We start from the raw sequence: 559,145 nt of genomic DNA on the forward strand, positions 1-559,145 counted from the left end.
CATTCTCAAGATCTGTACTTCAGGATCAAATGTCACTGAATCAAAAGACTTAGTGGACGCTAAATACGAGAAAGGAGGAATACCATTCATGGTGAAAATATTAGCATGAGTGGCAGAAGAGTGTTAGAGGGGACTAGAAAGGAGAAAACTAAACTGTTTAGGGATGTTAACAGAAAGAAATAGAGCACATCAGTTTTCCCTGTAATCATTAAGATATTTGAATTCAGTCTTACCATTATTGTGGTGCTGGTTCTGTCAGTAAACTCAACATTATCTCTATTCTGAAATAATCTTGTTTTTAGTTCATTGCAAGAGGGTAAAACGGGATTAGGTCATGCCCCTAAAGAGAGAGTAATTTAACAGTGTGGAAGCAATAGGAACTGATTTACATGGAAGCTGAATGCAGGGGTATAAGAGGTTGAACATATCTATATGCTAAAAGCGCTGGTGAGATAAGAGACCGTGTTCTTAATGAGACAGGATAACGGTCGACACTGTTTCAATTTACCCAAAAGACTCCAGATTAACACAAATCTCGGAGTGTCTTTATTACTGCCAAGAGTTTGAGGGACTTGCAACAGAGGGTGGAAATGCTAAGCAGGCTGGGACCATCTGTCACCCCATGGAGGTGAAAATGCGCATGATTGAGTGACACCTGCTTGTCAAGTGCGGCCTGCTGGGAAATTGATGTTCGGTTCACAGAGCCCTGAACTACATTACCTGCATGTGAATCAGATAGCCATAGTAAACCACTCTTAGCTCAAATATTCATGAAACATAAGGCTATTATTTGCTGCTGAAGTTACAACCGTAACAATATTTGATGACTGTTTTGGAAATTACTGCTTTTCATGTATAAACAATCCTGCAATAAAAGGGACAGAAATAATGACACACAGTACAGACAGCACAAACAGGCTGGTTCTATACATGTGGTTGCAGTTTGTTTACACTTTTACTTTGCTTCTGCCTTTTAAGTTAGTTAAGCACTGGGCATTTTGCCATGGCTTCAAGACAGCTGGATTTATATATTCATTCTATTGTAGCACAAACACGTTTTTTCTGTGTCATATTAGCACTTAAAAATTTGCAGCCTAACTTTAGCAGTATAACAATGTAATGTAATGTAATGGTTTAGTATGGAATTAAGTTACTGTTATAGTACTCATTGAGGCAAAGATTAACAAAGATTAAATTGAGCCCTATGAAATTTATAGTTTTCCACAATGTTGTTTTGCATTGAGTTTACATTATGCTATTAGTAGTCAATAAATGAAAGAAATCTATAGCTTGACATGCACATTAAAACATATTTATGAATTATTATCATCATCATTATGAATCATCTGTACTTTCTTGAGCAATCTGAATTGGTGATTGATGCGTAAAAATGATAAATTTAGAAACATTTACTTAAAATCTGTATCTGCAAGATTTAATTGTTCAAGACACGTACTGATATTTTCAGTCTCAGCAGCATTGTAGTCACAACTCATTAGAATGCAAATATCAAGCAAAAAGATCCCATGCATTTTTATTTTAACCTTTTCAGAAACAGATCAATAAATAATTAGCATTTTCTAATCAATATTTAATGTCATCATGTATGATGTACATCCTTGCCATGGCATTCTTTCGTCTGAAGCATGTGACAAATACTAACAAGCAATCAAGCAAGCACTCAAGTGCCAGGGGTTGTCCATGGTTAAGAACATTATGAAGGTTACAGAGTCCAGTCCAGTTAAATAACCTGCACCTGGCTATCTGTGGATGGGAGGTAAGCAAGGGAGCGTGGCTATGAATTTTAATGATCAGTTGAAACAAATGAGTCTGAGACACACACAATTAGTGGGTTGGTAGAATATGTGTCGTGTTTAAATGAGGGACATGATCGGCTCTTGACTCTCAGCATGGTGTGTGTCCACCCTCCAAAGGCCCTAACGAGGGAGGTACATTGTACTATTACAATATTCAGAACAGACTGACAGCACAATAGGGGAAAACGAATTGGATAAACATGCATTTGTGATCCAAATATCGACAAAGAATTTCAATTCTCCCAGGTGTACCTGTTTTAATTTCTTTACTTAATACAGAATTTAAATGTAATGTATCTGTCTGATTGTTACAATAAAGAAGAAATATCCCATAAGCTGCTTGTTTGCCATTTTGCTAAATTATTTTCAATGCATATATTGTAAACACAATTTATATTTTAGTGACAAAGGCAAAATTTCATCACCTTACTGAAAATAAAATTCTTCTATTAATAAATATATGGTACGTCAAATATATGTTAAATATCACATTTATATACAAAGATAATATCAAAAAGGCCACAACTGATTCTTTTATGATTAATAATATGTAGTATTAGCACCCAATCAGACAGAGAAGGAAATGTTAGGACAGTTTTGAGTTTTCTTTAGAGCAAGTAAATTAAATGTTGATATGAAAAATATCCTTATATATAATGTATAAGGTACCTTTGTAAGGTACTACATGTTGTTTGGTCTGTATATTGTGGGTTGGTAAGAAGGTAAACCAAGCTGTGATGCATTTCCAAGCAATGCTAACACATTTTATAAAACAGAATATTATTGAAAAGTTCATTATTTGCAGCTTTCTGCAAATAATATGATGACCAAAATGAAGCTTCAACAATTTGGGCTGTATTTGTACTCCCAGTAGGTTTTTGTGACCAGTAGCTGTTTTCATCATGCCCCTCCACTGTGGAGATTCCAGTTATGCTAGCAGGGGCGCCACAATGCAGGTCAAATGAAGGGCAATAACAAAGGAGCTCATGTATGCTTGGGAAGCATAGGCAGAACATTGTTTCTCAGACTACTAATTTTTTTAATGTCAGTAGAATGTGGTCAGAAATGTCAGCATATCCGAGCATTAAAAAGATTGAAACTAATCTTCAAACACACACAGCCGGAGTGATAGACTGAATGCTTTTAAAGTGTGATTTCTCAGTAGATCAGAGTTATGCTGTCGCTGTTATGAACTCAAAGCAGTTGTAGCTAACTCACATTGCTCACTTTAATGAGCTCTGGAGATTATTGGTCAACAAGGACTCCTCAGTTATGGTGCCACTTTTTAGCTTTGTTTACACATATTGGTAGAAGTTAGTTCCTAGAGTTCAGAGTGTCTGATTGCAGACTGAACATTTCCAAACACAGACTCAACACTAAAACAAAGTTGCTGGAAAAGCTCATCAGGTCCGGCAGCATCTGTGGAGGAGAAAACAGAATTAACATTTCGGGTCTGGTGGCCCTTCCTCAGATCCTTCCTTTGTTCCTGATTTACAGTATCCATAGTTCTTTTGGTTGTTATTCCAAACACAGACTATCTCATCCACATCAGACCACTTTACTGTCTTTGAGAAGTTTCTAGCAGCCACTTCGATTCGCTAATGCTGATATCATCTCAGAATGTTCCTGTACTCATTTTACATGTAGAAGAATCATTAATTTACAGTTATAATATGATTAGGAATTAGCTGGAGAGAAAAAAAGAAGCCTGAAAAATACTGATCAGAGATGCTGCTTGGCCTGCTGTGTTCATCCAGCTACACACTTTGTTATCCTGGAAAATACTTATTGTGCAGAAAAATAGCATGAGCTATATCGTAAACTGAGGTGACCAATTATTAACATATTTTTGCAACATAATTTACTTATTTCATCTTTAGTTTATTTCCTCTTCTCAAAGGCTTTAAGTACAATTTTTACCTGCAAATGGTGATATTTCGGCTCATGTTCTAGTTACAATTGTGCACATGATTTTCTGAAATGTCTCTTGCCACTATTAATGTTTGATGGGCATCACACTAACTGGAACTAGGTCAGTGAGCATTAAATGTATACTGGGTTTCTCAGAAATTATGAAGAAAACTATGCATACACTAACAATGTTGATAAATGGCCAGATCATTTTTGAATCGGCACTAATCTATTGACCAATTATGGCCCCAATTTTCTCACTGGTTCTATTGCATCCGCTTGAACAATAATCAGGACCTAATTGTTCCAGATGCCTATGACTTCAGGGCAGGCTTACAAGGGAGGGAAAAAATATAGAGATTGCTGGAAAAGCTAAGCAGGTCTGGCAGCATCTGTGAAGAGAAATCAGCGTTAAGTCCAGTCACCCTTCCTCAGAACTGACGGTTGCTAGGAAAATGTCTTTTATGCAGAAGATAGGTTTTGGGGTAGGGTTAAGGAGTAAATGACAGGTGGGAATAGTGCCATAAGAGAGAGAACAGTTCAATAGACAAAGGAGTGGATAACAACCTGGCTGGGAGGGTGAACAGCTGTTAATGGAGGCTGTTAACGGCTAACAATAGGTACTGGGTGATTGCTTTGCAAAACATTGACATTGTGCCTGCAAATAAAGCACCTTGAGCTTCCAGTTTCCTACCATTTTAACACATCACCCTGTTCCCTGGCTAACATCTCTGTCTCAGGCTTGCTGCAGTGTCCCAGCAAAGCTTAGCACGAGCTAGAAGAGCAACATCTCATTTTCCACTTGGGGACCTTGTAGCCGTCTGGACTCAATATCGAGTTCAATAATCTTAGGGCCTGAACTGTCTCATATCCCAGCCCCATATCCCACACTCCAGGCCTTGTTATCACATAGACTTCGAATTACACACTTCCTATTGTTAGCCACTAACAATCTCCATTAACAGCTATTCATCCTCCCAGCCAGATTGTATCCCACTCCTTTGTCTGTCCAACTGTTGTTCTCTCTCTTTGGGCTCCATCCCCACCTATCATTTACTTCTTATGTCTTCACCCACCCTATCTGCTGCATATAAAACAAAACTTTCCAAGCTGCCATCAGTTCTGAGGAAGCATCACCGGACCTGAAAGGTTAACTCTGATTTATGTTCATAGAGGTGCTGCCAGAACTGCTGAGATTTTCCATCAATCTCTATTTTAATTTCTGATTTACAGCATCCACAGTTCTTTTGGTTTTGTTAAGGCAGGGACATTCACGAGGGCCTGTCAGGGCAAATGAAATCAGGAATATCATTCAGGGCAGATGAGGGGCTGGGGTGCCCCTGCATTGGGCATTTCTGCTTCTCTAGGTAAATCAAGACCTGGGTTAATAATACTTCACCTTAATCAAAGAGCTGCAACATGATCTCAGATCAGTGCAAGTGCATTACTTAGACAATGGAATATCTTTGAAGATTATGATCCTGAGCCCATATTGGGCAGAAACTGAAGGGGAGAAAGGTCCTGAGGATTTGGCAATGTCTGAAACCAACACCCCCACCCTCAGTGCCTCTCCCTGTACCCAGACCACCAACAATTGCCAGACATCATATTTTCCATTTGTATGGCCCAAGTGGGTGCCAGCAATACATCTGTCATAGTGTGAGCTTTTACCACCTGCATACAAATTAGGTGGCCTCTTTATGAAGCTGCTAACATTGGAGTAGATGCCAGAATCAGAGCCCATGAATCTTTGAGATCTGAACATTTTAATATTTGTACACTCAGCTTTCTATTGTACGAAACAACATCCATCAGGGATTGCACAATCTTTTCCTGAATAAAATATTTTTCTAACAGACTAGCAGCTTTGGTTGGTTTGATGAATGATAGTACTCATGAGGACCGGCCTAAAATTGAAAAGAAATCTTATTTTATTATTAGAAACAAATCTAGCGAGCAGAAAGCATATGTTCTGCTTTGGACCCCATGCTGCTAGTCAGGGAGATCAGGTCTCACACCAATCAGTAACTTCAAACAATGCCAGCAATCACTCGGGACGAGACTTTACCATTAGTCTTGACTTAAAGCCTTCTGATGTCAGTGGACAGCCCAGAGCAGAAGAGGCACCAACCGGCAAATTGTCACAAAGGAGGAAGAGAACAGCAATGATCAATACCTCTCATTGATTTCCAAATATTTTTTCAAAACAACTGCAGAATGAGATTATCTTTTGGTTTCTAATTTGAATGTTTCAATCATCTTAAGATGTTAAAAAGTTTCATGCCTGACGTACTTGGGATATACGAATGCCATAAAGATTAAACATACGAGAGAGACAGAAGAGTTTAAATTGCTACAATTTAATACAGAAAAATTGCTTTCAGTTGTTGACAGGTGCTTGCACTGCTAATACATGATCTTTTCTGGGAAATTAAGCCTGACCAGTGGAAAAGTATTGCTTCTTAATGGTGAGCAAAACTAAATTTGCAATGCTTATTATTTTTATTGATGTGAGAAGGAAAGGGGATTTTGCAAGAAATGTACTTTGCTAATTGTGTAACTGGAATGGCTAAAGTTAATTGCTTAATTGGAATTATCACAAGGCTTAATCATTGATGGGTACATGCATATTAAATTCCTAGCAGTGGATGTGTGTAAATATTTTGCACAAATCACTGACCTTTGTATAAATTAATCCAATATTCTAAATATGTCAGGTTTCCACATTACTGTTTTTCTAGAGACAACATTATTCATATACCTAAAACTGTGAAATTTATGATTAATCTGCAAGTGTTCAATGTTCATTTTTTGGTTAACTGTTTGTGAAGATTTTGTTGTAGCTTAGAATTTAAAACTGTGATTTGTAAAGGTCAATTATTCTCTCTGGCTCATGCAATCAATTCTCTGTTGAACAAAGAAAATGCTTTTTAATATTGAGATTAATTATTGATCAAAATGCCCTGCTTCCAATTATTCCATCATATTTGTTGACACAAAGGCCTCAGAAAGATTCACATCTTTGATAACGCATATATCCAGGTTCCACGAGCATCTAATTTATCATTCTCCAGGTTTGTGTGATATTTTAGAACATATTTATTAGCTTTGGATCATCTGTACCAAGGCCTATTGCTACTTCTTGCAGTAAAATTGTACTGAAATAGTTGTATCACTGTTTTATAAGCAGTATTTAATGCATCTCTCTTAACTGGATGTACATAACATCATAATGTTATTCAGAGATACTCTATTTACCATTTGCTAAAATTTATATCAGAAATATATATTAGGTAATGAGTTAAATAGTCCTTTGGAATTAATTATATGGGATAATTCTACTCATACATAGATAAAAACTGGCTTGGTCACAGAAGACAGGGAGTAGTGGTGGAAGCGTGCTTTCGGAATGGAGGTTAGTAATGGTGCACCAAAGGGATCAGTGCTGGGCCCTTTGTTGTTTGTAATGCATACAAATGACATGTAGAAAAATGTGAGTGGCCTGATTAGTAAGTTTTTGGCTGACATCAAAATTGTCAGAGTTGCAGATGATGAGGAGGATTGTTAAAGCATCCAGTGAGATGCAGATCGCAGACTTGGGCAGAAAAAATGGCAGACGGAGTTTAATCCAGTCAAATGCAAGGTGATACATTTTGGAAGATCATATTCAGATGCAAATTATACAATAAATGGCAGAACACTTTGGAGCATTGACATATGGAGGGATCTGGGCATACAGGTCCACAGATCCCTGAAAGTGGCAACACAGGTGGATAATGTGGTCAAGAAGGCATAAAGCATGGTTGCCCTCATTGGCTGGCATTAAATATAAAAGTTAGCAAGTTACTTTACAGCTATACAAAACTCTAGTTAGACCACATTTGGAATATTGTTTGCAATTCTGGTTGCAACACTACCAGAAGGACATGCTTTCTTTGGAGAGAGTACAGAGGAGGTTTACCAGGATGTTGCCTGATCTGGAGAGTCTCAGATCTGAGGAGAGTTTGCATAAACTCTGCTGTGGAATGGCGCTGTGGCTCAGTGGCTAGCATGTTTCGGGTCTGGTGGCCCTTCCTCAGAATTGAAACACTAACTCTGATTTCTCTTCACAGATGCTGCCGGACCTGCTGAGCTTTTCCAGCAATCTTTATTTTTCTTTTAATTGTCTGGTTGGCTGGCCATTGATATTTTTTCTGGGCAGGCAGAAAGCTGTCTGTCCTCCATTACTTTCCACCTACTGTGTCAGAGTGGTGCAGTTGAAGATATTTGAATTTTTAGGGATGTAAAAGAGACAGCTCCTTAAAGGAATAGGCAAGAAGAAGTAAATTAGAAGAAGCCTGCAATTTTGAATTACTGAGTGAGACAGAATGACTGTGCGTTTTTTTTTACTCTCTGCTGCATTGGTAATGTTTGAAGTTATGAGACAGAATCAGATTTTTTTTCCAGTCTCAGTGGCTAACCTATGCAATAACAACAGAATTAATGAAAACACCTAAGCATATAACAATTTTGTGCTGCTATCAGTTTTGGAGAAAGACTTCATTATGGATTTTATGGCTTGCTAAGTGAGTTTTTTGCTAAGCAGCGGGTATAGCCAATTTAGATGGACTATAATTTACTAAATCTGTTAGTAGAAGCCCAACTCTACTCGCACTCCGCTTCCTGTCTTACTAAACACACCAAATATTGAGAAATGTCAGCATGAAAATCAGAGCAATTAGATGACGAGATACTCCCAATGTTGAGTTAGGTCTCATCAGATTTTTTGTACCATTCTGCCATTAATCTCACCCTAGCACACATCGCTCAGAGCCCTGTAAGCTTCCGCCCTGTGTATGTAATGCATATGTTGAGGCTCATAGAAATGGAACTGATTCAAATTAACACGTAGTTCTGTTAATGAATAATTGTTTTCTTTTTGACCATGAATATTGAGTATCTTTTACCGTTTTTACAATTGCAAATGACGGTGATTGGAATTTTTTCTTGTTAATGTCAACTTGGATATTTAGAGACATGCAATTGTACCCTTAGTGCACTAGCTGGCTTGGTGTTGTCACATGACTTCGACAAGTGCTGTAAGTGCCTTGTATACAGTCTTTGAAAGCAATTAAATGCATTACCTAAAACAGAACCAGCGTAAAAGGGGAATTTCAGTGTACAAGATTGTGAAGGGATATCACTATGGTGGAGAAGGACAACAGACATGCACTGGAAGAGAGGAAAGTGAAAGCTTGGGATGTGAGGGCTAAAGGGCTGGCAGAGAGATGGTGGCAATGGGCCAAGGGAGGATTTGAATTTCAACAATTTACTAAGGGAAGTTTAACTAGCTCAGTGTGAATAGGGTCCAGGAGATAGGATATTAGGACCGTTTGTGGGTTTGAAGATGTGGGATTTATGAAAACTAGTCTGTTCCTTGTGGCACTGTTGGTATTGCATAAGTGCCAGCCTCTGATTGGCCAGCAACTCTGAGATGGGATTTCCTGTTCTTGATGGGTGGAAGTCCTACCTCAAATTAATTAGTGGCCAGCTGACAGTTTAATTGATGTGGCAAAACCTTGCTGAGCATCAACAGGCTCCTCATCCCAGGGGAATGGGCAGGGAGTATCACACCCCACAAAATCCAGTGCATCAACCTCATTAGTCAGACAGTATGGGATCAGTTATGGAGTTGAAGATGGTGGGACTTGAAAAGTTGAGTGTCATTTGCAGAAATGTGGAAGTTGTCCACAGAAGAACAGTTATGTAACAGAAGGACAGTAAGAAGTTACAGAAAGGAAAGCTAAAACAATGTAGAAGGACATAAATAGGATGTTTTCAAATAATTATTTTTAAATTAATTGAATTTTAAGTTCTATAAAAGCCCTTTCTCTAAAAGAAGGTATTGTGTCCAAAAATATTTTCTCAGCAGATGTTTATAATGATGTGTGGTGCAGCTTGTGTAATGCTGGCTGTTCTTATTTGTAATGTTGTCTCATGCATTCAGGCTGATTGATTTGAAAGAAGCATCTCCTGTCTCTTTCAAAAGCTTCCAGTTTTGTTCAATCAAGGTCATGAAACATTTATAATATAAATAAAGTGATGGCCGAAACTATTATTTTGTACAGCAATTTCACTACTTAATTGAAGAATGGCAACACTCAGCAAAATCTAAAGTGCTGTTGTTGTGTGCAAGACAATAAAAATGCTGGCCTGTGAGTGTCATCACCGCATTTATACCAGCCATTGGGATTTGGAGTGGTTCCAAGTAAAATCATGTAAAATTTACTTTGCCATACCAAGCACTGGAATTTTCTGTGCCTCTTTTCAGAACCTTTCAATTTTTCCATTTTAAAAAAACCCTCCTTCAAGTTTCTAACAATTACTCCTTAAATATGAGAAACCTTTTCCTTTGTCTGTAAAGGAAAGAGACATGTTCATAAATTAGAACTAGGATGTTCAGGGATGATGCCAACAAGCATTTTTCCACACAAAGGGTGGTGAAAGTTTACCGTGTCTCTCAAGTGATTTGTGTATTTGACTAAAAAAATTCAGGTCATTTATCTTCTGCTCAGTGATATAGACAGTAGTCTGAGGATAGGGAGGGCAAGAAATAGAAAAGGTGCTTGGGGGTTGATGTTGGAGTATAAGTATGGGGCATCAATACATTCCAAGAAATATTGATACTTGCTGCAAAATGTGTAATTTTGGTGCTCACAGTCTTGCCCTGTTTGAAATGGTAGAAGTGATATAAACATAGTCTTGAGTTTGGAATCTATGTGATTTGCCACTCAGCATCTTCAGCTTTGACATTTTTGCTTCATGCCACATGGCACTTGGCTTAGATTTCCAGGGGACATATTTGTGAAAACTGAACCCTTTTGTATTTTAGCAAAGGTTATTAGCTTTGCTCAGTTTATACTTCAGTTGTGGTCGTGTAAGGTTCAACATTACTAATTCAGTTCTCAAGACAATATACTGGGCAAATCTTGTTGCATTTCATCAAACCAGGATTGTAATAAATATTAGATGAAGTAAAATTAACCCTTTGGTGGCCTTCAAGTCTTTTCACCCTGTTGCAGCGCTGTACTAAGAGTCCATGTTTTATTCTATTGAGGAGAATTCATGAAGGACACACAACAGGGATTGGTAGTTTATGAAAAATAAATAATTGAGTGGTGCCAGGACACATAACTCACAAGTGCCATTGGCAAAAGCAAGTTGAGTCCCTCGATGGTGCAAGTATTTCATATTTCATAAGACATTGATCGCAGTCATGTTCTTTGTTTGTTTGTTTTGCTTTTGGTCACAAGTATCATTAGCATTTAAAAAACAAAAAGAAGTTGTAATATTAACAATTACTGTCCCTCATAGGTATCTTTGCTATTATAGAACTGGTTGGCAGGGATTCTGATATTTGCTTTGCAAAAACTTGGTGATCAGACATATCCATTCATGCTAACAAGCATTTGAAACAGTTTTAGCAAGCACTTGTGAAATCTCCAGCACATACAGCAGATCTCTGTTTCACTTGCTGTTTACAGAAAAATAGGCTTCCACAAGTAAATTTAAGGATTGCTTTTTACAGGATTTGTCTTTAAGTGAATCAGAGATTGAATAATCAAAAAAGGTACTGGATTCACTATTGCAAAGGCAAAGTCAAGAATGATGAAATTTCATGGATTTGCATGTTAAGAATTCAACAATCAGTTGACTTTTGAACTTATGGGATATTGCATACAGAACACTTTATCCATTGTGGCATAAATCATTAGAGCAGGGAGGTCAAGGTACTTTTGTTATGTCACAGCTGGAGTATTGTGTACATTGCTGTTCACTACAATATCTAAAGGATGTGATTGCATTGGGTGGGAGCAAAAAAGATTCACCAGGATATTGTATCAGAGATAATGGGAACTGCAGATGCTGGAGAATCCGAGGTAACAAAGTGTGGAGCTGGATGAACACAGCAGGCCAAGTAGCATCTTAGGAACACAAAAACTGCTGTTTCGGGCCTAGACCCTTCATCAGAAAAGGGGGATGGGGAGTCAGTTCTGAAATAAATAGGGGGAGAGGGGGAGGCAGATCGAAGATGGATAGATGAGAAGATAGGTGGAGAGGAGGCAGACAAGTTAAAAGGGCGGGGATGGAGCCTGTAGAGGTGAGTGTAGGTGGGGAGGTAGGGAAGGGATAGGTCAGTCTGGGGAGGACGGACAGGTCAAGGGGGCAGGATGAGGTTAGTAGGTAGGAAATGGAGGTGCGGCTTGAGGTGGGAGGAGGGGGTACATGAGAAGAAGAACAGAACAGGTTAGGGAGGCGGGGACGAGCTGGGCGGGTTTTGGGATGCGGTCCGCGGAGGGGAGATTTTGAAGCTTGTGAAGTCCACATTGATACCATTGGGCTGCAAGGTTCCCAAGCGGAATATGAGTTGCTGTTACTGCAACCTTCGGGTGGCATCATTGTGGCACTGCAGGAAGCGCAGGATGGACATGTCGTCTGAGGAATGGGCAGGGGAGTTGAAATTGTTCGCAACTGGGATGTGCAGTTGTTTATTGCGAGCCGAGCATAGGTGTTCTGCAAAGTGGTCCCCAAGCCTCTGCTTGGTTTCCCCGATGTAGGGGAGGCCAAAACGGGTACAGCGGATGCAGTATAACACATTGGCAGATGTGTAGGTGAACATCTGCCTGATGTGGAAAGTCTCCAGAAACCAGCAGAGTTAAGCGAGTGACCTCACTAATATCTTTTCTTGAACCAACATAATAAACACACATTATCTGGTCCTTAACCCATTGCTTTTATAGGAGCATGCTACATGCAAATAGATTTTGCATTACAAATGGAGCCCAGCTCATCCCTGCCTCCCCAACCTGTTCTTCCTCTCACCTCTCCCCTCCACCCACCTCAAGGCGCACCTCCATTCCCTACCTACTACCCTCATCCCACCGTCTTGACCTGCCCATCCTCCCCAGACTGACCTATCCCCTCCCTACCTCCCCACCTATACTCACCTCCACTGGCTCCATCCCCGTCCCTTTAACTTGTATGTCTCCTCTCCACCAATCTTCTCCTCTATCTATCTTTGATCCGCCACCCCCTCTGTCCCATTTTATTTCAGAACCCTCTCCCCCTCCCCCTTTTCTGATGAAGGGTCTATGCCCAAAACGTCAGCTTTTATGCTCCTAAGATGCTGCTTGGCCTGCTGTGTTCATCCAGCTCCACACTTTACCAGGATATTGCCTGGGTTGGAGCGTTTCAGCTATGAAGGGAGACTGGATAAACTCGGGCTGTTTTTTTACAACAGATAAGATGAGGGAAACGTGATAGAGGTTTATATGATTATGGGGGGCATGGAAGGGTTGAATCAAAAGCAGCTGTTCACCATAATTGAAGGGTCAATAACAAGGGTGGCTTAATTTTAAAGTGAAAAAACAGGAAGTTTGGAGCAGATTTGAGGAAAACCTTTTTCACACAGAGTGATAGAGGTCTGGAATGTTCTGCCCAGGAGAATAGTTGAGGTGGGAAACCTCACAACTTTTAGAATAAAATGGTTGAGCACTTGAAATGTAAAGAGATTCCAAGTTATAGGCCTGTTGTAAGAAAATGGGACGGTTGTAGGTAGTAATGTATTTTTGGCAGTCTGGACTTGATGTGCCAAAGGGCCTCTTTCATGATTCCCACACTGTCTCAGAGGATGCATTCTGTTTATTATATAATTACTTCTACTCTACAAGACACTGCCATAACTTTTGAAAACCAAAAGAACTGTGGAAGCTGTAAATCAGGAACAAAAACAACGTTGCTGGAAAAGCTCAGCAGGTCTGGCAGCATCTGTGAAGGAGAAAACAGAGTTCCCATTTTGGGTCCCTTCCTCAGAACTGATGGTGGCTGGGAAAACATTAGTTTGCATGCAGAAAATAGGGAGGTGGGTGGGGTAGGGAGTAAACAATAGGATAGAGCCCAAAGAGAGAGAAAGACAAGGGGGTTGCTAACAGTCAGGCTGGGAGGGTGGGTACTTGTTAATGGGGGCTGTTAGTGACCAACAACAGTGGGTGTGTATTGGCAGGCTACGTGGTAACAAAGCCTGGTGTATGGTGTGGGGGGTGTGGGACATTGGAGAGTTTACACCCTAAAATTATTGAACTCAGCATTGAGTCTGGAGGGCTGTAGGGTCCCCAAGCAGAAAATGAGGTGTTTTTCCTCCAGTTTGCATTGGGCTTCACGTGAACACTGTAGCAAGCCAGAGACAGAGATGTTGGCCAGGGAACAGGGTGGTGCGTTGAAGTGGCAGGCAACCGGTAGTTCAGGGATAACAAGGTGTAGAGCTGAATGAACACAGCAGGCCAAGCAGCACCTTAGGAGCAGGAGAGCTGATGTTTGGGGCCAGACCCTTCATTAGAAATGGGGGAGGAGAAAGGGTTTCTAAAATAAATATGGAGAGAGGGGAAGGCGGATCGAAAATGGGTAGAGGAGAAGATAGGTGGAAAAGAGACAGACAAGTAAAAGTGATGTGGCTGTAGTACCGGGTTTGCTTCAGGACATGGTCGAGCAGTTTCAAGGCCAAAGAGATTATAAGAGGGCTGCAGTGGGAGAGAAATCCCCTGAGGTTTTTCTGGAGGGAAGAGTGTAACTTCTTCAAGGTAGGCATCCTTAGAAGGGGCTTCGCAGTGGGGTTAAAATTGTATCAGAGATAATAGGAACTGCAGATGCTGGAGAATCCGAGATAACAAGGCGTAGAGCTGGATGAACACAACAGGCCAAGCAGCATCTTAGGAGCAGGAAGGTTGATGTTATGAGCCTAGACCCTTCATCAGAAATGAGGGAGGGGAAGGGGGTTCTGAAATAAATAGGGAGAGAGGGGGATGCATGTGTCCGTGCAGAAGGGACGAGGGAGGGGAAGGGAATAAGTGGGGATAGACTGGACACTAATTTTCATTACAAATCCACTGAATCCCACAGCAACCTGGACTATACATCCTCATACTCCACTTCCTGTAAAGACCCCATCCCGTTCTCTCAGTATTGAGTTTAATAATTTTAGGGCCTAAACTGTCCCTTGTCCCAGGTCCCCCACCCCACATACCACTTGTTACCACATAGCCTGCCACTACGCATCCCCTGTTGTTTGTCACCAACAGTCCCCATTAACAACTACTCACACCCTGCCCAGCCTGATCATTAGCAACTCCTTTGTCTGTCCAACTGTCTTTCTCTCTCTCTTTGGGCTCCATCCTATTGTTTACTCCCTACCCCACCCACCTCCCTTTTTTCAGCATATAAACTCACGTTTTCCTAGCCACCATCAGTTCTGAGGAAGGGTCACCGGACCCGAAACGTTAACTCTGTTTCCTCCTTCACAGCTGCTGCCAGACCTGCTGAGCTTTTCCAGCAACATTGTTTTTGTTCTATAATTTTTGTCTTTTACTCTCATTTTTGAACGGCACAAATTAGTCCAAAATATCTCCTCAAGCTGAGAAGGGGTCACTACAGTTTATCTACGAGAAATAACAGCAGGCCAAATGAGCCAACAATGAAATCGGTTTCTTGTAGATTCCTCAATTTTGAATAATAATGAAATGAAATTTGTTTGATTATCAGTCCTTTCAACTTTGTCCAATGAGAATCCAATTCTAAACTCTGCAGACAATGAACCTATCCCTGGGCCTCTTCTGTCTCCACCTAATCACTCATTCACTGCTTTTCACGGGATCGCCCCGACAAAATAGTTATCTGAATCTCTTGATGTATGTGAACAGGATAGGGGGGGGGTGCGGAACAGTGATCCTGGGTGATGTGAGATACTGCCTTCATGCATGTCATTTGTAGCCATGTTCTGTTCTTTGCAGTTGCTTGTGGCACAAAAGAGAACATTGATTCTGGTTGAGAAACAGCATTATGTAGCTAATAGCATACGTAATCCATTGTGTTTAATGGTTGCTCACGAGGGAATGGGGCAAAATTTTTTTTACCTCTCTTGTTGTCAGGCATTACAATATCTACATGGCTTCATCATATTAGCTAATTTAAAATCAGGATGGAATTTTAAGCATAGAATAGTCTGTAATTTACATCTACAATGGACATTAACTGATAGAAATCAAACATCCCAATGCACGCATCAGCTTCCTCCTATATCAATATCGAGCACTTTTGGCTCAAAGCAATTTAAGGTGACGGACTGGCCAAGATTTTGCAGTGACAGGGTGGAGGATAGGGGATGGAACTGCAAGGCAGCAATGGTGTTGATAAATTTTGCATTTACGCTTCATAAAAGCCAATGGAAAAATCATTCCCACCATTCTCAGCTGGATCTTTTTAGGCTGTTGCCCATGGAACAGATTAGATTTTGCACTGCATGGTTTGATTGTGCTGTTTCAAATTTAAGTAGCAATCAGGGCCCTATTTATGCTGGAAGGCTCCAATTTGCATATCAAATTGATGTACTGCCTTGATGATCAAGGTTAAAGGGGCAGTAGGGCTCCTGGTCCCATTTAGAGATCATTGCAGTCTGTTTTCACTGGGAAAAAAACAAGTGAAAATCAATCCCATCATCTCAAAGTGCATGGTGTTAAAAAGGAATTGACAATATTGTAAATGTGAAATGTGCTATGTACAATCCACTAAAACAAGGAGAATGAAAAATTATTTTAAGGAATTGATTTGTTTAACAAAGAAGTCCAGCCATTTACAGGCTTTTAAGCCTTGTGGAGAAATTGGTTTCTCTTGAAGAGTGTTCTTTCCCAGTCATAAAGTTGCTGTTACACAGGAGGAGGATTTAGTGGAAGAAAAATGGGAGATGCAAGTCTGTAACAATTATCAGGAAATAACGTTAAACTTCAGGGAACTTAAGAGGCTGAAAAGCTGGGCAAGTTGAGCAATAATATCTATACAAATTATTATGACACAATCTATATCATAGTGTGAATTTGTTTTCCAAAATGGCTGAGTAAGTTACTGTGTTAAGTGGCCATGACAAATGGACCTGAATAACACAGATATTTCTTACGAGCATGCATCAGGACAATAAAAAAAATCACCTGACAGCAGAGAAGTCATTCTTTGTGAATCTATTGTCTTGATGTATTTATATAGCTTGGCCATCAAACAGCGGGCCAGCTGAAATTGTTACATATAAACATGTTGATGGAAGAAAGAAAATTCTAAGATTCTGCAATAATTCCACAGTGTGAGTGACTTCATTTGAACCCTGCCACCAGGCCTATTTTGGGGTAATCGAAAGGAAGGATGGGGTTGAATATCACTAAAGTGGATGAGACACAGGTTGATTAGAATGATTCTATGCATATACACCAATGTTAAACTATAGAATGCTAATAGGTTTAGTTGCTGCCTATATTCATGAAGCTGTTACTTGTTTGTCATAGAAATTAATCCTGAAGATTTATTATATGTTTTAGGTGATTCTAACAATTCAAGGCAAATACCCAAATGAAACTTATTTAGTTTCAAGAAACCAGCTTTTTTAGCTTCAGTATTTACTGTGGAGAAAGATATGGAAGCTAGGGAACACGGGGAATTAAATAGTGATGCCTTGAAAAGCGCCCACATTACAGAAGAGGAGCTGCTGGGGCTCTTAAGACACATAAAGATAGATAAATGCCAGGGACCTGATCAAGTGTATTCCAGGACTTTGTGGGAAGGAAAGGAAGAAATTACAGGCCCCCTAGCAGAAATATTTGTATTGCTGACAGCCACAGGTGGGGTGCAGGAAGTCAGGAGGTTGGCTAATGGTGTGCCCTTGCTTAAGAAAAGCTGCAAAAGTAAAGCCATGTAACCACAAACCAATGAGCCTGACGTCAGTGGTGGATAAATTGTTTGATAGGGTCTACATGCATTTGGAAAGGCAAAAACTAATCAGGGACAGTCAGCATAGCTTTGAACATGGGAAATTAAGTCTCACAAACTTAATTGAGTTTTTTCAAGAGGTGACCAGAAAGATAGATAAAGGCAGAGTGGTAGACATTGATCTCCATGGACTTTGGCAAAGCCTTAACAAGGTTCCTCATGGTATACTGGTTCGTAAGATTAGATCACATGGGATCCAGGGAAAGCTAGCCAATTAGATCCAAAATTAGCTTGTTGGTAGGAGGCAGGGGTGGTGATAGAGGGTTGTTATTCAGACTGGAGGCCTGTGGCCAGTGATGTGCTGCAAGGATTGGTGCTGAGTCAACTGAGTCATTTATACAAACGATTGGGAGAGAATATAGGAAGGCATTGTTAGTAAATTTGCAATGACACCAAAATTGGTGTTATAGTTGACTGTAAGAATTTAAGAGTATTTAAGACAGTATTTAAGAATGCAGTGGAATCTCGATCAACTGAACAATGGGCTGAGGAGTGGCAGATGGAGTTTAATTTAGATAAATGTGAGGTGTTGCATTTTGGTAAGACAAACCAGGACAGGACTTATACAGTTAATGTCAGGGTCTTGGGGAGTGTTGTCGAAAAAAGAGACCTAGAGGTGTAGGTACATAGTTCCTTGAAAGTGGCATCACAGGTTGACAGGGTGGTGAAGACCATAAGACCATAAGACATAGGAGTGGAAGTAAGGCCATTCGGCCCATCAAGTCCACTCTGCCATTTAAATCATGGCTGATGGGCATTTCAACACTATTTCCCTGCACTCTCCCCGTAGCCCTTGATTCCTTCTGAGATCGAGAATTTGTCGATCTCTGCCTTGAAGGCATCCGACGTCCCGGCCTCCACTGCACTCTGCAGCAATGAATTCCACAAGCCCACCACTCTCTGGCTGAAGAAATGTTGTCTCATTTCAGTTTTAAATTTACCCCCTCTAATTTTAAGGCTGTGCCCACGGGTCCTAGTCTCTCCCTCTAACGGAAGCAACTTCCTAGCGTCCACCCCTTCTAAACCATACACTATCTTGTAAGTTTCTATTAGATCTCCCCTCAACCTTCTAAACTGTAATGAATACAATCCCAGGATCCTTAGCCGTTCATCATGCGTTAAAGTTACCATTCCAGGGATCATCCGTGTGAATCTCCGTTGGACACGCTCCAGGGCTAGTATGTCCTTCCTGAGGTGTGGGGCCCAAAATTGGACACAGTATTCTAAATAGGGCTAACTAGAGCTTGATAAAGCCTCAGAAGCACATCGCTGCTTTTATATTCCAACCCTCTTGAGATAAACGACAAAGGCATTTGGCACACTTGCCTTCATCGGTCAGAGCAGTGAATACAGGAGTAGGATTGTCATGTTACGCTGCACTATTCATTAGGAAGGCCGTATTTTGGAGTACTGCATACAATTCTGGATACCCTGCTACAGAAAAGATGTGATTAAACTGGAAAAGGTGTAAAAATGATTTACAAGGATGTTACTGAGACTGGTGGGTTTGAGTTATAAGGAGAGGCTGGATAGACTGGGACTTCTTATTTTGGAGCATTGGAGGCTGAGGGGTTTATAAAGTCATGATGAGCACAAATACAGTGAATAACCAATGTCTTTTCTCTGAGGTAGGGGAACTAGAACTAGATACCATAGGTTTAAGGTGAGAGGGGAAAGATTTAAAATTAAGAGGGGCAACTTTTTCACACAGTGGATGGTGCATACATGGAATGATCTGCCAGACAAAGTGCTAGAGGTCAGTACACTTGAAAGGCATTTGGATAAGTGCATGCATAGGAAAGTCATTGAGGGGCATAGGCAAAATACAGGCAAATGGGACTAGTTCAGTTTATGAAACAGGGTCGACATGGATAAGTTGGGTTGAAGGGTCTGTACCCCTACCATCTGACCCTCTGACTCTAAACTACAGGCACACAAAGGTGGATAAGTCACCGGGACCAGACATACTACGCCCCAGACTTTTTAAGGAGTTAGCTGAAGAGATAGTGGAGGCATTAGAGGTGATCTTTCAGGAATTGCTAGAGTCAGGAAGGGTACCAAAGGACTGGAAAATCATTAACATGACAAAAGACAGAAAATTACAGGCCGATCAGCCTAACTTCATTTGTGGGTAAGATTTTAGAGTCCATTGTAAAGGAAGGAGATTCCTGAATTTGTGGAAGTGTGTGTTAAAACAGGACAAAGTCAGCATGGTTTCATCAAGGGGAGGTCATACCTGACAAATCTGTTAGAATTCTTTGAGGAAGTAATGAGCAGGTTAGACTAAGGAGAGCCAATAGATGTTACCTACCAGATGGCCTTTGACAAGGTGCTGCACAGGAGGTTGTTGAATAAGATAAGGGCCCATGGCGTTAGAGGCAAGGTGCTAGCATGGGTAGAAGATTGTCTGTCTGGCAGAAAGCAGAGTGTGGGGCTTTCTCAGGATGGCAGCTGGTGACAAGTGGTACTCCGGAAGGGTCAGTGTTGGGACCACAGCTTTTCACTTCATACATTAATGGCCTAGATGAAGAAACTGAGGGCATTTTGGCTAAGTTTGCAGATGATACAAAGATAGGTATAGGGATAGGTAGTATTGAGGAGGCAGGGAGGCTGTAGAAGGATTTGGACAGTTTAGGAGATTGGGCAAAATAATGGCAGATGGAATACAACATGGTTAAGTGTGAGGTCATGTACTTTGGTAAGAAGAATAGAAGCATGGATAGAAATTCGGAAGTCTGAAGTGCAAAGAGATTTGGAAGTCCTAGTCCAGGATTCTCTCAAGATAAACTTGCAGGTTGAGTCTGTAGTTAGGAAGGCAAATGCAACTTTGGCATTTATTTTGAGAGAACTTGAGGGATGTGCTTCAGAGACTCTATAAGGCTCTGGTCAGGCCACATTTGGAGTATTGTATACAGTTTTGGTCCCCACATCTCAGGAAAGATGTACTGGCCCTGAGAAGGTTCACAAGAATGGTCCGAGGATTTGAAACTTACAGATTACTGAATGGCTTAGACAGTGTGCATGTTGGGAAGGTGTTTCCATTGGTACAGAGACTAGGACCTGAGGGAAGACCTCTACAAATAGAGATGATGAGAACCTTTTTTAGCCAGAGAGTGGTGAATTTATGGAATTCAGTGCCACAGAAGGCTACGGAGGCCAGGTCATTGAGTATATTTGAGACAGAGATAGATAGGTTATTGATTTTCAAGGGGCTCAAGGGTTACATGGAGAAAGTGGGAGAATGGGTTTGAGAAATTTATCAGCCATGATTGAATTAAATTCTTGTAGGTTTTTGCTGCAATTCTCCACTAGAAAGTCAGAACATGCTTGACTTCTGACTTCATCCTAACTATTATCATTGGCTTTGAGAAGTCAAGCAGTATCAGGTGACTAGAAATGATCCTGCTGATATACATTGCTATACTTCAATAAAATGAAATGTGTTACCTCCCTCACTGATGAGACTCCCGAAGGTTGCGTGGTCAGAGAAGAAGGAGGCTCACCATTACCTTCTGTGCAGTAATTAGGGGCATGCTACAAACTTTGGCCGAGCCAATGATGCCTACTCTCAAAAAATGAAGAAAAAACGCAGTGATCTGGCCAATCTATCTGAGAAATAGGAAATGTCACTTTGTAAAAACAACTAATTTCAGAAAATATATCAGTGATAATGGGAACTGCAGATGATGGAGAATCCAAGATAACAAAGTATGGGGCTGGATGAACACAGCAGGCCAAGCAGCATCTCAGGAGCACAAAAGCTGACGTTTCGGGCCTAGACCCTTCATCAGACAGGGGGATGGGGAGACGGAACTGGAATAAATAGGGAGAGGGGGAGGCGAACCGAAGATGGAGAGAAAACAAGATAGGTGGAGAGGAGAGTATAGGTGGGGAGGTAGGGAGGGGATAGGTCAGTCCAGGGAAGATGGACAGGTCAAGGAGGCGGGATGAGGTGGGAGGTAGGAAATGAAGGTGCGGCTTGAGGTGGGAGGAAGGGATCGGTGAGAGGAAGAGCAGGTTAGGGAAGCAGAGACAGACTGGGCTGGTTTTGGGATGCAGTGGGGGGAGGGGACGAGCTGGGCTGGTTTTGGGATGCAGTGGGGGAAGGGGAGATTTTGAAGCTTGTGAAGTCCACATTGATACCATTGGGCTGCAGGGTTCCCAAGCGGAATATGCGTTGCTGTTCCTGTAACCTTCGGGTGGCATCATTGTGGCACTGCAGGAGGCCCATGATGGACATGTCATCTGAGGAATGAGAGGGGGAGTTGAAATGGTTCGCAACTGGGAGGTGCAGTTGTTTGTTGCGAACCAAGCGGAGGTGTTCTGCAAAGCGGTCCCCAAGCCTCCGCTTGGTTTCCCCAATGTAGAAGAAGCCACACCGGGTGCAATGGATACAATATACCACATTGGCAGATGTGCAGGTGAACATCTGTTTGATATGGAAGATCACTTTGGGGCCTGGGATGGGGGTGAGGGAGGAGGAGTGGGGGCAGACAAGGGTGGGGATGGAAAAATGTCTTGGGTGGTGGGGTCGGATTGTAGATGGTGGAAGTGTATCCGGAGGTTGGTGGGGTGGTATGTGAGAACAAGGGAGATCCTCTGGGGGCGGTTGTGGTGGGGGCGGGGTGTGAGGGATGTGTTGCGGGAAATGCAGGAGACATGGTCAAGGGAGTTCTTGACCACTGCGGGGGGAAAGTTGCGGTCCTGGAAGAACGCGGACATCTGGGATGTGCGGGAGTGGAATGCCTCATCCTGGGAGCAGATGCAGCGGAGGCGGAGGAATTGGGAATAGGGGATGGAATTTTTGCAGGAGGGTGGGTGGGAGGAGGTGTATTCTAGGTAGCTGTGGGAGTCAGTGGGCTTGAAATGGACATCAGTTTCTAGCTGGTTACCTGAGACGGAGACTGAGAGGTCCAGGAAGGTGAGGGATGTGTTGGAGATTGCCCAGGTGAACTTTAGGTTGGGGTGGAAGGTGTTGGTAAAGTGGATGAACTGTTTGAGCTCCTCTGGGGAGCAAGAGGCGGCGCCAATACAGTCATCAATGTAACGGAGGAAGAGTTGGGGTTTGGGGCCTGTGTAGGTGCGGAAGAGGGACTGTTCCACGTAACTACAAAGTGGCAGGCATAGCTGGGGCCCATGCGGGTACCCGTGGCCACCCCCTTTTGTCTGTAGGAAGTGGGAGGAATCGAAAGACAAGTTGTTGTGGGTGTGGACGAGTTTGGCTAGGCGGATGAGGGTGTCGGTGGAGGGGGATTGGCCGGGAATTGAAAGCCCTCCGCTTCTTCCTGTCCCACAAGCCCGACCAATCCCCTCAAGCGCCTAGCCAAACTCGTCCTCACCCTCAACAACTTCTCTTTCGATTCCTCCCACTTCCTACAGACAAAGGAGGTGACCAACACCTTCCACCCCAAACCTGAAGTTCAGCTGGGCCATGTCCAATACATCCCTCACCTTCTTGGACCGCTCAGTCTCCGTCTCAGGTAACCAGCTAGAAGCTGATGTCCATTTCAAGCCCAATGACTCCCACAGCTGCCTAGAATACACCTCCTCCCACCCACCCTCCTGCAAAAATTCCATCCCCTATTCCCAATTCCTCCGCCTCCGCCGCATCTGCTCCCAGGATGAGGCATTCCACTCCCGCACATCCCAGATGTCCACGCTCTTCAAGGACCGCAACATTCCCCCCGTAGTGGTCGAGAACACCCTTGACCGCGTCTCCCGCATTTCCCGCAACACATCCCTCACACCCCGCCCCCACCACAACCGCCCCCAGAGGATCTCCCTTGTTCTCACATACCACCGCACCAACCTCCGGATACACTTCCACCATCTACAATCATACCCCACCACCCAAGCCATTTTCCATCCCCACCCTTGTCTGCCTTCCAGAGAGACCACTCTCTCCGCTACTCCCTTGTCCGTTCCACACTCCCCTACAACCCCACCACAGCCAGCACCTTCCCCTGCAACCGCAGGAAGTGCTACACTTGCTCCCACACCTCCTCCCTCACCCCTATTCCAGGCCCCAAGATGACCTTCCATATCAAGCAGATGTTCACCTGCACATCTGCCAATGTGGTATATTGTATCCATTGCACCCGGTGTGGCTTCCTCTACATTGGGGAAACCAAGCGGAGGCTTGGGGACCGCTTTGCAGAACACCTCCGCTTGGTTCGCAACAAACAACTGCACCTCCCAGTTGCGAACCATTTCAACTCCCCCTCCCATTCCTCAAACGACATGTCCATCATGGGCCTCCTGCAGTGCCACAATGATGCCACCCAAAGGCTACAGGAACAGCAACGCATATTCCGCTTGGGAACCCTGCAGCCCAATGGTATCAATGTGCACTTCACAAGCTTCAAAATCTCCTCTTCCCCTACTGCATCCCAAAACCAGCCCAGTTCTTCCCCTCCCCCCACTGCATCCCAAAACCAGCCCAGTCTGTCTCTGCTTCCCTAATCTGTTCTCCCTCTCACCGATCCCTTCCTCCCACCTCAAGCCGCACCTTCATTTCCTACCTCCCACCTCATCCCGCCTCCTTGACCTGTCCATCTTCCCTGGACTGACCTATCCCCTCCCTACCTCCCCACCTATACTCTCCTCTCTATCTATTTTGTTTTCTCTCCATCTTCGGTTCGCCTCCCCCTCTCTCTATTTATTCCAGTTCCGTCTCCCCACCCCCCTCTCTGATGAAGGGTCTAGGCCCGAAACGTCAGCTTTTGTGCTCCTGAGATGCTGCTTTGCCTGTTGTGTTCATCCAGCTCTAACTTTGTTATCTTAATTTCAGAAAATCCTGGTCTTGCGTTCTGCCATTAATGTGGCAAGACAGTAACATTTAAGCAGCCAATCAAATGATGATAAAAGACAACACAACATTGTTCAAATGTTATGAACATTAATAAACACAGAAGTGAATGATATAAATGTTTCATTGATTTATGGTAGCTTCGTGATCATCTTAGATTTCATTTTAGTTTGGAGTTATATTAATTCAAATCATATTTTCCTTGCCTCACTCAGAAATACAAGCGAAATGTGAATGTGGATTGAATTGACCATATAATCAAAACAAATAACAGGGGTACAATGCCTCACATTTGCATGTAACAATTCAAACATTAAACTTTCTTTCCTAGAAAGTATAATTACTCTGGGGGCCTCTGTGAGGTGAAGCTAGCTGCCAAGACAGATAAGCGTGATGTTTAAATAAATGTTAGTGACCTCTCACTAATACCAAGGTCAGCCTCCATCCACACAAATGGAACATTCAAACTAAATGCTCTGCCAGTCAGAAAAAGACATGGTTGTTCTTCTTGCATTTAAAAGTATTAGGTTTCTTCAAAAGAACAAAAGTTTTACTTGAACGAAAAGGCATTGATTCGGTCAGTGAGGTTAGAAAAGCTGGGGCTGGGTGAAAGGTAATGATGATGGGGTGCTTTAATATGGAAGGGCATATAAATTTGTGTGTGAAAAGGGTGAAAGCAATAGAATTGACTGGGCCCTGGGAATCCTGGATTTCTTGCCAATGTGGTATGCTGTGTCTGATCAATCCTCCCGGTAAAGAGTTCACAATTAAGCACCTAATTGCACAATGAATAAGGAACAGGAATAGGGAATTCAGCTCCTCGAGCTCATTCTGCTATTTACTCTGTCCTGATTGTAACCTCAAATCCATATTCCTGCTTATCCTTGGTAACTTTTGATCCCTTTGCTTTCCAAGAATCACCTCATTTCTGCCTTAAAAATATTCCAGTACAATGGTTCTACTGCCTTTTCAAATAAAGAGTTTCAAAGCATTATAACCCTCTTAGCAAAAAAAATTAAACAGTGACTACTGTTCTAAATTCTCCCAGAAGAGGAAAAACTGTCTTTGCACTCAAACTGTCAAGATCCTTCAGGATCTTATAAGCTTCGATTAGAATGGTATTAACATTGATGCTTAAAGTTTAACAAGTTGGTCCCAGAATTTATGGACTTCCTAAGCTTACCAGTGAAAGAGAGGTGGCAATTAAGGAGGCCTCATAAAATGGAGTACTTTACACTCGGTGGCTGCATCCTTTCTTACCACCAGGTAATGATATTCTTTGTACTATTGTTGAGCAACGATGTTCCATCCTTTACAACTTTGTCCTACATTTTGGAAGTTTGATCTATCTAATCAGGATGGCTGTCACCTATTTTGCCTTATGTTGGACTTCTGATGAACACTGCCTTTAACTCTTGCTTGTAGGCCACAATAGTGGTGGCAGACATTCATGAGCTGCGAACGAAATCCATTGCTAATTATATCTGCTGTTCATGGTGTATCAGTAACTGTCTCAGTCACCGGCACCTTCCTCTTCTTTGCCTCTGGCTCATCCCAGGGTTCTGCCAGTGACATTTGCAGGATCTTCCTGTCAGATGCGCGCTAATAGGTAAGACTGTTGGTTTCTTGCAAGGGTCTACAATTATGCTTTGCTTTCTGGGAAGGCATCAATCAGAATGAGTGAGCTGTTTATTTTGTATGATAGGTGGATAAAACAGGCAGTAGTCTGTGCATCCTAGAAAATCCACAAATATGTGCCAAGCATATTTTTCCGTCTGACATTTCCTGGGTAACTACACTTTGCTGTGCTGGAGAAGATTTTGCTGTACATCTGTGGGATATTCGAATACAAAGGCTAGGATAGTTGTCATTCTATTTACTGTGGCAATGAGACTATGCCCTCACTCAAGGTCGGAATAGTCTTGTGTGATTCCTGTATTTGCAGGGAGACATCATTATTACTGCCAATGATATAATCCATTCACGCTTGAAAGGTCTCCGCCAATCTCTCTGTAATTATGAACAGTGTGCTCAAAAACCTCTCAGACTGTTGCCTATTCTCTGCTACTATTCTTAATGCTTATCCTCTTCAGTGATAGACCCTGGGATAGAGCATCTGTATCCAAATGAGCAGACAGTAGCCAGGGATGCATTCTTTGAGGTGAACTCTGCAACCTTTACCACCACCATATGCCCCTGGGTCTTGTGAAATCTAAGTCACCAGTTAAGTATTCACCTTTTCTCTGTTACCTAGCTGTACCACTGCAGAGTAAATATAACAGCATAGGTGTTCATATGTTTTGTGCAAATGCATCCTTTATCTAATTGAGTGCCTCTGAAGAATTATCATCTGCAACTTCCAATAATTCTTGATGTTCACAGAAAGGCTCAGTTGGCATATAGATGGTACCAAGGAGCAGTAACAAACCGGGAATGGATGGAGTGCATGTGGTGAAGCGGAACGCAATGCAGATGCCTGACATTGCATAGGAAGAAGGTGGATGGGAAGAGTGGACTGACAGATTGGGATGTGAGCAAGTGGATCGAGAGTGAAAGATGTCTGACTATGCAAGCACAAAAGTCACGGTCACAGTTCATTCCAAGAAGCACTGCACTGTTGGAGGTGTCATGCTTTGTGTACAAAATTAAACAAAATCCCCAGGAAATGTGCGGGGGGCTGAGATCCCACGGCATTATTGCAAAAGAGATTAGGGGAGTTACCTCTGATGTTTTGGCCAGTATTCATCCCTCAATCAAAACTAAAATAAAAATACAGATTTTTCTGGTCATTATCACATTACTGTCTTGCTGCTTGCACATTGGCCACTGTTTCCCACATTACAACAGTGACTATAATTCAAAAGGTACTTCATTGAACAAAGCAATTTGAGGTATCCGCTGGTAATGAACATGTGTTATGTCAATGCATGCTTTTTTTCTTTTCTAAGTGGGCGTGAGGGCACTGTACAATGTTGGAGTAAGCACAGTGTGTGGCTGGGTGAAGTGCACAACAAGGCAGGAATGGCTAGCACGAGGGGTCATAGTTTTAAGCTGGTTGGTGGAAAGTATAGAGGGGATGTCAGAGGCAGGTTCTTTACGCAGAGGGTTGTGAGAGCATGGAATGCGTTGCCAGCAGCCGTTGTGGAAGCAAGGTCATTGGGGTCATTTAAGAGACTGCTGGACATGCATATGGTCACAGAAATTTGAGGGTGCATACATGAGGATCAATGGTCGGCACAACATTGTGGGCTGAAGGGCCTGTTCTGTGCTGTACTGTTCTATGTTCTATGTTCTAAGGCGTTAGTGAATAAAAGCAAAATAAGAGGCCTCTGAAAACATTTGAACATAGTTGCACGTTCCCAGGTAATTTTCAAAGGACGCCACACATCTCTTCCCACAGTTTCCAGTCCATGTCTTGTTTAATATCAGAACCCAAGGCAATGACTGTGAGGCTACAGAAGTAAAATAGTGGGGATCCTGGAAATCCAAGCAAACATTATTAACTGAAGACTCATGCTATCAACTCAGTCCTATTTTATACATGTAAAAAGATCCCTGATTTAAAGAAGCCTTGAAGTTTATTCACTTTTCCTGGGATCAACTGAAAACATTTTGTAGCTCACCACTCACTAGAATTCGTTCTGATGTCCCTTCACAGTTCCAGTTTTTAACTAAAATACTTCCAACAGAGTCTTTCCATTAGGTTTTTTCTAGACAATTCTTCAACTTTTCTTTCAGCCTCACAACCCTGGGATTTCACAGCTCCTGTATGGACCTCACCGTGTTTCCTGTGCAGTGGTGGAAAACAACAAAAAACACCATTGCTTTCCAATAGCCCTTTGCTATCGTTTCAAACTGCAGCCAAGCTGATTGCTACCAGATCTCCAACTGCAAGTAAGGTTAATTACTTTGCACTGAGAATTACTCCAGGTTTTCCCCTTTACCAAATAAATTTTGCAATCAATATGTCTCTTTCTGACTTTGTCTTCTGCTAAATTTCCATTCCCACTCATAGATTGCTCTGTGGATGATATTTGCTGTACTTCAGTTGTAGATCTTTCTCCCAAGGGGCTACAAACTGCACAAGGCCCAAAGTTGACACAATCTGTTTAGTGCTTTTCAACTAACAAACAGTGGTACTGAATAAAAATAAACTAACTGAATTGACATAGCTGAACTTTGAAGAAAGAAACCATTCTCTGTGGCAAGGTGATACATGTGCCTTGTTGAAATACGTTGACTATCTTTCAATTAGAAAGCTTTCCTTAATTCAGGAAAACAAATGAATAAATTATGTGTTTAACTGAAATAATTGCACACATCATGTCTCTAGGATTTTAGCTGCGTTTGTTTACTTGAGATTTTATGACTCTCATCCCTTTACTCTGACTTTTCCCAGGCAACACAAGCTGTCTTGTGAATTGTAATTAAGTCTGCCTGTTTTAGTAGCCTCTGTATGTTTGCTAGAGTTTTCCCTGATTGAGTACATATTTAAACTTCAGATGCTAAAATTAAGAAGCTATACCTCTAAAATGTATACATAAGAACATCAGGTACAGGAGAAGGAATGGACCATTCAGCCCCTCAAACCTGCTGTGTCATTCTACAAAATCATGGCAGACCTGCTCAGGCCTCAACTCCTCTTTAGTGCCAGCTCAACTCCTCAATAATTCAAAAACCTATCTATTGCCTTTTTAAATTTTCAGGTGACAAATTTTCCACAAATCTCTTGTTAGAGAATTCCAGACATTCACTACCCCCATGGAGAAGAGATTCTTCTTGCATCTTAGTTTTAAACGAGCATCCACGTGTTCTGTAACCATGTTCCCTAGTTAGAGATTTCTTTATTAGCGGAAACATCTTCCCAACATCTGCTCTGTGAAGCCCTGTTAAAATTTTGTATGCTTCAATAAAGTCATTCCTCATTCTTCTAAACTCTCTTGAATGCAGGCCTAACTTGTTTAGCTGTTCTTGAGAAGTCAGTCTGTTCATCCCCGGTATCAGACTTGTGAATCTCTTTTGTGCTACTTCCAGTATACTCTTCTTTAAACACGGGAACAGAGGGAAGGGTCACTGGACCCGAAATGTAAACTCCAATTTCTTTTCACAGTTCCTGTCAGACCTGCTGAGCTTTTTCAGCAACTTCTGTTTTTGTGTACATAAAATGTTGGCCTCCATATAATGTTGTAACAAGAGTTGCCTGTTTTTAAGCTTCTGACCCTGAGCAATAAAGGCCAAAATTGCATTTGCTTTCCTACTTACTTACTACACCTTCATGTTAATATTTCACATTTCATGCACAAAAGCATCCAAATCCCTTTGTGCTGCACCTTTTTTTGGATTGTCTCTCTATTTAAATAATAGTTTACCTTTTGATTCTTGCTACCACAATGCATGATCTCACACTCCCCTACATTAAATCCATCTGACAAGTTATTTTGCCCACTTACTCAAGATATCCCTTGCATTTTCCTTTCGCAGAGTCCGTATGTCCTCATCACAATATGCCCTCTCACCTAGTTTTGTATCAGTTGCAGACTTGGAAGCATTAAACTATGCCCCATTTTGCAAGTCAATATGAGGATTGTAAATAATTGAGGGCTTAGTGCCACTCCACAAGTTACATTTTTCCAACCTAAAAAAAAACCCTTTAGTCTTGGCTGTTTATGCTCTGCGTGTTAACCAATCCTCAATTCATGGCAATAAACTACCCCTAATATTATAAGCTCTTATCTTATGCATTAACCTGTCATGTGGCACCTTATCGAAGCATCCCGCAAATTCAAATACATTACGTTAACCGGCAGTTTTTTATATTTCTTTCGATTTATTTTCATAATCAATTTTCTCCTTTTTTATTAGCTTTTCCGTCATCTGCTGCTTTTCCCTAAAAAAATCCCAATCCTCCAATAGCTTTTGCCACTTTTTTGAGTGGTGTGCCTATGACATTAGGTATCCATTACAAGAGTATTGCAACAACATCCTTGAGAAGCAACAATGAAATGCGTGTCAACCATGTGTCAAATTGACAAAATCTTTGACAAGCTGTACATCTGTGTAATATGGCTCCATTTAAGGCTACACTCTTTCCCTCGAGATCGACATGCTGTTAGTAACAAATGAGCACTGTAACAATGGGCACATTTTTGAGGATAGCTAATCACAATGGAGTCCTTGATATTCCTGGTGAATCCTATATAGTTCAATCGTTGCACTTTTCTTTGGCCCAAAGTATTTTTCAAGAGCACTTATACTGATGTATCAAGTGGGGACATGCCTTTGGTGAGTTGCTTGAATACTCACTGGCCTTTTGCTAAGAGACAACATATGATTATTGCTTTCCTGCAGGTTACTACTAAATGAGACAGTCCATCACCATAGTGAGTAAATAGGTCTTCTACCCTGAAATCCATTGATCCCATGTTAAGGGGTGAATCTCCTGATGAATAAAGGTCTTGGAGCACGCAAGTTTAACATTGTAACCAATTGTGCTTTATGCTCTGGGGGTACGTATGAAAGACACACTCACACCAATCTGTTCAAGTGTTTTATTTGTGATTCTAAAATGTCTAAAATTTCTGCACTTGTGCTTTTAGATTTCAGTTTAGTTTCAATTTCATATGTGCTACATGTTGGCTTGGCTAACAACACAGAAAGCAATCAACAGGCTATTCATAACGAACGACTGAACAATTAAATGTTTCACAAACAACTTTACATCTTGTAAAAAGTCACTCCCGAAGCATTGCCTATTTATTTCCAGACCCTGACTCACCTGCTGGTACTTTCCATTTTTGGTTTAGGAAAATGGCATTTGGAGTTTCATTTCCCCCTTCATTTATTGTGGTTGTTGCTGCTGACATGTGACACTTGTCTCCCATAGTTTGTGAGGTAAGTGCTAAAACAGAAAGCTGTAAGCAAGGAATTCACCTGCTTTCACTGGTGAGCGATGTACCATAAAATTAGGTAGTATCAAATGTATTTGCATTTTGAACCTGTTTCTAATTTTTGTGTCTGTATATCCATTTTATTATTCCAACTTATTTTAAGGCTTCATTAATCATCAGACGATAACAGAATACAGCATTACCTCTTATACTTTACATAGTTAAAATAGATGGATTGTGTGGCTATTTTATACCTAATTGAGGTTGCCCATGTGGCATGGTCTGGTAGCCAAATCAACAGCTATCCTTTGTGAGCTGAAATGTTGCTTTCCAGTTCTGCACCACGGCAAATGTGATAGTTTGGTGATTTCATTTACTGCTAATTTGAACTTCTGACTTGAATTTTAATGCTCCTGAGTTAATTATTTGTACTTTTTAAATGTTTGCCTTTGTAGTCAGATGAAAGGACTATCTTAATTATGCATGAATCTATTTTTTTTAAATATAGCATATGTTTGGTCAATCCTGAACTGCAGAATATTGTTCTTCAAGCAAAAATATGAAAATCCATTGAACTGCGGGTAATGAAGACAGAAAGAATTTAATTACTGTATTCTGGATGAACAATACAACACTAAATTGCAATAGAGCTTGTAAAGAGATAGACAGAATTATTAACCATAGCAATCAGCTGGGATTTTGTATTTGGAGCAAAGCAAGAGAAACCTCCAGCAAATAACAAAGAGCAAAAAGCTTTCCTTGTTCCGAGCAGACTAAAATAAACTGTGGAAAGTAGGCATTTTATGCATTCTGGCTAGATAATAGCTGTAAATTAAAAGGCAAATTTTTGACAAGGTCCCAGAGAGCCCAGAAGGAATGAGGCAACCACAGCTTTAAATGACAGTGCATTTTATTTATAATGTAAAGTTTCTTTTTTGAATTTATCTAATTTCCCATGAATATGAATTGCCTTCACACAAGGAAAATCAGATGGAGATTTTTTAAAAAAATACCCTAAGTTATATAAATACTGAACATAGACACATTTCTGATAAACGTTTAGCCTATGGTTATAGCTTGTTTAATGCATTTTACTTTATTGCTCTGCGCTGGTGTGAGCCTTGGGCTCAGCACTGAGCTATCAGTGAGTGAGGAACACTTATGGACTTTGACATGAAGAATCTCCATTAACAAATTATGTGACTATTTCATTTGAACCAAGGAATGAAGAATATTGCTGCAAGTAATCTGGAGAGATGCTACACTTCATTCAGATTATAATGAAAGATAGTGCCAACAAATTTATTTCCTTGGAATATTAAAAGCTGTATTAACCTATATTTTAATCATGCATGGATGGGGTTTGATTCTTGTTGAAATAGTCAGTGATAAACCTTGTATTCACATTGGCCCCAAAAATGCTAGGGCTACGAAATTGGCAGCTATGGTGTATAATGGTGAACGGATGAACTCAGGAAATCCTGGGATTCCATAAGTAAATTGTTCAAGCACTGGTTGCTTCAAAAGCATCTAAAACCAATTTTATTCAGCAGCCAGCTGTTTTGACTGATGATGGATAGTTGACAATGTTGATAGCCAGAGGCAGCTAGAGTCTTGCGGAGGAATTAAGGGCATCATTCAGAGCAGCGGCAGTCATTATATACCAACCTGCAGTGGCAGTTCCTGATAAAACATTGGGAGTCTTGACCAAAAGACTGCTGCTGTCAGGTTTGATGAATAGGGGGATATTCTCACCTCTGAATCAGAGATTGTGGATTCAAACCACAGCCTTGAGACTTGAGCATAGTGTTCTAGTATTTGCCAGGATACATCATTACCACTGCCAGTGGCATAACCCATTCATGCTTGAACCCATTCAGCAAGACAGGACCTGCTACTGGTCAGGGGATCCTGATACCATTAATAACAGACACAGGCTATACACACTCCAGGGGCTTGCTCAATGTCAGTTATCCACTCAGACCAGTCACATGTCCAATCATAGTCCAGAGAGTGGACAATGGACAATGATCATTTCTGTAGGACCATCACAAGCTGTCAGGGAACTGGACAGTCATGTTTAGGGACTATGTATTGAAGCCAGTCAGTGATTTGATGCAAATAGAGTCCTGAGGGTCTGGGTTCTGATTGTTAAGGAGGATGTAAGGGGTGACTGTAGGTTCAGTGGTGGGGGAATCTCTAGCAAAATGAGTAGAACAGTCGAGACTGGGAAGCAGAGCCAGGTGTTGAGCTGGAAACAGGGTCTGTGATGGGACAAAACTCAAGATATATTCGGGGTAAACAGAAAGTCATCTGTGGGCATTGTAGGCTGTGGGCCGGGGTTTATTGGTAGACATCACCACCACGGCCTCCACAGGGGGACTGTAGATGACCAAGGAGATCATTACCAAGGTGTAAAGCTAGGTGTCAGGTGACAGGGAGGACAGTTGAAGGTAAACCAAGCAGTCAATGTGAAAGTGCAGGATCCAAGTCTGCTACATGCTAAGATACTGAAGATTGAAGATATTGAAGTCACAGGTGATTTGCACCAAGCTGTTGGTGTTTGAAATCAAACAATGAAATCATAAAGATGCACAAGTTAGTGGCAATAACTTCAAAAGACGCAATTCCTAATGAAAAATGTTAAACCACTTGTGATCCACTTGCAAGAATTCTGGGTGAAGAGAGGAACACTGCTTCATCATTTGTCATGTAAACATGACTGAAATCAATGATTGAGTGGGTCTAAGATGGGAAGGGGGTTTAAGTGCAGCAACGAGCCCTTTTCTATTGTAATCCATTGGTCTCTCAGTTGGTACGGCCCCTTCACCAGGTGATATGCATGCTATGAGGAGGGCCACGGTAGAACAGATGATAAGCATCCTGAAGTTATGGTTCTGCAGTTTGGATCAGTCTGGGGATGCTTTCCAGTGTTGTCCAGCCAGAGAGTAGGGACTAGGCAATGAGGTGATGTTTAAGACGCTGAGGAACAGCATGTTTAGACCGGATGGAACTAAGAATAGATAAGCTGTGTAGCCTGGTGGGTGAACACTGACTGAGAGAGTGGGGTTGTATGTGTAAGGGACTGTCAACCATGCCAGCTGGGTGCAGTGAGTGATATGACTTTGTGTCAGCTGTGCCATTACATTGCCAAAGAAGTTTGAATTTGGTAAGATGCAGTGAGAAATCTTACTCCGCCTCAGGATGAAAAAGTTCCAAAAAAATTCAACTCAACCTGCAATTAGCAATACACTTACTGGCTATAAAGCACATTGGGTTGTCTGGATATAAATGTATTACATAAATGTAAGCTCTTCCTTCTTTTTTCAAAGCGTTTTATAAACTCGTGAGAATCTGCCTTAGTATTCAACCTGACATTGTTGCGATGGGGATCAATGTTGAATGTTTGCTTTTGTGGATATGAATATTCATAAAATTCAAAACTATGCTTTCTTCAGTGTTCCAGGCTAATGGCTAACATGGGTCTTTGTCAGCTGTAGGAAAACTCGAATGCTAAATCCATGGTGATCCCTTTTTATACTGATCTGCATGGGAATTGCATATAGGGCCACAACTGATGGAAGTTCAGGGTAGCAGCTGGAATATGCTGGTGCAATCATATTTAACAACATGAAATTCAAATAGAGCTTTGAAATCCCAGTGTGTCCTCTGTTAAAACAAGAAACTTCCATGTGTATCTCTAAGGCCCACAATTCCAAGTGTGTCATTGTGCCATCATAACTGTCGAAGAGCAGTATGACTGATCGCTGTCTGGACCATGACACTTTGCTGGTTTTGGAAGATGGTTGGCACATCATGATGGGAAATGGCTTCCAATAGCTTCAGTGCATCACGTTTTAAGAGCTGCAGGATGGAACTGATTCCTATCTGGTCCACCCTCACGTAAATCAGCTGGGGACGAAATCAGCCAAACTGATCTCAGGGGATGCAGGCAAACAATTTCGAATGTGGTATAGGGCAAGACCGTTCCCCCTGTATTGTCATGTAGGAAGGAAAACTTTCACCCAAGTTTGAGCCTCTTACAATGGCCCTAATTGTTCAACCTGTCTTGCCCCAAAAAAACCTCAATAGCCTAAAGATTTAAATGTTAAAACATAACTCTGGCACCTAACCTGGGCCTGATTGTAAATCATGCCAGCTGATCTGCAGGTAACTTTGGGGTTTGAAGATTGAGTAGAGAGGGAAAGCATTGATATTTAACTCTTAGGTTGTGAGGACATGGAGGCCAAGGGCTCAAATCAAAGTGTGAACATGGTGAAGTTTGTGGCCTGAGGCTGACGAAGGGAAGGGACTAATGTGGACCAATGGTTGACAACAAGTACAGTTATTCTTGCAGTAACCGCAGTTTAGTTAGAGATGAGGTTGCATTGATTAAAATATATCTAAATAAATGTTGACTATGCATACAGATATATGCAAAGAAGTTTGTTATTGAAGAAGATTTCTCAAGGATATCTTGTGTTATTCCTCCGATCATAACTAATTCTATCTTACTCCATAATCAATGGCAAATCTTTTCTCAGTTATTACTTGTCTGTAAAGTACACGTATATATGCACATGGGTATTACTAGGTGAATAAAGAACAAATATCACCTTGTTTGCTATCTCTCATCCTTGTCACTGAATGCCACAATGAATATGGAAATGTTTGACTAATCACAGAAACAACCTCTACCAATTAACTTACAACAGACACAAGATAACTTTGCAGAGTTTTTCAAACTATTGGTCCAGAATCACCTTCTTCCTTGGAAGTACAACACCGATGTGTAATTTACCATGTCATGTCTCAAGTTACTCATATACTGAAGCCTAAAATGTCATTTTGTGAAAGATAATTACTCAATTTCAATTTGAATGAATCAATACACATAGCTAAAGGTGCTATATAAATGCGTGTTGTTGCTTCCACTGTCTCCGCAGGGAACCTGTTCAGTAGATTGAATGCTCGCTCACAGTTTCAGCAGATTCATTTTCAATTTATCTCTTTGTTGAGCTGGGGTCTCTGGTTTTGTTGTTCTGGAAATGAGTAAAGTATCTTGTCAAGGTCTATATTACCTTGCCACTTACAATCCTAAAAATAGCAATCAGGTTACCTCTTAACTTTTTCATTACATATGAGAGCATGTGCAATTAGTTAATTATCCCTTGGGATGGGGGTGGGAGGAGCAGTGCAGAAGATTGGCACTAAGATGTAATGTTCATTTGGAGAGCCAGTGCAGAAATGATGGGCCAAATGGTCTCCATCTGCACGGTAATAATTCTGTAATTCTGTGCTTTCCAGTCAATCCATGCTCTCATATTGGTTGCTGTCTTCTCTATTCTTTTAATTCAATTGCAGGGAAATGTTTTGATAATCAGAATGGTACCTAAATGCAGTCACAATAATTATTTATAAAGTGACAGGACTAGTTCACTATTTCAAGTTAATATTGAACTTCTTGCAACATAAAATTTGAACAAACAAATAGCCCAAAGGTCATAAGGAATCTTAATTCCACTGGCATCAGACATGAAGGGAAATTAAGTTTAAACAAGGAAGACACAGTATCAATATGGAATTAAACCTGTGGTTTACTCTTGATTGAGGAAACCCTTTGTCTGTCTGTTTGTATTATAATAGCTAGAATATTCAGGTCCACATTAACGACAACCTCCTCTTCTGGGCAAATAGTAAAGGGTGGGGTGATATCCAGAATTTGCTCGAGGAGATTCTCTGCCTTTTAATTGTATTGATACCTTTCAAGCGATCCATGCTCTGTGGCATATCATCTGTTAGCATCTTGGTTTGTCAGATCTCCAGGAGGTAATTATTGGCAACACTTAGAATCATAGATTCCCTACAGTGTGGAAGCAGGCTATTCAGTCTATCGGATCCACTCTGACCCTCTAAACAGCATCCCACACAGACCCCACCCTCTGACCTTATACCTCTAACTCTGCACTTCCTGTGGCTACTCCACGTAGCCTGCACACCTTTGGACTTGTTATTTAAGCTTCTGTTTCCTGGCAGGACATCTTGATTTGCTTTCCAGGGCAATAGTAGGCAACCCTGCACTGAATGCACCCCCTGCTTTCATACCATCCAGGTTACTCCAGTATTTCTGATTGCTAGCTGAGTTCACTTCACTTCAGCCAATATGTACTGAAACTGAAGGTTCTGCAACACTCCTGAGTGAGCTAATTGTCACATCATCATCCACCAACTCTTGGTAAAAGGAGCCAGGGACTGGAAAATCCATTGCAAGAACCTTTAGAATTCTCTTTGTGACCTGGGATCCCTTGCTGGGCTGATGCCACTTCCCTGCTTTGCCTGAAGTATAGCTTTTCCTACTACAGAATCAGCAACTATCCAGGACAGTATCTCTATCTTCTGATCAAGACAGGCACCTTTTCCATTGTTTGGTATCCTGCTTGATCATGAACTGTTATCAACACTTGAGCTAGAGCATGCGATGACCCAGTGGTATGCTCACTAGAATATTAACCCAGAAACTTAGTTCAAATCGTGCCATGGTAGATGAATGAAATAAAAATCTGGAATTGAAAAGTTTACTGATGACCAAGGATTCATCGTCAATTGTCAGGGAAAATCCATCTGGTTTACTAATGCTACTTTAGGGAAGGAAACTGCCATCCTTACCTCGTCTGGCCTACACGTGACTGCAGACCCACAGCAATGTGGCCGTCTTTTAATTGCCCTCTGGGTAATTAGAGATGGGAAATAAATGCTGCCTAGCCAGTGAACCCATATCCTGTCAATGGGTAATAACAAAAACTTCACTTCTCCTTCATTATCATGAACTAGCCAACAGAAGAATCTAAACGCCTAATTAATTCTCTTGAGGCACCTCAAAAATGTCTATGCATGTTTGAACTGCCTCATCAGTGGGTTTGTGGTTGTCGGACTCGCACTGATAAGTATTCAATAGTTGAAGCTCTGTCTAATTGTCTTTTCAGATATATAGCGATGGGTGAAATCACGTCTGTGTCAGCTTGACTGGTTGTGGTTTGGAACTCACTCATAAATGCATTGGTGGCACAGCTCTGGATTTTAGTCAGGATGCCATAGGGGATTGGGGTTGGAGCATTGACTTGAGACATGGACATAGCAGCAGCCACAGCTCCCTCCAGTTGAGCAGGGGGCTGTTCCTTCCCATGACCAGGCTTCCAAAAATATACACCTTCTCTGCAACTTGAAGTGTTCTAGGATCTTGTATAGACAGATGCACCTTGAGTGCATGGAGCAAGGTCAAAACTCCCAGCCTAATCTGCAATTTTGTAATGTGCAGATTATAGGCATCACCATGTGTGCTTTCCAAAGATGCTTAGATATCTCCTAACAAATTTGACTCATTCGCCATGGGTACTGTCAACTGCACTACTTCCATTGGAGTGCTGATCGAGTTATCAACTACCAGAAACTCCAAGCTATTAAAAATATGATTGAGAACACATAGAGAGAGCTCAATGTAGTCATCAGAGAGATGTCCAATCCCTGTACATTTCAGACTCAGGCGAGGGAAGGAACTTCAATCAGCTCCCAACTCTCAATGAGATGCTCTCAGAAAAAACTGGTGATGAGTGTCTGACATCTCCACTTCTGTGTCAATTAGCCATGTCCCCTTTTATCTTTCCATAAATTTCACACTCAATGCAAGGTAGGTCCCTATCAATCTACATAAGACTGAAACTCTCCTGGAGGAACTGTACCTCCCAACTGACTCCCTGTGGGAGGATCAACTAGTTTACCATCATGAGAAAGAATGGGGTCTGGATGGGGTCTCTGTGCATGATGGCAAAGGTGGTCTTGGTCAGTGACAGCAATCTCATTTGAAGTGCCACTCCTGTTACAATTCCAGCAACTCTTTGGAACATCCCTTGGGTGGGCATGGCTTACCACGGAGGTAGGGCAACAAGGACTGGATTTATCCTTGCAGTTACCATGCACCTTCAGCCCGAGGTTTATGTCCCTGTCCACACTGATAGTCACATCCCTGTTGATAATCTTTTAAAAGGTCTAAGGAGACCAATCTTTCCCCATCGCCCGAATATTTTGATCCCATGTGTCATTGAGTTTTGTCACTGTAGAGTCTCCACAACTTATTTGGAAGTTTCCAACCCTCGCTAGTTCTACTATGTGCTCCTTCAGCTGCCTGTTCCTGGTTGATTTAAAGGAGGGATCCAGGAGAATGGTGTGATCAAATAACCTCACCAACTTCAGGGATACAAAGGCTTTCAGTTTGCTTGTCCTCATTAAACCTCTGCAATAGCTGTGTCAGGCTCCTGAAGGATCCACTATGGACTTCTTCGAACACCTGTAGGTCGTCACAACACTTCACAATCGGCTTTCCACACACAGATGTTCCATCATGAATGCTCAGTTGCATCAATGCCAAGGGATGTCCTACTGAGCTGTGTATTTACATCCAGTCTTCAATCACTAGATAATTAGGTACTTAAAATTAGAATTAGAGCTTTATTGTCACATGTACTCAAGTGCAGGGATACAGGAGTACATTGAAAAGTGTACAAAGTAACCATTCTCCAGAGCCACTTCAGGGTCAAAGGTACTTAGGTACAAAATCTTAGCTATAAAATATAAAATAAATAAAGTTAAATATGTAGCATTACAGTCCCTCTTAATTGCTTAGCCGCAGGCCTGGATCCACGCTCAGACCATCACCAGCTTGAGGCCCCTCATAAAATTTCAGGTGAATTTGTTCACCTTCCTACGCATCAACAAGTCAAATATCCAGACAGGAGTACTGCTTTCTTCCTCCGCAAGGAGATGAATGTGGGGAACCTCTCCCTGGGTGTGGCTATAGGTCTGATTTCCTCCATTTGGACGCGTGAGTCTTTAATGATACCAGAGCAGTTTTGGCCTCCCTTGTGGAGAATGCCTGATTCAACTCCTCCACCATCCACTCCATCTCAACCACAGGACTTTTGACCTCAATCGCCATGACTGTTACCTGTGCCTGTGCTATGGAATCCTGTTGGCTTTTCCAGAAAAGAAGCATGAGATTTGAATTCATGGATGCCCCAAAACTTATGAAGCAGGGTTTCTTTATTCCACAGCATCAGTTCATTAAAACATGAGGAGAACTTCAGGTTAACCAGGGAGGGTGTAGTGTTTACTTGGAATTAAGTCGATGGTTCTTTTGAGTGTAGAAATCCTTTGTCTGTCTGGCTGTACTTGCTACCAGACCTAATTCTCCAGGGAGTGTTCATTTGACTGGTCCAGCTGCCCTGCTCAATACCCCCCCTCACCATTGCTACCTGCTTACGGTGGTTCCGGTACACTGTGCTACAAATATACATTTTCTATTCATATAAACAAAAGAAAATTAAATTGCTCCATTTGATCATCTCAAGTAATTTGATAAAAGTTAATTGACTAGGTTTGATCTGGAATCACTTTGAATAGTTTCAAGGTAAAACAGCAAAACAGGCTGCTCTCTCTACAATACTACACTCCACGTTGCTTTGTGTTGCAATGTAAATATACACAACATTCACTTTTAAGAAGTTGGTACAACAAGAAGAGAATATAAAGTGGATGAAGGGGCTTACTCATTTAGCAACTGTAATCGTTCAGCCTTGCAGTACTGATTGATGCAAGATGAAATGAATAACGTTTAATGTATGGTAAAACATGTGGTTTGGTAATAGTACATTGGAATGACAGAAGGGATGTTTCAGAACCAGAAACAAATTTACATTCAATAGACTACTCAACAAATTGCAGGGTATAGTTTCAGTGTCTGCCAGCGATTAAAAGCTGAGGCATGGCATTTGGAGGAACACACCACAATTTGTGTGTTTATCATGTTCAGCAACAGTAAAGCACCACTAAAAAGGAGGTAAAAATTGTTATATCTTCTAACTTGGATCCTAAAAAATGTCACAAAGACCTGAAAAATAGATGGGGTATGTAATATTTAAAATAACAGAGAAAAAAATTACTTCTCTTAGGGTCTGTCTTATTGCATTGTTTCCTCATGGTTAATATGTAGCATTTAAAATGTGCCTTAAAGGACTGGTAAAGCAACCACCAAGATTAAACTTCCTGCACCCATAACCAATAGTATGCACTCCAAGCCTGCTTTCCACCATCAAGCAAAGAACATCTGTAAAGTTTAGCACAATGGTTGAGCCCTGATATTAGTTCAATAACACCTTGCCTTTATATAGCCTCTTTAATATCAAAAACATCCCTCAGCACTTGACTTAAGAAGATAGATTGAGGCCAGCTAGTTCTGAGTTCTGGGGAAGGGTCACTGAACCTGAAACGTTAACTCAGTTTTCTCCTCCACAGATGCTGCCAGACTTACTGAGCTTTTCCAGCAACTTTGCTTTTGAGGCCAGAGAGTGATGTGTTAGAGGCTGGGCCATAAAAAAATGGCTAGCCTCTCATTCCAGCCTTTGGAGGGGCTGATGGCTTCTGAATGAATCCTGGGGAGATGGTAAAACCCTCTACTTAGTCTAAAACTCCCCTACTGTTAGTCTGGGTAACAATTATACATAACAGCTTGGACATTGTTCCCACTATATATAAATATCTATATTATACATGTAGACTGTAATAGATAGTCACCTGTTTGCACTCAGATGTTCAGATGCCCAATATATTGGAAGTCATCTTGGGTAATCAGACTGCCAAGAGCTATCTATGCTTGACTAGGTTTGCCTACCCATTGCAGTGTTCAAATCATTGCATGCTGTTCCATTATGCTCTTTTTCATTAAGGTGCTGTGGTATATAAGGGAACTATTTTGATTGGTTGGAGATTACCACACTGTCCTCAGTTGACTTCTCCTTTTCTTCTCAATAAATAGCTGGAAAAGCTCAGTAGGTCTGGCAGCATCTGTGCAGAGAAATCAGAGTTAATGTTTTGGGTCAGGTGACTTTTCTTCAGCAGTGACAATGCAGCATGGGAAAAGGAAGCATTGCTGGAGAAGCATTGATGGTGTTTAAACAAACAGAATTCGAACAGTGTGATTGCAGACCCATGGTGTCGAATAACAGAGTAAAGACAATGAAGAAGAATTATGTGGCCAACTCTATTCATCACTGAACAGTGTTTAACTAGACAGAAAACAGAAGGTTGAATGTTTCACTTGTACAGCAAGATTACCACTTTTATCATAGTGACCACCTTCCTCAATATTTGTATGAATAATTTCTGCAAAGCAAGAAAAAACATCATGAAGAAGAATCCCAAAAGAAATGCACATTCTAAAAGATCATGCAATTATCAGTAAAACCTCCAAGGGTACAGCTAAACCATCACATGAAAGAAGTAACAGCTGTAATATCCTTCAAGATGAAAGTGAAATTCCTGGAGCAAGTTAATGATTTTCAAAGAAGGTGGGAGCCATAGTTACTCCAAAATTTGTAGGAAACATAAGCCAAGTAATAGATTTAAGGAGCCTTAAACTGGCAAAACGACCTAAAGGCTTAAATGAAATTTTATTCTCCATTAACGAGGGCTCATAACATACAAGATTAAAGTTGATTTTCTGGAATCTTTCAACAGCTGGACTTAGCCAAACGTTTCCACAACAGGAAGCCAAATGAATTTAATTTATAGAGGAAAGGAAAAGGCAATTGGCATTCCCCATGCAGAAAGGAGATACAGGCTAGGCTCCCGCAACAAATTAAATCCAGACTGGCCTTCCTGCCTCTTTTAATGAGACCTTGGAGGACAAATCTCACTCAGGCGGATTTGGAATGCTCCTCATTCCCACCACAGATCTTGAATTATGTAGAAGTTATTTTCAGTTTTCCTTATTAGTTATGCATTTATTTAGTAAAACCATATTATCTTAAGGATCTATTTATGACTCGGTTGTTGTCCTGAAATACTTGAAATTGCTGTATTCCACAACTATATTTCAAAATCCATTTTGCAATAAGTAATAATATGTGTCCTTTGAGCCCGGCCATCTGCAATAGGGTTAGGGTTAGGGTTAGGGTTCGAATCCTAGGTCAGCAGGCTTAGGAAAATGAAACCTGGCATTGACTCTAATTTACGTTGGTAAAATAGAAGAATGTCCATTTTAAATAGTTGTACCAGGTACGCCTGGAAAATGGCTCAACATAGTTCTGTGTTGCACATGGACATAGAAAGAATAGAGAAGGTTGGAAGAAAATCCTTAAATATTTGAGATTGAAAACATCCAGCTGTCGGGAATGAGAATAGTCTTTCAGTTTTTTTGAGGTCGTTGTTCAGCTACCCTAACCTTCATTATAGCAGCCAAAAATGTTTCTTCTAGGTTCAGTCTCAGCATGTGGGGGGCTTTGGCTTGGCGAGCATCCATCGTCCATTTCTGAATTCCATGCTGAACCACTGTAATTCCTTATCACAGAGTATTTGATAAAACCAAAATGTTTTCTGCTAAGCCATTTCAGAGAACAGTAAACGTCAATCACATTGTTGTGAGTCTGGGGTCGCATCTGGCCAGACTTGAAAATAAATGCAGAGATAATGGGAACTGCAGGTGCTGGAGGATCCGAGATAAAAAAATATGGAGCTGGATGAACACAGCAGGCCAAGCCGCATTTTAGGAGCACAAAAGCTGACGTTTCTGGCTGAGACCCTTCATCGGAAAAGGTGGATGGGGAGAGGATTCGGAAATAAATAAGGAGAGAGGGGGAGGCAGACCGAAGATGAATAGAGGAGAAGATAGGTGGAGAGGAGAATATAGGCGGGGAGGTCGGAACGGGATAGGTCAGTCCGGGGAGGACGGACAGGTCTAGGGGGCTGGATGAGGTTAGTAGGTAGGAAATGGAGGTGCGGCTTGAGGTGGGAGGAGGGGATAGGTGAGAGAAAGAATAGGTTAGGGAGGCGGGGACGAGTTGGGCTGGTTTTGGGATGCAGTGGGGGGAGGGGAGACTTTGAAGCTGGCGAGGTCCACATTGATACCATTGGGTTGCAGGGTTCCCAAGCGGAATATGAGTTGCTGTTCCTGCAACCTACGGGTGGCATCATTATGGCACTGCATGAGGGCCAGGATGGGCATGTCATCTAAGGAATGGGAGGGGGAGTTAAAATGGTTCGCGACTGAGAGGTGCAGTTGTTTATTGCGAGCCGAGTGTAGGTGTTCTGCAAAGCGGTCCCCAAGTCTCCACTTGGTTTCCCCAATGTAGAGGAAGCCACAACGGGTACAGCGGATGCAGTATAACACATTGGCAGATGTGCAGGTGAACATCTGCTTGATGTGGAAAGTCATCTTGGGGCCTGGAATAGGGATGAGGGAGGAGGTGTGGGGGCAAGTGTATCACTTCCTGCGGTTGCAGGGGAAAGTGCCAGGTGTGGTGGCTTTGGAGGGGAGTATGGAGCGGACAAAGGAGTCGCAGAGAGAGTGGTCTCTCCGGAAGGCAGACAAGTGTGGGGATGGAAAAATGTCTTGGGTGGTGGGGTCAGATTGTATATGGCGGAAGTGTTGGAGGATGATACGTTGTATCCGGAGGTTGGTGGGGTGGTATGTGAGGACTAGGGGGATTCTCTTTTGGCGGTTATTGCGGGGGCAGGGTGTGAAGGATGAGATGCGGGAAATGCGGGAGACACGGTCGACAGCGTTCTTGACCACCACAGGGGGAAATTGCGGCCCTTGAAGAACGAGGGCATCTGGGATGTACAGGAGTGGAATGCCTCATCCTGGGAGCAGATGCAGCAGAGGTGAAGGAATTGGGAATAGGGGATGGAATTTTTGCAGGAAGCTGAGTGGGAGGAGGTGTATTCTAGGTAGCTGTGGGAGTTGGTGGGCTTGAAATGGACATTGGTTTCTAGGTGGTTGCCTGAGATGGAGACAGAGAGGTCCAGGAAGGTGAGGGATGTGTTGGAGATGGTTCAGGTGGACTTAATATTGGGGTGGAAGGTGTTGGTGAAGTGGATGAACTATTCAAGCTCCTTGTGGAAGCATGAGGCGGCGCTGATACAGTCATCAATGTAACAGAGGAAGAGGTGGGCTTTGAGTCCAGTGTAGATGTGGAAGAGGGAGGATTCCATGTAGCCTACAAAGAGGCAGGCAAAGCTTGGGCCCATGCGGGTACCCATGGCCACCCCTTTGTCTGTAGGGAGTGGGAGGGATCGAAAGAGAAGTTGTTAAGGGTGAGGATGAGTTCGGCTAGGCGGATGAGGGTGTCAGTGGAGGAGGACTGGTCGGGCCTGCGGGACAGGAAGAAGTGGAGGGCCTTTACACCATCTGCATGGGGAATGCAGGTGTACAGGGACTGGATGTCCATGGTGAAAATGAGGTGTTGGGGACCGGCGAATTGGAAGTTCTGGAGGAGGTGGAGGGCGTGGGTGGTGTTGCGACGTAGATGAGGAGTTCCTGGACCAAGGGGAGAAAATGGAGTCCAGATGTGTAGAGATGCGTTCGGTGGGACAGGAGCAGGCGGAAACAATGGGTCGACCAGGGCAGGTGGGTTTGTGGATTTTGGGAAAGAAATAGAAACGGGTGGTGTGGTGTTCAGGAACAATGAGGTTGGAGGCTGTGAGTGGGAGGTCACCTGTGGTGATGAGATTGTGAATGGTTTGGGAGATAATGGTTTGGTGCTCGGGGGTGGGGTCATGATCCAGGGGGCAGTAGGAGGAGGCGTCGGAGAGTTGGCGTCTGGTCTCAGCAATGTAAAGTTCAGTGCGCCATACTATAACTGCGCCACCCTTGTCTGTGGGTTTGATGGTGAGTTTGGGATTGGAGCGGAGGCCATGCTCTAAAGGACCTTAGTGAACTGGTTGGGATTTTATGACAATCCAATAGTTTGATAGTCACAATTACCAAGGCAGACATTTTATTCCAGATTTATTTAATTGACTGAATTTAAAATTCCCAACTGTCCTTGTGCAATTTGAACTAGCTTGTCTGGATTACTGACAATGGGAACTGCAGATGCTGGAGAATCCAAGATAACAAAGTGTGGAGCTGGATGAACACAGCAGGCCAAGCAGCATCTCAGGAGCACAAAAGCTTTTTTTTAGATTTCCATGAGTTTTTATTTTATGCGTTATGATCCAAGCAATGGTTAAACAAAGCCAATTATTGGAGGACAAATTGGTACCACAGAGGCATATTGGGTCATAAGTAAATTCCTTGGGGTTTGGATAATCCAAAGGACATATTCAGCAAGTCTTCTGTGATCAAATCTCAGCTAATTAATCTAGATTTAAGTAAGTTAGCCCAATTGGTTTAAACAGAAGCGGAATGTTGGTGTTGAAAATGGAATGGTGATAAGAAGTAGAAAACTACTCACAGACCTTTGGATGAAATGTGCTCCTGAGATGCTGCTGGGCCTGCTGTGTTCATCCAGCTCCACACTTTGTTGTCTGGATTACTGGTTCAGATTTCTGAAATACTCTCCCAGTACATAACCGTTGTGTTACTATATATTGAAGAACGCAGCGGTTTTATCTCTACCATGCTCACATCTGTCAAAAATATAAACTAAAGCTCAAAGAACAGGGTATGTGAGATTTTATTACATAAATCACATAGGTAGTTACAGTGGAGAACATTCAACATAGTGGTGCTATCTGTAGCATTGCAAGATCGACAAGATTCTGTTTTTTTAATTCGACCAATCACAAATACAAAACATGAAGTTAAATCCAATCCTGAGTGATTTTAAATAATTTCATTAGAGTACATAGAGTCAACACTCCAATAAACAGATATCACAAATATCTGAAATTAGAACTGAAATGAGCTCTGCTTCATGCTAAATGGTAGTGGAGATTCGAGTTCACATGTGAACTGAAAGCACACAGAAGAGACACCGTTCTACCATTAAATCATGTGCAGAGAAACTAACTCATGATTGAATTGAATATTTGAATAATGATTGCACGTCCTCAGGAAATACAACGTCTGTCTCATTGCCTTAGATTCAAAATTCTATTTTGTGCCCAACAGAAATAACAGTGAATAATGGCTGACTAATATGTACTTTATTCACTAGATCCAATTGAATCAAGACTTAAACTTGCTGGAGATGTGCTTCGAAAGGCCAAATTATTTTGAGACAAACAAACTTTGTAATTTTATAAAAAGCGGCCTTGTTCTGGAAAAGTTACGCAGTAAAAATGAAGATACACCAATAATTTTGGTTTCTGAGCTTTGACTGAACTCAGTTTTTAACATGCTTCAGATCTTACGATTAAAGGCCATGCTTCGTAGGCAGGATTTCTCATTATGATTTATAACAATGATCCAAATATATTTAAAAGATGGTAATGCTTTAATGCTGTATAATCCAAAGTGTAGGATAATTGAAAAGTATGCTATTTTGACTCAGAATTAACTCTTCAGGGGAGAATTAAATGGTCTCCTTAAAAATAGGTAGGGAATGGGGCAGAGGGAGGAATGGTATGCATATTTGAATGGGGACCCTGCCACCTTCCAGACTTCCTCCATTAAGCCTGTGGCAGGAAGGGTTGAAGGTGGCTTCCAAGCCAAGAAGTCAATTACAGCTGTTTAGGGGTCACTTAGGCACCCAACAGTGGAGCCATTTTATGGGGCAACTGCAGACTGATGGTCAGTGGTATCCCTCCGATGTGATTGGGTCATGCTCAATGTAAACAGCTTCTGGCAGCAAGACCCCCACCTGACATAAAACTACCTGCCCTTACCAGGGCCTCCAGATATGGCTCCTGTGAGATCCCTTCACTGACCATCACTCCTGTCTCCAACAATGATCCTGCAGTCGAGGCTTACTGCGATATTAGCATTGCCCCCACTTCTGATGTCACTGCAGGTCTCAAAGGCAGGAAACTCCTCTTGACCTCAATAAGGAGCACAACACCAACTAGGTAAGTGGCTGTTTGGCAATGAATTGTGTCAGGTTGGTGGTGTGGCATTGGAGGTGGCATGAAATGACCATAGCTGAATTAATACTAACTCTTCAGCCACTGGGCAGACCCATTGCCACAAGCCCTTAAATTCTGCTCACAATCTGTAGTCATAAATAATACAGGCAAAAATATGCACAAAAGATGCAAGTATTTCTGATTTACCGTGTTCTGAAATAACATACTACATAAAAGATGCCTACAAAATTCCGGATAAAACAGTAACATTAGATGCAAAAAATGACACTTTCAAATCTAATTTTTTGGTTTCATGCTTCAATGTCTCTGGGATACATAAAGACCTAATATATTCAGCACATTGTGTGGATGAGAAGCAGTATAGAATTCTCTGCATTGGTAACAAGTATAGGTTTCCAGCTTGTCAAATGAAAGATGGTCCAAAAATCTATTTTCAACACATGATTTCACACAACACCATTCTGCTCCCCTTCTACATTGTCACAAATTTCATCTTGTGCAAATTCTGGTTCAGATCCCAGAAACTATCATCTTGTCCAGGATATCATCAATGGTGATAATATGTTGCAGTCGCTTCTGTTACAGTCAGCACCAGTATCAATCAACTGTAGAACAATCTCCAATCTTACAGTTCAGAGGCAAAATGCAATACTCTGATCAAAATGTACTAAAGCTGCTGAATCCAGTGAAGGCAGAAAATTATTGCCAGCAAAATAAGGTGAAGCAGAAAAAAAAAATCACATGTAGGCCATTTGACCCATTGAAACTGCTTTGCCATTCAAAATGAACGCGGCTGGTCTTCAATCTTAACATAATACTCCCACTCTTGCTCGTTAGCCCTTGGCATCATTAACCTCCAAAAATTTGTTTCTTTCTTAAAAATCTTCAGTGACTTGGCTTCCACAGCCTCCTGTTGTGGAGAATTCCACAAGTCTCACTGCTATTTGAGTGATTAAATTTCTTCTCATTTTGATCCTACTGCGTAACCTGAGGCCATGAGCCCTTGTTCTGGATCAGTCGAAACACTATCCGTGTATCCAGTCTGTCCAGCCCAATCAGAATTTTATGCATTTCAATAATATCCCTCCCATTCTTCTAAATTGCAGTGAATACAGTCCCAGGCAACTCAAAGAACAAAGCTTACCCACCCAGGAATCAGCAGGTGAATCTTCACTGCTCTCCTTCTATGGAACTTTATTTTTTCTTACATAAAGAGGACACGTCTGAATATAATACACCAGGTGTGGTCTCACCAAGGTCCTGCAGATCTGCACTTAGGCTACATTGCTAAATCACAAATCTTCTTGCAATGATAGCCAACATACCATTTGCCCTCCTTACTATTTGCAGCATCTGAAGCTTGATTTCAATGGTTGGTGTACAAAGAAATGCATGTTCTTTTATAAATCAACATTTACCAATCTATTATGAGTTTAGGAATTTAATTTACATAACATGGGCATTGTTGGCAAGGGCAGTATTTATCACTCATCCCTAATTGGTTATCAAAGATTTAGACCAGTTGGAAATTTAGCCAGAGAAATGGCAGATGAAGTTTAATTTTGATAGGTCAAACACAAGAGGAAAGTTCACAGGATCCTTGGAAGCATTGATGTACAGAAGGATTTTGGGGTTCTATCCATTGCTCCCTGAAAGTGAATAAGATTGGATTAGATTCCCTACAGTGTGGAAGCAGGCCCATTGGACCAACATATACACACTGCCCCTTGAAACATCCCACTCAGACCCATCCCCCTATAACCCACACACCCCTGAACACTACAGGCAATTTAGCATGGCCAATCCACCTAGCCTGCACATCTTTGGACTGTGGAGGAAATCCACGCAGACATGGGGAGAATGTGCAAACTCTGCACAGACAGTCGCCCGAGGCTAGAATTGAACCTGGGTCCCTGGTGCTGTGAGGGTGCAGTGCTAATCACTGAGCCACTGTGCTGCCCCCAATAAGGTGGTAAAGAAGGTGTAAACGCTTCATCAGTCGGGGCATACAATATTAAAAAAGGCAAGTTAGGTTGTGGCTCTATAAGACTTTAGTTAGGCCACGTTTGGAATAATGTGTGCAGTTCTGGTTGCCACATGATAGGAAGGCACTTTGGAGAGGCCGTAAAAGAAGTTTGCCAGAATGTTGCTTGGTTTGGAGTGTAGTAGCTATAAAGAGAGGTTGGGTAAACTTGGATTGTTTTCACAAAAACATCAAAAACAGAGGGGTGACCTGATAGAAATATGTAAAATTATGAGACACAAATAGGGTAGGTAGTCAGAATCTTTTTCCCAGGGTGCAAATATCAAATGCTAAGGCAGTGAGGTTTGGGCTGAAGGGAGAAAATTTCAAAGGAGATGCGTGGGGCACGTTTTTTTTTCCACAGAGGATGATAGGTTCCTCGAATGCGCCGTCAAGGGAGGTGGAGGTAGCAGATAGAAGTCAGGGAATAGAGTGATACAAACCATGTGCAGGCAGATGGGATTAGTTTAGAATGGCATAATGGTCTAGACATGGTGTGCTTCTGGGCCTGTTCCTGTACTGTACTGTACTGCTCTATGTTTATATGTTCTATGATGTCTTGTGAATGATTGTTGTCACAGAAATGAATTGCTGACATTCACTAAATGGATGACAGTCTGACCTTTAAGACCACAGTCATAATTTGATCTGTGAAACAAACGGCCACATCTTCCCAAGCCTCACCTCAAGCATTTAAGGGCTGTCCAGATGGACCATTGAAACTTGGGACTTCATCATTATGTCAGTTACCTCCTGCCTGATGTGGCCACCAGTGGGCAAAAATCATACCTCTGAGCTACTGGATGTTTAGTGGCCACCAGATCTCCAACACTGGAAGAGCGCCATTGGGTAGTAACAATTGATAGTATTGAGAGATCACCACTAGATCCCCAGATGAAGGCAGGTGTGGGTGGCCCAACAGGGAGCGTGTTCCCAGTGAGTTAGGTCAGCAGCAAAGGCAAGAGTTGACTTCCTACAGGAGATCCCTCATGGCTTTCAGGTTTTCCAATCAAGTACAAAGTGCCTGTGAATGAGAAAATCCCAAAGAAGGCTGCTGACAAATCTGACATGTCCCCCTGCTTGGTCTTCACAAATGGCGAACCCTTCACCATCCACTGGTTGCATACTGGTGGTAGTTGGCTGAGGCCCTTAGGGGGTCCTCAAATGTCTAACTAAGGGAGTCAATTGACATCTAAATAGGAAGGTCCTCTGTAAGCCCTCCCACTTCAGACTTTACATGAGAGATGTGAGAAAGCATCAGATCTCCAGCCCACACCTCCAAGGTCCCAAACCTCCACTTCTGTGGAGAGGGGCTATTCTGCTCAATGCCAATTGTGAAAATAGACTGAAGGAAAAGTTGCCTAGTCTCTCCTCGAGAACTGCTGATTGCTATGAAAAATACAGCTTTCACAGGAAGCTAATGACACTTAAAGCTCAGTGGTATTTGAAAGTCCGATGCAATCAAAGGAATATGTGGCGACATACGATTGTTCCTGCATGTCACAGGCAATCTCTGCGTCAATAGCACAATTATAAAACCTATGACAAATCAATTGTATAACATTACAAAATCCTTCAGCAGGTTTTAAATTACATGCTGAGATGACTGGTGAACTTAACAGCAGCTTGGAGAGATTCCATGTGGTGATGGTGTATTGTTGAACTCCATTGAAGACAGTGCATTCTGAGTCTCCTCGATTACAGCCAGTACTTAAGGTGGACATGTTCCTTACAAGAAACTGCAATATGGTCAATGATGACAAGGAAAGCTTCAGTTTCTGTACTGAAACTACTTCTTATCACCACACATTATTATTCCAGTAATGCTGTAGCTCAGAGAACATGTTTATAGTTTGATCATCCATCTGCTCAATCATCACAGGTTGCATCAGGAAAACACCTGAAGATAGATAGATACACAAATATATACATTCACATACAGAAAAAGTCACATCCAAATACAGTAGCTTACACTTTTTTGATCTCAGCAAAATATTTGCGAAATCACACACTGCTCCATGGTCTCCAGTCCCTGAAATGTTGAATTCAGATCTTTATTATAAGCTTTATCACGCATAGATTATTCAACCATCAGCACTGTTTGAGAGCAGAACTAACCATTTTATACATATTCATTCATTAAATTTAAGGAGGGTTAGTCAAAAGTTGTCTCCAACTAATGTGGAAGATAAAGTTGCTAGATCATAGGGTCGCTCTCTCATTAGATAGAGATGACTGGTGGTGGTTTAACATGAGAGTCACCATGCCTTAGGACATGGGAAAAACTGAGAAAGAGAGTCCTTTGTGGTAATCTCAGCCAGTGCAGGAATTGAACTCGGGTTATTGGTTTGACTTTGCTTTGCAAGTGAGCTGCCTAGTGAACTAATTTATGTTGAACTTTCATCTAAATTCAAAAGATGCATGAATGATGACAGGGTGTTAAGAGTTGTAGAGTCAATAAAATTTTACAGCACGGAAAGAGGCCTTTCAGCCAATCATATTTACATTGGTCATCAAATATCCATCTAATCTAGTTTGGTTTGAAAGGCCTAATAATGTTCATGAGGGGTTGGCAACTGTCAGGTGTTAATTTCCGCGAATGAATTGTGCACGGAGCTGGTGCCTGTCAATCATGCCCTGAAATACAAATTGTTTAGATGCAATATGGAAGTCCATCAGAATCAGTGATGAACTAAAACCACCAGATACCTGCATTGATTTCCATTTCAGTTTTTCACAATGGCTAGCTTGTTTGGCGTATTTCATGAGACATGAAGCTGTTATAAAGACAGTAGGGCCATCAACAAACAATAAATCCCCTTTAATTGGCAACTTATCACTGCCTAGCAAAAACTCACCTTGCTACTTGTCACTAGGATGGAGTGAGACTGATATAGAGATGAGTCTCATTTGTATGCTCATCTGGTTCTGCCACAAATCACACATAGCCTTTAGCACTTGGACCCCTATAAGTTTCTGCCCTTTCTGACAGTTTATTTTACTGAAGTGTAATGATCATGAACTCTTTAAATGGTATCAATAACAGTAGCATACCCTATTAGATATTAAGAAAATAGCTGTTTGGTTGTACAAAACTTTGCTGATTAAAGTCACAATTGGTCAAAGTCTTTTTTTTGTTGCGTTAATTGGATTATTTTCAAGATTAGCAGTAAACGTAAAAGAAACAGGTAAATGTATATTACATCTACATAATTTGATTATGTAGGGTCCTATTCTTTCCAGACAGAAAGAACATGTACACATATTGCACCAGTTTCAACTCCACAAAAAAGATGATCGCAATTCACTGATTCATTTCTCATGGCAGTGCCTTGAACAATGAGAGTCGACCTATCCAGTTGAAAACTGAACAAAGCCTGGCAGTTGACAGTCAATCATCATTCTCCGTTCTCCATGGCAAGATCTCTACCAAGCAGAGTCACCCAGCTGACAAACCAGGAGAGTATCAAATCAGCTCTAATAGGGGCGGTTTTCCTCTTTGTTGGTATTCTTGCAAAATGTTCTGATGAGTGCGAGGTGAAAACCTTCAAGAATATTTCCAAAAATTGTTCATCAGGTTTTAGTAAATTCTACAGGCAAAATTTTACTTATTTAGCAGAAGGCCCAACATTGGAAGGAAATGTCTGCCACTGCTCATATTGGCAACGAATGGGACTCACTCTGAATTCTTCGAGTGATAGCCATTTAAGTGGCTGTTGTCCCATTGAAAACAGCAGCCAGCTCCCTTAATCTGCTTCCCTTTAGGCGCTCAGCGATGTCCAGAAGGAGCAGGGGTCACTCTGAAGCCTGCTGCCTTTAGAGTGAAGGAAAATAAAATTAGAAAATTTGTAGGGCAAAGTGCTGAGTAGGGAACTCCCTCCAGGAAATTGCAGGAGGCATGGGAGCTACCTTCCCTGCTGCAGCTGTCTTTTTTCTTCATACATACAAGTTAGGGCTTCACTGTGAGACTATCTCCATTGATATTACAGTTTCCAAACATGCCAGTGGAGCTGTTTGATCCACTATCAACAAATGGCCAGATGCGCGGCAATGTGGCTCCTTACGGGGCCTTTAGTTCTGGAAATTTCCTGCCCATGATTCCAGTCACACCACCATCAAAATCCTCCAATGGTGGAATATTGTGGGAGAATTGATCCAAGGAGACCTGTGTGAAATATTTACTGAACCTGCAGTATTCCATCTCATTTGCCAGGGGCTGATAAAATTCAGACGTCAGTGAAGATTTATAGGGATGTTGCGCGGATTAATGGGTTTGTGATATAGGGAGGGGCTGAATAGGCTGGGACTATTTTCTTTGGAGCATTGGACGCTGAGCGGTAACCTTATAGAGGTTCATGAAGGGCAGGCAGGGTGAATAGCTGGGATGTTTTCCCTAGAGTAAGGGATTCCAAAATTAGAGGGCACAGGTTTAAGGTGAGAGGGGAATGATTTCACAGGGACCTAAAGGACAACATTTTCCTGCAGAGGGTGGTGTGTATATGGAATGAGTTGCCAGAGGGAGTGGTGGAGGCTGGTACACGCAACATCTAAAAGGCACCTGAATGGCGACATGAATAGGAAAGGTTTGGAGGGATACGGGCCAATTACTGGCAAATAGAACTAGATTAATTTAGGGTACCTGGTCGGCATGGATGAGTTGGACCGAAGGGCCTGTTTCCAAGCTGTACAAATTTTTGATTCTATGTGGTATTTATTTAAATGAAGAAACCGTGAGAGGATTTCAAACAGTGAAGTACAATTGCACTCTGTACGTCACATTCTGTAGGAGAAATGCAGAATTAATTGAATAATGTTCCAGTAGCCCCATGCGACCAATGATTCAGTCTAATCATTAAATTGATCATCAACAGTAGAAAGCTCCCACTGCAGCACAAATTGCTGCATTATGCCTTGTGGTGGGTGTGAGTCAGCTGTTTTTCATGGCAATATTGTGGTTTGGAAGAATGAAAGTGCAATTAGAGGCATATGTAAGACACTTAAGAACCTTTGATGTATATGCTCCTTTTTACTTTGAGAACCGTAGGCTTGGGCACTGAGAATACTATACTGTAAGACTGAAAATTCACAATATTATTACAGCATTGCAATTTTGTTCATATTGATTGCAGGTTCATGATTCAAATAATTTCAGTGCACATGGTAAGGTGCTTATTTCATCATTCTGTTGTGGATGTGTGTGAGAATCATCATTTGAATTGGATTTGTTCATTTCAAAGGTATACTTTGGCCTAGATTTTCACCCAATGCAGTGTATCTGCATGGCTACAGATATGTTAGGAATTCCAAGTCCTGCCCCAGCACTAAGCTGGTCCTATTTTCACAGTGGCAAGTCTGTAGTTCATGCATGCATGGCTTCCAGATGCAGTTGTCTCTTAAATGCCTCAACTGAAATCAGGCTTTGAAAATCGTGTTCTGAAACACAAACCATGGAGATTCAGTTGTGTAACAGCAGCTTTGTTCTCATTTTGTTTGGATAGCCTGGATTCTCCTTTGGAGACAAACAAAAACAGAAATTGATGGAGCAACTCAGCAGGGTTGACAGTATTTGTGGAGAGAGAAGTTGAGTTGTGTTTCGAGCCCGGTGACCTTTCTTCAAAACAGAACCCCTTAGGAAACCTGAGGAACTCCTGTGCATATTGCTACAGAACAATGTGAGGGTGGGGGCCAGGAATTCTTTGGGAGTGATGGCCGGAGATCTTTTGGGAGTGGTGATTATGGATCCTTGGTCAGTGGGGAGGCTTTTCAGGTGCCCTTTGTGACTCTTAACTGTAGATATGGTGATGCATAAAATATAAATGAATGTCTTGGAACAGTTCTACGTGTCAAAACCTGTCAAGATCTGATAAGAACTGTCAAGAATTATCTAGAAATGTCAACGTGTCAACCTGTCAGCAAGTGTTAGCCTGTCACAGATTGTGAAAAAGTGTCAAAATGTGTTCTTTCACTAATGAAAGTGCTTTTTTCAATAAAAGGTATTCCGCAGTATAGAATATTAAGTAATATAACTATTTTCCCCTATGTACATGGTATTGAAGGATAATCATAAACATGGCAGATGAAGTCAGAGACTGCTGTTGGTAGAAATAGGTTCTAAATTGGCATAGTGGTTAAAGAGCCATGGGAATGCATAGAGAGGAGTTGTAAGAGATGCTACAGGGCATTAGGTTGCATAGTTGACATGTAAATATAATATGAATTGTCTAGTAATAGGCGATTTGAGGAGTGAGGGGTATTGTAGCTTCCTCTGCTTTTTGAGAGATAAGGTGCCCATTCGGATCAGTTCCTAGGATACAATTGGTAAAGATAAGGAACACTTTAGTATTGTGAAAAGCCATACTTCTGGAGAAAAAGTGTATAAATTAATTGAGACTGTCAAATTTGTAAAGGAACTGTCCAGAAAGCTAAATGTGCGGACTTAAGAAAAATGTGCTAGGTATTTCTGACTGCCTGTTAACGTTAAGTCATTATAGAGTTCCTGCTTTCTGACTTATTTTTCAAACCATCATTACACAATGGGGTGCCTATAAAGTGGTTATTTTGCTGAACTGCTCCAACTGTATATGAAATAGAAATGTTTGTTTACATGTGGCATTGAGCAGTTAAGTGAAGTGTTTGTTTTCACAAGGGATTAGTTTAACGAATTTCAATCTACTGAATGTTTTTGCAACAGATTTTTTTCATGATCACTGTTAGTACTCCCCTGGCTGTGACAGGATGTTTACATCCTGGAGTGCTCTCGTGTACCCGTTGTTTTTGAGGGTCCACCTGCCTGGTTACTGGAGGATAAGTGCTACCCACCATGGCCACAGCTCATTACACCTTTGTGCAATCTCTTGGCTGAAGTGGAACATAGAATTGATACCACCCATGCCTTGATGTAGCAATGATGGAGGACAGAATAGGATTGCTGAAGATTCTGTTCCAATGCTGGGACTGGGCTGGGGAGCGCATGCCAGAAATGGTCTGGACAGAGATGGTCACCTCATTCTGCTGTGCTGTGCCCTGCATAATTGGAGCAGGCAATGAGTCAAGTTACTAGTTGCGAATCGAACTGGGGGAATAGGAACAGTTTTCCAAAGAATAACTGAAGAACTTTCAGCTTTGACCAGCTAAGTATGATTTTCTGTTCTGTTGATTTTTTTGTTTCCTTTGCAACTTATGAAAATGGATGTTATTGGCGCTGTGAGGAAGTTAGCTCAGTGGAGAATTTGAGTATTCTTTTTCTTATCTGCAACTATTGCAAATTGTCAACATTAGTGTAAAAGTGGGTTTATTTCACAGTCCATACACACGGCAATGCCCAATTATCAACTGGAGTGTCGTGTTGTTTTGAAGCTGACAGAAAAGAGAGGTCTAGTTACTTCCATTTTATTATTTTGCTTCATTATGGCTGCTAAACCAAAAGGACAAACACCAAGATAGATTGGCATTGCAGTATTAAGGTGTGAAAACCCATGTTTCATTTAAATCATACTCTTGGTGTCAACTTTGGAGGAAGTCCATGGGAACAGCTCATGGTAATAACTGGGCTCCAAACTGAATTTGTCGAGTTCCAACCATCTGCTGGAAAATCTACACTGGCCTTGCAGAAGCAAAGCTTCCAGCAGCGCCTCACAAAGCCATCTGTGATACAAGACAATTAGTACCTGAAAGGAATAACTGAGAAAAATAACCATCCAACAGGTTGTGAAGGACTGTTCCTTAGATGAGTTAACCAGTTCTGTTCTAATTGTAAGTGCAAAGATCAGTGTAGCTAACAGTGATGCATACTGGCTCATAAGTTGAGCCTGGTGTCTCACAAGAGAAATCATGTATCTCAGATATAAGTAAATCTATCAAATATCATGGAAGAAATCTTTTGCTATTTATCAAGATTGAGGCTTTCTTCTGTGAAGACCTGTTGTGGGCATCCTGCCCCACCTGGTGTCAGTAACTGAGTTTAATGTCAATAATGGGGAATATTGGCAGAGAATCAACCTAAGACATACCAAATGATTTAGCTGGTTATGGTCATATCATAAGATGCTAGCAATCCTAGCATTCAAGGACATAAAACTATCATTGTAGAGAACTGGTTAATGCAGGCCATAGGAACTGCTTACGTTGTTGATTCACAAGTCTTGATGCTTCAGAGTAATCTGGCATACGGTCGAGAGGGGTACATTGTTCAAAATGAATGGATACATTTATTTAATGAACACCAGAGGTCCCTAAAAGATTTACAGCCAATGAAATACTTTCAGAGGTGTAAATAATGCTGTGAGATATAGAAAACATGGCAGCCAAATTAAACACAACACACTGTCAAACAGCAGCAATATATAATGACTGGACAACTGACTTTAATTTACATTGGATTTGTGATGGATGACTCATTTCATATCCATGAGCCTACAAATAAGCTAATTCTGTGTAATGTAAAAACTTAATTGATCAGATGCAGATTTCATCAACTCTTTTCTCATTCAAATTAAATTGTATAAACTTCTGATTAATATTTTTTAATCATAGCTTCAGCAAAATGTTGGGTCAGATTTTGCTTCCAAAATAATGTTAAGGCTAAAGGAGCAGGTTGTTGCTTAATAATATATAAGGCAATTTCAATAACTTCAGATGAAGGTTAAATGCAAGTATTCAAAGGTTACTATCCGAGTTTCATGTCATGAGCTGGTGTATTGTATGATAGCTGTAAAGGATAAACACCAGCAATGGATGTTTGAGCTAAATGGTCTGTTTCCATATTGTACTTTGCATGTAGTTCAATGTAGTCCTTTGTACATCTGCACCATATAGGTTTCCCAACTTTGGCATCAACATCAACACAACTATCATGGTTCCATGTCTTTCACTAGCTAAAACCTTGTAAACTATCCCAAGGACATTTTTCTTATTGTTTTGCAAATGAATATGATGCTGCATGGTGAAGGACTGCTAATGTTATTAATTTCTAGAGAGCAGATTATGTGCTTTCACTTTTATCATAAATGCTATCATTTATTATTGGGGCAGCGTGGTGGCACAGTGGCAAGCACTGCCGCTTCAAAGCACCAGGGACCCAAGTTCAATGACAGCCTCAGGCAACTGTCTGTGTGGAGTTGCACATTCTCCCTGTGTCTGTGTGGGTCTCCTCTGGGTGCTCTGGCTTCCTCCCACAGTCCAAAGATGTGCAAGTTAGGTGGATTGGCCATGCTAAATTGCCTGTAGTCCTCAGGGAGGTATAGATTAGGTGGGTTGTAGGGAGATGGGTCTGGATGGGATGCTCCAAGGTTCAGTGTGTACTTGTTGGGCCAAAAGGCCTGTTTCCACACAGTAGGGTTTCTATCTATTATGCTATTCAATAAGAAACTGCAGCACATCATTTGCTCTATTACATGTAGCACCTTTAATGGAAGTAACATCTTGGTTACAAAAGCTATTCCTGCAGATACATATCTCTCGGAACAAACAGTGTAGCAAATATAGTTGCCACAAAAGGCCAATGTGGGAATTTTAACTTTCTAGTCAAGGAAAGAAGCTGTGTCTGTGCAGGTAACAAAAGAGAGCAGGGGTCAGCTATTGTTGCCTCATAGCTCAATGACCCCAATATGTGACCTCACTTAGGGACCCAATATCCCATTTTGGCAAGTCATGGCCTATGGCCTTCCACTTAAGTTCAGCTGACTGTGGTTAAGGACACCCAATCATAGTCGAAGTCAAACCCTCCTTTGATTATGCTGGCTAACGATCTTGATTGGTGTTTTATCCCTGAAACTCAGGATGGAAGTGGGCCTCTACTGTGAGGTTTTTGAACTTTACTAATGAGAAACCTTGACTTTCACACTTGTTCCCTCACTGCCAACGTCAATCCCTCCCTGAGTTATTTACGTTTGCATTGAGAACGGCATTTGCTGGTGTCAAATCTCTTGCTGTTTGATATTTCATGGTTGGTCAGGATATCCTGGCTGTTTTGCCCATGAAGTTGGCCACTAGCGTGTGAATGAGCCCGATTTGTTAACATAACCTGGACTATGCCATTACTGCTCCAAGGCAGGTTTTACACTTTGTAATTCTCCTCCTCCAGTAATCAAAACTGAGTTCATTATCCCAACATCCCTTTTGGCATAAGCCACTTTGCACCTGTTTAAAGAAAATTAAAGAAACAAGTTTCCAGCTTTGATGGATAATTTGATCAAAGCTAATACTCAAGAAGAAAATTATAAGGAATAAGTATTATTCAATTCAGCTTTGGAAATTATTTTCAATTATACATTTGTAAGGTATCGTTGCTTACAGAAGCAGGTTAATTAATGAAATGTAGAGATACAAAATTCTTCCACAAATTTAAGTGCAGCTGGCATGCTCCTTGAATACATTTTGTTTTCATTATTTTGTTGTGTGTTTGTTTTCTTGAAAGATTTTTTGAATTTAACAGAGCCACTTAGTTGTCTCCTGAAGAAAATAAATATAGGATGTTCAATTTGCTGAACATGATGGAGACAAAGTGCTTTTCTCAGTGATGTGTGACATTTATTATCATATTCATTGTTGGCAATAGAAACATAACAGAATCGGTGATGAATTTTAAGTATTTCAACCAGATAAAGTCATCAATAATACCCTTCAGTTTTGTTTCCCGAGCAGGATGCCACCATCCCCGACATCCTTATTGATAGGTGGTACAGGGGGCCGCTAGGCCCAAGATTTGAAAATGACTTGACTGCTTTCCCGACCTGATGCCATAATTCATCTGAAGAATCCCAACCTTTGCAGGGCTGAGATTTCAGCTGGAGTTGAATCACCATCAGAGGGCTGCAAAAATTACTGGTTTCAGCTGACATAAAACATTTACTGCCTTAGCAACTGAATTTAATTCATTTTCACGATGATTGAAGTGAAAAATGAAATGAAATGAACTTTTTTTTACTGCTTGATGTTGTGTCTATGAAGACGGGCCAGTTCGTGTCTCGCATGCAGGACTGTGCAAGTCACAGTCAGATGGGTTTTAGAAGGATTGAAGTTATAAAGTGTGGATTAGTTTTATATTTGCCAGGGTTACAACCTAACATTTCCTCTGGATGTGGTTAGATGTTGTGGGTAGGTAATAGTTCTTCATATATATTTGCAACTGTTTAAAAATACAATGTACAAAAAAGGTTAGTTGCCATTCCCAGTTCTTTGCTTTTGCACCTGAAAACATATGGAAGTTATTTTGAACAGAGAACAGTGAATCATTATTGTGAAATCTGCAATGACATATGTGCACCCTGCTGACTGCTGGGCAAATTAGTACTGTTCATTGCTTTGCACAGGACAAATAAGCAACCTGCAAGCACATTCCTGCTTAAATACCATTCAAGATGCCAAGAAAGAAGCATTCAGGAAAATGAAGAATGTAAACACAACATCTTATGCTTCTATAATCTTGGTGTATATAACTTCAAGCTTGATATCCTTTTTTCATATATTGAATCAACTTTCTGATTTTGTATGCTCAATCTACCTTTTGATTGCCAACTCCTTGAGGGGATTTAATTCAAACTGAGGCCTTAAATCACTCAATACTAAGCTGTCCCTGTCCGTCTGTCTGTGTAACACTTTCGTATTTAAGGGGCACTTGCATCTGGGCACTCGTTCTTCAAGCTGCTTAATAAAAAAGAGGAGAGGACAGTAATGTGAGTGCTGATTTAGAACATCAAATACAGAACATTGAACAGTACAACACAAGAACAGTTGCGTCAGCCCACCATGTCTGAGTTGACCAAAATGTCATTCTAAAGAAATTCCAATTTTCCTATATGGAATATGGTCCAAAATTCCAATTTTCCTATATGGTCTATATCCTTCTTTTCCCTGTCTGTTCATGTGTCTGTCTAAATGTCTCTGAAGCATTGCTATTGTATCCTCTTCTGTCATCTCCCAGACAACACAGTCTAGGCACCTAGTATTCTCTGCATAAAAGATTTGCCTTGCATATCTCCTTCACATTTTCCCCCTCTCATGTTAAACCTATGCCTCCTAGTATTTGATATATCCACCATGGGAAAAAGGTTCCCACTGTCCACCCCTATCCATGCCTCTTGCAATTTTATATACTTCTTTCACATCGGCCCCTCAGCCTCTGACACTCTCTTATGGCTAATATATTCCAATTCAGGCTGCATCCTGGTAAGCTTCTTTGTACCCTTTTTAAAGCCTCCACATCCTTCCCATAGTGTGGCAACCAGAACTGCACACAATGCTCCAAATGTGGCTGAACTAAAGTTTTACACAGCCCCAACATGACTTTGTCAACTTTTACACACAGTGCCCAGACCAATGAAGGTCAGATTGTCATGCACCTTCTTTATCACCTTATCCACTTGTGTTGCCACTTTCAGGAGATATGGATTTGCACCCCAATATCTCTCGTTATATCAATGCTCCTAAAGGTCCTATATAATTTCCTCTTGCATTTGACCTTCCAAAATGCATCACCTCATACTTTTCTGGATTAAACTGCATCTGCCCTTTCTCTGCCCAGCTTTCTAACTGACCTATATCCTCAGCACCCTTTGACATCCTCTTTCATACCCACAATTCGACTAATTTTTGAATCACTTGCAAACTTACTAATCAAACCATCTACATTATATTCCAAATTATTGAAATAAATTGCAAACTACAGAGGTCCCAACACTGATCCTGGCAGAATACCACTGGTCAAAGACCTCCAGTCAGAAAAAAAACCCCTCCACAACTACCTCTATCTTCGATGACCAAGCCAGTTTTATATCCAATTTACCAATTTATACCATGGTAGCCATGCAACTTAATCTTTTGGACCAGCCTGCCACAAAAGACCTAAAAGATGCAGTCAAATGCTTTAGTAAAGTTCAGCTAGACAACATCCACTGCTATACCCTTATCAATCATCTTCATCACTTCCTCAAAAAACTCATTCAACTTTGTGAGACAAGACTTCCCTCCACAAAGAAATGCTGATTATTCCTAATAAGTCCATTCTTTTCCAAATGGGAGTAAATCCTGGCCCTAAAAATTCTGTACAATAATTTCTCGACCACTGATGTAAACCTTACCATCCTATAATTTTATGGATTAACCCTGTTACGCTTCTTAAATCAAAGAGAAACATTGGCTCTTCTCCAGTCTTCTGGGGACCTAAAGAGGATACAAGGAAGATACAAAGAGGATACAAAGATCTTTTTGAAGACCCTAGAAATCTCCTCCCTTGCCTCTCTCAGTATCCTGGTATAGATACCATCTGGCTCTGGGGACTTAATGTTTTTCACAACACTCAACACCTCTTCCTTTCCAATATCGACATGACGGAGAAGATCAATGTTCCTCTCCCTAATCTTACCATCAACCTCGTCCATCTCCTTTGTGAATATGGATGTGAAGTACTCATTAAGGACCTCACCTATTTCCACTGGCTATGTGCATGAATACCCTCCTTTGTCCTTCAGTGAAGCTACCCTTTCCCTAGTTCCTAATATAAAATGCTTTAGCATTCTTGTTAATCCTGTTTGGCAAAGGCATTTCATTGCCCCCTTTAGCCCTCCTAATTCTTTGCTTAAGTTCTTTCCTGCTTCCTTTAATAACATATTATGATAATACTATGGAATTATCAGCATGTTTGATGCTTATAAGTTGTTTTTGATGCAAGCTTCAATGGAAACTAATGCCGTAAGATAAATAGGCATTGCGTTTCAGTATTGATTTTCTTCGGTATTTTCTTCATACTCCTCATGGATCACTTGGTGATCTTTTCACATCTCAGTTGGAATGCTATAGGTTCAAGCCCCCTTTCAGAGGTTTGAGTTTGTAATCGATGCTGACCATACACTGCGGTACTGGGGGAGGGTTGTACAGATGAAACATTAAACTAACATTCAAGTGGTGATGACTTGCAACTTGTTGCAAAGGAGGATGATGGGATAGAGATGATGAATTATTTTGAAAGAAAACTGGATGGACAAATAAATTTACAGGCCTTCAACAAGGTTATTGATTCTTGAGTATTAAATTGAGGGACACATTTGCTTTTTTAGCCATAGACACGTGAGTGCAGAGTCACTGCTGCTGATCTAATTATGCTGCCAGGATAATGAGGTGGCATTGTGACTCAGTGGTTAGCACTGGTGCCTTACAGTGCCAGGGACCTGGGTTCAATTCCACCTTTAGTTGACTGTGTGTGTGGAGTTTGCATGTTCTTCCTGAGTCTGTGTGGATTTCTTTTGGGTGCTCCAGTTTCCTCCCATAGTCCAAGGATGTGCAGGTTAGATGAACCGGCCATGCTAAATTGCCCATTGTGCCCAGGGATGTGTAGGTAAGGTGAGTTAGCCATGGGAAATACAAGGTTACAGGGATAATACCCTTCAAAGGGTTGTTGTGGACTCGATGGGCTGATTCTATTATCTCACGATTGTGCAATTGCAAAAATGTGTAGTGCTTGCACAGGAATCAGAGTTTGAAGTTACAAGTCCCGGGAAGTGGGACATGGAGCATAAGCATCAAATATGAGATGGTCCTTGAATATCTAGGACAGTTGGTCAACCCTGGACTACGTCTGAGGAAGAGGCTGATCGGATTGCTCTCCCGGCAGCCAACATGGTGTTAATGGGCTGATTGACCTCTTTCAGTGTTGTAATAATCCTGTAATCTCAATTACCATCTCAGGTAAATGTAAAATGGCCTGTGGGCTCATTATAAAGAAAAATATAGGAGTCCTTGCTACGTTTTATCTATCTACTAGCCCACCAAAAGGAAGATTAGCTAATATCTTATTACATTGTTCTTTATGAACCTTAGTTAGCTACATAATAGAATATTTCATTGGGACATCCTGGGATTGTGAGTGGTGCCACAGAAATGCAATTTCTTTGTTCTTTTTCCCTTTCAACATTTAGTCCGGTAACTCCGAGACCAACTGAAACAGAAGTTGCTGGAAAAGCTCAGCAGGTCTGGCAGCATCTATGAAGAGAAATCAGAGTTAATGTTTCTGGTGACTCAACTATGTCTCTTACCTTTCTTGGTAGAAAGCCTTTGCAAAAATACTTTCACTCATCCCTGTAAATAAAGTGTCAGTTTAAAAATCGGTTGTCTTTAATACAAGCTTTCCGTAAAGAGTAAAGTGTACAGTATTTGTAAAATTGCCCTACAAGAGGAGTGAAAGCAGCAACAACTGTTGGTGTGATGCCACAATAATGCACCTTTATTCGCAGGTCTGTGTGTAAACACTTCAGAGCAGCACCTGGCAATGCACAGAAGCAAGTGGGGAGAATATTAATTTTTTGCTAAATTATACTCAAAATCGGGGGGGGGGGTGGTTGCAGAATAAGACAAAAGGGATAAAAAACTCTGTGTTATTGTAAAGTTAAGTCTGAAGGTGCAATAAAATGACAGCACAATCCATGCAAGTCAATTGGGATAGATGCAAATCCTATGTACTGTTCCTGATCTGTGTGATATTTATCTCTTTCAGTATTTATTGTGGTAAGTAAATCCAATTTTAAAATGGAAATTATATACCTCACTAAAAAGATCATCTACATCAGCATTCCCACAGGCAGTTTGTGGTGCCTTAGAGCCAGATGTAGAACACGAAGGAGATGGAGAGCAAACTTGAAAAAGGGATACTTTATTGTTGGTCTCTCAGCTCCACAGACAGCTCCCACCTCTGGGTCACCTGACACACTCTTTTAAAGGGACAGCACACACTCAATATCATTCAGAACAGAAACATTTACTGTTTATGTGTGACATGTTATAATATTTCTTTTGTGGCATAAAGTATGGCTTTAGAAATATTCTTTACCTAAGAAATTTCTCATCTTCAAAGAAAACAAATCACATTTTTGGTAATCTTTCCTCAAGGTAATTTCATGTGGATAATTTAATTCTAAGAAAAATCAATTCAACTGTAAAGATACCCACATTATAATCTAGAAACATGAAATTTTTTAGAAGTCTTCAGCATCTGCTGAACCAACAACTTAAATATATAGATCTCCTTAAATACAGGAGCCAAGTGGTCTAATGAGAAACTGAATTGTGATTCTCTTGGCAAGACCACGCACAGCAGCATTGGGTCACCAGAGAAAATGGGAACACCCATTCTTCAGCAACAGCAAAGTACTTACAATACTAATTCTTAAAATGAGACCACTGAGCTCCTGAAGTGACTAGATCACTTTTTCCCCAGATAGTTGATTGTAAATTTCAGCTCTGAACGCATGTAGATGATGATGCTAAGGGAAACGTCTTCATTACTGCCTTTGTTGTTATTACCTTTTGGTATCAAATGGCTGCCAGCATGATGTGATTTCCTGGGTAAACTACAACTATGATGTGATCTGTGAGTTCCCTTTATGCTAATCCTTATAACATAAACCACAAAAGACTGTATTCTCATCAAGGTAGAATAAGAAGTATTTATATTACAGTAGGATCTCAGATTTACACATAGTCTGGATTCTGTGCTGACTAACTACGTAGGTACAGTAGATACAGTATACAGTAAAGATAGAGTAACTGCATGCCTTGTTACTGTGTGGCTTTAAGAGGTGTATTTTGTACTGGTTTATTTTGTAAAGAAAGTTGGAGACAGAGGTGCTGATCTGAGTGCTCAAAGCCAAGAGACTAAACAGCTCAAGAGGCCTTACAGGTATTTTTTTTAAGTTGGAACAATAGAAGTAGCCTGAATGGGTGGGGTCAAGCTCCCACAGAACCAGGATTTTTAGTTTTAACTTTCTGCATTTGCTAGCTTCTTGAAGCTGGATGTGAAAGCAGTTGTTCCTCTTTCTGTTACAGCTAAAAGCTGGGGTTTTCTTCCTGCTGCTAGACTTGCATGTGAGATAGTCTATTTTATTGAATTTGCCTTGGCCAAGCATGTACTTATGGGATGTTACCAAAGTGGAACCGTTAATTAGTAATAGTTAATATGTATTTTTTAAAGCATTTTTGATAGAATTAAAATAAGCCAATTTTTTTATTTTTATTTTGTCCGTATTTTAACTATAGTATAAAAAACGTGTTTTGCTTAAGCAGCTAAACCAATCAAAATGCACTAAAATGCACCTATCTTTAAAACAAGTAAAAGTTAAGGCTTAGACTGTCTTCTTAACATATTTTGAGGACATTTGGTCTAGTCCATAACATATTACTCTAAGTATGACTCGGACTGGCTATTGTTTGTGAAGCGAGTATTTTTGTATTGATGTGGTGCCATCGAAGTGTTTGAGTTTTGGGCAACCAGGAAGAGATTGAAGGAAGATGAGAGATGAGAAGTTAAAATGCATGTATGAGATGAGTTTCAGTCATAGGAGACATCAGTGATTATCAATGGTATGGGGATGATTGTTGATGGGACATAATGATGGAGTACTGGGAGAGATCTTGGAGCTGGAGAATTACTTAAGAGTTTTCCAACCATATATGAAGCAGCTGGCATGATAAAAATTAAATATATCCCAAAGTTGAACATTGGTGTAATTTTATAAACTCAACTTTACTGTTACCTACAAAGATTAGAAGCTTAAAGTAGAACAAAACAGTTGTTGAAAAGTGTGCATCAGATCCTGCTATTTTCACTGCCTTTTACCTTTCAAGCTTCCCAAGACCTAGAACATTTTGTCAATGTCAGTTAGTAACTGAAATTTTGTTGAACAGAAAGCCTGGGTGATGGTAGTAACTGCCGATGCTGGAATCCGAGATAACACTGTGTGGAGCTGGATGAACACAGCAGGACAGGCAGCATTTGAGGAGCAGGAAATCTCAATGCTTTGGGTCAGGACCCTCCTTTAGAAATGGGGAAGGGGAAGGGCACTCTGAAATAAATAGAGTGGCGTGGTGCGGTGTCGGTGAGAGCAGGTAGGTAGTGGTGGGGATTGGTCAGTGAGGTGGGAGGAGTGGATAGGTGAGAGAGAAGATGGACAGGTCAACGAGGCAGGGATGAAGCTCATAAAGGTGGGTGCAGATAGGGAGTAGTGGGGATGGGTCAGTGAGGTAGGAAGAGCAGATAGGTTGGAGACAAGATTGACAGGTCAGTGAGGCAGGAATGAGAGGGGAGTTGGTCTTGGGATGAGGTCAGGGGGTGGAGAGGTTTTGAAGCTAGTAAAGTCCACAATGAGACCAATGGGTTGGAGGCTCCCAAGGCAGAATATGAGGTGCTGTTCTTCCAGTTTCCAGATGGCATTGTTATGACACTGGAGGAGGCCCAGGATGGATATGTCATCCAAGGAGTGGGAGGGGGAGTTGAAGTGGTTTGAGACTGGGAGGTGTTGTCATTTGTTGTGAAGTGTAGGCACTTTACAAAATGGCCTTTGTGCCTCCATTTGGTCTCACTGGTGCAGAGGAGGCCACGCCGGGAACAACGGATACAATAGACCACATTAGCGGACATGCAGGTGAACATCTGTTTGTTGCGGATAGTTTATGTGGGTCCTGGGATGGAAGTGAAGGGGCAGGTGTAACTCTTCCTGCAGTTGCAGGGAAAGATGCTGGGGGTGGTGGGGCTAGTGGGGAGTGTGGAGCCGAAGAGGGAATTGCAGAGAGAGCGGCCCCTCCAGAAGGCAGATAAGGGTGGGGAGGGAAGTACATCCTTTGTAGTGGGGTCAGATTGCAGGTGGCAGACGTGACGAAGAATGATGCGTTGAATCCGGAGGTTAGTGGGGTGACAGGTAAGGACAAGGGGAATTCTGTCTTTGTTTTTATTGTGGGGAGGGGGTATGAGGGCTGAGGTGCAGAAAACACAAGAGAAGTGTCAAGGGTGTTTACGACCAATGGTGGGGGTGGAGTTGTGATCCTTGAAATATGAGAACATCTGGGATGTTTGGGAGTGGAACATGCCTCATCTTGGGAGCAGATGCAGCAGAGGCAGAGGAATTGGGTGCAGGGGATCACATTCTTGCAGGAGTGTGGCTGAGAGAAGGTGTAGCCTAGACCAGGAAGAAGGGTCCTGACCCAAGGGTGCAGGGGATCACATTCTTGCAGGAGGGTGACTGAGAGGAGCTGTAGCCTAGACCAGGAAGAAGGGTCCCGACCCATGGGTGTAGGGGATCGCATTCTTGCAGGAGGGTGACTGAGAGGAGGTGTAGCCTAGACCAGGAAGAAGGGTCCCGACCCGAAATGTCAGTTTTCTTGCTCCTCTGATGCTGCCTGGCCTGCTGTGTTCCTCCAGCTCTACACTGCGTTATCTTAAAGAAAAAGTGTCCTTAATAACCTGTAACATCTCGTAAAAACAGGTTACTCAACTCCCCATCATCTCACTTCTGTTAAAACTGGACGTAGGTCGGTTTGAGACAGACTACGTTAGTGTTTTAGATTTTTAACATTTTTATTTTCCACCTGAGGATAGCAAGGACAAAGAACATACTCCAAGCGGGAAGCCTCAATGTCCATCATCAAAGATGATTCAGCAGCACTTCTACTAACCAAACTGGCCAAGGCCTGAATGACACATCAGCAAGGTCAGGCCTGAGAAAACTAATAGGAGGGAAAAGTGAACTTAAACCTTATCTTTGCAACATATCTGTTGGATATGCATCTGCTTTTAACAGTGTTGGTAGGAGTAACTACTGCACAGATCTTGTGAAACTGAAGTCTTGATTTTATTGATGGCTCCCGCCATTATGTGATTGAATGTTACTAATATGCCAAATGCGACACTGAGCAAATCTAGCAGAATAAAACTGGGCAGCCATGAGGCAAAGTAGGCCACTAACAAGAGCAACTCTCCAACTGTGCCACAACTTGAAATCATAGAATCCCTACAGTGTGGAAGCAGACCAAAAGGTCCATCGAGTCCACACCGACACTCCAAAGAGCACCCCACCCATATCCACAACATTACCTTGTTCCCATAACTCTGCATTTCCCATGGTTAATCCACCTCACCTACATATCCATGGACATTATGGGCAATTTAACATGGCCAATCCATCTAATTTGCACAGCTTTGGACTGCGGGAGGAACTCAGATAGGGTCTGTGATGATGTGAGACAGCAATGCTATCCACTGAGCCTCTACGCCACCCTATGTAATATCACAGCCTTAATTCTACCAATGTCATCAAGGGAACTAGCACTATTTCAATGCAAAGCGCGAGAGAGCATGTCAGAAATTTTGGAAATTGACATCCCTTCAACCTGAATTTTCCCAGTATTTAAGGTGTAGCATGAGATTTCATTTAATTGTTGTTTCCAAATTTCCAGTTTCCAATGAGTAAGGAATCACTGAAACAACTCCATTGCAACATCAACAAGTTTCATCCCACCATCAGGCTTACATGGATTACTCTTTAGAATCAATCTCATTCTTGGACACATGCATTTCCATCAGAGATGGATATCTCAGTACCTCACTCTACTGCAAGCCTACACTTAACCTCATGATGCTGCACTTCTCTAGCTTCCACCCTAAACATATTAAAACAGCCACCCCCTATGGATAAGCGCTGTGCATACACAGGATCTATTTGGATGAGGAGGAATGAGACAGACACCTGAAGGTGCTGAAGGATGCCCTTATAGGAATTTTTGGTTTCCCCAATGTAGAGGAAGCCACAACGGGTACAGTGGATGCAGTACACCACATTAGTGGATGTGCAGGTGAACATCTGCTTGATGTGGAAAGTCATCTTGGGGCCTGGGATAGGGGTGAGGGAGGAAGTGTGGGGGCAAGTGTAGCACTTCCTGCGGTTGCAGGGGAAAGTGCCGGGTGTGGTGGGGTTGAAGGGGAATGTAGAGCGGACAACCAAGCAGAGGCTTGGGGACCGCTTTGTAGAACACCTACACTCAGTTCGCAATAAACAACTGCACCTCCCAGTCGTGAACCATTTCAACTCCCCCTCCCATTCCTTAGACGACATGTCCATCCTGGGCCTCCTGCAGTGCCATAATGATGCCACCTGTAGGTTGCAGGAACAGCAACTCATATTCCGCTTGGGAACCCTGCAGTCCAATGGTATCAATGTGGATTTCACAAGCTTCAAAATCTCCCCTCCCCCCACCGCATCCCAAAACCAGCCCAGCTCATCCCTATCTCCCTAACCTGTTTTTCCTCTCACCTATTCATTCCTCCCACCTCAAGCTGCACCTCCATTTCTGACCTACTAACCTCATCCTGCTCCCTTGACCTGTCTGTCCTCCCCGGACTAACCTTTCCCCTCCCTCCCTTCCCACCTATACTCTCCTCTCCACCTATCTTCTCCTCTATCCATCTTCGGTTCGCCTCCCCCTCTCGCCCTATTTATTTCAGAATCCTCTCCCATCCCCCTCTCTGATGAAGGGTCTAGGCCCGAAACATCAGCTTTTGTGCTCCTAAGATGCTGCTTGGCCTGCTGTGTTCATCCAGCTCCACACTTCGTTATCTTGGATTCTCCAGCATCTGCAGTTCCCATTATCTCTGCTCACACCTAACATGCATTTGTCTGACCTAAAATGTCACCTCGTCCTTACACTGATAAAATGGTTAGCTCTCTCAAAACAATGACTTCAAAGGAATTCAGGGAATTACATATACATAGTAATCAATTAAAACCTTTCAAATGATTGAAGATTTAACAGCATTTAGGTTTGTTGAGTACATCCTCATCAGTGGTGTGACTCTTTGATCTTGTAGTTATAAATTCTGTGTCTGATACTTCATCTCTCACTAACAATTGGAGAAGGAGTCAGACTCTGAAAGCTTTTCAAATAAACTTGTTGGACGATCATCTGGAGTCGTGTGATTTCTGACCTTGTGAACTCCAGTCCAACTCTGGCACCTCCACGTCATCCAAATTTCTAGCCTATGAAAACAAGAGGAAAAAAATCACAAGAATGGCAATGCTCCACTGAACTATCATCAATGGTACATCTAGCAACATGTGTAGCCTTGTTATCAGTGTATTGTTTGGGAAAATAAGAATTGTTTGATTTTGGAAACTAACCCTCAGATGAAAGCAGGCAAATTGACAAGTGTCACCCTTGCATCACGAGTAATTGCCCATGGTCATTGGCCGAGAGCTTCAGACAGGTGATTGGCACAGCATAGACTTCCAGCCCCAAAAGAAAAGAAACATGAACTGGGGTAGGTGGGGAAAGAGAGGAAGGTGGTGATCCAGGGGACTGAGCCATTCTCTTCATGGGAGATGTTCCAGAATCAGCCCAAGGGAAGAACAAGGACTATTGCAGACAGTCGCCGGGATGTGAATAAGTTCCGAATAAGTTCCTTACGGAGTCCGTTCACGAGTCGATTGTATGCAAGTTAGCATACAATGCAGGGCAATATCAAGCAACTATTCATAAGTACAGGAAATGTTTATGTATTGGGTCTTTAAAATTACACCCCTGCTTGGGATTGTGCTCATAAATATAAGCGTTTGTAAATTGGACATTGGTAAATTGAAATCTACCACCAAAGATTACAGGGTATCAAGGATGAAGACTCCATCATCCCAGATGTCAGAGTCCCCTGCTTTATGCTCCTCCATTCTAAGCCATGGTATCAGGATTGGTAAAGTATTCCCATCTGTGACAGTCATAATTTCCAGTTTTGTATCTAATCCAACAATGCATCTTAACCAAACCCTCTCCATGTGACTCCCTTGTCCGCTCTACACTCCCCATCAGTCCTACCACCCCCGGCACATTTCCTTGCAACCGTAGGAAGTGCTACTCTTGCCCCTACACCTCCCACCTTCCCCCATCCCAGGCCCCAAGAAGACATTCCCCATCAAACAGTTAAGACCATAAGACGATAAGACATAGGAGTGGAAGTAAGGCCATTCGGTCCATCGAGTCCACGCCACCATTTAAATCATGGCTGATGGGCATTTCAACTCCACTTCCCTGCACTCCCCCTGTAGCCCTTGATTCCTTGTGAGATCAAGAATTTATCAATCTCTGCCTTGAAGACATCCAACGTCCCGGCCTCCACTGCACTCCGTGGCAATGAATTCCACAAGCCCACCACTCTCTGGCTGAAGAAATGCCTCCTCATTTTCATTTTAAATTTACCCCCTCTAATTCTAAGGCTGTGCCCATGGGTCCTAGTCTCCCCACCTAACAGAAACAACTTCCCCGCATCCACCCTTTCTAAGCCATACATTATCTTGTAAGTTTCTATCAGATCTCCCCTCAACCTTCTGAACTCTAATGAATACAATCCCAGGATCCTTAGCCGTTCATCATACGTTAAACCTACCATTCCAGGGATCATCCGTGTGAATCTTTGTTGGACATGTTCCAGGACCAGTGTGTCCTTCCTGAGGTGTGGGGCCCAAAATTGGACACAGTATTCTAAATGGGGCCTAACTAGAGTTTTATAAAGTCTCAGAAGCACATCACTGCTTTTATATTCCAACCCTCTTGAGATAAACTACAACATTACATTTGCTTTCTTAATCACGGACTCTACTTGCAAGTTAACCTTTAGAGAATCCTGGACCAACACTCCTAGATCCTTTTGTACTTCTGCTTTATGAATTTTCTCACCGTTTAGAAAATAGTCCATGCCTGTGTTCTTTTTTCCAAAGTGCAAAACCTCGCATTTGCTCACGTTGAATTTCATCAGCCGTTTCCTGGACCACTCTCCTAAACTGTCTAAATCTTTCTGTAGCTTCCCCACCTCCTCAGTACTACCTGCATGTCCACCTATCTTCGTATCATCGGCAAACTTCGCCCGAATGCCCCCAGTCCCTTCATCCAGATCATTAATATATAAGGTGAACAGCTACGGCCCCAACACTGAACCCTGCGGGACATCACTCGTCACTGGTTGCCATTCCGAAAAAGAGCCTTTTATCCCAACTCTCTGCCTTCTGTCAGACAGCCAATCCTCAAACCAAGCCAGTAGCTCACCTCGAACACCATGGGCCCTCACCTTGCTCAGCAGCCTCCTGTGAGGCAGCGTATCAAAGGACTTTTGGAAGTCTAGATAGATAACATCCACTGGGTTTCCCTGGTCTAACATATTTGTTACCTCTTCAAAGAATTCTAACAGTTTTGTCAAGCATGACGTGCCCTTAGTAAATCCATGCTGACTTGTTCTAATCTTACCCTGCACTTCCAGGAATTTAGAAATCTCATCCTTAACAATGGATTCTAGAATTTTACCAACAACCAAGGTTAGGCTAATTGGCCTATTTTCCATCTTTTGCCTTGATCCTTTCTTAAACAAGGGGGTTACAACAGCAATTTTCCAATCATCTGGGACTTTCCCAGACTCCAGTGGCTTTTGAAAGAAATGTTCACCTGCACATCTGCTAATGTGGTATACTGTATCTGCTGTTCCTGATGTAGCCTCCTCTACATCGGGGAAACCAAGCAGAGGCTTGGTGACCACTTTGTGGAACACCTACGCTCGGTTCATGATAAATGAACCACTTCAACTCCCCATCCCACTCCTTGGACGACATGTCCATCCTGGGCCTCCTCCAGTGCCACAATGATTTCACCTGAAGGTTGCAGGAACAGCATCTCATATTCCGCTTGGGAACCCTGCAGCCCAATGGTATTCAATGTGGACTTCACAAGCTTCAAAATCTCCCCTCCCCTGACCGCATCCCAAAACTAGTCTAGCTTGTCCCCGCCTCTCTGGCCTGTCAATCATTTCTCCAACCTATCCACTCAGCCCACCACAACCCCCACTGCCACCCCCTACCCACCAGCTGCATCCCTGCCTCCTTAACCTGTCCATCTTCCCTTGACTGACCAACCCTCACCCTAACTGCCCACCTACACTCACCTCTACTGGCTCCATCCCCACCTCCTTGACCTGTCCACCTCCTCTCCACCTATCTGCTCCTTTATCCATCTTCCATCTGCCTCCCCCGCTGTCTTTATTTATTTCAAAATCCCTTTCCCCTCCCCCATTTCTGAAGAAAGGTCCAGACCCAAAACGTCATCTTTCCTGCTCCTCTGATGCTGCTTGGCCTGTTATGTTCATTCAGCTCTACACCTAGATAACCAAACTGCTGCTCCTTTACAAACACAATATATTATCTGAAAATCTCTTACAAATAGCCTACATTTGATCATATTGATCATGAACAGCCCCAAAATATGACAGAGGGAACATTAGGCCATACCTAAAGTTGTGGTTCCAATCTGGTGGAGTTACAACATAGATCTACAGGTAGGCTAAACAGCAGAGGCAGAGTGTTGTAGATGTAGTTAAATAAATGATCCCACAGCTAATGGATCAGATCAAAACTCTGCTGCACCAAGTTATAAATGACTTGAACAACTAATGGCGAAGGAGGATTTCTAAACGTCTCCATCCCTGTTGAATGCCAAACCTGGCAGATGAGTACCAAATATAAAGCAGTGATCATCATTCAGAAGTGCTGAGTGGATGATCCAGTTCAGCTTCCTTATGAAATCTCTGGCATCGCAGATGCTGGAATTTAGTTAATGCAATTTATTCCATGTATTATTAAGGAACAGCTGGCTGCTGTCATTCTGCAAAGGCCACCAGATTCCAAGAACATTCCAGCCATGAGGCTGAAAAATTGTGCTTCAGAACGAGCCACGCCTGTAGCCAGCCTGTTCCAGTGCAAATATAACACTGGCATCTACTTCATAAAGTGGAGAATTGCTTCACCCAATCCTATCCTCAAAAAAGCAGAATAAGGTGTTCAATTACCATCCAATCAGTCCACTTCAACGATGGAACATTTTGTAAATAGCCTGAACTTTAGTTAACTTACGTAAATTGAGACGTATCCCTTTCTCAACACCCTTGTGCTGATAGCAACAGTAAGACTTAATACTGTACTAGTATCAGATTTTTGCACTAGTTTTGGCAAAAAGTGTAGTTGTCTCACTTACTGTACACTGTAACTTATCTATTCATACACTTTAACATGACATATTCTACATATAAGACAACAATGCTCCCAATAGCCTGCTATTTAATTTATTGGAAAATATGTCAGGAGTTTATTATTAGGTTTCCACTTCACACAATGTTCTCATCAGATTTCCAAAGCTGCTTGTAGTGATACAGTTTAACACTGCTGCAACAACAGATAACAGTTTGAGTCAGCGCGGCAAAATTTAATAAACCTTTCAAGACTAAATCCTCTGAATCCAATAGTGTGTGATCGCTAAGGGAGCTAACATTTCATTCTGAAACACAGATAAAATGGTGATGTTAGATACATAATATAACATGATCACCTCTCAGTTAGCATAGATTACTGGTTGCAACCCTGTATCTGACTCTTAAATTGAGATTTAACCAGTTGGTGCAGTACAAAATCATTGATACTCAATATCATTTCCATCTAATCCCCGAAGTTAAGAAGTGTTAAGTGGGATAAAGATGAATTTTGCAATGAAACTGGAAAATGACAGTAACACAATCACATTGTGAAAACTTTTAACAGAAGCACTAACCTCATAGGATTACGTTGTACCTTTTAGTTCTCACACATAGTAAATTTCAGCTAAATTGTGGAGTTTAAGTGCTATTTAAAAGCAGCAGGATTAATACTTACCCATTCCTCAGTATTTTAACAGAACAGCTGTTTTCAAGTGATAGCTTGCCTTTGTAGACAGATCAAAGGTGCTTTCCTCTCACTTTTTCTTTGTTGCTCAATTATTGCTTATGTCACTTTTGGCTCATGGTTTCTGATAAATTTTATGGTAATTTTTGTTGCATTTTCTTATGCCACATGTTTGCACATTGTTAATGCAGACTTGAGCCTGAGTTTGAGACGATTTTCAGCAGGGTCCACCATGACTTGCTCAGTTTTTGCTCTTCTCATTTGGGCCCCTGCTGACATCATCAGCCAGCAGCCCAAGTGAAATCAGAAACTCCTCACTTACAGTGGAGTGACAGTGCAGTGAAAGATATCGTCACATTCTTGCAGATGTCAGATCTGAATCATCAAGCCCTACAGTGTGGAAGCAGGCCGTTTGGCTCCACTGAGTCCACCTCAACCCTCCAAAGAGCACCCCACCCAGACCCAACATTTCCCATGGCTAATACACCTAATTTATACACCTTTGGGCTGTTGGAGGAAACCAGAGCACCTGGAGGAAACCCAGGGAGAATATTCAAACTTCACATGGAGCCATCCAAGGCTGGAATGGAACCTGCATCCCTGAGGCACCAGTGCTAACCACTAAGTTGCTTTGTGCCCCAGAAATGTAACCTGAGATTTTACATAATGCATGCTTTACATTCAATGGAAAACATGCTTATTATTATTCTTGCTGATAATGCCAACATACTGAACAGAATTCATACCTATTTTATAAATCAAACTTGAACATAATATTAGTCGAGGAGTTATGTATAGAAACTAATAAATTAAAAATCATTGGTTGACAAACGGACAAGATCCCTTTAACTGTGTTTTATACAGTTTCAAAATGTAAAGCACTAACTCTAAATAAGACTCCAATAATATGAAAAGATTTATAATTCATCACATTTGTTGTAGAAACCAATAGCCTATATTAATCTTGACATTCTGTGACCTATAGCTGGGTTAGAATTTAATAACAACTGGCCTTGGGCATACTCTGGTAGGAAACAGGTCCCATTGCTGAAATCAGCTACAAGATTATCCAACAAATCAGACTGGAAATCTATGATTCCCACAGTCTGTGACTGTTGACCTACTCAGTATATGTGGGAGAATCCAGAAAACAAATAGCCTGTAGTTTTTTATTTTAAAAATGCATCAGTCACCAATAACCGAAGTACCAAGAGCACCAAGAGCACGAGATTAACACCCTTTTTTTGCTTGTTTGTTTTCAGGCTGTGAGTGTTGCTGGCTAGGTTAGCATCTATTGCTCATCTCTGACTGCCATTGAGAAACTGACTGTGAGTCATGATCATGAACTGCTTCAGTGCATATGGTTTAGATATATTCACAATGCTGTTAGGAAGCCAGTTCCAGTGTTTGACCCAGTGACAGTGAAAAAACGAAGATATAGTTTCAAATCAGGGTGACTTGTGACTTGGAGAGGAATTGTAAGTGGTGGTGTTTCCCTGCATTGACTAATCTTGTTACTCATAGTGGTAGAGGTCAGGGCTTGGAAGGTGTTATGCTAGGAAGTCTTGGTCAAGTGCTGTAACGCATTTTGTAGATGGCACTCACTGCTCCCACTGTGGAGGTAGGTATAGTATATCTCTTTCATTTTGCTATTTTAATACAAACAGAAGACATTATCACTTCATCCCTGCTCTATCAATCTTTCCTGTTATTTAAACGGAAACTAAAATTTTCTTTAACTCATGACGGCGTCTGCAGGAAGTAGATTGAGATTGTACTAAAATTGTTCACTGTTAGCTCTCAGCTCTTAAACATATCACTCTTATAGCTCAATTTTGACAGAGATAGTGGGCCTAGGAGGATAAGTGGAAAAATTAATGTTGTTTCACACTCTCTCCTTCCTTTTTCGAGATGACTGCTAGTTCTTTATTTCCTTCCTCCTGCAATTTTGGAATGGTCTGTTTTGTCACTCCCATCCTCCTCTAATTCCATAGTTTTATGTTTTCCCAACGTCTTCCTTATGCCAGTCACAGGGTGGTAGGTGTCAGATAAGCAAGAAAAGACTTCCATTGAAATCAGTAAAAAATATTGAATAGCTTCTATAATCGGCAGATGGTCTTACGAGATTCAGGCTTGGAAATTTAAAAATATACCTCCATGTCAGAAAGCCATTACAGCATGCAAAGAAAAATAATACGATGTCTGTCCCATCTGAAATCTCCACAATTATATTCAATATTCTAAACAGTTTTGAGTATTAAGTCAGCAAAATTCTCCAACTCTGGGAATTAACCTTTTTTGGTTCAACCTATTTGTTGATTTATACTAACGTAATATGCATTAAGAAAAAAGAAATCTCCAGGCTAAAGGTGGAAGTTCCACGTTACTAAAGCTAATGCTTTACTGAATAAAATATTAACTGTTTGACAGATCTGTCTCAATTTAAAACAAACTTAATTCTTCATGAATTTAGCTGGTACAAGTTTTGGTCACTTTCTAAGCCATGAGAACAGATACTGAAAAGGCTTCAATTGAATTTAAATGATGAAATGCCTCTAAAAATAATCACATAGTAAAATTTCTAAGACGTACTTTTACATGTCTATATGACAGACTTCAGCTGCTTTGCAGATATGATAATTCAGGTTTTGCTTCCAGCTGATGTTATCAATACACTTCAAAACCATGAAGTTTACTTCAGCTACCTCATATTTTTGTAGACAATTTAAAAAGTACAGTTTTTTGTCATTTCAACTTTCTGCACTGTAGTGACATTTTTATATTCAAACATAGAAAGCTGTGAAATTTGCAGCAGTAAACAATGCATTCACTGTTTTGCTGTGACAAAGTATGATTAGCTTGTCTCTGAGGGACATACTGGTTTCCTGTGGCTAAGTAGGGAATATTTATTCTGAAACTATTCTTTGCATAAAGGTGAAATACTAAAAATGAATTATTATTGAGGACTATTGATCTCTGTATATTAAACATGTTGTTTTGCGTCTGAGTCCTGTACTAAGCTCAATAATAATAACTGTACTAAATAATCTGGTGAAATAGCCAATTAGTGCATTGAATATGCAAAGATGTATTTTACAGTTACAATAAAATACTTTTGGAAATAATAATTTCGTGGAGTCAAGGGCATACATTCATTATTGTTTTGGAAAATTCAGTGTTATCTCTAAAATAACAACAGCCACACCAAACAACTTATATTTTCATAGCATTTTTAACATAATAGTTATCCAAGGCATATCACAGGTGTGTTATAAAAGAAAATATGACTGAGACAGATAAGATATTAGGTTAGATGCCTTAGAGGGAGCAAAGATGATTAGTGGTTTCAAAAGAAAATTGGATGGGCGCTTGAAGGAAAGAAATTTGCAGGGGTGGCACAAGGTGGTGGGATTGTCTGGATAGCTGCATTAATTTGATCAACCAAATGGCCTTTTTATGTATTCTTTCTATGGAATGTGAGTATAAGTCTGGCATTTGTTGTCCATACCTAATTGGCCTTGAACTATGGCATTGACAGTACCACCTCAGGAGGAAACCACATTGCTATGGATCTGGAATCACAAGTCGATCAGAATGAGTAAAAATCCTAAAATTCATCAGTGGACCAGATGGGTATTTTACAACAATCACTTTGTAATTCCCCATTACTAAATGTGTTTTTGATTCCAGGTTTAATGACTGAATGTAAATTCCTCAGCTGCCATGGTGGGATTTGAACCTAGGCTCCTAGAATATTAACCTGGGCCTCTATATTAGCAGCCCAGTTACCATATAGATAACACACCATTATTGCCCTGTTTCTCACTCTAAATGAACCCATGAATCAAAAGAGGCCAGAATTCGAGGAATGCAGATACCTCAGAGTTGTGGTGTTGGAGGACATTATGGAGATGAGACATGGGGGAGACTATGTTGGGACTTTAAGACAAAGATGAGAAGTGAAAATCAAGATATTGACTGGAATCCAGTGTGGGTTAGTGAGCATGGGGATTCGATGGGATTAAAACCTGTTATGAATTATGATGTGGGCTGCAGAGTTTTGGATGAACCTCATGTTGATGAAGGATTGAGAGTGGGATATCAGCCAAGAAACAATGTACAGCAAATATAATAAAGTCTAGACATAGCAGATGAACTGAGAATGAAGTTAGGTGATGTTACAAGATTAGAGGTACTGAATGCGTGAATTGGTGATAGGACACTCTGGGGACTGAATGTAACACCAAAACTGTGAATGGATAAGATAATAAATTTCCTACAAGCTTGGAGCAATCCCAGCTTCATTCATTGTCTGTCTGAGATGGTGTTTGTCATCAGTGGCTCCAAGCTCGCTTAGCTTTACATTCATGACAAACACTGAACTGGCAGGTGTGGTCATTGATTTTCATGTTTGACCATAGGGCACATTCCTTGCCTTCCTTAAACTTAATTCTTTTCCTGGGCCGTTGCGTGTGCTTTAACATCTCTCCTCCTTCTCTCCTTCAGATTAATGACTCAATTTGGTTTGCATAACATGCCATCCCAATATGCTGTTATATCAACAGAAATGTCCTTGATGTTCTTGAGCCTTTTTTTAATCACTGTTTCCTGTAACACTTGGAGATTTACATTTTTTAGGCTTTTTTTATATAGAATCCCTACAGTGTGGAAACAGGCCTTTCAGTCCAAGAAGCCTACACTGCCCCTCAGAACATCCCACCCACACCCATCCCTATAACCCATCTAAATCTACACATCCCTGAACACGATGGGCAATTTAATGTGGGAGGAAACCCACACAGACACATGGAGAATGTGAAAACTCTACACAGACAGTCACCCGAGTGTGGAATCGAACCCAGGTCCCTGGTGCTGTGAGGTGCAGTGCTAGCAACCGAGCCACTATGCTGCCTAACTATCTTGTTGGATAGTTTGCTTGATTTGAGCAAGGCACTTGTCTGTCGGACTCAGGCCTTTGATGTTTTAATGACTTCCAGAGTGTGGCAAGATTCTTCCATTGAATCTGGAAGATTTTATATTCTGTTTTTGCATTCTCCACTTTGTTTTCTTATGAGAGCTGCTCCTAACAGTGTGTCAGCAATATGCATCTGCTTCCCTTGCTTTAATGTAACATCCACGTAACGACCCTGTAACCAGAGTGAAATTCTTAGCAGAAGGTAAAGTGGCATAAGAAAAATACCTTGAGATGGCCTGTGGTTGGACTTAACTGTCACTTTGTCTCTTTCAAGAAAGCATTGATGAAAATGTTCACAAGCAAATGCAATTATTACAACAAATCATTGTGCTGCTTTTCCATCTGTTGGTCACTGCATCACTGCTGCACCCCTCACCTTTTTGGGTTCCATGCCAAGACATTTTTGCTGTCAGTAAACGATATGCTTTTGACTTCAGCATCTTTAATTGTTATTTTTTCTTGTTCAATCTGCAGATTTACCTAGTGAGCTTTCTCTAGCAGTTGTACTAGATGTTGATGTAGTCAGCAATGGCTTCCTTCATTGTGTCTCAGTGTGCACAATTATTTGTAGCTTTCAAAGGGCACCCAGGGTGTAATTGGAAAGCTGCTGCTTTCATTCAGATTCACTTGCCAATGAGCACCCTTTGCATCCAAGATTGTAAAGATTTTTGCCTTTGCAAGTTATAGCAAAACTCTTTCAATGTTTGGCACAGGGTAGTGAGATCTCTTCAGGGCTTTATTTGGGTTTCTATGGGTCAATGCATGCTCTAAGCTTTTCAAAGTGTTTCAGTTTTACCAGGTTGCTCATTCATTCTGTATGAATTATAATTTTCATGATTATTCCCTTATTTTCCAGCTCTCCAATCTCATCTTTCCGGTCGGCCTTGAGGGCAGCTGGAACTTTTCTTGGCAAATGCTGGAATGGTCTTATACTCCCACCTACTTTGAGATGATAGTCTCTTGAAAGACATCCTAACCCTGTGAACACACCTTTGCAATCATCTAGATGTGTTCCATAGTCAGTGTTTTAGTGTGCTGCTACATTTTGCAAAACTCTTTTGACACATTGAGGGTTACCATTCCAAGTTTTGAGATATGCTCCAGCTGAGATGAGTGACAATTGCTTGCCATGTAAAATATAGAAGTGCAGAACCTCATTCATGTTGTTACAATGCATATACATGCTGTCATCATATAGTCTCAGCCTTACTTTAAAGAGCTACAATTTTGAATTGCCTTGTTGACTCATTTCGCACAGATCTGTAAAAGTCAGGGTGTTGAATGTGCACCAGCATCTACCTGGCATTTTATATTGACCTAATGTTCTCCCTCTGCAATCCTCATTCCAACCATCACAAACATTGTCTCAGTAATCAACTTGAATCAAACTGTTGCGTGGTCCATAGTGTCCAGGGATCATCTGTGTCCACATCTTGTTCTTCATTTTTGTCATACATTTATGTGGAAAGTGGATTGACTATTTGCAGTAAGAATATTGCTATCAACATCAACAACAAAAAACTGAAAGAATTTCAGATACTGGAAATTTGAAAGACAAAAAGAAGTTGTTGGAAAAACTCAGCAGGACTGATAGCATCTGTGGAGAGAAATTACTTTAGGTCTAGTGACCCTTCTTCAGAACTGCTTTCAACATGCTGGACGTGCTTACGTGTCTTTTGCATGACATAAATGCAGGATATGGATCCTGCTCTTCATCTGTAATAGCTCTGCTCTGTGTACCTGGAAGACCTGGTCTATTCTACTATGAATATGCTCTAGTTGTTGATTCACAATATTGGCACTTCTACACAGATCAATTTCTCTCCTGAATGTAAGTTTGTATTCTTACAGTAAACATGCTTTCAGTTTTAGTTAACTTATTCCTAATACAAATGTGCCTCTGATTAGTTCATCCTTTAAGTGTGCAAATTCATAGGTTTCTACAAGCTGAGTTAGTGATGTTGTGTATTGATCAAAGCATCCTTTTTTACATTAGTCCCTCGTACTGCACATTATGTTTCTATGTAATGTTCATTTGGGGCACGGAACACTTTCTCATTGCAAGTGTTTCTCGGCTTATGAATGCACCCAGGTGACTGCAGTTCCTCCCAGCTGGATGGTAGCATCAAGTCATTGTAGAACCCAGTAGTCAACTGGATCAAATGTTAACATTATTCCAGAAGAAACAAAGTGCAGATTTATGGAGAAAAGGGCAGGAGGTTGGCACGAAGTCAAAATGCTCTGAGAGCTGGTGCAGCCATGATTGACTTATTGGCCTCCTTCTACACCATTACGGTTCTGAGGTTCTGTTGGATGGTGTGAAAGAAAACGGCAGAGATATTTCTTGCATGCCATGTGGGAAAAATACCAGCAGTGGTGCCACTTGTCACAAATCTAGAGTAAACATAAATGCCATATAAACCTAGTAGCCTGTGGTAATAGGCTGATCTGTGTGTGTGTGTGTGTGTGTGTGTGTGTGTGTGTGTGTGTGTGTGTGTGTGTGTGTGTGTGTGTGTGTGTGTGTATACACACACGCGTGTGTATGTATAATTCTGTGTTTAAAGAAAGTTCTAAAGGGGTTTAGAGTCTTAATGACTAGTGTTATATTCTGACAGTTCATAATGACCTGTGTCAGGAGTCTAGTCACAGTAATAAATAATATTCCTTGTTTCGTGCAGAAACTTGGTCCATGCTTTTTGTCACCCCGTGTCTCAAAGAGAGTTAGTTTGGGGAATGTTGCAAACTTTTAAAAAAGGGTTTTTAGCTTTTTTGACAGCTCCTGGAATGGTGGAGCTTGATTTCCAGGACTATCCCAGTGAGTATTCACAATAGTGCCAATTCATTTAACGAAACAGGATAGAGAATTAATTTGAGAGGTCCTTTCTGACACAATCACAACTGTTAAAATGAATACATCTGGTTACTGTACGCACAGCTCAGCAATAATAAATGGATACAATATTAATGTGGCACTTTGAACAAAAATTTACTATGTTTGGTTGTATCCTCTTCCCTAGTGTTTTGACATGGCTTTTGTTATATATGCACACTGAACATGAAATCAATGTGATCTTGTGATACTAAAAAGATCCAATGTTCTGTTGATGTGACAGCCTTCCATAACAACAGATTTAATGATACCTGGAGACTATGTGATCAACATTTCAGAAACACTAGATCAAAGCTGCTTAATAGTTGACCTGCAGATTCAACTTGTATGTTGCTCCATATTGTATATAGGGAACATCAATTGCCTGTGTTTTTAATGATCAATTTTATGTCTCGCTATTTCTGGAGTGAACAATAATTTCTAAAACAAAGGTTCAACCCTTTCTGTGTGACGCTAGCTGATTCTGCACAATGACATTGCATCACTGTGACAGCCTGCAACTCTGGGGAGGTGTTGCTTTAGTGGTATTATTGTTAGACTAATAATCCAGAGAACCTGATAATGTTTTGGGGGCATGGGTTTGAGCCCTGCCTTAGCAGATGGTGGAATTTGAAATCAATAAATGTCTGAAATTAGGAGCCAAATGATGAGCATGAAAGCATTGAGTAAAACGGATGAGTTTTTCCAATAATTGACAGAGATAGTAAGTGCTGCCGATGCTGCAGTCAGAGATAACTGACTGTGGAGCTGGAGGAACGCAACAGGCCAGGCAACATCAAGAGGAGCAGGAAAGTTGAAGTTTCGGGTCGGAACCCTTCTTCAGAAATGGAGTGGGGGAAGGGAGCTCTGAAATAAATAGAGAGAGGAGGGTTGGCGCTGGGGAATGTTGTTGGGATGGTGATAGGTGAGTGCATGTAGGCAATGATGGAGATCGGTCAGTGAGGTGGGTGGAGCAAATAGGTGGGAGATAAGATGGACAGGTTGTGTCAGGTCAAGGAGGCAGGAATGAGAGGGAGAGTTGGTCATGGAATAATGCCGGGGGTGGAGACATTTTGAAACTAATAAAGTTTACATTGAGACCATTGGGATGGAGGCTCCCAAGGCAGGTTACCATCTCATTTACTAACGTCCTTTAGGGAAGGCAACTTCCATCCTTATCTGCTTTCACCTACATATGACTCAAGATCCACAATTCCCCAGATCCTAGTTCCTGTATTTACTCAGCTTTATGCTCGAGGTTCTACATTCAATTTGAAGAAGTGAATTACTACAGTAGTTTCATGTTTTCTTGGCACTGAATTTATTGGGTATTCCATTGTTGACAGGTTTAAATTGCTCCTTCTCCTTCTAAATCCCTTCTTCTCCTGACTTGCATTGTCTTTATCTCCACCCTCCCACCTTATAGACTCAACCTTTTCCCATTTAATAGCCTCGTACTTCTCCTATCTTGCAGCTTCTTCCTTTGTTCCACATCATTTGATGACAACTCCCTTCACCCAACCCATAGCAATCTCTCTCTTTCCCCTAAACTTTGTGTCATCCCCTCCTTTCCCCATCAGCACCTTGCAATCTGCTCCCTTTTCCTCAACCTTCATGCTTCCTTCTGCACTTCCAACTCACCTATACCTTTACATTCTTACAGCTTTCTCCTTTCCTCCACCACCTATTGTTGCCTCCTTCATTCGTCCGCCCCTTGCTGCCTCCTGAAGACCCAGTCCCATCAGTGCCAGGCCTAATTGTTCGTAATCCCAACAATTCTAGATTAGATTCCCTACAGTGTGGAAACAGGCCCTTTGGCCCAATAAGTCCACACTGCCCCTTGGGGCATCCCACCCAGACCCATCCCCCATAACCCACACACCCCGAACACTATGGGTAATTTAGCATGGCCGATCCACCTTGCCTGCACATCTTTGGACTGTGGGAGGAAACCGGAGCACCCGGAGGAAACCCACGCAGACACGGGGGGAATGTGCAAACTCCACACAGATAGTCGCCTGAGGCTGGAACCACTCCCGCCACTTACCCACCTCCCCCTCCACCCCCCCCCCCCCCCCCCCCCCAACACCGTGGCATTGTTGATTAAACATCTCTGATTGTCTGACAGCTCTTGGGAGTAGTATTTCTGCCCTTGTGTTCCTCAGTCACATGATGTGGAGATGCTGGTGTTGGAATGTGGTGGACAAAGTCACAAGTCACACACCACCATGTTATAGTCCAACAGGTTTATTCAAAATCACAAGTTTTGAAGGGTCAATGCTCTGAAAGCTTTCAATTTCAAATAAACTTGTTGGACTATAGCCTGCTGTTGTTTGACTTCTGACCCTCTTCAATCATAGGGAGCGTCCACCATTAGCTGGTTAATGACTTACACTGCATGTGGTGAGCCTTCACGAGAGCAAGTTTCTGGCCAGTGTGTAAGACACATGTTGCTCACATTAAATTCTACCCAATGTAAGATAACCACCTGCTTGTTTTCTTGGGCATTTATAAAATAGAAGAAAAAAAGGTCTGCATTTATATGGCACCAGTTGATCTTACATCATGCCAAAGCGCTTTACCAGTTTTGAAGTGCTATGTGATGAGTCGCTAGTGCTGAAATGTAGAAAATATGCAGTTGTCAATGAGCATTCAGCAATCTCCCACAATCAGCAGCTCCATTGTGATCAGCTAGTCTGTTTTTGTGACATTGGCTGGGGTATAGATATTGGACTGAACGAGTTGAAACTTTCCTGTTCCTCTTCAAGGATATCATTTAAGCCCACCTGAGAAGGCAGGTGGGGCCTCAATTTATGGCTTCCATTGGTCGAGTCTTTTTTTAATAATGGCAGTGAATCTTTAGATTAAAGTATTATGGCAAACGTTTCAATTATAAAAACATCACTTTGAGTGTCTAATCTGGTCTACATCAGATCAGCTTGGGAACATGACAATTTAAGCTCTAATTACAATGCACTGATGATTGCATGCACATGAGTTATGAAGTCCTTGAGTATTTAACTAGTTGACATGATATTCCTCAAATAGTATCCCAGTAATCTGTGGTCCAACATGTTCTTTTCTTAATTAGAAATTTTCCCTATCAAACTGCTGAATAGGTTAAGTATATGCAGTGTCTCAAGTACATAGCAAGAATGACGATATCCCAAGCACCATTTCTCATGTGCACCTCTTGGCCGCAATTCCAGGCATGTCTTTGGGATCTGTGAACAGGACATGAAGGGTCAGCCTGAAGCTGTAGTGAAGACAAATCAAACTACATCTCTCACTGGGTATTGGCAGCTGAAAGTACTTATAATGATTGTGAATAATTTCATCAGTACTCAATTTGCTTTTATATTTTCTTCCTTTCTGTCTACATGGAGATAATTTTGTTCTCGCAGTGAATTCAGCATGACGGTTTAATTGGCTCAGACAAGCTTAAGTCTGAAATGAATCTGTAATATTAATATGTCATTGACCACAGCTATGGATTAAGCAAACTAAGCACAGGGCAAGTGAATGATTGAAGAGGATTTTTTTTGCAGTTAGCTTGAAGATTTATAAAGTCATGGTTGATAATCAAGTAAAATATTTTCTCAGTGGTATGGAGTATTTGCATGGGAATTCTCAGCAGAGCAGTTACCTTTCAAAGAGATTATTCTTAAAGACATTTGCATCTCTTTGTGTTGCTTTATTCCTCAGATGTTATTTTGATCTTTAGGTAATCTAAATCTAACAACTTTCAGGCAATGCACTTTTGCTTCAGTACAAGAGCTCTCAAATAACAATTGACAATATGGAGATATGAACACTTAAGTCCTAACCTAAAAAGAATCATTAGAATCTCCAAAACTCAATGTTTCTCTTCATATTGTGAAAGAACAATGCCTGTTGCCAAATTATTGCCCCTAGCAGAGAATAGTCAAGATTCAGCTATAGCATGAACCTCTTTAATATAGTTTTGCTTGACTGGCCAGTTGTGTTTATTTCAAAATTGTTACCATATTCTTCTGACATTATTTGAATGCTTCTTTTCATTCCTACTTTATGGTTGAACTTTTTTTTTGCAAAAATTGAGCTATATTTTGTTTCTACTTCTAGTTAGCTAATGCGGATGATGCATTTCAGTGATTGAGCAAAAAGAGGCCAGTTATGCATACCAATAAATGCTACACACTCATTAGGACAAGCTTATAAAGAGACATGTGCTCACTATTCTTTAATGAAGTACGTACTAGAGTAAGGATCTTTTAACACTGCATAGAACACAGCATGAACAAGTTGGTAGATAGGGCCTGGTAGGCTTATTAGAATTGGAACAATGCTGTGACTGGGAGTCTCATAGTGAGGGTGGCATGTAGGCGTTTATCCCATCCAGGAGGTGCTTATCAGAAAATTTCAGTTTTATTCCATGGGTTTGTGTGGCAAATTGTGTGTCATGCTCAGCATTTGCAGCTCCAACTGTACAACATGTGAATTGTCATTTAATGTGCTGATCCTGAATATACTCAGAATGAGGGCAGAGAATAGACGGCCAGTCAACAAAGTGTTAAAATATCTGCCTGTGAATGTGACAGAGATGGATTGGAAAGTGTTTTCAGTGGTAGGTGGGTGAAGGACGCGGCAGAGAATTATGACATTATGAAGGTAGGCAGTTTTTGTGATGGTCAAGATGTGAAGGGGAATCTTCCCCATCACCGAACCACATGGACATTGGTGAGAATGTTGGAAGTATCATGGGAGATTTGCAGTAAGAGATTCCCAACTTTGAGAGTAAGCCCAGTTTTCCAAACAAGTGCTGAATGACGAGATGGGATTCTGAGCAGGAACAGTAGGAGGCCTGTGTGCATGCAATCACACCCTCATTATTTCCCCATTCTTGCACCTATCAGATAGAAATTAGATGGAAAGTCAGTGTGGGTACCTGAGGACTCCAGCTCACCACTTGCTCCTCCAGTGCTGTATCCTGAACACCAAACACCAACATCTCTTGGCACTCTTCATTAACAATAGCTGCACACCACTCCAGTCCACCTGGATCTCCCTGTTTGATATGCCCAGGGCAATTTACAGGAATCACATCGGGGGCAGCAGACTGCCAGGGTTTGGCTGGATACACAACTTGCCTTTAAAGGTGGCACCAGCACCAGGAATCCCAGAAGTTCTGGCAGTGACCATTACTTCTGTCTGTTGCAAATGGGAGAATATGACACAGGGGGACCTATAGTGGTGCGGGAAGAATTTTGTGACGATAGTGTGAGAAAACTTAGTTGGATACATAGAGAGAAACTTTCCATGATATTTGCCAGAACTGACACATTGATTTCTGCTAAAACTCATTGCATGGAGTTGCACTTGTTGAAGAGGTGCCTATAAAAGAACGCACTAAGGAGAAAATCTGCTGAGGCTATTTTACTATTGTGTTGATCTCTGCCATTTTCAGAGCACAAATGCAATGTTCAATTGCATTGAAATTCACGAAGTAACTCTGAGACTGAGCTATCTTTGATTGGTTTGCAGTAAGACTTGTAAACTGTGTTTTAACTTCATCTATCACAATTGTCTGTAGAATAAAACTTAAAGGAAACATAATGGATAGAGATAGAGGAAGCTGATATGCTGAAAATTTTGTCAAACATTAAGATTGACAAGTCGCCAGGCCCAGACCAGATTTGTCCTCGGTTGCTTTGGGAAACGAGAAATGCAATTGCTTCGCCACTTGCGAATATCTTTGCATCCTCGCTCTTCACTGGAATCGTACCTGAGGACTGGAGAGAGGCAAATGTAATTCCTCTCTTCAAGAAAGGAAATAGGGAAATCCCTGGCAATTACAGACCAGTAAGTCTCACGTCTGTCATCTGCAAGGTGTTAGAAAGGATTCTGAGGGATAGGATTTATGACCATCTGGAAGAGCATGGCTTGATTAAATGCAGTCAACACGGCTTTGTGAGGGGCAGGTCATGCCTCACAAACCTTATCGAGTTCTTTGAGGATGTGACTAGAAAAGTTGATGAGGATCGAGCTGTGGGTGTGGTGTATATGGACTTCAGCAAGGCATTTGATAAGGTTCCCCATGGTAGGCTCATTGAGAAGGTCAGGAGGAATGGGATACAGGGGAACTTAGCTGTCTGGATACAGAATTGGCTGGCCAACAGAAGACAGCGAGTGGTAGTAGAAGGAAAATATTCTGCCTGGAAGTCAGTGGTGAGTGGTGTTCCACAGGACTCTGTCCTTGGGCCTCTAATGTTTGTAATTTTTATTAATGACTTGGATGGGGGGATTGAAGGATGGGTCAGCAAGTTTGTAGACGACACGAAGGTTGGAGGTGTCGTTGACAGTATAGAGGGCTGTTGTAGGCTGCAGTGGGACATTGACAGGATGCAGAGATGGGCTGAGAGGTGGCAGATGGAGTTCAACCTGGATAAATGCGAGGTGATGCATTTTGGAAGGTCGAATTTGAAAGCTGAGTACAGGATTAAAGATAGGATTCTTGGCAGTGTGGAGGAACAGAGGGATCTTGGTGTGCAGATACATAGATCCCTTAAAATGGCCACCCAAGTGGACAGGGTTGTTAAGAAAGCATATGGTGTTTTGGCTTTCATTAACAGGGGGATTGAGTTTAAGAGTCGTGAGATCTTGTTGCAGCTCTATAAAACTTTGGTTAGACCGCACTTGGAATACTGCGTCCAATTCTGGTCGCCCTATTATAGGAAAGATGTGGATGCTTTGGAGATGGTTCAGAGGAGGTTTACCAGGATGCTGCCTGGGCTGAAGGGCTTATCTTATGAAGAGAGGTTGACTGAGCTCGGACTCTTTTCATTGGAGAAAAGGAGGAGGAGAGGGAACCTAATTGAGGTAAACAAGATAATGAGAGGCATAGATAGAGTTGATAGCCAGAGACTATTTCCCAGGGCAGAAAAGGCTAACACGAGGGGTCATAGTTTTAAGCTGGTTGGAGGAAAGTATAGAGGGGATGTCAGAGGTGGGTTCTTTACACAGAGAGTCATGAGAGCATGGAATGCGTTGCCAGAAGCAGCTGTGGAAGCAAGGTCATTGGGCCATTTAAGAGACTGCTGGACATGCATATGGTCACAGAAATTTGAGGGTGCATACATGAAGATCAATGGTCGGCACAACATCATGGGCTGAAGGGTCTGTTCTGTGCTGTACTGATCTATGTTCTATGTTCTATAAAGGAAACATGAAGTGAGACCTGTTAAGCATCAGAAGTACCTTGTTCCTTTCATTGTTTCTAAACAATACTACCTATGCAGATGTATAGTCTGAGCTATATTTGTCATGTAAGTATGAACCAAACATGCCCATTGAGACCCTCTCGATCTGGAAACAAGCTACTAATACTAGATAACAAGGTGTAGAGCTGGATGAACACAGCAGGCCAACCAGCATCATAGGAGCAGCAAGGCTGATGTTTCGGGCCTCGACCCTTCATCAGATACTGTTAGGAAATGAATCTCAGTTCATTGAAGAGGTATTCCTCTTTTCCTTCTTTCAACCTTCAACTATCTCAGTTTGATACAGCAAACAAAATGACATCTCACTCGTGCTGTTGAATATCCAAAACTGCAAAGGATTATACACCCAGCTACCACAATTAAACTGTCATATTGTTTTACCAAGTGATTTTCAAAAAGCCTGGCAATGTGACAGAGCTGAGATAACAAATAAACATGTGATATTAAGATTTGAAAGCATGTACAAGCAAAACTGCTGAAACAGAACATGCAACAGAGTGGCTGAACAAAAAAAATCACCAAAGAAAATGCAGAGCTAAACATAACAGCAACTGAGGAAATTGGTAAAAATATGGCTCTCTTTTCCATAATTGTAATATTGGCTTTGCAAGGGGAAACAGAGAAACATTAGTATAATTTCAGTGGCAGCTTTTCTGAAGGCATTGTGCCTAATCCTATAAACTGACCTTCAAATTGAGGAAACGCCCGGCAGAAGATTCTATTAATAGTCCTGTTTTCTTGACTTCTAAGCAATAAATAGTGGGAATTTTGATTATCGGATACAGCCATCTTGTCTGCATAAAAGTAATGCATTCTAATAATACGGTGTATTGTTTAGGATTGGTAGAGGGGAGAAAGGTGTTGGGATTCACCAAGTGATTAAAATAAGCCCATAAGCAATGCTATAAAAGGATAATAAAATCTAAATCTCATTTGTTCCACTTCAGTTTCTTCATATGCATAAAACTCCATAAAAACAGCATCTGTGTTCAAATAATGAGCTGTAAAGACACTGCACAGTTGCTAATTCGATTTACATTCTTAAGCTCATTGTTCCATATACTTCTATTGACTAGGTATCTGGCCTAATATAATGCTTCAGAAGTAAATGGGAATTAAAAATGGAGCGATTTAGTTACTATAATGAGATTAGTAAACAGGCTGACAGTACAGTGAGCTGTCAAGTGTAGTCAGATATTGTCTGACCACATGAATTGTTACTGTCTTTCCAATTTATTAGAATTTTGTAGAACGACATTTTGTTTCGCTGTGTTGCCAATAAGGGTCTTTTCAGCTTTTCTGAGTGGACTTTGATCTCATTTATAATTTCTGACAAGGCAGATATAGAATATAGATAACTCCCACTGAATGAATGACTGCAAAAAGCACTTGTAGTGAAAAGAAAGGGAAGCTGCAGCAATGTGTTAGGGGTCATTAATTTTGGCATCATTTTCATAGGAGAGCAAAGAGTACACTGGGGCTGAAATGGTCAGTCCTTTTTTCACAAAGGGGATGCATATCAAGAAGCAGCTATTGAGAAGCAATCTTCTGTACATGCCTTAAACTCACCATTGTGCAGATCGGAGTGAACTATAGTCTATTTCCTGCCATCCTGCAACTATATCACTAGTTATATCAAATGTTGTGGGTTCTTAGCATTTTAAAAGATTCAAAAAAATTGAAATAATGCTTGGAGTGAGAAAGAGAAATGATACTATATGATCCATTTGACAGTATCATGGTGAATTGGATAACAGAACAGTGGAATGTATATCAGCATGAGCAATTAGATATTAGAGCACTTCAACAGCTAGCAGTATAAGTAATTTGAGATCACAGCAGTGGAATGGATATCCATAATAAAAAACAGGCTGAAAAATGCTGGAAACACTCAGTGGGTCATGTAGCATCAATTAAACGAAACAGACAGAAGGCATAAATGGGTCATTTTCTGGTTGACAAAGATGTAACGAGGGGTGCGCCACAGGGATCAATGCTAGAGCCTCAGCATTTTACCATTTTGCAATTTATATAAATGAGGTGGATGAAGTACCAAAGATATAGTTGCTCAATTTGTGAATGAGACAAAGATAGATAGGAAAGTATATTATGAAGACGACACAAGGAGATTACAAAGGGTTATAGGTAGCTTAACTGAGTGGGCAAATTTCTGATAAATGGAGCATAATTGGGAAAATTTGAAATGGTGCTTTCCAGCAAAACAAAAGAAAAAAGAGACTTATTATCTAAATGGTGAGAGGTGGCAGAGCTCTGTAATCAGAGAGATCTGGGTTGCCCGAGTGCATGAATCAAACAAGGTTAATATGTGGATACAGCAAATAGTTAGAAAAGCCAAATGAAATTTATCGTTTATTGGGTGGGAACTGAATTAAGAAGTGTAGAGATTATACTTCATTTATAGAGGGCATTGGTGAGACCACATCTGGAGTACTGTGTGCATTATTGGTTATTTCTTAAGAAAGGTTGTAAATGTCCTGGAAGCAGTTTTGAAAGTTTACCAAACTAAAACAAAATAGGCAGATTGTCTTATGAGGAAAGATTGGACAGGCTAACCTTGTATCCTCTGGGGTTTAGAAGACTAATCGGCATTTTGATTGAAACATGTAAGATCCTGAAGGGTTTTGACTTAGTGCACGTGGAAAGAATATTATCGCTTGTGGAAGAATCTAAAACTAATGTTTACATTTAGGAAAGAGATGAGAAAAAAAAATCTCACAAAGTATCATGAGTCTTTGGGAATTTCTTCCTTAAAATATGGTGGAAGCAGGTTTTAAATGCAGTGGTAGATAGATTCTTGATAAGCAACGATTATCAGGGGTAAGTGAGATTGTGAAGTAATAAGATCAACCATGACCTTATTGAATGGTGAAGGAGACTCATAAGACTGAGTGGCTTACTCTTGCTTTTAATGCAGACATCTATTTGTAAATGTTGCATTTAATGTATTGAATGTATATTTCCATACCCCAGCGCTCCCAGCTGGCAACTTTGAAAAAAAACAACAAAGCGAAGGCAGAGAAGGCAGGCGCTGGTAATACAGCAATACTGCCACTAACCTTTACTTACTGTGGAAAGGGACTTTGGTGCATGATCCCCAATTGATGAAAGGCATGCATCTTATAGGGGTGCATCTTGGATGCATGCATCTTAAAGCATGTGCTTGATCTGCTTGCTCCTTGCACCATACACTCTAACATTTGGAGGAACTATGACAGTAATTGGGATAGCCAAACTGAACAGAGAACAAGTAAGACAACACAGTGAGGAAGTGGATAGTAAATCATGAAGTACCGGTTAGCTGGTACACGTTAGTAAAAAAAAATGCAAAATGAGAGAAAATCAACTGTGTTTTTTTTACTTTCATGAGTGATAACTTTTAAATAATTTTCCTACGATTTAAATCCATTGGAAATTACTTGATGCAAAATTGGTGATACAAGATTGCTCTTGTAGGAGATCAAGCTGAGTGTGGAGTGGAGGGCCTGAGCCCATGGCTCCTCTACTCCTGTCAGCTTTCATCCTCTTTCTTTTCTTCTTTTACATTTCTCTTTTTTCTTCTTTCTCTTTTTTCCCCTTGTTTTCTTTTCTTCAAAACCTGGAGAGTGGCAGGTGAAGAAGGAGGAGTCTTCCAGCGGCAGTGGCAGCAACACCGGGACAAGCTCGCCCCCAGCCTGGGGTCTCCAAGTGAGTGACGAGCAAGTCCTGAGGAAACTCCCCGAGCTAAGGCTCCAGGTCCACAACTAGGCCTGGGCCCCTGAAGCAAGGGAGTATCCGTGAAAGCCATGGACAGCGGATCAGTGGCCACATCTCGAGGATTGCCAGATGGAGAACAGAAGATTTGGAATGTCCGTATCCCCAGCCCCATGGCTCAGCTCTGTCACAGCAGTTGCATGATTGAGGGTAGTCATGAGACTGGTGGTGGCGGAGACCTGTAACTGAGACCTCAGAGCCTGTTACAGAGATCCAGCAGCGACTGGAGGAGCAGTGCAGAAGGGACAGGAAGAAGAGAGAAAGACGAACTCCTGCTGCAGTAAAATTTTGCGTTACATTCTGTGTTTCTAGATGGCGCTGGAGCATGGTGCCAATTTGCATATAACAGACGAGCCAACACTTTTCACTGCATTTTTATGTAAATGTGTCAAATAAAACTAAAGCAAAATCTAGTCTGGTAAGTTTGTTGGAATTAACAACCCACCTTATAATTTTCTAGAAAGCAATAATTTTCTAATATTTTCCCAATTCTTATCAAAGCCATACAGTCCCAGACCTTATCACAGCTTTGGTGAAAACTTTAGTTGTCTTACTTGACACAGAATTACTGCTCTCATTCAAATGGTAGGCAATATGGGCTGAATCTACTTGAAAGTCACAAACAGGCTGACTTAGGAGACAAACTGATACCTTGCAGTTAGTTACAGGGCATTTTCTGTCCACGTCCATTATCCAGTATATTGCTGCCTGGCATTATCATGGCTGCTGGTGTTATCCTGGTGTCTTGTTCATTATCGTACTTAGCTTTTAAAGCAGGGACACACTACAAACATGGAGAAAAGAGCTGCGTTCCAAAGATGATGTGAGACTGACTGTACTTGACATCCAACCGGCATTTGACAAAATGTGTCATCAAGAATTTTAGACAATTAAAATCAATGGATTACAGGCAAAATGTTTTCCGCTGATGGATGTTGATACACTACAAAAGAAAGTGATCATGGTTTTTCAGCTCCAGGACATCTTTGCAGGATTTGCATCAGCATTTTCATGGGGTCCTGATGCGCATCTCACTGCTTACATTCAATCTCTGATAATATAGATTCAGGAAGGCTAAGACCAATGCATTCAATATGGTCTCAAATATCTCCCTCATACCCTAAGTGCGAATTTAATTGACAACAATTTCTGATATATAATGGCAAATAGTTGTTTAATAGCCCCAAGGATAGCTCAGTGGCTAGTATTGTTGGCTCACAGCACCATGGTTCAAATCCAGCCTTGGGTGACTGTGTATGGAGTTTGTATGTTCTCCCTGTGCCTGCATGGGTTTCCTGTGGATGCTCTAGTTTCCTCCCATAGTCCAAGGATGTGCAGGTTTGGTGCATTAAATGTGGAGTTACAGGGACAGTATGGAATGCCCTTCAAGTGTCAGTGCAGACTCAATGGACCAAATGGTCTCTCTCTGTGCTGTGGGGAATCTATGATTCTAAATATTCTAGTCACAATATTGAATAGATTTGGTAGTTCTCGGGATGTTGGATAACTAGACTTCTGATTGGCAAAACTAACTCCCCTGGGACCCGTCAGCAAATAAAATGTGGCGTTGTAGGAAGAATGTACAGATTTTTTTCCCCAATGTGTGGGTCACTGCAGCTCCCCCCACAAAAAAAACACATACAGCTAACATGAAATATATTTCTCAGATATCACCGTGTCCTGTGGAATAATACATGATGTTTTCAGTAATGTACTAAGTGATGTGATATTCTGCACATATGTGTACACCTGCACATAACCTTATAAGTTATAACTCTTTTCAAATTGTGTAGCAATTTAACACCACCTCTATCCTTTCACTATTTACTTGCCTGTAGAGGATTTTGGAGTCCCCTATGTGGGGCTGCTATGCCTCTTTTCAAACTGTTTCTGATTTATATTATTAAAGAAGTCCTGTTTTTATATGGAAGTTAAGTGTAATCATACTGTTCATGAAAATTCTCTGAATGACATCATTAATTTGAATAAAATAATTGATTTGCATGGGCAATAAGTAAAAGCTGAAATCAGAGAGCCTCAGTTGTGTCAAGACAAATCCCATGATAGTTATGCCTTTTGCAGATTGTGGAACATGTAAAGGAATTTGAACAAAGCCTGAAAGAGAATTAAAAATAAAACTAACTGAAAGTTATCTAAATGCAGAAATCTTGTCAGTAAACAATTGAGTTTCAATATGCAATGTAATGATCAACGCTGGATGTTTAATGACTTTGTTATAGTCAGGTTAGACACCACAAGCCCGTCAAACTGTGAACAAAAAAAGAAACATCCCATAGACATTGGAATTCTAAAATAAAAACAAAAGTACTGGCAGCATCCGTTAAGAAAATACGAAATGTTATTGCTTTTTGTAAATAAATAACAGAACATATTCTTAGCACGGCAAAGAATTAAAGATTAACTAAGTTTTTAAAAAAACAAACCTAAAGAGAAAGAAGAAAAATATTCAAACATAAGTGCAAAATGACCACATAGAAGACACAAACACACGAAGCAATGAACCAATGCCCTTAGGTGTTGAAGGAATGGAGTTGATAGTTTGGACCAAAAGGAGACTTGTGAAGGGAGAATTGATAACTTCTGAAGGCAAATTAAGTTAGTAAGTAAATGGACATGTCTTAGATAAGAAACAGATAAATGTGGGTGGTTGGGGGGTAGGGTGGGGGAAGCGGGAGAGAACATTAGAAAATAGAATTGCAATAGACAGAGCTCATGAGGAGACCAGCTGCATCTTAGTGCTAATGTCAGTAGTTTCTAAATAAATGTGAAATTGTATAGCGAACGTCTATTTAACACAATATTGTGTTTAAACAACATTATTCTATGATCTTTTGAAATTGTTCAAATGTTCATGATCTAGAAGTGTAATTTATACCAGAAAAAATGCATTGATATTTCACTTCGAAGGATTGTCTGAAACTTTAAAATAATTAGAAAAGTGGCTTGTTTAGCAGCTACATTCTATTCATTCTTAAAACAACCAGTGTAGGTACTTTATTTATGATAAAATATGTTCCATTACTCAAATCATTTATAGTATTGGAGTTCACTGTAACGTTAAGACACACATTAAGCTTCAAGTTGCCATGTATTAAAGGAGACTGAATTAGCAGGCTCTTTATTCGAATCACACCGATATGCAACAATAAAATGAAGACCTTCCGTTCTGATTGAATGATATAATTGTCATGGTAACATTATACAAGAGAAGACAATGTTATTATCACTCAACAGTTGCTATGAGAGCTCATAAGTAATTACATGAACAGGAAAACTGACCATAATGTAACAAAGTGTAAATATTTGTCTCTGTACATCAGCTTTTCTCTCACAATACTACATTAAGAAGAGGCATGCGGTGGCAATCCACAAGATGGGGTGTTGGCAATTTTCTGCGTTATTTCAGGGACTGAGGAGAATGTCTTTGTTCATGTAGGATTAGAACAGAGTTTGATGGAGAGAAATAATTACTCCCTTGAGAAAGCCTAAATGTTCAAGTAATCAATTGTAATAACAAGAAAACAAAATGGAATTTTTCAGATGTATTTGGAAAAATGACTATTTTAATAGGGATATTTAACCCCAAAGTTAGGACTGAGTTAGTTGTACATTGCAAAGTCTCCTTTCATTTTTAAGAGACCTTGTAGCACGTGCATGATGAAACCCAGTTCATGCTAATAAACATGAGAATTCCAGTATAGTGCAATTGTCATGAATGTGGAGTGGAAATATTTAAATGTAGTCTTAATTAGTCCAAAAAGTGCATCTTTCAAAGCCTACCTTGTCTTGTCACTTCTCCTTAATCTAATGCCCTGCTTACTTTGTAAGCTTAATCTAAACAATCATCTCATTATGAAGGGAGATCCCTATTGGAAATCTCAAATATAAAGGCAAAGCATCATTTTGTTTCTAGCAAAATAGAAGATTTAATGGGAGGTATATTGCCTAAGGCAATTCAAGTTTTGAAGACTGGATTATTTCTTATTTTTAACGGGAAACACAAATAAGAAGTAGTGAATAAATAAATCATAGTGAATAAAAAAAAGTGGAGAATAAATGAGTAGAAGTGAATAAATGAATAGTAGAGAATAAATTAATGCTATTGAATAAATTTACGATAGTGTGCTTCGAATAATGATATAATATTGAAAACAAATTATTAGTTTTTGATCTAGAAGGCATCAATTAATTAATCATCATCCCAATCTGTAGAATGTATCATGCTGAATGAAATCCCTACGTAGTCATTCGATCACAAGTCAATATTTTGCAATTTCTTTGATGCTGAGTACTGTACTGTAGATCGTATACTGAACAAACCATAGCATCAGTTGGTCTATTCAGTACATTGATTGTCTGCCATTTCTTGCTGGATGAACACTTTCTGCCATCAGAAACATGCCTCTCTGTGAGAAGCCACTCTCCATCTGTCAGGAGCAATTTGTCTCATTTATCACTCGTATCATATTAGGGTGTAGTAAATGTGCCAATTAATGCTGTAAACATTGATTTAGTTGGAAATTGATAAAAATGAAGCAGCTATATTCATATGTCACAAAAAATTTAAGTGTGTGGATACTGACTGATTTGCCTCATTGACTTCAATTATGAACACCCCTAGGTTGGTTAAAAAAGGGAGGCAAAATGCTTTGTATGAATCATGTGACATTTGTTAAATGGTTATACATTGAAAAATGAAATATTTTAATCTTTATAAATTCAGAGCAGGATTCAAATAAAGTAAACTACTATTATGATGTCAGAAGGTCAGAATATTCAAAATTTGAGGAGGAAAATGTATTGTCTTCTTTTTCAGCATCTCCAATTGATCTGAACTCAGGTTGAGAGGAGAGACAAATGACCATAATCATTTCCTTTGCTTCTTGAGAGTCCAGTTAGATAGGCACTTTGATTTTGGTTGATTCTACAGTTATTGACTCCACTGAAGCTGGTGTACTTTCTGCACAGTCCATGTTAAATAGCTGTGTGACTGGGGTCATTACTAAAAGCTAGAAAGAGCCATAGAGATTTACAGCACGGAAACAGACGCTTCGGTCCAACTCGTCTATGCTAACCAGGTATCCTAAATAAATCTAGCTCCATTTGCCAGCATTTTGCCCGGATCCCTCTAAACCATTGCTATTCAAATACCCATCCAGATGCCTTTTAAATGTTGTAATTGTACCAGCCTCCACCACTTCCTCTGGCAGCTCATTCCATACACACATCAGCCTCTTTATGAAAAAAATGCCCCTCAGGTTCTTTTAAATCTTTTCCCTCTCAAGTTAAACCTATGCCATCTAGTTTTAGACTCTCCCACCCTGGGGAAAAGACCTTGCCTAATTGGCCCATCCATGCCCATCATCATGATTTTATAAACTTCTATAAGCTCACCTCTCAGCCTCTGGCGCTCCAGAGAAAGATGCCCCAGCCCATTTAACCTTTCCCGAGAGTTCAACCCTCCAATCTTGGCAACGTTCTTTTAAATTTTCTCTGAACCCTTTCAAGTTTCACTTCAAATTCCTTCCGATTGCAAGGAGACCAGAATAGCACATCGGATAGCTAACAATGAGGTAACCAGTTAATAACATTAAAAACCTTACCAAAACCATTTTAATGAGTATATAATGGGGAGACAATGCCCTAGTGATATTACCACTGGACTGTTGATCCAGACACCCAGGTAATGTTCTGGGGACCTGGGTACAAATCCTGCCATGGCAGATAGTGGAACTTGAATTCAATATATGTCTGGAATTAAAGAGTCTAAGGAAGTCCATGAATCCATTGTTAATTGTCAGAAAAAACAAACATGTGGTTCACTCTTGTCCTTTAGGGAAAGAAACTGCCTTCCTTACCTGGCCTGGCCTACATATGATTCCAGACTCACAGCAAAATGGTTGATTCTTAACTGCCCACTGGGCAATTAGGGATGGGCAATAGATGCTGCCTAGCCAGCAATGCCCTCATCCCGTGAATGAATGAAAAAAAAAGTTACTTACATGCTAAGAGAGAACAAACCAGGCTATAGACAGACACACAAATGACACAGTAATATGCTGTAATAATGTAAATGCCAAAATGTATTGCTCATGCTATTTCTCTCAAGTAGTGTGAAAAACATGTAAAAAGAGATTGTCATGGTCCTGCACCTGTGGCTGTTGTATACCTGGTCAAAGTAATGTGGGTAAATCATGGCACGGCAGTCTCTCGGCAGCATGGTGTGGCATCAGTATGGACCTCTGGCCTCAAGGTGATTCCAGAGTGGTCTCCTGGCCTTGAGGACCTTGAGCAATGCCCAGTGTGGTCTGGAGTCAAGGCTGAGAAGGTGAGATCTTCATGGTGACCTCACCTGGTGCAAGAATTGAACCTACACTGGTAACATTACTCTGAATCGCAAACCAGCACCCCACCCACTGAGTTAACCTCCCGACCCCTCCAAAACCACACCCCACCCCCATCCTCATGACAGCTACATGGCCACCCTTTGACTGATCACTGCTCACAATAATGACAAGCTGCCTGGCTTTGTATCAGCATTAAAAGACAAGCTGGATAATCTTTAAGCTCTGGATGTGGGAGAAATGAATCCATAGAATAAAGAGAGCTGGAGGAACACAACAAGTCTGGCAACATCTGAACGGAGAAAATGTTTCCATTCCAGTGACCATTTGCCAGGGAGGGTTCTGAAGAAGGGTAGTGGCCGAAACGTTGACTTCTCCTTTCCTCTAGATACTGCCTGGCTTGCTGTGTTCTTCCAGCTTCCTATTTGTCTACACTCCATCAGGAGATGGGTACCAATCTCTGCTCAGTATTCTCATAGCATCATTACAACGAAAGGTGCCAATGCACTCCAAAGTGCCACATTAGAACGATGGAAAATTGGAGCAGGATTAAGATACTTGGTTCATCAAGCCTGCTTCACTGTTCATTATGATCAGCCAAATTTAGAAATGTTTTGCAAGTGGACTAGAGATACGCCATGTTAGTGCCAGAGGTGAGGCTGGCATGTGTCCAGTGGCAATCTCCATAGACCAAGGCTAATTGCACACGGAATGTGCCTTGAGATTGCTGTCCAAGATGGAGGCCAGCAGTGAGCTGTGGTTGCCAAGTTACCTGCTCTGACTTCCATGTTGGGAATAATCACTCTCTGGTTTCTCATGGTAGAACAGGAAATGCATATCAAACTGACCAACCACTGCTTACATTGCTCTGGGGTTAGGAAGATCTGCCCAAAGTTTTCAACTGCTTCCCAACATCATTAATTTATCAAGATCTTAGCCCAGAGAAATCACCTCTCTTTAACAAATCCTTATGTTTTAAATAACTGATTCACCCCAGTTTCTATCCTGTGAACTATGGAGTGTTACACTGTTTTAGTTTCTAATAACTTGAAGATCTCTAGCCAAATACTTATGGTTTAAAGCTGCACAAACTAAACTTTGACTGGGATAAATTAACTGCTGAACCCTGAACTGCTCTGAACAGTTCCTTTCCAGAGAAGAAACCACATTGGCTCTTGACTCTAGTCAGGCCTCTATTGATATAACTCTGCTAAAATTTACAAACACAGTCAATGACTGGGAGACCAGGGAAGGTTTGCATTTTGAGGGGATGAGGTGGATGAGAGAATTTGAGTGGATATGATGCACAAGTGTTATTGAGTCATGGTGAGAGGGGCATGCAGTGGCAGAATTCAAATGAGTGCTGGCTCTATGAATATAAAGTAGTGGAGAGAAATTGTGGTAATTACTTTTGCAGCATGCAAAATATCATTGACCTTTATCTACACAGCTACGGATCATGCTTCACTTGGAGCCCAGCACTAACCCATGCTGCACTGTCTGGCTTGGCCTAGTGCGGTGGCCACCTGTGGCTGTCAACTGGAAAAACTTTTCGCATGGATCCACCAACATCTGCAGGCCCCTGTCCAGGGCGTGAGCTGCAAACTTTCTATTCTGAGCCTGAACCATCTAGCACGACTATGTGAGGGGCAATTCCTGACTTGTAGCATCTGAAGTAGGGTGCAGCTTGGATTTAAATATGGCATTGGCACCAGGTGTTAATGCAGGAATGTCCTGGCAAAGCCAAACACTTCTGCCTCTCCTGCCACGCAATTGAGTGAGACGGGTGCCGAAAAGCCCAAGTGCACATATAATGATGTGGGTGTTGAAAGATTGTGTGACAAAAGTCAGTCTGAGCCACGCATTACGAACCTCATTTGACAGAACTCTTTAACTGCAAACAGGGAAAAAAAGACCTGCCCTTTGGAACAATTGTAGACTGAAAGAAAAATAATGCTTGCAAAGCTTGTAAGAAATATCATAAATAAATTCTGGTTTTCTGATATCATATTTGTTGTATGGGCCTTTTGTGTTGCTGGCTTTGCCTCACTTTAATAACTTTCCACTAAGTACTGAACATTTCACATTGCTATCAATTTTCTAACAAAGGAAATTTATGTGAAAAATGTATGATTGCAGAAGAGTGTATAAAGTTTTCTCCAGTGTGTTTGCATATATCACTTCATTTTGAAATAACCAGTGGTAGATTTATGAGGGATGCAGGGAATGTAACCTGACCACCTCATTAATTTTCTTCTTGTTTGACCAACGTCCAGTATGTGTCATCCATATATTTTGAGGCAGTGCCGACAAACTGTATTAACTCTGAAATGAAATGAAACTAAGGTTTCTGCCTCAACCCATCAACTATGATCTGCAAAATATGAGGTGGAAGCAAGCCTTCAACTTCAATACTTGGATCAAATGGCAGTATTGACTTTAGCAATTTGCTTTTCTAGACACAAGAAGATTTATTTTGAGTTGCTATCAGTACATTCATTTGTCTCTCTATAAACACATATGTGACAGCTCCTAAAAATACATCTGATCAGATTTTACAGGAGCTCATTTTTAAACTTCCTCTCATCACAGATTGCACAGTATTCCTTTTATAGCAAGTTATTTGAACTCGCTTTGAAATGTAGAAGCCTGAAATGACATCACTGAAATCTCTGTCAGAATTGATACTGATTGCATTCTGCATGAAAATTCTCAAGTAGTATTGCAACATAATTTTTATAATTAGGAACAAGCATACAACAATGGGGTTAGTTATGTGATCAAGGACAAAATTCATCATATTTTGGCCTGAATTAGACTTTGAATATCAACAATTTTAAAGAAAGAGACTGTGCCAATCCACGCTGAAAGGAAATTTTGTGCCTTTAATGCTCATGATTTCATTGAAAGATACGAGCTGCTTTTTTTGTAGAAGAATAGAACAAACATTAATTTGCTCACTAGCTTGACCAATACAACCAATAGTTCTAAGGAGAATGCACAAGCAAAATACCATAAGCTGTCATTTCACTGATACTGACTGGCCTGTACTGTCTTATTTCACAGTTGTTTTAATCATAGCTTGCCTTTATCAATATTTTTTAAATGGAATATGGACGTTGCTGGCTTGGCCAGCATTTATTGCTCAGTCCTAATTGCCCTTGAGAAGGTTGTGGTAATCCGCCTATTTGAACCGCTGCAGTCCATTGGAAATAGGCGCTTGACAATACTGTTAGGGAGGGATTCCAGGATTTTGACCCAGCAACACCGAAAGAATAGCAATGCATTTCCAAACAAGGATGATAAGTAGTTTGCAGGTGGTGGTGTTCCCATATATGTGCTTCCCTTGACTTTCTAGATGGTAATGGCAGTAGGGATTTTTTTCAGCATTTGAGAATACTTTGTGTGCCTGTATTTCAGGCCAAAAATGTAGATCGAATACCCCCTCCAAAAGGATCTGTCCTCCATCAGCATTCAAAAAACCAGGGAAAAATAAGTAGCATAACAGCATAATAAGGTACTGTGCAAAATGTCTGTCCGAAATGTTCCTTCACACTCTGACCTCAAGCATTTTCAATGAGCTTTAATGAGGCAGTTTTAGTGACTCATTCGTCTGTCTTCAAATAGACCTGGGAGACTTCATTCATCCTCTCAGAGACCTCTATTCAAACAGACTGAACTCTGCCGAAGCCAGGATGTTGCTTTTCCCTCCAAATCAAGCCACCACTATTAACTCCCTTGTCCTGCAGCAGGATCTCCTCATGGGAAGGTGAGTTTCTTCAAAATTTTTCCTGTTTTTCTTGGTCACCTAGTAACCTTTCTTCAACTACACAAAGTAACACTTCCCTTAATAGCAAGCTGCAGCCTTTTAAAGGTTGAAAGGTTGCTGGAATTCCTGTTCCACAGCTAATTGCTAAGTTCCTGAAGAAGGGTCCCGACCCGCAACATCAGCTTTCCTGCTCCCCTGATGCTGCCTGGCCTGCTGAGTTCCTCCAGCTCCACAATGTATTTTCTCAGACTCCAGCATCTGCAGTTCCTACTATCTCTAGTTGCTAGGTTTGTGGTACATGTTTTTCACAGACAGGGAACACATAAAAATAAAGAAGAGGAATTTTGTGAGTTTGTGGAATCTGTCCCTCTCCTCTGCTAATTCAGATGCACTATAGGAAATAATTTACTGGAGCCTATAAGAGTGAGAAACCTGGTGTGCAGGAGAGAATTAATTTCAAAGGAGCCAGAATCCTGGTTTCTCAACAATGGAATGCAACATAGACAGTACATCAGCAGTGAGTTGGACCTCATGCTGTTTATTGGTGGGTTTCTAGTTTCAATATATCTGCATCTCACTAATGCTGATTAGCCTGGATTTAATTGTACCATTGTGGCAGTTGTCAGCAGGCTGGGAACTTATTGTGATCTGGTGTCTGGCAGGTGGCTGAAGCTGAACACAGAGTAGAAAGTTCATGAATGTAGGTGATATGGGCTGGCCACATCATGAGGGGTTAATGTTACATTTGTTTTACCAATTGACTTGCTGGTTCACAAGGTAGAAGACAACTCTGATGTTCATGAAACATGCATCACCTGATGGATGTGCAGGAGCAGGCACCATATTTAAAGAGCAGACAGTATTGCAACAGAAGGCTTTTTAAGGAAGCTCGGTGCAGCATTTGCCCAAATGGTCATTCCTGGTACCTTGTTTTAATTCCTACCTTTACCAGTGTGAGTTACTGGATAAGGGTTATTTGAGGCAGTTCAATTGCACCAGTCTTCTTATGTCTTTGCTCTGTCTCAGCCTGTCTAATTACGAGTACTGGAAGATAGATCACCTAAAAGGATCTACAGAAGAGGTGCTGTTTTTAGAAAGCACAAATAGTTACTGTATTTTTATGATAAATACTGCTAAAACAATCATTATATGAATATTAAGAGCTCCAGCATCATGTTTTACAATGCTCAAGTTTAATCCTTGGTAATTAAATATCCATTGCTCCAGGGCAAAAGAGACGCTCCAAAGTCCGTGGAGAGGACTTCTCTTCTTCTTGTCATCTGGTGCCATCAGTGGGTTGAGCTCAGGTCTGAGATGCAGTTAGGTGAGGTATTACCTTCCATACTTAAGGATAAAGAAGAAAAGGCTGATGACTTCTAAAGTCACCACAATCTTAATGTCTGCTCTTTCATTAGGGAGAGAGAAGGAAAACTGCTGGAATTTTAACCTGAAGGTCACCACACCACAACTAAGGGAACACTTCAAAAAGCAGCATCCGTTAAGGTAACGTCAGCTAGTGTGGGAATTGAATCCATGCTGTTAGCATCACTCTGCTTCACAAACCAGCTGTGCAGCCAACTGTGCTAACCAACCACCATAGTAACACCTATGCTGTGACTGCCTCTCCCTTTGCTTGCTGGGAGCTGCATCAGTGCCCTCCCTTTATGGACTGAAACTTTCATTCCCTTCTGCCTTACCTTTTAATTTTCAAACTAGCACTCTAAGTTCTCAGTGTCCTGTTTGGGGCCCCAGGTCTTATGTGAGCTCAGCAGATTTTTGTACAGAAAAATATCCCTAAGACAAAACAGTGACTCAGTCTTCTGGAAGTCCAAATGTCTGTTGTTGTGTTATGTGTCAATATAAGTATATCATCACTGGATCATAGAATGTGACCCGAAGGAATAATGGTCTCATATCCTTTCTTACCTTGGGATCACTTGATGCATGCTGACCAATTGTACTCCAATATTTGTACCTAATAGCTGTAATAAACATCTGTTAGATTCTTCAATGCTACAATATCCATGCTTAGTTTCTTACCAATGGATAACACAAGCATTTACGATACAGGTAAAATATTTGCTGGGAACAGAATCACATCAACTCTGAGGCAAGGAAGCCTGGCTTCACTGTGTTGATTATTGTTACAGACCAGGAAAGTAAGAGTTTCACTGAATCAGGAAGGCAGGATTAAATTGCATCAAATTGCATTTAAATTATATGCAAGTAGCCAATTAAGGTTATCAATGAGCTTCCCTCACTGGATGAGTGTCCCTTTCTAGTAACTTTCTTCCACTGACTTGGCCACTTACAACTTTCCCATTTCCACACAATTGTCCATGCCCTTGCATTACCTTAACCACTCTGCTGAACTCCAGAAAAGCTAGCCCATAACATTACAGCTTTTTAAAAACTGAAGTCCCGCCTTCAAGATTAAGCCAGTGATGCATAAGTTTGACAAAGTGTACAGCAGTTAGGTTTTTCCATTTGGAGCTCAGGTGAGAGTTGTTTTTGTGGACATTCGCAGCATGGAGAGAAGAGAAAGAGATTGGCAGCTTAGATGGAGGATCAGAAACATCGGGGTGATTTTGGAGTGCAGGGATTGTATCAAGTGCACCAACAGAGACCGCAGGTTTTTCAGGAATGGGAACAAGTGGGGTCGAGCCAACTAAGTGCGCAACAGAAGAAACAGACATCTTGGTTGTGATGGTGGAAGTGGGGAAGGGGAGCAGTCAGGAAATGCAAAATGAAGGGCTTAAGGGTGGTTCTGTACTGCTGAATGTAAGGCCCCCAGCATCAAAGTGACGGAGTTGTTAGTCATGGCTAAGGTGCACAGTTACATGGGGGTGATCTGATCCAGGATAAGGAGAATGGAAGGTCTCAGAGGTCCAGTCAAAGGAGTACAAATGTCCTTATGATCTGGTTAGTGACAACTAAGATTTAAAAAGAATTCCAGATACTTTGTTCTAACAAATAAAACTATAGCGTCAAACAGCATGGAAATAGAACTTTTGGTCCAACTAGTCCATGCTGACCATATTCCCAAAGTACACTCATCCCACCTGTCTGCATTTGGCCTAAATACCTCTAAACCCTTTTTTATCCATATACTTATCCAAATGTCTTTTAAATGTTGTAACTGTACCTGCATCCATCACTTCCTTTGATAGTTCATTCCATAAATGAACCATTCTGTGTAAAGAAGCTGCACTCCCTACCCATGAACTTTTTAGAACATTCTCCTCTCACTTTAGAAATTTGCCTCTAGTTTTGGACTCCCCTGCCCTGGGGAAAAGACCTTTGCTATTCACCTTATCTATGCCCCTCATGATTTTATAAGCCTCAACATGGTAACTCCTCAACCTCCTATGCATCAGTGAAAAAAGCCCCCGCGTATCCAGGATAATAAAATGTGAGGCTGGATGAACACAGCAGGCCAAGCAGCATCTCAGGAGCACAAAAGCTGACGTTTCGGGCCTAGACCCTTCATCAGAGAGGGGGATGGGGAGAGGGAACTGGAATAAATAGGGAGAGAGGGGAAGGCGGACCGAAGATGGAGAGTAAAAAAGATAGGTGGAGAGAGTATAGGTGGGGAGGTAGGGAGGGGATAGGTCAGTCCAGGGAAGATGGACAGGTCAAGGAGGTGGGATGAGGTTAGTAGGTAGATGGGGGTGCGGCTTGGGGTGGGAGGAAGGGATGGGTGAGAGGAAGAACCGGTTAGGGAGGCAGAGACAGGTTGGACTGGTTTTGGGATGCAGTGGGTGGGGGGGAAGAGCTGGGCTGGTTGTGTGGTGCAGTGGGGGGAGGGGACGAACTGGGCTGGTTTAGGGATGCAGTAGGGGAAGGGGAGATTTTGAAACTGGTGAAGTCCACATTGATACCATTATGCTGCAGGGTTCCCAGGCGGAATATGAGTTGCCGTTCCTGCAACCTTCGGGTGGCATCATTGTGGCACTGCAGGAGGCCCATGATGGACATGTCGTCTGAGGAATGGGAGGGGGAGTTGAAATGGTTTTGTCTGCATGTTCAACAGCTTAACTATCACCATTTAGAGTAATTTTGGACAATCTCCTTGATAATGTTTATAAAGGAGGACCTGGTGAGCCTGCATGTTCAGCTGTATTTCACAGAGTAGCACATACAAACCTGGATGCTGACATGAATGCAATCATATATCATTGAGTGGAATCTTCAGTTGGCAATATTAATCATCCAGGATGAAGGTAAATGATGTTTGGTGGGTGGGAGCTTCGCAGAGTGGTGGTTGTAGAGTGGGTATGGATTTCTAAAGCAAGGATGGGTGTGGGTCTGAGCAGTTGACCCCTGCTCGACGACCATTCCTTCATTCAGTTTCAACCCATTTCCCAACCAGCCCAGGCAACAAGCCCATCACGCTCTCTTTGCTTCTGTGCTGGCAGATGTCTGAAGGTAACTGGGTTAATCTAGTAGTGGCAGGTAGGTCAACCATTGACCTTCATGTCCAGAGCGCAATTATTGCACAGATAAAAAGGCAATGTGGATTGATTACATTGCAACTCAGCTTATACAGGTATGCTTTGCAATTCTCATTTCACAAGCAGCTGGAGCAGAAGACCACTCAGTGCTTTATCTGTCAGGACAAGCATTTCTCTTAACAAAATTTAAACTGTGCTGCAGTTGGGTATAAAATTGCCTGTGCGAAACTGGTTCTGTGATCCACAATTGTCATAATTTGGCTCTGTTATTATGATTTGGATTTGTGTTACTCTCATGAACTCTTGACTGGGCGAACTGGCTGTGGACTAAAGGCTCCATCTTTCAGCTGCATCCTGCCCATAGAAAGTATTCACATCTTTTCTCAGCAACCTTTTGTGAAAAAGGTTCAATTAACTTGCAGATGGACACATACACGGTTAAACGTGAATACAGCTTCTGGTATGTATATACATTTGTGTCTACCCATAAGCTAAGTGGATCTTCCCACAGTACAATGGAGCAAATGAATTCAATCTGTCAGTGTGGATTTAAATGCAGATTACATTACAGGATCTGAGCATAAAGGAAATAAATGAGTCTGCACTGATTGCAGCTCAGCAAAAGTGAATACATTTCCAGGACAAATAATGGTCTAGGTGCCAATGAAGGAGTTCTGATATTCTCCAATCGTTTTCAACCCAGATGATTTATGGATTTGTAGTATCTTTAAGTTAAATTCACAATCACGTTTCATCAGCATTGGTTGAAAATTTCCAATGTACAATTATAATAACATTTTACACAGATTTTTTCCTAACCATATGAAAAAGGCTTGAATGAATTCTACCCAGGACTTAAAATAAGAGGAATCAAATGAATTTACCTACGGGAGGATTCCATCTCTACTCCCCCTCCTCCTCCCCCCCTCCCCCCCCCCCCACCCCCCCACTCCCAACTAGTACATTGGTAAATATAAATGCTAAATTGCTTCTTTAAACCTTGTGATATTTTAATAGCAGCCAACATGATTCCCTGTAGGAAGAGAGTTCAGCTCATGTCAAAGATAAGTTCAGAATGTTTTATTTCCATGCATCTTCTGCAGCACTGTGGGGATTCCAAGCTGAGGGTGTCCATTTGTTTTAACGTAACAGAAGTATTATAAGGCTTGAAGAAGGATTTACTCTACTTTTCTGCTGTCTGTTGCAGATTGATGATGCATGGACCACCTCCAGGATTGCCTCCCTACTGCTCATTTGTCATGGTAAAATGTAAATCTGCCTCTCTCTGGCTTGCAGAATTGGGCTACATTTTACTATATACACAATAAAAAATTCTTAAAGAAGCTTGACTGTAGCCTGATTATTTGTAGAACGTATGATAAATTATGTTGGAAAGGACAAGTATATTTTTGTTTAAGTCCATGGAGATCTAATCTGCAAACACCTTGAAGATTGGTTTTGGATGGTCTGCATGCCTGAATTGCTAAGATGCTCAAATAGCCTCAATGTTCCATGTTTTTCATTTTTAATCCCCAACTCATATAAATGTAAGAATTATCCAACCTTATTTAGGCCACACGGCACAGTTTTGGTCTTAATATTATCCAAAAAATACAGAGCCGCTTGAAGAAGGTGCAAAAGAGATTTTTTTATTTAATAGGTCTGGCAATTAGCTAAAGAAATGATAATAAAGTTCTGAGTCAAGATGACGTACGATTTGTAGGAAAACTGACAGGTTCGGATACATCTGCTATCTTTGTCCTTCGAGGCGTTAGAGATCAAGGGGTTGCAAAGCCCTATCAAATCACATTTTTCAAATTGTTGAGGTACATTTCATAGATGATGCACACTGCTGCCACTATCTGCTGGTGGTGGTTTCATGAATGTTTGAGGTTACAAATGGGATGCCAAGCAAACAGCCCTTGATAGTGTCAGAGAACTGCAGATACTGGAGAATCCAAGATAATAAAGTGTGAAGTTGGATGAACACAGCAGGTCAAGCAGCATCTCAGGAGCACAAAAGCTGATGTTTCGGGCCTAGACACTTCATCAGAGAGGGGCGCTTGAGCACTTGGAGTGTTGTTGGCACTGTGCTTACCAAGGTCAATGGAGAATGTTCTGTTACTCACCTGGCTTGTGCCTTGTAGATGGAGGACAGGCCATGGTACAACAACTCAGGCTATTGCTATCTTTGACAATCACGAAGCTAGGCAGTTTTGCCTTCACAGGAAAACAGCTGGCAGACTGATTTGCGTTGAGCAGGGGTAGTTAATATGCAGGGGTTTGGTGCTACAGCCTCCATTGTGCCATCTCACTCTTGAAATTGAATGGATTGAGAAATAGACTGAGAGAATGTGGGATGTGGTGATTAGAGAAAGCATGTGGGTGTCTGACCCTTCAGACAGACAAGTTCACCTGCTATGGGCATCATCCACTGACGAGGCAGAGTGCCCAGCTAGGAGGATGGGAATCCGAGAGGGAGTGAACTCCTGTCACAAAAAATTTCAATAGAAAAATTCTTCATGGCAACCAACAGGGACAGTGTTGGGGTAGAGGAAACAGGAGATGAGTACGAAGGAGACTTGTATAGGACTTTGGTGCAACCACATTTGGAACACTGCGTACAGTTCTGGTCACCACATTGCCAAAAGTGTGTGGATGCTTTGGAGACAGTGCAGAGGAGGTTCACTAGGATGTTGCCTGGTATGGAGGGCACTAGCTATGAAGAGAGGTTGAGTAGATTAGGATTATTTACACTAGAAAGATGGAGGTTGAAGGGGGGTACTTGACTGAGGTCTACAAAATCATGAGGGGTATTGACAGGGTGGAGAGCAAGAAGCTTTTTCCCAGAAAGCTGGGGGACTCAATTACTAGGGATCACGATTTCAGGGGGAGAGGGGAAAAGTTTAAGGGAGATATGCATGGAAGGTTCTTTACGCAGAGGGTGGTGGGTGCCTGGAATGCGTTGCCAGCGGAGGTGGTAGAGACGGGCATGATAGTGTCATTTAAGGTGTATCTAGACAGATACATGAATGGGCAGGGAGCAGAGGGATACAGATCCTTGGAAAATAGGTGACAGGTTAAGATAGAGGATCTGGATCGGCGCAGTCTTGGACAGCTGAAGGGCCTGACCCTATGCTGTAATTTTCTTTGTTCTTTGCTCTTTGTTGTTTGAGATGGTAAGTAAGCATTGTTGGGGGTGGTGCGGTGCAGAGCAGAGCTACCCACTTCTTGTCTTGCCTTCATTTTTACTCAGAACATGGAAAATTCCAAGGAATATTGGGTGAAAGTGGGAGTAACTCATGGAAGTGGAGGTTAGCCATGACCATGTTGAATAGTGGAGCAGGCTTAAAGTCCTGCTCCTGGCTTTGATGTTTCAATGTTCCTGCTGTAGGGGAACAAAAAATTAGGGAGACTTAGAAGTATTATAATCATTAATTCAATAAGGACTTCGAGAAAAGCATTTTTACCCAAACAGTAGTTAGAATATAAAATTTACTAGTGCTAAATTTGTTATTAATCTTACTAGTGCTCTACTCATAATCGGAAGGAATAAAATTGATACATTTAAAGGGAGGCTAGGAATATGAAAGGAATGGAAGGCTATGCTAATAAGGTTAAATAACGTCAGGTGGGAGGAGCCTGTTATGAAGTATAAGCAATAATATAATTAGCATAGACCACTTGGGCCAAATGGCCTGATTCTGTGCTGTCAATCTGAAGTAATCTTACGTACCTTAAAGTTATAGGAGTATTTTGGGTAACTACATAATACAAGTGCTAACATGTACCATCTTACACATGACTCACACAATAAATTTGGTTGCCCCTAACAGAAGTAAATACCAGCTACAAAATATGATAAATGCTCAATACCATTTTGTCCCATTTTGCCCAAAAACTCAAGGATATCTAGCCAATAATTTTCAGCTGAAAAAATGAGTGTAACATCAGAGAATACTGGATACTGTGGAGCTATTTTTTTTGTGAACTTGGTCAGGTTTTGATGGTTTGTAACTGGGTGGGAGGGAGAGAGAGTGTATGTAGAATGTTGATATTTACCAATGTCTTAACATTTAGGTTAACAAGCAAGATTATCCTCTGATAGATGCAACATTTGAAATCTATATTTTCTGTATTTTGTGCTATCAGTTCAGATTACTGGAATCACAGTGATGAAGATAAGATGCCGCTTGACTCCAGAACTTGTCATGAGTGGGCGCATTTCTTTTTCCCAATTTGTATTCTATTCCTTACCAACAGGGGAAATCAGAAGGTTTTGATTTACAGTCAGATTACGAATGCTTGTCTGGCTCCAGTATCACAAAACACTTTGTGATAAAAATCAGGACCTACAGTTAAGAGCAAAAGTAGTGGAGCACTACTTTCACTTCCCATATTATTCGTTCAGATATTGGTGGATACAGACCAGAAGCAGGTTGTGACAGAATAACTCTCACTGTAATTTCCAAGAAAGTGGGGATCATTGCTTTCAGAGATTACTGTGTTAACTGTGAAATATTCTAAAAAGAAAATTGGACCAAGTTATTATTCGTAAAACATGTTTACCCAGCTGTATCATACTGTATGAAACAAACAAAGGATTGTGGTTCAAACTTAGTTTTATTAAAATGCTCACAAGTTACAAAAAAGCTATTCTTATGCAACAAATTAAGTTAATGTTTCCCCAAACTAGGCTGACTGCCTGAAACATGCATTTACTATCTGCTCTGGTGAACTTGACAAGACTCCGGAATTCAATTCACTGAGTTCTGTTGATGGGTGCACACAGGGGTCTTCTTGGTACAAAGTTGGGTCTCACACAGAGTCTTCGCTGAAGGAACAGCTGCCAAGTGTCCCTTTATGTACCCACTTTTTGAGCCCTTCTGGAATGTTCTCTGGCTTCAGCCAATGAGGCCACATAGCAGAGTCACAGCAGCCAATGATGTTAGGCCATTCATCCCAGGTATACCCACCTGCTTTTCAAGATATGGTTACTCCATGGTACAAGGGAAGGCCTGGCTGAAACTGGGGAATACACAAACATAATGTCTCTCCCTATTGTTCTAGCTGAGTACCTCTTAATGAGTTTCGTGTCATAACAACTGCCCGATTGTTTATCCAATTTGAGGTTGGTCCTAGTTGCTTAGGCAACTGTAAATTATGTATAGTGTGAGGCTGGATGAACACAGCAGGCCAAGCAGCATCTCAGGAGCACAAAAGCTGACGTTTCGGGCCTAGACCCTTCATCAGAGAGGGGGATGGGGTGAGGGTTCTGGAATAAATAGGGAGAGAGGGGGAGGCGGACCGAAGTTGGAGAGAAAAGAAGATAGGTGGAGAGAGTATAGGTGGGGAGGTAGGGAGGGGATAGGTCAGTCCAGGGAAGACGGACAGGTCAAGGAGGTGGGATGAGGTTGGTAGGTTGGAGATGGAGGTGCGGCTTGGGGTGGGAGGAAGGGATGGGTGAGAGGAAGAACAGGTTAGGGAGGCAGAGACAGGTTGGACTGGTTTTGGGATGCAGTGGGTGGAGGGGAAGAGCTGGGCTGGTTGTGTGGTGCAGTGGAGGGAGGGGACGAACTGGGCTGGTTTAGGGATGCGGTGGGGGAAGGGGAGATTTTGAAGCTGGTGAAGTCCACATTGATACCATTGCGCTGCAGGGTTCCCAAGCGGAATATGAGTTGCTGTTCCTGCAACCCGAAGGTTGGCTAAACCAGCCCAGTTCGTCCCCTCCCTCCACTGCACCACACAACCAGCCCAGCTCTTCCCCTCCACCCACTGCATCCCAAAACCAGTCCAACCTGTCTCTGCCTCCCTAACCTGTTCTTCCTCTCACCCATCCCTTCCTCCCACCCCAAGCCGCACCTCCATCTCCAACCTACCAACCTCATCCCACCTCCTTGACCTGTCCGTCTTCCCTGGACTGACCTATCCCCTCCCTACCTCCCCACCTATACTCTCACCACCTATCTTCTTTTCTCTCCAACTTCGGTCCGCCTCCACCTCTCTCCCTATTTATTCCAGAACCCTCACCCCATCCCCCTCTCTGATGAAGGGTCTAGGCCCGAAACGTCAGCTTTTGTGCTCCTGAGATGCTGCTTGGCCTGCTGTGTTCATCCAGCCTCACACTTTATTATCTTGGATTCTCCAGCATCTGCAGTTCCCATTATCTCTGTAAATTATATATGTTCACCAGTCTACTTGTAACATTAAGGTTCTTCTACAAAGTAAAGATTTAAAAATGTTTCCAAGTCACCATGTAAATGTGAGTGGACCAGAATTCAATGTTCTGGAGTTACATTAGAGGCAGAGTTAAGATATAAATGAACAGGGTGCAGAGTGGATGAAGGGTCTAGGCCCGAAACGTCAGCTTTTGTCCTGAGATGCTGCTGGGCCTGCTGTGTTCATCCAGCCTCACATTTTATTGTCTTGGATTCTCCAGCATCTGCAGTTCCCATTATCACAGGGTGCAGAGTGGGTGTTGATGTGGCCATCCCTATCCCCCAGCCTTATTTTCCTGCACATTAATGCCAAATCACAGGCACTTCCAGAGACAAGGCAATGCAGCTAGAGCTCAGACCCCTGCAGATCAGAGCAGTCTTGGGTTTCAGGAGTCTTTGAACATTGGTGATACCCAAATTACATTACTTCCCTGCATAATCCTCAGATATTTTCTTATTCATTCATTAGCGGGACAAGGACATCACTGGTTAGGCAGCATTTATTGTCCATCCCTAATTGCCCAGAGGGCAGTTCATAGTCAACCACATTGCTGTGGGCCTGGAGTCACATATAGGCCAGACCAGGTATGAATGGCCGTTTCCTTTCCTAACAGGCATTAGTAAACCAGGTGGGTTTTCCCAACAATCAACAATGGGTTCATGGTCATCGTTACATTCTTAATTCCACATATTTTTATTTAATTCAAATTCCATCATCTGCCGTGGTGGGATTTGAACCTGGGTCCCTAGAATGTTACAGAGCTAGTAGGAACTGCCGATGCTAGAGAATCCGAAATAACACAGCGTGAAGCTGGATGAACACAGCAGGCCAAGCAGCATTCGAGGTGCAGGAAAGTTTGACGATTCGAAACGTCAAACTTTCCTGCTCCTCCGATGCTGCTTGGCCTGCTGTGTTCATCCCGTTTCCCCAGAATGTTATCTGGGTTTCTGGATTAACAGTCCAGCGATAATACCACTAGGCCATCGCCTCCCCCTTTCCGCCATTTGTGACAACTACTCTATAGCAGCAATTCCAAATCTTCAGCCAGCAATCGGGAGTCAGTGCAAAGAGTGTCCTCCTCGTTTTTGGCACTGGTATGGCTGCCACAGGGGGAGTCTGTTCTGAGTGTTTACCCAGGGTGCTGGCCTGCACCATGAATAATTTACTCCTGAACTCGGACGTTGTGGATCTGCTGCTCCTGCCCAGGCACTGGAACAGAGAAGGTTTCATCAGTCTGAATGCAACAGATTGAATGCACTGCAGTCATGTAGTAGGCTCACTCAGCTGCTTCCATTCTTTCCTTGAAGCATATCTTTTCATTTTGTCACGTATTTTGGTGCAGCAGTGGCATATATTCTTCTCTACTTAAGTTTCTTGTATGCACAGGTAACTGATGTTTCTGTATTACATACGCTCTTGTGATTGCTTATTGAGAGAAAATCACTTATTGTGTTATAGATTGTAGTTATATCTTTGATATTCCTGTTCGCCAGCATTGCCTGACAATTAGGCCTACAAGAAGATCCTCTGCAATTGCAAGTGATTGGCTCATTTTCAAACTAGATACGGATTCACATAACAATGGAGGCTAGGGCCTATAATAGATGTAATGATAGGCAGAATTGCATTATTTTAACAAAATTGCCAGAATTTAATATTAAATATGTATGAGAATATTTCTGATTGCTTATACAAAATTTTTATTGGATCTATATATTCATCACAGGAAATAAAAAGACTTGTTCTGATTTAACATTTTATAAAATGTGTGCTGGTCTTTGCCCGTAAGTCCGATTACTAGGAGAACAAATCGTGAAAAAAAGGATATCTGTTTCACCAGGCCACGGCCCATTTTATATTGACCAGGAATTTCTGGGATTTTGTTCGCAGCAGACTCAAGGCTTAATGGGTGAAGGAGGAGGTGTGTCACCCATTGGCCTTTCAGGCATCAAATCCCAGGGGTGTCTGGAGGCCAGGCATTGGGCTGAAACAGAGGCCCCTGTAGACTGTGGGATGTTCCAGGTGGTCACTTGAGATCATTGTGGCACACGGTAGATAAATGATTTTCTCTCCCCAGTGCAAGTTCAGCCCCTGGGTCTTTCTGGCAACTATAATGCGACAGCAAGCAAAATGCCTCAAGGGCAGAAGACAGGTCTTAAAGACCTGTAGATACGCATGAGGTGCTCTCCTTTTGTTTCGCCCTGGTTTGCATGCCAGAGGATGCACTTTTTCTGGTATGTTCATCCTGGCCATCTGCCTGTGAAGAAAACAGCTCTGTATCTGGCCCTGGACGTGTGTTCCTACTCTCTACCACTGGGACAGAGGGGAGACAGGAGAATCAGCCTCTTAAATGCTTTGAAATAAAGTGCTTGTTGTTAGATTAATTATGGGGATCTAGACAGTGAAAAAGATCCTTCAGCATTTATGGTTCACACATTCAAGTTGACCTAATCAGATATGTTGCGTTGCTTCCGTATTCCTTCATCCTACATTCCATTATGCTTCTTTTATTGAAATATCCTGTCAGCAAGTCACCCTTCATTTATACATGGAGAGTCCTTGACTTTAGCACTGCCTCACTCCAAGTCGACTATCAGAGTGACCTTATCTCTGACATTCCCTCTTTTCATCTATCAGCCGGGGCTCCCTGATTGGGCCAGATTAACCACCCCAATAAGGGAACTCATATTGTATGAGCTCCACCTGGCTGGCCTTGTTACAATCACCACGTCCCTCCCCCTTTGAGTCTGAGGACATTGGTCGGCCACTTTACTTAGAGAGCCTTCTGGGGAAATTTAGCACCAGGTCACATTCTTCTGATTCAGCTTCCAACCCAAGCAGCATGTAACACATGGGAGCTCATCTCTTGTGCCAGGAGTGCCTCAGTAGAATTCCACTCTTTTCTTCCTGTGGCAAAAGTGGCCACAGCTGTCATGTCCATCTCTGATTCTGAAAATTAATCCACACTTGATAGAGAGCCTGAACCCATGGGTTCTGGCTTCCTTTCTAACTGTTCTGAGAGGCAAAGCGTGTTGTGCTCCAGCACTGTTTGTGAATTTGCAATTTTCATATTGTCCATGTCCATGATCAGGACTATCACACCTACCCAAACTTTGTATGTTACTAGTTCTGACCTCATGTTGACTATGCATCTTAGCCATGTGGGGCCATTTTCATGATTCTTACACTAAACTTCATCCCCTGTATCAAACTCTCTCTCTCATTTGGCAAGTCTGGTGTCCAGCACTGGCCATTTCACCAATACCCCCAGATTGGGAAAGATCAGACTTAACTTGGAGCCGAGCCTTCTATCCATTAGCAACACTGCCAGTGTTATTCCCTGCAGTTGCATGCAAGGTAATCCTATACTCAAATAAGAACCATGACAGTTTGGTATCTAGTGAGGCTGCTGGCTGTTTCTTCAAGCTATCCTTCAAAGTTTGCACTGCTCTTTGTGCCAGGCCATTGAATGATGGCTGGTACAGAGGTGTTGAATGTGGAATCCCATTTGACTTTAGGAAATAGCTAAATTTCCTGCTGGTAACCCATGGCCTGATATCTGTGACTAACACTTCTGCGTATTAAAATAGATGAGCGCAGTTTTTCTATCATCACCCTGTGTTGACAAGTGGACCCTATGCACATCCAACCACTTTGAAAGACCTGCATAGTCAATGTGTAACTAAGTCCAGGGTTTACTCAGCCATTCAATGAGAAAGCCTTAAGAGTTAACAAAGCTGACCTGTGACTCCTTTGGTAGTACTTCTGCCTCTGGCTTTGAAGAGTGTACAAAAAACAATGAGGCAGGGCTGAAGTATACTGCCTATTAGAAGGTACGTTAAGCTGAATTCCTGCCTGCGCTCCAAGTTGGATGTCAAAGATTGCATGACACTATTCAGGGGAAAAGGTGAAAAGTAGATCCCATGAATACATATTATGAAATCAACAACACAAAAATAAACTATCTGATCTTCACAAAGCTGTCTGTGAGAGTTTGTTGTGCAGAAATTAACTGCTGTGTCTGCTACATTTCAAAGGTACATTTTGACTGTAAAATATTCCCAGAGATTCTATGGTTGTGAAAGGTATCATAAAAATGCACATCATCATCACCATAGAATCCCTACAGTATGGCAATAGGCTCTTCGCTCCAACAAGCCCACACCGACCCTCCGAAAAGCATCCAACCGGACCCATCCACCTACCCTTAACCTGTAACCTTGCATTTCCCATGGCTAACATACCTATTCTACACACCCCTGAACACAATGGCCAATCCACCCAATCTGCACATCTTTGGACTGTGGGAGGAAACTGGAGCACCTGATGGAAACCCATGCAGACACGGGGAGAATGTGCAAACTCTAGTCCTTCTGTCTTTTTTTCCACGGTATCTGAGTCTGTATTTTTCCCCCGTTGTCAGTGAAAGGTTTAACACTAGGAAAGGTTGAGAGGGATTATAGAAAGCCTGATAGGAACATTGAAAAGAGGAACATGTGTAGGCAAATTGGTCCTTTGAGCCTGCTCCACCATTCAACATGATCACTGCTGATCATCTAATTTTGTATCTTGTTGCCAATTTCTCCCCATACCTCACTTTAGCCCTAAGAGCTATACCTAACTCCACATTGAAAATATTCAATGTTTTGACCTCAAGCACTTGACCTCTGCAGCAGACAATTCCACAGGCTCGCTATTCTCTGGGTAAACAAATTCCTCCTTGTCTCAGTCATTAATGGCCTTCTTAAACTGTGACCCCTTGTTCTGGACTCCCTGTTCAACAGGAACATCCCTCCTGCAATTACCAAGTCCAATCTTGTTAGAATTTCAACGGTTTCTATGAAATCCCTTCCAGCTATCATTCTTCTAAATTCCAGTCATATAGTCTTAATCAGAGTCTCTTCATGCATCAGCCCTCTGACACTCCAGGGATCAGCTGATAAAACTTTGTTGCACTCCTCTATAGCTACAAATCCTTCCTCAGACAAGGAGACCAAATTGCGCACAATACCTCAGGTGTGGTCTTAACAAGGCCCTATACAATTGCAGCAAGGTATGACTGCCCTTGCACTCAAATCCTCTCTATATGAAGGCCAACATGCCTTCTTCACTGCTTGCTGCGGCTACATGCTTACTTTCAATGGTGACTGCACCTCCCCCATCACATTCTATCACCGTTCAGATAATACTCTGCCTTCTTGATTTTGCTACCTCTGTGAATAACCTCACATTTGTCTACATCATACTTTATCAGCTGTGCATTTGCTCATTCACTCAACCTGTTTAATGAGACTGAAACGTCACAGCGTCTTCCTCACAGCTCACCCTCCCCCTCAGCTTTGTGTCATCTGCAAACATAAAGATATTACACTTTGTTCTCTGTTGTTATATATTATAAGTACCACATTGTTGCAGTCCACCACTAGTCACTGACTGTCACTTGGAAAAAAAATCACATTTATTTGTCTTCTTTGTTTCCTCTCTATCAAACAGTTCTCTATCCATGTCAGTACACCACCCCAATCCCATGCACTTTAATTGTACGTACTAATCTCTTAACTGTATATGATAATCCCTTAATTGTACATGCTAATTTCTTACCTGGAATGGGAAGGTGAAAACCTTTGTGCTAAAAACAAAAAGTTGGTATTGTTTGACGAAAGCATTCTGAAAGTGCAAGTAAATGACATCCACTGGCTTCCTCTCATCAACTCCAGTAGTTAATGCGTTGAAAAATTCCAGTAGATTTTTCATGCATGATTTCCTTTTATAAATCCATCTCGATTCTGTCTGATCATGTCACTCTTTTGGAAATATTCTGCTTTTAATCTTTAGTATTTTCCCAGTACCAATGCCTATAATTGCCCATTTTCTCTCTCCTTCCTATCTTAAATAATGGGGTTACATTAACTACCCTCTAGTCCATAGGAATTGTTCCAAAGTCTAGATTCTTGAAAAATGGCTGCATCCACTATTTCTAGGGCCACTTCCTTAAGTACTTTGAGATGTACATAATTGGGCCCGGGTGATTTTTCAAACTTCAATTCCATCCATTCCCCCAACACCATTTCCCTATACACTGATTTCCTTCAGCTCCTCCCTCTCATGAGGCCCTGCATTCCTGACATTTCTGTAATGTTATTTGTGTCGTCTTTTGCAAAGACAGAACTCAAATATGTATTTAGTTGGTCTGCCACATCTTTGTTCCCTATTATAACTTGCTCTGTTTCTGAGTGTAAGACATTTATCCTAACTAATCTTAACAAACCTTTCTTTCTTCCCAATGATGATTTGCAGATATGTTTGACTAATACTTTTCAAGTAATGCAAAATAAAATTAAAAACTCTGTATTGTCTGGCAATCAACATCTGTGAAGTAAAGAGGCAGGTTCAACAGTTTCAGATGCGTAACTCTCCATTGGAGTGGAGGGAATGCAGGAAAACAAGTGTAATGATAGAGGTCAAAAGCACAGTATATTGTGGATATCTGTAACCAAATTTCTTACCTTCCCGATTTTTCACATTTCCCCTGGGTTCTCCCTGTGTAATTTGTATACTATTTGTCTGTTTACGAGATTAATTTCTTTCAAACAGTTAACTAAAATGATTTGCTAAATCATTATGTGTGCACTGCTGTCTTAGTTGTTTTATGTACAGTATTAAATGTTTATTTTTATGTCCTTGATTTTAATTACTACACCATTGGCAATTCTCAGCTGCTGAGACAGTAAGCTTTGGAACTTATCTCTACCCTCCTCACCTTTCTCTCCTCTAAAACATTCTTTTAAATATATCTCTGACTCAGTTATTGTCCATATGTACTAACATCGCCATAAGTGAGTTAGTGTCAGATTTGACTTGGAATTTCCATGAGGCAAATTGAGATGCTGTACTGAGTTAAAGGTGTAATTCAAATGGAAGTTGTTGTTGTGTGTCTGAGTGTCTCTCCACAAATGCAGCTGGACCTCTAGAATATTTCTAAAATTTGTTGCTATTGGCCCAGATTCTAGCTCCTGTGATTTTTAATATTGTTGTACCTGTTTTTTTAAATTTAACCGAAGCTAGTTCCTCAAACTACATCTGTTAATTCATATACATCTTCTCATCTCACTTCAGCTCTTTATGAAAACAGGTTATTGACACATTCACTGAGTGCAAATGATATGATTTGCCGCATACACCAGCAGACGTTAACCTGAGCTCTGTGCTTCACAGAGCTGTTCTTATACAATTACTGGAATGATACAAAATTAAGTGAAGAAGAGAAATAGTTATTCACAAATACATCTTGACCTTTATTATATTGAAAAAATCAGATTTTGTGCCGGAGCGTGGCCTGTTTTGTTGAGATACTGTACTTTACTCATCTTCATCATAGCAGTCTGAAATGCATTAGATCCACCACAATATCAAAAAATATTTGGTAGAATAAGTCACTGATCAGTGCAACGATTCAACATTTAAACACGCAATTTTGTTTGCAAGGTTATTTGGATGAGCGTGTTAGAATAGTTGAGTTGTCAATGTAGGAATATGTGTGAAAGAAGAAATAAAGTCAGTTGTGATAAAGAATTATTTAAACACATCTGTCATACCATTTCACAGTATTTAATAGATAACCATTCAATTTTCCAGCTTTCTCCCTACTCTTTCAAAGTCAGTGCTGGCTTATGTCTCTGTGTTAGCTCATGCATGTCACAGTTTTATATGAGTGAATTTGGAAAGTAAGTATGAGAGATTACTTGAACATCTAACTAAATCTCCAAGTCCAAGTTCTTCCAGTTCTATTCTTCGAGTTGCAGTGTGTTGCCTAACTCAGGATCCTCCTTCTAAATGTAGCACTCCTATTGTAAAGGAGCTAAAATTGTCAGAAGATCACTAACTAGACGTTCTTGATTAGTTATCAAGAAATGAGCCCTAATAATTAAGCTATTGAGGTCAAATCATGTCAGATCTGTCTTCTGGAAGCCTCCCTTACCAATATTGAGATGGTCCTGTGGAGATAGACTTCCCACTGACGCCTAGAGTGCCTAGATATTGGTGCGTACAGTTATTGTGAGCTTTTCAGAGATTGCTGGGTAAGAAAACTTCCACCATTATTTCACTAACTCACTCACGTTCTACTCAAGATTCATGATCTATTTGATTTTTTTTGTAGAAAGCTCTAACTACCTCAGGCATGGTAATCAATGTCGAGGATGGGGCAGTTTAGAGACTTCTTATGTTGGCTGCTCCTAAACCCTGGGTGTTTGATGATGCTCGCTATATAGTCAGCAGGAAGGCAGCTAATAGTTATGTGATCTCCAGTGTATGTTGTTTTTAGTTAAAACCTGGCAGTGTGGTGTCAGGAATCATGCCCATGGCTTCAGGGGGGAAAGGCTCAAACAATATTAATTTGACAAAGGGTACCCAGCTCCCACCCTATTTAAGCAATCTTCTCTCAAGATGAAGTCCAGATGTACATTTCATGGCACAGACCACACAACTTAGACTTTCAAAATTCTACTGAGGTCAGTATTAGAGGTTCCCAGTGCTACATCTCGGCAGTCCTGGATATATTGTTATTAAAATCAGGCATTCTGCAAATGTCATAATCCAATAATCAAGAAAGGTTACGGGACTGAAATTTCCCACGTTTTGACAAAGTATTGTCTTCAGGGAGATTCATGGTGAGCGGTTGACATTGTCATGTTTGACTTTTCCCACACAATCGCCTGCTCTTCAGATCATTAATAATGTGGCCAGCCTCTCCCACAGCTACCTTATGCAGTGATTCAGTAGGAGCAGTGAACGTGCTCGTCAGTGCTGGATCATGCTACTGGCACCATACTGAAACCCCATCTCCACAGCCCTTCAGGAACTGCACCTAAGAACTGACTGTCACACTGCCACCCAGCAACAGTGGAACTCAGAAACTATTCCAGAAAGGGAGGTTGGTACCCTGTTTCACTGAGAGAGATGTGGAGGAACCCATGGGTGCGTTGGTGCAAAGGAAGGCAGTGCATTTTTCTCTATATGGCCAAAGGAGGACATACTAGCCTGAACAGAAGTAGTGACCTGGGTCAGTGCAGTGTCTCTGTATTCCAACACCCGTTTCTGTATGGGATGAGGGCCTTGGAAGGACACAAGAACCTCTGAGTTCCCCAGTATGGAGATATCATGGCTGCTCATAGAGTATCTGGAGCACACCTTCAAAATCTGGCATTGACGGTCACAGAGGAGGTAGACATTCATAGAATGCAAGCCTCTTTAGTTGATGAACCTTGCTGGTTGGTTGTAGGATTCTCTCAGGCTATATTGCCCTGTATCTGAGCAAAACCAGTGATGTTGTAGAATTCCACTGCCTGGCCTGCTAATTCCCTTCATCTTGGAGGAAGGTTGTGAACTGGTGTAATCTAGAGAAATTAACATCTGTGATTCCTTGCATGCCTTTGCAGATTGAGCATTGGAGATGCTGCACAGATTTCCAGTTACTCCTTGCACAAACTGTTGGATAACGACTCTGCACTCGCAATGACTTTGATGAGTATCAGGATGGGACTGCCAGCCAATCCTTCTGAACACATGTCCTGGTCCAACAGAGGCTGTTTGGTGATAATGGCCAGGTTAATCCACTGTCTCCACCTACCCTTGCTCTCTGATAGTTGTAAGTAATGATTGAGACCAGTTTATTGGAGTCGGCCCATTCTCTTACACCTTGTTGCTGGATCTTCAGCTGTTGATTCACCCTCTAGAGGCTGTATGGCAGCTGCTGGAGGTTCCTACAGTTGCCAGGCTTGATGATGACATCTCTGTCGACGCCTTCTTTGCCAGTGTTGTCTGATTTGTAACGGTGCCACAAAGAATCCTCCAAGCACTGTTCCATTGCAGACGAGTGACCAGATAATCCGTGGGGAATGTCCAAAATAGAAAAAGTATTAGTAAAGGTGTTCCTGATCCCTCACATCAATAACAACATAGTTACAGGTTATGGCCTCACATAGTCAGGTATGGAGGCTTTGTCTTTGCAAGGAGGTCAATGTCATGACTAAAGAAGGAGATCTAAACAATGTTACCTCATGCACATGTATGCAGCAGAGTCAAATTGTATAACAAGTAAGTTAACTGTAGTCTCTCTCCATTTTGAAAGCACATGTTCTCAAAGAAAGCCATCCTTGAATCTCACAAATGCCCAATTATTGCCATTATAGTCCTGATCACCTTTCATCCAGCCTGTTTCTGCTCACCCTCTTTATATCGCTTTTACTGTTTTCCATTTAATGTCTAAGCTTGTGGCTTTGCGAATTGCCTTGTCTTTGTTGGCCATTCATTTTCCTCATATTGAATTTAGGGTATCTGTAAATTGTACATAACACCTCCTCCCTTGGCTTCCCATCCCCTCCTATGCTGTGATGAAATCCCACCTTCAATCTGGAAATGTCCCTTTATCCTATCATCATTGCCTCAGTGTCTGAGTCCAATGAACCCAGTCCTGGACTGAAGCTTCCCACTTTCTTCAGAACCTGATCTGCCTCTGACTGTTATACCCCAATCCACAAAACTAAGCATGGCTCAGGGCCCTGACTGATTTGGGAGGAGAGCTCTGACTGAGCAAAGCCCAGGACTCTGACTGGTGTCTCCACAGCACCTGTCTGAACATGGCCCAGGATCCTGTCCTGATGTCTCTATAGAACCCTGACTGAAGCACTTTCCATCTCACAGATCAGTTGCTCTTGATCTGTAGGTGACTGGCCTGACTGATAAGCACATGACTGAGTGAGGCAGCAACCCCTGACTGACCATAGTTTCCCATCACATCACAAAGGACTGATCCCCTTTAACACATAGACACAATCATTTGGGTGAAGCACATGCAGTCTGTTTGTTGTGTAAGCTGCTGGGGCATGTTGTAGATATGACATGGACATAGCCTGGTGTCATCCTCTTGGCTGCTTAGCGCTTTGCACAATGACAAGCTGCCCTGACTGCCCACCTCCAGTGAACAGTGCAAACCAGAGAAGGTGGCAATATGTAAGATATGGTTAATGACCCTATACTCTAAAAAACAATGGTGTGGTGATGTCAGTGTTGGACTAGGATGGACAAGGTCAGAAGAGAGTAGTCTCTCTTTACTTCATCTGTCGAAGAAGTGGTGCTCCGAAAACTTGTGATTTCATATAAACCTATTGGACTTCTGACTTTAAAAAGCAATGCAAGTGACACAGTATGGCTGACTCCCTCTATTCCAACCACGGATCCTGGGACTGCACCAAGACACAGTGGGAGACGAAGAAAGAAGAAGACCTTTGGAGGGAACATGAGTTCCATATGTTATTGTGTTTGTAAATACATCATGCTCTTTTCTCACATTCTTGTGTGTGTGTGTGTGTGTGTGTGTGTGTGTGTGTGTGTGTGTGTGTGTGTGTGTGTGTGTATGTGTGTGTGTGTGATTCTCTATCTGGCCATAACTGCAACAGTTTATGGTACAGAATCCACTCAGTCTTAGAGCTGTATAATGTTCCATGGCCCAAGGTGTGAAGTGGGCAGCTCCTGGGCAATGGGTGAATCGTAGTTTGCTGCTACTTTGGCCACTGGCCTCAATCTTTTCAGCATTAGTGGGATTCAGTTGTCATCCTACACTAAGGAGAGTTTGGGGTTTAGACTTCCCACTAGGCCCGAAACACCAGCCTTCCTGCTCCTATGATGCTGCTTGGCCTGCTGTGTTCATCCAGCTCTACACCTTGTTATTTATGGGTAAAGTTCACAAAGCATTCAATATTGATAGGTATGTTTCAGTTTCAGTGTGTGACTGGCTATGTTACGGTGTCCTTTGAAGAACTTCACATCATTTCTCTCACAGAACAGCACACATATCTTTTGCCCACTCCACATGTGGTCACCCTCACTTTCATCTCCATTGTGCATTTTTTTATTTATGGTATGATGGAACGTAACAGCAGTCTTTCCTCAAACAAGTGAGTCTCAGGCTTCATCTCCCCAACCCCCTGAATGTCCAGATGTAAATATCCCTTCTTGGTATTCCTCTCTGTCATCCCCACAGGTTTTGCTCTTCCCTAAGTTTGGGCTGAAGGCTGTAGACCTTGCTATAGGACTTTCCTTGCTATAGGTCTCTATGACTGTGACTCAAATTCTCTGTGCAACTGAGCCTTTATTTTCCGTTTTACCACTCCAGCTCCAGGCATGTCCTCAGGTAAACAGAACCGGTAATGTAGTATCCCTAATGGAAGCCAGGGTGTCACTTACTGTAAACAGTGATATTTTACCCATGGAACACCCTTCCCTCATGACCTCTACTCTTGCAATTCTTTATGATCTCACCCACTTATTTATTGAGTTGACCCATCACATCACATCATTGTCATCCCCTCTGAACCTAGCATTCTGACTCAAATCCTCAAATCCCCAAAAAATGTTCCCCAGTTTCCATTCTGTAGAATAGCCCATGATTGCCCCCTTGACTTTTAATGGATGGGCATCTAGGATTGTCTGAGGCCCATCTGCTTAAGGGGGCTTAGCAGGATTGCCCTGAAAGATGAATGGCCAGACCCCTGACTGATGTCTGACAAGTTCCTGGGCTGTTCCTGCAACTACCCAGTCTGGTAGCACTTGGACCCACAGGGCTGACTGCAGCCCACTCTCTAGGCATAAGAAGTACACACCTCCTGACCTGGACTGCCCTGACCAGCTGAACTATAAAGAGAGGCACAAACAATCTCAGGTTGTTGTCTCTGGAGCAGCGTAGGTTGAGGGGAGACTTGATGGAAGTCTAGAAAATTATGAAATGCATCAATAGGGTTGATGGCCAGAATTTTTTTTCCCAGAGTTGAAATGTCTAATACTAGGAGGCATACATTTAAAGTTATAGGGGGAAAGTTCAAAGGAGATGTGAGTGGCAAGTTTTTGACACAGAGAGTGGTCGGAGTCTGGAATGCACTGCCGGGGGTGGTAGTGGAGGTAAATACGGTTGGGACAATTAATGGACTTTTAGACAAGCATGTGAATATGCAATGAATGGAGGGATATGGATTAATGGTAAGCGGAAAATATTAGTTTAATTTGGCATCAAGTTCGGCACACCATCATGGGGTGAAGGGCCCATTCCTGTTCTGTGTTAAATTGGAAATGTGAAATGATGAGACAGAGGGGCTGACACACGTTGGATACCAACATCCATGGACATAGAGACTATATGACCGGGGAATGTCCATTTGAGTAAATGGCGAGTGACACTCACCAGGTAACTGCTCTGACTTTCATGTCAAGAATTCCTAATTTCTGGCTTCCATCCAGCAGGAGATAGAACAAGGAGTCCATATTAATTAGTTGAGATTAAGTAATAATGAGGGCGATAATAAGCTCAACATTTGCAACTTTAATATCTCAACATTCAGAACTTAGTTGGAATTTCTTATTTCTAAACACTGAGAAGGGCTCATTAAACTTGATTTTCCAAAATCTCTTACTAAAGTCTATGTCATGCAGGGCCTGTGAAAATTCTGCCCAATGTGTCTTCTGGGAGACTTATCTGGTTAAATAGAAATGTCTGGATAGCTGTGTTTTTATATTCATGCAATTTAAATAATATTCTTTACAAAAACATTTGGTCCCAAGTCAAATTTCAAGGAATCAAATTCAATATTTCAGAACAGTGAAAGACAGATCTTTCAGAAGTAAGCCCAATATAGTTCTACATCGAAGGCTTTTATCCTTGATTTTTTTTTCTTTTGCAACGTAGGGTCAGAACAACGGAAACAAGGGTTTAGCTGAACTTTAGTTGAAAATTAGATATGTCAAAGTGGGAAAACATTGCTGATACTCATGCTAAACCAAAATAATCTGCAGAAATATGTGTCTCTAAAAGTTCAAGGTTATTCACTCAGCCCCGGGCACGAGAAGCTCTATCCTTTGTCCACTTGAAAACCACTCATTGTTAAGTGCTTTGTGTTACATCTGAGTAGATTGTTGGCAGCATGCACTACACTCGGTTCTGTACATATCTAACAGATATGTGACAATTATAAACAGTTCTGTCATCCAGTGCTCTTTGCCTAGCACACCCAAGATATTAACTAGATATGTGCAACAAAGCTGTAATCACACCCTCCAGTGCAATCTTCCTTATTATAAATCACTTGAAATTGAAGTTTAAAAAATTAATGTAAATGGACTTGCTGAATTATTCATTACAATGACTGAATCTGAACGTAGACTTTTCAATCTCGGTTTTACCGCTTTTGGAAATTCCTTCCCTTTCTGTCTCTCACATTTTCTTCCATTAATCTCTTCCTCATAATAGGCATGAGCAGGCTTGCAGGCATCATCAATGTAACCATGCTGGCCTGATCACCAGCAGGATGACAAAGTGAGTTCAGCACCCATATAAGCAGCAGCTCCCACTAAGCCTTCCTGGGAGCATCCCAGTAAGAGGCTTACACTAACGATAGAAGGAAGAAGAAAGGAAAGGTGGCAAATTCATGAAGAAAGGTTGATCGTATAAATTTAAAGGTCTATTAAAATGATAAAGTAGGAAACGGTAAATAGTGTGACACACTATAGGTGCTGTAGTAAAATGTGAATGCATTTTACAGTCCATAATTATCCAGTTGGTTGAAGTGCGAGCTGGCTCCACAGTGATATTGCTGAATGGCCATTGACCATAATTTGAAGAATAGAATTCAACCAATAACAAAATAATGGATTTCAGATCCTTACATGTATACTTTTAATTGAAGTTTGGTAATTAATTCACATAGTGCATATATTTCATATAAGAAGACAGATTTGCAATAGAACAGGCTTCCGGATTGAGCAGCCTGTTATTCCATCATTTATAAAATGCAGCACAAGCTTCTGTGATACACTGAATAGCTTTCTGTCCATGGTATCAAATTAATGCAAATCATTTTGAATAGGTAATCTTCATGGGGGCAAAGATCATAGGTTATGAATGAGCTCTACCCCAGCATCACAGCATTTCTAAAAACAATTTTCTATATTATTTATCACAAAGTGCTCATCATTCCGCATAACATTAGCCCTTTGAGAACTGCTTGGCATAATCATTATTGCACTCCATCTTGGATCTATTTTCAAATGACATTGGTTTTCTTCACCCACACCATAAAAGGCAATCTCACATGTTAGACTTTTGTTATTATGAGTTCTCAATGGTGCAATAAATGTAATCAAAGTAAATATGCCTTCCGGCAGGGTTATCACTTAAGCAGCTTCCCATAATTCCTGGCAGGCCACTTTCCCTGGGAGTTAGCAAATTTCCCACCTTTCATTTTAATCATAGCATTCTGAAAAACTGTCACTATTGTCATTGTTTTAAGAAGTAGCTTCTTGATACCTGAGGTTACCTTCTGAACAGTAACTGTAGTGATTATTACTGCCTGTGCACTGGTGCTTTGCTGTTGACAAGGTAAATGATGTGTCGCTGCTTGCGAGCAGGGGCCACGTGTATCATTAAAAGGTGGCATTCCTCTGACAGGAATGCCATCTTCAACAGCAATGTAATCAGGATGTTGTCTTGCTGCCAGGGTCAGATATAGCCACACATCTGACCTCATGTGCTGTACCACTGTGCCGAGGCAGGCCACATGAGCACTTAAATCCTTTCCCTATCAGTTGCTGCCAACATTGTTGTAAATAATAAGTTTTTAAAAAAACTCCACATCTACCATCTTGTTACAGTCATATTAGCTGCTATAGTAACAACTCAGAAATATTGACAGGATGGTGCCTGACATACTGAGCACACCCAGCATTTTCTAGTTTTACTTCATACTTCCAGCATGCGTATTATTTCGATTTTGTATAACTAGGTGCACTCCTGAAATTATGAGCTCAAATTCAATCTGCTCCTAGAATATAAGTGTGCTTTGAATCCTTATGACCACTTTATGGTCACAGCTAGCCACGTGACTATCCTATATCAGTTGGCAGAGAATTTTAAGTGTGTGTCATAACGCCTGTTAACATTAAATTTCAGGTCTGGTCTGAGTACTGATGCAACCACAATGAATGCACTACTGATTGTATGCAAAGAAATCCATAAGTACTTGTTCAGATTGAATTGAATTTGATGATGGCACTAGAAAGGGCTCTGGATTTTTTGTGGGAGATTTTCAAGTTAACCTAAAACAGTCATGAACAGCCACCTGCCCATTCATTTGTGAGAGCCAAGACATCCTGAGCTCAGGGCCTCAGTCTCATACTGTGTCATAGCTGTCTTTTGGTTCCCAGAAATTGTATAATTGTGAAAGTGTATATTACATCTTAAGCTTGGAAAGATGAGAAGCTTTTTGTTCACATTTTGCCATACTCAAAACAATAGGTTTAGGTTAGTCCTAAGCACATCACATGACTCTCTGGTGTCTTCCTGTGTGTAAATAATTAGTTCTTACCTGCTCAGCTACAACCTCTTGTAAGTAATATAGCAATATATAACACATGCTGTGGATGAGCAGCAATCTTCTCACTGCTACTTGGTATTTCTGACATTACAGCAAACTAGAAAGTGTACAGAAAAGTTTACAAGGATGTTGCCAGGAATGGAGGGTTTGATTTATTAGGAGAGACTGGATAGGTTGGGACTTCTTCCCCTGCGGAATCGGAGGATGAAGGATGACGTTATGGAGGTCTATAAGATCATAAAGGGCACAAATAGGGTGAACAGTTCTTTTTCCAAGGGTAAGTGAGTCCAAATCTAGAGGGCATAGGTGTAAGGTAACAGGGGAAAGATTTAAAAGGGATCTGAGGGGTAAATTTTTCACATAGAGGGTGGTGTGGGTATGAATGAGCAGCCAGTGGAGATGGTAGAAGCAGGTACAATTCAAACATTTGAAAGACATTTGGACAGGTACATGAATAGGAAAGCTTTAGAGGGATATGGAGTAAATACAGTTTAGGATACCTGGACGAGTTGGACCAAAGGGTCGATTTCCATGCTGGATGACTCTGTGATTCTATGATTCTATCTAGGCCAAACCTGCTGGCAGATAGGTCATGTGAGGTAAGGAGAGAGGAGGGCAATGCTTCAGTGGGACTATCAAAAAAATACTAATTTCCCTAGATAAGGTTTATCAGTGGCTGGAGCTTCTGGCACATACAAAAGGGTGAAATAGGCAGTGTAAATTGTAAATTGTATCATTAATTATATCATATGCTTTAATGGAAGGACTAAGGATCACTGCTTCTTCTACATCCCCTCCCCAAAGTCACTACCCTCCAGGTACAATTGTCAACAGTCTGCCTTTCAGCCCCAAAAGAACTCTTCCCTATTCATAGAATCATCATAGAATCCCTACAGTGGGGAAACAGGCCTTTTGGCCTAACAAGTCCACACTGACCCTTAGAGCACCCCACCCAAACCCATCCCCTATAACCCACCTAATCTAAATAGAATCATATTGTCTATACCTTTAAAAACCTTTGATTTTGTGAGTTGGGTACCATCTTTGAGCTTTTCACCTTACATTTGATTTTTTGGAGATATGACTTCCTCACTATCTTAGCATTCATATCTCAATTCTGATTTAGAAACAACATGAAAACAGTTAAGAAAATGAAAAGAAGTTGAAAATCACATTTTATTTTGACACATTTTCAACGTGTCCCTCAGCCGAGCTTTGTATGAACCTTTCAATAATAAGAACAATCATGTGCATGGGAAGCTGCAAGTACTGGAGTTGTTTTGCAGTTTCTCTGGGGTATGATGGGAAATGTGAGAAAATCATATGATATTTCCAATGAGGACTTCTCAATGTCAAGGAGTTGCATTTGCCAATGGAGTTCTGAGGGTTAAGAAGTGATTCTCACTGGGAAGCAGTGAAGTGCCTATTAAAAGGATATCACGTGTTGTTATTAACTGCAAATATCATCTCACTAAATTGCAGTTTCTTATCCTACTAGACACTACAATGAAACTAGACACCAAAAATTCTTGATATGGAAGCCCAAGCATGTGCAAGTTAGGTGGACTTGCTATATGAAAATGCCCATAGTGTTCGGGGATGTGCAGGCTAGGTGGACTAGCCATGGAAGATGCAGTGTTACGGGGATAGGGTCAGGGGCTATCTCTGGGTAGAATGCTCTTCAAAGGATCAGTATAGACTCAATGGGCCATATGGTCTCTTTCCACTTTGTAGGGACGGTACTCCAGCTTGCCACTTGCTCTTTTGGACCTCTACCTTGGACATTTGGAACTGCTCTGCATCAGTATTGAACTCTCCTAATCCACTTAAACCATACTATGCACGGTCATGCTGTTCTTGACCAGTTTGCAACTCAAGGGTTGGTACTTGCCCTTTGCCCTATCAGCTGAAGCTACCAGGTTGACTGTACTTCTATCTTGCCTTGTTGTTTAGCACAGATACAAAGCCAGGAAGCCAGTCAAGATTGTCAGAGGCTCCAGTCAGATAAAAGGAGACCCCCTTCAGTCAGGGAATCTTGGCAGAGTAAGTCAAGGGCAACCTCCAATACCTGTCCAGGGGCTTGGGCATGATAGGGCATATGCTGAGAACAGTTAGGATCAGGGTCCTCTTTTTATAAAGGATGAGGCTCATTCTGCCTCATCCTGCACTGGGAGAAATGAAGGGGTTGAGGGAGATGAAAGTGGGTGGCACAGTTGTTAGTACTGGTGCACATTGGGGAACCGTGATGAGTTGCCCTGAGTGAGTGGGTAGACAGAACAGAGATAGCACAGGGTTAGGAGTTTTGGGTTGGTGGATGGTTTTGGTGGTAAGAGTAAATGAGGGAAGTGGCTACATGCAGCTTTGAGAGCGAAACAGCATGTGCAGTGATAGAAGATCAGTGTTGTAGCAGAGAGATGGTGGTGGCACTAACCCAGGAGAGTGGAGGAAGCCATTGACCTACTTCCTGTACTGCTGGCCATTCATCCAGATGGCTGACACTCCTCAGGCCTCAGGGTCAACCTTGGACAAGGCTGGCAGTATCTGGTGATCTGACCTCCTCTTCCTGTCCTGGGAGAAGAGGACAACCTCCTTCTGCCCCACTGCATCCACCAGGACCCCCATGTCACGGTCTCTGACTGCAAAATAAGCCACCATATTGCCCTTATCCACTATGTCTGGAGTGAATATCACATGCACAGGCTCTCTGGTCTGACTGTGTTTATCCAGGTTCACAACAGCCTTTTAAAGATAACACCAGCATCAGGGAGGATGGTCTGTTCTGGGACATCCAGGCAGTGATAGGTTCTTCCAATTACAGCCAGTAGGACAATTAGGCTGACAACCAACGTGAGAGGTGGCATGGAGTGGCATAGGTAGTTAACAAGGCCAGTTTGGGACAATAATGTGAGAAAACTTATCAGGCTTCACGGAGAAACACCGTATATGAAACTTGATGGCACTTAATCAAAAAAGAAACATAAATGTCATTTGGGCCAGACAAAGTCATACAGAAATTTTATTGAACCTTAACTGCTCTCTATCTTGAAACTAATCTCTTGGGATATTTTCCAAAATGCACAAATTGCAATAGTTTCTTAAAAGATAATGGATGCATACTTGAAGAGGAAAATAAATTTAAATTTTATGGTGTAGGACAGGGAAATGGGACAAGATGGATAACTATTTCAGAAAGTCTGCATTAATGACCAAATCGCCTCCTATGGTTATTATAGAATTCATTTTTGTATTTTACTTCATTTGCCAGTTTAAAATGGTAGGTGGAAAACAGTAAAATGCAAGTTAAAATATTCGATCTCTGTGACTTGTGTGACATGAAAGAATAAGCAGTTTCTAGAATCACCTTGGTAGGTTTCATGTATTCTAGGATTATACTGGTGTATCGTAACAACTAAAGCCCAATTGTACCTTATGTTTGAATGTGTGTCTTGAGTGATAACTAATTGCACTGTGGTTTTCTAGTAATGTCTGCTATGGTTTTGGAATAAATCCTTTGGCAACTGTAAAAGACTTACACACAGCAAAATTCCATTTGAAACAATGAACTGAATTTCTTTTTATTGGTGTTGGTTGAAGGAGGAATCTGACCAGGTCCTGGGGAGAGCTCCCTTGCCATTCCTTGACCTTCAAGCTGAACCACTGGAATAGGCAGGTGTGGTCTCGGTATCCCGTATTAAACAAAGCAGCTGCTTTGGAATGTCATCCTAGATTATATGATGAAGTCTATGTAATGTGGGAACACACAATTTCCTGACTCATTGGAAGGCTTATCTACTGAAGCAAGCCAAAACAAGCTGAGCCAAGTTAATGCTGGTGTTTGATACAAGTGGCAGATGACGGTAACACAGATAAAATTAGTTGATTTTCAGTATCGGCAGCTGACTCTCATAATAGCAAGAGTACACAAAAACATTGGCTATGCATCTTATAATAATACATTTTTATGGTGACATATTTGAGATAGTGACCACTTTATAAATGTCAAGCTGCACTGATTTACATACAAACAGGCAATTCACTGTCATAGTTTCTGTACAAGATGCACACAAACCTTTGCCCAGTGATTTGACTTCATGTAAGCATTGTGCCATGAAAATTAAAGTGTTCGTGTTGTTTACTTTGTCTTCCTGCATGAAAGAACTATCTTACTACTTATGTAACTCAATAACCGAAATGGAGAATGAGAGAATAGATAAACTTTTAAATTCTGGTCAGCCTATAATTACAGAAGAAAGTGAGACTGTGCTTTGAAATGTAAAAAAATAAACTGACTCACATTCTGCTTTTTTGTTGTCAATTCTGACTTTATGAATATACCTGAGAACTTATTTTACACAGTTTAATAATTAATACTGCCAGGTCTTTGAACCATTCAAAACAAATAAGAGAATTTTAATCCATCATGCTTTTTACTTTATCCCGAATGTGATGCCCAGTGGTTATAAAATATACATTTTATGTCTCATCTATTAACACACAGGTAATTTCTTCTGATGCCCTAACAATGATTTGCATATTCTTTTTATCTTACCACTACATAGTGAATACAGATTATTTAGGACATGTTTTGAAGGAATGCTAAACAGGAGGTGTATTAGCACCACAAGGGTCTCTCAAATATTCAAATGAGAACAATCTCCATGGTGATGATACTTGGTAACAATAATGGTCAGTCCATACAGCTGGGACACATCGTGACCTAATACTGAACAAATTCTGATGGGGGTTGTTGATGAAAGCTATTGATTTCAGTTTTATTTTCTGATTACTAGAATTAAAGCCTTGACATTTATTACAATAATATATAGAATTTTCTTAGATTCATTCTATGTAGCTTATATTTTATTGACAAAGAGAAATTTGGAAAATAACAAAATGATTGTGAAGTGGACAGGTCAGACTGGTCCTTCATAACTAAGGGGTAATTTGAGCATTTAATGACGGTGGGTTTAGGATGAGATCAGCTCAGTTGTCAGTTAGACACTGCACCCACTGTACATGAAAAATCGGAGGAAATAAAATCAGCTACGTTCTACAACAATAGGCTGATCTGATAGCAGCCATTCTGAATTACCATAGAAATTTTAAATGAACACTGTTACAAGCTAACAAGGGGCATAGCTGGATGAACACAGCAGCCAAGCAGCATCAGAGGACAGGAAAGCTGATGTTTCTGAAGAAGGGTCTAGGCCCGAAACATCAGCCTTCCTCCTCCTAAGATGCTGCTTGGCCTGCTGTGCTCATCCAGCTCTACACCTTGTTATCTCAGATTCTCCAGCATCTGCAGTTCTGACTATACCTGAAACATTGATACAGGATAACAGCCTATCTGTGTTAGGTCTTTTCTGAACGGGCTATAAAATGGATGCCTGTAGCGAGTGCATCAAAGTGGAGGTCACATGACCACAGAAAACCAGGAGGCACATTAGTACAGTACTTCAATCTATCCCAAACATCCCCTTTTCAAACAGGTAGAAAGTACTAAAAGAATTTGTGTTATCTTCAAAGTTGTGAGTCATCCGACTTACCCATCACGGACATGGCTGTTCTCAGTCACATTCACAGTTCGTTATTCTCATCTGTTTCTGCACCTGCACTGCGTACATTTAAATCATGGCAGTCTCTTAATGGTGCGTATATACATTCGTATTATCTCGGGACTGTTCTTTTTTCAGGGCATGTCAATTTCATGTCACTGATTGTTTACCACAGATAACTGCTGTTCCATTTCTATCGTTGGGGACTGATTGTTGATCTGTGGTCTGTGCAGGTCCTCAGTTCAAAACTTCCTAAATAGCTACGTGCTGTGAAGAAGCAACATTTCCAGTCCTGTGTATGTGCCTGTGGTTGGTATGGTATATCTGATTGTTCACTCCACCAGGTACAATAAATTCCAATGATGTGCAGGTAGGGTGGATTAGCTATGCCAAATTTCCCATAGTGTCAAGCATAGGAAATGCAGGGGTAGGGTAGGGGATATGCCTGGATTGGATGTTTTTTGGAGGGTCAGTGTGGACTTAATGGGCCAAATGGCCTGCTTCCACACTGTAGAGATTCTGTAGTGATACAATAAAACAACAGTTCTACACAGGTTCCAAGTTGTCACGGACTGTGTGTTGTTGAGAATGTTTAAAGTTGATTTCTTTCACTCGTGCCTCTTATTACCTTTAGCTTCCATAGCAGTATTGCTAAAGGAGAGAGTAGTTTGGGTTGAAATGTGGTATTTGTCTTTGTACTTGATGACTTTCCATTCCATTTGTAGGTGTATTTTTCCACTGGAAGATTGCCTTGAACATCCTTGTGCTGGAATAACAGAGAATCTCAGCAGGCCCAGCAGGATCTGTGGAAAGAGAATCAGAGGTAACATTTTGAGTCCAGTATAACCTTTCTCTGAGATAGGCTTACTTGATTTTTTTATGATTCTTTCAGTAGTTTTCATGATTGTCTTAGCTTTTCCATTTCAGTGGGGCTACTGTAAAAATTATATATGGCATTAAATTTCCCAATCTTTTATAAAATGATCAAATTCTTTGCTAATGAACTAAGGATCATTGTCACTCATCACAATTTCTAGAAAGTCATAATGACTGAATTGTGGTTTTGGGTGTTTTACAATCTGACTAATATCAATTGTGGTTCACCATCTCTATGGTCAGCATACCAGTTTACGGTGAGAGGATAATCTGTTCCTGCTGTCTGCCTGGTATGCCATGTGTCATCAGTGTCTGTCTAGCTTGCTTAACTTGCTACTCATTAACAATGCATTGGTTGAGGTGGTGCTTGATTTTATTGATTTCATTGCTTATGTTTGGTCAGTAAATACTTGTCTTACTTTTCTCAGGCTTGACTCAATTCCTTGGTGTCTTTCATGGGTGCACTTTAGAGCTCCCTTCTCAACTCTCTAGAGATAATGATTCAATTTCTTTTATGCCTTATGTCAGTTTTTGCTGTCACCTCATCTCTGTATGTCCAAAATGCTCTGTGAGCAAAGGAGACACTTTAATGCTTTCAGGCCATTTCTTCCTCACTAGGCCTTGCAAAACTTGGAGAATTGCATTTGTTGGGTAGTTCGCTTGATTTGAGCAAGACACATGTCAGCTGGATTTAATTTCTTTACTGGATTAATATCTTCAAAATCATGTAATTCTGCTGCTTCAGGTTCGATCCAGAAGATTTCACACTCTGTTGTAGCATCCTCTACTTTTTGAAATTTGCTCTCAGCATTCCAGGTTGTTTCACTGCTACCATGCTGCAAATCCACCCTGAAAGGAGCTGTCACTTCCTTGATAACTTTTGTTCAAGGTCTACAATTTTATTTGAGGGCAGTTGGATGCTGAATTGGTCTGTGCAGTGGGAGGATGCTGTATGTGGTTCCTCCTCCATTATCTGTCTACTGGTACCTCACTGTCCCTGTGAGGAAGGGGCACCTGGAAAAAAAATGGAAGCACTTGCCCTGGCAGAGTGGAGAAGATTGTGGAGGCAGCCAGAAGCTCACATCCCAGAGGTAGCAGGATCCTAACCATATTGCTACAGCCGTTGTGTCAGTTTCCTCAATGCCTGCCACAATAATGCTAACTGCTCTTGAATCTGTCTATGTGTTTGAATGAAATTGTTAGTTGCCATCACAATGAGATCCTCCCCTGTCTGGATTTGAGCAGGTGATTGGTCTCCTGCAGTCCTCTGAGTGCCAGGACACTGGGCATTTCAGCCTTATCCAGCCATGGAGACATTGCAGAGAAGTGCTCACCAGCAAATGCTCCTGGTCCTAATCACAGAAGGATCAGCGTCTGAAATGATGCAGGAGCCAGTTCTGCTATTGCATCCCCACAGAGATCTGTATCTTCTTGCTCAGAGGAGGAGGAAGGGACAAGATATGGGACTGGCCTCTTGGTGACAGAGACCATGTTGATTCCACTGGTACCTGCATGAGGCAAATGATAGAATGTTTTAAGAGCAAGGAGTAGAAGTTCAAGCACATTAACGATATCTTCACAATAATGGAAATGGTAGAACAGCACAGCAATGGACAACATAATCTTCCCATGATTTCCAGGAAAAGTAGACTTCGGCATTCACTACTGTGGTCCTAGATCTCAATGCCAAGAGATGGATAGAGCTCTTAAAGATAGTGGAATCAAGGGTTATGGGGATAAGGCAGGAACAGGGTACTGATTGTGGATGATCAGCCATGATCATAATGAATGGTGGTGCTGGCTCGAAGGGCCGAAGGGCCTACTCCAGAACCTATTGTCTATTGTCTATTGTCTCTCCTCTTACCAGGTGAGGAGACAAATGTTGGGCACTCTACCACCTGCCTTGAATCTCTCTGCCCCGTTGTGGGATGTTTTCTTCTGTGTTGAAAGAAAAATAAGGATGGAGCGACATGAAGTGGGTGATACAGGTGCTAGCATGGTGCAGATGGGGGAAAGATAATGAGGCATCTTGAGAAAGTGAGTAATCAGTGCAGACAGCATATCAGATTGGTGCTGTGGGCGTTTGAGGGAGTGAGCAAATCAGGGAAGATGATGCATGCAAGTGAGAGAGTGGTAAGTCGTAACATGTGGTAGGAGGTGAGTGCAGTTTAAATTGAGTGTAAGGTAACAGAGTAAAAGTTGGCACTTTCCTTGGCACAGTGGAGGCGGCCAGTGACCTTCCTCCTACATAGCGGGACATTGACCAGAGTAAAAAGTTTAAACCAGGCTAGCAGGGTTCGGTAGCATGACCTCCCCTGTCAATCTAGAACATGGCATGCTCTGCAACACCCCATCCACTAGGATCTGCATGTTGTTGTCTGAAAGGTAGGGTGAAAATTCCCCTTAGAGGATATATCTGGGGCAAATAAATCAAACTATGCAAGGAAGTTTCGGACTGCCAGTGCTTGGCTGGCTGTACATGGCATTTTAAATATGGCATCATTGCCACGGATCCTGTGGTGTTCCATAGGGGTGAGCCCTTCCACCAATGGTATGTAGGAGATGGGCATGATGCCATAAGGGTTTGGTGCTTGAGTAAATGAGGGGAGCTTGGAGCAGTAGTGTGGGAAAACGTGTGTAGCCTTAGGGTTTGGGTTAGACTGTCCCTTGAGTACTGAGTGTACTTTTGTTCTTCTTATTTCCAAAAAGATATCATTGCTATCTGAGAGTGCAACAAAGGTTCACTAGGCTTATGCATAAGATGGAGGTATGTTCTGCCAAGGGAGATTGGGCAAACTGAGACTGCCTTCTCTAGAGTTTGAAAGAATGAGAGGTGCCCTCGTTAAAACTTATAAACTATTGAAAGGGATAAACTGTGTGGACACAGGTAAAATGTTTCCCTCGTTTGGCAGCGGTAGAACCAGGGGTCACAATTTAAAAGTAAGGGCACTACCACTTAGATCTGAGATGACAAGAATTTTATTTTATTCGGAGGGTTGTGCATTCTTGAAATTCTCTCCCACAGGGGACAGTTGAAGCAAGAGTTTGAGCATGTTTAAAGTAGAGGTGAAGAGATTTCTGCTTACCAGTGCCTAACAGGTTTATGGGTTGCAGTACTTCGAAGGATTGAAGCCTTTTGATGGATTGATTGATTGTATTGAATGGTGGGGCAGGCTTGACATGTTGAATGGTCTACCTCTGTTTCAGTAATCCCATGAGTCTTGGACAGAATCCTCCATGGAGCTCACAAAAAAATGACAGCTGACTTCTGATAAGATTTTTTAAAAAATGAAACAGTTCATAATATTTTCCAACACTTATCTGCCACTATGTTGGAAACCAAATTCTAAAAATGAACAAATCATAAACTTTTCATCACAGTGGCCACTCAATCCTTGTAAAATTATGCTTTATTAATGCTGACGGTTTTAATTTTAGTTTTGATAAGAATTACAAATCAATTCCGAATGTTGTTTATCTTGTACAAGAACCATTCATCAGGATGATTGACAGTTTTGTGACTAAAATGTCACCTTGTAGCTTTCTGCAACTTTATTAAATCCAGATGGTGTAGCAGATAAAATTATCAAGGTTGTGCTGTTGGTGTAATCTTTCCTACCTTCATTTCATCAATATTTTGCAAATAGCCAAGGCTCCATGCTGGTAGCTAGAACTTTTGAAATTGCCTTTTTCAACTTATAAAATTGTCTTTTGCCATTTTCTTAGGTATTAATCCTATCTTTCCAGAGTTGAAACTGGAGAAATGCAGCATGTAGGCCTGTCTACCATTGTTGCATTCCCTGGGCTACGCTATTGAGTCAGTAGGTATTGGATAGCGTGAGTAAACTTTGATACGTAAGGGATGGAGGATCTCTGTACGAGAAAAGATAATGACATTGAGCTGAGAAGTATTCACTCCAGATCCCTAAGCATGTAATGTCTGCCTTTTGGATTGATTTTAATTTTCAATTTGATTTGGTGCTTGTCTCTACTATCACTGGAATCCAGAATTATTTCGATAAAGTGGGGCAATTGCTGACTGCAACTGAAAGGGCTGACACATTGTTGGAGTTAGCACTCCAACTTATGCGTGTCAATGATTTTATATTCCCAACTCTTCAGCTCAAGGCTGGGCAGCACAGCATGTGAACAAGTTAGAATTGACACTTCATTTGTCTTTTTCCAGAAAGGTCAATCTCCCATTGTTTGATCTCAAAGCACCATATGCATGAGGCAGTCTGAAGCGATCTGTATCTAAGTAAGAAATTAGAAAGAGAAGGCTGAATAAAAAAGAAAATTTTAATTGATCCTTGTTGTTAATCATTGTTACTATGTGATATGATAACGATACACTGATAATAATTTTATTTATGAACAAAACATTATTTGTTAAAATCACAATGCTTGATATATATAAAGAAACTTTAGTGCCACAATTATAGAATCAATACGTTTCAGCGCAAAAGGAGTCATGATCAAATATTGTTGAACCATCAACTGACTAGTAATAATTCACTTAATTTTTTTTTATCAGTATGAATCTACTTGGCCTGTGAGACTTTTCTTCTAATGTTCTATGATGTTTATGCCACGATTTTGACACAAGCAGGCTAAGATGTAAGTGAAACTGGAACTGGCTACACTAAGTCACTGAATATTCACAGATAGAGACCCTTGCCTTTATAATAAAAATGACAGTGATGCCAGAAATTTCCCATTTTTGCAGGTAAGCTAATGGGAAGGTGTTCTAATTTGCACATCCATGCTTCACAGAGGCAACTGCATATGTTAAAGTGCAACTAACTCAAGTTGATATGATTTTCATTAGTAGGAGTCCAAGGCACAACTTGTGCACTAAAAACCTGATAGGTAAAGGTCTAAAGCTGCCTGAGTGCTTTGGAGAGGTAGGGTGCCTTTTTGGAGATTTAATGCACTCTTTTTGGAATTCATCCTATTCCAACCTTTGAGAAGGTCAGGTGTAACCTTTTGGAGAGCATAGTTATCGTTTTGTGAAGATCAGGTGCCCTTTGTGAAAGGTCAATTGCCCTTTGAAAGATGAGACGATGAATTCTAATGCGAGTTTGTGTTAGAGATTAAAGGAAATTAAAGAAATAGAGTAGGAATTTTTTGTTAAGAGTGCTTTAAAACAGTAAATTGATCAATTCATACTTAAAAAGCTTATTTAATCTCAGAAAGGGTCCTGAGTTCTGCCCATTATATAAAGGCAAAGGTTCTGAGTGTGGTAGGCATGAGTTGGCAGGGGTTGGTAGTAAATTGGGATTGGGCTATATAAAAATGGGTATCAACAAAGGAGCTCAGGTTAGATTTGGAGGAGATTTGGGGCTGTAGTGTTTGGGCAGAGGGACATTGGCAGGCACAGAATTTTTTATGATCCATTAGTTTGGGCAGAGAGACATGGGTTGGCACCTAGAATATGGGAGCCACGGGGTGGATTGGCGCATGAGGTGATATGGGTTGTCATGAAAAAGATAGTAAGTACGTGGGGATGTTGGTAAGGGAATGTGATTGGCGAGGGCTGGGGGTTGTTTTTGTTCATTGCATTGACAAATTGCCAGTGCACCGAGGTCTGTCTTTCATCCAGCCTGTCTCTGCACCCACCAGCTTCTGTTTTTATTGAAACTTACCAAGCATTACGTCTATTCTCACCTGTCTCTGTCACTCATGACATAAAATCTGCCCTGGAAATGCACATTTTCATTCAAGCTCAGTTATCTACCCCGCTCTGATCCTGTCACACTTCTTTTCCCACAGATGGGGATAATATTTGGTGAAATGCAAGTGCAGGCATTCATCACATTAATGCAGAATATAAAGATTACCTGTAAGTTCTTGACACCGTTGCTGCTCAGGGCTGAGTTGGGAGACTTTTCAATTAGAAGGCAAAATATCAGGTGAATAAAAAGGTCAAAAATGTGAAGTAGTAATATCATAAGAGGCACAGACAGGCTGTTCTGTGGGCGCGAACGAGACAAATGGATGCTATGATGCCTCCTGGGTGCCAGGGTCCGTGGTGTCTCGGATCGTATCTTCAAGATCCTTAAGGGGGAGGGTGAGCAACCAGCAGTCATGGTATATATTGATACCAGTCACATAGGTAGAAAAAGGACTGAGAATGTGAAAAACGGGTACAGCGAGTTAGGTTGGAAGCTGAAGTCCAGGACAAACAGGGTAGTTATCTCTGGATTACTACCAGTGCCACTTGATAACAAGGTAAGAAATAGGGAGAGAGTGCAGCTAAACATGTGGCTACAGGGCTGGTGTAGGAGAGAGGGCTTCCAATAAGACCATAAGACCATAAGATGTAGGAGTGGAAGTAAGGCCATTCGGCCCATCAATTCCACTCCGCCATTTAAATCATGGCTGATGGGCATTTTAACACCACTTCCCTGCACTCTCCCCACAGGCCTTGATTCCTTTTGAGATCAAGAATTTGTCGATCTCTGCCTTGAAGGCATCCAACGTCCCAGCCCCCACTGCACTCTGCGGCAATGAATTCCACAAGCTCACCACTCTCTGGCTGAAGAAATGTCGTCACATTTCAATTTTAAATTTACCCCCTTTAATTTTAAGGCTGTGCCCACAGGTCCTAGTCACCCCACCTAACGGAAACAACTTCCTAGCGTCCACCCCTTCTAAACCATACATTAACTTGTAAGTTTCTATTAGATCTCCCCTCAACCTTCTAAACTCTAATGAGTACAATCCCAGGATACTTAGCCGTTCATCATACGTTAAACCTACCATTCCAGGGATCATCCGTGTGAATCTCCGCTTGACACGTTCGAGGGCTAGTATGTCCTTCCTGAGGTGTGGGGCCCAAAATTGGACACAGTATTCTAAATGGGGCCTAACTAGAGCCTTATAAAGCCTCAGAAGCACATCGCAGCTTTTATATTCCAGCCCTCTTGAGATAAACGAAAACATTACATTCGCTTTCTTAATTACGGACTCTACCTGCAAGTTAACCTTTAGAGAATCCTGGACCAACACTCCCAGATCCCTTTGCACTTCTGATTTGCGAATTTTCTCACCGTTTAGAAAATAGCCCATGCCTGTATTCTTTTTTCCAAAGTGCAAAACCTCACATTTACTCACATTGAATTTCATCAGCCATTTCCTGCACCACTGCCCTAAACTGTCCAAATCTTTCTGCAGCTTCCCCACCTCCTCAGTACTACCTGCCTGTCCACCTATCTTTGTATCATCAGCAAACTTCGCCAGAATGCCCCCAGTCCCTTCATCCAGATCATTAATATATAAGGTGAACAGCTGTGACCCCAACACTGAACCCTGCGGGACACCACTCGTCACCGGTTGCCATTCCAAAAAAGAGCCTTTTATCCCAACTCTCTGCCTTCTGTCAGACAGCCAATCCTCAATCCAAGCCAGTAGCTCACCTCGAACACCATGGGCCCTCACCTTGCTCAGCAGCCTCCCGTGAGGCACTGTATCAAAGGCCTTTTGGAAGTCTAGATAGGTAACATCCACTGGGTTTCCCTGGTCTAACATACTTGTTACCTCTTCAAAGAATTCTAACAGGTTTGTCAGGCACGACGTCCCCTTACTAAATCCATGCTGACTTGTTCTAATCTGACACTGCACTTCCAGGAATTTAGAAATCTCATCCTTGACAATGGATTCTAGAATTTTACCAACTACTGAGGTTAGGCTAATCAGTCTATAATTTTCCATCTTTTGCCTTGATCCTTTCTTAAACAAGAGAGTTACAACAGCAATTTTCAAATCATCTGGGACTTTCCCTGGCTCCAGTGACTTTTGAAAGATCACGACCAAAGCCTCCGTTATTTCCTCAGCCACCTCCTTCAAAACTCTAGGATGTAGCCCATCGGGGCTAAGAGATTTATCGATTTTTAGACCCTTTAGCTTTTCTAGCACTTTCTCTTTTGTAGTGCTTACCGTACTCAACTCTGCCCCCTGGCTCTCCCTAATTGTTGGCATACTACTCATGTCTTCCACTGTGAAGACTGACGCAAAGTACTTATTAAGTTCCTCAGCCACTTCCTTATCTCCCATCACTAGCCTTTCAGCATCAATTTGGAGCGGCCCAATATCTACTTTTGTGGATAATTGGAGCACATTCTGGGGAAGGAGGGACCTGTAGAGTAAGGACAGGCTTCCTGAACCGGAAGGACAAAAATATCCTGGGAGAAGAAAGTGAATTCATCTTCGGGGAATGACTCTTCATTTGCACATAATTTGCAAGTTTAATGCAGTTTTCAGACTGTCTTAATAAAAACTGAAAGAACTGCAGATGTTGTAAATCAGGAACAAAAACAAAGTTGCAAGAAAAGCTCAGCAGGTCTGGCAGCATCTGTGAAGGAAAAAACAGAGTTAATGTTTCGGGTCAAGGTGACCCTTCCTCAGACCGGAACTGATAATCCAGAAAAAAAAGTGAACCTGCCCATTTCCTTTATCTGTACGGACACTCAACACTGTGATAGCAGTTAAAAAATGTGGCCTTCTATGTTCTTGACCGTTTCTCATTTAATTCAACAAAACAACAGGGAGTCCTGGGAGGGAGGTTTGCATGATCTATCTTGGATGGTTTAAAGTAGATTGGCAGGGGTTGAGGAGCTGCATTTGTAATTCAGAGGATGAGGTATTCAGCTTTCCAACAGACACAACAGGGAGTGGGGTTGTTAATAAAGAAATGTGGTTGGACATTGCAGACATTGGGATGGTTTGAAGTGTGTATACTTCAATGCTAGAAGTTATAAGAAATAAGATGGATGAACTTGGCGCATGGGTCGGTACTTGGAACTACGATGTCGTCACCATTACAGAAACTTGGGTAACTCAGGGACAGGAATGGTTGTTGGAAGTTCCAGGATTTAGATGCTTTAAAAGAAATAGGTAGGGGTGGAAAAAGAGGAAGCAGAGTGGCATTGCTAACCAGGGCTAATATAACAGTTGCTGAAAAGCAGATCGAGAATGGTCTGTTTCCAGAGTCAGTTTGGGTTGAGTTCCGGAACAAGAAAGGAGCCGTCACTTTGTTAGTTTTGTTTTACAGACCCTCTAATGCTTGCAGAGAAGTGGAGGAGTGGATTGGGAGGCAGATACTGGAAAGGTGCAGAAGTCACAGGGTTGTAGTCATGGGTGACTTTAAATTTGCAAACATTGATTGGAAACTTTTTAGTTGTAACAGTTCAGATGGAACGGATTTTGTCCAGTGAGTTCAGGAGGGATTCCTGACACAATATGTAGATAGGCCAACACGAGGAGAGGCCACTTTGGATTTGGTGCTTGGCAATGAACTAGGCCAAGTGTCAGACCTGTTGGTAGGAGAGCATTTTGGCGGTAGCGATCATAACTCTGTTACTTTTACAATAGTCATGGAAAAGGAGAGGTACATACAGCAAGGTAAGGTTTATAATTGGGGGAAGGGTAATTATAATTCTGTTAGGCTAGAACTGGGGAACAGAAAATGGGAACAGATGCTCTCAGGGAAGAGCACTATAGAAATGTGGAGTTTGTTTAAGGAATGCATACTGCGTGTGCTCGATATGTTAGTCCCTAGCAGGCAGGGAAGATGTGGTTGAGTGAGGGAGCCTTAGCTATTCAGAGAGGCCAAACAACTAATTAAGAGGAAGAAGGATGCTTATATAAGGTTGAGGAAACAAGGATTGGAAAAGGCTCTGGAGGTATATAAGTTAGCCAGGAGGGAGCTGAAGGAAGGGCTTGGGAGAGCCATAAGGTGTATGAGAAAACCTTGGCAGATAGGAGCGAGGAAAACTCCAAGGCTTTTTACATGTGCATGAGGAATAAGAGAATGACCAGAGAAAAGGTAAGGCTGAGCAAGGATTATAAAGGGAATTTGTGCAGATCCTAAACAGATAGGAGAGGCCCTTAATGCATACTTCTCTTCAGTATTCACAGCTGAGAGGGTCGTGTTTGTAAGGGAGGAGATTGTGAAACAGGCTGGTAGGTGAGAGGAGGTGATGTTAGTAAGGAAGAGGTAATATGAATTTTGAGGAACTTAAAGATAGATAAGACCCCTGGGCCTGATGGGATTTATCCAATGATTCTATGGGAAGCAAGAGAAGAGATCGCAGGGCCTTTGGCGATGATCTTTTCGTCCGCACTGTCCACGGGTATAGTGCCAGAAGACTGGAGAGTGGCAAACATCATTCCCTTGTTCAAAAAATGGAATAGGGATAACCCCGGAAATCATAGTCCAGATAGTCTTAACTCAGTGGTGGGCTAATTATTGGAAAAGGCTCTGAGAGATAGGATTTATTATCACTTGGATAGGCACAGTTTGATTTGTGATAGTCAGCATGGATTTGTGAGGGGTAGATCATGCCTCACAAACCTTACTGAATTCTTTGAAGAGGTGACCAAATGCATGGATGAAGGTAGAGCAGTGGATGTGGTATTCATGGATTCAAGTAAGGCATTTGATAAGGTTCCCCATGTAGGCTCAGGAAGAAGGTAAGGAGGCATAGGATAGGGGAAATGTGGCAGATTGGATTCAGAATTGGCTGACCCTTAGAAGGCAAAGAGTGGTTGTGGACAGAAAATATTCAACATGGTGTACTATAAGGATCTGTTCTGGGCCCTCTTCTATTTGTGATTTTTGTAAATGATTTGGATGTAGGAGTGGAAGGATCAGTAAGTTTGCAGATGATACAAAGGTGGGTCGAGTTGTGGATAGTGCGGATGGCAGTCCTAGGTTACAAAGTGACATTGATAGGATGCAGAGCTGGGCTGAGAAGTGGTAGATGGAGTTTAACCCTGAAAATTTTGAGATGATTCATTTTGGAAGGACAAACTTAAAAGCAAAATACAAGGTTAACAGAAAGATTCTCAGCAGTGTGGAGGAGCAGAGGGATCTTGGGGTTCATGTCCACAGTTCCCTGAGAGCTGCCACCCAGGTGGATAGAGTTGTTAAGAAGGCATATGGTGTGTTAGCTTTCATTAATGGAAGTGTTGAGTTCCAGAGCCATGAAGTTATGATCCAGCTATACAAAACCCTGGTTTGGCCACATCTGGAGTATTGTGTCCAGTTATGGTTGCCTCAATACATGAAAGATGTGGAAGTGTTGGGAAAGGTGCAGCAGATTTACCAGGATGTTGCCTGGAATGGAGGGAAGGTCTTACGAGGAAAGGTTGAGAGAGTTAGGTCTTTTAACTTTAGAACAAGGCAGGATGAGAGATGACTTAATAGGGGTGTTCAAAATGATCAGAGGTATAGATAGAGTGGACAGCCAGAGACTTTTTCCTCGGATAGAGGTAGGTATTACAAGGGGGCAAAGATTTAAAGTGAGTGGAGGTAGATATAGGGGATATATCAGAGGTAGGTTCTTTGCTCAGAGGGTAGTAGGCATGTGGAATTCATTGCCAGAGCGGGTAGTAGAGTTGGCCTCATTAGGGGCATTTAAGCAGCTATTAGATAGGCATATGGATGATAGTATAAGGTCGGGTGGAGGTTAGATAGACCTTATGTTTAGAGTAAAAGTTTGGCACAACATCATGGGCCGAAGGGTCTATACAGCGCTGTACTGTTCTATGTTCTACGTTCAGTAAGTTTTGTAAAGAGAGCTAATTCAAGCCGCAAAATGGACAGATGAGACTTGTAAAATGACGCCTAGAAGATATATGATTTTTGCTGTAGATGCAATTACATCCAAAAGCAGATAATCAGATTATGTTAATTTAAGAAATAATCCACGGGATAATTTAATTATTCAACGATTCCAAGACGGCCCATCGAACTTCCACAGGTGTGAAGGCTGAAAAGCTTCTGTAATATTGAAGGGGAGACATGACGGGTATCATAATTCCAGTGTAATTGACTATTCTTTATGGAACAGTGAGTAATCAAAATTAACATTTGCAGCTTTTTTGTTTGAAAGTGATAAAATTTGTTGAAAACAGCCATTTTAAGAAAAATAAGTTGAAAACATATGGGCGAGACACTTTGAAACAGCATTGCTTCTCCACAGCAAGATAACAATGGTGAGATTTATACCCTATCCCTAGAACATTACCCTGGGTGCAGGATTACTGGTCCAGTGATACATCCACTACACCATCAGCTCACCTGCCTCAATAATCTGAAGGGATTAGATTCAAATTTACACAAATTCTTATTCAGAGGCCACTATCTATGATGCAGTTGTGACTCATTGTACAACCTCTTAACTTTGTTTTTAAAAATTCAGCCTCAACATGACTGGCCGTAAATTGTGGCAGATTCCCTGAAAAACATGTCTTCTAGTTTTCTGACAAATGATGCCTATGCTTATCCCAGATACTTGAAGCTCCTGTTCTGGAGAGGTAGCCAGGATCATAGGTCAACACTTTCACACTAATGCCAAAAGTGAGCGACCAGCGGAAATTTCATCACTACCTTATCCACGGTAAGAAAATCTAAAGGCAAAAGTAGCTTTAAATCTATTTGGATTGAATCTTCTCTGAACAGTAATGTAGTTTTCAGTGACCCTTAACCTGACAGCTGTAAAACAAAATCTGCTTTACAATGTTTATTTTATTTAAAATGATTATAAGCAACTGATTAATGATAAGGTTACGGAGATTATGTTTTTGACAGTTTTGAAATATGGCCTGCTTAGACTAAGTGCTGAACTGAAACAGCGTCAGCCAATAACATGGTCTGTCTCTATCAATTTAGCTCACACAAGAGTCACATTTTTCAAGGTAGAAAGAAATTGTCTCCTTTGTGCTATTCTGTTTTTGTACCTTTTATATCACCTGTATTTATATTACAATGTTACACTTTCTTTTACAAATTCTTTTTCTCTGACTCATTTTGATATTTTTATTTGCCCATCTTTGCCTCTCTTGGTCCATAAACCTTGCTCAGATCTGACAAAAGGTGAATCATTATGTCTAAATCTTCTGCAACTGTTGCTTCTAGTTAGGCACAACTTTGCTGTTTGCTTATTTGTTAGGACGCAGCCAGTGTTAAATGTGCATTTACACAAGCACATGGGATGTAAAACAGTGAGATGCTGATGTCTTACTTAATGCAGGCCTGCTCCTGCAATTGGATCCGTTGAAGTGTTGTTCTCCTGTAAAACATAGCAGAGGAAAATTTGCATTTATATAACATATTTCACCCCCACTGGACATCCAAAGGCATTATATTGTTTATGAAATCCTTTTGGATGTAACAGTTGCCAATTTGCATGCAGAAAAATCCGATGAAGAGCAATCCAGTTATTATACTGTGACAAGTCAGATCTCAAGTAGCTGCTGCTGAGTTACTTGTGAAGGGAAATGAAAGGCTCTCAATAAATCTGATATCCTTTTGGAGGGTTAGCAAAAGGGTGATGTTTTCTTCAACTGAAATGTGAAGGTTTGGAAATGTTCAGCACATCTATCAGTATCGGGGCAGAGAGAAACAGAGGGCAGCGACTCTTGGTCAGCACCAATGTAGATCATGGACCAGAAACATTGACTCCATTTCTCTCTCCATAGATGCTGTCTAGCCTCTTGTGTATTTCTAGCAATGTCTGTTCTCCTTTCTGATTTTTAACATCTGCAGTACTTTACTCTCCAATTGTCCACTCCATACTGGGTTGGTTAATTTTAATTTAAAATGAGAAAATGGTTATCAGCGCATAGTGTATTTTTTCTGTTATTGAAAACTGATGCTGACGCTGTGTAGGACACAACCTACCAAAACTCCTGGACAACAAGTTAGTGTGCATTCGTGACCAGAAGTGTCTTAAAAAATTGACTGTATCTTTCTTCAAAGAAGTGTGAACAGCCTAATTTCTACAAGGACACTTTCGATAGAATGGCCCAGTTAAACAGGACATCAGGAAGATGGAATGAATAGTGATTTGATATTATCTGATGATTCACATCGGAAGATGTAGGAAATGTAAATATGGTATTAATTAGAATTAAAGAATTGGCAGGGGGTTGGTGGATGTTGCATAAATTGTTAATATTAATCATTATATAAAATATTAATCAGTAAATAAAATAGTTCATATCATCAGTGGTAGATGAGCTCAGTTGGCTGGACACCACATTTACAATGCAGTGATGACAACAGTATGGATTCATTTCCCATGCCAACTGAGGTTACCACAAGGGACATCTCTCATTGCCTGAGGCATGGTGACCTCAGGTTAGACTACTACCAATCATCTCTCTCTAATCTGGAAGATGATGCTGTGTAGAATCCTCAAGTGAATCCTGGCCCTGTACATGGTTGGAAGACAATGGTCAATGAAAGGTATTGATTGTCAATGACCAGAGTTCTACAGTCGGCGCAAGTGCTAATCCTTGATACAACTGGACTACTATCATAAACAGTGATAACAAAGCCTCAGCCAGCAATAACAGGCCAGGAAACATCTTAAGATGTGTTCAGTATGAGCCTTGAGGCCACACAAGTAAAAGGACTGTCTTAAAAGTAACGATCTCCTGAGCTGGTGCCCAATGCTCCCACATGAATATGATGATAGACTGATTAGTTACAGAAATCATGATGCTATGAAATAAATATGATCATGATGGCTATCCTAGGTAGACTTAGTTTGATGCTAGTATAATGAAGTGTTCCATTGGTTCCACAGGTGTTAAAGGAGAAGCAAGGCCTCACAAAAGGTAATTCCTGCTCCTTTGGAGTGCAGAAATAACCCTCACTGGTGCAGCTCTGAGATCCCAGCCCCCATGACTGTATTGCCCCTCCCCTCCAGGGCATAGTTCCCTGATGCTCCTGCCCATTTTGTTTTGCTGAATCTGGCAAGGCATACCTGGAATGATTCTGCAGCTCACCTAGCAAAGGTCAATTAGGTCAGAATATCAAAATCAGATTGCAACTGAAGTCAGCACGATCCACTACCTGAACACCATCCCACACCCCGATGGAACTGACAAAAGAAAGGACACTTATGAATGAATATATTGAGGTAAAAATCAGTCAGCTTTGGGAGAAAACAGCCTTCTTATTCATTTGCTTTCCTCCCAGGTTTCGTTCCAATAATGCAGTGAATAACCACACATTTTAATTGGGACACTTCACTTCTTAGTGTCCATTTGACTACTGACAGTAGCCTGAACAATACAACCACTGAATTGCTACAAAACATCCGGCATACTGCTGGCCTGCCTTTCCTCCCCCTATTGTTTCAGCACCTTTAAAAATAGACCCGTACATGGACAAATTATTACTCATGAAAATGCTACAGTGGGAAAGTGGAGGGGGAAGGGAGGTGGGGGCATTAATTCAGGCTTGACCTATTCCACTAAATGGAGCTACAAAGGAAGGAGATTGGTTGTCAATGTCTAAGTACTCATCACTATATATTCTTTTATAAATGCGGAACATATTCCAGCAGTTTCAATCAGCTTGTTTTCTGCCTGCATGAAGGAAAACAAAAGGCTAAGTGCAAGTTGAATGCATGCTTTTCCCCAACAGTAGTTTCAGGATTAGTTGAAAGAATCAGCTAGACAAAATAGTAATAGGACACTGACAAATCGCCCTGAGATGATGTGTATCTATCAGGTTGAAAGCAAGGTCAGTTATAAAATGGGATATACTTACTGGAGGCAGAAAGAAAAATCAGCTAATGTGGGTTTTCATATTTGGAAAGAAAGCTCTAGTCAATTGACAAGAGTCAGTGTTCATTTAATTGGTTGAGGAAATCACACGTAAGCAGCTATTAGCGTATTTCTGTCCTGAGAAAACTAGCTGTCAGCTTACCGTTAATAAGTTTACATCATAATTGTGTCCAGATTGTTACAACTGTTGAAACAGAGCTGTTTGTTATTGTTCTGCAACATGTTCACATGACAGATTTGTATATTTTTGACATATTATCTGCACCCTGCCACTGGGCAAATTCCCAACAAAAGGTTTCTGAGGAGGTAGAATAGTTTAATGTCTGGTAAGAGTGGGGAGGTCCCTTATCTGATCTGGCATGATTCCCAGTGCATTAGTAGAACTGCCGTACTGCTGACATTAGTAGGTGGTCTCACTGTCATCTAAAGAATGTTGTTGTTCCTTCTTTCATGCAGAAGCAAGATTTATGCTATTTTCCTAGCACACCTAGTGCTACTAGACATCACTGATGAGGTCAGCAGCAGAGCTCTGTGTGTACAATTAATCAAAAGGAAAAACATCTTTGCAAAGGGGTACTGGCATGAGGGTGAGGTTCTATGCCAGTGGGTTCATAGCAAATTGATAGGCTGTTGTATGCTCAAATCAAGAGGAAACAAAATGTGTAAAATAAGCAGCTCAATTAGCAACTGCTTCATACTGCTGGCATAAACATCCCAGGCCCCCAAAATAACATAATTTGCAAAGACAAAGCTGGAATTTTTATCCAGAACTGATGTATGTTATTGAGTAGATTTTGTCAGACCCAACATTGCTCACAAGAGTTTTCACACAGTAAGTCAATGTCGTCCCACATTGTTTGGCCTTTCTCCCCTATGGGCGGTACACTCACTCACTATTTGCTGGTAGGTACTTGAGGGCTAACCACCAGGACATGATCTGGTTAAACTGATTGTTGCCTGTGAAGTGAAGGCACATTACTAGGTTATGACTCAGCTTTTGAGATTTTAATCCAATCTCTCTCTCTCTCTCTCTCTCTCTCTCTCCCTCTCTCTCTTCAGGTACCATACACCAAGAGGGCATTAAAAACTATAGGCTTCCACTTGATTGGCTCATGGTTATGTTTGTCAAAGTTGTTCCCCTTCTACTCACAGAGTGGCTGACCAGGAAGCTCTCCAGCTTTTACCAGCTACCATCAATCAGATTAGAAGGGGTTCACAGGCCGACAATCCGTACATTTGGCCATGTTATAAACATACCTTTGATGGTCAACAAGTGCTGGGCAAGTGCTGGCATAGGCACTCCAGACCCAGAGATAGGTACACTACTACTACACCACAAGGTTTGAATCTCATCTACTTACTGCATTTCCTCAACAGACTTTATTTTAATTTAAGTGCTCTGGAAATCAAATGTGGTGACTATGCAGAACTAAGAAAACTATAATAGTTTTATGCTGAGACCCTTGTGACCCTTGTACTGCCAACAGATGCTAGGCAACATTGACCATGTCAACTTACACACTAAAACAAAGTAGCAATGTGAGAATGGGCTGCAGTATATGTTAAGGGTGGGCTCAGCATAACCCAGTATAGATGTCTGACTAAGTCCACCTCTATTTAGCTTGCTCACATGCTTCAATTTTTTGAGTGACAAACGCTTTTCTTAGAATGAGGTGTGACATTTGTTCATCTCCAGGATGGGGCCGGATCTCAGAGAGGTATCAAGCAATCAGAGGCTGACATCCCCACAACTGGCTGTAACAACAGGGACAAAAACCATCCCTGAAGCTGCAGGTGGGTCAGGTCGGTGACATTTGCTGATTGACCTGAATGTTTGCATACACCTACATTTTCTCTGGTTCCAGACTGACAGGCCCCTGCAAGGTCAGGGAACTGCAGACATGAGGATCTGACACTGTGGAAAGGAGCTTTCAAATGACACTGGAAGCCTTTAAATAAACAACCCCCTTCCCTTCTCCAATAATTAGTGAACGTGTTGGCATAATGGCAATGTCATAAGGTTAAAAATCCAGAACCCTAGGCTACTGTTCTGAGGGTGTGGGTTCGAATCCCATCATGGCTGATAGTGAAATCTCAATCAAATAAAAAGCCTGGAATAAAATCAAAAGCTGGTGATGATGTGATTACTGTTGGTTGTAGCATGCAATATGTGGGAAATCAGGGACACTTCTGATGCCCATTGTGACTACGTTTGCAGGAAGTGTGTTCGCTGCAGTTCCTGATTTGCCAAAGGCAGTAGCTGGAGCTATGGGTGGACACAGTATGAAGCATCCGTCATACTGAAAACATCATGGATAACACATTTAGTGAGCTGGTCACACTGAAAGTAAAGGCAAAAAAGCATTGGTGACCACCAGGAATACAAATAAGTGTGGGCAGATAATGAAGGAGTCCCCTGTGGCCATTCCCCACTCAAACAGATTACAATGTTAGATACTGAGGGTGTAGACATGCTTACTGAGCCAGTGGGTTTGGCTGCCCTGCCAGGTAGCACCATCAGTGCGCCTCCAGCGAAGCATCTGCGTTCTGTTTCATTTGCGCCTTGGTTTGTTGGGGTGGTCGGTATTGCTTCCGGTTTTATTTCTCAGTGGTTTGTACATTGGGTCTAATTCAATGTGTTTGTTGATGAGTTCTGGTTGGAATACCAGGCCTCCAGGAATCTCTGGCATGAGTCTGTTTGGCTTGTGCAATTAATGATATGCTGCCCCTTGTTGTCCCTGCGTAGTGAGACAAGTGAGAATTAGTCGTGTCTCTTGGTGACTTAGTTGGTGTTTGTGTATCCGTATTGTCAATTTTCTTCCAGTGTGGTCTATGTAGTGTTTCTCACTGTCCTTGCATGGTATTTTGTATATTACAATGATTTTGCCGGTTTTGGGTATGGGATTGTTTACGTTCGTCAGAACTGTTGTAGGGTGGGTCTCAGTTGATGGGTGACTCTGATACCGACAGGTCTGAGTAGTCTTGTGGTCATCTCTGAAATGTTCTTAATGTATGATAGGGTGATAAGTGATTCTGGTCGTGTTGTGTCTTCCTGTTGTGGTCTGTCTCAGAGGTAATGGCAGATTATGCTTTTCGGGTATCCATTCCTTTTCAAGACTCTGTACAAGTGTTTCTGTTTGGCTTTGCGCAGTTCCAGGTTGCTGCAATGTGTCCTGGTGTCCTTGATAATGTTGATGAATTCTTGGGATGAGTGGTTGGAGTGGCTAGGATTACAATGACCCTGAAAAATTTATACAACTCAGGAGACATCAGCAAGCCAGGCTACCAAAAAATGAAGCCAGAAGGATCCAACACACTCTGATTCTACAGACTCTGCAATGTACATCAAACAGGGGGTTCCCCTCAAACCCACAGTCTCACTACCAGGTATACCAACATATAGACTTGCCAAAGAACACCAACAGAAATTGAAATACTTAGCAGACAACACAACACTCCATCCACTCATCCCAAGAATTCTGCAACATCATCAAGGACACCAGGACAGAAGAGGATGAGATGATGATATGCTTCGACATAACAGCACTATTTACATCCTTCAACATCGACCTAGCCAAAAAGATAGAAACACTGCTGGATGAAGGCAGCACCCAGAACACCAACATCAATATGGACACCACTATGAAACTACTGGATCTATGCCTCACAACACACTTCACTTTCAACGGCAGCGTATACAAACAAAACAACAGAGTAGCAATGGGATCCCCAATACCAGGACTGATTGCAGAAGCAGTAATGCAAGGGTTAGTAATGGACAGTGCTCCCCATTATCCAACCCAGACTTTGGGTGAGACCTTTGTGATTATTAAATGCACTTAATTGGAAGAAACCCACTGACACATAAGCAACATCCTCACTGGGATAAAGTTTAAAAAAAAGAAGAGAACAACAACCAACTACCCTTCCTGGACATGATGGTAGAACGCAAAAACAACAGGGAACCCCAAACCAGTGAATATGGAAAGACCACACATACAGATACTCAAATACACTAGGAACCACTTCAGCTCCCACAAACAGAGCTACATCAGGGTACGATTTAAATTACCCACAACATATAGACATGTGGAGACGGTTTAAGGAACAGTTGTTGGGAGTGATGAGTAAATATGTCCCTCTGAGACAGGCAAGAAGGGGTAAGATTAAGGAACCTTGGATGACGAGAGCGGTGGAGCTTCTCGTCAAAAGGAAGAAGGTAGCTTACATAAGGTGGAGGAAGCTAGGGTCAAGCTCAGCTCCAGAGGATTACAGGCAGGCGAGGAAAGAGCTCAAAAATGGTCTGAGGAGAGCCAGGAGGGGGCACGAGAAAGGCTTGGCAGAAGGAATCCGGGAAAACACAAAGGCATTTTACACTTACGTGAGGAATAAGAGAATGATCAAAGAAAGAGTAGGGCCGATCAGGGATAGCATAGGGAACTTGTGTGTGGAGCCTGAGGAGGTAGGGGAAGCCCTAAATGAGTTTTTTGCTTCTGTCTTTACGAAAGAAACGAACTTTGTAGTGAATGAAACCTTTGAAGAGCAGGTGTGCATGCTGGAATGGATAGAGATAGACGAAGCTGATGTGCTGAAAATTTTGTCAAACATTAAGATTGACAAGTCGCCAGGCCCGGATCAGATTTGTCCTCGGCTGCTTTGGGAAGCGAGAAATGCAATTGCTTCGCCACTTGCGAAGATCTTTGCATCCTCGCTCTCCACTGGAGTCGTACCTGAGGACTGGAGAGAGGCAAATGTAATTCCTCTCTTCAAGAAAGGAAATAGGGAAATCCCCGGCAATTATAGACCGGTAAGTCTCACGTCTGTCGTCTGCAAGGTGTTAGAAAGGATTCTGAGGGATAAGATTTATGACCATCTGGAAGAGCATGGCTTGATCAAATACAGTCAACGCGGCTTTGTGAGGGGTAGGTCATGCCTTACAAACCTTATCGAGTTTTTTGAGGATGTGACTAGAAAGGTTGATGAGGGTCGAGCTGTGGATGTGATGTATATGGACTTCAGTAAGGCATTTGATAAGGTTCCCCATGGTAGGCTCATTCAGAAGGTCAGGAGGAATGGGATACAGGGGAACTTAGCTGCTTGGATACAGAATTGGCTGGCCAACAGAAGACAGCGAGTGGTAGTAGAAGGAAAATATTCTGCCTGGAAGTCAGTGGTGAGTGGGGTTCCACAGGGCTCTGTCCTTGGGCCTCTACTGTTTGTAATTTTTATTAATGACTTGGACGAGGGAATTGAAGGATGGGTCAGCAAGTTTGCAGACGACACAAAAGTCGGAGGTGTCGTTGACAGTGTAGAGGGCTGTTGTAGGCTGCAGCGGGACATTGACAGGATGCAGAGATGGGCTGAGAGGTGGCAGATGGAGTTCAACCTGGATAAATGCGAGGTGATGCATTTTGGAAGGTCGAATTTGAAAGCTGAGTACAGGATTAAGGATAGGATTCTTGGCAGCGTGGAGGAACAGAGGGATCTTGGTGTGCAGATACATAGATCCCTTAAAATGGCCACCCAAGTGGACAGGGTTGTTAAGAAAGCATATGGTGTTTTGGCTTTCATTAACAGGGGGATTGAGTTTAAGAGTCGTGAGATCTTGTTGCAGCTCTATAAAACTTTGGTTAGACCGGACTTGGAATACTGCGTCCAGTTCTGGGTGCCCTATTATAGGAAAGATGTGGATGCTTTGGAGAGGGTTCAGAGGAGGTTTACCAGGATGCTGCCTGGACTGGAGGGCTTATCTTATGAAGAGAGGTTGACTGAGCTCGGTCTCTTTTCATTGGAGAAAAGGAGGAGGAGAGGGGACCTAATTGAGGTATACAAGATAATGAGAGGCATAGATAGAGTTGATAGCCAGAGACTATTTCCCAGGGCAGAAATGGCTAGCACGAGGGGTCATAGTTTTAAGCTGGTTGGTGGAAAGTATCGAGGGGATGTCAGAGGCAGGTTCTTTACGCAGAGAGTTGTGAGAGCATGGAATGCGTTGCCAGCAGCAGTTGTGGAAGCAAGGTCATTGGGGTCATTTAAGAGACTGCTGGACATGTATATGGTCACAGAAATTTGAGGGTGCATACATGAGGATCAATGGTCGGCACAACATTGTGGGCTGAAGGGCCTGTTCTGTGCTGTACTGTTCTATGTTCTATGTTCTATGTTCTAACATATTGCAGCAACCTGGAACTATGCAAAGTCAAAGAGAAACACTACTACTGAGTCTTCAAAAGGAATGGATACCCAAAAAGCACAATCCATCGTTACCTCAGAGACCGGCCACAACAGGAAGACACAACATGACCGGAATCACTTATCACCCTACTGTACGTCAAGGACTTTTCGGAGATGGCTACAAGACTACTCAGACTCCAAGGTATCAGAATCACCCACAAACCGACAACAACCCGATGACAGCTAATGACGAATATAAACGATCCCATACCCAAAAACAGCAAAACCAGTGTAATATACAAAATGCCACGTAAAGACTGTGAGAAACACTACATAGGCCAAACCTGAAGAATACTGACAATACAGATACACAAACGCCAAATAGCCACCAAGAGACACGACCAATTCTTACTTGTCTCACTACACACGGACAACGAGGGGCAACACATCCATAATTGCACAAGCCACACAGAGACATGCCAGGGAATTCCCGGAGGCCTGGTATTCCAACCAGAACTCCATCACAAATGCACAAACCACTGAGAAATAAAACTGGAAGTGATACCGATCACCCCAGCAAACCGAGGCATATAAATAACAAACAGAACAGAACACTGCCGGTACATTGACGATGTGACATAGTTGGGTGACAAAACATTTGCAACCAAACCCATCAGCTCAGCAAGCATGCCTACGACCTCATCCACAATCCGAGGCACAAATCTTCTTGAAAACACGTGAGATACTATTGGAGGAGAATGGATCTCAGGGGAAAGCAGCAGCAGACAAAGTTTATGGCACCACGGTTACCTCTGCAGTACAGCCGGGAGAGGAAAAACCTGGGAGAGCTTTCATGAAAGGGGACTGGATGGTAAGGGGAACTGACAGGCAGTTCTGTTGCAACAAACAAGACTCTGGAATGGTGTGTTGCCTCCCTGGTGCCAGGCCAGGGAGGTCACAGAGTGAATGCAGGGTGTTCTGAAGAGAGAGGATGAACAGCCAGTCGTTGTGGTACATGTCGGTACCTGTGACATGAGATCCTGCAGCAGTATTTAGAGAGTTAGGGTGTAGAGTCATAGAGTCATACAGCAAGGAAACAGACCCTTCGGTCCAACCAGTCTGTGCTGAGCATGATCCCAAACTAAACTAATCCCACTTGCCTGCTCCTGGCTCTTATCCCTTCAATATTTTTTCCTTTTCATGTACTTATCCAAATGTCTTTTAAACGTGATTGTATCCACATTCACCACTTCCTCAGGATGTTCATTCCACACCCGAACCACCCACTGTGTAAAAGGTTTCCCCACATGTCATTTTTGAATCTCTCTCCTCTCACCTTAAAAAATGGCAGATGAATGACGAAGACTACTAACATCGTAATTCCCACTTTACTTCCAGTACCATGTGCTAGTGAGTATAAGAATAGAAAGATCAGTCAGATCAATGTGTGGCTAAAGGACGGAGGGCATGACATTTTTGGATCATTGGGACAGTTTCTGCAATCACTGATCTGACCTACCTGCAAGCTTCGGTGATAGTTTTTGCTCCCATTGTGAGACTTGGTACAAGCTGGACAGATTGCACCAAAACTGGAACACATCCAGTACCCTTTACTTGTGCTATTGGGGAGGTTTTAAATTGATTTAGCCGAGGATGGGGTACAGACCAGATGTAAAGTCAGAAGCAAGGTCCGATCAGATGTAGAGGGAATGCCAAGACAGTCCAGTAGGTGGAGAATACATGGGAATGATGAGGCATTTGGGAGATCTGCAAAGGTAAACTGCATCACTTTTAATGCAAGGAGCCTGACTGGTAAAGCAGATGAACTTACAACATTGACCAACATGTGGGAATATGATATTGTTGCAATTGCTGAGATTTGTTGAAGGGCAGGACTGGCAGTTTAACATTCTAGGGTGTCGGGTTTCATGTGAGAATGGTGCGTGGGCGTGGTGGCGGCCGTAAGAGGGATGGGAGATTTGCTTTACTGATAAAGGAAACGATCACTGAGGCAATGAGGGAAGAGATTGCCAAAGTATCTTCAAATGAGGCCATTTGGGTAGAGTTTAGAAATAAAAAAGGGGTGATTACTTTGCTGGGATTATGTACTACAGGCCTCCCAACAGTCAGAGGGAGATTGAGGAGCAAATACATAGGCAAATCATGGAAAGGTGTGGGAGAAACAGAGTTAGAGTTGTAGGGGACTTCAAGTTTCCTTACATTAACTGCGACCACCTTGGTAGAATGCAATACAATATCCTTTATTGTCACTTGTCCTACAGAAATACAGGAATACTATGAAAAGTGTTTACAATGGCTGCCTTTTAATGGTGCCACCTTAGGTACAAGTACCTAGGTACGGCGTCAAAAAATATAATGTTGCTATACAAGAGGACTAAAAGCTAACGATTTCTGTTACAGTCCAGTAAGAGTACCATACAGCAGCAGCTGGTGACCAGGTGCCAGGCCCAAGTCCAACAACTGTCCTGCATCACACCAGCCTCCAGTACACTCCTCACTGACACTCAGCAGCAACAAGGTACATCGCACTGTACCGAGCTTCACGCCACCTCGCTCTGCTCTGGGACATGGGATTCTCCATATGGTGCTCCAGGGCTCACAGACCATGCGGTGCTCCGGGGCTCACAGCCCGCACAATGCTCAGGGGCTCAGAGCCCGCTCGGTGCTCAGGTGCTCACAGCCCACCAGGTGCTCCGGGGCTCACAGCCTACATGCTTTACTAGTTCGTTGCCTGTGCTTCTCCAGGACATGCAGCTCACACAGTGTTCTGGCTTGTTCCCTGGGCTCGCATTCCACGACTCGCTGCCCTGGTGACTCGCTGCCCTGGTGACTTGCTGCCAGTGCCTGCCAATACTCTCCTCCGGTGTTGAGGGGAGATGTGGGGAGGGAAGAAGAAACAAAAGAGGAAAAAGGAAACAAAAGAAAGAAAAAGAACAGGTTTACTCGGCCACCGTCTTGGCCACACTTTGGAAGGATCAGACCGGGTGAAATTTTAAAAATGCATCCAGGAGAGTTTTGTGCCAGTATGCAGATTATCCTCCTAGAGACGGGCAATCCTAGGAAATGAATTGGATTAAGTGGCTGAAGTGTCAGTGGGTGAGCATTTTGGGGATAGTGACCATAACTCGTTAAGTTTCAAAGTCATTATGGAAAGAAATAAGGATAATACAGAAATTCAGTGTCTAATTTGGGCGAAGATTGATATCAATATTATTAGACAGGATCTGGCAAACATAAATGAGGAGCAGCTACTTGCAGTTTAGTCTATATTTGGAAAGTGGGAGTTTTTTAAAAGTAATACAGTGAGAATTCAGGATCAGGATGTTCCTGTAAGAAGAAATGGCAAGGGCAGTAAGTCCAAGGAGCTCTGAATATCAAGGGATATCGAGAGTTAGTAAAGAAAAAGAAGGAAATATGTGTTAGAGACAGAGAATTGGAAACAGGGGAGCCCTTTCAAAAGTATAGAGAGTCATAAAACGGAAATTAGAATGGCATAGGGGCGCCAAACAATATGTAAGGAAAATCCCAAGGCATTTTTTATAAAGCGATCAAAAGAGCAACTTGGGGATGGAGTTGTGGAGGTGGATGAGATCTGAAACAAATACTTCTCATTTGCATTCAGAAGGAAAAAAAAATTGTAGCCGAGGATTTCAGTTGGGATGGTAAAATTCTAGATCATGTTAACATTAATAAGAAGGAAGTATTAGATGCCTTAATGGGCATACAGGTGCATAAATCCCCAGGGCCTAATTGGATCATAGGAACCACAAGGAGCCTGCACCACTGCTTGTGGTGGGGTTGGCAGAGCCTGTAATGGGTACACTGCTGACTTATGGGTCCACCTTTAACTTAGCAGCTTGCTGGGGAAAAATAAAATTCAACCTGTCCATACATTAACAGTCATTTAAAATAACACAATCATCTGCACATACGAGCATACAATTTGCTCCAAGTTGATTATGCCCCCAATGTCCCTTTAAAGTGAGTTACAGTTAGGTTATTGTGACCACTTAACTCAATTTTCATTGCTGCAAAATGAAAGAAAAATCAATATAAGCAGCTTATAAACGTTAAAGCTTTGTACAACCTCTAGAAAGGTGGTACATCCTAAGCTTCAACATCAGATTAAATTAGACAAGTATGAGAGAAATCTGTCATTTTCATTTCACTTTCTACCAACTTCACAGCATGTTTTGAAATCTTTTAAATCCAGGTTATTGAACATAATAAGCATAAAGCAACATCTCTACTGAAGACAGGAGATGAAGGTTCCATCTCGAAGGATATTTGTGCAGATTGAAGACAAGAGAAGTTATGTCTTTAGTGTGGGGACCTTAGCCTGACAGGAATGGAACCCATTGACAGGGGTTTGGCACTAATCCAGAGTGCCAACTCTCACACTACCAGATACTACAGATCACAGTTTCAACAAGTTTATCAACTTCACTCCAACAGGTAAATTAAGAAAGAGGGCACTAAATCCTTTTGTCTTTTTTTTAACCTATGTCCCTGATAGCAACACAAGTGAAAGCATTATTTGCACTCAACACTTCACAGTGCATCTGGCTAAGAATGGCTCCAATTCTGACAATGTAGATGCTCTATCACCAGTTGCTTGCATGTACAACTCAAAGACTTCCTTGCCCCATTTCAGCAAGGTGGTAGCTCCACGTCTCTTACTTCAGCCCTCCTGTGTCATTTGACACATTTCTCAACTTGTAGCATTCCCTCATGTACTGTATTTTCCTGTAAAGTAGATTGAGGCAGGTTAGTTTTCTGGGTCTGACGACTGTCATTAGTCCAGCCATATTGCAGAACACTGGGGTCATAGTTCCAAGATCCATTGGAAAAACAATGGCTGGTGCCGACTTACCACCTACTGCTGTTGCTAAAATGAATTGCACATACTTAGCCTCCAGCCATCAACCTCAGAACAAAACATAAATGGACCACAGGAGCCAGTTTCAGACTGGGCAGGAGTACCATCTAGATCTGGAGGTGGTAGTAATTCCATGTAAGCAGTCTATTTCCACCAAATGAGAGCAACTCAAGGCCAAAGACCAGAGATAACAAGGTGTAGAGCTGGATGAACACAGCAAGTCAAGCAGCATCATTGGAGCAGGAAAGCTGACGTTTTGGGCCTAGACCCCTCATCAGAAGGGTCTCGGCCCGAAACCTCAGCTTTCCTGATCCTCTGATGTTGCTTGACCTGCTGTGTTCATCCAGCTCTACAGTATGTTACCTCGGATTCTCCAGCATCTGCAGTTCCTATTATCTCTCAAGACCAAAGACCATTTCTTTCTCAATAAGAAGTCAATTGTCACCTGTGATGACCTGAGGTGACACTTAGAATGAAGACTATAACAATGATATAAAGGCCACAAGGTGTTATAAAGGCAATTGGGATAGGCATATTGTTAGGAAGGAATAATGTGATTGTTTTCTCTTTGTCATTATCATACTAATGTCAACTACGCTTTGACATCTTTGGCCATTTGATGCTACCTCTCTCATTGACACCTGAAGAAGGAGCGAGACTCTGAAAGCGTATGTTTTCAAATAAACCTGTTGTACTATAACCTGGTGTTTTGTGATTTTTGACCTTGTCCACTCCAACACCGACACCTGCAAATCACAGACATCTCTTACAACCTAGCTCTTTGGTCTATCTTTGGTCACCTGACCTAAAATGTCCCATGTGGCTCTATAAATGTTGTTGTATAAATGCTCCTGTAAAATGTCTTGGGACATTCTATTATGTTTTGGGTGCTATATGAGTTTTTGTTCATGATAAATGTTCAATTTGACAGTAAATTGATAAAACTGTAATTACTTGATTCGAATAATGTCTGAGTAAGTGCTTAGCATTATAGTTTTGTTGCACATATATGAGTTCATAAAAAATGCAATTTAAACCTGGTACAAAAGATAATTGTTACCAAGAATCATTTGCATGGCCTCTTCAGGAACTGTTGATTAGAATATCAATGAGTCCGTTAATTTATTAATTGTTTGTGACACATTTTTCACTGTGCACAATCTTTAGGGATTTTATCCAGCATTATGGTAAGCTTACTTTACAGGAGGGATTGTAAACCCAAGTGCAAGTCAGATGTCAAATTCTAATCAACTCCAAAATGACCTACAAGCATGTACAGCATGAGAGAGAATGGGATAACAGAAGCATGAATACAGAATGAACAAGCAAATCTCAGGTCAATCTCAGTGCACTTCCTGTCATTGTGCTTTAGATTGAAATACAGGCCAGTTCAAATCCATTAATCATACCTACAGCCATTAGACAATTCATTATTGTTCTTCAAAATAAATTTACTGTATGAGCGCTGCAATGTGGATTTATCAAGAAATAGGTGAATATTAAATTAGTCTTTTGGGCAATTACATATGGTACATGAGATAATGGGAACTGCAGATGCTGGAGATTCCAAGATAATAAAATGTGAGGCTGGATGAACACAGCAGGCCAAGCAGCATCTCAGGAGCACAAAAGCTGACGTTTCGGGCCTAGACCCTTCATCAGAGAGGGGGATGGGGGGAGGGAACTGGAATAAATAGGGAGAGAGGGGGAGGCGGACCGAAGATGGAGAGCAAAGAAGATAGGTGGAGAGGGTGTAGGTGGGGAGGTAGGGAGGGGATAGGTCAGTCCAGGGAAGACGGACAGGTCAAGGAGGTGGGATGAGGTTAGTAGGTAGCTGGGGGTGCGGCTGGGGGTGGGAGGAAGGGATGGGTGAGAGGAAGAACCGGTTAGGGAGGCAGAGACAGGTTGGACTGGTTTTGGGATGCAGTGGGTGGGGGGGAAGAGCTGGGCTGGTTGTGTGGTGCAGTGGGGGGAGGGGATGAACTGGGCTGGTTTAGGGATGCAGTGGGGGAAGGGGAGATTTTGAAACTGGTGAAGTCCACATTGATACCATATGGCTGCAGGGTTCCCAGGCGGAATATGAGTTGCTGTTCCTGCAACCTTCGGGTGGCATCATTGTGGCAGTGCAGGAGGCCCCAACCTGCCTGCCCTGGTCGACCCATCGTCTCAGCCTGCTCCTGCCCCACCGAACTCATCTCCACCTATCTGGACTCCATTTTCTCCCCTTTGGTCCAGGAACTCCCCACCTATGTCCGTGACACCACCCACGCCCTCCACCTCCTCCAGGACTTCCAATTCCCTGGCCCCCAACACCTCATATTCACCATGGACGTCCAGTCCCTGTACACCTGCATTCCGCATGGAGATGGCCTCAAGGCCCTCCGCTTCTTCCTGTCCCGCAGGCCCGACCAGGCCCCCTCCACCGACACTCTCATCCGCCTAGCGGAACTCGTCCTCACACTCAACAACTTCTCTTTTGACTCCTCCCACTTCCTACAGACTAAGGGGGTGGCCATGGGCACCCGCATGGGCCCCAGCTATGCCTGCCTCTTTGTAGGTTACGTGGAACAGTCCATCTTCCGCACCTACACAGGCCCCAAACCCCACCTCTTCCTCCGGTACATTGATGACTGTATCGGCGCCGCCTCTTGCTCCCCAGAGGAGCTCGAACAGTTCATCCACTTCACCAACACCTTCCACCCCAACCTTCAGTTCACCTGGGCCATCTCCAGCACATCCCTCACCTTCCTGGACCTCTCAGTCTCCATCTCAGGCAACCAGCTTGTAACTGATGTCCATTTCAAGCCCACCCACTCCCACAGCTACCTAGAATACACCTCCTCCCACCCACCCTCCTGCAAAAACTCCATCCCCTATTCCCAATTCCTCCGCCTCCGCCGCATCTGCTCCCACGATAAGACATTCCACTCCCGCACATCCCAGATGTCCAAGTTCTTTAAGGACCGCAACTTCCCCCCCACGGTGATTGAGAACGCCCTTGACCGCGTCTCCCGCATTTCCCGCGACACATCCCTCACACCCCGCCCCCGCCACAACCGCCCCAAGGGGATCCCCCTCGTTCTCACACACCACCCTACCAACCTCCGGATACAACGCATTATCCTCCGACACTTCCGCCATTTACAATCCGACCCCACCACCCAAGACATTTTTCCATCCCCACCCCTGTCTGCTTTCCGGAGAGACCACTCTCTCCGTGACTCCCTTGTTCGCTCCACACTGCCCTCCAACCCCACCACACCCGGCACCTTCCCCTGCAACCGCAGGAAATGCTACACTTGTCCCCACACCTCCTCCCTCACCCCCATCCCAGGCCCCAAGATGACATTCCACATTAAGCAGAGGTTCACCTGCACATCTGCCAATGTGGTATACTGCATCCACTGTACCCGGTGCGGCTTTCTCTACATTGGGGAAACCAAGCGGAGGCTTGGGGACCGCTTTGCAGAACACCTCTGCTCAGTTCGCAACAAACAACTGCACCTCCCAGTCGCAAACCATTTCCACTCCCCCTCCCATTCTCTTGATGACATGTCCATCATGGGCCTCCTGCACTGCCACAATGATGCCACCCGAAGGTTGCAGGAACAGCAACTCATATTCCGCCTGGGAACCCTGCAGCCATATGGTATCAATGTGGACTTCACCAGTTTCAAAATCTCCCCTTCCCCCACTGCATCCCTAAACCAGCCCAGTTCATCCCCTCCCCCCACTGCACCACACAACCAGCCCAGCTCTTCCCCCCCACCCACTGCATCCCAAAACCAGTCCAACCTGTCTCTGCCTCCCTAACCGGTTCTTCCTCTCACCCATCCCTTCCTCCCACCCCCAGCCGCACCCCCAGCTACCTACTAACCTCATCCCACCTCCTTGACCTGTCCGTCTTCCCTGGACTGACCTATCCCCTCCCTACCTCCCCACCTACACCCTCTCCACCTATCTTCTTTGCTCTCCATCTTCGGTCCGCCTCCCCCTCTCTCCCTATTTATTCCAGTTCCCTCCCCCCATCCCCCTCTCTGATGAAGGGTCTAGGCCCGAAACGTCAGCTTTTGTGCTCCTGAGATGCTGCTTGGCCTGCTGTGTTCATCCAGCCTCACATTTTATTACATATGGTACATGTCAGCTTTGAAAAGATAGTTCAGCCCCAGGGCATAATGGATGTCCTGTGAATTTCCTGCATTCCATACAAATTCTCAAGGTGAAGCAATTTTGTAGCATTAACCTTAATCTCCCTATAGCACACATTCTGAGTCTATCATCACCTTTACCAATAGCACCCCATAAGAAAGCAATATAAGGAAGTAATTCTCTGGTAAGAATAGTAACTGTGATTCCAACATAAACTATGGACAGTTTTAGTATCCTGTTCATTGTCTAGTACAGGTGCAGAGTGAACTGTATAGCATAACAAAGTACTAGTTCTCTACCTAGGGGTAACACTTTGCTTTCAACATGTGACTTTTAGCTCTCTTCCACTGTTCATAACCTTCCCAAAAACAAAAATTCAGATTCATGGAGAGTGAAATTGGAGAGGGCATGGTTGCACAGGAAGTGATCTTGATACAATAATGTACAGGCCTGAGGCACATTTGATTTTGAATTACCAACTTTACTTCAGTGAGACCAGCAAGCTGCTGTGTGTCTTCAAGCAGCTCACCAGAGCAGCAGGTTTAAATGTTGAACCCTTGAGTTGCTGGCAGGTATCCTCGGGTAAGGTCCTGAAAGAAATTGCTTGAAGCTCCACATTCTCTTTTTCTATTCATTTGTGAGATGTGGGTTTTGCTGGCTGGCCAGCATTTCTTGCCCATCCCTAGTTGCCCTTGAGAAGGTGGTGGTGAAATACCTCCTGAAACGCTGCAGTCCACCTGCTTGGGGTTGATGCACAATGCTATAAAGGAGAGAATTCCAGGATTTTGACTCAGCAGTAGTGAAGGAATGGCGATATATTTCCAAGTCAGGAATGGTGATGTTCCCATACGTCTGCTGTCCTTGTTCTTCTGGATTCAAGTGGTTGTGGGTTTGGAATGTGCTTTCTCACAAGACCGCAAGACCACAAGGCATAGGAGTGGAAGTAAGGCCATTCAGCCCGTTGAGTCCACTCTGCCATTTAATCATGACTATTGGGCATTTCAACTCCACTTCCCTGCACTCTCCCCATAGCCCTTAATTCCTTGTGAGATCAAGAATTGATCAATCTCCGCCTTGAAGACATCTAACGTCCTGGCCTCCACTGTGCTTCTGAGGATCTTTGGTGAATTTCTGCAGTGCATCTTGTAGATAGTACACGCTGCTGCTACTGAGCGTCAGTGGCGGAAGGAATGAATGCTTGTGGATGTAGTGTCAATCAAGCAAGCTGCTTTGTTTTGGATGGTCTCAAACTTTTTGAGTGTTGTTGGGGCTGCACTCATCCAGGCAAGTGGAAAACATTCCATCATACTCCCGACTTGTGCCTTGCAGATGGTAGACAGACTTTCAGGAGTCAGGAGGTGAGTTACTCGCCACAGTATTCCCAGTTTCTGATCTGCTGTTGCAGCCACTGTGTTAATGTGGTGAGTCCAGTTGAGTTTCTGGTCAATGATAACCCCCAGGATGTTGATAGTGGGAGATTCAGTGATGGTGACATATTGAATGTCAAGGGGTGGTGGATAGATTGTCTCTTATTGGTGATGATCATAGCCTGGCATTTGTGCGGCATGAATGTTACTTGCCATTTGTCATACCAAGCCTGGATATTGTCCAGATCTTGCATTTGAATATGGGCTGCTTCAGTATCTGAGGAGTTGCAAATGGTGCTGAACATCGTGCAATCATCGGTGAACATCCCCACTTCTGACCTTATAATGGAGGGAAGGTCATTGATGAAGCAAATGAAGGTGGTTGGGCCGACTGTGAAGAATTCCTGCAGAGATGTCAGATTGAACTCCGTCTGCCATTTCTCCGCTCAACTCTCCAATCTATCTATCTATATTCTGCTGTAATCTCTGACAGTCCCCTTCACTTTCTGCTACTCCACCAATCCTAGTGTCATCTACAAACTTGCTGATCAGACCATCTATACCTTCGTCCAGATCATTTATGTATATCACAAAACAATAGTGGTCCCAAAACAGATCCCTGTGTAACACCACTGGTCACAGTTTTCCATTTTGACAAACTCCCTTCCACTACAACTCTCTGCCTCCTGTTGCCCAGCCAGTTCTTCTATCCATCTAGCTAATAGACCCTGGACCCCATGTGACTTCACTTTCTTCATCAGCCTCCATTGGGGAACCTTATCATAAGCCTTACTGAAGTCCATGAATATGACGTCTACAGCCCTTCCCTTCCTCAACGAATTCTATCAAGTTGGTAAGATATGAGCTTCCCTGCACAAAACCATGCTGCCTATCACTAATAAGCCCATTTTCTTCCAAATGTAAATAGTTTGTATCCCTCCATATCTTCTTCAGCAGCATATGCGTGTTGATAGTGCTGTTATGAAGGCTTACGATGTGTTAGGTTTTATTGGTAGAGGGATTGAGTTCCAGAGGCGTGATGTCATGCTGCAACTGTACAAAAGGCTAGTGTGGCTTCATTTGGAAAATTGCGCGCAGTTCTGGTCGCCCCATTACAGGAAGGATGTGGAAGCATTGGAAAAGGTGCAGAGGAGATTTACCAGGATGTTGCCTGGTCTGGAACGAAGGCCTTATGAAGAAAGGCCGAGGGACTTGGGTCTGTTCTCATTGGAGAGAAGAAAGCTAAGAGGGGATTTAATTGAGACATAAAAGATGATCAGAGGATCAGATAGGGTGGACAGTGAGAGTCTTTTTCCGAGGATGATGATGTCAGCTTGTACAAGTGGGTATAGCTACAAATTGAGGGGTGATAGATTTAAGTCAAATGTCAGAGGCAGGTTCTTTACTCAGATAGTGGTAAGGGCGTGGAACGCCCTGCCTGCCAATGTAGTTAACTCAGCCACATTAGGGGCATTTAAACAGTCCTTGGATAAGCATATGAATGATGTTGGGATTGTGTAGGGGGAGGGGCTTAGATTAGTTCACAGGTCGGCAGATCATCGAGGGCCGAAGGGCCTGTTCTGCGCTGTATTGTTCTATGTTCTATGTCCTGGAGCTGAGATAATTGACCTCCAATGACCACAACTATCTTCCTATGTGTCAAGTATGACTTCAACCACCGGAGAGTTTGCGCCCGATACTCACTGATTCCAGTTTTTCTAGGGCTCCTTCATGCCACACTTGGTTGAATGCAGTCTTGATGTCAAGGGCTGTCAATCACACCTTACCTCTGGAATTCAGCTCTTTTTTTTGTCTATGTTTGAACCAAGGCTGTAATGAGGTCAGGAGCTGAGTGGCCCTGGCAGAACCCAAACTGGGCATCACTGAGCAGATTATTGCTGAGCAGATGCTGCTTGATAGCGCTGTTGATGGCATTTTCCATCACTTTACTGATGATTGAGAGTAGACTGATGAGGCGGTATTTTGTTGGGTTGGATTTGTTCTGCTTTTTGTGTACTTTTTCAGGCAAGTATTTCTTTTCTCTTTTACGCATTTGGTGGTGGCTTCCAAACAGCCACTTGAAGAGCCTCAGTGAGGCTGCATATGAATTTGCTTAACCTGAGTGCAGTGAGCTCAGAATAAAAAGAAACCAAAGTGGAAAATATTGGAAATTCTCTGCGGATCAGGTGACATCCTTGGAATAAGAAATACAATTAATATCTCTGGTTGGTAGCTTTCTGTTAGAACTGGAAAAAGTTAAAAGACATATCAAGAGTTTGAACGTCTCAGAATGAGTGGGCAAATTATAGTTGGGAGGTAAAAATTAAACAAATCGGAAGCCTGGCTGCAACTTGCTATCAACACAGGCGCTTCTAGATTTGACTGAGGACTTTTGGTTGCTCTTTGGACCATGCGTGATGATGAGCAATCTTCATTTCATTTAACATCATCATCAAATGAAAATGAGGGGTTTTAGATTAATTTAATGTACTGCCTCCAGCACAGTCTTCCCAGAGCTCTGGAAACATTCCAGTGAGATAAGAAAATGAAATTATGTGCACTTTGTGAGGATACATCCTAATGTTGAGGCAGGTTCAGCATTCTCAGCCACTTCAATTGTCAAATTCTTCTGAGAAATGCTGCAAAGTGAGTTCTTTCAGTGTGAAGGTGATTTTAAAGAAATCTGGAGGCTTTTAAACAGAAACCAGCAGCACAGGCAGCGCACAGGAAAATTTTCCCAACCCTATAGCAGATGAGGCACTCAAGTATCATCACCATAGCAATGACATACTGGGGAGAGATCCATCATTGATTTAGAGGGAGGTGGTGGAAGAACATTGCAGATCAGCAGGGACGCCACCACAGAGGGGTGGAAGTCACATGAGGTAGCTCCAAGGAGGGGGTTGGCAGAGGCTTAGTTCCTTGACCACCCTGAGGATCAGTCCATTGACAGCTTGCAGACACCTTCAATCTCTTTCAAGAACGAGTAGTTGGACAAGCTGGAATAAGTAGTTACTTATGGGTTTAGTTGGCCTGATAGCTAGTTTGCAATGCAGAGTGATGACACCAGTGTGGATTGAATTCCTGCACTGGCTGAGATTACTGTGAAAGAGTCTCCTTCTCAGTGACCTTCAGGTTAAACCACCACTAGTTGCCTCTTTCTAAAGGCAGATCGTCCCTATTGTCTGGTAAGACTGTGGCAACTTTACCTTTTCAGTAAAAACTGAAAGAAATGCTGATGCTGTAAATAAGAAACGTAAACAGAAATTGCTGGAAAAGGACAGCAGGTCCAGTTGCATCTGTGGAAAGAAATCACTTTGGGTCCGGTGACCCTTCCTCAGAATTTCTATTCCAATCTTTTCTCTTGTACAATTCTGGGGAAGGGTCACCGGACCTGAAACATTAACGCTGATTTCTCTCCGCAGGTGCTGCCAGTCCTGCTGAGCTTTACCATCAATTTCTGTTTTTGTTACCTGTTTAGTAACCACCTATGCCTGTTTTTGCCCAATGTCTGTGACATCTTCAATTTCTTTGCATGCGCTGTTCTAGTGCACCAACAAAGGCATCTCAAGGGTCTCTAAACTAGCTGCACATAGATGTGTTCAGAAAATCATGGATGGGGTGTTCACCAGGGTGTCACTTCATGGCAACTTTCCCCAAGGCTAGGGAAGCATAGTCATTTGATAGACAGAACTGTTTCTGCTTTAGTATTGGCATTACAAACTAATATCTACATTCCACCAACACCGAAGATGCCAAATGACATAAGAAATGTATGTAGTTTATTTGTTTTATTTATTTATGTATGTAGTGTCCTTCATGATTTCTGGACATCCTTTACTCAGAGAGTGTTAAGGACTTGGAATGCCCTGCCTGCCAATGTCGTTAACTCAGCCACATTCGGGGCCTTTAAACAGTCCTTGGATAAGCATATTGATGATGACGGGATAGTGTAGGGGGAGGGGCTTAGATTAGTTCACAGGCCGGCGCAACATCGAGGGCCGAAGGGCCTGTTCTGCGCTGTATTGTTCCATGTTCTATGTTCTATGAACTGTTTTACAGTCCCCAGATTACTCTAAAAGTGTAGTTCTGTTGTTACATAGGCAAATGCAGGAGAATGTGTACTAATCGTCTTCCTCAACTAGCCTTCTACATCCAAATTCCTTGCCCCCTCAATCTCAGCATATTTTGCTGATAGTTGAGGGTGCATTTGAATGCTGTCCAAAAATTATCTACATATTTATCCTACCCTTTCTTTTTGACACTGCCGTTTAATCATCCTTATCCCCTTAAATTTGAAATTATACCTTGCAGTTATCCCTCAACCCACCTGGGTTCCTTCAGAAGTTGTGAATAATTATGTAAATGAAGTCATGGCTTTAGCATTTGTGAGTCAGGTGGGTCTTGAAACAATGCACAACAAATTAAAATCTGCTTTCACTTCAAGCTAAAACATTGGCCCTGTAATTTGACAGAAACAATGTTTGTACATTTCTATAGCACTTATGAATATTTTCCAAGCAAAATGAATTGCCTAAATAGGGTTTGAAATGTAGACAAATACAATGTTTGGCATTGGATAACATCCCAGTTTGGGAATGCTACACTCCATTTCACTGATGGCGCAAGACACAAAACCACTGATCACAATGCAGGACCTCCACATTAAAAGAAACCCCATCTGTTATTATTCGTGTATCTCCAGCACAGACTAATATCACTATGAGAGAAAACTTCATTTTACTAAGAAAAGCATTATGCTGTACAATTAATAAGGCAGACTTTTATGATCCTATTGCTGACCCACAAAACTGGAACTAGAGTTAAATGGGAGAAAAGTAGAGAAAAATACTGGCTCAGATCCAATTAACAAATCAGTATCTAATATGAGTCTCAGGCAAGTTTTGTTTTAAACTAGCCTCAAGTGGTGTTGGCAAGAATGAGTCAGTACCTCATTTGCATATTATAATGTGTTTACTTGAAGTTTAGCACCATTTTCTGTTTTATTGGGCTGGGAATGAAGGCGGGACTCAGCCATTTCATCTGGAATGGATTTAAATGATGGTTTGGGGCTGATAGACATTTTAGAGAGAGTTCTAAAGCACCACTGCCCATTTTTAACTATTATCAAAGTCAAAATTAGGCCCACATCTTCTAGAAACTTGACTATAAAAGTGAACATGACAGCCTGGATCTTCTTCAAAGTGACAATCATCATGGGCTTGCTGCTGTGCCATTGATTCTCTGCACTGTGATGCTGCTCCATATTTCTCATTGGGTCTTCTGAGCTTAATTTCTCCAGAAATGTGAAGCGTTATCCCATAAGGAGCTCCACTTTAGCACTGTAGCATCGGTGGAAAGAGAAGACTGAACACTATACTTTTCACAGTAGTGGTTGCAAGTTGTTGGTTTAAAGGTTCGAAGTATGGACCGTCATCATTCAATGAATGGATGAATGTTAACGAATGAATGAATGGATGAGTGGCTGAATGGTTGAATGGATGACATAAGTGGATAGAGTGTGTGAGATAAGTGAGCAAATGGATAGGCTAACCAACCTCCGGACTCCCCAAAGCCTGTCCACCATCTACAAGGCACAAGTCAGGAGTGTGATGGAATACTGCCCACTTGGTTGGATGAGTGCCGCTCCAACAGCACTGAAGAAGCTTGACACCATCCAGGTGATCACCATATTATCAAAGGATCATAGGGCTGGACCTAACATTCTCCCACCCAGGCATTTGAAGGCTGTAGGCTAAATTCGTGCCCAAACAAATTCTGCCTGCACCCAAGCCCAGTGCAATACCGGCTGTCTGTCAGTGAGCAAGATCTCATCCGACCACTGCTGGAATTTAACCAATGACAGGAGATGCCCACACAAAATGGTCAGCATGGCAGGTTTTCCTCCGCTGGTTGCTAACACGTTGTAGGGCCCTTCCTTAAAAGCTCCCTAGGGTCTTCAGAGGTGCCCGCTAGACTTTACACTAGCCAAGTTGCCCTCTTCCCAAGGTCTGGCACACTCAGACCCTTCCTCTCTCCCATGCACTGGGGCTGCCAGCCTGGAACTGAGCAATATCCTTAAACACACCAAAATGATGCATGACGGTAGTGTTGGGGAGCTGCCAGCCTCTGGATTGTTGCAATGATGATGTCGGTGTCAGTGGTTACGTAGAGAGAATGGAAAGAAACAGAACGTATAACACATTCTTGACAGAATGTGTGCATAGATCACGCTTTAAATAAAGAAGCCTCTGTAGAGACAGAAACAGAGTTAACATTTTGAGCCTGGAATGACTTCAAAACTGATTCAATTCTGCAGAAGCCATACTGAACTCGAATGTTGTCTCAGCAGGTAGCATCAAAGGAGCAGGAAAGTTGACATCAGAAGAAGGGTCCCAACCTGAACTTCAACTTTCCTGCTCCTCTGATGCTGCATGGCCTGCTGTGCTCCTCCAGCTCCACACTGTGTTATCTCTGACTCCAACATCTGCAGTTCTAGCTATCTCGAATTAACAATATTTGTTTCTCAAAAAATGTTGTCAGAGCTGCCTAGCACTCCTTCATTCTTTGTGTTTGTTTCAGATTTCCAGCATATACAGTTCTTAGTCTTTATGTAAATAAGGAAGATTCCATGGACCCAAATGGTAATTCTTTCAGACATTAAGCAGAGATCCAAAACAGGAACTTCCAGACGTGGAAAAGTGAAAATTCTAGCTTCAAGTTATGGGCCACCTGGTGTTCTCTGCAGTCATACACCCCACTTTTATGGCTACAGGACAAACTGCCTGTGTATTAAATTGTAAAATTTAGTACAAAGAGTCATTGAATTATTTATGGCTTGGAAGGAGACATTCAGCTTCTCAATCTCACCTGTGCACCAGATCCCTGGATCTTAGTGGGTTTCTTTCTTATAAGTGCGCATCCAATTTAACACTGAAATCAATGATTATTTCCACTTCCACCACTCTCAAAAGCAATTAGGTCCCAGGTCTTTACAATACATCGCGTAAACAATTCTACCTCATATTATTCCTGTATCTCTTACCGAAAATATTACATCTATGTGCCCTAGACCCTGCAAAATCAGGTACAGAGAACAGGTTTCTTTTTTAACTTATTCAAATGTGGAATCTATCGTACTTCTATGAAATCTCCCAAAAACTCCTTTGCTCCAAAGTGAAACAATCCCAGCCCCTCCAATCTAACTTTGCAACTATAACATCCCATTCCTGAAACCATTTTGATGAAATAGTTTCCTTTCTGTACCCATTCAAGGATTGTCACCTCCTTCTTAAAGTGTAATGACCAGAATTGGCTACAATGCTCCGCAGGTAGATTTGTAAAAGATCAGCATAACATCCCTGCTTTTGTATTCAATCATCGATGAAGCCCAAGATTCTTTGCTATCCATTCTCTCTGTATATCTTATCTCATGCAATGATCTACACACATAAACCCTAGGTCAAGTGTCCCTGCTCATTCTTTAGAATTGTGCTATTTTAAGTCGGTATTGCCTCTATCAAAATGTATCTTTGTTACAGTTATTCACATTAAAATGTATCTGCCACTTTACTGGCCCGCCCACTAGAGCATCTATGTCATGTCTTATCTTGGCTGTTTGTCACTCCTCCAAGTTAAATAGCACTGAGAAATCTTGAAATTGTAGTCAGTATTCCAAGATCCAGTTGATTTATGTATTGCAAAACTACAGTGATACTAACAACCCTGACACTTGGGGAACATCACTGTCTACCATCCTCCAGGCTGAAAAGTGACCATTTACCACAACTCAGTGTTTTCTATTCACAGCTGCTTTGAATTTTTATCTGATCGGGCACTAACACTCCCATTGCTTGAATCCCAATTTTGTTAACCTACCTTTCAAGCGGCACTTTGATGACCACTTCCAAAAAATTCATATTAACAACATCCAACATATGTCCTTCATCAACATATGTCCTTCATCAGGCTTCTCTGTTACATTGTTAAGAAAATTAGTTAGATTACGATCTATGTTTTATATATTTTTGATGGTAATTCTGAACTTAAAGGCTCATTTTTCTCCAGATATGCACGAAGTTGAATTAGGTAAGTCTATAGTTTACTACTTATGAACATAGAGCTTCTCTCCTAACTGTGGAAACTATCTCAGATCTGATTAGCTGCTAATAATGCATACTGGTGGTTTGCACTAACATTTGAGTATCAGAAGGTAATTATCACCAGAATCCAAAACCTTATTCCAGTGTGAATATCTTCTACGTTGTTCTGGCACAAATACAGGAAAATTCACCCTGTGATAAATTAAGATAGAAATACGTCACAAGAACGTTGGGATGTCTGGCTGGTGTGGATGAGTTGGACTGAAGTGTCTGTTTCCAAGCTGATGCACTCTATGACTCTATAACACTGTCCGGTAGATTTCAAATACTGTTCATTTGCAGTTTTAGTTCATAACATATAAACCATATTGTATTGGAAGCAGAGAAGAAGAAAAACCTATGTGTCAAAAATTCTCTACATTTGACTATTCCCAGTGCAGGAAGTTCTAGCAACAGAAATTTCCTGTCTATTGTTATACGCACAGCTCCAAAGGAGAATTTCACAATAGTAAATGTTTACTCCTTCAAAATTACTAGGTGTGTTGCATGAATTATTTTGGCATCAACATTACTCAGCTGTAAACCCACAAAAGCTGACCAAAAAGTCAAGGACTGACCAATATTAATCCACAGTTATCAATCCTGTTCAGCCATCTTTAAAACATGGATCAACTGACTGCAACCACTGTTATCCTCACCCATGCACATCTCGTGCTTGGCAATATCAACTGAATGTTTCCATTGTCTGATATCAAACTCTGTATTCTGACTCCCAAGTGTGTAACATATATGACTTTTAAAATGGTTTTCCAGTTGAAACTGAGCAGTTGTGAATAAGTAATTAAACTGTCACTGCCTTTGATATGCACATAATTAAAGAGGTGAACCCACCTATGTTACATATTTCTATTTGTCTGCAAGCAAATATATCCCATGGTATTGAAAAGCCATTTATTTTTTAATCTACCTGTTTACTATTTTTGGCATTTTTTAGGAGAATGTTGTGGTCTTCAAAATAATGAAAATGACGGGCTGGGAAATCAAATGGTCTTGCTACTTTAGGAAAGATACTATTAAATATGGATACAATCAGATAGTCAAGTATATAGAACTCACCCAACAACTTCACAACTCAAAAATTGTAACAAGGGCATAATTTGCTTAGCTGTCCCAATTCAGTCCTATTGTCCTGAAAATAAAATAATGTTGCCAATGTCTGTTACAGAAGAAACCTGTATAACAGTTTAAGTAAAAGCAAGTAAAATTCTGGAGATTTGAGATAAAAATTAAATCTTTGGTCTTGACATGTTAACTCTATCTCTTTCTCCACTGTCAGAACAATCAGTTCCCCAGCAATTTCTCTGTTCATGTTATATAAAACCTTTTTCCCATTACTAGGCATCCATCATATTAAAGTTAAAAGTCAGTCTTAAAAAGGGGAGTTAATTTCTTTATCTATTAAAAAAAAGGCTTAAACCTCGTTCTGACTTATATAAAATAATAGGCCATGCCTGTGACAGTTTTAGCTCTTCAGCTGTTTAGTACGATCTTTGGTCTTTCCACAAATCCTTTAATAATCTTCCTTTTTCAAATATAAATCAAATTCTCTTCTGAATAATGTCACAGTCTCTACCTCAATAGCCAATTGTGGCAGCTGATTCTGTTCTGTCAGTGTTGTACATGAATACAATTCTTCAAACTTACTGAGATAACAAGGTGTAGAGCTGGATGAACAGAGCAGGCCAAGCAGCATCAGAGGAGCAGGAAAGCTGACATTCTGGGCCTAGACCCTTCTTCAGAAATGGGGGAAGGGGAAGGTGATTCTGAAATAAATAGGGAGAGAGGGGGAGTTGGATAGAAGATGGATAGAGGAGAAGATAGGTGGAGAGGAGACAGACAGGTCCAAGAGGCGGGAATAGAGCCTGTAAAGGTCAGGGTAGCTGGGGAGTATGGGAGGAGATAGGTTAGTCCAGGGAGGACGGACAGGTCAAGGGGTGGGATGAGGTTGGTAGGTAGGAGATGGGGATGGGGCTAGAGGTGGGAGGAGAGATTGGGTGGGAGGAAGGACAGGTTAGGGAGTTGGGGTGAGCTGGGCTGGTTTTGAGATGCAGTAGGGGAAGGGGAGATTTTGAAGCTTGTTAAGTCCATATTGATATCATTGGACTGCAGGGTTCCCAAACGGAATATGAGTTGCTTTTCCTGCAACCTTCGGGTGGCGTCATTGTGGCACTGCAGGATGCCCAGGATGGACATGTCGTCTGAGGAATGAAAGGGGGGGTTGAAATGGCTCACAACTGGGCAGTGCAGCTGTTTAGTGCGAACCGAGCGTAGGTGTTCTGCAAAGCAGTCCCCAAGCCATGTGGAATTCACAAGCTTCAAAATCTCCCCTCCCGCTACTGCATTCCAAAACCAGCCCAGCCCGTTCCTGCCTCCCTAACTTGTCCTTCCTCTCACCTATGCCCTCCTCCCACCTCTAGCCCCACCCCCATCTCCTGCCTACTAACCTCATCCCGCACCCTTGACCTGTCCGTCCTCCCTGGACTGACCTATCCCCTCCCTATCTCCCCACCTACACTCACCTTTACTGGCTCTATCCCTGCCTCTTGGACCCATTTGTCTCCACTCCACCTATTTTCTCCTCTATCCATCTTCTATCCCCCTCTCTCCCTATTTATTTCAGAAACCCCTTCCCCTCGCCCATTTCTGAAGAAGTGTCTAGGCCCGAAACATCAGCTTTCCTGTTCCTATGACGCTGCTTGGCCTGCTGTGTTCATCCAGCTCCACACCTTGTTATCTCAGATTCTCCAGCATCGGCTGTTCCCACTATTTCTTCAAATGTACTGCCCCACTCTTTCAATGATTGTACTGCAGCCCTGTGCTTCTGTAGCAGTGACAAACTGCAATTGTTCAATCTTTTCTACCGAGTGTAGGAAATGAACAAAAAAAACTTTCAAATACATTCTAATAACTTGTTATTTTCAATATTAATTTCTAACAAAGTGTGGCTATTTTTTCCATAGCTTTTAATTTCCTTCTGAGAACCATTGGCATTTCTAGAACAGCACACAATAATCAGCTGTGATCAGGTCAATATTATGCACAAAGTTACTCTCCTGTATATAGCACCCCTATATAAATTAAACTTAATCTTATTCACTTTTATTATGCCCCAAATACAATGTGAGTGAGTTTTGAGAAGATTTTTAGCTCAGGTTGAGGTTCTGGATGTGAGTTTGCTCGCTGAGTTGGAAGGTTCGTTTTCAGAAGTTTCGTCACTTTTTTTTTATTTGAAAAAATATACTTTATTCATAGAATGTACAAAAAATAAAACATTTATACACCTACCCAGTCATGCAAGCCACTCCGGGTTACCCGGGGGTACGTACACCAACTAAAGGAAAAAAAACAAAACAGAGAAAAAAAAAACAAAGCAAAGAAACCGCCCCGGCAGTCGTCACCCTGCACAGTCCCAGTTGGCCCCCTGACCAGTTGGGGAAGGTGCCAGCTGGGCCCAGTTACCAGATAGGATTCTTTTCCCTTTTCTGGACGAGGGGGCTCATACGGTGGTCTTTCCCCACCGCGCCTTGGCGGCGGCTGCCCCAAGCTTTAGCGCGTCCCTCAGCACGTAGCCCTGGCCCTTGGAGTGCGCCAGTCTGCAACACTTGGTCGGGGTCAGTTCTTTCAGCTGGCAGACCAGCAAGTTGCGGGCAGACCAAAGAGCGTCTTTCACTGCATTGATGGTCCTCCAGGCGCAGTTGATGTTGGTCTCGGTGTGCGTCCCCGGAAACAGCCCATAGAGCACGGAGTCCCGCGTCACGGAGCTGCTCGGGACGAACCTCGACAAATACCACTGCATCCCCCTCCAGACCTCCTGCGCATAGGCACACTCCAGAAGGAGGTGATCAACAATCTCGTCCGCCCCGCAGCCACCTCGAGGGCAGCATGCAGTGGTGCAGAGATTCCGGGCATGCATAAAGGATCTCACTGGCAGAGCCCCTCTCACCGCCAGCCAAGCAATGTCCTTGTGCTTGTTTGAAAGTTCTGGCGATGAGGCATTCTGCCAAACGACTTTGGCAGTCTGCGTGGGGAACCACACGACGGGATCCACCCTCTCCTTTTCCCGAAGGGTCCTGAGGATACTACGTGCTGACCACTGCCTGACGGCCTTGTGGTCAAAGGTGTTTCCTTTCAAAAATTTCTCCACGAAGGACAGCTGGTATGGGATGGTCCAACTACTCGGAGCGTTCCGCGGCAACGAGGCCAGGCACATCCTTCGCAACACCGGGGACAGGTAGAACCTCAGTAAGTAGTGACACTTGGTGTTTGCGTACTGAGGATCTACGCACAGCTTGATGCAGCCACACACAAAGGTAGCCGTCAGGGCGAGGGTGGCGTTCGGCACGCCCTTTCCCCCGTTTCCCAGGTCTTTGTACATGGTGTCTCTGTGGACCCGGTCCATCCTCGACCCCCAAATGAAGTGGAAGATGGCCCGGGTGACCGCAGCGGCGCAGGTCCAGGTAATAGGCCAGGCCTGCGCCACATACAACAGTACCGAAAGCCCCTCGCACCTGACAACCAGGTTCTTACCCACGATGGAGGGGGACCGGAGCGTCCACCTGCCCAGCTTCTGCTTAAATTTGGAGATACGCTCCTCCCAAGTCTTAGTGCATGCCCCAGCTCCACCAAACCAAACACCCAGCACCTTCAGGTAGTCTGTCCTGACGGTGAAGGGGATGAAGGAGCGGTCGTCCCAGTTCCCAAAGAACATGACCTCGCTCTTACCCCTATTGACTTTGGCGCCCGAGGCCAGTTCAAACTGGCCGCAGATGTCCAACAGCCTACTCACCGACCGACGATCGGTGCAGAAGACGGCGACATCATCCATGTACAGGGAGGTCTTGACCTGAAGGCCTCCGCTGCCTGGGATAGTCATGCCCTTCAGGCTCACGTCCTTCCTGATGGAGGCGGCGAAGGGCTCCACACAGCACACGAACAAGGCAGGAGAGAGCGGGCAGCCCTGCCTGACTCCAGATCTAACAGGAAAACTATCTGATTCCCACCCGTTGATCGAGACTGCGCTAACGATGTTGGCGTAAAGCAGCCGGATCCAATTGCGGATGCCCTCCCCGAACCCCAATTTGGAGAGGACGTCCCTCATGTAAGCATGAGAGACGCTGTCGAAGGCCTTCTCCTGGTCCAGGCTGATGAGGCAGGTGTCCACCCGCCTGTCCTGTACGTAGGCGATCGTATCCCTGATGAGCGCGAGGCTCTCAGCGATCTTCCTGCCCGGCACAGCACAGGTTTGGTCAGGATGAATCACTGACTCCAGGACAGACCTGACCCGGTTGGCAATGACCTTGGCCAGGATTTTGTAGTCCACGTTCAAAAGTGAAATGGGACGCCAATTCTTAATTTCTTCCCTCTCCCCCTTCCTCTTGTAAATGAGGGTGATGATGCCCTTCCCCATGGACTTGCACATTTCCCCTGCCCGAAGCGCACTATCGTACACCTCCAGCAGGTCCTGGCTGACCAGGCCCCACAGAGCAGAATACAGCTCGACCGGTAAGCCGTCGCTTCCTGGAGTCCTATTCCTCTGCAAGGACTTGAGAGCTCTGGCCAGCTCGTCCAGGGATATCGGCCAGTCCAGCCACTCCCTCGTGCCGTCGTCTAAGACCTCCGTGATAGACGACAGGAACGACTCGGAGGCCGTGCTGTCCGTGGGCTTCGTGTCGTACAGTCCGGCATAGAAGGATCTGCTGATCCTCAAAACGTCGGGCCGAGACGACGTCACGGAGCCGTCGTCCTCCTTCAGCCAGCTAAGCACAGAGCTCTCTTTGTGCACCTTCTGAAACAAGAAACGCGAGCACGTCTCGTCCTGCTCCACGGAGCGGACCCTGGACCGGAAGATTATCCTGGAGGCCTCCGTGGCGAAGAGCGAGGCTTGCTGGCCCCTCAGCTCGCGGAGGTCCTCCGTGACATCGACCCCCATCAACTGCAGAAGGAGCAGGTTCTGCACCCTTTTCTGGAGTCGCGACAGCTTTCCCCGCCTCTCTCTTGCCTTCTGAACACCCTTGAGGACAAAGAACCTCTTGATGTTCTCCTTCACCGTCTCCCACCAGTCGCCTGGAGACTCAAAGAGGGGTTTCACGGTTCTCCAACCGGTGTACTCCCTCTTAAGCTCCTCGACGTTCTCTGGGGTCAACAGAGTCGTGTTGAGCTTCCATGTCCCCTTGCCGGCCGGCTGGTCGTCCTGTAAGTGACAGTCGGCCAACAGGAGGCAGTGGTCAGAGAAGAACAACGGCTCGACACCGGTGGATCTGACCGAGAACGTCCGTGACACAAACAGGAAGTCTATCCTTGAGCGGATAGACCCGTCTGGCCGCGACCAGGTGTACCTCTGCTGCACTCCGTCTGCAGGGGTGCTGAAGACGTTGAGCAGCTTGGCGTCCTTCACCGTGCCCATCAGGAATCTGGACGTGACGTCCAGTTGAATCCCCCCACCCGCTGTCCCCACGCCGGATCTTCCATCTGCATCAATGATGCAGTTGAAGTCTCCGCCTAGGATGACCGGCCTGGGCGTAGCCAGCAGGGGTGGAAGCCGCTGCAGGACAGCCAACCGCTCACTCCGTACCGCTGGGGCGTACACGTTGATCAGCCTCAGGGGAGCGTTCCTGTAGGTGATGTCATCCACTAAGAGGCGCCCCCCCACCACCTCCTGAACTTGAGAGATGGTGAAGTTGTGCCCCCGCAGCAGAATAGCCAGGCCCGAGGAGCGACAGTCGTTACCCCCCGACCAGATCGAAGGCCCACAGGTCCAGGCGCCGGACCATTTCCCGTACCTGCCGAGGTGCGGTATCCCGCACTCCTGCAGAAACAGGAGGTCCGCCTTGATGGTGGTCAGGTAGGCCAACGTGGACACACATCTCGCGGTTGACTTGACGCTGCGCACATTAATGCTCGCAATTCGTACCCCCATTGTGGGCAGTGACCGCAGTACCCTCCCCAAGTCCAAGGTCCAGCCCCTCCATCTGTCCCTTCATGCCCATTGCCCAGGCTAACTGCTGGACGCTCTCTGGGCTCAGGAAACCGTCCGTGCTGCCTTCCGGGTGGCATCCCCCCATCAGGGGTGCGGAGGCAGGAGGATCCGGCTCTGGGTCAGGCTGGGGACGTGCTGTTTCCTCCTTCCCGCCTGGAAGTTCCGGGGGGCCCTCCAGTGCTCCAGCGGCACTTGACTGGGTGTCGGAGTGAGCCTCAGGACGCCTCCCGTCACCTGGAAGCGGGGTGCTGCTTTCCTTCCCCCTCGAGACCTTTAACTTCTGCTTCGGGTGGGCCCTCTCCGAATCCTCCTCGTCAGAGGAGCTCTTATAGCCCCCCTGTAGCTGCCTCTTCCCGCCTGATTGTTGCGGTTCCTGGGCCCATCGACGCACCTTCCTCCTCGCTTTCCGGACTGTTGTCCACTCCCCTGGGTCGCCTGTCGCTGCCTCCATTGGCTCCGGGTTGTCGGGGGGGATCGGAGCCTGCAGGGGTGCTTTGCTGGCCTCGGGCCCATCCTGCAGGGCTGGGCCCTCCTGCACATTAGTGGGGTCCTTGCTGGGCCCTGGTGCCTTCCTCTCCTCCGGGGAGGCTGGCCCCGCATTTCCCCTGCCGGCGACCTGGGCGTAGGTGGTACCCCGCCGCGGGCATGCCCTATAGAAGTGGCCTGCTTCCCCGCAAAGGTTGCAGCTTCTCTCTCGTGGGCAATCCTTTGCAAGGTGTCCCTCCTCCCTGCAGATGGTGGCTTTGCAGTCGGCCGCCATGTGACCTGACCTACCACAGGCATGGCAGACTTTCGGTTGCCCTGCATAGGTCAGGTAGCCCCTGCTCCCGCCAATCGCGAAGCTGGACGGTGGGTGTGCGACATTCCCGTCTGCGCCCATCCTCAGCGTCACCTTGACCTGCCTCTTACTCGTCCAGATGCCAAAGGGGTCCACGATGTCAGTTAGGTCCCCTTCCACCTTCACGTACCTTCCGAGGAAGGTCAGGACATCAACTGCTGGCACATGCGGGTTGTACATGTGTACAGTCACCATACGGCTCCTCTGTGCTGGCATCACAAACAGCGGGACAGCGGTCAATACAGAGAGGGGGCCCTCACCTCCTTTCTCCTTGAAAACCTCCAGGAAGCGCTCGCAAAGCTTGGCACTCCGGAAGGTCACGTCGTAAAAACCTCCTCCGGGGAAATCCTGCAGGCAGTAAATGTCCGCAGCAGCAAACTCACAACAGTCCAACAGGACCCTCTTCACGAAGAAGGTGCGGTCCACAGGTGCACCTTCATCCATCTTCTTTACAGAAACACGGATGGTGTTCCGAACCCCCTGACCTGGGGCACGAGCACTTGCCGCAACCATCGTTGCAGGTTGGCTGCTCCCCTGAACCAGCATTAGGCCGAAGCCAGCATTAAGATCCACTGGTCGCAAGGGCGCACAGCCAACCCGACGTCCTCCATTCACCTCCAAGACAGCACTCTCGTCCTCTCGGTCCACAAGAGAGTGGGTCTTTATTGTGTTCGAGATGTAAGCTAGTTCACTGAGCTTGCCGGTTTGTTCCCAGATGTTTCATCACCATTCTCGGTAACATCATCAGTGAGGCTCCGATGAAGCACTGGAGTTATGTCCCACTTTCTATTTATGTGTTTAGGTTCCCTTGGGTTGGTGACGTCATTTCCTGTGTTGATGTCATTTCCTGTTCTTTTTCTCAGAGGATGGTAGATTGGCTCCAAATCAATGTGTTTGTTGATGGAGTTCTGGTTGGAATGCCATGCTTCTAGGAATTCTCGTGCGTGTCTCTGTTTGGCTTGTCCCAGGATGGATGTGTTGTCCCAATCAAAGTGGTGTCCTTCCTCATCTGTATGTAAGGATACGAGTGATATTGGGTCATGTCGTTTTGTGGCTAGTTGATGTTCATGTATCCTGGTGGCTAGCTTTCTGCCTGTTTGTCCAATGTAGTGTTTGTCACAGTTCTTGCAAGGTATTTTGTAGATGACGTTCGTTTTGCTTGTTGTCTGTATTGGGTCTTTTAAGTTCATTAGCTGCTGCTTTAGTGTGTTGGTGGCTTTGTGGGCTACCCAATGAACGCAGTCTGCCGATTTCTCAGCAACAAGCCCAAACAAACAGACAAGACGTGCCCAGAAACCATAACCACTCTCCCCTACATCAAAGACATCTCGGAAATGACTACCAGACTACTCAGACCTCTTGGCATCATGGTAGCCAGGGAAACCCAAACACATAAATAGAAAGCAGGATATGGCACCAGCGCTTCACCGGAGGCTCACTGATGATGTTACCTAGAATGGTGACGAAACGTCTGAAAACGAACCTTGCAGCTCAGCGAGCAAATTTACATCCATTTCTATGTGAGTATCACTTCCATTCACTGTCCTTTCTTGCAAACTTTATGTTTTTTCTGAAATAAAGTTCATCTGCTGACTCTCACACTCTATAAACACATTATTGCAATCTCTTGCAGTCTTCATTGGTACAAGGTGATCAACTGTCCCATAGTTAAGGGATTGTCCCTTATTTTGCTGTTCTTGTCCCCTGTATTTCTGTGGTAGGTTATGGGAAAGTGACCCTTTTAGCCTCCAGCTTGAGTTTGGACTATGTTGGACTATAAGTAAATGAGAGTTTGCCAATCAACAAGACAAGCTGTAAGTTTTAGTTGACTTGCTCATGAATACCCAACTTCCCCCACTCTCCCCTCTCCCCACCACCTCCCAACCACACACTCTTGTGTTGAAACCACTCTGAACTTGGTCTAACACTTACCAACCCATCTATCCACTCTCACAGCATCTAGTCTCACCAGTATCCAGACCAACACACTCCCTCCCTCTAACCAGGGTTCCAAGGTCAAAATGTTTCATAAAATCCAGTCACATTATCTTCCTGGCTCGCTGTGCATTTAATTTGGTAACTTTAACAAATTTACGTGGATGGTCGTTAATGCTACAGATTGTACTGAAGCAATGTATCAAAACTTACTCCCAATATATAATTCTGTCAAATTAAGTATGCTAGTTTGATGTTTACGACTGATCAAACATGATATTAAAAAATTTACAAATTTTCTACTATACCTTTTATATAGTCCTTTAGAATTCATTTTTTTTTATTCGTGATTAAACTATTTCCTAAAAGGTAAGAAACACAAGATTATGACAAATTCCGCAGTCTGGAATACAATTTTATAACATTTAGTGAAATGTTTGAGCCCTATCATCATTAACTCCATACTTCCCTGAGGTGACAACAGCCTCTGGTAAAGTCAACACAAGCATCCAGAGCTGACCATGAAATGATTTTTAACCTTCACTTTAGCATCACCATGGACATGATATAACATAATTTTTTAGCCATTAGCATTTTTACAAGGATTGAAAGTAGAAGTTTAATTACATTAAATTTGATTAATTTTGCTTCAGCATTATGGCCATTCAGAAATTTTAATTCAAATTTAAGTATGGCTTTCAAAAATTGTCCTTATATGTTTGCACTGTTTCGAAGGTCCAAATTGCCATTTAATTTTATATAAGAGAAAATGAAATTGTACTTACAACAGACTGTTCATGATCTCAAGGCATCTGAAAGCTCTATGTTGTCAATTAAGTACCTTGTGCAGGTAGTCTCACAAACAATCTGTCCACAGCTAGATCCCAGATGCTGCAACATGACGACGAGCAGATAATTAGTTTTTTTGGTTTGTTAGGTCAGGGATAAATATTGGTTAGGACTCCGGCATGAAGTTCTCTGCTCTTCTTTGAATCTCCCAAGGTCTGAAGATCCAACAATGAAAAGACAGATTCATGTGTGTTGATTTTAATTTGGGGCAAGATTGGTTTGAGGGCACACTTAAAAACAACTGCTGGAACTCTGGAAGCTGGCACGGCCTAGTTGAGGTTAATTGCTGATCTCGTTATAGTAAACTTGGTGAGTGGGTCAGCCCATTATGCAGTAAAATAGAATGGTTGCAGCACAGAAGGGTGCCATTTGGCCCATCGTGTCAATGTTGGCCCTTTGCAAGAGTAACTTAGCTAGACTCACTCCCTATCCTTTCCCTATAGCTCTGAAAATCTTTTACTCATTGGATCCTCACCCAATTCCCTTCTAAAAGCTCTGATTGAGTCTGCCTCCCCCACATCCTCATAGGCTGCAGTCTAGATCCTATCTACTTGCTGTGTTATAAAAATGTTTTTCCTCACATCATGTTCGTTTGCCATTTACCTTAAAACTGTAAATTCTCAACATCAGCTGAAGCCTGGGGCTGCTATTTAAATGGTGAGTGTACCTCTTATTGGGATGTTGTTTTCATTTAATTTTACAACTGCTTTGGTTTCGGAGAAAATTTTGCCTTCTCACAGTGGTGCTGCAGGTTGCTCCCAGGTTTTTAGATCACTCTCTGGAGATGCTGACTATAAAGGTGAGGGGTAGGAGCAAAGTGGCTTTTGCATAAAATGATCTGGGATGTCAAGTACACTTTTTGTGCATACTGTCCTTCTATTCCGTCTGCCATAGTTCAGAACAATCATATCCAGATTATTAACTATGGTTAATTTCAAATACATGCTTACCTCCTACTCTGTCTTCATTGACAACCACAGGTGAGGTATTGGAAGACTGGAGGGTGGCTAATGTTGTGCCATTGTTTAAAAAAGCTGGAAGAAAAAGTTAGGGATACAGAACCAGTGAGCCTAGCATCTGTGGTGGCTAAGTCACTGGAGGGGATTCTGAGAAACAGGATCTACATGTTTACATTCATTTGGAATTGCAAGAGATGATTAGGTATAGTCAGCATGGCTTTGTGCATCAGAAATCATGTCGCACAAATTAGATTGAGTTTTTGAAAGAGATTACCAAGAAGACAGATGAAGGCAGAGTAGTTGATGTTGTCTGCATGGATTTTAGCAAGGTTCCACAAGGTTAGCAAGATTAGATCACATGAAATCCAGGGAGAGCTAGCCAACTGAAACCAAAAGGACTGTAGATGCTACAAGTCAGAAACAAAGAAGTTGTTAGAAAAGCTTAGCATGTCTGCCATCATCTGTGAAGAGAAATCAGTGTTAATATTTCAGGCCCAGTGACCCTTCCTCAAAAGCGGTGGTAACTAAGTTGATATGCAGGAGATAGGGTGGGTGGAGGGAGTCAGGACAAAATGATAGGTGGGGATAGTGCCCAAAGAGAGAGAAGAACTGTTGAACAGACAAAGGAGTGGATAATGATCTGGCTTGGAGGGTGAATAACTGTTATTGGAGACTGTTATTGGCTAACGATAGGTAGTGTGTAATAGCAAACTATGATTCAAAAATTAGCTTAATTGTAAGAGACAGAGGTGGTGGCAGAGGATTGTTGTCAGACTGGAGGCCTGTGACCAGCAATGTGACACAAGGATCGATGCAGGGCTCACTGTTGTTCACTCCTTATATAAACAATTTGGATGAGTATAAAAGATCTAGTCCAACAGATTTATTTGAAATCACAAGCTTTTAGTGCACTGAGACCACATTCAGACAGGTTGTGATTTCAAATAAACCTGTTGGACTACAACTAGGTGTCATGTGACTTTTGACCTCGTCCACCCTTGTCCGACGCCAGCACCTCCACATTGAAAATATGGGAGACATGGTTAGTTAGCTTGTGGATGACACCAAAATTGTTGGTACAGTGGAACAACGAGGAAGCTTATCTAAGAGTACAACGGGATCTTGATCGACTGGGCCGAGGAATGGCAGATGGAGTTTAATTCAGATAAATGCGAGGCATTATGTTTTGGTGAGACAAACCGAGGCAGGACTTATACAGTTAATGGCAAGGTCCCGGGGAGTGTTGTTGAACAGAGACAGCTGAGGGTTCAGGTACATTGTTCCTTGAGATGGGTGGTGCAGTTATGTAGGGCATGAAGAAGGCGTTTGGCATGCTTGCTTTCCTTGGTCAAAGTGTTGTGTGCAGGAGTTGAGATATCATGTCACAGCTGTACACCAAATTCATAAGGTCACTTTGTACCAGGATGTGTACAATCCTGGTAGCCCTGTTATGGGAAGGATACTATTAAACTGGAGAAGCTGCAAAAAATATTTGCAAGGATGTTACCAAAATTGAAAGGTTTGAGTTGTAAGGAGAGGCTGGGACTTTTTCCCTTGGAGCATGGTAGACTGAAGCATAATCTTACAGATGTTTATGAAATCATGAGGGGCATAGATAAGGTGAATAGCCAAGGTCTTTCCCCAGGGTAGAGATGTGCAAAAGTAGAAGGCATAGCTTTAAGGTGGGAGGAGAAATATTTAAAAGGGATCTGAGGGACAATTTATTTTGCACGGAGGGTGGTGTGAACAAGGAACGAGCTGCCAGAGGAAGTGGTAGAGGCAGGTACAATTGCAACATTTGAAGGTTATTTGGACAGGTACACGGATAGGAAAGGTTTAGAGAGATATGGACCAAGTGCAGGAAAATGGGCCAGTTTAGGAAATCTGGTTGGCAAGGAAGAGTTGGGCCAAAAGGGCCTGTTTCAGCGCTGTATGACTCTATGATACCTCTTCCAATAATGGCTTGTCCTTCTCATTTGATCTCAATAACTGAATCTACAGCTCCTCTACCCACGCTCAAAACACTCCTACGCTTCCTATTCTTTTCCACCTTGGCCCACTGCTTATGCATTACATGAGGAGGGCACACGATCGCCACTTACTTTATCAGTGGCCATTTGTAACTTACTGAATTCCCTTCTATTGCAGTAGAGAGCTCCCAAGAGATTTAATCCTCATAATCACTGAAAAAGACAATTAATACTAAATCATTACATTGGCATGCATGGGCAATTTCAGCAATTTAGTCCAATAACAACCACTGAAACTGTTTTTTTATTGACAGCAACATTTATAATGCCAATACTGGTTTCACTGCCTCCTGAGAAGCCTAAGGAAAGCACTACCTTTGACAGGCCTCATATACTTCAACTCAATGTTGGGTTGCAAGCAATAATTTAAATGGTGTATGAGCAGAACTAACTGTAGAGTGACTTGCTATATTTCTATGACTTTCTATATTTCTATGAAAATCACACAGTCTCAGAACAACAATTCTTTCTTAAATGTAGGTACTGGCTGTACTGTTAAGGAATTGTATTTTGAATGGTTGCTTTATTCTACTGAGCTTTTCTGATTGTCTGAATATCTTTACCCCAAGAAGTTTTATTTTCTGTTTATGGCTGCTATTTTATTCTGTTTTGTTTCCCTTTTGCCCCTTATAAATTCCAAAATCACTTATTGCTATATTCTGCTTTCAGTCATTTTAATCTGATGTCTGGATTTTCTGAGCTGAATTTTGGCGTGGACCATAGCAATTAGGAGTGGCAACCATTTCTGGGTCATGGGGACAATGGCTACTCATTCGGAATTTGACTGGGAATACCCTGTTAATTGGCATGGAGAAAGGTTCCCTGCCCAATTACAATGGCTGGTGGGCCCTCAAAGCTGGGAGGTATACTCAGGCCTTTCAGCTTCAGAAGAACAGATAAGTTTAGTCAAGGCGAAGAAACTAAGAAGGTGCTTCAACATGAAGATTCCCTCCAAATATGTTTTTCAAAAGCAAATCAAATATGCATATAAATTTTAAAAAGCCATCATTTCTTCCCAGTGGCTGAGTTTCATCCAGAGTTGCAGTGTCCTCTTCACTCATCATGAATTGCTGCAGGCATGATCTGTACCCCCCCTTTTATGGAAGATAAAAACATGGATCAACAGTAACTATAGTTTATGACCCTTCTTGATCTCACTGAAGCCTCAGACTGAGAACTGTGTGAAGGCTTGTGCTACATTCTCCATAAATTGATGGCACTCAGAAACTTTTCACCAAACTCCACCTTCCACAAGATGATACTCCAGCTGTGACCCTGACCCTATCTCAGTGAAGACAGGTGTCAAAAAAGTATGATCGTAACAAATCTCCTGTCCACCTTCCTAACTGTAATTCTGCTACTGAAACACGCATTAGCGCTGAGATCATTTAAAGAGCAGATTGGGGCTATTCAATCTTTGCATTCTCTCCAGCCTCAATCTTAGATCTTCATTGTGCAGAAACTGAGCTCCAGCTCACTGTAAACTCCTTCTCTGAAGCATATGAGGAAATGTGCCTTTCACTAATCACCTAGAAAAACAAGGACCTCTTCCAATCAGCCTTCAAAGTACAACTTCCCCCATTGTTTGAGATCAATGCTAAGAACTGGGAAAATGTCATGGCAGTTTCCTCTTGACAAATACAGACGTAGATGATGAAATATCGCAATAATATGTCAGCTCAGCTATCAACCAACTGCAGAAAACAATAAGTCCAATATCTGAAACTTGAGAAGATCATGGATTAATGGGAATTAAACCTGCTCATATATGCTTTGGAGTCTTGGACAAATTGCAGCAAGTACCATAAAGCACTGGCTAGGTACAATGGTGCTTTCACAAAATCCTTCAAATGCTCTGGTAAGTAAGACAGTTCAACAGCAGTGTCCTCTCCCATACTGAAGATGTCAATTATCTCTCGTTCCTAATCAACCAAAATGAAAAAGATGTTCTTCTCTAAACGTTGTGTTAGGAAACTAGAGACTGACTCGATACTCACAATCTGCTTCATTTAATTATCTAAGGGTCTTAATTAGCCTAATTGGCTCACTTTGCAGGAAAACTGCTGCATTTAAAGGTTTGATTACAGGGAAGAACTTGTGTACAATTGCTATTTTCAGGCATAATGTGTCATTTGGGTTGTTTTTGCTTAAGATTTAGGTAATAACATTTTGCTTAGGACATTATTGAAAAAGTAGAAATTTTTCAGTTTATAATTGTTCCTGAGGAAGCTTATTTGTTGAAACTGGAAACAGACGGGGGTGAGAATGTTTTATATCAGCAAAAAGAAAAGAATGCAAGACATAAAACAGAATATCGACTGGAACGGGCACAAATTCCTGTTTGACACAGTTAGAAGGAAAATGGCCAAATCTATTGCCAACATCCTTCTGCTTTAGAAGTTACTGCTGGGTGGTGAAAATGAACAAAACACAGATTGTTGATTTGAGAGAAGTGAACCGCTAAGATAGTGTATATGGAGCAGAGCAGGAAGCAGAGACCAGTTTCAGAAGGGTGCTCATTGAATTTGGCGCTGTTGCTGCTGTGACTGCAGTTCAAAGTGAAGTAAGGAACTGGTTTGGACACCTATAAAAGAATAGATCAGCAGAAAGCAGGCTGACTGACTATCTGCCTACACAGACAGACGATTAGGGAACGGAATGAATGTTGAACCTCATATCTAAAATATTACTGGCCTGTATACGTAATGTAATAGATAATCAATAAAGGCCTAATTGTTTACCAACATCTGGGGGCCAGTGCCAAAATTGGGAGAACTGTCTCTCAGACCGGTCGAACAACAGCCCTACACAATCTTAACTTCCTCCCTCAGAGCACTGTGGGCCAACCCACAGGAGGGGGACTGCAGTGGTTCAACAAAGCAGTTCACCATCACTTTCTCAAGGGCAGCCTAGGGATGGGCAATAATTGCTGGCCAGACAGTGATGCCCATATTCCATAAAATGAATAAAACAAAATTGTTTGGGAAAATTTGAGTTTTGAGTCATTGATGTCCAGGATAAACCTTTGACTACATGGGGAGCTGATACCCTGTGGAAACAGCCTAACTGAAAGAGATATTACCTCTATTGCAATCTCTTCACCTATCATATTTTCCAACTGAGATGTCCAGAAGGACATTGGATTGTTGTTTGGTTATACGTAATGTACAAGGATATGAGGAAAAAAGATCTCACCCCACCCCCAGAGGGCTGGCACTCAGGAATGATACTAATTTGAAGAGCCAATGTGGATACGATGGAGCAAGAAGGCCTTTTACATGCTGTACCTCTTCTGTGATTCAATGCAGACTAACCATTCAAAACAAAATTTCAATGCCTTAAGGATTAACCTTTTTTAATCATTAATAATGAATCTGGTTCAGAAAGTACTAGCCCACGAACCTAAGCTGGTACCATTGTGATCAGCAGAAATTCATTGTTTATTCACATGCATCCCTCCCCATAAGAACACATTACATCAATTTTAGTATTCCCAAAGTGCTGGAATCACATTCCATGTAATATCCACCAGGAATCAAATGGGAAATCCATTAAAACTACCATGATAATTCCACGTCACTTCTATTAAAAACAACCCAAATAAAGAAAAGAAAACAGTGATTTATTATTTTAAGCATTTATTTGAATCAATGCAATTTCATCTGTTATCTGATCAAGTGATGACAGTGGTGCAGATCTATTAGAAAACAGGACACAGCTGATAAAATAGACAGCCGTCGGTAAAGGAAAAATAGTTGGCTGCATATTTGCGTTATACACCTCCTTTCTCTATCCTCCTGCATAGTATCAAATTAGACACAGCGATTGACGCAAAGCCCTGGCCAAAGGTCATCCTGTGAAACAAGGCGGGTTTTACTTGGACAATCTGTGCTCAGAATGGAATATTTTCCGTACAAGATGTAGTTATTATTATTAGAGGGTGTTTCAATCATTCAGAACAAATTATTTGAGGTCTGGAATTGGGTTGTGCTTGGAGGTTTGAGATTTGAAGTGATAGGTTGCAATCAGCGGATGGGAAGTTAGAAAAAAGGATTGAAACTGGAAAATTGAAAAAGGAAATTGGAAACTATAAACACAACTTCGCTCAAAGAAAATATTTTTACAAGTAATGTTTTTGGCTCTTCTTAAATATTATTCTTATCCACAAAAATAGTATTATGACCACCATTCACGTTAAAAGTTTAAATCATTCTATAATATTTTTGTAGATATTTAAAATTAATATTAAATGTAGAGAACACTTCTAATAATTCTATAAATAGACAGCAATCTTTCTACAACACAATCCGAAATATTTACTAACATCTGTCTTTAATTCCTTTAGGCAGTTTCTATAATGAGATGACTTCTTAACACTAGTTTTATTTGTACTCAGTCATATATCCATTCACACATACACAGACAGTCACAGAGTCTGTCACAACACCTGTTGCACCAATTTAAATCTGTCTCTCATACAGTCCTCAGAATGGTCTCAGGAGATTAACCCTGTCTTTAGCTACCACCGTTGGGTCACCTGCAGGTTATTTTCAAATAGTATGGCTTAAATTATCTGACGCTAAGGTCATGGTATAATGGGTAATGGTGGTCCCCATGCTTCCTTACGCTTTACACACGTGGGCAACCTATAGCAGGTACCTCAAAACACTGGCAAAGTACCACTGATGTGGAGGTGCCAGTGTTGAACTGGGGTGGACTAAGCCAGAAGTCATGTGTCACCAGGTTATAGTCCAGCAGGTTTTTTTGAAATCATTAGCTTTTGGAGTGCTGCTCCTAATGAAGGAGCATCGCTTCAAAAGCTTGTGATTTCAAATGAACCTGTTGGACTACCACCTGGTGTCAAGTGACTTCTGACAAAGTACCAGCAGTGGTGCCTTCACAAGATCCTCCACATCCAGTGCAAAAAAGGCAGCCCAAAAGTAGCTCTGCTGGGCAGACCATGTAGTTCATAGGCCTGACACCTGAAACACTTGTTCAACTGGGAAATCTATCAGGGTAGAAGACTCTCACGGAAAGAGCAGAACTGTTTTTGGGCGATCCTCAAAGCTTCACTGAAGACATTAAACATTCCCACCTCAGGGGAGTCATTTGCTTGAGCAATCCAAAATAGAATAAGTTCATTCACGAAAGTGCCAAAACACATTGAAGGACTTCATTGGGAGCATGCAGAGGCAAATTTGAGGAAAGTGTACACAAACTTCCAAACAACTCATCGACCAAAATCTTCAAGCACCACAGCCCTGTATGTGGCACAGTGGCAGGTTTTACATAGGATTTATCTGTCACCTCAGAGCTCATTAAATTAGAGTGGGGGCAATCTATCCTCAAGTCTGAGGGATGGCCTGAGAGCCTAGATTGGCCTTTGAGGCTTGAGAAAGAAATGAATGGGAATTATCCCATTAGAAGTCCAAGCACTTGTTTTCACTTTTCTTTCAATTTGCCTGGGGATACGGGGGGAAGTGAAAACATCTCTGCTATAAGAGAGGTACACTTCACATGTTTATTCCCTTCAGTTTAAGGCATCCAGCAGGTCAATTCCTGATTTAGATTGCTATTTCCAGTACAGGCTCTTGAGAAAAGGCATTAAGCATTGCTCTAAATCAGCTGTGCTGGTGGTAATTTAAAGTGTTATGATCCCAGCCGATGTTAATAATCAACAAGTCTAATCCCATATGGTAACCTAGCTGGATAGACCATACTTTAAATAATTATAAAGGACAGAAGATGAAACAAAATAATCCAAACTATTTAATTAAAGTAGAAAGTCAAAAGCTTTAAATGCACAATAAAAGCATAATTCCATTAATCCCAAAACAAACATATTTTCGTAAATTGGAAAGAAATGAAACAGTTTCTGTTAAGAACCCAAAACGTACTCTTGGTGCAGTTTCTGAAAAAAACGGTGATTGTATAACACTCACACCAGAATCTCTGTATCTAACACCTTGGCAGTTCTAAATTGTGTCTGGCTTTGGCATTGAAATTGGAACTACAGATAGCTTTTTTCTGGAGATAACATACACTTAAACTTAAAGATTGGCTTCTGGTTTTTATGCTTCTATGTGGGAGATACTCTAACTTTTCACTCAAAGGTAATCTAATTCACTAAATTCACTAAAGCATTCGCTTGTCTATATGCACTTCGGCCATCCTATTCCAAAGTCCTCCTAGGACTAAAACACTGCACAAAGTTAAAAGTCAATCTTAAATTCTCTCAGTTATTACTGTTTCCTTTAAGCTGAAAAGATGCAGATTCCAAAATTCTTCACAGAAATATTTGACGCTCCGTTACTTATCACTAGTGGTGACAAACTGTTGAAAGTAATCAGAAGTCCAGTAGTGCACAAATCTAGTTACTCTTCAGCCAGGCTTCAAAAAGTGTTTTAAGAAAACATATTACAGAAGAGGTGGCACTGGACATCCTAAATTGCACAAAGATGAATAAATCCCTGGGACCTGATCAGATGTAGCTGAGAGGTTTGTGGGAAGCCAGTTAACTGATTGCTTGCCCCCCGCAACCCCCGCCCCCCCACTCCTGTTGAGATATTTGTATCATTGATAGCTACAGGGGAGGTGCCAGAAGACCCAGAGTTGGCTAACATGATGCCATTGTGCAAGAAAGAAAAAGCCAGGGAACTATAGATTGGTAAGCCTTACGTGACTGATGGGTAAGTTGTCGCAAGAGATTTTGATGGACAGGATTTACATGTACATGGAAAAGCAAGGACTGGATCGGGATAGTCAGCTTCGCTTTGAGTGTGGTGAATTGTGTCTCACTAACTTGATTGAGTTTTTTGAAGAAGTGATGAAGAAGATTGATGAAGGCAGAATGGTGGACATTGTCTACTTCACAAGGCATATAACAATGTTTCACGTTAGCAAGGTCATATCACATGGAATACAGAGAGAACTAGCCATTTGGATACAGAACTGGCTCGAAGGTAGATGACAGAGGGTGGGAGGGTTGCTTTTCTGACTGGAGGCCTGCGACCAGTGATTTGTCACATGGAGCGGCGCTGGGTCCACTGTTTCTCATTATTTATATAAATAATTTGGATGTGAACAAAGGAGGTACAATTACTAACTTTGCAGATGACACCAAAATTAGAGGTGTAGTGGACAGTGAAGAAGGTTACCTCAGAGTATAATGAGGCCTTCGTCAGATGAGCAAATGGGCTGAGGATTGGCAGATGGAGTTTAATTTAGATAAATGTGAGGTACTGCATTTGTAAAGACAAATCAGGGCAGGACATATACACTTAATGGTGAGATACTAGGGAGTGTTGCTGAACAAAGACCTTAGAGTGCAGGTTCATAGTTCCTTGAAAGTAGAGTCCAAGTACATAGGATGGTGAAGAAGGCTTCTGGTACGCTTGGCTTTCTTGCTCAGTGCATTGAGTACAGGAGTTGGGAAGTGGTGTTGTGACTGAAAAGGATGTTGGTTAGACCATTTTTGGAATATTGTGCTCAGTTCTGTTTCTCTGCTGGAGGGAAGATGTTGTGAAATTTGAAAGATTTTCAAGGATATTCCCAGGGTTGGAGGGTGGGAATTATAAAAAGAGGCTGATTAGGCTCATGCTATTTTCCCTGGAGTGTCAGAGGATCAGACATGACCTTATTGAGGTTTATAAAATCATGAGGGGCATGGATAGGGTAAATAGACAAAGTCTTTTCCCAGGGGTAGGCATAGGTTTAACGTGGGACGGATAAGATATAAAAGTGACCTAAGAGGCAACTTTTTTATGCAGAGACTAGTGTGTGTATGGAATGAGCTGCCAGAGGAAATGGTGGAGGCTGGCATAATTACAGTATTTAAAAGGCATCCGGATGGGTATTTGAATGGGAAGGGTTTAAAGGGATATGGGCCAAATGCTGGCAAATGGGACTCAAATAACTTGTAATATCTGGTCAGCATGGATGAGTTGGACAAATGTGCTGAACATCTCAATGACTCAATGACTCTAAAATTTGCCATGGTTACAGAAGTACTTCCAAATTAATAATTAACTTTAAATAAACAGATAGTCCCACCAAATAATAACTTAAAACCAGAACCAAACTCACTGCAAATATTATTAAGAATATGTGAATAAATTCCACAGCTTACATCACAAAAGGACACAGTCACATACATCAAATCTCGAACGTTCCAATCTGTTTTTGATTATTTTGGCATTTAGTTTCCATGGCACTTTATTTCAGAAGACCTATTGGGGCTGCTTGTTTTATTTTTGTTGTGCTTTGGGCCATTACTGACACCAAGGGATTTCACTGTATCCCTGTAAAGACCGTTAACAATGGTGTTGGAAAATATAGAAGACCTGTAGAGGAATATTAAGCAATACCAGGTGCTTTGTGTCCATCTATTGAGACTACCTGTAATTTGAGGAGGTCAGATTTTTCTTTGGTAGATAATTTTATCATCCCTTCCAATGATTTACTTACACAAAACAGAGCCTGGATTTTATGTGGCAAACTGATAGGGAAATTTGTAATTTTTCAACATGAAGAACACATTGTTTGCATGCCTCCCTCATTGAGAGACAGGTGGGCCTACTTCATTTGCAGCAACTACACTTGCTCTTGATGTTCTTCTCTTTTGTCAGGCCAAGGTTAGGCAATCTCCCATTTTGGGAGTTTCATCATTGGTTACTCTTCTCTACCATCCATGGAGAATCTGAAAGCACCACTGCTAAGAACCATTCCTCTCAAACCCTCTCCAACTCCAGTTCTCATTCCTCCTTTAAACCCACTCCTTAAATCTCTCATTTTAATATTTACTTCTTTGCCTTAATTTGCAGTTATTAGTAACATCTCTATGAGACATTATACAGACCTTCATCACAAAACAGTCCATACACAAATTGATCACACTACGGACAAGATGCAGCCAGAAAGTTTCCTTTACGTTGTTGATGTTCAATTCACACAATAAATTTCTTTGAAAATAAGATTAAGAATATCATAACCACCATTTATTAACTGTTAATAAACCCATACAAACATTTCCTGTATGAAAATCTAAATTTTTGGTAAATACTTATTAAGTAGAGGTTATGCTTTGGGAAATTACATTTGAAATTAAACAGAAATTATCAGTTTAAGTTTCTGCTAACATTGCCATAAGCACAAATGTAAAATATTCCATGAACCACTAGAGTTAATCAGTAGTAAAATTACTACTTGATTATTTAAGAATGGTAATCTGATACAATTTTATTGTGTAGTTGAAAATTCCTCAAAGGAAGTATTTTCAATTTCTTTTCAAGGATTACTCCCAGTTCTCCAGTAGTAACTTGATTTGAAATCAGTGAAGGATACTTAAAAAAAGGAACCATTTGTTAGTGTTATTGTTGCAAACTAGTCAATTTATTAATAACTTAGATAGATTTTCATATGAAAAGACGATTAAAATCTACCTACAGCACCTGTGTAGTTACAAAATGAATAGGATGTGAAAACTTTTCTGGAACCAATGTTATTGAAGACAATGAGCAATTTCTACTTAGCTGTGTGGCCAGTTTAGGGGGAACAGCCTGTTCTGACAAACTGAATTTTGAACTAATAAGAAAATACAAGAAAAAAAATTATTTTGATGCAACTCATTTACATTTAAAGTTCTCTGACCATTTGCACTGATTTTGGCATCACTACCTGGATTGCACCAATGTAGTTAAGATAAGCATTTGTAAATGCAACCCTGCTTCATCAGTAAAATCTCACTTAACATTACCATTTCTCTTGGCCATATGGCATTTTAATGTTATCTGATTTTAAAGTCAATGTTAACTGATCTTAAATATTTTGTTGTGGGGTAAAATTGGAGCGCTGTAAGGGTAGCTAGTATTAGTATTTGATTAGAATGTATCACTGAATTTATAGATAATTTCAGCCATAATTTTCCAAGATGCTTGGAATTAAAAGTTAGATGCATGTGAGAGACCCCAAATACCAGTCAGCTATTCTAAACAACAGCTACTTCTATGGGAGGAGCATAGAACTATCTCAATATTGATATGGAAGGTCTGGGCCTCATTCGGTTCTGGCTTAAAGGGCTATGTTCCGAGGAGGCAAATAAGTAGCTTTAATATTGGCAATGAAGGAAGTATGTCAGGTAATAATTACTCAGAGAACAATGCCGCTGTCCTGGTGGCACATTACATATGTACTTTACTGCAAAAAGAAAACATTAGGTGCACAGGCCATCAGTCTTCCATTGCATTCTGTTCTGAAATTTTATATTGGCACAGTCCACCTGTGATTGATGCTTCAACTACCTGACTGCCTACATGCACCTGCAGCCTAGACTTTTGGGTGGATGGGTTGATTGAAAAATACCTTCGAAACAATCATTCAAGCACTTAAATAAAATACCCCCTCTGTACTTTGAATGTGGGTCATTATGTGTATTTATTATCTACACAATGCATTTTAACGGAATATTTGCACATTTTACGAATTATAAATAAAATAGCAATAACTTATGATCATTGCCATTGATGTGAAATGCTTTGAACAAGCTGGTATGGCTGTTGTGGACAATGCTTGCAACAAAATTGAAAATGTAATACCAATTTTCTGTCAAAGGTGGACATTGAGTATCACGATTTTAATTGCGTTCGTTGAATAAATATGATAAATTTCCAACCTGGGACTTATTTGAACCTTCTCAACATTGGCAAGGAAATGTTCCAACTTAAAATCCCTGCTCATGGTTTTAAGCACAAGTGCTGGGGGAGCCTACATTGTCTGAGAGGGCTTCAGTGGGTATTTGGGTGAAATGTTGAACTGATGTCTCACCTGTCTGTTAAAATGAATATTCAAGTTCCCACTGTGCTGCACAAAACATGCAATGGTATTCTGTAGGTTTGTTACCTATCATTTCTCTCTTAAACAGCATCAAAAAAAATTCTATTAACTATTTCTCTTTCCGAAGGTGCTGTGCATCTGCTGAGTACTGGCAGCACTTCTATCTCGGACTTCTGACATCCACGGTATTCTGTATTTGTATTAAGTGGTCATTCGTTATATTTCTGATCGTTGAGACTTTGTATAAAGTACTGCTTCATTTGCCTACCTAACAACAGACACTGCACATTCGAGCGATAAATTGTATGTGAAGTGCCTTATGATGATTTGGAGAGCAGTAGTAATGTGTGATTTAAATGCAAATCCTTTCCTTTTCGCATTCTGATAAGGTTCATTTTTTTTGCCCATAACTTGAAATCTATAGCTTCTTTGCTGTTCTGCTGTGCAGGCTTCCAATTTCTTAACCAGGTCCTTCCACAAAAGAACTTAAATTTTTATACCTATTTTCAAGAACTCGGCATCTGCTCCACAACCAATAACAAACCTTAGAAACTGCTGCTACTGCACTGTAAAAAAATACGATAGCCCACCAGCTTGCGTGCAGCAAGGACACATGAATGGCAATGAAATAAATAAAAGGAAATCTGTTTTAATGATGCTTCTTGAGGAATGAATGTTGACTAGAGAACTGGGGGAATTTCCCTGCTCTTCTTTGGACTGTATCAAAGGACTTCTTATATCGACCCGAAGGAGCAGACTGGGACTCGTGAAATGTTTCAATCACATTGAAGTATTAGCGTCTTACCACTGTAGTAAGAATTGAACAATTGGCTTTCTAATTCTGGGGTAAGGAGCATAGTACTGACCCATAGACTGAACCAGTTATAAAGCTCTTAGGTCTGCCAGCATGCTTCTCTGCATAACATATTCTATACATTTGGCAGTTCTGCAGTTGCTTCTGATTTTAACCTGTGGAATCTATTTACTATACTCAGTCATTTTTCAAAAAGTGCTGGCCAAATTACCTTGAATGACAAAGGAAAAAAATGTCAAACACTAATGACCCAAGTTGAACAACTGACAATTTAAAAGATAAATGTTAGAGCTGATTACAGGCTTTTATTTAAAGTGCAACTTTGCGCTGACTCTTATTTCTAGTTTAAATGGTTGGAAGTTGAAGCCTGACTTCAGAAATTGAGTGCATAACCTATGCAGTTGCCTCACTGTACTAATGAGACAGTGGTCCACCCTTGGAGGTACTACCTTTCCCGTGAGACATCAAACTGAGCACCGTTCAGCTGGATGAGGAGGCCTGCTGGTACTGTTTGAAGAAAAGCAAGAGAGTTCCTCAGCTGTCCTGACCCACATTTATCTCTCAAAAGACACAAAGTCAGATAAGTGTCAGAGATAATGGGAACTGCAGATGCTGGAGAATTCCAAGATAATAAAATGTGAGGCTGGATGAACACAGCAGGCCAAGCAGCATCTCAGGAGCACAAAAGCTGACGTTTCGGGCCTAGACCCTTCATCAGAGAGGGGGATGGGGAGAGGGAGCTGGAATAAATAGGGAGAGAGGGGGAGGTGGACCGAAGATGGAGAGTAAAGAAGATAGGTGGAGAGAGTATAGGTGGGGAGGTAGGGAGGGGATAGGTCAGTCCAGGGAAGATGGACAGGTCAAGGAGGTGGGATGAGGTTAGTAGGTAGCTGGGGGTGCGGCCGAACGGTCAGTCCTTAGCAAGGGGCTCACCTTTGTCCCCCTACAACCACACATCAACGAATACCAGTCACGGTTGGACATAGAGCAGTTTTTCCGCCGTCTTCGCCTCCATGCCTACTTCTTCAACCGGGAGCCTAACCCTCCTGCCACTGACCCCTTCACTCGCTTCCAACACAAGTACTCCTCCTGGACACCACCTCCAGGCCTCCTACCCTCCCTCGACCTCTTCATCTCCAACTGCTGTCGAGACATTAACCGCCTCAACCTCTCCACCCCTCTCACCCACTCCAACCTCTCCCCTGCAGAACGGGCAGCCCTCCGCTCCCTCCGCTCCAACCCCAACCTCACCATCAAACGCGCAGACAAGGGTGGCGCAGTGGTAGTGTGGCGCACTGACCTCTACATCGCCGAGGCCAGACGCCAACTCTCCGCCACCACCTCCTACCGCCTCCTCGATCATGACCCCACACCCGAGCACCAAACCATCATCTCCAACACCATTCACGACCTCATCACCTCAGGGGACCTCCCACCCACAGCCTCCAACCTCATTGTTCCCCAACCGCTCACGGCCCGTTTCTATCTCCTTCCCAAAATCCACAAACCTGCCTGCCCTGGTCGACCCATTGTCTCAGCCTGCTCCTGCCCCAGCGAACTCATCTCCACCTATCTGGACTCCATTTTCTCCCCTTTGGTCCAGGAACTCCCCACCTACGTCCATGACACCACCCACGCCCTCCACCTCCTCCAGGACTTCCAATTCCCTGGCCCCCAACACCTCATATTCACCATGGAAGTCCAGTCCCTGTACACCTGCATTCCGCATGGAGATGGCCTCAAGGCCCTCCGCTTCTTCCTGTCCCGCAGGCCCGACCAGTCCCCCTCCACCGACACTCTCATCTGCCTAGCTGAACTCGTCCTCACACTCAACAACTTCTCTTTTGACTCCTCCCACTTCCTACAGACTAAGGGGGTGGCCATGGGCACCCGCATGGGCCCCAGCTATGCCTGCCTCTTTGTAGGTTACGTGGAACAGTCCCTCTTCCGCACCTACACAGGCCCCAAACCCCACCTCTTCCTCCGGTACATTGATGACTGTATCGGCGCCGCCTCTTGCTCCCCAGAGGAGCTCGAACAGTTCATCCACTTCACAAACACCTTCCACCCCAACCTTCAGTTCACCTGGGCCATCTCCAGCACATCCCTCACCTTCCTGGACCTCTCAGTCTCCATCTCAGGCAACCAGCTTGTAACTGATGTCCATTTCAAGCCCACCGACTCCCACAGCTACCTAGAATACACCTCCTCCCACCCACCCTCCTGCAAAAATTCCATCCCCTATTCCCAATTCCTCCGCCTCCGCCGCATCTGCTCCCACGATAAGACATTCCACTCCCGCACATCCCAGATGTCCAAGTTCTTTAAGGACCGCAACTTTCCCCCAACAGTGATCGAGAACGCCCTTGACCGCGTCTCCCGTATTTCCCGCAACACATCCCTCACATCCCGCCCCCGCCACAACCGCCCTAAGAGGATCCCCCTCGTTCTCACACACCACCCTACCAACCTCCGGATACAACACATCATCCTCCGACACTTCCGCCATTTACAATCCGACCCCACCACCCAAGACATTTTTCCATCCCCACCCCTGTCTGCTTTCCGGAGAGACCACTCTCTCCGTGACTCCCTTGTTCGCTCCACACTGCCCTCCAACCCCACCACACCCGGCACCTTCCCCTGCAACCGCAGGAAATGCTACACTTGTCCCCACACCTCCTCCCTCACCCCTATCCCAGGACCCAAGATGACATTCCACATTAAGCAGAGGTTCACCTGCACATCTGCCAATGTGGTATACTGCATCCATTGTACCCGGTGCGGCTTCCTCTACATTGGGGAAACCAAGCGGAGGCTTGGAGACCGCTTTGCAGAACACCTCCGCTCAGTTCGCAACAAACAACTGCACCTCCCAGTCGCAAACCATTTCCACTCCCCCTCCCATTCTCTAGATGACATGTCCATCATGGGCCTCCTGCAGTGCCACAATGACGCCACCTGAAGGTTGCAGGAACAGCAACTCATATTCCGCCTGGGAACCCTGCAGCCATATGGTATCAATGTGGACTTCACCAGTTTCAAAATCTCCCCTTCCCCTACTGCATCCCTAAACCAGCCTAGTTCGTCCCCTCCCCCCACTGCACCACACAACCAGCCCAGCTCTTCTCCCCCACCCACTGCATCCCAAAACCAGTCCAACCTGTCTCTGCGTCCCTAACCGGTTCTTCCTCTCACCCATCCCTTCCTCCCACACCAAGCCGCACCCCCAGCTACCTACTAACCTCATCCCACCTCCTTGACCTGTCCGTCTTCCCTGGACTGACCTATCCCCTCCCTACCTCCCCACCTATACTCTCTCCACCTATCTTCTTTACTCTCCATCTTCGGTCCGCCTCCCCCTCTCTCCCTATTTATTCCAGCTCCCTCTCCCCATCCCCCTCTCTGATGAAGGGTCTAGGCCCAAAACATCAGCTTTTGTGCTCCTGAGATGCTGCTTGGCCTGCTGTGTTCATCCAGCCTCACATTTTATTATCTTCAGTCAGATAAGTGATAATCTTCTTCATCCCTGTGAATAAATTGGCAACAATACTTTCCTCTAAACAGATAAGTGTATTATGTGGGCAAGTATTGCAGCACTTGCATGATACACTTTAAAAGTAATTTATTTGTTAAAAAAATGTACTGGGACATCCCAAAAACATGAATGACATAGGTATTACTGTCCTCCCTTCCTAACTTCCAAGGAAAGAATATGTTTATATCATTGCTCACTCTATAACTTTTTTAGCCAAGCAATTGAATGGAAGCAATTTGGAGTGGCATAGTGGCTCAGTGGTTAGCACTACTGCCTCACAGTGCCAGGGACCTGGGTTCAATTCCAGTCGCAGGTGGCTATCTGTAGGAGTGAGCACAGTCTCTCCATTTCTGCTGGGCTCTCTAGTTTCTTCCCATAGCCCAAAGCTTTGCAGGTTAAGTGGAGCGGTCATGCTAAAATTGCCCAGTGTCCAGGGATGTGTAGGTTAGGTGGATTAACAACAGGGAAACTGCAGGGCAACAAGGATAGGCTGGGGTGGGTGAGCCTAATGGGGTGCTCTTCAGAGAGGTGATGTGGAACTGTGGGCCAAATGGCCTGTTTCTGTACTGCAGGGATTCTATGAACTTACATTTTAAGTGTAATTGTAAATTCTAATTACTTTACAAGATAGGAATAGGAACCAGTTGGCATCCAATATACAAAAATGGGATAATAAACAGAAAAACTTTTTTGATGGTGCTAATTGAAACATAAATATTAGCTGGAAAGCCAGAAATGATGATTTATTTGAAGAAGTGTTGTGGGATCTTTTCCTCAACCTGAGAGGGCACAATTGCCCATACAGTACTTCCTCAGTCTAGATTTGATGCTTAGGTCTCCTGAATTGAATTTATATTATCAATTTGTAACTTAAGAGGGAGAGACAGGGCTATTGAAGGGCATTTTCTGAATGTTATCCAAAAACAGCAGCCAGAATTCTGATTGTCTTTCAATATCCGCCATTCACTTCCTTCAAATCAATGTATGTACTGGGCACTCCATTTTTCTGGGCAATATATTGAGGAATCAATGACAGCACAGCCTACTTTAGGTATAAAATGAACCAGTGAGTAAGAGCCAATTTATAATCAGGCTGTAAAAGAACCTTTTGAAATAATGGCCACAGAGGGTAGTATTGTCCAGTAAATTTGAAAAAAAAGGTAGATTTAATTCAATCTGAAACTAAAGTCCTAATGTAAATCAGGGCAATTATAAAGTGACAGTGAGGAAGGTTTCCTAAGATTATCAAGGGATCTTGATCAAATGGGTCAATGGCTGAAAAATGGCAGATGGAGTTCAGAGATAATGGGAACTGCAGATGCTGGAGAATCCAAGATAATAAAATGTGGGGCTGGATGAACACAGCAGGCCCAGCAGCATCTCAGGAGCACAAAAGCTGACGTTTTGGGCCTAGATCTTTAATCAGAAATGCATTTCTGATGAAGGGCCTTGGCCCGAAATGTGGGCAGATGGAGTTCAATTTGGATAAATATGACATATTGCATTTTGTTACAACATGGGTAGGGCATGTACAATTCATGATAGAACAGAGGGACCTAGGCATGCAGGTACATAATTCTTTAAAGTTTGGATCACATATCGGCAGGATGGTTGAAAAGGCACTTGGCACAATTGCCTTCATTGCCCAGTCCTTTGAGTATGGGAGTTGGCATGTTATTTCGAGATTGTACAGGACATTGGTGAGGCCTCGCCTGGAATACTATGTCCAGGTCTGGTCGCCAAATTTTAGGAAGGATATTATTAAGCTGGGGACGGTTTGGAAGAAATTTACCAGGGTGTTGCTGGACATGGAAGGTTTGAGTTCTAAAGAAAGGCTGGGTAGTCTGGGACTTCTTTCACTGGAGCATAGGAGGTTGACAGGTGACCTGACAGAAGTTTATTAAATAATTCAGGGCATAGATAGGTTTTATGGAAATAACTCACAATTTTCATTTTTAAGCATTCCTTTCTTTAATACCTGAGGCGGTGGGAGATTTCAGGACAAGGGGGTGCATTTTTAAAGTGCGGAAAGAGATTTTAAAAAAAGACTTGAGGGGCAAAATGTATACACGGGAGGTGTTTGTGTGTGGAGTGAACCTTCTGAGGAAGTTATAGATATAGGCTCAATTAATGCTTAAAAGACGCTTAGATAAGTACATGAATAGAAAAGGTTTGGAAGGAAAAGTGTGCCAGGAGCAGGCAGGTCAGACTAGCTTAGTTTGGGATTATGTTCAGCATGGAATAGTTGGACCAAAAGGTCTGATTCCGTGTTGTATGATTTTATGACTCTATGCGAAGAGGAAGGTGTCTGTACTGGATTTAAAAATACATTAAAAGGTTTGTTAAAGTTGGCAATGGCAAATATTTAAGCAATTCATGTTTGATATTCATTATTTTAGGGCAAAAAAATCAGGATTGGTCGGAGAACTGTGGCTGACTAGAGAGTTTAAAGATGATCAGATGATTAAATGAGAGGAAGTGTTTATGAAGTTGCCAAAAAGTTGTAATACTAAGGATTGGGAGAATTATGACATTCAACAGAGGAGGACTAGGAGATTGATAAAGAAAATGAGAATAGAATATAGATGAAAGCTAGTAAGAAACATAAAAATGAATTGTGAAAACCTCCTCAGGTATTAAAGAATGATGAACAATGAAAATTTTGAGTTATTTACATAAAGAAATAATAAATTCAGAACAAGAAATACAGAAATGGCAGAGAGCCTAAATGGTTATTTTGTGTCTGTTTTCACAGAGGCAGACCCAAGAAGTCCCCCTGATATAATTAAGATCCAGGGTTTTATTGGGTAGATAAAATTGAAATAAATTAGTCCTAGTAACAAAGCAATATTTGAGAATAAATGGGACAGGAAGTTGAAAAATAAGCAGACCCAAAGACTTTCATCTGAAGAATATTGAAAGAGACAATATATCTAATGGTGATTATCTTTCAAAATCCTATTAATTCTGCAATGGTGCCTATAGATTGGAAGGTGACAAAAGTAAACCTACTGTTTGAGAGAAGATTGAGAGAGAAAACAGAGAACCAACCCCAGAGAAGACAGCCACACTGAACCCTGCCGCATCTTCACCATTCCCCCAGACCTTCCACTAACTGAGGACGAACGGTCAGTCCTTAGTAAGGGGCTCACCTTTGTCCCCCTACAACCACACATCAACGAGTACCAGCCACGGTTGGACGTAGAACAGTTTTTTCGCTGCCTTTGCCTCTACGCCTACTTCTTCAACCGGGAGCCTAACCCTCCCTCCACTGACCCCTTCACCCACTTCCAACACAAGTCCTCCTCCTGGACACCACCTCCAGGCCTCCTGCCTTCCCTCGGCCTCTTCATCTCTAACTGCCGTCGAGACATTAACCGCCTCAACCTCTCCATCCCTCTCACCCACTCCAACCTCTCCCCTGCAGAATGGGCAGCCCTCTGCTCCCTCCGCTCCAACCCCAACCTCACCATCAAACCCGCAGACAAGGGTGGCACAGTGGTAGTTTGGCGCACTGACCTCTACATCGCCGAGGCCAAACGCCAACTCTCCGACACCACCTCCTACCGCCCCCTGATCATGACCCCACACCCGAGCACCAAACCATCATCTCCAACACCATTCATGACCTCATCACCTCCCGGGACCTCCCACCCACAGCCTCCAACCTCATTGTTCCCCAACCCCGCACGGCCTGTTTCTATCTCCTTCCCAAAATCCACAAACCTGCCTGCCCTGGTCAACCCATTGTCTCAGCCTGCTCCTGCCCCACCGAACTCATCTCCACCTATCTGGACTCCATTTTCTCCCCTTTGGTCCAGGAACTCCCTACCTACGTCCGTGACACCACCCACGCCCTACACCTGCTCCAGGACGTCCAATTCCCTGGCCCCCAACACCTCATTTTCACCATGGACATGCAGTCCCTATACACCTGTATTCCACTTGGAGATGGCCTCAAGGTTCTCCGCTTCTTCCTGTCCCGCAGGCCCGACCTGTCCCCCTCCACCGACACCCTCATCCGCCTAGCCAAACTCGTCCTCAGCCTCAACAACTTCTCTTTCGATTCCCCCCACTTCCTACAAACAAAGGGGGTGGCCATGGGCACCCACATGGGCCCCAGCTATGCCTGCCTCTTTGTAGGTTACGTGGAACAGTCCCTCTTCCGCACCTGCACAGGCCCCAAACCCCACCTCTTCCCCCATTACATTGATGACTGTATCGGCACCGCCTCTTGCTCCCCAGAGGAGCTCGAACTGTTCATCCACTTCACCAACACCTTCCACCCCAACCTTCAGTTCACCTGGGCCATCTCCAGCACATCCCTCACCTTCCTGGACCTCTCAGTCTCCATCTCAGGCAACCAGCTTGTAACTGATGTCCATTTCAAGCCCACCGACTCCCACAGCTACCTAGAATACACCTCCTCCCATCCACCCTCCTGCAAAAATTCCATCCCCTATGCCCAATTTCTCTGCATCCGCCGCATCTGCTTCCAGGATGAGGCATTCCACTCCCACACATCCCAGATGTCCAAGTTCTTCAAGGACCGCAACTTTCCCCCCACAGTGGTCGAGAAAGCCCTTGACCACGTCTCCCGCATTTCCCGCAACACATCCCTCGCACCCCGTCCCCGCCACAACTGCCCAAAGAGGATCCCCCTCGTTCTCACACACCACCCCACCAACCTCCGGATACAACGCATCATCCTCCGACACTTCCGCCATCTACAATCCGACCCCACCACCCAAGACATTTTTCCATCCCCACCCCTGTCTGCTTTCTGGAGAGACCACTCTCTCCGTGACTCCCTTGTTCGCTCCACACTCCCCTCCAACCCCACCACACCCGGCACCTTCCCCTGCAACCGCAGGAAATGCTACACTTGCGCCCACATCTCCTCCCTCACCCCCATCCCAGGCCCCAAGATGACTTTCCACATTAAGCAGAAGTTCACCTGCACATCTGCCAATGTGGTATTCTGCATCCACTGTACCCGGTGTGGCTTCCTCTACTCTGGGGAAACCAAGCGGAGGCTTGGAGACCGCTTTGCAGAACACCTCCGCTTGGTTCGCAATAAACAACTGCACCTCCCAGTCACAAACCATTTCCACTCCCCCTCCCATTCTTTTGATGACATGTCCATCATGGCCTCCTGCAGTGCCACAATGATGCCACCCGAAGGTTGCAGGAACAGCAACTCATATTCCGCTTGGGAACCCTGCAGCCCAATGGTATCAATGTGGACTTCACCAGCTTCAAAATCTCCCCTTCCCCCACCGCATCCCAAAACCAGCCCAGTTTGTCCCCTCCACCCACTGCACCACACAACCAGCCCAGCTCTTCCCCTCCACCCACTGCATCCCAAAACCAGTCCACCCTGTCTCTGCCTCCCTAACCTGTTCTTTCTCTCACCCATCCCTTCCTCCCACCTCAAGCCGCACCTCCATTTCCTACCTACTAACCTCATCCCACCTCCTTGACCTGTCCGTCTTCTCTGGACTGACCTATCCCCTCCCTACCTCCCCACCTATACTCTCCTCTCCACCTATCTTCTTTTCTCTTCATCTTTGGTCTGCCTCCCCCCTCTCCCTATTTATTCCAGAACCCTCGCCCCCTCCCCCTCTCTGATGAAGGGTCTAGGCCCGAAATGTCAGCTTTTGTGCTCCTGAGATGCTGCTTGGCCTGCTGTGTTCATCCAGCCTCACATTTTATTATCTTGGATTCTCCAGCATCTGCAGTTCCCATTATCACCACTACAGAACCTGTTAGCTTGATGTCAGTGTTAGGGAAAGTTACAGAATCTATTGTAAAGGATGTGATTACATTATATTTCGTAAAAAATGTCTGACTGAGAGGAGTCACTGTAGATTTATGAAAAGGGAATCATGTTGACAAACCAATTAGACCTTTTTTGAGGGAGGATCATCAAAGGCAAATCCATGGAATGTGGTATATTTAGTCTTTCAGAAAGCTTTTTAAAAATCCAACACAGGAGGTTACTCAACAAAGTTAAAGCTCATGGGATTGAGATGATATATAACACAGATTGAAGATTTGTTAGCAGGCGGAAAATAGAGAGTAGGAACAAATGTGCCATTCTTAGCTCGGCAGGCTGTGACCAATGGCATACCAGAAGGATCAGTGCCTGGGCATCAACTGTTCATAATCTATTTCAATTATTCAGATACAGTGGCCATTGAAAAGGTTCCAAGTTTGCTTGGTGGGAGTGTGAATTGCAAGGAGAATGCAAAGAGGCTACTAGGGAATTTAGACAGCACTGTAAAGGCACAGTAACGTAATGTTGATAAGTGTGAGGTTATCTAATTAGGTAGGAGGAATGAAGAAACAAAGCATTTCTTAAATAGTATGAGATGTATTGATGTCCAAATGGACATAGGTGTACTTGTGTATTAGTCACTGAAAGCTAGTGTGCACGTGCAGCAGTAATTTGAAAAGCAGGTAAGTAGAATGTTAGCTTTTATCGCAAGAGAACTTAAAATCAGCAGCAACAAAGTCCAGCTGTAATTGTATAGAAGATTGGTGAGGCAGTACCTGGAGTATTGTGTGCAATTCTGGTTCTATTGTCTAACGACAGATATACTTGCTGTAGCGGGATGCAGTGGAGGTTCAACAGACTGAACCATGGCATGATAGGATTGGCCTATGATGAGAGACTCATGAGACCAGACCTGTATTCTCTGGAGTTTAGAAGATTGAGGGATGATCTCATATAAACTTATAAAATTCTTAAACAGATTGACAAGGTGGATGCAGAAAGGATGATTCCCTTGACTGTGGGGTCTTGAACAATGGGATAGTCTCAGAACAAAGGTCAACCCATTTATGACTAAGATGAGGAGGAACCTCTTCATTCAGAGGGTTGTGAACCTTTGAAAATTTCTACACAAGAGGGCCATGGAGGCTCAGTGATTAAGTAATATCAAGAGAATGCTTTATAGATTTCTAGTCACCAATATCATCAAGGTATATGGGGATAGCATGACAATATAATGTTGAGGTAGATAATCTGCCATGATCATGAATGGCAGAATAGAGAAGATGAGCAAAATGGCCAATTCCTGCTCCTAAGTTCCTAACTATGTCCTTATTTTTGGAAACTTGAAACATTCTTTGTTCTAGTCTTACTGTGATGCTCTTCCTCATTTCTGTTGATAGATTGATCACCGTACTGGTTTTCCTATTCTCAAGTTAAAGGAGAATTTTTTTTATCACCTCTGGTTCCAGTTTGCACACTTTCCTCACCTTCAAATTATCCATCTCCAATTCTTATATTTCTCCAGCTTTCAGTCTCTATTCCTAAGGTAGGCAATCGATGAGTATTTATCACTGACTGGCAATGCTACATTGATTACAGTGTCTGATATTTTACTTCCAGTAGGGACATCATTCCATTCATGACATAACAGGATACAAAATGAAGCAGAGAAAGATAGTAGACACAAACATTTCCATCCCTGATGTGATCAATACTTTCTGTGCTCGGTTCGAGCAGAATGCCAGCAGTGTGGTATCGCCTGCCCCAATAGCTCCTGATGTACCTACTCCCTCTGTCACTGCTGCACACATCAGATTGGTCTTCCTGAAAGTAAACCCAAGGAAAGTGACAGGCCCAGATGAACTCCTTGGCTGTGCATTAACAACCTGTGCGGACTAGCTGACTGAGGTATTCTCTGAAAACTTCCACCTCTCCTTCTACAATCTGAAGTCCCCACATCCTCCAAGAAGACCATCATCATCCCAGTACCAAGGAAAATACGTGCAACATGCTTTAATGACTACTGTCCAATGGGTCTGACCTCGAGAGGCTAGTCATGGCCCACATTAACCCTAGCCTCCCAGCCTGCCTCGATCCCCTGTGATTTGCCTAACAGTAAAACAGGTCCACAGTAGACACCATTTTCCTAGTCCTTCTCTCATCCCTGGGACATCTGGATTACAAGGATACTTATGTCAGCCCCCTACTCATTGATTACAGCTCTGCCTTCAACATCATAATCCTTACCAGACTAATCTCAAAACTCTGAGACCGATGTCTCAGCTCTGGGACATCAATCAGTGAAGAGAGACGACAATGCCTTCTCCATGATAATTCTCAACACTACCTCACAAAAATGAGTCCTCAGCCCTCTCCTGTACCCCCTGTATGCCCATGACTGTGTAGCCAAATTCTGTATGAATGCCATCTGCAAGTTTGCTGACAAAATTATCATATCAAACAACGATGAGTCAGCATATAGGAAGGAGATAGAGTGCATAGTGTCATGGTGCAATGATAACAACCTCTCTCTCAATGTCAGCAAAACAAACGAACTGATCATTGACTTCAGAAAGAAAGGCAGAGAACACACCCCTATCTACATCAACGGAGTAGAGGTGGAGTGGGTTGAGAGTGTCAAGTTCCTAGGAGTGGAGATAACTGACTCTTTGTCCTGGACTTCCCACATAGATGTGACAGTCAGGAAGGCACAACAACGCCTCCTGTTAGGGGACCACAGGCAACGACAGAATGTTGTGTGCACCACCCAGACCATCAGTGAAGCCAACCTCCCATCCATAAACTCCATTTATATAGCTCGTTGCTGTGGAAAGTTTGCCAAAATCATCAAAGACCCATCATACCCGAGTAATACTTTCCTACAATCTCTCCATCAGGCAGAAGATACAGAAACTTGAACACATGCACCGGCACGTTCAAGAGCAGCTTCTTCTCTGCTGTTATTAGACTGCTGAATGGACTCTCTAACTTCAAATAATGTTGATCTTGCTAATGTTGCTTTGTATACTTCCTGTGCAGCCATAACCTTATATGCCTTGCTCTGTCTGAGCACCCAATGATCTGTAAGTCCTTGCTATAATCTGCCTGTACTGCTCACAAAACAAAACTTTTCACTGTACTTAAGTACATATGACTATAAGGAATCAAATCAAATCAAAACCAAAATTCTTCCAGCTTCTCTGCATCTTTCGTATTTGTTCTGATGATGCAATTTCCTAGATCAGCTCTTCTGATGTGAATTGATTTCTGCTCAAGAAGAAATCCCAATCACAATAGTTAATAGGGCCCATCTGATGTTACACAAGCCTTTTTTCCCCTTCTCTCTCCTTAACATCCAAGCTAATAAATATTCCTTCCAGGTCAAACAGTGATTTTTCTGTAATCTTTCAATTTGGCATACTGTATTTGCTGTCCACACAATGTGGTCTTCTCCACACTGGGACAGCCAAATACTGACTGCGTGATTACTTGTGGAGCATCTCCCTTCCACCCATTAGTGTGACTCTCTGCTTTTGGGGTGACATGCTGTTTTAATTCTCCACCTGCCTTTCTTTGGTTAGATTAGATTCCCTACAGTGTGGAAACAGGCCCTTTGGCCCAACAAGTGAACACCACCCCTTAGCACATCCCATCCAGACCCACCCCCCATAACCCACACACCCCTGAACACTATGGGCAACTTAGCATGGCCGATCCACCTAGCCTACACATCTTTGACTGTGGGAGGAAACCGGAGCACCTGGAGGAAACCCACACAGACATGGGGAGAATGTGCAAACTCCACACAGACAGTTACTGAGGCTGGAATCGAACGTGTGTCCCTGGTGCTGTGAGGCTGCAGTGCTAACCACTGAGCCATCGTGCCGGCCTTCTACCCTTGCCCTCCTGCAGTGTTCCAGTGGAGCCTGCCATAAACCTGAGAAACAGCATCTCAACTTTCAGTAAGACACTTTACGGCTTTTTGGAGAATGTAGTGAGCAAAACAACTTCAGACCAATGCCCATACCTGAAATTTCTTCCCTTTGATTTTTTCACTCTTGGTTTTCTCCTGTTTTTGCTGTCAGGCAGTCGCTCATCTCATTCTGCCATTTACAGCTCCTCTGGGCACATCTTTTATTTCTTGTTTCGTTGTTATTTCCCTTGGCATTCCAACATCAATCCTATCATTTAAATCATTCTTGTCTTATATCTTATCAGAGTTGTCACTGCAAGAAGCTGAATCTTTTTGCACACAAACGTATGATGAAACAGAAGTGCAGCAAAAAGAGGTGCAGAACTAGAGTTTCTGATCACAGAAAGCATAAAAAACAACTCCATTCAGCTCCCATGATGATCACAAGTGACATATGGAATGTAGAGAGATAACAAGGTATAGTGCTGGATGAAGAAGGGTCTAGGCTCGAAACGTCAGCCTTCCTGCTCCTCTGATGCTGCTTGGCCTGCTGTGTTCATCCAGCTCTACACCTTGTTATCTCAGATCCTCCAGCATCTACAGTTCCTACTCTGTCTGAAACATCTGGAATGTTGTCTCTTTGCCTGATTTTAATCTATACATGAAGCGGCAAATCTGACTCCTTTTAAAAACACTCCCACAAAATCCCCAAACGCTGGAACTTGAGAAACGAGAAGACTATTTTGTAATATGATTTGCACTTTAGTACATGCTAATTGAGGTTACCTGCCCCTGTGTTATCCCCAGAAGTATTTATTTATAATCCTCCTGATAATAATATGCTGTTTGTTTCACTCAACATGATAGGTGTTATATTTTAATGAAGAAGTAAGTTAAAGAAGTTGATTGCGTATATTATGTAAAATAACAGCTGGTCATGGTGAGCTATTGGAAAGCAGAGAATGTATCCTTTAAGAACCAGAACTATACGCAATTGCAAAATCAGTTCTGAGCACCTTCTATACACCTTCTCAGCACCTTTGGGGTGGCACAGTGGCTCAGTGGTTAGCACTGCAGCCTCACAGCACCAGGGACCCAGGCTCAATTCCAGCTTTGGGTAACTGCCTGTGCAGAGATTTCACATTCTCCCCACATCTGCATGGATTTCCTCCCACAGTCCAAAGATGGGTGGATTGGCCATGCTAAATTGTCCGTAGTGTTCAGAGGTGTGTGGGTTATAGGGGGATGGGTCTGGGTGGGATGCTCCAAGCGGTGGTGTGGATTTGTTGGGCCAAAGGGGCTGTTTCCACACTGTAGGGAATCTAATGTATATAGCTTTGCATCCTATAGTTTCTGTGAATGTTTATTTCTCTGTTAGTTTACATAATGAAAGAAAGAGCATGCCTGCATTGTTAATACATTCAATAACAAGAACAAACTATTTCAATAGTTTTGTATACTACAATATTATCTATTGAGAATAAATAGATTAATTTCTCCTTTGTAGTAGAGATGTTTACCAGCAATGCTAGTGAGTTGAACATTTGTCACACAACAGAAGGGGTGTGATTTTCAGAGATAATGGGAACTGCAGATGCTGGAGAATTCCAAGATAATAAAATGTGAGGCTGGATGAACACAGCAGGCCAAGCAGCATCTCAGGAGCACAAAAGCTGACGTTTCGGGCCTAGACCCTTCATCAGAGAGGGGGATGGGGAGACGGAACTGGAATAAATAGGGAGAGAGGGGGAGGCGGACCGAAGATGGAGAGTAAAGAAGATAGGTGGAGAGATTGTAGGTGGGGAGGTAGGGAGGGGATAGGTCAGTCCAGGGAAGACGGACAGGTCAAGGAGGTGGGATGAGGTTAGTAGGTAGCTGGGGGTGCGGCTTGGGGTGGGAGGAAGGGATGGGTGAGAGGAAGAACCGGTTAGGGAGGCAGAGACAGGTTGGACTGGTTTTGGGATGCAGTGGGTGGGGGGGAAGAGCTGGGCTGGTTGTGTGGTGCAGTGGGGGGAGAGGACGAACTGGGCTGGTTTAGGGATGCAGTAGGGGAAGGGGAGATTTTGAAACTGGTGAAGTCCACATTGATACCATATGGCTGCAGGGTTCCCAGGCGGAATATGAGTTGCTGTTCCTGTAACCTTCGGGTGGCATCATTGTGGCACTGCAGGAGGCCCATGATGGACATGTCATCTAGAGAATGGGAGGGGGAGTGGAAATGGTTTGCGACTGGGAGGTGCAGTTGTTTGTTGCGAACTGAGCAGAGGTTTTCTGCAAAGCGGTCCCCAAGCCTCCGCTTGGTTTCCCCAATGTAGGGGAAGCCGCACCGGGTACAGTGGATGCAGTATACCACATTGGCAGATGTGCAGGTGAACCTCTGCTTAATGTGGAATGTCATCTTGGGGCCTGGGATGGGGGTGAGGGAGGAGGTGTGGGGACAAGTGTAGCATTTCCTGCGGTTGCAGGGGAAGGTGCCGGGTGTGGTGGGGTTGGAGGGCAGTGTGGAGCGAACAAGGGAGTCATGGAGAGAGTGGTCTCTCCGGAAAGCTGACAGGGGAGGGGATGGAAAAATATCTTGGGTGGTTGGGTCGGATTGTAAATGGCGGAAGTGTCGGAGGATAATGCGTTGTATCCGGAGGTTGGTAGGGTGGTGTGTGAGAATGAGGGGGATCCTCTTGGGGCGGTTGTGGCGGGGGCGGGGTGTGAGGGGTGTGTTGCGGGAAATACTGGAGACGCGGTCAAGGGCATTCTCGATCACTGTGGGGGGAAAGTTGCAGTCGTTAAAGAACTTGGACATCTGGGATGTGCGGGAGTGGAATGTCTTATCGTGGGAGCAGATGCGGCGGAGGCGGAGGAATTGGGAATAGGGGATGGAATTTTTGCAGGAGGGTGGGTGGGAGGAGGCGTATTCTAGGTAGCTGTGGGAGTCGGTGGGCTTGAAATGGACATCAGTTACAAGCTGGTTGCCTGAGATGGAGACTGAGAGGTCCAGGAAGGTGAGGGATGTGCTGGAGATGGCCCAGGTGAACTGAAGGTTGGGGTGGAAGGTGTTGGTGAAGTGGATGAACTGTTCGAGCTCCTCTGGGGAGCAAGAGGCGGCGCCGATACAGTCATCAATGTACCGGAGGAAGAGGTGGGGTTTGGGGCCTGTGTAGGTGCGGAAGAGGGACTGTTCCACGTAACCTACAAAGAGGCAGGTATAGCTGGGGCCCATGCGGGTGCCCATGGCCACCCCCTTAGTCTGTAGGAAGTGGGAGGAGTCAAAAGAGAAGTTGTTGAGTGTGAGGACGAGTTCAGCTAGGCAGATGAGAGTGTCGGTGGAGGGGGACTGGTCGGGCCTGCGGGACAGGAAGAAGCGGAGAGCCTTGAGGCCATCTCCATGCGGAATGCAGGTGTACAGGGACTGGACGTCCATGGTGAATATGAGTTGTTGGGGGCCAGGGAATTGGAAGTCCTGGAGGAGGTGGAGGGCGTGGGTGGTGTCACAGACGTAGGTGCGGAGTTCCTGGACCAAAGGGGAGAAAATGGAGTCCAGATAGGTGGAGATGAGTTCGGTGGGGCAGGAACAGGCTGAGACGATGGGTCGACCAGGGCAGGCAGGTTTGTGATTTTCATACTTTAAGTAGGAGATAGCATGATATAATGTAAGCTACTCTTCAAAGATAGCAGTTTATAATTTCAATCATGTAAAAACTTGTGTTAGCAATAAAAGCATCTGTATCCTAATATAGGGATCATTCAGTTCAATTCTTCAAAAACTAATTTTGTAGCCTATTTCTACAAGGTTTGATACACTTTCAATTGTTTTAACTTAGCTTTACAGAAATTTATACTCTTAGAACAAAAATGCCTTTCCTGAAAAGCATGCCACTGCAACCATCTGATTCTCTGGGACGAAATTGATGCTTGTCCCTTTTTAGTTGACTGACTCCTGAAATGGGCCAGTTTCAGTTGCCTGGAGTTTCAAAAGCTATATACAAGCATTTTGCACCCTAGCCATGCATGGATATCACCATGTCTGGCAAAAGTGATTTCAGTTCCCTCAGGTAATAAACAATCTCTAGACACATAATTTGTTTCCTGATTGACAAGTGACATAAAATTCGTTTCAGCTGCTTAAAGGAGGTGAAAGGAACCACAACATCAAAAAGGTTGCAGAATATTGAGCTTTCCTGTCTGCCTCATTTACACTACACAGTATCTTGTCTGAACAAGACAGAATCTTGATTTAACAAGAAATGCACTGAGGGCCCAATTGCTTAAAAAAAAGTACCATGGAAACTTTATAGTACATTAATCGAGTTGTATTCCCTTAAGAAAAATTATATTTAAATATTGTCTTGATCTAACCCAAGGAAATGGTTTGCATTACTTTGGTACAGAAAGATGTGAGAACAAATCTTGTCAGCATGTTTTTATACTCATTGTGAAACACAAAGAACAATCAGTGGAACATGAGAGACATGGGGTTAGATACTCTTCCAGTTGATCCATCACTTCATTTGGAGCATTTTGCTTTGAAATAGCCATCGCTATCAAATAAACTGATCTATCCTCTTGTGACACTGGAGTTGTGAGCATTAAGATAATCAGAATGAAGGAGGGAATTACCAGCCCATCTCCCAAGGTATGACAAATAAACCTGGATGAAGAGGCCACCAGTCTCTTGAGGCTGCTCTGCCATTCTTGGATGATCTGAACATAATCACAAATTCCTGCTTCTGTCTACCACTGATAACCTTTACACTTTTTTTATTTGTTCATTGGGTCTGAGCATCATTACTGCCCAGTTCTAATTACCTGGGATCGGGTGGGGGGGCGGGGGGCATGTGGGGGCAGTTGAGTCAACTATATCATATTAAGATCTGGAGTTAATATGTAGGCCAGATCAGCTAAGGGTGACAGATTCCCTTCTCTGAAGGGTATTAGTGAACCAGATGGGTTTCTACAAAAATTGACAGTCGTTACATGGTCATCATTAGAATTTTTTTCATTTTATTATATTAAAGAAAATCAAAATTTGCCATGATGGGCGTGGAACATACCTCCTCAGAACATTAGCCTGAGGCTCTGTGTTGCTAGCCAGTGACATCACTACTATGTCACTACTTCCCTCTGCTACACTGAATGTTTCCATCTCTGCCTGGAAAAATTCAAAAGCTAGACAATTTCGTCTTTATCCTAAATGGGCAATCCCTCATTTTGAAGTAGTGACCTCTAGTTTCAGATTCCCTTTAAAAGAAATCATTTTTTCCATATACACTTTGTTAAGACCCCTCAGAATCTTATATGTTTCAATCAATTTGATTCTTACTGTTCTAAACTCCAGTAACAGCAAAACTATCTTGCCCAAAATGTATCAGTGATAATGGGAACTGCAGATGCTGGAGAATCCAAGATAATGAAATGTGAGGCTGGATGAACACAGCAGGCCCAGCAGCATCTCAGGAGCACAAAATGTACTTCATTTACAATCCACCCATTCTAGGAATCAATCAGATTAGGAACTGTCTCCAATGTATTTACATCCTTTCTTAAATATGAAAGAAATACCACACACATTACTCCAATGTGATCTCACCAGTGCCTTGTTTAACTGAAACATAACTTCCCTATTTTTGTATTCAATTCACCTCGCAATAAGAATGTAGAACATAGAACATAGAACAGTACTGCACAGTACAGGCCCTTTGGCCCACATTGTTGTGCCGACTATTATCCTACTAAGATCAAACTACCTTGCATACCCTACATTTTATGATCATATGCTTATCCAAGAGTTGCTTAAATGTCCCTAATGTATCTGACTCCACTACCATTGCTGGCAGTGCATTCCGCATGCCCACTACTCTCTGTGTGAAGAACATACCTCTGACATCGCCCCATACGTTCCTACAATCACCTTAAAATTATGCCCCTCGTAATAGTCATTTCCGCCCTGGGAAAAAGTTTCTGGCTATCCATTCTATCTTTGCCTCTCATCAACTTGTACACTTCTATCATGTCACCTCTCATCCTTCTTCGCTCCAATGAGAAAAGCGCTAGCTGCCGCAACCTTTCCTCATAAGACCTGCCCTCCAGTCCAGGCACCATTCTGGTAAATCTCCCCTGTACCCTCTTTAAAGTTTCCACATCCTTCCTATAATGAGGCTACCAAAACTGAACACAATATTCCAAGTGCAGTCTAACCAGGGTTTAATAGAGCTGCAGCATAGCCTCCTGGCTCTTAAACTCAATTCCTCTGCCAATGAGAGCCAACACACCATATGCCTTCTTATCAACTCTGTCAACTTGGGTAGCAACTTTGAGAGATCTATGGACGTGGAGCCCAAGATCCCTCTGTTCCTCTAAACAGCCAATAATCCTGCCATTAACCCTGTATTCTGCATTCAAATTTGACCTTCCAAAATGAATCACTTCACACTTTTCCAGGTTGAATTCTATCTGCCACTTCTTTGCCCAGCTCTGCATCCTGGCAATGCCCCACCGCAAACTACAACAGCCCTCCACACTATCCACAACTCCACCAACCTTCGTGTCAAATGTGAACATTTTATCCACTTTCCTCATTACTCGTCATACCTGCATACTAAACTTCTCTGGTTCATGTACTAGGAAATCCAGATCAGAACTCTACGGCCTCGAGGCATCTAGATAATGTTCTTTATTACGATAACTGCAAATGACCATTTTATATTTTCCCACATTATATTCCATTTGCAGACCTTTGCCCATTCCCTTATTGTATGTGTATAATTTTATAACTTCTACTCATGAAATTCCTTTTCATAACTTACTTTCCTTTCTAATTATTTGCCATTAGTAAATTTAGCAACTGTACTTTTTGGCCCTTTGTCCAAGTTATTAACGTAAGTTGTGAAAAGTTGATGCCCCAGCATTAATCACTGTGGCACACCAGTCATTGCATCTTGCCAAAAAGAAAAGGCATATTTTCACTTGCTCTCTGTTTCTTGTTAGCTAAACAATCTTCTATCCATGTTCTTAAGCTACCCACTACACCCTGAGCCTTTACTTTCTACAGTAATCTTCAATGTGCTACCTTATCAAATGTCTTCTGGAAATTGACTGGACTTGGATCCACTCCTCACAGTCCCTCAAACTGAATGCAAAATTCATTTTGGGACCTCAGTGGTTTAAGGCCAACTTTACCATGAGTTGAGTAATTAAAGAACAAACACACTACATTTAAAGTACAACACAGGAACGGGCCCTTCAACCCACCAAGCCTGTTGTGACAAATGATGCCTTTCTAAAGTGAAAACCTTTTGCCTCATATCCCTTTATTCCCTGCCTATCATGCGTTTGCTTTTCAGACAAGAAGCCTGTGATCAACAGTGGTCAACAGGGATTGTTGCTGAGTCCACTGTTGTTTATCATTTATATAAACGATTTGGACAAGAATTTAGATTGTGTCTGGTCAGTAAGTTTGTGAATGACACCAACATTCACACACAATAGTGAAGAGGCTTATTTAAGATTACAAAGGGATCTTAATCAATTGGGCTGATGGGCTGAAGAGTGGCAGATGGAGTTTAATCTTGATAAATACAAGATATTACATTTTGGTAAAACAAACAAGGGGATGACTTATACATGTAACACTGGAAAATAAACTGGAGTGAATTTTGAGTGCTGCCAACAAATAACAGAGCACATCACTGTGAAAGCCATGGCTGCTGAGTCTCAGCAATGTTCAGTTCTTGGTCACACATTGATTTCCTTTGATTTAAGGACATGACTCTTCCAAGGTGACAAGTGCTCCACATAATTTGACCTGCCTCGATGGCAACTGGCTGGTCTGCTGCTAGGTAAGTTCTAGCAGGAGTGGAACTGGGTCTTAAGTGATCGTGGCTGGCCAGTTAAGGTCCTCTAGTGGAGGCAAGAATATGGTGGATTTTCGGTATGAAACTACTTTGCCCAATTAAATGCCCTTCCTGCTTCCAAGCTTGACAGCAGCATGAATGGACGATTCCACTTATACATAAAACACTGACACATTGTGTTCACACTGGCTGGTACTCCTCCAGCCTACCTGACCTACTAATTATTCATCTCTAGCTTTGTGGTTTCAGCCCCTCAATCACATTCTACAAATGACTTTAAGCCTCCGATGTCTGTTGTTTACCTCCTTGGTTATGTGAAAAATGGTCCTTTGTTTCCTCTTTATCCAGCCTTCATCTAGACCTACATAGTCCTTTACATTTCAGTTGAAGTAATTCTCAGCATCTCCTCTATTCCAAAGAAAGCACTACCTAGCCTATATACTCTTTCCTCATTTTTAATATGTTTGTTCCTGGCGATATCCTCACAGCAGAATGGTTTTGAAAGCAGCATTCTGAGATATATTTGGGACAATAATTGGAAAAGATGGCAACTGAACATGTAAGTGAGGGAGACAATGGTACTTGGAAAACATGGATTCCTGAGGTCCTTCTGCACTTTCCACACAGGACACTGCAGAGGAAGCCCAGCGCTCCACCTCCACACTGCCCAACAACTACCCCCCTCCCCACTGAACCTTGGAAGCTCAAGTTGATGGAGGTCAACTTGCCTCAGGGAAGAAGCCCCTCAGCATGTCTGCCCCATCTAGACACCAGTGCCCCAGGGTCACGTGAGTGAACTTCCAGGGCCCAATAGGCTCAACAGCCGAGCAGGTTCCCTCCAGTCTAGCAGCAGAACCAGGGGTTCACTAAGACATAGACAGAGATAGAAGAAAACCCACTGACAACACCTTGGTGGCACAGTTATAAAAGGCTTTAGGGTCACTGAGGGTCAGTGCCATAGCAGCAACTGAACTTGTGTCCCCTCTGATCCCAATAGTTTTTGTGGATGGACCCAATGGGCTGACAATGACCCACCCCATTGACTGACAGGGCTGGACAGTCCCGGGCAAACCATGCCCAAATGCCTGATTGATGCCAATACATCTCACTGACCATATAAACCCAATCTCCTGGATATGCCACTACGGAGAGAAAGGACTGACTGTGACCTATTCTATATACTGCAGAAGCATGGATCACCTGATCAATAAAACGATGACCAGTCATGCCTGGCTGATGGGTATGATGGGCATGGCTACCACTCAGTGCGTGTGCTGTGAAAGTTTCTGGAACACAGTGCGGATGTGAGATCGATGTACCACACTGTTACTCTCCAAGATGTCTGCCTTCTATCTGAGGAAGGCTTTACAGTAAGGCAAGCTGCCTGCTTGTGTGACTAATGTTAATTGGCCCAGCAAGCACAAAGTGAACAAGCACGAAGAGAGCAAATGAGCTGCCCTGAGATGCAGCCTGGTCCAATCCATGAACTGAGAGCCTGGCCCAATGTGCCAATCCCTGCGGGAGCCTTTCCACCTGTAAGTGCTGTCTGCACTGTAAGTCTGTGCTTCCAAAGCACACTCTCATTGCATAGGCAAAGTGTCAGAGTGGTTGTAATGAGTTGGCAAGTGCCGCAAAAGGAAGAGTGTTGCACCTGATACTTGGTTATCGTAGCCAACATGGATGTAGCACAGAAAAGGACAGATTAGTCCAGATGCCTGCTCTAATCTCCTTGTTGAGTTTTTCTAACATCAAACTTGTTTGGTAAGATGGGGGATGAATGTTAATGAGGCAGGTTGTGATCTCGACAAGGTGTTTACTGAGGATTAATCTCTGTGAATGGGCTGCCTAGAGAAAATTGCATAATACCACACCACTTATGAAAAGCATAAAAGATTGAGCACGGTGATCTCAATGTCTCAATGAGCCTCAATGGATTTTTCATTTGGTTCTGCCACACATCTCATCTTGGCCTGTATTGTTCGGATCCCTATAGGATGCACCCAGTGTGTTCATTTGCCTTCCCTGCAGTACAGCGAAAATGGAGGATAGATTCCACTCAACCTCACAACTGGCTGATCTTTAGTTCCTGTCTGTAATCTTTTGAATTTCTTTTCTTTGACCCTGAACTGACCTGAGTGAACTTGTTAAATCTCCGTCCCTAATGCAGCACAAAGTTGAATACTGCCTCAAACCTACAGTTACTGCTCATGCAGAACTATATAGAGAGGATTGATTATACAAGAGGCTTAGTGGCATGGTGTAAAGACAACAACCTCTCCCTCAATGTCAGCAAAGTGAAGGATCTGGTCATTGAATTCAGGAAGTGGAGTGGACGACACACCCCTGTATGTATCAATGTGCGAAGGTGGAGGTGGTCAAGAGATTCAAGTTACTTGGTAATATTTGCTCCTATGATCTATCCTGGTCCATCCACTCACATTACAGTCAAGAAAGCACATGAATATTTCTACTTCTTCAGAAAGCTAAGGAAAATCAGCATGCCCACAATGTCTCTTACCAATTTTTATAGGCAAGCCATAGAAAGCATTCTATCTGGATGCATCACAGCTGACCCAAGATCACGAGAAATTACAGAGTACTGTGAACACAGCCCAATCCATCAGGTAGACCAGCCTTCCTTTCATTGACTGCGTCTACATTTCTTGCTTTAGCCAAAATAATTGAAGACTCCTTCCCTGTCAGTTATACTCTCTTCCACTTTCTTTCATCAGGCTGAAGATACAACAGTTTGAAAACACAAACCAACAGATTCAAGAGCAGCTTCTTTCCCACCATTATCAGACTTATGAATGGACCTCTTATATACGAGTTGATTTTTCTTTGCACTTTCTCTGTAGCTGTAACACTATATTCAGCATTCTGTTCTATTACCCTGATATAATTACATAAGGTATGATTTGTCTGGTTTAGCACACAAAACAATACTTTTTATTTTATCTCAGTACATGTGACAACAATAAATCAAAGCAAATAAAAAAAATCAAAAACCACTGACTTCAGAGGTGAATGAAGATTAGAGAGGGAATGACTGTTTGCAAGGACAGAGGGGTAAAGTTGTGTTTCGTTTTGAGAATAAATGTGATGACAGCAGATGTACAGGAGAGAGGGACAATACCTGAAGAGAGAGAACTGGTAACAATATCACTGGATGAACTTCTCATGCATGAAGGGAAGAAATTAGTAATTCATTTAACTAAATGGCAATTTGCATACCATTCCTCTGAGAAATTGACTTGTTAATTCTTAAACAAAGGTAAATTCCTTTAATTCGGTATTAAGTTAAATATTGTTGACATCAATCTTATTTATACAGTTAGTTAAAAAGTGGGGAGAGTAGTTTATTTGAGCATTATAAGCACCATTCCATATCAAGTCAAGGTCACTGAATAAAGAAGACAGCTGTGCATTAAGTAAAATAAATTAATGTATATATCAAGTGTGATGAAACCACATAAATAGTCCTTTAAAGTGTCCTTTATAAAATCTTTCCAACAGCTAATTAACATTTAGTAAATATTCCAATTCTTAATTTTTTTTCATGGGATGTTGGCATTGCCAGCAAGCCCAGCATTTGTTTCCCATTTTTACTTACCTTTGAAATGAGGGTTTATGAGGATGTTGTAGAAAGCAAAGGGTTAACCACAACAATGTGGGTCTGGAATTATACGTAGGCCTGACTGAACTACAGATTGATGAACCAGATGCATTTTTGCAACAATCGGACAGAAGATATTAAAGTCTGATGCATGTATGTATAGATCTGAGAACAGCTTCTTCCCCACCATTTTCAGACTTTTGAGCTGACCTCTCAAATGTTAATTCAGATCTGTTTCTCTGCACCTCCTCTGCAGCTGTAACACTGTATTCTGCAGTCTGTTCTGCTAGCCTGATGCATTTTGTATGGCACAACCTGCCTGTGTAGCATGCAAAATAACACTTTTCACTGAATCTTGGTACATGTGAAAATAATCAATCAATCAATCTTCATGGAATTGTCATTATTACTAAAACTATCTTTATATTCCAGGTTTATTGAAAGAATATACATTCACTAGCTGCTTTGAGCAGCAAAGTGATAGAACGAGTAATCAATAGTGCCTTCAAGTAGATTTTCGGTCCTCCAGAACCATTCAGCTCCAGACCTCATCAGAGGTTTGATCCAAACACAACACACTAAGCTGAATGCAAGCATCGAAATAAATACAATTGGTCATTGACATATAAGAATTAGGAAAACTGTGATTAATAGAAGACAAGGAAGACAAGGAAAGTAAACGTCCATCCATTAGGTTCATACAGGACACACAGGAACATACTCACAGTTGTCTTATTCAACCTCAGAATGATGCTATGGAAAGTCCTCGGACAAGCATCTTCAGCCCAGCCACATTTAGCTAGTCTACTAATTTGCCCTCCTTTCTCCATAATATCAGAAGTTCAGATGTTCATTGGTGATTTGTGACCAGCTGTATTTTCAAATCTTCCAATAATGGAACAATGAAAGTCAGCGTCCAGCAGGAGTTGGAGACCATCTGGGTTTGGTTCAATAAATCTCTGAGAATAGTGTTGCCACTTAAATTATTTCCCAAAAGGAGTTGGCAAACATACTGCCACATGATCTTCAATAACACCAGCAATGCTGAATCCTTCACCCTAAAGACATTTTGGAAGTTACTACTGGCCAAAATCTTTATTGGACATGATGGCTACAAGATAAAATCAGATAGAGGTTAGACACTGGGTGGTAAGTTCACTTCTAGATCCCTCTATACCTTTTCACTAGCTTCAGAGTTCAAGTTGGGATTTAGGAGGGAATAATCACAACTCATTGGAAGAATGTAGCCTCCAACATGTGGAAGAAGCTTGAAACCACACAGACTGATCGAATAGTATCTGTAACAAAAACCGAGAATGCAAAGCTATTTGGCAGAATTGCTTGTACCTTTGGAAAGAGTAACAAGAGTTTAAAGTGTAAAATCTTCTCTGCTAAAGATGAGTGTGCATCAGATTCCAAGGAAACAAAGAATTAGGAGGGCTAAAAGGGGTCAGGAAATGAATTAACAGTAGGGTTTAGGAACAAAAGACTAGCTAGGGAAAGGATAGATCTAGTGAAGGGCAAAAGAGCGAATTCATGGTGGAGTCAGAGGAAGTGAGTGAGGTCCCTAACGAACTCACAAGACAGAAGGGCAGGGTGGATGGTGAGTCTCAAGAAGGGTTATGTTGATATTTTAGGGTATGTCAATCTAAAAAAGGAGGAGGAGTTGGGTGTTTTGAAAAGCATTAAGGTAGACCAGGTCCCAGAACATGCTGGGATCTTTCCCAAAATGCTGAGGAAGGCAGTTGATGAAATTGCTGGGGTTTTGAACAAAATCTCTAGAGTCATAAAAGTCATATAGTCCCCACAGTGTAGAAAGAGGCCATTTGGTCCATTGAGTCCATTCTGATCCTCTGAAGCTCTTCCACCCAGACCCACCCTGTCTCCATAACCCAACATTAAACCATGGTTAACCTATCTAGCCTGCACATCCCTGGACACTACGGGGCAATTTAGCATGGCCAAACTGCATGACCTGCACATCCTTCAAATGTGGGAAGAAACTGGAGCATCAGAAGAAACCCACGCAAGCACAGAGAGAACATGCAAACTATACAGAGACAGTAGTCCGAGCCTGGAATTGAGCCTAGGTTGCTGGCACAGTGAGGCAGCAACGCTAACCAGTGATATGCAGGCTAGGTGGGTTAGCCATGGTAAATGTGGGATTACGGGGATAAGATAAGGGATTGGGTCTGGGTGGAATACTTTTTGGGGGCTTGATGCAGACTTGATGGGCTGAGTGGCCTCTTTCCACAATATAGGGATTCTATGATTCTTACTAGAAATAGGGATGCTTGGTGATGATTGCATAATGTTCAGCACCAGTTGCAAATCCTCACAAATTGATACAAATTATGTCTAAATGATGCTGCAAGATCTGGCAGTTTGGGCTGACAGGTAGCAAGTAACATTCATGTGGACACAAATGCAGGCAGTGGCCATCTTCAGCAAGAGAGATTCTAACCATTGGCCATTGAAAATCAATAGCAATATCATCACTGAAGCCCTAACTAGAAACATAATGAAGCTTACTATTGGACAGAAACTGAACTGCACAAGCCATATAAAGGCTATGGCTACAAGAGCATGTGATTGCAGAGACTAGGTATACTGCAGCAAGTAACTCACCTCCTGAAACCCTGAAGCTTGTTCACTACTTACTGTTCAAAAGTCAGACATGCATTAAAATTCTCCCCACTTGTCTGGATGAGTGTAGCTTCATGAAGATTCAAGAAGATTGATATCATTCAGGGAGAAGCAGCCCACATAATTAGTGCTACATGCACAACATTTACTCCCTCCAACACCAATGCTCAGTAAGAGCAGTTTGTACCATCTACGAGATGCACTACAGACATTCATCAAGGTGCTCTAGGCAGAGCTTTCTAAAACCCATGACCATTAGCATCTACATGGATAACAGCATCAGATACATGAGAAGACCACCACTGGCAAGTTTCCCTCCAAGACACTCACTATCCTGACTTGGAAATATGCTACCGCTCCTTCAGTGTTTCTGGGTTAAAATCCCAGAACTCTCTTCCTGAAGACAGTGTGGGCATCCCCACTACATGGTCTGTAGTGGTTGAAGAAGGCAACTCACCCTTTACATTCTCAGGGGTAACTAGGGAAGGGCAGTAAATGCAGGCTCTGCCAATGATGTCCATGGCCCAAAAATGAATCGCAAGAAAAATGTTGGGGGCAATTCCTAGGGAGAATGGCTGGCTCGCTTTAACATCTTAAGATCTGGAATGTACTGCCTGGAAGGGTGATGGAAGCAGGTGCAATCTTAACTACCTAAAGGACTTGGGTAAAGATTTAAATCAACCCACTAGTAGGACAATAGGAAAAGGGCTGTGCAATGGGATTAATAGGATAAGACATTGAAAAAAACTAGGCTTAGCAAAATGGGCCAAATGCTCTCCCGTATCATGCTATAACTCCTTGACCCCACGGGCAGTTGGAAAGTGTGTCAGACCTGGAGAATTGATCATTTCCGAACACCGCTTGGTTGTCTTGCTTTTGAATTTCTCCACAAATTAAATCCTTGGGCTGTGCCTGTTGTGGGGCACAGATTAATGGATTGCAAACTTGCTAATAAAGTGAGGCCAGCAGGCTGGCAGAATGATTTCAGTGACCAGCCTAAGCTGAACAGAGTTGCTGGCTAGTTGCAAACACAACAGGCGCACTTGTAAAATATGGCTAGCATATCTTCAGGCTTGGCTTCAGATCCTAAACACAGTGTGCTCCTTCTAAAGGCAAGCTGCATTGATTCACAGGAGGGTGCTGCTGAATTGTATTGCCACAATTCTCAGCAAGGGATACTGAAGCCCTGCAAGAGCCACGTGGAACATGTCAGAAATGGACAGAAGTGCAACAGCACCATTTCCTTGCCTCTAGGATTCATGTTGTTACAATTTTGTGCCCCTTAGTTAAAATGAACAAAACAAATGCAGCTTACTCTTTGTATAATTCTGAGGTCTAGCACTGTCAATGATGCTCACGATAATGGCATCTGCAAAATGCAGTATCTGCTGTCCATACATCTAAACATTGAGAAATGATGACTGTCAGCAGGCACACAAAATAGCCAACAGCCAGAAATAGAAAGAGCAAAATCCAGTCTGGAGTTGTGCCGTTCAAAAATAAAAGGATGCTATATCATATGCTTTAGCTACATTTCAACTTTGGAGTTGAAGTACTAAGATTCCTGTCTTTGTTAATTTTAGCAACAACATGCAATTGAGTAAAAGGTATGTTAAAAGTAGTAAATCTCAAATAATCCAAACTTACTTCTATATGTAATTTCGACTGCATAGAACTTTAATTTATGCAATATGTGCTGTACTGTCTTTATAACAGTCTTTATAATAAGTTCTGCTAAAAGCAGGTTAATGCTACCAAGAATTAAAAAAAGGACCATGGGGCTGTATCTTATCTGAAGTGATATGGGCTATGATGAGATGTGGAGCAGAATCAGGTGACAAGTGGAATGAGATTTTCTCAAAGTTGTGATCATCTCAATCCATTTTTTATGCTTTTCACAAGCAGTGTGGCGAATTCTGGTGAAATAGAATGCCAAAAGAAGGGGATTAACACTTTTCAGTTGCTCAGTTAATGCCACAACTCACTTCATTAATGTACAGCCTTGCATTTTATCAATCTCACCAAACAACCTAGGCATCAACAAGGAAACCTAATGGATTCAGCGTGCCACTTGCTCCAAACAAACTCCATGAAAACTGAGCATTAACATCTTATGCCAAGCTCTATGCACCAGCCACATGCACTGGATGTTCATGGAAATTGGCATCTGACATGTGCCAACCTCTGAGAAGCCTCATGACACATCTTCAGTTCACTTACAGATTGTTTCTGCACTTGAATATTGCGTTACAGGCTGCAATAGCAATTCTCATTGTAATGCTGCAGCATCGACATTGTGTGCTCAGGGACATGCATCCAGCTCATGGACTGGACGAGGCTGTATCACCAGGCTTTTTGCTTGCTGTCACAGTGCTCAGTCACTCTGTGCCTACCTGGATGCTCACTGCATCTCTGACTTGCATTGCTTTGTTTTGTCTTTTTTGCGTTTTTTACTCCTCAGCCAGAGATACCAGACTCATATTATGCTGTATTATCATGCTATTTAGAGCAGGCACAAAGCCAGGAAGATAGTCATTGTTGTCAGCGACCCCAAGCCAGTCAAGGGGTTTCAGGCACAATAAGTCAAGGGCAGCTTCTAATATTAGTCCAGCACCTATATAGCTGGTCAGAGTCAGCAGCCTCACATACAAACATAGAAAATAGGAACAGAAGCAGGCTATTCGGCCCTTCAAGCCTCATCTCCCATTCATTATGATAATGGCTGGTCATCCAATTCAATAGCCTGTTCCCCACTTTTAGATCTATTCTTTGATCCCTTTTGCACCAAGTACGATATCCAACTCTTGAACTCACATAATCATAGAATCGTAGAGTCATAGAATCCTTACAGTGTGGAAGCAGGCCATTAGGCCCATCAAATCCATACTGACCTTTGGAACAGCAACCCAATCAGGCATACCTCCCTACCCTACCCCTGCAACTCCGTATTTCCCATAGCTAGGCCACTCAGCCTGCACATCCCTTGACAACGATTTGACATTGACTGCTTTCTGCGGTAATGAATACCACAGGCTCACCAGAATCTGGGTGAAGAAATTTCTCCTCAAGTCAGTCCTAAATAGTTTACCCCATATTCTTAGACTGTGCCCTGGTTCCAAACTCCCTGTCATGAGGGGTAAGAAACTCAATGTTGGGCAGCCCACCTCCCATTCCGACTCTTTCTGCCCTCTTGTGGGTTATTTTCCTCCTAGAATGAGAAAGAGACAGGTCTTGCAGGAGATGAAATTGGCACAGCTGTTAGGTTCGGTATAGTTGGGGAGGTGTCTTGAGCAAGTGGGTAAGGAATGCAGAGGATATGCAGGGATAGTGGTGTTGTGGGTTAGGGTTGTTGAGAGTGAGTGAGGAAGATGTTGCAGGCAATAGTTATAGGGATAGTGTAAACACCTTGGTGGAAGGTGGGCACAGTAACAGAGATAGATTGAGTGTCAGGTATCAGAGAAAAGGTGGTGGTACTTACCCTGGCAGATTGGAGAAGAACATTGATAGTCCTCCTTTCTCCAGATAGCTGACTCTGCTTTAAGCCACATGGTAACTTTAGGCTAGTCTACTAAGGTTTGGTATCTGGTAGTCCTGTGAGAGGAGATAGTTCCACATTGGCACCACCCTGTCTGCAGGACTCCAGGACCATGCCCATAGAGTGAATGCTGAATTCTCCCTGTCTGCCATGTCAGGAATTGTGCAGAGCAGCTTTTGGTTTGACTGAGTTTGTCCAGGTGCATAATGAGCTTTTAAAGCTGGTATAAGGGATACTGATAAATTCTGGAACATGGGCTGAATGGTGAATTGTTCCAGGAACAGTACACGGGAAGATGGATTGGAAATCAGATGTGAGGGTCTCCATGACAACAGGCTAGGTAATTAATGAGGAGAGTTTGATAAAATAGTGTGAGAAAAGTTGTGAAGGCTTCTGGTGAAAAATCCTCCAAAAAACTCAACACAACTTAGACTTAGTTAAACAAAAAGTAAGAGTCAGTCCAATGGTTTCATTGCATATGCACCCTGGATATGCTTTCTTTCATTCTAACATCTTCCAATTCAGTTGTTTAAAACATTTTCTGCTGCAGAGTTTCATGTTGTTGGCTTTCCAGGAGATGAAAGCAGAAAAGTTGAGTCTTAGAGATCTACGCTGAGGTTAAACAGGTAGGGAAATTAATTCTACACACAATGTCTGAGGCTTGTTGGAATTTGGATGTGATGTCTCAGTTGCCAGAGAGCTGTAAATCTTCTGTTGACTAAAGATTTTTTTTAGCATTTTAATGACTTTGTTGTTTACTGTCCCTTCAACCTCATTTACAACAAAGATAGAGTGACAAGAATTGTATGGAGCATAAGGACCAACATAGGCCGGGAGGGATACACAGCCTGTTTATTTATGTGGGTTAGCAAGACATATAGATCCTAAATGAGTGCTTATTAGTAGATAACTTTCAAAGGTGAATTCACAAAAAAAGAACTTCCCAGCAACCAAAGTGGAAACATAGCACCAAAGGACATGGTAGCAACAGTGAGCAGCTCACAAGACAGAACTTAGGAGCAAGTGAGTCAGAGTTAAGTGGGACTGTGAATATAGTGAGGCAGTAACCTGAATTTCTGAGATGTATAGCAAATTGTCAACAATTGCTTCTCATGAAGTAGACTATCAAGTGAACTTAAATTGTGGAAAAACAGAGATAGGGGCCAGAATTTTAACTTTTAGAATCATGGAAACCCTACAGTGTAGATGAAAGTCATTCAGCCCATCAAATCAACATTCACCCTCCGAAGACTCTATTCCCCACTATGCTATCCTTGTAATGCTGCTTTTCACATGGCTAATCTATCTAACCAGCACACCGCTAGACACTGTGGGCAATTTAGCATGATCAATCTTTGCACTGTCAGAGGAAACTGGAGCAAACTCACACAGACTTGGGGAGAACATGCAAACTCCACACAGACAATTGCCTGCAGCCTGGGCTGGAACCCAGGTGCCTAGTGCTGTGAGGCAGCAGTGCTAACCACTGAGCCGCCACGCCAATATACACCATGCAGTGACCGACGGTGTTTGCGAACTCATATTGAGTGGAGAAGGCTTTATTTCAGCGTAAGCATCAAGCTTTGGAATCTCCCACCAGATCAAGTCCTGGTTTTTTTATCCAACAAATTTGCTAATGAGTCCATTTAGTGAGAACATGTGAAGTGAAAAATGTACAAAGCCAAGCTTTGAAGCTGCAGTGTAGCTGCAAGAACATGGCCCCCACTTATGGACATGATGCTGAAGGAGGCTCAAAGATTGCATTGGGGCTGGAAAGGTGAATGGCTTCCTTTATTTAAGTACAAAGATCTCAGTCTGACTTCACCAGCTTTCTCCTACACAACAAACCTCAGACCGACATAGCTCCACCCAATCCTCTCACTTGAGGCACCTCCTCAAATTTACATCACTTGCCATCTCACACCCATCCCTCGCAATCACTATCCACAAATCTTGTCTCTCTATTCTCACACTCAGAACTCTCTGATTTCTGGCCTTCCAGGGGAAAGCAGAAAACTGTCCTCTGCCCTTTGATTATTAACACCCTGACTGCTGACCAGGAGGAGGTGCTAAAAATCAGCATGACTGGCTGCTGGAAATGGGAGAGCTGTGAGCCTTTCAGCTACCCACTTACAGAATTAGACATCACACAGCCAAATGGCACGCAGCAATCAATCTTGTTGAATTGATGTCAGCCCTGACTGAAATATGATAATCTGCACCATGATGACTTTGAACCTTTACTCCTTGTCAGGTTTAATTCATGTCTTTCATCTCCCACAGGTCCTTCAAGTGTCATTCAGGAATTGGTGCTGAAGAAGGATAAATACAACTTCAGAGTTCCTGCACTCTGAGGAAGCACCTTTACATAGCTCATGAAAATCATCTACCAGCTCAGACAAACACCATTCAGTACGGTGTAATCGTGTAATGTGCAAGTAATCGGTTTTTCACACAGTAATGTACACCTCACAAGTGAGCAGGTGCAGGTGTTAAAGAGAAGGACAGTTGTGGAGAGTCCCTGTCGAAAGGAGAGGACCCTCAAAGGTCTATTCAATGAACACAGACCAAGGGGATTATTCTGGAAACAGCAGCAGCAATTGTGGAGGTTCTGTTCATACTTCCAGGAAATGCATCAATAGAGGCAAACTAGAGGACTCCATCTGCACTATGAGTGTCAGGCCTTCGTGTTGATACACATTTCTATTGATAGAATAGAGTTGGGTGCCATTGAGTCTTTGCTGGGGCCACCAGTGGTCTGCATACTCAATCTGCCAATTTAAATAATCTTGTCTTGGAAATTCAATACCTCATTGCAGTGCAATAAAGTGCTTGGCTGGCAGAGATGTGCAGGTCTGCCCACAAAAAGGAAGATGGAGATATGGGACACAAATGGGGAGTCTCTGATTGTTGACAGTCAGGATTCTACATGTTAACTATCGCTGAATCTGCCTCTACACAGGTGGAGGTGGAGATGTCATTTGCTGGTCAGTTACCAGCTGCAAAAGCCAGCTGATGTCTACTGTAAGAATCTTAAATACCAGAGCAAGGGAAGGAAAAGGCTGCCTCTAACTCAGCTGAAGATACAGTTATAGTACACAAAGGAATTATTGGCAATAGCTGTCACTCACTTTGATGATGATGTCGACTCAGTTCACAAGTTCCTACCGTGCATCTTTGTGTGAATGAACAGGCTGATTCTCAATCGTTAAGTAGATGGGGCAGGATGTGTCACAGGTTAGTGGTCCCTGGAGTGCAGGATCTACGTCCTTTTCTTTCCTGCTCTGCTGCTGCTCAGCACCATCGTTACAATATCATAATGCAAGGCAATATGCAGCTTCATGGAAAGACTTCTGTCTTTTGAGACAATTGATAGCAAACTTCTCCCAATCATTAATGTCAATGTTCCTGCACTTCAAGGTAATCTACAGAGTGTTTTGTAAAATTTTAGTTGACTTTTTCAGAATGTTGACTATGTAAGAGTTGAAAAAGCAGGACCTAGTGGGGAAGGTTGATGTTCGCAGCCATTTAGAAATTTCCCAGGATATTTTTCAAGAGTTTTATCCCACTACAGGCTTCAAGAACATTGAAATTTGCCCAGTGAACCTCCCATTGAACCGGAAGGAAGCACTGTTTTTGGAATTTCTCTTCAACTGTAATGCGTCACAGATACTCAGGCCAGGTCTCATATATAGGAGTGTGGTGATACACTCTGTATATTATGGATTAATTTTTGCTAGCTTGTTGTCAAACATGTACTGCTGTAGTTTGTAGGAGGCTAAGCTGGTTCAGTTGACCTATTACTGGATCTGCTTGTCAGTTGTGGCCTGTGAGAGAGGCGTCTATCAAGGTATGGCATTCACTGAAGCCAATATGGTTTGAAGGTGAAAGATTCAACTGGTGAAGTGTGAGTATTATTTTAACGTCCAAGTGCAGGGTAAGAGTTTCTTGCATGCAGGATTGAAGAGATCAAGAGAATCAAGAATCTCTGAGTCCCTACACACTCAGGTCCCACCTCCACCTTAATCTGACATCATTGTGACATTATGGGTGAGAAAACTACTCATTTTTTAATCACATTACAGAGATCACTTCCAAAGCAAGACCATGTCATTAAAACAAAGCAGCTCTGACATTTCAGTACTGGAAGGATTTTCAATCTGCTCATTTCACAAGCCTAGCAGCGCCACCATCCTCTGTCCAACCTGGCACATTTCAGCCAGCCTGGGAAATTCTGTGCACTAGCAGTTAATACCAAATCCAAGATTAGCAATGTGGCCAATTGTTACTAAACATATGTCAGTGACAGACGCACTTGGCCCATGGGTATTTCCCATGTGCTAAACAACAAACAAACACAAGTTGAACACAGAAGTTGGCAGACTACTGCTAACTTGCTGAAATGTTGGCAAATTTTGTTCCTTTAAACATTCACATCTACTACCTCCTGCCCAACCAGTCATGAGCACATTCAGTCCAAAGTTCCAAGTTCTGATCTTTCCTCTAACTTAGAAAAAAAAGGTTCAAGATGCAAGAAGTCTTAAGCAAGTTAAGAGACAGAATAGAAAGGGAGATGGGAAAGAAGAACCACAGGTCAGTCAATGCGGAAAGGAGGAGAGATTAAGTGATAAAAGGGATGATGTGCTAAGGACAAATGAACATTCCAGTGTCGTTCCAGCCAGACTGATATCAAGAACAAATTTCTGTGAAGACAGCAGTTCCTGAAGAGAAAAGGCAGCACTGGAAGAGATACATAGCTCGTAGAAATGAATTCATTACTGGTCAAGTCACCATTGTGTACCTCAGATTCCAATTAATGGTATTGATTCTCCTTGTGCAGATGCCATTTTTTAATTGTTTATTATTCTAATTAAATGCCACATCACTGACCCCACATGACTCTCTGACCACAGGTATGAAGCAATATCTATTTATTTTTATCACTAGCGGGACATGAGCCTTGCTGGCTGGCTAACATTTATTACCCATTCCTAGTTGCTATTAAGAAGGTGGTGATGAGCTGCTGTCTTGAACTGCTACAGTCCACATGATAGAGGTTGACCCAAAATGCTGTTCAAAATGGAAATCCAGGATTTTGACCCATGAAGAAATGGTGATATATTTCCAAACAAGGATGGTGAGTGGCTTGGAGGGGAACATGGTGGTGTTTCCATGTATCTGCTGCCCTTGTCTTTCTAGGGTGGAGGTGGTTGTGGTTTTGGAAGGTGCTGACTAAGGATCTATGGTTCATTTCTGCAGGGCATCTAATAGATAGAACACACTGCTGCTACTGAGCACAATGTGGAGGAAGTGGAAGTTTGTGGATGTGTTGTCAATCAGGTGGGCTGGTTTGTCCTCAAGAGCAACAAGTTTCTTCTGTATTGTTGGAGCTGCATCTATCCAGGCAAGTGGAGTTTTCCATCACGCTCTTGACTTGTGACTTGAAGATGGTGGACAGCCTTTGCCGAGTAAGGAGGTGAGTTACATACTGTAATAATTCTAGCCTATGACCTGTTCATGTAGCCATTATATTTATATGCAAATTCATTTGAGTAACTGGTTAACCGTAACTCCATGTTTGTTGATAGTGGGCAATTCTGTGATGATAATGCCATTGACAGTCAAGAGATGGTGGTTAGATTGCCTCTTATTGGAGATAGTCGTTATCTAGCATTTGTATGGTGCAAGTGTCTCTTATCACTTGTCACCTCAAGACTAGATATCCAGATCTTGTTGCATAAGAACATGGACTCCTTCAGTATCTAAGGGATCATGAATAGTGCTGAACATTTGCAATCATCAGTGAACATCTCACTTCTGGCCTTATGATGGAGTGAATAGCATTGATGAAATAGCTGAAGATGGTTGAGCCTGTGACACTGTCCTGAGGAATTCCTGGAGAGATGTTCTTGTCTTTCGAGGATGGACGTGGTTATGGTTTTGGAAGGTGCTGCCAAAAGATCTATGGTGCATTTCTGCAGAGCATCTGCAGGTGACGTGACTAACCTCCGACAACCATAACCATTCTCTAATGTGATCAGAGATAATGGGAACTGCAGATGCTGGAGAATCCAGGATAACAAAGTGTGGGGCTGGATGAACACAGCAGGCCAGGCAGCACCTTAGGAGGACAAAAGCTGATGTTTCGGTCCTAGACCCTTTATTAGAAAAGGGGGATGGGGAGAGGATTCCGAAATAAATAGGGAGAAAGGGGGAGGCAGACTGAAGATGGATAGAGGAGAAGATAGGTGCAGAGGAAAGTATGGGTGGGGAGGTAGGGAGGGGATAGTTCAGTCGAGGGAGGATGGACAGGTCAAAGAGGCGGGATAAGGTTAGTAGGTAGGAAATGGAGGTGCGGCTTGAGGTGGGAGGAGGGGACAGGTGAAAGGAAGAACAGGTTAGGCAGGCGGGGACGAGCAGGGCTGGTTTTGGGATGCAGTGGGGGGAGGGGAGATTTTGAAGCGGGTGAAATCCACATTGATACCGTTGGGCTGCAGGGTTCCCAAGCGGAATATGAGTTGCTGTTCCTGCAACCTACGGGTGGCATCATTATGGCACTGCAGGAGGCCTAGGATGGACATGTCGTCTAAGGAATGGGAGGGGGAGGTGAAATGGTTCACGACTGGGAGGGGCAGTTGTTTACTGCGAACTGAGCAGAGGTATTCTGCAAAGCTGTCCTCAAGCCTCTGCTTGGTTTCCCCACTGTAGAGGAAGCCACACCGTGTACAGTGGATGCAGTATACCACATTGGCGGATGTGCAGGTGAACATGTGCTTGATTTGGAAAGCCATCTTGGGGCCTGGGATGGGGGTGAGGGAGGAGGTGTGGGGGCAAGTGTAGCACTTCCTGCGGTTGAAGGGGAAAGTGCCAGGTGTGGTGGGGTTGGAGGGGAGTGTGGAGCAGACAAGGGAGTCACGGAGAGAGTGGTCTCTCTGGAAGGCAGGCAAGGGTGGGGTGGGAAAAATGTCTTTGATGGTGGGTCAGATTGTAGATGGTGGAAGTGTCGGAGGATGATACGTTGTATCCGGAGGTTGGTGAGTTGATATGTGAGTACAAGGGCGATTCTCTTTTGGCGGTTGTTGCGAGGGTGGGTGTGAGGGATATGTTGCGGGAGACATGGTCGAGGGCGTTCTTGACCACTGTGGGGGGGGATGTTGCGGCCCTTGAAGAAGGAGGACATCTGGGATGTGTGGGAGTGTAATGCCTCATCCTGGGGGCAGATGCGGTGGAGGTGAAGGAATTGAGAATAGGGGATGGAATTTTTGCAGGAAGGTGGGTGGGAGGATGTGTATTCCATGTAGCTGTGGCAGTCGGTGGGCTTGAAATGGACACTGGTTTGTAGGTGGTTGCCTGAGATGGAGACAGAAAGGTCCAGGAAGGTGAGGGATGTGTTGGAGATGGCCCAGGTGAACTTGAGGTTGGGGTGGAAGGTGTGGGTGAAGTGGATGAACTGTTCGAGCTCCACTGGAGAACATGAGGCGGCGCCGATACAGTCATCAATGTAACGGAGGAAGAGTTGAGGTTTGGGGCCAGTGTAGTTGTGGAAGAGGGACTGTTCCACATAACCTACAAAGAGACAGGCATAGCTTGGGCCCATGCAGGTACCCCTGGCCACCCCCTTTGTCTGTAGGAAGTGGGAGGAATCGAAAGAGAAGTTGTTGAGGGTAAGGACGAGTTTGGCTAGGCGGATGAGGGTGTCGGTGGAGGCGGACTGGTTGGGCCTGCGGGACATGAAGAAGCGGAGGGCCTTGAGGCCATCTGCATGGGAAATGCAGGTGTACAGGGACTGGGCATCCATGGTGAAAATGAGGTGTTGCGGACCGGGGAATTGGAAGTTCTGGAGGATGTGGAGGGCGTGGGTGGTGTCACGGACGTAGGCGGGGAGTTCCTGGATCAAGGGGGAGAAAATGGAGTCCAGTTAGGTGGGGATAAGTTCAGTGGGGCAAGAGCAGGTGGAGACAATAGGTCCACCGGGGCAGGCAGGTTTGAGGATTTTGGGGAGGAGATAGAAGTGGTCAGTGCGGGGTTGGGGAACAATGAGGTTGGAGGCTGTGGGTGGGAGGTCACCTGAGATGATGAGGTCATGGATGGGTAGGCGATGTGGAACAGTCCCTCTTTCATACCAACACTGGCCCAAAACCCCACCTCTTCCTCCGTTATATTGATCACTGTATCGGCGCCACCTCTTGCTCCCAAGACGAGCTCAAACAGTTCATCCACTTCACCAACACCTTCCACGCCAAACTCAAGTTCACCTGGACCATCTCCAACACATCCCTTACCTTCCTGGGCCTTTCTGTCTCCATCTCAGGCAACCACCTACAAACCGATGTCCATTTCAAACCCACCAACTCCCACAGCTACCTGGAATACATCGCCTCTTGCAAAAATTCCATCCCCCATTCCCAATTCCTTCACCTCCGCTGCATCTGCTCCCAGGATGAGGCATTTCACTCCCACACATCCCAGATGTCCTTCTTCTTCAAGGGCCGCAACATCCCCCCCGCAGTGGTCAAGAACGCCCTCGATCGTGTCTCCCACATTTCCCGCAACACATCCCTCACACCCCGCCCCCATAATAACCACCAAAAGAGAATACCCCTAGTCTTCACATACCATCCTACCAACCTCCGGATACAACGCATCATCTTCCAACACTTCTACATCTACAATCCAACCCCACCACCAAAGATATTTTCCCACCCCACCCTTGTCTGCCTTCCAGAGAGACCACTCTCTCCGCGACTCCCTTGTCCGGTCCACACTCCCCTCCTATCCCACCACACCTGGCACTTTCCCCTGCCACTGCAGGAAGTACTACACCTGTCCCCACGCCACCACCCTCACTCCCATCCCAGGGCGCAAGATGACTTTCCACGTCAAGCAGATGTTCACCTGCACATCTGCCAATGTGGTACAATGCATCAGTTGTACATGGTGTAGTTTCCTCTACTTTGGGGAAACCAAGCAGATGCTTGAGGACTGCTTTGCAGAACACCTCCGCGTGGTTCGTAGTAAACAACTGCACCTCCCAGTCGCGAACCATTTCAACTCCCCCTCTCATTCCTTGGACGACATGTCCATCCTAGGCCTCCCGCAGTGCCATAATGATGCCAACTGTAGGTTGAAGGAACAGCAACTCATATTCCGCTTTGGAACCCTGCAGCCCAATGGCGTCAATGTGGATTTCACCAGCTTCAAAATCTCACCCCCCCCACTACATCCCAAAACCAGCCCTGCTCGTCCCCGCCTGCCTAACCTGTTCTTCCTGTCACCTATCCCCTCCTCCCACCTCAAGCCGCACCTCCATTTCCTATCTACTTACCTCATTGCGACCCCTTGACCTGTCCGTCCTCCCTCGACTGACCTATCCCCTTCCTACCTCCCCACCCATACTTTCCTCTGCACCTATCTTCTCCTCTATCCATCTTCAGTCTGCCTCCCCCTCTCTCCCTATTTATTTCGGAATCCTCTCCCCATCCCCCTTTTCTGATGAAGGGTCTAGGCCTGAAACGTCAGCTTTTGGGCTCCTAAGATGCTGCTTGGCTTGCTGTGTTCATCCAACCCCACACTTTGTTTTCTACCATTCTCTAATGTGTCAGGTATGACACCAACCACTGGAGAGTTTCCCCGATACCCATTGATTACAGTTTTGCAGGCACACCTTGATGCCACACTCCGTCAAATGACCATTGCCAAGAAACACCACTCGTTTTGCCACATAAACACTGTGGCTACAAGAGCAGGTCAAAGGCTAGGAATACTGTGATAAGTAACTCACCTCCTGACTCCCAAATATAAGGGAAGACCACCATCTGCAAGTTCCCCTCTAAACCACTCACCATCCTGACTTGGAAATATATCACCGTTCCTTCACTGCTATTGGGACAAATTTTTGGAATCCCCTCTCTCAAAGCATTATGGGTCAATCCACAGCAGGAGGACTGCAGTGGTTCAAGAAAGCCACTCAGCACCACCTTCTCAAGGGCAACATGAAATAGGAAATAAATGCTGACCACCCAATGATGGCTGGGTCCCATGAGTGAATTTTAAAAAAAATTCCTCCTTCTCCCAGTGTTGGCTTCCTCAATCAAACACTGAGGGCCTATGAATGATGGCACTCACTCCTCAAGAGGGGTCTGCACAGAGTCACCTGTCATGCTGTGCACATGGTGAGCCGTTGCTCATTGCTAGAGTAATACCATTGGTGTAGTGGGCCATGGACTTCCCAGTCTGATGGTGGTGTCCACATTTTCCTACCTGATTAATTGGCCCTCCCTACCCCAAAGGAGAGGGCACAAGATTCCACTATAAATGTTCACATTCCTTTAATTTTTAACCCACTACCCATATTGTGCCAACAAAAGCAGCAAAAGTCAGCTGTAAACTCAAGAATAGAAAACATAAAATCATAAAGAACAGGAACAAGTGTACCAGAAGTCTCCCAGAGCCTATTGTGCTTAGCTGTTTGATAAGAACACATTTGATAAGAAGCACCTTACCTTCCACTCTGGTCACTGCATCCTTAGTGTTTAAATAAACAATCAATCACAATCTTTATTATGCTTATTTACTGAACATCCACATCTCTCTGGGATAGATCATTCCAAGGATTTTTAAAAATGTTATCAAGAGCAAAATAATGTCTCCTCATTTCATCCTAATAGATGCACCCTTGTCCTGGGAATGGAAAGGCTTCAAGTGAGAGAGAATGCTGTCTGGAAAGAATGCTCAGCTAAGTAGAGCCAAGAAAAGTTGAAGTCACTGAATGAATTCCTTATATGTTCTCTAGTTTGAACCAGTACAAGTTCAGGAGCTGGTACTGCTCTGCATTTATCCATTATCACATCTCAAAACATTTCACGTATCTCACATATTGTGAATCACTTACAAGGTAGTAATTATGTTACAGACAAACATACAACTATTTTGCTGAACTAAAAATGTAAATACCAATGAATGGCATGCATTTTTGTGCAATTAATTACCTCAGGATGTGTTAAAGTGCTTAAACAGTCAATGAAATACTTTAGAAATTTAAATTGTAGTGTCATGAAGGAAATGTAATGAAATAAGTGTTCAACTAATTTAGGGGAGTCAAATATTAGGGAACATAATCATAAAATTAGAATCAGATCTTTCAGAAGTGACATGAGAAGATATTTCTACATAAACATGATAAAGCAGTTTGAAACTTTCTTCCACAAGCAGCAATTGATGCTAGATCAATTGTTTGTTCAAGATGTAGATAAAAAAAGTATTAGCTGCCAGTCTAAAATCTTTCACCTTTATCCAAATGTGATGAAATCATTTTAGTTAAGACATCACCAACTAAGAAAGGTGTGTTTGTGATGAGGGTGATGGCTTTTTATATGCAGAAGTATGTGTCAATAATGTTGAGGAAACATTTTTGTTGTTACTTTATGCAAGTTGTTTCGTGCCAATGTAAATACTGTGCTGCCTTGGAAATAAATTATTTTCTTGTCATGCCTTTAAATTTAATGGGGCATGATGAGTGTTAATGATATTTGAGAGTCATAATGCAGATTCTGCATGAGCCCAAAAACTTCATGCGTCAACACTAGTGACTGCATCACTGAAAAAAATCCCAATACCTTGGGTTGAGGTAAAGGTATTTGTTTTGCAACCTGTTTGCATTTTCTTCACAAGTTATTTTACCACCTACATTTTATCATCATTCATTTGAATATGTGAACAAATTAATACTGAGGATTTCTTCAGTAGTATTAGCTTTCAATGCAGAAAAACAGACATTAGCGATAATATTTGATTATCCTTAGAGATGAAATTTAGAAAACTTTCCCATCATTTAAAACTGTTGCAGAAGAAACTAATTTCTTTTGATATTTATGGCAAAGTAGAAAGTGCCATGTTATAAACATTGACCAGGAAAAGAAGCAGATGAATTATTAAAAGGACTATTCCGGCGCTGTAATGAGAGAGTAAACAGCAGAGGGCTTCTGGTATCACACTCGTTTATTTACTTTACCTGATAAATTGACAATTGCTGATAACTGACTCCAAGCTGGCACTTAGATTAGTTTTGCATTACAAGATCTGTGCACAATCTCAGTTTACCTTCCACAACCAGTTACAAACTTCTCACACTTTGTCCACCAGTTGAGAAAAGGGACTGTCTCATCTGCGTAAAATTTGTTTCCTGTCATGCAACTCTTGAAGTATAAACAGAAAATCAGTCAGAAATACAAGTGCTTGTTACGGTTGTTGGAGACCTGCTGAGCAGGATATGGTTGTAAGAATTCCTCAGGAAAAGTGTTCTTGGCTCATGTTCATTTTGAGCTGCCTCATCGTTGACCTTGTCTCCACCAAAAGATGAGGAGTAGAGTAGTCAAAGGTAAGCCTGCTGCATTGTCCTTTTTCAGAAGTAGATTTGGCCCAACAAGCAGCTTCCAGGGAGAGGTAATTTTTTTATCTTTTTAAAGAGAAATGTCCATGTCGGCGCAGGAGTTGCAGAAGTGATGACACTTCAACTCTATCAGAGATAATAGGAACTGCAGATGCTGGAGAATCTAAGATAACAAAGCGTAGAGCTGGATGAACACAGCAGGTCAAGCAGCATCTTAGGAGCAGAAAAGCTGACATTTCGAGGCTAGACCCTTCGTCAGAAAATGTTGAGGGGTCTAGGCCCGAAACGTCAGCTTTTCTGCTCCTAAGATGCTGCTTGGCCTGTTGTGTTCATCCAGCTCTACGCTTTGTTATCTCACACTTCAATTCTACTCTACTTATTCTGTCACACACCAGAGAATACTTTGGAACAATTCCTGTCTTAGCAGCAGCCTAAAATTGACATCCATTTGACTGGTGAAGTCTGGGGATGTAAGATCAGCGTCATCAGCTCACCACACTTATTCAAATGAGGCCTGAGGACCCGTATGGATTGAGCTTTGGGCTTAGCTTTCTGGATGTGGAGATTCCCTGCGTCCAATTAATGTTGGCATTGCAAAACTCACAAATAGCTATCCTAATGTATTTCAAGGAGAGTGGATTCAATACAATAAGGTTGAAAAGTATTACAGATGGGAAAAAGTGGCGCAACATTTTTTAATGCCAATGTTAAATTAATATTTTGGGTCCAGTGACCATTTTTAAGATCCTTCTGAAGAAAGGTCACTGGACCCAAAACATTAATTCTGCTTTCTCTTCAAGGATGCTGCCAGACCTGCTGAGTTTTCCCAGCAATTTCTAGTTTTATTTCTGATTTCCAGCATCCACATATCTTTAGTTATTAGGATTTATGAATACCTTGCTCGGTCAGTGCCTCCTGGTGGCAGAGAGAAACCTATCTCTTACATACTGTTCACAGCTAGTTCAGCTGAGAGCTGTGACCTGGAACTATCATCTTGAGGCTTCCTGGGTTCTCTACATCCAGCAGTTTTCAATTCTGTCTTAAATTCAAAAATAACTTAAAATGGCTGCTGTACAGCTCCAGTAAGCCAGTGCTCTGAAAAGGGCAAGAAAGCCAATTATGTTGATGTCCTTTGAAGTCTGTCTTGTCTCCTGTTCTCTCAGAAGTCAAAGGGTTTTTACACGTTTGAGAAGATTCAATGGCCATCCCTAGAGAGGCCTTTGCATTTTAATGACTCTTCTAGCCAGCTCTGGAGATAACAGAGTTTGACAAGGTTTGAACAAACACTGAAAGGTGCCAGGATGTCTGCCCATATTCCATTTTTTAAAAAATAAGGCTGTTAAATTCAATTCTATTGTTTAAGAGTAAAAGTATGCCTTTTTAAATGTTGTCATTAAAATCTACATTATCATAATTTCCCAAAAGAACAAAAGGTTGCTTGTTGAATTTGAACATATCTGGGAAATTTGGTAGGTGAAACTGTACGACACTGGGAAGATCAATTACTAAGGAAATATTTTCTGGATCTATTTCCACCTGATGGAAAAGTACAATTGTTTGATCGTGAAAGTGGAACACTGAAAGTGAATACACTGGTTCATCAGACAGTGAAAAAGATAGGAAATATCTCACCTTCGAATGATACCTTTCACAAAATCAAGATGACTTTTTGAAGTGTTGTCAAATAGGAAAATGACAATTGACATAGATCAAAGCTATGTGATTATGATCAGTCTATTAAGATCATTAGATATATGAACAGATTTGGACCACTCAGCCCATCATGCCTACCTGCCAAAGGAAAGATGTTGTGAAACTTAAAAGGGTTCAGAAAATAATTAGATGTATAGAGTTGTACAGCATGGAAATAGACCCTTCAGTCTACTGTTGCCAGGCTTGGAGGGTTTGAGTTACAGGTGAACACTGAATAGGCTGGGGCTATTTTCCCTGGAGTGTTGGAGGCTGAGGGGTGACCTTATAGAAGTTTATAAAGTCATGAGGGGCATGGATAGGGTGAATAGTCAAGGTCTTTTCTCCAGGGTAGGGGAATCCAAAACTAGAAGGCATAACTTTAATATGGGAGGAGAAAGATTTAAAAGTGAGCTGAGGGGCAGGTTTTTCATGCAGAGGGTGGTGCAAATATGGAACAAGCTGCTTGAGGAGGAGGTAGTCTGATACAATTACAACATTTAAAAACATCCGGATGGGAATATATAAATGGGAAAGGTTTAGAGGGATATGGGCCAAATTCTGGCAAATGAGACTAGATTTATTTAGGATATCTGATCGGCATGGGCGAACTGGATCAACAGGTCTGTTTCCATGTTGTACATTTCTACGTCTCTATGACTCTACATCTGCTCTGCTATTTGATCATTGCTGATATATTTCTCAACCCATTCTCCTGTCTTCTCTCCATAACCTTGGATCCCCTTACCAATCAATAACCTGCCTATTTCCTTAAGTACACCCAATTACTTGGCCTCCACAGCCTTTTTCATTCTCTGGCTAAAGAAATTCCTCCTAATCTCAGTTCTAAAGAATCGTCCCTTCACTTCGAGGCTGCGCTCTTGAGTCCTAGTCTCTCTTATTAGTGGAAATATCTTCTACATGTCCACTCTATCCAGGCCTCTCAGCATGCTCTAAGTTTCAATTAGATCAACCCTCATCCTTCTGAATTTGATTGCATACAGACCCAGAGTCCTCAACCCCTCCTCATATGACAAGCCCTTCTTCATTGTTATAAACCCCCATTCAAGGGCAGTACATCCTTTGCAGGTCCCAAAACTGCTCACAAAATTCCAAATCTATCTGCTAATGAGCTTGATTGAGTGATACATTTTGGGCAGGACAATAAAGACAATTTGCCTGCTTTTCTTTGAATTATTACGTAAAATCTTTTATGTCTGGCAAGTTAACAGACTGATCCTTAGAATAATTCTTGTTCAGGCAAACGTTTACAGTTATAAAAATGTTTTTTGGCAGAATTTTGTAGTTTTATAACTATTAGTTAAGTTAATACAACTGAACTGATTTTCATATTGATCTTTTATCTCTTGTCATGATGACAGATTGGAACCCTGAAGTATTTAACGCACACATTGAGCTTTTTGAGAAGACTGGAAGCTCTTTGGAGAAGAGAAACAAATGAGAAAAATAAGGTAATTATGAAGAATATTGACAATTCTAAATGCTGGAGAATATGACAAATAGCACTGCTCCAAAGACTTTGTCGTTCAGCAACTCGATGAAAAACAGAAAAACAGCAATTGATGAACCCAGTGCACTGAATATACACAAACCATTTAGTGATAGGATTGGAGTTCAAGGGACACCTCCTCCCAGCAGCATTTTAAAAGCTTTAATAAATTAGCAAAAGGCCTGAAAAATGAGTGACACCACCAACAAGGAATTCAATAGCAAGCACTTGAACATGATGAATGAGCATGTGACACAGCATACAGAATCAGAAGTCTGCCTTCCCCCAACAACATGCCTGTACTTTCGTGACTGGAGATTTATATAGTACTAGTGGCAACACTGGTAATTAATGAAGCTCTTATGGCCTTCATTAACACAGCCAAGAAACATAAGGCAATGGGAACCAGAGAGAGATTGAAGGGAAAGTCTTTTTCAAAAGATGATCAGGTAGGAACAATATTCCCAGGCAGTTGAGGCCATGTTGCTGGTTTGATGAATATAGCTTCATCTGGAGAGATTGAGTGTCCTTCAAAAAGAAAAAAAAGAAATGGCTCTGAGGCATAGCTTGAAGTATATTGGGGTGGAATTAAGATTAATGAAAAGTCCTGGGAGCACAGCTAGTGGTGTGATATGAGTAGAGTGATGAAAGCAGAACAGGAGCTGAATGCGAATTACTTGCTTTACCCACAGTCTCTTGTGGACAACCCTAAGCTGTGTTTTAGAAGCCAGCTATTTCACTTTAGACACTCACTAAACCCTGGAGATCCTCAAAGTAGCAGAGAAAGAGAATAATTATATATCACCTATTGGATCCACCACACTACTGTCAAAATTATTGCTTAGTTTTGAGTAATTTGCCAATTTCTAATTTTGAAGCATGGAGTAAATTTGAAAGTTATTTTAAAAAAATAATTCACATAACTCACCATTAGATTGCATAAAACAGAATGGAAAAGTATATCATTACCTTGAGGCATAGTAGCTTGCAAATAGCAGTATATTAAGTGTTAAGAGTTTTGAAGAGCTAATTTGCCAATCCTTGGCAAGCAAATCAAGCTGGCATTGCTAGATTTCTCAATAATTAGCCATAGACAATAACCTTTTTAAGTTATGGGAAGATTGTTGTAGCACATAATTAGTAAATGGTTTGGAATTCTTGTGCATTCTTTACCCATAAGTTACAGATACTCCAAACCACCCTCAGTATCACAATTTTGAAGGATCTTAAAAGTTCCAGCATGCTTTGTCTATTCTGTCTGACTGACATCCAGCAAAATACACCCTGTAGATTTTGAATGTAGACTTTGTGTTGAAATTCCTGTTCCAACATGTTTTTCTCGTTTGCCTGAAGCACCCAACTCACTCTCAGCTATGGTTCCACAGGCCTGCTACCTAAATAAACAAACAACACTGCACTATTCGAATGTAACATGAACAACAGAGTGATATGATATGCTGCTAGGTTCTGTTCTGTAGCGTTCTAATTACCAGCAAGCTAGCTTCCCAGCTAAACTGCAAAATCATAATGATCACTTGTTGAGGTAAGGAGGGCTGGCACAAAGGAAACAATATCTTCATTAGTCACTAATTCTATTGAAAAATTTAGAATACTTCATAAGAAATTATTCACCCAAAATGTTTATTTTATTCTGAGCAGAAATTGTCGGTAGCTATTTGACTGTGGAAGCATCATAGCTATGGCAATCTTCTAAATTGTAGTTAATTTGCAAGAAATTACGAGTCTATCCTAAAAAAAAACTCTGGCTAATCTTGCCAGAGGGGGCTGACTCTGACCTTTTTTAGGTTAAGTCTAATTTCTTTGAATTTTTTCAGGGTTTTTTTGCCAAGATGCCTTGCAAATTTTCACACCCTATCTTACCAAACTCACCGCACCAATAGCTAAGCTCCTATGGTGTCTCTCACGTTTGATTTGCACCCCATCTTAACACAGACCATTCCCACAACAACTCACTACACAGTAAATATGCAGTATTGTTGGTTTGCACATCATCTTTAAAAAACCACCATGCACATGGACGAGCATTGGTCACCTGGTGTGGACTGTCAGCAGCAATGTCACAGCACAGCAATGACACAGTGACACCGCCCACAGCACATAACCTCATAGCTGATACAATTCATACATACAATCCCAGTCACTCACTGTAGTCTCTGTTGAACCATCAGACTGCACACTTTACCTGTTCATAGCTATCCTGTCTGAACACCCTCTAAGTCAGCACTACCCTGTCCGCAACGTCCACTGAAGACCTGTATGTAGTCATTGTCTAATAGGGAATTATCCCATACAGTCAAGCAATCAGACAATTCCAAATAAAAATGTGTTCTTATTTATAGAAGGGAAAAGGAAACAGACATGAAGCCAATGAAGGTGGAACTGTGCCCTCACAAAGTCAACCAGGTTTCACCATCTTGATCAAACAATCTTCAGCACTGCACTGGAGGCTCACTGATGATGTTACCTAGAATGGTGACGAATGTCTGAGAACTAACCTTCCAGCTCAGCGAACAAACTCACATCCTGATCAAACAATGTTGCGGTCAATGATTATCGGTGGGGCCCAGCTCTCTTCTATTAGAGTGGGTGTCAAGGACGTTATGTCTGATGTGTAGCACCCAACAAAGCTGAGCTCTGTCATGGACAATATCAGCATCCCCCATTCCAATGTCCATGGGCACCCCTGCATCTAGGACGTCATCTCATTGCCTGTTCCAAATGTGCAGAGCACAGCACACCAGTATGATGCAGCACGCTCTATCCTGACTGTACTGGAGACCCTCAGACCCAAGCAGGAGACGTGTACCTTCATAACCTAATATTTTTCTCCTTCACAAGCTGCATCATTTCTGCACTCTGCATAAGTTTGCAAAATGGGCAATCGTGCCATGATCCCTCAGTAACCAGCTCAGTAAGGCACACTCAAACACACCAGGTGTATGAGAGTGATCCAGGATATAGGAATTATGGAAGATGTCAGGATAGCAGGCATACATTTCCAGGGAGTGGCAACAGTGAGTACAGATTGCCTACATATTAATGGAACAGAACCCTTCATGTTGATGAATTGTACAGCATTGTGTTTCAGCCCCCTTCTCGCCAAATGGGTGCAGACGATGGCACCTGTACCCTCAGAGAAGTTAGCTATGTTCCTCAATCCAAATGCCCGGCCTGCAGCACTGAACTTGGAAAATGAAATGAGCCGGTGTGATTTTACGCAGATAATATCAGTAACTATCCTGGTATGTTTGTGAGAGCATGACTGAGAGATCCCATACAGGTCACCTGAACCTCTCTGGAAGGAGCTATCATTTTGCTCTGCAATGGCCTTCACAGCCAACGGGGCGGGATGCAGAATCTAGCACAGGCATGGCAGTGCTCCAGTTGGCACTGTGCCTCACTTATGCCCAGGAAATGGCACCAGGCTGCACCCTGCACACCCTGGGAAGCAGTGACCTCTCCCTATGCTGGGTGCTACTTGTCCTTTGCTGTGGAGCCTCCTTGGCTCTATGTCGGCCCTGCTCTTAGGTAGGCAGCCAATGTTACCATCATCGCTTTCGGGAGAAAGAACCTGAATTGGGCACAGAAGATGTAAAAGAGTTGCTTAGATCTCAGAACAGTAATCGGTGCTGTTCCCTGTGGATGAGGGCCATACAGTGAGACATGCTGGAGCTGGGTAACTGGGGACATGTCTATATTGGACATTCACATTGTGCCTCAGCATGTGCAGTTCATTTGGCACTGGTTGGGTGAACATTTTAGTGAAACACTAAATCTTACACCGCATTCCACACAGACAACTATTAGAATTACAAGATAGATGAGGACTCGAATATTGTTAGCTCAACCGGGAGGTGAAACATGTAGTGGTTTTCCTCCAGTCACTTTTGGCCTTTTGTATCATCATTGCTGCCAACTTTGACATTTCTGAGGTTCCCAATTACAATTGGAAAGCATCAAAGGCATGTGACAAATTCCCTGTGACCAGTTGGAATGCATGTGAAATTGGCAATGTGCTGATTATAACTGAAGTGTAGCTGTGCTTTGCAAATGGCTGCTTCATGTTTTTTTTTGATAACTTTGTGGTGTCTTGCAAATGTGGATCCTGTGCTTTTGTCCTCAAACAGACTGATCTTGAGCATTGTTTCAAACATTTCATATCTAGAGAAGGGAAAGTGATGGCAGGGAACATAGTTCATGACGGACATCATCAGCAGTGGACTCCTCCAGGTCCCCAGGTACTCACCCCACCCCACCCCCACACCCACACCCTCTCTCCACCCCCACCCACTCCCCAAAGCTAACATGTCCCTTATTACCATACACTATTCCAACAGCCCATTTCGACCCATCCATCCAATGTGGAGACCCACCACAGTGAATTTCTCCCCATCCCCTGAGCCCTAGCTTTATAGCTTGCTGATGATGATCCCCGTGGAGACCACAGTGATAGTCACAGTCAATAGGAGAGCAAATGAGCAGCCCTGAGATGCAATCTGGTTCAACCTTTGAGTTGGGTGCTAGTCTTTGTGTGCAAAGTGTCCCTGCTGCAGTCTTCTCATGGTTTTTGCCAACGTGCACTGCAAAGCAAGACTGAGCCTTGTGAACAGCCTGCCGCTCCATCAGAGCAATTGTCCTGACATCGGACTCCTATCAGACTCTGTTCGTAGCCAAGTTTGGAACTCTTGAATCAATAGCAGCCCTATGACCGCAGTAACTTCAGGCACCTTCTGGTTATGATCAGGTTATGAAGCAGTCTGTCTCCTACACTACTGTGAGCTATATTACAGAAGTGTTTCTTGGAGCAGGATCAATGTCATCAGAATGTCAGAAATGTAATATCAGAAAGGTACTGTGGCGATGGCGGTGAGAGTCGGCCAGTGAGGCAGTGATGGCATTGAGAGTGGGCTGGAGAGGCAGCAATAGCTGTGACAGTGGGGCCGGTGAGGTGGTGACAGCAGTGAGAGCAGGCCAGTGAGGCAGGAATGGCAGTGAGAGTGAGCTGGTAAGGCAGTGACAACGGTGAGAGTGGGGCCGGTGAGACAGTGAGAATGGGCTGGTGAGGCAGTGACGACAGTGAGAGTAGACCAGAGAGGCAGTGACGGTGAGAGTGGGCCGGTGAGGCAGCGATAGCAGTGAGAGCTGGCCAGTAAGGCGGTGACAACAGTGAGAGTGGGCTAGTGAGGCAACAATGGTGATAGTGGACCAATGAGGCGGCGAGAGTGGGCCAGTGAGGCAGCGACAACAGTGAGAGTGCGCTGGTGAGGTGGTGACGACAGTGAGAGCAGACTGGTGAGGCAGCGATGTAGAGAGTGGGGCCAGTGAGGCAGTGACGCTGAGAGTGGGGCCCATGAGGCAGTGACGGTGCAAGTGGAGCCGGTGAGGCAGTGACGGTGAGATTGGGCTGGTGAGTCAGTGACAGTGCGAGTGGGTTGGTGAGTCAGTGACGGTGAGAGCGGAGCTGGTGAGGCAGTGATGGTGAGATTGGGCTGGTGAGTCAGTGACGGTGCGAGTGGGTCGGTGAGTCAGTGACGGTGAGAGCGGAGCTGGTGAGTCAGTGACGGTGAGAGCGGAGCTGGTGAGGCAGTGACGGTGAGAGCGAGCCAGTGATGCAGCAATGTTGAGAGCAGTCTTTTTGCATGGCGGTGGCAGCCTCCTGGGTGTCCTAGCAATCAGAGCGGCCTCTGCGCTGTTGTGGAGATAGCATTGGGATTCTGAGCTCTGGACTTTTTAATTCTTGCTCACCTTTTGGCATTGTTAAATCTTTTGTTTCTGTTTTTTGTAACCAAGTAGACACCAATGAATAGTGACTTTCTGCACTTATTGCTGTACTTATGTATCCTATACTTAGTACATGTGACAATTAAATAAGTTTAAATGAAGTCTATATATCCAGTGTAGCCTCTATTCTGCTATTAATCCCTTTTATACAGACTACTTCAAATCACTAACCTCTTGTAACTAACTCTAATATTGGTTTCTTGACATCTAAAATTTGCTTTTTATTTAATTATGCTCTCTTCATCTTCCACATTGCTGCTGGATGCTGTTTTAACAGATCCACATTCAATTGGAAAAACCTGCAACTTCCTGAATTCCTGCAGCTAGCATGCAAAGTGCTCCATCTGCTGTGTGTCATATTATTTTAACAGCTTTATTTTTTTCTTTATTAGTAAGAATTCTACAAGGAATTTTACATTTTGAAAAGCATTCAAGTCTAATAAAATGCTGTACATCATTAATTAAACACACATAGAAAGCACATGAGGTATAGAAGACTGGAATATAAATCAGCAATCAGAATGATTAGTACTTACAGTGCAATGTATGGAAAGCAGGGTTAGTGATCAGGGCTGAAGGCAGCAGTTTGTGGAGTGGAAAAGGCTACACCAGTTTTTTTTAATTTGAGGATGGGATATGGGCATAATGGGTTAGGCCTGCTTTTATTGCCCTATCCCTAATTACCCTTGAGATGAAGGTTCTGAACTCTAATGTTCAGTTCTTTTGTCTTTTGCGGCCTTGTAGCTAAGTGGTTAGCACTGCTGCCTCACAGCACCAGAGACCTGGGTTTGATTCCACTCTCAGGGACTGCCTGCGTGGAGTTTGGACATACTCCCTATGTCTGTGCGAGTCTCCTTTGGGTGCTCCAGATTTCTCCCACAGTCCATCGATGTCCAGATTAAGTGGATTGGGCATGAGGATGCAGGCTAGGTGGACTAATTATGGGAAATGCAGCGTTACCGGAATAAGGTAGAGGGGTAGGTAACTGTGTGATGATCTTCAGGAGGTCAGTGTGGAATTGATGGGCCAAATGGCCTGCTTCCTGTAGGGATTCTATGATTTGGACCAAGGCTGTGATGATATTAGGTGCTGAGTGACCCCAGAAGGGCCAAGACTGAGTGTCAGTGGGCAGTTTATTCCTCTGTAAGTGTCATTTTACAGCACAGTCAATGACCCTACCTATCATTTGCTTGATGATTGAGATTTGACTGATCAGGCAGTAATTAACAGGCCATACCTGGTCAATTTCCTACATTGTTAGATTATATTATATTAGATTAGATTCCCTACAGTGTGGAAACAGGCCCTTCAGCCCAACAAGTCCACACTGCCCCTTGCAGCATCCCACCCAGACCCATCCCCCTATAACCCACTTACCCCTGAGCACTGCAGACAATTTAGCATTGCCAATCCACCTAGCCTGCACATCTTTGGACTGCGGGAGGAAACTGGAGCACCTGGTGGAAACCCACGCAGACACAGGGAGAATGTGCAAACTCCACACAGACAATAGCGCGAGGCTGGAATCGAACCTGGGTCCCTGGCACTGCGAGGCTGTAGTGTTAACCACTGAGCCACCGTGCCGTCCAGGTTGATGCCACTGTTGTAACTAGACACGAACAGTTTGGCTCGGGGTCTGGCTAGTTCCGGAGCATAAATCTTTAGTTCTATTATACAATATTACAATATTGCTGGGAGAAATGGAACTGAACTAGAAAACAGCAGTCAAGTGTTCAATTTCATTTGTGCCTCCTGAGGTAATGAAGCAGTTGAAATATGCAAATTGCAACACCAGGGCAACGAACAGGCTTGGACTGGTAAGTTGCAAAAATATTTGCATCGCACAAGTTCCCGACAATAAGCATTTCCAATGAGAGACAATCTAAACATCTCCCCTTGACACTCAACATTACTTCACATCATTGAATCTCCCATCTATGGGTCAGTTTACCAGTGACCTGAAACATAACTGAACCAGTCATACAAATAATGTGGTTATTGAACAGCTTAGAGATTGGTCCTTCTGTGGCAAAAAAAACTCACTTCTAACTCTTCAAAGACTGCCCAAAATCTCCAAAAACACAATCCAAGAGTATAATGGAATATGTCATACTCTCTTGGATGCGTTCAGCTCCAACTACTCTCAGGCAACTTAGCATTATCCAGGACAAATAGATCAACAATATCCAGGGCAAGGCAGGTCACTTAACTAGCAACTTGTTCACTATCTCAAGCATTCACCCCCTCCACTGCCATTGCAAAGGCCCATCACTAAGTACTGTCAACAAGCATACTGAAGCAATTCACTAAGGCACCTTTGGCATCATTCTTCACCATGTGACATGGAAAAATGACCACCTGCATGGTCCTATGTATTATCTTGACTTGGAACTATATCAACGTCCCTTCACTATTACTTTGAAATCAAAGAGTTCCCTTCCTAAAAATACTGGGGATATACTTATACCACATGAACTGCAGTAGTTCAATATATTTCCTCACAACCTTCTTCACAATAACTGGGGACATGGGACAAGGTTTCCAAAGGTAGTGGGATCTGGAGAGCAGGATTTGCTTCCTATTCTTTCCTCCTCCACTGTCACTCTACCTCATCACTGTGACTTTGTGCCCGAAAATGTGATGCAGCTTGATGGGCAAATTATTGCCATTCTGATGGATCAGTGGCACATTCTTTCCAGTCATTAATGTCAATGCTGCTGTCCTTCAGGAAGAGATTGACAGTGTATTTGAAACACTTTCTTTGTTCTCCTGTGGAACATTGGCCATTTAAGTGTTAGGAACTTGATGGTGGAGAGGGCTTTCAGCTATTTGGACCAATTGGCCATCCATCAGAATTGACTTTACTCAATTCCACTGCTCTCTTCTGAAATTGACATGGATGTCTGAACACAGTCCAGATTGGTTGTAAGCTGCATTTAGATGTCTTCATTTTGAGTGGGTTGCTCTAAGGGTAAGACATTGATCTTCTTCCTCTTGAACATGCAATGTCTTGTTGCTATGTGGATGTACGTTGTCAATTGAGTCAGTCAATGATTTGTCTTGCAGGTATAATTTACCTACATGGATCTGATGATACATACATCACAGAGATCTATAGCTCAATGTGTTACAAACGTGAAGTCTATACTTGTCATACTTTGGGACCGTGTCTTCAATTTATGATAAAATGAAGGTTGTCATGTAACCTGTTCTGAAGTTTGCCTAACAACATGCTGGGTGATGTAACTGTTCAAATTTAAAGCCAGGCCAGGTTTATTTGTTGATGATAAGATGGGGTGCGAGGGTGTTGGAATTAAACTTAGAAACAATGTCAGCAGCATCTATGTTTAGTCTCCAAGATGTCAGAAAGGTGATGAGAAATTTGGGTTGTAAACATCAAGGATAAAGCAGAAGAGAGTCCTAATGATAGCTAACCAGCATTTCAACCTGCATACAAAGGTGCAAATGATCCATGTTCCGACAAAATAAGCTTTGAAAAGCAAACTTCTCAAACATTCATGAACTCCGAGACTCAAGCAATCCACCAGGACCTGGGAGAGATGGAACAGCCAAAGGTTTAAATTATCTATGGTTCACTATGCAGGAATGAGGGTGGGTAATTGTGGTTAGCTTCAAAAGTTGAAAATCTTTCTGAACATTGTCAAAGCTGGAAGTTGCATCGTGCTTGCTGTAGTGGGAGAATATTCAGGAAAAAACTCTCACCACTGGAGGTTGTTCTAGGGTTAAAAGTCACCAAGCTGGCAGAGGAAAGGAGTAGAAGCAATCTCTCAGGAGCTAAGAACTGCTTTGGAGTGGGTCCAGGAAATTGAATACTTACTCAAGGGACCGTGTAAAGTATTCCTATGAAATGGGTTTTTAGTTTAGTAAAAGGAAAATGGAATACTTGTGCTCAGTACTTTCTGGCATTAGCTGCCTACAAAATCTATATAGTTGATAGAGCTTTTAGTTTTGTTGTGTGGTAAAAATCCTCAAACATTAAATCCTGGGGTTTTTTCAGCTATCAACAAGAGGTTAATAAATGCATTTTTGAAGTTAACCGTGTTTAAAGAGATTGTAACAAATCACAGAACTGAAGAGCAGCAAATGCAATGATCTAGGCTTGAGGTTGTTTTATAATTTCTTTCTGGTGGAAAGTTGTGTTTGATATATAAAGTGTTTGGATGTGAACATAGAAGGTATGGTTAGTAAGTTTGCAGATGAAACTAAAATTGGAAGTGCAATAGATGCAAAGAAAGTTACTTCAGAGCACAACTGGATCTTGATCAGATGAGCCAATAGGCCGAGAAGTGGCAGATGGAGTTTAATTTAGATAAATGTGAGTTGATACATTTTGGAAAGCCAAATCAGGGCAGGACTTATACACTTAATGGTAAGATCTTGGGGAATGCTGCTGAACAAAGAGATCTTGGAGTGCAGGTTCATAGTTTCTTGAAAGTGGAGTCGCAGGTAGATAGGACATTGAGGAAGGCATTTGGTGTGATCATGTTTATTGGTCAGTACACTGAACATAGGAGTTGGGAGGTCATATTGTGGCTGTACAGGATATTGGTTTGGACAATGTCCTTCAAGCCAGTTCTGTATCCAAATGGCTATGAATGCTAAATATGGACTGTCAAGTGTCTTTGTCATTTCCTGGCTCTTCACTATTTAGAAAGTACTCTGTTTAATTGTTTTCAGGTCTAAGATGAATAACTTCATATTAGTTTACATTTACTTCTGTTTTTGGTCTCCTTGCTTGTCTTTATTGGTCAGTGCTTTCAGTATAGGAGTTGGGAGGCCAAGTTGCAGTTGTACAGGACATTGGTTTGGCCACTTTTGGAGTATGGCATGCTATTCTGGTCTTCCTGCTATGGGAAGGATGTTTTGAAACTTGAAAGGGTTCAGAAAAGATTTACAAGATAGTCGCCAAGGTTGGAGGGTTTGGGCTATGCTGAATATGCTGGGACTATGTTCCCTGAGTGTGAAAGGCTGAGAGGTGACCTTATAGGCCATATAAGGGCAATGATGGAGTAAATAGGCAGTCTTTTTCCTGATGTGAGAGTCCAAAACTAGAGAGCATAGATTTAAGGCGAGGGGGAAAGATATAAAAGGGACCTAAGAGGTAACTTTTCATGCAGAGAATGGTGCGTATGGAATGAGCTGCCAGAGAAAATGGAGGGCGTTATGATTACAACATTTAAAAGGCATCTGGATGGAGACATGAATAGGAAGGGTTCAAAAGGATATGGGCCAAATGCTAACTAATGGGACTAGATTTATATAGGGCATCTGATCAGTATGGACGAGTTGGACCAAAGGGTCTGTTACTGTGTTGTATATCTCTATGACTCTATGTAATGAGGCTGTGCTGAGCAGACATTGTTAGCAGGATGACATTGCATTCAGTCATTATTCAGACTGCTATTGACAAGATGACATGCTGCTATCACACAAACACAGACACATGATGCAGCTTTTGTTTTTAAATCTTATTTGAAAAAAAGTTAATTGCAACAGAAGTTAACCTAGCAGCGATGTGGTAGTAGTTAGTCTTCATGGACACATGGACAGAAACAGCACATTTGTACAGAGTTCAACAGAATAACCGCTGACTTATTTTTATATTATGTCAAAGCTGAAAACAAGAAGGAATTCCTAGGAAATAAAAGTCCTCCTGAGCTCAAAATAACAAAATAGCTTTAATTTATCAAAATAGGACTTTATTGTGAAAGAGTGAAAATGCAATTAAGACGAGCTTTATTTGCCAGCAAAAAGTCTGTTTATAGCAGGATTAGATCAACAACAGCAGTAACCCTTTTATCAGTGATTTGGATCCTTTGTGCTCTGGTGTGAATGGATACTTTGACAAGTTCACATTAGGGGCAGGAGACTATTCCTTTTGCAATATGGGAACAAGATGAATTGCACTATAACACATGCTGCAAATGATTCAATCCCATGAAATAGAGATGCAATATTCTATTGTTCACCTTCGCCAATCAGCTTAATCTTTGCCAAGAATGACAGAAGAAAAGAATTCACAATTAACAAGTCCATCAATATTTTGTTCAATAATGACTGGGGTAGAACAATGTCACAAAGACCATTTTCTCCCACCAAACACTGATGATACAATCATATAGCACTGAAAGAAGCCATTCGGTCCAGTCTGCCTGTGCTGACTCTTTGAAAGAGCTACCCTTTTCTATTTCCATGCTGCAACCCTACAAAATATTCCCATCAGTAAATTCCTTTCTGAAATTTACTATTGAGCCGACTGCCACTACCCTTTCAGGCTGTGTATTCCAGATCATAACAACTCACTACATAAAATCAATGCTTATCTCCCCTCTGGTTCTTTTACCAATGACTTTAAATCTATGTTCTCTGCTTACCCACCCCCTGCCAGTGGAAACAGCTTCTCATTAGTATTTACTCTTCCATAATTCTGAATGCCTGTTCTACATCTCCTCTTGACCTTTTCTTCTACATGGCGAAAAACATCAGCTTTTCCACAAATCTGAAGTCCTATTGCTGTTGTTATTCCAATAAATCTTTTCTGTACTCTCTCCATACATTGTGACATCTTTCTTCAAGTATGGCGCCAGAATTGAACACAATACTCCAGCTGTAACTTAAAAGCTCTGAATGTAATTTTCTGTTTGAAATTAGCATGAGGAATTGGGGGCCATTTTCATTATTAGCTGTCATGTGACATTTATTTGTCACAACAAAGGAAAAGCAAGAACATGCTAGCTTAGCATTACTTTCCACAGTCATTTCTTTTTGTCACAACAACTGATAATAACAGTCCAGTAAATAAAAACCAAAAGAACTGCGGATGCTGTAAATCAGGAACGAAAAAAAAGTTGCGGGAAAACCTCGGCAGATCTGGCAGCATCTGTGAAGGAGAAAACAGAGTTAATGTTTCTGGCCTGGTGACTCTTCCTCAGAACAGTCCAATAACTGTTTGGTCTCAATTTCAAGGCTGGCAGATGGAGTTCACCAGCAGGAGAGAGATTCAGAAACTAACCCTCTTCAAGCCTCAGGTGGAAAGGATAGGGGAACACCTCAATCAATGGCCTCCTTTTGATATAAGGCTAATGCTCAACTCCAGGACATAAATTCTAGGGATTGCTTGTACCCTCAGTCTCCTCCACTGCAACCTCTGGGCCTACTGGGATCTCAGAGTTGATGAGCACTCAAATTGGCCAGTGGCTCTCTGAATGGGGTTTCCTTCTGAGTGAGGTGAGGAATTCCCAACTCGAGGCACTTCATGCTAAATTTCATAGAATCTCTTCAGTGTGGAAACAGGCCATTCAGGCCTTTGAGACTACACCAACCCTCCAAAGAGCATCCCACACAGACTGACACCCTTACCCTCTCCCCTTTACGTTGCTCTCCCCACGACTTGCCCAACTGACCTACACATTCCTGGACAGTGCTGCCAATTTAGCATGGTCAACCCGTACCAATCTTTGGACCGTGATGGGAAACTGGAGTGCCCAGAAAAACACCCACGTAGATACAGAGAGAATGTGCAAACTCCACACAGACAGTTGCCTGAGGTCAGTATCAAACCTGGGTCCCTGGTGTTATTAGGCAGCAATGCTGACTACTGAGCCACCATGCTGCCCTAGCCACAAATGACAGGGCGTAGCTAATATGAGCAGGGATGTGTTCTCCATGGACTCTTCAAGTGCAGAGCTGCCCTTAGATTAATGAGTTAAATTTTAATCTGAAGGGCCTCATGGGTTTGGGAGCTAGTGATGGTTAAAATCAGCAACATTGACACTTTGGTCAGGAAACCAGCTCTAACCTTGTGTATTCACTAAATAAACCCCAGGAGAACTGGATTGTCAATTTTGAGATTAATGTCATCACCCAGTGTTTTGCAGGCTGTCTGAACCTGTTCAGTCACGGTATAGCAAGGACTGGACTGCGACTGAACAGTCTGAATGGATCTCAAAGGAATATGCTTATAAATATGATGCACATGTAACATTTTACTTAGCAGTTAGAGTTTCTTCACATCATTTTAGCTGAGAGGTGACTTCTAACACTTAAGGGATATTTTTAGTCATTTATGGGATGTGGGCTTCATCGGCTTCACCAGTGTTTATTACCCACTTCTAGTTGTTCTGAAGAAGTTAATGGTTAGTTGCTTTCTTGAACCAGTGCAGCCCATTTAATGTAGGTACACCCAAATGCCATAAGTTTCAAGGATTTTGATCCAGATACACTGAAGGAACAGCAATATATTTCCAATTTAGGATGGTGAGAGAAAAGGGAAACTTGCAACTGGTGTTCTTGTCTATCTGTACGGCAGTGGCCCTTGGTTCAGTAAATGCTGTTTAAAGAATCTTGGTGAATTTCTGTAATGCATCTTATAGATCATACACAGTTCTGAGACTGAGCATTGTTGGTGATGGAGGGAGTGAATGTTTGTGGATGTGGTGCCAATCAAGTGAGTTGTTTTATCCTCAATGTTGTCAAGCTTCTGAGTGTTGTTAGAGCTGTAATCATCCAGGTTTTCTCTGTCCGTTTATGTTGGTGCTTATTCTATTGCAGTACAGTCGACCACAGAGAGGGCCATGATAACCAGGGCAAACACCAATGATAACACTCTAAGCAGCAGAAAGGTCAAGCAGCAGAGATGCACAGCTCAGCAGAGGCATTAGCCCTAATTTTTAGGGTTATTTCTTGCAGTTTTAGGCAGAGATGCAATTTCTATGACATGTTTGAATATCAATGGGACAGCAGCTCAGGATGCAATGTCACTAGATCACCTGGAGGTCTGATGTCTGCTGGGCCTGATGGACGTACTGTACCAGTTTAAAGTTTTGGCAAAGATCTGTAGCTCGGGTTGTGGGTGAGGCTGTTGACATGCTTGCCGAGCTGGCTTGCTCTTGTTCGGACGTTTCATCACCATGCTAGGTGACATCATCAGTGCGGACTCAGATAAAGTGACGTTATTCTACTCCGCTTGGAATTTATACTGTCGGCTACGTTATGGTGAGTACTGTCATTTCTGTTTTTGATCTGTATGGGTTTGTATCTGGGGTCCAATTCTATATGTTTGTGATTACATTATGGGTGGAGAACCATGCTTCTAGGAATCCCTGTACGTGCCAATGTTTTGCTTGGGCTACTATGGTTACCTTGTCCCAGTTAAATTGACGGACTTCATTGCCTGAATGTGCAGATATTAAGGAGAGTTTGTCATGCTGTTTTGCTGCTGGCTGATGTTTGTGTATTGTGATGGCTAGTTTCCTTCCTGTCTGTCCGATGTAATGTTTGTGGCATGGTATTTTGTAAACCACGTTGGTTCTGCATTTTGTGGGAATGGGGCTTTTAATCCTTGTAAATGTTTGCCGTAGAGTGGCTGTGGGCTTGAGGGCTGCATTATGAACAATTATGAACAAACCAGAGAATGTTAAGAAAGCATGGGCGTTGCTTGCAGATACAACCACTTACCAACAGGTGGCGATAGATCTAACACTGCAGCGAGGTAAGAGGATCACCTCGACACTTGAAGAGACTAAAGGATGCAGGACAGATAACCAAGACAGACTACATGAGAATGATACCAAGGGCATGAACAACCCCCACTTCTATGGACTTCCTAAAGTACACAAACCAGACATGCCCCATCATTTGATAATGGGGACTGCAGATGCTGGAGAATCCAAGATAATAAAATGTGAGGCTGGATGAACACAGCAAACCCAGCAGCATCTCAGGAGCATAAAAGCTGACGTTTCGGGCCTAGACCCTTCACCAGAGAGGGGGATGGGGTGAGGGTTCTGGAATAAATAGGGAGAGAGGGGGAGGCGGACCAAAGATGGAGAGAAAAGAAGATAGGTGGAGAGGAGAGTATAGGTGGGGAGGTAGGGAGGGGATAGGTCAGTCCAGGGAAGACAGACAGGTCAAGGAGGTAGGATGAGGTTGGTAGGTAGGAGATGGAGGTGTAGCTTGGGGTGGGAGGAAGGGATGGGTGAGAGGAAGAACAGGTTAGGGAGGCAGAGACAGGTTGGACTGGTCTTGGGATGCAGTGGGTGGAGGGGAAGAGCTGGGCTGGTTGTGTGGTGCAGTGAGGGGAGGGGACAAACTGGGCTGGTTTTGGGATGCGGTGGGAGGAGGGGAGATTTTGAAGCTGGTGAAACCCACATTGATACCATTGGGCTGCAGGGTTCCCAAGCGGAATATGAGTTGCTGTTCCTGCAACCTTCGGGTGGCGTCATTGTGGCACTGCAAGAGGCCCATGATGGACATGTCATCTAAAGAATGGGAGGGGGCGCTGTTAAAAAATCTAGAGGATTTTTGTTGTACTCCGGCCTTGGTCCAAGAGTTAGAGATCTTGTCATCTCTAAAGTACTGGATGCCTGTTCCCTGACATTCCAGCTTTTGCCATTTTTCGAATTCCCACTCCCTCCAGCCTGCATACCTATTGGGTGGTTTCGGTCGCCCCGCGTTTGCCTTCTGGAGTGCCGGCATCATGTCCTGGATGTCAGTCATCAGGTCTATCTCCCCCTCGCCGTTGCCATGGCTGTTGGGTTGGAAATTTTCAATTTCCTTTAGGACCTTGAGTTCACGCAGTCCCGCAACGGTCTCTGTGTTGCTGTCTCCTTTATATTGAAAGGAGGCCCGAATGACCACATCACTGGACATGTCTTGTGCTTCGCGTTTGCCGATAATCGTGGATGGTATTTGCACTTGGAGTTTTGGGACGCCTAGACCACCGTTCCTGTTGCTAGCATATAGCATTCCGTCTGCGGTACGAGGTGGTTGGTGTAGGAATTCTTTGGTGGCGTTACGGATGATTTGGTCCAGCTTTACAAGAGTAGTTTGTGATGCTTCTGTCAGGATCAGATGGAAGTACAATCTGGGGATGACATGTACCTTTAGGATTTCCAACTGTTGCCGTGGTCAGAGAGGTGCTGCCTGTATTCCTTTAACCCAGGACTTAAGCTTCTCCTCCCACTCCCCTTCTGCCACACCTGCCCATGTATCGATGCGGGCACCCAGGTATTTCTCTGTGTCGCCTGGGGGTATGTAGGCTATGGATTCATCCCGTAGCTTCCAGTTTGCGAAATGGTTGTACGTGAAGGTTTTCCTTTTAAAAGTGAAATGGAATCCCTTCGTCTTCGCTGTGTTAATACTGAGGCCTGTATGGTCACAGTATGCCTGGAGCAGCTTCAGGTTCCTTGCCATACCAGTGTGTGAGTCGCTTAGAAGGGCGATGTCATCCGCGAAGGCCAAGGTCGAGCAGTTGACTCTTCTGCCTCCCATTCTTTAGATGACATGTCCATCATGGGCCTCCTGCAGTGCCACAATGATGCCACCTGAAGGCTGCAGGAACAGCAACTCATATTCCGCTTGGGAACCCTGCAGCCCAATGGTATCAATGTGGACTTCATCAGCTTCAAAATCTCCCCTTCCCCCACCGCATCCCAAAACCAGCCTAGTTCGTCCCCTCCCCCCACTGCATCACACAACCAGCCCAGCTCTTCCCCTCCGCCCACTGCATCCCAAAACCAGTCTAACCTGTCTCTGCCTCCCTAACCTGTTCTTCCTCTCACCCATCCCTTCCTCCCACCCCAAGCCGCACATCCATCTCCTACCTACTAACCTCATCCCACCTCCTTGACCTGTCCATCTTCCCTGGACTGACCTATCCCCTCCCTACCTCCCCACCTATACTCTCCTCTCCACCTATCTTCTTTTCTCTCCAACTTTGGTCCGCCTCCCCCCTCTCCCTATTTATTCCAGAACCCTCACCCCATCCCCCTCTCTGATGAAGGGTCTAGGCCCGAAACGTCAGCTTTTATGCTCCTGAGATGCTGCTGGGCCTGCTGTGTTCATCCAGCCTCACATTTTATTATCTATGCCCCATCATTTCCCTACCAGGCACACCTTCACACAAATGAGCTAAGGACCTACAACAGAGATTGAAACACCTAGTCAATGGATCACACCATTCTATTCACTCAACCCAAGATTTCCTCAATACCCTAAAGAACATAAAAATCACTGACGATGAGTTTATGGTATCCTTTGATGTCACAGTTTTGTTCACTTCAACCGACATCCCACTAGCTAAAGAAGCAGTGGCCACATGACTAGAGGAAGCAGTAATGCAGACCAGCAGCTCTATCAGCAATGACAACAAACTTAACCTACTAGACCTCTGCCTCACCACACACTTCATCTTTCATGGTCAAGTATACAAACAGATCAATGATACGCCAAGGGGGTGACCAATCTCATCAGTCATCGCAGAAGCAGTCATGCAAAGCCAAGCACCCACCACCCTCTCCCACATTCAACCTAACCGTGGATCCGGTATGTAGATGATATATTTGTCATTATTAAACGCAACAAATTAGAAGAAACCCACCACCTGAAAAACAATGTATTCACAGGGATTAAATTCACTAGAGAAGAAGAAAATAACAATTAACTTCTGTTTGTGCATGTTAAAGTTGAGCGTATGACCAACGGGGAGTTCCAAACCGCAGTATACAGAAAAGTAACCCACACTGACCAAATCCTCAACTTCCACAGCAACCACCACAATCAAAGCTGCATTAGGACACTACTTAAACAGGCCAGGACACACTGCAACACTCTGGAACAATGCAGGAAAGAGAAAGGGCACCTATACAAATTCCTCACTATAAACAGATATCCCCACAACTTCATCCGCAGATGCCTACTAAACAAACATCAGGAGGACACAGCGCACCCTATATCAGAGCTGACAACAAGACTCCTAAGACCACCAGGAATCATGCTGGCCGACATGGGCAGGTTGGTGGCAGTGAACATCGAGATGTAATTATGCTTTTAACAGTGTGGGACGTGGGGTGTACTACCTCTGGAGGTTAGCTATTGTACTTTGGAAACATCCTCCAGAGGTTAGTACCCTCCTTCATTTCTCCAAGCCTGGCCTTTAAATCTATCCTTCCCTCCTTCCTCTTGACCAGTAGTTCCAGTGTTGGGATTTCCACCTTAGCTGTAAAGTGGAAGTCACACTCTGTACCAGCTGTGTATGGCTTTCATGTCTGTAGGGCACCAGCACTTGTGCCACTGGGAATCTGGGCATGCCGGGAACACCCAGGAGTTTTCTCAAAGGCAAAGTTTCTACTCCATCAGCAAGCAGCCGATCCACAATGAATTCTCTTGCTTCTTATGTAATGCCATGCCTGTATGTCACAGTCATTCTCAATCAATACACTCCCAGTGGAGAGATCCTCTGCTCACAGCTACGGAGTAAGAGATGCTAGAACTAAGTGAAGTTATGGTGTTCTTGGCAACTGGAGATAAGAATTTTGGAAAATCTCACTTACATGATGACTCAATCACTCATACATTAGACAAATCTTCTGCTCAGACTTATGGTTAAAATATTAGCTGATTGTTTGGGTTTAATGTAGTCCATCCAGTAGTTTTATAGGCTGACACTTTACACTTGAACTTTGTGTACAAAATCTCATATTAAATGTTCAGTATTTCAGAATTAAGGATCAGATAGAAAATAAATCTAGCAGCTTGAAAGAACATATTTTAATACTAGCAAAGACACAGATTGAAGTGATGATTTGCAACAAAATGAAAAATATTATTAAACAAGTGAATATATGATTGTAAAAATTAAGTGATGTTCATTTTCTTACAGTCTGAAGAGAAATTGGTTTTATCATGCATGCTGTTTGTTCATATAACATTATGATTTTCTGTCAGTGAGTTTTTAAACAAGCACATTGATTTCAAATTGCCATGTACGCTGTGCAGTTGATTAGTGAGTCACATTTTTCAATATGCCTGATAAATGCAATTTTGTCAATTTTTAACAAATGAACAGTACTATCTAATGCAATAAATAAACTATAGAAAGCACAGCCCTAAATCTTTAGTGCTTCAATTATCTAAAAATTAGCAAGGACTGGCCAAATCACAGTCCTGTTTATCTAATGTTCAGGTAAGTGGAGAGGTTGAAGAACTAATATATAGTCATTAGTAAAGCACTGAGACACTGGAAAAACTGCAATGACCCTAAACTGAAATGATGGACTGGAAGAAATTGAACAATTGAGATTTGATTTCATGTACTTCAGTTTCTAGGTGACAAATTGCATTGGAGTGAATGAAAATGGCTTTGTACATGGGAAGCAATGATCATCTTATCAGAATTACTCTTACCTGTGGTCCACAATCTTTTTGAAAAAGAAGGATAATTTAATTCTCAGTGACTGCATCTTGGTCCTGCTTTACAAAGTAACGTGCAAGCTCTCCTTCAATGCTAGATACTCACCACCTATACTCTTTATTGTTATATTCTTGTGTACAAATGTGGTTGAGTATCAACCCAGCTCAGTGGTAACATTCTTGCTAATATTGTAGCTTCAAGTTCCATCTTGAGATTCAGTTTGCAACCTTACTGATTTTTCATATCGGAAGTGTAAATTTAAGAATCTCTTATTATACTTGTCACCCTTCAGTTTCAATTTGTACTGTTTGAGGCAATTTTTTGTTGTATGGCATGCCAGCTCACTACACTGCATTAATTGCTGTTCATGATGAAGTCTAATGTGGTAAAGGAAAATCACTTTCTGGCCAAACTTGAAAAGTCTTTTGTAGATAACACAAGAACATTAAAAATAGAAGCAGAAGTAGGCTATTCAACAAGATCTGCCGAAGGCCTCAATTCCTCTTTCATGATATATTTAGAGAGGAGGTGATGGCCTTTTGGCGTTATTGCTAGATTATTAATCCAGAAACTCTAATCATGTTCTGGGGACCCGTGTTCAAAACTCATCATAATAGTTGGTGGAATTTGAACTCAATAAGAACCTGGGATTAAGATTCTATTGATGACCATGAAACCATAATTGACTTTCAGAAATGCCCATCTGGTTCATTAATGACCTTTAGGGAAGTAAACTGTCTTCTTTACCTGGTCTGACCTACATTTGACTCCACACTCACAACAATTTGAGTAACTCTTAAATACCCTCTGGGCAGTTAAGGACTGGCAATATGTAACTCACATCCTGTGATGGATAAAAGAGTTTATTGCTGACAGTCACTGATTACACTGATATGACAGATATTAAAGCTTTGAGGGATATCAAATGTTAAGCATCATTTTTTGAGATCATGGGCTGCTCTTGCCACAGGATAATGTGACATTATTGTAGTAGATGTAATTCATGGCACTCCTCAGTGTTAACTGTTTTGGAACTTTATACAACTTCTCCTCCCACAGTATTTTTCCTCAATACTATTATTATATATTTATGGATATAATTTAAATCTCCACCAGGTCACTGACTGTACAAGTCCAGGGTGATCCCAGGTTTCACTATTCTTCTGAACTTGGAAGCTTGGTGGTTTTGCTGCATTGAAGACTGTTGCCTTTGATTCTGATCCTGATAGTCTGAGATCCATGCGTCCCTTTAAATTTGCTTAGTAATAGACCTGTTTTCCACTGAAATGTTCATGCAAGTTGTTCTTTTCAATGCCTCGAATAATTGGACATTAGTCATCTCTTCTCAGGTGAGGCATCTATGGAGTTGAATGCACCACATTTTCAATTTGTATCAGCAGATTTTAATTCTCCAACTCATTGTTGATTTGTGCTAAGGCATGTAATTTTTTTTACTCCACGTTGTTGGAGACACTCCCTCTCACCCTCTGCGATCATTTATTGGTGAATCCATCATGTTCACTTTCTGCCATTTTAGCATTGCTTCTAGCTTGGCATGATCTCTGTCACAATTACTGAGCATTGTTTCTGGCAAAATAAGGAAATAAAATATTCTGTTTGGACTTGCCTCTTCTGAGTCACCTCCATATCTAACATCAGAATTTACTCACCAAGCTATGTTGCATTTAGAGTTATGCCAGTTAGAGATTCATCAATTGGCTCCAGCAGCGTATGCTGCTCATTAATTGATAGTCACAGGCTCCCATCTCATTGACAGTATGGCGTAAATTTCCTTTGCTAACATAGCTAATCTTAATGGATTCTGTTTTTTGTTTGGATTCCACCATGAGTCTGAGGAGATATATGAAATCTTTGAAAAGCTGTCCTTCAGAAGAAGGATCACTGGATCCGAAATTTTGACTCTGCTTTCTCTCTACGGAAGCTCCAAAAATTTCTGAATTTGTTTTAGTTTTTCAGCACCCCACGATTCTTTGGTTTTTGTTTAATGTGGAAAAGAGATGTGAGTTTGGAAGACACTCCTAATCTGCATTATATTAAAGTATTGTTGATTTCCACTCAACAGCTGCATATGAATCGAAAAGGACTAATATTGAGGAGTGCTATACCACCTTGCACTGTAACAATTGCATTAGGACTTGTGGGAAGAAAAGCTTAGGATCTTGGAGAAATGAGACCTAATGTCTAACATCGACCTCATTGTTTTTGCAACAATATTTATCATACATCTGTAATCTATAATTAATTGCTAACAAACAATAAAATACTTGTTCAACATAGAAGCCTCTTTTAGTAGGACCAGGAAGTTGTTTTCTTCCACCACACAGCTTCTGTGGAGGATAGTGGCAACAAGCCTGTCATTAGGCGAAGTGTAGACTTGATTTAGCTGTTTATTCAATGCCAACCTCCCACTCTCCTGTTGGAAACCCTAAAATCATTTAAGAAGCTGGTGGTGAAAAAACACTGAAGTGCCTCCTTTTGAAGATAAACCTTCCCGGATATAAGTAATGAATATTGGCACTTGTGATCCTTGTATGTATGACATTTTCTTATTTCTAATACCTTATTTTTGTTTCATAACTGGGCATTAACAGAGGCAATCTGAAGACTGATGCTCTTGACTGAAATAATATCATCTATAAAAATATATATTGATCTGAGATGATCATGAAGGATCCCCCTACTGTTTGGGATATTTTTTACAAATGTAACATACTGACACTGCCCAGAATGGAAAAACAAAAGATCACTGTCTCCACCCTTCAATCATGTGAGGTGCACATTCTTTAAACGTGTGCTGAGGCTGTGAAGTTAAAAGTATATTTTTTAAACATTTCCTAACATCATAAACTGTTTTATTGGGTATCATCAGCTTCTTGGAGCTTCACTTAACAAGATAACCCTTCAGAAAATGTGACCCAGCCACTCACAAAGGCTAGTGTGGTTGCAGAGAGTTCATGTATGAAGGGGCAATGGAGTGAGAGAATATAAAGAAACATAGAACTACAAAAGGCGTAGTTCAATTTAAACATTCCAAACAAGTTGCCTATGTGGGATGGAAGAATAGAAAGAGCAAATTGTAATGAAGGTAATCATTTATCTGAATTTTAGTAAAAGTAAATACTGTAAATACTTTATTAAACGAGTTTCAATGTTTTCACTGATTTATTTTAATTCAGATATTCCCAACATATATATATAATATAGACATTGCTTTTGTTAAAGTCTAGGCTTCTTTGAACTGTGCCTAATCAGTAACTTTGAACGCTATCAGACATGCACCATTAGTGTTGCAAGCTTTAGGAAACAAATTACTGACTGTAATCCCCATCCTGATACACAGAGCAGAAGACAATAGCTCAGCTAAATAGAACTGCCAGGAGAGGAGATTTATTGTTAGCAGCTGAGCAAACTTAATTTTATAGTTTATATCAAAAGTTGACCATGAACCTGACTTTTAGACAACAGGTTATTAATAACTATTATCTCATGGGATTTATATGCTCAGTACTTTTACTAGCTTCAAAAGTTTTAAGCATTCCCATTTTTAAGCCTAATGCATTCCCTTCATCTGAGAAGGATTTCTGTACCTCACCCGTGCATTGTAGTACCGTGAAAATGAAATAATAGCATAAATCTCATAATCTTTAATAAATGCTGACACAGTCATTAGAATATAGCTGTACAATAAATCTTACTGCAATTAATTAACTCATTAATAATCCAACAATGATCGATAATCAATAGAGGAGCTTATGTTAAGACTCCTTAAACATTTTAACATCCTTTATCAGCTTGCCATTGTCCAGCAATTTAGTTTTCTGTTGTATGATACTGTGTGCAGTGAGATAACAAGTATATGGTCCCTTTGTCAAGTTTTCCTATCAAGAAGATACCATTAATAGAGTTGTTCTTGAACCTGTTCTTGTTCCGTGTCCTGTAAGTTCTTTGGGCTTGATAAACATCAATCCATCTCTTGTGACGGAATGGAGGTTCAGATTCTTTCAAGGAAATATACATATCTCTTGAGGTTGATCAGTAGAGCTCTATCTCTCTTTTCTGGCAGTCTGGTGATGCAAATAGATCTATTTCCATTACAATGTATCTCTGAAACTTTTATTTGTCTTTCAGTATGGGGAGTAGTGAATATCTAATCTCTGGAAGTCTAATAGAAATGGGGGAGAAGTAATGTGTCCAGCTTTTATTTAAGATACCAACAATTGTTAAACCATGTAAATGTGTGCTTGAGAACTGTTCCAAATTATTAGAACAACATGACATTCTGTATAATTAACTAGCCATCCGTTATCATTTTGTGTAAATAACTGATCAGTATTCCTTATCAAAGAGTGATGAGTAGCTAAACAAGGTGAGAGGGGAAAAGTTTAAGGGAGATATGCATGGAAAGTTCTTTACGCAGAGGGTGGTGGGTGCCTGGAATGCATTGCCAGCGGAGGTGGTAGAGGTGGGCACAATAGCATCATTTGAGATGTATCTAGATAGATACACAAATGGACAGGGAGCAGAGGGATACAGATCCTTGGAAAATAGACGACAGGTTTAGATAAAGGATCTGGATGGGCACAAGCTTGGCGGGCCGAAGGGCCTGTTTGTGTGCTGTAATTTTCTTTGTCCTTTGTTCTTTGCTCGAAACAAAATGTAATAGAATCATAGCATCAAAATCTTTTATATTGCTTAGTGGTCGGGGAAACAATATTGATTAGAAGCCAGTCAAGGAGTTTTATCAACATATTTATGTTATAATAAGTTGATTATTAAATTTCTGGGCTAATTATAAAGACAAAGATGAATTTTAGTGGTGTATGGTGAGATGAGTGAATAACTATCATTGCCACAGTAAGGCACAGTGAAGGAAACTGGTAAGATATGAATGATTCAATTAACTGTAAAGATTTGACAAAAGATTATTATTGTGAAATATTAACTTATTCCCTTCCCACAGATGCTGCCTGATGTGCTGAGTATTTTCCACTATTTTTGTCCTTGTTTTAAGAAAAGATTTTTCTGTGTCCTGACCAATTAGTAACTTTGTCAAGTTGAAAGGAAAAGGGGTTGATTGAAGTTCTGGGACATGACTATTTGAAGGCCTTTGTCAATGGGCCCTACAATTAACAAAAGGAATAATAACAGATGTATGTTCAAAAACATGGTAGAACAGTGGTTATAATACTGTACTAGTAATCCAAAGGTGGATTAATGGTGCATATCATGCATTTGAGTTTCTATAATGTTAGGTGGGGAACTTAAAATGCAATGATATTGAACCATCTGGAATAAAAAAAGTAAGTAACAGTAATGGCGACTATGAAGCTAGCTATAATTGGAAAAACTCAAATGGTGTACTGATGCCATTTATTTAAGGAAATCTGCTGTCCATATCCAGCCTGACTGCATCTTATAGATTTGTAGGACCCTGCAGCATAGAAAGTAGCCATTTGGCCTGTCATGCTACTGCTGGTCTATTATGTGATGAAATTTGACCTTGAGGCTGTATGGTGCAATGATTGCCATGTTCACAGTAACTTACACTTTGAAAGAATTATTTTTATTCAGCAGGTGCTAACAGAGGAGCGGACATCGCATTAGAGTTAGTGAGAAGGGCGACAGTGTCGTGGTATTTATAACTGAACAACTTCCTCAATGTGAATGATGTGATGCTTTGTATTTATAACAGAAGCATGTGGCAGTATTACTTGAACACATATTTAATTTCAGGCGAAATACATAATGTCCTGCTGCTGTACCCTTAAAATGTAGCCACATTATAGAATATCACATACCACTACAGTTTCGTATGCATGAGTATCCAATGTGTATGTAACACAAAAAATAAAAGCTATTTGTCTGGAGATAAGGTGTTTGGATGTACAAAGAGCATTTTAATGAAACCCGCTTGTCAGAAATCAGGCAGCATTGGGAGCACTGTTAGTTTTACAACCTGCCCAGGAGAGTAACATGAATTGGGTGCAATGACTTGTATTCCACTAAATTCTGTGAGTTGCCCACCCAATGGATGAAACTTTTGTTCTTTCTACTGGTGACCTCAGAGGCGGGTAGGGTATTTAATTCAGATGGCAATGGCATACCTGAACTCTGCCAACTTCCTGCTTCCAGCTTCTAGGCAGGAAGGCCCATGGCCAACCTTCCCACTGCCAACTGAGGTTGAGTGGTGTTAAGGGCCAGACCGAACACCCTCATAAATATATCAAGGTGACAGAGGTTAACTTTTATCTTATTTAAAGGCAACTTTAAGGCACTGCATTCCAGATGTGATTTGACAGTCACACTACTAGGTTTTAAGCAAAACACACTTAATTCTTAAACCACTGTTAAAATAGAATAAGAAAAAAGAATTAGCTTAACTTTAACTCCATCAAAATGCTTAACAAAATATATTATTTAACTGCAACTCATCAACTGTTCCAATGGAGCAACGTTCCATAACCACACCCTGAGCCAAGGCAAATTTAGCAAAACAGATTGGCTCATGTGCTATCTCCTCCAGTCCAGGAGAACGGAAAACCTGAAAGAGTGTCTCCAGCAGCAGAGACAGAATGCAAGTGTTTTATCGCAGCAGAGAGAGAGACAGAGAGTGAGAGAGAGAGAGTCAGACAGAAATGTATCTAGCAGTTTCAATTCCAAAAACCCCAACTTCAATGACTGAAAGCAAAACTAAATCCCTGGGTTTGTGTGAATCTGACTTTACTCAATCATGCTTCTTTTGTCTAATTTTAAAAAAACCCAGTTGTTTAGTCTGTTTTCCATTGATCAGGTTTATGACGCACATCTTCAAGAGAAACAGGACAGGACAAGTCCCTCCTAAAGGCACATCTTATCACAAGAGCCAATGAAAGATCACTTAAGGGCCACGTCCTACTGCTGTTGGGTTAATCCAGCTTCAGATGAGACTGTTGCTATGGCATCTGAAGCTAAATTGGCCACGTCACCTCTGGGCAAGGTTCTGTCAGTTGCCATTCAAGTGACTGGATTTCAGGGAGTAGAGGGCCCACTGACTGACATTCTACCCTCACTACTGAACCTGTGCACCCCTCTCTTGCAACTCCCATACGAACAAACACACCACGCCCAAACCCATATTAGTCATGTGTGTGCTGGGTCACTCCGAGGCCTCAGAACTGGAGACTGTCCTTCCGGCAGCAGCTACTATTCCCTAGTTGCACCACTGAGTGCAACAGCTGCTGGCTTCTGCTTGTCACTTGGTAGGTGAAACTCGTGGTCTTGGTTCCAGGGGAAGATCCATTGGTGCCTTTACTGTTACCTGATTGGTTTGATCTACCCAGAAGGAAGCAGCAAGGGCGTATCATTGGCTCTCCAGTTGCCAACAAGGCCGATGTGCCACGACAAGATTTTGCTCAGAGATCAGCCTGAAATTGCCTCCATTATTTTTTCAATCAAATGCACTGAGATATTACGGTCAACAGACCGAAACAAACACTTGTTAAACAGAATTTGCACTAGATAAAAATAGAAACGAGAGAAATTTTAATTTAAAATGACCTGATTCTGTATACTTGGGGGGTATCTAAGCCCTGTATGACCTGTGATTTTAATACGATGGAAGAATCAAAGGAAGGCTGAAACAAAAGACAGAAGTATTTCAAGAACTAACCCCTAAATTTACCTCATTTGGCAGTTCTGCTGAACTTATAAATATTTCAGAAACCACTACATGCAGCAACAATATTATGTTATTTATTTTATAAATCTCCATGCCCGTACATGTACTGCACACTTTTGTTTTCAAAAAATGATTCTGATTAATTACTGCAGTTCAGTCTCGTTACTGATTCTTCCTGTAGCTCTCTCAGAAATGCAGAATATCATTGTCCGCTTGTAGATAGAGGCTTCTGAGGGCAAATCCATTTGGTAACGTGTGAATTTTGCTAAGCAGATATTCACAGTTAATGCCTGTTCCCAGTCGAGGAAATTAACTGACATAGGCCATACTTCATGAAAGACTGCAACAACTGTGGTCTTTGTGAAGGTCCAATCTGCACATTACTGCAATTTAGATATGTCATTTTCGAACACTAGAAGTAACATTATTCTTATCTTTCAAATCACACAGATTAATTTCTGTGATGCCCTGCTGTGAGCAGGGCTCAATGCAGTTTGATGCCAATTTGTTTGTGACTAATGTAAGAAGGTAAAGCCTTTACAAATAAGTTAAGAAAGAGCAGCCTTTTGAATCCTGAGTCTTATTTGAAGTCTGTTTTGTGTGTGGAAATTCCAAATACATTATGGAAGATAAAATGCTCAAAGATGAATGATTTGTTTTTTTTAGCAAAAGCAACTCAGTCCATGATCTATAGTGTATGCATGAAAGGGTAGCTTCAGTGGTATTGAACCCTAATCAAATGGCTAGGACCTCGGGCAGAATTATCCTATTTTTAGTTCAAGTCGTGGGTTGGGTGAGATTCATGGTTCTCAGTCCAACTTAGAATGTTTTTTCAAATGCAGTTTTTCAGTCTTCACCTCGTTAATCAGACAACAGCGCTCCTTGGTGATTTTCTCATGGAATTGTATGGCAGGACAGGCTCATCATTGCAAGAAACTGTGGCATTCAAGCCCCTCATGCTGTGCATGCCACTTCAGACACTGTAACGCAGGAACTGGCCTTCACACTACGGTGCTATGCTTTTATCACAGAAAGGCAAGTCGGTTCTTCACTTTGTGGGCAAGTTAGTGAGGATAAAAGCCATCCTCTATCTGACTGGCGGTCACAGAAAGCCACGCCACCAGGAGCAACTAGCCCGGACATAGATAGTGGCTTGAGTCAAACCTATGTCCTAGGGTAAAAGGAATACACAGCAATGCAGGCAAGTTAATGACCTGTACTCTGCAAGGGTAGGTACCAACATCTTATCTCTGCTAATTCACATGTATATGAGTTGGGAGGTCATATTGCAGCAGGACAGGGCATTGTTTAGGCCACTTTTAGAAAATAGAACATAGAACAATACAGCGCAGAACAGGCCCTTCAAGACCCGTGACTTGAACTGTGTTCAATTCTGGTCTCTCTGCTACAGGAAAGAAGTTGTTAAACTTGAAAGGGTGCAGAAAAAATTTACAAAGATGTTGTTGGTTTGAGCTATAGGGAGAAACTCAATATGACAGGGCTATTTTCCCTGGAGCATCAGAGGATGAGGTGTGACCTTATAGAGGTTTATAAAATCACAAAGTGCATGGATAGAGTGAATAGCTAAGGTCTTTTCCCTGGGGTAGGAGAGCCCAAAAGTTGAGGGCAAAATTTAAGGTGAGAGGGGAAGGATATAAAAAAGACTGAAGGGGCAATTTTTTTAATACAGGGCATGGTGTGTATAAGGAATGAGCTGCCAGATGAAGTGGTGGAAGCTGGTACAATTACAACATTTAAAAGGCATTTGGATGGGAATATGAATGGGAAGGGTTTGGAGGGACATGGGCCAAATATTGCCAAATGGGACTAGATTAATCTGTGAAATCAGGTTGGCATGGACAAGTTGGACCGAAGGTCAGTTTCCATGTTCTTCCAAATCTATGAATCTATGACTCAAAGGGTTATCACTCCTTCTAATTCTGCCATTGCATGAGTCTCTCACCAATATTCATGGACTACAACACTCACTGTTACATTCATTGTACCTATTCAATGACTCTCACCTGCCTCAGCCTCCCAAACTACTATTTCTACCAGATGTTCTCGTTCACTCGGGACACCTCATCACCATTACCACTCATTCTATCCATTACCATTGTATTCAATCCATCCCTCTGTTTCATTCCAGTAAAGTTGATCCACAAACATGCTGAGAGGTGTAAGGCCAGGAGCGATGCGATGGTCATCAATATTCTTCACTTCTTTCAAGGAGAAAATACTCAATTTGGTCAGAAAAGAGTAGGATCTCTCATGGAGTGACAGAGAGACCATAATACACGCAAACCCTTCAGGGCTTCATTGTATTTATAGAATCCCTACAGTGTGGAAACAGGCCAATTGGCCCAACAAGTGCACATAGTCCTTCTAAAGAGCATTCCACCCAGACCCATGCCCCTACCCTTTCCCCCTAACCCTGCATTTCCCATGACTAATCCTTCTAATTTACACATACAATGACATTACAGGCTACTTGGCATGACCAATCCACCTAAGCTTCACATCTTTGGACTGTGGGAGGAAACTAGCCCACCCAGCAGAAACCCACGCAGACACCGGGAGCACATTCAAACTCCACAGACAGTTGCCCAGGAGTGGAATCAAACCGAGGTCCCTGGTACTGTGAGGCAATGCTAGCCAATGGGCCACCATGATGCCATATTGTGCTGTGCTGCTCTTTTATTAATGCTAATCCTATTCTGTAAAGATTTGAATCTCTCTTATATAACTAATTTCCTCTCACTTATACAAACTCTAATGGCATCCAGCAAACTTCTGCAGGAAGTTATTAATGCACAGTTTTACTGCCTCTTCGGAGCAGATTTGCATGACTTGCACAATTGAAATATTTGCTCTTGGTCATTTGCACTGTTAGACCTGATTAAAGTCCACCCATGTGAGAAATGAGAAGCTTATTCAGATATTTCAACGATGAACGAAGCTCTGATCACCAAGTTCGTCTCTGACAAAGGGATCCTTAGCAACAGCCACAGTGATGCCCATGTGAGATCTGAGAACAGATAATCTGTGGGGAATGTGAGAAATAAAACAGAAGTTTCACAAAGGAACTCCTCAGGCTTCACTTCTGTCACAATGAAGCATCATGGTATGCAGCATAAAGCCCAAAAGAACTGCGGATGCTGTAAATCAGGAACAAGAAGGGTCTAGGCCCGAAACGTCAGCTTTTGTGCTCCTGAGATGCTACTTGGCCTGCTGTGTTCATCCAGCTCCACACTTTGTTAACAAGAACAGAAGTTGCTGGAAAAGCTCAGCAGCCCTGGCAGTATCTGTGAAGAAAAAATTCAGAGTTAATGTTTTGGGTCTGGTGACCCTTCCTCAGAACTCTGGTATATGGCATGTAGCCTTCCCAAAGAGTTCATTGTAATGCCTGCTCAAGGAACTTTGGGATTTGTGACCTTATCTACTTGAACTATGCAGGACCAGAGTTTATAGTTTATTGGCAGTAGAATTCTGCCAGTAAATGACCATCTACACCTCATCCCCAAAATGAATCCACCCTTATGCATCACAGATCATGTTCCTGCATATGTACTGCTCAGAGTGAGAACCTGCTGTGATGCATTGTCTTCCAGTGCTACCTGTGGAATGTGTTTGGGAAACTTCAGGCTAAACTTTGAACCATTACCGTTGCTTCACTGACATGACAATGAATTAATTAATTCATACAATGTGATAATCCTGATTGTATTCCAAACACATACAAGGCTCTGAGCTGAGTGCTGAAAATGTGAATAGAATAGTTTGGTGGTTAATTTTGAACAGTGCAGACTTGGAGGGGAAAAGGAACCTTTTTCGACCCTGTAGACCTCTATTGCTGTATGACTTTAAGATTTAGAATGTGCATTTTTTTTCTTGGATACTGAATGTCCTGCTGATGAAGTGCAGATTAAAGCCCAATGAGTGCTCTTACTGAACTGGTAGTGGTATAATTACAGCAATTGCTGCGACAGGGCCACAAATTCCAAGAGTTTTATGATACCCCTGAAGAGAAAACACAGGAATTTATTCAGAGATAGCAAAACTGCAGGTGCTGAAGTCAGAGTCACAGTGTGGAGCTGGAGGAATACAGCAGGTCATCCAGCATCAGAGGAGGAGAAAAGTCAATGTTTTGGGTCATCCCTTGTGCCAATCGATACTGAGACCCATTCTTTCAGGCTCCATTTCATCTTTTTCCACTGCTCTCTAGGATGTGAAAACAAAATATTAATTTTTATAATATTCCATTATGTTTCATGTTGAGGTGGCTGATTAAAACTCACAGAAATAATATGATAAACACTTAATACTCACAGTTGCTTCTGGTTAAGTCATCAGGTTTAATGAGTGGATGAAGTGGTGCACCGAGCAGTATATAGCTGAATGTGCCACTGTACTTACCCTGCCTGATCTGATTACTTCTAGTTTCTACACCTAATCCGAAGCTTCTGCTGCTGACCTCCTCAACCATCTCCAGCTTCATGGTAGATGTAGGTTACTGTCTTCAACTATATGGGAGTGGAATCCTTCTCCTAGCTCCAACAGCACATCGGGGAGATATCACTTAAGTGAGATGCAGCCTTTGTCCATCTTGAACCATTGTCATGCTTTGTCTTCCCTTGTTTTCAATTTCAAGTGCCTTCAAATGCCAGCACTGAATTGGACCTTGAAATACTGGAATTACAATATATCATTTTCCTACACAGTAGATACCAAAATAGGAAGCCAGGTGACAAAGGAGCAACCATGTTAAAATGCCACAGACAGACAATGGAACTTTTGTCTGGGTTTCCCAGAAGATATTGGGTTTTATAACATCTCCAAGTTAATATCAGGGTCGCTAAGTGTAAGTAAGTTAGACAGCAAACAGATGTTGTTCTTTAAAATCCATAGAACCATAACAAAGTTACAGCAGAAGAAGCCACTTAGCCATCACAAATGCAGCAGCTGAATAAAATAGCCACCTATTCTATTTTGACTTACTGGTCCTTTAACTTGCCAATTCAGGTGCAAATCCAAGTTGCTTTTAAATATGTTGAGAGTTTCTGTTTCAACCATTAAACTCAGCAGCAATTTCCAAAGACCTACCACTGTCTGGGTGAAAAAGGTTTACCTCATGTCCCCCTGATCTTTCTATCAATCCACTTAAATGTGCCCCTGGCAATTGCCCTTTTGGGTAGGTCAAACTGCTCTCCCCTGTCCATGTTATCCAAGTCGTTCATTATTTTGCACCATAAGACCATAAGATACAGGACCATAAGATACAGGAGCAGAATTAGGCAATTCAGCCCAATAAGTCTGCTCTGTCATTTCATTGTCGCTTACATGTTTCTTAATCCAAATCTCTTGCCTTCTCCCTGTATCCCTTGATCCCCTTACTAATCAAGAACCTAGCTATCTCTGACTTTAACACATCTAGTGACTGAGTCTCCACAGCCATATTTCACAATGAGTTCTACAGATTAAACACCCTCTGGCTGAAGATATTCCTCACCTTAATTCACCCCTCAGCTTTTTTTGTTCTAAGGTAAACAATCCTGGCCTATTTAATTTTTCCCCACAGCTGCAATTTTCAATTCCAGCAACATTCTTGTAAATCTCCTGTGAACCTCTTTATAGCAGCTATTAATGTGCTGTTGAGGTGTCATCATGACTATAATGACGGTGATGAGGCAGCCAATTTTTGCAAAGCACAAAGCCATGGAGAGCAATGAGACAAACAACCAAGAAATCTGGTTCAGTCATGATGGTTAAGGGATGAATTCTGACCATGATACTGGTAGAATTTTCCCACTCTTTTTGTGCAAATGGCTTCGGATCTTTCCGCCTACCTGGGAGGCCAGTGTTTAATTCTTCAGCTGAAAGACGACAGCTCCAACAATACAGCACTCCATCAACACTGCACTAAAGTAGCAGATCAGATTATGTGCTGAAATCTCTGAAGGAAGGTTTGAATCAATCAGCTTTGGACTGAGGCTCAGAAAAGGAGCTGTACCAATTGTATCAAAACTGACTCAGCTATGCTCAATAAACATAGCATTAGCCCAGACAGAAGTTGTTCTTGAAATCAGGCAGGTGATTGATGATCAGAGCTTTTTAAAGAACAGTACACATAGATCTAATCCATAATTATTTGTTTCAACATTTTGATTGAGTGGATAAACAGAGATGCTGGAATTCTGTGAGCAGTAATTAGTTGATAATCTTGTCGTACAATTTCAGTTTAGTAATACTGCTGCTCACATCAAACATGAAAGAAGAAATATATGAAGTAAGTACAATTCTTCGTACAAAGAAAGTAACAAAGGTGCAGGTTAAGTGTTGAAGCAGGCTGAACATGGCCACAACCTGGTTGAAAAGCTACGGAACTAGTCTTCATCTTCTATAAACTCTGAGTGAATGTAGTGGGAAGAACTTTCAGCATGCACCATGTAATCTTGTGGTCAACCATGCTGTTGGCCCAGTGACGTCTCTACACAGCTACATTATTAGTTTTGTGCCTCTTTTAAACTTGATGGATTCAAACTTCCAAAGCTCTATGGCTGTGCTTACCTGTTGCCTCTATTAGAGGAACTGGCACCCTGGAAGGGGCAATGTTGTTCATTCTCAGAATCACAGGTCTACATTGCTGCCTGGAATAATGCTGTAGATTACACCTGCTGCAGACTGAAATGATCCAAGACCAAACTTTCCTTTCCTGACACTGCAGGCAAGGATTTGTGTGCCTTGGTACGTGATACAACAAGACAGCCTCCGAGGTCCATCATGTTATATATATACACAGAGATGGCTGCATTGCAGGAATTTGAGGCCTGACCTTTTATTGAAATACGTACAATGTATACAGATAACTTGGAGAAACCATCTAAGAGTAGGTCCTTCTACACAATCTCACATTTTCAGATGTCACAACCTGTGACATTATCAAGTATTCTGTTGATTGTTGCTAGTATACACTGCAAAGCAAATAACTTTAAGCCTGCAAAATCCTCCTCAGCAAGCTGAATAAAAAAATGTTCTGGGCTTATAAATCAGTGAGATAAGGCATCCTGAGAACTGTTTTCTCCTATCTTGCCTTTTCCTTGCGCTTACTCCTTGCTCTTACTTCCTGCTCCACTGCATACTCCTGTTCTTCTCCCAGCTACACTGAGCCCCGTATTCATGTTCACAATCTGTAGACCACCATCAACTGGCTGAGTGCAGGATCTGACAGCAGATTTCAGTTCTTCATGCATTGCGCGTATTCCCTCTAAGCTGTGCACACATGTAACTGGATGACATCCACTTCCAGAAATCGTTGCTGTGTGCACCAAGTTTGGACATCTGCGCAGGTCGAAGAAAGATTATGGGGATGCTGCAGTGTACCACCTTCGATATCTGAGTGATGGAACCCAATCTGGGGCCATAGGAAAAAAAACCATGTCCACAGTAGTGACTTCCTGTCTCTCCAGACCTGAAAGCAGCCAGCAACATTCCAGATGTTCTAGGGATGTGGATGCAGATGCCTGCCTGCAGCATGACTAGCCACAGAATGGCATCATGATATTGAAGATGAAATGAGTTTGTGGAAAAGTGGCTTCCAGACCCACATTTAAAAACTCACAATCAGTTAAATGCACAAAATGTATGTGTGTGTTCAACCAATTTTAAAACAACTTTAAAAAAACCCTGCACACTTGATTGTTTATCATGTTTACTTCTTATCTCTTTCCAAAGGTGTGTCCTCAGTTGTAAGACTAGTAGCTAGTGCCAAGCTGATTTTTATCTGAGCTGAAAAATACATTTATCTGAGCTGAAAAATATATTTATCGGAGCAAAAAAATGCCTTCCTGACAAATGAAAGATAAACCCAAAAATGTAAGACTTTCATGAGGAATAGGAAAATAAATTTCTGTTCATAATTGTAAACATGAAGAACATTTGGAACAATACCATAAAGCTTGCACTGAAGCATCATTTCACATTTGCCAACTTCTGGCAAAACACAAGAAATCTTCTACAGAAGATGAAGTAGAAAGGAGCAATGACAATGGTCCCTTATGATTTACTCAAAATCTTTAAGAACTAAATGGAAATAATAACAGCAATACGAAGCATGTGATAGAGTCATACAGAACAGACGTGTCCCTTCAGCCCATCCAGGCTGTACCACTAAAAGTTATACAAAATCTTCACCAGTCCCACTTTCCAGCACTTGGTCCATAGCCTTTTATGTTACAAAACTAATGCTCACTTGAGTACTTTTTAAAGGTTTTGAAATTACCCGCCTTTACATCTTTCCCAGGTAGTGGATTCCAGAACACTAGCACCCTCTGGGTGGGAACTTTTTCCTCAAGTCTTCTCTAAACTTTTGTCAAATTATGCCTCCTTGTTATTGACCCTTCAATAAAAAAGAAAAACTGCTTCCTATTCATCTTGTCCATGCCCCTCATAATCTTATATACCTCTATCAGGTCCCCCATCAACTTTCCCTGCTCCAAAGAAAACAACCCAAGCCTATTCAGTCTCCCTTTACAGCAAAGATGCTACACCATGGTGAATCATATTGGCACCCCTCTAAGTAATCACATCCTTCCAATTGTGTGGTGGCCAGTAGTGTGCATAGTGCTCTATCTATGGATTAACCAAAGTCCTGTAAAGCGCCAGAATAACCTCTGTCCTCTGTAACCTATTGTCGTGGCTGACCGTTTAGCTTCTTCGCTACCCCATTAACCTGTTCTGCTACCTTCAGGATTGTGAATGAGCACCCCAAGATTCCTCTGCTCCTCTGAGTTTCCAAGCGTCTTGCCAATCATTGAGTAGTTCCTTGTCTTGTTACTTCTTCCAAAGTTCACCATCTCAAACTTATCATTGTTAAGTCCCATCTACCACTAAGCTGCCCATTTGACCAATCTATCTATAACCTCCTATTCTAAGACTTTCATCCTCACTGTCAACAACTCAACAAAGCTTCATGTCATCCTCAAACTTACTTACCAGTCCTCACTCCACATGCTCATTTCCGTTATTTATATATATCACAAGCAGTAAGGGATCTAACACATATCCCTGTGGTATGCCACTTGACACCAGCCTCTATTCATACACCCTTCTACCACTACCCTCTGTCTCCTCTCACTAAGCCAATTTTGGATTGAACTTGCCATTACAAAGATTGTATGTACTTTTACCTTCTTTATCAGTCTCCCATGTGAAGACCTTACTGTGATCTCCCTCTGGCAAAAGCATACTGAATATCCTTGATCAAATCTTGCCACTCCAAATGGGGATCAATTTTCTCTTTCAGACTTTTCTCCAAACGTTTTCATACCACTGATGAGAGAGATGTTCTGTAATTCCCTGGTCTCCTCTACCACTGTTCTTGTAAAATGGAATGGCATTAGGTATCCTCCAGCTTTCTGACATGTCTCCCATAGCCAGAGAGGAATTCAAACAATTGAATTAGGGCTACGGTGATTCCTTCTATTATCTCCCATAGCAACAGATCACTTGATGCTTGCATAACAGTGAAATCTGTATAATCTTTGTCCAAAACTGTCTTTCAGCAATTACTGTTATAAAGTGGAGGTTGCCCCGACTACACTGAGAACTGAAACTGAATCCCCCAAAGAGGAGCACCTCACCCTATAATTTGTAAAAGAGGTGTGAAAAGTGGTGTAACCTGCCTTTCAGCAACCTCTAGCGGTTAAATAAAATAAACCCCAGACACTCACTTTACAATCAACAAAAACAGTTCATTCATTTAACTCCTAACAGTGAACAAATTAACTAAACTATTCACAAACTAAATAAACCCCTTCCTAATACGAACTATTCCAGAATAAAACAAGATTCTCATGGTATGTTGTTCCAATAAATAAAAGTCCCACTTGTATAAAACAAAATAGAATTTAGTCACTCAAAATTACAGCCACATTACGTGTCTTTTGGAATACTCTGTGTCATCTCCGTCAAATGTTTCGTCAGGAACAGCTCCTCCTTTGATTCTTCTGTCAGGGATATTAACTAGTTGTGCCATTGATACCTTTGATATTTAGATGGTGCTTTCTTTAAGACTTAGTTACCGTGTATCTTGGTAATTTTGGTGCCATTCCCTTTTTGGTACAATTTTTGGTATCTTTGTGCCTGGTTCAAATTGATTGGCTAAATTCAAAACTTGTTGTCTTGGTAACAAAACAAAAATTCTACTTGGCCTGCTATCTGTACAGTCTTTAGATACAAATGTTTCAATTCAGATGCTCTCTGTGCATCTGCTACCCCACAAGCTGCTGCCCACAGACAACCTTTTTGAGCCTCTAAGCATAGAAAAAACACATCATCTTTTAAAGGGACAACACAATGCTACCCCCATCTAGTATTTTAGAAACACCAAATCCTAATGTACTGCCTCACAATCCACAAGTGCTCTATCCAACTTCACAACACCTCTCCCTTTAAGAAAAAAATGAACCATCACAATGAAAGGATTACATTTTTTTCTTTAAAACCTTAACTGCATCATGTTACTGGACCCATAACTCATTAATCTTAAATTCTGAAATGTATCCTGTACTGTTCACTGAAGTTTCATGTTCTTTTTTAACTAATCCGTCAGTGGTGTCACCACACTACTAAAGTTTGGTACAAATTTCCGGCAGAATCTGCTCAACCTTAAAAATCATAGCACTTCCTTCTACAAAGATGGTCTTGGGAATTCTTCAATGGTCTTCAACTTTATGTTCCTCGGTGTCATCCATCTGTGCCTGATGTTGTGCCCTAAGAACACCACTTCTGCCTTCACAAATTCTGATATTGCCTAGCTTCTGACCAACCTTGCCTTCCATAGCCTCTTAAAGAGCACTGCCAAATGCTCCATGTGATCGTTCCACAAATGGCTGAAGATCACTAAGTCATCTAGGTAGATGGCACAGATAGTCAAATCTGTTATAATTCTGTTTATAAGCCTCTGAAAAGTGGCTAGTGCAATTTTCATTTCAAATGGCATTGCTTTAAAGTGATATAGTTCATTTGGGGTTATAAAAACAGAAACTTCTTTGGCTCTCTCAGACAAAAGTACTTGCCAGTAACCTTGAAGTAAGTCCCACTTTGTGATGTAAGTGCTTTTCCTACTTTTACTACACAGTCCTCCAGCCTTGGAATTGAGTATGAGCCAGATTCGGTTGCGGCATTGACATTCCGCTAATCTATGCAGAATTGTCGCATACCATCAGTTTGGGAACCAACATGATTGGAACAACATTCCCTACTTCAACCTTATGTATTATAGTGTTAGTCCTCCCCATTCTGTTTCTACATATGTCCTCGTAGCACTGTAACAAGTCTTACAATTCAGTTCTCTGTTCCAGGGCAGATAACTCACTGCCTTATCCCATTCCTCAAGGACTTCCTCATTACTTAAATTATTCTGAGGCACATCAAAACCCCAATCATCAGGATTTGATTCCTCACCCTGCATGAAACTAACTAATACTTGTTTCTCTAGTTTCCTGTCTCTGTCATTGTAGGGTTTCAGCATGTTCACTTTACATACCTAATACATTTTTTTCCTGTCTGCTATCTGGTATCTTTACCAGATAATTCACCTAACTTCTTCTCAACCTGATAGAGACCACTAAATGTTGCTCACAAGGGATCTCCTACCACTGATAATAGCAGCAATACAAATGTATGAATTTTAGTTTTTTTTCTGTTTCTTGCTTCGTTAGATGCTGTGCCACCTTCAAATATTGTCTAACTAATTCACCTACTCTACTTAATCTTTCTCTCACCTCAGATACTTAATCAAACTTCTAGATCTGTGACTTCAGATCTGTCAACTTTTCCTTAATTCATTTTAAAGGCCCTCTTACTTTATGTCCGAATATCAACTCAAATGGAATAAATTGAGTTGATTCATTTGGAACATCTCTAACAGCAAATAATATAAATGGGATACCTTTATCTCAATCATTTGGGTAATCCTGGCAATAAGTCCTCAACATTGTCTTTATAGTCTAATGTTCCCTTTTCAACGCCTCCTCGGATTTTGGATGGTATACATGATTTAAAGTGTTTGATGCCTGGATTATCCATGACGTCCTGAAGTAATTTGGAAGTAATATTGGACCCTTGGCCTGACTGAATCTCACTGGGTAGTCCATAATGGATAAAGAAAGCAAGCAACTTCTCCATAACAATGATTGCATTGACATTCTGTAATGGAATTGCCTCCGCAAACCTGATAGACACATCCATTATAGGTAGCAAATACTGCTTCCCACTTTTGGTTTTAGGGTGGGGACCTACACAGTCAATCATAACCCACATGAATAATTCTTCAAATATGGGAATTGTTATCAAAGGTGCTGGTTATATTATCCTTACCATCTGACACACATGACAGGTACGGCAAAATTCAACATCTTTATGTAATCCAGGCCAATAGAAAGGCTTCCATATCTTAGCCTGAGACTTCCTCACTCCTAGGTGACTGCCTACAGGTCATTCACGTGCTATTCACACTGCTTCCTGTCTGTATTCTACCGTCAATACTATCTGGTGCACTTCCATCCATTTCTCATCTGCACTAACCTGCCAAGGTCTCCATTTCTGTCTTAAGATTTTATCCCTAATGTAGTAGCATTCTAGAATACATTCTGACTCCTTTTCAGACTAAGCTTTATGATATAAATGCTTTATCGTCTCATCTTTTGTTGTAATTGTACTAATCTTTCAGAACTAAACATCTCTGCCTGATCCTCGACCTGCTTAGGTTTTTCCTTTAGAATCTCATCAAATAGATGGTTAGCTAGCTGGACCTCAACTCCTTCACCTGTGTCTTTTGTTTTCTCTTCTTGTTTTAACTTATGGCTGTGGGATCTGGTTGCCGCACCATCTGGAAAAAAATCCAGGGTATTTTCCTTTTAACTCCTCAGTTGCCTGTTTTTCTTTAAGCTTTTCCACTACAACGGGCATCGCTCCCACCTGTGATCCAGCTGTATCATTTCCAAGAACAAATTGTATTCCTGGAATAGCCAATTTTTCTATCACTCACACTATCACTTCCCCAGTCCTGATTGGATTTCCTGGCTTTACTTTACAGTGGGGAGCATTAATACTCTCTCCACTTATTGCGCAGATGATCACTTTCTTGGGCAATACTTCAGAAGGAGTGCAAATATTTTCATCTCTTTTTATTAGAGACTGACCTACTCCTGTATCTCTCAATATTTTAACTTCTTTATCTACTCTGAGTGCCTGAGTATCAGGCACTCTTTTACTATCCAGCCTTTGGCAAGGTTGTGCACTCTCCTGCAGCTCCAAGTTCTCTTCAGATTTCCTTCACTACCTCAACTAATCCCACTGGTTTAGCGTCTTTTACCACATTCTGTTTTTCCTAGTGCCTTTCCTAAACTTCCAACACTGTAACTTTATGTGTCCCACCTTATTGCAGTGAAAACACCCGAGGTCTTTCACCTCTTTTCCACCCTCTTGGGTTTCTTTTCTCTTATGTGGTAAGCCATTCCCAGTGTGACCTACTTCTTGTTTTTTATTGGAGGATCTCCCTCTTACCCAATTTCTATCCCACATGGAATGAAACTGATGTTGGAAGCTAGATTTCGACTTATGTACTAATGCCTATTCATCTGCTATGTCTGCATCTTCTCTTGTTGTTTTAACTTCCTATTCCTAAACATGAGTTTAAGGTGTTAGGAGGAAGGTATAGTGGAGACGTCAGAGGGAGGTTCTTCACCCAGAGTGTTGTGAGCACATGGAATAGTTTGCCAGTGGAAGTCGTGGAAGCAGAGTCATTAGTGACATTTAAGCAACTGCTGGACATGCACATGGACAGCAGTGAATTGAGGGGAATGTAGGTTAGGTTATTTTATTTTTGGATTAGGATTATTTCACTGCACAACATCGTAGGCTGAAGGTCCTGTGCTGCGCTGTACTTTTCTATGTTCTCTGTTCTATGAGTTCTTATCACTTCCAAAGTGAGTTTTTAAACTTTTTTCAGTAGAATAATATCTCTGAGAGCCTCATATGCCCTTTCTATCTTTCATGCTCTCATCCATCAGTCAATTCTTTCAAACTTGATATAAGTCTGACCTGGTTCCTTCCTTTTATTTCTAAACCATTGTCTATATGCTTCTGGTCACAATTCTTAGGCGCTCAAAGTAGCCTGCTTTATTGTTTAATATTCACCTCCTCTGACAGCACTGCAAACATCTCACTAACTCTGCCTACTCACTTGGTCTATTTAGCAAATTTCTCAATGGAAAAGAAAAAGGTTTCTACCTATGTTTCAATCTAATTTTGGTAATGTTTCGACATATTTGTATACATCCCTACCAGGCCCTTGGCTATGATGGATTATCTACCCCCCTCACTATGTCTATCTTCTACCTTTATCTCCATCTTTTCGACTTGACTTTCCTGTCTATTTGTCAACTTCCAAAGTTCCAACACTGTCTTTTTCTTTTTCCTCTGTTAAAAACCTTCTTTCCCTTTCTTTCTCTTCTAACTCCAGTTGTCTTATTTCCAATTTCATTTTTTCTGCACTTGACTGCTTCTCTGGTATACCTAAATGCTTTAAAGTTTTAGAGTCGATTTGTAGCTTGGGTCATGGATGTTGTGGTTGGTTGGCTCATTGAGCTGGTTCATTGCTTTGTAGATGTTTCATTACTCTGCTGGGTAACATCTTCAGTGCAGCCTGAGATGAGGCGCCGTTGTGTTTTCCCACGTGTTATTTAAACTCAGGTGTCCGTTGAGCTGGATCACCTCACTTCCGGTTTTCTTTCACAATGGATACCTGATAAATCAGGCTCAGAAGGTGCCTATCACACACATGACACCAGGAAAATACAACACCCCCAAACACAGTCATCATGCTACCTTACATCAGAAACATATCTGAACTGACCATAAGAGTCCTATGACCCCTGGGCATCAGAGTAGCACATAAACCCACGTCAACCCTACGCCAACTGCTCACTGAACCAAAGACCCACTACCCACTATGGGCAGGACCATGTCATATATAAAATTCCCTCCAAAGACTGTGACAAACACTACATAGGACAAACTGGAAGGAAATTAACCACAAGTGTACATGAACATCAATTGGCAACAAAAAGACACGACTAATACTCACTCATCTCCATCCACATGGATGAGGAGAACCACTAATTTGATTGAGACAACACCAGGATCCTGGGACAGGCAAAGCAGAGACAAGCACGGGAATTCCTAGAGGCCTGGTACTCCACTGAGAAAGCCATCAATAAAGAGTTGGACCCCACATATACTCCATTGCAAAGGAAAACCAGAAGTGAGGTAATCCAGCTCAACAGACACCAGAGCTTAAATAACAGGTGGGAAAACACGATGGCACTTCATCAGACACTACAATGATGATGTTACCCAGCAGGGTAATGAAACATCTGTGGAACAATGAACCAGCTCAGTGAGCCAACCAACCATAATACCTAAATGCTTGTCCAACTCCATTACAATTTCAGATTACTTCTTATCCCTGGTTATACTCACTTGCATCTTGTCTGCAAATTCTGAAAGTGTGTCCTTTTTCTGTGTTTCTAAAATTTCTTGGCAAATTTGGAAGCACCTTTGACCCCCAAATCTTCTTTAGCAACACTAAAAGCCATTCCCCCATATTTGATTTAACCAAAAACAAGATCTAAGCACTAATCCCCAAGTCTGTATAAATTTGCTTGGATATTTTGTACCCTAAAAGTGTTCAAATCTGTTCAGATCTGTCAAATTCTGTTCAGATCCATCTAAATCCCACACAAAAGTCCCTGATCTGTTATAAAAGGGAGGTTAACCACCCCCAAGAACAAAAACCGAAACATTCAAAGAGGAGCACCTTACCCTATAGTTTTTAAAAGGAATGTGAAAAGTAGTATAACCTGCCTGTCAGCAATATCTAGTGGTTCAATAAAATAAACCGAAACACTCACTTTACAATCAACAAGTAACAATTTACTTATCTAACACTTACAGTGAACAAATTAACTAAATTATTAACAAAAGCAATAAACTTTTTCTAACTACTAATTGTTTCAGAATTAAACAAGATTCTAATGTTATACTGTTCCAATAAATACAAGCCACACTTATATAAAATAAAACAGAACTTAGTTCTCTTGAAATTACAGCCAGTTATATGTCTTCTGGAATACTCTGTGCCTTCTCCAACAAATGTTCCACTAGGAACACCTCCTCCATTGATTCTTCTGTCAGGAATATCAATTAGTTGTGCTATTTGTACTTTTGATATTTAGATAGTGCATCCTCTAAATCTTAGAGAGAACTGTGAGAGCCAGCAATTCTCTTGAGAGCTAAGAGTTGTTAACTCTGGCAGATGACAGCTAGTTCTCCCATTTTTGTCCAACTGTACTCTTCTTTTATACCAATGCCGACATATCAATAACATATACTAGGATTGATCCTATTTTGGTTTTTGCTATGTAAGTGCCTGTTTCAAATTGATTGGTTAAATTCAAAACATGTTCTATGTTCTATGCATCAAAACAAAACTGCTGATTTGCCGGCTAACTGGATAGTCTTTTGATACAAATGTTTCAATTGAGGTACTCTCTGTGCACTTGAAAACCCTTAAGTTGCTGCCCACCGACATTTTTTTTCGAATCTCTAAGCATAGAAAAATAAAACACATCATATTTTAAGGGACAGTGCAATGCTTTTCCCGTATTCTAACAGTCCGTGAACACCTGAAGAAATTAGCAGAAGGAGTTCAACAGGTGATTGTCAGAATTAAACATCTTCAAATAGACATTGGTGAGTTGGCTGCCAAATTCCAGCAGCTGTTTGATTTACAAAGCGGTGGTGTTGAAATAAAGGTAATTTCTGGACAAAATATTGAGCTGAACATTGGATCGAAGGACAGTCATTTTTGAGACTCATAAACGGAGAAAAATCCCACTGTTAGCATCCTGTGCTTTCAAAGTAAAGGCTTACTTTGTCTCCATATACTTCCATATTCACTCAAATGGAAACAATCAAGTCCGAGTATAACACCCTTCTCACAGTTGCCCATTTGATGAACTGTCTATGTTCTGTGGGCCATCAACATCCGTGTCAACCTTGCAAAGTCCTCCTCTAGGGGTAAGTGCCAAAAATGGGAGAGCTGTCTCAGAGGCTAGTTCAGCAACAGCCTGACATAGTCATACACACAGAATCATGCCTTACAGACAATGTCCCAGACACCACCATCACTATCACCATTAGTTCTGTCCCACTTGCAGGAAAGACCCAGTAGCGGTGGTGGCATAGTGGCATACAATTGGGAGAGAGTTGCTCTAGGATGCCTCAGCATTGACTCTGGACCCCATGTAGTGTCATGGCTTCACGATAAACATGGACAAGAAAACCTCCTGCTGATTACTACAGACCATCCTCCTTCAGCTGATGAATCAGTACTCCATGTTGAACAACAATTGGGGTAAGCACTGAGGATGCCCTGGCACAAAATGCACTCTGGGAGGAGGATTTCAATGTCCACCACCAAAAGTGGCTCAGCAGCAGTAGTCCTGAGCAAGCTGGTTGGGTTGTAAATGACATAGCTGCTAGACTGAGTCTGCAACATTCGGCTGCAGATGAGGGAACCAACAAGAGGGAAAGAACACACTTGTCCTCATCCTTACCAATCTGCCAGCTGCAGATGCATCTGTCCATGACAGTATCCGTAAGAATGACCATTGCACTGTCCTTGTGGAGATGAAGTGCTGCCTTCACATTGAGAATAACTTCCATTACCAACAGATCAGATCTAAGCTCTGCTTTCCTGCCACATCCAGTTGTGAATGGTGATGGACAATTAAACAACTCACTGGAGGAGGAGGCTCCACAAATATCCCCATCGTCAACGATGGAAGAGTCCAGCATATCATTGCAAAAGATAAGGCTGAACTGAAGCATTTACAACAATCGTCAGCTAGAAGTGCCGAATGGATGATCCATCTCGGCCTTCTCCAGTGGTCCCCAGCATTACATACACCAGGCTTCAGCCAATACAATTTACACCACGTGATATCAAGAAACAATTTGAGACACTGGATACTGCAAAGGCTATGGGCCCTGACAACATTCCGGCAATAATACTGAAGACTTGTGCTCCAGAACTTGCCGCTCCCCTCGCCAAACTGTTCCAGTACAGTTGCAACACTGGTACATAACCGACAATGTAAAAAATTGCTCAAGTATGTCCTGTACACAAAAAGCAGGACAAATCCAACCCAGCCAATTACCACTCCTTTGACTCCTCTCGAACATCAGTAAAGTGATGGAAGATGCCATCAACAGTGCTATCAAGCAGCACCTGGTCAGCAATAACCTGCTCAGTGACACCCAGTTTGGGTTCCGGCAGGGCCACTCAGCCCCTGACCTCATTACAGCTTTGGTTCAAACATTGGCAAAAGAGCTGAATTCCAGAGATGAATTGAGAGTGACTATACTTGACATCAAGGCCTCATTTGACCAAGCGTGACATCAAGGAGCCCTAGCAAAACTGGAATCAATGGGTATCAGGGGGCAAACTTTCCTGTGGTTGCTTACCACAGGAAAGAGGTAGGAAGATGGTCGTGGTTGTTGGAAGTCAATCATGTCTGCTCCAGGACATCTCTACAGAAGTTCCTCAAGGTAATGGCCTGGGCCCAAACATCTTCAGCTGCTTCATCAATGACATTCCCTCCATCACAAGGTCAGAAGTGGCGATGTTCACCGATGATTGCAGAAATGACTGCACCATTCGTGGTTCCTCGGATACTGAAGCAGTCCGTATTCACGTGCAACAAGATCTGGACCATATCCAGGCTTGAGCTGACAAATAGCAAGTTACGTTCATGACACAAATGCCAGGCTGTGACCATCACCAATAAGGGACAATCTAATCACCATTCCTTAACATTCAATGGCATTACCATCACTGAAACCCATAATATCAACATCCTGGGCTTTATCATTGACCAGAAACTCAACTGGACTCACCATATAAACATGGAGGTTAGGAATACTGTGGTGAGTAACTCACCTCCTGACTCCTCAAAGTCTGTCCGTAGTCTACAAGGCACAAGTCAGGAGTATGATGGAATACTCCCCACTTGTGCAGCCCCAACAACACTCAAGAAGCTCAACACCATCCAGGACAAAGCAGCCTGCTTGATTGCCATCACATCCACAAGTATTCACTCCCTCCACCACTGATGGTCAGTAGTAGCAGTGTGTACTATTTACAAGATGCACTGCAGAAATTTACCAAAGATTGTCTAACAGTGTCTTCCAAACCTATGACCACTTCCATCTAGAAAGACAAGGGCAGAAAACATATGGGAACACCACCACCTCCAAGTTCCCCTCCCAGCCACTGACCATGCTGGCTTGCATATAGATCACAATTCCTTCACTGTTGTTGGGTCAAAATCCTGGAATTCCTTCCCTAATAACATTGTGGGTTAACCCACAGCAGGTGGACTGCAACAGTTCAAGAAGGCAGCTCACCACCACCTACAAGGGCAACTAGGGATACGCAAGAAATGCTGGCCAGCCAGAGATGCCCACATCCCAAAAATGAATAGAAAAAACATACAGAGCTAACACTCTCACACCACAAATAATTCTCCAGCATCTGCAGCTCCCATTATTTCTGATACAACTCTCACACCACAACCCAGACTTCAAGGCCATGGCAGGTAATATGTAATCCCAGGTAACACACTGAGACTTGATTAGCAGATGACAAATTGAATAATTATATATCCTTGGTTACAGATTTTGCGGCATTAATTTTAAACTTTTTCTTTAAGGGTAGGTCCTGAGTTATATTTAATTTCAAAATGTGATCTTGTGTTTAAAAAGTTGGAGATCATTGCCTCACATGAACATTGAATTTTGTTCAGATGGTACCAGACTTCAGGAAGAATGATGAAGCTTGAGAGAAAATGCTGGAGATTTACTGTGGTATCTAAGATGTGGGATTCCGCTCTCTACAGAGATTGGAAAAGATGAGCTTATTCTCTCAAGAGCAGATAAGGTTAAACTTGGGAGATTTAATGGAGGCAGTCAAAACAGTATAGGAGTGAAATATCTCCACAAAGGCTGATATCCCGTCACCAAGTTACCCTTTATTTACACATGCATAGTACATGACACTGACCCAGCTAATTTAGAGCTGGCTCTTAGAGTGGGCAGAACCCCAATGCTCCTGTTTATATCTGTCAGCCAGGACTTTCTGATTGGATCAGATTAACAGTCCCAATCAGGGAACTCATATTCTGTGAGTACCACCTGACTGACATTGTTCAATCTCCACATCTCTACCCCTCTGAGTTCTGGGACATAGGCCCATTCTATTTCCTGTAGCTTCTCCTGGCGCATTTCGTCCAGATCCAGTTCCTCCAAATCTGCCTCAGATACTGGAGACATGTACTGAACTGTAACACACCTCTGGCACCTGGAGCATCTCAGCCAAACTTCATCTTATTCTAAAGGCAGTTACAGCATCGAGGCTGCCACATCTGCCATGTCTGTCTCATCCTCAAAGGTGTCTTCAACACTAGGCAGAGGTTCTGACAGCCTAGCTGGATGTTCTGAGGGGATGGATATGTTTTGCCCTGTCCCATTTGCGAGGCTGCAGTTTTCATGTAGTCCACACGTTTGTTTAGCACTGCCTCTCCTATCTGAACCTTGTGTGTCACAGGACCTGACGTTGCACCAACTATGCTTCTTACCCATGCAAGGCCATTCCCACATTTTTGACACCAAACTGCCTCTCTCTCTTAGAAGACTTTTGTATCCAGTGGCGTTCCTGATGCTGTTTCACCCTCCTGTGCAGGCCTGGGAATATTAGGTTTACCCTAGTGCAGAGCCTTCTTCTCATTGACAACTCTGCTGGAGCTGACTGTGTCAATGTATGAGGGCTAGTCCTATAATCAAACAGGAACTGGGACAGTTTGCTACCAAGTGAAGCTGTTGGCTGTTTCTTTAAGCCTGCCTTCAAAATTTGGACTTCACCAGAAATGCTTACCCCATCAAAGCTGACTGTTGTAAGTGAACCTCTTCAGAGGTGTGTTTTTCTCTCATCGCCACTGATAAAACCCCACAAAGGCCAGTATCCCATCACCAAGTTACCCGTTATTTACACATGCACAGTACATAACACTGACCCAGCTAGCTCAGAGTTGGCTCATAGAACCCCTGACATTCCTTTTCATATCAGCCAGGGTTCCCTGATTGGATCAGGTTAACAATCCCAATCAGGGAACACATATTCTATGAGCTCCACCTGATTGACCTCATTCTTATCACTACAAGAAGGAAACTGGGTCCAGTGGCAGAAGGGTCAGTAATCAAAGGATACGGTTAAAAGTGATGGGAGAAAGAACTAATGGCAAGTAGAGGAAACATATTTTGCACAGCAAATTATTGTAGTCTGGATTGGACACCATGAAAAGATATAGGTAGCAGATATAATAGTGGCTTCCATAGAGAATTGAATAACTACTTGAAGAAAATAAATTTATAATGTTATTGGAATAAAGCAGGGGAGCGGAATCAATTCAACACCTCTTTCAAACACCCGACACAAACAAGATGAGCTGAATGACCTCCTTCTGTGCTTTATCGTCCAATTATTCTGTGACAGTGTAAGCAGTGAACATGTTGGAGCCAATCTGATGTTTGAAAGCAGCTCCTGATCAAAACCCCTCTGCCAACTTGTCAAATTGCTTCAAGGCATTATTATTGCCAGGTCAGCAAGCCAATATTTCCAACACCATTACAAACAGCACATTAGCTTTCCAAAGAGCACCAACCAATAATTTACTGGAGTGTCACTGATGGTTCCTTTAAATATCAGTCAAAATGGAAAACTCAAGGTCTTTTTGAGTGATTTACAACTGACAAGAGCCAGAGCTGTTGAACAGGACAGCTGAATTGGAAAACAAGCATAAAGTATAATTAACATGTTTAAGTAGGTGTTCACAGATATAAGATCAATATACTACACTGTTAAAAGAAGCCTTCATATAAAGAATCTAGTACAGCTCCGGGAGCAATAAATGAGGCAAGTGGAGCCACATCATTCTAAAGGAGACAAATTACCAACTCCTCAGGAGCAAGGTGAAAATTGCGAATTAAGTTGGTGGCTTACGGGAGGGCAGGACGGCAGGTTATGGCACTTCCAATAAAGTGTTGTGGCAGACAAAAGAAGGAAGCTGGATGATACAAGGAAGGTCAAACTGTACCAAAGGCAGTTCAAACATGATGAAAGGAGATCATGGATGACTGAGGGCATATCAACATATCAAGAGGTTGGGAATGGCAAGAGTAATTGTGAGTAGGTCAACATTGATAGGGAGTTCAGCAGTTTATTGGTGATTGGGACAAGTCCGGGGTGCCAAGGAACAGCTCAAAGGTGATGGTCGGGCAGCTTGAAGGTGATCAACAAGGATCAAGGGTGATGGTGAGTAGCCCAAGGACCACAAAAGGCAAGGCGAGGATGATTGGGAAAGAGTTGAGGGTTAAGTGAACATATGAGTTGGGAGCAGGAATAGGTGTCTTATCTCCTTGTACCTGTGCAGCCATTCAATAAGATCATGGTGATCTAATTATTCTACATTCTCATCTACCATCCACAAAAGTCTGTCATCCCTTCCTTATCAAGAATACATCCATCTCTGTATTAAAAATATACTGATCCTTTGATGAAGAGAGCACAAAAGAATCACAACCCTATGCGAGGAAGAAATTCTCGTCTGCGTCTGAAATGAGCAACACTTTAGTTTCAAACAGCGAAAGCCATTTACGAGATTCTTGTATAAGAGGAACCATCATTTCCACATCTACCCTGTCAACACCCCTCAAGATCTTAAATATTTTAATCTACTCTTCTGAACTGAAATGTCAGTCAAAGCTGACTGAGGGAGGGTGAATGGTAACTCCAGGATCAGGAAAATGTGGCCAGAGAACAGGATAAGGAGAAGTGGTCACAGTGGGTAAGTGGAGACCTGGATATGGTCAACAGAAAGAGGCTCCTATTATTCCACTGTCCTGGAATGAGGTAGAAGACTCAAATAGGCAAACCCTAATCCTAATTCAAGTGCTGATCAGATCTTTGCTGGCCTTTAGATAGACAGGATAGGTCTCAGGCATTCAATGCTCAATCCCCTTCCCAACACAAGGTCACAGAGTTTCTAGCTGTATGTGACACATCTCCCACACTTCTGCCCTCACCCTTACACTTCTCTCCCATAACAACAATAGGGTTTCCCTGGTCCTCACCTTCCACCCCACCAGCATCCACATACAAAGGATCATAAGACTCTATTTCTGTCACCTCCAGTGGAATGCCACCACTTGACACATATTCTCTTTCCCTCCCTTGTCAGCCTTCCACAGGGACAGTACCCTTCGGCGCTCTCTGGTCCACTCCTCTTCTACTTCTAACTCCTCCTCACACTACCACAGCACCTTCCCATGCAACTACAGAAGGTGCAACACTTGCCTGTTTTCTTCCTCTCACCTCACTATCCAAGGTCTCCGTCACACCTTTCAGATTAAGCGGCATTATCTACCTGCACTTGACTCAATCTAGTCTCCTGTTTTCGCTGCTCACAATGTGGTCTCCTCTACACTGGGGAGATGAAACACAGACTGGGTGACGGCTTTCCCGAACACCTACATTCTGTTGTAAAAATTACCCTGATTCTTCAGTTGCCTGCTGCTTCAACACACTACCATGTACCCTGGCTGACATTTCCATCTCAGGCCTGCTGAAATGTTCCAGTCAGACTCAGTCCTGGCTCGAAGAATAGCATCTCATTTTCTGCTTGGGGACCTTACAGTCTTCAGGACTCAATATCAAGTTCAACAATTTTAGAATCTGAACACTTCTTCCATGCCCTTTACACATGCCCTACACCACAATTCCTGTCATGAGATGTGTAGCTTTCTGCATAGCCAACCCATTTTCACCCTCATTGTCCCAATTATGATCACCTATCTTGCTCCTCTTCTTCCCTGTCTTATCGGAACATTCTCTTTTTCTGCCTAACTTCTCCCCGTCTCTCTTTGGGTTCCCTCGTCACCTATCCACTAAGTCCTTTTCCTCTCCAGCCTCTGTGATAAAGATAAATTCTATTTTTGCCTGGATGTTATTAGTTCTATAGAAGGAAATATTAAGTCTGTTTTTCACTGCACAGATGCTGCTGTGTATTTCCAGCAATTTCTGTATTTCTTTCAGATTTCTAGCATTGGTAGTTCTTTCTTGCAATACCATGTGGCTCCTGCATGCTTGGTTCTCCATGTTGGCAACATTTTCAATCTGTTTGTCTTAAAACAATCTTCTAAACATATCCAGCTGAGCATCTGCCTTGTTTCCCATCAGTCTGAATGCCTTATCCTCTGCCAGGGTCACTATGAGGAGGTCAAAGACACCACAACTAATTTTTGATTTGGTAAAGGCTGCAATATACATAGTGCCTTGTACAGTTTAGGGTGATGATAGAAGAGGACAATAAACATTTCAGAGCAAGAGTAATAAGTTAGAGCCAACTTCAATGGGGCAAGAATAGAGCTGAGAGATAGACTGGAACAAAGTTTGGTGGGAAAAATTGTGAATAAGTAATGGCCAATGCTTAAAAGAGAAATGGCTCTCGCACAGTCAAGATATATTTCCTCAAAAGGACAAGGTGAACCAAAAAAATCCAGAAACCCCTGGAAGAGAAAGGGGATAGAACTTAAGATAAAGAAGAAAAAGCGTGCATACAACAGATGTCAGGCTGAAAATACAATTGACAACGAGGAGGAATACAGAAAGTTCAAACAGAAGGTTAAAAAGCACATCAGAAATGTAATGAGGGATTGAGTAAAGCCAAAATAGAGAGGAATCCCAAAGTCTTTGAGGGGCATATCCTCTGCAAAAAGGTGGTAAAAGGAATAGGGCCAGTTAGGGATCTAAAAGAGAATTTACACATAGAAGTATGATGCATTGCTGAGGTGTTAAATGATCTTTGCATCTAATTTTACTAAGGAAGCTACCACAACATGGTACCATAAAACAGAAGAAGAACTCTGTCACTAGAAGAGTTCAAAATCAGTAAGGAAGAAATGCTGATTAGACTGATGGTACTTAAAGTTGACAAAGTGCTGAGACCGGATGAGCTGCATCAAAGGATACTGAGGACATGAGAATAGAAATTACCAAGACACTGGTTATAACCTTTCTATCTTCCCTCAACTCAGAGGAGGTAATTGAGGACGGGAGACATTGCAAACAGTATGCCCCATCTTTGTTGAGAGTAATGCTTTTGATATTGTGTAAATGGACTTTTAAAAGGCATTCAGTGCAATGCCACACGATAGGCTTCTGAAAACAGTTACGGGATAGAATATCTTGACACGTGTAATCAATATAGAATTCCGTGAAAATTGTGTACTGTTGCCTTACATAGGTGCCATTCACCTTAACTGAGAAGAAAATAAGAAAAAAAGTAACTGAAAGAGAGTCCAACTTTTCTTTCTCCACTGCTACAGCAAGCTACCACCCAGAGTGACCCACTCTGGGTTTCCCAGCCTACGCCATGCTGTTGGCTTAGTGTCCTGCTCCAGGATTCAAAGCCCATGCCATGCTGTTGAGTTATAGCTCATGAAATGAAAAGGAAAGTCACAACATGGATACAAAATTGGCTGAGTGATAGGAATCACAGAGTAATGGTCAATGGATATGCTTTCAGGGCAGGGGAAATGGAATTTTCCAGGGTCGGTATTACGATCCTTGCTTTTCCCATGATGCATTAATCTTCTAGTAGTGGAGTTGGCGGATAGTTGGCAAATAAGGTTAATGTAGAAAGTGAAAGATGTTACAATTTTGGAGGAAGAACATTGAAAGGCAATATATGGCATTCAGTTCTTAACAGTGTGCTGAGGCAGGGGTCCTCAGTGCCCAGATCATTGAAGATGGCAGGAGCAGGAAAGAGCCATTTGTAAAGCTCACAGTATTCTTCGTTATATTAACAGTGGCATAGAGTACAAAAACAAGAAGGTTTTGCTGAATTTATACAAGTTAGCTGGAGGATTGCTTATCATTGTGGGTACTACGCTTTGGAAAGGATGTGAACACCTTAGAGAGAGCGCAGAAGAAGTTTCAAACAATGAGAAACTTCAGTTGAAGATAAATTGGACAGTAGTTTGGGACTTTCTATTTGGAGAGAAGAAGGCTATGAGGATATCTGATAGAAAGTTTCCAAGTTATGAGAGATCTGGATTGAGTAGATAAGGAAAAAAACTGTTCCTGTTCATAAAATAGTTGTGAATGAGAAGGTGCAGATCTAATGTGATTTGCAAATATGATGTGAAAAAAACCTTTCGATGAGTGTTTTGGGTTGGGAGCGCACTGTCTGCAGATGTAGCAGTCACAAGTTCAATTGAATGTTCAAGGGGACATTGGATGATTTTCTAAATAGAAACAGCATGAAGGGATATGCAGAAAAGGCAGGAGAATGGCACTAAATCATAATACTCATGTTGAGAGCCAGTACAGATGCAATTGGTTGAATGGCTCCAGCAGCACTGTAATACTTTTGTGATTCTTTGTTGATATTATTTTACAACAAGCATTTAAAATGCCATGAAATTTTACTTAGGAATGGTTGAAACAGGAGGAAATTCAGCCCCTCAGGAATGTCTGACACTACCTGAATGTAGCCAATCATCCAGTAAGTATCAGAACTAACAGGATAATAATTATCAGGAATACAGTTTACTTTGAGACACTATTACATTTAAAATGAGTATGAAACCATATACCTAAAAACCTTCGTAACATCCCAAATGGGCCAACTTTTCCTCCTGCTTTTGGTAATGAGCATTTTTTAAAAAATGCAAACACAAGATATATAATATGAATGCGCTTAATTCATAGTTGTTGGAAAGGTCTTCATCATTTAGGGTCAAAGCAATAATTTCATACTATTAATCCTGGCTTTGTTCAGGTCTTCTGAAACCCTGTGGTGGTAAAATTAAAATAGTTTTGCACAGACTACGTAAAACTGCTAAATTAATCATCATCCATTATCTGTTTTTTTTCAATCACATACTTGAATTTATAATCGGCAAAATAATAGTGCACATTTCAGATTTATTTTGCAGATGGATTCCTGATGAATAGTCTCTTCTTTGAAAGTGTGTTAAGTTGAAATGCAACTCATGTTCATTAATATTCAATCGGAAGCAATGCCAAAGACAGCTTCATAATGTAAGTGATGTCATTTGAAAGGTAAGAATATGACTGATTGTGAGAACAGTTGCTGATTTAGATGGGTTGTAGAAATCTAGATATAAAAAGTTGAAAGACAAAGCCAATGCTTTCATAGGAAATTGTATAAATCTACTACAATACGAATGAATGAAAATTCAACAATTATTTGCTTTCATAAAATTCAAGTAATTCTATTTGCAGAACAATTTTAGGAGTGCAACTCTGGCAATTTTTCTGACATAGCATTTGTTGGCCAGAAGCAATTTCAGGTCAGGAGCTATTTTCTAAATAATAACAATTCTCGTGCACTCCTATTCTGCAATCACATTTGACCACAGAAGCAGATGCAACATGAATAATACACTGAACTAATGGGTAACACATTGATAGCCTTGATAAACATAGCAATAGCCTGTTCCATTAAACATTTCAGGCTAATGTTGAAAAAACTAGAGAAAATTCTGCAAGGGTATTCGTGGCCTGCCTAGTTAATCTTACTTTGAGAATCAGTCAAACCAGAATGCTTAAAAAGTTTTTTACAGACTTTCACTCTTGGAAACCAGGAAAGCACAGGGTCTTATTTGAAATTTGAGGTCGTAAGTGAGAGCCCGATCAAGCTGGCATGTGAATAACCATTGTTTTCAATCACAATTCTAAGTGCTATTCTTAGTATTCTTAATTAGTATTCTTTACTAATGGCTCTTTCCTGCTCCTGCCATCTTCAATGATCTGGGCACTTAGGACCCCTGCCCCAGCACACTGTTAAGAACTGAAATGAGCATTACTTCTGTTCATTTATTGGGGAGAATATTATTTTGGAATTCTAATTGACTGATAATAAATAAAGTCAATCTGAGGCAGTGAGCTCAGATCTGATTGGATAGGACTGAAAACTTTTATTCTTACTCACTCTGAGAGTCTTCTCTGAAATGCAACTTCAGCCTATTTCTTAGTAACTTTTGTGACCTAGCAGCATTAAATTGATCCAAGGTCAGCTATCTCCCTCAGCAAGTCCATTGAAATGGTCAGTAGGGGAAGAGCAAAAATGTATTTTGGCGTTTTTTTTTCCTGCTTAGGCCACAGCTAAACTATTTTGACAGAATGGATGAAACAAAACTTTATTCAGCAGCTGGTTGCACTTCACTTGACCTGAGAATGCCAAGTAACAAAGATATCCCATTAGATAGCATTCTTCTGTCACCTTCGTCCACTTACAAATGACTGAAAAGCAGTTTAAAAAAATTGACGAAGACATGCAACTTCAACCAGTCCCAAAGCAATTTTTAGATAATTAAGCCAGGTTGGCTGAAAAGTTTAAGTTATCTATTGCCAACGCTTGAAGAGCTCTGGAAGATGTAGGAAATGGATTGGTTTACTAGTTTTTAAGATGTTTCTTTTTACTAATGCATATTGATGTTGAACAAAGTAAATATAAAATTGAAACAAAAGTTAAAGGGAAATAATTTCTTTCAATTTCAATTGTAACATCACTAATGTAGTTTAGTCATAGCCATCGTTGACATCTTACTAGCTATTTTTTCAGAATATTTGTTTCACTGCTGTGATATATATGCACACAATAAAGCAGTATTGCCCAGAAACCTGGAATATCCAAATGTGGAAATTTTAAACTTTGTTCAATAAGAATAGAAAGGGTTGATATGTGGTAAAGTGACTTCAGTTGAAATATGGTTAGGAAAGTTATTCTGTAGACATACAGTCTTATTAGTCACCAGTCAGAAATAAACTCAGTAATCATAGGATCATAGAATCCCTACAGTGTAGAAACAGGACATTCAGCCCAAAAAAGTCCACACTGACCCTGCAAAGAGCATCCCATCCTAACTCATCCCCCTACCCCAGCACTTCCCTCTGTATAACCCACCTAACGTAAACATCCCTGGATACTGCGGGCAATTTAGCATGGCCAATCCACCTACCCTGCCCATATGGGCCTGAATAGTTTTCTATATACCTAACAATAAAGTAGGCAGTTTGAATTGGTACTTTTTTTCATAAATGAATAAATTGCAAGCAACACCAGCCGCAATTTTCAGGAGCTCACTATTTTGACTAAGCAAGTTCTATTTGGCACTCAATTTTAAACTTAACTAAAATGTGACATTTTGTACATCTTAAACATATACAAAAATAGCCAGCTATTTCAAAGGAGGTGAATGTGCTTTCAATGCATCTGTAAAGTAATATGTTGAAATCTTCCTACAGCCTGCATGAATTTCATGTACAGAGACGCTGTAAGTGCAGATTGGTTAATGGCCTCATAGGTTAACCTGTCATCCACCATATTGTGGAAAGGGAAGACTCTTGTCAAATCCCTTACATCAGTGTGCACTTGAGTTACGATCATTTTCAGCTGTTTGTACCCTGATGGGAGCTCACTTGTGCATCAACCAGTTATTGTATCAGCTCCTGGTTTTTAATGCAGCTCGTAAAATGATAGTCCTGATGGAAAAGACTGAAGCACTTATAATTAGGGAAAGCATAAGCTAACCATTTACATTTTCCGCATGAAAATCATCATTACTGGAAATACGTTAGATTACCGAGTGAAATGAGTAGAATCCTGCTTGTTTATATCAACCAGCTTGAATTTAGAACAGCTCGGTCTCTGGAGAAACGTCCGTATGTGACTAATTACTCTATTTCAATAGCTTCATGTTGGCTTGCTTTGTGATTTGACACTAAAAAGGTAAGAACTTTGTCAGCATTAATGGTATGAAGGGAATTCTACAGCTTTCCACATCTCATGAAGGGTTTGTATTTATTTTTAACTGACACAAGGTCAATGGAAATACAGATTTCTTGTTCTGAAACACAATATGATTCAAGCAGAGGATAACAATTCACTTATATTTTATTCCCAATTCTGGCAAATACTTTGGCCTGTTGGTCTCACATTGCTTAGCTTTCAGGACTTCAGTAAGAAATGGAATTAATCAAATAATTATGTTGTTTAATGTTACATTACTTCTTAATTCAACAGAATTCAAACTAAAATCCCATTTTCCTTGAGTTCCCATGTTTGCAAGTTCCAGAAACATCTATGATGTGGCGTGTTTTGATGTTTCATTATACAAATTTCATTTGCTGTATCAAATGGTTGAACAATATGTTGCAAATGCCAGTGTAAAAATACCAAAATGTTCCATGTACATTAACAGGGTTTGTCTGAAAGAACAGAAGCCAACGGATCTGAGAACGATTTTTGATCCTTTGCCATACCTAGAATCCCTACAATGTGAAAGCAGGCCATTTGGCCCATCAAGCACACACCCAATCCTCCGAAGAGCATCCCACCCAGACCCACCCCACTACCCCATACCTGTAACCCTGCATTCCCCATGGCTAATCCATCTGGTCTACACATCCCCGACAGCATAGGCAATTTGGCATGGCCCATCCACCTAATCTGCACATTTTTGGACTGTGGTAAGAAACCAGTTCACCCAGAGGAAATCCATGCAGACATGGCAGGAATGTGCAAACTACACACAAACAGTCACCCGAGGCCGAAATCATACTTTGATCCTCGGTTCCTGGCACTGTGAGGCAGCAACGCTAACCACTCAGCCGCCGTGCATTTCTATCAAAATTTAAATGCTTGATTATATTAAAAATTGTTTTGCTTCACTTAATCCCATAACAGATAGAGAAGCAATACTTTACAAAATAATTACTAACTATTTGACCAAACATTATTGCATGCCAGTTAACATTCCAATGATCAGAAATGGGACATGAAAATTCTATACAAATTGTGGTTAATCAGTTTATCTGGAAAATTGTTAATTTCTTTTATCATCACATATTTAATATTTTAATATGCTGCACATAGCATTTAATTTTTTTGATAAATGTCTGTGTTAACTGACTTTTTTTATATCCAATCATTTCCAACCATCACCACAACCATAAGAGAAAAGGAACAGCAATAAGCCATTCGATGCCTTGAGCTTGCACCACCATTCAACAGCTCCATGTCTGATCCAACATTCTTCATCTCTACTTTCCTACCCTTTTCCTGCAACCCTTCAATCCCTGAATGATCAAGAATCTATCTGTCTCATCCTTAAATATGTGACAATCGACAATGTTAAGAAAAATATAGCCATGCTTCAACAATGACTTATCTTACTGTTGCTTTGTTTTCTTTGAAGTTGTCCAATATTATTCTGACTATAATTATGGACATAGATGGCTTTACAATCTGGGAAATTGTGAATGGAAATGAACCTTGAGCAATTATCAGTGAAATTCCCACTTCTGACCTTAGATGAAGCAAATGAAAATGATTGAGCTTAGGACATTATCCAGTGGAACTTAGGAGCTCATGTTTGGTACAGAACTTGTGTCCCTAACTATGAGGCTGAGGCTCAGGATCAAGTCCTACCTCCTCCAGAAATGTGAAGTAACATCTCTGGACAGGCTAGTTGGAAAATATATATTCTGATCAAACTAGGAGCCCTTCTGGCACAGTGATAGTATCCCTACCTCTCAACCAGGCCTGGGTTCAAGTCCCATTTTGCTTGTGTAATAACATTTATGAATAGGTTGATTGAAAAATTTCATATCTTGAAGGACCCTTGTAATGGTGTTCTAGGGCTGAGACAATTAGATTGAATTGAATTTAATGATTTATGTCACATGTATATAAAAAAACACAGTGAAAAGTGTTAAGAGTTACCATGCTTCAGTGCTTTTTTGAATCACTGAATATATTAAAAGATTTACTAAGGTAGAGTTTATCTTTCTCATCCCTTCTTGTTCCTCATCCACTGCTCCACTTGACATCAGCCGGTGCCTCTGTAATGGGCTCTGGGTATCAGTCACAGACCTCTGTTGCCCCCATTCTTTCAACTGCCACATCTGAGCTAGAGCCATGGACCAAATTTTCGTATCCCTGGAATACCAACTGATGCTCACCCGCATTATCCCATTGGACCTCCGCCAACAGTGGTCCTCCGCCATCCACTTTGCCAATGCTGCCCCTTGTTCAGACTCCTGGGTCTAGCTACTCAGCCAGTGTGTTTGGGCCACAGGATTTAGCCCAGGATCTGCTCCTCACTCACTGGAGACCACAGACTGGGGTGGAGCTACATTCATCTCATCTTGACATTGCTACCAAGAAGCCTCCTTCTTTCTCATTCTCTCACCCTCAGCCACCACCACTCTCTGGGCCCGTGCCACCATCGTAGTTCACTATCTTTTAATCTTTAATTGGCTTCTAATAACTGCAATGATCTTCCCTTGCGTTTAATATGATTCCAATTAGTGGAAGGTTTTGCACTTAGTTGTCATTGATTTGAAATCATTTTTGTATGGCTGGGGAGACAGTTACAGTTGAGGTCAAAAATTCATTCAGTTGCTTCATCCATCACAATGATTGTTTGTACTAGCACCAGAACCAAATGTTATAGGGTCAAAGTTCTGTATGTGGGTAGCAGTCTGACCTGGATAGCCATAATCACAACTCCAAAAGTTTCTCACGTTGACCTTGCGAAGCGAGTAACATCCATCTTCTCTCCATGGCATAAAACTCGGGTCCAAAATGCTGGTGGATCTGCTTCATGGCCATTAGATATTTGTCCCATTTTGAGAGGAAGTCTATCCCCAAGTGATGCTGGCCAATTAAATGATTGTGGCTGTCTTGTCCCTGGGGGCAGTGACCACAGATGGGATAGTACCAGGCCCCAAAGAAAAAGACTCCTGATCAGATATGTCCAGAGTCATGACAAGGCAAGGCAGACAGGTTCAGAGAGAGGGTTGGGATCAACAGGACTATATTGGGGGTGGTGAGGGAGTGGGAGGGAAATGTAGTGGAATACCTTTGGGAAATCTCAGTGAATACAGTGTGCTTGAAGAGGATGACCACACCTTGGCATGGATTTCACCTGACAGCCTGCATATTTGGTTTTAGCATCTCCACACCATGGGTAAAACCCCAGCAGCCCCAGAAGGAGACACACAGTTGGCTAACAAGTTGCTAAAGGGGCCCAGTAAGCTCATGAGTGCATGAGGCATCATAACACCTAAAAGACCCATCGGTGCATGGAAAATTGACCAATGAGGCAATGTCATGTTACCTAATTTCATGCCACCCCCTAGCCTGCCAAGCATGTTCCACCCCCCAACACCATGTAAAATTCTGGCTAATGTTTTATTATCACAGTGTATTTGAGTTTTAATCGAAAATTTCTATTTAAGCCCAAGCAACTTCTCAGTGGACAAAGTGTGAATATTTGGGAGTTAATTAGAATTTAGACTGAATTAAGAACTCATCTTCTCTTTGCAAAATTATTCTGTCTGGTAATCTATTGGTATGCAAAACAGCGCTGTTGTCCTGTCAGCAAAAGTGGGGTGATTCTAGTGACAGAGCAAATCAGTTGGTGCTGTTACCATTGTAAATATTGTGCATCTGCAGAATCTAAAATGACAGTAGAATCTACAGCAGCATGTTCAAAAGTATATCCGACTTATCTTCAAATTGTGTTGTTCACTTGAAGCCAGCACTGTGTCAGTTCTTGAAGCATAAAAATTTTAGAAGAATGCAATGAAAGCTCAGCCTGAAGTTGTTGACTTGCTTGCTGAGATGGCTCGTTTTCATTCAGATGTTTCATTACCATGCTAGGTAACAGCATCAGTGAGGCCTCCAATGAAGTAATGTTGTTCTACTCCACTTAGAATTTATAGTGTCTGGTCCACTACAGTGAGTAATTTCATTTCCGGTTTTGTTCTGTGTGGGTTTGTATATGTGATCCAATTCCATATGTTTTTTGATTGCCTTATGGGCTGAGAGCCATACCTTTAGGAATTCCCATGTGCATCTGCGTTTGGCTTTGGCTGCAATAGCTACGATGTCCCAGTTAAACCGATGGTCTTTGTTGTCCGAGTGTACCTATATTAAGGAGAGTTTGTTGTGCCATTTTGCTGCTAGCTGATGTTTATAGATTCTGATGGCTAGTTTCCTTCCTGTAAGTCTGATGTAATGTTTATGGCAGTTGATGATGTTATCTAGCTTGGTGACGAAACATCTGAATGAAAACAAGCCAGCTCGGCGAGCAAATCAACAACCTCACCCACAAATCAAGCTACAAATCTTTGCTAAAACTTTAAAGCTCGGCCTATCACTACATTATATTCAGAACACTGAGCTATTTAGTATTAACCCAGTTTCTGCTACTGATTCAATTTTATGATAATAGTAAATTTTAAAGCACAGCCAATCATATGAATTCTTTATTCCATGAATTCAATTTTCACAGATGCAGAAGTTCTCATATTATTTTGGAATTATGCATGAAGATCATGTAAAAACATATATGGAAATTACATCTCTTATTGGAAAATACAGATGATTATGCTGCTCATAAATGTTCAGATATCTTGAAGTATGTACTATTTAAAATAAGTGGAGTTTGATATAGATGTTGTGGTTCCCAAAACTTGGGTTCCAACTTCATTTGGGATCACTCAGTGGTCACGCTGTAATGAATGGATCATAATAGATCTGAAACTCAGAAGTAGTGACGCTGCCCTCACTGCAATACACTGACTCTGTCAATATGCAGTATGTGTTCAGGAATTTGAAGGATGGACAGTTGGGCAGGAATCTTGTGGCAAGTGTACCTTCAGCCAATCAACTGGTGGGAAAGAAGGGAGCTTCTAATTTGAGAGTGAGGTAGAAAGGTGGGACCAGGTAAAAGCTACTAAGATGGGTCCAGGTCCGAAACCTCAGCTTTCCTGCTCCTATGATGCTGCTTGGCCTGCTGTGTTCATCCAGCTCTACACCTTGTTGTCTCAGATTCTCCAGCATTGGCAGTTCCTACTACCTACTGAAAGTTCCAGATCTCTTGACTTATTTTAATCTCTGCTCTGAACTCAACAGTCTAACTGATAGTCAAGCTGGTAATTAACAGCAACTTGCTTCTAATGTCATTGACACATTTTTATGCAGAGCTTTTACCTCCAGTGCTGAATCACGTGACTCCATTGCAAGTGAAAAACAAAAAGGTAATATGTTAGCACTTTTATTCATTCATGGGATGAGGGCAATGCTGGCCAGGCAGTATTTATTGCCCATCCCTAATTGCCCAGAGGGCAGTTAAGAGTCAACCACATTGCTATGGGGCTGGAGTCACATGTAGGCCAGGCCAGGAAGGATGGCAGTTTTCTTTATTAGGACATTAGTGAACCAGATGGGTTTTTCCTGACAATCAACGATGGATTGAAGGGTCTAGGCCCGAAACATCAGCTTTTGTGCTCCTGAGATGCTGCTGGGCCGGCTGTGTTCATCCAGCCTCACATTTTATTACAATGGATTCACAGTTAGGTTTTTAATTCCAGATATTTTATTAATTCAAATTCTACCATCTGCTGTGGCGGGATTCAAACCCGGGTCCCCAGAACACTATCTGGGTCCCTGGACTAATATCCAGCAATAATACCACTAGGCCATCACCTCCCCATTGTCTACGAAGAACATGAAGCTATATAGGTTTAAGCAATATTTGAAGACTGTTTTCAAGGAAAATATCAGGAAATCAGAATAATTTTTCTACCATTGAAATGAAGAGCTTTCATAGAAACTTGTTCAGATTAAAAGGGCCTTTGAGCACAGGCAAAAAAACTTACATAATTGCAGAATGTTATTTATTTTACTTTGTTTTAATTATTTATCAATATGATTAGACCAATGTCTAGAGAAATGGAGAGGCAAATAAGTCTTCAGTTTATTAAGTCCTTTTCTTAAACAACACCGTGAGATGATGAGGCAATGTCAAATAATCAGAAATCTACATCAGTAGAGTGTCAGAAGCACACACCCACGTTTGCTCTTCATCTTGGCATGAACATCAAAGGGCATTGCAAACATAGAGTGACATTTGCATGTTACATGTAAAAGAAGTGTTATTTTGATATTTTGTTTCCTCTTTCAATTTTTGACTGTAAAAACAGTACTTGAGATATTCAGTGTGTTGCAGGGTTAATGGAGGACAGAGCAGTTCCCTGGGATTACATGACTGGAGTTTCTACTGTTGATGATCCATCTATGTTAGGGAATAAGTCTTTATTCTTTCACAGAATCAGCATGTCACTGGAAAACTTGACATTTATTGTCCATTCCTAGTGACCCTTGAACTGAGTGAATTGCTATGTCAGTTCAGAGGGCAGGTAAGAGTCAGCCTTATTACAATGGGACTAGAGCCATTCGTAGGCTAGGCTGGTTCAGATTTCCTTCCTTAAGAGAATGTTGTGAGCTGGATTTGAGGAGAGATCCTTATCATATCACTGGACAATAAATCCAGAGCACTGGGTTTTCTCTGGATACATGGATTAAAATCCCGCTGACGTCGACAGTGAAATCTGATTCAATATAAAGTTAGCCTACTGAGGATCATGTGGCCACTGTCAATTGTTGTAAAAACCCACCAGGTTCATAAATATCTTTTGGAGAAGGAAATCTGCCATCCTTACCTGGTGTGGCCTACATGTGACTTCAGAACCACAACATTGTAGCTGTCCCTAGCTGCCCTCTGGGAAATTAGAGATGGGTAAGAAATGTTGACCTAACGGCTCCTGTGAATGCATTTTTAAAAAGACAATTTTATGACAATTGATATCAGATTCATGGCATCATCAATGAAACCAGCTTTTCTAAATTCACCAAAAAAATCAATTAAATAATTCAGCACAGAACTAGGTGAGATACTTTAGCTGTCACATTCATTGTAAATTACCCACTAGTTTCACCTACTTCAGATATCTCTGTTTGCAAAAGTGTAAAGACATGAAGTGTGAACATGATTTGTAGTTTCACATACAGATACACTGACTGTCAAGAGGAAGGATACAAAAGATATTTTTGAGCTGAGGGTTCTGTTGCTTGCATTTAACTGGACTGCAAATAAAAATGGGATTTGTTGATTTTCTGTGAAATGTTTGAAAGATAGAATTATCCAAAGGAAATTAGACACAAATTACTTCGTGAGAGATTAAATCACCGCATTCATGAAGAAAATTACATTTTGGAAGAGCAATGTGCTAAAGTGGAACTGAGTCTTCCAAAAGTATTTGGTAAAGTGTCATGTAAAATTGCTTCACAGGATAGAGGCCATGCTGTTGATGATGATACATTTTAACATGGATAGAGGACTGGCTAACGAACACAAAGCAGACAGTTGGGATAAATGGGTCATTTTCAGCTTAGTGAACTGTAAGTAATGGCATGCCACAGGGATCAGTGCGGGTTTCAACAATTTACACTATATCTTAATGACTCAGATGAAGGGAATAAATGTATTGTAGCCAAATTTGCTGATGATATAAAGATCGGGAGGAAATCAAGCTGTAAAGAATGCGCAAATAGATTGCAGAAGGATATAATAAGTTGTGAGTGCACATGATTTTGGCAAATTGAGCATAATATGGGGAAGCATGAGATTGTTAATTTTGGCAGGAAGACTACAAAAGCAGCACATCGTCAATTGTTAAGGAATTCAGGGATAATGGGGAAAAGTGGAGTTGAAGTGTCAGATCAGCAACGATTTCATTGAACAACTGAATGGAGCAAATAGCCTGCTTCTGCACTTGTGTCTTAAGGTCTTATTGTCTGATGGATTCTTGTGTATGAGTCAAGTTTCTTGATTGTTGTTGGAGCTGCGTCCATCCAGGCAAGTGGAAGTACTCCATCACACTCCAGACTTGTACCTGGTAGATGATAGACAAGCTTTGGAGAGTCAGGAGATGAGTGCCTCTCCACAGCATTCTTGGCCTCTGACCTGCTCTTGTGGCCACTCTGTTTATGTGGTTAGTTCAGTTGAGTTACTGTTCAATGCTAACCCCAAGGATGTTGATATTGGAGGATTCAGTGATGGTAATACTATTGAATGTCAAAGGTTAAATGATCTCTACTTGGAGGTAGTCATTGCCTGGCATTTGTGTGGTTGCTTGCCACCTTTCAGCCCAAGCCTGGATATTGCCAAGATTTTGTTGCATTTGAGCATGGACTGCTTCAGTATCTGAGGAGTCAAGAATGGCCCTGAACATTGTGTAATCATCAGCGAACATCCCTATTTCTGAACTTAGGTCGGAGGGAAGGCCATTGATAAAGCAATTCAAGATGTTTGAGTCTAGGACACTACCCTGAGGAGCTCCTGCAGAGATATCCTTGAGCTGAGATGACTGACATCCAACAACCACAACCATCTTTCTATGTGTCTGTCAGCTATGGCTCCAACCAGCAGAGAGTTCATCCCTGATGCCAATTAATTCCAGCTTTTCCAGGGTTCTTTAATGCCACACTCGGTCAAATATGAACTTGATGTCAAGGGGTGTCACTCTCACCTCACGTCTGGAATTCAGCTCTTCAGTCTGTGTTTAAACAAGGCTGTAATGATGTCAGGAGCTGAGTGGCCCTGGCAGAACCCAAACTGGGTGCCACTGAGTAGGTTATTGCTGAGCAGGTGCTGCTTGATAGCACTATTGATGACACCTTCGATCACTTTACTGATGATCAAGAGTAGATTGATGGGGCGGTAATTGGCTGGGCTGGGTTTGTCCTGCTTTTTGTGTACAGAACATGTGTAGGCAATTTTTCACATTGTCAGTTGTTACTACTGGAACAGCTTGGTTAGGGGAGTGGCAGGTTCCAGAGTACAAGTCTTCAGATCTATCACTGAAATGCTATCAGGGTCCACAGTCTTTACAGCATCCAATGTCTCCAATCATTTTTTGATATCATGTAGAATGAATAAAATGGCTGAAGAATGGTATCTTTTACACTAGGGACAAATGGAGGAGACCAAGATGGATCATCCACTTATCACTTGTGGCTGAAGATGGCTGCAAATGCTTAAATCTTCAGCCAGAAGTGTGTAGAAAAGGGTGTGGCCAGCAAGGAAATAGAGTTAATGCCAGTATCAAATCAGCACGATCTTTTCTCTCCATAACTTTCTAAATTTCTATCCGATAACAAGATGAAACATGGTCTCATTCCCATGATGAACAACCATTTCAACTACCTGGAAGCACACTTTACATCCTTCCATGCCCCCATCTCAACTTAAATGTGTCAAAGTTCAGCCATATGCAAAGATTCTTTCAATGGCAGCCTGATGACATGGATTTGCTCCTAGTGGAAATTGAGTAGCTTACTTAAATTTTAAGCAAATGATTGTTGTAAAAGGAACAAGATCTGGAGTTTCTCTATTAGAATTTTGGTTCAGTGTGAGGATTAATTATCCTGACAGTGCACTACACACTGTGAAATGCGTGTAGGCCTGAAACGTCAGCTTTTGTGCTCCTGAGATGCTGCTTGGCCTGCTGTGTTCATCCAGCTCCACACTTTGTTATCTTGGATTCTCCAGCATCTGCAGTTCCCATTATCACTGATCACACTATGAAAGTGATTGGCTCCTTTTGTCAGCACATGCTTGTGTGAAGCTGGATTTAGCACACGTCCATATCAAATTTATACAGTTAGCAGCTCTGGATGTCAGAGATTGGCATTCCAACTGATTTTGAGACTATCAGAAGCGCATGTGAATTGTCATTAAGCCCAATTAATACATTAAACATTTTCATAAGTTACATTAAAAGCACAATTTCTGAGGTATTTGATGTACATGTTTATATTTAAAATGCAACCTTCAGTAATTAATCATTGAATATTACAAGGCTGTTGCTTTGTTTTTTTTTATTGGCATCTGGCTCTCATTAATCTCCATTTAAGATGGGATTACACTGGCAAATAGTTTGGGAAGTGGTGTTTTAAAGTTAGGTTTACCTTATTCAGTTAAATTCTTATACCTGAAACTGAATAATTGGTTCATTTCGGTGCGAGAATATTATTTCAATCCTTTGCTTCGACGCTCCTGCATTGATATAGCTATCAAATTAGCCATTGGCTTTCTCTACACTCTTATCAAATTTTTGAAGTTATCTATTTCCTTTTTAGTACTGTTACGAATTCTTCTTCCATCAATGTTTTGGAAAAGAATTTCATATCCAACAATTCACAAACAGCACACTTTGTTCTTTTGGGAATATTTTACTTACATGCCTCTAGTTATTGGCTCACCAACCAGCTGAGATACATCAAGAGACTTTGAAGATTTCGGAGAACATTTCATATTTTTATACCAGCCTCGCGGATTAATTGAACCTGTCATTTGGTCTGAAAGCTCTTTTTAGTTTATATGTATATATTTGCCAGTGGCCTCAAGCAATATTTTCTGAGTATTAAAGACTTAAACATAAAATTTACAAGTGCACAAAATTAAAGGAGTCTGCTTTCAAGTAGCATCATCAATATAAATTAAGAGAACTGTCGTTACAGATTTAAGTCAGAAGGCTAATGAGTCTTTAGTGAAAATGTATTATGTTTCGAGATATGATGCATTCTGTTGTCTTTATTACAATACCAACAGAAGTCCCCTGAGTAGCTTTGGATAGTAATGAAAGGATTAGGCAAAGAATCAAATTACTTTTTATTTAGATACATAATATTTACTTCGGATAAGTATCTAAATATGAAGACATGTCTTTGTTGTATTTTTGGTTTCAATTTATGCCTAAGTGTTTCATTTCCTCTGATAGATGATTGACAGGTCTTTTTGAATAAAGAAATTTAATAGACAATCGGAATAAGCCATTGTAAATAAGCCAAAGTGGAACGTAATTTTTTTTAAATCTATATTTATGATGCTATCCAAAAAGACTATTCTCATAAAACTGTCCATCATCACATCTAGCGTTATCTCATAATGAATCATCATTCCCTCCCCTGCCAACAGATGAAGGGTCTAGGCCCGAATCGTCAGCTTTTGTGCTCCTAAGATGCTGCTTGGCCTGCTGTGTTCATCCAGCTCCACACTTTGTTATAAGATAATTAAGCAAGTTTTTCTTCTACTCCAAACTCCAAACTCCAAACTATGGATACGCTATGTAGACAACACCTTTGTCATCATTAAACGGATCAAATTAGAAGAGACACACAAACTCATAAAAAACACCCTCACTGGAATAAAACTCAACAGAGAGTTTGAGAAGAACAAACAACTCCCATTCCTGGACGTCATTGTAGAGCACAAGACAAATGGGGAACTGCAAATGAAAGTACACTGAAAAGCCACACGCACAGAGCAGGTATTGAACTTTAATAGTAACCATCCCAGCACACAAACAAAGCTGCATGCTTTGGCAATAACACACTGCAGCAATACGGAACTACGCCAAGAGGAGGAGGAATGCCTCTCCCAAGTATTCAAAGATAATGGCTATCCAAAGAACTGAGTCAGGAGATGCCTATAGGAACAGCATCAGAAAGATTCTACACGCCCCGACACACTCATCACATTACCCCAAATCAGAACTCACCACAAGACATCTACGACCGCTGGGCATCAGAGTGGCACACAAAGCCACATCACCCCATGACAACTGTTCACCCAAACTAAAGACCTAATCCCCGCCATGGACATCTACAAGATCCCCTGCAGAGACTGCAAGAAACACTACATTGGACAAACAGGAAGGAAACTAACAACAAGAGTACATCACCGACTGGCTACAAAAACCCACGACCAATACTCACTCATCTCAATCTACATGGACAAGGAGAACCATCACTTTGACTGGGACAACACCAAGATCCTGGGACAGGCTAGGCAGAGACAAGCATGAGAACTCCTGGAAGCAAGGCACTCCACGAAGCAGGCTATTAATAACCACATTGAACTCAACCCCATATACATTCCACTACAGAGGAAACCCGGAAGTGAGGCAATCCATCGCAACGGACCCCAGAATTTAAAAACCAGGCGGGAAAACATACCGACGTTTTATCAGAGGCTGCACTGAGGATGTTACCCAACACGATAACGAAACATCTGCAGAACAACAAAACAGCTCGGCGAGCCAACCAACCTCAACACCCACAACCCGAGCTACAGATCTACTCCAAAACCTTAGAAACTCCTTCCTTCAAACTCCTGTCCCCTGTAGCTTCTATTTCACTTTAAAATCAATTGCGAAGATTTTATGAATTTCTTTGTCTCTGAGATTGAGACCGACTGTGTCACTCTGCCAGCTATATGTTTGCTGGTCCCAACTCTTAAATCCACCCATCTTGACATTGGAGGATTTTTTGCAGCATCTCTTCAATTTACCCATTCCTGGGAGCCATCTCTTGCTTGTGCGAACCCTCTTTCCTGAGCAATTCCTAATCAATCAACTCTCTTTCTCAGACCAACATTAGCTGATGTTGTGACTGGTATGGAGACAGTGTCACTCTATATTTCCCTTCATAAGATCTTTCAAGCATATGATAATGCAATTACACTTTTGCACAAGTAATCTTGTTAACACAATAAAAGAGGAACTTGTTTTAAAATATCATAAGAATGGAGTTTTAAAAACTTAATTGAGCATTGATAGTCACTGCATGTTTAACGCATTTTGATTGTGCTTTTGCTTTGAGAATGTGTGAACGCTTTATTGATCCTGAAGCTGTTCTGTAGAATGGAGGAGCAGGGGTGGTGGCTTTGGAATGATTACATGCTCATCCCTCATGCAGTCTTTGGTGGCAAGGCTGGGTAGTGACAATTTCTGTTCTTTCCCCACGCTGATGTAAGGGAACTCCTGGTCTTTGCTGAAGAAGATAGTGGCTTGTTCCCCTGAATCATCTCTCTCTCTCTCTCATCTCACTTACTTCGATTGATAAACCTTATTTTGGGAGCTTGCAGTCTTGGCTGCATCAATCAGCAGCCTAAACCCACTTGGCCAGTGACCAGGGCAGCATCTCATGATGCCAAGATGAGCTTTGTCACTTGTCAACATTCATCTGTGTCAGAGATAATGGGAACTGCAGATGCTGGAGAATCCAAGATAATAAAATGTGAGGCTGGATGAACACAGCAGGCCAAGCAGCATCTCAGGAGCACAAAAGCTGACGTTTCAGGCCTCTCTGATTGAAGGGTCTAGGCCCGAAACATCAGCTTTTGTGCTCCTGAGATGCTGCTTGGCCTGCTGTGTTCATCCAGCCTCACATTTTATTATCTAACATTCATCTGTGTGTTAGCTTACAATTCTTTTTAAGAATAAAATTTCTCATTTTGCCCAACTTGATAGTACAGTAGTGCCGTGCTAAATAAGTCTTTCATTTCAGCCATGATGTTGGTAAAACTAATGTACTTTCTTTGTTTCATATATTACAGATTTGGAAAGTTAGCTACTGGTGTAGTGGCCTTTAAATGAAACTTCATCTTACACGGTAAGTCCTAGGTAAGTTCAGCTGTAAAGGGACCCCAATTTCCAACAAAAGGACAGCACCCAACATGGGTACATATCCAGTGGACCTTTTTTAGTCACTAACAGTCCCCATTAACAACTATTCATCCTCCCAGCCAAATTATTATCAACTCCTTTGTCTATCCAACTGTTCTTCTCTCTCTTCGGGCTCTATCCTATCATTTACTCCCTACTACATCTCCCTCCCTAATTTCTGCATATGAGCCAATGTTTTTCCAGCTACCATCAGTTCTGAGGAAGTCTCATCAGAAAGAAAAATGTTAACTGATTTTTTTTTTCTTCACAGATGCTGCCAGACCTGCTGAACTTTTCCAGAAACTTCTGTATTTGTTCAATGAACCTTCATTGCACTTTCTCTTTGACAATAAAATATTTCCTGAGTTAAAGAGAACAAAATAGCACACAGTACTATTACCAAGTTCCTATACAATTGAAGTAGAAGAGTCATACTGCACTTGAAACATTAACTCTGTTTCTCTTTCCAGAGATGCTGTTGAGTTTCTCAGCATTCTCAGTGTTTGTTTCAGACTTTACTACTCCTGTACTTAACTTCTTCTTACAATGAAGGTACTATTTCATTAACCTTCCTAATAGCATACTACATTTGCACAACAGCCTTCTTACTAAAACTATTATTTAAACTCCTAGTTCTGGGAAGTTCTGCTTTCTTCCTCAGTGAAAACAGATGTAGTATAATCACTTAGCTTCTCCACTATCTTATCTATTCTCCATTATAAATTTATCTGGCTCTGCCTGTAATGGGCCAATATTTATATTAGCCAAATATTTGCTTTGCTTGTACCTATAAAAACTCTAACAGTCTGTTTTATGTTTTGTTTCACTAGATTGTATTCATATTCTATTATTCCTGAACATATCAGTTTTTTGGTCCACCTTTATTATATTCTATAAACCTTCCGATCCTCATAGGTCGGTGCTTCTCTTTAAGTCAATGTTGAAAAACTAGCTTGATGCAAAGATGGAGTGAGAGATAGGCCAGGCCATGGGGTCACAAATATTGCTTCTCACAATCCACGGTACTTCATCATTGTCCAGTTTTGAGGGGATGACTCTATTTTGAGTTAATCCTATTAAGCTCATTGGTAAAGCCATACCACAAGACAGAGGAGTGTTCGCTGTGAAGACAAAAATTCTGCAAAAAAAAACAGTATGGTAGTCACTGTTACACTATTGTGAATTGTTGGGTAAAATGTCAGGGAAGGTTCTCATTGTGTTGATTCCGTCATCACCTGGCCCAGTTTGACAACTCAGTCGATTAGGTCTGATCAGTCAATCATGATGTCTTTCGTGACAGACCCTCAAGTCCCTTGCCCAGAGGATACTCTGCATCCCTGTTTCTCCAGTGCTATTTCCAAGAGGTGTCCAGCATCCGGATGTAGTGATTCACCAGCTTAGATCGCGATAGCTGGTTATCAGTAAGGGTTTCCTTGCCAAATTTGACCTGATTACATGCCACATCTTCTGGCCCAGAGCTTGCCTTGTTTTTGGGGTAAGACTTACTCACAGTTAGTAATAAAGCAGTCTGGAATATTGGCAAATGAAATGCTTTTGTTGATATGACAGTGTGGGAAAGCTATTATAATTGTAGCATTAATTCCTGAATGTTAATGAGAAGGATTTTTCAGTGTCAAGGAGCTTATATGTATGCCTTTGTCATGTCCAGTGCTTAGGTTGATCATGACTGATCCACCCAGCTTAATCCCTATTATTTTCATGGACTTCTGAGGCAACTTTGTTTTCTAAGTATTTACCGGACAGTTGAGAATCAATTACATGGCTATGTCTCTGGACTCTCAATATGTCAGGCTAGGAAGTGGTGTCCACTTCTCTTTCCCTAAGAAGCATTTGTAAACCAGATAGGTTTTTTATGAAAAGCCAATAGTTTCTTGATCACCATCACTGAGACAAGATTCAAATTCCAAACTTATTTAGTGAAGTGAAGTTAAATCCCTGCCCCTGCAACATAGCTCCAGCCTCCTGATTATGCTGCAGCATGTCCCATTGCCGCCATAGCCATTGAATAATGGTTTTGTCATAAAGCACAGAAGATTCTTGCAAAAAGTAATTTCCTCATATACCGTAAGGCCTTTCAAATGATCAGTTATCTGGCTTATTCTCTGGCTTCTACTTTCATACCATTTTCCCTTTAACATAAAGGATGAATGGTGATTAAGACATGTTGATAAGATACACAAAAAAACCCTTCTCTTAGTAGGTTGCTATTCTTATTACACCTCAAATAATTTGGCTTTCAAAGCATGACATCTGTGTTGCTGCAATATAATAACAGTGTTTGTTGACTTTCAAAAATACACAATATGTTTTGAACCTTCTATGAACTGCTTTGAGTCATGAAGAATGTGCAGATCCTATGACAAATTGCTTAGCACATTTGAGGCCATTCTCTCCCAACAAATACGTGCATACATTTTTCCATCATAGCCATTAAAATTGTCTCAAGGGTCCCATCTGGAAACTGAGCTTTTCTCGCATTTCATTCTGCCAATCTTCACAAATCCAATGTACTCAGTGTTAGATTAATGATCACTTCCACATTTACGCCAGTTAGAAGGCTTGTTATCTGCCTGAAAAGTCTTATCAGTTCATTATTCTGGCTACATTTTATTTGGCTGCTATTCTTTTTGTTCCCACTAATGAAACCACATTCTGAGGAATCATCCATTTTGAAACAGGCAAGTCCATATTATTCCATCAGAGGATCATAAATTCTAAAACGCAGACATTTCTCCTGTGTTTTTCTTCAATCAGGAAAATATAGCCCCTTAGCTGTAATAAAAGTAGAAAATAAGGTACTGTATTTCATTAGCAAAGGGCGAGAACACAAATCAAAAGCAGTTGCATGGTTTCTGAGTAAGGCATTGGCCAGGCCCCATCTGGAGAGTTGTACATAGTGCTATTCATCTAATCATTAAAAAGGATGTGTTGCTGTTTAGTGTAACAGAGATCATTGGGGTCAACAGAAACTGAAGTTAACAGAAAAGCTTGAAGAAGTTGGACATTTTTTTGCAGGTGGTGCAGGGTTGGGGAAGACCAATTCAAAGAGACTTGAAAAGGTAGGTTTTCAATGCTTTGAAACATACTACTGATGAAAATGATGTCTACTGAAGAGTTCAAATATTGCAGGTATGTGGAAAATAAAAGCAATTGAAAAGAAAAGTGAACGGGAGTCTTTCAGCCAAATGGTGACTGTGTTGTTGAGTAGATTATGTCTAAAGTAAATATTATCAAATCAGGCAAGCAGTTTACAGTCTCAGGGATCAACTGAGGTAATGTAAGAAAGTTTTCATTTCAACACAATATGTTTGTACAGACAGTGTGAAACAATATGTTCGGAATTCAGGAGGCAAGAGAGATGAAAACCCAGAGAAATAATGACCATGGTAATAGTGTAGTGTACAAGGATTCCATTGTGTGAGGCTTACTTAATTCAAGTATCAATTGGACAGATTTCTGAAGAGAGACGAAATTGAATAGGCAGTGAGAGAATGGGTAGATAGGGACAGTCTCTGAAAAAGGAGAAAATTTAGCTTTCTATAAAGACAGAGAAATTCAAACTGAATTCCAAATTTGCAAAAATATTTGCTATCGTGAAATCTTTTTTTGGAGATGATGCAGTGATTTTTGAGCCACAGATTTACTGTCATAGGGCCAGCAGACAACCATCTTAAAAAGTTCACCAGTTTGACACCTACTAACATTGGCTTGCAAAAGGAGAAGTATGATTGAAACATGGCTGGTGTCACAATAGTAGGAGTATAAGAAAGTGATGGCGGTCCAAGAGCAGATGCTCTACCCCTCTCAGCTCTATGAAAAGATGCTACCTCGATTGAGTCTTTTCTATCTGAAACAGACCGCTACTTTTTTGCTCCTTTCAAGACAAACCGCATTGGGTTTAAAGGGACAGAAATCTTGCTTCACTTTAAAAATATTACTGCCCAGTTAATGCTAGATGATACAAGTTAAAATCAACCCAATGTTTTCTACTTCATTGTTATTTTTGATACTTGAAACATTTTTCAAAGGTTAATCGTTCTGTAAACATAGTTTATTTAAATTCACCCCAGAACATTGCCAACACTATGATAAAATACTGGAGTCAATTCTAATCCAGTGCAGATTTTAAGAGCTCTTGGGCTGAATATTTTGGGACTTTTAGGACTTCATTCATCTTACGCCTTGCCAGCTGCTTCCTGAAGATAAGTGGAAATTATGAACCCATTCAGATAATAATGTAAATGATAACCAATTTCTACAAACCCCACACTCCCTTCCTCCCTCCATATTTAGCACCAGGGCTTTATATCTTTGCTGGTCAGGGTCTGTCATGTTTGGTAGACATTAAACATCCCTGAGCACTATTTCAAAGAAACGGAATGTTCCTTGTTTGATGGGCAATAATTATTCCTCAGCAAACCTGAATAAGATCATTGGTAATCAGCAATTGCTGTTTATTGGACATTGCAGCATACAAATTGACTATTATATCCCTATATTGTGATGGTAATGACATTTTGAAAATGCACCATTGGCGGTAAGCTCTTTGTGCCTCTCATTAGCAAAACTTGCCTCAGTTTAAATGTATGTTTTATTCTTTCTTCTTTCTGCCAGCCTTACGGAAAAGAGAAAACACTCATACCTAGATCTGTGTGTGATTCAGCTCACATAAAAAATCATTTCATTATTAAAGTCCTCTTGATATGCTATTACATTCCTAGGTAGTGGGCCATAAAACCGAGCTCCTGATCAGGAAGAACAGCCACTTACAGAAGATGCAACTGATTTAAGCTCCAGTAAATATTCAGTACAAATCCAACAGGACTTCAATACAACTCAAATCCAAAATTTTAAAAATATATAACTGCCAATAGAAACAATAGAAACTTTCATTGCTGCTAAGCATTTATCTGCTGAAAATTTCAGTTCCACCCTCATTTCGACTATATAACATAGATGAGGACAAAACAGATTCTTATCACTCACTGGCCTGCTTAAATCTTGAGCATGAAAGCTAATGAATATCTGAAGGATAAGTTAAAGAGACCATAAGAATGGACAAATGAATAGTGAACTATAGTTTGACTGCATTTGAGACTTCAGTGGAAGATAAAACATCATAGGAGTAGTCAGTTTTGGACATTTACCAGTTGTCATAATGAAATGACTTCAAAATCATTTTAAATTTTCAGCAGCCTTTACATTAATTGTGTTCAAAGCGTTTAAATAATCAATTAATTAACTGAACTGGCAGTTCAATTTATCAGATTATGTGGGATGGAATTTGCTTTTGCTATGAGTTAATATTTGGACCTTAAATTTTTGTATTTAAGGATATTTGACTCGTTGAACAGGAAAATTACAAATGAGTAAAGCCATTGCCTTTCAAACAATAAACAAATGGACAGTAAATTTTTGCAGAAATACCACTAAGATGTCTTCGACTCCAACAAACCATTGATCATGTTACAGACATTAAAGGCTTCTGTCATGCTGACTACAAATGTGGTAAAGAAATAGCATCTGGTGTCAGTCACCACACACGATGGCAGCTAACAATTTAACAATTGTCCTTTTGTTCTACAACAAAGCTGACAGGATTTTTAATTTTTAATATTAATAAATGACAAACACTTTTACTTTTGCAGACTGCAATCTGTTCATTTTAATATGTATAACATGGTCTAATCAATTCAAGTAGTTGCTAACAGAAAGATAGAATTAATTAGACAAAAATAAATGACAAGGCAGTCGTGGGGGAGGGCTTTGCAGACCAGTACATAATTTGGCTCAAAACAGATACAGTTAGATTGAACAAATTTTAAATTCATGAAAAGTAAAGATAAAATATCAGAAGAAAAATTGCCCTTAAGAAATCTCAATTTAATAAGAAGGATAACCAAAAGGGCAAATGCTTGTAACTAACTGGCCATGGACTATATTCCAGTAGTTACACTGAAAAATATAGCAGATTCAATACCAAAATTAGGGAACTTGAGCCTAATTGAACTCATGGCTGCTGCCTCATCATTAATCAGATCAAGCTCTTACTTCAGTATTGAACTGATGGATCATTAACTGTAGACTTTTTACGCAAATGTACTGTTGCCTAATTCTTTATCGTCTGTGCATTTCAGGATGAGTAACAGCATGAGGCTGACTGTTAAAGCCTCATTTCATTTTCGTGCCATCAGTAATGATGCAATGGCTCTTTGAATACATGACTATTAGCCACTTATGGATTCCATTATGTCATCTGGAATCCTGTAACACTATATTGTTCCTAATGATGTAATGACATGTCTCAAATTCCAGTCAAATACTCTAAACGACAGTTATCCACTGACAAGATGTGGAACAGCGATGAAAGCCAAAGCAGTGAATGTTAATTGAAATCTGAAAGATAAACAGTTATGATTTTTTAATAAATACACCACCTTGTTACTGCACCATTAATTTTTGTTTTCTTTATTCATTCAAAGGATGAGGCTGTCACTGGATAGGTCGGAAATTATTGTCCATCCCTAGTTGCCCAGAGGACAGTTAAAAACCAACCACATTGCTGTGGGTCTGGAGTCACGTGTAGGCCAGACCAGGTAAGGATGGCAGTTTCCTTCCCTGAAGGGCATTAGTGAACCAAATGGGTTTCTCCTGACAATTGACAATGGATTCGTGGTCACCATTAGACATTATTAATTCCAGACTTTTTGTTGAATTTAAATGCTACTATCTGCCATGGTGGGATTTGGACCTGGGTCTCCAGGATATTATCAGTGTCTCTGGATTAACAGTCCACTGATAATACCACTAGGCTATCGCTTTCCCAGAAACATACTACAAGCAACTTGCAGAACCTTAATGGATGTTAACTCAAAAGAGGAGGATAAGGAGGAAGAAGCAAAGACTTTCAAAGAGATGGATTTTAAGAAGAATCATTAAGGAAGAGAAGTGAATAAAGAAGGTAGTCGGGGGAATTTTTTGGGCATCCGCTGGGAAGCCAGCAGTTGAAACTTCAAAGAAGCACATCATTTGCCCCATTGACACTTCATGGAATTTTCAAGTCTACAATTATGTGAGCAGCCTGCTAATTTGAAAGCTACCTAAAGCTGCCATTTGTGCTTCAAGCCAATACTGCTACCTGCCCTTTTAGATACCACTTTGATGTGTCCCTAGGCCGTATATCTATGGATATTTACTGTCTCCAAGGCTGCTTGCATCTTATCTCTATATAATGCTCTTCAACACCTTATGTACTATAATACTCTTTTGCCTACATTCGTTGATAGTATGTTTTCCAATACAATTTTTTAGTGTGGTGTCTAAGACCGCTGTCTTCACATGTTCATTCTGGACTGGATTTCAGAGACGTATGATCAGACACATCATGATTTACATGCATTTCATTATACCAGATATCCCATAAGTATTTTTTTTCCGTCTCTCTACCTGGTTTATGTCATTCCAATAGTTACATTAGTTCCTACTTACATTATCTTGAAAATTGTTAATGTCATAATGAACATCATTATTACCACTATCTCCATGATCTAATTTCCCCCAATTCTTCAAAGTCCGTAATTCATAAATTAGATGACATCCTGTTACATTATATAAATGCATTGCAAATGCTTAATTTTATTCTCCCAAACCCTGACGTCACTGATAAAATCTCACTTGTTCTTTCACTGCATTTCCTTTGGGGCTCCAGTACACATCGAAAGCTTTAATGATGACATCCAACTCTGAAGAACTTTGTTCTAAACTTTGTTTTACCTGAATATCTTCAGCATTTAGACTTGCAGCATGTAAAAATGTGATGGGTGAGGCTTCAAAAGAAATCCTGAAGTTGTTCTATAAAGTACCAAAACTCCAGCTTTCTAAGCTTCCACTGGCCTGATTGAGGGTCTTCTGTATCATCAAATAGTTGAAGCAATGGCAAGGTATATTAGATTGTATTGATTGAGGTTTCAGTCCTTATAGCCTATTTCTCCTGAGTGGGTTGTTGGGTTTTCCCTTTTTGCCATAAAAGATTCCCTGTTTTAACTCTCCAGAGCATTGTCAGTTTGTAGCCAGGCTTTAAAGTCCATTAAAGCCCATTGAAGTTCTCTGTTTGCTCGGGAAATCTTCTCACTTCTTTTCTCAGCTACACATTTTTAAAGTCATTCTTGGACCTGCCTTACTCTTGGAGTCTTTCTGTTTTAGCCATGTCTCTTGTACTCTGCTTTAATTTCAGATCCACATTCAGGAAGGTTTTTATCCCCCAATGTGACATCATGCTTTATTATATACTTTATGCTAATATTGTTATTTTTGCATTGAGGTACCAGTCTGGAATATCATACATGTGGAGACTGTTTAAGGAGCAGTTGTTGCGAGTGATGCATAAATTTGTTCCTCTGAGACAGGTAAGAAGGGGTAAGATTAAGGAGCCTTGGATGATGGGAACAGAGGTGCTACTCGTCAAAACAAAAGGCAGCTTACGTAAGGTGGAGGAAGCAAGGGTCTAGCACAGCTTTAGAGGATTACAGGCTTGCTCGGAAGGAGCTCAGAAGTGGACTGAGGACGGCCAAGAGAGGGCACGAAAAAGGCTTGGCAGGAAGGATTAGGGAGAACCCAAAGGCATTTTACTCATACGTGAAGAATAAGAGAATGATCAGGGAGAAGGTAGGGCCGATCAGGGATAGCATAGGGAACTTGTGCGTGGAGTCTGAGCAGATAGGGGGAGCCGTAAATGAGTTTTTTGCTTCAGTTTTCACTAAGGAAAGGGACCTTGTTGTGAATGAGAACTTTGAGGAGCAGGAAAACAGGCTTGAACGGATCGAAATTGAGGAAGTTGATGTACTGGAAATTTTGGTAAACATTAAGATTAATAAGTCCCCAGGCCAGACCAGATTTATCATAGGTTGCTCCGGGAAGCGAGAAAGGAGGTTACTAAGCCGCTGGCAAAGATCTTTGCTTCCTCACTCTCCACAGGAGTCGTACCAGAAGATTGGAGGAAGGCAAATATTGTTCCTCTTTTCAAGAAAGGGAATAGGTAAATCCTTGGAAATTACAGACCAGTCAAAGCATAGCATGATTAAAGGGAGTCAGCATGGCTTTGTGAGGGGCAAGTTATCTTATTGAGTTCTTTGAGGAGGTCACGAGACAGGTTAATGTGGGTCAAGCAGTGGATGTGGTGTACATGGAATTCAGCAAGGCATTTGATAAGGTTCCCTACGGCAGGCTCATTCATAAAGTCAGGAGGTATGGGATACAGGATGATTTGGCTGTCTGGATTCAGAATTGGTCGGCTGACAGGAGGCAGAGAGTGGTTGTAGATGGTTAGTATTCTGCCTGGAGGTCAGTGCTGAGTCGTGTCCTATTCTTGGGCCTCTGCTCTTTGCAGTTTTTATAAATGACTTGGATGAGGAGTGGGTTAGTATGTTTGCTGGTGACACAAAGGTTGGAGGTGCCATTGGTAGTATCGAGGGCTATTGCAGGCTTCAGCGAGACATTGACAGTATGCACAGCCGGGCCGAGAAATGGCAGATGGAATTCAACCTGGATAAATGTGAAGTGATGCATTTTGGAAGGTCAAACTTAAATGCTGAATATAGGATTAAAGGCAGGATTCTCGGCAGTGTGGAGGAACAGCGGGATCTTGGTGTTCAAGTGCATAGCTCCCTCAAAGTTGCCACCCAAGTGGATAAGGTTGTTAAGAAAGCATATGGTGTTTGGCTTTCATTAACAGGGGCATCGAGTTTAAGAGCCGCGAGGTTATGCTGCAGCTCTACAAAACCCTGGTGAGACCACACTTGGAATATTGTGTCCAGTTGTCATTGCCCTATTATAGGAAAGATGTGGAGGCTTTGGAGACAGTGCCAAGGAGGTTTACCAGGATGCTGCCTGGACTGGAGGCTGCCTCCTTGTCTTACGAGGAGAGGTTGACTGAGCTCGGACTTTTCTTTCTGGAGAGAAGGAGGAAGAGAGGTGACCTGATCAAGGTGTACAAGGTAATGAGCGGCACGGATAGAGTCGATAGTCAGAGACTTTTCCCCAGGGCAGGATTGCCTGCCACGAGGGCTCATAGTTTTAAGGTGTTAGGAGGAAGGTATAGAGGAGACATCAGAGGGAGGTTCTTCAGCCAGAGAGTTGTGAGCGCATGGAATACTTTGCCAGTGGTAGTTGTGGAAGCAGAGACATTAGTCACATTTAAGCGACTGCTGGACATGCACGTGGACAGCAGTGAATTGAGGGGAATGTCGGTTAGGTTATTTTATTTTTGGATGAGGAATATTCCACGGCACAACATCATGGGCCGAAGGGCCTGTACTGTGCTGCACTTTTCTATGTTCTATGTTCTATCTCTAGAATGTGGCTATCTGCACCTACATTGTCTTGTTATTTCTCAGTAAGAGACTTCAACTCCAGGCAGACCATTACCTTTGTTTATTTACCTCTGTATGTAGCAGTTTCTCAAACACTGCTATCGTATGTCGTATCTAAGACCTATTTCTTTACAATTCATTCTAAATTTCTCTCTTCCTAATGACAAAGCTATGTGCTGAATTATATCATCATGAATTTTAACCAGATTTTCGTAATCTAATTAGCATTCCATACAATGGCCAAACATCGACCACAACTAGTTTAAGGTCCAATCCCTTAACTTCCTTATCCTGAAACATAACCTGCAAGTTGAAAATCAGGGCTATATGAGATAGAAATGAGCAAACCACACATTTTATCCACTTGGTGCTTCAGCCTTTAAGGTACCACACAAAACTGCTCACACAATGGAGAACCCTCTTGTGATAATTTTCTTCAGATAAGAAGGAACGGAAATTATTCTTTCTTGACTGTCTGACAAAGTCTAACCTGTTCATGAGGCATGCCAAATGCCTCTGCATCGAATTTCTTCAGGCACAAACCACTGGCTGAATAATGCAGTAGCTGGTTTCTTGCCCTCTGTAACTCATGAATCAGTGTGCTAGTTTGACATTTGCAGCTCCTTGCCTACCCGTAAAAAAGGATTAGACTTCAAAACTGTATAAGCCTCCTGGTGGTAACACTAGACTGAGAAGGGGGTGTACTTCACTGAAGAACTATGTGTGGCATCCCTTGAGTAGAATTCCCTGCCGCCACCCAACCCCTGGCTGGTCATTTGACACAGGGTTTGCATAAGCTACATTTTGTTGACATCACACAAGGAAAGTATTAATTTCCTAGACACCAAAGTTTTAAATTAATACGCGAGAACAGGCATAAGTAAGCAAACATTCTTTTTCCAAATTAATGATGTTTGAAAAGCCATTACCTTTACACCTATAATCCAAGAGAGTGTGACATTGTTTGAAACAGCAATAATGAGGAACATCGTTGGACTATGGATTCTGACATGCAGTACATTTGAGACCCCTCATGATGAATGGACTACTAAGGAGTGAAATGCCAAATGTTAGGCATTAATGGAGATAAAAATGGATGACACAAATGTTAATTTTGGTGCATGTGGGGACATGTCATCGGTGAATGTGTAGGCAGCACAGAGAGTTAGTTATATTGGGGTTTGGAATGAGTGCGAGTAAGCGTGGACAGATGTTGTAGTCAGTTGTGAGCGTGGTCGAACATGGGCCTTGGTAGGGGTTGGATATGAAAACAGAACTGGAATGAGGGCGGCACTGTGGCACACTGGTTAGCACTGATGCCTCACTGCACCAGGGAACCGGGTTCAATTCCACCCTCGGGTAACTGTCTGTGTGGAGTTTGCACAATTTCCCCGTGTCCATGTGGGTTTCCTTCAGGTGCTCCGGTTTCCTCCCATGGTCCATAGAAGTGCAGGCTGGGTGGATTGGTCATGCTAAATTGCCCGTAGTGTTCAGGGATGTGCAGATTAGATGGGTTATAGGGCAATGGGTCTGGATGGGTACTCTGAGGGTCAGTGTGGACTTTTTGGGCTGAAGAGTCTGTTTTCACAGTGTAGCAATTCTATGATCTATGAGTGTGAGGTGTCAAAGATAAGATGATGGCATTTACCCTAGCAAAACAGAGAAGGTCATTGTGCATTTCTTCAGATGGCTGAGAATTCAGTGAACTGGTGGTACCCTTGGATTGGGCTGGTATGTTCTGTGTTATGGTTTCCACTACTGATCCTAGTACAAGGAAGTCCTATGCCTGCACATCTTTGCCATTAGGACTCTAGGCCACGGCCCACACAGCAGGACACCAATTTCCCCTTCTCTCCCGTGTCCTGAGCAAATGTCAGGAACCTGGTGCAGGGTAGCTCTGGGCCGACGGCGCTTGTGCTGGTGTATGTGTGTTCAATTGGCTTTTAAAAATGGTACCAGTACCAGGGAGACCTGTCAATTCTTGGGTACTCGGGCAGTCAAAAATTGTTCTGGGAATAGCATGTGGAATTCCCTCACGAAGGGCACTATATGGACTGCAAAGTTCAAGAAAGCAGCTCATCACAACCTTCTGAATGGCAACTAGGATTGGCAATAAATGCTAGCCTCCCAGTGATGTTCATGTCCCACGAGTGAATTTTAAAAGTGGCTGAGGGATAGGAAATGTTGATTATAATTAATGGATAATTTTTGGGCTGAGTTCCCCTTGGAGTCATAAATGGAATCCTTGCTTTCTGTAAAATCTGTTAGTAATCCACACCTTGGCATACAGGGGACAATTTCAAAATTTGCAGACAAAACAAAGATCAAAAACATTGTAAACTGCAAGGTGGGTATTGCAGAATTTCAAAAGGGCATTGGCAAGTTGGTGAAATGAGCAGATAGGTGGCAAGTGAAATTCAATGCAATGGCATAACATGGACAGACAATATAAAATGAAGGGTACTGTTCTATAGAGTTTGCAGGAGCAGTGCCATCAGAGTGTGTATTTGTGTAAGTCATTAAAGGTGGCAGATTTGGTGGAGAGGGCTGTGAAGTAAAGCATCCAGGATCCCAGAGTTCAGTACCAAGGGCATAAAATAAAAGTACAAAGAGATGATGTTGAAGCTGAGTAAGACGCTAGTTAGATGTCAGTCGGAGTACTGTGTACCAGTTCTGGGCACCACACTTCACGAGGATGTGGACACCTTGGAGAGAGTATAGAAGACATTTATGAGAATGCTTCCAGGGATGAGAAACTTCAGCTATGAAGCTAGATTGGAAAAATCAAGACTGTTTTCCCTGGCGAGAGATCAGTACAAGAAGTGACTTGACTGATGAAATAACTCCACAGAGGCCATATCTCAACATCAAGTCACCTTTTCTTTGCTCCTGGATAGTCCTTGACCTTATCCAGCTCCCTCAGAGCCAGCTCTCAGAGTGAACAGGGCGTATGACACTCCTGTTGACAACAGTCAGCCAGGACTCCCCAATTGGACCAGATTAACAGCCCCAATCAAGGAACTCATGTTCTATGAGGTCCACCTAACTGACATCATTACAATCCTGCAACAGAAGTTTTCAAAATCTTGAGGATTGTAAAAGGAGCAAGAACAAAATAGGGGTAGTAAGAACTGCAGATGCTGGAGAATCTAAGATAAAAATGTGTAGAGCTGGAGGAACATAGCAGCCCAAGCAGCATTAGAGGAGCAGGAAGGCTGATGTTTCGGCCTAGACCCAGAGGAGCAGGAAGGCTGACGTTTCGGGGCTAGACCCATCTTCATTTCTGAAGAAGGATCTCGGTCCGAAACATCAGCCTTCCTGCTCCTTTGATGCTGCTTGGCCTGCTGTGTTCATCCAGACCTACACCTTGTTATGTAAGAACAAGAGTGCTCAGGATTGAAGTGATTTGACAAAGAAACAAACACAACGTGAAAGAAAGTGAGCTGTTACGATCCAAAAATCACTGCTTTAATGTGTCTGTGAGATATGTTCAATCAAGGCCCTCAAGAGGAATTTGGAGGAGGATTTGAATAGAAACAATGAGGAGGGTTATGGGACAAAAGCAGAAGAATGGCACCAAGTCATCAGGCTGTTCCAAACATGAAGGGCCGAATGGTTTCCTTCTGCTCTGTAGCAAACCTGTGATTTATTGAGTGTTGTTTCCATTTTCCAATGGCAAGTGAAGCAGGAAAAGGCCAGCTCGCCTAAATTACATATGTATAATGCTCTCAAGAATATTTTTACCCCGGGCCAAATTACTGAGGTATTGGATCTCTGAAGAACTATTTCAATTCTCTTGGCAGTAACATCAAGGGAAACTATGGTGTCTGAGAAAATGGTCAACTTGTGAGAGAGCATGCCTCAAGGGCAGCAATACAAGCTCACAATCTACCAAAGGAATTTCTACAATTTATTGCTAAGGCCTGTGGGATTCTTCCTTGTTATAATATAGACTCCACTCCTCCTTTCCTTCTGCTTAACAACATCTAGATGGGTTGATGTAATGAGAATGACATCTCAGCTTTAGGCTTACAGGCTCTTAAAATATATCCTTTGGTCTTGCATATGGATCTTAATATGCAGGAGGCTGGCAGTTTCTAAACAAATTCAAAGAAAAGACACATGACCAGTCTGAATTGTAACATATGTCACTGTAATTGGTGAAAGATCCCTGTTTTCTATCACTGTAGGATCTATGCCAGATATGATAACCCAGCAACTTTGCTGGGGCTAGATTTTCTTAATTAGCCATGAGTGTAGCAGGGAGGGATGTTTGAAGGGCGGTATGAGAAGCTGCCAAATCTTCATTATTTCCTGAACTCAGCTCACTCTATAACTAATGTATCTCTTGTCTTTCAAGTTGGCCTAGGAGATTGAGGGAGGTGGAGAAGGAAATATTGGAGAAGAAGGAATATAAACTGCTGAGGTCCTTTAATACACAGCTTAAAGTGACCAGTAATATAGCAACACATGGGAAAGAGCAGTAAAACATGAGGAATAGGCAGATACAAAGCTCTAACATTTTCTGATGCATGCAACATGATTGGCACACATCTACCATCATTAGCTTCTGTTGCACCTGAGAGAGGACCCGTTAGGTTTACCAGGGAAGTGAAAATGAGGCAATGATAATAATCTTGACATGGTGCCAGGTATAAACCAAATTCCATTATGTGCCACTTTTCATGGGTGATTGCACTCATGAATGGAATTCACCAACACAGTTGCTAAATTCTTCAATCCTGCTGCAAACTGGATTGTGACATTGAACATAAGAACATTAAAAATAGAAGCAGGAGTAGGCCATCTGGCCTCTTGAGCCAGCTCCACCATTCAACAAGATGATGGCTGATCTTGTGGACTCAGCTCCACTTACCCACCTACTCATCATAGCCCTTAATTCCTTTACAGTTCAAAAATCTATCTGTCTTTGCCTTATAAACATTCAACAAGGTAGCCTCAATTGCTTCACTAAGTCAGAAATTCCACTGACTGAGGGCGCGTTACATATCACTCTCTTCTTCCTTTTCCTGTGCTTGCCTTTGCAGTGGAGACAGAAAGGATTCTAGAAACGAGCACAAGTACCATTATCTGCCTGCTGTGTAAGGCGATGGAGAGAGAGCGGTTGCAGTTTGTGCCTGGTGGCACTTCACAGGGATGCAGGTATTCTGTTGCTACCTTGGTACTGGTAACATGCTGCTAACCATACCATTTTCCCCCAAGTGCTTCCCTGTGTTCCATGGTCTTCTTTATATTATTTGTAGATGAGCATGGCCCACTTTATGAGACCCGCATCTGGCAGGCATTGTTCGCCAATATCTCCTGTAAGAAAATAGAGTAAGTGAGGAAACTTTCAATAGTCAAGTGTGTACCAAATGGTCAATAAGAGATATGGATATGAGCCTGTTAGAGTAGTGGAAGGGTATTTAGAATAAAAGCAAAATACCACTGATGCTGGAAGTCTGAAAAAAGTTGAAAATTCTGGAGAAACTCAGCAGGATTGGCTACCTGAGATAACAAGATGTAGAGCTGGATGAACACAGCAGGACAATCAGCATCAGAGGAGCAGGAAGGCTGATGTTTTCGGCCTAGACTCTCCTTCAGAAAATGGGTCTAGGCCTGAAATGTCAGCCTTCCTGCTCCTCTGATGCCTCTTGGCCTGCTGTGTTCATCCAGCTCCACACCTTGTTATCTCAGATTCCCCAGCATGTGCTGTTCCTACTATCTCTGAAACAAGGATTGGCTACCTGTTGGAAGAGAAAATGTTAATATTTTGAGTCTGATATCATTCTTCTTCAGAAAGGATTTTTGAAATTTTACATTTGCATTTAGGAGAGTTGGGTAGCAAAAATGCAAAATTCCAATCTTAAACCAGAATGTAATGTGCTGGACCATTGTACAAGTTTCATTTTAAGTGGATTAAAAGGGTAGCGCTATAGCTGTGTAAAGAAGATAAATTTTACCAAACCTGGTGTTGTTGAATGACTTGTGCTGTTAGCTATTAGTTCTAGGAAAGAGAGTTCGCATTCAATGAGTCAGTGATATTCCTTGCAGACATCGTTTGGTTCATGGTATGTGGACATTGCTGGCTAGTTAGTATCAATGTATATAAGAAACAGAGCTCTGGAAAACCCTACACCTGAAGACAGCTCTTGTCTTTAACCTTCTCTTTGGCCAGTCTGTTTTCAGAATCTCTCCAGTTTAGATGTGTGTAAAATTGCATGATGAAAGAGGCATCGCCTTTATCAGGGAATTTAATTTTCTAACATGGAGAAGATAAAGATTTGTTAGAATGTGGGTTAACAGGATGAGCCTCATTTATAAAATGCTTTATATGTATGGATATCTGCATTCTCATTCCATACTGAATTATTACTTCCATTAATACTATGTCAAATATTTTGGCCACAGACTAAAATTTAATCTTTGTGCATGGTAACAGTTTTATTTTTGATATTAACTTCATTAAAGAAGGAAAATATAATAATCATTTTATGTGTTCAAGATTTTAGAAAAAAGTAATTTTATCAAGAGTCTGCAATTTTCATTGATAACATTGTTTAATGCTCACAATGCTAGCTCACAGTCTGCCTGTATCTTATATTGCAGCTGGCTTTTTGATGTGAGAGTCTGTGTGTGGAGTGTTCCTCAGGCTTTATTTAACAAACAGTGTTCTGTAATTGCAGTTCTGGGAGTCATAGTTCATTGGTTTTATTAATGTTTACCTTTGGTTAACTTCCATTTTGGGAATAAGACAGCTGTTTTTATATATACTTTGAATACCTAAAGGGTTTTAGTGCCAATTATTTTTGTCTAAATGTCTTCATCATTACCTTCTTGAAAATGTCAAGAAGTACATTTATCAAGCCTTATTTGCTATTTTTCTAGAATTGCTGTTTTGCAATAAAGTTGAGTTTTGACTGAAACTTATTTGCCTTATTTACTTACTTGACTGGTCCCAAGTTGTATTGAGGGATTCCCATCATCAGATTTCTCATAATATCTTTCTAAAGGTACTTCATTAACTACCTACCCAACCCCTATGGCACCCATTATGTTCCATCTTACTATATGCCGTTCCCAGAGCAACTCACCACTCAGTAGATAGCCATCAAAGGAACAGATTCCCTTGTGGCCATGCCACCATTAAAAGACCCCTGTGGATCCAAACAAGCACTGACATTTCAAAGCTGACCTGATCGATCAAGGATATCTCCAGAAGATGTTGGAGAAAGGGAATTTGATATCAGGACTCTCGAACAGGGAATTGGAGGTCCTGGTTGAGCAGGTAGTTCAAAGGAAAGGAATCACTTCCAGAGGACCCACAGACCAATCAGGTCCGTGTTGTTTCTATAGTGCAGTGGAAAAGCCAGCTTGCCACTTCTCCACTGCATCCAGGTTAAGTGCCACATTCTTCTTTCTGTCACCTCACACTCAGTCGTTCTTTGTAACTGCAGCCATTGCCCATCAATGCTGTCACTCTCACATCTTCCCTCAGTTGCTGTCACCCACTCGAACCTCTCACACCAGTTATCCTGCATGCCCTCTGCACTTCCTACTGTCTTGCTCAGAAACCTCAGTGCCTTTCCTCCATCTACACCAGCAACTGTGCCACCCACCCACTTACACCTCACTCAATTCCTCCCCTTCTCTTATTACAGGAGAAGTCAGGCCATAACAGCACAGGAGAGCCTGTGCTGTTGTTTGACATTATCTCCTCATCCTGTAGGAAGTACCACTCTGTGGAAGGTACTGAAACACCCATATCCCCCCCAGCTGAGTAATTATCACTCTTCACTCCATTGGTAACTCTCACATTAAACCAGCTGGAAGAATGATCCCTTACACACCACCTCCACTTATTGGCTCTGCTGTTTTCTCTGTCTTGTGTCTAATAGGTACCACCAGCATGTCAATCATCTCTACGATCAAACAGCCAGCTCCCCCAGAAGTCAGTTCTTCGAACTTTGAGTACAAGGCCTCAGGGAAAGCATCAGCAAGGCTGCCTCCTGCATTTCCCATCAGCTCAGGGACTGATACCTTGGTGGGAAGGTCAGGTTTAGAAATTTTGGAAGCACAATCTGTGAACACCCCACTGTGTCTGCTCCACAGATAGATAAGAAGGAAATGGCCCAGGCTGCTGGCACTCAGAGGACTACCCGAGACCGGGTCCCTGCTCAGGCTCAAGCAGGAGAGGACCATGTGTGTTGCAAATAGGGACTTCATCCATATGCACAGAGAGGAACAGCAGCAGCAGACAGGGAAGTAGGATGCATTTGGGTTTAAACCCCTTCTACCCCAAAATTGAGTTATAACATGTTTGAACAGGGTGATTAAAAATATCTAAATGATGCAGCAAGATACTTCTAGTCTGACTCTGTCACAAATCTAGCCATAGCCCATGTTGCCTTATAAGATTCTGCCCTTTGTGACTATTTGTCATTTTCAAATGTTCAACTGAATCATTTGGAAAACTACAAATATAACACAACAGAATCTCTTCTAATGTTAACAATCACTTTGTACAGTAGAAATGTCTGAAGATTTTAGTGCTTCAGATGCTGAGGTAGAATGGACCCTTTTCCTATCTGCCCAAAGAACAGATTAAATAAACAATGAATTTAATCAGACTGGTTTCAATTGGCCGAAATCATTGATCGTAGGGTTGCAACGACTACAAGGTGAAAGTGGTTGGCAGTTGTACTATCCCTACAGACAATTGTCATCATTTTCAATTGGCTTTTCATTAAGGTAAGCAGAACACAGGTTTCAGGCTTCAGGCCACTTTGTTGTGAAGTTCTGGTTTTATGAGAGAGAACAGGAATGTTCCTTCTGGTTCCACAATATTGCACTCATCTGTCAACCCCATGACTCACTTCCTTGTACGTCGACCATCCTACAGGCTGATTTAGTATAAGAAGTGATCTAATTTCTTCAGGTGCTGAATCAGGAAACTTGTTACCACATGAGGTTCATCGGTCCCATGTGGAATTGGGCCTTGAGTGGCTCTTGGTCCCAAGACAAGTGACGAGCACCCTCCACGAATCAACCATCCTCCCATTAAATCAACCTAACTAATGGCCAGAATCCTTTGGAGACAAAATGGTTTGCGGTCGGTATCTGGCCAGTGAACACACCAGATGGTGTCTTTTTGAGAAAGCTCATTGCATCTTGTGCCACCCAGGTACAAAACAATCGATCTTTCTCAGGATTAAGGTAAATCTAATCTCTACTCATTTCCACGTCAGGGGAAATGCTGACTGGAATGCCTTAAATGAGGAGCTGTTTCATTTTCTGGTGCTTGTATACAGACATCACTCGGTCAGTTTAAAGCACATCAAACTTACTGCAAGAATGAAAATTATTCTGCCGTAGTTGGCATGCCTGGAAATATTGGAATCTTTGTTAATTAGTTATAGTTTGAATCACTTGATCATTCATATCAATCCAGTTGTCAAATGAATGCTTGTTCAATACGTGATTTCCCACAGTGCTTAGATGAAAAGGAAACAGCGAGACGTTCTGTTTTGCCAAGATAAGGAATGAAAATAATTCTATTCAGATCGTTCATGATAGATATTATCTGATCGGTGAAGTCGCAGCCCTAGTTATGAAGTACACATCCCCCTCCTTATGACCAGTAAGCTACTAAAAAGAAAAAATAAAATGATATACATTTTAAAGTAGAAGCAATTGACTCTTCATGGTTACTTTTCCATTCTTCATTCTTGAGTTTAATGTTTCTGGCTGAAGTACAGGCCCAATTTTATCTCTGCCTAGTTGAGCCCAGATATCACGAACTAAATTAGCAAATATTCTGCCACCAATGATTTCTTGAGCACTTTTCCACTGAATCATAGAATCACAGAAATTTGCAGCACAGAGGAGACCATTTGTCTGTGCCAGCTGCAAAGCAGCTTGCTGTCTCACCCCCATTCCCCTGGCCTTTCTCTGTAATCTGTAATCTTGTAGATGTTTCAAGTACAAATATCCAAAAACATTTTAAAGGTGACAAGGATTTCTGTTTCCAACTTTTCAAACAGGGATGTCCAGACTTTTAGGCCCTTCCACCAATTACTGTAAATCTAAACCCTTTAATTATTGACCTCTTTGCAGAGGTGAAATAGGTCCTTCCGACGCACTCTATCCTGACCTCTCATGAATTTTAAATCTCAATTAAATCTCCACACAGCTTCCTCTATTTCAAGGGAAACAACCTTCACGTATCAAACACTTTTTTTCAGTTCTGGCAATATATTTATAAATTTCTTATATGTGATCACAGTAATTAGAATTAGAATTAGATTTTGTTGTCACGTGTACTCAAATATAGAAGCACATGATTGCAGTGAAAAGCATAAAATGTTGCCTTTCCCAGCAGCATCTTAGATGCAGCGACTAGAAATGCACACATACTCCAGCTGTAGCTTTGCTCATTTTTAAACAGTTCTAACATAATTCACTATTTGTGAGGACGCATTGACGTCAGCTCGCTATTTGAAGTTTACAAATATCACAACCAAGCCCTATCATATTTCCGATTGACACCTATACTTTTGCACTTACCAACAGATGTCATTGGGTGATAAGCCGGGAATGGAATATTGGCAGTGATTATGTGCTGACAGTGTGAGTGCACAGTGGGAACAAATAACAGGAGGCTTTGAGGTATTTGGGACGTCATGGACAATTCATATGACTTAGATGACCCCAGGTGCAGCAGTGTTGCATAAGTTTGAGAGGTTTTGGAGTTCAAGTTGGCAGCTGGACTCACTGATGCACATCTGTGAGGCACTGGAAGATTTGGGTAGATGTTCAGAGTTGCTCACATGCAAGTTGGAAGAAAACATGCAGATAGGGAATAGGTGACTACCAGATGGTCTAAGAGAAACAGAGGTAGTACAGAAGTCTTCAGAGGTCCTGTTCACTGACCAATTTTTCATTCTGGATCCTGGTGAGGGTCATGGTCCCTTGAAAGAATGCAACAAGAGGAAAACATGTAGCACTAAGTTCCTTGTGTGCTGTTTTACTAGTGGTGTTGGCCAGGATTTAAATTAATTCACCTGAGATGACAGTACGAGGAGAGAATTTTAGAGAATAATAACATGGTGCGTGAAATATTCAGAAAGGCAGCTTGCACTCGGAGGAAGAATAGTAATTTGACAGAGTTAGAGTGAGACAACAAATATTTAAGTCTAGAGTTGTAGTGTATGCATGTAAAATACACTCCGTACAATGCAAACTGCTTTTCAGTTGTAGTTAATAGACATAGATTTCTGTTCATAGTAGTTGCTTTCTTATTACAATTGCTTTTTGTCTTCAGTAATAATTTTTACCTATTGTTCATGATTTGAGTGCAATTTAGGAATGTTTGGGAGGTGTAATGAAAAGATACCCTGCCTAAGTGCTGGATTAAAGCCAAGGCAAGGGAACTGACACTACATGTAACCCTCAATAACATATAATTAATGTGCACTTTTTTTTATTCTGCAAAAATAAATAAACCAAACAAGAGCATGTTTTGCTACAAATAAGTACACATGTGTACAGTAATTCATGCGCTGGGTGTATCATGGCACCAATTAAGGTCCATAATCTTGTCTCAGCATTGCCTTTCCTTCACACAGCAGCCATGTAAACTGTACATCAATTTTATTATCACAATGGCATGCAGATCAGACTTCTACAAGTTTGGAATATCTGTTCTCTAACATTTTTCTCTGTAAAGGTTGCCAACACTGCAGAGAACAATAGTGTTTAATTTACAGTATAAGATGTTGACTCTGGCTTAATGGCAGTTTGCCCATTGTAACATTTTATTCTATCATCTGACTGCTTCTCAATCATAACATTTATTGCTGATTATATTTTTCCATGATTAAGCATTCATTATTTCAACGGCTATGCAGATCAACTAAACACATCTCTCCCTTATCCCTTCCCCATTCGTCAAATCACTATTTCTGTATATATGCATCATTTATGTCACATAGACAACTCAAAGTCAACAAAATTATAGAAGGGAAAAGACAGCTTAAATGACTCATAATTGAATCTCCACACTTCTGGTTCATAAATCTTCAATTACAATTTTTTATAAATATGGCATCCTGGTTATACAGTCTAATTACTGGAAAGTATTACATTTCAAAACTATAATTTAGCTGCACTAAACAGAACTGGTAGAGTTGATACAGTCACAATGCAATGCATTAGTAAGCAATAAAAACGAAGATTAAGTCCCAGCGGTGATCTAAATACATTCTGTACCGAAGTTATTAAAAATAGTTCAGAGAAAATCAGATTTATAATAGCAGATGTCTAGACCGCAGATGCATTGCTGAAGAAGTTTGCATTTGCTCACATGGGTAATGTGACCTTGGTCTAAGCAATTGGTATCATGTCATAATTTTTTATTATCACATAAACTATTTTGATGTAGTGCTTATACTGCTATCGATGGATGGTCTATCGAACCAAGTGGAAGTCTTTCCTGATTACTAAAACAATCATTAAATTTCTAGTGCAATAAAGTTTTATAACAATGTGACTTAGGAAAGCTGGTTTATCAACCGTGTGATCAAATCCTTTGAACCATCATCAAATCAAAGGCTGAGTTCTAGGACATAAATATGAGGCAAATATAACCCATGTTCAATTTGGCAACAACTACTGAGTTCTGGAGCTAAAGGCACAATATCAGGACAAAACAATGAGGCACAATTAAAGTGATACCCATGGCCAGATTAATGGAGCTTAGAAAGAACAACTGTCAGGAAAGGTTAATATCATATTTTTGTGTACGTGGTGAACAAATCACTTTTACTACCTAGAGTACCATCTCCCACAGCTTTTGCACGTCTGCTAAAATGCAGATTTTATGCCAATTAAAAAGCAGTGAGTGAGGCGTCACAGAGACTTGAAATGAATGAAATGGTGCATTGTGATTGGAGGAGAATGGCTATCCAAAAGATACAATTCAGCTGAAACTTATGGAACAGGCAACATCTGCAGAGAAAGGGAAACAGTTAGCAGTTCAGATCCATAAACGTTCATTAGAACTAGTAGATGCTTGAGATCTGTGGTGTGTTTTCAATGTTTTGTGTTTTGGCTCTGCACACCCCTGAAGTCCTCCTGGCTTTCTTCCACAATACTCTGGCTATAATCAGTTACAGCTAGGAGCTGCTCATCTCTAACAGCTCTTATTGACCAGAAAATGCTGGAAATGCTCAGCAGCTGGTGAGTGACAGCAGCCACACACTTACAGCGTGGGAGGGCAGCATGAGGAAACTAGGGAAGCAAAGAAAATTAATGTGACTCAGCAGCACAGTGGGCGAAAAACAAATGTGGAGGAGGGGGGTAGTGGGGAGGTGGATCATAATGCTGGTTGTGTACTGAGATGGTAGCCCCATCCAATAATCAATCCATGCCACTTTCACTCCCTGTGGCTTTGGTGCAGCCTTCCACCTTGCAAATTTCCCTTCTCCCTTATTCCCCTGGGTTAATCGTACATCACAACCAACAGGATCTAAATGGCTAAGCTATTCACGTACATGGCCCTTACTTTCATTCGGCTACACACCCAGCCTTCTTCTCCCCTTTTCCCCAACCCTGTACCTAAATATTATTCCAGCAGCTTCCAGTTCTAACAAAATAATGATTGACCTGAAATGTTGATTGCATTTCTCTTAACATGGATGTTACCTGGTCCATTGCCTGCTTCTAGCATTTTCTGTTTTTATTTGCGACTTCCACTGTGTGCAGTATTTTGTACCTGTTTGCAGCAGCAATACCTGTTATTGTGGAGAAATTCATGCTCTGAATCATCTTCTTGATATGGTTGAAGAGGATAGCATGGTGGCTCAGTGGTTAGCACAGCTCTCTCACAGGCCTTGGGTGTTGTGTGTGTGGGTTTTGCACATTCTCCCTGTGTCTGCGTGGATTTTCTCCTGGGGTTCTAGTTTCCACCTGCCACACTCCAAATACCTACAGGCCAGGTAGAGTGGGAAATGCAGAGATAGGGTAGAGGGATAGGTCGGGATGGGATGTTCTTCAGACAGCCAGTGCAGACTCAATGGACCATATGTCCTGTCTCCACACTAGTAGTGGTTCTATGAATTGGCTGAATCTTACTTTCTTGGAAAAAATACAAGTCACTTCAGGTTTGGTGGCGTTATTCTCACCATGAGACCAAAAGTCAAATCTCACCAAACTTGTCAAATCTAATTGTTGATTCTGCTCTAATGGTGTGCATCAAGTTTGATTTCCCCTCCACCCCCCCTCTTCAACTGCCCACCCCCCTGATCTTACCATGTGTCATTCTCAAAGCAACTCAGCCCTCACCAGATATCCTGGAGTTCACTTGCTGCTGGTGCTATCTTTAAAATCCCATGGTGTACATGAGCAAGCACTGTCAGTCTGAAGCTGCCTTACATGCTCCTTAATACTTGCCCCAGGTATAGCAGACAAGGAGAAATTGGTGCCCTGCTTTGTGGACATGGTCATGGAGATCCTGCTGTACGGGATGATGTGTGGGTGTGACTTCATCTTCTCCCAGAACCAGATGTGGAGTCACGACATCAGAATAGACCACTGATGCAAAATCTTCAACATTAACCCTGACCAATCCCAACCTATGATACCATTAACTCTGCATGCCCTCTATGCTTCCCACTCTCTGGCTTGGGTCACCTTCATGCCTACAGCAGTGGTAAGAGCATTTTCATCTTCCATAATACCCTGCCTCTCTCTCAACGCATGAGGACAACATCCCACAATAGGCTAGAAAGAGTCATGACGTGTGGTGGGCTGCCATCAGATCCTGAGGCAAAGTGAGTAAGGCATAGCAATGCAAGGCAGATTGCTATGAACATCCAGTTAGGCTGAGATTGAGTGATTGGTATGAGACCAAGCGAAGAACACGTGATCATGGCTGCTGCAGGCCAGCGGCTGAGTGCATTATCCGAAAAGCAAAATATTCTACAAATGTAATGCAGAAATATCCAAAATCAATACCTTCTGGCACTTTAAATGAGAGATTAAACTAACTCAAAAATGAATAATTTTTGTCTTCCAATTTTTTTTTGTTGTGACTGGCCAAATAAACATGTGTTTAAACAAAACAACCTGTCTCTTTGAGAGCAAGAGGTATGGGTCCAAGGTGATTAAAAAAAAAACTAAGAGCAATTATGAGAACCTGAAAGCAGAGTTTGCTAAAGTGAACTGGCAAATTAGACTAAAGGTTAGGTCAACAGAAATGCAGTGCCAGACATTGAGGGGATATTTTAGAACAGATAAATCCCAAACAGTAGAAAAAATTCAAAGGAACAGACCCATCATCCATAATTAACTAGAATTGTTAGTTAGTATCAAAGTTAAAGAAAAAGCATACCATTGTGCAAAGACAAAAAAGAGGTCAAAAGGGATATGGCGACCTAGTGGTATTATTGCTGGACTGTCAATCCAGAGACCCAGCTGATGTCCTGGGACCTAGATTTGAATCACACCATGACAAATGGTGGAATGTGAATTCAATACAAATCTGGAAATAGAAGAGCCGAGTGAATGATCCATTGTAGCTTCCTCCTGCGGTTTCCAGCCTTACAGATACCAGTCTTCAGCCAAAATCATTCATTCCAAGTGATATCAAGAAATGGTTGGAAGCACCAAATATTGCAAAGGCCCTGACAACATTCCAGCAATAATACTGAAGCCTTGTGCTCCAGAACTTGTTGCTCCCCTAGCCAAGCTGCTCCAATACAGTTACAACACTGGTATCTACCCCACAACGTGGAAAGATGCCCACATATGTCCTGTACAGAAAAAACAGGTAAAAACTATACCAGACATTTACTACTCCATCAGTCTATTCTTGATCATCAGTAATGCACCTGCTCAGCAATAACCTGCTCAGTGACGCCTGTTTAGTTTCTGCCATGGCCTCTCAGCTCCTGACCTCATTACAGCCTTAGTTCTAACATGGGCAAAAGAGCGGAATTCCAAAGGTGAGGTGGGAGTGACAGCCTTTGACATCATGGTCACATTTGACTGAGTGTGGCATCAAGGAGTCCAGGCAAAACTGGAATCAATGGATATTAATGGGCAAAATCTCCACAGGTTGGAATCATATCTGGCACATTGTAAGATGGCGGTGGTTGCTAAAGTTTAGTCATCTCAGCTTCAGGACATCTCTGCAAGAGTTCCTGAGGATAGTGTCCTAGGCCCAACATTTTCAGCAGATTAATCAATGACCTTCCTTTCCTTCCATCATAAGGTCAGAAGTGAGAGTGTTTGCTGATGACCACACAATGTTCAGCACCATTCGCAACTATTCAGATACTGAAGCAGTCTATGTGCAAATGCATCAAAATCTGGACAATATCGAGGCTTGGACTGACAAATGGCATGTAACATTCATGCCATACAAAGGCCAGGCTATGACCATTACCAATAAGAAATAACCTAACAACCAACGCTTGACATTCAATGATATTACCATTGCTGAATCCCTCACTATCAACATTAATACCATTATAACTAATGATCAGAATCTCAACCGGACCCGCCACATAAACACAATGGCTACAAGAGCAGGTTAGAGGCTAGGAATTCGATGGTAAGTAACTCATCTCTTGACTTCACAAAACCTGTCTATCCTCTACAATTCAGGAGTGCAATGGAAACCTCCCCACTTGCCTGGATGGATGCAGCCCCAATAATACTCAAGAAGCTTGATACCATCCAGGAAGAGGCAGCTAGCTTAATGGGTGACAGATTCACAAGCATCCACTCCCTTCAACACCAATGTTCAGTAGTAGCAGTGTGTATTATCTACATGATGCTTTGCAGAATTTACCAAAGAGCCTTAGACAACACCTTCCAATCTCAAGATCAGTTCCATCTAGAAGGACAAGGACAGCAGATGCATCGGAACACCACCAACTGCAAGTTCCACTCCAAGTCACTCACCATCCTGACTTAGAAATATATCAGTGTCCCTTCACTGTCATTGGATCAAAATCCTGGATTTTTCTCCCTAATGGCATTGTGGGTCAACCTAAAGCTGGTGGACAGCAGCGGTTCAAGAATGCAGCTCAGTACCACCTTCTCTTGAGCAACTAGGGATGGGCAAGAAATGTTGGCCAGCCAGCAAGACCATATCCCATGAATGAAAATAAAATTCTAGGCCAATCACTATTCTCCTGAAACCTTCTTTCTACTTTAATCTGCAATATTTTACTGAATTCCAATGCAACATTGCCACTTGAAGTAGGATTTGCTTCAATCAACATGCAAATGAGCTTTCTAATAAAACTCTGATGCAAACATTTCTCTGATTCATTTGTACACTCAAATAAGTTTTCAGTGTTGGAAATGCAACACAACTCAACCCATCAAAGTCCATTTTACACCCCCATTTCAATAATGCTTTGCCCATATCTTTAAATTAGTAAACTATGTGAAGGCACTTCACCGGAACATTAGAAAGCCACATTTGTCAATTAACCACATAAGGAGATATTAGGGCAACAACATAGCTTGGGCAAAGAGGTAGGCTTGAAAGATGAACACAATGGAAGGTCTTCGGGGTGGAGAGAAAGTCCTATCACCATCTTAGTTTTGTGATCCTTGCATGTTCATCAGACTGAGTCCAGGAAGTTGATACTTTGGGACAACACACAAGGGTTGAGAACTCTGCATGTAGTCCCAGAGATTTCATCAAATGATCTCCCACATTGGACTACCCCATCCACGCTCTTGTCATTAGTCCAGAGGGAACAATCTGTCTGGTATCCAATTGGATTTATCCTGTCTGTTATTAGCACAGTCTTTTTACCTCATCTCCATTATGTTTACAAGTAATCATTAAAAAGGGGAAAACATAATCACATTTTTCTTTTGTGTGCCCACTATTTTTTCACTTAGAGATGCCTTAAATTCTCAGCCCAATTAGATTCAGCTCTGAATTCCTTTACAGAGAGGTTCCAAACATACAAAATGGGAAAGATTAATTATGATTTCAGCACAAAAATGGAATTTGCCTAAACCAAGTTAATTCGCACACTTTGCTCTGAAAGCAACTAAAAATATTGAGTTGTTAAAAAAATAGGAAAACCAGTTTAAATACCAGCCATTGATGGAGACATAGAAACAGGATTTCAAGTTGACCATTTTTAAGCCAGAACTGGTGAATATTTGAAATGTGATTTGTCTGAAGCAAATGGAAAGCAGGGACAGGTGGAAAAATGAACAAAAGAGAAGATCTTTGAAAGGTGTAAACTAGTTGAGATTGAAAGTTAAAAAAAAAGGTCAAATGGTAATGGGCCAAATGAAAAAAAAAGCAGGATGGTGTGAATGGCATAATGATGAACCACTGCTTTCCATAAACCACTGCTTTCCATAAACAGAAGGGAGTGAATAATCGTGTAAAACTGAAAACTGAAATGAAAGGAAACAAAATACAGCACAGAAATATGGTCTAAAACTGCTGAAATCATGTGAGTACAGGAGATTATAATGGGACTAATTGAAAGATGAGGCATTGCTCCTTCAGGTTCTGTAAATATATATTGGAGCAGCGCAGAGGCCTGAGGACGGAGAGGTCAGCAAAATAACAGTGTGGAGAATAAAATTGGTAGTGTACTAAATTAAAAGAAACACACATAAATCATTGTTTTGCATAAAAGCAGAGTTTGAGGCTTGAAGTAATGAGTAGGAATGAGGCAAAGGGATTATACTTGTATGGAAAGGAAATGTGACAAAGAAGGGATGCCATTGGAGAGAATAGTACCTCCAGAATGCCAATAGGAGAGAGCACAGTAAGATTGGTGATAACATCATGTTACAGCTGACTGAAATTAAAGAATATAGTTTGTTAACACAGAGGTTGGTAGGCTGGAAGAAGGGGAACCCTTTCATGGTTCCGGAAGGGTTGGAAAAAGGGAGAGTACAAGGGAGCATATTTGTGGGCAACCAAGATGCCAGTAGTTTGGAGATTATGCGATTGAAGAAAAAGAAAAATATAGCTGTACCACCAGGATGGATGAAACAGAGATGGAGAAGCTGGGAGGGTGGAATAGAGTCCCTAGAAGAACCAACGTATGATGAAGTGTATTCGCTTTAGCACAATGTTTGTAGGGAATACTCATGGATATCTATTCACAGAAATATCAAAGAAGAATTCAAGAATGGAGAAGATTGAAGACAGCCTATGTGAAGATGAGAGAACTGTAGAAATTTGAAGAAAAATTGCTGAAACTTTCCAGTGCATGATAACAGCAGGAAATGACTCTGATACAGTAATTAATCTGCCAGAAACAGAGATGAAATTCAGACACAATTACAAAATAATAGTTTTGGCTTTCATGGACAAACTTTATTTCAAAATGTTCAAATTCTCTTTTATGAATATGGAGGATCGCATTTCTATCACTTGCTATTCATACAAACTGTTCTCCTGGCTATTATACCATGTCTGCAGATTTGTTGGTTTACGCTGATTTTACCATGGAGCCTTTATGCTGCTGACAAAACTTTGAATTTATATGAATTTCAAAGGGAGCATCTAACAAGATAACCATTCTTCACGAGCATTACTCACCTACGATGACAATGTCATTAATTCAGTTCCGTCCTGACATTGTAACAATGTATTTTGATGATTGCATGGAAAGTATTATCCTCTTTAGGTTTACTGTCCCAAGGCATAGAGTATGCAATGAAGTACTGATCTAAAATTACTGTAGATACAACATTGGAATCCCCAGATTAAAGTTGGAATAAGGAGAGGTTTCTGATTAAAGTACCAGCAACATTTTGATGCTTCCATCAGCTTCTAACGACCCAGGAACAAGGTGTTTGAAGATGCTCCATTTGAAAACATGTACTGAAAATTTGAATTGCACATAATACAGTTGTTGCTAAAAATTACAAAATGGTTTTATTTTTAAAATGTAAACAATGCAAAAAATCTCATTTAATTCTGATAGGCACCTGCTGTAACTTGAGCAGGAATCTGCTGGATCAGCTGCAAATTTCATTATGCCCTGACTGTAGGGTGAAATTTCTGAGATGACCTTGTCTGGGTAGAACTGCTGTCCAAATGTACAAAAAGGCCAATTTGAGAGACACTGTTCAAAGTAATAGGTAACTGCACCAACCTTCTAATCAGGGCTCCTTACCACACACTCAGTAGATATTTCATGATGACACCTGAGACCTGATGGAAAAAAAAACATGTGTGAAACCGTTTGCCACTACACTGATAAATACTGTTTAGAGGAAGCAAATATTAAAGGAAGCATAGGAACTGGAGTACATCAATTGGCCCATCAAATCTGCTCTACCATTCAACACAACCATGGCTCATGGCTTTGTGAACTCTTTAGTGCCTTTACTCACCCTATCACTGTACGCCTGGTCATCAGAAATGTATTATGCTCTCCCTTAAACATGCTCAGGGATGGAAGGTCTTCAACTATTTGTGGTAGAGAATTCTAGAGTTTTACAATCCTCTGAGTAAAACATTAGTCTCATCTCAGCCTTAAGTGGCAACCCCCTTATTTTTGTTTTGTGCCCCCTTGTTCTCCACTCCCCTAATCAAGGGAAACATATAAACCATATGTAATTTTTAAAAATTATTTTGTAGATTTCACTGAGATTACCACTTCTCTTTCTTCGAAGCACTAGAGAATATAGACATGCTTTGCCCAATCTTTACCTATAGGACAGTTTCGCCATCTTCGGAACAAGTATAGTGAAACTTTCTTGCATTCCCTTTATCTCAGTATTATGCTTCCTGCGGGAAGGAAACCAAAACTGTACACAGTGCTCCAGTCTAACAAAGTACAATGTCTAAACATGCTCCTGTACAACGGAAACAAGTTTTCACTACACCTTAACTCATGTCATCCCTCAATAAAGGCTAACATTCCATTACTCCGACTTATAGCTTTCTGCATCAACATGCTAATCTCCAGTAACTTATCAACAAGGGAACCCAAGTTTCTTCCACATCTGCAATTTCCAACCTCTTACCTTTTAACCATTAGTTTATATATCAAAATTCATAACCTTGTGTTTTTCAACATCATATTCCATCTACCATGTTCTTGCCCATTCACTAGCTTCCTGAAGCCACTTTCTCACAACACACATTCCCACGTCACTTTGTATCACCCCAAATTTGGAAATATTACATTTGATTGCCATGTTCAAATTATTGCTATATTTCATGAATTGTTAGAGTCCAAGTACTGAGTCTTATGGTAATCCACTAGTCAGGGTCTGCCTATACAAGATTGACCCAGTTTTCCCTATTCTGTTTTCTGTCTGTTAGTCCATGCCAATACATCACCTCATATCCCACGTTTTTAATACTTCACACCAGCCTCATCTCGGAGACTTTATAAATAGCCTTCTGAAAATCTAAATTTGCTACATTTATCAGCTCTCCTTTATCAATTTTGGTGGTAACAACTTCAAAATAGAACTCCAACAATTTCATAAAACATGATTACTCTTTTGCAAATCCATATTGACTATCATCCAAGCGTGTATTTATTCAATCCTTTATAATAGATTCAAGTATTCCTCTGCTGCTAAAGTCAGGTTAATAGGTCCACAGTTCCCAGTTTTCCCCTCCTTTCTTAAATAGTGGTAGTTGCTACTTTTCAATCTGCAGGAATCATTCCAGATTCGATAAAAATTTGGAAGATAACCATCATTGCATTGACATCATCTTTAGCCACCTCCATCAACATTCAGGGATAGAGACCATGAATTTCTGGGGATTAATCAACTTCAGCTCTATTGTTTCCTCCAGTACACTCTTCTTACAAATACAAATTTCCTTCAATTCCTCATTCTCCCATGAGGACTGATGCACAATTTCAATAAATATGCTTCACGTATCATTTATATTTGAAACTTGTAGTAAGAAAAGCTACATGGTGCCTAGTGCAAACATGAGAACGTATATTCATAATGTGTAGACAAAGCATTTTCACTTATTATCAAATGCCCATTAGTTTGAAATCTCTTGTGTACCCACAGTTTTGGAAGATTAATTTTAAAAAGGTCAGTTTTGTTCCAAAGGTATTTAGAGCCCTGAAACATGTAGGTGTAAACTTGACTTTCTAAAAAAAAAGTTCAACAGATCTTTAAGTATGTACATCTACAGAAACATAACTCTATACTTCCTGCAGAGTTTCAGGAATGCACCATATGTCTGGAGTACCATTTCAGCATTGACCTAACTGAACTGATTTAAAACAGGTGTAAGCCAAAGTATTCTTTTTTTAAAATGCTCATTGGTACAGGAAGTACCTAATTATACAGAGTGAAAGTAATTTAGAATGCCGTCCACCAAATACAGGCATTGGAGTTGGAGTCAGTTCTTGGGTTCCGATACATCATTATGTAACCTATCCTATGAAAAGTATAGTTTTGTCAAATTTCTGTAAGATTTCCATTCTGGCAGTCCCTGCATAATACAACTCATTTGTCTAAATAATGTTCACATCTAGTTAAAAAGATTGCAATAATCTTTTTGTTGAAGAAGCTCTGTGAAACCAAGTGCAGATTAATGCCATGACCTTTTGGTGGTGATGCAAATGAGGGATTAAAAATCATGAAATACTATGAAAGGTAATGAAAACACAACAAAGAGGGAGACTATCTGTCAATAATAAAGGCACAATGATTCATTTGTTTTACACTGTAATGTTTAGTGCTGTATTTTTGTGCCTTACATTTAGTGAAAATGAAGGCACAAACCAAACCACCAGTAGAAAAAACGAATCGATGATTTAACCACGCATGGCATGGTCCTTTAAAGTAATTGATTTACAGTCAGCAAAACAAAAATGCTGGGCTTCATTTGTTAATGTTATCACTAATAATCCATGTATTGTTTCCAACAGTGAAATTGAGAAGCAAGGTTTCTACTCAAATGGACAACTGGAAGATGATATTATATCACAGCAGTTAAAAAGTGAATTGCACAGAAGTGTCTGGATGATACCATGGACTTAATGCTATTTGATGAAAATTTATAGCTTCAAATTTCCTGTTATACTGACCATGATATGGTTCAAAATCTGCACTTCACCATTATCCATAACTGTTTGTCAAGTAAAGTAAATATTGATACAAGTTGCTGACATTTTCCTTTGTTCAGGCTAAGTGTAGCGGGCAACATCAGGTGTTGACTAATTCATCCCATCATCAAGAAAGCACACTGTATCTTGTGCCAATCATCTTGTCAAGAGCTCAACAGCAAATTTCATGGCCTTTTGAAGGCCTCCGCAGTGAAGTCCCAGCTTACTAACTCATGCCAAACCCTAGTCCCAGCCACTATCATTTAACATTACACCTTCCATGTAAATTTACATGATATCTACCATGAACAGATTCATGCCAAAACGTAATAACATGCAGTTCTGAGTGCCCATTGATGAAATCACTATTTCTGAAGGAAAGCACAGATTGAAAACCCATTCATTACATATTAATTTCCTTCAACTACCTTATACTTTTTAAGAATAAGTATTTATTCTCTTATCCCCACATCAAATACATTATATGTACTTGGAACTGTCAATCAAACTATGAACTGATAGATGCCCCACTGTGATAAAGATATTTTGTAAAATCAGTCTTTGTAAGACAAAACCCTTAATGGTAGCCCTTAGGCTAGGCTTGCCTCAACAGACAGTGTGGAAATATTTTTAAATTACATTTGTTTAAAAATTGGAGTTTTAAAGGCTCAACAGCTTGACAGTTCCAATGAGTTATTTCACTTTTTACGTATATTCATGTCTACTTTTAACATTGTCAATGGGCAATTTACCTCATCCAAAGGCACTTTCCTTCCCGCAAAGCAATCCCTGGGCCTATTCAGAAGCATATCTTAAAACACTAGCATCCTCCTACAATACTCTGGCAGTTTTGCACTTTCTTCTGATTTATCTTCAAATACATTGAAATGCTGACTTGCAAAATTTGACTCGACTAAAGGCAGATGTATTTTAATATGTGCAGTGGTCTCCATGAGGCCTTCAAAGTAGAACCAATCCTCTTTTCTGGCCCGGTGGAAATGTTAGATGCCAGGCTTTGGGCAGGACTTCTATTCTGGTTCAAATTAATGCCAAAGACTCTGAAGCAATAGTACATGTTTTCAAAGAAAGGCTTCTCTTTTGCCTATTAGCTGAACAACTGGATCTGTACTGTCAATGCTATCAGCGATTTTCCCTTGCTTAGTGGGAGTCTGTAATGCAAATAACAGTTAACATAATGCAGACATGTGAAAGGTGGCAATGAATAATATTGTTCCTGACACCCACAACCTTTCCAGAACAACATTTTGTGTGTTTCAAAACACATAAAGTGTTTCAAAATTATTTTTTAAACGGCTTTCAAACGAATTTCATGTTAGTCTTAGTCAAAAATATTATGAGTATTGTTAGGGCAAGGAATGGAAATGTCACATTGACACATAAGACGTTCAGGAGGAAAATGGGGTCACCCAGCCCATCAAGTCTGCTCTGCTGTTCAATCATGGCTGATATGTTCTCAACTCTATTCTCTGGCCTTCACCTCATAATCTGATCTCTTTATTAATCAAGAACCTACCTTTGTCTGAAATACAATCAAAGACTTAGATTCCACAGATTCTGTGGCAGGGACTTCCATGGATTCACCACTCTCTAGTTGAAGAAATTCCTCCTTAGCTCAGTTCTAAAGGGTCATCCCTGCACTCTGAAGTTGTGCCTTCAGGTGCTTGCAATGAATCTATGAAAGTGGAATGGAAACTCAATACTGAGGCAGATCTGAAAATATCTCTTGTGCTTCATGGAAAATGCTTCGCATTTCAACTGTGCTTTTCACGACCACTGAACATCTGAAAATGTTTTACATCCAGTTCAGTATTTTTGAATTGTGGACACTATTGTAATGTAGGAAATCGCTCCAAAGCTAAAGAGTAGGCACAGTGGATCCTGACACATGATACTTGAATTGTTACACTCTGCTACAATTTGTGGTGTCAGGGTCAAAATAGAGAGTCAAAAATGCTGTAAAATTGTAAAGGTTTCAAAAATACTGCCACTGTAATTTTTGGATATAATCCTATAACCTACTTTTAAATATGTATTGTGTGTACCCTTGACATGCTCCAGTAAATGTCAAATTTGGCTGAGGTTTTCCTTTTCGATTGGTGATAACCAGTTTTTAAATCACTGGGGATCAAATCCCCTTTACACCCTTGAACTGAAATACAAATGTGATTGGCTAAAATGTCATCACATGGTAACAATTTTCACTCCAGCATGGTAATTGACAGCAGTATCCCAAGATTGATGTTGTAGGTTGTGTCAGACAATCTATTGACTACTGAAGTTATAAAGCTTTCATCATAATGTTCATAAAACAGATCAAAGGTTGTTCAGTGCTGAAACCTAAATTAACTAATCCTATAACAAAATAAATAGTGATTATAGTTTTCAGCTTACTTTGTCCTTTTGATTTGATTACACTGGGCCAGATATTTTATTATTTATCATACCCTCACTCTTAATTATCTTTGCTGGAGCAAATTGATGACAAGAGAAAACCTGACAGAAGAGTGAGAATTCTTAAACAAGCCCATTCCACAACTGCTGTACAAAAGCTGTGCATGCCCACTGATGGACAAAGTCACAGTGAATAATGCTTGAGGAAACATTAAAGAAAAAGATTCTTGACAGTCTAAAAAGAAAAGCCTCATTGAAATACATAAAATTTAATTACTCTAGACAGGTGTGCCCAGGCTATTACTGTAATGCTTACAAGAAAAGAAAAAATAGAAGGCATAAAAAAGAAATTAGCTAAAAGTGAATCTGAAAGAAACAGAGTTCAGATTATATTTATTTAACATGATAAATGGAACAATCTACAAAACAAGATAATTTTATTTAAACTTTAGAATTTTCCAATGTACAATTTGATGGTCTGATTTGAGAGTTGATATATTAGGGGAATGGAGGCAAAATTTAATTATTTTGTCTGGTTTATCTTGCTAGTCATTCTTTAATTCAATATTTGAATTGAAAATGAGCAAATCAAAAACCATGTTATGGCCTAATTACAATCACTATAGCATTGTTTTGTTTGACTTTAATGTCACATGTTTGAAGGAGAAACCAAATCATCTTAGAAACAACCCAATGTTGCTGTAGCTGAGAGAGCTCAGGAGCTGAACTTGAAATGGATTTCTATACTGAAATACTGCTCTCTGTTGTTTGGCTTTCTTGAGGCAGTCATTTTTTACAACAAGCCAATAGGAATCTTAAATAAAATCGGAACTAGCTGGAAATACTCAGCAAGTCTGGCACCATCTGTGGAGAGAACTCGGAGTTAATGTTTTGGGTCCGATGAGTTTTCCTCAGAACTGGAAATCTCTTCTGTTCAGAATTTGTATAACCCAGCAGGTGATTTGGAGGTAAAGTTTTTTTGTTCATTTGTGGGATGTGGGCATCGCTGGCTGGCCAACATTTATTGCCTGCCCCTAGTGTTTCATTATCCTTGACATGAAATCTTATGGATACTTGCTATGTTGATGGCATGGAGCTAAGTCAATGTCCCAGTTTTAACCTGGCATCCCCTTTCATCCATGAACTCAAATAAGAGTACAATCCAGTTAAAGGTCCACTAATTTAAAAAATATATATATTTCTGGTTTTCCTAAGTGGAAATGTTCTTCCTTCAGTCATCAAATGCCTCCACCCGAATCTTGAGTGTCATGGATGCCTGCTGGGCAGATTCTGGATATTAGTAATAACAGCAAAACAAGTCCCCAGGCTAGTCAAAAAACATAAGCATAGACAAAATTTAAATACAAAGGAGTCCATTTGGAGTGGGAAGAGGTATCTATTAACAATGCATATAAAATATTAGGATTTGATATTTCAAAATAGGGCTGAAATTGAGGAATGGTTTGAGTGGGGAGAAAAGAGACTTTACCAATGAGCCTATCCTGTTTGGGTTGGGGTCCTATGGGCAAGTAGTTTGCATTGTGTTTAAATTGGAATACTATATTTAATACTTGCACCACAGATAATTTAAAATATATATAACAAAACCATAAAAATCCTAAAAATAGTAGGTTTAGATAAATTAAGAAAGGTCATGAGAGAATCTTGCTAAAAAGAGAATCAGAAGACAATGGATTTTCTGGGAGGCACATTGGCAGCAAGAAGATAGTAAGCGTTTGTATAGTAGGGCATGAATGGTGTAAGCTTGCAATGGCAAAACAGAAATGGAAGGAATTATAAATGGGAATTTTCCATTTTTTGTCAAACAGGAATCATCAAATCATTGAAGATTACAACAGTAGAAACCTATTCAGTATGTTGCGCTGATGCTGGTTTTGTGGAGACCTACCAAAAGCTAATCCTCTTGCTCTACTCTCGCTACAGGCCTGTTCCTTTTTCTGTTTCAAATGTTTATATACAGTGCACTTGAGATCTGGCTCAACCACTCAATTTGGAATCTCAGATCAAATGCTAACAATTCTGGATATAAAGAAATTCGAGATAAATTCTGCCCTTACTTTCAGATTTAAATTAATTAGCATCTCTTTGATGGTCCACCAGAAAAAAATAATCTCTGCTTAATTACCTATTGATATTTATTAAAACTCATGCAACTGCCCCCACTGAAACTAGTCCAAGAATCTCAAGTATCACCTCAGTTTAATATTTCATACAAAATTTCATTTTGGTGGATCCATTGGAGTGATTGTAACAAGATCAGCCAAATGGATCTTATAGAACAGATGTTCTTCGATTGGGGATGTTAATCTGGTCCAATCAGGGAGCCCTGGATGACAGATTAAAAACAGGAGTGTCTGACATCATGTCCACTTTGAGAGCTGGCTCTGAGAAAGCTGGATCAGAGTCAAGGACTGTCCATCTATAAATAAAGGGTAACTTAGTGATAGGATACCAGACTCTGTGGAATTATGTCAGTGGCACCTACTAGCCAAAACAGGCACTACAACTGGCTTTATCTTTGGAAAATGTAGCAAGTGGAGCTCACGAATTGCAGGGTATTCCAATGGAAGTGGGCACCTTCACCAGTCTGACTGAGATTGGGTAACACCACTTGGGTGAAGGCAATTGCATAGCCTCACTCAGGACACTTTAGGTCAACTCCCAGCAAAACCCCAAGCCTTGGCCATATGCTTAAAATTTCCTTCAGGATCCAGGCAGGCAAGCTATCACAGATTGGAGACAGCAATAGAGTCCCAAAAGACCTAAATTGAGTAAGAGAAATCATAGGACATTATCCAGGAAAATGCACACCTATATCTGGTTTGGAACAGTTAAATTGCCGAGCAACAACAAAATCAGAGCCAATCAAAATAAACATCCGGTTAAAGGTCAACCAGTTTTAATGGTTGTTAGTACCAGTCGGCCGTTTCAGTGATCAGAACCAGTCTTTAACAAAATTCGCTCTGGACTCCAATCCTTAAGTTTCTGCAAGACCTCGGCTAGACTGACAACCCATACCAGGGAACCTTTACAAACTAAATATCCAACTTCAGTTCCACTTTCTTACGAGAAACAGCCGGTTCAGTTACCACTAATTTTAGTAAAAGGCTTGGTCCCAGGCTTCGTGGGGCAAAATTGGTTGAGAAAGATTCAAGTAGATTGGTTCAACATTTTTCAATTTGAAAATGGCTGCCTGAGTGAAGGCCACCTTGCACATTGACCAGGAAGCAATTATTATGCAAGGCCTTCCCAGTGCCATTTGCCTTACGGGCAAAAGTAGAGGCAGAAATCAGAAGGGTGGACAGTGAAGGAATCATCAAACCCATTCAGTTTGCAGAATGGATAGTCATACCGATTGTGAAATCCGCAGTGTCAGTTCACCCTTGTGGGATTTCAAACAAATGGTAAACCGCTTTTCACAGCTGGATAAGTACCCAATCCCTCACATGGAGGATTTATGCGCAAAGCTGACAGGGGGTCTGTCCTTCACAAAGCTGGAAAATAAAGTGATATAATCAAAGGTGCCCTGGCTCCCATGTCTGTACCAGAGCTTAGGCCTTTGCTTGGACTTTGGAATTGTTATGGAAAGTTGGTACATAACCTTGTTTCCATCCTGGCACCTTTGCACCAATTCTTAAAAAAAAGGGTCAGTCTTGGAAATGGTCACATAGTCAAGCCACAGTGAAGAAACAGCTATAATCTACTAAGGTGTTGGCATCTATGGTCCCAAGCGAGATCTGGTATTGCCATGCGGTGCCTCCCCAGAAGGCAGCAGGGCATCATTAGGTGGCCCTGTGGGGTGGAATGCCCAATAGTATATACATTCAGGACTTTGGCTAATACAGGGCATAAATACACCCAGACAGAGAAGGGAGTTTTGGCATTCATATTTGGTGTCAGGAAGTTCCACCATTACCCGTACAGAAGTAAATTTGTAATAATAATGGGCCAGAAACCCTTGATAGGTCTACTTAAAGATGACTAGGCAGTGCCACCCATAGCTTAAGGCCAAATTCAGTGGTGGGCTGTAAGGCTAAGTGTATATAATTACAAGTTTGAACACAACCTGGGAGGCCAAGTAGCTGCCTCCTGCTGGCAGATACACTACCGGTGGCATTGCCCCTGGAAGAGTCCGGAATTTTTTGGGCACACGTTTAGTCACAGCTGACAATATCAGACTTTGGATGCTGCAAGATCCGGTCCTGGCAAAAGTGAGACAGCAGGTGGTGATGGGGGAAACCAAAGGGCTGTCACAACCAGAACTGAAACCTTTTTGGACCCAGGCAGACCACATCACTGTAGAGGATAATATATTATCATGGGGAGCAAAAGTGATTGTCCCGAGCCAAGGTACTGGCCAAACTCCACTGGGGCCATCCAGGGGTGTCCAAAATGAAGATGTTGGCGAGATGTTATGTCTGGTGGCCAGGATTGGATCCAGGCACAACTGTGTTGGTGGAGCAGTGCCTAGAGTGCCAACAAGTACAGAAGTACCTCCACCAGCTCCCGCCACATTCGTGGGAAAGGCTGGGTAAGCCCGAAACTCGGTTACCCGTCAACTATGCTGGTCCTTTCATAGGATCAATGTTCTTAATCATTGTGGGTGACCATTCAAAGCGGCTGGACATGCATAGCACTCATTCATCAAACATGGGATGACGATAAGTAAACTGCATGCATCTTTTGCAATCCACCGAATCCCTGAGGTGTTGATCAAAGATAAAAAGACCCCATTTACTTGCAGGGAATTTGAGTATTTCCTAAATTCAAGTGGTATTCAACATATAAGGACAGATTCATACCATCCACCATCTGGCAGAAAGAGCAGTCCAAAACTTTGAAACTCGACTTAAAGAAACAGCCACAAGAACAAAGTTTCTGGAAAAGCTCAACAGGTCTAGCAGCATCTATGAAGAAAAAAAAATCAGAGTTAACGCTTTGGGTCTGGTGACCCTTCCTCAGAATTCAGAACATTACTGTCAGTCTGGACTGCCCTGCAATAGCTGCTGGTGGCAGACAGAGGGAACTTGTCTCTCTAATTTGTAGGCAGGGATTTAGAGGTCCGGCTGAATGGGTGTGACATAACTGCAGCATTTCCTTCTCCCTTGGGAAGTGGAAGGCCATTAAACCAGACCATGCTAGCCCAATCTGAGGTTATCATCCAGGTCAGTGTAGCATCAGCTGATTTGAGGGAGGGCCAGGACTTAGAAAGAAGGCCAATGACTTTTTCTGTTCCTCCAACATTAGTCCCACCAGCTTCTCTCCGATACCTTACACTAACTCAATCACTGTAAAAGCACCCACCTCCCAACTCTTGCTCTCCCATTCTCACTATTGCCTGTAACCCCTTTCCTCACTTGCTGTTGCCCATCCCAAACCCCCAACATCACTAATCTTGAACGCTTTCTGCATTGCCTACTCACTTGCTCAAAAACCCTCCCCATCTGTAGGAATTGTAACAGCCACTTTCACCTCCCTTAATACTTACTGCTCCCTCATTCCAGGATTGAAAAGATTCCACAATAGGGCCAGAAGGTGGTGAGCTGCTGAGTTTTGGCTCCTCACCCGTTACGTGGACAGCGTCCTGACCCTGGCCATTAATGGATAGATGACTGACTATATTCTAGATCGTGGACTGGTAGCAGAGGCAGACCCGAGCTTATTATGCCAGGAGGCCCAGAATGAAGGCTATCCCCTTTGACTTTACTGAGCGCAGCTGACAACCATGATAATTTTCTTGGCATTTTACTTGTGCGGGACGATAGTAACATGGCTCGGTAATCCTGGTTGAAGGGATAAGTCACACAAAGGTTAAAGCAAGGTAGGGAGACTGCAAGTATCCAATAAGATCTGATGAATCAAGCACTGGGAGAGCACTTGAACAGGCTAGAACTGCAGCCTGGTCCAGTCCCTGAGCTGGGTGTGTGTCCCCAAGTGCACAGAGTCCTTGCTGCAGGATTACAATGATATCATCATAGAAGCCCCACAGCGTGTAAGCAAACCATTTAGCTCCAAGGAGCATCCCATCCAGACCCACACCCAGCCACCTACCCTATCTCTGTAACCTTGCATTTCCATGGCTAGTCCATTCAGCTTGCATGTCCCTGGACACTACAGGCAATTTAGCATGGCTGATCCACCTGACCTGCATATCTATGGACTATGGGAGGAAACCCACTCAGACACGAGGAAAATGTGCAAACTCCACACAGACAATCGCTCAAGGTTGGAGTTGAACACAGGTCCCTGGCGCTGAGAGGCAGCAATGCTAACCACTGAGCCATAATGCCACCCACTGACAGATGCTGTTACATCCTGAGGTACAGTGTAGAAGAGTACTGTACATGGATACACGATGTGCCTAAACTGCTTAATGTGTTCTATAAGTGGATATGAGATGTGTTCCTAAAGGATATTAGTGAAACAGATAGGTTTTTGCAACAATTAGCAGTGATTATATGGCCACAGTTAGGCTAACACATTTTTATTCAAAACTTTTTATTGAATTCAAACTTCAGCATCTACCTTGGTGAGATTCAAACCTGTGACTCCAGATCATTAGCCTGAGTTTCTCAATTACTAGCTCAGTGAAATTACCACCACAACATCACCTCCACATAGAGGACCAAGTGGCAAGTAGATGTCATCAGGAACCCACTCTGAATTTCATGTCAAGTTTTCTCAACATCAATCAATCACATCTGGTAAGATAAAAAGCTCAATATTAATGAGGTAAATTATGGCATTAATCAGGCATTTAACAAGCTGTAATCCCTGTCAATTGGCAAATTGAAGCTGCCTAAAGAGAACCTCATCTTATCACTCCATGAAAGTATTATAGATGGAACAAGCTGCCCTTACATTGAAATAAATCTTGGTGGAATTCTTATCCAATTTGACCACAAATCTCATGATAGCCACTCCAAACCAATACAAGATTCCAATCATTAGTTCCAACACTTTGTGAGGTGGCTTATACATTTCATGGTTATAATTGTCACCTTGCAGTTATTTGTTCAATAATGAGACTTTTGTACCTTTCAAGCAAGCATCTAGTAATGCTCCAGCACTAGCCTTCCACAGCTACGTTAGATAGTCAACTTCTCAGAACTGTGAAAGCAGTTAGCCAGACAAGGTTGGAACCCATCTTGACTAATATCACTAGATTATTGTGATATTTCATCTTTAAATTTAGTCCATCAATTTAATTATTGTACATAGAAATAAAGTTAGATTAATAGATCTGCAGTCACCTGTGTTTGTTTTAAACATGGGCACTGCATTAATATGTTTCCTATTTACTGATCGCTATCAGTGATTACCTTGAAAGAAAGACAGCGAGAACCTAGGGTAGGATATAAGGTGAAGACCTTGGAATGGAAAGAGGAAGTTAGTGATGATTAGGATTGGAGTTGCCTTTCTTTGATATTTAATACTGAGCTCTGGTTGGGCTCAGGAGGGGATTGGTATGGTAGCTGGTGATGGGGCCTTGGAGGTGTGCAGGAAGAGTATTTAGCCATGATGCTGAAGCCATCATGAGCCAGAGGCAAGTTCAATGAACCAACTATTCATTAATTTTGCTGATTCTTTCTTATACTTCAATTATGAGCTAGATTTAAGGTTTGAGGCACTATATCAACATTTGTTGATATCATCAAGCTTGGAGCAGCTGCCAGAGTGTGTAAAAACTGTAAACGACTTCAGGGAGACTGGAATAGGTGAGTAGAGTGTTGTAGACAAGAGGCTTTAATGCTCAATTGAAACAAACTGTACTGAAACAGTGACTAAGGGATGCTCCAGCACCAGCCTTGCGCTACCTTAGGGGATTGTTACTGTGAAAGTTTCAACAATAATATCAATTTTTCTTTGAAGAAATGTCAGGTCTACATTCCTCAGTTCTCCCAAGGTTCTGCTGCACTTTCAATAACTGCGTGATATCAGGCAAATTACTCTGATTTCTATTCTGGAAGGGGTAAAGTAGGTCACAACACTTGAGCTGAGCTGTTCTGAGAAAGAAAAGGTCCATTTTAAATAAAGACGAAGTGGAGAAATCTTAGTCGCTTATTAAAATTAGAGCAAAGATTTGTTTACTGTTATTACAAAAGAAGGAAAACCTCAACGTACAGCACTAAAATGACAGTATAATGAAAATTACTAAGTGTAAGGAGACAGTTCAAAACAGGTTCAGTTGAGTTATGATTATCAAGAATCAGAGACAAATGGTGAGCTATGTATTAAACATGAAATAACTTGTGAATATCTTGTAAGGAGCAATGTATGCAAGTGCCCCTTCTTGTGAAATTGCCTCATTCCTCAGCAATTAATTCTCATTCAAACTCATTTTACATAATTTCTTGGTGACCTTGAGAGCAGCATACAGCAAATTATTTTCAATAAGATGAAGAATATTATATGTTGCCAATGGCTTATTCACTTTAGTCAGTTGCTATGAAAAAGCATATTTATTATTCCTTTTTTGCCAGACTTTTGTTGTCTACTCATTTGCAATGAAGAGTAAAAAGACTGGACAAGCATCTTGGATGACTCAGACTGAATACAAATAAATTACAAGAATTCACTATGTTGTCTTTCATAGTATTACTGGAGTATGCATCATTTTACTCTTATTATGCAAGGCTGAAATTCCATATGGCAGTGCTGCCAGCAGAGCTCAGGACATCAATAATCTCTAGCGTCATCGGGGCTTATATAAACATGGTGAGTGTGCTTCCAGAACTGACACCCAAATGCGGGGGGAAGTTGGATTGACAACAAGCTCAAAGTACAGCTGCAGTTCCTCCAAGCCAAACATGCACTGTATTTGTGGGATAATGCCATTGCATTAGAAAATTTCACAGGATTTTTTTGAAAAAAGATGCCAGGGCAACTCTCCCTGAGTACTCATCATTGCCCAACTGCCAAACAACATCCTCTGCTCATGATCTGCTCATTTACTTCACAGCTTTTGTGGAACTTATCTCTGGACAAATTATTTGCTGTATTTTCACTAAATTAATGGCAACTAGACATCAAAAGAACTTAATAGGGTGCAAAGAACTTTAGGACCTCCCATGGTTGTGACATAATAAGTACAACTTTCTTTTATTTTAAGATTATTTCATACAAGTACAGGAAGTCCTCACTAATATCACTCTGAACAAATTATTTTATATTAATATCACTTTGTAATTTACATTTTCATTTTGTTGCTGCTGTTTCCTCTTAACATCATTTGGACCTCTGAGCCTAAATTTCTGGATGTTCCCACATAATTCCCAAACTGAACTTGACAGAGATTGTCCTTGGGTGAGACAGGGAGCTGGTAAAACTTCAAGAGCTGTAATAAGCCGCAGACAGCTGGAAGCAGCCTGAATTTTTAATTGTGCTGGGTCTATGTTGCAAGGTTCACTCGTATTTTCCAGTAGGCCCTTTAAAGGTCTCTGTTTAAACACTGACCGCTTCTCATAGAGTGAAGTGGATGCACACTATATCCATTTGTACCTCAACATTGCAGTCAGGCAAATCATGCAAAATAGCAGCCATCTCCTGTCAGCATTCTGGCGGTCTGGAATTATTTTGTGTTTATTCATTAAATTTCAAAGACTATTGACCATCTGAGAGAAGAAATTCCTCCTTGTCTCTCTAATAAGTGGGAGAAACTTATAGTTTTGAATTCTGCCCTCTGTTTCCTTGACTTCTCCACATATCTCAGGCCTTTCACAATCTTATATATTTTAATACAGTCATCTCTCATTCTTTTAAAATTCAGTGAGTATAGGCATAATTTGTTCAATCTTTCCTCATAAAACAATCCAATAATCCCAGGAAAAGTAAAAAATTGAAAGATCTCCGAATACTGGATATCAGAAGCAAAACCAAAAATTGCTGAAAAAGCTAAACAGACCTGGCAGCATCTGCAGAGAGAAATCAGAGTTAACATTCAGGTCCAATGACCCTTCCTCAGAACAGATTCTTCATTAACCCCAGAAATCAGTCTAATGAACGCACTCCAAGCTGCTTTCAATGCAAATATATCCTTTCTTAACTAAGGTGACCACAATTGTACGCAATATGCCAGGTGCAATCTCATCAATACTCTTTACAGCTGTAGCAACAGTTCTCTGCTTTATACTCCATCCCTTTCAAAGACCAATGTTCCATTTGCTACCTACCGAATTAGTTACTGTAGTTTGTTACAATACTAGTAAATATAGACTGTTGAATTTTAGTTTCAATCAACTGAGATCTTTCATGGGCTACTGTGTCTTTTAAAAAGGAAGAAACATGGACCTAAAATGACCTAAAACCCGAGTGAAGCTTCAGGACTGCCACATGGAATAATCAAAGCCATCTGCACTGAAGTTACCACCTTTAGCTAAAGATGGTGAAACCAGGTAACTGAGTCAGCATTAAGGAATTCACATCTTCTATTTAATTCTAATGTTTCTGGTAATTTCATGTATTGAAAAATGAAAGATTCACATGTTAATTAGTTGGCTTGGAAAGATCATGGAGATCGACTCTAAAATACACATTGCACTGTGTTTCAACTGCTGCCTTTGAGTTTGAGAGAAGAACATGGGTTCATATAGCAGAACCTGTAAGATTTTTTTCCCTCTGTGTGTCTTTCCCTACCTCTGTAAGAACTTGAGATATCTATAGATTCTGCAGTGGCAGTGGTTATGATTCAACAACTAATCAAGTCTAAGACCTCCAAGATTCTTGAGATATCTAAACTGCAAAGCTTTATTTCTTCCTGCCTGTACCAGAGAGAATCCTGTTTAAACTTATTACCTGTGTTTGTGTATGTGTTTAATGTCATCCTTTCATTACTTCTTTCAGAGTTAGTAGGTAACAAAATTCATTCTTTCACTCAAGGAAACTTTGTAACTGGCCATGTTTTTTCTAGACATCTACATTTTAATTGAAGTGTGACTACTGCATGCTAAAACAACGTGCATGCTGACTTTTTGCAGATCCATGTGCAAAGAAAGCCAGATTCCGGCCGATCACAACACTCTGTCTTTTCTTTCTATTTATATAATATTTCAGTTTTCTATTCTTCCTGTCCAAGTGATTAACTTCACGTACACTCTGGTCGCCAATTTATTTCCCATTCATTTAATCAATTTATCTTTGCAAACTCTTTGTAAGTTCTTGGTTGATCGTCGTACGTGTAAATTAATGTTTTTCATTAATCAGAATCAACATGGTGTTTTATCTTCCCTAAGAAATCAGAGCTTTTAAGTTAAATGGAAATTTATTTGTAGGGGAGTCTAAAAGTAGAGTGCATGGATTAAGGTGAGAAGGGAAAGATACAAAATGGTCCAAAAGGGTAATTTCTTTCACACAGAGGATGGTGCGTGTCTGGAACGGGCTGCCATAAGAGGTGGTGGAGGTGAGCACAATTTTGGCATTAAAGAAACATTTGGACAAGTACATGTTTGGGATAGGTATGGGGGGATATGGACAAAATGCAATCAATAGGGACTAAGTTATTTGTGAAATCTGGGCAACATGGACAAGTTGGACAAAAGGACCTGTTTCCATGCTATAAACCTCTCTGCCTCTATGAATTCTACACTAAACATTTGTTCTTAATGAGCCAGATAGGCGAACACCCAAGCTTGTTGATGTGTTCAACATTTACTTAGCTTTATGATGCTAATATATATGTTTATATGGAAATGCATATTTAAAAAGTCTTCTTCCAGTACCAAAATTCCCATTTATGACATAGTGTCTATGGGAAATTATATTTTGCATAATATCTTTCATTTAACTTTATGTTTTCCAGGAACCAAATTAATGACGAAAGGCAAGGACTTTTGGTACACATCCTTCCCAAAGCATTCTTTCTTTTCTTTATCTTTCTTTATTGGGAGTGTAATTCCTTACATGTTGGTTGCTCCTTTGTGCTTTATCCACCTGAAACCTGATAGTGAGTATTGACTAGCTGCTCTACAATGGGAGACAATGGGGGTTATGGGTAGTGTCCAAACACACACAGCCAGGAGTGACCATTGGGGCAGATTTTTCTTTCTCTGTCACAGGGATGTCAATCCAAACAATTGCTAACAACCTGGCTGAGATCAGATAGGTCAGCCTAGTAAGGGGTTGAAGCTATTTACTCTAAACATTCCCTTTCACCAGAAGGTGAGTTACTTCATTTTAATTACTGCATAGAGAATAAAATGAGAGTTCAATATGGTGCTGCAGGATGATGTAATATCTATTCAGGAGCAACAGAAATGTGACTACTGCACTATGGCTGAGAAAGTGCTATTACTAACAACAATGGAGGGTGCCATTCTTGTCAGAGCTTACATCCTTATGAAAAATCGTTGTAATTTTCTTAAAGCATTATCTTTTAAACATTACGTTCTTATCCTTAAGCATGCAATGTTTTTTGATTTACTGCATATAAGATTTTCCACAAAACCACTCACAAGCACTTGCTACATAAATATTAAAAACACTATTTACACATTGACTGTGCCCTAAGGAACAGTATGAGAAAACTAGACATATCACTTTCTGACAGGGCTAGTTTCGTCAGCCATGACTGTGTGCTATGTGACCAACAGTTACCATAATGCTGTTATCCTTTTAAAGGTGGGAAACTAAAAGGAGACAATGTAGTTTTAAACATGCATGCACAATAACAAGAACCTGTCACAAACTAAGGTAAGCTGAATATGATGCCAAAATCCAGGTGCTGCAGCATCATAAACTTCAAACGCCTCTTTGTTAAAATACATCATTCTTAGGGACAGTCTATACACTGTTCTTATTTAGGGGATACTAATCATCCAATGGTAAATGGAATGTAGCAGTAAAACAAAAGGATCAAGAAAGCCTCAGGTTTCATCACAGATTTAATCTCAGGGAGCATTAACTTGGGTCGTGGAATATCTCAGCATCCCTGAGATTGGAGAAAGAACTATCAACAGACTTTCAAAATTTCCATCCTGTTCATTGTTATCTATTCATTTCATCACACATATTACAACATGGAGGTGGGAAAAAATAATCCATGGGCTGAATCTTATGTTTCTTTAGTTAAATGTGAATGTGTTGGGTTTTTTTGGAGAGACGTATTCTGTAAACTTAAGGCCTAACGAAATCTTTCGCTTTATCTTAACAGACTTGCTTCTCTAGCTCCCTACCCCAACCCTATGGCATTTATTACAATTGATTCCAGTCCCATCTTACTGCACACTGTTTCCAGAACAACTGGCCACTCAGCAGATATCTGTTTAAACATTGGCACCCCATATGTCCATGCCATTTTGAAAAGGCCAACACTGGTATTCAGAAGCTGCCTTGTTTGGTCAAGAGCATTTCTAGGAAACGTCAGAGAAGTGGAATGTGGCACTGCATTTTTCCGACAGGGATGTGGAGGTCCTGGTGGATGGAATGGTGCAAAAAAGAGACGTCATCCTGGAGGACTGGCAGAGAAAGTCATGCCACGAGACCCTGGCAGCCTGCTCTGAGGCCACTGCCCAGGTCTGCGTCATCTCTGTTCTATGGAGGAATGACCAACAATGCTGTAAGAAGGTCAATGAATTGTTCACTGCCTCAGGGAAGGCTACACTCTTCTCTCTGCTCCTCCACAATCTCTCTGTTTCTGCTGCTACAGCCATCTTTCACTAAGGCTCAAGGTTTACCCCTCTCAATATTGCCTAAAACATCTTACCTCACATGCTCTCACTTACCACAGCCCCTCATCCCACTACCCCTGCAATGGAATGTGCATTGGGACAGATTGACAACTGCAGCTGCTCTAACAAAAGTGCCATCCACTTACAACTCGTTCAATCCCCCCTTTTCTCTTATTACAAGAGAAAACAGCACATGGCAGAGGAGTGAGATGCTGTATGGGTAGGAGACAATCCTGGATCTTGCTGGAGAATACTGGTACTGCTCCTGCAGAGATGTCTATGCATTCACAACCAGTAATGTACCACCCTTCATTCTACTGCAACTCTATCACTGTATTTGTGTTGTTATGCCATATTTTATTCCATGAGCTTCAATGTTGCAAATAAACCCAATGTATGGTACTTTTTCAAATGCCTTTTCAATTATAGCAGGTTAAGTCAATTATATTAGTAAACTGAATTCACATTTCAATAAATTAGAAACCATTCATGACTACAATTTTTTAATATGGCAAAGCAAAGAAGTGTATGAGATTCCAATTGTTTAATTTATATACATCCTATTGAGAAGAATCATACAGAACCATTTTCCCTAGAGGTTGCTTTCACAGTTGGCAGAACTATCATTCCTCAAACAGCAAGCAGCCAATTATAGTCGTTAAAGACATTGAAGGCCTCTTTTCAGAAGTCAACTAGAAATTTTTAGTCAGCAGATTGGTTCTCCATGGCACAGAGAGAAGGTCAGGCATCTGGAGTTGACTTCCAGCTGGCAGATCAGGGCGCCAGTGCTTTGACGCTTTCTCTCCTTGCCCACCTGACCTCAAATGTGATTGTAGGTTGTTCTCTGGTGGTGCATGCTTCACAATGGTATCTTAGTTGCCGCGCCTATTTTTAAACCTTTAAGTGTTGTAGAGAGCATTCCTCTTACTATATCAGGTGGCTGCTGCTTTTCCTTCACTGCTGCAGAGTCTGCTATCAACCTTTTGGCTTGGGTCTAGGCCTGAAACATCAGCTTTCCTGCTCCTCTGATGCTGCTTGGCCGGCTATGTTCATCCAGCTCTACACCCAGTTATTTCATAATTAATATTACTTATGCATAATATTTATTATGCTTGGTTTCTTGCATTTTGACCTTGGACCAGATTTTGCTCTCAAAATGATAGTGAGACTAATGAAATTCAGTGTGTTCAAGAGCCATTGCAACTTCAGACAAAGGAGAGTTTTATGGTTGAACACAAATGTCTGTCAATATCAGAGTTGTGGCATTTTGGTATCAGATTAACGAAAATTGCATCTCATCATTGAAATGGATTAAACAGCATGAAATAGCCACATTTGAATGATAGATATGCACTAAAGTCTCCATAGAAAGTTATTCCTCATCTTTTTCAGTCTAAATGTCTAGTTAACCCAAAGGTGAGCATTAATTGCTGCTGTGACACCAACAAGTATCTATTATTTTTTAATGGCTGTTGAAAATTTTATGTCAAAATTAAAACACTTTCCTATATTGCCTCCTCGCTTGCCTTCCTTAATTCAATATTTATTTCCTTTTTTGTAGCTAATTTAGCATTTCTGCTCATCCTTGCACTGTTTATTTAACAATCCTTAAGTTTGATTGGATATTGAGATATACACTTGTCTTTGAACTGTTCCACCAAAAGTTTGTTTCCCTCATCATGCTGATATCAATTCACACACCGCCAGTGACTTACCAGACAGAAAACTTTTTAAACCAGCATGTGAAAGAAGCATATGATGTATTTTAACACTCAGCTTTGAAAGAGACGGTTGAAAAAGTGAAAGCATGTTAGACTATTTCAGCCAATCATTTAATGATTGCATATTAAGGAAGGTGCACCAGAAGCAGTCTAGGAGTGTCAGCTCGGGTCAGAAAGCCTTAACAGCCACTGAGATATAATCCCTCAGTGGTTGCAGAAGCCATGGTATTAAATCAAGATCTTCCTTTGGTGAACATGAAAAGGAATCAAGGTCAGAGAAAATGACAGAGACGTTCTTGGTGCGCCCAATTATGATAAGTTCCAGCAATATAAAAGAAAAAGGTTGATAATGGAACTCCAGTTAAAGTCTTACTGTATTATGTACGTGGTGAATATATGGTTAAGGTTATCAATTTATGTAACATTTCAGTGCTCTACAGGAACATAACCAATGAGGCTATGGGTTACAGATTCCACCTGAAGGAAAAGTTTTTCAAATGGCTTTGAAAAACTTGTGCGATTAAACCATCTATCTCGAATGTGGAGGCTCAAGTGCAAGATTCATCACCAATTGATTTAAGATTTCTTGGTTATTGCTGAAAAGAAAGATTGATTTGATTTTGTTTTATTGTCACATGTATTTTACAGTAAGAATACAATAAAATGTAGTGAAAAGTTTTCATTTGTCACCACACAACACCATTTTGAATAATTTAAGAATAAGGAGAAAGGAAAGATAGAGCTTGAAGAGAGTCCATCAAGTCCTGAGCCAGCTCATCACTGTCAATGATGTGTGTGCCACCATCCCTCTGCAAACGCTTCACCACCGTCTACACCAGACCCAACAAACACTGAATTCACCGATCCTCAGGCGCCATCTTTGCTGCTAGGCTGTCCGTTGTCTTGCTGCCACCTGAACCAGACTAACCAACGTCAGAATCATGTCTCTCACTGCTGGGCCTTCCTCATTGATGTTGCTATGATGCCCTTCTGCCACCACTTCGCCATGGCCAGTGCTGGACCCAACCAACAACGAAGTCTCCGATCCTGAGACGTCGTCCTTTCCGTTAGGCCTACCTGGCCAATGTCACCTCAGTGGATGTAGTAGCCGCCGATTCAGGTTCTGTCCTTGCTCTGACAAAGTAAGTCGAGTCTCACTCGAGGTTCATGCCCCGGGAATGCCTGAAGTCATGCCCTGGTTGCGGCTTGAGACTGCACGAGACCTGCTCGAGATCTATGTGCTGCATTCTTGCTGTTGGGGATGCCATACAAGTAAGTTTAAAAAAATAGAAAAGAGGCCAGAGAAGGTGAGCTTTGGTACAGGACTTCTACTTCGCCACCATCTTGGACCAGAGTACACATCCTGCTGAAGCTTTCCATCTTGTACTCATCACGATATTTGCACAAACAATGCAAAGCATATCGTATCATATGAGAAGGGAGTACTAATGTTTCACAAATGAAATGTGTTAGATCCTAGTGTTGCTACAGAGAGTGCACCGGTAAGATAATGACAGAAAGCTGACTGCCAAGTTTGTTTAAATTTAAACTAGCTATGTTAATGCAGATTCATCAATGCATTGCCTGAAAAATAAACCAGAAAATGGCTGCGGTCTGGAAGCACCTGTGGAAAGAAAACTGGCATTAGCATTTTCGACTCTAAATGTTAACTCTGTTCCACTCCTCACAGCTGCTGCCAGACTTGTTTAATTTCTGCAGCAGTTTATATTTGTTTCTGATTTATAACATCCACAGAACTTCACTTTTGTTAAATGGCTGCCATCTATTTTGTTAAGTTGAAATAAAAACAATCTTTGCATATTTTTCTTCCATCTGCAAAAAAACAGGTTGTGCGCATTATGTGTAGATTACAGGTTTCACAAGTTTGTCATACTGCCAATTCAATTGACGACCTTAAATTAATTGTCAGCATAATTCTTAGCACATTTGGGAGCTTTTAGCAAATGTTTTCCAGTTTTAGAATAACATCTTCTGTTGGACACCACGTACTGAGTTTTACAACCATCAGCTGGCTAGGTACTACCCATACTTTGCCTATTGGGAACAGCCAAAGGATATGCTATTTGATACAATTCACCAGTCTTAAGGATGTTTGAATGAGGAGGAAGAGGTGTATATTCAGCTCCTATAACCAGCTTCACCATTCAATAAAATCATTGCTGATCTAATTGGACATTAAATCTGCATTCCTGCCTACTATGATGACCTTTCACTCCCTTACTTAATAAAATTGCTTTACATTTGCCTTTAAAAAATTTCTTCTTACAATGACAACAGTGTGGAGATGGAGGAACACCGCAGGCCAGGCAACATCAGAGGAGCAGGAAAGTTGACGTTTTGGGTTGTGGCCATTCTTCAGAAATGCCCCGACCCAAAATGTCAACTTTCCTGCTCCTCTGGTGCTGCCTGGCCTGCTTTGTTCCTCCAGCTCCATACTACTCTGTCTGTGACTCCAGCATCAGTGATGTATCAATGAAACTTCTTACACTGCCATTTAAGAAAGACAGTTCCAAAGGCTCACGTCCTCAGAGAAAATAGAAATTGCCTTATATCAGTTTAATTGGGCAACATTCCATTCTTGAACTGTGAACCCCTCAGTTCTATTTTCTCCCAGAAAAGAAACATTCTCTCCACATCTACCCAGACAAGACACCTCAGTATTTTATATGTTTACATCTAGTTGCTTTTTTACTGTTCTAAACTCCAGTGAACATAAGCAAAGTCTGTCCATCATTCCTTTCTAAGGCATCTCCTCACCCCATCATCCTTAGCAGGTATTAGTTTCATAAACCATCTCTGAACCGCCTCAATACATTTACATAATTACTTATGTAAGATGACTAATATTGTGCACAGTACCAGAGAATATGTTCTCACCAATCCCTATAAAATGAAGCATATCTTTCCACTTTTGTATTCAACTCATTCACAATGAATGATGATATTGTGTTAGCTTTCCTAATTATTTGCTGTAGTTGCTTGTAAACCTTTTTATGATTTATGCATAAAAGCACCCAAATCCTTCTGCATCTCGAAGCTCTGCAATCTGTCTCCATTTAGATAATATGTCTTTTTTATTCTTTCTGCTGAAACTGACAACTTCACATTTTCCCACATAATGCTGTTTTACATATGCTACCCACTCTCTTAATGCATTTTATAACTTGTCATTTTATGACAATGTCATTTTATAACTTCCTTGTGCTCTCTTACTTACTTACAACTTACTTTCCTACCTAACTTTATGTCATTTCGTAACCCCACTTCCATTCATTCATCTACGTCATTTCTATTCATTGTCAGCAGTTGAAATCTCAGCACTATTTCCTTTGACCCAATACTTGGTACATTTTGCTAATTTGAAAAATACCGATTTATACCTTCACCCTGCTTCCTGTTAACCAGCCAATCTTCTGTCATGACAACATGCCACCCCGACACCATTAGCTTTTATTTTCTGTAATAACATTTGAAGAGGCACTTTATCATATGTCTTCTGGAAAGCTGAGTACAATAGTACATCGGAGATAACAAAGTGTGGAGCTGGATGAACACAGCAGGCAAGCAGCAGCTTAGGAGCAGAAAAGCTGACGTTTCAGGCCTAGACCCTTCATCAGTACATCCACTAGCTTCATAAGGCCATTAGGCATAGGGGTGGAAGTAAGGCCATTCTGCCCATCGAGTCCACTCCACCATTTAATCATGGCTGATGGGCATTTCAACTCCACTTCCCTGCACTCTCCCCATAGTCCTTAATTCCTTGTGAGATCAAGAATTTTTCAATGTCCGCCTTGAAGACATTTAACGTCCCGGCCTCCACTGCACTCCGTGGCAATGAGTTCCACAGGCCCACCACTCTCTGGCAAAAGAAATGTCTCCTCATTTCCGTTTTAAATTTACCCCCTCTAATTCTAAGGCTGTGCCCATGGGTCCTAGTCTCCCCGCCTAATGGAAACAACTTTCCAGCATCCACCCTTTCTAAGCCATACATTATCTTCTAAGTTTCTATCCGATCTCCCCTCAACATCCTAAACTCTAATGAATACAATCCCAGGATCCTCAGCCGTTCATACGTTCATACGTTAAACCTACCATTCCAGGGATCACCCGTGTGAATCTCCGCTGGACATGGTCCAGCCCCAGTATGTCCTTCCTGAGGTGTGGGGCCCAAAATTGGACACAGTATTCTAAATTGGGCCTAACTAGAGCTTTATAAAGCCTCAGAAGCACATCGCTGCTTTTATGTTCCAACCCTCTTGAGATAAACGACAACATTACATTCGCTTTCTTAATTACGGACTCCACCTGCAAGTTAACTTTTAGAGAATCCTGGACCAACACTCCCAGATCCCTTTGTACTTCGGCTTTATGAATTTTCTCACCGTTTAGAAAATAGTCTATGCCTGTATTCTTTTTTCCAAAGTGCAAAACCTTACATTTACTCACATTGAATTTCATCAGCCATTTCCTGCACCACTGCCCTAAACTGTCTAAATCTTTCTGCAGCTTCCCCACCTCCTCAGTACTACCTGCCTGTCCACCTATCTTCGTATCATCGGCAAACTTCGCCAGAATGCCCCCAGTCCCTTTATCCAGATCATTAATATATAAAACGAACAGCTACGGCCCCAACACTGAACCTTGCGGGACACCACTTGTCACCAGTTGCCATTCCAAAAAAGAGCCTTTTATCCCAACTCTCTGCCTTCTGTCAGACAGCCAATTCTCAATCCTTACCAGTAGCTCACCTCGAAAACCATGGGCCCTCGCCCTACGTAGCTGCCTCCCGTGACGTACCTTATCAAAGGCCTTTTGGAAGTCTTGATAGATAACATCCACAGGGTTTCCCTGGTCTAACCTGATTGTTACCTCTTCAAAGAATTCTAACAGGTTTGTCAGGCACCACCTCCCTTACTAAATCCATGCTTTTCATGAAGTATGTGTTACCTTTTCTAAGAACTCGAGGAGATTGGTTTAATATGCTTTCCCTTTCACAAGTCCATTATGATTCTGTCTGACTATTTTGAATTTATCCAAGTGTCTTGCTATAACTCCTTTAACAATGGTCTCCAACATTTTTCGAATTTTTCATTTTAAGTCAACTAGCCTACAACTTCACACTTCCTGTCTACCTCCGCCCTTTTGAATCAAAGAGTTATATTTGATAACATCCAAACTAATGGGACCATTCTTAAATAAAGGGAGCTTTAGAAAATTAAAATCAATGCATCAACCCTCGCAGCAGTTATTTATTTTACCATTCTCGGATGAAGTTGATCAGGAACTGGGTACTCATCAACCCACAGTTCCATCAACTTACTTAGTAGTTTCTCTGATGATTGTGATTACCCTGGATTCCTCAATTCTTCCTTTTTAGATTAGATTTCCTACAGTGTGGAAACAGGCCCTTTGGCCCAACAAGTCCACAGTGCCCCTTGAAGCATCCCACCCAGACCCATCCCTCTATAATCCTCACACCCCTGAACACGACGGGCAATTTAGCATGGCCAATCCACTTAGCGTGCACATCTTTGGACTGTTGGAGGAAACCGGAGGAAATCCACACAGACACAGGGAGAACGTGCAGACTCCACACAGACAGTCAGCTGAGGCTGGAATCGAACCTGGGTCCCTGGCGCTGTGAGGCTGCAGTGCTAACAGTGAGCCACTGTGCCACCAGTTACTATCGAGCAGCCAATGCTGGGATTGTATCATCATGGGATACAATCCATTTTTTGTTGATGTATTAATCCTTCTGAGACATTACTTGTATCCTACATCGTGAAGATTGATGCAAAATACCTGTTCAACTCATCTGCCGTTTCTTTATTTTCCATTATTAATTCTCCAGTTTTACTTTCTATTCTGCCTTTGTTAATTCTTCTCTCCTTTAAATATTTCTAGAAATATTTATGATTATTTTTATATTCTGGCTAACTTTCTCTCATGCTCTAAAGCTTTCTCTTTTTATGATATTTTTGATATATTTTCCAATTTAAAAAAAATTCTATCCAATCCTGTCACCTATCCTCATACAGTTGAATTATTTTTCCCCTAGTTTAATACAATTCTTAGCGTTTCTAGATAACCACAGAAGATAAGTCCACCCCTTGAAATCATTCTCACATATTGCAATGTTGCAATTCTGTGCATTCTGAAATATTTCCTAATATGTCTTCCACTGTACTGCTTAACGATCAATACTTTAAGCTAACTTGCCATTTCATTTGAGCCAGCTATGCTTTCATGGCCTCACCAGTCCCCTTGTATAAATTTAAACACAGTCTCAGGCCCACATGGCTCCTCTTCCAACTGCTTAGATTTTACAATCCTAATATGAATGCTGTTTCTTAGTGGTGTCTTCGACAGGAGATAATTAATAAGTCTTACCTCACTGCACAATACCCAGCCTAGTATAGTCTGCTCTTTGGTCGGCCCCAGAATGTTCTGTTCTAAGAAACCACCCCAGAAACATTCTACGAACTCCTCATTGACTATCTTGGCCCACCTGACTTTTCCAGTTAATATATAAATGATAACTTCCGGTGATTATTACCACTGGGACTTGTGGTCTATACAGTTAGATCACATTGACACTGAACTCTTGCAATATTCAAACTCTGTATTATCAAATAGGCTTTTCTTTTGCTATCTTGTTAAATTTTCCTTAAGACTTCATTTGGTTAAACCACGAGAGTCAAAATTGAGACATTGTTCCTCAATGTAATTGCTGCTTTCAATATGGTTCCAAATTTCAGGCTAGAATTCTCTTTATTGAATGTTTGTCACAAAAGGAACTGCGTGGAAACAAGACTTTAATGTGCCCATCTGCTTTCTCACTACATTCAGTGTAAAACAAAGAACTTTCTATGAAGCCTTTCACAACCTCAGGGTGTTGCAAAGCACTTTACAGCCAATGAATTACTTTTCAAGTGTAGTCACCATGAAAGAAAGTAAAAAAATCTGAATTCAGATAGCACTTCAAGAATCTCAACAGATTTACTTAGTTGATTTATTGATTTATAAGGATAAGGGAGCTCATTTAGAATCGGTTTACTGATACCTGGGGACAGACAAAAGGTTGGTAGTAGACATATCTCTTCAAGAGGCACTTCCTCCAGTGTTCACAATATGCCTTGTGAGATAAAAGATAATTTCACAAGATGAAATACACCATAAACTTTTACATGCATGCATGCTCACACTCATTCCAAACTTGCTTCTTTCTTCCTAGAGTATTGCCTCTTTCACATGGGAGATATGGGATCCAGGAAATGTGAAACAAATGTTCTTTATGATTGTCAATTGTCTTTAGAGCCAGTGGAATGTAATCAACCCACTTACATCAGCTTCTCTGCCAATTAGCTGTCACTAAAGATGGAGGTGGTGAGATGGGAGTGTCAATATAATTAACCTTAAGGATCTGCAGCAGAAATATTGCTTCACGCTTATGACCCCTTCAAGTGCATGTTTTTGTGAAAGAGTTTGGAGTGGATAGCAGTGTGTTCATTAGCGCTCGAAGAACAAACTGCTTTTGAATGCTTCTTACAGCTGCTGTAGATTTTGTTCCCTTAAATTCCCCATGGATTGATGGTCTAAAAGGCTCCAGTAATGTCGACAAGTTGAAATAGTATTTCTTTTCAAATATTCATAAATACATCAAACTAATATAATTTTCAAAATTATTAATGTCATCTTTAGCTTGTCGATGTCCATTTTCGGTCAAATAAAAGGAAGAGATTATAAAGACTGCCCAGGGCAAGTAATGACAACAATGTCCAAACAGAATGGATAGTTTCTACTAGTGATATATGATATTTCCCTTTTTAAAGTCATTAGTGGTAATATTTTTCACAGGGAAGTAGCAGAAAATGCATAATGGCTTCAAATGAATCCACAGATACAATCTATTTGTGCCACAATGATTAGTAGTGGAGATGTGTACAAATAGTGAGTAATTTCCTCAAAGGATGCATAAATAAATAATTATCTCACTCTAAGTCTCATCTAGTTGCTTCAGAGCCAAAGTAATTTTAAATAAACAGTTCTCACTTTTTGCACCTTGTATGGTTTTATATTTGATCTACTTCACACAGGGTTGTTAATAGCATTCACCATACAAGCATCAATAATCTATTAAACATATGGTAGTATAAAAGTGGTCCTATATTAGTACATCGGTGTGCAAGCAATATGAAAAGATGAGAAAGATTTACACACAACATATTCTGACAAATCAGTTGGTTTTACCTAAAATACTACTGAAATGTTTTGGCTTATTCTGTGCAAACTGGCTTTCAGGAACTATGTAGATTATGGAATAATGTAGATTATGTAACAATGATATATGAACAATCTTGGCTGGGAATGGGATAAATGAAGATAATTTGTAAGCATGAGGCAACTGGTACAAAACAAAATATAATGTATGTTGTATTTAGTGCTTGAAGAGTTAATGAGCCAGTAAGTAAAACTAAATGGTCTCCAGGGCCTAATGGTTAGCTTCATGTATTTTTTTTTGAAAGGGAGCAGTAAACTTCTAAATAATGCCATTATGACCGTTTATCATTTACTGTTTTTAATTCATGGCAGAACTCAAAGATAGACAATAGAATATGTTTGTTCATCATAATCTTGGAGAACGGATCAATTGTCTTCATTCATGAGCAAGCAGCAGTGAGAAACCCTGTATTTTTGAAACGTAATCACATCACATTCTATAAACAAAATATTCTACTCCCAAAGAAACGTTACGCCATGAATTTGTAAGCATTGTATTAATTTTTTATTTAAAATAAAATTTGATGATTTGTCACTTTTACATTTCAGAAATACTCAATTTTATCTAATCACAGTCCATTAAAATAAAAGTTTTTAAACCTGCATGGTTCATTGTAATTGGTGTAACGTCCATTTCGATTAAGGCACAGTGTAATTGAACCTAATGACTATCCATATTACGCACAACAATGTTGAATATTTCATGCCATAACATCCTATCTAACATGAAAGTATCATTGAGGTGTCCAGGTATTGTAGCAATATTCTTATTCAGCAACAGCCAGTCTCTTAAAAAGGGGATTATTGCTTGTTAACAACCTCACTTACTGAGCATATTACCTCAGTATTTTGCTGATTCCTATCCTATCAAGCACGATGAACAAATTTTGAATTCTTGACATGGAACTCAGAGCAAGTATTGATTCCTGCTCACCCTCTGGCTGTGAAGAGCCTCCCATGTTCCTCATCATGTAATAGCAACTCAGGACATGATGCATAAGCACCAACCATGCACACCCCTCGCCATCAGACTTTGGATTCTGATAATTGGTCTTTAGCATCTGACAAGACTCAAGATGGCAACATAGAAGGCTTCTGGGTTCTGTGTTTGTCCACTACATCTACTTTTCTTTTCATTTCTTTTCTCGTTTCCCCCCCCCCCACCATTTCCTTGTTTTTTTTTTGTTTTCTGTTTTACTTACCTTTTACTTTACTTACTTACCAAAAAGTTTAAATGGCATCTGTGATGGCGTGTTTCCTGGCATGGAATTATGACAGAGAGATGGCGCAGCACAGGGGGAAAGTACAGGCCCAGCACGGGGGAAGAGTATAGGCCCACCTCGGGGGGAGAGCACAGACCCAGTGCAGGGAGAGAGTATAGGCATGCAGGGTTGGGAGAGCGCAGGCCCAGCTTGGGGGGGAAACACAGGCCCAGCATGTGGGGAGAATGCAGGCACAGCATGGGGGGAGAACGCAGTCACAGCACGGGGGGAGAACGCAATCACAGCACGGGGGACAAGCGCAGGCCCAGCATGGGGGGAGAGCACAGGTCCAGTGTGGGAGGAAAGTAAGCCCCGAGAAGATGTCGGCGAGACAGGTCTGGCAGTATAAAATGGTGCCTGAGGATTGGGGGCTTCATTGTTGGCTGGGCCTGGTGTTGGCAGTACAGTGGTGACGGAAGGGCATCATATCAACATTGACAAGGGGGCCACAGTGGCAGAATCTGACATTATTGGGTCCAGCATAGACAGTGCAGAGTTGAAGCAGCCCAGTGACGAAAGATGGTGCCTGAGTATTGATAACTGCAATGTCAGCTGGGTCTGGCGTGAGCGGCAGTAGATAAACTTCTCTTTAAGCTATATCTTTTCATTCTTCTCCTACTCTTAAACTATCAAAATTGTGCCGTATTGTGATGATGAATGAAAGATTTCCACTATATTTCTCACTGTTAAATACACGTGACAATAAAAATCATTCCTTCATTCAACTGCTAACCTCTTGGCATCTGATCGCTGATCCAAATAAAAACCGAAAGACCTGCAGGTGCTGTAAATCAGGAACAAAAACAAAGTTGCTGGAGTAGCTCAGCAAGTCTGGCAGCATATGTGAAGGGAAAAAAACAGGGTTAATGTTTTGCGTCCGATGACCCTTCCTCAGAACTGCTAAGCCTACCAGGCCTGCTAATCTTCTCCACAAACTTTGTTTTTTGCTCTCTGATCCACTTGCACATAGCTTAAGTACTATAGGCCTGCTTAGAATTTATTGACTTAGCATCTACCTGAATGCTCACAGTATCCATGCCTTGCATGTTAGTATTTAGACTCAGGTTAAACATGCTATTAGTATTGCCATATTGACGTGGTCTTTTGCATAGACACACTGTCAGCCAGCTTGTCACGCCCAATGATAGGGAGCTACCCTCGGTGTGAGGGGTGGCGGTTTGTGATGTGGGTACTATGAGAACATGTTGAGTGCCAATGACAGCAAGTGATCAGCTGAGTGATTAGACTGATCCAGTGCGTAAGCTAGGACCGGGTCCCTAAGTGCGAAGTGTCCTTGCTGCAGGATTACAGTCATAGTTGCCAAGCTGCCTAAGCTGCAGCATTGAAGCACAGCAGCATCTTCTAAGAGGGCTGGAGATGTATCACAATAGCTCATTGAGACTGATACTAATGTCTGTTGTCATGAGGTATGAGTGGCAGATGCACATGGCGTGTGTCCAAAATGTTGATTTCTGTTGTCCAATGCGAAGATCTTTTGGAACAAAAGGAGTGCTGAACCACCAAGAACCCACTTTGACTTCCATGACAACTTTTCCTGATGGCTAGCTTGTGTGCAGAGTTTGATAAATTGCAACCCCCTGGTTGTTAACAAGGCATTTAACAAGTACTGATGATTGTCAATTGGGATCCCACTGCTGGCGAGTGAGAATCTTGCCATGTCACTTGGGAAAAGTGCCCAAGATACATTGAGAAGGGTGTTGTCGAACATCTCTCCCTATTCAAACACTCATCTCACTATCCCACATTGCGCAGTTAAAATTCTGCCGTTGACTTTACTATTCTTTCCCTTTGTCCAATCCCTCCCACTTAACAGTCACGATTCCTCAGAGACCCTATGGCATTTCAACAATTTCTAGTTTCTGAGCTGCAGCTGCCTCCTCATCACTGTGGATGTCCAATCTCATTACACTTCCATCCCTGGAGCACAGGGTAGGCCCGAAATGTCAGCTTTTGTGCTCCTCAGATGCTGCTGGGCCTGCTGTGTTCATCCAGCTTCACACTTTGTTATCTTGGATTCTCCAGCATCTGCAGTTCCCATTATCTCTGACACTTCCATCCCTCACTAGTTGACTTGGTGGACTCTTAATTCTTCCTTGAATGGAAGACTGAACAGTCCCCATTCTTCACCATCCTCCTCTCTCTGGTTCAACGCAGTCACACTTTGAACAATTTCTCCTTTGATTTGGCTCACCTCCTCCAAATAGAACGAGCAGCAATGGTAACCCACGTGAGTCCAAGTTATGCCAGTTTTGTTGTGGGATTTGGGAACATTCCTGTTTCTGGGAGCAGCCTTTCACTATCCAAGTAAAACTCACCAGTGGCAGATATAGCGACAGGAAATTGGCATCCTGGTTGGTAGCACTTTTATTTGGCATCCACTTGCCTCTGTTGCCAACCTGTCACAGTCTTTCTGCCCTTAAGGGCTAACTTATCATTCCCGAAGGGCAGGAACTTTGGGCCATCGAATGTATTAATGTTGCTGTGAACAGCAAGGTCTGATTTACACAAGTGATGATCACATTCTCTGAAGAACATTGTGCGTTCTCAATGCGTGTAATTAAATGAGCGATTATTAGATCTGGCAGGTTTCTCTGTAATTTAAAAAAAATTGATGTTAGTCAGCATTAAATCATTCAATAAATGAATGTATAACTAATAGACAGTAAACTCCAAGGTTATTCAAGGAAATATCTGCCATTTGTGAAAACATAGCTATATAATATGACTAAAGTTACCGTCACTTCGCATAAATTACTTCCAGTTATGGAATATACAAAAAACTGTGACAAAAGATTTATAAAATTACCTTACAGGATTCTTTGCCTGTAATTCATCTATTTGCCTTTTGACCACATTACAGTCATGTAATTGTTTTAAAAAGTTGGACAACAATGCAGGCAAAACAGTGTTGTCTCAGGTATTTTAATACCAAAACATATTCCGACAAATACAACACACGCTCCCACAAATAGTTCAGTGAGACGTTTGTCATTTAAGAAACTACTTTCATCTTCGTAGTTCAAGTCTCACTATGACTATCAAGTGTCTTCCTTAAAATTGCTCTTCCTCTGCACCACCAACTTTGCTGAAAGTGAATGAGAAACCCTGCTTATGCACCTACATAAACTAATGCCATCCTTCCGGCAATGCCACAGCAGCAGAGCTCAAGGACATTTCTCGCTCTGTTGGTGAAATAAAGTTACAAATTTTACTTCATAACTGTTGTGAAAATGGCACTTGCAGCTAACATATTAATGATCAAAAATATGAATCACTGTATTCAGGTAAATCAGTGAAATCAGGAAATGTACAATCATGCAATTCTAGCATTTTAAGTATCAGGAGACAAATTCTGAAAAGTCAAGAGATTTGGCGTAAGAATCATGAGTTGCTACTCTTTCTGAAATACTAAATAAAAACAACAGATTGTTAGTTTATAAAACCTGCCCATGAGAAGGTGGTAGTGAGCTGCCATCTTGAAATGCTGCAGTCGAGTGAGTGGTTTTGTGAGGAATTAAAAATACTGGTATCCTTTCTATCTGCTGCCCTTATCCTTATTGGTAGAAGTTGTCACAGATTTACAACACGCTGACTAAAGGGCTTTGGTGAATTTCTGCAATGCATCTTGTGGATTTGTAATTTGTAATAGATTTAAGAACAGAATTTTCCCTGCTGTTGTCACACTTTTGAACAGGCCTCTCAAATATTAATTTTGATCTCTCTTACTTCTTCTCACTGTACCTTCTCTGCGGCTATAACAGTGTATTCTGCACTCTGTTCTGCTACCTGATGCACTTTGTATGGTATGATCTGCCTGTATAGCACGCAAAGCAACACTTTTCACAGTATCTCAGGACATGTGACAACAATAAATTGTTGCGAAGTCAGTTAGAGTACTTGCGGATTGGGAGACAGGAATCCAGAATTAGGTGTTTATAAAATGCTAGGCGGGGAATGCATTGTATGGTCCCTTTAAAAGAAGATGTGCTTTTTCTATGCTTAGACATTTAAAGAAAAGTCTGTGAGCAGCAGCTTGAGAGCTTGCAAGTATACGGAGAACAGCAGAATTGAAACATTTGTATTGAAAGGCCACAAAGTTAGCAGGTCATGCAGCAGTTTTCACTGAGACAACAAACATTTGAATTTAGCATTTAGATGCTAAAAACCAATTAAATTTAAATCTTCACAAGCTTCAAAATCTCCCCTTCCCCCACTGCATCCCAAAACCAGCCCAGCCTGTCTCCGCCTGCCTAACCTGTTCTTCCCCTCACCCATCCCTTCCTCCCTCCTCAAGCTGCACCTCCATTTTCTACCTACTAACCTCATCCGACCTCCTTGACCTGTCTGTCTTCCCTGGACTGACCTATCCCCTCCCTACCTCCCCACCTATACTCTCCTCTCCACCTATCTTCTTTTCTCTCCATCTTCGGTCCGCCTCCCCCTCTCTCCCTATTTATTCCAGAACCCTCTCCCCATCCCCCTCTCTGATGAAGGGTCTAGGCCCGAAACGTCAGCTTTTGTGCTCCCGAGATGCTGCTTGGCCTGTTGTGTTCATCCAGCTCCACACTTTGTTATCTTAAATTTAAATCTGATGGTTTTGACAACATAGGACCAATCTTATTGCAAGAAATTGATATGTCATCAAGGGTATAAAAGAATGGGCATTTGGGCAAAGACCGAGAACTAATTACCACTTGCTAGAATTAACAGCCCTGAGCTCTCGAGGGAATTGCTGGCTCTCACAGACTCCTCAAAGTCTTAGAGAAAGCACCATCTAAAGAACAAATTTACCCATAGTACAAGTAGCGAATATTCCTGAACGAAGAATCGACAGAAAAGGCCTTCCTGACAAAAAAATTGACAGAGAAGGCACAGAGCATTCTGGAAGATGTAACCTCACTACAATTTCGAGAGACTAAATTCTACATTTTTAATTTATGTAAGTGGGACCAGAATTTATTAGAACAACATACTATTAGAGTTAACAAGGTATAGAGCTGGATGAATACAGCAGGTCAAGCAGCATCAGAGGAGCAGGAAGGCTGACGTTTTGGGCCTACACCTTTCTTCAGAAATGGGGTTAGAATTAAAATTACTGTTGGAATCCTGTTTTATTTAGGGATAGTCAGTAGTTGGAAGGGATTTATTTAATTTGTTCATAGTTTAGTTAATTTGTTCACTATTACATAGATAAATAATTTGTTACTTGTTGAATGTAAAGGGAGTGTCAGCATTTATTGAACCACTAGAAATTGCTAAAAGGCAGGTTACAACAATTTTCACACTCCATTTACAGATTACAGGGCAAGGTGCTCCTCTTTGGGTGTTTCAGTTTCAGATATTGGGGTGGGGGTGGGGTCAACTTCCACTTTATAACAAAATCAATCAGTTCAGTTCAGTTATAATTGTATCAGAGATAATGGGAACTGCAGATGCTGGAGAATGCAAGATAATAAAGTGTGAAGCTGGATGAACCAGCAGGCCAAGCAGCATCTCAGGAGCACAAAAGCTGACGTTTCAGGCCTAGACCCTTCATCAGAGCTCTCTGATGAAGCGTCTAGGCCCGAAACGTCAGCTTTTGTGCTCCTGAGATGCTGCTTGGCCTGCTGTGTTCATCCAGCTTCACACTTTATTATCCCAGTTCAGTTCAGTTCATTTCAAGGTTAGTGATAAACCCAGGATATCTCCCTTATTCTCTCAGCTGATTTATAGCCTCAGGGTTTTGTGGATTCATGATTCTATTGTTTGGGAAAGATAGAATCCCAAATTTCACCAAGATAGAGAACATCTCTAATCTAGGAAAAAAAAATCCAGAACTGAGCTCAATACAAGTGTTTAGCACTACACATGGAGCTTGCAATGTCTGGTAATGTTTATAAAGCCAAGGGTAACTGCTTGCTTTTTAACTGCTTTGCATACCTCACCTTCCATCTTCAAAAATCTGTGCATAACCATCTCCAGGACACACTCTTCATTGCATTCCCTTTACAGTTATACAAATGAGCACATATTGATTCTCCTCAGTCTCCTTTCCAAACACAGTGTTAAGATCCCTGCACAGGCCAATTCATTTTAAGATTTCCACAGTAACAAGTTAGTTAAAGTTGAAATGGATTAATCATTACTTAGTAATCAACTAATTCTCTGAGCTGAAAATATATCTTCCTTATTAGTTTCTTATCCAATGAGCCTAATCAGGGGTTGGTTAGCTCAGTTGGATGGACAGTTGGCTTACAATGCAGAGTAAGGCCAACAGTGTGGGTTTAATTCCCACACTGCCTGGGATTACCATGAAAGAGTCCCCAACTTGCCCCTTGCCTGAGATGTGGTGACCATCCATCACCAGTTATCTCTCTCTCTCTCTCTCTCTAATGACAGAACAGCCCTATGGTCTGGTAGGACAATGACAACCTTATCAGTAAGCTCATACCATGCTGATACTCTCCACACAGCAGAATTTCATATCAGCTTGAGTAATGTGGGCTGTGGTAAGATGGATGGCAGGATCAACTGACAAGTATGGTGAGGCTCATTGTAACGTAGAACAGAGAACAATACAGCACAATACAGGCCCTTTGTCCGGTGATGTTGTGCTGAACTTTTACCCTAATCCTAAGGTCTATCTAACCTCCACCCCTACCTTATACTATCATCCATATGACTACCTAATAGCCACTTAAATGCCCCTAATGAGGCCGACTCCACTACCCTCTTCGGCAATGTATTCCACATACATCGAGATTATCTCACTCCATCTTTCATGCTTCTCATTTGGCACCAGCAGTTAGCCAACTGACAAACTCCCACAAATGTTTGCCTAGAATCTAACAGAGAACTCTCTTTTTCCATTGTTGCCCCCAACAAGATGATATTTTCCTCCCTCTACCTCACTCTCATTCTGTCCCTTTCTTTCCACAACCCAGGGAGTTTTGGTCAGACACTACTTGAGAATCTGTAAGTTTACCCATAACAAAGCCAGCTACTCTGTCATTTGTGTTTAGAAGTTAAACCCAACTCATGATAAGACTTGCCTCTGTCCTCATCATAGTCTGAAGACTATGCAGGATTAACATCAGGCAGAACCAGCAGCAGGTTACATGTCACTTTTCATTAGTATATTTTACCTTAAATGAAAGAGATGGCTTAAAGTATAACCATCTTATTATGATCTGTGCATCATAAATCTTCAGGGTCTCTGAAAGTAGCTGTGTTAGATGTGTAGAACATATGCATAAAATAATTGAAGCAGGCAACCCAAAGGTAATCCAACAGAAATGACAGAGGAGCAAGGTGTGGTTAACTATATTAAACACTTCTGAGAGGTGCAGTAGTACAAGCAGGATTTATTGTACATGATGGCATTCACAGAGTTGTCACAGCCATCTAGGCACAATGAGAACAAGTCAAAGAACTTTAGGAAGGATAGATATGGACTTTGGAAAATGGTGCATTTGTGAACCTTATATAGGAAAGCCTAGAATGAAGAATGTTTTCGAAAATAGGATCATTATCTAGTTTCAACCTTACAGGTGAATGGGGAAAAGAAGAGTAATTTTTGATTGGAGATCAACAAGAGGGAAATGTGGTGACAGGAATATTGGGTCCATTACAGCCGAAGTCTGTATTTAGAGACAAAAATTAATATAAAGCCTGATATAAATACCAAGCCTAGTCTAGGGTTACATAAATTTTATAAAGTATAAAATTTCTGGGCAGTGTTGTGGTTTATGCAGAGATGTGTCAAATTGAAACTAGTTTCTACATTTTAACTGGAATTTTATTCACAATGATTTTAAAATGTCAGCTCCCATTATAACAGATTTTTGCTTCAATTTTTATTTATGTTTCTCAGGAAGCAAACCTAGGCTTGACCACAGACATACAGTGATCAGTTAACAGACATACATAACCAAATTGCATCTAACTGTTCTCATAGGCAAAGTATGCTCATGTTGTTTGGACGAATTCTGCTCTGCTCCTTCCATATAATGTGGAATGGGAGTATGATGGGGGTACAGGTTGCTTAATGGCCATCCCTTACTCTGGTTAACTATGACAAAGTCTAATTTCACCCCATTATCTGCTTTCTTCTGTCAAATTTAGCTGAACTTGGCTTCCCAATTAAACTGATGCAGACTCCATCATTTCTTCACGTTTCCCTCATGTTTACACTAATCTTCCCCAGAGTATTGCTGACTGCTGGGCTAAGTTCCCAGCCTTGTCCCCTAGGTAATGAAAGCCCATTACACATAGTCAGTAGACTCTGCTGATAGACACAACACCATAAGGAGTTTGAGCTTATAATGTTATGGGGAATAATTTTGTTTAATTAGTCCAATTTATCCTATTCTGTGTTTTAAAGAAAAAATCTGATAGTAAAATGGAAATGAAATGTGGGGAAGTAAAATAAATAAAATTTGAAAGATCATACGGGCAGTGACATGTTCCAATCATCAAATCTCTAATCTGGTTACAAAGCCCGCAGAAATGATGCAATTAGATTTAGATTGCTGTCTGATAAAGTGTAGAATCAGACTATTCCTGCATCAAAATTCACAAACTCTTCTGAAGATATTTAAACAATACTCTTGCACAGCATGGGCATGTTATTCGCTCCACTGCTACACGGAATTCCAAATTTAAGCCAGGGGAAAATTAATCCCGATCTTCCGAAGGCAAGTCAAAACCTTTCCCGATGTGGTTAAACAATGTAGGCAATATGTGAAAGCATCATGGATGCTGCCTAGCTATATATTTTATATACAAAATATGTGTTTTATATATATATGTATATATACACACATAAGGTACAAAATAATACTAATAGCAGTGCACAAATTTAAGGTGATTGGCAAAACAAAACAAGAAAAAATATGAGGAAAAGCTTTTTGATGCAACAATTGTTTATAATTCAGATAGCACGGTGAAAACAAACTCAGCAGTAGCTTTCAAATTGAGCTGACTAAGTGTTTGAAAGATATTTGAGACACTGAATGAGCAACAAATGAGACAAATTGGATTATCTGCTAAAGAGCTGGTCCAGATTTAATGAGCTGAATAGCCTCCATTGGTAACAAAAATAATTTTCCTGTCCTGTCATCCTGTATGATTCCCCTGATGACATTCTCAATGCCCTTCTGCCTCACCTTGATATACCACTTCCCTCGTGGCGTCAATTTTGAAGGTAGTGGGAAGTGTTCAGGGGCAATGGGAAGTCAAGCAGATGACTGTGCTTGGGCCTAAGGTTGGAAGTGCAGGGTGATCCCTCAATGCTTCATTTCACTTATGTTTTACTCCTTGAATTCCAGATATCTTTCTGGTAAATCCATGCTGCAGGATTCAAAACAAATGCATCCTTCCTAAGGTGTGCTTTAACTTGGGCTTTGTGAAAGGTGAATGTGACTTCTACGCTCCTAAACTCTAGCTTGTTTTTAATAGAGCCATAGAGTCATAGAGATGTACAGGATGGAAACAGATACTTCAGTCCAACTCGTCCATGCTGATCAGATTTCCCGAATAAATTTAGTCCCATTTGTCAGCATTTGGCCCATATCCCTTTAAACGCTTCCTGTTCATATACCCATACAGATGCCTTTAAAATGTTGTAATTGTACCAGTCTCCATCACTTCCTCTGGCAGCTCATTCCATACACACACCACATTGTGTGAAAAGGTTGCCCCTTAGGTCCCTTTCAAATCTTTCCTCTCTTACCTTTAACCTATGCCTTCTAGTTTTGGACTCTTACCGTGGGGAAAAGACCTTGTCTACTTACCCCGTCTAATCCCCTCATGATTTTACAAACCTCGATTAGGTCACCTCTCAGCTTCTGACGCTCCAGGGAAAATAGCCCCAGCCTATTCAAATTCTCTCCGTATCTCAAGCCCTCCTTCCCCAGCAACATCCTCGTAATTTTTTTTCTGAATCCTTTGAACTTTCACAACATCCTTCCTATGGCAGGGAGACCAAAAACTGAAGCAAATGTAAACAAATATGAAGTCATTCATCGCAGAGCGAAAAATGATTAAACAGAGTACTTTCCAAATAGTGAACAGCCAGGAAATGACAAAGGCACTTGACAGCCCATATGCATCATTCATAGCCATTTCGATACAGCACTGGCTTGAAGGACATTGGCTGAGCCAAAGTCGAGTACAGCTTCAACAAGACCTCCCAACTCCTATGCTCAGTGCACTGACCAATAAACATGGGTGTAACTTACCTACTTGCACTTTTAAGGAACTATGAACCTGCACTCCAAGAGCTGTATATTCATCAACACTCCCCAGGAACATACCACTAAGTTTATGAGTCCTGCCCTGATTTGCCTTTCCAAAATGCAGCACCTCACATTTATCTACTTATAACTCCATTTGCCACTCAGCCCATTGGCCCATCTGATCAAGTTCTCATTGCACGCTGAGGTAGCCTTCTTCGCTGTACACTCGACCTCCAATTTTAGTGTCAGCTACATCTTATATTCACATCCAAATCATTTATATTAATAACGAAAAGCAGTGGACCCAGCACCAATCCTTGTGGCGCACAGCTGGTCACAGACCTCTAATGTGAAAAGCATCCCTCCACCACCACCCTCTGTCTTCTACCTTCGAGTCAGTCCTGTATCCAAATGGCTATGAATGACGCATATGGGCTGTCAATTGTCTTTGAGATTTCCTGGCTGTTCACCATTTAGCAAGTACACTGTTTTAACCTTTTCAGTAAGACGAATGATTTCATATTTACTTGCATTTACTCTAGTTTTTGCCTGTTCATTATGGTCTGAGCACGGTTCCCTTTATGTTGTTTGAGGTGTGACAGCTTTTAAGTACAGATACAGAAGAGCAGAACATATGAAGCCAGTCTGTACAAACACAACCAAAATGCTCTTAAAACAAAAAGGCTGCCAGAATGCAAGCAAACAACTAATTTTTTTTTCAAGAAACTGCCACACTAAGTCAGGCACCACATGCTCTAGCATTGCTACAGGCTGTTTTAATGATGAAGCTAATGCTATGGGTGGATTCTTATTCAAACTTGTGAAATTAGCCATGAGATCTGATTCACTTTATTTGCATATTAATATGAGGCCCATATTCAGTCTCTGTTTTTGCCTCAGACAAAACCCGGCCTTCAGCAAATTATTTTGCCCATGCACATGAGTGAGATCCAGCCTTACAAGATCAGGGCTAATTAGTATTGAACAGCTGGTTACCAGACTGCACTATCTTTTCCCACACCAGTTAATTTCCCAATAGACTAATCTCAAACGAGGTCTCTCTAATTTACAGTTTATGTCACATTGTGTGCTGAATGGTTTCATTTTCCATTCACTTAATTGGGCTCACCTTACCTAAAACTGACTATCAATACAGGGCACCAGAAGCCTTTTTAACAGATTTGCACACAGGCTAGGAATAATGTTCTCTACAAGACAGTAGAGCACTTATGCCAACCTATAAAATCTGGCAAAGTTAACAAAAGTAACTACAGAAGAGATTGCACTACAACAAACATGCTCACAACTTAAAAAGCAACTGTAAGGATAGCTTTCACACAGAGACCCTATCTGAGGTGACAATTTCAATGCAACTGAATTAAGTTGTCATTTTTGAGTCATTGAATTTCAGGATGTTTCATGCGTTATCATATCACATTTGAAAAGTCAACTTTGTTTCTGTGCTAAAACTCTCAATGACTTCACATATTGAGATGACTGATCACAGCCTTGTACTCACAAGCCAGTTGATGCAAATTACAATTGCTCCTGTATGACTTTGTAGTGGAAAATGTTGGAGTTTTATTTTCAATTTAGAATCAAGTACCCAATACACAGATCATTTCATAGTTTTATTTCCACTTCAGAGTCAGGTACCCTATGCCCAGATCATTTCCTGGTTGGCCACACACTGCCTCCTTATCATTCAGTTTTTGCGATCATTAAATATAAATACCCTAATTGTGCCTGTGGTGAACACGGCACCCAAACAGGGCATTGAGAATTATCAGGAAGCAGAAACTGCTTGCAGTGTGGAAGCAGCAAAAGAAGATGCGAGCTGTGGTGAGGTCTGTCTTGCTGAAGCAAGCGGAAATCCAGCAGTATCAAGGCAGGCAACTGAAACATGCAGTGTCCAATCTGCAGCAAGATCCTACAAGCCCCAAAAGTACACAACATAAAAATGGAACTCCCATGATTGAACTAACCAGACTGACTTGAGGAAGGGTCACCAGACCCAAAACATTAACTCTGATTTTTTTCTTCACAGATCCTGCTGAGCTTTTCTAGCAACTTCTATTTTTGAACCAGACTGGCCAGTTTGGCAACACACAGATTGAAAATTGCCTTCTTGAACTAGGTGACCAATGAACTAGTTCCTCAGGTAAGTTGTTATTAACTGGAGGCAAGTAGATACCCGATTCCCTATAACCACTGTCCTCACATTGAAAATTCAAGCACATCCTGGATTCAGCGGGACTCAAACACAACATCCAGGAGCACAATTTTGAAGTTTAATGGACAGCTAAAATGTTGACCTCAGCATCCTAGTTGGAAGAGTGGGCATTGGTTTGTAGTCAGGAATCTCTGAATTTCTGCTCTGCTACCTGGTTATGCAGAGATTTCACTTGGCAAATTTCTTTCCAGAAAACTATATCTTTGTAATCATATACTTGAAGTGGTCAGTATTTGTGAGGTGGAAGACAATTAGAAGCAGGCAGAACGCAAAATGATATTTGGGATTAGATGGATAGTTTAATGGAAGACCAGCTATATAGTAAAGCATAGTTAAGCAATTAATTGATTGAATGGATGTACTCCCTAATAAATGATCACAGGAACCATTCAATGTTACTTTAATTTTTCAGAAAGTATATGATTAAAGTAATTCTTTTTTTTTAAACTGTAGCAAGAACTGTCGTAAACCTTACTTCTGTTGAAGTATTGGGTAGAATCTCCTGAGCTTGTAAGAGTGAAAGATAGAGGCAGGAGACCTTGAAAATGAAGCAAGTTGTTGCAGGGAATGGTATTCCAACCTCTGAGTAAGTAAGTTTCAGGTGGAAAGTCCTAAGGGCTGCCTTTCCACTCTACCTCCACTTAAGATCATTTAACAGCCTTTTCAGACTGAGGCTACAATTTTTGCTGGTCCTTGTCTGGTCTACTTGACTGGTCAACCTATACGAGCCGCATGACAATTGTGGATTGTCCCTCAAACTGTACTAACCTGTGCATAATCAAGGGTGGCAAGGTGGCTTTGCGGTTAGCACTCTGCCTCATAGTGCCAGGGACCTGGGATCAATTCCCACCTCAGATTACTGTCTGTGTGGAATTTGTACATTCTCCCTGTATCTGTGTGGGTTTCCTCCGGTGCTCTAGTTTCCTCCCACAGTCCAAAGATGTGCAGCGTAGTTGGATTGGCCACACTAATTTGCCTATAGTGCCCTGGGACATTTGGGTTAGACAGGGGAGTGGGTCTGGGTGGGATCCTCTTCAGAGGGGTGGTGTGGACTTATTGGGCTGAATGGCCTGTTTCCATACTGTAGCGATTCTATGATGACACTGTTTCTGACTCCCATTGTACCTCTCTCCCCCTGAAACCCACCCTGTTAGACTATTCCCATCACTCTTAAAACAACACTTACCATTTTGTTGCAGGATCACTTCTCACCCCAGAAGTTCCAGGTTACTACATTGGTAGCAGTCATGGTCTCCTCTTTGATGCTGCTGATCTCTGATTGGAAGTAGCTTTGGGTAGCAGGATGTCATGTCCTGGGGTCCTCAGTCAAAAAGAAGGCCTGTTTGTGCCCCTTGAAGTGCCTGATTCGTATAAGATCCAGCTGGCCTTCCTTCCAAGAGTGAGTGTGATCATCTTGGTACTTTTTCAGGCATGGTGCAAAACACCACCAAAATCAGAGGATTCCATACATTAACTCAATGTCTCACTCCTTAGGTGCTGCCAAAACTGCTATTTCCAACATTTTCTGCCTTTACATTTGTCTTTTAAACTTCCTTAACTCAATTCAGTGCAGCAACATTTGGGCTAGTCTCATTTTTTAGGCATGAGGCTTTGTGTTTGCTAACCTGGCCATATATATTCAGCTCACAGTATGAGCATCATGCAAATTTGGAGTTCTCACCTCATCTACATGTGTCCTGGTAGCTAGAGCACTGTGCCTCCACTCTGCAATCATCAGTTGTTTGTACATCACATGGTGCAGCCAGGACCTCTTCTCATTGGCAGGCTAACCTTCTTAAAGGGGAACTGCTGCCACTTAAATGATGCCAAACCAAATGTCAGGACACTGAAAAGGATTCCAGAATGGACAGATGCTGTTTTGGAGGCACCAATACTGGGAGATGGGCAAGGGGAGAGAAACATGGTTTCACTGGTAGAGGGTGCTGGTATGGCCACCCTCAGAAAGGAGTGGGAGCAGGTGACCAGGAGTCTGGAGCCAAAGACCAAGCAGCAACATCATGAGGATCACATCACATGGGTGATCAATGTCAGTAAGCATGATACCTACCAAATAGCTCATCAGTAGCTTTCCCTAGCACACAAGGCTCATGGCTAACAGTCAGAGAATTCACAAACCTATCAATTCTACCAGCCCCACATCTACCTCTTGTTACCTCCATCTCACATACTTCCATCCTTTCAAGTTCGACAGGCCTATCACCCAAACACAGTCACTGACATTCTTCTGAGGTTGAGAGGGTGAAGAGCATCAAGTTCCTCAAAGTGACAATAATAAACAACCCGTCCTGGACTTCCCATGTAGATGCAACAGTCAAGAAGGCACAGCAATGCCTCTTCTTCCTCAGATGGCTTGGGAAATTTGGCATGGCCATAAGGATCCTCACCAACTGCTATGTACCCACCTTTGAAAGGACACTGTCTGAGTGCATAATGGCCTGATATGGCAATTGCTTTGCCCAGGGCCGTAAGAAACTATAGAAGGTGGTGTGCACAGCCCAAGCCATCATGGTAGCCAGCCTTCTATCCATGGGCTCCATTTGCATGGCTCACTACCACACAAAAGCTGACAACATTATCAAAGACCCATTGCACCCTGGTAATGATCTCCTGCAACCTTGTCCGTAAGCCAGAAGATACAGAAGCCTGAACATATGCAGGTGCAGATTCAAGAACAGATTCTTCCTGACTGTTATTAGACTAATGGATAGACTCTCTAGCCTCAAATACTGATCTTGCTAACATTGATCTCACCTAGTGCACGCCCTCTGCAATATAACCTGCGTGACTCTGTCTAAGTTTTTTTGATCTGTACAGCCTTGCTTACTGTGAACTGTCTGTGTTGCTCATAAACAAACTTTTCACTGTATTTCAGTGCATGTGACAATAAATCAATCAATATTCTCTCTCTTATAAGATAATGTGACACATAATAGAAGGGAACAGATTGATGAGAGACAAGAACACTGGCATTTCTGGAGCTCAAATGGAAGAGTTGGGGCTGAATTCTACTTTTTTCTGTTAAGTGCAAGTTGCATTGAGTTTTTTTGGAGGTTTCACATTATCTCATTAACTACCTACCCTGCCACTATGGTGTCCCACCCACCTGATTCAAGCCCCATCATACCTTACACTGTTCTTGGAACAATTTGCCGCTCCGTGTATATCCACTGAACAACTGGTGACTCTTTGAAGGGTCACTGTGCACCTGGACAAGTATTGGTAATCTAATGTTGTCCTTCATGACAGCTTAATAGTGCAACAGTCACAAAACAATGCTGCTCACATTGCATGGTTTACTCTCCCTTGCACATATAATCCGATTCTCTCACCCTAGTTGTCATTTAACCACTAATTCACTTTACCTTTTACAGCTAAATCCCATCTAAACGCACTCTCTACGACACTGGGCCACTGGAGACAGAATCTTGTCATTATCCTATAGGGGAACAACATGGACAGGCAAACCCGCAGATAATTCCGAACCTGAGGTTTTTTTTACAGCCACCATTAGTAATCACAATCAAAAAGGACAGAGATTGAAGTTCACCTCCATGATGCGACCAGGTGACGACATCATGACCATTGGAATGTTCTCCTCCTCGAGTGTCAGTCAGGCCCTGTCTGGTCTGTAGAACCTGATGCATCCGAATCGGCCATGGATAAGGGGGGTTTTTGTGTCCTTAATGTCTGTCTGGCACACCCAGATGAAACTGCACAGACTGCACTGGAGGGTCTCCGCAGACCGGTCCAAACAATATAACAGCATTTTCAGCAAACCCTGTCATCTACTCCACCATGATCCTAGCTGAAGCATTATATCTGTGATCCACATCAGATAGAGAGTTATGTCGTGGTGTAATGAGCTATGGTTAGAGTTGGTAGCCCTTGTCCCTCAGTAACCAGCCACTTAAGGCACTTGGACCCTCAGACACAGCAGGTACACGAGAGTGCTTCAGGATATAGGAGGTGTGGAAGCTGTCAGAGTAATGGACACATTCCTCCAAGATGTGGTCAAGGTGGTCACAGATCACTGGAACTTTAATTGAATGGAACTCTTGCCATTGATTAATTATGCAGTGTTGTAACAGAGCCTCTCAGTACTATATACGTTCAGTCAACAGCACCTTGAACCTCGGGAAGCCAGCTGTGTTTCTGAATCCTACTGCCCAAGCTGCAGCACTGACCCCTTTCACTGGGGGATAAAATGAAACTGACTGGTCATGAGTACATGACATCGGTCATGGTCCTGATGCATTTTGAGTGCATAACTAAGAGATCACACATAAGTCATCCATCACCGGTTGGAAGAACTGGTCACTTTGACAGCCACCAGGAAAGGATGGCCTCCAACTCCTGCAGCCCTCACATCCTGCTCTACTATTCACCGTCATTCTGTCACTGTCTCCAGAGACACATAGAGCCTGTGTCAGCACTGTGCCTCACTTCGTTGCAGGAAGTAGAGTCAAGTCAAAGATCTCTGGTATTCCTGTGGATCCCATGCATCCTGAGAGGCCCTGTGGCTGATCCTCTGCCTGGTCTGGATGCTCCAGGTCCTCCTGCTCTCACAACTGGACTTGCCACTGGCTGTGGTCTACCTCCCTTCTTCTATCTCCACCTTCTCAGGAGGGCAGCCATCATGAACGGGCTGCACACAGTAGATAAGGTGAAACTGTTTCTGCTTGTAAAAGAGACAAAAACAAAAAGGCTTAGAAGCAAGAGCATTGTGAGAAAAAAACGTGTCCGCACAGCAAGTCATTAGAGTATGGATTGCACTGTCTGAAAATGTTCAGTTCAATAGAGGAATTTAAGAGAAATTTGGATGGATTTTTGGACAGTAAAATGTGCAAGGATATGGAGAAAGGGCTGGACAGTGTAATAGAGCCAGGGCACAATATCTCAAATGGCCTCTTTCTGCGCTGTAGTAATTCTATGATTCTGTTATTGTCACCATTGGCTGGGAGCCAGGATCTCAGGAGAAATGACCTGTGTTGGGAGCAGAAGGATTGAAAGAGGTTCTTCAATCTCAGAAGAGTCAGGGGTGACATACCCTACAGACGAGAGCTACACATCACACTCCACACCCTGAGACATTCAATGCCCTAATAAAAAGGACTATGTCTCCATCATGCATCCAGCTTCATCCTCAGCGTATGCAGCACCTTGATGAAGGTGATGTGCCGGCTGAAAGACCAACACAATGAAGGAGTGTCTGCTCTGCTACAACACCCCTTCCACGCCAGAACCACATCAACCAACTTCTCACTGCATTGTTAAACATACATGACCGATAACGAAGTGATGATATGCTCCTCAAACGGCATTCCTGGAAGTTGCATGAATATTGGTTCAAAGTGCACATTGAGCCACATATTGTCTTCCCAACAACACCACTTATCAGGATATTGCCTGGTATTGGGGATTTTAACTATGAAGAAAAGTTGGATAGACTGTGTTTATTTTCACTGGAACGCTGGAAGTTGAGGGGCGACCTAGCAGAAGTTTATAAGGGATTGGGACTGGCATGGACAGAGTATGAGGTTTTTTACCAGAGTCGGCCTTACAGAGAACATCCATTATACAATAAGGAAGTAAAGTTTGCCTCCATACCAGCACTTAAAGCAATGCCGTGTGAGTGGATTTCTAACCCTTGCAGTTATGTTCCAAACTTTTTCATTTCCTGCAAAATATGTTTTTAAAGTAACTAACTTATTCCATTTCTTATCTGATAATGAAATAGTTATTCAGGAGCAGATCAAACACAGCAGAAATGGAATATTTTTAGATATTTATCTGCAATAAAGCTTTGCTTCATATCATCTGAAAATAAATTTGCATTTACATCTGTTTGCTTTTAGAGGAACCAATTTCTTAAAGATAAAACTGACTTGAAGCTTGGGTTTGGGGTACACTTAGCTTTTAGCACTTCTGATTTGCATTTACAAGAGGCATATCAATTTCTCCTTTAATAACATATAGCTTAGAGAAAAAATAAAACACAAGGGTAAGCTGAGGTTAGGAACGAGACACAGAACATACTTGAAAGTCCCTGTTTGGATTGAGTTTTCAGTCAGACAGTTTTGAAGAACTTCTAGCTCTTAAAGGCCTACTTATGTTTCGCGTGTTGGAGTGCTGTTCCTGCTGTTTTACTTTTAACCAGTCCTTTTTACACAGTGTTGTCCTTATCAAATGTGGGAATCCTACCAAAAGTCAACACTGCCCATCGAGTGATAATTCAGGCCAGATAAATGGTCTTGGCACGTTAGAGGTCCTGGTGGAAGCTCTAACTCATTGAAGACAGAAATACCAATTTCTACCTTTCAGAGTATTGATGTGCAGAGGGATCTGGATGTGTAGTCCATAGTTCACTCAAGGTGGCAAACCTGGGCAGATATGTTAGTAAAAAAAGGCTTGTGGCATGCATGGAAGGGGCATTGAATATAAAGATAGACAAGTTATGCTGCAGCTTTATAGAGCTTTGGTTAGGCTACCCTTGGAATATTGCACACAATTCCGGTTACCACATTACCAGAAGGATGTGGATGCCTTGGAGATGGTACAGAAAAGGGCTTATCAGGATATTTCAAAGATAGTAGGAACTGCAAATGCTGGAGAATCTGAGATAACAAAGTGTGGAGCTCGATGAATATAGCAGGCCAAGCAGCATCTTAGGAGCACAAAAGCGTCCGAGATAACAAAGTGCAGAGCTGGTGCTCCTAAGATGCTGCTTGGCCCGCTGTGTTCATCCAGCTCCACACAGAAGTTTATAAGGGATTGGGAATGGCATGGACAGAGTATGACGCTTTTTTTTCTCCAGAGTGGAGAGGTCAATTACTAGGGGACACAGGTTCAAGATGCGAGGGGAGGAAGTTTCAAAGAGATGTTTGGGCCAAATGTTTCACACAAAGGGTGGTGAGTGCCTGTTACACATTGCGAGAGGAGGTGGTGGAAGCAGACACAAGAGCAGCATTCGAGAAGCACCTGGACAAATACATGACGAGGAAGGGAATAGAGGGATACAGATTCTGTAAATAAATAATTTTAGTAAGAAAGGACAAAATGTGGCAGTGCACGCTTGGAGGGCCAAAGGGCCTGTTCCCATGTTGTATCATTCTTTGTTGTTCTTTGTTCTTTTTTCTACAAGAATAGAAGAAATAGTGGCAGAAGTAGATCATATAGCTAATCAAGCCCGATTCACCATTCAAAAGTCAAACAAAAATAAGTCTCTCTCAGTTATGGAATTTTCCTTTAGCTGAAAAGCATCAAAGTTCCAGAATTCTCAAACAAATCTTGAAGTTTCATTACTTACTATTGTGGATGACAAACAATTTGAAATAAAGCCCATTAATTCTGAAGCCAAGCCACAAAACTATTTCTAAAATAAATCATCAGGGCTATAGAAATGATTATAACTTAATTATTAAATTCTGACACACCAAAAACCTACCAGATATTAACTCAAAACCAGAAATCCAAGCTTATAACATTTAGTATTAAAATTTATACACATAAATTCTATATTTCACATCACACCTGAGAGCCTAAAAATCTACCTATATCAGTCGTATAAGCATTTAATGTTGGAGTATCCATTATTTTCTGGTATAGAGGATTCAAAAGATTCATAAACCCTTTGAGTGAAGTTATTTCTCATTTCTCAGTTTGAAACAGTTGGTCTTTAATCCTGAGATTGTGCTTCTGTGTTTTAGATTTCCCAACCAGTGGAAACAATCCATCAGCATTTACCCTTTCAAATCCTCTCAGAATTTTATTTCAATGATGTTGCCTTTCATGGCTCACAACACTGTTCACAATATTCCAGCTGCAGAGAATTGCACAGTTTTAGCAAAACCTCCCTACATTTTACTCCATTCCTTTTAAATGAAGTCTAATATTCCATTTGCCTTCCTATTACCTATTAAACACAGATGTTAGCTTTTTATGAATCATGAATGAGACATCCCAAGTGCATCTATTCCATGAGATAACAAGGTGTAGAGCTGGATGCACACAGCAGGCCAAGCAGCATCAAAGGAGCAGGAAGGCTGACGTTTTGGGCTGGACCCTTCTTCAGCATCTATTCCATGGCTTTCTGCAGTCCTTTTCTATCTAAAAAGAAATCAGTTCTTCTATTCTTCCTATCAAAGAGCATAACCACACATTTCCCCACATTATATTCCAACTACCAAATATCTGGCCATCCGCTTAACCTGATTATATCCCTCTACAGACTCAGTGTGCTATCCTCACTACTTGCCTTCTCACCTATTTTTGTGTAATCAACAAACCTAGCTATAGTACAATGAGTTTCTTTATCTAAGTCATTAATATATGTTGTAAATAATTGTGGCCCTGTAATGCTCCCCATGGCACACAACTAGTTTTAGGTTGCCATTCGGACAATGTCTCCTCATTCTTATTGCATTTTCTTTCCCTTCTGTCTACTTACCTACTACCCATCCTTGAGCCTCAAGTGAAGTCATCAAAGATTGCCGGCCTCAGCATGGACTCCCAGCCTCTGTGCAGATCCCTAGCCTCCTGCCAAAATATTTTCATACAGTTTATATCATTTCCTCATTCCCTAATTTCTCCTGTTTACACTTCTAAGTGTTTCTAAAGTATTTACTTCAGTTGCTCTTCTTTTTACACATTTGTAAACACGGCAGTTGTTCGTTAGCTCGCTGAGCTGGTTGTTCCGTGGTGTGCAGACACTTTGTTACCCTTCTTGGCAACATCATCAGTGTGACCTCTAATAGAAGTGTTGGTGTTCTGCTCTGTTCTGAATTTATGCGATCCTCTGGTGTGATGGGTCTTGTCACTTCCGCTTCTGTTGTATACGAGCTACAAAATTTTGCTAAGATTTGTAAACCCACTTACAATATGTTTTTATATTGTGGTCTAGTTTACTCTCAAATTTTATTTCTCTTTTTATCCCTTTTTACTTTGGTAACCTCTTATTCTAAATTTTTCCCAGCTCTCAGATTTGCTACTATCTTTTTGGAACATTATAAGTCTCTTCTTTTAATCTAATGCTCTACTTAATTTTTGGAGTGAGCTACAGAAGAGTCTATTTGCTGCTCTTATTAGTTTTAGTAGGGAAAGTACATTTTTCAATATTGTGTGTTATTTATTTAAATGTTCCCTGCTTATTTACACCATACCATTTTATCTAATAATCCAATCTACCTTAGACAGCCTTCCACCATATCCAAGTAATTAGCTTTGTTTAAGATTAAGATTCATGGTTGTGATTGGAGTAAAGCATGTTCAAACTTAAAATGGATTCACTTCTATTTCCCGGAGGATCTTTTACTCTGAAATTGTGAATTAATCCTACCTCAATGCACATTACTAGACCTAAAGTAGTTTTTCCTTAGTTAGTTCCACACCATATTGCTACACAAATCAGTCATGAAGACATTCTACAAACTCATCTTTTAGGCTATCCTTACCAATTTGGTTGTTTCAATTCATGTGACAATTAAAGACTCCCAACCCCACAATTATTACATTGCCTTTCTTATAAGCTCCAATAATTCAACATTATAGCTCCAGTGGGAGTCATATAAAGTACTTACACCAGTTTTTTTTTACTCTTGCTATCTCTAACCTACACCCATACTAATACAACTTCATGATCTTTTGTGTCTGGAAACTTTCTCACTTATATTCTGATGTCCTCCTTTACTGTCAGGGCTACCCTTTGTCCATTGCCATTCTGTATTTCTTTTTAAAATATTGTGTGCCTGAATACCTACTTTCCAATTTTGGTCACATTGTAACTATTTCTCTATTATGGTGATTAAATCAAAGCCATTTCTTTGTTCCACTAATTCAAATACTTTATTTCAGATGTCTCATGTATTCTTAGTATGGAATTATATTTTTTGCTATCATTTTTTGTAGCATTGCCACTAAACTTTCTGATCCTTGCTGACCCACTCTTCTTGTCTTTACTCATATCTCTATTCTGACTCATTGCTTTGATTATTCTCTCTGGATATCTAGATAGTCCTTTACTTGAATGTTTTCCCTCACTGTTTAAAGAACTCTTCACAACCCTATTTATGGTCAGCAATCTGGTTGCAGCCCAGTTTAAGTGGAGTCCATCCCAACAATTACTTTTGCTCCCTCCTAGGAGATTTATAGAATCCTTAGAGTGTGGAAAGGGGCCATTTGACCCATCAAGCCAGCACCAACTCTCCAAAGAGCATCACACCCGTAGCCAGCCCCTCACCCTATCCCTCCATAGCCCTGAATATATCATATTTAATCCACTTAACACGCACATTCCTGGAATCTATTGGCAATTTGGTGTGGCTAATCCACCTAACCTGCACATCTCTGGACTGTGGGAAGTAACTGGAACATCTGGAGGAAACCCACAAAAACACATGGAGAATGTTCAAACTCCACAAGATAGTCAACCAAGGCTAGAATCGAACCCAGGTGCCTGGCACTGTGAGGCAGCAATACTAACCACTGAGCCAACGTGCATACAGATATCAAACCGTTTGCTTTCTGTAACACTTCTTGAGCAACATGTTTGATTCTTTAATCTGTTGCCACTTCACTACTTGACAAGTAGCTCAGATAGCAATCCTAACCTTTGGTGTTCTGTGTTTTAATTTGGGCCCTAACTTCTCAAATTCTCTCTGAAGAATATCATGCTTTGTTTTACCTATGTCATTGCTTCCCACGCTAACTTTATAGACTTAGTCCTCTTACTTTAGCTTAGCACTGGGCCGAAAAATGACATTTAGTGGTCCTGGTTTCAAAGGCAGAGAAGTCTTCATCCCCTTGACTATATTGTCCTCGATCACTACCACATTCCTTTCAACATTCTCCATTGAAGGACAGTTTGCATGTTGTACCACAGTCAATTCACTCATCCTCCATGCAGCCCTCCTTATCTTGTACCTGTAATCTTGAGCTGGCACTCTCCCATCACAACATACTGACTCACCATTCTTGCCTGAATCATAATCACATCCTCTTGACCATTGACAAAATATGAAGTTCTGCCTGTTCTAAATGGTGTGACTGTCTCCTGAGCTTTTTAAAATACATTCGAGGGATGTGGGCGTCTTCGGCTGGCCAGCATTTATTGCCCATCCCTAGTTGCCCTTGAAACATTGGTGGTGACCTGTCTTCTTGAACCACTGCAGTCCACCTGCTGTAGGTTCGTTCTCAATGCCGTGAGGAAGGGTCAGCCAGGATTTTGACCCAGTGACAGTGAAGGAATGGCAATATATTTCCAATGCAGGATGGTGAGAGACTTGGAGGGGATCTTGCAAGTGGTGTCTCCTGCTCTCTGATATGGCACACATTCTAAGTATCATTTTAATAAATAAGTTATTTGGAAAAGGGCTGCATTTAAATCTTGAGTTTCTAAAGAAAAGTACATGTACCCAATCGTATTTTTTTTTAAAATGGACAAAGGTGAAAGATGGTTAAAGTGACAATGTGCTGGGGTTTGAAATTGGTTCCCTAAAGACTTTAACGAAGATCAACAATCAGTTAGCCTGTTTCAGCACTAGAAAATCTCCTGCACTACTATTTACAGTGTGTCAGACATCAACCTGTTGCAAAGGACAGGCATTACAGGCATGCCAGCTTCCTAGATGACATTATTCCATGTACTTTGCGTGACCAATTATTTAAAATCACTGAAAGGAAACTTGCAACTTACAGCAACATCGAAAAATTATTTTTCTGTGGGTCCAATGGACATTTTTTTGTTAACTGAATAAGTGATGACTTGTGCAATATATTCATTGATGTGACATCTTCCTCTGTCCTATTTAACACAAATTTGATCTTTTTTTACTGAGGTGAAGAGAAAAGAAAATTGTACACTTTATATAAATGACAAAAGATGGTGAAGTCAACCATAAAGGTGAACAAGACTTTCAATGGCTATGTGTGTACTGAGTAAAAACCAACTTCAAATTTTATATGTGCATATAATTTACCACTGGCCATCAATGAACCCATATAGATGCATATAAATATGGCATATATATGCAATAAATAAAGGATATAAGACTCTGACCTATGGGGTTTTCTAAGCAAACAAAGCTTGCAAATCTCAAACTGTGCTACCTCTCTGTTTTTAAAGTCTGGATTAAATAGAGCTTTTAAATTAAAGTGTAATGGTGTTTCTTTCTGGCATTATTTTATCACAAAATACTCAGAATAGAACATCAACAAAATGTTTAGGACAAGCGTTGCTTATATTCTCCATTAATAGTGTATAAAATCTTTTTATCAAGCATAATCTATATATGTTAAACAGAACTTAATTCTCACTACTACTGTGTAATGATTTTTTTCCCCCTAAGCCTGTTTGTCTAACAAGGAAATCAAGCCACCTAATTTTTGTTCTCATTGATGATAACCATAAAATGGTAATACTTGGTTTAGTCAGCTTGCTGTAGTTTACATTTCTGCTGGAAGGGCTGCAAGACACAATAATGTAAGCTGATCTTAATGCCCAATATTTGTAACCCCATTACTGCAAATAACCTACTTGGCTTACTCGAGCAAATGGAACTATGGTTTATTTTTGATTCAGTGACATTTTTCTTCATGTGGAACTCAGAGACAATTTATTCACATTTAGAAAAAAAAGTTCAGCTTTTGCATTAACCAACAGTAAGCTATGAAATGGCAAATATGGCTGTGGTTTTTCTGAGAAAACTACTGCAAAAATATCTTTGCAACATTTGAATGAGAAAGAGGAGAATTGTCTTTTGCTAGCCAGTAGTCCCTATTTTATTGTTGTAACTGTGAAAGCAATATACTTTAATGTATGGCACCTTGGGGAAAGCCACCTCTCCAGAAGGGATAAAAATGTAAATGTCAACAACTGAGAGGTTTGAGTCCTTCACTAAACATATAAACCAGTAAACATCTGCAGGAAACCAAAGTAGGCTGAGGCACAAGAACAAAAGGTTTGCATGCTAAACCTTCAATCCTCATGCTCAGTTGAACAGTCCACCTTAGATTTAATGCAAAGCCAAAGTAAAATGTGAAGGCACTGAATTAATTTTAAAACTAAGTCATGATGGAAATAATTTACTTTCAGGAAGGATTTGACAGCTGGAAAGGCCAACCTGAATTGCAGCTTTCTCTGATTCTATTATGACACAGAGCGACACATTTCAAATCTGGCAACAAATCAGTGTTCCATTTCTGCTTTGCCCCAGCTTTATTTCAGTTTGCAGTCTTGTGTTTGTCAGATTACAATGGACTAGGACTTTAATTTTTAGATGGCTACAGAAATATGTTTTAAATGAAAATTATGATGTGAAGGTGTCAATGTTAGACTGGGGTGGACTAAGTCAGAACTCACACAACAGGTGTTTTTAGAAAAATTCAAACTAATGGCACCTCTTTCTGAAAAAAATGAGGCTGAGAATTTCAATAGTATTTTGGAGTTTATTCGAGGCATAATCATCATTTTAACAGGTTTATTTGAAATCACAAGCTTCTTTGCCAGGTAAAGGTAAAGGATAAAGGAGCAGCCCTCTGAAAGCTTGTGGTTTCAAATAAATCTGCTTTAATGATGATTATGCCTTAAATAAACTACAAAATACTATTGAAATTCTCAGCCTCATTTTTACTTTCACAAAGATGGACAATTAGTTTGAATTTTTCTAAAAATTCAGGTGAAGTTGCTGGTTTGCTTCCCTAACAATGCAAGCCATTACATGAAGTGTAGAAACACATGAAGTAACAAAAAACCAACAAAGTAGAACAGCAGTTATTGGGAACAAGAGCATTTAAATTTATGGCCTCGAAGAATGCCAACAGTATCTGATAATCAAATGTTCACACTGAACAATAAAAATAAGGAAAATTAGTCACACTAGTTCTTGTCACAACAGTGGTAAGTTAGACAGCTCATTCTGATCAACACTGCAGGCAATAAGCTACAACAGCTTAATTCAGTGCAAAGGCATTATTTTCAAGCTGTGGGAATTACTGACATAAAATTACACAAGAGTCTACATAGTTTACAAAATTGCAGTGTTTTAGCAACCTAAGTCAAGTAAAGCAGAAGGACTATGACACAGTGGTGTATAATCCTTTCTCAGTTAATGATGTATTACAATGTAATGTTCCAATTGGTGCCTTAGTTTATAGAGTGGAAAAGGACGGCAAACTCTGGTCTTAATTGTCCCCACCTGACAGAAACTTGAGAAGAAAGTGGGAGTTGAAATTTGCCAAATCTCTTATTCTGCTGTTTTCCCATTTTGCTCCACTATTAACCTGCTCTTTTGAGTAGATGAATTGGACACACTAAGTGTGAAGGTAGTATAATTTAAAAATGTAAGGTGGACTTGATTATGTCATGGAGACCCAACGTATTTTGTTGAATGCCTGAACCAGGATGTGATCTGAGCATCTCTTACAGTCTGCCAGAGATACAGTGCTAGACTTTTTATCTTCATAGCAGTTGCTGTACCTGATGAGATGCTATTAGCTCTAGCTCTTATAACATAAAAACTAGATATACATAATGAGGTACTGAGAGATTCAATAGATAGTTATTAAAGCTCCTGGTATCAACAAATATTACAATCATAGGACCTGGGATAACATGAAGTAATTCACTCAGAAATTGTGGCACAATTCTCTTAGCAAGTCATGCTGCAAATGAGACCAGGAATAAAATGTCTGAGACGTTTTAAACCCTTGGGTCATCTGCCAAACTACAGTGACAACATCATGGGCATGGCTCTTGAAAGCTATATTGCATTGTGGCTATGAGATATAACATATCAGGGGTACAATAATAAATGCCTTGTGCCAGCTATCACCCTCCCAATTCTTGACAGAGCCATTCCACAACAACCCATCCCCCTCCCTCCTCCCAATCTTTGTCACAGGTTCTTACATGCTCCAGATCTGGCCAAAGTCTATCCTCCGCCACCATTCTGCTGACCATCAGGAATTATTCTCATGAATTCTAGGCTATAGCTGTTGCTACCAAATGCCCATTTTCAGCAACTGCCCACAAGGTTAATTGGGGTATCAGGTGGGATTCTGCAGAGTTGTATTTAAGTGAAGTACTGTTGATGAGGTACATCTCTCCATTCTGCAGCTTGCTAGGTTCATCCTCATTACAAGGCTCTTTTACGCCATCCCACCAAACCCATGAAAACTGAAGCCAAGATCTTGGTGATTTCTTGTCAGAAGAACAGTCATAATGGAGACTGGGGCACATTTTTAAGGTGAGAGCTGAGAGATTTAAAAAAGACATGAGGCAAATTTTTACACATGTTCACATGTGGAATAAACTTCCAGATGAAGTGGTGGATGCAGGTACAATTACAACATTTAAATGGCACTTGGATGGATATGTGAAATGGAAAGGTTTGGAGGGATCTGGGCCAGGAACAGGCAAGTGGGACTAGTTTAGTTTGGGATTAAGTTCAGCACGGTTGGACTGAAGGGTCTGTTCCTGTGCTGTATGATTTTATGACTCTCCACAGATAGTGCCATTTAAAAAAAGATGTTTTTCAGTATTCTCCTGTATTTTTTCTCTTTCCAAAAATTAAATGCTTCTTTCCTTCTTTGGGATTTGATTTGAGATTGAACTCACCTCCCTTTTAACTTAACCATCTCAGTCCTTCTTTTTTCACAATTTCCTAATTCTTAAAACTGATTGGCAATACTGTATTTGGAAATATCCCTTTGGCTGTCCAATTCACACAGTTCCCAATGCACAATCCTTTATTCACATTCTATTATCAGCTCATGATTTTAGCTATTTAATGGGAAATATATATTGAGCTGAAGGGTGCAGGCAAAACAAAAACTGCAATCAAGTATTTTGACATTTACCTTCATCATGATCTGCAGTTTGGTATAAAAAAAACACTTTTTATTTTGCAAATATGCCTCAACCTCTCTTGCTTAGTTTGGAGTCTCATAGGTGGTAAACTATCAATAGATGTAGCAAGTAAGCAGAGAGCGCTTTGATAGGTTCACTACTGTATGAGGACACTAGATTAATTCAGAAAAAAAAAGTTTCATTATATTATTGTCTCCTTCCTCAATGTCTCTAAATGAAAATAACTTACTTACTTGCACCGTCCAATGTTACAGCAGCAGCACAAGTAATGACCAATACATTTAATAGATAATAAATTTAATTAAAATTCAGTAACCCCATGGCAAGTATTGCTGTATCTATTTCTAAAATGAATTATCGCAGAAAACTGCTTTGACACAATGGTCCTCTACTTGACCTCAGCCACCACCTATATACATCATCTCATGCTATATGTGACTGCATTACAAATGAATGCTACAGTGAGTCAAAATTCAATTTGAGTCACTTATTTTTTCAATAATAGATAGTGTGTTGCTTGTGTTTTTCTACCTGATGCTTCACCTTTTTGACTGTGCACAGAAAATATGCTCTACCTTCTATTCTAGTGATGAAGTGTGCAACTAGCTGTTCAATGTTCTTGAATGTTTCCTGAGCAGATAATGCCTCCTACAGTGACTTCAAATAGCTTTGCATATTCTAATGATAAATTTATACCATGGTGATTGCTTGCGTCTGCTTTCTAGTGATGAACATGAGTACAGCTGAAGAACTGCCCCAACAGGCTCTTTTATTTGTTCCTGTTTCTACTGTAAGCTGTTGTCTGTGTGTTGCTCAATCACAGGATAGTAATAAAGATAGTAAAACCCTACTCCAGGTACTATCCAGCCAATTCCCAACATGGTGTAAACAAATATGACAGACTCATGGACACTGATGGCTAAGAGTGATAACATTACTTAGTTCACTTCCAAGAATATAATGAGTTTGCATAAAAACTTATAAATTAGAAGTAGGAGTGGACCATTTAGCCTCTTTGAACCTTTTTCAGTAATATCATGGCTGATCTGATTATAGCCTCCAATCGATTTTTATGCCTATCCTGTATAACCTTTGACTCCCTTGTCGACAAAGAATCTATCGAACACAATCTTAAAAATATACAGTGACCCAGCTTCAACTGTTCTCTGCAGAAGTGAATTCCACAGACTAATGATTCTGAGAGAAAAAAAATCCCCTTTTCTCTGTCTTAAATGGGAAACCACTCATTTTTAAACTGTGGCCCCCTCCTAGGTACTCCCATAAGGGAAAACATCCTCTGAGCACCACTCTATCAAAACTCCTCTGATCTTATTATGTTTGAATAAAGTCACCTCATTCATCAGAACTCCAATGTGTGTAGGGCCAACTTGCTTAACCTTTTCTCAGAAGGAACATTTCATGAATCAGTCAAATGAATCTTCTCTGAACTGCTTCTAATGCAATTTTATCCTTTCTCAAGGAGGGTGATCTAAATTATACACAGGTTCACACGCTGTGATCTCACCGAGACCCTGTGCAGCTGCATTCAAACTTCCTTACTGTTATATTCCATTTCTCTTGCAATAGACACCAACATTCTGTTTACCTTCTTAATCACTTTCTGTACTCACACACTAACCTTTTCTAATTCATGTACCAGCACAGTCAGGTTCCTCAGTATATTAGAGTTTTGCAATCTCTGTCTCTCTATAAAAAGGATATAGCCTTTCTACTCTTCCTGTCAAAGTGGAGAAATGAACATTTTCTCACATCACACTCCATCTGCTCATTTTTTACCCATTCACTTAGCCTAATAATATCCCTTTGCAGACTTGTTACATCCTCTTCAAAACTTGTTCTTCTATCTATCTTCATGTCATTAGCAAATTTGACAGCCACACATTTTGTCCCTTCATCCAAGTCATTGATATAGATTGCAAATAGATGAGGCCTCCAGCACTCATCCAGTTACAGTTTGTAAATCTGAAGATGGTCTGAAAATTCTTCATGTTGAAATGTACCACTTCAGATGGGCAGATGGTCCTGAGGCCACATGTCCCAAATCAACTGCATTTCAATGTACTGAAGTATGGCTGTATTCTATCACACTGTAAGCTTCGCAAAATTTCAAAGACTTCTTAAGTCAATGATGCTCAGAAAGCCGCATTCTACCTGTAATGCACCGTATCCAATTTGTAGCAGCTGAAAATTGTCTGGAGCTGGATTTCTGGGCAATCTATTGTGTGTTTATATACTATTACCTCCAATTAAGCTGTGCTTTTCAACCATTGTTCCAGACCCACCTCCACAGTGGTGCCACTCACTGTAACCCACTGCCATGAGTACCAATTAATTCAGCACTCACTGGCTCTATAACATCCTATTGTGCAGAGATACCAGGCTAATCACTAAAAGAAACCAATTTAAAATAATAGAAGCAACACGGTCCTTATAATAAAGGTGACTTGACAGCACATACTGTGTTGAGTAACTTGAACATGTGACAGATGAAGAAAATTTAGGAAAGACTGCAAAAATGGATAAGTCTTGAGATGTGGGTTGACATACTACGTGAAATTTTCAAATGAACTTCACTGGCTTCACTAACATTGACTTACAAGCACACGTCCTTTTAAAAATTAATTATACTTCCCTTCTTTTTATAACATAGTTTGAAGAGTTTCCATATCCCTAAAATGGCTTTTGGTGGCAACATGTTTAGGGATACGTCTTCTATCCACCCTACAAATTCTTCTACATGAACCGCTATTGTCAGGAGATCAGGAAAAGTTTAGACCCTGGTGCAGGATGTTGGGAAGAGACTGCTCTCAGTCTCTTTGAGCACAAAATCCAGATGGGGCTATCACAGGCTATGAACCCTTTACGAGCTGTTGGAAAAGCTAGGGCCATCCTGCCATGCCAGCTGTTGGACAGTGGAGGTTAGTGGGAGAACTGTAGAGATTAGAAAACGCTACCTTCCCTGATGACATTTATCCCAACCTATTACTCAGTGGTAGTCTAAGTGTCTAGGTGCACAGGCATTGTTTCAAAGGCTTCACAGAAACCCATATTATTTTCCAAATAAACCACGTTCAATGTTAATTTTGTTCCTTATGAATTCAAGCTTCCCTCCAAACATGAAAGCATTCTGGCTGTCAATTCAGTACAATTCTGAAGGACTGCTACAACGTTGAAGGTACTGTCTTTCAGGTGAGTCATTAAACTGAAGCTCAACTTGCTCTCTCAAATGAATTTAAACGATCCAGTGACTCTGTTGAAGAAGATCAAAAGAGTTGTGTCAATACCCTGGCCACAATTTAACTGGACAAAGTAGAAGATTCCATAGCTTGAACATGCAATTTGTATTTTATCATTTTTAAGGCTAATAGTCATGACTTTACAGACATGTTAGCCAGAAAACAGTCAGGAACAGCATATTGAATTGAATGTCATGATGATTAAGCCGGGAAACATACATTTCCCAGGAACTTTAAATACAAAACAGAATGTGTCTCCCAGACATTCCGGTGTACAGGCACAAAGAGGAATGCACCAGAAGGAATGAAAAAAATCTGTATGTATTTAATCTCAATTGATCACGTGACACTGAAGAGGAAATGGTTATTCAGAGAATGACAGTGAGATTTTAAGTTGTAAGAGAATGCAAAATGTGTCATTCAGTTCTGATGACATTTAATGTGCAAAGACATTGCACAAGATAATAAAATGTTGACATGAATATAAGTTTTCTAGAAAATCTCATAAAGCTTTCTCTTTTAAACACTTGCGGAATGTAAAGTGATGGGGCTAAAGTGTCACTGTCCCATAGCTACAGGCTGTTTGTTGTAATTGCACTGTCACAGGCTGATTGAGCCAGTCATAGTCATCGGCAATAGTGAAAGCTAGACCTTTGCTCTAGGACACAATCAATACTAAATTAGCCTTTAATTACAAGTCTTTCAATTATTCAGTGTTGACTTATGATGTGGTGTCAGTAGGCTGTAAATCTTTCTTGAAGGTCTGAAGGTCTTGTTTGGAAGTTCTTAATTTATTTTCACGACATAGGGTACAAAAATAGAAAGTCTTTCTTCAAAGTCATTTAATAATTCAAATAGAAATTCATGTACAGCACCATGTAATTTGTAGACATGGGAAATATGTTCTCATTTAAAGGCTGTATGGACAAATATTGTTTTTCTAATACCTCAAACAAATTTACGAAATGAACTCCATTGTAAATTATTTTGAGAAATCACTACTAATTTTGTGTGCCATTTTTACTTGGAGATCAGGTTAAATAAATGAATCTTCAATTTTTGTCTGGAAGGTAATATGTATGTGTCGTAGATGATACGGTGTGAAGCTGGATGAACACAACGGCCCAAGCAGCATCAGAGGAGCAGGAAAGCTTGACATTTCAGAAGAAGGGTCTCGACCCGAAACGTCAAGCTTTCCTGCTCCTCTGATGCCGCTTGGCCTGCTGTGTTGATTCAGCTCCACACCATGTTATCTCAGATTCTCCAGCATCGGCAGTTCTTACTATATATGTTTCATTATTGTTTCATCCATGTAATGAATATTCCAATTCTTATTTTGTCTTGCTTCAATGTCACACTCCCAAGAAAGACTTGTAATCACCTCAAGGAAACTAACAAGAAGGGCAATTAAAATGCCTTTCTTGCATATTGGTTATGTTGCTATTTCAAAATGCCTGATTTTCAGATGTATTTTTCAGGCAAGTCTGTGATACATTTATGCAAGGCAATGTCCTGGTATGCCAATGGGACTGCATTCTGGAAATTAGTGGAATCCAAACTGTGACTACTCTGTGAACAAGAATCTGGTCAGATAGACCAAACGCCAATGTCAGATAAATGTAAACTTCTTTATCGGACTGGAAAAAGCAGAAAGACTCGTCAGAGCTCCAGAAATATCGGCCACCCAGTCTACTTAACTATCACAGAATGCAGGCAAATTGAATAAACAAAAGCTCTGTTTGTCCCATCTCTCATTTTAAACCTATGCTATCTTGTTTTGGACTCCCCTATCCTGGGGAAAAGACCTTGGCTATTCATCCTATCCATGCACCTTATGATTTTATAAACCTCTATATTGTCACCCCTCAGCCTCTGATGCTCTGGAGAAAATAGCCCCAGCTTATTCAGCCTCTCCTATAACTCAAACCCTCCAACCCTAGCAACATCCTTGTAAATCTTTTCTGAACCTTTTTAAGTTTAACAATATCCTTCCTATAGCAAGGAAACCAGAATTGAACGCAATATTGCAATGTGGCCAAACCAATATCCTGTACAGCTACAACATGACCTCTCAACTCTTATACTTATTGCACTGACCAATAAAGGCAAGCATACCAAATGCCTTCTTTGCTACCCTGTCTGCCTGCGACTCCACTTATGGGATCTTGAAATTGATGAACTTTTTTTTGATTGATGAAATTGATGAAAACTAAAATTAACCCATCAACTATATCATTCATTACATCTTTCAACACCCGAGGATGAAGTGCATTGGGATCCAATCACATAATCCTGGAGCTCAAACATTTCGCAGTTCAATGAAAAAAATGACTACAGATGCAGAAATTACAGGAGAAACTCAGCAGGTCTGGCAGCATCTTTTGAGAGAAAGCAGCCTTAATACTTCATGTCCAATGCCCTTTCTTCAGAATTGGTAGTAGCTAGGAAAGGGTAGTATTTATGATGAAGATAGAGGGTGGGAGTGGGGGAGGCGGTTAGGGAAGGAGAGCTTGGATACATGGAGACAGAGCCCAGAAACAGAGAGAAAGGAATTTGAGCAGACAGGAGAATGATTGATAGTAAGTCCAAGAAGAAGGAAAACTGATAATGGGACATGAGTAGGCAAAACTGGGTTGGCTGCGCTGAAAGCAGCCCATATCAAGATATGATCGGGGAATAGGGGTGGGTAAAGGACATGGAATGAAGTGTTCAGTCCTAAAATTATTGAACTCAATACTGAATCCTGAAGGCTACAGTGTTCCCAAGCAGAATATGATATTCTGTTCTTCCTGCTTACACTGAGTTTCATAGGAGCACTGCAGCAGGTCCAAGACAGAAGGGAGTATGGTGATGTATTGAAGTGGTAGACAATGGGAAGCTTGGGATCACTTTCATGAACAGAACACAAGTGATCTGCCAAGAGTCAGCCAGACTGCATTTCATCTCTCTAATGTTGTGGAGATGATATTGTGAGCAGCTTTACTTGGTTCTATTTCTTTCATGACTTTACTTTTCTGAATTCCTCTCTCCATTCTATTTCATTTCCTCTGTGACATTACTTGTATCCTCCATAAGGAAGACATATACAAAATACCTTTTCCAGATTCTCTTTCTGTATGATCATTGCTCACTTTGTTAACTCTTCCTCTTTTGAACATACGTATTATCTATTTTCATATTTCTGGCTGGTTTTCTCTCATACTCTAATATTTTAAACACAGTTTTAGTCATTTTTTCATTTTTTTTAAGTTCTGCCCAGTCATTTGACCCGTCACCTGTCTTTGCACAACTACTTGTCTTTTTATTTAAAGTTCCATACTGTATTTTACTTTTTTCAGTAAATAACAGATGCTGGTTCCATTCTTAGAACTTTCCTTTCACGTTTCAACATCTCCATTCTATGCCTTCTGAAATGTTATCATTGCAACTGTATTGACTGACCTCCCACCCCAAGCCGCACCTCCATCTCCTACCTACTAACCTCATCCCACCTCCTTGACCTGTCCGTCTTCCCTGGACTGACCTATCCCCTCCCTACCTCCCCACCTATACTCTCCTCCCCACCTATCTTCTTTTCTCTCCATCTTTGGTCCGCCTCCCCCTCTCTCCCTATTTATTCCAGTTCCCTCTCCCCATCCCCCTCTCTGATGAAGGGCCTAGGCCCGAAACGTCAGCTTTTGTGCTCCTGAGATGCTGCTGGGCCTGCTGTGTTCATCCAGCCTCACATTTTATTCTCTTTAGTTGTTGTTGTTGTTATGACTCTTTAGTCTAATTTGCCAACTCACTTTAGCAAGCCCTGCATTCATACCTCAAAATTACCATAACTTAAGTTTCAAAAAATAGCTTCTGACCCACTTGCAACTCCCTTAAACTATATTTAAAATTCAGTCGTATTATGGTCACTCTTACCTATGACCATCCACACTATGAGATCATTGATCAGTCCTATCTCATTAAAACTTCCACCTTAATTCACTACACTTCATACAGAGTAATTTTAAATTTTAAATTCACCTTGAAGAAAGGGTGTATTATGCTTTCACTTGGAAAGCCTAGTAATTGAAGTGTAAATCTGTATTAAAGAATTCACACTGGATAATTGGTACCACCTACTGACTGCAAGAACATTCATATACATTGTGCAATGTGTGTGTTCTGCTGAAATTCTTCACTTGGCACAATCTGAACTACCCAAGTTTAGTGGCAAATTCATCTTTTGGACATGTATTTACAGTACTCAATATAAGTTCACGTTCTATTGTTGACATAAAAGAATTGAAGACAGGTCAACAGTTGCTGCATTAGTCATACTGCCAGCTTGATAATGAACAGCTCATGTGCCTGCACGTCATGACAGCATGCTGTAAAACAAAAACTGACAGTCCTTAGAGTAAGCAAGCTTCAGAATATTTCACAGATCTAAAAATACTGAACCTCAGCGTATTTCCTGTCTGTTCCACCCCACAATATATTACAGTGTAATGCTGATTAATAGCAACAGTCACTATATAAAGCCCAAAAAAGGAAAAAGATACTCCCTGATATTTCATTACTCATTTTGAAACTTACATTTTCAGAGAATGCCGAGCCATTGAGGGTTACTTTGATTTGGGGTGTTAGCATAAAATGGAAAATAAATGAAAGTAAAATATTGGGGTAATTGGGCATAGTGTAACAGGTAATAGTCCTTTTACAAAGTCAAAATTACCATCAGTAATTCCTTGGCAGCAGATCACGATGTATTAAAATGTTGTTTCTGTTGATAATCCAAAACATCACACATGATTCCTAAACTCACATCAAAATTTGCACTGCTCTGGATGTATCATGTACAAATTGACTCTCCTGGAAAGTGGAGGAGCAATTTTCTATGTTCTTCCTGGGATGTTGTTCAGCATTGACCAGCATTTGCTAATCAAATCAATTTAAGGAGATAGAATGAACTACTTCCTTGAACTGCTGCAGTCCATGTGGTGCAGGTGCACCCACAGTGCTAATAGAGAGAAATTTCTGGAACTTTGACTTAGCAAGAGAGAAGGACCAGCTGTATAGTTGCAAGTAACACAGGCGTATGGCTTGGAAGGGAACCTGCAGGCACTGATGTTCCTATACATCTGCTGCCCTTGGGTGTAACAGTCACAATCTTGGAAGGTTATGTCAAAGGATGAGTTGATGCATCCTGTAGACGATGCACACTGCTGTCACTGTACATTAGTGGCAGAGAGGGTGAATGCTTAAGCTGGTGAATGGGGCATCAATCAAGTAGGTTCCTTTGCCCTAGATGGAGTCACATTTCTTATGTGTTATTTGAGTTGCACTCTTCCAGCAGGTGAAGAGCATTTCACCCACACATGGGAACATTATCTTCATGTTGGTGATTCAGGAACTGTAATGCCATTGAATGTCGAGATTCTCCTTTGTTGGAGATGGTCATTGCCAAAAATCTTACTTGAAATATATCGATTCAAATCTTACTTTGTCCAGATCTTGCTGCATATGGATATGAATTCTTCAGTATCTGAGGAGTTATGAATTGTGCTGAACATTATGCAATCTTTAGCAATTTTTTCCACATTTGACTTTATTATGGAGGAAGGCCATCAATGAAGTAGATAAAGATCTTTGGTCCTCAGGCTCTATACTGGAACATTATGACTAGGGGACCAACTCTTCCTCCGGCTTTGTTTAATTGTCCACTGCTAATTAGTAATAGCTGTTCCTAACTGTGTACCCTTAAAGACAGGAAACTTTATTTTAGTCAATAAATGGAAGAAATTATTGGCAGACTTCTCAGATTCATCTGCATCTGTGAAAAAATGTCTGGCGATTTTATTATGGAATTCTTTTTTGGGAATATTGCATTTTCTGAGGATAAGGGGAAGCAAGCATGCCACCTCACTTTTTATTGCTTTTGAAATTTGTCTTCTCAGTGGGTACTTTAGGATCAAGTACAGACGCAATGCAGAAAGAGGCCATTTGTTTCAACCTGTCCTTGCCACCATGTACCCTTCTCATGAGTGGGTATTTTGAATCACATTTACCCACCATGTTTCGCTTTTCTTTTGTCCACTTGTGCACACTAACCATGAAAGCCCAACAAAGTTTTTTGTGTCAGCTATTAACCTTGGAAGTGAATTCCACATCCTCAATCTATTCTGTGAGGAAAGTTATTTGTCCAGACCTCTCTTTTCAATTTCATACATGTACTCCTGTATCTATGTGACCTTATTTTTGACCCCTCAGTGACAATAAAAATTTTAATTTGCACTTTTTAAATATATATTTATATATACGTTTCTATTCAACTTTAACATAACAAAATATTCCAATATGAGTATCACATAAAATTTGACACGTCAGGAGAAATTAGATCAACGAAATAGATATTTTAAGATATGCCTCAAAATCTAACAAAGCAAGCCAGGTGGAAAGGTTTAGGGAGTGTATTCTTGTGTTTTGGGTTTCAGAGGGTCATAGATCTAGGGGAGATTACTGAGAAAGGGAGAAACAACAAGGCTGTTGATAACAAGAACCAAACTTTGGAAACCATAGTCCTGCTTCACCAGAAGTTAATGTAGGTCAGTGAGTAAACAGGTGATGTGTGAACTGGATTTACTGCTAGTTAGAAGGTAGGCTGTGGAGTCAAGCTGCTTCTACCTTCTATGTCCTTTCCTTCCAGCATATTAAGCATTTTACCATAATTTGTGTTGTTCAAGTCCATGAATTTTAAAGTGTTTCCTTTTTGTTTTCTTTGAAGAAAGCAACATCCCATGGGTAACCTGCTTAAATCCCCAAAATCTTCCTTATCAGCCAAGTATGCTCTTCATTGAGGAAGAGTGCAAACATCAAGCAGACAAATCAATGTACACTTAAAGCAAAGGGATAATTTTGCTTTGTTTCTACAGTACTGAACCATGGGCCGCTGTAACATCTATTTTATAATTAGTTGTGTCTCTCCAATTTCCAACTTCTAAACAGTTGAAGCTGCAAGTCCATCAATGGTTAGCACTGCATCCTCACAGCACCAGGGACCCGGGTTCGATTCCAGCCTCAGATAACTGTCTGTGCGGAGTTTGCACATTCTTCCCGTGTCTGCATGTGTTTCCTCCAGGTGCTCTAGTTTCCTCTCACAGTCCAAAGATGTGCAGGCTAGGTGGATTGGCCATGCTAAATTGCCCGTAGTGTTCAGGGGTGTGAGGATTATAGGGGGGATGGGCCTGGGTGGGATGTTCCAACGGGCAGTGTGGACTTGTTGGGCCGTAGGGCCTGCTTCCACACTGTAGGTAATCTAACCCAATCCTGGTGGCTGGCAAAGAAGTAAGTCTCTTTCTCCTCATATGATTCTGGCAAATTTCTCACCAGCCCACTCTATGATTCCAAGAATTATCTGTCTGTATTTTCCCCATCCTTTCAAACCAAGTCAAACTTGTGTATTAGAGATAATGGGAACTGCAGATGCTGGAGAATCCAAGATAACAAAGTGTGAATCTGGATGAACACAGCAGGCCAAGCAGGATCTCAGGAGCACAAAAGTTTTGTTAAAAGCTTTGTTAACTCAAACTCGCGTATTATAGGCATTTTATTGGTCCTTATTGGGTGCCCTTGATTTCATTCAGAGGAGAAGGCTGCATATAGGCATGAGAGCATGAATAGCATATCAGCCAAGCTGAGAAAATTCAACTTCTACAAAGAGCAAGCCCCAACTAATCAGTGTCAGGCTCATGAGAGCCTGGGCTCAGTGATTGCCCAGAAGCCAATTCATTTTGTTCTGAATTCCACCCTAACAGCACCTCATGCAAGGTTTATTTCTCAAGTAATAAGGATAAAAATCTATTCCACGATCACATTGTAAGAAATGAAAATATAATAAATATTTGATTATTATAATAATCTATTTAGTTTCATACATATTTTAAAAAAACTTTCATTTATACAGTATTAGGGGCGGCACGGTGACTCAGCGGTTAGCACAGCTGCCTCACAGCACCAGGGACCCGGGTTCGATTCCAGCCTTGGGCAACTGTCTGTGTGGAGTTTGCACATTCTCCCTGTGTCTGTATGGGTTTCCTCCAGGTGCTCCAGTTTCCTCCCACAGTCCAAAGATGTGTGGGCTGGGTAGATTGGCCATCCCAAATTTCCCATAGTGTTCAGAGATGTGGGGAATAGGTGGTATTTAGGGGGAGAAGGGTCTGGGTGGGATGCTCTGAGGGTTGGTGTGGACTTGTTGGGCCGAAGGGCCTGTTTCCACACTGTCGAGATTCTATGATTCATAGCTTCTTTAAGGTAATGAACTTTCCATTTGTGCTTTACAAGGGCATAATGTAGCAAAATTTAGCATCATGAATTCAAGGAGATATTGCATCAAATATGCAGGATTTCTTCAAACAGGTAGATTATAAGAAACATTCCAAAGAAGACTGGGGATGTAATGAAGTGGAGAGGCTTAGGGTGTAGATGCAAGAGCTTTGGGTCTTGACAACTGAAGGTATGGCCACCAATGATGTAGCAAGTACCTTTGGAAATTGTCAGGAAGGTAGAATTGGTCAAGTAAGGAAACCTAGGAGAACTGTGAGGTCGCAGGAGGTTAAAGGGATAATGAGGGGTGAGAACTATGGTTGCATTTGAAAACAAGAACAGAAGTGTTAATATGGTGCCTTGCTTTATCAGGAGCCAACGCAGGTTAGGGAACCCAGTGGTGATAGGTGAGCAGAACCTGTGTGTTAGGACAAAAACAGCAAATTTTTAAGTACCGCAGGTTTGTGGAGAGCGTAAAGTCGTAGAGTTACAGAATGTACAGCATGGAAGCACACGTTTCAGACCAACTCATCTCTGCTGACGAGATAGTCTAAATTAATCTAGTTCTATTTGCCAGCATTGGTCCTGTATCCCTCTAAACCCTTCCTATTCACATACCCATCCAGATGCCATGTGAGGCCAGTCAGGAGGGTGTTGGAATTACAGGGTCTCATGATAATAAAAGCTTGGATGAGAATTTCAGTAGTAAATGAGTTGAGGCTGAAACACAGTCAGGTGATGTTCTACAGATAAGCATGTGTTGTAATTGTTGATATGTGATAGGAAGCTCATCTACCAGTTGCCCCGAACAGGATCTGAGGACTCGGCCGTGACACCATCTGGGCCAATCCCTCTCCTTGGGTTGAGTCCCAGGGAGACTGATCTGATATCTTCAGCAGCGACTGAGGGAACAGGTATGTCTGGTACTGTTGGGGCAGGCATTGCCATTTGGTGGTATTCTGCTCAAACCGAGCATGAAAAGCATTGAACGTGCCAGGGAGGGATGTGTCACTGTCCGCTATCTTACACTGTTTCATTTTGTATCCCATACTGTCATTTAGGCCTTGCCAGAGAGGGCTTTTAACTTGGTCTGGTACTGCCTCTTGCCCTCCCTGATGGCTTTGCGGAGATCATATGTGGATTTTCTGTATTCGTCTGGGTCACCCGACTTGAATGCTGCATGTCTGGTCTTCAAAAGGGAATGGATTTCCTGGGTCATCCAAGGTCTCTGGTTGGGGAATACTCGGATTGATTTCTTTGGTACACAGTCCCCCTCACATTTGCTAATAAAGTCCATGACAGTGTTACATACCCGTTTAAGATTTCGACTTGAATACGGTCCAGTTGACTGAGTCCAAGCAGTCCCAGAGACAGTCTTCTGCTGCCTCAGACCAACACTGTACTTCATTTTGTGAAGGCTTCTCCCCTTTCAGCTTCGGCTTGTAAACAGGGAGGAGCAACACAGCGCTGTGGTTGGACTTTCTGATGATGGTGCTCAAACACACTAGCTCCTCTCTACCTGCTATTTAATTGAAGGATACTGGATATTTAATATTACTCAACAAACATCTATGACGTATTGGTGCAGAAAATCAATAAAAGCTTTTCATATCCCACAAATCTTATTAATACTGATTTGATTGAACTAAGTAATTAATACCAGTCTACTTTAAAGTAGATATTTTTGCACTGAAAGCATCAACAAAAACTCTTCTATAAAATTGAAAGACTATTTAAAACATGCTTACTATCACATCTGCCCGCCAACAAAACTGCAGCAAAGGCTTCTGAAAACATGTTGCACAATGTAACAATAGGCACTTAAAATGAAACTGCTAGCAACAAGTCTAGACTGTCAAGTACCTTCAGATTGGATTTGAATTTATGAAGATTACTTTATTTGAGGTTCTCGTAATCTATGTCTCTGTAGTAATTCACATTCACACTAATTCCAAATGCAGTCAAAGACTGCTGTATTTCAAAATGACACTGTAATCACAGATCCACATTAAAAAGTCATTATTGTTTAGAATCTAGCCTGGTTAGGCAAACACTTACTATAAAATTCAGCAGCCTTTCTACATTACCCAGAGGTTTTTACTCAGGAATACAAGATGGAGTGATTTAAATCGTTGACTTACTATTTTATTGATTGTATGAGATTTTATGCAGTTATTTTGACTGAAATGCTTAGTGAGCAAACCAAAAATGAACTTACCTGGATTAGTTAATAAATAATTATGCACTGCCACTGTTCAAACTTGCCGGAGTGCAACAATTAATGCATAACAAGTTTATAGCACAACATTTTTTAAAATGTGACCTTTCTTTTCACAGGATGATCATATAACTCTGCACCATTATCATATGTCAATTGAAATTTAAAGAGCTTTTAAAAGGCGTTCAGCATGTGTTATTTAAGTGACACATTTTTTTCCAACAAGTAAAACCATTGATATTCTATTTGAAATGAATCAAAATAAAACTTCCTTGGCTTTGAAAAAGTAATAAAAAACAAACTAAGTCAAGCCAGCTTTAAGTTCAAGGTGACCTTGTCTTGCCAGATATCAAATTGGTAAGCACTTAAAATACTGACTAAGATGAACAGTGAGAACATAACTACTTGAGCTGACCAATATAAATAAAAAACTTTTAACTTAAACTAAGTGTTGGAACAAAGAGTGCTTGATTCATATCATTTAAATGTAAATGTAACCTTGTGTCCATGCTCTCGCAAAGTGGAACCACAATTAACTCTTTTTAAGCATTTGTGCTCTAATAATGCTATTGCATGGCTTGTTTTTCCTTCTTTTCCCATAAAGGGCTTTTATTTTTCTCCTTGTATTGAAATACAGAGAATGAGGGACCAGTGTGTGCTTTGTATTCATATAGACAATTACATCAGAATGCCTTACTTTAGTTCTTATTTTCACATTAAAGTTGGCTCTTAGAATAGAGTATGTCTCCTGTTGAGAACGCAGCACAATGAGAGATAATGGGAACTGCAGATGCTGGAGATTCCAAGATAATAAAATGTGAGGCTGGATGAACACAGCAGGCCAAGCAGCATCTCAGGAGCACAAAAGCTGACGTTTCGGGCCTAGACCCTTCATCAGAGAGTTGGCAGTGATGGAGAAGTGGGGCATGTGAGGGTGAGGGAGCAAAACGCCAAATGTTTAAGCACAGAAAAATACTGCAGCCAGATTTTTAACAATGTAGGCACTTGTGTTTAAGTAGATATGTTATTGTAAAAGGCTTTTTCATGTCAATATGGGAAAATCTATGTATCTTGAAAACAATGGCTGGTGACTCCCAGATCTCACAAATGAATAGAGAATTAAAAAAATTATAGATCTAAATGCAGTGATTGGATCTGTAACCAAGTGATAGATTGGTGCAGCACCAGACTGTGAATGCCACTCTTAACGTGGAAAGAGATTATGATAACTCAAATGCAGAAACAGCTGGCTTCTTAGCTCAACCTCTTTACCAACTCAATTATACAGGTCATGTTCTGCATGCTTCACTTCCCCATCTTTCACATGATGTCCCTTACTGTGGTTAGGTTCTGGTGAATACAAGCAATCTTTGTGAAATTGTACAGAAGGTCTTTTGCATTCTTCCTTGCAATGAATATATTCCATTCTTCCCCATCACAAACCATGGATTGCATGCCTTAAGTGTGGTATAGTAACCCAGAGGAGTCTGTACATAATGAAGCACCCAGCGAGCAGTAGAATGACTGGTGACAGGAACAGTATTGCTTACTGAAACCAAACAAACTTTGATGACATGAAAGAGACTCTCAAATCCATTCTGGCCATGCTGACTCACTGGAGGATGCAATCTACTCTTCCATTTTCAAATGAAGACTTTCAGGGCCCAGTTAAGAAAAAAAGATTGAACTCAACAAACAGCCATATCAAGCTGATGGCTCACGACTTTAATTTTGACTGTCTTGCTAACGTCAGTGTGTGTTGTCAGGATTTCTTGGATCAGACTGCAGGAAGTATTGATTGCCCCCCCAGTACACATTCTGTCACATTCTGAAACGGTTGAAGGTTGTGGGTATGAAATAAGAAATGGTTCAGAGTTTGATTAATTCAGTTGTATCAGAACCTTGCACATATGCATGATCCTATTATCTGTGATGGAAGACTAACTAGACCTAAATGGAGTAGGAGCTCTTGTTATTCAAGAGGGCTTCTGGCTGGTGTGTTCTGATAGAATCATATCTAATTTTTTGATGTGCTAGTCGCAAGAGAAGTTTGCCACTGGTGCCAATGCCATGTTGACGTCAATTAGTTAATATTTGTGAACATGGCTTTTGCGATCTTCTTATTGCTGCTGTCCAGTGTGCACTGGGATATATAAGGAACATCTCCTAGAGACAAAGTGTTAGCAGGGAAGTTGCAGAAGTCTGTGAGAATGGAATTAAGATGTGCCATTAAGCCCTGTCCATTGACTGCAATGAAAACAGTTTACCAACTTCAAGGTGGCTGATGTCATCATTTAGAAATCACTAGCTATCCTGTTCCTTGTTGCATCAGTCAGAGGTCAATTTCCTGGATGGCTTGTATTGCATTTTTATATCTGGGATCTATGCCACTCTTGGCATGGATGGCACTATTTTCTATGCATACATTAGATTTTATTCATAATGATTTAAAATATCCACACCATGCTTATAGTTCCAGCTTCCAGCTATTTCTACAGATTGTTTGCCTTTCTCTGAGCCTTCACCTGGATTGACCTAAATAAGTATAGTGAGAATCAACAGTAAACAGACTGACAATAATCACACACTGAACAATTGAACACTGCAACTAACACCTCTTAAATCTAACCTTCACTGTTTACAGAGAGCCTGCACCTCTTAGAGGAGAGGGATGTTGCGACTGGTTGGGTGCTGGACAATGTGGTCAGAAGAAGTTGAACTAGGACAGAATGAGGAATGGAATTATGGGAGGAATTTTCAAGGATTAAGTTAAAGGTTCTGTATGCTGTAATTGATGTGTTCAATCAATCATGATTGTGTTAAATAGTGGGAAAGGCTTGACAGGCTGAATTGGTCTATTTCTGTTAGTATTTTCCTAGGTTCCTACTTTTTTTTATTTCTGTGGTTTTCAGCATGGTTTTCAATATATGTGTGTGTGTGTGTGTGTGTGTGTGTGTGTGTTGATGTTGGTTGGCTTGCCAAGCTGGTTTGTTGTTCCGCAAACATTTAGTTACCGCTCTTGGTAATATTCTCAGTGCAGCCTCTGATGAAGTGTCAGTGTGTTTTCCCACCCGGTTTTTAAACTCTTTGGGGTCCATTGCGATGGATTGCCTCACTTCCGGGTTTCCTCCGTAGTGGGATGTATATGGGTTTGAGTTCAATGTGTTTATTATTAGCCTGCTTCATGGAGTGCCATGCTTCCAGGAATTCTCGTGCTTGTCTCTGCCTGGCCTGTCCCAGGATCTTGATGTTGTCCCAGTCAAAGTCATGGTTCTCCTTGTCCACGTGGATTGATATGAGTGAGTATTGGTCGTGGGTTTTTGTAGCCAGTCGGTGATGTACTCTTGTTGTTAGTTTCCTTCCTGTTTGTCTGATGTAGTGTTTCTTGCAGTCTCTGCAGGGGATCTTGTAGATGACATTGGTCCTGTCTATGGCAGGGAGTGGGTCTTTAGTTCGGGCGAGCACTTGTCATAGTGTTGACATGGGCATATGTGCCACTCTGATGCCTAGCGTTCGTAGAAGTCTTGTCGTGAGTTCTGATGTAGGATGGTGTGACGAGTGTGTCAGGGTGCGTAAAATCCTTATGATGCTGTTCCTATAGGCATCTCCCGACCCAGTTCTTTGGATATCCATTATCCTTGAACACTTGGAAGAGATATTCCTCCTCTTCTTGGCATAGTTCTATGTTGCTGCAATGTGTTGTTGCCCTTTTAAATAGTGTTCGCTATTTAGAACATAGAGTACGTCAGAACTCACCACAAGTCTTCTACAATCGCTGGGCATCAGCATGCGACAAGTGCTCACCCAAACTAATTATTAATGAGTAATTAGTTTGATCATGGTATGTTAAGAATTTAACACTAAATTTAAGATAAAAATAATACATTTTTTAAAAAGAATTTAGCCAATAGATTTCATGGAATCTCACAGGACAGATACTTTTGATTGATTCATTGTCATGTGTACCAAAGCGCAGTGAAAAGCTTTGTTTACGAGCAGTACAGGCAGATCATAGTAAGCAAGGATGTACAGATCAGAGGTTGTAAAAAGAGTTAGACAGTGGCGTACAGGTCACATTGCACACGATGTGTGTTTGGCGAGATCAGTTTAATCAGTTTAATAACATCCCTCTCATAGCATGATGACCAAAACTGAACACAGTACTCCAAGCATGGCCTCAGCAATGTCCTGTACAACTGCAAAGTAACTTCTCAACTTCTATACTCAATGCCACAATTAATGAAGGCCAGCGTGCCAAAAGACTTCTTCACTGCCCTGTCTACTTGCAACTTCAATTTCAGAGAACTGTGCACCTGAACTCCAAGATCCCCCTGTTCTATTACACTCCTCAAGTCCCTACCTTTCACCATGAAACTCCTATCTTGATTTGACTTTCCAAAATGCAACAGCTCACGCTTATCTCTATGAAAGTCCATCTGCTATTTCTTGGCCCACTTCCCCAGAATCATAGAATCCCTACAGTGTGGAAACAGGCCCTTCAGCCCAATAAACCCACACCAACCCAAACCCATCCCCCTATAACTCACCTAATCTACACATCCCCGAACACTGTGGGCAATTTAGCATGGCCAATTCACCTAGCCTGCACATCTTTGGACTGTAGGAGGAAGCCGGAGCACACGGAGGAAACCCAGCAGACACAGCGAGGATGTGCAAACTCCACACAGACAGTTGCCCAAGGCTGGAATTGAACCCAGGTCCCTGGTGCTGTGAGGCTGCAGTTCTAACCACTGTGCCACCGTGCCACCCAGCTAATCAAGATCCTACTGCAATTTCTGAAAACCTTCCTCACTATCCACAAACTTACTAATCATGCCTTGTACATTCTCATCTGAATCATTGATATAGATAACAAACAGCAATGGGCCCAGTACCTATCAGTCTCAGGCCTCCAACCCAACATGCGTCCTTCCATTATTACCCTCTGCTTCCTACCATCAAGTCAAATGTGTATCCAATTTGCCAGCTCTCCCCGGATTCCTTGCGATCTAACCTTCCAGAGCAGCCTATCATGTGGAACATTATCAAAGGCCTTACTGAAATCTATACAGACTACATCTACAATCCTGCTGTCAATAACTTTCCTGGTCACTTCATCAAAGAACTCTAACAAATTTGTGAGGCATGAGCCCCCAAACATGAAGCCGTGCTGACTACTCCTAATCAAACTCTGACTTTCCAAATGCATGTATATCTTATCCCTCAGAATCTTCTCAAGTAACTTACCTACCATAGATGTTAAGCTTACTGATATATAATTACCAGGTTTTTCTTTGCAGTCTTTCTTGAATATGGGCACAACATTCACTATTCTCCAATCTTCTGGGACCTCAGCCATGGCTAATGATGATGCAAACAAAGCAGCCATGGCTCCAGCAATTTCTTCTGAATTCCTTACTAGGCTTCTTGCGTACATCTTGTCAGGGCCAGGAGATTTATTCACCTTCATTCTAATACTTTCAATGTCTCCTCTACTTTGATATTGACTGTCTCCATGATATCACCACTAATTTCCCCAAGTTCCCAAGTCTTCATGTGTTTCTCCACAGCAAACACAAAGGAGAAATGTTCATTGAGGGCCTTGTTCATCTCCTACGGTTCTGAACATACATGTCCACTTTGGTCCTTGAGGGGTCCTATTCTCTCTCATTATTCCTTTTCCTTTAATATACTTTAAGAATCTCTTTGGATTCACCTTAATCTTCTCAGCCACAGCTATCTCATGCACCCTTTTAGCCCCGCTTGATTTCCTTCTTCAGTAAAATGTTGAGTCTCCTATATACCTCCAGAGAGTCCTAGATCCCAGTTGCCCATAACTGAGCCATGCTTCCTTCTTTTTTCTGGCCTCAATATCTCTTGTCATCCAGAGTTCCCAACTCCTGCCAACCTTGCCCTTCACCTCACAGGAATATATAGGCCTTGAACTCTAGCGATCACACTTTTAAAGGCCTCCCACTTGCCAGAGATCCCTTTACCTGAAAACAAACTACTCCAATCAATCCCTGCAAGCTCCTGTTCGAGTTTGATCTGCTGTAGGGAGCTCACAAGGGGTCGCATGGTATCGCCGTCATCTTGAATGCAAATAACACCAAAGTTAGGGGTGGAGTCAACAGCAAAGAAGGCTACATCAGATTTAATTTCGACCCTATTCAAATGGGCCAATGGCCCAAGGAGAGGCAGATGGAGTTTAGTTTAGACGAATGTGAGATGCTGCATTTTGGAAAGGCAAATCAGAGCAGGACTTACTGCTTACTGGTAAGGTCTTGGAGAGTGTGACTGAACGAAGAAGCCTTGGAGTGCAGGCTCATACTTCCTTGAAAGTGGAGTCCCAGGTAGACAGGATTGTGAAGGTGGTATATGGTAATCTTGCTTTCATTGGTCAATGCATTGAATATAGGAGCTGGTGGGTCATGTTGAGGCTGTGTAGGACATTGGTTAGGCCATTTCTGGAATATGTGTGCAATTCTGGTCTTTGTACTATAGGACAGATGTTGAGAAATTTGAAAGGATTCAGAAAATACTTACAAGGGCATTGCCAGGCTTGGAAGATTTCAACTGTAGAGCAAGGCTGTATAGGCTGGGGCCATTTTCTCTGGAGTATCGGAGGCTGAGGGGTGACCTTGTAGAAGTTCATAAAATCATGACGGTAATGGATAGGATGAATTGTTAAGGTCTTTTCCCCAGGGTAGGGTAATATAAAACTACAAGGCACAAGTTTAAGGGAAAAAGGAGCCTAAGTGGCAACTTTTTCACATAGAGGGTTGTGCTTGTATGGAATGAACTTCCAGAGGAAGTAGTGGAGGCTGGTACACTTACAACATTTAAAAGGCATCTGGATGGGTACATGAATAGGAAGGGGTTTAGAGGAATACGGTCCAAACGCTGACAAATGGGACTAGATTAATTTAGGATATCTGGTCAGCGTGGATGAGTTGCACTGAATTGTCTGTTTCTGTACTGTACATCTCTATGACCATGTCTCTACTCATTGGGCCACAAAATGTTCACCCTTATATCAATAGATGTTTATTTATTTCTAGTTTCTACTGATAATTAATATTATAACTTGTAAAATAAGTTGCTGCATTGCCCTGTAAATCTCCTCTTTACATGCAAGAGATTATACCGTGCGGATCTGGAGAAACACAGCAGGCCAGGCAGCTTCAGAGGAGCAGGAAAGTTGACATTTTGGGATGGGACCTTTCTTCACTTTCTAAAGAAGGTTCCCAACCTGAAACATCAACTTTCCTGCTCCTCTGACGCTGCCTGGCCTGCTATGCTCCTCCAGCTCCATACTACTATCTCTGACTCCAGCATCTGTGTTTTAAGGAGATAGCAAGAATTGTGATGTGTATTTGTTACTTGGAAGAGAAAGTATCGAGGAACTAGTTTAATCATGGTATATTAAAAATTTTTACTAAATTTAAAATAAAAGTAACAAATTTAAAAATAAAACTCAGGCAGTAGCTTTCATGGAAACTCATGGATCATATAGTAGTGGCTGCCCACCTTTGGAGTCTTTTACAACTTTGCAGAACCAAGGTTTTAAATGAGATATGGCATGTGTGGCATCATTTTCATCACTGTGATCTTTGCTACGGAAATTGATGTCATTTTCCCATTTAACCTTACATTTTTAGGAGATTTTTTATGAGTAAAAATCTGTCTCAGTTTAACTTGATTTTTCATTCTGCTACAACTTACACAGTATAAGCTACTTACTTTTCTCATTTACAGTATCAGCATCACTGCTGGAATTCAGTGCTGAGAAGAATAGAAAACTGGGTGGCATTGGTTCTTACTTGACCACAATTAGATGTCACTACTATCTATTTTACTAGGAGGGCCATCAACTCATATTACTTAATCTTAATCACTGAGGCTAATCAGTTCAGTTAGCCTATGTACAGAATTCCAGCAAGGGTTTTCGATGCCCTAATGAGTCTCCTACTGTAAATCAATGACTCTGAAAATATATTAGAACAGAACTTTCAGAAAGAAAATAATCTGAATAATGTAATTAATGTGCAATACAGTCAACAACTTATGGCAAGGAAGAGATATCTTGTGAATTGTGAAATACCAAAAAATCCTGGACATTTTGCACATTTGCACTGGGAAAACAGAAATTCTTAACATCCTTAAGATTTTCATGATCTTGTTGAATTTGCACATTAATCCAAAGGTAAGTTAGATCTAGTGACAAGTATTTTAAATATCATTTTATGAACATGGTAAATTTGAACAGGTGTCAATCAATTGCTGTAGTCCACAGAGTAAAAAATATTAAGCGAGGGATCTCATTTCTTTCATTTGTAAATTGATTTTGGAGACATTAAAATATCAAAGTTTATCCCTCACTTTCTCTTCTTTGTATTTTATTGTACTTGTATCACTTTATCCCACTTTTTAATGCTGTACCTGATTTGAAATTGAATTCATCGACTCAAATTTACACTTCTTCTCAGTTCTTCCTCCATTCATTTCTCAATTATTTAATCCCATTATTCCAAAATCCCATTATTAGAGGAGAATTTTTATGTCCCATTGTTCAACAGGGACATCATCTTTCCCTTATAGCATTGTTATCAACTTGCTTTTCCAGCAACTTTAAGAATAAGCTTTTAAACCCTAAATGTGCACAAAGGAAGTCTAACTAATTTGACACACGAGATGCCTCAATTCAGCCAAATCTTGGCTTTTGTTTATTTATTAATATAAAACAATGTCTCAAACTTACCTTGAGCAAAAGCACCAAAATCCTCTAGAAAACAGGTAAATATTTTCTAAATCCTTACTGAACAGAACCGATCCCCAAGCCTGCATTTGGTCTCCCCAATATAGAAGAGAACACATCGAGTGAAATGGATACAATAGATCAGGTTGGATGAAGTGCAGGCAAATCTCTAGTGGATCTGGAAGGATTGTTTGGGGCCTTGGACTGAAATGAGAGTGGAGGCGTAGGGACAAGAGTTGCATCTCTTGCAGTAGCAGGGAAAGGTACTGGTTGTGATGGAGAGGTTGGTGGGGAGTGAAGAGCTGATGAGGGAGTCACCAAATGAATGGTCCCTGCAGAAAGCAGACAGTGGGGAGGGAAATATCTCTTTGGTGGTGAGGTGTGGTAGCAGAAATGTTGGAGGACGATGCGTTAGATCTGCAAGTTGGTGGGGTGAGGTGTGAGGACCAAGGAGACTCCATGCTTATTGTTGATGGGGGTAGGGAGTTTGAAGACAGAAGTACGGAAACTGGAGGAGATGCGGTTGAGGGAATTTAATTACAGAGGAGGGGAAATTACAGCCGCTAATGTAGGAGCCTTTCTGGGATGTCCTGGACTGGAATGCCTCATCCTGGGAGCAGATACAGCAGAGGCGGAGCAATTCAGAGTATGAGATTGCATTTTTGCAGGAAGGTGCGTAAGAGGTATATCGAGGTAGTTGTGGGAGTCAGTGGGTTTTATATGGACATCAGATGTGAGTCAATTTCTGGAGATAGGGATGGTGAGGTCCAGGAAGGGGAGGGAGGTGTCAGGAATGGTTCAGGTGAATTTGATGGTGGGGTGGAAGATGTTGGTGAAGTTGATGAACTGTTCAAGCTCCTCACGGGAGCACAAGGATGCACCCATGCATTCATCAACATAGTGCAGAAAGAGATGACGGATGGTAATTGTTCAAGACGGACTGTTCTATGAATCCTACAAAGAGGCGGGCATAGCTCGGGCACATGCGGTGCCCATGGCTAACCCTTTGGTTTGCAGGAATTGGGAGGAATCAAAGGAGAAATTGTTGAGGGTGAGGACCAATTTTGCCAAGCTCAGACTTCAGTATAGTCAACAATCACATAAATGGATTTTCCAGCAGTAGAGTGTGACAGAAATACGTCTGCGATGTCATTGTCTGATATACAGATAGATTCAAACCATATGCAATGTAGTTAACCTTGGCTATCTCTGGCAGCCAAATAACTATCAAAATAATTGTCCAGTTCGAACTGATTCTAACTATCTCCAATCAGCAGGAAGCAGGGGAGCAGCTAGAATGAAAACTCTATTTCCTGCTGATATACCAACATTATGATGAAACTCCTGGGGGATTGCTCAGAAGTCTCATTAGTGAACAAAAATTCAGGTGTCACATTCTAAGAGACCCCACTGGAATTTTAATTGGCTCCTGAGTGGATTGCTTTCCACAACTGATCTAACAGATAAAATTGTCAGGAAGTTGGTGAGACGTGCGGAGGTAAGTTGATAAAACTTTCCTGCATCATTCAAGAGGAAAGTTTAAGCATTTTCTGAGTTAAGTTCCTTTGTGTGCAACTGAATTCTAAAAATCTTGAAATATCCACCATGCGTGATTGACAACTACTGGTGACCTTTTTCCAACGCTGACATCTGACCTCCAAGTCACACAAATTACTCTTCCCACTGGGTAGCATGTGATTTCCAGTGGGAATGACCATTCAACGGATGAGCAGGATTCAAATTAGACCCTGTAGTTAAAATTCACTTCATTTCTGCCTCAAGCCATATAAAGCATAAGTCTCCAAAATGACTATGCTCTGCTCTTTCATCCTTCTTGGTTTTTATCTGAGCCTCATTACATCTGTTGTTCTCTTTCAACAGAAGCCTTCCTGGTCTTATAAGCCATGGCTTCAGGGGATAACTCTGATCACAAAATAACCACTGCACATGCTTACAATTTCTTAGTATTGCATTCTAAATCTGCCCTAAAATAGGTAGCAAATCAAAGGGAAATGCTATCTATTCACCTTAGTAACATAAGATGAAATAAACCTTTTTCTCTTTGCCCAGATCATGGCTGCAAAATCGGACAATTATATGAAAGTTTTGATGTGAATCTCTCTACAGATTTAATTTAGTTAGATGATCAGTACCTTTATGAGTCTGAAGAAAGCACATTCAACTTGGGTCATCCTGATCCAAGTTGAAAGCAGCCTTTTGTTGTTGACATTATCAAGAGAACCTATCTGACTCAATCTTGTTTGCTATTCCATGGTTCTGTCTTCCTTTGAAATTGCACTTCACACTGGCTCTTTTATGTGTGTATCATGGACTCGGGAAGAAAGATCCAGCAAAATATCAGTATGTACTCGATAGCAGATGTCAATAAATAATAAGTCAGTGATGCAATAGTGGGGCTTGTCTAAGCAGTTTAATTTTGCCAGCTGAATCCTGTGATTTAATTGGTGCATGTCATGTGTTGACATTATTCACTATTGCATAGATCATTAAATAGAAAATAAAATGTGTTAGTTTCATAAATAAAATTTAGCTAAACTTGCTTTTTGATATCAAGGCGATGTATGACAGACACTCAAAACATAAAATATCAATATATCATCATAATACAAAACTGAAAGATCCTTATTGATAGAAGGCTTTTTTTTATTAATGATTACATTTATGCATAGAACTGAGTCAATATAAAGCAGAAACTGCAATACCTGGACATTGCAAGTCACCAAAAAGGCACTAAAGAACAACTAATAATTGCAGGGAACATAGATTGACCTCAATCATGAAATGGGATTAATCTTAATGTGAAATTCAATACACATCCTGCTGTTCACTTTACCACTGTTAAAGGAAGTGAAGATGTTGCACATGTAGAAGTTTATACATCTCCAGCTGCTACTTATCCTGATTTTATGGCTTCATTCTCTGACAATAAATCATTTTCAAACATGTTTAAATATTAGGTTCAAGTTATTGTGACAGACAGCAGGGGGTCTGTTGATTACTTTGTTCTAAACCACGTGCCACTTCACTAATTGATGTGAAATTAATAGATGACAATACAAGATATGTCTAGGGAAAACCTAATGTGATAAAGTGCAAAAATAAACCATCCCCAAACAGTAACATACACTTACAAAGTTGAAACAAACGAACAGCCCACCTAAGACTTCATCTGTTTGCAAAAAGTAACTGCATTCGTCATATTGATTAAGTGCTTTATTTTGTCTGACTGCCTGCGAAATGTTTATGACCAAATAATAAAAAGAGACAAAGTGGTGTGGCAATCCATAGAACAGGATTGTATTCGTGTTCATGTGGTATGTGTTTATGTTAATATCGAAGCCTATTAAATGAACAGCTACCCACTACATCTTTAAAGAGACTGAACTACAACTTGGTGAAAATATGTAGAATAATAAAGCTTTTCCAAATTTAAGAACGGGGTGGCACGGTGGCTCAGCGGTTAGCACTGCAGCCTCACAGTGCTAGGAATCTGGGTTCGATTCCAGCCTCAGGTGACTGTCTGTGTGGAGTTTGCACATTCTCCCCATGTCTGCGTGGGTTTCCTCTGGGTGCTCCGGTTTCCTCCCACAGTCCAAAGATGTGCAGGCTAGGTGGATTGGCCATGCTAAATTGCCGGTAGTGTTCAGGGGTGTGTTGGTTATAGTGGGATGGGTGTGGGTGGGATGCTGCAAGGGGCGGTGTGGACTTGTTGGGCCGAAGGGCCTGTTTCCACACTGTAGGGAATCTAAACTAATCTAAAAAAATTGTTACACCTATTGCTATCACCTGCAGAGTCAGAAGTCACATGACACCATGTTACAGTCCAACAAATTTATTTGAAATCACAAGCTTTCATAACACTGCTCCTTCATCAGGTGAAGTCATTATTACCTGTAGAATTCTGCCTTTATTTTGGTAACAGGACATAAAACTGTTTTTTATTATTAATGAGGGGTTTACAGAGGTTGTAATGAAAGTAAAAGCCTTGCACATGTTGAACATAATTGATTTTGCAAACAAACATGATTGGGGAAAGTTTTCCAGGCTCTGCTGGAAATGTGTTAGGAGACAGGGGCAGGGAGGTGTACTATGGAAAATTGGAAACAAAAAGATGTCAGACAGGAAAGCTAACATGTTCCTGCCTCCTTCTGCTTTTCCCAGAGGCACCTTCTGTGCACTGACAGCAGCACACCTGGTAAGTGACGGGAATTCAATTGAGGTTGTTAATGAAGCAATTAGCAGGCATTTTCTGAGGGCAATGGAATAATATTGGCAGCAGGACAGTCCTACAGCTTCTGCAGCTTGTCAGCTCTCAGGAGATGAGAGCACAACAGGAAGAGGGAGTGCCAGGAAGATAATATACAATCTGCACATGAAAACTGCAAATCGGCAAATCTGAGATCATCCACAGACAGGGGCTTGCAATGGCATGGCTATCACCTGGAGATTGATGTCACGGTTAGTACTAATGCGAAAGACGTAGCTGCTGGTGCCCTCCAGCTGTTGCACATCCTGTTTCAGCCCTGCCTCTCTCTTGTATTCAGTAACATTCACAATGCATGTACAGTTAAGGTTGTCAACCAATATTGCAAGCACATGGACTGAATTGCGCTACCATTTCCTCAATCTGCCCACCAATCCTATTTGGACATTAAGCACAAAGCCACTTGTGACCTTGCTCTGCCATTTAATAGGATCATGATTAATCTGATTGTAATTTCAAATCCACATTCCTCCTTTCTACTAAGAGCCTTTCAACTCCTTGTTTAACAAGAATATATCAACTGCTGTCTTAAACATACACAGGAAATTCAGGTATGACCTTTGCAAGGCAATCAGAGATGCCAAGAGGCAATTCCAAATTAAATTTGACAGCCACGCTAACCACATGGAGACTCGTCATTTGTGGCAAGGCTCACATGACCTAATTGGCTATAAAGCGAAGTCGAACAGATTAGCGGGCAATAATACACCACGACTGGATGAGCTCAGTACATTCTATGTTCACTTGCAATTTAAGTTCAGTGAAACAATGTCACCTATCCCAGCAGCCTCAGGTGCACCTGTACTTATGGTCACCACTGCAGACGTTAGATCAGTCTTCTAGAGAAAGCGACCAATTTCTGAAGAAGGGCCTAGGCCCAAAACGTCAGCCTTGCTGCTCCTCTGATGCTGCTTGGCCTGCTGTGTTCATCCAACTCCACACCTTGTTAACCCGGATGGAGTCCCTGGATGTGTACTCAAATCCTCTGTGGATCAGCTGGTGGGACTATTAGCTGACATCTTTAACATCTCTTTACTAGGATCTGAAGTCTCCACCTGCTTCAAGAATACCACCAGCATCCCAGTGCCAAAGAAAATCATGCAGTATGCCTCAACAACTACAGCCTGGTGGCTCTGACCTCCATAATTATGAAGTGCTTCCAGGGTTTGTTCATGGTTCACATCATCTCCAGCCTACCAGATTGCCTGGATCCTTTGCAATTGGCCCGCTGTTGCAATTGGTCCATGGCAGATACCATCCCCCTGGCCCTACACTCATCCCTGGAGCATCTGAATAACAAGAATGCCTATGTCAGGCTCCTACTTATTGACTACAGCTCTGCCCCCAGTGCCATAATTCCAAACAAATTACACTCCAAATTCTGAGACCAAATCCCAGCTTGTAACTGGATTCTTGACTTTCTGAGCTAAGGACCGTAATTAGTAAAACAAGCAACAACACCTCTTCCACCATAATCCGTAACACTGCTGCCCTATAAGGCTGTGTACTCAGTCCCCTATACTCCTTATACACTCATGACTGCATGGCCAAATTCCACTCCAACTCCATTTACAAGTTTACTGATGACACCAACATTGTGCGTCCAATTGCAAAAAATAATGTAACAGAGTATGGGAAAGAGATTGGGTGCTTCGTGGCATGGTGTAAAGAAATCATTCTCTTCAACAACATCAGCAAAATGAAGTCAGAACTTATGCAACACCAAGTTATATTCCAATAGGTTTATTTGAAATCACCAGTTTTCATAGCACTGCTCTTTCATCAGGTAAAGCAAAATGAAGGAGCTGGTAGAGGGCATTCCCTGTCCACATCAATGGTGCTGAAATGGAGATAGTCAAGAGCATCAAAGTCCTTGGAGTGATGATCACCAACAATCTGTCATGGTCCATCCACAACAACATGACAGTCAAGGAAGCACAATAATGTCTCCATTTCCTTAGGAGGCTGAGGAGGAAATTTGGCATGTCTGCAAGGACTCTTACCAATTTTTATAGATGTACCATAGAAAGCATCCTATCTGGTAATTGCAACTGCTGCTCCCAAGATGGCAAAATACAGAGAGTTGTGAGTGTAGCCCAGTTTATCACACAAACCAGCATTCCATTCATCCATACTCCTGCTGCCTCAGAAACACAACAAACATAACCAAAGGCCCCTCCCATCCTGGTTATGCTCCCTTCCACCCTCTTCTATCAGGCAAAATATAACAATTTATATACAAGTATGATCACATTCAAGAACAGCTTCTTCCCTATGGTTATCAGATGTTTGAATGGACCTTTCAAATGTTAAGGTCTCTCTCTGTGTATTCTGCATTCTGTTCTGTTATCCTGATGGACTTTTTAATGGTGTAATTTGCCTTTAGAGCACACAAAACAACACTTTTCACAGGATCTTGGTACATGTAACAACAATAAATCAAGCTCAAACATTCATGGGTTCTTCTTCAATTATCTTGCCAGGAAGGGAGTTTCAAAGACTCTCAATACTTTTAGGGGAAAAATGTTGCCTCATCTCTGTTTAAACTTGCTGCCTTATTTTTAAGTAGTGACTTCTAGTTTCGGATTCTCCCAAAAGTGAAATCATCTTCTTCTCATGTAAACTTTCTTAACCCCTCACAATCTTACGTGTTTCGATCAAGTCATCTCTTACTTTTCTAAACTCTAATAGATGCAAACCTAACCAGCTCAAACTCTTCTCATAAGATAACTCAACCAATTTCAGTATTAGCCTAAGAAAGAGTCTCTAAACTGCTTTCAATGCATTTACATTCTTCCTTAAATAAGACAACCAGTACCATGTAGGGTGCTCTGGACATGGGTGCACCAGTACCCTGTATAGCTGAAACATAACCTCCATAATTTTGGAGTCAATTTCCTTGCAATAAATAACAATATTCTGTTAGCTTCTATGTTTACCTACATACAAAACTTTTGTGTTTCATGCGTTAGGAAACCCAGATCCGTCTGTACCTCTGAGCTCTACAATTTCTCAATGCCTTAAATGTTATCCTTCCTTTATATTCTTCCTGTCAAAATGGATGATTTCACATTTTCTAACATTATACTCCACCTGCTATATCTTTACCCACTTTCCAAACCCATCTTTTGCTTTCTGTGCTTCTTTGTGTCTTCTTCAAAACTTACTTTCCCACCAATTCTTGTGTCATCAGCAAATTTAATTACCATATCTTCCATTTGTTTATCTAAGCCTCCATATAAATTGTACAGTTGAGATCCCAGCACTGTCCCCTGTGGCACAGCATTTGTAATGTCTTGCTTAAATGAAAAAAGACCCATTAAAGTCTATTCTCTGCTTCCTGTTGGTCAGCTAATCTTCTATCCATGCCGATACATTGCCCCCACTATCATGAACTTTAATTTTCTGTGTTAGCCTTTGACGTGGCACTTCATTAAATGCCTTCCAGGAATCTAAGTCTGGTAGCTGCACTGGCTCCTCTTTCTCCATGCCATTTTCATAATCAGACACTTCCTGGAAAGTAGCACCAGCAGTCCTATTCCAGTAGTGAATTTGTTTTTGGCCCTACCATCGAGAAAACAAATTAAGGTGGTAAAAATTTAATCCATCGCATCATCATGAATCTATCTGTGCATGGGACATCTAGATATATAAATATATAAATCTTAATATTCTATTTAGCAGCACAGATTTACTATCTCATAAAACAGCTACCTCATTAGAAACAGAGGCTCTATCCAGGCACACTTATGTAAATACTCTTGAAGTTCATTGGCTTTACATCGTCAGTTCGGAATGCTTTTTGTTAATGGAGAGGTGAGCAGACAAAAAAGGGCTGAAAGATCAGCAAGAATTAAATCAGGCCCCTCAATGATATCGTTGTGAATACAGGGAGTGGGCATTAGCTTGACCGTAAGCGTACACACGGTCTTCTAGCATTGTCTTACCAGAATAAGAACATAGAACCTAGAACAATACAGCTCAGAACAGGCCCTTCGGCCCTCGACATTGCACCGACCTGTGAACTAATCTAAGCCCCTCCCCCTACACTATCCCGTCATCATCCATATGCTTATCCAAGGACTGTTTAAATGTCCCTAATGTGGCTGAGTTAACTGCATTGGCAGGCAGGGCGTTCCGTGCCCTTACCACTCTCTGAGTAAAGAACCTGCCTCTGACATCTGTCTTAAATCTATCACCCCTCAATTTGTAGCTATGCCCCCTTGTGCAAGCTGACGTTATCATCCTCGGAAAAAGACTCTCACTGTCCACTCTATCTAATCCTCTGATCATCTTGTATGTCTCTATTAAATCCCCTCTTAGCCTCCTTCTCTCCAATGAGAACAGACCCAAGTCCCTAAGCCTTTCTTCATAGGGCCTGCGCTCCAGACCAGGCAACATCCTGGTAAATCTCCTCTGCACCTTTTCCAATGCTTCCACATCCTTCCTGTAATGGGGTGACCAGAACTGCACGCAATATTCCAAATGAGGCCGCACTAGCGTTTTGTACAGTTGCAGCATGACATCACGGCTCCGGAACTCAATCCCTCTCCCAATAAAACCTAACACACTATAAGCCTTCTTAACAGCACTATCAACCCGGGTGGCAACTTTCAGGGATCTATGTGCATGGACACCAAGATCCCTCTGCACATCCACACTACCAAGAATCTTTCCATTGACCAGGTATTCTGCCTTCCTATTATTCCTCTCAAAGTGAATCACCTCACATTTATCTGTATTAAACTCCATTTTCCACCTTTCGGCCCAATTCTGCAGTTTATCCGAGTCTCCCTGCAACCTGTAACATTCTTCCACACTGTCCACCACTCCACTGACTTTAGTGTCATCTGCAAACTTACTAACCCATCCACCGATGCCTGCGTCCAAGTCATTTATAGAAATGACAAACAGCAGTGGTCCCAAAACAGATCCTTGAGGCACACCACTAGTAACCTGAATATTTTCCATCAGCCACCACTCGTGGCCTTCTTACAGAAAGCCAGTTTCTAATCCAAACTGCTAAATCTCCCTCAATCCCATGCGTCTGTATTTTCTCCAATAGACTACCATGTGGAACATTATCAAAGGCTTTACTGAAGTCCATGTACACCACGTCAAATTATACCCTTAAAGAAAATTTAGAGTCAGTCATTCAATGGAAATGTCTGGATTTAGTACAATCTTTTGAGGCAGGAACATTCTAGCCTGTCAATGGAAACAAAGTATTTTAGCAATGATCTTAAATTAGTTTGTTATTCTCTGAAATATTGTACTGTCGCAGTCAATAGCAAATGGAACAAATGCAGTTAGTCAAATTCTTTACAATTCATTGAGTCCTACATTTGTGTCAAAAATAAAAATGTGGCATTCATGCAAATGTGATTGTACTGTATGGTTTTCAGTATTATTGTACATTCTAAAAAGCTACATTTTGCACATAGGTGTGGACTTAGTAAAAATTGGTTTCATAATATACAATTTAAAAATAGAAACTGAGAACAGACACCTATGTTACAATTTTTGCTTATGTTAACTTTAGTATTAAGAAATATTGGAGAAAAGAAATGTAAATAGTATCTTGCATGTGCAAGAAATGCCTTTGGGTTTGTTGAAACTGTCAGGAAAGCCAAACTCCAATATTTCTGAGGAAGGGTCACTGGACCTGAAACGTTAACTCTGTTTTTTTCCTTCACAGATGCTGCCAGACCTGCTGATCTTTTCCAGCAACTTTGTTTTTGTTCCTGATTTCCAGCATCCACAGTTCTTTCGGATTTTAAACTCCAACATTTGTTTGTTTCTCCATGTGCTAAAACTATATAGAACCAAACAGCTCTATTGACTGTGTATATATCTAAAAGATTACCGCTGTACCAGCATGAGCAATTAATCAACTAATGTGTCACCACCATTTCCTTAAAAATGACTGCCACCAGCAGAAATTCCACTTTCCACTAAATGGTTTGTTGGCCAAGTCCTCTAATATTAGGGGAGGCTTGATAACCAGCTTGGTAACTTCATAAAGGAAATACTTTCCGTATTTGAAGAAAAAACAAAGTTTAGGAACAAGATCTACAGTGAAGGGCATTTTGTTTGAAAGGAATGAAAGATATGAAGAATATCTATCATTTTTAGTATGACATAATGGCATTTTCAGCTACTCTGTCAACTTACAAAGGCTTTAAAAAGGTTTAACCATCCTACGGAAATATAGCTGTCACGCTATTTGAATGCCCCTGTGAGAGCCTACTTCAGAAAACAAAGCCAGTTTAAAACCAACAATCATTAATTCCTACTTTTGGTGCTGCACTGCAAAGATGAAAGATTGGGTTTCAGATAAGGAGTTGATGTTGAATGATTCAATGTGGTAACCTTTGTCATCCTATTTTGTAGGTTTGATGATTGTGAGAACATCACTGCAATTTTACTAATGAATGTCATTAGGTTTTCCGTAGCTAGTTATGCCCTAGAGGCCAATTTATTATGTTAAATCTTTCAAACTGTTTAAATCAATATTATGTTATCGTTCCTCAGATCTTCCTGAGAAAATGTAAAACTATGAAATGGGAAAGAGAATAAATTATTTCCTTGATAAGTAATGTCAACAATTCTTCTTAATTTCTTGAAGTTATTATCTTAATTGTCTCCTACAGTACATTTTCAAAATGTTAGAAATTTGAAATTTAACCATTCTGACTGACTGCTTCATATAAATAAACTGTAGCTGTAAAAATAATTTTTCAATAAATTTGACCATCTCTTAAAATGATCATCATAACCAACAATTAACTGAAAATAAAATAAATAAGACCGTATTTAAAAATTGCAATTACTCATTCCAATATGTTGGAAATTCCTCAGTGTGCCAAACATCTTCTTTACGGTAACTTGTGTAGGTTCAGGAACAGGGATTAACACAGAAATGTTACCTGTACTACCAGACAAATGCTTAAAGCAATTCCAACATTTGCTGTTTGTAAGCAATTTATTTTAAGTGGTTTAATGCTTGTTCTAAAATAGCAAAGTAATATTATTATGACATGTTAAGTATCCATTTGCTTATATTGAAAAAGCAATTTTGAGATTATAATTAGTTGATTTCTGGTTTTAAAGGAAGTCCACTAACTAACTTGGGCAGCAAATTTTAAGTGAACTAACCACCGGTATATTTTTCTTTTCACTGTGATTGCCAATAATACAATGAGGGGCAGCAGAATGGAGAAGTTAAAAGGGTATTACTGTAAAGGATCGTAATTAACATCTGTGGCCATTATCATTAACTCAGGCCAATTTGGTGATCTTAATCTATAAACTATCAATCAAAAGTTAACAAAATAAATATCTCATAATTCACGTCTTTTACATTTATTCAATGTTTTGGAAAAGAGTATTGATTATGTGATTCTTTCTTATGTCACTTTGGCATTACTGTGCACTCATCCTGAATGCAGAATTAATAACTAGAACACAATGTCTTGGTACTTCAACAAGACACATTCAAGGATAGATAACAAAGTGTGAAGCTGGATGAACACAGCAGGCCAAGCAGCATCTCATGAGCACATGATCCTGATATGCTGCTTGGCCTGCTGTGTTCATCCAGCTTCACGCTTTGTTATCTTGGATTCTCCAGCATGTGCAGTTCCCATTATTTCTGATACAACATTAAAGGATAGACTATGATTAATCAGGGAACAACTGAGCCAAGGTGAGAAGCAATGCAACTAGTATCTCTGATGTAAAGGTATGCTTCAACAAAGCCTGACAGATTTAGCCAGAGAGACCAGCAATAATGAAGGATAAAAGCGAGAGAGAGAGAGGAAGCAATGGAAGAGATGGACCAGACTGGAGAATCCAGCAGCAGCAAAGTTCAGGAGAGAAAGGGAAACACAGATGTACAGCAGTGGAAGAACATGCACTGGCTGGATACATTAGCAGTAGTGAAGACCGAGAGACAGAGGGTAAGACTAGCTGGACATAACAAAAACAGCCACAGTTCTGGAGCCAAATGAAACAGGAGAACTCAAAGAGGGATGTCATAATTACATCCCAATGAGCAGAAAAGGCCAGGATAGGTTTAAAGAAATCAGACTGATTTAAAGGCCTAGAAGTAGCAAAGGTTCAGAGGTTGGAAGTGGTAACCTGGACAAGATGTGACAATCTAGAGTTGCCATCTTCACACAGCAAGACAACAAGATCACAGCTATGTCTGTCAGGGCTCTACCAGTTGGTGCATTTCAACATTAACAACAAAATCAGAGCTAATTGCTAAGGGAGTAAAACATTCTAAGGCTAGAGTGGGATCCTTTTAAGGGGCTGGAGTTTCCCTCAAGTTAACATCTGGCCGCAACGCCTGCAACCAACAATCCAGAGGTATAGGCTTTTGTTTGTATTCTGGATACCAACCTACAAGGTCAAGGTGAGTGGATACAGATGTTAGGTAAGGTTGCATCTCCTTAAGCCATGTCCAGGCTATGCAGTAAATAAAGGAACTAATCCAAGACAGATGTTACTTCAGAAACTCACCTGATCCGGCAGCATTTTTGGACAGACAACAGCGTTAACATTTCAAGTCTAGTGGCCCTTCTTCAGATCTCCAGCACCTGCAGTTTTCATTTTATTAAAGAATATAATCTGGCAGTTTTGAGTAAAGCTGGAATTTGATCCATAAATCACAGGAAGTGTGCATAAGGTAGCCCTGACTGTGATTTGAACAAATTTGGAGTTGATATTGCTGCTGAATATTGATATAGATTTTAGAGTATAGAAGTACAGGAATACAGGAGTATAGGAGTGCAGTGAAAAGTGTATAATGCTGCCTCACATGGCACCATCTTAGATACCAAACTATCTAGGTACACAAGAAAAAGCTTAGGTGCAAAGTAGTAAGAGAAACAAGAGTTAAAAAGTTAAACATTACTTCACAGAACAGTAGAAATTAAAGAATGGGCAATAGTTTACATAAAAATCTTTCATATTTTCAACTAGGAAAATGAAGGAAAAAGTTAAAAGTCCAACCATCTTTGATGACTCCTCTGTTTATTTTTCTCTGCTGCCTGTTCTTGATGCTACCATCACAGATACTGTCACTGCTGCTGAAACTGCCACCTCTCCACTCTACTCTGGAGCCTTAGGAATGTGTCCACTCACAAGCTGAGCCAACATATAGCCATAAGCCACTGAAAGACCAGTTGATGTACTCTCAAGAGACCAGGCTGGGATCCACCACAAGCCACTGACAGACCAGGCTGGGACCTGCCACAAGCCACCGACCAGGCCTGGATCCACCACAAGCCACTGCCAGACCAGGCCGGGATCCACCACAAGCCACTGATAGACCAGGCCCGGATCCACCAAAGCCACTGACAGACCAGATCCAGATCCACCACAAGCCACTGACAGACCAGGCCGGGGCCCGCCACGAGCCACTGGCAGACCAGGCCAAGAGCCACCACGAACCACCAAGGGACCAGGCCCGGACCAGATCTGCCAACACAGGCTTTATCCTTAAATCAAGTAATAACTTCTACCGAGATGGATAGAGTGGTGCAGGCCGCTGTGAACATGTTGTAGACTATTCAGTGATGAACTATTTTCACAGGGAATTAAGCTGTGACATTGGAGCAGCTCATCTCCCGTCAGCTATTATCGGACAGAAATACAGACTAAAACATATAAACAGCCTCCAAACCAACTCAAGATGCCAGCATCTCAGACAGCTTCCAGTTCTGAAAACATTCTGAAGTACATTCATATTGGAGAAAGATCATTCATCCTGGGGGATTTCAACGTGCATGTTTGAGCAGAGGGTGATTCGCTACCAGTATGCCTGGGTCATCATGGTTGGGCAAGGTCACTGACAGTGGATGACGCCTTCTTTAGTTTTGAGGCCTCATCAGCACCTTCTTCCAAGCAGATACCATCACAAGGTATCATGGTGGCACTCAAGGCCGGGACATTGGTTCCAGTTACAGCAAGTCATAATGAGAAGATGCAATTCACCCAACGTTCTGTACACCAGCACCTACCACAACACAGCTGGTAACTTGTCAACAGCAGTGTCTTTTTTTATTCATTCATGAGATGAGGGTGTCGCTGGCTAGGCAGCATTCATTGCCCTTCCCTAATTGCTCAGAGAGCATTTAAGAGTCAACCATATTGCTGTGGGTCTGTAGTCACACATATGCCCGACCAGGTAAGGATGGCAGTTTCCTTCCCTAAATGACTTTAATGAATTGGATGGGTTTTCTGTACAATTAACAATGGATTCACAGGCATCATTAGGCTCTTAATTCCAGATATTTATTGAATTCTAATTTGATTACCTCGTGTGGCAGGATTTGAACCTCAGGTCCCCAAAACATTAACTGGGTCTCTGGATTAGCAATACCACTAGGCCATCATCTCCCTTGTTGTGAAAGGTTTATACTTCCAAACTTAGTAGCCTGCCACATATTAGGATCCCTTGGCTAACATGAAATGAGGTAACAAGGTGTAGAGCTAGATGAACGCAGCAGGCCAAGCAGCATCAGAGGAGCAGGAAGGCTGACGTTTCGGGGGCCCAGAACCTTCGGCTCTCTGCACTGTCACGACAGCAGGTGTTTCCCAGCAAAGGTTTTTCAGAAAATCCTGGTTCTGGTATCAAGGAAACTAAGCAAAGCAGTAGAAGCATCTTTCGTTTCAAGCAAGATGGATTAGTTTGGGAACTGCTCAGCTGAATGTTACTGAGCATTAATGCAAAAAAAAAACAAGCTATGTGATGCACCACACAGTCCCAACAGCTAAAAGACTGCATCGCCTGGAAGTAACCAAGACAGCTATAAAATAGACAGGGAGATACCACATAACAAAACATTAGACCAAACTGCCTATGGCAAGGAATATCTATGATCTATGAATGATGGACAATAGGACATTTGTGACAGAATCTGCCTCTCCAACATTGCTCTTGATAGTCATCAGCAAAGGTGCAGCAAATGAAGACACCCACGTGATAGGGCAATTTTCTGTATGCGAACATATCACACAGATGGAAGGATGCCAACGCACAGACGAGGCTTATTCAATGACATTTCTCATTTATTCCCTTGTACCTTGTTTATTCATAGTGACACAACGGCAAACACATTATACAAAAATATTATCTGCTATAGTTCAGAAATATAAATGATGCTGAAAAGAGAAGCATGTTGCCAAATCTTTTAACCTCGCACTCATCAGGGCAAACACAAGATTGGTATTAAAGTGTGTTGATTGATTCATGTTATTTGCTTTGATGTGTCTCCGTGCAAACTCTCTATGGGGTGAATTTTACGGGGAGACAGGAGTACCCACCCTCCTTACTGAAACCTCCATCAGCATCATACTAACAGAAATCCAACTGCCACGCAGCAACAATGCATTAGGGAACAGCCTTAATTGGTTAAGAATGTGACTTCCAACCCTTGGGAATGGGAATTCCTACCCGAGAGAGACGTCAGGCAATCTGATTGGCCAGCAGCTCAAATAAAAGCAAAATACTGCAGATAATAGAAATCTGAAACAACCACAGTGAATACTGAAGAAGCTCAACAGTGGAGAGAGAAAGTGAGTTGCCCTTTTGAGACCAGTAAGACTCTCGGTTCTGAAGAAGAGTCAGCAGTTCTGTTGTCCAAGTGCTGCCAGGATTGAGCTGTAATAACTGTTGGGACAACAGGCAGTCTCTGAAGAGGGAGTGCCTTGGATCCTGCATCTGAGGTTAGTCTGAGGATTTTGGACAGGCCTCATATTCAGGCCTCAGTGAGGGAGGTAAGGGGCATCATATTTTAGACATGTGGGAGTGGAGGGATAAAACAATGGGTATGTGATCTTGGGGTTGACCCCTTTGGGCACCAGTATCTTCCTGTCCCCTGAGTAGCTCAGCAGTGAAAGCTGAGGGTTGGTTACCTGTCCCCCAGCTAGATGAAAAATTGCAACAGAGCGAGATTGAGGGCCTTAGGTGCTGTTAATTGCCCACTTAAGGGCTCAATTGGCACAAGAGCAGACAGGCTGCTTAATGCCTTATCCACAACTTGTAACATGGAGGAACCAGGCAGGACCCACCACCTTTAAATATGTCACAGGCAGCAGCTTGGGGCCTTAAAACTCCCCCAATCCAAATCAATTCAAAACCTATTAATATCATGGTTCAAGGCAGGCATTGTTAAAACAAATGACAACAAATTAACTATCTGCAGTTTTAATTCTTTTCTAACCAATGTCCTTCTCTCCTCTTCACTTTTCTTCCAAAGGCATTGGCTCCTAGAATTGTAAAACAATGTAGCAGAGAGGGAGGCCATTCAGCCTATTGTTTCAATACCAACACATAAATGCCATTGGCCCATGAAAGGATGTGTACAGTGTCAGGGAGTGCGAATGTTACAGTGGCTGAGCACCATTCTGTTCATCCGACATCCACAAATCCAGTAGGAATTCTGAACAGAACAGGAAGCTTACCCAATTCTCTCCACAACCAGGGAGTTCCGCACTTAACTGTAACAACGCCAGGATGATTTTTGTTGAAATCCTTTACCTTGGCGCAGAACAGGGATAGAAGTCGATTTCTCCTTATGTAACAGCTTGTTTTACAGGGGAAACCTGCTGAGTCATCAATCCAGCGAGGTTGGTCTCTTTTTAAAAGTTACTCAATTTGCATCTCATGAACAGCACAATCAAAGTAAAGTGGAAGGATACTGCTGACCTATAAGGATTGATCTTAATCTGACGAGAGTAATGCGGACAGAAGGTTAAGGTAATGCAAGGTTTGTGCTGCATTCCTGCAATATTCTGGAATCCCACCATCTTAACTCACTGCAAAGCAGGAATTGACTTGCCATCTATCAGCTAGGCAGCATGCGTTACACTCAAATATCATGGACTCTTTCACACTGCACCACCATTTTTCTGAGGCCCAGTCAGTGTCAAATCAACACATGGGCAGAAGAGGTCAACTTACATAATGATCAGAGATAATGGGAACTGCAGATGCTGGAGAATCCGAGATAACAAAATGTGAAGCTGGATGAACACAGCAGGCCAAGCAGCATCTCAGGAGCACAAAAGCTGACATTTCAGGCCTAGACCCTTCATCAGAAAACTGATGAAGGTTCTAGGCCCAAAACGTCAGCTTTTGTACTCCCAAGATGCTGCTTGGCCTGCTGTGTTCATCCAGCCCCACACTTTGTAAACATACACAATGATTACTTTTTTCTGCGAAACACTGATGGGCCAGGAGGAGCTGGACATTTTATAACTTCATACACCTTGGTTGGCTCTGTCTCCCGGCAACAAGTGTGTTAAGACCAAATCTTCGCTGTGGAATGTTCCCGCAGCTTTGTATACAAACAGTATACTCTTGTAAACAGTAAACAATAATACTAAATGGGGCTTTGTGGCTGAAATGGCCTGGGCACCACTGAAAGATTACAATGGGACCTCTCCTCTACATGCACGAATTGACTCTGTGATCATCATGGCTGGATGAGGACAGGGGCTTTGGAGATACTGGAAGAAACCTGCTACTCCTTCTAACCCACAGATCTCATTTAAAACTTCCATTCCTTTGGATCACTAGATTTTTCTGACTTGAGCATTCAGTCACATGCTCTATCCAGTCAGAAAATGGGAACAGAAGAGGGTCATTTAGTACATGAAGCCTACTCCGCCATTCAACTGAGCCATAGCTCATCATCTACCTCAATACTATTTTGCTGCACTGTCTCCATATTTCTTGATGTCAATGTTTGAGTTCCACAGTACGCTGGGATGGAGAATTCCAAAGGTTTACCACCTCTGAGTCAAGAAATTCCTCCTCATCTCATCTTAATTAGTCTACCCCTAACCCTGAGGTTATCATGCCTGGGTTTAGTTTTGTTGGATTGCACACTCTGTAAGATTCATAGAGGTCACACCTCATTTTACAAAACTTGAGGGAGTGATAGACCTGGTCTCCTCAATCTCTTCTCATAAAGCAATCCCTCCATTACATGGATGAATCTAGTCAACCTCCTTCTATGGCAAGTATATCCTACCTCAAATAACGGGAGCAAAATTGTACACAATATTTCCAATATGGTCTCGTCAAAACTATAAAACTCCAACAAAGCACCAATACTTCTGTTCTCAAACCCTTGGTAATGATGGACAACATATCATTTGCCTAAAATAACTAGGTATAGAGCTGGATGAACACGGCAGGCCAAGCAGCATCAGAGGAGCAGTAAAGCTGACGTTTCGGGTCTGGACTCATCTTCAGAAATTATTTACCTTCCTAATTTCTTGCTGCACCTGCATGCTGACTTTTGATGACTCATGACTAGACCGTAAGAAGTAGGAACAGGAGTAGGCCATTCAGTCCCTTGAGTCTGTTTCACCATTCAATAGGGTCATGGCTGATTCAACATTCCTCACATTCACTTTCCTGCCCTTTCCCATAGTCTTGATTCCCCTTCTGATCAATATACACAAGGACTCTGCCCCAACAGATACCTGTAACAAAGAGTTCCAAAGACTCACAACTATGTGACACAAGAAATTCCTTCTCATATTGGTCTTAAATTGATGTCCAATTATTCTGAGACAATGTTTTCTGGCCCAAGACTTCCCCATGAGGGGAAACATCCTCTTAGTATTAACCCTGTCAAGCCTCTTAAGTATCCTTCATGTTTCAATGAGATTGCTTCTCATTCTTATAAACTCAAGTGAGTAGAAACACAATCTGCTTAACCTTTGCTCATAAAACAATGCCTCCATCCCAGGGATCACCCCAGTGAACCTTCTCTGAACTGTGGCCAATGAAATGTTAGCTTTTCTTAAATAAGGGATGGGTCTGGGTGGGATGCTCCAAGGGGCAGTGTGGACTTGTTGGGCCGAAGGGCCTGTTGCCACACTGTAGGGAATCTAATCTAATCTAATCTTATTCTCGAATTGCTGAGTAAAACCAATGGCATCTCAGAATTAGGAGAGGTTTGGAGTCATAATGCTCTTTAACTGAATCTGTCAATTCTTGAAAAATTTTAGTATCTGATGTTTCTGGGAAAGTTAAGTTACTAATAACTGAGAAAGCTATCATGAGAATTACTTGTTGCTTTTCATCTGCTCTATGTGATTTGCTCAGGAAAAAAATGCATTCTTCCCAAGTCCTGGGCTCTGTCTTCAACAGCAGGATCAAATGAGTTAAGTTTCCCAAACAACAGCATGATAACAGAAATGCTTATCCCAACTTAAAAGCAACTGTTGCGGGGAGATTTCTTCAGGAGTGGGATTTTCTCGCATCACCACTGCAATTTCTCCACAGAGGCCAGTATCCTGTCACCCTTTATTTACATGCACAGAGTCCATGACACTGATCTAGCTCCCTCAAAGCCAGCTCACAGAGTCAACAGGATGTCGGACACTCCTGATTGTATCTGTCAGCCAGGGCTCCATGACTGAACCAGGTTAACAGCCCCAGCCAGGGAACTCAATTTCTATGAGGTCTACCTGGCTGACCCTGTTAAAATCACTACATCTCTGGACTGGCAAAACTGGATAGATTTTATGCTGCTTCAATAATAGAAAATAATATAATCCCTACTCATGGTGAGGGTCACCTCACTCCTGAATTGATGGATGTATGAATGCTCCTCTGTACTATTGTGCATGATAATATTTATTCCCCTTCCCTTTATTGCATTTGGCATTGGCAGAACCTTGCACCATTGACTGTGATAGTCTTACTTCCAGCCATTAATGAGCCAGGATTTTTGGCCGTCTCATCCTTTTCCAATGTTACAATTAATTGCTTCATTCTTGTATAATTCACATGTGTATGTTCTGTGGTGATTTGGTTATTCATAAATCACATAACATAATCGCATAACATCACATAATCATGAACATGGGTTTATGAAAGGGAAATTATGTTTAACAAACTATTGGCATCTTTTAACAATAGTATGTGTATCACTGATAAAACAGAAACAATAGGATTTGGTGGGACTTTTGAAAACTTTCGATAAGGTCTCACTCAGGACATTAACAAAATTAAATATATGGGGTAAGAATTGATTAAAAGACAGAAATCAGACAATAAGAATAAGCAGGTGATTCTCAGGGTGAAAGGCTGTTTTAGTGGGGTAAAAGGATCAGAGACCCATGGCTGTTCACACTTCTATAGATGTTTTAAATAGGGGAACAATTCTAATATTTTCAGATGTGTTAGTGACACCAAAGTGAGCAGGAACTCAAATTGTGAGGAGGATACAGGGATGTTTCAAGACTACCTGGAGAGGCTAAATGGATGTGCTGGAACTTATCAAATTGGATAAAATGTGTGATTAATTGCTTTGGTAGAAATAAAAATCTGAAAGGCAGAATTTTCTTCAATTGTAAATAGAAAGGCAGGGTTTGTGGGTTGGGGGTTGGTGTGGGGTATATCAAAAAGGGATATTGACCTTTATTTCAAGGAGGGTGGAGTATAAGGGTAGGAAAGTCTTATTGTAGTTGTACAAGGTGTTCGGTGAGATCATAAGTTGGACTGTGGGTACGTTTGGTCTCTCCCCCTATAACCCATACACCCCTGAACGCTACGGGCAATTTAGCATGGCCGATCCACCTAGCCTGCACATCTTTGGACTGTAAGAGGAATCTGTATTGGGATGTTAGGTTAAGACAACTGGCAGAGGCATGTGACTTTGGTTTAATGCTTAGCGAGATGCTGAGCGACATGTGTGGTACATGGGATTAATAATGTAGCCATGCAAAACAGCCTAAAAACTGGGCTTCAAATTAGCATTGGAAATTGCAGTAAGTGGAGCATATAACTGGCAGGGTTTTCTGATCAAGGTGGACAACCTCTCCAGCCCAACTGACCTTTGGGAACACACCTTGAGTAAAGGCAATTGCATAAACTCACTCAGGACATATTCTGAACAGAGCAACTCCAGGTCAGCCCACAACAAAACCTCTTAAACAAAGCCAAGCCTCATCCAAATGGTTAAAATTCCTTTTGGATCCAAACCAGCAAGCCATTGTATTTGCTGCTGGTATGTGGATTTGAGACACTAAAAGAGTACCACTAGGCTTAAGTTGAGTAAGAGAACTCATAGGCACGTATCCATGAGAGTTCACACCCTGGAAAATTCACCTACATCTTGTTCAGACATCCTGTTCACTCACAGAAATAGCTTTGAGGAAGCTTGATCAGTGTCAAGGGCTTGCCATGTGTAAATGAAGGCTGACTTGGTGATGTGGTACTGGCCTCTGAAAATATTTCAGAGGCCATGGCATAGACCATGGATAAAAAGTATGATAAGCACTGGACATTCAGCAGGTTAGTAATAGTAGATGTATTTGTGAGGCTATAAACATCATAAAAAGAGAACAACACAACTGGGTAATTTCTTTACTGTCTGCTACGCTGAGGATTCCACAGGGTTCCCATGCTCAACTCCCACCCATACTGCAGAAATAATTATCTGGCCGTCAAAAAGTCTGGGACAGTAACTTTGTCTTACATGGCTTTAACTTCATCAAGCTTAAAATTTACAATAATTGATAAACCTTATTATTACTGTTAAATCTCATGCAATCTTAATGCACTTCAGTCATTGTAATAATGAAAATTGGAAGTTCTTGTAGTCATAGAGATGCATAACACGGAAACAGACCCTTTGGTCCAACTCATCCATGCTGAACTGATATCCTAAATTAATCTAGAGATAATGGGAACTGCAAATGCTGGAGAATCCAAGATAATAAAGTGTGAAGCTGGATGAACACAGCAGGCCAAGCAGCATCTCAGGAGCACAAAAGCTGACGTTTCGGGCCTAGAAAAGCATCAGCTTTTGGGCTTCTGAGATGCTGCTTGGCCTGCTGTGTTCATCCAGCTTCACACTTTATTATCCTAAATTAATCTAGTCCTATTTACCAACATTTAGCCCATATCCCTCTAAACCCTTCATCTTCATATACCCATCCAGATGCCTTTTAAATGTTGCAATCGTAGAAGCCTCCACCACTTCCTCTGGCAGCTCATTCCAAACACACACCACCCTCTGCATGAAAATGTTGCCCATAGGTCCCTTTGATATCTTTCCAGTCTCATCTTAAACCTTTGTTTTCTAATTTTGGACTCCCCCACCCTAGGGAACAAACCTTGCCTGTTTACCCTATCATACCACTCATGGCTTTATAGATCTCTATCGGGTCATCCCTCAGCCTCTGATGCTCCAAAGAAAATAGCCCCGGCCTATTCAGCCTCTCTCTCCAGCTCAAACCCTCCAACCCTGGCAACACTCTCGTAAATCTTTTCTGAAACCTTTCAAGTTTCACAACATCTTTCCTAAAGCAGGGAAAACAAAAGTGCGCCCAATACTCCAAAGATGGCTGAACCAATGTCCTGTACAGCTGCAACATGACCTCCCAACTCCTATACTCAATGCACTAGTAAAGGCAAGCATATCTAATGCCCTCTTCACTATCCTATCTATCTGCGACTTCACTTTCAAGGAACTATGAATCTGCACTCCCAGGTCTCTTTGTTGAGCAACACTCCCCAGGAACGTACCATTAAATGTATAAGTGCTGCCCTGATTTGCCTTTCCAAAATGCAGCACCTCACATTTATCTAAATTAAACTCCACCTGCCACATCTCAGTCTATTGACTCATTCGGTCAATATCCCGTTGTACTCTGATACTTGGGCATGAGTTGACCAACTTGATTTGAACTCAATCATTCCTACTCCACCTTTGCCTAACTATTGATTTTAAAATCCCCTCCATTGATCCTTTTGTCCATCATTTATCATTTCATGTATTTGTCCACATAACATGCATTTTCCATGATGCCAGTTACAGGGAAATTCTCAAAGTGAAGTCTTTCTATTTGCTGTGCAGTCTGTGATCCCAACTTCCTTGTTTTTGCGCAAATATAATCATGCAAGGTTCTTCTCAGTGAATGTGGCAGCATATTAAGTACTGTCCTCAAATCCAGGAAACAAAATCCTACTGATAAAATCAAACAATTCTTGCTCTAAATGTTTTATGTAATACCTTTAGTTAAAAAGCTTCACAATTCAAATATATTTACAGTTCCATATGAGTAAAACAGTAAAGTTTATATTTCAATTACAGTATTAAAACAGTACAAAAACTTCAGTATTAAAATGCACTCTTGCATTTTATAATAACCAAATATAATTAAGTATAAATATTTATATTATTGTAAAAGAGATGCAGCACTGAAATTCTGACTAAACAATGTGCTGTCTATTTTTTATCTTAATGACCTACTGCAGCACATTTTTATTATACTGTGAAAGTGGCTTTGAACACTACACAGCTCACAAATTATGTTAAGTCATTTTCATGGCAGCATCCATTCCTTTTAAGGTAAAATGATTTCTGTTGGAGTGTATGTGATGGGGTTCTTTTGGATTGTCACTCTGCAGAAGTGTCAATGACTATTATGGTCAATCATCCCTAAGATAGCTTAATAATAGAATACCTTCCAACAGCAACTTGCATTTACATCAGACTCTTAAAAATGCTCTATGGCACTTCATGGATTTTTTTATATAAAAAGCTGCTGAACAAAAGAAAGAGGTACTAGAGGGGTAATCAAAAGCTTGATCAAAGCTCATTCTAAGAAGAAATAAGTAGAGGAGCTGAATATGGAGTGGTAGACGGATTTATGTTAGAAAATCTGGAGTACCACTTTCCAAACTACTTTCTGATATGAACTGTCTTTTAGGTAAGAGATCTTTACTACTTGGTGCATCTTATATGTGATTTCAGACCCACAGAAAAGTGGTTTCTTCCTAATTTCCCACTGATTTGGCATCGCGAGAAAATCCATTTTAGAAGCAATTCAGGATGAAAATGCATTTGGTCTTGTAATTGATGTCCAAATCCTAATAAAGAATATAAAAATTTTGAAGGTTATGGTCGCAGCCCCAACAAAAACAAAGCAATAAGCCAGCACAGTAGCATACAGTTATATAATTATCCATGGGGAGACAGTGACATAGTTGCGTAGTAGCAGACAGGCCGAAACTAATATTTTCAGTAGATGTCAAATTCCTCCAAAGCAGCTGGTAGAATTTAAGTTTAATTAATAATTCTGGAATTGAAAACTAGTCTTCGTTTTGGTGACCATGATGATCACATACAAACCTATCAGTTTGCTAGAGATCTTTAAAGAAGGAAATCTGCCATCTGTTCTGGACTACATATAACACCAGATCCACAGTCATGGTGTGACTCTTAACTGCACTTTGAAATGGCATAGCAAACTATTCAACTATCCAATTAAGGATGGGCAACAAATGCTAGTCTCACTGGCAATGCCCACATCCCTTGAAAGAATAAACGAAAAAACACAACTAATGTTCTCATAGTTTAAATCATACTTTCTATCAATTGCTGTGTTTTTAAATTACTTCACTCATCCATTACCTCAGCTTAGTTGCACCAGTTGATGGATTTTGGCCAGGAAATATCCCAAGGCAATGTTGAGGATCTTGCTGAGTTTGGAGCTTGACATGTCGAGGTTATGAGTGATTAGTGCCTCGATGCTGGGCATGTTAGCTTGACACGAGGACACAGCTTTCAGACTCATGATTAAATCTACACTGGCATTCCCTTTTGTTGATTCTGAAATATAATGTATCAGAATATTACGCATTAGAAAAGTACTCTCCACAAATTCATAACCTTTCTTCAGCTACTCTGCTTTCCAAACTATACAAGAAAACCAAAGGGGCGATTGTTAACTTCCAAAATCTGATGGATTTTACTCAGGTGCCAAGTTAGAAAGACAAAGATTTGAAAGAAAATCCCCAACTAATTTCAGATATTTTGGTAGTTAAAAGGGAAAAAGAACAATTGCAAGCAACCAAATCATTCTAAACAGGCAGATCATTCATTTAAATGTTTGAAGTGGCTCATTATGCTTTTCTATGAACAGGATTTATGCTGGTTACAATGAGATAGAAAGCATTTTTGAGAAACACGTACCTTCAAGATTCGTATATATAAATCCTCCTACCCCACCCCTTAAATTTTGGGTTGAAAGTGCTAATATGTTTGCTCAACAATTTCCTCCTTTGCTCTTCAATGTTCGTAGAGCATGAAAGATGGGATGACTCAAATTCATCAGTCAGTTATTCTCAAGAAATGCAACCATTCTAATTCTCCAATTGGCTTTTTTTGTAAGAAACCATCGAAAATCTGTTATAACATCCTTAGGTAATACAGAGATGTTGTTCAAATGTCGTTTGCTCTTTTTCTCCACTCTTAAGACACATTTAAAATATTGCTTAAAAATGTTGAATAATGGACCTAAAGTTAAGTCATTTGTTTTATTTAATGCATCATGGAACCTGATTTACTCTGAATTTAATAGTCTCACGATGCCATAATATCATGGCTACAACAATACCCATTAACTTGTAAAATGCCTATGCCTAAAATTTTAAAATTAAGTTTCAAGATGCTTTTTAAAAGCCATTTTTACTTTTTTTTTTCCCTGGAGCATAGGAGGTTGACGGGTGGTCTTATAGAGGTTTATAAAATCTTGAGGAGCACAAATAAGGTGAATAACATAGGCCTTTTCCCCAGGGTGGGGGAGTTCAAAACTAGATGGCATATTTTTTAAGGTGAGAAGGAAAACATTTAAAACAATCTGAGCGGCAACTTTTTTTCCCACATGGAGTTCTTATGTGGAATGAATTGTGAGAGGAAGTGGTAGATGCAGGTACAGTTACAACATTTAAAAGACATTTGAACAGGCACATGAATAGGAAAGGTTTAGAGGGATATGGACCAAATGCAGACAGCTGGCATCAGTTTAGATGGGAAACTTGATCAGCAGGGATTATCTGTAATATTTGATCAACTGGCATTCTCCTGGTCCCATGTTCTATGACTCCAGCCATTTGGAATTTAATTTGAATAATTCACTGTAAAACCTGTTTCAATGTGGTTTAAACAAAACACCTACTAAAAAAACAGCAACACCTTAACTATCTCCTTAAAGCAAGACTTTTCACCAGCAACCAGGTCTCTGGTGGAGGAGGGTAATATGGTGCTACTGTTCAAAGAATAGTTCTCCATCATGTTAAGATTTCATCATTGACCAAGCAGGGCAGCTTTAGAATGCAACTACATCAAGCTTTGCTCCTCATCGATAGGCAAAATTTATGTATCACAAATACTGCGATCTACCACAATGTCCATGTATTTATGCTGTATATAATGTACAATGGTGATGTGTATACCCTCTGCATTATGTTTCTATTACTCACTTTGTGCTTTTACATTGATTTTAGGAGGCGTATTGATGTTTTTACATAGTTCTTTTCTGAGGAATGTTGATGTTTTGAAGCTTTGCCTGATCAGGGTTTATTGCAAATTACTGCATACGCTGGAATCTGTACTGAAAACAACAAATGCTGGAGATCGCAGGGAGTCAGGCAGCATCCATGGAGAGACAGCAAGTTAACGTTTCGAGTCTAGGTGCCTTATAAAGTCATCTAGATTTGAAATCTTAGCTTGCTCTCTCTCCATGGGTTCTCTTTGATCTGCTGTGATCTCCAGCATGCCTAACTCTTGATTATCTGGAATATTTGATCAACTGCATATTCCTGGCTCCATAGGTGCCGGTTAATAAAAGGTTAGCTATCTTCATCTTGGTGCACAGTGGCCTCTTCACAATGACACGGGTGATGGTCTTTTAGCTCATGTCAACTTGTTCTGGAAATGGTATGTGGTAAGATGGAGCAAGAATCAGATATGAGACATATAAGGGTGGGATAAGTAGTTGATGAGACTTGTTTGGGAAGATATAGCAAGAAATCTTGCTAATCTTCATGGTGAGAATCTCTCCGAAACAAGCTGGCACAACTACCACTTCTCCAAGAAAAGCAGTAAGTTACAGGCCTAGATTTAATGGAAGAGTTTAACATCTGGGGGAGTCCATAAAGGCTTTCATTAAACATCTCTGCAGATTAGTGGAGAAAATGATTATAATGATTTCAAATCAGAATTCGCCAGAGACTGAATTGGTGCAGGAATTGTCAACCAGTCCTTTGTCAGATTTATTACACAGTCCAAAGAAGATCTGTTCTTATAGAAAGATACCTAGGTGTGACTGAAGCAGACTTCTAGGAGAAGCACAGATCAATCCTAAGAAGAGAATATCAACCATGGTACAGGTCAAGTTAGCTAGGCCAAGATCCAGAAGGCATTTAATTGTCACTACATTTCTGTGGAACTGCATGTAGGCCAAACCAAGCAAGGGTGGCAGATTGTCTTCCCTATTTGGTATCTGCAAGGGTAAATATTGAGGAGAGCTATGTGCGCTACATACAGTATGTAGATGTCATATAGACCTGTGGGAAGAATAGCAAGACTTTGTAGCAATGTCTACTGTATCATTATAACCTGTACTTACTTGAAAACATGCAAACAGCTATATGTTCTTAACTGCAAGGAGCTTTTGTCATTACAATAGGAAGTAGTTTTCCTCTGTCACCATGGGCCAAGTAAGCTCTGCAGGTTCCTACAATTAAACAGGACGGTGGCAGCAACCTTCATTACAAGCAGCAGTTAATTTAGCATGGCAAGCTGGTGTGCCCATGCAACAATTTTGAGCTACCTGCTTAAATGCTGAATCCTATAAGAGGTAAGTACAGTGGCAGCACTGCTACAGATTGAGACAGTTTTAGCATTTTGAATCAGACACAGTGAAAGAACGGTGATATAGTTCCAACTACAGATGGTGTGTGGTTTGGAAGAGGATGTGCAAATGGTGTTCTTACCATGCATTTACTGTCCGTGGTTTTCTGGATGGTTGAGTTTACAAGTGCTGTTGGAGGTGCCTTGGTGTGGTGCTGACTTTATAGATGACCCACTTTGCAGCCACTATGTGCCAATGGCACAGCTAAGGTTGTGTAATCTGCCATGTACCATGTGGCATATTGTTAAACTCTTCCAGAGGAGTTCAGGCAGTAAAAGCAATGTTTAACCACCCTAATGGTTTGCTTTATTACATTATTTGTGGAAAATTACTTTCATTTTTGTATGGTGTGTGTGTGTGTGTGTGTGTGTGTGTGTGTGTGTGTGTGTGTGTGTGTGTGTGTGTGTATGTGTGTGTGTCGCGTGTCGCACATCAGACTCATGAGCCATGTGGTTAGTGGCTGGCCCTTGTCATCAGTTAGGGACCCGTTGGTTTGTCATGGCAGCTCAAATGTAGATGATATAATGGACGGCCATTGAATAAAGGCATCATGGCAGCTGCCAGAATATTAAAAAAAACTCGGGTTACAGGGATGGGGTAGGCCTGGGTGGATCGCTCTTTGGAAATTTGGTGTGGACTTGATGGGCTGAATGGTCTGCCATATAAATTTTGGGCCTTGACCAGACTGAGTTTGGTTGCACACGAGCTGGGAATTGAGGGACATTCTGGTTGTGATACATTTCAAAATGTACACACAGCACTCAAACAGCGATAAGTGCGCAGAAAATGGCAGCTGGCACCACAGAAAAACCTGTTGTTCCTGACCAGGCTGTGTGTTCTTCCATACTGCTTTCTGACAAGGACAAATGGAAAACAGAACTTCAATGATTTTTGTTTTCTAAGCAACAGCAGATAGCAAGATAAAAAAAATTGCACATGTTGTCTGCTGCAGCTTAGAACAAATCAGACACATAAATGCTCAATGAGAGGTCGTATTAACTGCCACTAGCAATGCAGTAACCATCCTGCTTTGAGGCAGCAGATGAAGTCATGTTGCAGACCGCACCTCCTTGGTACAGTCTGATACACTGCTTGACACTGTGGTGAAGTGGGAGAATTGCTCCCTGAATACCACGAGAGCATTTAGCCTCTAATCACAACCTGATTAGATCTGATTGCCCTCTTTTCTTTTATCTTTGCTCATTCCCCCAAGCCATACTTCAGGCTAAACAGCAGCGCCCCTTTTTTCAAAGTAAATTATCTCACCTCCTCATGAAGTCAGAATCAGTTCATGCTATACCATTCCCTCCAGACTATAGCAACAGTAAATTGGAGTACAAACTACCAAGTTCTTCCACAGAATCAGCAAAGGACTGCAGAAATAAATCTATGTCTTATTTGGTGAAGAGTTCTTCCTGCGGCTGAAATTCAGCTTCCATTATGCAAGGTTAAGAAACAGTTAAGTTACTTTGAGTGATCAAATCAAGAATGTATCACTGACATCAAATCAGTGTTACACACTGTCTGGCTTCACAATCTGCCTGCTTTGCTTCTTTATGGTACATGTTTCCAATGCTTAATTACAAATATAATCAAAATAACCTCTGGTGCAACTAGAATCATAACTATACACTGCACACATCAATTTGGACTCAGAATAGTATCTATAAATCTAGAATTATAAGAGCTAGGCAACCAAATTTCATAACCACTGCCAATTTATCACTCAGAAACAGCCAGAGCAACATTCTATTCCAATGTCTATTGCTTTCTTCTTTTCAATTACACCAACTGACCTCAACGACTATATAAAATATCTAATACTGGAATCTTCTGTTGAGTTGTACAATTATTAACTAATCTGGCATGTAGTTACCATGGGTTCTTTTGCTACATGTATTTTATCAACTAGCATGTGAAAATGAAAGAAAGAATTTCCCTTTGGATTGTAATATGTGATAAAGTCAGCGACTGACATGGAAAATATTTCAGTTAAGAATTGCAATGTGTTAGCATTTTTACTTTATCACTTCTCCAATTCTGGTATCCTTTCACCACTTCCATTATCACTGACAGAAACTTACTGCTTTAGCCAAATGCGGGTCAAACAAGGTTTGATCTCAAGATATTTCCATAATAATCTCTATCATTTTAGTAAAAAAAGAGAGCTCTTTTATTGCAGCAATAAAAACAGCAAAGTGATCTTCTGATGGTGCTTTATTAGATTCATTTTATCTCTTATCGACTAAGCATGACGTATGAAAACCAGAATTTATGAAGGAAGAATTAATGTGAGAATCCTATGATCCCTAACGCAATTGTGAAAAGTATTGCGTTAGTATTCATTATAATCTATACTTCCATCAATCTTAAGATAAAATGCAGGAAATTTGAAATTTCTTTCTGTTTTGTACAAGTAACCATAACAGTCTGTAGCTGATGCAGGGCTGAAACATCTGCAGTGTCTCATCTGCCTGCTGTGCTCTGAAGTTCAACAGCTGAAACATTGTATGTATTAACACATTTTAGACCATCTTGCTTCAGACCTCTATCCTGTGAATAGCTTCATTAAATGCCGTGATTGTCTAAATGCTCCAAGTAACTTCTATTCACATTAGTTTCCAGACGACAATCCGCATATGTACTTCCTGACAATTCATTGCTTGCAGTCAAAAGTGAAAAATTCAGGCCATTGGATATACAATAAGGAGCCACAGAAATTCACCTTAAGTTGGGAAAGAATTTATATTTCTCAAGCAGTCAGTTGTTCAGAATATTTTCTGTAAGTTTTGCAACTGCACGTGTCACTGATTGCATTAGAGCTTTCAGTTCATTGTGCATCTGCTACATCACAGAGCAAGCTTAGTTCCCTGGATCTTTCATTGATACATGTAATATATATTGCTAATAGGCTCAGGAAAAGAATATGTGAAATGTGCTGGAATAAGGTCTTGCTAACATACTTTAGGTGCTTCATTGATGCAGAACATTGCTTAAGATAAACAGACGACTTTAAAGCTCCCTTTGCTCCTATTTCATGTTTGGATGCTGGCAATGTTAGAATTAATAAATAAACAATGTTGCAGCAGCACTTCGATCTTCAAACGTTTAGCAAACGTGATACATCAAGAGAGGTCTTACAGACATTGTGACAAGCCTTACGGATGTACTGTCATCTTCAAGTTCCAAATATTGTGCAAGATACTAAAACAAAATCTACAAATGAAATAAGAACAGTTTTCCTAATCCGACTTGCTTATTTATCAATTGTACAATTTCCATTCGCATCTTGCACTCCAATATTCACTAGCTGACCCATTGCTTTGGTTCATTTCTGTTCCATTCGGTATGTCTCATTGATTGATTCCATTGTCTAGGTTGCTTTATTCCTTGTCCTTCTCCAACTTGTATTCCAAACACTTCATGATACACTTTACCACTTTAATATTGCCAGATACTTCAGCCCCTCCCTTCACAATGGGCATTCATCCACAAGATTTTATATTAAGTCCACTTATGCACAGGTTCATTCTCGTCTGGAACATCATGTGTAGTACAGGTCATTGCAAAACAGGAAGGGCATGTGACAGTCAGTGGTAGAGGCAACAGCACCACCCCCCCGCCATAAATTTCAAGCACCAATGGAACAGCTCCAGAGGACTAGCTGCGTTCTGTGCTGTGACAATTTTGCCCTAAGGCTTGGACTGTGGTTCTGTGTTGCTTCTGTTCTGCCTGTGGACTACCAGTCAGCATTTCTCACTCCACACTTGGTTCAGTTTTCTTTCTGTGAATTGACCAAATTTCGGAACTGAGCTGCGAGAAACCATTCAACTTGACACTCCATGTGGAGGTCGAGATGAAGCTCAGTGAGGGCACTATGTGGAAAGATCAGATCTAATTGCTCTCCAAAGTGTGGTATAAGTTTGGAATGGCCAGGAAGGCCATTGATGTTGATAATGTCAATAAATTTAATTAAGACGAGGATAGTTATTTGACAAATTCAATTGAAAGGTAACTAATAAACAGTGTCTTTTTTTTAAATGGACTGCATAATAGACAGCCTAGACCCCTGCATTCCCTCTTCCTAAGTAATTTTATTCCTGACAAAAACAGTCTCAGCAACCTTCCTTTATAGGTCCTGTGCACCATCTCAGTCAAACCATTACACTGAGCAAGGGTCACCAGACCCGAAACGTTAACTCTGTTTTCTCCATCACAGATGCTGCCCGACCTGTGGAGCTTTTCCAGCAACTTTGTTTTTGTTTTCAGTCAAACCTTTACCTAGTCCACCACTAAAGCCCAGTTGGGCTTCTTTTTTTGCATCCTCAAAATTTTCTGTTTTAATTCTTTCCATTTTCTCCAGGTAAAAGAATCCTGCTCCAGAAGCCTACATCCAACTTTTTGTACAATAAATAGTACAGTTCTCATTTCAGTCTTTAAAAGGTGTTCTCCCAGAAAACTTCACCTTTGTAATGAGGTTACTTCCTGCTCTCACTATAGTTTGGAGATGTCTTTGGTTCTGCTTCTAACTTCTACCCATGCAGTCTGTCTCCACTATTTGTGGGGTTTCAGCTCTGCCTCGGCTAAAGCATTCTTACCCAGTCTAAACACTTGGGTATCTAACTAGACTGATGATTCAGTGAGTATTATATGGATGATGTTGGAGGTGCTTTATTTTACAGGTGAGGTGCTGAAAACTGCCAGCCAGTCTGAAACCATAAGTCATTAATTTCTAACAATTAAAGGCTGAAAGTTTGAGATAAATCCAGGATCCACTGGTCTGTACACCGTCCAAAGAAGTCAGCGACTAGGTCAGCTGCCTGGTAGCAGACCAGGAAGCTAATGCTCCAGAGATAATAGGAACTGGAGAATCCGAGATAACAAAGTATGGAGCTGGATGAGCACAGCAGGCCAAGCAGCATCTTAGGAGTGCAAAAGCTGACATTTCGGGCCTAGACCTTTTCTGATGAAGGGTCCATGTCTGAAACATCAGATTTTGTGCTCCTAAGATGCTGCTTGGCCTGCTGTGCTCATCCAGGTCTACAGCGAATGCTCCAGGCAGCTTATGTAGCCGCCCTCACTTGCTTCGCCTCAACTGCACCAACAGGGCTCCTGGGTATGACGCCTGAGGACATTTTAAAGTTAGTTTAACAAATTGAAGAACGGGTATCTCCAAATGGAAATATCCATCTCGTCTTTTCTAAAAGAACCCAATGCTTTCTGAAGAAACAGTAACTCCGGCGTCTGCTTCGGCATTTCACAGCCTTCACAGCTCCACATTGAGTTCAACCACTGCAAACTGCAAACTCCATTTTCCAATTTGATTATAAGACCATAAGACATAGGAGTGGAGGTAAGGCCATTCGGCCCATAGAGTCCACTCGCCATTTAATCATAGCTGATGGGCATTTCAACTCCACTTCCCCGCACTCTCCCTGTAGCCCTTAATTCCTTGCGCGATCAAGAAATTCTCAATCTCTCCCTTGAAGATATTTAATGTCCCAACCCCCACTGCGCTCCGTTACAATGAATTCCACAGGCCCACCACTCTCTGGCTGAAGGAATGTCTCCTCATTTCCGTCTAAATTTACCCCCTCTAATTCTAAGGCTGTGCCCACGGATCCTGTCTCCCGCCTAATGAAACAACTTCCCAGCGTCCACCCTTTCTAAGCCATGCCCTATCCTTGCATGGGCTTCCTCTCAGTATAAATGACATATCTTCTGCTATTAACACCAACAGTTTATTCATCTCATTTGTCTACTACAAACATTCCTTTTGTCTTTTACTCTAGGGTATCCTTCCTATTTGTTTCCCCTCTTTTAAAATAGCACAAAAGTCATCACTTTTCTACCACCCATCAGGTCTGAGGTATAGTCTTACTGAACTTGAAACACTGACTCTGTTTCTCTCTCCCAGATAGTTCCAGACCGGTTGGCTTTCATCAGCATTCTCTGTTTTTATTTCTGAACTCCAGAATCCACAATACTTTGTTTTTATTATAATTACCTAAGGTCCTCAGCACATATTTCAACAAGAATAATGTTTTCATCTTCATCATCAACACTCTGAAGCTTTGTCCCAACTATAGAAATCTCAGACCTTAGACGTTTGCCCCAGTTACTGGTCCATTGATATAAGTAACTTCCCCTTCATTTCCATCAGTATTTAGACATTCCTTTTGTCTTTTCAATGCATTTTTTGTGTAACATTAAGAAAGGTTTTAACTCTTTCTTGTAATTCGGAAAAAATCCTGTTTATCAACTATTCGTGTTTTAATTAGGTCTTTGTGATATGATTGATGTGCCTAATTGATGACTTGCATCTGTTTTCTTTCTTCACTTTTCATTTGGTTTGGTTTAATAAGAAGGTTCATGATCATCCAACTGTTAGCAACATAAACATTTAAAAACTATCTCTTTTTCATATGCTGAAGAACCTGCTGTGCATTCCAGCTGTTTCGGTTTTCAGTCTTGGTACATGACTAGGAACATGTGAAGTAGATGTCATTCCCTTATGTCTTTAAACATACCTGCAATACTGAAATTGTCATTAACTACCAAAGTTTAAATAAATATATGGGATTCAGTGATACAGGAATGGTAGTACAACTCCCTTCAAGTATTGGTTTCCTGGATTCCTTTGAGATCTTTTGCCATGAGAAATATAATAAATGTGGTTATTAACTAATTAGAAAACATAATTAACCAGGGTATGTTCACAAGTGGCTGGATGAGCAAAACTGAAACAGTTTCTCATTTTATTGGTTTATGGGTTATTGTATTTGCTGCAGAAAACTAGTTGGTGGTTTGCACATTATTGATTCTCTGCCTTCCTGCACTGCTGGCCACAGGAATAATAGATCTTAGTATCAGTATGACACAAATCCATGTTCAGAAGCAACGTGGCAGCAAATGCAGGTGGGCAGACGAGAAAGTACAAAGTGACTAATAATTCTTTGCTTTCTGCTTGCACAAATAGCCCATGATCTATTTGGCAAGATGCGTTGACAATGTTGCATAGTCTTCCCTTAGGCAGGAGGCACTTACCAAAATGTAGTCAAATACTGAGCTACGCAGCAGAGTTTTGGACAGGGTTTGAAAACACCATACCAATGTTCTTTTTTTCTGTGAATATGGGATCATCTATAGTAAGGTTCGCACACATGTTGAAACGTAACATTCTAGTTTACATATTAGAATCATGACAAGCCAGTTAAAATTTGGTTGCACGGGCCTTTATTCTTGTTTATTACCGAAGTTGAATTAAGGATAATATTTTTGAGGAACAAAACTCTGGCTGGCTGCTTGATATGAATGTGGTCAGAAATCACACAACATCAGGTTATTGTCCAACAGGTTTATTTGAAAACACAAACTTTTAGAGCATCAGTCCTTCTTCAGGTGTTAGTGAGAGAGGTAGTATCAGACACAGAATTTATAAGTAAGAGATCACAGGTTCACACTATTGATGAGGATGTACGAAGCAAACCTAAGATGCTGTTAAATCTTTAATCAGTTACAAGGTTTTAATTGATTAATATGTTTTTGTAAATCCCTGAAATCCTTTCAAGTCACTGTCCTGAGGGAACTAAAGGTTTTATCAGTGTAAAGAAGAGGTGACATTTTTAGTCAGACAATGCGTGTTAGAAATTTATAAAACACCAAAATAACTGACTGTAAATTGTGGAGCTGGAGGAGCAGAGCAATCCAGGCAGCATCAGAGGAGTAGGAAAGATGACATTTCGGGTCAGGGCCTTTCTTCAGAAAATTTCTGAAGAAGGGCCCCGACCCGAAATGTTAGCTTTCCTGCTCCTCTGATGCTGCCTGTCTTGCTCTGCTCCTCCAGCTCCACTGTGTGTTACCTCTGACTCCAGCACTGGCAGTTCTTTCTACCTTTGTCTATAAATTGTGTGGTTTTTGAACAAAATAGAATGTATCTGCAAATACAAATTCGCCCCATAGTTTTACATATGTACGTGTGTGTGTGTGTGTGTGTGTGTGTGTGTGTGTGTGTGTGTGTGTGTGTGAGAGAGAGAGAGAGAGAGAGCACGTGTTTGTCTGTGTGTGTGCACGCATGTGTGAGAGAGAGAGCGCGCGTGTGTGTGTGTGTGTGTGTGTGTGTGTGTGAGAGAGAGAGAGAGACAGCGTGTGAGTGTGATAGAGAGAGAGAGAGAGAGAAAGAAAGAGAGAGACAGTGTATAGTATGGTCGGATCACTTGTAGTGCGACTTGAACCCAAGATCCTAGATGAGGATGTCCTCCTGGGTACCGAACTTGGCTATCAGCCTCTGCTCAATGACACTGCGATGTGTATTTTGTAGTCCACCTTGGAGGACGTTTACCCAACGATCCAAGGCTTTAAACAGTGTTCATAGCAAATTACCCAGCCTTCAGACAGCATCGACCACAACACCATACAACACTGTCACGGCAACCTCTGTAAGACATGTCAAATCATCAACATGGACACTGCCACCACACATAGGAACATCACCCACCACACATGGCAGATATTCCTGTGACTCGGACAATGTTGTCTACCTCATCCACTCTAGGCAAGGATGCCCCGGGGCATGGTATATTGGTGAAACCACGCAGATGCTACGACAATAGATGAATGGACACCACGCAACAATTGCATGAAAGGAATGTTCCCTCCCAGTGGGAGCGCATGCGCGTACACACACACACACACACACACACACACACACACACACACGCAGAATTTGTGTCCCCAGCTCCTGGGAAACTATCTGCAATTTCTAACTAATTTACTCCATCTCCAATACTTACAGTTTCTAATTCCTTGCTTTGGTTCGCCTTCATTTGTACATCAGCTTAACAACTCTCTCGTCCATTATTTTGTTACCTCCGAACTTCATTGTTCCAATACTCTTAATTTCTTAACTAGCACCAGACAAACTTGAGATCAACCAGAATTATGCCACCCATTTTTAAATTCACACTAGTCTCATTGCCCCATCAGTCCTGTGCTTGCTGACCTACACTGCCTTCTGCTCTGAACAATATTAAAAACCTCATCATGCTGGATGTGAGTTTGCTCGCTGAGCTGGAAGGTTAGTTTTCAGACGTTTCATCACCATTCTAGGTAACATCATCAGTGAGCCTCCGACGAAGCGCTGATGTTATGTCCTGCTTTCTATTTATCAGATAAATAGAAAGCGGGACATAACACCAGCACTTCGTCGGAGGCTCGCTGATGATGTTACCTAGAATGGTGACGAAACGTCTGAAAACTAACCTTCCAGCTCAGCAAGCAAACTCACATCCAGAACCTCAACCTGAGCTACAAATCTTCTCAAAACTCACTAGCACCTCATCATGCTTACAAATCACTGATTGACTTCACCTTAAATATCACTATAGCTTTCTCTAGCCTGCCAACACTCCAAGGTATCTGTTTTCTTCAATTTTATCCTCTTTCACACACCTGAATTTACATCATTCTAATACTAACATCCATCTTTTCAGGAACCAAGGCCTCAAGCTTTGGAAATACAACCCCACATCCACCGCTTCCTCCTACCCCACCATCGTCAGCCACGTCCCAGTCAAAACTGATCACATCTCACTCCTTATCTAAAACACTCTTTATAAACCTACAGTTGTACGAACAACCTTAATTGCTTCTCATCATGCTGTGTGAGATCTTTACGTTGCTGCTCACGATAAGGTAGACTTGCTGCCAAAATTCTCTTCTGTCATAAGCAATCCCCACAGTTACCATTTCTCAATAATGTTACTGAGGTTACTGAGCTGCTGATCCTCTAAGTTATGTCCTCCATCTTTTAAAGGACTACCAGCCCCAGTGGCAACTCATCAGTTGCCTGACCCATGGAAAAGAGGGAGAGATCACGTTCCTAATGAATTATGTACAAGGGAGGTGTAAGACAATTGGAGAGTGGTAAATGGGACATAGAAAAGGATACTGGGGGAGTAGAAAATCTGAAAGATTTCAGAAAATGCTGGAGAAATTCAGCAGGATGGCAGCATCTGTGGAGACAGAAAAATAAAGTTAACCTTTTATGTTGGAAAGGGCACTTCTGACTAACAGAAGGCAGAAATGTGATTTTGCAAATGTAATAACCTCAATTAAGAGGTTGTTTTTTCATATTATATATAAAAGACTTGGATCTTGAAATATAGAATAAAATTTTAAAATTTGCCAATAATGTCAATGCCAGTCGGGATGATACTGATCGGTTTGCAACAGGACAAAGATAACATAGCAGAATGGACGGATTAGTGGAAGGTGGTATTTATTATAAAGACGTTTAACGTCATGCATTTTAGTGGAAGAAATAGGCCAAACACTATAGACTTAATTGAATGGTTTTAAACTGTGTATGAGCAGAAGGACCTAAGGTTTATTTGCATTGTTTTTTGATGGAGGTAGATCATTTCATGAGAGTGGTTAGCATAGATTTACAGTTTCAGGCAAAAGATGCAAGGGGAATGTGGAGTACAATTTAAAGCACCAAGGTAAGGATCTGGAACTCATTTACTGCAAATAACAGGTTATTAACGATTTTTAAAGAAATTGGATGGGCATTTACAAAGTAAAATTGCAAGATTATGAGGATAAAGTAAGAAAATATAGCCCACAATATAGCTCTGGCATGGGCCAAATATCTTCCTGCAAACCATAAATGACTCTATGACTTTGTGAGTCTAGCTTTCTGGTCCATCAACAGTAAATGCATGGTGAGACTAAAAGGCTGCATATGGTATCATTTAACAGTGACACTTGCAGCAAACAGTATTTCCTCAGCACTGTAATGCACTAGTATTCTGGATTACACATACAGCTTTTGGACTGGGTCTACAACTCGCTGATTGAGAATCAAGGCTGATACAACTATGCCATATGAGAGTATCACAAGCAATACACAGCATCTCTGCATAGGGTAGGATACAAAAGTAACTATTTTGAGGAAAATGCCATCTTTCTAATACTGATTCCATGCATCATCCACATTGGTTGAAAAGGTATTAAAATAACATACGCCAAATGATCTGTAGAGTCATTAACTGTCTAAATATTTTAATAATGTGTCATCATTGGCTGTGCACAGCTGAGTAAGTGATAGAGTCAATTATTTTGTGAATTTTACAATACAATACACTCAAGTGCTTCTACCCCAGTACGATGACTAAGAAACAAAGTTAATTTTAATAGAGAGATTGCCTACATGAAACAAGACATCTGGCCAGTCAAGGAATAAGAGCAAAGAGCCAAGAAGGGGAAAAATAGGGGAAAGGTTTAGTTATTTGTCATATGGTTTTAAACAGGCACATTGGAATTGTATTAACTTTTTGGTTATGGCTCATTAATACAGTATTAAAATAATTATAAATTTTACAGTCTAATAAAGCATATTACTGTATCAAGTGTTTTGCATGCCACAGATTAAAGTTCTGTATAACTATGGATGCCTTTCGAGACAAAGCTGGCATGAAAGAGTGAGACTCAAGTGTTATAAATGATTACCGTCAGAAAAGTATTGACTGGAAATGCATGATAAATCTACATGAAGGAAGCAGTTACAAAGTTGGAGATGTCAGATTAAGACAGTTTTGTTCATGGGCTTGAAAATGTGATGAATGAATGAGGTGGAGAAAAAAATGATGTGATGATGATCAATATCAGGCATTTCTAGGGCTTGCAAATCCAGATTACATCAAAAATGGGGTCAGGATGTCGCAGTACAATTAACATAGAACATAAAACATAGAAAAGTACAGCACAGTAGAGGCCCTTCGGCCCACGATGTTGTGCCGTGGAATATTCCTAATCTAAAAATAAAATAACCTAACCTACATTCCCCTCAATTCACTGCTGTCCATGTGCATGTCCAGCAGTCGCTGTTAGATTTCAAATCTTTGGTATAGCTCACAACCAGTGCCCAACAGTCATCCGTGGTGACCTTTCACTGTCAGATTTCAAATGTAGCACCAGCAAATGAGAAGCTACTAAAGGAGTCGTTGTTCTATGGTGTGCCATGGAACACCTAGTCATGTCTGTATACGAAGAGGGGAACGATAAACTGATCAATAATTGTTGATTGTATCAGGTGCAGTGAGCAAGTTCTTTTTTGCTTTGTTCCAATAGAGTGAAATAAAAACCACATTGTAAAAAGTGCTGTGTTTACTACAGTGCAAACAAACCACAGCAAGTCAATCCAAGGGCAATTAGTTGTTGAGAGCAAACTGCTTTCTTTGCTCCAGTAACTGATCCTGCTAAGGGTATAGTGATATATGACCTATCATCACTAGTTTTGTGGCAAACATGCTATGCCCATGGCTGAATTAACTTCGGATCACCTTTGTAACTTAAAAGATTGATTGTAAATATTTGTATACACGTGCATTATACTTAGGCTAATGTGATCTGGAAGTGAAAACTAACTGGATGTATTTCATAGGTGGATCTTTTCAACATTTTGCTGTTAGGCTCTAATCGTAAAAAAATCTGAAATATTTTCATAGGTTTTCTAGGAAACATACTCTCCAAATGTTAAGCATCTTATATAACAAGATTTGTTTATCAAATAACCTGTAAACGGATTATTATTTTTCCTGTAGACTCAATCTTTTGGATGGGACAATGTAATATTTCACCCATCAAGGACATGACCTGGATTATTTATAGAGTATGATGAAACTGTCCAACTGTTTGATGTCACCATAAATGATTGCCTAGAATGAGTAAATTTCACACATCCCATTTTCATGACCAGCTAGGTTTGGTAATTTAAAAAAGACCTCAGACACTGCAATTAAGAACGTACAATGGCAAATATGAGATGTTGGCTCTGCTGTTTGAATTGCTTATTGTTGTAGAATTAATAGTTATGCACAACCATAATACAATAATAACTTACATATAAAACTGTACACCAAATGTTACACATTTAACTACATAATAATGTCATAATATTGCTGCGTGAGGTGAAGGCGTGTAAAATATCAGGGTTATATTTGATGAACGGAGTAAGGTTCTTTTACAACACAGGGCTAAACCAGAAGCAGCAGCAATTATCATTATTGTAACACACTTCCTGTAGCACCACAGCATTTATACAACTCAAGCCAAATTTGTCCATTTTTCATTGGAAAATCAACACTGTTAGATGATGTTATAAAATTACCCATTTGTTACCTGTTAATCCCAAACAAAAAAACTTTCTTTCTTCATGTAAAAGCCACAGTTCAAACGTTCACATCTTTTTCAAAAATCTGAGCGATCATTTGGAATTGAGTAAATGTTCACGTTTTTCACAAAACCAACATTGGCAAAGGATTAAGATAAAAATCAGAAAACTCATGGAGTGATTAGCTAAATTGGGAGCACTATGTATGAAACAGAAGCACTTCACATTCGTCATTTTGGTAATGAGCTCTGGTTGTTCTAAAATAATCACAGAAAATCTCAGTGGGATATTCCCAAAAATGGAATAACGCTAAAAGTTCTGGGGAAGCAACTTCAAAAAAAAACTGATTCAAACACCAGGCATTGCTCATCTATTAAGTTTATGAAACAGATATATTATTTGTTCAGCAAAGGGGAATAAATATCTTTGCAAACATATCCAGAAGTGATTGTAGATTTCTCAATAATGAAATATAATTGTAATAAGAAAACCTTGAAAAACAGTTCTCTGAATCAGAAACTAGATATCTTACATTTGAAGTAATAAAGTAAAAGGAATCAGTCTGCAAATCTAAGGCAGAAGAGGAGTTCCAAGAATGATTGACAATTGTCTTTTTAGTTAAACAGAAAACCTTAAGTGAATTAGCCACTCAAAATTTTGAACAAAGTATATCAAACATTCTAATATCTCATTTACTTATCTACACAGGCATAATAGCATTTTAATTTTCTGCTTTACCATGTACAGTGAAGGAATCCTAAGTTGGACTATCCTTTAACAACTGATGGTCTGAATCTTATCAGAAATCGGCTAATTGTCATTTTCATTGTTTTCATAGGAGTTTCCTTTGTGCAAGGCTTAGCAAGTTTTCTTATTCAATCATCCCAAACTCGTCTCATTAACTTTCTGTCAACCGTTGAAGAAACCTCAAAATCTGAGATGGACACCATGGATATTGGTGTCTCAATCCCTTTGCTGGACAGTAAGATGCCCAATATTCATCTCAACACTCTGTACACAGAAAGGATTTTGGTCCTTACCAGGGAGGACAGGGACCAGAAATGCAGAAACATCTACATCTTGGCAACCAAGTAAGAAGCGTTGTCTATCACTGTGCTGCTTTCCCATTAGCCCAGTGTGATTGTATTCTTAACATGTCTGAGCGCTGTCCATTTTAAAAAAAATATTTACTCACAGGATGAGGGCGTCGCTGGCCAGGCAGCATTTATTGTCCATCTCTAATTGCCCAGAGGGCAGTTAAGAGTCAACCACATGCTGTGGGTGTGGAGTCACACATAGGCCAGAACAGGTAAGGATGGCAGTTTCCTTCCCGAAAGGGCATAGTGAAACAGATGGGTTTTTCCTGACGATTGACAATGGATTCATGGTCATCATTAAACTCTTAATTCCAGATATCTGTTGAACTCAAATTCCACCATCTGCCACAGCAGGATTCAAACCCAGGTCCCCAGAACCTGGGTCTCTGGATTGACAGTCTATCATTTACACCACTAGGCCATTGCCTACCCCTTTTATACTCCACCAGTGCAGTATAAAACACTCCCCCAACCCACAACTATTATTCTGATTACAAGGAGTGAGACCATCTGACTTCAGTGACCAGCATTGAGATTGTAGAATCCTGTACATGTGCAGACAGAAATGAAAGTGGGACTGATAAGAATCAACATAGTTTCCTTAAACAATATTAGCTTTCTGTGATCATGTGTGTTGGCAACTTGTATAACCTATAACTGCAAATTATATTATTTGATTTTATTTCATGTAAACAGCAATATTTGGAGAAGAGCAATTGCACTACACTGAGATACAATGGCAGGGCATATGTGCAGCACAGTGATACATCACTGTAAGCACATTTTTGTATTTGTAAAAATGTTCACTTTTTCTCATCAGCTTTGTAGGTGAATGCCTATCTAGCCACCACTACAACATTGAAGATACTGAGCCAAGCTGTCCTTAGCACTGCACAATATGTTATTGTTACAGGCTTATTGTAAATAGAAACAGGAGCAAGCTATTCAGTCCTTCAAGCCTGCTTCCCATTTAATATGATCATGGTTGATCATCTAAATCAGTATTCTGTTCCTGCCTTCTCTCCACTCCCTTTGATCCCTCAAGAGCTAAGAAATATATCTCAGTCTGTCATGACAACATTCAGTGTCTTGGCTTCAACCACTTTCTGTGGTAGAGAATTCCAAAGGCTCACCACTCTGTGGGTAAAGGAGTATCTCCTCTTCTCAGTCTAAAGTAGAAAGTGAGCAGCTCCTGCATTACGTGAAGGCAGTGGGTAAATTGGAAGTAATTCATAGTTGAGTCAATTTTTCCAGATGCATGAAATAATTTCACATAGCCCAGAATCCCATCACAACGTCCCCCTTTATCTATACATGGAGAGTCCTTGAAACTGATCCAGCTCCCTTAGAACCAGCTCTCAGAGTGTGAGGATGTCTGACAATCCTGTTTATATTTGACAGCCAGGGTTCTCAGATTAATACTCCTAGTCAGGGAACTCTTTCCTAAGACATTCGCCTGGCTGACCTCATGGCAAACAGCGCATCCCTTCCCTCTGAGTCCAAGAACACAGAGCAGTTCATTTTGTGAGCAAAACGTGCCCACTCTACCTGGGGCATTTTAGCACGGGTTCAGGTTACTCTCCAACCCTGCCTCTGATATGGGCAGCATGTAATGCATAGTAACTCACCTCTTGTGCCAGTAGTGTTTTGGAAGAAATTCATTCAGTTCTTCAAGCAGCAAAGGCATTGAGACAGCAATTTCCACTGTGTCCATCACAGATTTTGAGATTTCTTCAATGCTTGGCGGAAAGGGAGAACCCGTGGGTTCCGCAAGCTTTTCCAACTGCTCTGAGGAGCTGGGCATGTTTTGCACTTGCCGCATTGGAGAGTTTGCAGCTTTCATCTTGTTCAGGACGATCACATCTACCTCAATTTTATCCACCACTGGACCACATCAACCATGCCTCTCACCCATGTCAGGCCATTTCCATGGTTCTGACCCTAACTTTTGTCCCCTGAAGTAAATGGTGTCTCTCGCTGAGCAGAGTTTTACATCCAGCATTGGTGCTCCTGATGCCGTTTCACGCATTCCCGCATTCCCGCAACCTGGTCCGAAAAGATCAGATTCAACTTGGTGTGGAGTCTTACCCCCATTAGCAACTCTGCTGGAGCTATCCATGTAGTTGCATGAGCGTGGTTCTCTCGTCAAATAGAAACCAGGATTGTTTGGTATCTAGTGAAGCTGTAGGTTGTTTCTTTAACCCTGCCTTCAAAGCTTGGACTGCACTTTATGCTAGACCATTGGATGATAGATTGTGTGGTGCTGTCAGGGGTCATAGCATGTCTAGTTCCCAACACTTCAAAGCTACAAAGCAGTTTTTTTTTCACTTGAAAGTTTGCTCCTCATTTCTGAAGCAGCTGGGATCAGAAGACCTGGTCAGAAATATGGAACTGCATGACAATACAATAGTGGGAACGGAAAAGCAATCTGAAGGGGACTGCTATTTCTCAGAAGGTCTATGCCTTGATATTTTGAGAATAAGAACAAGGCAAGGAACATATGTTATAATGACAAAAATAGAAGTTGCTGGAAAAGCTCAGCAGGTCTGGCAGCATCTGTGGAGAGAAATCAGAGTTAATGTTTCGGGTCCGGTGACCCTTCCCCAGAAGTGAAGAAGGGTCACTCGATCCGAAATGTTAACTCTGATTTCACTGCACAGATGCTGCCAGACCTACTGAGTTTCTCCAGCAATTTCTATTTTTGTCTCTGATTTACAGCATCCATCGTTCTTTCAGTTTGAAATAGTAGAATGAAGTCAATTTGAGAGGGAATTGAAACTTACAGCATAAATTGTAATGATTTAAACATAATCTAAATGCCATTAGCTATTGATTGCCCTTTGAAATTTTGCTCATGAGCTTGCTTACTGGGTCTACGTGTATCAGAGGAGCCAATGAAGTAAGAATCAGATGATTAAATCCGGAAATTAGATAAACTTTTGTCTGCCTTTTGCCCATTTCTGCAGCTGAAATGAAGAATGGTGAGAGTTGAGATTTTCCTCTATTTTCTTTGTTAGAATCTTGAATTGGTGGAGTAATCAACTCACTCAAATTGTATCTGAAGGGAAGAGTGCATTTCAATGGTAAAGAATGTTAAAATGTACAAATGTGATTGACAGAGCAGGATATTAATTCCTATCAAACAAGAAAAGGTAAGTATATTTGTGACAGAAGGGAACTAAATTTAAACATAAAATAAAACCTAATAAAATAAAATAAGATGAAATAAAACAAAAACTAACCTAATTTCATTCTTACCTGGTCTGACCTACACGTGACTCCAGACCCACAGTAAGGTAGTTGCCTCTTAACAGTGCCGTGGAAAATTAAGGATGGGAAATAAATGCTGGCTTAACCCGTAATACCCACATCCCATGAACAGTTACAGAACAAAGGCTTAGAAGTTACATTATTCAAAATGCTTCAGGAAATTAGTTGGAACTTATTTTTTTACAGACATCACTTTAACGAGGAGTTTAACCCATCTACAATATGGAATACATTACATATTCATTAAATGGTGGCTGACATTGTACAAGTTTCTAACAGATTGCTAACAACTCCACACAGCTAATTGTGTACAATAAGATGTGTCAATGTAATACACACAAAATACAACCCTTAAATGTTCTGCAGTCAACTCATGATTGTATTTATGTGTTAGGTTCAGAATTGGTCACAGCCAAGAAAGTGAATATTTTAAATTGTGCATTGGCTCTTTATACTTGAATAATTTTAATATGTTCATAAATTTGAAAAAATACTCATACAACATTAAAAAAAATTTGTCCAGGCCACTTGAACTTCTATTTTGCAGTCACTTTACTCAACAAATTAAGCATTAGCAAGATATAATGCTTCAAACCCAAACTCTGTAAGCTTAAAAACTGGATCTCCAGACTCGAGGCAACAAGTGAAAAAAGATATCTTTTCTTTATTACCATTTTCTGAATAGCAGTTGGCAAATTCACAAATAATTCAGTTATACTATACTAACATGAGTTCTACAGTTTGGTAAAATATGAAAACTATTATTTTTAATTGTCAGTAATCACATGCAGAGCTAGGAAATTGCTCTTTAAGGAGTTCTCTTAAACCTCCATATCTCTCAATATTATAAATTCAGATTACTAATCTTCCTGTAGAGTCTATATATATTTCTCTCAGAGCACTACAGTCTAATTTATGCGCATCTTATATTATGAATGCTAATTAAACTATAATGTTGTGGGGAAATTTAGTCCCATTTTTCCAGGAAGAAGCCAATTTTAAGTTGCAGATGGTGGGGTTGCCAGCCAACCTGATGAACCTCTCATTAAATATGCACATCAGGCTCGAATCTTTACATTTTACTGAAGTCTGAGAGAGGAAGTAGTGATGGCTACCCGACCAAACCAAAACTACCTGCCACAGAGTATGTTTATTGACCTCAGAAGTGACAAGAGTTTTATAGAATTGTAGAATGGGTACAGCACTGATGAAAATAGACCACTGGGCCTGTCAAGTCAATGCTGGCTCTCTAAAGGCAAGTCATCAGATCCCACTTCTTCACTGCTTTACTACTGTTATTGGTATATATTACTTCAAATATATGTTGCTAGCAATGCTAAGTAAATCTTTTAAATTGCTTTTCCTACCATGGGTTCATCTACTCTTATATTTTGGTCCACCAGGTTTTCTTCAAGGCCTTGTATCACAGAACTTGCTTTAGCCTTGCACGTCCTATGAGAAGACACCTTTTCAATGCACGTCCACCTACCTGATAGGACTGGTTGTCCCCTACCTGGCACCTCTGAGTGCACTCCAACATTTCTCCTGCTTTGCAATTCTTGCAGTCCAACAGCTTTTATTAACTTATTTTGTTTTCTATTTTGTTTGCGTCCAATCACATTGATTTTGCTGTTGGTGATATTCCTCGACTGTAATATTGTCATTAAACTTGTAAAGCTATGTCCTCTTGTCTCATGTCTCTGGTGGCTTGTCGCTAGTCTGTAACTATTGCTCCTCCCCTCCTACTAATAAGATTACTTTCAAAGGTATGGGATCTCTGTCAAGGGGCATGTTCACTCCCAGAGCCCCTGTCCAAATTTGCATTGCATTTTCTTGCCTTCCTTTTTGAACTGCAGGTCCCCATACCACGGGGTACAAATTCCTACCACTCTCCCAGTTGTTATACTTTCCAGTGGCCTTCACTGTTCAACTTATAATAGTGACATTTCTTCATTGACCAACCCTTTATGGTAACAATTTGACTTCAGTACCCACTTTTAATAGTTCTTCTTTAAAATGGTTGACCTCATTTTGAACAAAAAGTCTGATCTGAGAAACTGTCATCTTTAGCAGTCGAAACCTCATAGCTGAGTAACATATGGTAATACAAGAAGTGCCTGATTTGTCATTACTTTCTGAAAATTCTCTGGAATTTGCATAATTTCTAATTAATGCCAGCAACCTTGAAGAATGTTTGTGATTATAACCTTTCCCCAGCTTCCCCATGTTTTAAGGCCTTCTCTTACTCTCTTTTTACAATAATCCTTTTCTTAATAAAATATAAAAATCCTCAAATCTCCCATGTCCTTTTATTAACATTAGTTTCAAACGCTTTCTGAGATTTGAGGTTTAATGAAAGCCTTTCTTACCTGAATGCAGTGCATTCAAATACTCAAGAAAATTAAAAGTAATTGTACTCTCTTCCCAAGCTGAGGGACGGTCACTTGTTACTGAGAGATGCTCAGTTGGTTGGATGGCTGGTTTGTGACACTGAGTGATGCCAACAGTGTGGGTTCAATTCCTGCATCTTCTGAAGTTACCATGAATATCCTGCCCTGTCAACCTTGCCCTTCACCTGAGGACGGCAGCCCTCACCCTCAATCATCTTTCTCTCCAATGAGAAAAGAGTGTTCTGGGCTGATGGTGACTTTACCTTTATTTTTACTGACAGAACTTTAGGATTTTGACCAAAATATAACTGATATGGGTTATATCCTTTGACCAAATGCAATAAATTCTTTGCATGGACAGCCCAAGCTAGTGCAAATGTTAACTACACTTTGGATGTCCTGCCAAAGTTTTTTGAATCATTTTGTCAATTACTGCATGGTAATTTTCACATATCACCTTGCTAAAATGGCTTATTCAAAACTTGTACGTACACATATCTGAATCCATCATTGGCAAATTATCAATGAGAAATTTTGCCAGTGTCCCAGCTCTGATCTCAATCCACTTTTCTGGTACCTATCCACAATTATTTCTTTATCTTTACTACGTAATATTGTTGATGGACAAAATCTGGTAAAAAAAATTGTTTTATTTTCATCCCATACCTTTAAATCCATACTCACTACCTCATTGAAATCCTCATACTCAAGGCTGACGTTATCATGTTCAAATAAGGAACCGAGAACATACACAGTATTCCAGATGCAGCCTCCCCAGTTATTCTGTTTAGCTGCAGTAAAAGGTTCTCCTTTTATATTCTGTTCCCCCGTATTAAACATCAACATTTCCTCCCTAATAATTTTCATATTCATTTTTGAGGTTCATATGCCAACGTACCGTGATCCCTCTGGACCGAGTGCTGAGATCTCTCCAATTAAACTGCTACTGTTTTTCTATTTTTCACAATTATCCAAATTATACTCCACCTACACACTTGACGTATCTATGTCCCTTTTTTGACTCTTCATTTCTTCTTAAAAACCTGCTTAATTTCCTAGTTTAAATAAATGGAAATTACTGTCAATGCTAGAAATCTGAAATAAAAACAAAAATCCTCGAGAAACTTGTCCAGAGTCCAGACTCCATTGATAGTTGCTGGTGGTGATCATCAGCCAGGGGATGATAGGAGAAAGGGCTTGTGAGTTGGCACTCAGCCTCTGCAAGAGGTTAGCACCCCATAAGAGAACGGTGCCATCTTTTATCAGCAGGTCTGATAACAATGTCAGACCTGAAAGAACAGAGTTCAGCAAGTTCAGAAGGAGATAGATGTGAGTGGATGAGGGGAGCAGAGAAATTAAGATAGCTGATGTTACTTCATCTGTTCTCAATGTAGAGATAAAGTACAGCTAAAAGGCCAAATTAGTGGATCTAGGTGGAGGAAGAATATTGAAGATGGGTGTAAAAGTCTGTGGAGTGGGGAGAGGACTCCTGTCCAAAGTAGTGGGCATGGAGGTGAACAAGATGGAAGACAAGTTCAATGACATGTTGTGTCCAAAATTCATTGAGGTGGGCTACAAAGAAATAAAATATAGTCCTTTGCTGAGAACAGATATATTCAACATCAGAGGAAGGACAGAGGTATGGTTAATACATGACAAGGAGTGCGATTAGAAAACAAAACAGAGTCAGAAGGAAGAGGAGGAAGAATCCAATGGGGTGTCAGCACCAGTGACATTTTAGAGCTTGTGTTTTTTAACACCTGAAAGGAAGAGGAAAAGTCACTTGTTAAGGAGTTGAATGAGCTGACAAATGAAATGCAACTGGAGACTGAGACAACTTGGATTTGGTGTGAGGTGGTGCTGATAGACAGAGATTGACAGTGTGCATATGGTTGCCAAAGACACTGAGAGTGGATCTCAGTAAGTGGCTCCTGAAGTCTGAGGGCATTTGCATGAGTCAGAGGTAACTGTAATCCTAAATAAAAACCGAAAGAAGTGTGGATGCCGTAAATCAGGAACAATAACAGAAGTTGCTGGAAAAGCTCAGCAGGTCTGGCAGTACTTGTGAAGAAACAATCAGAGTTAACGTTTTGGGTCATGTGGCCCTTCCTCAGAACAGTTCTGAGGAAGAGTCATCGGGCCCGAAACATTAACCTTGACATTTTCTTCACAGATGCTGCCAGACCTGCTGAGCTTTTCCAGCAACTTCTGTTATTGTTCCTGTAAGCCTGTGTGGGTTAAGTCATGAAGACTTGGACTTCAGTTAGAATCCTCATGGGGTAAAACAGAGCTGAAGACAGTCACTAAGGAAGGAGATATGGCTGTAAGTGATTTTCGGCAAACATTATCAAACAGTAGGAGGGAAATAGAAGAAGAGAAGGCGAGCAAGCAACAATGGAAATCCCATCAGAGAGAAAAAGCAGAACTTCTTCAAAGTAGGCATTACCGGAAGAGAAGTGGTAGTGAGTTACACACTCAATAAAAGCAAAAAGCTGTGGTTGATGGAAATCTGAAATAAAAACAGAGAATGCTGGATGAACTCAGCAGGTTTGGCAGCATCTGTGCAGAAAGAAACAGAGTTAATGTTTCAATGTGACTCTTCCACAGACCTGGAGAAGACCTTCCAGAACTGGTTCCAATATACCAGGAATGTAAAGCCCGCTCTCCAGAGTCATCTGTCCAGATACGACTTGAACATCTATATATCTTACAAATTCCAAACTCTCTGGTTCATGGCATCAGACGGAATCTAAGATTACTACCTTTGATGTCTGACTTGTTTATTTCTTTCTAAGCTCCATACAATCTCTGCCTACAGGACTTCAGCCCTCTTTCTACCTATGTCGCGGATATGGCAATGGCCCACAATAGCTGGCTGATGATTAACAATCCTGGTTCAGATTGTGCACTGGTCTCTCAATGGTATCTGCTCCATGCTACGTGTTCAATGGACGCTATAAACTAAGGTGAAGCAACATAAAGTGAAACAAAACAAATGCCTGCACAACAATTTGAAGCTACAAGTTACCCAAGTTACAACATATCCATGGTCAGAAAAAGTATTATCAATTAACTAAACTGTTATTACTATTGTGCCATTAATTAATTTATTCTGTTCTGAATACCACATGCATTCAAGTCAAGAACCATTAATTTTTCATTTTTATCACATTTGTTTCTCTATTTGACATTATTTACTGATGTTTTTTGATGTTTGTACTTTCTGTCCCACCCAGTCCCACTGTAGATATTGTTAATCAAATAGCTGCCCTGTATTGCTGCCATTTCCACATCCTTTGTAAGCCAATGCTTCCTCTCTTCCAAACTCTCCCCACCTTCTAAATTAATTTCTGTATTCTCTACTTACCTTAATATTTAACTTATTGGACTTACCCTTCTTATCTTTAGGTTTTGCTGGTAGAGCATCCAGGCCATGCTCTCATCCAGTCTACTATAAAATTTAATCAGGATCCTATTAAATGTAGAGCCCTGGCTTGTATGGGATGACAATGTCACATTGCAGGCAGCCACCTCAATAACCCATAAGAACAAAAGAGGCAACATTACATTTGGAATCAAAGCCCAAATAAGACAATAACTTGTTATCTACAGTTTTAACTTTGCTTCCATTCAGCTGTTGCCGCAAGGGAGAGTTAAAATTATTTCTAATGTACTTCGTGAGAAAGAAGCACGTCGAAAGAAGAAAATAAACAAGCAAAAGGTGATAGTGAGTTATACAGGTGAAAGTTGCAAAAACCTGGTGTACTTCTGAAAATTAAGCTAAATATTTAAATAAACTGCAATTAGGTCAAAGCACACAAAACAGAAAGGACAAAATCAAGTCCAGATGCTTCCAAAAGTTTCTCATGTTTAATAACTATTGCAGCATTCACCTTCTCCAGGTTACTAATACTAACGCACTCTTCCATTCATGTGCAACAAACAGTTTGCTGTTAAAATGTCATATTTTGACGAACTGGCAGAATATAAATACTTTTCCACACATCCTGTACATTCCAAGCAATGCTCTCATTGCACATTGAGTTCAGGAAAACCAAAATATTAATCCATGGAATGCACAAAGTCCAGTTCTCAAAGAGAATTGAAAACTATGAGCCATCATAAGATACCAAGATTTCATATGGACTTATTTATAAAATTATGTGTTGAGGGTTCACGATTCTCAGGTCCTGTTAACTAGATTTTAAGGTTGTCAATTTGGTTTTTGTACTTTATATTTCAGCACAATATAAACTCCAACTGACTCCTGCTATGTTGTTAAGAATATACAGCTGCTGCATGATGGAATATTACATGGCCCGCTGAGGCAGGTATAACAACTTTTCTTCATTATAGGAATGATGCTTAGAATGTCACCCACACATATCAATGACACTTCATCTGTCAACCAGAGGAATTGCTTTTGATTACTGCTATCATCTTGAGCCCATCCAAGCCTTGCTCTACAAGTACGCTGAACATATTGCAATGGCAGCATACTGAAAGCTAGAGGTTTCAACTGGGCAATGGTCCAATCGGCTTACATCATATAGCAGGATAATTAGTGTGTTCAAGGAGAAATGAAACCAGCTGGTAGGCGGCCGTGATCTGCTGCAAGTGATGAAATTAGCTGCAGGTTATGAAGCAGCACCTTAAAAAAAGCAAGGATTCTCACTTGACATTGAAAAATTATCTTTAAATAAGGGTTTATCCCTCTTGCACATTAAGATAAAAAGACTTTGCTAAATACTAAAACTATAACATATTATTGATTGCTAAATTTGTGGGATTAATTATTACTACAGGTTATCCAGAATGTATGTAATCAACCTTATACCTTATCACTGTGTATATTAATGAAAATTAGCGCATATTTTATGCAATCAGCTGAACAATAATTTCCCATTTAATAACACGTTAAAACATTCTAATCAACTCATTTTATTAGCAACTGCTGAACTCAGAAATGTCTTTTCCATAGATTACAAAGGTGTGACTTTAAATGTAATAATTATAAGGAAGAAATAGATTTGAAGGAAATTAATTACCAGCAAACACTGCTGCACAAAATAATCACAGTACCTTTTGCAGTAATGTCATAAATATTTAAAGAAAGATCATTTATTCTCCATTATTTTCATTCTAGCCCCACATTGCCCTTTGAATGTGCAAAGATCTTTGTCAAATGTTGCCCGTCTGTTTTTCAAATTAAAAGTGCAAAGAATCATAGGCAATTTACTTGTTCACTGCAGCATGAAGGAAATCAGAAAAATTATTGTGTTTTGCTGCAGACCAAAATAATACGTATGTCTGATTTTTTTTTTAAAGAGTCAAGCATTTTGACCTAAACCTCAGGTTTATGGGGTGAAGTGTTGAATCATTCTGCAGAGCAGTAAAGCTTCTACAGAGGCAGATGCAATTGTATCTGTGCAGGATGATAAACTAACACTAGAATATGAAAAGGTAGATTTTAAGCACTCTTGACTAGTGGAAATGGACTGAGTGATGTCTCTCCTACAAATGGAGGAGTACTAATCCTGCTGTCACCATGATCACCTCAATCTTAACTCCACCTTGCTCACTCATGAGCAGCCAAAGGTCATACTCTCTCTTGCATTCAATCAGCTGCAAGGCCCATTTAAAATGGAAATCAGGGCCCTGAAATACACAGGATCCTTTTGACTGTTGCATGGAATCTTAGAGCATGCAAGAGTTCATCATGCTCGAGCCAACTGTTTGAATGATTTATCCTTTTATTCCAGCCATTTTTGCTATTTTCCCATAGCTGTGCAGACCTCTCCCTTACAAATATTGGTCCAATTCCATTTTGAATGTTATTGTTGAATCTGAATAAATGGCCTTTTGAGGCAATGCATTCCTGATTGGTGCATGAATCCAATTCTCATCTCTGATTGAACCGACTGAGCTACCCAATGTTGCAGTAGTTCAGAGTCAGTGGAATGCGCCAGAGTACTTGTTTGCTGCCTGCAACAGATTAATGAGACTCAAACATCGAATGCCCTCCCTCTGGACTTATAAATTGTTCTGCCAGCCAGTCACTTGAAGACCACACAGGATGAAAATTTCAACTTATATTTGGGTACAATCCCCACCATCCTCCACAATAACTATGGGGTAACAGTCACTGTTCTGTTAGTTATCCGGAAACTATGCAAAAAAAAAAGTGGCTCATTCATCACTAACAAAAAAGATCAGGAATAAAGATGTCATTCAGCAGGCGGGCTGCTCATTTTTCTGTTGTGTGGCTTTGGATTAATGTGTGTGCACTCCATCTGCAGTGCTGTGTGTCAGCGATTAATTTTCTATCGTACAGCATTGAATGAGTATGTGTTTGATTAATGTGTAATTGTCAACCTCTCCGCCATATGAAATGTAACTTTCAGTACCAGGGCTTCTCACAATGCAATGAGAAAAAAATTGACACTTAACCACAGCAACAGTAACTTCTATTGACTAAAACACTGGGAGGATTTGGGATGGGAGGTCGTGAAATGTGCATATTCCTGTGCTTGCCAACTGGAAATTTGATAGGTTAATGAGTAAACAAAAAGGCAGAAGTCAAAAATAAAAAGTAAAATAAACAATGCCCCTCAAAAAGTAACCACCAATAATGTTTGTAGAGGAAATCTTATAATCCAGGCTGCAGTCTATGTACGTTGCAATGACATTTAGAAACAGATTGTATATGTACCATTAACTGTGCCAAGAAAATGCCACTTCACAATTGAGTTGTTTACATCATCTTCATTCAGACCAACCAGGGTTTTTTTTAATGCTCAGTTATGTTAATCAAAGAATTAGGAGAGGCATGACATAATGATTTAGGTTCCAGTCTACATTGGACCTTGTCCCGTAAAAAAATTAATACACTCACGCTAATTCTGTACATACTAATTGGTACAAATTTATCACCTGACATTCGGATGGTCATGAATAGTGTGTGAATAAAATGAGGAGCCCAGCAGTCAGATAAATAGCGCTACATTTATGGCTGCTTTACACCAGAAAAAGAATGACCATTTCCTCAAATAGTAATCCCTGGTCTGGGAATACACCTTCAGAACTATATTTGTCTGACCTCAAAAGTTATCAGAAATTCAGAATATCAGGGGATTTGCACTGTAAAGATCTCTATATTATGCTTTTCTTAAAACTGATAGATTGCAGCACATAATTGGAACTTCAGACTCCATATCAATCTTTGTCAGTATGTCTGCATTCATATTAAACACACAAAATGAGAAAGAAAACCCTTAATAATGTGTTTTGTTTTGGTAGGAACATTTGTTGTTTTTTTCTTAAAGCCTTCTTTCAGTAACTGGGCAGAATTAGACAGTGGGTAACCCAGGTAACTGGAAGGCATGAGGTTTCATCTTTGGATTGCGCTGAGCTAAGACAACTCAATAAGGGATAGTGGTTTAGGAAAAAGGAAATCCATCCACTTCTGATCATCATCCAACAATATCTACCATAACTGGGCTGAAAATTGACAGAGCCGCGATGCCTTCTGAAGTTGATCAGTCTACTGACCCTTATTCTAAATGCTAACACCTGAATTATCATCAGTTGGTCTAAAGAACAAGAATTCTGGGACCAAAGGCAAACATAGGAGGACAAAAATTGAAGACTGGAATTGATGATCAGTGGGAAAGAATTGGAGAGATAAACAAGTGAGCAGTGAATTCTAGTGAAAGATTTGACAGCGTGAGAGAGCTAAATTAACGGCACTAGTTAAGGTCATTAACCAGGGACTACAGAGGCTGCATTGTTTGAACTGATTACGTGAATTCACCTTCCTTATTACTGTCAGACTTAATAATTCCTCCCAGTCAGTTTCCTTCATGATGCTATTAGTGTACATTTTTAAGCAAAATATATTGAGCAATGAGCAGAAGCAGCATGTGGTTCAGTGGATCAGCAGGGCTGCTGTCTCAACCTGCTGGGCCTTTCTGTACTCCTGAAAACTATCAGTGTTAATAATGCATGTAGAATACATTCTGAATTCGTGCTGATATTTGAATATAAGAGACTATAGCCTAGAAATTACAGCTGCTGATAAAAATAAATGGGTTAAAACCTCCATTTACACAGTCGACCATGTGAAAACACTAAACACTATTGGCTAACACTGATAGTGATCATTTCTCTCCCAATATATACATACTGCTTATTTGATGGTTATGTAACAGTGGACATAACAGGTAGGTCACTTGAGGGAAAGAAAGATCAAGTTTCTTATAAGCTGGGCTTCACAATAATCAGCCAAAAGACCAAAGATCATAATATCACTTACATAAGTATTATATACAGAGTGCTATTATCACAATTCAGCACAAGTACTAGTTGATGCCTGCTAAAATATCTGTTTTAAAAACTAAAGAAGAACTTCATGTCTGTATAAAATCTCTTCACCCCACTTTTCTATGAAATGTGTAAACAGGGTTTTCCAATCAAGGTATGATTTTTAATTAGTGCTGATTCCACCGTGGTCGGTATATCAAAGGCAAGCTTTGACTTTATTTTGCAGCAATATAGTGACGAGAACCTTAACTAACAGTGAGTGACAATGGAAGATACATTTGCACTGTTTGTGCAGCAAAAATGAAAAATTGTGTTACATTCCATCGCTGGTTACCTTCTTGGAGAATAAGCCAAATCAGTGTATGCTTTACTAGGTACATGTACATAATCAGGTAGTGTTCGAATCAAGTGCTACTGCATATAAATAACCATCTCTGTCACTCTGCTGTTCAAGTACTTAGATCAAATGACGACACCAGTGGTTTTCAGAAATCAATGTTACATACTTTAACTTCTCCGAAAGTATGCATCAGCTTTTCAAGAGCTCGCTAACTCCTTGTTACCATTCATGGCAGATGGCCATAGCTTCATTACATCCAAGCTTTTGTTAAGAAATATTTTCTTTCTGTTTTGCGTATTAGCTCCCTCCTTCCACTGTCCCAGCCATACTACTTGCTGTTGACACATTTAGAAAATAATTTACATTTATTTCGCACCTTTCATAACAGCGCTTTACAGCCAGTGAAGTACTTTTTGTGACTGCAGTCAATGTTGTGATGTACAAAACACACCAGTTAAATTGTGCACAAAAGCTTTCACCGACAATGTAGTAATGAAGAGTTTTGTTTAAGTATGTTTCAATGATAAATACTGGCCGAGGATAACTTACCTATCTTTCAAAATAGTGCAACAAGCTCTTTCACATAAATCTTAGAGGCCTTGGTCTAACATCTCAAGCGAAAGCTAAGTCATTGTCCCATATGTTGCATATATTAGTGGGCCATTCTTAAATGTGATATATGTACTTTTTTTTCAAAGGAGGAGTGAACATACTGAGGTGATGTAAGCCAAAGCTATTACCTTATACTCAAAACAGTGGATTAGACTTTACTAAATAGAAAATGAATATTTGCTGTCTTTTAGCAAATGCTTGCTAGCAACTAATTAAAAAGGAAAAATGTAAGCAACAGTATTAAAAGTGTCGGTGTTCAATAAACTTGGGACATAGGCTAAATAATTCACTAAAATTTTAAATGAAACTCAATGAATGATAAATAGAAAGAGGATTCAGAAAGGAAAGGTCAACACCTGCCAGAACCTCCTGAAGAGGGTGCTGTTTTATCTACTTGTCAGCAGGGAATTCTTGAAGATACTTAACAAGATACTATAGCAACACAGGGAGCATGTTTAAATCGGCATATATAAACAAGATGAAATGTCATTTCTTAGCAAAAGCTTTATAGTAGAGAATTTATCAATGTAGGCATGTTTGCAGAACTCTGACACATATATGCAAGGAACAAAAAATATACAATCGTTAACATTTCCATTGGCATCTTAGAGACAAATTGTAATTCTACTTTGTGGTTATATTTATTTAAATTAGAAAAGAAACCTAACCCTGAGAGACTTGCACTATTTGTCATAACTTTGTAGACATTGGATGGAATCTTCCCAGCCCATGAATGACATGGCCATTTCTGAGCAGTTTGGAAAAATATGGAAAGATTGGCAGAAATGAGAGTGTTGGCCGTTGAGAAAAGAAGTGACCAATTCTGCAATTAATAAGGAAAAGGGCAAGAAAGTGAATGTCAGGAATGTCAGAGCAGCCATGATGTGAGTGAATGGTGGAGCAGGTTTCAGGGACCAAATGGCCTCCTCCTGTTCCATTTCTATGGTCTGATTGTCAAGTGACTTTTCAGAACAAATAGCTGTCAGCAGTCTTACCATGTTACAGACATCTCACACCTGCACCATATGGCAGCAGGGTATGTAGCAAACACACTTCAAGTGCTTTGACCGAAGGGCTATGTCTCAATGTCTGCAGGCCTTCAGACAGTGGGTTCCCCACACAGTAATATCTGAGAATAGGTGCTTAAAGACAGTCACTCAGCTACTTGGGGCAGTTACAATCGGGAAAGCGGGGAAATAGTCCATAGTCAGCCCTGTAGGTCCAGTGCAACAGATTTTTTTTTATTCAAACACAGAATTTGGGTGTCACTGGCTAGGCCATCATTTATTGCTCATTTATAATTACCCAGAGGGCACTTTATAGCCAATCACATGACTGTGTGTCTGCACTCACCTGGAAGCCAAACTAGGTACATTTAGCAGACTTTCCTCTTCCCTATAGGGCATTAGTGAACCAAATGGGTTTTCAGAATAACCAACAACTGTTACACAGTCACCACAAGGCTAGATTTTTATTCCACATTTTATTGAATTCAACATATGAATCTGCCATGGTGGGATTTGAACCCAGTGTCCAGAACTGGGATCTAGATCACTAATCCAATGACATTACCACAATGCTACTGCTTCCCCTTGAACTGGCATAAGTCAGATGGGGAGTTACATGAGATCAGTCCGTGTTCCAGTCAGGCATCACATGGGAATGTCTGTTCAAGTGATGGGTCAATCCTGGGGGCAAGTGCGGTGAAAGTCAAAGAGGTCATCAGGGTCCACTGTTGTGGCAGCAAAGTCAGGTCTAGGGATTGGAGGCAATATATTGCATGTGGAGGGAACAGTAATTGTGAAGGATAGGCAACTCAACACGTAATGGGTTGTTGTGGAAGGGGTGATCATCAATGGTTATAACTGCCCTGACTTTGCTTGAAGGGCAATGCAATATGTTGGGTTATGTGACTAAGCTGTAGGCCTGGGGCTCAGATGGTAATGGCAGGAGGTGAAGTTGTTATTCAAGAGGTGTGGGTGAATGGCTGATGACTATGTTACACGATTCCCTGACTGAGGACAAATGTAAATACAATGCAGCCCATTCTCCCACCAGGGCCATGGTGGGGCAGGAAATAGGCCTGCTAAAGCTGAGCTCCAATGTTTTGTTTGGGGAGGCCTCCCAGTAAACAGTACAGACAGAGTGCCACATAATCCTTGCATGTTGCATTCTACACAATTTGATTGGCAAAGAGGTGACTCGATGGGAGTTGAAGAGTTAGGAGAGCAGCAGCAGCCTTCCGAGGAGCAAGATCAGGACATTAAGCAGGAGAGACATCATGGTCTCTTTGAGAGAGTGGGGGGCAACAAATCAGACAAGACTGCAAACCAGCTCCCAGTAGATGTGAGTAAGAACATAAATTCTCAAGATGTAGGAACAGGAGGCCATTCAGCCCATAGAGTCTATTCTGCCATTTGATGAGATCACAGCTGATCTGATAATCCCCAACTCCACTTTCTTGCCTTTGCCAATAACTCTTGGTTCCTTACTGATTAAAAATCTGTCTATCTTAGCTTTAAATATACTTAACCACCAAACTTTGACAGCCTCCTTTGGGAAAACATTCTACAAATTCACCAACTTCCCAGGGACGATCTTCCTCATCTATGTTTAAAATGGATGACCCCTTACTCTGATATTATTCCTCCTGGTCCTAGGCCTTACCACAATGGGAAACAATCTTTCTGCTTGTACGCTGTCAAGTGTCCAAAGAATCTGTATGTCAATTAGATCATCTCTCACTCTCCTCAACTCCATTGAGTACAGGCCCAATCTACACAGCCTCTCCTCCAAGACAGCTCCTCCATATCCGGGAACAACTTGCTCTTCTAGGTACTGTGTAGCAGGAACTTGCATTGAGCACAACAAACCAAATAGGGCTTAATTGACAACTGGCTCCAACTCATGTGAGCTGGGTGCAGTGATCATTCATTCACTGACCACAAAATTGTTGTTGAACAAAAAGCAGTCTCCATCTGTTCCCAGAAGCAAACATAATGCTTTTCTGCTTGCTTTCTTTTTCTTTTTGTTGAATAAAAGTAGAATCTTCAAACATTTTACAACTTTCCAGTATGATGGCCCCACATTGAACAGTGATGTGATGTTAAACTGCATGAGGCATTCACTGCCCTAGGGTTCTCAGGTGGGGTAATAGTGTGGACTGATAACTTGTGGAGGTTAGATCTTATAGCTGCAGTAGCAATGACTGTTAATCAGACAGCTTATTTGTAAAATAGTAATAAATGAATGAACATGAGCTTTTATATACAATGATTTGTCAACTATGCTACCATGTGCCCTTAGGAACATTTACTTTTGGAGGCCCTCCCACAAAGTAACGGGCAACTCCTGGCACTCAGTGCTTGACCTAGTGCATGACTGGGTATTAAAAACAGCTCCGCTGCCAGGAATCCCAGGGGCCCATTTCTGAGCAGAATACCGCGCAGTGGGTAACCACAGCAGCATGGTGTGAAGCTAAGAAGCCGCAGAGAATTGTTGGAGAAAACCCACAAAGACTCATGGTGGAAACGCTCCACAAAACTCGATGAAAATAACACTCAGTTGCTATCTGCTAAAATGCAGCCCAACTAATTTGTTTGAATGTAATCTTCTGGAAAGAGATGCACAAGCCATTCTCCACACTTTGCTTATTGATTCACAGGATGTAGAAGCTATTGACTAGGTCAATATTTACTGGCTCCCCCTCTGTGCCCTGCAGAAGGTGGTGATGAGCCACTTTCTTGAACCACTGCAACCCATGGTGAGTAGGTGAGCGCACAACGCATTTAGGAAAGATAGTGTAGAAAAGGCAATGACATTTCCAAACTAGAATGATGTGTAGCTTTGGAGGGGAACTTGCAGGTGATGTTACAGAATCAGAGAATCATAGAGACATACAGCACAGAAACAGACCCTTTGGTCCAAACACTCCATGCCAAACATAATCACAAACTAAACTAGTCCCACCTGCCTGTTCCTGGCCCATATCCGTCCAAACCTTTCCTATTGATGTTCTTATCCAAATGTCTTCTAAACATTGTAATTGTACCTGTGTCCACCACTTCCTCAGGGAGTCCATTCCACATGCAAAGCATTCTCTGTGTAAACAAATTTGCTTCTTATGTCTTTTTATAAAATCTCTGTCCTCTCACCTTAAAAATGTGTCCCTGACCGTCTTGAAATCCCCCATCCTAAGGAAAATACAACTACCATTAACATTATTTAAACCTCTAATTATTTTATAAACTTATATAAGGTCGCCCCTCAATCTCTTTCACTCAAGTGAAAAATGTCCCAGCCTATTCAGCCTTAACTCAAATCTCCATGTCTGGCAACTTACCGGTAAATCTCTTCTGAACCCTCTCTAGCTCCCTATAACTGGCCAGCCAGACCTGGATACAGTATTCCAGAAGAGGCCTCACCAATGTCCTGTACTTCCTCAACATGACTTCCCAACTCCTACACACAAAGGACTGAGCAATGAAGGCAAGTATGCTAAATGCCTTTTTAACCATCCTGTCTATATGTTACACAAACTTCAAAGAATTATGGACCTGTACCCCTATGTCTCTCTGTTCTACAACATTACCCAAGGCCCTATCATTAATTGTATAAGCCCTACCCTTGTTTGTTGCACCAAATGCAATACCTCACATTTATCCAAAAATAACTCCATCTGCCATTTTTCAGCCTGTTGACCCATATGATCAAGATCCCTTTGTAATCTTAGAAATCCTCCTTCACTCACTGTCTGCTATGCCACCAATTTTGGTATCGTTCTCAAATTTACTAACCGTGCCTTCTGCACTCTCATCTAAATCATTTATATAAATGACCAATAAAAGGAGGACCCTGAACTGATCCCTGTGGAACACAACTGGTCGCAGGCCTCCAGTCTGAAAAGCAACCCTCCACCAATACTCTCTGTCTCCTGCTGTTAAGCCAATTAGGTATCCAACTGGCAAGCTCACCCTGAATCCCATATGACCTAACTTTACTACTTAGTCTACGATGCGGAACCTTGTTAAAGGCTTTACTAAGATCCAAATAAACAATGCCTACTGCTCTGCCATCAATATTTGCCATCAGCCTTAACTCAAATCTCCATGTCTGGCAACATACCGGTAAATCTCTTCTGAACCCTCTCTAGCTCCCTATAACTGGCCAATCAGTTCCTCAAAAAACTCAACCAAGTTTGTGAGACATCATTATCCTCTCATAAAACCATGCTGACTATCCCTAATCAATTTTTGCCTCCCTAAATATGCACAAATCCTACTTTTTATAATCGCCTCCAACAATCTATCTATGATGTTGTTTCCCTGTATCTGCTACCCTTGTCTTCCTAGGTGGTAGGGGCTGTGGTTTTAAAGATGTCATCAAGGAAGCTTTGGTCAGTTACTGTAGTGCACCTTGTAACCACTGCTGAACTGAATGTTAAATTTGTGTTGGGGGCTGTTCAAGTTGGCAGCATTGTGAGGGATATTGCAAGCTTCTTGAGTATTTTTGGATCTACACTCACCCAGGCAAGTCGAAAGTATTCCATGATAATCCTGACCGGTGTTCCCTCTAACTTTCTTTCTGGCTGCACAGGTCACTGATGTCCGTTCGGGGCAGTGACTTCCGGAATCGAAGTCAGTGGCTTCCAGAATCGAAGGTCAATGCCGCAGTCAGTGTGCTGGTGCCAGTCACTGTGTGTGGAACCTTGCAGCAGCTGTCTGTATGCATAGTCCCAGAACTGAAGGTTAGTAAATTGTTGCTGACGTGTGCTTTGTACATGGTGGAAGGCTTTGGACAGTCAGGAGCTAAGTTACTGAATTTCTATCCTCTTCTGCTCTTGTAGTCACCATATTGATATCACTGGTCTAGTTCTCTTTCTGACCAATGCTGTCTCGCAAGACGTTAACCTAGCAATAGCCAACAAATTCTGGGTGAATAACCAAGATAATAAAATGTGAGGCTGGATGAACACAGCAGGCCCAGCAGCATCTCAGGAGCACAAATGCTGACGTTTTGGGCCTAGACCCTTCATCAGAGAGGGGGATGGGGTGAGGGTAACTTTTGTGCTTCTGAGATGCTGCTGGGCCTGCTGTGTTCATCCAGACTCACATTTTATTATCTTGGATTCTCCAGCATCTGCAGTTCCCATTATCACTGAATAATCAACATATCTAGTTTGCTAATGATTTAATATTGACAGAAGGAAAGATACAATGTCTCCTAAATATATTATGTAATTATAATGTTCGCTAGGAAAGGGCAGAAAAGGAGCTAAACTTAACATCTCATTCAATGTGATGAGTCCCATGGATACACTATACTTTGTACACTACATTACAGCAACAGCTTGGAGCTATGAGGTTCTATCTTCAGCATGTCAAAATCCATTCAATATTAAACTAAGAGCGTGTTCTGATAGTATAAATTCTTTAATATACGCAGTGATGAAACGGAACAAGCCTTTTTTTCCAGTATAGCCAAGTTAGTTTATTTCTAAGGTGTAGATTGAAAATCTAATGCTAATCCTTACAGCACATGTATAAATCAATTCCTGAAGGCTTAGATGAATTCTAACCAGCAACAGCATTAGGGAAATAGAAATAGGAACATTATGGTTTTGTTATTGGTCGAGTAATCTATTGGCTCAGGTTAATGGTCTGGAGAAATATGTTCAAATTAAACAGAATTTAAATTTAATTAGTAAATAAATTATGATTTAAAAGTCGTTGTGATTAATAAATGATCATGAAGCTATCGCGTTGCTGTAGAGGCCCACCTAGGTCATTTATAACCTTCAGAGAGGAACCTTGCCATCCAGGTCTGGCCTACATGTGACTCCAGATCCACAACACTGTGATTGGCTCTAACTGCCCTCTATCACAACCAATAAATCACTCAGTTGTAATAAGGGACTACGTGGAAAAAGCATTGTGAATGTCCTCAAGGCCAACTCAAGATGGACAATAAATGTGAACTTTGCTCACATGCCAAAAATGAATGAAATGTTTTGTGTGAGTAGACTCTACAGGTTAATAATAACTATTGGTTAAAGCAGATAAACCAGAATGAGGTCAGAAAATACATGACACCAGGTGACAAAGGGGTTACACTCCAAAAGCTTGTGTTTTCAAATAAACCTGGTGGACTATAACCTGGTATCAAGAGGTTTCTGACCTTGTCCATCCCAGTCCAACACCAGCACCTCCACTATACAGAGACCGGAATTTAGCTGATAAGCGGGTGCATCCTCATTAGCAATCACTTGCCAACAGATATGATCATCCATCTAAGAAATTCCGTTGTGGGGTATAGTCGAATTCTGCTGGGTAGATGCCTCATGCAGGACACCTTTTGACATCAGCAGACACACAGTCTTTGACAGAAGGTAGATCCAATTCCAGTAGCAAGGAAGCCTCAGTGACTGAGGATCTCCCTAATGTTGTAGCCTTCAACTGCTGTCACAATCAGTGCTTGTTTTATTTCAAGATGATACTTTATTCATAAAATCTCATTATATACATACATATTCACGAAGGCAGTTTGGTTCTGTACAACAGCACATGAAGAAACAGACAAACATTAAGTTTAACTCTATTCAGCAAATAAACTCAAGCCATTTGTTACTTGTGCAAGTTTATATTCACACACAATTGAGGCTTGGGAAGGGTCCAATAACTGAAGGGACCCCATTTAACTTTGGCAGATAGACCTCGGAGAGCGATCTTTCCCCACTGTGCCTTGGCAGCAGCTGCCCCAAGCTTTAGCACATCCCTCAGCATGTAGTCCTAGACCTTGGAATGTGCCAGTCTGCAACACTTGATTGAGGTCAACTCTTGCTCTGGAAGACTAATACATTTTGGGCAGGCCAAAGAGTGTCTTCCACTGAGTTGATTGTCCTCCGGGCACAGCTGATGTTTGTCTCGGTGTGTTCCTGTGAAACAGACCATACAGCACAGAGTCCTGCGTCATGGAGCTGCTTGGGATGAACCTCAACAAGATCCTGTGCATTTTCTCCAGACTTCCTTTGCAAAGGCACATTCAAGCAGGACCTGTATGATATTTGACAGTGTCAAACTCCTGCAGCTGCTTTGACAGCAGTGTGCGGTGTACATAAAGAATCTCACAGGTATTTCTTTTTCTATTCATTTTGTGGGATGTGGGCATCGCTGGCTGGCTAGCATCTCCTGCCCATCCCTAGTTGCCCTTGAGAAGGTGGTGAGCTGCCTTCTTGAACCGCTGCAATCCTCCTGCTGTGGATTGACCTGGAATGCTATTAGGGAGGGAATTCCAGGATTTTGACCCAGTGACAGGGAAGAAACAGCAAGGTATTTCCAAGTCAGATTGGTGAATGACTTGGAAAGGAACTTGGAGGTGGTGGTGTTCTCATATGTCTGCTGCCCTTGTCCTTCTAGATGGAAGTGGTCATGGGTTTGGAAGGTGCTGTCTGAGGATCTTTGGTGAATTTCTGCAGTGCATCTTGTAGTACACACTGCTACTACTGAGCGTCAGTGGTGGAGGAAGTGAATGTTTGCGATGTACAGCCATTCTCACCATCAGCCAAGTGATGTCTTAGTGCTTGTTGGAAAGTTCAGGTGACGAGGCATTCTGCCAAATGTCTGACAGTCTGTTCAGGGATCAACCAGACAGGATCCAGCCTCTCCTTTTCCTGCAGGATCCTGAGGACTCCACGTGCTGAGCCTTGTAGCCAAAGCTGTTTGTTTTTCAAATTTTTCCACGAAAGTCAGGTGACACAGAACTGTCCAACTACTTGCAGCATTCCGCGACAATGAGGCCAGCCCCATCTTTTGCAACACTAGGGACAGGTCAAACCTCAGTATGTATGGCATTTGGTGTTTGTGTACTAAGGGTCTACGCCCACCTTGATGCAGCTGGACACAAAGGTGGCCATCAGGATGAGGACAGTATTGGATGTGTTCTACCTCCACTCATCCAGAACCTTGTACATAGTGTCCCTGAGTACATGGCCCATCTTAGATCTCCAGGTGAAGTGGAACATTGGTGCAAGTTGTGCGAATGGGCCAGACCAGCACCATGTACAAAACAAAGAGTGCCTCACACCTGACAACCAGGTTTCTATCTGCAATGGGGAAGGAGCAGTGCTCCAGAAAGACCAGTATCTGCCTGCCTTGGTGATGGACTCTTCCCAAGGTTTTGCACATGCCCTGGCCCCTCCAAACCATATTCCCAGTGTCTTCAAGTAATCTGTCCTGACGGTGAAGGGGATAAAAGCACCGGTTGGCCCAGTTCCCAAAGATCATGACTTCACTTTTGCCTTAATTCACCTTGACTCCAAAGGCCAATTCAAACTGGCCCAAATGCTCCAACATCATCAGTCTGGATTGCTGTCAGAACTTAATTTGGAATGTGGAGAGGAGATAGACAGGTCAAAGAGGCAGGGATAGAGCCAGTAAAGGTGAGTGTAGGTGGAGAGGTAGTGAGGGGGTAGGTCAGTCCAGGGAGGACAGACAGGTCAAGGGGGCAGATGAGGTTAGTAGAGAGCAGTAAGGGAATGGAATGCTTTGCCTGCAATGGTAGTAGATTCGCCAACTTTAGGTACATTTAAGTCATCATTGGACAAGCATATGGACGTACATGGAATAGTGTAGGTTAGATGGGCTTGAGATCGGTATGACAGGTCAGCACAACATCGAGGGCCAAAGGGCCTGTACTGTGCTGTAATGTTCTATGTTCTAGATAGGAGGTGGGGTGGGGATGGGGGTGGGGCTTGAGGTGTTAGGAGGGATAGGTGGGAGGAAGGGCAGATTAGGGAGGCGGGGTCAAGCTGGCCTGGTTTTGGGATGCGGTAGGGGGAGGGGAGATTTCGAAGCTGCTGAAGTCCACATTGATACCATTGGGCTGCAGGGTTCCCAAGCGGAATATGAATTGCTGTTCCTGCAACCTTCAGGTGGCATCACTGTGGCACTGCAGGAGGCCCAGGATGGACGTGTCGTCTGAGGAATGGGAGGGGGAGTTAAAATAGTTCACGACTGGGAGGTGCAGTTGTTTATTGCGAACCAAGCGCAGGTGTTCTGCAAAGCAGGCCCCAAGACTCCGCTCGATTTCCCCAATGTAGAGGAAGCCACACTAGGTACAGCAGATGCTAACACCTGCCCCCACACCTCCCCCCTCACCCACATCCCAGGCCCCAAGATGACTTTCCACATCAAGCAGATGTTCACCTGCACCTCCGCCAATGTGGTATACTGCATCCACTGTACCCGTTGTGGCCTCCTCTACATCGGGAAAGCCAAGCAGAGGCTTGGGGACCACTTTGCAGAACACCTACAGTTGGTTCACCATAAACAACTGCACCTCCCAGTCACAAACCATTTCAACTACCCCTCCCATTCCTCAGTTGATATGTCCATCATGGGCCTCCTGCAGTGCCACAACGATGCTACCCGAAAGTTTCAGGAACAACTCATATTCCACTTGGCAACCCTGCAGCCCAATGGTATCCATGTGGACTTCACAAGTTTCAAAATCTCTCCTTCTCCCGCTGCATCACAAAACCAGCCCAGCTTGTCCCCGCCTCCCTAACCTGTTCTTCCTCCCACCTATCCCCTCCTCTCACCTCAAGCCCCACCTCTATCTCCAACCTGCTGTCCTCATCCCTCCCCCTTGACCTGTCTGTCCTCCCTGGGCTGACCTATCCCCTCCCTATCTCCCCACCTACACTTCCCTTTACTGGCTCCGTCCCCCCTCTTTGACTTGTCTGTCTCCTCTCCACCTACCTTCTCCTCTAGCCATCTTCGATCCACATCCCCCTCTCTCCCTGTTTATTTCAGAACCCTCTCCCCAACTCCCTTTTCTGAGGAAGGGTCTAGGCCCAAAATGTCAGCCTTCCTGATCCTCTGCTTGGCCTGCGGTGTTCACCCAGCTCTATACCTTGTTATCTCAGATTCTCCAGCATCTGCAGCTTCTACAATCTCTTGACTTGGAATGTGCTTTATCTGGTCCTCCCCTCTGACCTTACTGGCATGGTGACGCCAATCGGAGTTGGGAACTCCTGATGGTCCCCACCCTAGGGACCAGTGGAATACCTCTGCACCTGGAATAAGTTATGATGCAACAGCTAGAAACTGGGAAAAAAATAACTTGCCAATTAACCTAATCTCTGATCGATTTTGTGCTGTTATGTTCAATTTTCTTTGTTACATCATTTCCAAGACAAACCGCTGCGGAAGGAGAGATCGCAGGGAAATGTTCAGAATTAGTTTAGCCTCTCAGGGTATTATTCATGTTTCTATCCAAAGTGAGAAGAGTTCAAGACTATAGAATTAGAATCACATTTTCTTACGCCATAAAAAGTTATGGTGCTTTTTAATGATGAAATACAGTCCATTACTGACGAGGAAGGTTATGGCAGAAATCAAAGATTTTATGATAAACTAATTTTATGCAGCCTTTTGTTTCTCATACTCACGTTGCTGACCTTGCTCTTTGGTATACTTTGCAGTTTCCTATTTAATTAGCTTCCAAATCATGAAAATTCCGTTTGCTTTGCTTTCCCCCATACAATTTCTCTAATGGGCTCAAGTGCTCGACGCAGGATTTTAAAGCATCTGTGAATCTAATCAAAATAATCAGTTCATGGTGTGATCACATTGTAGTGATGTGATCACGTTCAGTTCTGATGTGGAATCGTAATCTAAACTACGTGTAAACCAGACAGTGCAAAAAGAAACAAAGAACTCGCGGATACTGGAAATCAGAAACAAAAACAGGAATTGTTGGAAAAGCTCGGCAGCAACTGTAGAGAGGAAACAGAGCTAACGTTTCGGGTCCAGTGACCCTTCTTGAGCACAGCAAAACAGTACACAAAGAAAACGGGGTATGGTGTTAATCAAAGAACATACCTAAATTCAAATGAAAACACAAAACAATGAACATGCAGAGTGATCTGCATCGAGAAAGGTTAGTTAGCATTTCAGGTTTAATGCTTCGTCTGAACTTGCTGCGTCTCATTTAGGCTTACAATCAGAGCTACTAACTCATTTCTTACAGGTAATGGATTGACTTGCTGTGTCTTTTCTGCACTTTGTGCAACATTCGGAATTTCCATCTCTTGCTTTCCTGCATTTTAATGGACATGTCCTTTACAAACTGTAGAAGCTTTAACTGTACAAGCTACAGAAAGCAGGTGTGACTATTCTGTTAATGGGACCTTCATGGTCATTTGCTTGTTTTTCATCACAACGGTTAATAGTGTTATGCTACACTCGTAATAAAATGCCATGACATTTGAGAATGAAATAGGGTTATAGGAATAAATTCAAATGTGGTACTGCAAAGGCTGATTTTAACCATTCAGAAGACGCTCACAATTTATTTCATGCAGTACAATGGTGAACATTACATCTTAGTGTTACACTTCTAAAGAATAACGTTACTCTAAAGTGGAAACGCAGAAGAATACGAAGTATATCATTAACTTTATTGTAACTGAAAGCTGGCATCGTATTAATTGACAACATTGCCATCTAATGGCACTATATTGAATAACGCAGTAGTATAATTCTGACAACTCATTTTTCATATCAGTGGACATTAACTTTGTCACTGAAAAATAACTATCTAAATAGGACCCTGAAGATAGCTGTAATTATTAAAGTTTAGAATAATTCGGCATAATGATATTTAAATCCAGATGTGACTTTTATTCTGAAAACACAACCTTTCGGAGTCTTGTGTTAGAAGGATTGAGGCTCAGAAAGCTTGTGTTTTTAAATAAACTTATTGGACTATAACCTGGTGTCATGTGACTTCTGACCTGTCCACCCCAGTCCAACACTGGCACCTCCACATCATGACTTTTTTTCTGATTTCAACTAAATTACTGAAATTCTTCCAGTTGATCTCTAGATTCACAACCACAATTTTGTTTGACATTTTTCCCGTTCATTATTGCTATTATGCTTTTTATATTTGATTAATTTACCTTGTGTTAAGTTTTCAATAGCGCCATGTTTTCCTGTGCAACTCTTAATGGCAATGAGGCGCAAACTCTGAAATTCTCTTTTTATGAAGATTCATTTCTTTCAGGTTAGCACAAACATTGAAGGTGTTTTCAAGGTGAGCTCCTGGAGTCGAGACCAAAGACAGCCCAGTCCATCACACAAGCCAACCTTCCACCTATTGACTCCATCTATACTTCTTTCTGCCTCAGGAATACGACCCAGCTCATCAAAGACCCCTCCCACCTTGGTTTTAATCTCTTCCAACTCTTTTGTCAGTCAGAAGATACAAAAGCTTAATCACATGTACCAACAGATTCAACAATAGCTTCTTCCCCATTGTTATCAGACTACTGAATGGACCTCTCGAATTTTAAATTTAATAGTAATTCGCTCTTTGTGAACCTTCTCTGCAGCTGTACAATTGTATTCTTCACTGTTCTATCACCTAATGCACTTTGTACAGTAAAATCTGCTTGTACCGCAAAACAAAACTTTTCACTATACCTAGGTACATGTGATAATAATAAATAAATCACATCAAATCAAAAATCTATGCTTGCCAAGATAAGTTCCCCATCTTCTTGCTGTTCCCTCGCATTCACAGGGCCAGCTAACATCGCCACAGCTCATACCTCTCAGTAAGGCTCATGGACAACATCTCTCTCTGTTATGTGTAATGTGTCCATCCAACTGTTCTCACTCACCTCCTCCTCCCAAACTGCTAACCCTCTCTGACCTCTGCACTTCCTACTCACTGTCCTCACCAGCCCTCCTGCTTCTGCATCACCTCTAACTGATTCTTCCATCAGACTCAATCCCTCCCGTTGATTAATTGCAGAAAAAATCTGGCCCACACCCTGGACTCATATCTCTGCAGCACCCCGATTGACCAGCCTTTAATCCTCAAACCGGTAGCGCTTCACCTGCATGACCAACCATGGCTGAACTCCAGACTGGATTCAGATGCATTCCTCGGCTAACTGTAGTCCCCACTAAGGATTGTGCCCCTTTCCCTTTCAGACATGGACATTTACATGAAGCGCACACAGCAGCTTTGCTGTGTACACTGTTGCTGTTGCATGCTGCAGGTCTGACATTGATGTAGCACTGTGCTATACTGCAACGTGCTCATCTTTTGCTGGTTTGTTTTCCCCATGATGACGAGCTCTGTGCTGCTCCCTGTACGTTTGAAAGCAATGCAAGTCATAGGGGCCGGCATGCTCCAAGGAAACACAAAGTGATTGAGCACTAAGGAGGCAAGCTAAGAGCCAAAAGATTAATGTAGCTGCATGAGATGCTTGTAAAGTGACGTGGCAGTAGCATATGGGCCATTCATCTTGCTGGGCTCCAAAATAAAGTGGTTAAGAGTCAAGCTGTTCTTTGAGTTGGTCCATGAACAGGCATAGTGATACAGTAGCTTGTTTTTGTGAATTGATGTGGGTGTAGGTTCAGTAAGAATGGTGACCATGGAACGTGCAGGGATGTTGCTGTGAAGAAGCAGTTGAACGATGGATAGGATAAGCATTCGATGAGCTGCAGTCTCCAGGTTCCTGCGCTGATTTCATATGGCAGCAATTTATGGCATATAATTGCTCAGGGAAGGAGAGGAGAATCAGAAATGATGTATAAATGATGTATAAATAATAAAATTTATTTAATGAGATGCAAATGTTTGGCACATACATAGCTGTTACTCAATGATCACTATGAAGTCACCATTAATATCGTAAGGGAAGCATTGGAAAATCTTTGAACATAAAGATCCTGATTTATTTTTCATTCTGGCTGCATTTTCCCGACTTACCCAACATTGCCATGCAATCATGGGTGGGGCATGTTCCACTTAATATATTTGGCTGTAGTTATAATGTCGATAACATTTAGTATATGAAAAAAGTCAAAAATTAGTGTTAATTGACAGATCATGAATCATCTCAGAACGTAAGATGCAACAGTAATGAAAGTATTGTCTGTTGTTAAACAATGTGTTTGTGCAGTTTGAACTTTTATTGAGTGTCAGGTAAACCAAACACAAACAGGATATTATAGTGACATTACCTGTTAAAGCCTCAATTAGGTTCTTTATACAAGCTGGGTCTTCAATTCCTGATCATTTCAGATGTATTAAGCTTCCTATGTCACTTTAAAGTTGGAGCTTATGTGCAATTTTTTTGGGCTATGGAATGTGTCCAAGTTATTTTATACTTTAAGTCAATACTTCCAATCTCTCCATTGGTTAATCAATGACTTTCGAGCTTGGAATCGACATCATATAACATGCTATCCAGAATTAATAAGCGTTTCAAAAATTCTAAGGGGTATTTGATAAGCTAAAACTTAATAAATTGATTGACCATGTAAAAAATACTAAGCTCAGAATGGGAAGGTGGGCAGGCAATGATCCAAAACTATGAAGAGAGTGATGTGTATATGCAACAGAACGCAAGAGGATACATGCAAATAGGTAATCACAATATAATTAAGAGTAAGTGGGATAACTGTTTGGTGAAATTAAAAATTAAGATATACAAGGCTGCACTTTTTATAAAAATCTTTGTATCTAGTCTCATGGAAATAATAATTTCTTCAGTCCTGAACTTTGCTATGTTCATTTTTTTCCCCAAAGTTTCCTTCATTAATTTAATCAAACTAATGGAATTGTTTTCATCTTGGGTGGCACAGTTTATAGTTAAATAGAATTTATTCTATAAACAAATATTGTGCCCCAAGTTAAGAGTCTTTACCTGCTCTCAATGTGAAAGATCCACATTTGTTAAGGCCAGAATATTATATGAGATTGCAAGGCACATTGAAAAAGAAACTATAATAGTTAGGCATAATCCTGAGCTGTTGTTTGACACAGGCATTCAAATGCCACAGCTGCAATTCTAATATAAAACTGAATTTCAAAGTCATTCTGATGCATAAACATGTTTAAACTTTAATAGTGTGATGATATTGACTGTAATGGTATCCCTGCAGTGAGAGCGCAAAGTCCTTTATATATAGGTTCATAATAATACATAGCATAGGAACCTCACTGGGAGTCTGAAGCTTATTGCAAGACATAAGCATTCATGTCCGTTAGCTGCAGCTTCTCTGCATGAGAGTGAAAACTGTTTCGTTATACAGTATCTGAAGACTGAAATTCCTATCATGCTGCATGCCAACATCAGCTGAGAATCAGATTGAAGTTGCTGAAGAGAAACACGTAAAACAAAATGCAAATAGCCACTGTATCAAATGAATATTTTAAAAATGTGATTGACAAATCACAGGTGGTAATAAAAGTGTAGATTCCCTTTGCAACCAGAGGTTTTGTCAGAAATTAGACTCAGCATTAGGTATCACTGGTAGGTTGCAACTGCAGCATAATGTAGCACTTGGTAGAACAAAATATATAAGCTACTTTTTTTTAAAAATGAACCAAAAGGGAGATTATTAGATTCTTACAGGCTAGACTAATTCCTTCTGAAATCCTCACACAATGATAACATTTATTTAGAACACTCAACTTTTATCCTAGCGCAACGTGTGTATGTGAAATGACAGCAAAAGTTAATCCTTGACAATATTGTTCATGCATTGCAATTATCTCCTCTGTGCTTTTCGTTGCACAAATCTGTCCAGCTGCTCTCTGAAGCTTACCGTAGGGGTTAGTATTCAATTCCCAAGGTCTGTCGTACATTTCTGATACTCTGAGACCTCAATTCATCTTCCTGTCATATTCTGCTATCACCTACCAGGCTCTTTTACAATACGGTTTATCTTAAAAGCACAACATAATCATCAGCTTCCTTGTCATCTAAAAATATAAATGCTTTCTAGTTCAGTGACAATTCCACCCAAACATGGATGGTTAGATTTTTGAATCATTTTCTTATATCATTTAATATTTATGAATTGACTTTTGTAATGATAATGATCTTTCTAATTGTGTGTTTCATATTGGTTTTCACTGCATGCAGGATGAAATGATGGATAAATGGTCCAATGTGGTGTCTAAATATTTGGGGTTATGCTTATTTTTCATGTGCACCCTGTTTCCCAATCTGCAGTAAAATTTTAAAAAATGACTGCAACTATTATAGACCAAACATAACCTTAGCCCTTTGGGGAAAAATATTAGCATGGTATCAGTTAGTTTGAGTGTGTGAGTTTTTATCAATGTGTTCTTAGAGAGGTGAACGATTTGGTGAAATTCCCCAATCATTCTTCTGACTTTCATCTACAAAACTCATTGGGTATTAATGAGCAGGATGTGTTTTGTTTTAACTGCTGGGAAATCAATTAAGAGCTACAGAAAAAAAAGAAGCTTGGTGAGGTCGTTTGTAGAGTCAAGGGAACAACTGGAAAAGCTGGGAGAGGCAAGATGTTGGAGATGCCTGAGGTCCTTACTGCATCAGAAAATATATATTCTTGGCCAAACTAGCATCATGCCAGTGTGGACTAAACAAACCAGTTCCTCCTTAAATTTTTGCATAACCTGAGGAGCTTTTGAATAACTCAAAAGACAAAGTAAGTTACAAAGTGGAGTAAGTTACCCTCTTCAAAAACAGAAAAGAAATATAACTCTATGTAAGTGATTGATTATTGTTATCTGAAATTATAGCCAGTTACATGCTGCTGCCACTTAGACGAAAAATAAAATAATGACTGTGCTCTGGCATTGTTTGGTGCATTGTTCCACATGCAACATGAAAAGTAAAACAACATTTTACAGTCTTATTTACCTTTTTCTTGGAAGTATGTCATCATAATTTTGTGATGCCAACTTTCTAGGAAAAACTTCATCCTATCTCAAATCAATGTAATATTAAAACAGATTATTTATTGGAATAAATCCCACTCATCATTGTCATACAAATTGTTTAACCAGCTCAGGATAAGAAGATATAATGTGAGATAACAGTAAGTGTGGAGCTGGAGGAGCACAGCAGGCCAGGCAGCATCAGAGGAGCAGGAAAGCTGGTATTTCGGATTGGGACCCTTCTTCAGAAATGGGGAAGAGAGAAGGGAGCTCTGAAATAAATAGAGAGAGGAGGGGTGGGGCTGGGGAAGGTCGGTGGGATGGTGATAGGTGTGTGGAGGTAGGGAGTGGTGGGGATTGGTCAGCGAGGTAGGAAGAGTGGATAGGTGGGGGACAAGATGGACAGGTAGTGGGCTGTAGGCTTCCAAGGCGGAACAAAAGGTGCTGCTCCTCCAGCTTCCGAGTGGTGTCGTTGTGACACTGGAGGAGGCCCAGATGGACATGTTGTCTAGGGAGTGGGAGGGGCAGTTGGAGTGGTTCACGAGTTGTCAATCTCCAGAACCTGTGGGCCATTTAACATCACACAATTGTTTGCTTTGCTCACATGGTACTTTGCCAATATATTATTCCATTCTGCAAACTTGTACACTATTTGCCCCTGAAAGAACTGCAGAAAGTTGGGATTACAATTAATAGCAGAAGTACCTTTTTTATCAGGTTACTTGCTGATGCAATGTCAATTAGTCTGTCTGGTGTAGAAAAAGGAACAATATACTATTCAATCTTGTTTCTGTGTGTAGTAAGTTGGTGTTCAGGGATTTTTAAAAAATGAAATTTGATGTTTTTCTTATAATCCTTCCTTTCACCTTTTTCTTCTCCTGTTTCTCCTCTCCTGTCTCCTTTCCAATCTTTCTCCCCACCCACTTTATTTCTCTATTTTTTGATCTGAATGTATTTACATTTTTCTTCCCTGCTATTCCTCCAATCCTTTTGCAATGCTTAAATTAAATTTAAGAAAACACACTGTTACTCCTATTGTTCCTAAATATCCCAGGGGCCATACTGCCCTCGCTACGCTCTTGCTTTCCCAACCAGATACCCTTCACAATTTAATGGAGCTGAATGATATAGGGTAAAAATTCTATCGAATGCCACATGATTTGACACAGAAGGTTTGATCCAGTTTCTTGTTTATTTAGCTAAGACAGCGAAATGCATTAATATTTCTGTCACAGCCACGTGACTTGTGTTTCGTACAAAGCTTGACTACAGACTGCAGACATATCAAAGTTACGCCTCCATTCTTTGAAACCCTCCATCAACTTCAGAAGGTAAATGTACAAGTCACTTTGATTCTTTTATCAGTGCCGAGTGTCTACGCACAGTGAAGTGATTTATAGTGGAAATTCAGGAGAATTTGAAGCAATAACACATGGAAATTTCAGCATACTGGATAGTGAGAGACATGGCGGTCATTGTCAATCTGGATCATGAACGTTATTATGGAAAGTTGCTTTCAGAATTAAGTGAGTTCAAACTGAGCTGCTCAGAATATTCAGTTCATTGTTTTTAAAATGTTGAACAGTAACTTGATGTTCCATCTGCTGTTCACTTGGAGCTGTTGTATAACTCCAAGCACTAAATAGGTCTGGCAACTGACTACAATGATTTTACAATGACTTCAATATAGACATGAACTGTCAATGGTCAGTTTAAAGATGAAGCAATACCTTTTTTGATGCTATCATACTTTTGCATCTCAAGAGGGACAGTGACGGTCCATTTCTGTGCATATTTATCTGTGAGACATAGATAGCAATGCTTGAGATGTCAACCACAACATAGACAGTGCTCTATTTTTATGTTTTCACAGCTGAAAGACCAGGTATTGCCAGCAATCCCACAGACAAGATAAGCTGCAACCTAAAGTGACAAAGAGCTCCTGAATCGATCATTATTTTTCCACTTCGCCTGACTAACTTGAAAATCACCAACTGTTCACTTCAAAGAAAACACAGCTGCAAGTGACGCAAATGCCATTAGGGAAGAAAATGATTTTTTTCCAGATTATCATATTACAAAATCAGACTGCAGGTGCAAGTTGTTAATTTTGCAACTCATGATTTAAGCCTGGGAGATGAGGACTTGCTAGCACTTCCTTCTGAATTGCATCATTGTTGGACCACTATTAAACATGACAGTCTAGGACTCGGTTAAATGGAGATTCAGTGCTACTGGTTCAGAACAAACATGAGAAAGTAGTCTGGATACAAAGGACTTGACATCAATTATCAAAGCCAATTCAATATTATGTGAAGGAAATGGAGAAAGTGGCAGTCAATAGGATCATGTTCTGCCTCTTTTCTCTCCAATTCTTCCTGCTGATAGTGAAAATCCAATCCATACAGGGAATAGCGTTATATTGCATAACTTTAAATACTAATTTGACCTGCTTTGTGCATGATAATGCATTAGATATAGACCTATCGTACCAATTTCACTTTGCTTTGTATGAATCATATTTTGGTGGTTTGCTCTCTTATTGGGTGAACTAAACATATCAGGGTAATCTCATGCAGCACAATTTAATTTGACAAGTTTTGCTAATTTTGTGCCAGTTTTTAGAGACTAATGAACAAAAGCTAAAGAAGAGCAAGCTACTGGCCAACTGACCTGAATCTATCCAAAGCACCAGTGAGAATGATGGCATAACTTCCTTTATAGATTTGCGTAAGCAGAATGGTTTATTTAACTGCTTAATTATGTTTTCCTGGATGTCTGCAAAAGAACACCTGCAGTGTGTTTCTCAGGCCAGTTTTCAGATTTAACCAGGTCAACGGCACATTTATCTTTAATTGTTGCTTATTGTAAACAAGCTGGTGAAGAAATGAAACAAAATTAAGCACAATATGATGTGGCAACTTAATTGAAAAATACATGATGGACTCACAATTACCCAGCAATCAGATGGGCTTTCACAGATTCATTATTTAATGCTGCAGGACTGATTAATTCCACAGAAGGAGGCAAATTGCTGCCTGGTTAAATGTGCAAAGTGGTCCAATTAATAGAAATATAGCAAAATAATTTTCTTTTTTACTGAACCAATTTTTCAAACTCCAATTTTGCTTATCCAAATATTTACAAAAGTAATTGTTTTCTCAGGTATTGCAACTGAACATTTCAAAAGTTCTAATTTATTTAACTCGTATTAATTATAGTGTAATCCACTTGATACAAAAGTCACGCACTTTAAAGAAGCAATAGCTTAAGATCATTTTAATTTGATTATATGCATGCTTTACTATTCAGCCTGGTATAAACCTACATTTTAAATTTGCATGAAACTGTAACAAAGATGACAAATTGACTAATGTGTATTTAATTGCATTTTTAGTTAAAAAAAACAAAATTAGCTGGGGTTAAAAAATGATCTTGAAGGACTAATGAAAAACATAATTTATGCAGATATGCCAGATGTACAAAGTACACATTAGTAAAATTCCAGGATAATATCCAAACACGCATACATTATATAGTCAACTGGCACTGTTGCAGACAATAGTAACAAAGAGAGTGGCATTTACAATTATCCATTGAGTAGAGAACACATGTAGTCGCATTTTGAAAATAATTCCTTGGTGGTGTGTTCTTATCCCGACACCATGCTGGAATTTGTAAAGTGAGGGTGGAGTGGGATTTGAAAACCTGCTCACTTCCAATTAACTGGCAGTAAAAGTCATAGATGAGTTAACAATGGGCTGGGGAGAATGAAGAAGTCATTTTCAAATACAGGTCCGCAAAACTAAAAGTACATCTTAGAACAAGCTGTCAAATTCAATTAAGTAACTTTTAAAAAAAATAATGAAAGCTATTTACCACTAAGGACTTCTGGTTCAAATTGGGTGCAGAACTCTAAAAATTCCAGAGTATCATTTGAACACTTCTGTGTGCAAGGAACCTACATCTGCTTTTGCTGTTCTTGTTGTGCAGCCTGCTCACATCTTCTGAAGATACTCAGTGACACTCATTGAGGATCTATTTCTTCTTCAGTAAAACTGAGATCTCTGTGTTTGAAGGTTGCACCAGGTCATAGACACAGATCTGATGCAGATAAAACAGCCAGAAAATATTGAGGAAACAGATTCTTCATCCTGCACTGAATATCAATCTCACAGCATCCATTGCAGCAATAGTTGTATATTACACATAAAATATTACAATTCTTATCTTCATGTCAGATCCCTATGTGGCTTTGCATGTCCCCATCTCTGTAACTTATATAGCTCTATTACTTCAAATTACTTCACTCTCCAAATCCTGGTCTGTTGGGATTCTCTGGTTTAATCACTCTACCACGTTCCTTCTATAAACCTCTCAACCTCTCTTTCCTCCTTTAAGTTGTTTCTTATGACTTAGCTCTCTGGTCAAGCTGTTGCTCATCTGTCCTAATATCACCTCATGTAGCCCAGATTTGAATCTTGTTTGATGACCTTATTGTGGGACATTTACTCTGTGAAATATGCTATGTGTATTATGCTGTTCAATATTTTATCCTTTATTACTTAATCTTTACATCAGTTATTTGGAAATCCACAAGAGCAAATAAAGCTACTTTGCCCCCAGTTCCCCGGTCATTCACCTCAACAATGAAGTAATCTACCAACTTGAAGTTCAGGTCCCATACAGAAAGATTGAGTCCACCCTTTCCTGTGTTGCCCCTATTCTCAATCACAAGTCCATTGTAATTGAAACCCCTTCCCTGCAACTGAAACAGATGCAGGGACTATTCCTTTGACCCCTGACCAGTTACCCCTCCTGTCTAAATTCCGCAGTGGTGTTTCTTGTCCAGTACCGGGGTTTCAGAACATCTGCTCAAGGCAGGAAAGAAATTTACCTTAGGAGGGGGATGATCCAGTGTTCATCGTCCATGTAGATACCAATGACATAGGTAGAGTTAGCATGCAGTAGATGCTCAACATTGGGATTAAGAGGAGCTAGGCACTAAATTAAAGAGCAGAAGCACAAAGCTTACAATTTCTGCATTACTACCTGAGCCACGTGTAAATTTGCATTAGCTTCAGAAAATTAAAGAAATGAATATGTGACTCAAAGACAGTGGTTTCCAGTATGTGGGTCATTTGTACCAGCACTGGGAAAAGTGGGAGCTGTACCATTGGGATGGTTTATATCTGAACCATGATGGGGTCAGTGTTCTTGAGAACTTTGTAACTAGTGAAGTAAGCTAAATAGTGGGGAAAGACATCATTTCTGATCTACTGGAAACTAGAAGTATAGGACAGGTGTATAAGAGTAAACTGTACGGGAAGGGCTACAGAGAGAAAAACAGTAATAATAATGGTAAAAACAGTAATAACAGTAATACCAACAATCAAGATTAGGTTCTGAATCTTACCTTTTTTTTGCTAACTCCATCTTATATCAAATTTGTTGGAGAGGACCTGGTCACAAGTCCCAATGAGTTTTCTCACTGCATTTTACCAATCTTGCGACAGTATTGGCCTACCCCTATGGCATTCCTCACAACTGATTTCTGAAAAGACCTCACCACTCAGTAGCTACCCATGTCTCGTGCCCATGCCACCCGTGAAAGCTCTCTGCACACCTGGAAGACAGCTAGTATCTGGAAGCACCTCCTTGTTGCTGGAAACTGAGGAGAGATGGGCAAGAATAGGAAGTTGGCGCCACATTTCACCACCACAGACCTGGAGGTCCTGCTCAAAACAGGGGAGGGGTGTAGCAATAAAGAGGTGTGCTATTCCCCAGGGCATCATTAGATGACACCACGCCTCCAGACAATGCTTGCCTGGTCAGAGATTACCCACCCAAGTCAATGCCATCTCCAGAATGTGTAGAACTGAATTGCAGGGTGAAAAGAAGGTCTCTGACCTTCTCTGCTCTACCAGGGCACGTGCTGTACTCTGCATTCTGGGGTGCCTAATCTATCTCTGCCACCACACACACCACCCACTGAGGCTCATGTTCTAACACCCCTTCTTTTGCATGTAACACCTTCCCTCACTTGGTCTTGTTACCCTCCAGCCTTCCACACAACTAAGCCTGCATTTCCTTCATTCCTTCTTTCTTCACTGTATCGGAACATCTCCCTCACATGTACCAACACTGGCCACCCTACCATCCACTTATATCTCACTCAATCAGCCATTTTGACATGATAGGAGGAGACATCCCATAACAAGATGGATAATGCCTCAGGAATGGGACATTGTGCACACTATGCGTGTCCTGACTACTACATGAAAAAAGTCCTGACACTCGTGGATAAAAACTAAGATCAGTCCCATGCAAAGATATCAATGACCTAGAAACTAAGTAAATACTAGTTATGGTTCTCTTGCAATGCTAACATTAACCAAGCAGCTAGTGTCATGCATCAAACACCACTTCTAACCATTAGGCACAGTGCCTTCCAGCTCTTTTGTCTTCAATGTGCATCCGGCCTTGTGAGTACAACTGCTCAGAACTGCTCATTCCCCCAGATGATGTCCTCGATTTTTGAGAAGAACAGTGCTGAGGCCCCAGAGGAAGCATCAGCAACAGCCACACTGCCTCCCGCACCCCGCACCAGCTCAAACACTGACACCTCGATAAATGTGCACAGTCTGAGATTGGATGAAAGTGATCATCCCACAATAACTGTTCCACAGTGAGTTGAGGGAGAAATAGCTCTCAGAAGACTGCTGGAGACCATTTGCCTGCTCTGTGCTCAGGTAGGAGAAGATCTTGTGCTCTCAATGCTGAGGGACTTCATCCACATGCACAGGACAGGTCAGAAATGGCAGACAGGCCCCATGAGATGCAATGATCTTCACCACCCAAAGCTGCAGCAATGCAACAAATCATGCAACAGCATGTCTGCATCCATGCGAAAGGGTTAGAGTCTAGTTTGGGACAGGCAGTGGAGTTGATATGAAAGGATGAGATTTGGGGTCTCTGAAGATTGGAGTAATCTGGTATAAGGCCAAGGGCGTCACATTATAGGCCAGTAGCCCTATCCCTCCCTTCCCACAAAGTGGACCATCCTGCCCTGTTAAACTTAAAATCATTGGCAAATGTACCATGTGTGAGGGCTGAAGATCATAGATTCCCTACAGTGTGGAAACATGCCCATCAGCCCAACAAGTCCACACTGACCCTTGCAGCATCCCATCCAGACCCATACACTTATGATCCACCTACTGTACACATCCGTGACCACTACAGGCTATTTAGCATGGTCAAACCACCTATCCTGCACATCTTTGGACTGGGAGGAAACCCATACAGACACAGGGAGAATATGCAAACTCCACACAGACAGTCACCCAAGGGTGGAATCGAACTGGGTCTCTAGTGCTGTGAGGCAGCAGTGCTAACCACTGAGCCACCATGCCACCCATAAATTAATGGGTTTAATCCTTTAGAGTTTAATTGGCTCATCTTAGACTTCATATTTGACAAGCAATTTGAAAATATATGTCTAGGTCATATGTAGGAGCTGACCACATGTTTGCAGCATGTAGTTACAGGAGTTGGGTTTGGTGGGGGCGGGGGGCGTGGCGGTACTCCAAATGCTCACAGTGGGAATAGAAACCATTATTGGAGGTTCTCTGGCCGCAGTCGAACCAAGTGAAACCAACAAGATGCACTGGAGCAGAATGTTTCAAATTTTCAGTCGGTAACAAGGAGGGACTGCTCGCTGAGACAGAGAATGGAATTTGTATCACCGCAGTACTGAAAAAACAAGTGGTGACTGCACACAACACAATATCCACAATATAAAATTAAGAAAGAACTGTAATACTGGGAATCTGAAATGAAAACACAAACTGCTGCAAATACTTCTGTTAAATAAGGAAAAGATTAATGATCTATTTGTGTGACAAGTGATCAAAATTGAAAAAAACTTTGAAGATTTACAGTGACTATTCAAAAAAAAATTTTTCATTCCTCATCTGGATCTTCAGGCGCAAAAATCCAAAGCATTTCAGTTATAAGAATCATTTAAATGTAATAATGATCATTTATGTAAATCTGTAGATGGATTATTTTCCATTGCACACTGAGAGTGGTTCCATTCATTTGATTCTTAATAGATGCTTTGAATTGAAATAAGTTGTAAACAAATGTAGAATGGCTGCCAATGAATAAAAAGACATTTTAAATCATTCTGGTGATTACAGGGCCTTAAGCTAAAAATGAAAGAAATCATTATAATCAAATTCTTTCACTTCCCATCTCCACCTCAGCAGCTACTAATCACAGCATTACAATGATTAGAATGCAAACTATCTCAAACAGTTAAACAGGAAATTTAATGGGAACAATAATGCTATATACCCACAGTGGCAATTGTGTTAGCTGTGACAATTAACTTTAGAAGATGTGATAGATTCATTAAGATACGAAAAGATTTTGAATGATGTGACAACATACAGAACTGGATTTTTGCTAACGCTGTGGGTAGCTCAAGTGGGAAAATTTCCCACTTGAAAGTCTCAGCAGCATTGGTTTACAGAGTGTCATTAGACACAATTTTCACTTTCAGGAGATGGGGGAGAGGGAGGGGGGTGGTCACATTGAGTCAGGTCCACCGAGCCCGGGTACAGATTGCTTGCAACTACAGGGTGGGAGAGTACTAAGGCAAGCCGGTTAGAAGGCATTTTCTGGAATGTGGTCCCAGTTGTTTTAGAAGCTGTTAAAGCTTCTAGCCCTCATGACTTTTGCTGCTCCCACCCATTTCCCCAAATTTCAATCTGTCCTCCCCAGCCACACCCCATGCTTTTGTGTGCCTGTCATACTACCAGTATCCACCAGGGGCAGACATCCAACTCTGCTTCACCTAATCCTGTCTTATTCCTTTTAAGGTCACATTTAGTTCCCTTTAAATCCAAAAATGATATTCACCCCAATTGCTCCAAGTGGTTACACTTTCTGACCACTCTCGGAATTCTTAGGTAATGTTGGTTTTTAACAAAGCAATGGCCTAGACGTTTGCAGAGTCACAAAGATTCTGCAGACCTTCAACATTGCTGGGCAGAACTTTGGTGAAATTTACTAGTTAGACAGCAGGGCTGAGACTAACTAATATTAGCAAAAGCGCACTGTGACTTCTCCTTTCATGAGCAAGAATGTCACAACACACTTTGACTCGAGCAAGAATGTTACTGAATTGAAATGGAGTAGATCCACTAGAACATAGCACATAGAACAGTATAGCACTGTACAGGCCCTTTGGCCCACAATGTTGTGCCTACCTATTATCCTACTAAGATCAATCTACCCTTCACACCCTGCATTTTATTATCCTCTATGTGCCTATCCAAGAGTTGCTTAAAAGGCTCGGAAGTATCTGACTCCACTACCACTGCAGGCAACACATTCCACATGCCCACCACTCTCTGTGTGAAGAACCAACCTCTGGCATCTCCCTTATACTGTCCTCCAATCACCTTAAAATTATGATCCTCATAATAGTCAATTCTGCCCTGGGAAATAGTCTCTGACTATCCACTCTATCTATGCGTCTCATCAACTTGTACACCTCTATCAAGTCACTTCTCATCCTTCTTCGCTCTAATGAAAAAAAACCCTAGCTCCCTCAACCTTTCCTCTTAAGACTTGCCCACCAGACCAGGCAGCATCCTGGTAAATCCCCTCTGCACCTTCGCTAAAGCTTCCACATCTTTCCTATAGTGAGGTGACCAGAAACGAACACAATATTCCAAGCGTGGAGGAGAGAGAAGAGCAGTTGGATAGACAAAGGAGTGAATAACAATCTGGTTAGAAGCTGTTAACGGGGACTATTAGTTATTGACAATAAGTATGATGTGGGGGTGCTGGTGTTGGACTGGGGGGGACAAGGTCAGAAATCACATGACACCAGGTTATTGTCCAACAGGTTTATTTGTAAACACAAGCTTTCGGAGCCTCAGTCCTTCTTCAGGTCTTAGTGAGAGAGGTAGTATCAGACACAGAACTTATAAGTAAGAGATCAAAGAGTCACACCATCAATGAGGATGTACTAAACAAACCTAAAATGCTATTAAATTTTTAAACAGTTAGAAGGTTCTAATTGATTAATATGTATATATATCTGTAAATCCCCAAATTCCTCTCAAATCCCTGTCCTGTGAGAGCTAACGGTTTTATCAGTGCAAAGAAGAGATGACTTGTTAGGTGTGAGACCTTGTTTAGAATCTCAAAGATAGTAGGAACTGCCAATGCTGGAGTCAGAGATAATACAGTGTGGAGCTGGAGGATCACAGCAGGCCAGGCAGCATCAGAGAAGCAGGAAAGCTAACATTTCAGGCCGGGACCCTTCTTCAGAAAAGAAAGGGAAGAAGAGTCCTGACCCAAAACGTCAGCTTTTCTGCTCCTCTGATGCTGCCTGGTCTCTTGTTTAGAATCTGTTTGTGTTTTAGATTGGAGTCAGAGTGGTTTTATTTCTAAAGTAGGAATTTATAAAACAGGGTTGCTCTACTCTGCAGTTCCACTCCATCCTCCGGCTCATTCATCATGCTAACACGAAACCTTTTCTTCTCCTTTCAGGCCCACAAGCTCAACAACTCAAAGATACCCATGGCCCTCCCTTTCCTCCCCTGCCCTCTGACACCATCCCTTCCCCCAACCTCACCTCCTGTCGGGTATTCACCATCCCTCCTAACCTTCCGCTCTCTAATGCTGAACATTTTGTACTCAGCAAAAGCCTCAGTTTTATTTCTTTGCATCCCCACCTTAATAAGTTTCAGGCACGACATGACGCCAAGCTCCATTCGCCGTCTTCGCCTTCGTCCTCATTTCTTCGGACAAGAGTCCTCTCACCGTCCCCAGACCCCTTTGCCCAGTTCCAACATTCTCCCTCCACCTGGAGCCCGCCCTCCGGCATTTTACCTGCACTCAGTCTGTTCATTGAGAACTGTCAATGTGATATTAGTCGCTTCAATTTCTCTGCTCCTCTCACCAAATCCAACCTATGTCCCTCTGAACTGACTGTACTCCATGCACTCAGATCTAACCCTGGCTTTGTCATTAAGCCTGCCGATAAGGGTGGAGCTGTTGTAGTCTGGTGTACTGACGTCCATCTTGCAGAGGCTGAGCGCCAGCTCTCAGATACCTACCTTCCCTGCACCGTGACCCCACCATGACACATCAGGCCATTGTATCCACTGTGGTTATGGATCTCATTTCATCTGGTGACTTCCCCCGCTTTGCTTCCAAGCTGATAGTCCGCCAACCCCAAACAGCTCGTTTCTACCTCCTCCCAAAAAAACCACAAACAGGACTGTCTTGTTTCAGCCTGCTCCTGCCCCAATGGACTCATCTCTTCCTCGCTTGACTCAGTCTCCCCTCCCCTGGTCCAATCTCTGCCCACATACATCCGTGATTCCTCTGATGCCTTATGCTGGTTTCAAAACTTACAGTTTGCAGGTTCCACCTGCCTCCTCCTTACCATGGATGTGCGATCCCTTTACACATCCATTCCCCACCAGGAGGGCCTTAGAGCTGTCCGCTTCTTCCTGGAGCAAAGGCCTGAACTGTCCCCACCCACCATCACCCTCCACTTGGCCAAGCACATCCTCAAGCCCAACAACTTCTCTTTTAACTCCTCATATTTTTTTCAGGCCAGATGAGTGGCCATGGATACCTGCATGGACTCCAGTTACACCTGTCTCTTTATGGGGTACATACAATACTCATTGTTCCAGTCCCATTCCAGCCCCACCCAAACTCTTTCTCTGATATATCGATAACATCATCAATGCTGCTTCCCTCTCTCATCCAGAATTGAAAAGGTTCATTGAATTCGCTCGCAATTTCTACCCTGCCCTCACTTTCACCTGGTCTACCCCTGACTCTTCTCTTCCTCGACATCTCTGTTTCCATTTCTGGGGATAGACTGGCCACTAATATCCACTATAAACCCATCAACTCGTACAGCTACCTGGACTGCACATCCTCACACCCTGCCTCCCATAAAAACTCCATCTCATTCTCTCAGTTCCTCCGTCTCCGTCACGTATGTTCAGATGAGGCCAACTTCAACAAGGGAGCCTCTGACATGTCCAACCTCTACCTCAACTGAGGATGCCCCAGCACTGTTCCCAACAGGGCCCTCAACCAGGTCCGACCCATCTCCCGCACTTGCGCCCTCACCCCTTCTCTTCCCTCCCACAATAGCGATAGGGTTCCCCTTGTCCTTACAAAGAACGAAGAACAAAGAAAATTACAGCATGGGAACAGGCCCTTCGGCCCTCCAAGCCTGCGCCACTCCAGATCCTCTATCTAAACCTGTTGCCTATTTACAAAGGATCTGTAACTCTCTGATCCCTGCCCATTCATGTATCTGCCTAGATACATCTTAAATGACGCTATCGTGCCTGCCTCTACCACCTCCACTGGCAACCGTTCCAGGCACCCACCGCCCTCTGCGTAAAGACCTTTCCATGTATATCTCCCTTTAACTTTTCGCCTCTCACCTTGAAATCATGACCCCTTGTAATTGTGTCCCCCACTCTGGGGATAGATCCCATCCAGACCTGGGGACTTGTCCACCCTAATGCCTTTTAGAATACCCAACACTTCCCTCCTCCTTATGCTGACTTGACCTAGAATAATCAAACATCTACCCCAACCCTCAACATCCATCATGTCCCTCTCCCCAGTGAATACCGATGCAAAGTATTCATTAAGAATCTCACTTACTTTCTCTGAATCCTCACATAACTTCCCTCCTTTGCCCTTGAGTGGGCCAACCCTTTCACTAGTTACCCTCTCGCTCCTTAGGTATGAATAAAACGCCATCTACCATCCCACCAGCATCCACATCCAGAAGATCATCAGGCGCTATTTCTGCCACCTCCAGCAAGATGTCACCAACAGACGCATATTCCCCTCTCCTCCCTCGTCTGCCTTCCGCAGGGACCACTCCCTCTGGGACACGCTGGACCACACTTCTTTCACCCCAACAACACCCCACAGCCCTAGGGCACCTTTCACTGTAACCAGCGAAGGTGCAACACCTGCCCATTTACCTCCTCCCTTCCCAGAATCCAAGGACCCAAAAATACCTTCCAGGTGAAGCAACACTTCACAGGCACTTCCCAGAATCTAATCTACCACATTCACTGCTCACAATGAGGTCTACTGTACATTGGGGAAACTAAACATAGACTGGGTGACTGCTTCACAGAACATCTATATTCTACTTGCAAAACAGATGCTGACTTACAGTTGCCTGCCACTTCAATGCACCACCTTGCTCCCTGGCCAACATCTCTGTTTCAGGCTTGCTGCAGTGTTCCAGCGAAGTTTAACACATTTGGAAGAACAACACGTCATTTTCCATTTGGGGACACTGCAGCCCTCAATATCAAGTTCAATCATTTTAGGGCCTAAACTCTCCCAGTTCGTAGACCCCCGCCCCACACACCAGGCCTTGTTACCATATACACAACTGAGGAAGGGTTAACTCTGTTTTCTCCTCCACAGGTGCTGCCAGACCTGCTGAGCTTTTCCAGCAACTTTGTTTTTGTTCCTTGTTACCACATAGCCTGTCATTGCACAGTACCTATTGTTAACCACTAACAGCCCCCATTAACAGCTATACACCCTTCAAGCCAAATCATTTCACACTCCTATGTCTGTCCAACTGGTCTTCTCTCTCTTCGGGCTTTATCTTTTGTCCTATCATTTACTCCTTACCCCATTCCCCTCCGTATTGTCTGCATGTAAACCAACATTTTCCCAGCTACCTTCAGTTCTGAGGAAGGGTCGGTGGACCCGAAACGCTTTTTTTTAGGTTAGATTCCCTACAGTGTGGAAACAGGCCCTTTGGCCCAACAAGTCCACACCGCCCCTTGATATATCCCATCCAGACCCATCCCCCATAACCTTCACACCCCTGAATACTGCGGGCAATTTCACACGGCCAATCCACCTAGTCTGCACATTTTTGGGCTGTGGGAGGAAACCAGAGCACCAGGAGGAAACCCACGCAGACACGGGAGAATGTGCAAACTCTGCGCAGGCAGTCACCCGAGGCTGGTATCGAACCTGGGTCCCTGGCGCTGTGAGGCTGCAGTGCTAACCACTGAGCCACCGTTAACTGTGATTTTTTTCATCACAGATTCTGAGCTTTTCCAGCAACTTCTGTTTTTGTTCCTTATTTACAGAATCCACAATTCTTTTGGTTCTTACTCTCTGCTGTAAGGTCAGATTAATAGAGTTTGAATTAGGTTAATTTTGCATTTGCATATACAAAACGTGGTGGAGAGAGTTGATGATCTGTAGGCACAGAGAAGCATGTAGAAGTGTGATATTGTGGCAAAAATTGAAGGAAGGCATTTTCAAGGATTATAGAAAAGTTATGACAAAGAAAGCCAAGTATTTTAATATGGACTGATTTGATCATAGGTAATGAACAGAGACATAATGTGTCAGAGACAGAATGTGTACAGGAGAATTTCCTGCAATAATATGTCTCTCGTCCAACCAGAAAGGAGGCAGTGCTGGATATGCTTCTGGGGAATGAGGTGGGTCAAGGAACCAAATGCTAATAATGGGTTATTTAGGCTTCATTCAATGGATTACCATTCAATGACATTACCATATCTGAATCCACCAGTATCTACAACCTGGGGGTTATCATTAGACCATTACAACTATGAACGAGATAGACCATTCCTCCGCTTGAACCTTGATCGTGCCTGATCTGACTTTCCTGATGCCTACTTTCCTGCATTTCCCTGTAAGCCTTGATTGCCCTACTGATCAAAAATCTATTTTTCTCAGTCTTAAATATACACAAGGACTCTGCCCTCAGAGCTTTTGGTGGCAAGAAGTTGCAATGTATCACATTCCTCTGAGATAGAAAATTTCTCTTCATTCCAGTCTGAAATTGCCACCGCTTTATTCTGAGACTATGTCTCTGGTCCTAGACTCTCCCATGAAGGGAAACATCTTCTCGGTATTCACAATGTCAAGCCTCTTGGAATCCTAAATATTTCAATGAGATCATGCCTTTCTTCTAAACTCCAGTGAGCAAAGTCCCGACCTGTTTAGTCTTTGTCATAACGTAATCCCTCCATACCAGGGACCATCATAGTGAACTTTCTTTGAACTGAATCCAATGAAATTATAGCTTTGCTTAAATAAAGAGACTGAAACTGTTCATAGCGCTCACCAGCACCTTGTACAGTTGCAGTAGGATTGTGGACCAGAACCTAAACTGGCCCAGCCCTATTAAAAGCATTGGCTACACGTACAGGTCAGCAGCTTGCAATTTTGCAGCAATTCTCTCGCCTCTTGCCTCCTCAAAATCTCGGGTCAGGAATGTGGTGGAAGACTCTACATTTGCCTGGAAGAATGCAGCTCGAACAGCACTTAATATGTTCAATACCATTCAGGGAAAAGCATCCTAATAGCTTGTAACCGCATTCATTATCTTCAATAGTCACTCCCTCCACCAGCAGCATACAGTGGTAGAAATGTGTATCATCTCCAGGATTTGCCACAGTAACTCGACCTGGTTCTCGAGCTAGCACTTTCCAAACGTGCAACCTCTAACATCCAGAATGATAAGCTCAGCAGAGTCATAGGAACACCACCACCTACAGATTCCCTATCCAAATCATTGACCATGCTGACATTGAACTATGTTGTCATTCCTTCTTGTTGCTGGGTCAAAATCCTGGAGCTCCTTCCCTAACTCCACTATGAGAGAATTAACACCACATGAACAGCTGCAGTTCAAGAAGACAGCTCACAACCACTCTCTTTATGGTATATAGGGATGGGTAATAATGCTGGCTAAGTACTAAATCCAGGGCTAAAATAAGTTGTGGGTGGAAAGTGTCAGTGTCAGTGAGGTGACAGTGGATCTGGGACAGTTAAATTAGAATCAAAGATTGGCAGACAAAACTGGAATGGAATGACTGGCTGCCTTCAAAAAAAGGGATAATTTGGGTAGAGTCAATGTACTTTCCCAGGAGGGAGGAAGATCAGGAAAACAAATTCTGAGTTTCCTGGATGACAAAAGTGAAAGAAAATATGATGCACCAGCAAACAGATGGGTATGTTGGTGCCATGGTGATAACTGAGCTGCAGACTGAATATAAGCGCAAAGGGCAGTGAGAAAATAAATAACGAAGCAGAGACAGAATATGTGAAGCAATGGCAGCTAGCTTAAAAGGGAATCCCAAAATTTCTACGGGTTTATAAATAGTAACACAATGCAAAAAGTGTCAGTCAGTTAGAATTTGCATATGTTAGCAGGAGGTGTTGTTGAGCTTCTTTGCATTCATCTTTACCAAAAAACTGATATAGTTCAAATTTTAGGCCCGGTTGTGAAACGAGATAATAAATCAACCAGGAGCCTTCACTTTATAAGTAAGGGGTTTGAGTACAAAGGCATTGGCAATAAAACATGGCTCACTCTGAACTGGAGTGTTGTGCCTTGATTTCGGCACCACACTTCAGGAGGGATGTGACTGCCTTGTTACGCAGTGCAGATGGGCAATATCAAAAGGAAAGGAGCTACACCTGGATACAGAAGCTGAGATGAACGTGTGGAGTAATAAGAAAGGACAAAATCAGAAAGAAATTCATCAAGGGGGTCAAAGAAGTTTGTGAGAGCATCAGAGAAAGGAGCAGAGAAAACGTTGAAACAGTATGCTTTTCTGTGACAGAAAGGGAGAAGGAATATGTGGTGAGGCAGGTAGGAGGAGAGCTGAAGACCTGGTTGAAAAATACTGTGGTGAGAGCTTTAAACATAACAGGATTGGAAGAGGAATGGGTGACTGACAAAATGAGATGGAGAAGTATGATCAGCTAGCATTATGGTGATGCCAAGCTAAATGGGAGAAGCTAAAAGAAGAAGTAGTGAAGGCATCAGTAAGAGCTCAGGAAAGATTCATAGAATGATTCCAAAATAAGGGACTTAAATTATACAGAAATAATGGGAACTGCAGATGCTGGAGAATCCAAGATAACAAAGGGGGTAGCTGGATGAACACAGCAGGCCCAGCAGCATCTTAGGAGCACAAAAGCTGACGTTTCGGGCCTAGACCCTTCATCCTCTCTGCTTGGCCTTTTGTGTTCATCCAGCTTCACACTTTGTCTACTTAAATTATACAGATGGATTGACAAAGCTAGAACTGTTGACCATGTAGAGAAGAAGATTAAGAGGAGATTGGAGATTTTCAAGACCACGAGGAGTAAAGTCAAGTAGATGCAGGGAAACTGCCCATTGATTGAAGAATTGAGAACCAGATCATCAGGCCTAGTGCCACCACCAGACAAGCTAGACTCTCACTTAGGGTAATATTACTTAGGAGACAGCTGAAAACTGCTAGCTTTATTTTCAAAATCAGAACAGAAACCCAGCATTTTATACAGATCCGTCCCATAATTCATTTTCAACAATCACCACCAAGGGAAAGAAATAGCAACACCCATGACACCGAGACATCCTTATGCAGTAACATCACATCCAGTGCAGCATCGACTAATCAAAGCCAATCCTCCTTAAATAAAAACTAAACGAGCTGCTGAAGCTGTAAATCAGGAACAAAAACATGTAGATGGAAAAGCTCAGCATGTCTGGCAGCATCTGTGAAGAGAAATCAAAGGTAACTTTTTGGGTCCGGTGACCCTTCCTCAGAATGCAATCCTCCTTACCTGAAAGAAAGTCAGAAGCACTCTGATTGGCTGAAATTTTAATGATGCACACAGATTGGTAAAAATTTGAGTTTTGTTGAGGGATTGGGCATAAGCAGAAGCATTTGTCTGAATACAATGGGATTCCACTCACTTCACCTCTGATTTATTTGAACAATTGGATTCCACTCACTTCACCTCTGATTTATTTGAACGTTTATTGCAAATGTTTTCACATCATTGCCATTATTAACTAAGACTGAAATTTAAACAACAGAGCTTTAACCCACAGCCTGCTCATGGTTCAGCATCATTCATGCAGTAGGGAGCTTGCACTCTCAAGGGAAGTGCTGGTGATTATGCCACTAGACTAGAATCCAGAGGCCCAGAGTTATATGCTTGGGACATGGGGTAAAGTCCCATCAGCCTGCTGAGGGATTTTAAATTCAATTAATAAATCTGGCATGTAAAACTAGTTTAGGTAAAACTAACATCAATTATTATCGACAATTGACAAATGTCCTCGTAGGTAGGAAATCTGTCGTTTTTCCCTTGTCTATCCTACATGTGACTCAAGACTAACAGCAATGTGGTTGACTTGTAGGATTACTGCACTTTTTAAAAGCAAGTTGTATGGCACTTTATAAGCATGTTAGAGCTTTAACAATAGAATTATATACTGATGGTTCATAATGGCTTATTTGTAATTAGAATCTATTTATTTGTAATAAACACTCTTGTTAAGTACAGAAACCCGGTCTGTGTCTTCTATCAATCTGTGTCTAAAACAGGAAAATTGGGGAATTCTGTGTGCTATTTAAAAACGTTAATTTTTGTGACTGCTCCAGGAATAATGAGACTTGATTTCCAGGATGCTCGCTCAGTGAGGTATAACACTATGAAAGAAGAAAAGAAATTACTGGAGGCATACACCTTCTCCCTAAACCCATTCCAAAGACTTGCATCTACTCAGAACACAATTGTGCTGAGGCCTCTCTGTTGACTTCTCTTGGAATGCGACAGGGAGCAGTCAGGCTGAAAGCTTAATTTTGGTGGCAAATATCCTTCCACCAGCTCTACAGATGACACTAAAGTGAGGTGGTTGGTTAAAAAGAAAGCAATGACAAGGAAAACTGTTTGTATACAATGACTGAGACTATGATGGAGGCAGATTTGGTTGTGGCTGTCAATAGACAATTGGTTAACGATCTTGAAAAGAAAATACTTGCTCCGTTTGGGAAAAAGGCAGGGGACTGGATGAGAGATAATGGGAATTGGATGAGTTGGTTTTTCAGAGATACAGCTTCTTTCTTGGTGATTCTATGATAACAATGGTGACAACACTTCAAGTAATAACTATCGTTAAGCTCAATTGGATTTCAGGTGGTTAGGGAGAATGTGATCTAATTTCGCAAGACTTCTTCAATGACTCTGCAATTAGTAGATTGTAGCTGTTCTGTTGTATAATCAATCCTGTAAAAGGAAGAAAATCTCAGTTTATTCCGTTCAATCAAAGGTTCTGTTTAAATGGCCACTCGATTGTCAGTTTATTGGAACAACTTGGTAGTTTGAAAAGCTTTGCCTTTTAACAGGCAGAAAACATGCAGCAATATATACAAACATGAACATTGTTGAATTTTCAAGTATCCTACGGTATTTTCCCAGGTCAAGTCAAAGAGTTTACAGAGTATTTAAAATAACATGAATATTTATAACATGCAGCATTTGGTTTGTCAGTGCCAAGTCCTAACAGCTTCCAAATGCAGCTTGTGAAGACTGAAATGTAGCAAAGCCACTTCCTCCCCAACTCCAGCTGCTGCTGGGCAGTCTCATACTGCAAGTGACACGAGGACAGGGGCTCTATACAGTTTTAAATGAGGTCAAAGACTCAAGATGAGTGAAGAGCGAAAAGCAAATATCAAAACCAGGTTCCTCCCACCCGACTGCCCCTCAACATCACACTTTCAAACATTCCCTGCTCTTTAACTTCCCTCTTGTTCTCTAAATCCTCCCTCGGTCTTTAACCTTCTTGCTTTCTAAATCCTGCCTTTAAATGCCCAAGCTGTCTATACCTTCTACTTACCCCGACACCCAGTTTTCTAACTTTCCCCAAGCTCTGTAAACTTTCTGGCCTCTTAAAACCCAACCGCCTGAAACCACCAACTCTTTCCCCCACACATCTACTCTCTCTCACTCACCTCAATTCCTCTTGATTCCCCATTTTTCTTGACCTCTTACACTCTTCATATCCAATGCATCTTACCCCAGCTTCACTATGTAACCCTAGATTTGTAGCATCTGTAGATTTTCTAATCACCCTTATGAAATGTTACAACTTACCTCTGGAACAACTGGGACTTGACGCTGTCACCACACCACAAGACCCCTCCTAGCATTTATGCTATTTATTTTTAGAGCTGATTTTCCATCCCTTACCCCTGAAAGCAAATGTGCAGCTCAATTATAAAATACAGAGGCCTTAAACTTGATCGACCTGGGTTGAGCTCCCGTGGCCAAGAAATGTGAGGGAGAAAAGATAAACCTCAGATAGAAGGAGCACATGACCTCTTGGACTCAGGTTTTGCAGAAAGCCTGTAAGGAACAGATAGTGTAGGTTAAATGTCAAAGATGACCTGGGCATCGAGGGATGATGTAGGTGAATAGTGACCAGTGAGATATCAGCTCAGGATATTTGTTATTCATGTCAAGAATACTGAGATTGCCCCTACCAACAGGAGACCTTGATAATGGCTCTATCTCAGTAACCTGACTGGACCTACTGGCACAGCCTGGGGAAAACTATTATAAATAATCATTATCATCTGAGGTCTTGATCCTTGCTTCAAAGCTGCAAATTGCTTTCATCGGATTGTGAAAAAAATATTTGGGACTGACCCAGGAGAGTTTACAAAATTGAGCTGTGATCCTGATGCATGTAGAGACAGCGAGGCAGACAACATTGTTGCGTGTTCACCTAAACACGTTGAGTGATAGACAGCTGGAGTAATGTTCATGCTAAATTGTGATTGTTCACGTTATTCTTGTGCTGTTTAATTTGGCAATTTATTCTACAGACTAATGACTCTGTGCCTTTCATTTTGAAAGTCGTGGCAATTTAGACGCAAAAGAAAATTTGTTGCATCAAGAGATTGTAGAACGAAACATACCCAGCATCAATCAAAAGGGAACTGAGAACTCAGCCCAGTGCAAGTTATAAAGGCAATCCATTTCCCTAGGGTGTATGAATGTAAAAAGTGAATATTTTGAGAAATGGTTTTGAAGCAGATTCTGAGGGCTGCCTTTGTACTACTTGGAAGAATAAAGGGATGAATATCTGCAAGATCTCCTGCGCAATCCATCCACTCCCCCCAGTGAGAGCCACACATTATCCTGACCTGGGACTTCTGTGGTTCCATCACTGTCACTGAATCAGCACTTTGGGAGTCCCTCCATAATAGTATCTATATATCAATGCAATTCAGGAAGGCAGCTCATTGCCAACTTATCCAAGCCATTTAGGCTTGCGCAACAAATGCTGACTTAGTGATGCTCACATCCCACAGATAAATAAAAATAAATTTGGTAGTGGAATCCAAACAGTTGCCCTCTACAAGTGTCACTGTTAAAGATGGTGAGATGTGTAATGATGATACAAAAACACTATCCTGAGATGCCCAGTGCAGACATGATGGGTCAAATAGCCTCTCCCTATCGTGTAAAATTCTATGGTTCTATATTTTTTATTCATTCACAAGAGGAGGGCATTACTAGCTAGGCAGCATTTATTGCCCATCCCTAATTGCCCAGAGGGCAGTTACGAGTCAACCACATTGCTGTGGATCTGGAGTCACATGTAGAATGGCAGTTTCCTTTCCTCAAGAGCATTAGTGAACCAAATGGGTATTTCCAATAAACGACAATGGATTCGCGGTCATCGTTAGACCCTTAATTCCTGATATTTTATTGAATTCAAATTCCACCATCTGCCTGTGGCAGGATTCAAACCCAGGTCCCCATAACTTTATCTGGGTCTCTGGACAGTACAGCGATAATAGCACTCGGCCAATGCCCATCACCAAGGAGGTGCTGGTACAACTGGTAGGCATTTCATGATTTATATCCTTTATTTTACAACCATCTCATCCCTTTTATCCTGAATTACTGAAGACAATTACAGTTACATGCATTATGCTACTGGAATGGAGAACTTTCCACTTGTATGAAAAAGCTCATTGAAATCCTCATTCATGCATTGAGCATAGGAATTAGGAGGTCATGTTGTGACTGTACAGACATTGGTTAGACCACCTTTGTAACACTGTGTGCAATTCTGGTCTCCCTGCTATAGGAAGGATGTTGTGAAACTTAAAGGGGTTCAGAGAAGATTTACAAGGATGTTGCCAAGGTTGGACAGATTGAGTTATAGGGAGAGGCTGAATAGGCTGGGTCTATTTTCCGTGGAGTATCAGAGGCTGAAGGGTGACCTTATAAAAGTTTATAAAATCATGAGGGGCATGGATTGTGTAAATAGACAAGGCCTTTTCATTGATGTGGGGGAGTCCAAAACTAGAGGGCATAGGGTTAAGGTGAGAGGGGAAAGATTTAAAAGGGATCTAAGGGGCAACTTTTTCTCACAGAGGGTGATGCATGAATGAAATGAGCTGTTAAAGGAAGTGGTGGAGGCTGGTACAATTACAACATTTAAAAGGCAGCTGGATGGGCATAGGTTTAGGAAAGGTTTAGAGAGATACGGGCCAAATGCTGGCAAATGGGACTAGATTTATTAAGGATATCTGGACGGCATGGACAAATTGGAATGAAGGGTCTGTTTTTATGTTGTACATCTTCATGGCTTTATGACTCTGTAACAGAAAAACAGCAGGCAGTATATTTTAGAAATGGCCACAGAACTGGAATTCTTGTGTATACATATCTGTGTTTTAAGTTCTAGCATGTTAACAGCGACACGTTTATCATATGATGGAATCCAGTGGTCTCAATATTTTGGCAAAGTTCGAATCATGGTGTCTAGTTCACCATGACTTGTGTCACTTTCTCTCACACAATCTTCACTTTTCAACTCATGAATAATATATCTGGTCTCTTTTAAAGAAAGTAAGTGATATTCTGTGCTCTGTAAGAATAAGTACCACCATTTTCTCACAATATCACACTCACAGGCCCATCACGCACTCTAATTCTGCCACTGCACACATTTTTCACCAAGGCTGATGGACTCCAACTCTCACAATTGCTTGCATCATGTCCACTCAACAGGTCCCACCACTTCCTCTAAAACTGCCAACCCATCCTTATGTCTACGCTTTCTACTCACTCATTGGGAACACGACCTCCTCCTGCCCATTCATCATCACAGCCATCACAGTCAAATGTACTTTTGTCTCATTGCTGGAAAAATGGGTTCACTCCAAACTGATGTCTGCATGGCAGCCAACTGATGTACTGATAAACCCCATAGTGACTGCACTTTACCTGCAGGACAAAGTGTGGCCCAATTCCTGGACTGCTAGTTCATGGATCTCTGGTAGGACAAAGCCCCAAGACAGACCATATACAAACCCTTGGACTGAAATCAGAGAAAACTCTTCACTGAGTGTGATGGCACCTCCTGTCTGACCATCGATTTGATTCCCTACATTCCACCAAGGACTGATCCCCTTTGAATTTCTGATATGGCCATTCAGTTGAAGCATACGCGGTGCATTTGCTGTGAAAGTTGCTAACAGATGCTGTAGGTGTAACATAGATGTAGCATAGTGCCATATAGCATTGAGTCTACTCTCTTTTGTATTCAGTGCTCTGAACCATGACAAGCTGTCAGCCTCTCTGCTTTTTATTGCTCTTTAGTGCATTTCAGGATGATGACTTTCTGTCAGCCCTGAAAGTCACCCGCCTGAAATGCTAACTTTCTCTCTACACAGCTGGTTCCTCACCTGAGCTTTTCCAGACTTTTCTGCTTTTATTTCAGATTTCTAGCTTCCAAGGGATATAGCTTTTTGTTCTCTTCTAATCATTCTCAGCTCAGGAATGATAGTGCAATTTGTAAAATAAAGAACTCATATTTATAAAGGTATTTTACAGTCTCAGAATACTCCAAAGTGCTGTACAGTTTATGAAATATAGTCCCTGTTGCAATTAAGAGAAATATTACAGCCAATTTGTACACAGTGGGTGTCAACAAATAATGAAATAAAGCAAGTGAAATAATGTCTATATAATTTGTTTTAGTGATAGTTGTTGGAGGACATTGGCCAGAACACTGAGCGGGAACTCCCCTCCAGTTGAAAAAGTGCTATGGACTCTTGTATATCCAGCTGTGAATGCATGATTACAAGCTTTATACAGTAAATATAAAGATAAATGTAATGTGCACTGTGATTTTCATCAGCAAATAGTAAAATTTCCCCTACAGCACATGCAATGAGTGCCTGGATGCTTGCAATGTTATTGTCAAAGTAATCTTTTATTGACAAAATTAGTGAACAAACTCAACTAAGCTCAAAGGTCTGTTCCCATCCTAGTTTGGTAAGTGCTCAAGCCAAATCCTGGACCAAGCAAAGCTGCAATACTCAAGTAAATTGAAAGTGTTGAAAGGTCAGTTTAATGTAACACACATAGGTGATTCTTTTTACTACGTTCACACTGCAGCTTTCAAGCATTGATTCATTGATACTGAAAACCATACAAACAAATCAAGTCTTCAATGTTAATCAGGTAATCATTAGACTTGGGTGAAACTCAAAGAGTTAAAGTCCCAAATTAGCCAAAGCTTTGTACATGACAAAAAGGATCAACATCCTTATTTTGAAGAGCAACTTCTGGTATATATTCACCAGTGTTAAGCTAATAGATGTGCTATCAGTACAATTGAAATCTATTAGAGTCCCTTTTTCTATTACAAAATATTTGAATCCCGATAGCACCTTTAAAACATGTCCAAAATGGAGCCATGTATTGATGCGTTCGAACACACTACACATTCCTAATGACTTTGATGAAGGGCTATGTGAGTTCTATCATTATGTCTTAAATGGTGCAAAATCATCACCATTACAGAGTAACTCATGTTGCCAACTTGGATCAGGCGTGCCTCATGTTTGACATTCTTTTCACTCAAGCCTAAGAAAGGAGAAAAATTGATCACCTCAGGGTCAACAGGCAATGAAAACAATTGTTTCTCTGGCATGCTCAGGGCATATGGAGATGGGATAAAGTTACCACAATATATCACCTTCAAGCAAAACATTCTCTCAAAATAATCAAATGGCCTTAGGAGTGATAATCCATGAACATGAAAAAGCTTGGATGGAAGAAGATTTGACCAAAGACTAGTTGCAAAGGGCCTACTTGGGAATTGTGAATGCTGATCCTCTATGCCTTAAGATGTCATTGAATGTTACACTACAAGGATATCATGGACAATAATCACACAGATCTTGTCATTATCCCAGGGGCATCACTAGTCAGTTGCAAATGATGGACCATTTAGACAACTGATATGTTACAAGCGTGAAACAAGTAGCTGCAGTCTAGAGCACTTATTTATACTTCTTCGTTGGATGATTGATCATAGGATCATGTGATGCGGTTCAATTGTCTGTATTCCAGTAAAGGGGAAAGAAGTCAGGAAAAACAGGCATTGTATTTGGAAAATTATTGTCACATGTAAATTATTACTTTAAATATAATGTAAATATGTATGCTTTCTGAAGAAATCATGTTGAACTCCGTTTCTGTCTCCACAGATGCTATCAAATTTCCTGAGTTTCTCCAGTATCTTTTATTTTTAGTTAAAATTTCCAGCATTTACAATGATTTGCTTTTATATACTTTTAGTAAAGGTTTTCTGGAACAATGGTGGTGTCTGTATCTCTGGGTCAGAATTTCTGAGTTTACATGCTTTTCATTCTGGAAGAGAAATCTTGATAAAGAAATGCTGCAAACAAAAGGCATGTAATACCCTTAAAATGAGTAAACAAAAATGCCTTTTCAACATTTTATTGCATTTTTAATCAAAAGTCAAGAATTAGTTGTGCTTTTTGTCAGAAAAGCAGTTTTCTAATTAAGTAGAGAATGAAAATTTTGAAAGCAAATATTCCGTTGCCCATCTTAATGATTCTTAAGTCCCGCTACTCAGTATATTCAGTGGAGCATCCCAGGATGGTGCTTAAATACAAAAGCTGTGGTGTATTTAAGGTCAACCAAGATGAGATGTTACACTGTACTTGTGCGTTAAAACATTTTCTCTTTAATATTTTTAAGTTTGAAAATGAATACAATGTTCCATTATACATTTTGCCTTGGTCATGCTACATCCCACAGTACTTTGTCTATTTATAATGACTAGAATGTTTGGATTATGAATCGAATGCTTCAGTATTTGAAAAGCCTTAGAAATCGCCCTGCAGAACAGATTGGACAATTGGAAATGCTGGTAACTTTAGACTAGATGTTCAAAAGTCAAATTCAGCCCTACATCCAGGAGAATTGTGCAAAGATATTGAAACAATTAGTGATTGGTTTTAAAAAAATCTCCAAATTGTGACGATCTGCACTCATTAACGGTAAACATATCTGTTTTCACTAACTTCATACAAGACAGATGTATGTTCTGTGTATTTGTTCACAGTCGTCTTCCTTGTTGGTCTGCGTGCTTGTGAGAAAATTGCGAGCTGCTATTTATGACTTACAGATACACAGTAGAGGCAACTCAAGACTCAAACATTCGCTGTAAAATTGCCAATTTCAGATAAAATTCTTAAGACTTTCCTGACCTAAATAATTTAGAGAACTGGCTTAATCCTAAAAAAAATGATTAGTCATGTCAGCAAGCAAGGCAAAATCTTCACAGAGAGGAATGTAGAATCACAATCAATGTTCTGTAATTAGCAGTCTGATTGTTTCAAGATTTTCATGATAATTGGATAACATATCAAACTCTGAGACTGATTCCACAATTTTTTTTTAATCTGCGGAAGTGCTGGGTCTTTGTTTTCTGTCTATAGTGAAGCGTGGTCAAACTTTGGATTAATACAAATGCCTTTACTGTTATATGTACTACCTTATGGTTTTTGAATTATTCGGGGCAACACCAGTATTTTTGAACTGCCGTAAACTTTCAGGTCAATTAACTTTAATTGAACTTTAGCAGGGGATTTGTAGTGAATGAAAATGGTAGAGATTTGTTATTTAATTTAATTGTACAAACATTGTTAAGATTCACATTGAAGAATGCATAAATCCTGATGAAGACCATCTTTTGAAACCATGGGGAGTGAGCACAGACAGGATCTAAGAAGTGAAGTGTTGTGTAAAGTAATGGCTCTAAAAGAGTTAATGCTGAAGATGGCATTACACTCAACAAATTTGATGATACAGTAAAGATGTGGGGATGGAAAGGTGGAACAATTTTGGATCTGGAAGAGACAAATCCACTTTAAAGGTCTCGTCATAGCTTTTTTACAATTCCTATGGTAGCAATGTTCATCTTGTGCCTATCTGTTGATATGCAATAAAATATATCTAGCATATGACAAGAGAGGATTCTGATTAGGTCACCCAGAAGTTATCTTTTACTACATTAGACGAACCAGGTTCTTTCAATCCCAACCTAAAAGGAAGACACAGCAAACACACCCTTTGGGTGACCAAGAGCTCAGCTGGCCTATACAAAATGGTGTTCAGGTTGGTCATCTGAAGGTTTAGTTTAGCTGCACCATTACAACATGGGAGGCAGCAGTGTGAATTGGAGTTCTGTTTAGCTGGACAGAAAGTTTTTATTTGTTCCCATCTGAAAGGGAAGCAGAGCCTTACCTTAGCATCTCATCCAAGTTGTTAAAGTGAGGCTCTTTCTGCCCTTGCAGGTGGATTTGAAAGATGCAATGGCATTAATTTGAAGAACAGCAGGAGAGTTACCTCCAAGCTAACAATTAACCCTCATTCACCACGACAAAAACAGTTTTGTTTCTTCTTCCAGGGTACAAAGGTTTTTTATCTTTGCTGTAAAACCCATCACTAGTGGACCAACTATCAGTGCGGTACCAATATGAATAATTGGCATAAACCCATGGTCTGCCATTTTTGGACAGCTTACATTTAATTTGAGCTGATATTGATAATTTTTGTCAAACTGAAACTTGCTTTGTTATCTGACATCAAGAAATGCCTTTGAAATCTTCAGAATGTTCTATAGTGCTTCATATTTAATAAATTACTGTCACTGCTGTTTTATAGACAAATTCAACTGATTTACTCACATTAGGGTCTCAAAAGCAACAAGTTAAAGGCTGAGCATTAATCTGGCATTGCGAGCAGACTAAATTATGGTCAGAGCACTCTGAAATCTTGCTATGTTTATTTGAGAAAAGATTTATTTGAAAACTCACTGCTTCAAAGGCTCCTGCCAGGGAATAACTCAATGCCCCTACATAAAAATACAGTTATAAAGTTGGAACTCCTTCATAGTGAGGTTACTTTCCTTTCTTTCTTGCCCTGGCAAAAAAAAACTATCATTCTGAACATATTCTTATGGCATTTTCCAAGATGGCTACTCCTGGCACCTAGTGTTTTTTTTAACCATCTCTACCAGTACAAAGTGCTGGGCAAGGTCTGTTTGAGACAGCTCACTGTCACCAATGCTCACGTATATTTGCTTTACCGTGGGCTGATCTGGTGATTAATGGTAAAAGTTACACCAATGTATCTACAGAAAAAACATCCCTTAGATGACAAGAAGGCTTGTTGCATGGTAGCAATAAGTAAAACAACATTCAGCCAGACATCAACACAGCAAGGACTGCAGATAATGGAAGCTAGAGCCAACACATGTGGAGCTGGAAAAGCACAGCACGTCAGACAGCATCCGAGGATCAGGAAAGTCAACATTTCAGGCCAAAGCCTTCTGCCAGGACTGGGGCTAGGTGGTTGCATTAGGAGAGAGAATCACTGAGCTCCCTTCAGAGGGAGGAGGAAATTTTATTCAAGGTGGTCATCCTTAGAAGCGACTTTGCAGTATGGTTTTCAGCGACTTGGAGATGGTAAGGACTGCAGATGCAGGAAGCTAGATTCAATAAACGTGGAGCTGGAAAAGCATAGCTGGTCAGACAGCATCCGAGGAGCAGAAAAGTCAATGTTTACAGGCCAAAACCCTTCATCAGGACTGGGACTATTTGGCCAGACATAATTACTAAGAGATAAGGGAGCTGGTAGAATTAGATCTGTCCCCTCTGAATCTTAGACTAGATAACCTTGGCTCAACTCATGGATAATGTGTGACATCAACAGAATGGGTGGAGACAATATAATATGAACATTCACCCCTTCAGAATGATGAGAACAATTCTTGTATATAAAAATCCATAGCTGTGTTTGGATGAAAAGCAAAAATAAATAAATGTGTTTTTTATGTATTCATCCTAACTCAGGCCTTCAACTGGTGTCTCAATGTTATCACACCTTTTCTCTGAAGTGAACTTTGTTTTACAACTAAAAACAGCATCATTCTGTACCCTAGCCTTGGAGATGATGTGTAACTTTAAGATAAAGCGTAACATCGCTGACAATGACCTCAAGTGTAGAAACAAACATATTAATTTTGAAAGGACGCATACAATACCACTCTTGATTCCTCAGAAACTTGAGCCATCCATGCCCAAATGCAACAATCCTAACCCTAACCCTATCACAGATCTGGATAACATCAAAGCTTTAGCTGAGAAATGACAAGTAACATTTGTGCAATGTAAGTGCCAGCTAATGGCCATTTCCAACAAGAGACAAGCTAACGATTGGCATTCAATGGTATCACCATCACTGAATTCCTCATTTTCAATATTCTGGGGGTTACCATTGACCAGAAACTGAACTGGATAATGGACTGTGTCGAAAAGATCAGGTCAGGAGTAGGTACTTTGCAGTGAGTAACTCGCCTCCTCAATCCCCAACATCTGTCCACCATCTTCAAGGCACAAGAGTACAATGATATACTCGCTACTTGTCTAGACGAGTGCAGCTCCAACAACACTCAAGAAGGTTGACATCATCTAGGATAAAGCAGCCTGCTTCTTTTGCACCACATCCACAAACATTTAGCCCTTCTGTCACCAATGTTCAGCCATAGCAGAGTGTACCATCTAGGAGATGCACTGCAAAAATTCACCATTGACTGCACTTTCTAAATTTACAGTTGCTAACATCTGAAGGACAAAGGCAGTGGATATATAGGAACAACACCACTTGCAGGTTACCCAGCATCCTAAATCAGTGTTACTGAGTCAAAATCTTGGAACTTTCCTAATAGCATTGTGGGTGTACCTATCCAAGATGGAATGCAGTTATTCAAGTAGGCAGTACATCACCACCTTCTCAAGGGCAACTAAGGAGAGAAAATAATTGCCGGTCCAGTCTATAAAACCAAAATCCAGAGAGTGAATTTGAAAAATCACTTAACAATCAGCTTTTAGACTGTGATGAAATTAGCAAAACAGATCAAAATTACCACAAGCTAAGATTATTTTAAGCATTTTTTTTACATTAAGTCCCATTGAAAGATACAAGTATGGAAAACTATTACAGTTGTAAAAATCCTTTACAATGTGCACAAACCGTTAACTTCCCATTTAAATCTGACAAAGACATGAAAATACTTATTGTTTCAAAACATACTGTAAATAAAACCATACCCCAATAAGAACTGGCTGAATGCAATGGTGATAACAAAGGTTAATAAGATCCCAACAGCATTCCAACAAAAGCGTTGAAAACTTGTACTTCAGAACAAAGCACACTGCTAACCATTTTGTTCCTGCACTGGCAGTAACTCAACAAAATGGAAAATTGCGCAGGTATGTCCTCAAAATGCAGTATTAAGCAATTCAGCATTGTCAGAATACACCCCAACTACATGGATGAGTGCAACTCCTAACTTCACTCAAGATTCTCAACACTATTTTGAGCAAAGTAAGTCTGCTTGGTTGGCTTTACCTTCTATTTCCTCCACTACCAGTACACCGTGGCAGCAATATATATCATCTGTAAGATGCACTGCAACGAGTTTCCAAGGTTTATTTGGCAGCAACACTAGCATTTAGAAAGGCAGCCGATACAGCAGTCTCTTAAATTGCCTTTCAAGTCACACACAAATTTCTTGAAAACGCATTGTAGAAACTGAATCATACTTGGTCCAGCATCCTGAAACTTAATACCTAACAGCACAGTGCAACAATAAATGCTGGCCCAGCCAGTGTTGTCTATAACTTGTGAGTGAATAAAACAAAACTTCTCTTCAATCTTTCACATAAGATAAAAGTTGATTACTGCTTCCTCCTCAGACTGGATTCACAAATAAACTCTCTTTGGCAGTCAGTAACAACCTTTGTAATGCAATGTTTTCCCACGAATCTGTTTCCTAATTGTATCTTTGAGTATTGTTATCATTGAGTTACTGGCTGCATATTGCGATAGTAATTCTGGATAACATGCATGCAGATAAACAATCAATTTGTAATCTTTTGTGTAGCAGGTATCAAAGGCAATTGTTTGAAGAGTTTGATAAAATTATAGGCTGACTATTACAATATTTTGGCCAAGTGTCAATTTCATCCAATTTCATGGAAGGTTTCTCTCTATGATACTCTTGTATCTTCCCACACTTGCCTCATTAATGGCTTCCTGTACCTCTCAGGTAACCCTGTCATCTTAGGCTCACCCAATTCTCCCACTCATCATAAGCAGAATTTGCTCACCTGCTATCTTGGAATAGGCCGGTATCCCTGTGCCCACGCTATCTTTAAGAGGCATTTGCCCACACAGATGAGCACTGGCATTCTGAAGCTACCCTGCATGGTTCATTTCATTTTCTCTGGCATGGCAGAGAAGGGAAAATTGGCATCTGATTTTGTGCTTAGGGACATAGGTGTCCTGGTCAATGGAATGTGTAGAAGAAGGATGCCCTTTTTGTCTAGGATCAGCACAGGAGGTCACAATAACTGACAGGGTCACCACTAGGGTAGCTGCAGTCTCCACAATGAAGAGGAATTCACAACAATGCTGTAGAAAGGCCAATTATGTTCTCTACTCCACCAGTGTACGTGCCACCACCTTCTGACTGCTACCTCACTCCTCTATTCCTGTTACCATACCTACATCCCACCAAGGCTTGGGCTGTCCACTCTCACTTATGCATGCAGCATCTTCCCTTCCTTACTCCTACCCACTCAACTTGCCACACTTATAGTTCTGGATGTCCTCTGTGCTGCCTGATCACTCACTTGGGACGCCTTACCAGCTTTCTCCCACATACACCAGCACTAACAGTGCCATCCACTTTCACCTCACTCCTTTTTTGCTCATCCCAGGAGAAACGACACACGAAAGAGTAGAAAGGGCCCAGGCAATGGTGGAATACCTGACAGTATGTGCCTCATTCCTCTATTACGGAAGAATCCTACCCCTCTTAGGAGAAGACTGGGATTTTTACTGCAGGGAAGCCAAGTACTGTTGATCATTCCCAATGCAGCTCTCACATTAACTTCACTGTCAGTGTCATTCATTGCACACAATGCATAAACCTTGAAGCTTCTCTTTTCTATCTGTTCCAAGTGGACTGCCATGTGGCTCGCCCACCCTGCATGGAAGACCCTCCAGCACATCAGAGGAGGTGAATTCAGAGGCTTCAGAAGAGGCTGTTCCTCCACACCAAACAACGCAGAAGCTTGCCACCTCAGTAGCGGCACATTAGTGACTTAAAAGTCACTGAGAATTTCATTGCCACATCTCTGTCTTTAGTTGCCCCAGGCTCCTGGCACTTGGAAGGCTGCTGGAAAGCAAATGCTTATTGCTCTCTGGCAGGAGAGATCCCTGTAATGTTGGCAATAAGAGATTTTGAACACATGCTCAAGGAAGACACAGGAGCACCAGTCAGATATGTGGGAGGCAAAGGCCCTCATAGCGCAGGGACTTCAATTACTCCATGGGGACTTTGCTGCCTCAGGCAAGTGGTCATCTGGATTTTCAGCTGCCATGAAGAGCCATGCCCAGTATCCAAGGGTCTGCTGGAGAAGGATCAGCACCCTTTATCCACTGGTTCTCAGCAAGTTCACAAAGGGAACCCTGACCACATTCCAACTGGCCCTCCTTCACAAGGGGACAGGGTACCAGCAGGCACACAGCCAGAGGAGGAGCCCCTCAAGGCACGCAGAAATCCCTTCCCATGACACACTCTAGAGATGTCTGGGCCTTCTACCTCCACCCTGCCTGCCATCTTCATTCCTTTGGGAGTTTAAGCCAAGCAAGTTACCCTGGTCTCTGGCAAGGACACATTCAACATGTCTGGGCCCTCTAGACATTTATGCCACTGGGCAACCCTTAAACTCTCAAAGGTTAATAGGGCTTCTACTGTTGGGCAGGTTCCCTTCAGACCAGGTGCAGAACCTAGACCTGCATTCAGGTGTACTGGGGAGGAAAGAAAAAAGGACGGTCTTGAGAGAACATTAGTGGGCATGAGTGACATTGCTTTGTATAAAGCCTCATGTTTGCTAAAACATGCTGAATGTGATAGCTTGTTTCCATCTACTAAAGAGGCCACTTAATTGACAACCCATCCACCACCTTCAACGTTCACTCCCTTCACCACTGATGTACAGTGGTAACGGTGTTACCATCCACAAGATGCATTGTGGTAACTTACCAAAGCCCCTCCAACCAAACCTTCTATACCTGCTACCGCTACCACCTAAAATGATAAAGACAGCAGATTCATAGGAATGAGACTCCCTGAAAGGTTCCCTCCAAGTGACAAACCATCCTGACTTGGAAATGTATTTCCTTTCCTCTCTGTCATTTAGGTGAAAATGCTGGAACTCCATTCCTAACAGCACTACAGATGCCCTGGCAATCCTGAAGGACTGTGCTGGCTCCAGAAGGAAGCTCAGCATCACATCTTCCAGGGCAATTATAGATAAGCAGTGAATGCTGGCCTAACCAGCAATGCTCACATGCCACAAACAACAAGTAAGGATATTGGGCAGAATTTTCCTCTTGCTGTTTGCTGAAAGTAGTGCTGAGTATGGTGTCAAATAGGATGAAAATGAAAAATCAAGATTCTTATCACTCAGAATTTTTACTCATCAAGACCTAATGTCAACCTCAGAATCTTGCCTTTCTCGTTATCTCTACGTATTTGTAGTTCATCAAATCTCAAACTCACCCGATTTACCGCCCACTCCCAATACTCCTCTCCCCCACCAATCAAATGCAAGTTGTCTGGGGATTACAAGTAAGTCCATTGGGGAACGTTGTTGAGACATTTTTCTGGGCTGAGACAATTTTACTTGCAATGAGATGCAAGAAGGGATTGAGACAGGCGGAAGTGGGCGCAAGAACAATTATTGGTGATGCAGGATCAGGAGAGTTGCTGTGGTGTTGCCAGAGAGTGCATAGAAAGTGCAGAGGACAGGAAGGATTTGTTGTTTCAGAGGATGAAGTCGGTGACAGCCATTGAATGGTTACGATGCATGTAATACTGGGGCTTGTAGTCCATGAGCTCTGGTCACAGTGCTGCACAATGGCAGAGTTAGAATAAGTGCTGCCCCTCTGAGTAAGAAGTAACAGGGAAAAGATGGTGGCATTTACCCTGGTGGTGCAGCATTGTTGGGCATCCAGTTGACATTGGACACGGCACTGTAAGTTCCTCTTCCAGTTGGCAGGGTCCAATGTGTGGCCTGCTTTGGCAGTCAGCAGGAAGAAGGACTAACCTCCTCTCTCCTCCCATCTAACAGCACCTCCAGATCCTTACCTGGGTGTAGGGAGTGAGCATTCCTTTCCATTGAGACAATTTTAGAGTCAAGCACTGGAGATGGAGAGGTAGTTCCTGGTTGGCAGCATCCGAACTAGTGTACAGCTAGTCCTTAAATAGAGTGTCAGAGACATGCAAACCAGAATATCCCAGCAGTGCCAACCATTTCTTCCTCATTTACCACGAGATTCCTGGCAAAACGCATCCAAAAGTTCAGTTGCACAATTAATGAAGTGAAAGGCAGAAGATTGCATGATAAATTCATCCTGGCCATGGCACACTGGCCTGGTACCATGAATCTCACTCGCCCACGACATTTTAATTGTAAATAGGAAGATTCAACCCCTAATCTTCCTCTGTGTGTCTGCATGTGTGTACATGGACATGTGTACGTGTCTACATGTGTATATGTGTGACTTCAAGTCTGTGTGTGCATGTCTGTCTGCATGTATGTGTGTGTATCTTTATGTGTATGTATATGCTTCACTGTTGTCAGATTATCACAGGAATGAAGAAGTGATCCATGCTTTCATATGGAAGATACTAATATTTTCTAATAGTACATTCCTGATAAAAATCCCTTGTCACATGTTTAGGCTCAATCTTTCAGCCAAATTAATAGTGATTTCCATGGTCTCACCTCTATGTAATTGCAGTTGAATACAAAATGTATGCATCTTTGTGATATGTGTATGCCACTTGCTGCAAACTATTAACAACATAAGACTAGGAGCAGGCAATTCAACCCCTCAAACCTTCTCTACCATTTAATACAAACAGTGCTTATCTCATCTCAGTCTCAACTTTCCATTCCTGTCTTCTCTCCATAGCACCTCAAACTGCCACTAATTAAAAATCTGTCTATTTCCTCCTTACTATACTTTGGGCTAATGAATTCCACAGGTTCACATTTTGCGAGAAGTAATTTCTCCTCAGTTTGTTCTAGATTGCCTTTCATGACAAATTACCTCTCCAGAGAGGCATGGTGGCAAAATCATTAGCACCGCTGCCTGTCAGCGCCAGGGACGTGGGTTTAATTCCACTCTTGGGTGACTCTGGTTTCCTCTCACAATCCAAAGATGCAATGTTTAGTTTGATCAGCCCTGCTAAATTGCCCCCGGGTATGTGTAGCAAGATGGATTAGCCACATGGATTGAATGTGGGGTTACAGGGGTGCATCTGGGTGGGATGCTCTTTGGAGAGTTGGTGCGGGCTCAATAGGCTGAATGGTCTGCTTCCATACTGTAAGGATTCTATAAAATCTTTGTCAATTTCCTTTAGCATTTTATATGCCTCATTTAGATCTCCTTTCAATTTTCTAATCTCCCAAGAGTATAGGCCTAAACTGCTCAATTTCTGTTCATAAGTCAAATCCCTCACCTCTAAAATCAATCTAGTGAACCTCCTCTGAATTGCCTCCAATATAAATACATCTCTCCCCCAGTAACGGGACTAAAATTATGCCCAATAATCCAAATGCATTCTCATTAGTGCTGTGTGGAATTGCAGTAACAAGTCCCTACTTTTATATTCTATTCCTTTAGCAATATATGCCAATGGATGTGAGTTTGCTCGCTGAGCTGGAAGGTTAGTTTTCAGACGTTTTGTCACCATTCTAGGTAACATAATCAGTGAGCCTCTGACGAAGCCTTCGATGGTGACGAAACGTCTGAAAACTAACCTTCCAGCTCAGCGAGCAAACTCACATCCAGAACCTCAACCTGAGCTACAAATCTTTTCAAAACTCGCTAATATATGCCAATATTCAATTTGCCTTCCTTATTACCTGCTGTAACTTCATACTAGTTTTCTGCAATTCACACAGGAGGGCACACAGATCTGTCTGCATTCTGAACTTTCTCTCCATTTAGGTAATAAGTTGTCTTTCTATTCCTCGGACTAAAATGGATAACCTCACATGTATCTGTGTTAAACTTCTTCTGCCAAATTTTAACCCATTCACCTAAATTACTCAAATCTATTTGTAGATTTCTTGTTTCTTCATTGCAAATTTCTTTTCCACCTATTTTAGAGTCATCTGAAAATTTGACTATAACATTTTCTATTTCTACATCCAAGATATTACTATATGCTGAAAGATTTGCCTCCAATCTTAAATAAGTCAGGAATTTAATCATGAATAAAAAGATTCTAACAGTGAGTTTAGAATAAAATTAAATGTTAAGATTTCCAGCATGTTTCTGACAATAGTTCGCTTTATTAAGATAATGATTTTTGGACCAGTGATACAGAAAGCACTTCACCAAAAGTTTCAAATTATTAACATCTATTAACCTCATATATTCTGTAAAATGCAGCTATTTGCATGAATTTAGGATACTTTCAAAGGATGCTGATAGTGCAATGCGGAATCAATCAAAATTTGCTAACCAGTGATGCTTGTAACCTGTGAATGTATGCAAAAAAGTTGATAATAAAATGGCATGGGAAACATTTAGCAAGTTATCAAAATTACTGAAAATGTTATAATGCTACCATTGCTTTGTGTTAATTGTTAAAAAGAAAACATGAATAATTACCACATGGCAGCAAAGTACAACAAATAGGAATGGGACAAATAACTAGTTTATCCTTTCTGTCTTGCAGGATCTTTCTCTTCTGTAATAATATGTACTGAATAGATGCACAAAATTCAAATTCTTTTTAAAGCATAGTGCTCTGGAATGTTGTATTAAAAAACCCACCTACTAGGCATTCGATACACAGGAGAATACTTGCGTGGATCACTATTCTGTAACATGTAATGCAAATAAACCTAAGCATTACAGATACACAGTACTTGAAATCTTGATGTTCATGACTCTGCTGATACTGACTTGAATGTACATTTGGGGTTGAGTTGTTCCCTTAGTTGTGCTGCTGTGAGGAGGAAAGAGGCTCTTGCTTCTAATCATATATGCACCTCCTCACTGCCAGATTGGAGTGTTGTAGAATAGAACACATATTCTATTCAGCTGCAGTACAGGTGGTATTCAGAAATCAATAGCACAGCGGTTTGTCATCAGCAAGAAAAAAAATAGTATTCAAATATGATCAAGCCATCTTCTCTGAAACGGTACTCAAATATCTTGGCTGGAATGCTATATGCTAGAGTGGTTTTCAAGGTATCTGCGTTTGGCCTGAAATACTGGAAAACAAATAGGATCTTCTCTTCTGGGTAATGATATTGCTTTTTAATGTAATATGCTATGAGTGTCTATTTTTATGATATGTGGATCATTTATCATATTCCAATTGTTACAACCCTTCTTAAATACAATATTTGACTCTGTATAACCAATTAGGGAATTATTTTTATGTGCATGCGTTAGATGAGAAGCATATTACCACGATTCTAAAAATATAAATCTAACATCGATTAGGACAATGAAATCATGTTCACTGCCACTTTACTGGTGATGTATTTTAATAGATTTAGGTATTTGTAGGTTTCGGTAAAGTAATGTTTGTGTTCTTTTGCCTACGTTGAAAGATTGAAGGTTAATTACCATTAATTCCCGCTGTGACTATTATTGATTATGCAGTTAAATAAGGTGTGCCAATTTTAGCAGATGTGTACACTTTGCTACATCTGCAACTCTGTCGACTGGATCAACCCTGCCATCTGTATAAAGTATAGCAGCAGACTCTGATATGCCAACTGTGGTCCAGCTACCTAGTCTCTTTCTGATGTTTATCAATCTAAAATATAAGTCATGATAGAGGTAAGAGATTAATGTATTCTATACATAAATTATGAACCCTATGGATTTGCCTTTGTATTTTCCAAGAAACAATCACTAGAGAAAAATTGCCAAGGCAACTTAAAGTGCTAGAGACTGTTATGTCCCCAGACCTGATGAGATGTATCCGATCTGCTGTCCTTACCTTTCTGGATAGCAGTGGTTGTGGGTTTTGAAGATACTGTTGAAAGAGTCTTTGTGAATTATGCAATCGATTTCATTCCCGTGCTACCATGGCTTTAACTTTGATGAAAAGTGGCATCTTATAAATTTCTTTTGGAATTCAATGTATGCTAAATCCTTAACATTGAATTAAGAGATTGACATCAATGTGTTTCTATTATCAATTCTGGTGCCTCTGTCAAAACTGGGTAGATGCTTTGGTTTCATTCATTTTAGTCATTGCTGAAATTTGGCTCAACTAAGTGGAGCCATCCAAAAATCAACCAAGTTGCTGTGGGTCCGGGGTCAAGGAAAGGGCAGTAAATTTGTTTTCTTAAAGGGCAGTGGTGAACCAACATTTTCTAAATGAAAATTGAGAACAGTTCATCGGTTACTCATAAAGCAGATCTTATTTCTTGATTTTTATTAATTGATTTTAAAGCCCATCAGCTGTGGTGGGATTTGAACCCTTGTCTCCAGAGCATTAACCTGGGCCTACTGGATTACTAAATCCAATGACATTACTGCTATGTCACCACAAACCCGCAAGGAAATAAAGCTTGTGGCATCACCCACCTGAACAATACTTTATGCCCAATGTATATTAGATTCACCTTTAAGGCTGCTGATAGGTTAAATTTTCAATACTCATATTGCACAAGAAAAAAACAATATTTCTTCAGTTTACACTGGAAATACCTCTATCTCCTATCTCAAGGCAACTAAAGCTTTCTAGTAACCAGCAGTGTGTAGATAACAGTGGCAAGAAGACATTACGTTTTTAGTGTTCCATCCATTCTTCAGCTTGAGCTTTGCATCAGCTACACACTTCAGTGCACTAGCCCTCATAACTGCTCAACTCCACAAATTCAATGTCCTTGCTACCTAATGGGTGCTGTATTCTTCATCGATCTATCTAAAACACAACCTGACTCTCTATAAATAATGCAGGGAAAGATTCACTAGCATCTATAAGACAAATGCAAAAGACCAAAAAGTAATTTATGAGTATACCCTGCCATTGTTATTAGATTTAAACATACATTAATATTTAAAGTTAAGAATAACTGCATTGATGAGTAGACTGCAGGGTGAGAACATGTCATGAAACAGGAATGTAAATTGCACATATCAATTTTTAGTTGTTTTTGCTCATTCGTGATCAGCGGATGGAAATTATGTGTTGCATATGTAAAATTTCTGAAATAGAAGTGCCATTTTTAATCATCCTCAGACAGTTATTCTTTGGCTTTGTTCGTTCATAGTTTATATTTTCTACCAGTGACAACTGCAAGCCATTTAGCTTTGCGTTCTGATATGACTATGAAGAAAGTTCTTCCTAAATTTTTAAGATAAGCTAGTTGGTACATTAAAATATGATAATTTTAATTGACATACATTTTTGATTATACCATCTATGTTTTAATGACTTTAAATTTGTATAGCAAATGAAGCAGTTCATAAAGGACGATTATTATGTCTCATTATTCGTGAACATTTAAGCGTGATTAACCATGTCAAGTCAGAGGATTCAAAGCTCTGGAGCTATCGTCTCAGGTATACACCAATCAGTGCAGTACTGTTGGAAAATGTGAACAATCAAGACATTAATCAACGGCAAAGGAGGTAAATTGATTTTTACTCTGCTGTTTAAACAATTGCTTGTTTATATTGTCTCTGCAGAACATTACATTCATTGGAAATGGTACTTAATGATTATATATAGAGACAAAGCAGACATTCAGCCATAAATATTCACTGTTAGATATAAGTGAGATAACTCTATAAACAAAGATTTCTTTATTAAAATCCCTTCTCCTATTCATGTCCTGAAGGCAATAACTCACGTTGTTAAATAAGTTACAATCATTAAATAGCTTTTCCAAAAAGAATGTTTTGTGATTAATATCATAATTGAGCCTGACCTCATTTTCTTTCAAGCAATAATGTATTGGACATATACAGTCATTTGAGATTAAAATGGAGGTCGAGAGGTAAAAGTAAACATTTACCATATTCTTGTCTGTGATAACAAAGTGTGAAGCTGGATGAACACAGCAGGCCAAGCAGCATCTCAGGAGCACAAAAGCTGACATTTCAGGCCTCTGATGAAGGGTCGAGGCCCGAAATGTCAGCTTTTGTGCTCCTGAGGTGCTGCTTGGCCTGCTGTGTTCATCCAGCTTCACACTTTGTTATCTTGGATTCTCCAGCATCTGCAGTTCCCATTATCTCCATATTCTAGTCTGTGTTCCTTTTGAATTTATCTACATGGGAGCTGTTGCTCAAACCTGAAAAGAGTCATACCTGTGGACGATCAAAAGGCAGATCTAGTGGAAGTTGTTAAGCAGCAAAGACCTCATCACAGTTGTAAAATGTACATTTGTAGGGCCACATTTGTCTCAGATTAATCTTCCAAAAATGATATGAAGGTATCAATTAATTGTAAGGGATTGGCCTCAGGATAATGAATGAATGATGCAAATAGATGGACTCATATGAGCAAAAAACAATGAAGAATAATGCAACAAAACTACAAAGTCCAACAGTCAAGGGTAAACATTAGCCAAAACAAGAGAATAGAAAAAACTGCAGCTTAAGATCATAATTTGGACCACTATTGAACGTGCTTTTGTTTCTTTCCAATGTCATAATGAAATGTTTTGCTATAATCCACTTTCTTTACGACAGTCTCTTTCAAAGTTTATTAATACAGCAAAATAGATGTATTACTCACACCATATTCATAACATTGATCTAAAATAATGTTCATTATTGTTTCCAAAATCGCAACGTCAAAGAAAATTTAGCACTCTCTGCCATTGGCCACCTTGAGGATCTTCTGTAATCATCGAATTCAATAAAATCCCTACACTGTAGAAACAGGCCATTCAGCCCATTGAGTCCACACTGACCAATCAAAGAACACCCCACCTCGGCCCATTCCCCTTATCCTGCATTTCCCATGGCTAATGCACCAAACCTACACATCCTACGTCATCATGGACAATTTAGCATGGTCAATCCACCTAACCTACACGTCTTTGGACTGTGGGAAGAAACCAGAGCAAACCCGCACAGATAGGGGGAGAAACTGCAGACAGATACTTGCCAAAGATTGGAATTGAACTCAGGACCCCGCTGCTGTGAGCCACTGTGCTGTAGTTAAGTATTATGTGTATCAGTTACCTTCCAAACTGGTAAAGGAACATAAGCCCTAAATGTGTCAGTGAAATAATAAAATGTAAAAGTATAATTATTTATTTTATTGAGAAAGGTCAGGCTATAGTCATTAATTAGCGGAGCACTTAAGGATAGAATAGAAACTGAAGAAACGGAAGAATCCATTACGGTATTTTCTAATACACCTAAATATGTCTGATCCAGCAAGGATTCTTCCAAAACTGGTTTCTCATTTTAGACTCATTGTTTTGGGGAAAAAGACAACTTTGTCCAATTGACAGTCAGTTACTGCTGTTTTTATGGAAAATCAGCAATCACTAACAGTCCTGTGCTTTTTCAGATTGAAATTTATCTCTAAGACCATGACTGCAATGTCAAATTATGATACTTAATGCTAACTGAATCAAATTCTGCCCATGTTGTTACAATGCTGATAGACATGTAAATAACCTAAGAGTATTGCTTGGATTTGTCAAATAACAAATCTGGACTTCTTTTACAAAACTATTATATGTAATTCAGGTACCTGTCCATATTCTATGGCTGCAAAATATATCATATTTCAAAGTTTCCTTTCATGTCTTTAATGTTTTGCCCCAAGCCGTGTAATCAATCTATCTTCACTGATGTATAAATAATTCAAGTTTAATTATTTAATCAAAATATGGTTTACTGATTCTCTGTACTAATGAAAACATTGAAACATGAAAAAGGAAGCTAAAACATTGAGTAAATGAGACACAGTTTGAAAAAGGTAATTAATAAGGGTCATGTTTTCATATCCCTTTCTTGAGCTAATGACCTGAGGGCATAATATAGGCTGATATTTCACTGTACTATTAAGAGAGTGCTGTGTTGCCAGAGGTACCGTCATTCAAAGGAAAAGTTAACTCTTGGCTTCTTGCTCAGGTGCATGTAAAGGTCTCCATGGTACTCTCCACATGACAGGGAAGTTCTGTCTCTGTCCTTGCAAGCACTCCTCCCTTGGCAGTTCTACCAAACAGATCAACTGACTACTCAACTAACTTTTGTTGAACATTGCAGTTGGAAAGTTGGATGAACGCTCACCTTTTCTATTCAATTGTAGGACGTGGGTCTTACTGACTACCCAGGATTTATGGCCCTGGAGAAGGTACTTTATTGAATTTCTACAGTCCATCCGCTATGGGAGTACCCACTTTTCTGTGAGGAAAAGAGTTACAGGATTTTGAATCATAACGGTGAAAGAATGGTGATATATTTCCAAGTCAGCAGGAAGAGTAAACACGTGGTGGTGTTTCCATGTATCTTCTACCCTTACCCTTCTATGGCAAGAGATCACAGGTTTGAACGGTATTTTTCAAGGAGTCTTGGTAAATTCCATTTGTGGAGCACTTTGCGACCATTGTGTTGGTAGTGAAGAGAGTGAATGTTGAAAATGATGTGCCAGGTGCTGAATAAAGCAGGCTGCTGTGTCCCTGACAGTTTTGAGCTTCTTGAATGTTATTGAAACTATATTCATCCAGGTAAGTAGTGAGTATTCCATTACACTCCTGACTTGTGATTTAGAGGTGGTGGTCAGGCACTGTGTCATTTGGAGGTAAGTTATATGCTACAAAACTTCTAGCCTCTGACCTGATCTTGTGGATACCTTATTTATATTACTGTTCTCATTCACTTTCTGGTCAATGGTAACCCCAGGATATAGATCATGGTGTTTCAATAATGATGATACCATTGAATGTCAAAAGAAGAAAGTTAGATTCTCTCTTGTTTAGATTGTCACTATCTAGCACTCATGTGGTGTTAAATGTTACTTTGCACTAATCAGCTCAAAACATGATGTTGTCCAGGTTTTGTTGGATATGGATGTGATAATGGGAACTGCAGATGCTAGAGAATCCAAGATAACAAAGTGTGGAGCTGGATGAACACAGCAGGCCAAGCAGCATCTCAGGAGCACAAAAGCTGATGTTTCGGGCCAGAGGAAGAATGGGTCTAGGCCAGAAATGCCAGCTTTTGTGCTCCTGAGATGCTGCTTGGCCTGCTGTGTTCATCCAGCTCCACATTTTGTTGGATATGGATATGGGTTGCTGCAGTAGCTGAGGAATCATGAATGCTGATGTGAAAACATCAGTGGACATTTCCGCTTCTGACCTTGTCATGGAAGCGAGGTCACTGATGAAGCAGCTGAAGATGGTTGGATCTGGACACTAAGAACTTACATTAACTCCATAATTAGTGTATTTCAAATATAATTTTGGGCATTTCAGATACCACAAGAAAGTAATGGTCTCTTACATGGGTAGTTATAGCCCCTGAAACTGTTAAAAAAAATACATATACTGATGACCACCACATGAAGAAATTACAAAATCTCCTTTCTGTACCTCCTAATTTAAAATAATAAAACCAACACAAATTACATATGAATCAACTAGCAAAGTTCGAAGGAAACTTTTTTTTACAACAGATTTTATAACCTCACTCAATTACAGGCATCTGTGTCACTCTCTGTAGCAATATAGTTCCAACTTCCCAAGCTCTTTAAACTTTCCCAATGGCATAGTTTTCAGTCAACAAGACATGGTTCATCATCTGGTCATCTGATACAAACTGCCAGCAGGTTTCATGCCTGAGCTACTTTACTCCAGTTTTGGATTTTAGTCCCTTTTCAATTGCTCACACATCACATTCCCAAGAGCTTCTGGAATTCTATTCTTGTTCTAATTATCAAAAAAATACTGGCCTTTTGGAGATAAAAAGGTCCTCCTAAAGATGCTTGCAACTTTATGGCTGTGCCTTGCTGTAGCATTGCTTTGTGTTTGCAACTTCCTTTTGTGACTGCTGACCACATGGCTTCCAAAAGGTCACATAATTTTTATAGCATGGCATCATGATTGGATCAGTCATCAAACAGTTACAATCCATTTTCTAGCACTGGGTCTGTGACTTTGGCATTTTTGCAATGGCATTTCGATCGCTCGTCTAGGTAGGTCTCAAATATCTTTAGGATTCCCATCTCTACCTTCCTTTCAGGCAGTGAGATCCAGGTACCCACAACTCTTTGGGCAACAATGTTTTCCCTCAAAACCCCTCTAAACCTTTTGCTTCTTACTTCAAAAACTGTGCCCCCTGCTTTTGACCCCCCCAAATTCCTCCCTTCCTACCTCGTTTATGCCTTTCAGAACTTTGTGCATCCAAATGAGACTCTGCAATCACATCCTTCCCATGGTGTGGTAACCAGAATTGCACAAACTTCAACTGTGGTCTAACTAACATTATATGCAGTTCCAACATAGCCTCTTTCGTAATTAAGGCATATATCCCATATGCCTTCTTAATCACCATATCTATCTGCACTGCTGTCTTCAAGGTGTCTCCAATCCTTTGTATTTCCTAATGTTCTACCATTTACTGTGTACACCCTTGCCTTGGTTAGTACTCCCAAAATACATCACCTCATATTTTGCAAGATTAACTTCCTTTTGCCAGTTTTTAGCCCACCTGGCCGAAACATCTTTATTGTTCTGTAATCTAAGGCTTTCCTCCTCATAATTTACCACATCACCAGTTCTCGTGCCATCTGGGAATATACTGATCCTACCTCTTACATTCACATCTAGATTATAAATGTAAACAAAAAACTGCAAGGGAGCCAGCACTGAATTCTATAGTATTGGTCATAAGCTTGCAGTCACAAAAACACTTTTCAATCATCACACTCTGCTTCCTTCCACCAAGCCAAATTTGGATCCAATTTGCCAAAATGCCTTAGATCCCATGGGTTCTTTACTTCTTAATCAGACTGTGATATGAAACATTACCAAAGCTTTACAGAAGTCCATGTAGGTGACAGCCACTGCAATACCTAGCCACCTATTTTAAAAAATCAATCACATTTGTTAGATATGATCCTTCTCATACAAAGCCATGTTGACTATCCTTAATTAATTGTCACCTCTCCAAGTGAAGATTAATTCGATGTGTCAGTTTTTTTTCCAATAGTTTCCCTAACATAGATGATAGATTCACTGGCCCATGGTTTCCAGGTTTATCCCACTGATCTTTCTTGAATAATGATACCATGTTAGCTGTCCCCCAGTCCTCTGGCATCCCTCCTGAGGCCAGAGATGACTTGAGGACTAATAAGAGAACCCCTACAAATTCCTCCCTTGCTGCCCAGAGTAGTAGAGGATACATTTCATCTTGGACTGGGGACTCATCCACTTTCAAGCCCACTAAAACTGCTAATCCCTCAACAAGTAAATCACAATCCCCTTCCTAGATTTCTATACCAATGCCCTTCTCCACAGTAAATGCAGACGTAAAGCTCTCATCTAAACACACACACACACAAACTGACACAAACACACTCTTTCCTAAGTTACTATCTAACACCTAACATAATTATAAAATGACTGAATTTTCCTTAGCACTTTTTCATACCCTGTCTTCACATTGCTAATTTCTTTTTAAAGCAACACTCCCTATACTTCTCTAAGGCAGCCTCTGTTTTGAACCTTCACGATCTACCACCAGCATCATTTTTTTTAATTCCCCTTGGCCAGATTCTGTCTTATTAAAATCAGCTTTCCCCCACTTCAGAAACTTCATTTATGGTCCATTTTGTCCTCACCAATAATTGCTTTAAATCTTATTGAATTGTGGTCACTGTCACTGAAATCCTCCTGTACTCCTGCAGTTTATTTTTTCCCTTAAATTCTGTCCAGCACCATTGTACTCTTGCAATATCTTCTACATGCTGTTTAAAAGCACCACAGACACATTTTAAGAATTCTGCCCCTTTAGGTCTTTCACACTTTATCAATCCCAGTTAATTTTCAGAAATTTGGAACCTCCTACCATTATTACCCAATTATTTTTGCAGGTTTCTGATATTTGCATACATACCTGCCTTTCAATCTCTCCCTGATAGTTCATAGATCAATTGCATGCCCAAGCAAAGTGTTTGCCTCCTGTCAGTGACCACAACCATTCTCTGTAAGGACAGCATTCTACGGTCATACCAGGGTTCGGGGGCAGACAAGGTCCAATATGGCGGAATCCAACATGGGAGGAATGAGTGGAATAGGTTGCTGGGGACATGCAAGATAATGTAGGACATGAAGGTTTTGAAGAACCTTGGTGACCAAGCAGAACCTGGTTCTGGGAGTGTTCAACATGACTGTACTCCCTAATATCACATGCTATAGTCTAGATATAAAACGCTATTGAAAATGGCTGGATCAACCACTGTTGATGGAGTAAGTGTCAGTTTGATGGGTAAAACTACAGGATGCACATTTTTTGCATACCACATCAAATATTTGAAGCAGCCATTTGCAAAGGTTAGGTACATTCAATTTGCAGTCATTACATTACCCATTTGATGTGTACAAAATGAAAGTGCTTGGGGCACAGGCATTGGTCAAAGGCGATTGGCAGCATGCCATTGGTGATTGCAAATTGAACTTAATCTTCTCAAGAATTTTGAAGTTAGCTGTAATAATATTACAATAGCCCAGTACTGACTGAAGAAGAATTACAAGGAGAATTGTTATTCATCCAAGCAGCCAGTGGGAGCCCCAAAACATCATGTCCTCATTGATCATGCAGCATTACAATGATCTGTACTGAATAGAGTGAGAATGTGAGTGTTTGGTAATGGTTTGGGGTAGAGATGGTGCTATAACACCGCAGGTACTCCCATGTCAATATCATTGGGTGGACTTCTAGTTGGCAAGCAGTCTTTACCAAGTTGCTGCAAATACTGAACCTGAATACAGATGGATGATGGGATTTAGATGTTATTTAGATGCAGCATGTCTCATTGCATGGTGAAGTGAGATCAGCCTTCATCTACAGGATAGGACACCAAAGACAGCACCTGGATCTAAGGAAGTCTCTCGTTCCTTATCTTCCCATATTAGGTCATTTCCACTGAGAAACCTGGGTCCAGTCTATGTTGACATGTTTGTCATTGTGGTTACCTGCACTAGATGGCAACAATGGATATGAGAGAAGCAAGGCCAATAGCATGCCCAGGAGCAGCAGCGACCAGTATGAAGGATAGGGAGCACTCAGCTCAGGGAGAGTTTGCTGCCACAGGGACCCCCTGAATGAGTGCAAAGAGTGAATGAGTGAAAAGTCACTGTGACATTAAATGTCTATATGACTGGGTCCATTCAGGGAACTATTGGAAACATATGTGGGATCTCCCAGCTGAATGCTCCCAAATGCATCAGGACAGTGACCAATGCTTCATGCACAAGATCATCCCTGGCCATTATATTCCCCCAATACAGGGTCAGTACTGCAGGCTAGGCCACGGGATCCAGGAACACAGATGGGAAGCCCCAGGTGTAGGGTGCCATTAACTGTGCACATGTGGCACTGAAGGGCATATCAGAATGCTGCAGAACTCATCTGGGATCTCATTCCATTCATGGACATGGCATCTGTGATCAGGTTACAACTGCCTGGAGGTGCGTGCCCACTACCTTAGTATGGAGCATTCTCTTGTACTTATTGCGTTTGAGGATCCAAAGCTGGTTGCAGGAAGACAGGAGGTATCCAGTGCACCATGGATCATGACATTATTGCACAGCCTCCTATCTGAGGGGAGCACAGATACAGTGCTAACCAGGCTTCATCCAGGGTGATAGAGGAGCAGACAATAGGGCTGCTGAAGATATGGTTCTACTGCTTGGAACGGTCTGGGCAGATCCTCTAGTGTAGTCAGGACAGAGAGTGTTGCATCATCCTGGTGTGCTTTACTCAGTATGATTGGAGCAGGCAACAAGGCATGTGCTGGATGCTGAGAAATTTGGGGGTGGGAACAGTCTACCGAGGACGAGCATGAGGAGACTGGGGCAGTAGCGGGGGGGATGGGGGAGGAAGTTGGTGTTGTCCATATCAGAACTTGTTGGGTAATTTGGGCCCAGAAAAGACAGTATTGATTCCCACTTCCACCAGATGAGAGCTGTGTGCAATGAAATTTGTGAACGCGAAATATCTTTTGGTCATGACACCAAAATCTGATTCATGTTGAGGGTACAAATTTCGGCCTTAAATTGTTTTGTTTTTGCCTCCTTTTGCTGCCTGTAAGTGAAAGCTCATGTTTACATTTGACTGATTTTTTTTGCCTGAATGTGATGTTCCTCTAGAATCATCGCACTTTACAGTACAGAAGGAGGCCATTCGACCCTTCATGTCTGTACCAGCTCCTGAAAGAGCCACCCAGCTAGTCCCACTCTTCCGCTATCTCCATTACCCTTTAAGTTCATCACTTTCAAATATATATCTAACTCTCTTTTAGAATGTTGCATACAATCTGCCTCTACCACTCTCCCATTTCAATCCAAGCAGTAAGGAAATTTCTCCTTATCTCACTCCTAGCTCTCTTGCTGGCCATCTTTTGTTTTATTCATTCATAGGATGAGACATTGCTGGCTAAGCTAGCACTTATTGCCCGCCTCAGAGGGCAGTTAAGAGACAATCACTTTGCTGCGGGTCTGGAATCACATGTAAACCAGGGCAGGCAAGGATGGCAGTTGGGTTTTTCTTGACAATCAACAATGAATTCATGGTCATTGTTAGACTCTTAATTCCAGATTTTGATTGAATTCAAATTCCACCATCTGCCGTGGTGGGATTGAAATTTGGGTCCACAGACATTATCTGGGTCTCTTAATTAACTATGATAATGCCAATAGACTATCACCTTCCATAATCTTACTGACATGCCAAGTAGTGAAAAAAGAATATTCTTTGTTTATAATTTTGAACACCTCAAAACAATAATCTCTTAATATTCTCTGCTCCAAGGGGAATAGCTTAATTCCTCCAAGCTTTTCTTTTATCTAAAATCTCTCACTCCTCATGTCATTCTAGTAAATCTGTTATGCCCTCTCTCCATTAACATTCATTAACTAGGGTGTCCAGAACTGAACACAAGACTCCAAATGTGGTCTGACCAATGATTCGTAGAGGTCTCTACAGGACAATGATGAGCTGCAGGCCTGCAATGGGTAATAGGGACAGCGTAGCACTGTCATGGAGATTATTCAGACTGGATGTAGCTAGGGACAGGTAATGTGTGTGACCTGGTGGTTAAGCAGTGACTGGGGTATGAGAATGGGGTCACATGTGGAAAGAAGTGTTAGCCATGCCATCTGCGTCATGGGCAGCATGGATTCTGGCTGCTGAGCCATTAAGTGGTGATAAGGGACAATGTCAGATTGCCAAAGCTTGTTTGGGTGTGCAGAGGCCTTTCAAAGATGCTGTGGGTGCATGGCAGAGATAATGGGAACTGCAGATGCTAGAGAATTCCAAGATAATAAAATGTGAGGCT

The 559,145-nt window shown here is 41.4% G+C and overlaps 1 long non-coding RNA gene across 1 annotated transcript; it reads left to right on the forward strand.

The window, feature by feature from the left end:
• Positions 1–5,820: 5,820 nt before the first annotated feature.
• Positions 5,821–323,050, forward strand: LOC125455854 (uncharacterized). The gene is made up of 4 exons (XR_007248328.2): positions 5,821–6,196; positions 139,020–139,117; positions 251,069–251,158; positions 322,413–323,050. It is a non-coding gene; the product is annotated as an uncharacterized LOC125455854 (long non-coding RNA).
• Positions 323,051–559,145: the final 236,095 nt, after the last annotated feature.

The sequence above is a fragment of the Stegostoma tigrinum genome, chromosome 10 (assembly GCF_030684315.1).
Source record: "Stegostoma tigrinum isolate sSteTig4 chromosome 10, sSteTig4.hap1, whole genome shotgun sequence".
NCBI lineage: Eukaryota > Metazoa > Chordata > Chondrichthyes > Orectolobiformes > Stegostomatidae > Stegostoma > Stegostoma tigrinum.